The 487587-nt window shown below is 39.5% G+C and overlaps 8 protein-coding genes across 25 annotated transcripts; 4 read left to right on the forward strand and 4 right to left on the reverse strand.

Annotated features, from left to right (window-relative positions):
• Window positions 1-122763: 122763 nt before the first annotated feature.
• On the reverse strand, window positions 122764-199365 carry CEP192 (centrosomal protein 192). The gene is made up of 44 exons (XM_086740580.1): window positions 199196-199365; window positions 198256-198378; window positions 196526-196680; window positions 194890-194936; window positions 193270-193402; window positions 190590-190744; window positions 187432-187572; window positions 186840-187176; window positions 186377-186517; window positions 183993-184057; window positions 183721-183912; window positions 182741-182864; window positions 180519-180649; window positions 176315-176843; window positions 175802-176173; window positions 175565-175691; window positions 173965-174136; window positions 169661-170561; window positions 166628-166776; window positions 164048-164278; window positions 162295-162420; window positions 161153-161296; window positions 160880-160943; window positions 160078-160217; window positions 159872-159964; window positions 155091-155206; window positions 152768-152944; window positions 150826-150916; window positions 149870-150046; window positions 149105-149365; window positions 148776-148894; window positions 147330-147439; window positions 145820-145961; window positions 143375-143547; window positions 142899-143022; window positions 138612-138717; window positions 136973-137177; window positions 135160-135239; window positions 134302-134397; window positions 132602-132721; window positions 128617-128738; window positions 127596-127719; window positions 127081-127139; window positions 122764-123261 (listed from the first exon to the last, which is right to left on the reverse strand). Exons 1-44 carry the CDS (start codon window positions 199363-199365, stop codon window positions 123123-123125), a joined length of 7503 nt encoding a protein of 2500 aa, XP_086596706.1. The 3' UTR covers window positions 122764-123122.
• A 1349-nt stretch (window positions 199366-200714) lies between these two features.
• On the reverse strand, window positions 200715-217040 carry SEH1L (SEH1 like nucleoporin). 5 transcript variants are annotated; one of them, XM_086740583.1, is made up of 10 exons: window positions 216843-217040; window positions 214916-214966; window positions 213757-213924; window positions 212119-212330; window positions 210747-210845; window positions 209554-209694; window positions 209095-209252; window positions 208282-208432; window positions 202066-202149; window positions 200715-200990 (listed from the first exon to the last, which is right to left on the reverse strand). In XM_086740583.1, the coding sequence occupies exons 1-9, from the start codon at window positions 216951-216953 to the stop codon at window positions 202095-202097; spliced, it is 1146 nt and encodes a 381-aa protein (XP_086596709.1). In that variant the 5' UTR covers window positions 216954-217040; the 3' UTR covers window positions 200715-200990; window positions 202066-202094. The 5 variants fall into 5 exon arrangements, with proteins under 5 accessions (XP_086596709.1, XP_086596707.1, XP_086596708.1 ...); XM_086740581.1 differs by lacking the exons at window positions 200715-200990; window positions 202066-202149 and adding an exon at window positions 204011-204790 and having other exon boundaries at window positions 216843-217039; XM_086740582.1 differs by lacking the exons at window positions 200715-200990; window positions 202066-202149 and adding an exon at window positions 204011-204790 and having other exon boundaries at window positions 213757-213903; window positions 216843-217037.
• A 22623-nt stretch (window positions 217041-239663) lies between these two features.
• On the forward strand, window positions 239664-280213 carry PTPN2 (protein tyrosine phosphatase non-receptor type 2). 4 transcript variants are annotated; one of them, XM_086740592.1, is made up of 10 exons: window positions 239664-239867; window positions 243189-243279; window positions 251646-251746; window positions 252424-252522; window positions 253709-253846; window positions 261073-261282; window positions 263853-264011; window positions 271062-271252; window positions 273933-274136; window positions 278603-280213. In XM_086740592.1, exons 1-10 carry the CDS (start codon window positions 239799-239801, stop codon window positions 278622-278624), a joined length of 1284 nt encoding a protein of 427 aa, XP_086596718.1. In that variant the 5' UTR covers window positions 239664-239798; the 3' UTR covers window positions 278625-280213. The 4 variants fall into 4 exon arrangements, with proteins under 4 accessions (XP_086596718.1, XP_086596719.1, XP_086596720.1 ...); XM_086740594.1 differs by having other exon boundaries at window positions 239667-239867; window positions 273933-274034; XM_086740593.1 differs by lacking the exon at window positions 278603-280213 and having other exon boundaries at window positions 239665-239867; window positions 273933-274140.
• Window positions 280214-286174: 5961 nt separating this feature from the next.
• On the reverse strand, window positions 286175-293537 carry PSMG2 (proteasome assembly chaperone 2). Its single transcript, XM_086740589.1, has 7 exons — window positions 293392-293537; window positions 291645-291816; window positions 290785-290843; window positions 289701-289819; window positions 288237-288410; window positions 286902-287022; window positions 286175-286478 (listed from the first exon to the last, which is right to left on the reverse strand). Exons 1-7 carry the CDS (start codon window positions 293458-293460, stop codon window positions 286386-286388), a joined length of 807 nt encoding a protein of 268 aa, XP_086596715.1. The 5' UTR covers window positions 293461-293537; the 3' UTR covers window positions 286175-286385.
• Window positions 293538-293555: 18 nt separating this feature from the next.
• On the forward strand, window positions 293556-309412 carry CEP76 (centrosomal protein 76). 3 transcript variants are annotated; one of them, XM_086740587.1, is made up of 13 exons: window positions 293556-293746; window positions 294813-294968; window positions 295305-295386; window positions 295740-295964; window positions 297033-297218; window positions 299005-299102; window positions 299750-299878; window positions 301539-301730; window positions 303635-303801; window positions 305660-305993; window positions 307140-307357; window positions 307830-308010; window positions 309310-309412. In XM_086740587.1, exons 1-12 carry the CDS (start codon window positions 293684-293686, stop codon window positions 307966-307968), a joined length of 1989 nt encoding a protein of 662 aa, XP_086596713.1. In that variant the 5' UTR covers window positions 293556-293683; the 3' UTR covers window positions 307969-308010; window positions 309310-309412. The 3 variants fall into 3 exon arrangements, with proteins under 3 accessions (XP_086596713.1, XP_086596712.1, XP_086596714.1); XM_086740586.1 differs by lacking the exon at window positions 309310-309412 and having other exon boundaries at window positions 307830-308183; XM_086740588.1 differs by lacking the exons at window positions 293556-293746; window positions 309310-309412 and adding an exon at window positions 293765-294177 and having other exon boundaries at window positions 307830-308183.
• Window positions 309413-309853: 441 nt separating this feature from the next.
• Window positions 309854-443093, forward strand: SPIRE1 (spire type actin nucleation factor 1). Of its 2 annotated transcripts, XM_086740591.1 has the most exons (17): window positions 309854-310215; window positions 321405-321439; window positions 369905-370141; window positions 391787-391912; window positions 401949-402032; window positions 403132-403296; window positions 410319-410405; window positions 410792-410921; window positions 421133-421296; window positions 426336-426426; window positions 427284-427426; window positions 430063-430236; window positions 433584-433721; window positions 436405-436475; window positions 437217-437244; window positions 437335-437471; window positions 438339-443093. In XM_086740591.1, exons 1-17 carry the CDS (start codon window positions 309891-309893, stop codon window positions 438589-438591), a joined length of 2388 nt encoding a protein of 795 aa, XP_086596717.1. In that variant the 5' UTR covers window positions 309854-309890; the 3' UTR covers window positions 438592-443093. The 2 variants fall into 2 exon arrangements, with proteins under 2 accessions (XP_086596717.1, XP_086596716.1); XM_086740590.1 differs by lacking the exon at window positions 430063-430236.
• A 4012-nt stretch (window positions 443094-447105) lies between these two features.
• PRELID3A (PRELI domain containing 3A) lies at window positions 447106-459926 on the reverse strand. Of its 7 annotated transcripts, none has more exons than XR_015257670.1 (7): window positions 459798-459921; window positions 456952-457120; window positions 456463-456552; window positions 455582-455652; window positions 455386-455488; window positions 449264-449778; window positions 447106-447948 (listed from the first exon to the last, which is right to left on the reverse strand). XR_015257670.1 is itself a non-coding variant. In XM_086740596.1 (7 exons), the coding sequence occupies exons 1-6, from the start codon at window positions 459827-459829 to the stop codon at window positions 449665-449667; spliced, it is 579 nt and encodes a 192-aa protein (XP_086596722.1). In that variant the 5' UTR covers window positions 459830-459921; the 3' UTR covers window positions 447106-448015; window positions 449650-449664. The 7 variants fall into 7 exon arrangements, 4 of the variants coding, with proteins under 4 accessions (XP_086596722.1, XP_086596725.1, XP_086596723.1 ...); XR_015257668.1 differs by having other exon boundaries at window positions 447106-448015; XR_015257669.1 differs by having other exon boundaries at window positions 448731-449778.
• A 765-nt stretch (window positions 459927-460691) lies between these two features.
• AFG3L2 (AFG3 like matrix AAA peptidase subunit 2) lies at window positions 460692-486841 on the forward strand. Of its 2 annotated transcripts, none has more exons than XM_086740600.1 (17): window positions 460692-460833; window positions 465401-465500; window positions 465984-466052; window positions 467537-467652; window positions 468361-468513; window positions 470731-470805; window positions 472323-472447; window positions 474937-475210; window positions 475812-475949; window positions 479203-479356; window positions 479933-480040; window positions 480184-480309; window positions 481182-481292; window positions 481999-482114; window positions 483041-483241; window positions 484548-484742; window positions 485864-486841. In XM_086740600.1, the coding sequence occupies exons 1-17, from the start codon at window positions 460711-460713 to the stop codon at window positions 486104-486106; spliced, it is 2427 nt and encodes an 808-aa protein (XP_086596726.1). In that variant the 5' UTR covers window positions 460692-460710; the 3' UTR covers window positions 486107-486841. The 2 variants fall into 2 exon arrangements, with proteins under 2 accessions (XP_086596726.1, XP_086596727.1); XM_086740601.1 differs by having other exon boundaries at window positions 472326-472447.
• Window positions 486842-487587: the final 746 nt, after the last annotated feature.

The raw sequence follows: 487587 nt of genomic DNA on the forward strand, positions 1-487587 counted from the left end.
AAAATAACAAAAAGGTACTAAGAGCAGAATGCAGTCTCAATTAATCTTTTTCCAAAGCAACACAGGGTCAGTATTTGAATTTGCAGAAGGCTGGTAGAAACAAAAATTACATTGAGCAGACTGGAGAAAAGATCACAAGTTTTTGACTGGCGTTCCCATGACTTGTGTGAGAAATAAGCCATTGCCAGAAACCCAGAGGATTCTGCAGAGCTCAAGACTCTGAGCATCCAACCAACATCCAGTTACACTCCAGAGGGCATTTAGCATCCTTGCACACCACCAGAAAAACTGTGGTTGTGAGTCATAGCTGCAGAACCTGACCACCCTGAGAAGCAGCAGTAGGAGAGGGAAGTTACTGGTTTAACTCTGCTGCGCCATGTATGACGCGTAAGTAAGGAGGAAACACATTCGGAGAACACAAGACGGCCACTGCCAATCTGCTGTTAAGACCATTATCAACATAGAGCCAAGTATAAGATGAGAGAAATGTTTCTCCTCCTCCTCCTCTCCCACAGCAACCCGTTGCTGCTTCAACAAAATGTTTCTTCTGGCTTCCTTTCACCTCATTGTGAGAAGCCACTAGACAGACAGAAGCAAGGTATGTGGTTTAAAAACTCTCCATTTTCCAAGTGTGCATGACGCATTTCCTACCTTTTCGCCAGCCAACACAGGCTTCCCAAGTTCTTTATCTTTACGTAGATTTTTAGGTGTTAACAGGAGCACATGGCCACTTGTCATCTCCACTGACAGACCTTGCATAAGAGAAGCAAAAGGGCAGTGCTCCCTCCCTGCAACAAATGACAGTTATGCCAACCATCCCCATCATCCCTAGATCCAGCGGCACCCTTCCTCTCTCCACCAACAGCACCTTCTCGGTGAGGGCATCACACCCACCAGGAAAAGGGTGCACAGTCAAAAGCAACCTCTCCCACTGGATTGGTTAGAGCAGCCAAAAATCCTCACACACATACAATGAAGATACAGACACACATACCTACTTCACTCGTAAAAAGCAGACTGTGTACATGTAGCCAAGCTGCACTTCATTTCTGAAGGCAGAAACATCTGCTCTGACGGTTCTGGAAAGAAAATGCAGAAGACAGCATCTCCCACGTGAAAATCTCAAGCAGCATACAGCCACGGAATGGTGCAGTCCTCTCACTGAACAGGATTGGGGACTATGGAAGTAAACATATACGGGAATCTAAATATTCAAAGATTAATAGGAGGGGTTATCCAACATTATTCCACCCACCATCAAAATACTTGGTATGAACGAAAAAGCATAAGATAATGCTCAGTTTGGCAAATGCAAAATGCAGAAGAGAACAGTGAACCTGTGCTAACTGTAATGAAAAATTAACTGGGGCTGAAGAGACACTCAAGGGACACGGATGCTGCTGGAGAATAAAAGTGCTATCTGTACAGCACTTGGGTTTGCTCTGTACACCACTGGGAAGCGAGTATGCTCAGCAACTCTCAAGAAGGACATAGCACCCTATACACTTAGGCCATGACAAAAGAAAATCCTTTTCTGCTAAAGAATAAAACATGAACTATACAATTGAATTAGCATAAACTGCCACCATATTAATTGAAGAAGCGCTGATAAGAATTTAATAACATTCTGGAAGGCTGTATCAGTCAGTGCTACGAAAGTCCATCTGCTGTGAGCAGCAGCTGTTCAGGAGGGTAAGGAAAGTGGGAGAAAGGCCCACCAGTATTTTACACACATTGCTACTACTACTACTAGCTACTTCTAGTTTCTTACGAATTAAGCCACGCCACAATAATTTATCTGGTTTATTTACAGTATCTCAGAAGCCAACATAACCTTTGTGCTGCATGAAGAAATGCAAATGGAACATTATCCAGACAAGCAAAACCCAGTTTAAAGAAACCGTAGACAGCAGCAGGCACGTCAGCCGCAGGGTGTTCCCAGCACGGCAGACAACAGCACTCCGCCGCACAGCTGCAGTCGGTGCACAAAGTCGGTCACGTGTGTGCATGCCTCTTCTAACCTAAGGAGGTTTTCAGCTATTTGAGACCGTCTATATAGTTCAGGTACTGCACAAATCCATTTTACTTCCAGTACCATAGAAAATTTAGAAAGATGTAGGACCCTTGTTATAAAAAACACCTAAAACTTTTCATATAGAACTGCACCAGATTTTAGATGACTGAAAAATCCTGAGGTTTGCTGATCCGTATTCTACCAGTTTTTATTTTCACGCTGAACTACAACAATCTGCATGAAGCAACAGAGTTTTAAACTCCTGTTCGCCTCCATTAAGAGCACATCTCCGCTTTGTCCAGTACTTAACACAACCAACGATTTTAAATTTTATCTCCATCATTATGCTATGACTGAGCTCTGAACTCAATGCAACAATCCACAGACCCAAACCGTTGCCTTAACACGATCTCCAGATGTTCTGCTTTCCAGAGCACCTACTTGAATTTTATCCTTTGAATGAAACTAGGTAACAACTAGACTAATACAGAGCCTGTATTAGAAACCATATCCAAGCAAAAGTTTCACCTCAGTCCATGGTGGTTTTGCCCACGCCAGGCCAAGGAAAACGAACTCTGCTTTATTACTAAATAATCTAGACAACACTGAAGAAAGTGTTCCTTCAGCATTTCAGCGTGTGTACTTCTAAGCCCCAAAGTCAACGGGGCATAAGTAATTGCCACAGCAATTCTTAGTTACAACTAACAATACAAGCTTACTCCAACTTTCAGCCTGGAAATGAGAAAAGAAGCAAAATAATGGTTTAGCATTTCTCATATTGTTCTTGGGAGACTGAACTTTGTATTTTGGAGCATGTTACCTGACCTCTCTAGGCTTCCCATCCCATCACTAAAGTGGATATAACTCCTACCTGGGGATTAAGGAGCTATAAAATGGTTAGGGAACAGAGGTGTTACTGGTAAAATAGAGAGAAAAAGCTAAAGCAGAGTTTTGATTAATTTGATTTTGTTCTCAAGTGAGTATATCATTCTGCAAATCCAAAACAACTCTATTAGTATTGTAAAATCATGCCAAAGAAATCCTTTTAACTAAGTAAGAGGCCAGTGATTCTTTATTTCCAGGCAATCCCAACAATACATACTTTCCTTTGAGCCTGGCCTTCTTCAAAAAATCTGTTGGAAAACAATTCACAAAATAACTCACAAAATTCAAGGGGAGAGCACAGCTGGGAAGCAGTATCCTGAGGTGATCAGCTAAATCTCATTTTCCAGAGAACGACACAGATCATTCTCTCAAATTCCTCATTACTCAACATACAAAAGCAAAGAGGCTATTTTTTTCTTGTCCTTGAAGGATAGCTTTTTACATAAACAACCACATAAAAGCATGGGAAGTAACTCTGTTATCAGTTAAATCTGTGAAATTCCCCTAGTTGAGAAGTTCTTCTTTAGCGCCGGTCTAAGAACAGAATTTCAACTCCCTCACTTCAGCTGTAATTTGGGAAGCATTTCTAATCCTGATCGGCGAAACCAAACAAATCACCAAAACAGTATGCTTGCAATCTAGTGCCCTATCTATTTTCTAAACATTTTTAAATAACAGATACATTTTCATATACCCTTGTCATATTTTAAAACCATTCTTGTGATGCTCATACACAGTGCCTGGATACAACTGAGGCACGTAACTGCATATCACTGAAGAAGCGTGTTAGCCATGCAACACTGACAGCACCTTCTTTAGTAACTGGAGGAAAAAAATACTCCGAGGTTTTTGACCAGACAACTCAAAAATTGGTATTTTTATCAAGGAAAATTGGGCTGTTTTGTTTCTCTCAAGCAAACATCCCATTCAGCTGTTTTCTTCTCATACCATCCATTCATTTAGGGAAATCTGACCTCTCTGGCCTTGTTTCGTGTTTCACAATACTCTTTTAAGTACAAAACCATAATGCTTACTTTCAAATACCTATAACACTATACATGTGGTCTTTCAAGCCTACCTGCCAGTATTCTCCCCCCTCAACACTCCACCAATAAAGACACATATTCTTATAGGAAGCATCTACACAGATGTAATTTATAAATAATTATGAACTGTAATTAAAGCTTCACAGCTACAAATGAAAATACTGCAATCCCGTATTAAAAGAAAATAACGATCTCTGCAGATGAACAATCATTATCTTCCTTGTTCTACTATGGAGTTGCAGCTGTTAACCTATCATCAGTCTTATCACAAAAACAAAGAATACTTTTGGTTTGTTTTTTTTTCCTTTTTAAACAAGTCGAAAAATGTAATGAGAGTCTGACTTTGTGCCTGTGATAATTAAGCTTCCAATATATCATGGAATGTTTTCTAATAGGAGCATCTGCTTTCTGCATTGCAGCCCTACAGCCAAGAAAGTGTTTGACTTATTAATAAAATACAATAAAGAACCAAACATCTGGGCGGGAAAGATGCACGGAAGGCGAGAAACTGTCTTCCTCTTGAAATATTCAAGAGACAGCAAAGCTCATCCAAATAAAATGCAGTTTTTCTGTTGAGAAAGCAGCTGGAGCCAATGATGCTGATGCTTCTTATCCCACTATATCCTGCTTCAAGACACAAACCTATTTAGAGGAAACAGAGGAGAAAGCAGGAAGAATCCTACCTGTATTAATCTATACCACATAGTTAAAAAATCCTGACAGTGCAACCCATGCCCAAGGAACAGGCAGATGGGTGTACATAAGTTCTTTCTGCTAACAGCGCTGGCAGAAAAGGGCTTCATATCAACACTTCAAATACTGAAAAGAGAAAACAGGACAAAAATAAAACAAGAAACACTAAGATCCCAGAAGAGTTAAATAGCTAGAATTTTGGATCAAAAATTTGAACATCTTATATAACACAGTTCATCATATGGTACCCAGTCACTCATGCATCAAGAGCAGAAACTGGGTTAACTACAAAATTTCTCAGAAACAAACTGAAACCTTGATTTTAAAACACTTCCAAATGTGCGAAATACTTCAGTACACTGTTCAAAGTTAATTACCATCAAACTAAATACCTATGCCTTCGCATTCTTTTCAAACGCAAAATCTTAGGGGCTGTATGCTGATCCTGCAAATGACACTCACGTTCTGAAAGGGTATGCAGTATTTCTTCACACTGCTGACCTACAAGAATGTGAAGGTGTCAGAAAGCTTTCTGAGGGAGAATGGTTATCCCAGAACCCACAGGTAAACTCGAGTCTCCCACTCGGCAACGGTGCACAGATACAACTGCATTATCCCACCTCCGGCTCAAAGGGAAACAGAAATATAGAATAATTTAGGTTGGAAGGGACCTTTAAAGGTCATCTAGTCCAACCCCCCTGCAAGGAGCTGGGACACCTCCAACCAGATCAGGTTTCTCAGAGCCCTGTCCAACCTCACCTTGAATGTTTCCAGGGATGGGGCATCCACCACCTCTCTGGGCAACCTGGTCCACTGCTCCCCACCCTCATCGCAGAATTTTTTTTCCTAATGCCCAGCCTGAATCTACTTCCTTCTGTTTTAAAACCATTACCCCTTGTTCTGTCACAACAGGCCCTGCTGAAGAGTTTTTTCTAGTCTTTCCTGTAGACCCTCTTCAGGTATCGGAGGGCTACTGTAAGGTCTTCCCAGAGCTTTCTCTTCTCCAGGCAAGATTTGTTGTCTTGGGTTTGTCGGTGCCCTTTGTTTTTAAATAACATGCAAGAAAAAACAATCAAAGTAATGTATGAAATCTGTTCCCTAGCATAATGACAGAACCAAAACCAAACCAATCAATCCTGGCACGTTAATTCAGTACACATTATGGATTTGTAATAGGACATTTTCATGCATGCATATCTTCACAACTTTAAAACACAATTACCAACAAAACGTCAAAGGTTCTGGTTCTGCTCCTGTTACATCCTGTTACACATCAAAATACATTGAGATAGAACCCATTTTCTCTCTGTTGAGAATTCATGGCAAGACTGAAGCTCTACATTTATTTCAGAGTTCAAAAAAGGCTCTGGGCCTTTTTATTAAAAACATACAGAACAGACAAGGGAAAAAAATTAAATATGCATTTGTAGACAGAACTATGTGGATTTTTAACAAATAACCAAACCAAATTTACCTTGTGGCCAGAAGCAAACATCAAAAATGCCAGCTCAGAAGGTTATTTTCTTTTAGTAACACTATCACTTTGGGAAACTATTAAAACAGCACAAATTTAAAAGCAGCATTGGCAAAAACTGAATGTAGTTCAACTCCAGTTTCCAACTACATGCCTTTTTCACACGCATATGCTTTGCCTTCCGTTACGCAGCTGCATGATATAAACCACCGAACTGCACTTACAGCAGATCTGAACCGACAACGCCGAATCTTAATTGAAACACACGAGAGCAGTTGGGCAACGCACGAGCACTTTATAGGGAAGTTAGCAGTGCTCACAGCTGGAATAAACCTCCACCCCTACAAGGGAGAAAGGGATCTAGTTTCCTCATTTTATTTTAATCCTTCCTTCAAAAAACAGACAAATCTGCTATATTAAAAAAGCAAATAACACCACAAACATTTTCCTACTCTGAAAAATCTTTCTGTTCAAAGTCCATGAATAGTCTGACAATTAGTGACTTCAGGAGGAGGAAAAAAAAAAAAAAAAAAAAAAAGATATTTTCTACCTCTTTAACAAGTGAAATCACATTCTTTCTCCCACTTCAGAGCAGCTTTCTTGCAAGTCTCTTTATATGACAGCAACATGCAATGGCCTCTCATCATTGTAAGAGCTATAAAAAGCGCTCTGAAAATTGTCTCGTGTATTTGTATACACACCTTTGCGTGTTTTTGTTTAAAGCCCTGTATGCAAACCATGCCTGTAACATATGCTCTTTTAGAGCACTTCGTGGCATCAGCACAATTTTCTGCTTAAAGAGAAAGCTAATTTATACAAAAAGAAAAATCACCTCACAACAATACCATGCAACTCCTCCAAATAGTTTTGCTGAGATTAGTAAGTCAATTTTATCATGAAAGTGAATGGAAGAGAGTCAAAGGAGACCTACAAAAACATCAGGAATTAAAAATATAGCATTCAAATTAAAATTTGTTAGCAGTACCTCAAGTTTAACATTTAAAATTAAAACTTTTCTCTGTTATGCCAGTTAGCTGGATAAAAAATTCCCTACTTCACTATTACACCCCTGCCCTTTAGGAAAGCACATACATGGCAGTTAAGGATGGGTGGGGACAGCACAAAGTGGCCTTCAGCCACAGAACGGTCAAAAAATTTTTGCTTATACTTGGTTTTTGGAAGGCAAAAAGGTCATCTGAGACAGAGGAGGGTCACTGTCTCTATTCCTTGACTCCCTGGATGAGCATATCAGCAAAATATCACCACTTAAAATAGTCATTTGGTCCACAGAGAACTACATTAAGGTAGTGATGCCACTAAAAAGTTATAGCTGTCAACTATTATCCAAATGGATTATGTAAATGTAAATAAATGTATGTATTTCTGCAACCAGATGAATCACAGCAGCAGTAAACTTCCAGTTTGGTTTCCTTACTGAAGTTTTAACTTCAAAACTTACTTACAGTCTATAAAGGACACCATAATACAGCTGCCAAAAAGCACTCCTAGAATGTCAGTGAAACTGTAAAACGTAACTGCTGCACCTATTCCCCTTGGGAATGCTGAAGATGTTGGGCAAATGCCCTCTGCTCACATCATTAAAACAAACAAAGACATTGCAATGAAATCACTCACTGTGCAGAAACTTTATAAGCTCTTCTATTATCTTTTATAGCTTAATTTGAGAACTGAGAATCTCTAGAGTGCTTTGCCGCACATTAATAAGAGACATTTTGCTTTATAAAGTTTATCATCATTACTGTACTGCCTGCATCAGCTCATTGCAGTCAAGTTTGTTGTTTTTATTTTAAAAATTTTCCTTAACACCAAGACGTTATTTTTTCAATGAATGATAAAGGTGATGGCGGTTCTCAGAGTCTCTTTCACACAACTGCTGTTATTCCATTTTCCATAGTGCTTTAAGAGCCCATTATTAATAAAAACTGCTGAAAAAATCTCTGAAGCCATCCGGCGTGATAGGCTTGACCGCACTCCCATTTCCCTCACTAAAATCAGGGTCTCTGAAGTCCGAAGAGTGCTACTAGAAATTAAGAAAAAAACAATGGAAGTGGCAGCCAGCAAACAAGGGAGATTTTAATCTCCTAGGTGAGCTTTTAAACAAACTCTAGTGCTTCATACCATACTCTGGCTACATAAATACTTTATGGTCTGCATCAATCTTTATCCCGTAACTAAAGCTGAACATGATGTGGATTCAGTTCTTTAAGGGGTTTGAAGACAGTCATGTAGAAATACAGGCAGCAGAGGCCACACTGACAGCAGCAGCTTTCACCAGCACCATAACGTCCCTTAGGGTGCGATCTTTTCCCTCTTCTCCAACAAAGTCTCTGTGCGCTAATACAGCCATATCAGTATAAAGGTCTGTAACTGGGATGGTTTATTTTAGTCCCTGAGGCACTATTTTGCCTGGAGTCAACTTTTGCACCAGCTTTCTCAAGGCCAGTGGAGCTAGCCGTACTAGCCAGCCTTTCCTGGCACCGATGCCCAGGTGGGAAATGTGGGTGAGACCTGGTCCCTCACCAAACTCCACCCAGCTCACACCAGGAAGGATCCATGGGGGGTATCACCTGTGGGGACCTGATGTTTCTGAGCCCATCCCAAAGATGTTCACCCAGATGTGGAGCACAACCTGTAACACAGCGCAAGGCACCTGGTCAAACCTTCACGTGATGACTGCAGCATTTCAGAAGCAACACTGTAATGCTTTACCCATATTTTCCTAAAGTATGATGTTGCATATTTCTGGTGTATTTATGTAGGATGCCCAAATGTCAGTTCTGGGCCTAAATTTGTAAAGAAACTATTTCAAGTAAATAAAGAACACGAAGTGGTTCTGAAATCACGCTTCACTTTGTTAACAAATACTGACTGGCTGCACTTAAAGTATATAAATTGTGCTGCATCCCAACTCATTAACCATGTTGAGTTTTTCCCAGAAGGGGTACAATAAGGGACTGGAAGCACATGCAGGTTTGCTGGACCATCAAAGATAAATAACATTTTCTTTTTTTAGAAAAAATGGTGAAAAGCATGACTTAAACTTAGATGTATTCATAGAACTTATTTGAATAGACTTTGTTTACTCAATTAGTTCTAAAAAAAACCAACTACCTAAGCAAATAAATGATTGCTTAAGTATGGTTACGTGGAATTAATATTCTCCATTTAGTTTCCAGAATATTAACTCATTATTGAGAGTAAAAAAAAACCTATGCAATATAACTACAAAACCTCACTAAGATCATTTTAAAAATATGTAAATGCAAAGAACTTTTTCCTCTATTTCTACCCAGACTCTTGCATACTCAAGAGAATGCAGTTAGTTGATTTCACAAAATTAAGAAATTGCTCTTTAACTTTTCTAATATGCAACTAAAAATAATACATGCACAACCCAGAAATTCAAACAAAAGCTAAAAAGGTGACCCTTCTAGTTTGAGTCTGATAAAGCTTGCAAAACTTTTCAATGGGCTCCGATACTCAACCTTTTGTTGATAAAAGCATGATGAAACATTTATTTCTCGGATTATATTCTTGAAGACACAGTACAGAGAACATTATAAAGATTTTCAAATCAAGTTCCTAAAAATGACTGTGTCACCCCCAGTATATTTGGGAATATGCATTAAGCTAATCAAACTGACAGGTTTTGCAGCGAATTCAAGAAAACCCAAGTCCTGCTGTTCCTGGAGTCCAGCAGCCCAGCAGTCAGACCTCTTCATATTCACCTTGTCTTCCCAGTACTCCCCAACACAGCATTTATTTTACAGAACTTATGTTTTTTCTCACTGTCCGGGATAAAAACGTCTTCAGAAATGAAATATACATGTCTGATACTGCTTTTCCTCCTTGTCCTGAGAATATTGCCTCAGTCCTGGTTAATAACTCTGTTCAGACCCTGCTCTGACAGAAGAACCATGTACCTCCTCAGGGGCTTTTAATGGAGTTCTTCGCTGCATCAGTTTGATGCGGTACACTAGGTGAGACAAGTAACACTTTACTAGTATTTACTGGTAGCACTGGAAAGTTAAGAAGCAAAACCCAAATTTCTAAATAAGGGAGGGTCATAAGCTTCTCAAGAAAAGTTTCCCAGAGTATTTCTTTTTCAAAAATGCAAAATACACTTTTTATTAATCCCATTATTGGAAACTGTGAAGCCATTTTGACTAAAACAAAACATACCAGAATGCAGGCTGCCAGCATGGAAAACCTCAGTCCAAAAGTTAAAGACATATAAAGTGATAAGCAGCTGAAAATAATCAAACAACAGCAAATATTTCATAAAGAGCAGTAGCTAGATTACACACAATTGTTTTACAGTTTGTGTATGTGTATAGTTCACACACATTTGCTTCTCACTTTTGGAAGCATGAAGATTTGCAGAGCTTCCACTGAAAACTTCTACAAGAAATATTTCCGCTAATAGTTAAAACTTTCATTAATAACACAGAAAAATGAATGCCAAGATGATGACCATAAAACCTTAGACAGTAAGCTAGGCAGTTACCAAGACATTATTCTTATACGAACACACACAACCCATCCAAACACAGAGAGCGTTCACGAGCTGTTTACAATTATATCTGATGCATTTCCTTGTATGTGTAAAATATGTATGTGAAAGGTCTGAAACCTCTGAGTATAAAAGCCTGCTCCTGTCTAGTTGGACATCCAAGATGATCTCCAAATCTCAGAGGAGGAGGCTTCCTAGAAGAAACAACATACAAGGAACAACACTAACTTATTGTAACGCTAACATAATGTATTACAAGACTACACAAAAGAATTTTAAAAACTAATTTAATGTGGTGAGGGTGTGAGGTGCTCGCAATGACTACTATCTCAGACGAGGCCTGTAACCAACTTTAGGACTGTTCCTAGAGCACTTCCAGTAGCCATCACCAAGACCACCATGGTTACCAAACATTGTGCAGGTACTGCATCTTCCTCTCTCACAGTACAAGAGTAGAAAAAAATGTATGCTTGATAGTTTCTGCGTGCCTATAGGGTGAAGGCAGACATGCTGTCATGATCCTGTAATGTCAGCATGACAACAAAACTAGTGCAGATTCCACTCACCAATGACAACAAATTTTAAAATTACAACATGTGAATTTATTCTGGTTGGAAAACGTGTGGAAAATGGGATCCGCAGCAGCTTGTCAAAAGAAAGAGTAAATACTTTTCTGTCTTCTCCAGCCACCCCCTCACGAGGTTAGCCATAGAGAGAGCTCGGTGGCTCTCTATCGCAGACAGAGCTTCACCTGAGGAACAACTGTGCCCACCTTACTGACCAAACCCAGTCACTCGCAGTGACTCTCTTGGTGTGTACTGTGCTGCCCGCTCCAGTCAGACTGGGAGAAGGGAGTGCAAGTAGGACACGGGCTAAAAGCAGAAGTATTTCCTAAACCTCTATGATCTGCCAGAAATAGGAGTTAGAAGGATGCTGAAATGCAAAAGTTCCCTTGCTAGCCTTCTTTGCTCCTACCACAAGGCCAAAAATAAATTTTAGTACATAGAAAAAAAAAAATCCTCACTACCTTATTACATAGATTTTTAACAAACGAATGGATCAGGCTTTTAGAGTTCATAACTAAATGTAATTCTTAGTCAATGTGAGGAATAAAAAACAAAGACTCTCAAACAAATTATTTTATCAACCAGGAAAGTTGTAACCAAACATACAATAGCAGAGTCTATTAAACCCAGTTGCTAACTACCTAATGCTACCACCTAAATCTCACTTGTGAATTATGCCCTTGATGTTTTAAACCAAGTGTCTGATTAACAGCTTACAGGGTAGTGTTTAAGTTCATGACATTAAATCAAATGCAGTTAACAGAGCAAATTCCTTTGTGTTAAGGAGGATGAAAATAATTTTTGTTACAAGAGGTACAGCCTCTGGCTATCTCCAAATTATAGCAAAACTACAAATAACAACTTAAAATAAAACGTATTAGCGTGTACGTTACTAAAGATCTAGTAGAGACCATCTGAAATTGCCTAGAGGAAACATGCTTAACTAAAAATACTTGCTGGAGTGAAGCAAGCAATCTTCTCTCCAAATGTAAAGCCACCTCCTGACAGCTCTCTAGGAGAGTTAAGAAATACAATTTGGCTATGAAGGGTACGATCTCTTAGGGTTTGCAGAAAGCTGTTTAGATAAATTATGAAAGAGATGAGCAGCAGAGAAGAAGGTAAGGCAAGAAAGGAGAGAAAGAACCAAGCTAAAACGGTTTGTAACAGACAATTGCTAAAATACTACCGCAGAAAATGCTTTTTATCAAAAAACTACAGGACAATCCCCAGTTAAGAGCTACTTCCCCAAACAGTGGTGAACAGCAGAAATAACTGTGATGAGGATTACTTTCTGTTCTCAATTGCTGAGCAAGCCGCCTCATTTTCCTCTCTGGTGAGACAGCCTGCTCTCTCCACGTAGCAGGGAGAAATGAACTTCAGCTATTAAAAAAAAATAATCTCTTCTCAAAATATGAAAGAAACGACCCAGAAAGCATCAGTCCGTCTTGTTTCTCCTTCTGGGATGAGAAATTGTTTTCAGCCTTTCATTGAGGGTATAAAGTGGAGGGAAAACACAGGAGGATTTTCTCCCCCTGCCCCAGCAGCTGCTCTCCACTCTGCAAGAGGGGTCAGGGAGCCTGGGCCCCCTCTCTCCTCCTCGGTCGAGCGCTTACCGAGTGCAAAATGGTCTTCACTCCTCTTCACAGGGGCTCAGGTGGGTCTCTGCAGGTTCAGACTCGGTACCTGTGAGACCACTTGTGGGAAAGCAGCTCCCTTCCCATTCCCCAAGCAGGCATTACAACTATACCAGTCACTGAGGCTCAGCTGGGCACAGCATCGCCCATCGCTCTCTCCTCCTGGAAAGCGCTAAGGAGCAACAGTCCCCCAGGCTCAAAGCCCATCTCCCTCATCACGGTGGCTGAAAGAGGGTTGGGTTATATTTCTCGATAACCTTGTTTTACACACAGTAAGAGAGCTGATAGCTCTCCCTTCCTCGAAACGAGAAAACAACCGAGACAGCGTCTCCACCTTGGTTTTAAAAGTCTTTTTGTGAATCACCGTATAGCACAAATTAAAAACAAAAATGTATTTTGAGTAGTCACTTTGAAACTGAATGAAAGAAAAGCTTTTGTTTTTCAAAATTTAGTTTCTTGAATGAGGCTAATATGAACAGCTCATCTATTTAGAATTAACACTTGCAATACTTTTATTAAGTCACTTCAAGGCCAGGCTGGATGAGGCTCTGAGCAACCTGATCTAGTTGGAGATGTCCCTGCTCCTTGCAGGGGAGTTGGACTAGGTGATCCTTAAAGGTCCATTCCAGTCCTAACCATTCTATGATTCTGTGATTCTATACTTGGTGTTGAACACCAACTATATCCTGTCAAAGGAAATGTAAATGGACACAGAGGTTGTCAAACTGGAGGGGTGTTTATTACTGCATTACTAGTTGTTTTTATGAACACAGTGAGCAATTAATTTTGATAAACAAACTCACTGATTTAACTTAGTAAAATTATCTGAAGAGAGATGTGACTTAGTTTGAAGCAAAATAAATATATTTTATTTTAATAGGGTTATTCAGTTTACGAGAGAGACACACATACACGTTTTAAAATATGAATTCAGGTTTTGGTTTCTTTTTTAACCTTGCACTGGATTTCAAGGATCCTGTACTTCAGTGAAAGTCTGTCCCCACCTCATTCAATGGGAGTTTTGCCAGTAAGTTCACTCTGACCAGAATTTTACCAGGGGGAGTCACATTCAGTTCACCATTATGTAAGTAAATCCAAGAGCACTATGCCTCATACAATGAGGACAGAGCTTGAAGAAATCAGTACCTCTTCCCTTTTATACATTTTTCAAAGCATGCACACTTAAATACATTAATACTTTGAGTAGCTACTGTGTATATTCACTTAAATTTTCAGCCAAGGGTCAAAACGAACTCTTAACTTTATCTTCTCATAATCAAATGCGATCCTTTCTAAAAAGTTTGGCAAATTTCATCTAACTATAAAAAGGTTTGCACAACTACATTACTTCAAACTCCTATCACAAATTACTAGTTCACATTCATGATGGAAACAGACTTTCAGTTCACTTGAGAAATAACTAAGTCACTAAGTCATAAGGATTTAACTCCCCGTGCTATTCATTAAAAATAATTATTCAATACGTAAAGGCTTGGTGCTGAGCAAGTGAACAGTCAGGCTCGAGTATTCCCTTTAGCTGTAGAACAGACATCTCAGATACACCAAAGATGCGTTTCCTCACACAGTATTGCTCGTTTGGAAAGGCTGTCTCTAGAATAAGATGAGACTTCAGACACCCATTTAGTTCCCCACTCCTATATTGGCTTTTCCAACAGGAGCACTGATTGCTGGTAGACAATAATGATTTTGTAATGTGAACATCTGTGCAACAGAAAACAGACTGACATCAAATTAATGGCATGTATCTCACCATTAAGCAGGTAACAAATAGTAAAGATTTTTTTTAAAAACTGTCAATAAACCTGACTAAATTCTTACCAAAGATTTACCCAGGGAAACACCGAAAGCATTTAAAAATCCTGAGTGAGATGCTCTTCAATACCTTTTTGAAATAAAGAAAAATATTTTTTAAAATTAAATAATGAAACTACTCTTAGGCAAAGCTCTGAGGTCTGAACATAGAGAACTCCAAATTTTATAAGTTATTGGTCTCACTGCAACAATAACTCAGGCATATTGCCCATGAATAGCAATTAATTAAATTTAATAAGGAACATTATGAGTTTTTCCTGTTTTTAAAATCATAGCCAAGACCCTAAACAATGCTGCTTTTCTTATTCCAATTTTCAAATGTTTAAAAATCCAACTGAACAAAATAGTCTTCAATGTTGGAGAAAATCCCAATGCATAAAAATTTACTCAAGTGCTCTATTAACAAGCCAACCAAATCTACGTGGCAGAGGAAATGTCATTTTTTAACAAGCTACTGAACACCTCCTTCCCAGCAACAGAAATATAATTTATCTTTAATAATACACATATTAGTTTTTTCTCCCATCGCTAAACTCCAAATCAGGCATTTACTGAGGATTAAAAAGCAAACATTAGAAAAAAATGAACTTGGTGTGCTGAAAATTCTCCATTCCTTTCTATGTGTGCAGAAGATTTTTCCCTTTCTCCTTCCAGTGAAGAAGAGGGTGATGTTAAAAAGCTTGAAATTATTTTCCTCTCTATAGTACTTGAATATGAGACTACATCATATGACAGAAAGTCAAGGAAAAAAATTCAAGTACTATAAAAGCCTATAGTACCCATCTAATTTCCTGGCAACTACAGCACAAGTGATAAATGGGAAACCAGCTAAATTTTTCCAATTGTCTTTTACAAAAATGTATTACCCTAAAAGACAGTACCAAAAAATAGTGCCAACTGCTCTTGGAAAAAAAAAAAAAGAGACCAAAGACAGCCTTTAAAGGAGTAACATCACAAATTACTGGCTTCTGAGTAAGAAAGCTAACAAGTAACTGATTGTGTAAGACCATAAAAGACCACCACTAATACAGGCACCCGGCTATCCCACCTACATTTGGAAGAAAGGGTAATGCAATCAGCAAGAAAAATCCATTAGACTGGAAAACCATTCGATTATGCCAGCGTGTTACATGTTTACATTGTGATTAATTTGATGTTTTAAAAACTCTCATCTGCTTCCTCATTTGTACTTATCATTATCAATGCCATCAACATAATGCTAAGAAAGAAAAACTTAACTAGCTTTGCAAAATTACTACAGAAAGCACTATAGCCACATAAATTCCATTGGTGTACTCTGGACTGGGAAAAAATCCTCAATAAATAGGAAAAAAATGGCAAACTAACCAGCTTAACAGCTGGATTCGTTTGCACTGACAACTACTATCTTTCCTGAGTAATGTTTGAGTTTGCTACAAATTGGGCCCAAATTCTGAAGTTTTCACGCCAAATTCCACAGGGAAATTCTACATCAGATTCAAAACCCTCTTTTTTTCCCTCTGCTCCTCAAATTGCAAGTACAGGCTCGGCACTTTTTACTAGTTCTTTGGAGGAAAAAAAAGAAAAAGTCTAAAATGCTGGTTAGGATCTGCATTTACAGAACCTGCTTATGAAGGCAACCATTCCTAATTAAGACTAGGGAAGAGCTCCAGATGCTTAGAGTGTAACAGAGGAACTTCTCAAAATCAAAGGTCAATGAGCTCCACGTTCCCACCAGAAACCAAGGACCAGGAGAGCTTTATAACGATGAGGACCTCGGGAAGGATGCCCTTGCCATCAAACGCCCTTAGAGACAATCAGACAGACTCCTCCCAGCACTTTTAGGGGCTACAGGTCCCCTAAGGCTCTCCACTCCCTCGCCATACCACCAAATGACATTATTTACTTATTTAATTACTTGCTAAAGAGAATACCTTATACATACAGTCTACTTCCATCCGTAAGGCTGAGAAGCAAAGAGCAAAAAGGCAGCTGAGTATTTTTTTGGCCAGTTTTCCCCTCGTTGGAAGCTTGCATGCTCCTCTCAGCGCAGATTCTCTGTCACCTATTCAGTTTGGGGATCTGCATGCCAGCAGCACTCAGTAAATAAAAAAATTGACTCCAAATTGCACACGTTATTTGCAGCTCAATAAAAAATAATGCTGGGTCTTTGACACATGTTTATATAACACCTAATATAAAAGGGTTGTTACCTTCTCATGAATAAATATGCTGCACAGGCAGAATTCTGGAAGTGTTTTCTAACTAAAAAAATAAAAACTGTGAAGTCCAAACTCCAATTTGAATTTTTCTTAAGGATTTTAGACCTAGAGTTCAAATTTGGGACCACACCCAGTTAAAACTAAGTAGACCTGTTAAAATAATCAAAGAAAGTACATTTTGAGATGCAGTGATCTTGACTGATTGGGTTTGGTTTTTTATTCATTTACAGAATTTCATAATCTGCAACAAGTGTCTCCACTAATGCAAGACCGATTCAGGCACCTGGAAACAACCAATATTTTAATGTATATTAATAATGCTCTAACAATAAACAGTAGCCTTTGCTACTGGTTCCAGCAGTAGCTTTATAAAGCCCGATCTTATCATCCAGCTCCTTCTTACCACATTATTACAGTGCTTACACTGGGAAAATTAATGTTATAGCACTTTAATCTTTATTATTCTCTACAGTTCGGAGTGACCTGTCTCTTCGACTTTATAAATAACCCAAATACTCTGTACGCTTAATTTGCTATCACCATAGCAATTTTTTTTCCAAAGGATGAGTCAAAATCTTACTTCAATGAAGTCTCTTTCTGTGGCACTGAAGTACTGGGCAAAGTTTTTATTCAAAAATCTTTCTTCTTCATGCAAATTTCCTTATGGCAATCATAATAAACCTTCCTTTAACACAAAACACCAGGGCTTATATAGGATGTGTTTACAACATTTACTACCTTGTTAATTCTTTTGTTCCACGGAGCAGACATTTGCTATGACACTTAGTCTGTCATTCTCATCAACTCAGTGATTCATCTGCCTTTCCTACACTTATCTTCCAACCTGTCTTTCCTAATTTTTTGTTTAACTTATCACTGTTTAGGTACTGCTCTTCCTCTTTAGATTCTGAAGCAGCCTTTTTCCTTTCCATTGTATAAGGTCTAATGTTTGAAAAGCTGTTGAGCACCACAATTCATGGTATCGTGACTCATTTCTGTAATGACTACTGTTTCCTACAGAAGAAAACTAGTGTAACTTGTCATATAATTACAAAGAGTTAACTCATCCAGGTGTTAGAATATATGATTCAGGAAAACAGATGCATAGAAGCAGCAGTTAGCACTTCCGGAGATCAGAGCGGTCTTTGTGCCCCTGTGATGCTCCACTGCCTTGCTTACAAGCAGCAGAAAGAACCCACGAAGAACTAGAACAAAGAATTTTTCAGATGGATAAAGGGACATCCTTGAAGATCTGGGACAGTCCAAGAACCACACCCTCCAGACCCTGGCGTATCTATGTTACCACAGGTTTTTGTAGGAGTGGCAGACATGTAAAATCCTGTTCTACCTGGCTCCTGCCTTCTCCATCAGACAATATCTTGTCTCAGGAGAAGTTGTTTGGGTTATTGAAGTCACTGAAAGTCATAGCTACCAAAATAAAGACATCTGTAACTGCAGGCCAGGTTTGAATCTGGTGTATTTGCATGAAAGGGAAGGAACTCTGGAAAGATTAGCAAGTTAGTTCTGAACTTATCTTGACTGTTTTAGACAAGCACAAATAAAGTGGTTTAATGGACCTTCCTTATAAAGGCCAGATGTTTGTTTTGTTCAGCTACTAGAGGCTCTTTATAAGAAATATTCTTTTCCAGAAATTTGGATTTTTCATGGCTGATGTACTTACATGAGCTAGAAACAGAGGGCTGTAATTTTCTTTCTTTCTTCTCCTCACAGACACTGTTTGATGAACTTTAACATTCAAAAACTACTGGAATAACAAGATTTCCACTCCCGTGTCTGCTAACAGAAAAATAACACCACACGACTGCTCTCACTCTGACATTGTGTATGGTCCCATCTGTTCGTTTTAAACTAAAAGACACCTGAAAGACAACACTCCCAATTCTAAGTTTCAAACCCCAGAACACTTTAAAAACACTTCCCACACGGTTGGCTGGCTGGCAATCTTTGGAGGCACATGGCAAACAGACGATGGCACAAGAGGTCAACTGCATGATGCTTTTTTTTTTTTTTTAGATAATCCTGGCATCACAGAAGATCACACCTTTCAGACACATTTGCCATCCAAAAGTGAATGGACAAGAGTATGCTACCTTCAATTTGAAATACAGGCTACATACTTCCAGTTAACTAAAGACTCTGCTGCACAGTATCTCATTAAAAGTAATATTTTAAATCATTTTTATTGAGACAGTTTATCTACCTGAACATGTATGCTTTATCAAACAGTATTTTTTAGAAGTTCCGAATCAATTCGATGGGATTCTGCCTGGCACTGCATTCATTGAATTTATGTCTGCCAAAAAAAACTGCTGTCCTAAAGCAGAGTAGTTACTTGCAGAGCATGTACTGTGTCAGAAACCTGGAACAATCCAGGCTCTATCCCACAAACACAAGCATCTTTACATAGCTCAGTTTTACACATCCTTCAGATGCATTAAATCTCCACCCAACACCCATCAAATGCCCAGGGCTGAGGTCAATCAGAGAGAACCATAAAGGAACTGAAGTCTCAAGAGACTTGATTTAGAAAACATGACAGTGTTTTGCATCACTTTTTACTAGCCACCACAAAGTCAGAAAAGACCTTCTGCTTTCTACTCAGATACGCGCTTCTAGATTTTCAACCAGATTATAGATTACAAAGCAATTAATCCTGACAAGATCAATTTTGAAGTTAAATTTCTAAGATACACTTAGGATACCACGGATAATTGTTTGAAACTTTGAAACTTTCAATAAACATTCTGCAAAGAAAATTATAAGCACTGAATCCCCTGAACACGTTACTCATTTTTTCTTTCTAATATTACAGTTCCTATAAACGTAGGGGGCAAGGAAGAAGACCAAAACTACATTTCTGTTTCACATATTGCAAATAAAACAGATGCCCATCTGCACCTCTGATGCTCCAGCAGAATAGAAAAATGGTTGGAGAGCTCAGGAGGTAAGTCAAAATTATCCAACTGCCTGAGGCTGTAAGATGCTCTGCAGCAGAAGTAATACCATCAAAATCCACAACTAACATTAGCTTTCTAGTCACAGGAGACTTCCAGCTATCCTTTTGTCTCATGAAACGACAACAGAGAACCACAAACTTTCTGGCAAGGAACACAAAAGATGGATAACTATAACAACATGAGAAGAGTTTCAGAAAGGAGATGAAGAGAAGGAACAGATGCGGAGCAGGTGTCTACTCCCTGCTTATAAAATGATGGTTTTTCAGCGTCACCACTGAAATAACAGAAACTTGAAGCAGGAACATAAATCCTGAGAAGGTCCCCGTCCTGAGCATTCAAACATCAAATGTAAGACTTCAAGTGTTCACTGTTACTAGGTAAAACCCAAGGGTCGATGATTTCCTTAGCAATTTAGGGAGGGACCAAAAATGGAAGACAGCTTGCGGCGTTCTTGTCAGAGCTGACATATGGAGATTATAAACCCTGAGAAGGCTTGTTGCTTCTTCTTTCACTGAGGAATGTCTGAGATTACAGTTACCTACAACTACATCCAATCACGTGCCATACTCCCATATCCTCCCTACCAGTCAGGCCCATGAAAGACCAGTACCAAGATCCGAGCCACAGGCTGTCCAGCCTTAGACGGACAGAAACTACTGAGAATCGAGCCACCTGAAATGTCTTTATCACAAAACAACATTATTGCCTCAACACCTTCATGTGCCCATTAAAGATTTGCCTCGTATTTGAGTTTCTCTAAAGCACACAAGGTACTTTAACCAGCGTGAGTGGACAAGTGAAGAAGCAGAATGGCCCTTGTTCCCATGTGACATCAACTCTGCAAAAACATTCACTTCAGATGAAGTCCATGTCATGAAAGCAGCTGTTCTGAGAATTCATACAAAGGGGTAATTTAGACATTATGCTAATGTAAGTATCTCTGGACAGCCCAAAGCAGCTAGTGGACTTCTACCTATTGAAGAAACAGAGACCAGCCACCACAGGGTGTACCTATCCCAATCAAGACCTGATGCAGTCGTATTTCTTAACTAGCAACAGAAAGCAGGACAAAAAACAGCACAGACAGCTATGGCTGTAATACTGACCACACATCCCATGGCCATAAGATGTTGTAATATGTTATTAGGTGCTGCCTAGTGTTGAAATTAAAATCCTGCGGCTTACAGCCACTGTACACTGACCCACAGAAAGATCACATGGCTCTCCTTGAAATTTTTTTCATTTTTACCTTAGGTTTCTCATAGATCATGTCTAAATGCACATGCACACATCCACTTACTTTTCAGCTTTGCTCAGCTGAAATGCAGGAAGAAAACCTTCAGTGCCCCTGGCAGAAGTTAGCAAGCACAAAAATCATAAAACCATAGAACAGTTAAGGTTGGAAGGGACCTACGGTCATCTAGTCCAAACACCCTGCAAGAAGCAGGGACATCTCCAACCAGATCAGGTTGCTCAGAGCCCCGTCCAACCTGGCTTTGAATGTTTCCAGGGATGGGGCATCTACCACGTCTCCGGGCAACTTGTGCCAGTGTTTCACCATCCTCACTGTAAAAAATTTCTTCCTTATGTCCAGTTTGTATCTACCTCCCTCTATTTTAAAATCATTACTCCTTGTCCTATCACTCACAACAGGCCCTGCTAAAGAGTTTCTCCCCAGTTTTCCTCTAGGCCCCCTTGAGGTACTGGAAGACTGCTATCAGGTCTCCCCAGAGCCTCCTCTTCTCCAGGCTGAACAGCCCCAACTCTCTCAGCCTGTGTTCATAAGAGAGGTGCTCCAGCCCTCTGATCATCTTCCTGGCCCTCCTCTGGACCTTCTCCAACTGGTCCATGTCCTTCTGATGTTGGGGGCACCAGAACTGGACACAGTCCTCCAGGTGGGGTCTCACCAGGGCAGAGTAGAGGGGGAGAATCACCTCCCTCGACCTGCTGGCCACACTCCTCTTGATGCAGCCCAGGATGCGGTTGGCCTTCTGGGCTGCGAGAGCACACTGGCAGCTCACAGCAGCAGTCTCTTTCACGAGGCTACCAGAGGACAAAAATCTTTGTCATCTTCAACAGCTGCTTTTCACTGTAAGTCAACAGGGGAGACTTAGAAGCAAGGGAGAGAGTCTTCAAAAGAAATAGATACTACTTTATGACATTTTGCAGTCAGAGGTGGTAAGACAACTTCCCAGCACTTAAATAACACCAGTGCTTCAGCTAGGTTTTTTCCCCCAGCAATAATTGTGTTCTTACAGACATGGCAGAGGTGCATGGTGAGATCCTGGGCTCCAATGACTAAGAACAAGAATACCCCAATCAAGGAGCAGAAAAGTGTTTTTTGGAATTGAAAGCTTATGCAGAAAAGTTCCAGCAGCCCAGCAGCTTCCTGCTGGCCGCCCAAGCTGAGCACAGAGAGATGAATCATAGTGTTCTGCACAAGAGACCTTTTTCCCTTTCCTAACAAAGTTAAGACTTTGCCATATCTATGCCTGTTTTAGAGGAACGTGCTCTATGCCAGTATACAACTGGTTGCCTATAACTTTGCAACATTACTGGCAAAAAGGGAAAATCGCGAATACTGATATGAAAGTGGCACAGGAACGTGTGCACATGATGATATCCACTAGCAAGTATGTGCATTGCTTGGCTGTGAAAGGTCTTCTTAAAGGCAGTCTTAAATCACTCATCTTTGATAATATTTTTTTCCGTAGAAAACTTGTGGATAACCTTGGGGTGATGTGATTAAACAGTTTCACGAGAAGTTGTTTATTAGCAGAAAAACATCACAGCCAGCATTTAACCGGCCAGCTGCTTGATCATACTGACCTCAAACACCCATGCTACCACATACAGCAATACTCAAAATATTTTCCTATCCAACATTTCCTCCAGTTATTTCTTCCCCTGCTAAGACATCAGGTCTCTACTCCTGCAGTAAACAGCAAGAGCAAACAACTGGCTTTTTCATCAAAACACAACACTGCCAGGTAACTAAAAGCACCCGCTTTTCACATTTTCAGACTACAATAACGTACTTGATTGTTCCTTGCTGTCAAAATCCAAGTTTACAATACAGCACAGAGTCACATACCTGTTAGTTAAACAAGTATAAACCACGCATTTTTCTTTTAATCTCACTATTTGCTTGTTCCTAACATTCCCACTTCCCAGATGTAGTCTGTTTAACATTACTACAACAGAAAAAAATCTGCAAGCAAACAAGTACAAAAATTTTAAAGCTGAGACACACTACAGGAAAATGCAAGTTTCCTGCAGCTGCTTAAAGAAGCTGTTTCACACAGTAGCCTTAACAGGATACTGTCACCCCAACTCGCCTAAATTCAGTAATTTGAAGTTAATTATTTGTTTCCCTTTTTTTTTTTTTAAATAGGCCACCTCCAGTCCAACTAATTTTCAGTTTTAACGTATCAGGAGCAAAGATTTTAGTCTCACGTGAATGGAAAGGCAGTTAGTAATTGAAAACAAGTTAACTTATTTCTAACTGTGCCTAAGTCACATCACTGCATTTTCACAGAAAATCTCCACAGTAAGCACACAAAACCTGGTAACAATTAGAGCAGGGATGGGAGAACAAAATTGGGTAAAGGAAGAGGTTTTGCATCACTTGGCTGCTGTGCTTGGCTAGACTGATGTCATTAATTTCCAGGGCGGGTCGTGAGGTAGTTAATTCCTAACTGATAGCAGAAGTAGCATTCTATGAAGAGAAAACTAGTTTCCTACATCTGAGGGACTGACATTTGAAATATCAATAAGCTACCTTTCCCTTGAGAATAACACAGCTATTTTTTGCAGTTATTGCAACTTTGTTGAGCAATTATCTGATCAAAGATCAACAGAGACAAAATATCAAAATTAAGCATGCTGATCAGTCATCGCTCTCCATTAGCTTGTAATGGAAATAGTCACATTTGGCCTCATATACTTCATATATTTTGTGGGTTGGACTAGATGACCTTTAAAGGTCCCTTCCAACTCAAACTATTCTATGATTCGTGGAAATATATTAGCTATCCTGTGAACTCAGTAATCCTGATGAAGTTATTCCTAACTTGTGACAGAAAACTTAATTGATTACACCAGAAATAAGTTACCATCACCATGTCATTTTGGAAAATCATCCATATTTTCTAAGTACTCCATATTTTGAGAACAGTCCATAAATTACTCTTTATTTTTCAAATACTAACTTGGATTGAATAAACAAGGCAAAAAAAGAAAGGCAGTAAATCCAGGAAACTCAAATATAAAAAATACTATTTAAGATTACTATTAGTCTGGAAGGCATTAAAAAGGGGGACGTAAATGTTGAGTTCAGGTCTGGTTAAAAGATTTCCTGGCTTGCCATTCAAGAAGAGATTTTCTGAGAGGCCTGAGAAGATAGTCTTGAAAGCTAAGCACAGCTCTTTTCTTTGTCTGATGCCGGGTGGGTTCATTTGACCTCTGGCAGCCCACATAAGTCAGTTTATCAGAAAGAGTAACTAAATTGGGGTACCCAGTCTAAAACATTTAAAGCCTGACAGAGGTGCTGAATGCCACCGTTCAAACCTGAGTGAGCATGAGGTAAAAGCACAGGATTTCTCTTTAAGTCAAAGCCTCCCTCTGAAGCTTGGCACCCAGAGCTGATGCCCAAAATAGACTCTGTGAAAAATGTTAGCCTGAATTTCCCTTTCCCTCAGCCTGAGCTCTTCAAACTTGTCATCTGATGTGAGGTAAAAAGGGAAATTGTAAAGTGCATTATTAAATACTTTAAATGTTGCCTGGAAAAAGTAAAGCTTTATTTTGTGAAAAGCTATAGCTCCTACACTAGTGTGGCTACAGAGGCTGGATAGTTAAAAAGTAAACTGAGAGCAGAAATAGAAGGAGGGTATCGTCCCGGCCACTGGCACTGGGCTATTCTGCGACAGGCAGGCAGCTTTTCACCTCTGTACGATGTGCCTGACAACTTGAATTTGCCACCCTGCTGTATTTATTACTGGGGAGTCACACCAATTGGGTGAAAGGTAGACAGATGGGTCTAAACCAAGCCACTTTCCTTTATTTTACTTCCCTTTACATTTCTGCTCAAAACAAACTGAGACAAAATTAATGACTCCTCATTTTAATAAGGATTTTGTATTTTCCCTTATAGCACGACTTCACAATTCAGACAACAATTTGACTACATCAGTGGTCATTCAGAAGTGGTACATAGGGCATTTTTCAGCTCCACACTGTTTCTCAGTAGAATAAGTGAGACTAAATCCCTATACTAGATTTCACTTGTTCAAAGAGTCAGTGGAGTCGAACTGAGAGCAAGGACCCACAGCACACAGCAGAGCAGTAACGGGCAGCATTGGAAGTCTCTCTGCTGCTCTCAGCCTGGGCTGCTCGCAGGAGGGCATTTCCAAAACACACACCCTTGCCCACGCCCCTGCACACCCGTGAAGTTTTAAAATACATGTACCGTACTGAAATATTTCCAATGCTCTTTATTTATTAAGATTAGAAATAACTCCACATGAATCAGAAAAGAAAACTGTATTGCCATATTCATACATGCTTAAGATAATTCGACTTTACAGTTTTGACATGTGTAGCTTATTAGACTCTTAAGAATGTAAAAACACCACTGGCATTTTTCATATTGCAAGTGTCTGGTAGATAATAGCCGCGCAGATTTTATACAGAATGGTGCAAGTAAACTTGCCAAACTTTCATCATCACTCCTTCGGAAACTCTGAGGGGGCCTATTAAATTGGCATTTTGTTTGACATGTACACAGAATGTGCTTAGCGTGCAGAACAAGTATGGCAATAAACCTTTTCTTAACAGCTGTGTTATTTTAACTAACGATAAACATGTATCTACAGCCACATATCACCACAACTTAAATTGGTGAGAAAAGCTTAGTCACCCCATGGAAAGACAGGCCATCACAACAGAGAGGAAGTCGTTTATTTATTCTTAACTATGCAATTAATTATCTCACCAATAAACACAGCCAAATACACAAAATTTTGTTCCAAATCAAGTAAAGTTCATGATCACTATCACTTATATTCTGTCCCTGACCTTGCCGCATCTTTTCTTTAGCGACAGATTCCTACCCACGGGCGCAAGTGTGCAACTATCACTGACCTCGGTGGAAGCTGTGATCCCGTACGCAAGAGAAGAGTTCATTTTCCAGGAAGTTTCCTTACGGTCTAAGAGCTTTGGAGGCCAAAAAGGCTACATTCTGACCACATTCAAAATGAAAAAAATCTGGACATGTGAAATGCAGATGTTAATGAGCAAGACAGCATATTGATTTGGTTAAGCCATTTAATTTTGACAAACTGCCAAAACAACAATAAAAGAATTGCAAACCTGAAATATTGGAGATTTCATCAGCAGCCTACAATGAACAGGGAGATAATGAGTCCCCGGCAACCTCTAGGAAGGGATCGATGCTCTCCATGGAACTGCAGTGACTGGGAATTCCAGACAGTGCCCTTCGATTTTCTCTGAAATCTTATCTTTACAAAGTAAACAAACAGGAGATAATAACCTTTAAACCTTCCGCAGCCATTCATAAGCAGACTCATTGCTACAGAACAGCAGCTGACATTCAATATTAGTCTCTGTTCAACACGGTACGCTGTGTATCGCAAAACTCCATCTTTTAAAAGGCACAGGTTGCAATTGCCAAAATCGTGACACTTAAAAAAATAATAAAATTATTCAGAGTGCCTCAGAAGCATTTTCCAGCTTTTCTCAGAATCAGCAGAGCTGTACACATCCCATCTTTCCGGTGAAAACCGAATTTATCATATGATCAACTGAGCCTGCAATTCGAAGTCTTAAAATACACTAAATAGTGCAGAAAACACTGCAAAAAGTAGTATCTGAGTTTCAAAAAGGGAAAAAAACATTTGAATTAAAAAAGTTATTTTACTCTAAATATTTGATAAATGGCTTCTAATGTTCTAAAACAACAGCATCTAGACTACATTAGCCCAGTATCTTCTTCAACTATAATGATATTATTTTATTACACTGGAAAAAGAAAAAGAATAGGAGAGGTAAGTGCTGCTACATTACCCCCCTCTTATTTTTCACAGCAATTTACAGAACACCATCAGTCAACACAGTGCTTTACAAACCACATAAGAAAGGTCATTACCCCAGAGAGCTTACAACTCCAGCAAACAAATAAAGTGCAACCACCCTTGCATTCAAAGGAGATATGAGGATGTTCCTTTTCAATATATGAGCGTATCATCATTAGAGAGAGATCTTTGAACCACTTATGATCCGCAAGCTAAGTAGCACAAAAACAGCAGCAAAAGTTGACAAAAAGGGGCACATTTTTCTCCTTGCCCTTCTTTACTCATCAGATGCATCTTGCAAGAGTGGGCAGATGCATCAACTCCCTTCTCCATCTCAGGGACAGAAGGGAAGGTACAGAAACGCCCCTTGTGTGGGAGACACAAGGGAACTGTACCTGTCAAAAAATCCCACTAAAATCCAGGAGTGCAAGCTGGCCTCAAGCCCTGCTACTCTCCTGCTCTTCGTGTTACCCTGTCATGACTTTTCTTTTGACTCTTATTGGCAACACCTTTGCTCTGACAGTTTGCAGAGTCATGCCCATCAAAAACACCACTCAAGGGAAGAGCTGAAAGAAAACAGGAGTATTTAATGCATGAGAAAGAGGATGGAAGCTTGTAAAAACACAGATCGAGATGTTTGCTTATACTGTGGGTGAAACATTAAGGTTTCCTTCCAAGTCTACTTCTTTTCAAACTTAATTTTTTATATAACATTAGACCTGGAAAACAGCCAATATAAGGTGTGACCAACTGTGACAGCCATTTACTTTCTTTCAAAGTGTCTCCTTTTCTTTGATTTCTAGATCAGCAATAAACATCTTCATTGGGTCCTTCACAAGCTCCCATGACGCTCCTCTTGTAAGAGCATTAATTGCTAGACAGCCAAGTGCAAACCCTTCTCAAAGCAGAGAAGCCTTGTTTTCATTGCAGGTTCTGCCACCACAGCAGCAGTGCCTGCAAGATACAAGCGCAATCGTTTTGCTCTTAATAAACTCCTCCAGAAATGCAAAAGTAACTTTTTTTTCTTTGTTTTAAAAACCCTCAGTCCTTGGAGTTCTCTGCTGAGGTGCACACTCTTTCAATTCAGAGAATCCGTGCCTCGTGACCCAGGAAATTTCCTTCATGGCCTTATGCAGCATCATCACAGTCCTGCTAATTATGAGTTAAGAGACTTAATAAATCCATCACCTGCTACTGTCTACACGTTACCAGAATTTTTCCAACACCTAAGAAAGCAAGGAAGCTGGAAAAAGACTCTGATGGGACAAACACAACCTCCCACAGGCAGGACACATTTAAACCTCTAGGCACGAGCGGTAGCTCAGAGGTCAATGGTGAAGGGTGGTCAGGTGGCCTCAGCCTTGAGCAGAGCCCTCCAGGAAGCACAGGGATGGGAAAAGTAGGTGCAGCAGAGCTTAATGTATGAGACAAAATAATGTTCCATCTAGAAATAAAATACTTCCTCAAAATTATGTTTTAATCATATTTTTCCTTCTACCATCACCCCAATCTCATCCTTCCTCTCCACCCAAAAACCTAATGGAGAAATCGACCCTTTAGCTAAGAGAGAGAAAAAAAAAATGAGTGCAAACTCCAGTAAGGATAAAGTAGAAATGCTTAATACCTTTAACATCAGTAACTTCCCAATAGTAACATTTAGGAAACAATTATTACTCAAAAATTTTAGAAATTAGTTCTTGCGATCATAGTCAGATTTACTGAATACTAAGGTTTCATTTATAATTGATTAACATAGATTATCATCTTCTATACTCACTCAAGACTAGAGTAATTTTACATTATTAATAATTATAAACAAAAAGGGAGCTATCAATTATCATGAGGTTTGCTTTAAAAGATGCATAGCTGATAATTAACAAGGTATCAATACATCAGCAATTGCTTAACCATTCATTAAAAAAATAATTCATGTGTTACTTGTGCACGACTATAAACCTGAATTTAAAATGGAATATTATTTTCTCACCTCTTGCCAACGCATGCCCCTAGCCTGCATTTCTAGAAAAAAAAATACTGAAGACATTTTCTGTGGGTTACTGAGGACAATGTCTGGAAGAGTTAATACCGAGTTTGGCTTTAACGAAAGCAAAGAAAGCAAACTGCATTTCCCTAATAATTTCCAGTCATAATGCTTAGAGAAGGAGGAAGATCATTTACCAGGTGTACGTATAATCTTTGCTGAACTACCAAAACATTGGAATGAAAAGAGGAAAACGCTAAAATGCAGGAAGCCATGTCACCCCATCGCCCCCCCGTGTCCCCCCCAAATAGGTAAAGAATCAAATACCTTAGCTTGGTAATATGGGAAAGTAATTACGAAGTTGGATCAGTCAATTACTGTGAGAGTAAAGTTTTCCTGAAGAACATTTAAGCTGACCAAATAGGCTACGTTAGGTAGAAGTGTCCTACTTTCAGTAAACACACATATTACTTTTTGGACATTGTATTTTGCTAGTCAAGTGTACAACCGTCATGGTAACTACCACATACATACCCACACTACCTCAGATTTTGTTTGCAGTTTCCTTCTCTAAATTCAAACCATTTTCAGCGTCTTTGTCCTAACTGCTATCAAGTCTGTACTACTTTCGTAAGGGTTTGGTTTTTTTTTTAATAAAATTTATTCTTCTGTTAGACAGCATTCTTCAAAAACTCCAGCAAGTGAAAATAAGCGGCAGTTTTCCCAGCATCAGATACCAGGTTAAGTTTATAGTGTTTTCCAATGCAGGATTTAACAAGAATTTCAGAAAAAAAAAAATTATACATAGTCAGACTGGAGACTGCTAGTAAGATACTTTATTTACTTTTACTATAAACTAATGTGACATTTTATTTTGTTGTTTTAAATTTGTAAACGTTTTTAAATGCCATGTTTACTAAATTTTTAGGTGATTAATAGCTATGGCCAAACACAGTCACCTGCGAGACAGCGTTCTTGTTGTACCACCAATGACGAGTCATGTGAATTATCCATCTTTATGTCTCAATGTACTCAATGAGGACTGGATTACAGTATCAAGTCCTAGCAGCAGGAAGGAGTTTTGGTTCTATCTGATTTTTAAGCTGTATGCTTACACATGCACATAAGCTGACAAAAATCCAGCCTTTCCCGGGCCTGGATGAGGCCCGAGCCCTCATCCAGCACAGCTCCCCACGAACACCAGGGAACAGCCGTTCCGGAGCAGTGGAAACAGAGCACTGGAGATGCTGGCTGCCCTTTCACTGGGTTTTCTGACAACAGGAGCCTTCAAAGACAGAGCACAAAGCACTAAGCAAGCACCCAAGTGCCTTGGAAACAGCAGTTGGCAGCTAAAACCAGACAGATCTCATAGGAACGACCTTGCGTAACAAAGACATAACCTAACTGTGCTACACCTTACTGACATATTCAAAGAAGGACTGTCGTGTAGAGAGTCAGGTGCCTCGCCATTTGCATGGTAGCTAAATCAGCTGCTTGCTACCTTTGTAAGCGTTGGACAGTAAACGTACTTTCAATGGTAAAGCAGCAGCAGTGACCACAAACGGTGCCTCTAAGAGGAGAGGACAAGAAAATGTAAACTTAAGATACCAAACTTGGAACGATTTGACCTACCAGCCTTCAACAAATATCAGGAATGGAAAAAACAAAGCCAAACAAAACCCAGTGACCCCGGACAGTGGCTTTCCTAAATTAAATAAGTAATAGCCGTGGTGCACAGAAACAACTGGTGAAGTATACGCCTGAAAGATGAACTCTCACCTATCCTTTAAATGTCTAGCAATGAAAACATTGGGTGAACAGAAGAACAAACGTTACTTAAATATACTCATAAAAGCAGACTCAGAATGCTTTTCCTTTTTAAGCAAAAATTTAGAGAACAGACCATCCTGGTGAACCAGAACTTCTAAACTAACCAAGTGAGGTCAAGGAACAGTTCTTTGGGAAGAACCAAAAAAGGAAACAAAAGGAGGAAGAGCGTTTCCTCTTCGCAGAGCTTTGCTTCGGCCTGCAGTCCCATAACTGTAGTGATGAGATAAACCTTTTCCTCACTAAATAGGAAATGTCTCTTCCTCACAGTAGAAAAAAAATGCACAGCCAAATTATCTAGAACTCAAGAGATATCAGTTTGAAATTAAAATAATTTGCACATCCATGACAGACACATATAAACAAGTAAGCCCAAGACATCTGAGCTTATCAATGAACAGAAATGTCCAGCAAGACACTAAAAACCAGCTGACAAGTCTGATATATTGTGTTACTGCTAAAAGTCATTTGAAGATTATTTTTTTAGCTATATGAACACATATAAGTTTTACATATACGTGTTTTATGATAAGCATTTAAGCATAATCAGGTCCCAAATAAAATTGCAAGAGCATAATAATAGGTAAGCTACTTCAAATTACACTTTAGTTGCATGTATTTTATTTTTCAATGCTACATACATAAATGGTACACTATAATCACAATATTTCATGAATGACATCAAATATTAAAAGCCTAAGAGGAAAAAAGACATAAGGTTTTAAACAGAAGGCGAGTGATGAACATTACTGCAAAATATAAGACGGAAAAAATAAATATAAGATTCTATTTGAAGGTTTTTATTATTTAAAAATGTCCATCCACTAGTGAGAATAACTATTAACTTTGCTTGAAAAAAAAGGGTCATATAACTACCAGCAATTGTTCCAAGAGGTGGAAGCATTTTTCTCATTAGAAGCTAAAGAAACAAAAAGAAGATTGGGAATGAGAATATGCCAATTCCCAAAACAGGTAAGACATTTTAGGGAATACTGCAGGAGGCAAGACTTGAAATCAGAGAGCCATACTAGCTCAAAGAGACAGTTTTAAGACTTTAAAGCTTTTAATGCTTGCTTTTCTTCAAGCACTTTAATTAAGACACTTAATCAGCCCTATTGATTTTACACATTAAACTGTGGATTCTAAGAACACAAGGAACAACAGAACTTTTTTAGAGTAGACTCCAGCCCCACACGAGAAGGGCGCAGGAGCTAACTTCAACAGACATGACCTTTGGAAAGCAGTATTATTCACCCTCTGCTCGTGGGCGCTTTGACGCGTTCGCGCTCTGCGAGATCTCCAGGCGGTATTTTATCAGCAGGGCCCACCCAGGCATGATGCGCACTTTCACAGTGTGTTAGCATATCCAGAGGAGGAACGCTGCGGTCTGCGATGGCCTTTCCTCACAGGACAGACTTGAAGTACGAAACAACTTCCCTGCATTCTCACTGGCACCCAGCAGTTCCTCTGCATATCCAAAATTCTTCAGCATGTAAAACCTAGCACTGTATACTGAAGAAATTAACTTCCAGAGCAGCTTAACTATTAGTGCTTTGATTTTTGACCTCCTCATACCCTTATATTCTGCAGAGTTCATCATCTTAACTTTTTCCTTCTTACATTGCACATCAAGAAAATATCGGTCTATATCCCACATACAAGATGAATGCTGAAGTTTAAGAAGAAATCAAACATATTTGACAATGTAAACAGAAACCCTGCTTCTCACCTTACATCTGTACTGACCAGAAATAACCAAGGTGAAGGCAGTCAGCACAGGTATAACAAAGGAAGGGAATCTGGTCCAAAGGGTAACATAACCCTGCGTACACAGATGCAACCCAGTAAAAGAAAGAGTTGATGAACTGAACCGAGGTCAATCTGGAAGAACGGCAGAGCAGCCTGTAACAGATTTTTCCCCCTTAATCGCCAACCAGTTTTGCACTCGATGCTTCTGGTGGTCACTGAATCCCAGTCCTCTGATCAGGAGATTCTCCCACTGGACTTTTAAGGTCATCTTGCCAAGAAGGTAAAAATCACAAAGAGCAATCTACAGCTACTTCAAGCCATACTGTGGCACAGTAGCTTGAGGTGTAAGGCTAGGCATAGACCTAGCTTATTATTATTTAAAACATTTGAAGCTGCTTAAAAATATAACTTTCAAATTTTAGTAATCAAAAATTGCTTCTTCTCTGTCCCTTTCCTGCAAATGAGTAGAAATTTGGGCTACAAGCCACCCTCAAGCCCTTTTTCCTGGGCACTTTTGCAAATCTCCGACTGGCTCTACCAGTTTCTGAAACACACTGAAAGTGCTCCTGAGGAAAGATCAGTTTCATCTTTATTGGCACATTTTTGACAGCTGTAAGACACAACATAGCTCACTGCTTTAAAAGGAGAAGGACAAGAGGGATTCTTTACCTTTCAAGTATTAGGCTAAGGAATTTGGTTTGGCAATTACAATTCTGAGACCCGCTCTTCCAGATCTGGATGTGACTTTGTCCTTTTGTCAAGGATATGTGTTAGTAGGAAAACAAGAGTGGGTTTTTTTAAATAGTAAATGCTAAGGCAAGTCAGAAGAATTTCATCTTACAAAGAGAGGCAAACTGAACTGACTGCATCCCATGTGTAACAGTACTTCACAAAGGACTCACACTAAGAATTTACCTATTTGGTTTAACATTTTTATAACCAAGCCTCCTACTATAAAACTTAACTTTTCTTAAAAGGCATTTCTATCACATGATACATTTTACTCAATTCTGCAGTTGTAATGTTTACATTATAAAATTCTGTCTAACGTTATGTAGAGAAACAAACTTTATTCCACATACATCAATTTCCAAATAAATATTGCAAGTTAATGTTCCATCTTCTTTGTTCTGCATCTTTGTCTTTAGGGTTTAGCACTGAGTGATGAAGAAGTTTATCTCATATAAAAGACACACCACTAACACTGATCTATTCCCTCCTCAAAACATCAACAAAAGAAGCTATGGGTCATTGATCCAAAAAATTAAATGCTGAAATGTACATCCAACAGCATTACCCTTCACTAGCAGATATTCTGTGGAAAAACAAAACAACTCAAATGTCTAGCCAAAAGAAAACATTCCAAAAAGAACAACGTGAAATTCAGTCCCGCTCTTCAGAACGAAAGGTATCCTGTTACAGCCTCTGCTTGAGCACAGCTAGAACATGTGGAGAAAATTTATGGCATTTTATCATGGTTGGCTTGAGGAAAGGAAGAGGTTTCTCTGTGAGGTCAGGTGCAGGAAATTATTTGCTTTTTCCTTCAGTTCTTCAGCATGCATTCTCTTCTACTGCTAACACTACAGTCATTTTGCCTACAGAAAGCTGAACAGCCAAAGTAGTAGTAAATTAAGGTTAGCTCGCACTATAAATGGGCACTTCAGTGAAAGGTACACCATTTTTTCCAGGTTTTAATGTAACGAAGTCAAATTCCAGTCCATGTTTAAACAGGAGGTTTGCACCTAAGGAGCTTCAAGCTCCATATATATGATAAACAGTCTAAAGGAAAACAGGGAATATTTGTAATTGTACTGTTTTTCCCCTACTACTATTTTACTTTCCAGACTCTTTAAGGGAGGGAAAAAAAAAAGACTAATCAAGCAATATACCTCTTATTACACACACAATGAAACTCGTCATGATTTAATCAAAGGGAATGGGATTGCATTGTAAGAATTAATAGTATTTTCTTGAAGTTGTGTCCGCAGTGTTTTCAGTTCAGCAGCTACGCATCCAGCAGTTCATGTCAGAGCTCCTGGAGGTCAGATAGATACTAAGAACAGGACATAACCAACTTCACAGGAAAACAGGACTGGAAAACATTTTGGGAAAATGCTGGGGAAGAAAAAAACCTCACTTAGGATTTCCCATAGCTAAAGTGTAAATAGAAAGACCAAACATATGCCACCATCCAGTTCACCCTTTTCTAAGCCCAGTAGGAATTTAAGAGAATTCCTGCATACTGAATTGGACAAAGCTGCAAGCAACTTCATCCTTCTTTGAAGCAGATTTAGAATAATTGCTGTCAAAACAGTTGATAGCTTGAATGGCCGCAAGCACAAAATCATGAGTGTCTTGTAGTCATTGAAATGGGAACAAGCTGAAAGACATCATATGACATGTCAGGTAGCTACAGAGAACAACAGGAAAAATAGGTACAAATATTTGTAAGTAAAATACATTCACTACAAAAAAAAAATCTAGGCCTGGAGTCTTTTAACTGTAACTAAATGCATTAATGAGAATATTTATAATATATTAAAGCAAGGCTTTCTGTTCTTCAGTAATGCACTGAAGAACACCAGAGAACAACAATCAAGGAACGATGAAAGAAAACACACATACTCATCATCATCTGAACTGTGATGATAAATAATGAACTAAAACTTCTGTTACACAGTACTGCAAGATATACTATCAAACCTCCTGCAATACTTTTTAATCATGAGAAGGATAAACCCAGGGCACAACATAGTAAAAGAGAAGGCAGAAGATTCCAAATTTGAAATGAAAAAAAAAAAACGATCGCCCAATCTATTTTCCTAATTAGTATTTCAGCTATTTAATGCACTTAAATTCAGGCAGGAGACAAGCAATTCTCACTGCCTGTCAACCAAGATCATCAGATCTATAAATCCCTTTTTATCAGAATTCCCTTTAAAATATAAATTCCTTATGATACATTTTCCCTAGCATGTAGCAATATGGCAATGTGCTTCTATATAGTAGTCTTTGATCTACAAGTTTGACATTAATTCTTTAAATTAGAGTAGTATTTTAGAAAAAACAGCTTTGAAAGATGCATCATTTCCAATAGATTCAAACTGTGGACCTTCTGATTGACAAGACTAAACTTCAGCTGTATTAAAATGAAATCCGAACCTAGCATTTCATATTTCATCGAGAGGGTGGAAATGAAGAAGGATGACTAGAAACAAGCTGCTGCATGTATGAAAGCCGCTCCTCCCTGCTCAATCTCTGTTGATCACATTATTGCCAAAGAGCTACACCCCCTACAAAATCCCAGCCTGACTGATCTCATTTTACTGCAGTTTTTCAGAGGACAAGATCTCTGGCAGCAGTCTATCATAGCCCATACAAATACTTTAATTTTTCAAAAGAAAGGGAAAAAGAAAAATCTCTTTTGCAATTAGTAAATAGTTCAATATAAAATATTAATGTACCATCAAAGGCCTGATTATTCAGAATTCTTCTTTGTTAGTCCTCTGAAATTTGAAGTTTGTTTTGCACTACATGTGCTTATTTTAGTTTAAGAAAGCAGACTGCTTAAAAAGTCAGCAACTGCAAACTTAAATGAAACTAAACTAAAAATTAAATATTTTTTTTTTAAAAAAGGTCCTGTATTCTCAGTGTGTTATCTCTCTCTAATTTAATTTCATCCTCAACACTATAATTAGCAATTTTAGAACAAATACCTCATGCTACAACACAAGCTCTTCCTCTTCCAAGGTTATTCCTCAATGTCACTTTTTTATAAATACTGTTAATGTAAAACACTGTCAGTGCGTGGCAAAAGCTGCGGTTAGAACCTGGAACACTCCACTAGCAAACGCGAACTCAGTGAGCCCCTGAGAACTTCCCAGCAGTTACAGCTTAGTAAAACTTGGTCTGATAACCAAGACGTGACTGAAGAAGTAAAGCACGTGCTTAAGCGCTTTGCTGAGTTTTTGGTTAAGAAAAAAAAAATTAAAAAAAAATTAGAAATTGTTTGGAAAAGCAAACAAGTCAAAAGCACAGATAAAACCTAGAAAGCTGGTAACAGAGTAAGTTTTTAAAACAGAAGTGTGGAATTAAAGCAAGAGCATTCAAATTTACCTACCTACATCTAAAAAAGGCTGCTCAAAACCATGAAGCCTCTATCAAGTGATACTTGTTGAGTGTGCTCTAGCACTGCAATTTGTATTTAATTACAGTTCCACAGTTATTCCTTATTTAAACTATAATCCTCTCCAGGCAGAATGCATCTCAGGTGGTTTATTGCATACCAAGGTCTGAAAACCATGCTGCTTCAATCACCAGAAGAGCAGCAAAATATCCCATGTAAGTCACTGCTACATTACCGAAATGCCATTTTTAGATATTACTTTCATATACTTTGACTGAAATTCATACATCACATGAAATCAATGAGGAGTTAATCAAAAGTTTAATTTGCATCTAGACTCTAAGCCTGTGATAATAATTTAATATCACTGAAAATGTAATCAATTTCATAGGTGATAAACAAGGGGGCAAAGGGTAATATTATCACAAAAACACAGCAACTGCCACAGTCAATGCTTTGGGATTCCTTAGATCCTCCTATACTAGGCACTTACGGTCTACCTAATCAAATAACTTTAGACAACAGCCATAACTGGATGCCCCAGGAACAAATTATGACCCATCAGTGTGCACATGTATTAAAAACATTCCCCACTTCGCTGATCTGTATCTCAGACATTTGTTAAGCCTTGAAGCGCAAGGTTTTGTGGCCCTTCCAATGAAAACTCTCGGCATTTTTGTGGTAATTGACATTATTGTTAATATTTCCTAATTCAATGAAATGTACTGTTTGTTAGTGAGGACAACATGATGCACACAGCAGCACATATAAGCTATGGAAGATTCACACTGTTCATGTGAATGCATTCAACTGATGAGTTGCCCAAAATTAAAACAGCTGTTAACAATGATGAAAACATCAAAGTTCAAAAAAACTCAAATGGCATGTTACAATTCAGCAGAACTCCAATTTCTTCCAAATAATGCTAATGAATATGCACTAAACTGAATGTAACACAAAACCACCTCTCTGAACCCTAACTTAGGAAGTGAAACACATCTTCAGCAATGTTCAGCCTGGAGAAGAGAAGGCTTCGGGGAGACTTTACAGAGGCCTTCCAGCACCTAGAAGGGGCCTACAGGAAAGATGGGAAGAAACTCTTTAGCAGGACCTAAAGCTAAAGCTAAAGCCATTACCTACAAGGGGTAATGGCTTTAAAACAGAAGGAGGTAGACTGAGACATCACAATTTTTTTTTTTTTTTACCACGAGGGTGGTGGAACACTGGCACAGGTTGCCCAGAGAGGTGGTAGATGCACCATCCCTGGAAACATTCAAGGCCAGGCTGGATGGGGCTCTGAGCAACCTGATCTGCTGGAGATGTCCCTGTTCCTTATAGGGGGGTTGGACTGGGTGACCTTTAAAGGTCCCTTCCAACACAATCTATTATATGATTCTATGATAATAGAGACAAAAATAGAAAGCTAAAACTTAGAACAAATAAGGAAAGCATAAGGTCTCCTAATACAGCAGGAAAAGTGTTCCCTGCTCTTTAATCACCTTTCCCTCACAAGGCCACATCAATTCTTCTTGCTCTAAACCAAACCTCATTTCAAAGTGAACTGTTCTATCACTATGCTGTAGTCAGTCAAGCTGTGGAAAGAGCACAGTGTTTAAGAAAAATACCAGGTCTTGTGAATTTTTCTTAAAAGGAAATCAACCTCATGAGGTCTTGACAAAGCCACATAACCAAATAAGATAAAACCTAAAACAGAAAAAAGAAATAACTTGCTCATGAGACAATAAAAAATTATTAGTGGTATACTAAGTGCAGATGTATATCTAGAAATAGCTGATGGCTACAGGATTTCTATTTTGTACTGCAGTCCAAAATAGAAGGAGTTCTTTGATCTGTATGCCAAATTGTATGAGAAAACCAGAGAGTTTTGGTTGTCTCTAACATATATCTGCAGTAATTAAAAATTTAGGCTGTCAAAATACCACAAACGCCACAACAAAGCTGTTGTTCACATGTATGTAGTGAGGACCCAGTTGTGTTGATATAGAAACCCACCTGCACCTTGGAGACCTCTTAGCATCCCTGGAGGAGATGCCATCATACCTAACATTCAGGCTACACAGCTGGCTTTGGACAGGTCTCCTCCCCGTATCATCTGTATGGTTGAGGAGCTGTGGGAAGAGGTCTACATGAAAGAAAAAAAGGAAAGATCTCCTCCTCTTTCATATTCAGAAATACTTTTTAAAAATTGAAGTCTTTGCAAGATTTGCAATCTAAACCTCAAAAATCTCACCACTTTGCAAAACTGCTGACCCACTGTGGAACAGTTTTAAAGATGTCCAAATCTTTATGTAAAGACATTCTTTTTGCTGTCATGTTTTGGATGTTGGATTTCTTCATGTGTGCGTAAACATGTGTTCCTCTGAACTAGCTTAGACAAAAAGGTAGACCAGCTTGCTAGAGTGAAGGAGTCTAAGTGGTGCTGACTTTTTCACATTTCAAATGCAAATTATTTATTCAACTTCACAATGCCAAGTCGTAAAAAAAAAACCTCACAAACACATTCTCACAGCTAACCCTTTTGTAAGTATAGAAGAGTGCAATTAAAGTAAAATCCATCCTGAAAATGCTATTTTCTTAACATTGCAGGAAAGTAAATGTATACACAAGGTCATTTGTATAAATACAAAATCAATATTAAAAAGCAATAGTTCCTTCTGAGATGGCCTAAGAGTTCTTTTTTTCTGAGACATGCATATAATTCTAAATCAGTTAGAAAATCCTAGAAACTTTTCCCATCAGGATAATCTCTATAATTTTGATAAACTATTAAGACAGCATTTAAGAAGCAATGATAATGTACATAGAAACTGTGCTTATCTGTGTATTTTTTTAAGCTTTTATATTAGATTTGACCTCAGACTTATGTCAACTGATACAGTAACAGTAAATTTATATAAATTTAAATGCTAATGGATTTCAATGCTTATTAAAAAAAAAGAAAACAACAAATAAACCCCCCAAACTCAAAAACTGAATCGTGTTCAGAATTTTGGAACGAAAATAGGAACTTTCATTATGTAGAAGAGAAAATTTGACTGTGGTACTGTAACACACGTCTGCAATAAAGAATAGACAGGAAGGGACAGTAACACAGTCACTGCAGATACGCTGTGAAAATCTAGCCATTATTTTGTAAGTAAATAAAGTGCATTTCCAAAGACAGAACAAAAAGGACACAAACTTTATCAAAGTTATTAAATGTAAGGCAGTTAAGTTTAATGGCATCAAGAATCTTCAGTATTTTGCCCCTGTTGCTCCTTCCCGCCCAAAAACCAAACTGAGAAATGCGTTAGCTATGAAACAATAATTCAATTTTCATATGTATTTTTTTGAAGATCAAATATTCAAGAGAGCCTGAAATTTGCTGAACCAACTGCAGGAAATGTTTTTTCATCCAAGCATACTCCAATTGCTGCTTTCATTATAAACATTAATGGAGGTGCTGGTGCCTTTAAGACTTCTATACAAAAAAATATGAACTGACTTAGTAGCAGCAAAAATACCAGAGGTAATCCTAGCTTTAGAAACTTAGATTTAAATTTGATTTTTTTCAGGATGATCCTTTGTTAAGAGCAAATTTCAGTTTCATAATCTGGCAATGACCACCAGACATCATACCAATTTTAGGGGACAAGCTCTATAATACAATTGAACAACATTTGTCTTCTGTAATCATGATGTCCCATGTTTTTAAGATTTACACTAATTAAACTAGAAAAGGTCACACAATTGAAAATGTTCACAATTTGGGCAAGACTCAATGACAAAAACCTTTCCCATCACTAATCTTCTATACACAACAACTGTCACTTTGACACAGTGTCTCTGTCAACTCACTCATGATTATACACAAGAAGCTTCAGCCTTTATCCTTTGGAAGAGTTCATGAGCTTTGGCTTGCAAAACTCAGACAGAGCCACAAAAAAAGAGGAAGAGGAAGCAAAACCTAGCACTCCTCAGGACTTCTCCGTCATCTGTTCAGGAAACAATTTCTCTGCAGTTTGAGAACTCCTTCAGATTTAACTGAAGGATTTCAGTATTTAAATTCTGGACGAAAAACATTCCTATTTTTACAGCTATGAAGAAGAGGAGACACAAAAAAAACCACCTTGGTTCTACTCCCAACCTCTGAAATTAGCTGCAGTGTGACCAGGGCAAGACAGCTTTTATGTCTCAGTTTCCTCATGGGTTATCCAATAACATTGTTATTCCTCCAATTTGTGAAGCCTTAAGACCCTCTATAGAAGTCTACTCCTTCCTCATCCCATATCATGCCTTGAAAGAGATGGGACCAGAAAGCATCTCCTATGTCTTCAGATTCTGACGCCAGCCACCTAAAAGGCCCTTAAAACACCTCTGCATTTACAGATAACTGATGAGAGTTTGATCTGTCTTTAGTTCAGTTAGGAACTTGAAAGGATGCTGATGCTTAGCCCCATGTTCTGAAGTCTTTCCTGAATCTGAATAATTCTCCAGGCATAACCTAGAAAACCCTTCCCTCTCTGAATCTCCTCTTCTCCAACTTTTCTTATTATGTGGAAAACTTTTTCCCCAAAGTCTGCTCCTTCTCAGGTATTTAATGGGTGACTTAAAAGAAATAAAAGGACGAGGAGAAAAAGGCTCCTACTCTTCTCATCACAGTGGACTGCACAGGATCAGGAGGAAAGCCTACATCGCAGCACAATGCTATCAAACCTTTGGACCCTTCAAAGGCTGCAGTGTTGCCTTCCTATCGCTGGAGGAGGCGAGAGCTTGAAAAAAAAAAAAAAAAATTAAAGTCACACAACCTAACCAGTCTGAGAATAGTGGCCTTAAGAGTAAGCGTTCAATCAGCAAAGACGCTGACAGAGCAGATGAAAATAAAATGCTTTCAGAACCTTTCAGTCTATTTCTGGATAAAGTTCTCAGCTTCATACGGTTTTCTGCCACTTTGAACTAAACCTTAATGTAGCTACCTCTTTAAATGCTATTCAATATATCAGATGCAAAGAAAAACTACAGAAGGTATCAGAAAAAAAATCCCCACAACTACATATGATCCAAAGCATTCCTGTTGCTGCCATTCAGCCCAGACCCAGGAACCGGTCCCCATGGAAATAAACTTATTTAATGGACTCTGCTCTGCTCCACAGCACAAAGGAAAACAGCATAATCTAGCATCCTGTGTATGGAAACCATACCCACAATTGGAGGAACTAAATGACACACATCACTATATTCCAGAAACCTCCAATAAACTCACTTCCAAGACAGTCATGCGATAGTTCTCTCTCAACAAAACCCCACAATCAGACTATAACTATTTGCCTTGTGATATGCAGGCTTTCAGGATATGCTTCTCTTTCATTCCGATTTGTCGTCTTTTCCTTCTTCCATTAGGACACCAGAGATTGCAAAACCTAAAATGAAGCATGTACCAGCCAAAGATATTTTCATTCTGAAGACAACTAGTACAAAATGAACTTCGGAACTGCAAGTTAAGAGGAAGCTGGGGAAAATCAGTGTTTGACCATCTTCAGAAAACAGAGCATAAGCCTTCCTGTGGGAAAGCTTCTCCATAGTAACTAAAACAGCAATCTGAGCATTGACTCCCTGTCAAAAATACCCTCAACATAAAAACAGAGTACAAAAGCTTCTCAAAAGCAGAGATTTCAGTGACCCAAAAAGAGGAGAAAGGGAAGCTCCACTAAGCACAGACAACTTCACTGCCACTGATCTGTTTTACTAGTAAGGAAATGATAGAAATACAAAAAATATTCAACAGCTATTTAACATGTGCCAAATAACATTATTACGGTAACTAGTAAATTGGTGATCGTGCTCTGCCAACAAGAGGCAGAATCAACACAGCTGACCCTCAGCATTACAGTTAAGGATGACAGCACTGTCTATCCCTGAAGTTATTTTAAACTCCATAAGCTTTAAAAATTGAACTGAAATTTTTCATTCTGAGTCTATGTCTTAATTCTTAATTTTTAAAGTATTTTAATTCCAGTTAGAACAACATAGCTGTTTTGTGAAAGACAATTAAAAATAATCTTGTTTGGCCCTGGTTAAAAGGGCAGACTTTTGAAACAAAAATTTCAAAGACCGATGCTTCCAATAATAGGGTGTGGGGTAGTCCTGGATAAGGAAGATACCTTCTGTGATCCTCAGGATAATTTCTGAATACGGCTAACACATCTTTTAAAAGATACAGATAGCTCATTTCTTTAAAATGTAGCTAGAGTTTTACAGCTGAGGTCTCAAAGGAGCCTGGTCTGGCAAAGCTTCCCTGTCTCCCTGCACCACGAGCAAATACCACTGAAGAAAGACAACACCATAGAGGAAAGTAGTCAAAGGTAGAAAGCAAAAATGCCAGCTGTGGCTTCCTCCTGTAATCATCAGGACAAAATCTCATTAGAACGCATAATTTTGTAAATATACATCTGTCTCACAAAAGAAAAAAAGAGGGGAAAACAGGAATGGTGGAGCAATTCTAACGCTGGAGTCCAAAATTCTAGTTAAACAACAATTCAAAGATCTTCAGAGTAAGAAGAGTGCCAAACACTTTATCAGGGAGCTACACTCCAGTGCATCTCCATTAAGAGTAAGCACATTCTGCTTTCCAGTTTTTCTTGGGATTTGCAGCATACGAGAAACACTACGTACATGGCAGCCACCCAACCACCACAGGAAGAAAAGGCATAGTCGCTACCATTAATGCTGGTCCATCAGACAGACTAGATAATAACAAGGACAGCAGGGAGAGAGGAAGCTTACTACATCTCCAACTTTCCTTCGCCTCCCTTGTACAGGCACTTGACATGTATGAAAAACATGTTACTATCATTTTCTCCATCATAAAAAACACAATGTACTATCATAGTAAATGACAGGGAGAAATGGACTATGGACAAGGACACTGCCGTAAACCTGGTGCTGTGAAAGATGCTTTTTTTTTTTTTAATATTTTGTATATTATAGCAAGTTTCCCTAATAACATACAGCTGAGACTCTCATATTTCAATTATGATGGTTTACTAAATCAGGGCAGGAACATATTAAGACTTTCTTGATGGCAATTAAGAAAAATATTCAGAATTTGAAGTAAAAAAACTGAACATCTGACACTGAAAAAGGATTAGTTTAAGCCAATGCTTAATATAAACCATACTTAAAGTACAAGGCAGCGATAATTAATCTTGATTCATGAAACTCACTGAAAGATAAATTAGATGCTCATAAATTAGACATCTCCTGAACAATCAGGCATTTTCATCCAAAATGTTGGGGTGTAATATGAAGAGAAATTCTTTCCATTTATTGTGAAATAAAAAAAACCAAACAGACAAAACAAAAAAAAAACCCCACCAAAACTGTTATTTTTCCCAAGCCATTAAATGCAATCTTGAAACAACTGCCCAACCTTCAAAGAATATTACTGCATAAAACTACCATTTTTTTTCCTTACTTTCAAGTAATTTTTCAACTGGTTTCACTTAAAAACTTACTAATTGAAAACATCAGAGTAGCCAAGAAAGTGACGTGACATAGCATAAAATAATGCAAAAACAACTAAACTGCATACAACTGTCAACACATCCACTTTTTGAAAAACAGTCTTCCTCATACCAACTATCTACAAAATAAAATCTTGATGAAATTTCCTTAAAAATCTCTGACCTTTTCTGGCACTACAGAATTTGGAATAGTTATCCTTAACTTCAAACCAGTTCATTTCTGTGAGACTAGTTTCAGTTTCAGGACGGCAACCGTGTGGTAACTGCTTCTCTTTTTGTTGTTTTCCATTTCTAAACATATGCTTTGATCCCCTTGGTCTTGCTGGTGGAGCCGTCGCCTCACAAATCCAGTCTCCCTTTGAAGCCTTCCAGCAGTGCCAAGAAAGAAGCAGGCTGTGGCAGCAGGCTCAGTGTTCTCCGGTTATGCAACAGATTAGATCATTATCAACAGAACTGGATGCTTCCAGCAGGGAACAGAAAGAGGGAATTTGAGAACAAGTTTTTCTTTACTTTTTTGAATTAAGGACTGCTGCTCGGTCAGTTTGAAAAGAGGAAAAAGCTACCTGGAAGTAAGAGCTGGTTGTTATCAGAGAAGATGCCTCTTTGGTGAAAAACTCTATAATAAATATTACTGTCACATGTATCTGTTCCTTCCTTGGCAGGAAGGTTTTCCCATTCCTTGTGTAACGGGAAAGAAATATTTGGCTCAAGCTGATGCCAATAATTTAAGAAGCCTGGTTTATGCATGTAAGAACCAAGAAGATTTCATCCCCCACAGAAGAATGACCAAATAGCAACGGGATGCAGGAGAACAGTCTGAGTTCTCACATACCTCCAGAGAGACTCTGTGAATCTTACCTACAATATATTCATTTGCCTGTCATCTATGCATGCAGATATCCTACACATCTGTCACATTTCTCTCTTCTCTAGTTGCTCCAACAACTTTCACATCATAAATTACGTAAACTGGCTTTTTAAGGATGCTTCAATTTAGGATTTCACTTCAGTTAATGGATAAAGTATCTACTAATCGGTCACGGAGTAAAGATACAGATTCTGAGTCTTCATACATAGCACAAAAATACATACGTAGCAGAAAAACACTTTAATTTCTTAAGGAAATTACTTGTATAGCTCCGTCATTGCACAACTGCCACATTCATTTGTGTTTTCCTTACAGATAATTGGGAGAGAAGTGTTACACTGCATGAAACAAATCTCTTGAGTCAAGCTCTAACAATGAACATTGAGTTAGAACGAGTTTATTATATAATATTGAACAGATTAAAGTATTTGTTGTTTGCATGTAAGATTTCGGTCGTCGAGGCTAGGCAAATAAAAACAAACAGAGGTTCTGAGAAGCCTATCTAAAAGCCTTTTAGTTTCTACAGAAGATGTAAGAGTATTTAGATCATGGACATATGAATAAATAAGTACAAAACATTTTAATATAGGAAAAGCTATTTGGTTGTGAGAAACTATTCTCATAGTGCATTAATGTGTTAATTCTAGATGCTTACAAATTTCTAAACTTAGAAAGCACTACTGAAGCCAGGCTTTGCTTTTCAAGCTTCCACAAAATTAGCACTGAAAAATGTTGATCTGGTTATATCACAAGATAAATGTAACATTAAAAATAATGTTACCCAATAAAATAGGGATTATTAAGTATGGCAGAAGTTACATGACCAATGTGATTTGTTTACAGATGCACATTATCATTAGATAGTGAATGACAAAGAAAATTTAGAAATCAAAAGTTCTGTGTTTTGAGCTCTATTTGCAGGAGGTATTTTCCAGACATGACATTTTTTTAAATCTTATACATCTGGAAACTATTAAGGCAAAGGAACTACGAGCATAATAATGACTTCTCAGAACTCACTATTACCGTCCTCTTTGACACTAACACTGAAGAACCAGAAATCGCATTTTACGGTCTCTCTTACACAGTCATACAACACTTCATTATACAAGGTGACTCTTCAGAAGTACAGCCCTAAATAAAGTCAGATGTTTAGCTGGACTGCCTTCATCTCTACCTTTATTCAACAGTCAATAATAATTAAAAACCACATATGAAAAAATAACTGGCATTTCCCCCAAATCATGCCAGAAGAAAAAATCACTGATGAGTCAAGTCAGTCTGTAAGTGGGACACAGAGCATGATTCATAAGTCATCGCTTCAGGTTTAATCCTTGACAGAGAAAAAGCTCCATCAATAACATAAGATAGAAACTCAAACTCTCACTTTAATGACAAAAATATAACATTAAATTAATTCCGTCTTTTCAGTTCTGGATGTTTCTGCTATGTGTGTTCATAACAGGGGTTTAAAGCCACAACCAGTAACCTTCAGCAGCTTCTGGGGGCAGTGAAATCTTGCAGAGGACAGTGAGCATGTCGGAGCACATTCCTAAACTGTCTCCTACACAGCTGCGGGGCGCAAGCCCTGCTGTCCAACGGGACCGTTCTGACTGAAACCATAACAAAAGGCCCATTAAGGTGCAACTCAGTCACTGCTAGCGTCTTAGATAACACAAATTTATAAAAGCAGTTGAGATTTAGTAAAGCTACTGAATTTGCTCTCACCTTCCCCCTCCCCCAAATGTAACGTTTAGGTTAACTAGACTACAACACTAAAAAAAAAAGAATCCCAGTCCAATGAGATGATGGCAGAGGAACCAATGGGTGCAAGAAAGATCATCACTGCCCCTTTCAGACGACAGCTTGGATGCTCAGCATCACATCAAAAAAGACCCCTGTGCCTCAGCTTTTATAGCAAGATGGGTTTTCAAGTGCATTTCCTCTCCCCTCTGCCCTTCACATTTATCTCCTTTCTTTCTTTCCAACCCACACCCAAAACACAGAGGCTCTATGAAGCAATTCCAGTTTAAGCCCAAAGGATGTTTACCACAAGATTATTTTCAATATTTGAAGTATACAGTAGAAAAAAATACAGAAGTCTAAATCTATAAAGAAACATAAAATAAAGATTCAGGGGCCTTTCTCATTAAGAAGCTAATAAAATCATAAAAGCATCTAAAAAAAACCCTTGTTCAAAACCCTGTGTGACCTTGCTGTTCAGTCACATCCTGAGTCACATCAGCTGACCACTGAAAGAAATGTGAAGCAATGCTCATTTTCCCACATTTCCCATCACAGGCCAAATGACAGCTATGACACTGGAAAGAGACTGGCAAAATATTTTCTCTCTCTCTTTAACCTTGGTTATGTAAAATGTGAGAAATTAAAAAAAAAAATTTAAATAACCATGCTGCTGTTGGACACTTCGCAATTTAATCATACATTATACTTGTACTGCAGAAAACGTGCAACAAGATTAAACTTCTAAAGCGTAGCTGGATTTAAAACGCATGCTGCTTCACCTGTACTCTCAGTTAACAGGCCTTTAAAGATTATAAAGGACACTGTAGTAGGTGCAATCTAAAGACAGAACAAGTGATCATGACCCTGGACCCTTCCTTAGTATTTGGTGGTGTTTCTTCTTCAATATTTTAAAATCATCCAAATCGCAATAGTAACATGGACACTAGTGAACGCACATGCTTTGGCAAAGGGTGATGAAAATTACTCGAATGTGTCTCTTTTGTTTTATGTGCTCATTTACATTCCCCTCAGGAGTAATACATTACCAATGTCACTGCTACAAACCAGTGACATATCAATAACGTTCATTTATTAATAAATACTTCACTCGTTCCATGAAGTTAATCTTCATATGCACCCGTGAGGCAGGGAATTATTAGCCAGTATTTCCCATGGGGAAGCTGAAGTCATGTTATAGACTGTCCTAGTCCGTGCAGCGATTCAGGTGTCAAAGCCATAAATAACAAACCGCAAGAAACCCTGCCTAACCCTACTTTCCGATCATTTCATTTTGCCCATCTGATAAGGCGGAAGCTAGCAGGATGGATGACGCTGTCTTGTCACAACTGAAATGTAAAATTAGCATTTACTAAAAGCTGTTCGAAGCTTAAAGATAATATTGCCACTAAAAGGTGAAACACAAAACTCCATGATTTATCAACTGGTCTCCTCTTCATCTTCCTACAATGTACAGGTGTTAACTACTACATACCTACTGTTCCCTCAGATTACAAGACCTTTACTTGGAATAAACATCTTCCATATGCAACCTGAGAATTTTTTCTCTGACTAAAGTTGTTTACTTCACTTCACCTGGCTCCTAGTTCTCAGATACTCTCCTATGTCAGAATGCTTAAGAGGGGACATTACTACTGTTGCCAAGCAAAGCAAGATAAATATTGAGTTTAAAAAAAAAAAAAAAGGAAACAAAAGAGATGTTCTGCTGCACAGCAGAAATTTACTCCTCATTTCCTCAGTTTGCTTCTAATGAAATTAATACAGCACTCAGTATGCGAAATGCCAGGCCCTTCTCTGCTGCTGCAATGAGAGTGCAGTGGCTGTCTTCTGAAAGGGAAAGCTCTTGTGGTACTCACAAATTGCAGGGGCATTACAAAGGTATGATTCTATCCATGTGTTAAAATGCTTATTTCCAGCACATCTGAATCAGCACAGTAAATGTTTCAAAGCTGACTAGGACACTGATTTAGAGAGCTCCCTTTAAAACTACGAGGAATTGTATGGATAAATCCCTTTCATGTCTCAACCTATGAGTTTAAAAGATTAGGCTGCAAATCTTCCAAGACTTCACAAGCTTTGGATTCTCACTGGTCCAGAAAAAACACATCTACCTTTATTGTGTAGCTAAGTATTTCTGCTACCACCCAGAATTCAGGAGGCAAGAACCTGAGAAATAGTGAAGTTCTACTGAATTCTTAAGAATCGGTCAGGAGCTCTGCATAGAGATTTGAATGAGTCCAGAGTTTTGTACAGACTTCTTCAACCTCAACTGTGAAATGCTTCCTCATGCTGAATGTACTGATGAGGAAATCCTCAGAGCGTGCACCAGCAGCAGCCCACTGCAGGAATGTCGTTAGGAATATTCCAAAAACAACTTCTACATCTGAATAGTTCCTTCCCTTCCACAAGCTCCTTCAGATTAAAGGAAACGCATGGGACAAATTCTGGTGAGCATAAACAATGCAACTCTTCTATATTACCGCACTCAAGAACACCCATTTGTTCATTTATCAGATGACTTCAGACCATTCAGTTGAGCTTCTACTAGTTCAGTTGTTTCTTCCTAAGGGTAACACTCATTTCCACTGTCTCTCTCTAAAACAATTAAAGACAAATTGCATCACTGCAAGTGCTACAAGCCTATATACCACAACACAGACGGACCAAACACCGCTCATTTCCACCACAAATTTCCGACTTAAAGCTGAGTAGACAGATCAATTTGTCTTCACAAAGTCTGAAGACACCTACCACAGCATATTCTTCCATAAGAGTTGTGCCAATACAAATGTTACTAAAAGCAAAGAAATAGGGGCTGGAATAGCAATAGGAATAGACAGGCTATGAAAACCACCTAACCAAATGTCAGTACATAATATACCTGCAACAAAAGATAAATTTAATTGTCTTCCACATATGCAAAAAAACAACAAGAAATGAATTCCTTAATAAAAATATTTCTTGTAAGTGAGGATGCAAGATTAAACAGAAAGTACATGATGAACCCTTCATGAAGTGCTTCAAATTACAATTACTCAATCCTCATCTTTCTTCTGGGGAGTTCCACTGACTACAACAGGAATAGTCTTGTTTGTTTTATGTTTACAAGATCAAACTTGGTTGCTGACCCATTATTTTACTTGTGGATCACAAGTAAAAAAAAAAAAAAAAACAACACTACAAGAGCTCAAGAACTTAATGCTTCTTAGAGAAGCATTTCCAGAATTAAAATAAAATCATGTATATTGTCAATGACAGTACAAATAAGCAAAATAACTCAAGAAGTTCATGCTTTTCTATTCTAGACACAACATTTTTTCATAAAGAGATATGTTTGCTCATATGTGAGAAAGGGGAATGAAAGTGGAGGTCCCTCCCAGGTCTACTGGGTACCACCCAGTGGTACCCAATCCAGCATGCACAACAAAACGTGATCCAACAAATCTTATCTCCTAACACAGATGTTCTTGAATCTCATATTCATTCCCTAGTCACAGCAGTCAAAACCATTATCAGGTTCTAAACAGAAAATTATTTGATGCTTATGAGTGGATACAATATTTTTAAAGGTGGTGCAAAGACTGTGTGTCACTGTCTTTTAAGTTCTTCAACTTTTCCATAACACTTTTTACTTTGTAGGTATAAAATTTATTTTCTACCAGTGTCAATAGAGCAGTATTTGATGACTGACTTTCTCAAAAGCAAGCCAACCACAAAAACTACATATTTAGTATTTAGAAGATGCAGTGTGTCGGTGATGCTTTATCTTCTCTTAATCTATGAATAATTCCTGAAATTTGAGTAACCCACTGTAAGAAAAGAAACAACCTCTAACAACAACAATTTCATCTATGCAAAATCCTCCTCGAGGGTCTCCGGAGAGCAGGACAACCTAGCCCTTCAGGAACAGACTCCAAACCACTGAAGCAAGCGCAAGCTAGATGGGAAGAGTTAAATAAAGCCGCTAAAATTCAGCAGCATTGCAAGCTATTCCAGTCTATGGTTACTGTAACCTACGCTGGGTGTCCTCTGCATAAGCACCAGTGTGACTTTGTGCACTGCTGAGACTCAGTCTGTTGCAACTGGCATAAGTTGCCACAGGCGAGTAATCACAAGAAACTGACCTTGGCAAAAGCACATTTTACACTTCACTGCTGTTCAACTGTGTTATACTAAAGAGAGAGCAAGTGAGCACAAGCAGAAGGGGGAGGGAGACAGAACAAAGGGGGACAGACAGAAAGCATAAAAGTGACCGCAGCCGTTTTCAGCTCTACCTGCATTTAAGATTTTAAGAGAGGTACGTCACCTCCAGTGCACATCGCAACCTGCATGCGGTTACATCAACTCTGCATGGTATCGTTTTTAAACCAGTGCGGTTTGTGGGTCTTTCGAAGGGAAATTAAATACTAAATTAGGAACTAATACATAAAAAAAAAATCTCCCAACAAGGAGGAAAAAAGTATAGAAAACAATTACAACTTCACATTTTCCCATCAGCAGATTACTGAATAAATGGGGATTTTAAAATTGTCCTTTCCTCCTGTTTGGCTACACCTCTTCAGAGCACATTTTAGAATCACATGCAACAAATAAAGACTAAACGTATTCCTTCAGGTGTGCAGCAAGATATCTTAGTCCTGATTTTTAAAGGTTCAGCTCAACCTTAACTTCAGAGGCTCTTTCAACAGCCCGGCAGCAATTTGCAGGAACTGGTACGGTAGAATTCCCACAGCTGCACGTACAGTTGTGTCCATCCTTTCTTAACTCTCTTTGGTCTCCCTTGGTTTGGATCAGCTATCTCCTGTCACATCTTTTTCTTTGTTTCTGCATTAGATTTTTTTGGTATTGATTACCATATCTCCAAAGAAACAGGACCAGGCAGAGCAAGATGGCAGACGATCCCATCATCAGCGCTAACCCACATCCTGCCCAGATTTCACAGAAAGTTTAACACAAGGATCTAACCTCGCGGGTATGCTGTGTTTCCAGGACATTCGATGGCTGCAGCAAAACATGCACAAGCTTTGTACAAGTTCCAAAATACCCAATCACTCTTCACTTGGGAAGAACAGAAGGTATAAAAGTCTAGACAAAATAAAATAAGACTCCATGCATTTTATATCTCGGTTTCCTTACCATTCTTAGGTCAACGACCTAAGAATCAGAGCCCTCTAAAAAAATCGCTACTACATGCAGCTTCTCTTCCAAATCCTGGAGGCTGCTTCTCTCCTGTGTAGACAGTTTCTCCATTCCTCATCTGGTTCCATAATCAACTCAAAAACCCCGCTACAAAAGCCAGCCTTTATTTCTCTCAAACATCCAAACCTTTCACATCTCTGTCTTCACAGTTCTCCATTGCTCTATTCCAACACCCCTCCCTCCATTTCAGTCCTCTAAATGTCACTACCACCACAAGGCTGAGTAAAGTGGCTTTTTTTGGACCCAGCCATATTATTACCTCAAACCATTCCCATCTGACTGAGAGCCATCATGGTTTAATGACCTCCACTGTCACTGGCCAGGGATACAGAAGACACAGCCCTGACAGCAGATGGCTGATTCACACACACTGACGTTCAGCAATTCTACAACGACACGATCACGCTTAGCCTATAAATTATAAAAACAGCAATTCTATGAAGCATAACTTAAAATTTCAAGGGACTCAAGTATTTCCGAGTCTGAACTTCAGATCTGTGTCAAAAAGGTGTCAGCTGTGGATCTGCAGAATTTCAATAATCTCACCATACTGTAGCTCTATTTCTCACAAATAAATGATGTTTGGAAGGCCCACAGGCATGCTTCATGACAGCAAGGCCCCCTTTCATAGGGGGCCGGATGGGCCCCCAAAACACTCACTCCTTCTGTGCAGTTTTGTAGGAGCTAAGCAGAGAGTAAACTGACATCTGTCATATTTTGCTGACTGTGCACCTGGGCACAAAATCTAATTGTTAGAATTTTTATTGACTCAGTCCTATAATAATTAGTTACCGTAGATTAAAAGAAAAAAAAAATCAGAAAGAGTACACTAATCCTGCAGTAATTACTACAGTCTTCAGGTTTGGCCATGATATGGTCACTGTTTCTCACACTGGATCACAGTAGAAAAAAGGCTAACAAGAAAATAAGTACCTGAAAGGTACTCACATCCTCAGGAAGAGGGAATGTTTATTTGTACTAGCCCAAAAGTAAGCATATTGCCATATTACACAAGAGCACTCTCAGCTAAAAGCAAGAATTTGACATCTATTATTTCTTCAATGCATATCTTAAACAACAGGTTACTGAATTAGTCTCTCTCTTTGTGGCCCCCTGTGTGTCTCACACCACACCATAATTGCAAAGAGTGTGTCACTCAATGCTGAACGAGCATTTGACTTTAAGTTCAGTGGCTAGGATCTCATTTTCAAGTAATTTTTCTCATTGGTAGAACAGAAACATTAACTGGGTCTTCCACATCCAGGCAAATAATTACCAACATTCTGGCTACTTTGGGCATCTCACTTCTCTCCCTCTTCCTTCTCCAGCTCTTTCACCCACAAGAATTCCAATACATTTCCACAAAAAATACCAGGGCTAACAAATCAAAATCTTCCAATATCTAAAAATTACTAGTAAGGTTTAGCTATAGCTATGTACATGGCTATATATCTATACATACACATTAACACATACATAGATATAATTGCTACAAAATATGTATAAAAAATCACAATGTTGTGGTATGGTATGGTATGGCTGAAACATGTTACATCAAATGAATGTTCTGTCTGTAGAGGAATACTTTGGTCAAATAGATTAATGTGTTTGAATTACATTTACCTTTCTGGAAGTACTTCCAGAAAGAAGTCTTGTCTAGTTTAAACTCATCCAATATATAACATAGTGATATCCTTGAAGTCCAGACAGTCAGGAGATTCTTCCTTTTCCTTCTGGTTGTGAATACTGAGCGTGATCTACAAGAAAAAGAAAGTGGGGAATAAGAAGTTTGACAGGCAATCCTTCATGTTCTCAGTGGGTCAGTATTTTCAAAATCTTTACAGAACACAGCACTGACTCCAGAAGACCAATCAATCAATCACTACTGGGTTTCCAGAAAGAATTCAAAGCAGATTTTGTTCTTCCCTTGTATCTCCACAAGCCACATCAAGAATTCATTTTTCCATGTCAGATATTCTGTCTCTCTTCACTGTCTTAAACACAAAGATAGTAAGTGAAAGGCCTGATATTCTTCTGCTTCTTTTTAGAAAAGTGATATGTACAGTTTGCATTTTGTACTGTAAATTTCAATTTAGCTTAAGAAAATTTGTAACTTTCTGTTTGAACTTACCCAAGAGAGTAACCCAACAGTTACAAGTTCTGTGCTGTGAAGCACCAATAGACTTCACAAAACGCATAGCAACCCTTGAAACATAAGTAAAACCATGAAAAATATAAAACACCCTTCCTCCTATTAGACATTTCAATTAATCAACAGCTATTGGTGGATAAGTTAGGGCAAGCACTCAACAGCTTTGCTGAATAAACATATTTCAATCTAGAAACAGCTGTGAAAAGTTCAGCAAACTTTATTTTCTGCAGTGTTCTGCTAATTCTAGGGCTTCCACTTTTCTGGGGAACATCACTTTTTCTGGATGGCATGTTGAATCCTTAATTTTGCAGATACAATGTATAGCATCAGCTCAATCCTTCCAGTTCTTTCAGTAATAGCAAGCAAATTCACAAAAGCTTTGCCTCAGATTTCACAGGCATGTGCGCGCCTCTCTCTCAGTACCCAGGCCACTGTGCCAATATGTAGGATTAAACTTTTTCCAAGGTTGAATAAGCCACCATCTGTCTATCTTGTGTGGTGCTGTGCGCCATCCGGGAGACTTGTCCCTTAGAGCATGTTTCTACCATATGTCACTCCTGAGCGATCAGTTATGCCAAGACATTTGGGAAAAAATGACTAAGTCGAACTGGAAAACCCTTTCCGAATTCCAGAGGAGGTTTGCCAAGCCTGTATTTGCAAATAACGCCACATCCACCGGTTTTTGCATATATTGTATGTAACAATAAATAACCTTTACCAAAATGGACAAAACAATTATTTGGATTATGTACTTGCCCTTCATTGTCCAGAACTCATGTAATTTTTAATATGCCAAGAGATTCAGTTATTACACACCTTCAGGAAAAAAAATACAAGGAACTTCTACAGAAGAATTGTGATTTTTATGGTAACCAAGTGAAGAAGAAAGGCAAAAAACAGACACAATATATTTCAAGGAAGACTCTACTTGGTATTTTAAAGCTACAACAAATTAGCAACTTCCTTCTAAATACTCAACTAAAAATACCTAAGACAACTGAATGTAAGGCTTTCTCCTAATAATAACTGTCTCTAAAGTGCTCACCTGCATGCAAAGCAATCGTTTAAACTAAATATTAAACCACTGATGTATCACAGTTCATGCAATTAGAATTTATCTAATAAAGAATATGACTCTATCCTATTTTAGGCTTAAAGAACCATTTTATGTTCCAATTCCTCAATTATTAAATTAAAACTCAAGCCAGCATTGTTCTTGCAGCCAGCTCAAGGCTGCTCATTTACATAACTGACTTTCAAGGGCACTTGGTTACGCAGCAATTAATACCAGCAAAGAATCTACCAGATCTGCTACTTAACGTTAAGGAAGACATTCTTGAGAACATTAAAAGAAGAGAGACATTAGTAGGTCGTGATTACAGCCTCCTTGAGTAAGTTTAACATGGGAAGGAAATCTGTTCCCAAGGGCAAGAACAGAAGTGTTAAAAATCAGAAGACAAATTACAGGAATTACTATTTAGTGAAAAAAGTGAGATGAAGAGAAGTACTCAAGTGCAAGAGAGAATGTCCACAGAAGTCTGAGGGTCCTTTGCCTGTGCTTTGCCTTCAGAGTTTCGACAATCATTGAAAAAAAGGGGGAAGACGTGAAACAAGAATTAACTAGGGCCTGTTGGGATTTGTAGAACAAAAGGCAACAAAAAGCAGAAGTTCATGTTAGATGAAGAACACAAATACTGAGAAGAGGTGATTATTAAAGGAAAATGAGATAAATTAGCACCTCAGAATGGATTAAATTATTTTTATTTTTTCACATCTCTAATTTAAACAGTCTTCCTATGCACAAAGAGCAAAGCTTGCAAATGTGAGGATATTTCAATCAGATTGGAGGTAAATAACAAGTTAATCTATGAAGTAACAAAAGCCTCATACTGCAACACTGACTCGTGGAATGGAAAGAAGAGAGAAAAATAAATATAGCACAGCTAAACAAAATTGGACCGCTTGCCTACACAATACACCTAATGATTTTGAAGCCAGATGATTTTTTGAAAGGCTCGGCTCCTTCCTGGCCCGCTCTGACAGCCTGAGGCATGCCCACTACTCAGCCAAGAACGGCTGGAGATGCTGGTTCTACACCACCAACTCTGCTGACCCTTCTTATCCCAGCGGGAAACCTTTAGATTAACACGTGTCTGCTCTGACTGACATTCCCCTTACTTCTTCCATTCATTAACAGGTCCAAATAACCTCCCGTTCAGGATTAAACATTATTTGGGTATATCACGGACTGACTCAGAGGACTGCAAACAGGGACAAACAAGAGCAGGGGAGGGAAATTTATCAAAATTGCCAGTTAAGAAAATTCTCATTCTGGATGAGCATTTGCACTATGAAGCTGGTAAAGAGCTTCCTCACAGAAGCAGCAGCTACATTGCTTCTGCGCTATCATCTCTTGCCAGAACCACAGCAGAAACAATAGTTTCTCCTACAACATTCATCATTAAGATCCTCACATACCTGTAAGGGAAAACTATGAAGCAAACAATACAACAGGAAAAAACATTAAAATATAGAGAAAGAGTAATTTTTTTTTCTTTCCCTTTATGTTCAGCTGAGGAGGCTCACGATCTGTCACCTGGTTGTCCCACGCTAGCGTAGACATACAAGCAAAAATCCCATCAATCTTCAGGGAAATCATGTTTTATAGTTTGGTTTAATCACTATGAGGCCCTTGGAAATGCCTGGCACACACAGGCAGTATTAATTTGTGTTCCACTTCAAACATGTACTAAACCTCAACACTCACTGTTGTTCTCAAACTATTTAAGAAACTCTTATGCTCCTGGAATTCATACACTCAGGATCCCAACAATCGCACGTAAAACCATTCCTTTAGGAATAAATTCACTCTGTGGCACAACTAAATATTTCTTTTACATAAACACAAAACTTAACGAAACATCTGCTGATAAATGTAAGACCAGAACACGTAAAAAGCAGCAACAGTGAAATTTATTTCCACAGGAAACCTCATTTAGACAGGACAACTGCGGAGACAGTGTTTACAGACAACAAAGGCTCCCCGAGCACAAGGCCAAACTGGAAGAGTTGTTGTGTTCTCTGAGCCACCCATCTGCAGGGTATTTCATATTTTCCCACATTCATTCATCAAAGTTCATTCCCCAGCAGAGACCCTGGGCCCTAATTAGCAAGAGTTTCTTTCACTGACCAAGACGTCAGGGAGAAAATACAGGTTGGTGGGAAGCTATCAAATGTCACTACAAACTGCAGAGGAGCTGGTCCTCAAATGAAAAGTCCATTCTGCCTGCGCTATGTTACTACAACATAAAAAGAGTTTGTTGCTCAAAATATTAATGCAATATTAAAACAAAGTGCAGACTCTTTTCTCATCAATAATCAGTATTCATTAACTAAAACAAAGAAAATTTCTATGTGCGATGTAAAAGTAGCCTGGAGTTTGAGTTACCTTTGTTAGGGCTGCAGAAAGAGGGATTGTGGGGGGAAAAATAAAGGTTTTTTTTTTTCAAGCACAGAGAGAAAGCAGTTTCTCTTCACATATCTGTCCTCTTCTTCATTTCCCCCCTCCTCCACACAAAACCCAAGAAAATCTGCCATCGCTTTAGGTCAAAGGAAAAACAGACCCAGCTGCCATAAGCTAAACAACGTACAGGTTTGCTATCTCCCCTGCTGTTTTGGCTCGAGTTCTTCAGACTGGAAAATTCAGAAGCACGATCTCCCAAGCTCTATAAATGCCAGAACCATCTAAGAGGAAAATAGGACAAGGCCACCCCCAGGCAAGTTTGTACTAAAATCTGCTGGCTGCAAGGCAAAAATACAGTAAACATCGCATAGGGACAGACTGCTCCTTGGAAAATATTCCACAAGAACAATATAGCTTCCAAAGAAGGGCTGCGCTGAAGGGACTTCTGGAGAAAAAAAAAAATGCAATGTTTTAAGATCCTTGTGAAGAGCTAGCAAGCTAATGGCACACTCAACGACAAATTGTGTGACAGGCAATATGTTTTTGACATTAATCCAAAGAAGAAATGTAAAAGCAACACTGAATGTTCTCTACTAAGCGGTAACAAATTCAATACCCTAGAATAGTTCTGCAGTTCACTAAGGAAATTTCACTTTTGTCTTGACAATTGATTTCATGGAATAAAATAAGTAATAATAAGTAATTAAACCGTCAATATCATCATCTTGTCTCTTAAGGAAAGACAATTTAAGTTAATTTTTTGCAGTCCTTGAGAGATGAACTTTGCAACTGATTACTGTATGTTTTAACATGCTCTGTACTGACTCAACCTAGAAAAACAAGCCAAAAACAGAAGTTGAAACATCCTTTTTCCTGTGTAGCTCCAATGTGCAGCAGCAAGAAGCTAAACAACATGCTCTCCACCAGATGGCTGAAATAAAAAGAACACTCTTTCTGATTAATTAGGAAACAAATGAATCTGCTGTTAGCACAACAAGTTACCATCAGGAAACCTGGGCTCCCATTAAACTTCGGTATTCATGCTTTCTCTGCAACTGTGCTCAGGACCGGCTCAAGATCTGTCTATCATTTCAGAAACAAAACATTACACAAAAGTCCATCGCACACAAGTACTACACCAAACACTGCATAACTCAAAAGGGTATCCGTTCTTTTCTCAGATGAATAATGCCGCAAGAGAGAGGTTTCCTAAAAGAGAAAGTGCACATCAGAACAGAAACGAATGACGGTCTCCTAGTGCTGTGAGCAGTCACCTCAGGCACCATCACAAGGTAAAACAGCACATCCCTCGTTGGGGTTCAGTGAGCAGTGGAGGCTCATGCGTGCACACTCAAGCTCTCCAGCTGGTCCGGGAAATGGAAATCCCCAGACCAGATATAGCACAAGGAGCAAGGACGCAACAGCCCGAGCAATAGAGGCCAGCCCATGGGTCCCCGACGAGGCTGCCAAGGATGACCGTTAACATCTCGAATGAAGGTTCAGAATAGAGTGCAGACACTGTGGATGGAGGGGGTAAGGCATAAAACACACAGAACATGCACAAAACACAGGCCAGTGCATGCACATAGAACACGAATATAACGTATGGTGCTACTGAGGTGAGTGACCTCGGGAAAAGCTTTTGGTGTTGTCATTACTCCTCTGCTTCCAATGGAAGACCTGCTGTTTTAGCAACACAGTGTGAGCTGCAAAACTGGGAAAGGCATATTTAAGAAAACCATGCCCTGTTGCTAAGATGAGGATACTGAGGCAGAGAGCTCCTAGCTTTCTTTGCATGAACAGCTGCTTTTTTGCACCAAACCTGAGACGTGGCATTTCAGTAACAGTGGTTAAAGAAAGACCACTTCAGGAGAAGCTGGCAATGCACTGAGAAGAAACCTGCCATGTTTGAAGACCAAAGCACGACTTCACCTTCTTTAACAACAACATGTGTGCCTACAGAGGCGTAATGCCTTAGTGAGAGCCCAGGGCTGTCAACAAACCCACACCACTGCAACTTAGGGTGTTTCTCCTACGTGTGCAACCAAAGTTCTCAAACACACTGAGAGAGTTATTTTTGAGGAACAAAAGGAATGGTGGAGACATTTACTAGAAACTAAATCCAAGACTGCATTTTAAAATCCAAGTAAAGGTATTATATCCTCTTAAGTAATTGAGGAAGCTGGGAAACTAAATAAGAAAATCCCAAAGGGCTTCCTCACACATTAGGACTCGAAGAGACAGTGAACAATTGAACCTATGCGCCCTCTCTCCCCATCACTCACAATGCTGCAGACCTCAAGAATATCTTCCAGGTCTCTTCTTTCCAGGATAAAAAGTCCAAGTTTTCTTTGTACATAAGCCTTTCCATAACTCTTACAACTGCTGCTTTCTCCAAATTCTTCTCATCCTACTGTACTATTTCTGAGCTGAGGGGACCAGAACTCCACATGCTATATAAGATGTTGGTGAGCCATTAACTTACACAGTGGCAACAAGGATGCTGTCTGTTTAATTCTCTATTCCTTTATTAATATTCCCTAGCACTTGATTTGTTTTCCTCATCAGTGTAGAACACTTGAGTTCCTGTTTCACACTGCTGTTTATCATAATCTGGTAACTGACTCACTCATGGTAACAGGCAGCAAAAAGCTCGTAATTTTTTTTTAGTAGAATTGCAGTTATTTTCCCCCATGTAGATAATTTTCCATTTATCTGCACTGAATTTTACCTGCCCTGACCAGCCATGTCAGGGACTCCTCCAATTCTTCATACTTCGCTTCAACCTTACTAGCATGAACAGGTTCGTACCATCAGCAAACTTTTCACTTCATCAGCAAGCCCCTTTCCAGGGTACTTTTAATATGCTGAATACACCAAACAGTCCAACTACACTGATGACTTATTCCTACCTTACTCTTCCCATCTTCATATTAGTCTATGACGTGACCCTCCTTTTTCATGCGCAGCTGCTTGGCTTCCCCCAGTAAAGAACGCTGTCAAAGACCTCTGAATGCCACCCAGACCTTTTTTATTCACCTGCACATTCACTCCCCCAAAGGGCTTCAGTAAGTTTGAAAGGTAGCACTTCCCTTCATAAAAGGAAAGTTGACTCTTCTGCAGAGCTTGTATTCATTCAGGTAATACATTTGTAAATATTGCATTATGAAGTAGATATTATCCTTGCAACAGATTAATTCTGGATCTTTGCAGACAAGATGTCAGGGAACAAAGGAATGTAATTTTCTGTCCATAAGAATTTGCTTATTTTGAAGCCAAACAGCCAGGGAATTTAAGGTACCACCAACCTCTCCCCTTTATATACGGCTCCATATGTGACTAAGAAGTGGCACAGGCACAATAACAACAATTTCTCCTCCTGTAACTCTTCAGTGAAGAAAAGACTTCATTCATTTTTCTAACAATTTTTAATCCGAGGAACAAAAAGTAAGTAAATATTTTAAAAATTTAAAATATTTTTCCCGCTGTTTGCCAGACATGTGGGACTGCCAACACCTACACAGCACCAGAAAATTTTCAGTCAGCAAGTTGCAGTTTCTCCCAAGTTTTCTCCTTGATCTTAGGCAAATTTCTACTATTCTTTACCAGATTAGTAGACTCATTACCATCCCCCTATTGGCTCGTTTTTCCTGATCATTAAGTTAATGGCGCAGGGAATTATGTCCTTCCAGCCTCCCATCCTAGCTCTAGCACACCACGGAGGGGATGGGTACACCCACCCGAATTCTGAAAAGATCTGACAGTGATTTGTAAGAGTTAGAGATGGGAAACTGGTTCCACTGACTCCCATGTGTCCCTGCATTAACAGCAGCCACAGCCCGATCCTTAAATGTACGCCTGCAACTTGCAATGACTCCTCTCGTAAAAGTTCTCTCCCAACATTTATCCTGGATCTGTAACACCCTCAGCTTCTTTGGTATCACTGCTTCCAGACTCTTTGTATCGGGCTCATTCATGTGAATGGTGGCCAGAAGCTCTGAAGAGCACAGGACAGCCTCTCGCACCAAATAACTAGTTTATCAACGAGCTAAAAAGATCGAGAAACAGCACAAAGAAAAATTTCAACAAAGTGTGGCTTCATCATTAAAAACTCTCTTTATTCAAGCTTTCTTGTTGGTTTCATTATTCAGAGAGGCAGAGAGCTCTGTAAACAGATTTGCTTAGTTTCCACGTCTGTTGCCAAATTTCCATCCTGCGGAACCAATTTTAAACAGAAAAAAAAGTGTCTCTTCCCGTCCTCTGTTCCTCTGTGTCATTCTTATGAGGATACAGAGTAAAAAATTGAATGGAAATGAACTAGTCACAGTGGGGTTCAAAACCAAATGTTAACTTTTTTTTTTAATTGCAAAAAAAAAAAAAAAAAAATCCAGATCACTTTGATGCATAATTCTTCCTTACTTGCAGCTATGGACAGGCTGCCAAAAATGACCTTGTTATAAACTGGAGTTCAAAGTTATTTTTATGGAATTTTGTCCCAGTAACTTTTAGCTCAAGCAGTTCTCATGAAAATATTTCCAAACCACCAACTTGGTTAAATATTTCCAGTAAAGCAAAATAATCCCCAGTTCCTAAATACAACTCTACTTCTTTTTTTAACTTCACTTTATCCTTCAGAAACCTAGTCCAGCTTTAAAAATGGGAGAAAGGAGACAAAAAAAAAAATTTAGGAACTTCAAGCAGCCTATAGTATCTTTGGGTTATAGCAGATGCAGAAATGGAAATGAAGATGAGATATGGGAAATAATCTCTCACATATACACAAGTGTTAATAGCAATGGCAAATAAAAACAAAACGAACGTTGTAATTCAAAATAGCACAGTACTTGCCTAGCAGAAAGCTCTCAGATAGATCCAGCCATTGTTAACCTGTGCTCACAGCAGGAGCTTCCACACTAACATAAAGGACTCCAGAAACGGGAAAGAAAATCTGATAGACTTTGTATTATCATTTTGTTTAGCTTTTTCAAAGAGAAAGTGCAAATTTATTATAACCCCTTCCGTATCTGTCAGATGTTGCATGTTTTATGTAACTATCCCACATTTGGCAAACTCTTTCTACCTACCCATATGCTAGGGAAAAGCTCAAATCGTGTAAGAGAAACCTTCCCACACAAAGTTAAATTTCCTCTTTGAGAGGAACAATGAGATGCACCTAAGGCTCCAAGATCTCCACGCTCTCCTATCATTGCTAGGACTGATATTCCACACACTTTCCCATATCCCCTGGGAAGCAGGGCTATCCGTCCTGTGCTTTACACACGCCAAAAGAACAGTTGCACTGGATCATTTCACGCATCCGACCACAGCACAGATGCAGTACGACCAAAGCAAGCCCTCATCCACAAAATGCCTTTTCCAGAACACAAGTGCCAGATGTGTTCGCATGACTGGCCAGTGTATTACCATCACTAGCGACCAGGTCCATTATCTAAAGCAGAATAAAAGGACGCCCAGATCCAGGACCCCACCACAGACTCAGGGTCAGTCAGCAGGGGATTAGAGCTGCTCCCAGGGGCCAGCTCACACAGGACACGCTGTTCTGCTTGCAACAACTCTTCATCTTTCACCTTAAGCAGGAGAGGCTCCCGACTCTGACCTTGAATTCAAATCTCGTTCATCATATGTAAGAAACCAAAATATGAAAGCTCCATAGGTAGTCCTGAAATTGGCATTTTCCACCTTTTTAATGCAGTATGTAAGGAAAATAGCAGTAGCTGTGACAAGTGGGAGCTGCCACCAGAACACCCCAGCAGAGGAACGAGAAGAGTGCATGGAGAGCACGTAGGAAGCTACACAGAAACAGAAGAGGGCATGCCACAGCGCACTTACAACATGACTTGAGAAAAAAGAAACCCTCCTCAAACAACAGGGCTAAAAAAGAAACAGCAGTGAGGAAGTAGATGCTCAGAAGAATCCAGGTGCAGACAAACAGGAGAGGCTGTTCCAGGTAACCAAAAAGGACCTTCCTTCTTGGCTCACCATTAAGACACATTTTAGAATTTAAGATTTTAGAGACAGATCTGCAGAGCAAACTGGCAGTGAGTTTCATTCACCAGAGCTTTCACCTGCAATATATCTACATAATTTAAAAATGCTTTTAACTAAAGACATTTACATTAAATACTTCACATAAATGTCATCAACAGTTGCCTATCTTGGCAAACAGGCACCACAAGCAGTTCTCACAACACAACCTCACTACTGGATCTCACGTTCTTTAGCAGGTTCAACTGTGAGACCAAGTGGGAAATGCCCTTCACCTTCAGTATCAGGAGTCGGGGCACACACTGGTAGAGCTTCTGGGGGACTTTTCAAACTGCAGACAGGCCAGTTATGTACTAGGACTGTCAAGACAAAGTTTGTTGCTGACTTTGTTTGGAAAGCTGCTTCACTAATGGCTAGTGGAGCCCTGTGAGTTGCAGGGAAGAAAAAAAAAAAAAGATCTGTAAATCAAATACATACACACAGTTTAAAAATGAGATACACTTGAGTTAACAAGACCTGGGAGAATCTGTGATTACAGCAACCATGGCAGGGTTTCTTAAAGGAAAGATCAAGAGTCACTGTTTTGAAAGGAAAAAGTGAGCTGTCAAGTGACTGACAGGGGGAGGTTGCAACAGGATGTTTCACTGCGTCTGTAGAAAATAGTGCTAAGCCCATCTACAAAACAAGAGCAGAAAAGGCATTTAAGGGATTAAAAGATACAGCACTTGTTGTTTCATAATCTAGAAAATGAATCCTAGAAGGAAGTATGATGGAATAAGGTGGAATGGACAGATGGACAAGATCAGACTGCATTATAGACCTGCAAGACACAAGTAACTTGTCCTGGCTGAACGGGTTCCAACCAGTCTTCTCAATGTCCTACACTGCCATGGCAAAAAAGAAAAGAAAAAAAAAAAGGGGGGAGCAAATCCTCCTCCCGTCCCCAACTGGCCCACCTGAAGACAGCTGTCGCGTTAGATCTGAACCTGATTGGCAAAAAAAAATCTTCAGTGAACATAACACAGAAAAAAATGTATTAATTTGTCAAGTAAAAGGGACTGTAACCACCTATGACCCCAAAGTCCTGCTTGTTACTTCTAACAACGTACCAAGGCACTGGATATTAATTTATAGAAAGCAAACGAGGTAGACAAACTCAGAGGAAAAAAGATTTTTTTGTTGTTGTTGTTGCAGAGCTAACTGCTAGGTAAGAAGCATGAGTTTTACCAAAATAATGTAAATGTCTGTAGCAAATGCTTCAAACAGCTGAAAAAAGCCTGCAGTAGTGCAGTTTGGTTTATAATCCTGAAAATCATGGAAATTAATGTCCACTTCTGGACAGGATGTTAAAGATACCAAGGTTCTGAGATTCGTTTTTTGGCTCAGTGGTATACAAACAGCACGCACATTAGTAGAAATGCTCAGACTGCGGAAAATACTCCTGCCTTTCAAATACTCCACTGTACTAGATGGATTACATAAAATTCTCAACCTTCTTAAAGTCTCTCAAGTATTCTGTGTATATAATGCTCACTTAGAATAGTGACAAAGCAACAAGTAACTCCTCAGTGTTGTCTTATGATTGACACAGGCACAAAAAACAAAGATATCTACTCATCACTAATTTTCAAAAAGCCAATTATCTTATTCTTGTTAAAGTAAACATGAAGAATGTAAATTAAGGTATCCTGACTTAGACATATATGGAATCTATTATCCATCCAGTTTACGATCCTGTTGCAAATTTAGGTTTTAAGTTAGCCAATAATGACACAGTCTGAATCTTTTAAGAAGTCCTACATGATTTCAGAAACAAACACCTCAACCCCACAGACTGAGCACAGCTCCAACGGGAATTACATTATCCTACGATTTAAGAAGTTTCTCTTTTTAGGCATGTAGGAGTCTGTGCTTTGAACACCTAAAAGCAACTAACTTTACCTAAAAGAAATCAGAGCACCTCAAGAGCACTTTGATAGAAACCCTGACAACAAATCATTTCACATAGTTATTGTACAGTTCTAACTAAATATTGCTGAATAAAACACCAAAATAAAGAAAGTAAAAAACTCAATGAAGCATTTTTAAAGAAAATTGTGGAAAATACATATGTACTTGTCAAACCGTCTGCAATAACCCTAGATTTTTCCCATGACACTTGTTATGCAAATTTTTAGCACAACGATATCTCAGTACATCAAAAAAATACTCCCATTACACTGTATTACACTTGATATACTATATTAATTATTCATTTCATACCCATACATTACATATATTCTGCATACTACATTACATATATTTTACACTTCTTGCCACTCTGCCCCGAAAGACTTTTTCCAGCAAGGCAGTCACACTGTCATCTCATGACGTGTACATTTTATTAATCTGTAGTGAAACCAGCTGAATGCAAATGTAGTCGTTTTAACTGTCCACATTTCTACAATTTTGACAGTAGGAATCCTAATTTGACTCCATGCATTCCTTTAAAATTTGAGAAGTATATTCATGCTTCCTTAAAATCTATGTGCCAAATGATAGTCTTGGTTATGCCGATCGATTCATAGGTAAGGCCAAGCACGCATATAGAACGTAACATATGACTTAGCTGATACTGTGTGATGTGTGACACTTTGCCACTTCCACCCTTCAAGGAAAAAAAGAATATGTATTTACAGCTGAGTCCAGAGCTAGCTCCTTCTTTGAGATAAAGAAGAAAAAATACACAGTCTACTAAAAAAGTAAAACAAAAAGTAATTTATCAATTATGTGCCTTATCTTCCCATTTGTGGCTGCATTAAGAGCATAGCATGCTGTAACAACTTAGTCAACTACCTCACAACACCTCACTACAATTCTAAATTCTGCAGCTTATGCAACCTTCCAGATCTTCTGCCTCATACTTACTCATCCAGCTAGAAAAAACATAAATAATCTAAAGAACCACTAATATACATTATTTACATAATGTATCTTGCAAAATAAGGCGGTGGAACCAGTCTAATGAATTAAAGCAGCACAAAGACTGCAAGGAGTCCGAGTCCTCAGCTGGATGACCAGGGCACTTTGCATCGCATGCACTCACAGACAGATTGCTCCTCTGAGACAGTGACAGAGCACCTGCAGAAGCGTGTTCAACTTGTCAGGACTCAAAACTAGTTAATGTCACGGGATTTACACTGTTTTCAAGTATTCGCCTATGTTTCTGACTTGTCTGACAGCATTAAAAAAACCTCTCACCAGACCCTATCACAGGAAAAAAAACCCCACCCATTGCCACTGACTGCCTGGAGAAAGGTAACGCCATTTGGCTGAGAGACAGTGAGTGCACCCACACAACAGAGTCACCTGCAACAATAAGGCTGTGACAATTGCTAGGAATACAGTGAAGCAAATCACATGGGTGAAAAAAAATAGTTTTGTGTATGAGGAGTATCTTCTCTTAACTGGCTTCATCTTCAAGGGCGTCATCATGAAGAGCTTCACCTGTGAAACCACCTGAACATGGAAGGAAGAAGTGATTCGCTGGTAACCGCGTCTGAATTTTTCAGCATCTTATAAAAACCTAAACTATCAATCTGAAAATGATGCCAACTTCTAGGAGATCACAGTTTCATCTGAATTGTTTTAACCTACTAGCAACAGTTTAAAACTATTTTCTCCTGTCACAGCATTTCCATGTTTCCCTTTTCTGATGTTCATTTAACAACTTGCATTTTTCTGATGTTCGTTCAACAAACAGGTCCAGACAGCTTCTCTCCCTTTTCCTGTCACTAAGTTCCTGCTAAGCAGCAGGAGTAAAATCATTACAGTAAAACAAGCAAACATTTTAAAACATAATTTACCAGAAAGATTTCAGCAGTTTTACTATATGGAACTACTTGTAAGCTCCATGCAGCAGTTAGGACCAATCATGTTACTTTAACTCCTACTGGTACGAAGACAATTCCCAGTGAGGAAAACATCTGTGCAATAAGAGAGCCACTGAGGAAGAAGGGGCAAGAACAGAAGAAACAAGTGAAAATCCCAAGGAAAAGGGAAGATAACAAATTCAAGCAGCTTTGGAAACAAGAAAGGCAGGCAGTGAACTGAAAATGTACTTTATAAAAACATAGACTGTTTTCCCAGACAGTGAAATGTTTTTGATAATGGATAACACTTCCTTACCATATAATTTCTATATGGAAACAAGGAAACGGGAAAACCAGCAAGTGACATACACAAAAATTGCCCGCTCCTTTCTGGCCATGGCCAGTTTTTTCTTCTCCTGTCCGTTCTGGAGCATCAACAGCATTAAGACAGAGAGAAGGCTGTAACTAGAAGCTTAAATATGACAGAATACAGACACTTGCCGTGCATGCACACTGTCACTGTGAATTAGACACGAGTTGACAAGCTAAAGACCTGGCTCACAGTCTCATCATTCAATCATCCATCCAATCTCATCAACTGAGCAAGGCAGTAACACATGTCCCCTCCAGCTTAAACGACAGCAAAACTGTGTGTTGTAATCACAGGTCATCTTCAAAGGACACTTATCATTAAGGATGGTTTTGTTCCGGATCAATTGTCTACCGAGAATTTCTCTAATATGATACTTCTCTCTGCTTCTTTTAGCTCTTGCATTTAACACCATTTAGAAGAATGTATCAAAATTAGAATTTTGTAATTTCTTAGGAATAAGATAACAAGAAATTACATTGGGTAGAATGCAAAATTAGCCATTTACAGTCCAAAAACTTTGACAAAAACAAGATCATCTAAATGAACTTCCACAACTGAATCTTTGGCTAGTGCTCACCTGTGGTGCCTTATTTACAGCCTAAAATATTTTAACCATGTAGAAGCTGTCTCAAATTACACTGGACATGAAAATGTGAAAAATAAACCAGAACATAAATGACAACATAGGTACCCTTAAAAAACGGTGCCTCATTTACACGTAGCTTCTAGTGTTTTTGTAACATGTAAAATGCATCCTTTGTTCTAAATTTGCCAAATCAGAATTTTATTCTTTATTGTCTTTCTCCGAAAAAAAGACTGAGCAGCAGTTCTCCTCTCTTTTTATGGAACTTGAGGGGCAATTCTGGACTAAGGCAGCTGAAGTGTGACTTCAAAGGATGCTGACGGAGCCAATGGAAAAATAACAGGAAGAAAAAGTTACATTTCTGTAGAAAGGGTAAAAGTGAAATGAGAATCACTACTTTAGAGAGAGGACAGGCTCATCTGGAGCTCATTCACTAGTTTTTAAACACCAAGAATTCCTTAATAAAAAAGGCTCAAATCCAACAGACACTGCAGCAGCATCTCTGGGAAAGAATAGACAGATTCTCCACTAGTTAAGAGAAAAATAATCAAATCTCTACTTAACATAATTTCTTTTGTGATAGTTTACATCAGCCGAGGATCTGCCTTGAGGATAACTGGAAATCTGAAATTTGTTAGTACTCTCACATCGCTAGACATGACAGACATGCTTTCCAAATTCTACCAAGCTTAAAACAAAATTCTAACCACCTGGCACAGGGATTTCATCACAAGTTTATTTTTCTCTGTTGCACCCTCACCATCTTCCCAAGCCTATCAAACTCAAACATTTGGTAACAGCTACAGAAAATATGGCAAGAGAGTTCTGTGACAGCATAGAAACACTACCAAAAATATATTTTATTATCAGAAAATATATTTTAAAATTTGCACTTAGTGAACGGTTAAACATACCATTTTTCTATCACTCTGACAAGCAATGTTTTTATCCAAGTCAAAAGTAAGGAACAGCTTTTAGATAACGATATACAGTTTTCCAAGTAACTGCACTCTCAGTGAGACCGCTATTATAGAATCATAGAATGGTTAGGGTTGGAAGTGACCTTTAAAGGTCACCTAGTCCAACCCTCCTGCAAGAAGCAGGAACATCTCCAACCAGATCAGGTTGCTCAGAGCCCTGTCCAACCTGGCTTTGAATGTTTCCAGGGATGGGGCGTCAACCACCTCTCTGGGCAACCTGTTCCAGTGCTCCACCACCCTCACTGAAAAAAAATTTTTCGTTACAACCAGTCTGAATCTGCTTCCTTCTATTTTAAAACTATTACTTTTCATCCTTTCACTCACAACAGGCCCTGCTAAAGAATTTATCCCCGTCTTTCCTGTAGGTCCCCTTGAGGTACTGGAAGGCTGCCACAAGGTCTCCCTGGAGCCTCCTCTTCTCCAGGCTGAACAGCCCCAACTCTCTCAGCCTGTCCTCATAAGAGAGGTGCTCCAGCCCTTTTATCATCTTTCGTGGCCCTCCTCTGGACCTTCTCCAACTGGTCCATGTCCTTCTGATGTTGGGGGCTCCAGAACTGGACACAGTACTCCAGGTGGGGTCTCACCAGGGCAGAGTAGAGGGGCAGAATCACCTCCCTCGACCTGCTGGCCATGCCTCTTTGGATGCAGCCCAGGATGCGGTTGGCCTTCTGGGCCGCAAGCGCACATTGGCAGCTCATGTTGAGCTTCTCATCCACCAGCACTCCCAAGTCCTTCTCAGGACTGGTCTCAATCCATTCTCCGCCCAGCCTGTATCTGTGCCTGGGATTGCCATGACCCAGGTGCAGGACCTTGCACTTGGCCTGGTTGAACTTCATGAGGTTTGCACAGGCCCACCTCTCCAGCCTGTCAAGGTCCCTCTGGATGGCATCCCTTCCTTTCTATCTTGACCGGATTCATATTTTCACCTGAGTGACGTTACAAATGATTCCACGTTTACCAGAAATTGGAGTACCTGAATTATGCTTCAAACATGCAATCTGTCCCCTCTGCTGGCTCTCCCATTTTTGTTGTTCCAGAAATGGAGTGATGTGAGATGTAACATACAGGTAATTATTCTCTCTTTAGGTCTATATCTATAATTATTATCAGCTTGTGCAAAAAGTTCACTTCAGTGTGGCAAACGGTTCAACAGCATTCAGTCCAGGGTAAGTCCTTAAATAAAAAAAACACACTAAAATATTATTTTAAATAATCAAATTTAGAAGCCAAAGATCAGTTTAAAGCTCAACTTCATTTTTATTAAAAAGTTTCATTTTTTCAAGCAGAACACCACCAAAAATGTTTTCTTTCATATAGCATTTGTGATTACTTTTAAGAGAAAAATTAAAGTTATTGAACTGCAAAATAAAAGTATTTCTATTTTCAAATGAACTATTTAGCATCGTTTTAACTTTGGAAATATTTCTTACCCATGCAGTTACAGACTCATGATCTCATTTTCACAAAATCATCTATTTTAACTTAGAAAACACACCAAATAGTTATGATAGGTAAAAAAAAAAAAAACGAAAAGAGGAAGCCACGTGTGTCAATACTGGAGATCATATTTGATAATGAAAGTGCTGTTATTTTAAAAACGAGGAGCAGACAGTGAGAATAGATGAATTTGAGAAGCCATGGCATAGTAAAGCAACCTAACTGTGAATTTTAAGAGAAACTGACTTAAAAATTAAAACCAATGGATATTTAATAACTGGTGTTGCTATTGTCTTAAGTAGAAATATTAGTAAGGCTGTAACTTGATTATGCCAAGAATCAAGAACAAAAAAAAAAAAAACAGGCTAAGTGCACGTACAGCAAAGCAAGTACTTTGGGACACACAAAACAGACTCTGTCAATTGTATTTATTTTTCTTCAAGCTCTAATTCATACTATATCCTCAAAGTTACCTTTACTCTTTGGCCAAATACACCTTCTTTCCTCACACAGATGACAAATTATTTTCATTACAGTTCTCAAGTTGGGGAGAAGGAATACTAAAACTTACCTTGACAGAGTAAAAAAGAACTGGCTATCAAAAGAGAAGACTCCTAAACCAAGATTTAAAGAAGAACTTGCAAAATTAATTCAGATGTCCAAGGAGAACAGTAAGACTATCACACAGAGTGCCCAAGAAAAATGGGCAATCAGAGAAATACTACCTTTGGCGTACTCTTGATGACAAGAAGCTCCATGCAAGCCCTGAGGAATGGTAGATATTCTGTAATTTTTTTCCAGTTACTTCTTCGTATTTAACTTCAAATGCGAATGACAGGCTTCCACTTTCAGAGCTGCACTGCTCCTGTAAAGGCCACGTACCCAATCAGGGACACCAAAAATAGTTGCTATTTCTCAGAGTCAATATAACCTCCACCTCACTACACTAGTATGGGAGTCCTCACATTGGATCCAAGAGATCTGCTGAAAATCTGATGAAAAGAATCTTACCAGAACATGAAACACGGTCTCCCCATATGATAAAGCAAATCCAAAAGTCAGAAGGCAGACAGCGTGTGTCAGTAAGCAGGGCTTCGGTATCACCTCCCCGCCAGTGAGGATCCCGCAGTGATTAACTGCAAGTCTACATGGCAGTACTGCAAGATATTAGCACAGTATGTTTTAAAAAGAAAAAATAAAGGGAAAAAAAAAAAACAAACCAAACCTTGCAACTCAGTTTTTGGTATCCTCCTAAGATTAGAACAGTTCTTAAGTAACTAACTAAAGAAAAAGTAAACTTGAACCTACACACCTAGTAACTTCTTTTCTGAAACGTTGCTTAGTTAGGCGGATTTCACGTTCAAGGTGACAGACTGGCAGTAATGCAATGTGAACTCTTCCATTTATCTTCAAAATGATAAGCAACAACACAGGGAGCTTCTCACATTGTCCAGTTCAATTTCCTTCTCACTTAATTATAGATCAGGAGTAATTCCACTACAATTAATTAAGTTACATCAGAGGCTGACAAGAGAAGCAGCAGTCTGTCTACGGCGTGACACAAGAAAGAGGACTGTTCTCCCACCATGGCCATTCATTTTTAGCCTCAAAGAACATTAACACATTACATATGCACTAATGATCAGAGCCACTCAATCAAAAGGCAATTAAAGTTTTGCGAAATTCAAGTCCTGAAGTCCAAATCTACTTTTTAGGAAAGTACCGTAATGAAAAACGTAAAGACAAGCCCCAGAGAAGGGCTCTCCAGCCTTCCTGTTTAAATCGACACAAGAGCCACAAGCAGAGGAAAGTAGGGGCAGCCTGCGAGGACACCCACCGCCGGAGAAGACTCCCCCAGTGTGGTCCCTCTCACAGAGACTCCTGATTTTGGCATTGCATTTGTTAAACATCCAACATTTGTTGGACAAAATGAAAACACCTCTCTTCATAGTACTGACTGCTGTGAATCCCATTTTCATGTTTAATTCTCCCTTTTCATTGCAGAAGGAACAAAATGCTCTGGTGAACTAAGACAAGTGTACAACATCTGCCGTAGAACCAAGCAGCTAAACCCAGAGCACTATACCTCAATGGACTTGTGAGTCTGCCCCAAAGCTGCAAGACATGAGAGGTAAACTGAGCTTTTTCAGGCCTGGGCTGGATGTGAATAAGTAAACTACAGGTAAAATTCAGCTACAATCAAATTTCTTGACTGGGAAAGTGATAAGAATTAAAAATAACTAAAATGTAACAGAACTCCTCACCATAATTTCTGGATATTTTTTTAATAGTTACCTACACTTTTTCGGTCATAATTCACCGCTCCTGTCTTCTGTTTTTGCTTACCCATCAGTTTCTCTTACACTCACCTCAGACCTTCAGCATTTTCTCGGTCGACCTCTTCCCTGCTCTGCTCTGTTCACTTTCCTTCCACTTACTCCTTCTCTCCAGTTCTTTGCCATACACAGCAACTCCCTGCTCTTTCTCCAGACATTACCATCTCACTTACATTTCGCCAACAGTAGAAAGAACCTGACTAATTTTTACCCAGTCACTGACAGGTCACTGCGGAGTATCTCAGAGACTGACCCTGGTTTCACTGAGTTGCTAGAGCAAACTGCAAACTGGCGCTAACAAGACAGACCTTAAGCGCGGAAGGGGAAAGAGAGGCAAGCTGAGATTAGCAAAGAGGCAGACGCACATCGTACTCTTACAGGGGCTCTGTCTGTACTGCACAGATGTTGTCTCACACAGCTCATCACAGGAAGCAGCATGTGAACAAGAATCCTGGTGCTTCAGACACTTTCAATGAAAAGACTACCCAACTACTGGAATGCAGTAGAATAAAAAACAGAAGGCACAGGACAAAATTTCTAATGGAAATACAAATAAGATCTCAGACAGCTAAGAAACTACTAGTTCTTTCTTCACACAACTTCATAAGACACAAAGGTTGCATTACAGCAGACACTTTTAATAATTAAAAATTATTTTATTAGCATTGAGAAAAATAAATTTCAAGTGACCAGCACATGACTGAGTATGAGTAACGACAAAAAGCTGAGCTGCACATCAAAAAGCCACAACCTTAACATGAAACTGTACTTTAAGTCAGTACCCAAAAGGAGTTTTAGAACTTCCTGTTTGCACCTCAGTATTCCCTTTCTCTCCATGACAGTCACAGAAGATGAAGACATGCCACTGGCTCCACATGGGTCCTCGCTATTCCTAACAATATTTATTGACATTTTGATGGGGCCACCCTTACTAAACATGAGAACAAAGACAAGTTACTTATTAGCCTGTGTGACAGATGGACAGAAGCCTGCTTTAACCAGCCATTCCAGATCCATTTCCACTTTTTATATAACAGCATATGTTGTTGTTATTTACTGGGAGTGACTGCATAGGTTACTGGCTAACTTTACAGCAACCTGTTTGGGTTTTTTTCTTCCTTGGCCTAACTCTCAGACAATGCACATTTCTGTACTTAGCCTGATGGCTTAAAGTGAAATAATTCTACTTAGCCTAGCTATTTCCTCTGTTAAACAACAGAAATCCAGGGATTTCTAGATTCTGCAGGTCTTCAAGCCCCACTGGCAAGCTACAGTTCCCCTGCAGAACCTGCAGCATAATGGTGACAAATTGCACAGGAGGAAGAGAGTTAGAAGCAATGTATCTTACCAGCTGCAGCCGAAGTACCTAGGTGGAATCCTGGCCTTACTGAAGTCAATGACCAGCACCACATAGATCAGCTCCAACCAAAGGGGATGTTTTTTCATCTGTTTTTAAGTCAGTTATAAAAGAATGCCATCCACTGCTGTCACGCAATATGGTAGGGAAAGTTATTTTTCCATAGTTGTTCTTCACATCATCCGTTCACCCACATCACCCTTCCCTCAACTTACTCCCAAATTCAGCTACTTCCACTTGCTGACACAATTAAACAACCATTTTTACAATACTGGTCCCATACTGGGTCATTTACAGTGGCTCCTTGTTTCTAAATAGGTTTTTTTTTTTGTTGTTATTTTTCTTATAAATTCCTCCTGCTACCTCCTGCAGATTTTTTACATGCAGACAGGACTTAGGACCCCTGGAGAGGCATTTTCCCCAAACAAATGAGTGCTCTGTATTCACATACATCTGGGGCAGACCCAGATCACAGAACACATACATATGTGCTCCCAAAGTGCTGACGGCGAGATTCAATCTATCAAGAAATCATCATCTAAGCATGGTTTACTCTCTTAAAGAAGATGCTTCTGAGTGAAACATAACATGGTACCCCTGCTAGGTGGAAGACTGGCTTCAGCAGCAGACCTTGCTGGAGAGATTTCCACCCCGGCTGGCCACTCTACTCACAGCCCACAGATTGCTGACCGACCCTCTCTCTTCCTTCCCCACTCCAGTTGTGCCTCGACAACCGCTTGCAGGGCTGCAATTACACTGGCTGGCTGAAACAATCTGCATTAACAGTCACTCCCTTGCTATTCCCACTTGGAGGGTTAGGCCAGATCCTTTCAGCAACCCCCTTCAAAGCGCAGCGCCACAGACAGCTGTAGCGGCACAGCTTCAGAAACGGCCAGCCACCAACTGTCAAGTCTTCCCTCTAAGAGAGACTGACACAAGTGGGTGAGGCCTTCCCACTGGGACAACAGTGACTGTCTTCTTTCCTAAATTCATGCTCAGAAATACTTCAACTGATTTGTTGCACCTGAAACGCTTTCGAGCTCAAAATAATTGGTCTAGAGCAGACAGTCAGCAGGGAAAATTTCAGCTCCAATGGCTCACGTTCAAGAAAGTTACAAACAACTGAGATAGCCCTACCTAACTGAAAGCAACAGGCAACCTCAGCTCATATATTTTTGAACAATATATTTATATATAAGAATACAATAAATTATATGTTATGTTACACATAAATATATGATATATTTGAGCATCCATTTTTTCCTTTTATACTAATTTTGAGACATGGGTTTGATGGACAGACCACTCGGTGGGTAAGGAGTTGGCTGGATGGCCGCACTCAGAGAGTGGTGGTCAACGGCTCAATGTCCATGTGGAGACCGGTCACGAGTGGCGTCCCTCAGGGGTCCGTGCTGGGCCCGGCCCTGTTCAACATCTTTGTCGGCGACATGGACAGTGGGATAGAGTGCACCCTCAGCAAGTTCGCCGATGACACCAAGTTGTGTGGTGCCGTCGACACGCTGGAAGGGAGGGATGCCATCCAGAGGGGACCTTGACAGGATGGAGAGGTGGGCCCGTGCCAACCTCATGAAGTTCAACCAGGCCAAGTGCAAGGTCCTGCACCTGGGTCACGGCAATCCCAGGGAGAAATACAGGCTGGGCGGAGAATGGATTGAGACCAGTCCTGAGGAGAAGGACTTGGGAGTGCTGGTGGATGAGAAGCTTAACATGAGCAGGCAATGTGCCCTTGCAGCCCAGAAGGCCAACCGCATCCTGGGCTGCATCAAGAGAAGCGTGGCCAGCAGGTCGAGGGAGGTGATTCTCCCCCTCTACTCTGCCCTGGTGAGACCCCACCTGGAGTACTGTGTCCAGTTCTGGAGCCCCCAACACAAGAAGGACATGGACCAGTTGGAGAAGGTCCAGAGGAGGGCCATGAAGATGATAAAAGGGCTGGAGCACCTCTCTTATGAGGACAGGCTGAGCTGGGGCTGTTCAGCCTGGAGAAGAGGAGGCTCCGGGAAGACCTGATGGCGGTCTTCCAGTACCTCTAGGGGGCCTACAAGAAAGATGGGGAAAGGCTGTTTAGTAGGGCCTGTTGCGATAGGACGAGGGGTAATGGTTTTAAAATAGAGGGGGGTAGATTTAGATTAGAAATTAGGAAAAAATTTTTTACGATGCGAGTTATAGAACACTGGAACAGGTTGCCCAGAAAGGTGGTGGAGGCCCCATCCCTGGAAACGTTCAAGGCCAGGCTGGATGAGGCTCTGAGCAACCTGATCTAGTTGGGGATGTCCCTGCTCCTTGCAGGGGGGTTGGACTAGATGACCTTTGAAGGTCCCTTCCAACACTAACCATTCTATGATTCTATGATTCTAATTTATATTTAATATAGTGTGAGATTTTTTGCATTTTTTGCTCCTTAAGATCACTAGTAAGTGGTTTGTGCACATTATTATTATAGCCACTGTTTACCTGAAACGTATTCTCTCAGACTGGTTGATACTAGCAATAAAGGTGTATAAATTAAAGTATTAAGCATAATCCACGATTTAAGTTCTTTCTTCACACAACTTCATAAGACACAAAGGCCTTATGTATCACGACAGTCAAAAAAATTCACCTAAAAAAATAAAAGATGAAAAGTTCTATTCAAGATAAAGCCAGTTCCTCTAACTACTGAATGTCTACTTTTACAGTTGTTCAAAGAAAAGGGAAAGCAAGCATACAACTCTTCTTTCGTAGTTAAACCCAAACTCAAGAGGATTATCTCCCGTAAGAATTTCTCAAGATAGATTCTAAGCATAGCAGCCAGTGTTCGAAGTAGGCAGCTGAAGGATAGAGCTCCTGAGAAGTCACAAAAATACCAATGTCCATATTTCAGACAGTCAAAAACAACAGCAACTGATATAAGTCTAATCACTCAAGGTGTAAAACAAGATGGGGAGGGAAGTACATAACATTGAGGTTATTCTCCAGAAATAAAAGAATGGAAACTGAAAACCTCCAACTCTTTGTCACCAGCTTAACTGTCTTGAGCATTGGCTTTCTCCCCATAACATTGCCAGATTTAAGATATACATTTCAAGAAAATATCAGGAAAACTGTTATCTTTCTACTATGAATTTAAATGAGAGAGGAATCATAGTCTGAGCAGCCCATCCCCAAAGCACCTGTCGTCTCCCCAATTTTATGCAAAATAATATGCAGTGATTATTCATATTGCTACAGATTAGAAAATTGACACCCATATGCTTTTGGGCTACTTCTGTGGACGACTGCAGTTTTACAGAAGAGTCTTCCCTTCCAGGTTCAGCACAGCACACCACAAACAAGGGGTTTATTAGACTGCATCCAAGGCATAGGTCAGTTGTTCAAGATGCCTCGTGCAGAAGGCAACAGAACAAAAAGAGGGATGCACAGCAGCGGGGGGCTTCTACTCTGAGGTGAACACAGGTACAGTGTCAATCATGCCCCCATCACCTCCAGTGTTACGTGCTAGATGAACGATGTATTTCTGAACAAAGGCATTCTGTAATACTGGGGCCTCTCTCAGAGCTGATCTTTCACAGCTCCAGCAGAGTAGTGATGTTAACAGCATATGTGATTCTAAATACTATGCTCGTTCTTTCCCAAATAGTTAAAAAAAAATAGATCCCACTGTTAAATCTCTCTTTTAAAACCACAGATGGAACCACAACAAGTCAGCTTGTCCAAACTCGTTTACACTAACTCCCACTCCAAAACGCAGTCCCACGGAGGCCCTCACTACAGAGGATATCATTACTGCTGCTTAATAGTTCTTTCTCTCCGCTCCAGAAATGTCCTGGAGGTAACTCAGATTCCTCCTGTTTTTTGTGCCATAACCAAACATGACATTTACAAGTGATTTCTGATACAAACTCTTCATGCTACCTCCTCTAAAGCACCCTATACCCTATAAGGGGAACAACTTAATGCTGAGCCAGGACTGGTGCTCCTCCTCAGAATGAGGATCAGTTCCATGTTTTGAGGTCTATTCACACCCTGTTGTGGGAAGACATATTAACAACAGTAGGAATGCTGGGGATCTACCTGGTTCATCTGGGAAAAAAATAAATAAAAGAAAGGGGGGAAGAAAAAGATATATAAAAGTCTAATACTCTATTTCATAGCAGTCTGTATAGTGTTCATATTGCTGTACTATATAAGCCTTTGCCACTGCGTGCCAAGTGCAAGCTAATGAAGACAGGGTAAGGGTCCTTCATGTTAAAAAGAACTAGAATAAGCCAAATGAAAGAAACTCAAAGTTAAACAGTAAAACCAAACAGACGAAGGAGAAACAGTTTTTCCAGTGTTTCCAACTGCCACATTACATGCTATTGCTTCTACTCTACTAACTCCCAACCACAAATCATATTGGAAACTCAACTTTAAAATGGTAAAGAGAGTAAGTGACGGAGGAAAAAGAAATTATTAATCTTCTAGTGGAGGATGAAAATCACTATGAATCTATTACTCGACTCTCCAAGTGAAAGCCATAGTTCATCTGAAGCATACATAGTACATTGGATTGACATGATGATTCCAAATCAAACTGCAAGACACCTTTCAAATTTTAACTCACTGAAATGTAAGGAAGAGCCATTACAGTGCAAACAATTGTCTTTGCAGAAAATTACCACAGAAAACACATTTTATCACAGAAAAAAAAACCAGCATCTAAAATAGATACAGATTAACTCTACTATAAAACTATTGTGCCACAGTGAAGTCTGAGCTCTTTCTGCTACAGGTCTAAAACACAAACAGATTTGTCTTGAGATTAGCTCTCAAACTCAAGAATAAGTTTCAATTTTGTAAGAATTATGATATATTTGGACTTGTGGTTTCTTTAGTTATCTATTATTAGCTGGAGTTTAGTTGTCAAGACAACAGTTTCCACTTCTACAAAATGCTTTAACTGTAAGCAAAATGTCACAGTCAATATCAAAAGTTCACCAGATTGGCCTTGGCTACAGCTATTAAATAAGAGTATCTCCTTAGGACAGGCTCTGGCTGCCACCAAAACAACAGCAATCAAACACAAGGAGACTGGATATTTCAAAAAGATTACATCCATTTGGTAGAAACGGAAGGATTCAAGACGCAGTCCATGTTACAAAAGATCTGCTGCCCTACTTGGCTTCTGTGCAACACATTACTGCAATGGCCACTCCAAAGTAAAGTACGATATGTGTAACATGACCGATGAACGTATATGTTTCAATGGAGAAAAATCAGATTTTACATATCAGAGATATTTTAGGATATGGCAAAAATACCCCCAAAACATCACAGTGCAATGAATTCGTACTACCAGAGAAACAGAAGTCAAAGGAACACAGCAGTTAGGTACCAAACATATCCCATGCAGCAATGTGGGGGAAAAAGGCATATGCTCCCAGAAAGTAGGTCAAGCTTCATACTGTCAGAGAAAGTGAATGGACACCTGGTCTTTTTTTTCACTATGTGATGTAAGCATAAACACAATGCAACACGAGTCACACCCAAAAATCTGTAACTCACAAGGTTCCTCTAAGTCCATAAGTCACCACTGGGAAAGGCTGTCAATATGCAGTGCAGTTTTCGTAAAACCAAGTACCTTAGAATTACATCTATTTTTCTTGTATTCTATTTTTCTCTCAAAATAGGTATTTTGTATTTAGAAAACCCACAGCAGACCAACATAATAAAATAATATGGATATCCTCTTTCCAATTCCAGACTCGGGCTCTCCACTGTGTAACGGTTCTCGTGCATATAGCCAAAACAACACACAGCTCCTTGGGAGGTAGCTACGTAATCTGCTCCCTCTTTCCAACCATCTTCAGGTTTATCTGAGCCATAGGTTGAAACAACTGCGTAACAGCCCACCCAAAGCATTTTTCCCACCCAAGTGGTATTCAGTCAACACAGGAGAACAGAAAAGGACAGAGGGAAGGATACTCAGGGATAACTGTGCACAGAATAAAGGATTTAGAGTCAGTTATCATTAGTCACTTCATTCTGAAGATCCATGTGACTAATTTTTTTCTTTATATATAATGTACATATGCATGCATATACACCCCCACTACACAGTCATCTTCTGCCTTTTATCTCTTTGCATCTCTAAACATACATTTACTTTAACTTAGAGAAAGCAACTGTACCCCAAACCCCAACCTCAGATGCAATCCTTCCCCTCTGATGGAATGCTTTATAAACACTTACAGTTTTTAGTCAGAATACTTACTCTGTTATTAGAACAGATGGGAATAAGCTACCTGAAAGTATCAATATTAGCTCGTTAACTCAGTTTGCAGGAAACCAGAATAGCTCACTGGCAGCAAAACAAAGAAATGGAGAAGGAAAGGCAAGTAGAAAAGAGAAGAACATCAATGTACAAATAACCTCCTCAGTATGACATACTGAGGAATATGCGGGGAAGGCGTCTGGCAAATTGGAGACAGTCTTCTTGAGCTACAGGCATTTTTGTCAAATCTGCATTTCCAGGGATGCGAGAGTATCGTTGCCTCCTTCCCTATGCTGGAACAGCTCCTCAGCTCAGTCAAGGCAACAGGCACTCATTCATCAGATTTAAATCTTCCGGATTAAATCTTCTGGCCTCTCCTCTTTAAGTACCATGTCTTATTTTTATCTCACAGGTTATTTTTAACATGTGGCAAAGTAACTCCTACAATGGCTAAATGAACCACTTCGTTTGCATTAAACAGTGCCACTGATAAAGGAAAAAAAAACATATCTGAATAGATTAAGTTTCAGTATTTACTTCCAACCACAGCTTGAACCCTACACATCATGAAGGAAGGTTAGTGTTGCCTGGGTTGTTGTTTTTAATCATCATTTCATACTAAGACTTAAAGACTTTTTTTTAGTTAAAAGACATAGCTTCTTTCAATATCTTTGATAATACCTTGTAAGCATCACAAAAAAAAAAAAGTTTCAGCATTTGACATTGCACAGTTTCTTATTCCTAACAATAAAACACAGCTCTTAGATGCTCAAAATATACTGATTCCTAAGCATGAGCAATAAACAATATTGTCACATCATGAGCTTCTGATGTTGGTTTTAGAAAAGAAGAATCTTTCTTTTTTAAAGTCTGTAAGTTAACCATCTTTTTCTGTAGCTGGCATAAAATATAAGAAAATCACCACAGATTTGGGCACACTGCTAAGATTACACTGCTAATATTTCTCTTTCAATTAGCTACAATCAAAACATTATCTACTTGCTAGGATCCTTCTACAGAGTCTACTAACCTTAAGTTAAAGCACATTACTTACTTTCTTACACCCACCCCAAAACAGCAAATACCAAGATGAGCATTGTTAAAGCTTTAGAGAGACCAAATCTTGTTGTGTTCAATAAATCTCCTCACATCAACAGGACGTACCTTTGCACAGACACAATATGCAATAATATAAAACGGAAAAATATTTTTCCCCTCATAGACACAAACAGAAGTTCAAATTTGAATACATTCCACATTCTCAGTTACAAACGTCGACTTCAGTAGAAAAGGAGAATCTGTCTTGAGAGTAGTCAACATGTTTTCCTGGTTATAATCTCACTTGTGAACAGTACTCCTGCCAGTGAGCACAGTCAGCCATCAGCATCAGCACGGGACTCCTGCAAAGTTGGGACCAGTAAATTTGCTCTCCTGAAAATCATATATAGGAAATACTTAATTTAAGCTCAATCATCCAATAAGTTGAGCAGAACTGGGGAGGGAGGAAAATCATGAAAATTAAAATAAAAAACCTAAAAAAGTACTGATCAGGGGAAACACTCCACTGTGCATCAGTTTATAAACACATTTCCATCTCTTCTACTTTTCCTGTTTTCATGACAACTGTTAACTTGGAGTTTGGGACAGGAAGAGGCTGTTGAGGAGTTATTTGTTTTTTTAAAATACAGAATTCAAACCACGGGACCAAACTGATCACTTGCAGTGAAATAAGCAGTATCGTCCACTTACAATTAGTGCCTGTTCCCCTTTGCAGCTTTTAATGAAAGTGAGAGAGCAACACTACTGGCAAACAGGTGGTAAAGTTTGCCACTTTTCTGCCACCTTGGCAAGGTTTCTTGGGTCAGGAGAATGACATAAGCTCTACATCCCATACAGACTCCAAAAGTGACCTACTCAAGAAGGCTACCTGAATACTGACAAGGTCAATTTCAGAGCTGGCACCCAGGAAACTCTTACTAAACTAAGATTCCCAAAGTTTGTGGAAATGGATGGACAAATAATCCGAATAGCAGTGAAAGGAAAATTAAATTAACAGTGAGAAGAAGGTCTAGAAGTCATCTTGGTGGTTCTGGATAGCAGACGGTCCTCTACACCAGCCAGTTTAATTAAATAACATATGGAGCATGAGCGTGTAAAATCAGACAGGAAATGGAGTCTTGTCACTTCCTTAAACATTGGAGAGGGCACGAATCTAACAGCTGCTCATGCAAAGAGAATAACTGAATTTTTTTGTAAAATTATTACAAGCCTCTGCATTAAATACTTTATGTTGGAGGCTTTTAAAGTCCTTCCTCTAGTTCATACTGGATTTCAAACATTAATGGACTTTCATTTCAAGTTTTCTACACGTTAGCTTCATTGTAAAGGTTCTGGACCAAGGAAAACACATTTGTAAAGCTAATTAACATATTTATACGCATTATAAGCATATTTGGGTTTTGCTCTATCCGTATTACTCTACCCCATTTTACCAGTAACTTTCAATTATATGGTGTATTGTATTTGTACTATTTAATTTTTACAGGCTATTTTATATTAAGAGACAAAACAATGTTTTCAGACAAGTACCATAATTAGTAATTGCTCAACAATTATTCTTTTAAAAATGCAAAAAAAAAAATTCCTGGTCATCTCTCTGCAGAACCATCTGACACTACAAAGAGAATACAGTGTTCATAGCACAGGCACAGAAACAACGCAGAAGAGATTGCACACTGATACCCATGCCACTTGAATCAAACTCTAATTACGTATTTTCACATTCTGACATAGTTTTGGTGAAAACAGACATACCTAATTACAACAAAACTTGTTTATCTAGCAGTGTGTAAAGGTTTTGACTGTGAAAGTGACGTTCACAAAACAAACGCACCCTGTAGCATGTAATTTACTTTGAATAGGAAAAAACTTGAACAAAAAAAAAAAATTAGGCTGTGTCAGCAATCAGACAGCTAAACATAAATTAAAAAGGTCACCAACGGCTTCGGCAGACCTAAAGAGCAAGTACTTTAAAATAGTGGTTTTGTATCATCTACCATTTCTAGTGGGTCAGGCTTTGATGTGACAACTCACTACAGGTTGTTCCACTACTGAAGCCAGACACTGCATCCATCCTTAATCGTGTACTCAAGCTCCAGTCCCTGGTGGGCAATGCTGAAATAAGCCCGTCGGCTCTTACAGCATTCAAGCCTACCACACATTCAAGCTCACAGAAGAAACTTTCAAGGCGAAAGTCAAAGACACTCTTCTTTTCCATCCATATGCTAAGCCTTTTTCTTTCAACATAAGTAGCATAAAGATTGTAACACAAAACAGTGCCAAACAGAAAACACTCAGCATCAAGCACAGGGACTTTCCAAAGTAAAATATTTCTGTACGTTGTACATTTCTCTTTTTTTTTTTTTTTATTCCAAATATCCAAATAGAAAGACAAGGACTTAAAACTCTATCACTGTGAGACCCAAGTAACAGCATTCCAGAAATTACTCCAGAAAGATATACCACCATCCTGCATTCCCTTTCTTCAGTCAGTATGTGTACAAAGCTATCTTAGTGTACATAAACTAAATTGGAGAAGATAGTCCCATTTTATGTCAATTATTTCAGCAGAAGGTAAGCACATCATCTTCTTTTACAACACAAACCATATGCAACAGCTGAAATTAATCAGGAAGATACCCCATCTTCTGTACAGTAATATATACTCTTACACATTAAAACAAATATGAAGAGGAACGAAGCAACAAAATAGAATGAAGCATCAGAACAAAAGAGCTTTGGTAATCTCCCTAATCCAGTTCCAAAATTGCAGTGGAAAGGCAAATAAAGTAAAAGAACTTTAAAAAATAAATAAATAAATGTAACTAAATAATGCAAAGCAAAGGCTCCCAAACAATAATTTTTCAGTTCTTGTCAGAAATACTCCTGTGGATCTGTTTTCCATCAGAAAATCAAAGGCATCAAACCAGAAATATGTCTTGTAATGTACCCTTTTGATGACAATAACCATGAAATAAAAACTGAAAGAGGCATTTTATAAGGTAGAAACTTTGCAATTATTTCATAAAGTTATGACTTTCTATTCTAAAGTGTTTTTTCTTTTATTTTGCATGGTATCATACAAGACTACAGAACCACACTTTGATTCAATACAGATCAAATTTTTGCAGAAAAAAAATGCAAAAATGCTTTCTTCATTCTGCTTTAAAACAATCAAGTTTTGATACAGTAAGGTTTCCAGCAAGATGTAAAATCCCTTTCTCACCAAAAGCTTACTCAATGTTACTCTGACTCATTAGAGTTACCTCAGAGAAGACTTCTATGTTTTTATGAGAAGATGTAGAAAAATATTATTTGTGTTTTATTTAACAATGGATAGTAGCTCTATGGCAAAAGGAATACAAATAAAAATACATATATTTGTATCAGTGAAGAATTGTCAGCTGTTTCCCTTCTCAGAAAGTAAACTGCAAGATTCTTTACTAATTATGTAGACAATGCTTAGAAGAGAACATCTCAAGGAAATACAGTGTTGATTACCTTAAACACATGCAACAGCTTCCAGCTACTCATGAGATGGTAACTCCCTCCCACCCGCAAGAAGAGTTTGCGTCAACTTTGCTCTTTTTTTGGTACTTACTCAGAATCTTCAGAATTAAAGATGTCTTTTTTCATACTTTATTTTCTTCCACTTCACCTTTACTGCACTTATGCCCAAACCCAAGGAATTCAAAACATACAAAAAAGACCAAGTTTTGAAAATTAAGATCTAAATAAAAAATTTCTCAAGTCAAGAGTATTTCTTCAGAAAAGCCTTAGTCCTATTACTGCAGGTTAGACTAGGTGAACTCCAGAAGGTCCCTTCTGACCTGAATTATTCTACGATTCTCTTTGTATCATTAGAAGATAAAGCAAGAGTGAGTACAGTTCACCTCTTCCAGGCAAAGAACAAAAATCTCTGTTTTGCCTCGGTAACTCTACACTCCATGCAACTGTCCCGACTTCACTTTCACCTACCTTTTCAGCCTACAGCTCCTACTATGCCCACAAAAAAAAAAGTTTTACACCTGTAAGAAGAGAGGCCTCTAGTGTACAGCCAAGAAACAAATTCTTTTCCTGTGCCCTATTTAGGACCTATTTCTCAGCCTTATTTAGGACTTGCATAGACTACGAATTTTTTATGCAAGTTCTGTAGGTATTTTTATCCATGCCCACTAATTCTTAAACAATGACTGTCAGGTAAAATTTACCAAACTCAGCAGATAGCATTGTGTCAGCTCCAATCATACAAATAGCTGTATTCAGAAAAAGCTGCAATGGTCTCTCAACTCCCCCTGAAATCAATGTGATGCTGCAAGTAAACTCCCTTGCAAGATATGGAGGGGGATTTACTGATGAACTCCATTGCACAGTAGCTTGTCTGAATACACATATTCATTTCTCCACATTAAATTCACCAGATTGCCTCAACACATTTTAATATAATTGCCATTAACAAAACCCCCATGCTTTTCATTTAGATTTGCATTTCTCCTGTTGTTTTGCCCCCTTCTTAACTCAACTCTGACTCACAGACAGATTAGAGATCAGATCAGCCTAGAATTTGCAACACTGACTTAGCCTCTTTGGACTAAAAATAAACAGTAGATAGAGCGGCTGGGAAAAAAGCCTATCGATGACAGTCAGTCCCGATGTGCTCTATTTTACCATGGTAAAAGCAGTATCTGAAGTTTACAGGACTCCTCTTCCCACAGTACATTTCCAACAATTCCTGGAGCTCTGATTTGGCAGGGCCGTCTGAGGACACAAATATCTAGAATGCCGATGTTGAAGAACGTGGACCCATTAATCTTGAATAAATATTTCTGTTAAAGCAAGCAAGAGAAATGATCACCTGGTTTATGCCATGTAGCTGTGTAAAACGTTCACTGTGACAATTCCAGCTCTGACTGCTGCAGGAGGAAATCCTCACACAGCTCTGCATGCTAAAATAATACTCTAAAGTAGTAGCAGCATGATTGGATTTCTACATGCATCTAAGGTCACCCAGGTCTTGTGTCCAGCCTGTTGATCCCTCTGCCATCCAGACACCTGCACTGCCTGGGCTCCCCACACAGGAAGGCTGGAGCGATCTCCTAACAATGCGCTCGCTCGGAATTTGGGAGCGAGACATCCTGAAGTAAATAAATAGATCAAACCCATCAAACCACAAACTTCCTGACACTCTCCAGAATAGGCAGGTTTTTTTTTCCTCCAGAGCATGGAGGTTTTGGTATTAACTTGAATAGGGAGGAAAGCTGGAGTCTGCTACACAGAAACATCTAGTCAAATAAATACGTCATTAAGCTAACTAGCTACAGGATTGTCTAGCAGATGGATGACATCTTGGTTGCTAGTGGAAAACTTTTCTATAGCCTTGTTTGAGGCAGACACATATGGCTCTCCCAAGCACTGATGCAAGCTCCCAGATGGACTACATCATTGCTGACACTTTATTATAAACCCTAGAGATGAAAGAAGGGAGCACAATTTTTGAATCACAACACAGGACTCTGAAATATTCAGACTTCCTAAAAATCAAGTTTACATCAGAATATCTTAACTTCTTTCTTTCAAAAGAAACTACTTATAACCAGGAACAGAAAATAGGGGAAAGTGCTATATTGAGGATGATTAGAAGAGCCTTCAGGAAACCTAAAGACCGGAAGATCCTTAATGTAAATGTATATCATAACTACATATATGGAGTTACAACTATTACAGCTCTGAGGATGCAAAAAATTATCTGCTGTGCAGCTGTTACTGACACCAAAGAGCTTCCATCTGGAATTTCTTGATTGGGGTAGAATGGGAAAGGAAAGAGGAGGAAGCCATTTAGACATTACAGATGCATGACGTCTCTGAAATGTCTGCATCCTAAAGGACTTAAAAAAAAAAAAAAAAAAAAAAAAGAGAGAGGGAGAAAAGTCTAGCTAAAGTAGCAACAGGAAAACTGGCAGAAATATGTGGGAGATAACAGAACCAGTTGCACACAGCATTTGTTTGCTGGTAGGTGTCAGAGACACCTGTGAACCTCTCAAGTGCACGAGGGGAGTATGGTGTACTTTACACGTCAAGGTCAGAAACAGGAAAAAAAATATTCATTCAAAATTTTTAGATTGTGAAAAGAGACTATCCTTAGAATAGAAATTTTACTCTTGTCCTTCACCCAAACGTAAGACTTAAGTTATCAGGAAGATGACTCATTACGTATTTTCTCTTTCCTCTAATATCTGCTACATCATGCAAACTAAGAGTGTTAGATCTTTGAGACAATTATAACTTTGTGACAAAACTTGTCAATTTCAAAACCAAACCAACTCACTGACCCCAGGAATATGTTTGGAATTCTGTACATTCACAAGTCAGAAAGATGCTTAAGCTGCTAAAATCTATCTGCCTCTACTCCAGTGGCCATAAACTTAACAAGTATGCAAGTATCTTGGAAGCGTCAGCTAAATATACAACAGCTAATATATCATAACTCACTTGTCTCTTCATTTTCTAAAGGGATACTTGTGCTTTCAGTATCTTTAACCATACAATCATTTCAATGTATTGAAATCAAAGCTCCTCCCAAGTTTTCATTCACAGCTTTTAGCATGGTTTTTATCTTCTTGGCCAACTCAAAGTTCACAAGGTTTTTCTTATAGGGAGACTATAACAATCTTTGAATCATCTTACAAAACAGACTGTTTATAAACAGAGAAACAAGGGTATCCTCTTCCTCTTTAGAGAAATAATACAACCTCTATCTCCATCACATCACGGACCTCAACAGGAATGTCCAGGAAAAGTCTGAATGTTGTAAGGGTCACTTACAATAGGGTGTAGGTAGAAGAGAAATTCCAGCTATAAACACTGCATCTGCAACTACTACCTACAGCTGGACAGTTCCTCTTCTCTGCAATGCAACTGTCCCTCTGGGAGACAACTTCAGCTGGACAAAAACAGAAAAAAAACATGACAACTATCTCCCTTCTTTCTCAGAACCCTGAAGGATATATGCTCCACCGTTCATTTTAACCTCTCAGAATGTAACAACTTCAGGATATTCTTTCCTTTATGGAAGTCTTCCTATGCAAGGCAGAGGAAAGTGCAACTTGCAAACCTCTGTGGTCAGGGCTGACAAGACAAAAGGTAAATTAAAGCCAAAGGCAACAGCACCTTTGGTTCTCCTGAGGTATTCCTGCAGACGAACTCCAGATGGAAAAGAAAGTGGAAGAGAGATTTTTATCAGCATCCATGAAAGCATAATGAAACACAGTTCAGACTAGAACTGGCCAGCTTCTGGGCTGCAAGACGTTTTCCAATATTATTTATTTGTCTCAAAGCAGACAGATCCCCAAGATCTCCTAATTTCCTATCAACTGAAGACTTCAGTTTTACACCTGTCAAATATAACACATTTCTTTCTTAGTTTTACTCTTTAGAGAACAGACAGTTGCAATACGTAGACACAGAGGATCACTGCAGGTACCCAAATGTGAAGTGAGTCCACAGGGATTTTTTCAACCCTTGACTTTCCAGCAAACTTCTCACGTAGACTCCACAGGTTCCTAGAAACACAGTGTCTCTGGTCACAAAGTAGGACCCTTGGCAGTTTAGCTCCATGCCAAGGACCCTGAAAACATCAGGCCTTTGGCCAAAACAGTTCACTGGGAATCAAAGAGAGGTTGTGTCTTATTTTGATTTCAGTAAAGTCTGTCAAATCTAAAATATTTGCAATGAAACATCTTAAGTTCAATGAACTCCCATTTTCTGGCTAAATTACGTTCACTGGAAAGTTTGCAATTAGCTCCATCTAAGATGCCTCTTAATAGCAGCATCATGACAACTGATCAATAACAAGTGACACAGAGGAAAGTTGAGATAAATCAAGCATAGTAGAAAACGCTGAAGTTAAAGCATGGTAAACATCTACGCCAAGAGGCTCTCGTCCATATACAGATGGGTTTAGATCACTGTAATTCAACTTATGTTCTGAATAATGTTCTCCTTCAGATGTAAAATGACCTTTGATTGATTCAAGATAAATATATAAGGCTGTTCTACACTCAACACAGCATTTGCACACAAGTTTAACATACTTTAACATATACATCTTCACTTGACACTTCAAGTGATTTGCTTTGGTGTCTCCATGTAGATACGATTAAAAGGCTTTTATCTCCAACCTCTAACAATATGCAGGGGGAAACAGGGAACGGGAAAAGGCAGAGTTTGTTGCTGGTTGCATATTCAACTGAAGAGAGAACTCATTGTTTCAAAAGACACTTTCAGAATATCTCACACATCTAACTCCCACTCTACAACCCACTGAGGTCCTCTTTTTCCTCTCTGTATTTCTTTTAATTTCTCTTGGTTTGCTATGTTTTTAGGTAATTTCAAACAAAATTAAAAAGAAGCATGAACCAAATGCTTCTTAACGCATTACTGTGCATTACCAGCACTAACACACATCAGCACTGTCATAGTTCTCAAAATTTATGTACTTGTCGAGCCACTACCTATGAAAAAAGGAGACCAACCTACACAGATTACTGCAGCTTTCTGCTGTAAAAACTTTACATTATTCCAGTCATTTTCATCAAAAGGCTGTAAAGATCATTAGAACAGAACAGTGATTTTCACCTACAGCTGCTGAGTTAGAACCCTCATCTCTGTACCCACTGCAGGTGATTTCCTCTTGTAAGTAAAGAGATGTTTATCTCCCTAATCCTTGGTACATTAATCCCCACATTAAAAAGCGGTACCACCATTGTTATCAATCTAATAAGGCACTGGAAGAATAAAGATATTTGTAAAACGTTTTGATGAGAAAACTTTGCCATAAGGTGCCAAGTAGAACAGGTCAGATAAAGCACACATTTGACAAACATTGGCAGTATTTCTGTTCATCAACAGATGGTAGCTTTTTAAAAATTATTTTATTATTATAAGCTATGTGAAAGTAGGCACCAAACAGTACCTGTAGTCAACATTATGAAAGCTGCTTTGATTGGATAGATGGCTTCCCAATTAAATAAAGATAACTCATAATTTAAGACATTTTAAGTGAAAACTGAGTATTTCCAAAAAGTTGATCTCAAATGTGTTGTTTCTAAAAACCTACTAGGAAGGTTATAAAACAGTAAGAGTAATGTGAAAGGGTCACAAACACAAAAAACTTCAGTGTTAGAAATATTCATAGAACCCCCTTGCTCTCCACTTCCACCACCCATACAAGTCTGGTGAGAAATTACAGTCAACACAAATCTTTCATAAAACAAAACATCTATACATTAACTGCACTGGCCAAGAGAGGCTATTAGCCAGCTCAAGTCTAGCTTTTATATGACCAGGCACTTTCATTTAGGAGTATTGTATCTTGCCTGCACACAATTTTACAAACACTCAGTTTCATTTTGCTTAACACTAGTTAAGCATAACCTACAAAACCAGTAACCCAGTAAGGTGAAATTACAAGAGAAGAACACACAGCAATTTGGTATTTCACATAAGGTGCCAGTTCAACAGCTATGGAGATTAAGTTAGGTTCTTTACAAGCATTCCTTACATCTTCTCTCTCACTCCTTCTGATATGCTCTTCGACTCTGACCCACAGGGCAGAAGCCAGGCAACTCACTTTTGTCTTATGAAAATCCCAAGGAAACCATGGCAAATGCCCACTTAAATTCTATAAAATACAGGCCTCTACAAATCACCATCACTAGACTCAACAACTAACGGTTAAGCAAAAGTAGAAAATTAAGCAATACCTTTTACATCCAATAGTTTAAGAAACACTGCTACATTTAGGCAACTAAATGTAGTGCATCCCTACTGGATACAGGACTAACAAATTCATATTAATTCTTGCTTCATGTGTCATTAACATCTAATGGCATGTTTAAAGGTGTTTACAAGTCCAAAGTAATAATGGATCACTCTTAATTAACACACAGTAAAAATTTCACAAAAGTCTCAGTGGAAGGAGGTTGTTAAAGAGATTGCTTCATATCTCAGTCACAGACTGCCCCCTCCTTTCCCTCTACGAAATGGAGAACAAGTAGGTTACAGGTGTGAGAAACCAAAATAATAGGCTCAGCTACACAACATAAAAAGGTAATTTAAAAAGAATCACACATTTTTCTTCTAATAATCTTCGAAATCAAGAAGAGTGGTTGTGTTTTAAAAAAAAAAAAAACAGAATACTGGTTGAAGATGCTTGGAAGTACTGGATGCTGAAAATTAAAGATGAAGCACAGTAGCACTGGCATATGCTAGATAATACTAGGCAGATGAGTCAACTCTTATTTTAGAATTCTGAGTAAAAATCAGGGTTTATCCAGAAGAAAACACTGTTTTCCAGTCTTCTCTCAATGTGGGAGAGATTCTAGATTTTACTTTATTAAGCACCAACATTTGCTCTAACAGAAACTCTCAACAGAATTTTGTACTGTCCTCTAAAATCACGACTTAAACACATTTCAGTGGTCAAAGATTATGACACAATCATTCAAATCTCAAGATATTTATCACACAAACATTCAAAAAAAGCACATCTCCCCTAAAAGCCAGTACGTCTTTTACAAGCAATTTCAGAATGTAGGAACAAAATTAAATATTGAATACAAAAATAATGGAAATCTCCAAACTCATCTTTTACGTGCAATAGTAAATTCAATATTGTGACTACATTCTTCCAGAAGCAGATTTATTATCAGCCTTCAACAAAAAGGGTACCAGGGTGTTTAGCATGGAAGAAATCAAGAGCACTAGGAGATGGAAACACAATGAAATTCCTACAGGCACTTCATCAACCCACTCCGTTCTCATGTGCAGCATTTGAGCAGTTCATCTCTTCTAGGAGATATTGTTCTGCCTTTCAGAATTAATCCTAAACACATGCTAGTTTAAAAATGTAGGTACAATGTCCACCACTCTTAACGCTTGTTTTGCCTGTCCTATAGACAGCTATGAGTCAGCGTCAACACGGATAAAACTTTGCAAAGATCCCCATACAACTGTCAAAATACACTTGTCCTTTTTATCCATGGCAACCAGCATTAAAGTCCAATGACGTCAGTATTTCCTTTTATCACCTCATCTTAGTGAAACCAAACAAAACCAAACAGGAACATCTGCATTATAATTTAGTCCTACCCAAAACCTCACATCAAGTAGGTGTCACTGGTCTAGTGAGTAAAATTCCTCTTAAGAGGAACAGTTCTCCAAAACTGTAACTTTTACTGAAAAGCAAGCAACAAGCACAAATATTTCTGAATTCAGCCATGTGCAAAAAATTCCTATTAGAAATATTTTGGATTAAGAAAATATTTTCAGTCATGCCTACCAACCAAAGGTTTATTTATAAATTTGTCTATATAGGACTAATGCTTTTTTGGCTGGGTAGGAGAGAAACTAAAGCCTGGGAAAAATGCTGAAAATGTTCATGCTTTAAATGTCTGAAATAACATTCAGTTCAGAATATAACTAAGTTTGCTTAATCAGTTTCAACCTTGAAGATTAAAACTTTCATTCAACACAAACCAATATATTCAGTTTCTGACAGCACTCTAATGGAAAAATGCCTCAGCTCAGCATATGACTAAGTAACAGTTATCTAGCCATCAGAGAATCTACTACACCTGCAATTCTACTTAACATGTAGCAAAACCTAAGCGCAGCGGCATCAGGCAGAGCCGCACACCACAGGGTTACGCCGAGCATAAGCGTTCTAGCAGCAGCAGTTTATTTATCCCTGCCATGTAACTTTAACAGCCTTTCTGTGCGGATGCTGGTAATCACTGACTTCCATTGCCTCCTAAATTGTCTAACACCATCTTCAAATGCTTTTCAGTTTTAACAGATAATAAAACATAAAATCATTATCATTTCGCATACTCTTTCGGCGCTCTCCTCAAACACGAAGCCCCCTAACCCATAAATTACTTTCAAAATAAAAGTATATTCCTGCGAGAAGACGGCTACCTCAATTTGGAGCATCAAGACTCCCGCGCCCGAAGAGTTTTCAAAATCCAGTGGTAAAGATTTCCGAGCAGTTTCTCTGCAAAATGCAGACATTAAAAATAAGCTATGGGTGTGGATGTGTTGCCTTCCCAGCCCTCTCCCCACCGCACGCACTTCCACCCCCAGCTCCTTTGCTGGTTTTCATGCAGATTTGTGCCAGACATTTGGCATCCTCATTAAGTGGTGTCTGGCAAACTGCCTAAGTTTTAGTAGGTTCTGGGAATGCCAATATATTAACCAGAGAACTTCTTGCATACCCTAGAGAGATTTTATCCCAGAAAAGTCAACCATTTGGCACACGGAAAACTTACTCCAAACCTAGGAAAGCTCTCCATTGGCAATAAGAAGAGAAATTGCATTTAGATTCTTCTTAATTTCTGTCTCCTATCTGAAAGAAAAGTTTGATGTAGAGCAAGATCATTCAAACATAGTTTAAAAGGTCAGAGTGCTGTCTATAGTAGGATTTTAGGGAAAAGAGAGACAGATATGAACAACACATACAACACAATATCAAGAAAATGACTCATTTTCACTCCCTTGTCTCTTGTGACCAAAATAATCTTAATCAGGAAGACTAAATATACCCATTATTATGGTGAGTGACAATGAATGGCGATATGGGTACTTCCAAATTTCCATTGCTTAACGAAACAATAAGAAAAAGCACTTAATAAAATGCATTTACATTTAGTGTATTCCAAAGATGCTAAATCAAGGCACGTGCTACTGAAATGCATATATTAAACAAATATAGATGACGAATACAGAGCCATTAGGCCAGCATAAAATACAGAACACTGTAACGCGGTGATCACTCTTATCCACCCGCAAGCATTCTTTCTACTGCAGTCCCCTTACAGGTACCATTACTCAGCTGACAGTCTAGGGGTAAGCAAGTAAAACTCCTCCCTAAAGTATGGAACTTAAATTTCTCTTCCAAATACAAGGTTTGGAAGAGCATAATGGAAAAAAAGGTCAATAGCTTTCCTTTCATTGGAATATTCTGCCTGTGCAGAAAAAGTTAAAGTACACTGAACAAACACGTATTTGTTTCGTTCTGAGACCGCTTCTGCAGACTTACATACCTAGTGAATCCTATCCATTTCAAGAAATTATTCAAGCACTCTGCTATCATTTAGATATCACTACCCATTATTATTAGAAATTGCTTCAAATTGACATTTACCTCAAACTTATCATCTCAGTTTGCGCAAAAAATTGCTGACTTCCTGAACAGCAGCTCCAAAATGTCACGCTCCCTTTACAATGACCAATTTAAACCAGAGATTTAGCAAGAACCAATTAAAATAAATTCAATTTAAATGTTTTAGTGTACATATTAGAAGTCTGGCAAAAATAAGATTATGTTTCGTGGGAAAGAAATTTTTAGCTATCTAGGCTGCCTCTGCTTAGATATCAACCTTCTAGGCAAGATGGCTATTCTTAAAAATAACTGTCAACTGAGAAAAGAGAATGTATATGTATGAATCATTTCACTACAGGGTTGGATTCCCAGCAACTGATGCACCACTGTTCTGGCATCAGTGCCTTTAACGAGCAGCTGATACTAGCTTGGTGCCATTGAAGAATTTCACGGTTACCACAGAATCAATCTGCAGAAAAATTCATCTCTAAACTCCTGGAAGTATTTGTATTCTGTAGCTGGCAATTCACTTCTAAGGAGCTGTTTTAAGCTATCAGAAACTCCAGACAGAAAAAAAAAATCTTCTCCAAGACCTCTCACACGTTAAACGGAACAACCATTCCTGCCGATATAAGAGTAGGTGGGCAGGCATGCACCTTCTAACATATCATTTTCTTTAGATATTATAGTGAGTTAAACTACTTCTCACATATCTTTCTATTATTTCAATAATCATTTACTTCTTTTTGGCACATAACATTCTAAAAGTATTCCAAATTATTTTAGACAGCATCGCTTAAATGCAACCAGTTCTTGGTGGAAGGGCAGCAGCCACTAGACAAGAGTTCTGTGAAAAAGAAAACTAAATTTTCATCAAGAAAACCAGAGAGAAAACTTTTGTCTCCTGCCCTCCCCCCAGAAGAGGAGACATGGTACTTTCACTACATGGAAAACCAACAACTCATATTTTCAAGTCTCACCTTAAACATTCTATACAGGGAAAGCAGCATTTTACCTACTCGAAAATAACGAAGGGACAGGTTGGTTCCAAATTCTTAGGTTAAGCCACTGTTCGATAGTTTTAATCTTACCAAACAATACAACTGTGCCTCAATCCTGAATCTCAACTTGTTTCTAATCCCACAAGTTTTCTTTTAACAAGCCTAAGATGCTGAAGACTGAACTCAAACTTCATCAGTCAAACACTGTAACGTTTCAACTGACATAAACCAATGGTCTGAAATACACTGTCTCACACTGTTAACTCATTCTGCATTATACATTTATCATCATTTAGGCCTGCATAGGTATCTAGATTCACTGGAAAATACTGATATGCCTTACGTGCAACAATGATCTTCACGTACCTAAAAGTCAGAATTAAATACGTTGCTGTAAACACAGAATAAATAAAAAGATGTAATTTTACTTCTATACATAACGGGATATAATTGACGCATACCAATTTAAGTTCCCCTCACACTGGTCACTTTATGTATCACAGTAACTTAGTACCTGGTGCTGAAACATCAGTACAGATACAGTCATTCAGAGTACCATCATTATTTCAGCTAACATGGACAAGGGGATGTTCATTAGACTGCTTCCCACCAGTGCACTGGTATTCCAGCAAAACTTCCCCTTTTTCTTTCAGCCACGAAGCCATAATATTTATATTCTCATTAGTGGAACCATACACATGTGCACCACACGCACAGTTACTCAACTCCACTCAACAGTGCATCACACATTATTTAAACAACTCTGGACTGCTGCAAAGAGTAGATTTCTTAAAACATTACTCTAGAAATGAAATTGGAAGAAAGAATAAAAGTTTGGTCTAACCAGCAGTACTCAGGTATTGAAGGACAAAAACCAAAAGACGTTTTCAAGAAAGGCACGTTACTATACTTAAGCAGCATCTATATTCTTACCTCACCTATGCCTACCAGTAACTTCCCCTCGGGGTTTCTTACCGGCAAAAACTCTCTCCCTTTTTTTTTTGGCTAGCCTCAGAAGTATGATGCCACATACACTTCAGTCTTCATATTACAGGGCGCACCTTTCCAGTCCACAAACATTTTAATGCAAGAGCTTTTTGTTTGTAAAAACACACAAACCTCTTAAGAGTTTTTCCTTCCTGACAAGAAGATGCCCAGGTCTTAGATCAATAACTTTTAAAATAGCAAACACTACTTCTAGTGCCACCTAAAAGTATTCACTAGATTTCTGTTCTCTTGCACAACCATCACTTGCTACTCAGAAAAGGTTCTGAACAATAAAGTCCCACTGAAACCTTTATCATTCTAGGTGTTCATTTAAGATCTAACAATTAAAAAAAAAACAAAACAAAACCAAACCAACCCTGCTTTTGAATTTTGCCTGTTTCCTGTTTCTTCTTTATTCAACTTAAACCTATGCACAACGGCGTGTCTGCCTCTTCAACGAGTACCAAACCCTACCCGACACACAGCTACCTACCCACCTACACGACGCACAACCTGGCACACCATTCACAAATTTGGGATGCACATATTCCATACAAACGGTGCAAGCAGGCGTCAGATGCAGACAGGCAAAGCTAGACAGCTAGACTTCTGATAATAAACTAATAAACTTTTTTTTTTTTTAATAAAGGCACTTTACTGAATACAGGTCACTCATGCGTGAGCCCGGTAGCCGCCGTGCTGCTCCTCCTCCTTGTAAAAGTTGCCTGCTCGGACCTGGGCGCTCGCCGCCGCTCTGGAAGCGCAGGCACCCATCCCCGCTCGGCTCCCCGCGGCGGGGCCGGGCTGCGCCGGGCACCGGAACGCGGCCGTGGGGCCAGCGCTGCCCACCGCGCCGCCTCCCACCCACCCGGCGGCGAGGTGAGCGCCGAGCCCCAGCTGGAAGCATCGACTCCGGAGCAGCCGCCGAGGACGCGCCGCGCGTTCCGTGTTCCCCCAGCGCCCTGCCCGCCGCCGCGCCGGTCCGGCTTCACCCCGGCCACGGGGGGCGGCAGGGAGGCGGCGGGGCTCCTCAGCGCTCTGCCCGCCCCGCTAACGGCGCTACCTGTCACCGCTGCCCCTCGCGCAGATCAACGGCCGCCCGACACCCGCTTCGGCAACACCCTCCCGCCGGGCCACCTGGGGCGGGGGGCAGGTGGAGGGCGGCCGCGGGGGGACGCGCTCAGCCCGGCCCCCGCAGCGGCTCCGGAGGACCGGGGACACCCCCCGCTGCGGGAGGGAAGGAAGACGGGCGCCGCCGGAGCCCCCCCGCCAGCCGCCGCCTCGTCCCTCGCACGCTCCCAGACCTTCAACTCGGGCCTCCCCGCACTTTCCCTGGCACTTCCCGCCGCGGCGCCCCCCCAGCCCGCCCGCCGCCGGCCCCGCCGCGGCGGGCAGCCGGCCACACGCACTCACCTCCCCCCGGCCCCCGCCGCTCGCCCCCGCGCCGGGCTGGCCTCCTCCGGGGCGGACGGGGCGCCTCGTCACCTCCCCCTGCCTGTCTCCGGCAACCTCTCTGGGTGCGCTGAGGCTGTGCCTGCCTCCAACTCATCCCCAGCCTCTCCTCCTCCTCCTCCTCCTCCTCCTCCTTCCCCCCCCTCCCCGCCCGCCCTGCCCGCTCCGCTGGCTGCCGCCTGTCTGCAGCGAGTCTGGCTGTGGCGGCGGGGGGGGGAGGAGGAGTGGGGGAGGGGCGGCGGCGCTCCCTCCCCTCCGCGCTCCCGCCCGGCCCCGCAGCCCACACTGACACCTGCCGGGCGGATGTGCGCGGCACCGCGACCGGCGCCTGGACCCCGCTAGCGACGGGGCCGGGGTGGCGGGGTGGAACGGGACACCCCGCCGCCTCTCCTTCGAGGAGCCGCCGCTTCCATGGGGAAAGGCCCGCTTCTCCCCGGTGGCAGCTCCCAGCAAAGGGGGTGGAGGCAGGGAGAGGGGTCGAGGTGAACTTGAGGCGAGGAGGCGGCCCCCGACCCGCCCGTGAGGCCCAGCCGCGCCCCCTCCGCCCACCCCCGCCGGGAGTGGGGCCCCGCAACGCCCCTGACCCCCCAACGCGCAGGCGGCCGAGCGGGCACCCATCCGCGCCGGCCTCCGCACCCCTGTCAGGGACGGGATCGGCGAGGGGGAAAGGAGGGGGAGGGAGCCAAAAAAGTACACTTTGTCCCGTGCAGAATGAGAAATTTTTTGACATTTCAAAAAATGTTGCAAGACAGGAAAACCCAGTTCCAGCCGCGGCCCAGCAGGCACGAACCCAAGGCGGGCCTGTGCCCTGCCCGCGTTCGCTCGCAGGCGCTGTCCGTTGCGGGTTCAGCGAGGCAGTCCCGCACAACGCCGCCCGCCTCTCCGCCGCCCTCCCCTCTCCCGGCGAACATCCTTCGGGAAGCAGGGCCGCCATACGGATCGTCACGTAAAACGGCCGCCTTCAGCTCAGCTATGCCCAGGGCAGCTGGGAACAAGTATAACAAGTGAAGTTGTGATTATAGGTTTAAATGAGGAAATATTTCCGCACACCATTCCCACAGAAAAAAAAAAAAATTAAAAATCCCTATTTGTGTTAGTGCAGACGGTCAGCCTCCGCCCACGTTCCGGTCCGTGCTGCACTCTGAAGACTCTTCCCTTCCCAGCTGTACCTGTGACCTTAATGAAATAGCAGGGAGTGAGTAAGGTGATGAACTGTAAAGCTCGCTAACTTCAAGCATGCGCACTTTCAACTCAAATGTGCTTTTTAGGCACAGTTTGTTTCCCTTCTTGCCTCACTGCTCCCTAGCTGCAAGCTGGAAGGAAGATGTAAGCCTGCCTGAAGGAGCTGGGAGTCTGCCAAACCCAGAATCAAGAGCGTCAAGCTATGAAGTTCGTGGAGGTGATGGCCTGCAGTTTGTGCCACGGGTCACCAGATGTGACGGGAAACGGGGAACCAGGGGAGTAGTTCCAAAACAGAGAAACAGTCAGATGAGCGGTGAAATGTTATTGTAGCAAATATATTTTGGATTAAGCTGCAAGGAGCCAAGGGAACATACAACAATACAGGAAAGAAGAACTTCCAGTAAGCTGGATGATATATTGGGGCTATGTGTCCTGAAAGTTCTAAGAACCATCAGAAGGTCACAAGGTTAATAATCACCATAATCAACTATTTATAATCCACAAATTGGTATTTATAACTTATTTATAATCTGACAAATTGGGAGAACCTTGATTTCAAGTTTGCGCTGCAGTTAGCCATCAAGAGCCAAGTGCCCGGGTAACCTGTATACGCTTCACAACAAATGAGTTGGACATGCTTCAGCTGTGTTCCCTTCAATGACTTCTCAAGGAAAACAAGAAGTCGTTCACTTCTGTCAGAGGTGCTTGCCATGTGCAGAGGAATATCCCTAACCCACAGAAAACTTTGTAAAGCCTAACAAAATCACCTGTCAAGTAACAAATTATTTCTATTTGGCTGGCGACAACTTGGGATATTTGGGCATGTAGGAGGACAGCAAAAAACAGTGAAAAGGCACAGACTCATGGACTCAGAAAGTGCTATGTATGGACCCGTGTCTGGGAAGTGAAATGCAAACAACACTCAATACTGCTGGTACTCTTGTTCCCATCCAAACTATCTTTGGAAGAGACAATCTGCAACCTAATATACTGGCTCTTGCCAGAGGACAACAGTTCCTCAGACTACATATAAATTCCTTTACCTTTTAATCACCAAAATTATCATTTCAAGTTCTGTTCAGTGTCTGGATGGAGTACAGCTCCACTTAACCACATGTGAAGAATGTCAGCATTTCTGAAGCTCAAAGAGGGACAGCCGAAGGGGAGTGTTAACATTTATCTCCTGATAAAGTTATAAATCACATGAGATCTTGGACCCATGTAGCAGTTTCACTCTAAAGAGAATCCCAGAGAGAGTTTGGGTATATGAAGAAAATTATCTTATTAAAAAAAAAAAGGTATCCTCAGTGAAAGCAATACTCACAATATCACAACACTGGGTTTTAATATCCATTAGGTTGCATAGGCATCCTGGTAGTTTGTTTCCTGGATAAATAAAAGAGAAAGCTCTTATAATTATTTAAGGTATAGGCAGATCTATGTGTGATTTTCGTTGTTTACCCTCCTCTCCAAACCTAGTAATGATATAGTTAATATTTTGACTGTTGGGGTTGTTTGGTTTGATTTGTTTTGGGTTTTTTTTTTTTTAATTTTAACTACTTTATCATTCATCTGATAAGAAAAATTACTCCAATGTTACTGGCAGACAGCATGGTGCTGCGTTCCTAAGGGTGTACCTTAGCAACAGTAGTGGCCACTCACCCTTGCCATGTCCAAAACCCCAATGCAAGAGCCAAGGAAACCTGGGAGGCAGGTTCTCTGCTGACTCTGTAATACACACTTGGCCCAATCATGCTATTAGATACGGTAGTAGATACGCAACCTGGTGAAGAACTTGTTCTGAGTGTCCATATCCATCACTGGCAGGGCCCCTTCTCTGGGCTTGTCACCTATGCTGTCACTGCTGTCACCTCGTCCTTCCCAGTCTTGCAGTCCACAAGATCTGCCACACTGCTAACGAGGAAGCCAGTGGAGAAAACAAGTATTTGAACAATTAGACTGCGAGGAACAAATTTGAATCCAGGGACGTAATGGCTGTTGGTTTTAGTTACTGGTGACTCATCTTGTTTCCCATCAGGAAGCCACAGATCGGCGTATTTCAAGTATTACTGATTCCTATTATCTGTTACACTGAGAGAACAAGGAGGCAGAAATTAAAAACATTCAAACCACAGTAAGAACGTAGCCAAATAACATATGGGCACATGTAATAAGCCAGTCTTACTAAACTACCCAAAAGCATGCTACAAATAAAACACCACCTAAAACTAGTTCTAAGAGTATTTGGTAGGGTCAACAGGTCATCCACGTTCATCTCCCATTTGTCCACCACGAGCAGATAAACACTGCTCATATTCCTAATCTGCTGCTGTTTTGCAAAAAAAAAAAAAAAAAAAAAAAAAAAAGGGAAAAAAAAAAAAAGAAAAAGAAAAAAAGACTGCAACCTTACTGGCATCCTGCAATACATAGGGACAGAAAAATCTTTGGTATGCCAACTTCCAAAAGACACTACTCAATCCAGCCTCTGGGCTGAGAGGGGCTGGGTTTTGGTGGTTTTGTTTTTTTTGTGGTGGTGGTGGTTTGGTTTTTTTATCGTGGCATAATCTAGTAAGGGAAAACATGACAACAGAGAAAGAGGTGACAATTCTCTCTCACTAAAGCCAGGAAGTTATCATCTTTCTCTTGGATGATTCCCAAGAAGGTCATTCCTTTCAAGGGCTTCCACTCTCCTTCCTGATTAGACTAACACGAGTATGTCAGGAAAGAAAATTTCTCTATTAGGTGATTTATGGAACTAATGGCAAACAATCAAGTCTCCTCAAAATTTTAAAAATTAGTAATGTAGAAAAAAGTAAAACAAACCTGCTGTAATGTTTTTGACCGCTTCAAAGGAAAAAGGTCTGTCATTATACTTTAATAAAATATTCTGAAATTTTCCACAGTGTGTCAAGATCTTAATGCGAATTCTAACATTTCAGTCACAGAGGGATTGGGGCCTGAGCTTGCACTGAGCTTCAGAGTAGGTGCAAGGCCTTGACACGCACCTCAATGCCAAAGCAGATGTGTGCAGATGGACTTGTAGGGCCCCTTGACCACACACAGGGTCCCAGGATTCAGACTGTATTTCCAACAGCGTGTTACCGTGGGGTGCAATTGTGTCACTTCAGTGGCTACGTCAGAAAAGGACCGCTTCGTATGCCTTAAGTAGGTCGTAGGTATTAAAGCAATGATGGGGGGAAAAAGGATGTAACAAAGGCAGCACAAAAAGATTACTTACAACATTTTGCTGTTGTACAAAATTCTGTTTGTTCTAGTCATTCCCTGAAATTAGACTCCAGCTAGTTTGTTGCTCATGGGTGCACACACACACTCATTCTGCAATGTGTTGTTCATCTGCCAATTCCACCCACACACCTGCAGACCTCTCCACGAGATGTCAATCCCAGTTTTAGATAATCACACACATCTTAAGAGACATTTTGGGTTTCTTGTCGTGGTGGACATAACTAAAAAGGTTTTCACACTAAATAAAATGCAATGTCAGACTGTAAACTTGGTGAGCACTATGAATATCTCGATTGCATCCTGTGCTGGTTTTGGCTGGGACGGAGTTAATTTTCTTCATAGTGGCTAGTACAGGGCTATGTTTTGGATTTGTGCTGGAAACAGTGTTGATAACACAGGCATGTTTTCATTACTGCTGAGCGGTGCTTACACAGAGTCAAGGTCTTTTGTGTTTCTCATGACGCCCCACCAGCAAGTACGCTGGGGGTGCACAAGAAGTTTGTCTTTCGAAGTAACCATTACGTGTGATGGAGCCCTGCTCTCCTAGAGATGACTGAACGCTTGTGTGCCAATGGGAAGTAGTGAATTAATTCCTTGTTTTGCTTTGCTTGCGTGCATGGCACTTGCTTTAACTATTAAACTGTCTTTATGTCAACCCATGAGTTTTTTTCCCTTTTACTCTTCTGATTCTCTCCTTATCCCACCAGGGAGGAGTGAGTGAGCATCTGTGTAGTGTGAGGTTGTTGGCTGGAGTTAAACCACAACACATCCTCAGCTTTTAACAATAAGGTAACATTGCAGAGCATACATTTCTTTGCTCTCGACAATAAAAAGGCTTGGAAAGGACATCATTGCACAAAGTACTATAGACACAGCAATCAGCTGAGTCCACACTGGAACTCTCCCAGATACCTTCCACAGTAAGTAATCCAAGAGCTTGAGAAAGGCAAGGCAAAAATCTCAGTTGGATGCACATTCTGTAAGTCTTGTTGAAATTTCAAAAACTGTACCATTGGTCATGATGACATTTGTAGAAGACAGGACCAATGCACTGATGAGTGTGAAGCTTGACAAAAACAGCGGATGAAAAGCTCTTACTGTCTCAAAATTTACACAACTGATGCACAGCTAAGAAAACCAGCACCCCCAAGACTCTCCAAACTGTAACAGCAGTAGTGCCCTCCTCTCTTCCCTAAATGAAGGCCTAATGCACAAAAATTCCATTGGGAATGAGCATAGATCAGGTTGCCAGGTCTACCTTTAGCTTCTGATAACTCGGCAAGAAAGCTATGATATGGAAAACCTCTGCAAGGAACCAAGAGAAATAGACTGGAATTGGATCGTAGCACATAAGCTACCAAATACCCCATACACTACCATAATAAAGACAGAAATTACGTTCCCTGTTCAGAGGGGCTGGATGACTGAACAGGAATCAAAATTGAATTCTGTATCAACATCTTATTACATAGAGTTAATGTATGTAGCAATTAGACAATATGTGATCATCAAATAAGAAACAAATTCTTATCTTTACTTGGCTATTCTTCTTTTATAAAAAAAGTCTCAAACCATTTTTCTTGGAGTTAGCAGATCCTTATGGATGTACCAAGCGTCTTATGAGGCAGCATAGACTGAAAGAATGGGATCCTAACCTGAAACAGAATTTTTCTTTTTGACAGCATTTCTTTAAAATAAAAATGGCAACTACAGTTCTGACTTGATTCCCCAACTTGTAAGTATTTGAAATACCAAACTGTCTATTTAGCTGAAGTGTTGATAGCATTACCACATAAAAATAGCAAGATATTTAGTAGCTTCCATATGCTTTCGCATACACTTATCTACCTTACAAATGAGCCAGTACATTTTTCAGATCAGGGGGGAAAAGCCTCCAGTATGCAGATTAATAATGATAATAAAATGCTATTTTCAAACTCTCACAGTAGTAATGCACTTTGGACACTGCTTCAGTAATTTAGGATATGAATTAATACACAGGATGTATTCTGTTATTATCAATTTACAAACAATTCACAAATTCCAAAATAGTCTCTGCCATGTGAAAGAGACAAGATTCTTGTTTATAGTAAAATTTCCCAAATATGTTTTCACTTTAATTCCTAAGTCTCAGATTGATTTGTGTTGGAAGACAAGCCTTAGTATTTCCATGATACAGAAAAAGAATCTAAGTCATAAAAAAAACCATTATTTGCCTTAAGAATGTTCTATGAGAACAGGCAGAATCAGGAACTGATCCAAATTCTCCTGGTTTATTCTACAGTGTTCTATCTACTGGACCACAAAGCAGCTATTAACTGCTTGTTATTCTACGGTATTTGATTTTTAAAGTACTACCAAAACCTCCTTTTTCTCCAAAAACATAGCCAGAATTACTTTCTTAGCTACCAGTCCTACTGCACTGGTTTATGTTAGTTGTGAGGGAAGTAATTAGTTTGCAAAGCACTTTTAAATGAAAGAATTGCCAAATATTGTCAGAATAGTTCCTAACTCTTTTCAGGTCCACATCAGAAATCCTATTGACTTTAGTAGGACCAGGATCCGATTCATTCTACACACACACACAAAACCTATGGAAAAATGTATTCGATAAAGAATGCTGTGTCCATTTAATACTGAAATGAAACCATAACCCAAAAACCTGAAAACTTTGGATGGTCTTATATGAAAAGAGGGAAATCATATGAAAAGGATGTGCAATAGAACTGATTATCAGTAACAGCATCATCATCCTATGCTTAACTGTAATGGGAGAATCAGTATTACAATCTATAAGCTTCTGTCTTTTCTGTTCACTGATACATTAATTCCTGTTCAGCTGCCCATGCTCCTAGCATTCAAATCCTTCTCAACAACTTGACACATCTACATATTTAAAAGCTACTCTATTCTTTAGGGCTTCACAGAATAATTCTATCTTTCTATTTACACATTAAAAAAAAATCCCTCATTTTTTGTGATAAGGATCATCTTCACTGTGTCCCTGGTACAGCACAGAGCACCTGGTCAGTGCTTAAATTTTAAAACATAATTGCCTTCATTTTAAGAACTCTACATTGCAATAAATTTCTTTTAGTTCTGCCCTTCAACTTTCCCCAAGGATAAAGCTGGAGAGCTCTGAGAAGTTCCCAGTGTCCACTAACGACAGCTATTTCTTCTCTTTCTCCTTCCCCTTGCCCCACCCTCAGCCTCACTTTTCAACTCCTTTTAAATTAAAGCCTTTGCATTAATGCAACATTAAAAAATTGGAATGCTTTACTAAGACTGAAGACAGCTAAAATTAAGGTAAACAGGTTGTACAGATTATACTACTGAAATTGCATACATTGCTATGAGCAGTAGCTGAGTGTTTTTCATGCCTAAGAGGCAACTCTACATCACCTTCAGGCATCCCAGGCTAACACTGCCCACTGGATCGGACACCTGTATTGTCCAGAATGAGAACACGTGGAACCTGCTGCTGATCGTGTGTCTGCTTTGCTTCATCTGCTGCTGTGACCAAATGCATTTTCTCATGTCTGGAAAAAGATTTCTACAATTGCTTACAGGAATACTGCAAATAAGACTGATATATTATTCCCTTCCAGTTTACTCTTCCCAAAGGGATCTTAGGAACTCTTTGCTTTTTCATGTTAAATGTTTCCTGGTGACTTTTTTTAATGCTCCTTTACTGCTTTTGCAGGTCATCTGTAATATATTTTTAATATTGAAAATCTGCATAGCATATAGTTGTTTAATGTCTTCCATTAAAGGCTCTCAAAGCATTCTGTTGTCACTAATGAGTTCAGTCTCACCAACCCAGACGTACACAAGTATTATACCTATTCTATAGACAAGAAAACAACTACAGAGAAAGCTGAGTGGCAGAATTCATTCCTGCATTCAAACTCCAACCACTAGATCACAAACAGCTTGAAAAAAGACAAACCGTTCTCTAACGCTCCGATCTGTATGACTGTATTAACAGGAGTTCCTCCAATATCGTGTCTCTCCCCTCACAAACTTCCTAGCTACTCATTTATTTATAAGCAGGCTACCTACAGATCTTAACATGTCTTACATACACCAAGAACAGAAGCCAATATAAAAAAAAAAAGTCATTAAAAAGGATCATTCCCAGCTATTTTAGCATCGGTATAACAAGTTGCAAAAAGGCAAAACACATAAAAATGATAGTTTCTTACATCTTTTTTGTTTAACACACTGACTGTTCCTTTGGTTGGCATCTTCAGCACTCTTCACTGACAGCTGAACCACTTTAAATGGGGCACTAGTAGAAAAATATATTCAAAATTTGTGAAAAAAAAAAATTAAAAAAATGTTTCTACATCTCAAAATTTTAACTCCAAAGCTCTATATCATCATTAAAGATAGCATCCTAAAGGTCATTCACATACCTCTCTAGTGAGTGCTCAAGTACCAGGATGTGCCCTGTCACGCTGTGAACGTGATACCCTGATTCAGAAGTTTAACCTAATGAGATGTAAGAAAAAAATTCTGTATTTCTCTCTGAAATCTAAGGAGTGAGAAAGTACTATGTTCATGGACAATCTTCTGCAACTGAATAGAAACACTACGCCTTGTACACCAGGTAACACTGAGTCTCAGAAGTGAAAATGGAAATAGTTTGCCTAGGTCAGGAAACTATTTACACAATACATTGTGATGCCATATACTAAAGTTTTGGGGTTTTTCAAAACGTTAAGTGAAAGGATGCCTTGTAATCCTAACACTGAAAAACTCCTCTTGCAGATTAATGCTACTTCAGAAATTCTTCTGATACAAGAAAATCATTTGGAGAAATATGAGTAAATTTACACTGTGGCATTAATCTCTGGTTTTGTTCATTTTCTATTATAACATTATCATTTCTATGGTAGTTTTCCCTTCGTTGCATAGAATGGAGACTGCCCAAAGGATGAATCAGGAATACATATGGAAAGAAGTTCCTCTTGGTAGCAGTTCTGCCTGACTTGTGCAGATTAACACCTCCCTCTTGGTTAGTATCCTATGCACTATGCCACACACTAACAGTAGGAATTCATGAACAAATTCTCACAAGTTAAACAAGGATGTCAAATTTACTACAAACCAGTTAATCTGGAATTATTTCTATAAAATATATTCTCTGCCCCAGCGACATCTGTAAAAAGTTGGTCAAGAAAATAAATGGCTTTGAATTAGCTCGTATTGACCTGACAATAACAATTTGCATGCAGGTGACTTGGAGTAATTTACTTAGAATAAGGAGTTAGAGATCGAGCGGGTTACTCGTGTATGTATACTCTCAATATACATGCACCTACAATATGTCAGACAGTCTGGCGATATTTTTATAAAATACATCCACACTTACATCTTATGCCAATCTTAGTTACATTGTTTCCAGAAAACTTCACTTTTTCAAGCTATGTCTTTCTGGCATGATGACAAATGTAGAAATAATCTCTTTGTTCCTCAAACCTGACGCTTTTCACCGGTGTGCATGCATAGGCAAACAAATACTGCTTATGGTTCATTTGTAGCTATACTGTTCCCAGCTTTTTAGCACGTAACTATCCCAAACTGAATTGCTTTAAAACTAGATAATGAACAGACAATAAAGGCTGTTCCTGCTCACAGGTATTAGAACTATCTTCTTAATGTTTATTTTTGTTTAATCTTTGTTTTTACAGTGCTATTTATTTATTTCTCTGCTGTACTCCATTTGTTATCCTGAAAGCATGAGAGGTGACCAACATCAAAACTTGAATTACACTGTGCAGAGACCTCAGAGCCTCCCCAGGGAAACAGACACCATGTTATCTCCACGCCCTTTCTCCCTCCAAGTATCCGCCCTTCTGCTGGGGGCAAGGCAGCAGAGCAAAGAAGATATTGTTCCGTTCAACTCCACTCCTGGCACTGCAGCCCAACAGCAGCATGGAAATCTTGGCAGGGAACGCCGGCGCTTGGAGCATTTGAACAGTTGCATAGGGCATTCAGCCAGAGGCTGCACAGCTGGGGCTGGAAGAGGCTCCAAGCGACCCTTCTCACCTTCTCTCCTCTCTGGGTTCACAGACCGCTCGCCAATACAGTGAAGGTTGTAGCAACATCAAAGAGACTTCTCCCCATCCACAAGTCCTCCTATTAACTGGTACAGACCCTACTTGCTAGGTAACTGCAACGATCTGGGGACAGGCTAGATGCTGAGTTCATTTCAAACTCACATCTGCCACCAGAAGTAAAAGCAAAACTGCTTTGGAGTCAGTACAGCCATGATTTGTCGTTTCTTAAAGAGAATTACATGAGCATAGGAATTTGTCAGTGGGCAGTCTCAACTTTGTACTAGACATATGATTTTATATGAAATCCGGATGTCATTTAGAACAGTGTCAAGTCAGACTAAAATTAGTATTCATCAAACGATTTTTTTTAAAGAAAAAAAAATATGCAGCTTCAAGAAAGAATTGTAAAAATATCTCAGCGTCATTTCTCTTAGCAGTGTCATTGGGTTTTCTCTTGTACAAACATACAAGCTTAGATTGGAAATACTTCCCATGTTTCTGCTTGGATATGGCTCATAACTCAGGATCAGTTTATGAGCGTCGGTAGTTCCCCAGAGTACAGAGCTGTCCACCACTATAGTTTACATTTACGCGCACAATATCTACCTACATGAAAAGCCTTGATACACTGGAAAAGACCAAGATGGGTTTATTTCTTTCACAAAGGAAATTACTTTAAATGGTCTTGGGTTTTCTTAGGCAATATTAGAACTGCCCGCACGCTACTCTACTAGTCAATACAAGCAGGAAAAAACCACCATTGCTTACTTAATTCTGAGACAGACATCTCAAAGCTCTACCTACCACTCTACAGAGTGAGCTCACCTTCATGCCATGCTGTGCCTACCCAAATTGTAGCAGTCACCCACTTTCACTGAATAAAATGGTGCTTTATTTGCAAAAATTTAAATAAAGCTCTCTTTGTTCATGAAAAGATCTCTATTCTTTTCAGCAAAAGGCATGATCTCATCATTCTGATATAACTGTCCCATTAATTGCGTGAAGGAAACTTTGCATTGCCACAGCTGAGATGGATCGCTCTAGAAGGTGAATCTAGGAGTCCAGAGGGATATTTACAATTTACCTCATCAACAGGAAGAAGAATGTGTGTCACTTCGCTATTCCTTAAGAATGAGAAAGCAAAATCAGCATGGGGTAGGCTGACATCGAGATGCCATTCAAAGAGTATCCAGCCCAAACAATGTCTCAGCCTCATAATAAGCCTTTTACAATCAGTTGGCCCCCAGTTGCCTTGCAAAATTCCATCTCAGAAAGGGATTAAAGATGTCTTTTAGCCAGGAACATTCAGTTGCACCTTCAGGAACATGTTTATTTTAATAGCTGATGTTTATATTTTCTGCTGCATAGTCTTCTTTAAGTTCTGCAAAGACATACTATACATAGCTTTTTGTTCAATTGCAGGGGTTTTTTTTATTAAAAATTGTTTAGATTTGTAAGTCACAGCAAGGCAAACTTCAGAAAGAAAACCGTAATATTATTAGAGGAGTGGTGGGTTGTTTTTTTTTTTTTTTTTTGGGGGGGGGGTTGGAGTTGTTTGGGTTTTTTTTTTTTGACAACACTGTGGTCATACAACAAATAAATCTGTCTAATGTAATAGATATTACCACTCTCAATACAGTTTTTCAGCTAGTGACTTTCTTCCAAGTCCCTCTTCTTTCCAGAGTTCTAAACAAAGAAGCGAATAAGAGATGATCAGATATAATAGCTGCATGAAAGAAAAATCCTTTCCTTCAGATGCATCCCAGTAAGGAGGTTGTTTCAGCGACTTAACACTTGCTCTTGAACTGACATGAGTACTTAAGTCCTTTCTAAAACAAACACCACAAGAGTTAGCTACAACAGAAACGTGTTACCTTTCAGCGCTTTGAGAGTTTCAATTTATCAAGACTGACAATCTAAGCTCGATACTGAAATAGCAGTACTGATCAGGATGCAAGGATGATGCATTAAACAGCCAGCATGTCCTATAAGTCCCACTCAGAAACCTGAAGTCCTTGTGATTATATGCTGTTCTTGGTGATTAAAGCCAGAGATTCAGGAATGTGGAGTTACAAGATTAGGCTCATACCCTAATTACTGCAGAAGGCAAGACTGAGTAAAACACTAACTCCACCACAGCCCCTTCTGCACTGGATTGTCAGTCTTAATAAATCGTAGAGCCACACTCTTGTGGCTCCAGGATTGCAGTCCTACCCTCATACTCCCACCGCTTCCACTTGTATTTCATCTAAAAGATTAGGTTTGCGTTTTTTGTTTCAGAGTTAACATCTGACACACCTGAATCTACAGGCACAGCTGTTTATCTGCTTTTCCTGACATGACTCCTTGGACTTAGGGACTCAGTACAAATATATCTTCATCTTCAAACAGGAAGTTCCATTTGAAGGACCATACATTAGTCTCACATGCTAGATCTTAGGCCTATTGTATTAACACAGCAAACAGACCTCATCCTATCACTGGATAATCAAATAGGGCAAATTCTTGGCAAAGGGAACCAAAATTTGCCTCCTTTAGACACCAACATTGACGATGCTTCATATTCTCAGATACACACATTAACTGAGCTAAGCACTGCGGAGTTCTTCCTCTGCAGAGGGGAAGTACTGCCTCCCATACTATTAAGTCCTCAACTCATGCATCTAGATGAACGAATGCTTTAGCACACTGACCTGCACTGGCTTAGTTGTTTTAGGTGGGGCAGATGACTTATTTCTGCATTGCTTACAGATCTGTTGAAAACTGCTCATAAAAAGCTAAATCTCACCACAGGCTGCTTCCCTCCCCTATTTAAGATCTAAGATGCCATCTTTTTCACAGACTTGTAATATTCTTGGCAATTTGTCTTGACGTGTCAAAGTGACTAAAAGAATATTTTGTCCAGGTTGAAAAGCAAGTGTTGGTGGTGCAGAGGTTCACCTCTTAATGCCTGGACTCTCTGACACAAGAGTCTTTCACATGACAAGAATCTGCCTAAGCCAGTAGGGTGGGCTTTACCCATCGAAAGTGCAACCCATGAAGGCCACTGTTCCTCAAGGCAATTGTCACGCAACTTCCACATTACCAAATCAACAAAAAAGCATCTTAGGACAACCTTTACCTTATCACTTCAGCATATATATATCAGATTACTGAGGAAGCAGGTTTTCAAGAATTGCAGTGCACTCCAGGGCATTAACAGACCACACAGTCTCTGCTGTAGCAGCTGTTCCCCCTTTTGTTGCAGTCAGGGGACAAGAGCATCTGGGTTTCAACCCAATCTCATTAAGCTCAGAAAAAAATGGCACCTGTACATGGGCTGGTCTTCAGTCAGGCTGACAAAGGCATCCTCATACTTGGCATCAGTGTTCCAAGCTGGCCTGCTTTCCACTCCAGCATCTTTTTCTGACCTGAGTAGGCTCTAAATAGTGGCACACTGCTCTAAGTCACGTTGCCTATAGAAGGGAGCAGATCCACAGCACAAGTCGCTCCTGGCTGTGCAAATGCCAGAAGCAGCTTTCCAGGGTGAGAGGTGTCTCCAAGACCCCTGCCCTCTGCAGCAGATATGCTTGCTTCCACCCAAGTTTTGGAATAACTAATGCATCTTAAAAAACTTCTCCAGCTCCTAAGAGGTTACAACATCCAGCCACCTGTCATCACTCTTCTGCTAGAGATTATCTGCTGGAGGAGCACGTATTACAAAAGTTCCACAATCTGTTGCCGTCAAAGTGAACTAAGTTAACTTAAAAAAAAAAAAAAAAAGAAAATGTCTTTCTAACCTAACTCATTTTGACAGATAAGTTAGGAAACGACAACACACACAATGAACAAATCTGGGACAATGAACACCACTGGCTGAAAAGATGGTGACAAGCAGCTGAGGGGCAGTTACTTCTTCTGCAAGCATAGCAAGATCTAGACAGTAACTTCTGCCCATGACTTTTGTCTTCTAAAAGGCAGCTTGCTTTCTACACATTACTAGAATCAAGAAAAATCATGTTAGTATACTACTCAGTGTTGGTAAAGCTAGCATCTACTTAAGCCACAAATAACACTCCTTCTGCACAACCAAGTGTCAAAGTATCCAAAGCCTCTTCCCAAAACCTTTGTTTAAAAGACCTCGCAACTTCCTCACCTGCAGTAAGTTTTCACCTGTTTGTCTCATTCCCTACTGCATCTAAATAAAAAACAGTTTTAAATTATTTCTAATGTTCCAAATGTAAGCTTCATTTCAGTATATGAATTTCTATTTCATTCTACACTCATAAATGTGCTTTTGCAATTACACAAAATTAAATTAATCTTTCTACAAAAGACTGGGTGAGAATCTCCATGCCATAAAATAAAACCCACAATAACCTCCTTACTGAAGCGGTGCAGAAGTATCATACCTAGATCCTTCTTAAGAGGGTAACTACTATACTGTGGCAGCGTAGCTGGTTTCATTTCTGGTGATCCTAGTGATTAGTCTTCTTTTAAATAATTCTGTATCATTATAGGAGTTCTAAGAAACAGTCTCAGTTCTTCTGTGGGGGTTTTTTGTTTGCTTGTTTTGCAGTTTGGTGGCTTTTTTTTTTAACTCACAAACATCTTTTCTTGTTTACAGCAGTACTGAAAATCCTAACAGCCTAGTTCCTACAGGCCACGCAGAGATGCCTGGAGCTATGACAGTCTTTCCTCTGAGGACTCCAGCACTGACCACGAGGGAGAGGAGTACACAGAAACCATAGAGGGTATGCAAGAGAGATGTAGTGTGTGGAAGAGGCTTTGAAATGATTTCCTAACATACACCAGCTGCCTAACACACATTGTTTAAACCCAGGAAAAGCTATGCAGGTCTGAAGGGGCAGCAAAAGAGTTTTGGGGAAGTACATAATTTGTCATTTACATTAAATGGTTTTTACAACTAAATGGCAAGGTTAAGCACCAGTTTTGTTCTAGGTATGCAAATTCTTTGAAAATTCCATCTCATGATTTAATTTACTTGATTTCTAAAAATACCAACCCTCTTCAATTACTATTGAACTACACAATAGGTTGCTAGCCTGTAAGACAACATTATTTGCACAGATACTTTTAAGCTCATGGTCATGTTTTCACAATTAAAACCAGGTAAGAATCTTTATCTCATTATCTTAGTTTATGTTTACATCCTGTTCACACATATCTTGTTTTCTGTTTTGTCACAAGGACAATACAGCTTAGACACTTTATACTACCACTTCTCCCTCTTCATTTAGTTGTTTTAGTTCCTTAATTCTTGTCATGTTTATTCCATTTTCAGCTATTGTCAACAATAAAGTGCATCAAAATTTTCCTTTCTTCTTTTTGGCTCTCTAGAGAGAAAGCTAAGGGGCTGGTGCATGTGTGAAGTTTAAAAATTTAAAACTAAAAACATTAAAAGTTAATGCTGTTAGTCCATTTCCTCCATGTTTCTGTGTATCAAATATGCTACAATTGAGAAGAAAGACTTTTTTGAATTGCTAGTACAATCAACCATAAAAAACCAAAAAGTTTTTAAACTATATCGTAGAATTATACTCAGATAATGACAAGATACATATTTATATAATCTACAGCTGTAAAATTTCTACTTGGATTAAAACTGAGATTGCACCGTACTATAGGTAATACCCCTCTGATCCTAATGCACAATTCTTGTTTCTTAAGAAACCATAAAGTATGCAAGGTAACCTTTCAAAAAGGTGATTTTGTGAGAGGTTCTTATAGGAACCTACTGTTTCAATCATTAGAAAATAAACTTTTAACATTTCACTAAAATTTCATTTGTCAAGTCATCTCTAGATTCTGTGAAATGAATCTTCTGTCCATAACACTCAGCAAAACAATGTAGAAAGGAAAGTATGTTTGTTCAAGAGAGGCTTAGAACGGAACACAAGGTCCAAATATTCTTGAATTTTGGAAAGTCTACTCCACACTGTTGTCTTTATTTACACTGGAAGAGAGAGAAAGAAAACTGTGAGGTGCTGTATCAATAACAAAGTGAGGAAAAAAAAAAAAAAATCCAGAACTCGGTACTAAAAGCTCCTAAACATTACAGGACATAGTCTCAGAAAAATCAATGGGGTGACACACTTTGATTTACCTGAAAGGAAGAAAACTTTTCCTGCTCTTTGGATCTTATGCATGCCCATGGGTTAAATTATGACCCTTCGTTGCTTTGGCATTCCCTTCCCTCTCCATGGAGGCCCTGGTCTCAAAACAGTGCTAGAACATAAGTTCTGAGCTGATTTTCACACAACTGCTGAAAACCTATAAGATAAAGGTGAAGAGCATCTGAACAGATTATTGAAAAAGGAAAAAATAAATCTGCAATATGAGGACACAAGATACTTCTTTCTTTCTGAATACAGAAACCTCACTTGCCTAGCTATCATCCTTTACTATGAACAAACTTTCAAAGACTGTTTCTCTCTAGTACTCATGAGTCATTTTCTAACATTGCGTCTTTGGCGGCTTGAAGCATTTTGAAAGTGGAAAGCAAACAAAATTGCTTTTAATGCACTCATAAGAGGGTACTTCAGGTTTTTTAAAAGCCATTTTTTTCTCTATCTTTTAGCTGCTAGGAGGCTTTAAATGGGACCCCTGTAGGTTTTTGTCTGTAAACCATACGAAAGCATAAAAGCTTGGAAAACTTGCAGAGATTCTGAAGCAGGTTCACACAGCTTCATTGAAACTGTGTGTGGTTTTGAAGCTCACCAGGGCTCGACTCACCAGGAACCATTTAAAATTGCCAACTTAAAAAAAAAAAAAAAGATTTAAAACTCATAAAGGATTATGATGAAAAAGTAAGACTTATTTTGTAGGCTTCCAGCTTGAAAGAAAAAAATACTATTCTGTAAGTAGGGAGGTATGGGTTCTCATTCTCTAAAGGTTTTGGGGTATTGTTTCTTTGAAAACACATACAGTAGCCTGAAAAAAGGATCATAGTAACCTCAGTAAACACAGCCTGAATTAACCTGCATCAAAGTGATTTACCTGTATCAAAAGAATCTAACTGATCAAGCCATTATAGCAACACATCGCAGCTCAACTATCCTAAAAGCACTTACAGGATTGTTACAATGGAAATGTGTTAAATCTTTCCCTGTCTTTGGAAGTGACTCTTCTCAGCTTATTTCAGTATCAATCAGAATAGCCAGCAAGAAATGAAGGCTTGGAAAACCACCACTGCTATCCATAAATACCACGAGAAATGTGAAACTACTTTCATTTATATGAAGAATCAGTCAAATAAGATTTTCTAACTAACATCATTATCTCGCTGTCACCAATTTCTCATTTTACAATGTAAGATTTACTAGAACTTGGTGCTGTGAAAGAAAATGGAAAAGTATTATTTTGAACATTAAGGCAGACATTAAAACTTTTTATCACGACAGGGTCTAACATGGCATTTCCTGTACATACACAGCTGTCACTGAAGCCTGTAAGAGTTCTGTGAGGAAAGGATTGCCAGACTGGATTTTTATTTCAGTCAACACTGAAATTCTAGTAAGATACCAAGAAATTTACGCACAGAAATTAAATTGTGTTTTTTCATGTATTCTGATGGCAAGCGGTCCAAAGGATGGACAATGTTTGATATCATTTAAATTTGTTGTGGGACTGATTTTGCCACTAGTAGTTCCTTTCAGCTTTTATACTCATTACTTATAAATTTTATACTCATTGATAGTGAAGCATACTCAGCAGTGTTGTTGATTTCAGAATAACCATTCAGCATGTCAGTAGCTCTGCAATGGAAGGGATCAATGTAGCTGTTCACTGGGATCATAAAGAATATGGAGTTGGTCATGGAAGCTTCTTTTTCCACAGTCACAACCAGCCATGGAATTCCTAACTCAGGAAGGTTTTACGTAACATCTTTTCTATTAATATATAATACTCAAAAAGCTGTTGACATTTTTTCCTAGCATAGTATTTGCTAGGAATCCATTGGCCAACATTAAATAACCAAAATTTATAATACGTGAGCCTTAGCATAAGAGCAGAGGAGAGCAGAGATCAACAGTTTCCAAAGTCCTTGCAGTAGCTGAGACTTTGAAGAGCTCCAAGAGGTACAAATCATGAAGAGGAAACCAAAACGTTTATCTCTGCCTATTTGGACTGGAGGGGACAGAGGACCTGACCCCAAATCTAGTGATAGGAAGCAAGATACACTGACTAGGTGCCAAAGAAAGCACCGGTATACTCTGCCAACCTTGTGTGTACACTTGTAGCAGTCTTCAGTGCATCAGAAGAAAGTAAGGAGGGAAATGAGAACAGAGGGAAGAAAAACCAAACCAAACCAAAGGAAAACAAACAAACAAAACAAAACACAAAACCCTTTCAGAAGCCAGGGAAAGGAAGGGGAATTCCTTCCTGGATCCTATAGGTAAGCAGCAATTCTGAAGGACAGCATTAATACAGCATGAGTGTAATGTAAAGAGACACTCAAGTAGTCTCACTGTTTAAAAAAAAAAATAAAAAAAAAAAAGGAGAGGGAGGGAGAGGTACTACAAAGTACCTCAAAGAGAGTAAAGTACTACTTTAAAGTAAGACAAAGTACTACTCAAAGAGAGTAAAGTCTGGAAGAGCACAGTCCATGGTTGGCATGTCAGTATTTCTTTTCCATCACTTAGACCAATTTGAAGAAAATCCCTGCAAAGAAGCTTTCATAAGATGGCATTTTTGTGATTCAATATAGCACAAATATTCCTTTTGAGTTTTATAACTGTTCCTAGAACATTCTTGGCAACGAATTTAAACTTTTTGAAAGAGGCTGCATTTCACTGTAAATGGTTATCTGGTATTCACAACACAAAATAAGCATTTGAATATTTATTGTGAGCACATTGCATTTTAGGGAGAACACACAAAGATTCTTACCACAATTATCTTGTTCCAGCTTTAATATATTAGCTGTCACCTCTTTAATGGATCTTGTGAGAAAGGAAAGTTTCTTTCTTTAACTCTCTTTTCCCCCTGAACGCAATTACCACCTCATTCAGAGCTCTTTGTGTCCACCTAATCTCTCTGATTATGTCTCTGACACCACCACAATACTACATGACTGACATACCTGACAGCTGTGACTAGTGACAGAATACTCACAATGAAAACCAGCTCTATGCAGGATGAGTATTACCTACCGCCAGCCTCGCAGAACAAACATGGAAGGAAGGTAAAAACGGGGTGGGGGCATTTCACGACTAGCCTAACCCCTACCGATTTTTCCTCCTTTTAGAGCCAAACAGCATTGACAAGCCGAGCCTCTTTGTACATACCTACCTAATGAACCAATTGTTGGATGAATACAAAAGAACGCCCATTAGTATTTTAATTTTGAATTTATAGAGTAGAAAATGCATGTTTGGAGACCTGACTTACAAGTAGGATTTGATGGATCATTTTGTCTCTCTCCAGCCCTTTTATGCTTCTCCGGGTCATAACTCCCAGCTGGTGCTCAACTGTCAGATTTAGGCAGGTGGCAACGGATGAGAGCCTGTGAGGAAAGCTATACCTGAAAGTGTCATTCCCAGACAACAGGCTGCCACTGGAATCAAGCACAAACTATTTCAGAATGCAGCATTTTGAGCCATAAAGACATGAAGTAGTATTACACATAACTGGCTGATACAATAGCAGTAATGAACACACTAATCAGGAAAAACATTAAGGTAGAGTGCTTTACAAAGTGTCTCATACTTTAAAAATCCCAGGTTTTTAAGTGGTGTTTCTACATTAAAAGCTTCATCTTGTCTGCACTGACACCCACCCCCCCCCCCAAAAAAAAATAAAAATTGAGAATTTGGGGAATAGGGATGAAGTAGATTTTTCTAAATACACTCAATATTCAGAACAATTTAGTTGCATCTTTCTGAGCTCTTGAGCAGCTTCAGAAATTACACATTCCCAGAGTCAGAGAAAAGAGGCAGAAATCAAACTAACATTTTCTAACTGGAATGCCTACAGGTCTATAGCCAAAATATGCCATTTAGGCATCCAGAGATAATCAGATAATATTTACAGAAAATTAAAAGTGCTTTATATCCATCTGATTTTACATCTGAAAACTGCTCATGAAAGAGTTTCCTCAGACAATCATACAGTAAAAATAAGAGATGTGAGCTTGAAGGGGATACTTAGGAAAGTTTTGTGGTCAAACTATGTTACCGAAAGCTGAATTGTTAATTTTCTATCTTAACATTCTTGTGGTGTGAGTAAAGTGTTCATACGCTGTTACTATAGATTCAGCACATTACATTAAATTTGAAGAGATTTAAGGAGCAGTTTAAGTAAATGAATAAAATGTCTAAAGAAAACTCTTTTAAATCCATCATGTTCCTGCTTGCAATATGTGTTTATTTTGTACTTTAAGTTACCACGTCCTAGGAACCTATAATGCAGATTCCACATTACATTATCTATCAGTGAACTAATGCAGTGTTGTAAGGAAAAAAAATTCGTTCACGTTAATAAGCACATTGATAAAAATAACTTCTACTGTTAATGCCAATTTAAATTTCAAATGGGAAGCTAGTATCAATATTCTACTTAACTGGTAAATTTGGTGAGAAAATTGGTATGATGCAAACATTGCCACTTTAAAAATTATTAACAGTCATCTTTCTTACGGAATATGAGGCATTGCTGCAGGCAAATATTTCATGTCTGTCTGACTGACTGTAAGACATCCATACTCTCCACCTATGCTATACAGCGAAAGCAGTAAGGCATGAACTTCTATTATCTAGTTTAGGGGAAAAAAGTTAGAACAAGACAGCTGTGAATAAAAGTCAGGATATTCAATTACACTCCCAGGGACAACTGATCTGATGTCAAATGCTCACTCCTTCATTAGCTTCCAAGAACTTTTGTTCCCATAACGCCTTTTCTCTTTTCCAAAAATGCTACAATATAGAAAGCTAACATACTTCACATATGTAAGATACATTACCTACTGACCTCATAGTGAACTCTGATAGCCCTGTAGCCCCCCAACTCCTCCACAAATTGTAAGAGCAAAAATATACCAGCATTTCACCTAACAGGCATTCCTACCACGTAAATGCCTGAAAGTCTCAAACACTCTGCTTCAAAAAGCCATCACTGCCCTCCGTAACTTATTTTACACACCGAAAACCCCTCACAAAATTATCTTCACCATTTTAACCTTTGATATGACTAAAATGCTCTTCTAGACAGCCAGGCCTTGATATGCACCTTTACTAGATTTTCTGAACGCTAATTAGTTTCAGATGCCAGGGCAACAATCTCCAAAACACACTGAAGCACGTGTATGGAATGTATTATAACTCCATTTGTAGTCAATGATGTGAAAAACTTTACAAAGCTGTTGAATAATTATGATTACTAATATCCCAGTTAGGTTGAGCAGGTACAAAGACATTCTCAGTGTCAGACAGTTAATGAATTTTTTAAAAGACTTTATTTCTGAATTTTCTCTGACTCATCTTAAAACCAACAACTAAGATTACTATAATTAAAGAAACAACGTTCAGGGTTTTGGGTTGTTTTTTTTTTTTTGGTTGGTTGGGTTTTTTTTTTTTGTTTTGTTTGGTTTTGTTTTTTTTTTTTTTTAAGTTTGCCTGCTTGGGATGTTTGAGTCAGTCTTCCCAGTCTGAAAGAAGTTATTGCATCCAACAGCAGGAGAAAATTGAAAAAAGTTTAAAAACTGACAATAGCCAAAATAAGAGAAGAATTACACCCAAACCTAATTCTGATTCTTTTAACAAATATATCATAGTTTGAACTCTTATCCAACTTGCCATCTTTGAGAACTGGTTACAATTGTTCTATTTTTCTGTATCGCTAAAAGACAGAGAGACAGATCAGGGCTTCTTCATAGTAAGCACTGGACAACTTACAGCAAAATCATCTTGACTACAAAGTTTACTACACAGATAAAGGAACCATGGGGAAATGAAGCAGACTCGTTTTATGGACTAGGAATGGAAACAATTTGAAGCAACTTCCTCAAGACTTTTCAAGTCCCACTGATGTTCTTACTTTGCAAGTAAAAACGTATTGGCTTTGCTCCAGCTCTTGGCACCTTCATTACTGGGGAAAAATTTCACCCAGAACTGATGAATCAGCTATCAAAGGCTTCCACTGAAGGACATCTTTCCTCTTCCTCACCTTCTCTGCCTCATTAAAAAAAATAAAAATTAAAAAAAAAAAAATCCAAACCCACAACTGTCTTAAAGTTTCCACTACATTCTTTCCAATAAATAAGAGTTTACCCACATTAACGTGTAACATGAAACAACAAAAAAGCATCTGTAGAACAGCTGAAGTCCATATCACCTGCATCTCACAAGGATTACTCTAGACTAGCAAGAGGCAAGGACAACTTCAGAACAGAGTGCAGCTGGAAGGTATTCAACTAGGAAATGCAAAGGCTTTGAAGACAGTGTCATTGAGCTCAGCCTTTTTTCCAGCTCTGGAAGAGACTTCTGAATGTGCCTCTAAAACTGAACCAACATAGTCTTTAGGACACTAAGGTCTTTTTTGAATGAAGCAGCCAAACCTCTTGAGTAAGGCAGCAGATAGAAGATTCCTTTCAATTCCAATTCTGCGTTCGGGAGAAGTACACACGCATCAACTAGGGAAACGTGCAAGTAACATCTGTCAGAGAGAGAGCAAGAGGAATGTGGTCACAGTATCCAGCAGACAGGAGCTTATGTGTTGGTAAGAGAATAAGGAGGTAGCAAATTTTCTGATGTTTAGTTTAATGTCTTTTAGTAAGTCTTCCCTTCCTTGTTTCCAGACTGCTGAGAAACAAGGTTCTATGAAGAAATGGCAGCTTTAGTATACTTGAGGACATTTTAACATAATGCTGGTGGCATGTATCAAAGGCAACGCACAGGGTACTTCAGGTTTTTCCTCCCAGTTTTTCCAAATTTCAGTTGTTGGAAAATTCAGTTAAACAAAAAAATCTCATATTGAAAGGAATTTCATTCACGCTTCTTCCAACCTGAAGAAAGGAATAATGTACATAAGCTATGACAGAACTATGCTGCATTTCTAGCTTAGGTAATTTCAGACACACAGCTCCACGCTACAGAAATAAAATAGCAGACGGAGCCAAAGGGTACAAAGGACATGGTAACAATGGGTACGCTGATGGTGGAACTGTTGTTCATCAAATCCTACAAGAACTAGAGAGCACTCAACAAAATTAGAAAGAAGCCAGTTTAACACACAAAAATAACTTTGGTTAAAAGAGCACACAGTGAACTTTCAGAGCTTGTTGCCACATGAAGTTGTGGAAACAAGGTGTCAAGAAGGTTCAAAAAGGTAAATAGATAAATTCACAAACAGGTCCATAAATGGAAAAAAAAGAGGATAGGTGGGAATCTACTTCCCATCCCTAATCCAGTGACTCCAGATGCTGAGGAAATGCAAGCGAAGTGAACCAAAGGCAGCAGCCAGGCTTATGTCATCTTCCAAAGCAACATCTTTTCACCACTGTTACAGACAGAATACTGGGTTAGACTAATCACTCTGAAGGGCTGAAGGCAGTACTGCTCATGTTTAATTTACACTGTTTTCACATTGTTACAGTGAAAAAACAATGCTTATACTTGCCATTGAACTATGTAAAAAGTTAGGGGTTGATCGTTGGATCAGCAATCTGGTCCCAGCTTTACCAGCTGGAGACATAATATTAACAGGTCAGCATCTGTACTGCAATCCCTGCCCCTGCTCCCCAAAGCCTCCCCAAAAACTAGCATTACCTAAGAGTAGGCAGCTTGATCCCTTACCTACAGCAAGGAATCCTCTAACTAAAGACAGAAATTAGAATCAACTGTTAACATGTAGATTTTATTTCTGTATTTACAATGCTTAAAATAAAATATACCAGTATCTAGTTATTCCTAATAAATGCAAAAATAGAAAACTTCCCTTTCAACAAAAGTGCAGAAACATAAATTAGAACATGATAACTTTAAAACATACAATGTTATTTCTCAGTGTTTTTACTATGAAAACAGGTCTGTAAAACAAGCACCATAATTCATTTTACAGAAGTTTTTCCATCAAAGCAGCATCACAGGGCAAAACAAGTAGGATATTAGTATGGAAATGTAGTAGCAAATATTTGAATATTTTAATTGGCATAAACTGTTGTAAATGATTATAAGCAGTTACAAAACTGTTCTGACTATTTTTTTGCAATAGCTTTACCACATAGCCGAATATTAACTGAGCCATATTTGGTCGTCAGCACAATGAAGAGACCTTCAAACTTTCCTTCTGCCTTTGGCTTGAACTGGACTGGCACATTGATGTAATGATGGGATCTGTAAAAAGGCAATTATGTGCATATTCATTGTTAATAAACAAGTAAATCCTACCAGAAAGAGAAATTCTTGTCTAGTTTTGGTTTTCACCAAAATGGTATACTGAGTGTGCACTGGATCATCAAGTTTATCTTCATAGATTTTATTATCTATTATTCTTCTGAGAATCTTTGATTGTAAAGGCCATTCTTTCCTACTGATTATACAAAGTACTGCAATACTTTATTGCTTTTGTAGAAAAATACCTAGCATGTTCTGTCTCTTTATCCATCTACAATATATAGGATGAAGATACTTAACCAGCTTTATTTAAAAAAAAAAAACAACTCATTTTAGAAATGAAGAACATTGGTATTACTATTTAATCTATAACAGATGCATTATACTAGAAAACACAAATTTTAGTAAGAATAGAGTTTGATGCTGCATACAATTGGGCCACTTGAGAATTTACAAAAATAAAAGTTAATTCAGTAGAAAGTCAGGAGGGATGCACAAGTCTATATCATCATCTCCAAGATAATATAGGTATACTTCCTTACATACCCTAACACTTACTCAAAAACCAATATAACCAAACTTGAACTTATACTATCAAAAACTTAACAGTAAGTTATGCATCACGCCTTTAAAGAGATGGCCACATTGGATGTCAAATATTGATTTCCAGAACATGTACTATACTGAGGCAGAGCACAGTTTCTTAGCATATGACAGCTATATTCAATTCCATTTGGCCTCTACATTCAGGTGTCCATTTGGTTGGTGCTATACACATTATAATTTTTCTCTAAAAGTAGAATTAATCAGACGTTACTTAGTTTGTTTTGTAGCAGTCAGTTGATTTCTCACAATCAGGATAAGGCTCACACCTGAATTCTCATACTTCCTAATCCAAAGGGAAAGATACTATTTTTGTTTTCTTCAGTTAACAAAATGGGAAAGTTCAGACTCCAGTTACAACAGCTCCTTGGGCTACTACATCGCATAAATGTTCTTAGAAATGAAGCAACCTGAAGGATTTTTCTCAGGTACAGCAGCCAGAAACTAGTCCAGAAGAATAGCGTCAAGACAACCAGAATCCCCCTGCAATTAACTGTTTTTCTTCTCTTAACAAAAAGTTTTACTTTACTTCGAACTTTTCACTATGCCTGCAACTCAATTAGTCTATGAATACGATAGGGCTTTTTCAGGCCTTATTGTTGCATCAGTTTCAAGTGGTATTTCTGAGAAGTCAGGTATGTATGAAGCCTACTACATAGACAAACTAATACTAAAACTTCTAAACACAATAGCAGCAATAGGTACATTTAAAAGGAACAGTATGGGTAAACTGCATCTAAGCCATAGTATCCACATCTATTGTCAATGAATAGTGACTTCTAACACCCAGAATGGTGGCTACTGGAAACAAAAATAATTAGTCAAAACACATTTTTATCTTTTAGTAATATCTGAAATATATACTACCCTGTAATCAACTTATTTCAGATGGCTTCTGAAGGCAATACAACAGAAGCACCTTCATTTTCAAACCTTTTTCAGATAGACACAACCTAGTAGTCCTTCCAGAAATGGAACATAGTCAAATTTTTCGTAGAAATGTTTATATCACTTAAGAGTCATCTTGTTAAAGGTACGCTCTTTGCAGTTAAAAAAAAAAAAAATCTATTCTGTCAACAAATAGAACTCCTCTCTTGAACACAAATTCGAGACAAAATTCTTTCCCACCCATTCTTTGCAGGACTTACAATATTAGCTAAATGACACATCTCTGATTAACAAACAAAATATAAACTTTAAGGTATTTGGTGAAGATTATAAAAATACCTCTTTTTTTTTTGTCCTACAGTTTTGGTTGGGGTAAAGGCACCAGCAGTGCTACGTACTGGTATTTGTGATGGCATAACTAATTGAACAAGAACTGTCAAGCCACAATACCAGCTTCTGAAGGTCAGACTCTTGACATTAAACACAAATTTGCAACTCCATTATCCAGACTCTAGACCTCATTACACAGGATTGCTTTCAAATTCAACCCTCAAAATGGAGAGCATGCAACAGATTATGTTTACTACCTGCCATTTTTTTTGTCCAAAAGTATAGGTAGGTAGTACTTTCTATTTTTAAACGCCTGTTTAAAGAATAACATTCCAAGTTCCTGCAAACAGTTTCCTTATCCAATTACTTTTGAACATTACTTTGTAAGAAGTCTGGTTAACCTAATTCAGAAGGAAACAGGTAACAATGGCTTTCTTGAAATCCTCCTTTATGTTGCTCTCAAATAAAAGCTATTTAGAGAAGTTCTTTTAACACTTTTTTAAAAGCATCTATCTAAGTCAAGTAATTCTTTTGCACTTTATGCTCTGAAATGGGAGAGCTGCTTCAGAGAGCTATGTTGACAAAAAGCTAGAAAAGGCCAATATTTACAAGAGAAGAAAAACTAGACGAAGTTACTAGAAAAAAAAAAAAAAAGTTGTAGAATGTTATTAGAAGGTGCAGTATATTCAGTTGATAACCTTTAGAAACAATAGACTAAATTTTAAACTTGTTAAGTCTATTTTGGATAAAAGCAATAGGAGTTTATCATCTCTCAAAGAAAACATAACAGCTTTTACAGCATTCCTCAAGAATATTTTTGAAATATCTAAGTGTCTTCCAGTGAAGTTACTCATCTTTTTTTCCAGGAACAATCAAGTCATCCTGTCCTTTGTCTGCACCTGTACAGCCTCAGACAGATCTAGCCAGTCATCTTAATTTGGACAGATTTTACCTCAGTCACTGTCTCCATAAAAACCCCTTCTGCGTCATCTGATGTGATGTATTTAATAAAAAGATACCAGTTAAAATAGAAACATTGGAACACATGCCTAAGTGGAGTTATAACACTTTGCACTGAAAAGTGGCCTTAAGAATACCTTCAATACCTGTGGCTAACACCACACCTTGTCTTTACAATAAATGCTAAGTATCATGGGCAGACACAAAACTAGGTTAGGAGCCAGAGTACCTAGTTCAATTTAGGATTTTGCTCACAACTTCTGTTCTGTATATCCTTAGTTTCCTTGCCTTTAAAATGAGGACCTATTTAAACACTGAGAACGTGTGCTGTATGACTTCTAATGAAATGGCTGCATTTCTGTCTTCCTGACAATCCCACTGTTACAGATGAGCACGTGAGATGCTATACTTCTTGAAGAGATGACTAATAGGACTGTCAAACACTTGTTGTAATGAACTCTAAAGATGACTGGGTTTATTTTGAGGGATTGTTAGCACCAACTTGAAAATTCCTTTTATGCAGGTAATATGCTGAAATACTTGGTATGACCAGGCAATTCCACTGGCTGCTCAAACCTTGTATTTGCAGTGAATCTTTGATGCAGCTCTGCAGGTTTGTCAAATTAGAAGCATGATGAAGGCAATTTGCTTGGTCTGTTGTGCAGAAAGTATAAATGGAAGGAATGACTTGACTGTGCACAGCATGCCAAATGGTTAAATGAAGCATTAGGCTTAGCATTAAAAGCAGCAGCACTGTTAGAAACAATTTGCAGGGAAGAAATTGGCAGATGCAGAAATAACTGTGTGGGCTCATTCTGCTTCTAACCAAGATTACAGAGTACAGTTTAGGAAAAAAAAAAAACAACAACCCCAAAAGAACACAACAACCCTCTCCTCCTTCAACTAGACAGCCAGAATTGTCAGATATTTTATATACATTTCAGCACTGTATATATATAGAGAAGATATTTATCTCACTGAATTACTTGTTTCATTATTTTTTTGTTAGGAGAGAATGATACCATACACATTACTCACCTTAGAGAGTATTTCGAGTGCTTGATGTAGAAAGGCTCTCTGGGACTTACAAATTTCAGCTGCAATTTAACACGAAATACTTAAAAGCTAAACCTATCATATTCAATTTAAGATATGCTTAAGATAAATCAGGCCACTTACAAATACAGCTTTACACAGACCCCAAGTTTAAAAATAAAGCATGTCCACACTTGTGCATAGTAAGAAAAATTCACATCTCAGAATTTGAATGAAGTTTAAAAATAAAATAAATAAATCAGGATAATAACAAATCTATGCAAACTTTTTTTTTTTCAGTTGCAAATACATTACAAATACACTCAGTGATTCAGTCAGACAAAAGAAAACAGAAAAATTACAGGAGAGCAAAATTCTTCAAATATAATACTGACTTCTGAAACAAACAAGCTAAGACTTGCTATTGCAATCTTCTGTCAGGAGTAAAAAAACCAGTCCAGTTGAACTGTTGGAAAGACTTACAAGAAGGTATTTAAAATAAAGTCTGTCAAACTTACCAAGTGTGTTGTAAAGGAATTATTCCGCAAGTTGACCTTTAATGTGCATGATTCCCCAACTCTAGTTGGGGGGAAAGTGTACAGATCTTCTGGTGCATATACCCCTCGAATTATCTCATTTTGTCTGATTGAAAAAGAGATTTAATATATTAAGATCTCCTACTTACATAGTCTGGATTTATTGATTGCATACTTCAAGATAACAGGTGTAGTTTCTGAGATTGAATCAGGGAAAAATTGAAAGATCCTGAAGGGTTTAACTCTCTCACCTTACATTTTGTAAGCAATACATTTTAGCCAGAAAGAATAATGAATGCCCCACTGTGGCATAAATATATGTCCATTTACTTGTATACACTTTCACAATTTGAATTTTACCCCCATACGCTTTACTAGAGAACTAGACTCTTCTCAGAGGTGCCATGTTTAACCAAAATATTTTACTCCTCTGCCATATTCACATCATCCCATAGTAAGAGAACTGGAAATCAACTTAAGACTATAGAATAGCAAGGTTAAGACATGCAGTATAGTGGTCTTTTCAGAAGTGACTTTACAGTTCTATGGAGTCTCCAAAAGGGGAGTATATAAAAAGTATACACAAGATTCTACTGCTGACACTAGTTCATTTACAACAGTAAATCATGGTTAGGCAACTTTGAAACACAACTGAAAAGAAAAAGCATGGGAGACTAAACAACACAAAGCCACTAAGAGGTTTGGCAAGCCTGTTTTTTGCAAATGTTTACTCCTTAATGTAGAATCATAGGATAATTCAAGTCAGAAGAGACTTCGTCCTCTTGGTCCAATCAGGATCAGCTATGAGGTCAGACCAGGCTGCTCAGGGCTTTTTACAGCCAGATCCCAAAAACCTTCAAGGACAGAGACTGCACTCTGTGCAACCTGTTCCACCGCACAGCTGTCCTAATGGTAAAAAAAGTTTTGGTTGTGGGGTTGGGTTGGGTTTTTTTGCCCCCTTTTACCCAGTTGCAGACTCATTTCAAGTTTTGTCCATACATACCCTGCTTTAATTGCACGTGCTTCAGAGTAAACCTTTATTTCTGGTATAACTGGAAGCTCAGTTTTCGTGAGGGCACTTGCAGAAGGTTTCACAACTGAAGTTTCATTTTCTGTTGTAGTACCCTATTTCCAAAAACAGAGAAGCCTTTAAAATTTGCATTCAAAAGTATTTAAGTAGTCAAGGATGTAAGTCATTTCCCTTACCCAACCCAAGATTTTTTATTTAAAGTATAATATTTCAGGAACAGTAGAGTCTGGATCATTGAGACAGAAGCAACGATTTAGTAGGAATACTTGAACAGGCTTCTGTGTCTCATGAATACTTTATTCATTACCAGTCAGTTCACAATAAACTAACAGTGCAGGTGGAATCTCGAGAAGGCTGCCAGCAGTGAAGATTTTACTAAATGCCAAAACAAAAAACAATTCCTCTGCAGATATTCTGCCTATATGCCTCAAGAACAGCAGTCAGCTAAACACCTGCTCAGAAACAAGGCAGGCTTAAGTCATCATTATAGTCTGAATTCTCACAACTGCAAAAAGATTTGTAATAATTTTGTATTACGAACGAGACATCCTTCTCAAAGAAAGGTCTCTCCAGAGAAACAGAATCTGATAAGGCATTACACGGTAATTGTTACATTCAGAAATCAGACCAAAACATTTATCGTTGTCAGGACTCCCATTCTGTGTACTCTAACACAAGGAGACCAGATCACCCTAAGATGATAACCAAGTTCAAATTCTGTGTTGTTTAACAAATCTAGCCAGATACTGTTTGGAGCCCCTTGGGTCACAATATCTTGAACAAAGTTAAAGTACCAAAAGAACCTCCTACACTTACAATCATACAACAATATCTCAGTTTTTGAAATGGTCCTGATGTTTCAGACAAGCAGTTGATTCCCTTACGCAGGGAAGATGAAAAAAATAGATTCATCTTCAATAGAGCTGCTATGACAAACTTGTCTTTTAGACATTCCTTTCTTCTATTGAAAGAGCTGCTAATCAGTCTGTCAGAAATAGGAGCAGCCAAAAAAAAAAATCTTAATTGTAAAGAATATTTTTCAGTTGCAAATAACCCATGAACCACAGCAGAACCCAATATGTAAAGACAAGAAAGGATCTGTGCATGCGTCTTGTTTCAAGAGCTTTTAATTTTCCATGTAATGACAAATGATGGGGGTCATGACTCAGTGTTATCATTCAAATTCTAATTTATCAATAAGACAGGCTTACTGCATGAGAATAAGACACACTATGGAAAACAATCAGAAGTTCCCCCAGTCTTTATAAGGGCATCTTGAAGTACTGCATGCTTTACCGCAGCCCATACTGACTTTATCTGTTTCAAATGAAAGCAGTAGTATGTTAACACTGTCCTAAATGGTTACAATTGAGTGCTGTTGTTCCAGAGCAACCTCAGAAGCATAGATATTTGTTTACCACCTTTAAAACTGGAATTATTTTGGTCACAGAGTTTAAAAAGATTTTTCCTCCTCTTGCTTCTGGGATACCCAAAGATGAAACTTTGTACTGCTGATAATAATAAAATCAGGACTCCTAGTTAGCAGTACGTTTTGTGTAAAGTATTAAGAAATTCAGCTCAGTTTTGCTGCAAAATGATACATTAAAATGTTACATGGTTACACAGCTAAAATACATAAACCATGTAAATTAAAAAAGGTATGCACCTAACATTTGTAATATTTTCAAACAACAGCAGGGGTTCTTTATGTAGTCCTCAACTTTCTATGTGCTAAAGGACCAATGAGAACTTAGGTGCTGCCTCAGCCTTCTGGCAGGTTCTTGCTAGTTCCCCATTTCACCCAGAAGGGACCTATAACTATAACAAAATACCAACCCAAGACTTCTGTGCACAATGGTGACGCTAATTCTTAGCTCAGTGATCCTACAACAGTACCTGATGGCAGCCTAACAAATGCTTCTCAGGAAAAGTAAAAACTAAGTTTGAATGGCCAGTATTGCAAGGTTGAGGCTGCAAAGCACACGTGGAATCCTTCTTTTTTTTTTTTTTGTCTCTGGGATCAGTTTTGGAGACATGATCTTCTGAGCTCCCGACTGGTTTCCAGTGGTGGGGACTGCACACATATGCAGAGCATAATCAAAGTCACAGTTAATCGGGTTTTCAGGAAAAAAAAACTAGAGTAGTAAGTGCTGCTGATTTTCCTAACTTCACCTTTTTATTTTAGCTCTCTCCTGAGCTCTTCCAATTTTTTCATTTATTTTGAACTGGTGCTATAAATAAATACCATTCTATCATTCTGAATGACAGTCAGTCAGTCTTCCCACTTCATTCTATCAAAAGTCACATTAACCAGAGCCGTAGCCCTCTCTGCCTCAGCAAACCCAGCAGGATCCACGTCCTTTTCAAAGTTGTAGTAACACAGTCTAAACACTTGATCCTCAGGACATAAAATATTACAATTGACTTGTCTTCTCAAGTAAAAGTGGATTTGATCAAAAAGTTGCAACAATCTAAGGAAAGGTTCTATGTTGACCTCTCTTCCAAAGAGATGTTATAGATGTTATAGTTCTTTACCTAATCGATAAGCCAAGTATTTCCCTTTCAACTCTTATTCAAAATTATCATAACGCATTTCAATTATTTTCTACAAATTTTTTCCCATATGCACAAAGAAATGTTGGAAAGATCTAATTGTTAACAGCTTTGAAAAAAATCATGAGGAACAAATCTGACGCAGTAGTTCAGAAACATTAATATCAAGTTGTGCTGTTCAAAGATTTACACAATACTGACAACTAGTCATGTTTTAAGAAGAGAATTCTTCAAAACACTAGATTTTTGTTAAAGAATCCGTCTTCTCCAAATTTCAACTAGCTTTAAACAGACAAATGACATAAATGTTTTCCTCATTTCAAGGAAAACTACATTCAAAGAATTAGATGAAAGCTGAATAAAACACTCTCCCAAACCAAACTCTATACAGGTCTCATTCTTCATGCCAAAATTTGAAGTCATTTAACATACACTTTTTTAACAAGTCCCCTTTTCAACACGATTTAACTACTGGGAAGAATAAGGATCCTACAAAATAAAAAGGTATGGTACCCTACCAAGAAGGGTAAGTACAGTTCCTACTACAGAAATAGGCTCAGTACTCTAAAGAAAGATTCCAAATCTTTACCTGGGATCCTTAGAAAAATCAAGTCAAACTCTCTGGAGAGGACAGCAAAGCATATATAGCAATCACGCAACACTGAACGTACAAAGCTCTTCACATTCAGCTCATTTAATTAATCATTAGAACTAATTATTCCGAATAGATTCTCTGTCCTACGTAGATTCCTCTTGTATGGATGGTGAGGTAGGGATTAAAAGCAAGGTAAGGAGGGAGAGCACAGAAGATCAGTTCTAACTCCCAAACCTGTCCTTCCAAGCCCCTTGCCATAAAGTTAGAGCTGAGGAACAACAGGGGAGCAAAGGAGAGCTCAAAATCCAATCGCTCCCATGTGCAAATCTCAAAAATCACTTCCATCTACGTTGTTACTCCAATAAAATACTCAGATTCTATCAGACACACACCCATATCTCCAATATGGATATATGAAAATTCCAATATTGCATTAAGTTGCATATTATAGCAAAGGCCAGTTACTTTGCTATTTATTTACGAAAATAAAACCAATCGATTTAGTGCCTGATACAAACAAATCTGCATCTATAGAAACAATTACCATATAAGTTTGTCTCTACTTTCTCTGAATAAAATAAAATTTATGTCTTAAATTGCAAAAGATAGTGCATTATCATGCAAGCAAGATGAAAAAGGTATTTTTGTAACATTAGAAAAATAGTACAGTTTACTCCAACAAAAATATCAGCAGGTTGTTTTTTTTTTTTGCAGAATAGACCAGTGCATATGAGAAAGAGTACTGTATAGTAAAATCAAGATGTTATCAAAAATTTGTGTTCAGGATGTTCATAGCATTTATATACTCACTATTCCAGAAAGCTGAAATCTTAATTTGTGTTTCCAACTAGGTTTTTCAACTGGATGACACTCGAGATCCCAGAACTGGGAGTAATTCCCTTTATCTCTAGGTAAAAACATTACAGCAACCTACCAAAACAAGAGAAAAATTTTGCAGAAGCTTATTAAAACAATCCATATATCTTCACAATTTTACCTACACAAAGTTACAGTTAAGCCAGCACAAAATTTACACACTACAGAACATACATTCCACACACAGGTGATCTTGCAGATGACAAAACAGCTCATTCTCCTTTGCCCATGAGAGAAAGTTCTGAAGAAACAGGCTGTGCAAACAATCTCGAGCTCAGCTAACCTGCTTTAAGGAAAGTCAACAAGTGCTTGCACAATTATTTCTATTAGTAAAATGGAGAAGGGGACCAGGAGGGGAAATACAGCGTAGCTGAAAGACAGCAATACCTTCCTTCATCTGTCAGCTAAGCTGTGAACAACTCTACTCGTCCAGCTCCAAGTCTGTAAGTACACTGTGCTACAACTACTAGAAAGCCTGAAATTCAAACCAACATGCAGCCTATGCACTTGATCATCCTTAGGGGTCACCTACATAAGAAAGGCTTGTCTCTATATAATGCTGTACCAGCTTAACTCAACAGTAAACTTGCATTGGTTTCAGAGTTAAGGTTGGGGGAAGAAAGAGAAGGGGAGCAGTAGATTAGAACAGATCACAACAGCTATATCTCATTAGCCAAATACTGTCATAGCCACTGCAAAAAACAGCAAATCATGATAGCACCTTATCAGCTCCAGCCAACAGCCTGACATGCCAATAATGTAAATGTTAGTCAAACTGGCTTGAACTAGGATTGCTAAGGCAAAAACAATTGTTTCAAATAATGGTTTACAATATTGTGAAATAACTGTGAAACTGGACAGGAGTAAGTTTTTTGTGTCTTTTAAATAGATTACAAATTGCATCATAATAGAAAATACGTAGTTTCATAGAAATATGTAGTATCATAGAAATAATGTAGTTAAGGAACATCATAATAATACATAATGATTAAAAGATATGTGTTCATGAAGATGAACAGATAGAATTGAAGTAGCATTGAGGGAGAAGGTGAGGGACAAAAGCCCCATAGAAACCCATTCAGTAATTCCTTGGATGTGCTTTATAATTGTGGTTATGAAACCCTCTACTGGTCAGGAGATAAAATTGTAAGTCAAATGAAATCAACTTTAGGAACAGACAAAATGTTTTTGAACAAGTATGACAAGACTGCTTATAAGGAAGGGAAATCCATTCTCATACCAGTTTCATAAGAACCCAATATTATCTGAAACATTCTTGTGCATTTTTGCAAAATATTTCAAGAGACTTTTCTGTTCTAAAATAATTCATCTTAAAAAAAAAACAAACCAAAACCAAAACCAACATAAAACCACCACCATGTTAAAGTCAAAGTACAGACTGCATGAATTCTTAAATCAACTCAGCTGGCATTATAACAGCTGTAGTAAGTAGACACTGATTACAGGATACATCCTAGAACCCAATTTTGAAAGGCAAATATTTTATCATTATCAGATACAGCATGACCAGCTTCAAAAATTCAGCTGTTATTTCAGAGAATTTCTCATGTAAGATCGTATTTTACAACTGAAATACACTAACATGCTTGAAATATTTCTAAATGTCAGTTTACCTTCTCTTCTCCATGAGCTTCAAGAGTTCCAGAAACACGGGAACATCTGAAAGCGGAGTAAGTAACCCTATAAACACAACCAGTTCCATCCACATCCTGCAAATAAAGTTATGAGTCAGATTCAGAAGGGAAAGGAAAAAAATACACCACAAAAAACCCCCACACACCCCACACCCCATCCTTGCAAAGAAAATGCACTTAATTAAGCTGCTTTCAAGTGAACAAATAATATTAACTCTCTGAAAGCAAATGAATCAAGACTAAAACTGCTATAACATCTATGCAGTCATTACGACTGCTGACTTCCAGTTTAGAGGTGGAGGACTGACTGGAACATGGCAGCTCCTCCCAGAACTCTTCTGGGCTACAGCTAAGAGTGCTACATAACCATTTTTCATCTTTTCATAACAGACCACAATAATTCTAGCATAAAATCATCACAACAGACCACAATAATTCTAGCATAAAATCAAAGTGACTATCATCTATCTGACATTTCAGACTATCAAAAAAATAGGGAAGCATTTACAAATATCAATGGTACACCTACAGTAATTGCACAGGCAACAGTAGCGTAAGTAAAATCTCCTCGGCCTAACTTAAATTACCTACAGAGACACCATGTACACAGTAACGCCAGCAGCACAACTCTCAAAACAAGGCAAGTCTAGCATTCTGGAGCCAAAAGGGACACACATCTTACACGTATGCTCGACTACATAATGCAATCTGTATGGTGGCACTGGATGAGCACAAGCAAACTCTGTAAGCTAGTAAGCAAACCAGAAATTGATCCACAGAGTACAAGGAAAAAACCCAAGATATTTGCATGAAGTACCAATGGAAGCATTCACTCACTTTAACATAGGGTGGTGCAAAAGATGACAAATGCCACTTCACATTTTCATCCCCTTTATTCTCCATTTCCAGGTGACTCTCTAGAAGAGAAATACCAGACTAATATATTAAATGTCTTTGTTCAAGTGTTCAAGTACCTTTAGTGGAAAGAGTTTAAAGAGAAAGTATGTTTCAAGACCCACAGAAGTTTAATAGAAACAGTTCTCATGACGCCAGCTCCAAGAGCAGACTCAAAGCACACTGTCATAAAATTCTTGAAAGCTTATACAAAATAAATTCGGAGATAAAGTCTTCTAGAGAAGAATCACATTGAAGATGCTTACAAGAAACAAAGTGAGACCTAAATCTCACCTTCAGTAACCCTAAAACAATAATAGATAATCCTCTAAAAGAACCTGAAGCATATCCAAGAATGTTATGTGAATGTATTGCTGGTAGTAGGAAGTTAGCTTCTTAGAACTCCAGAACATGACAAAGAGCAGAGAGATCCAAATCACTTCCAACAGCCTCAGTTTATTGCGTCCAGATTTTTGTCATATTCCTTCAGATACCGATATAAAAAAATGATACCAAAGAAACCCCACAAGATACTCAACTCCCTCCCAAAATATTATGTGACTGTTCAGGAAAAAACACTGAGAGTATTCTAGTTTGAGACCAAAGTCACATGAAATAAAAATCACCTTAATATGGATTTGTTACTGAGCATACATACATATATATATAAATATATAATGTGTGTGTGTATGTGTGTATATATATATATATATATATATGAAACCTCAATAAAAAGCTTATGCTTGACTTGCAGAAAGGAGAATAACAACTGACATTACCAGAAAATCCCAACTTTGACAGCTGGGATATCAATAAGCATATTTCACACCTTGAAATGTGCCTCTTGCCAAGAATCAACAGGAATTTGTAAAGTAACACTTCAGGAAGTTTAGCTACATATATAATACATGGGACATTTATAAACACAGGAAAAGAAAGGAGTACTATATTATACTCCTCTCTCAAAAGCATAGCAAAAAACCCCAGATATAATCCATAAATTGAGCCTTGAAAGTTCTCAAGTCTGTTAAATAAAAATGCAGCATCAGTGAATCTTTAAAAAAAAATTCCTTAGTACCTAGAAAACCAAGAATTACCAAGAAATCTGGTATGTAGATAACAGAATGACAATTTCACACAGTAATTTGGAGAATTTTAAGCTTTACTGGAATTAAAAGTACAGACTGAGGATTTGAGACTCCACTATCAACAGTGTCCTCCTCGATCATTAAGTACAAGACAAGGATAGCCAGACTCATAGCTGACATTCCTATCATCATAAGGAAGAACATTTATTTCTCTGCTACATGCAGACAGATTTATCTCACATGTTAGGGATACATACACAGCTGAGTATGATAAGTCTACTGCAAAAGAGCATTGACCCAAAAGAGCTTCAACAAAACACTGTGCCCTCTTTGCCCAGGCACAGTATGGCTGCATTCATCACCACTGCTTAAAAAGTTGGCAACCTGCCTGCCTGCATGCACACCTATCTGTGGGAAAAAGTGCGGCCATACCACATAAGGAGAATTCAAAAAAAAAAAAAAAAAAAAAAAAAGTAGTTCTTAAAAGAGTTCAATTGCAAGCAGTAGTATTTCAAACTAAAATCAGAAGAGGGGAACTGGTCAATCACATTTATCAGACTACAAGAACAAAGTCAAGGCATTCAAGTTGCCAAACATGCAATACAGTAAGTAAAAAATCTGAACACAAGATACTACAGATGATGCATTTACAAAGTAAGCAATATTACCTGAGCTTTGGCCAGGTCTTGTTTTAGCAAAAAAGATGGTTCTGTTCTTTATTTCCATTTTTGTTAGAGGGAGCACTGAGAGAGGTTTTGCCACATGAACAGTAGGATTTTCAGACTGTGGAGTCAATATATCACGTCTTCTGGATGGAAAGTCTGCTCCAGGCACATCTGATGCGACTCCTTCTTGAATTTGCACTTTAATAAGCTTTCGTACAATTTAGAGAAAAAGAAAGATTTAAATAGTGAACATTGGTATATTAACAAGTCAAACTATTTTGCTCCATTTCCTTGACCAGTAAGAGCTCACATTCAGCTTTACCTTCCAACAGAGAAAGGAGTCTCATATGTTAAATCACCAGGTCTTCTTTTCAGTTCATGAAGTTTAAAGATTTTAGGAAAATTTAGTTCAAGAGAACAGAAAAATTTACAGAAAATTTGCTGTCTAGACATTTTAATTCAATAGGAATAACAATTTAAACTAGTTGCATTTAATTGACAACAAGTACAATACCCTCTCCTCACAGAGAACAGGACTACCTCACACAGAAGGAGCTTTGTGTTCGCTTCTGCTACATAATCAGCACTTCTAAAAACTTCAATTAATGCTAGTAAAATCTTTGCATGCTTTTTGCTTAATTGTATAGGTAGTAAAGAAATGGCAAAAGCATTATCAACTACCAGATCTCTTACAATTTGATCAATTTTGCTACATTCTCTACTTTTGTCCTAGTAAGTTTCTTCTCTCAAATCCTTTTCTCATTTTGTGGAAAAAAATGTAGTTAAATATGTGCAGTCTCCATTTCCTTCTCAACTTCCCTGTTTGTTTGGGTTTTTTTTAAGGTAGTTTCCAATTCTGTATCATACCTCACCTTCCTCCACCAGGAAAGAAAGTAGGTATGCTGTTTTATCCTTTCAGTATCTTTTATTTCTCTCTCCATGCATTGTTACAATTAATCCAAAATACATACTGGCTGTAAAAATAAAATTAAGAAAAAAAACCAAAAAACAACAGGTGTCTATTTCTTTGGTGGAGATTACCAAGGAGTCTTTCTGCTTTTACACTGGTGAAAGAAGAAACTGTTGGCTTCATAAATTTTATTTATATGCCTTAATTTAACCAGGGAAAAGCCCTGTATTAAAACGCATGACAAGCAAGAACTTGTTCTGGACATTCTTTATCACAGACTTGTCGGCCAGAATGTTAAGTTTACCTTAAGGGAGCTCAAAAGGAGCTATGGCAACTTGTCCAAGAACATCCTTTAACTTCTTTTATTTTAAAACATTACATAGACTACTTTTATACATGTATGTATAATTATATATTTAGTATTTCAGAAAGTGATGCATAAGGCAGTGGTGGGTATATAGATGCAATTTTGTTGCAATTCAGTCTAAGTGTTCATGTCGTAGTATTTCTTCAAAGATGAATGAACTAAGAATCTCCGTTTGCAACAGCATCTTAAGTACATTTACTCTTTTTTTTTTTTTTTAAAGAGAAATTTACAAGTTAGAGAGAATAATGGAAGCTGACAGAACTGTCGTCTCTCATACCTAAAAGGTTTTAGCTATATTACTAGACCTTATCCACAGCAAAGTAAAATAAACAGTTCCAGTCTCAACTCTCAAGTAAGCCATGTACCTTTTGTTGATTATCACAATGGATATAGATTAGGCCACTCCAAGGAATTAATGAAGGCTTTGTGGCAAGTGATGGATTAGGACTCACCAGAATTAGTGTACTGTTCCTAATAAAAGAAAAAAAATATTAGCACGATACTCATCTTAGAATGAGTATCTACAACAATTCTCATTAGCCTCCCCAAAAAAAGGATGCATTTCTAAGATAGCAGGTAAGTGAAAATGATCTAGAGATAACTAAATTTAAGGTATTCAGATATACAATATATTATCAAGCTTTAGTAGTCAGAAGCTTAATACTAACACATTTTATAAACTTGCCATTGGTGGTTCTATAAGAGATCAGAGGGAAAGAATAAATCTTATCTCTTGTTAACATATACAACCAATCAGGTCATGTAAAGAAGACATATAACTACACGTTTCAGAAAAATAAGCTTCAATACTAGTCAACAACAGAATTGTACTGTTCAAACAAAGTATACTGCACAAATTGCATTTCAAAAATCTTTTAAACTAATTCTACTTTTAGAGAAGCAGCTTGCTGTCCTTCCTCCCATGCAGAACTGATCTTGGAAAAAAAGAAAAACTTTTCAATGTTACCAATGCTTTCTATAGTTATTTAGAATAACTATACTGAGGGATACTGAGGAGTCTAAACTCACTTGAAGCAGTTATGACACCACACAATAATTTGACCAGTGAGAATATAAATTCTGAACTACGTTGTTCCATATTCTACACCGGAGACATTTGAATAAGGGAGAAAGTAAGCACTGAAGCATTTTAAAAATGAGTACAAAATCGCTGAAGAAAAAGTCATTGGTTGTATGTTAGCAAAAGCACTCAAGCTACACCTGAAGAACCAGCTTAGGATGTCACTAGCACAACACTTTACATTTGAAAAGTTTAGTGTAGGAATAAGATCAATCCCCATTGGCTCCATAACCATTGTCACAATGGCCATCTCTACAGAAGTCAACTAGCATATGTTAATGGCCCTAAAATATTAAATCAGGATGCCAATGCTTCCTTAAAGAACGGTGAGGATTTTTTGAATCTCAGCAGTTTTCACAATCTTTTCACTCATTGTTCTCTCTCATACACAAGTGGTGTACATGAGAATATGATTTACTAAGTACACACTTGTTCTGGTTTTGTTTAGCAAAGGGGGGCTGTGGTGGTAGCTTCTGGAAGAAGCTGCTAGAAGTTGTTCCCCTTTGTTCAATGGACTTGGCCGGGCCTAGGGCGGACCTGCTGCCTGCCAAGGCCGAGCCAATTGGTAGCAGAAAGTTCCCTGATAACGCCTCTGCAACAACATATTTAAGAAGGGGAAAACAGGAGGGGGAAAAAAAAAAAAAAAAACCAACAAAAAAAAGAGAGAAGACATGAAGCAGCTGAGTGGGGCAGAGAGGGGGAGGTGCAAGCCTTGTGGGCCTTGCAGGCCACACTATCTGGCCTTCTGCTGGACGGCCGACTGGGCCCAACTCTGCCCAGCCCGGCAGCAAGAAGTGGAGAGGAGATGAGAAGTGAAGAGATCCTGAGAGGCGTCTGCCAGCCTGCTGTGAAGAATTTTTCTTGTGAGAGGAACAGCTGCAGATGCCAAGGTCAGTGAAGAAGGAGGGGGAGGAGTAACGCGGCTCCTGGCCAGAATTCCCCTGCAGCCTGTGGTGATGGCCATGGTGGAGCAGGTTGTCCCCCTGCAGCCCATGGAGGCCCACGGAGGAGCAGAGATCCACCTGCAGCCCGTGGAGGACCCCACGCCGGAGCAGGTGGAGGCCTGAAGGAGGCTGTGGCCCATGGAGGGCCCGCTGGGGCAGCTCTTCTGGAAGGACTGCACCCCATGGAAGAGATGACCCACGCCGGAGCAGTTTCACAAAGGACTGTGGCCCCACACTGGAGCAGAGGAGGAATGTGAGGAGTTCTTCCCCCAACAATGAAGCAGCGGCGTAAAACAATGCGTGATGAACTGACCGCGACCCCCATTCCCTCTTCCCAACTGTTCTGCTCGGGGTAGGGGGAAGGTGGTAGAGATAATGTTAAGCCCAGGAAGAGGGAAGGGTGGGGGGAGGTTATCTTGTTCTCTGTCTCATCATCCTGCTGGTTTTTAGTAACAAATGAATAGTTTTTCCCAAGCTGAGTCTGTTTTGCCCGTATAGGTAACACTAAGGATTTCTCCCCGTCCTTATCTCAAACCTCGAGCCTTTTTTGATTCTACTATCTCTCCCTATTCTCTCGGAAGGTGGGGGGAGTGAGAGAGAGACTGCATAGTCTAGCCCCGACTGAGGCTGAACTACGACAACACTATCTGTTATCACAAACCATTCCACTGTCTTTCCTCCTACCACACTCTATTTGACAGTTACTGCAAAATTCTCATGCAAATCCAACTCACATGGGGTCACAAACCATATGTGTCTCAAAAGAGCTATATTTGCTCTGAAGACTACCTCTCATTACTTTCATTGCCATGGACAGGAGCAGAGCCTAGGAAAGAAACTTCTTCCAAAAGCAGCTCTTGCAGCCTATGGAGATTCCAATAGTCCCCGCTCCAGAAGTGCAATTCCTTTCACAGCAGTTACCAATACACTCAACACTGAGGCACAGCAACAAGCCAGAGGCTAGTTTCAGTTTGCCTCCACAAGAAAATCTCTCAGAATGCTACCAAATTCAGTAGGGACTCAGGACTTCATTATTCCACATTCAGGCAGGTTAGAGGTTGCCTTTAGCCCATTCTATTAAACTTAAGGGGTTTTGTCAAGTTGAAATGGGGTGGTCTGCTGGCTCTAGCATGGCAGAGTCAGTCCTTGATCTTAGGATCTTCTTTCACCATCACTGAAAAATCAGACCTTCTCCTTTCATGACCTAAATCAGTTCAAGAATTCTGTTGGCTCCAGCCATCACAGGGCATAGTATAAAAGACTCTGGCTGGTTCCTGTCCTGACAGGATGACTGTTCTTGGCACTGCAGGGAGATTGTCATGAAAAGCAGAAAACCAGGCAAGCACAGCTTAGATCAGCTGTTCACATGGGTCTGCTTCCTACTTGCAGGCCTCTGTTCTTGAGCCAGATTATTTACTTGGACCCAACGTGTGTGATTTCAGCTCATTCTTTTCCAGTGAAGAGAACACATTTTAAAATTATACAGTGCAAGAAAATTGCTTGCAGAAGGCCTTCAATTCCCTCTTTTTAAGAAACCATTCCACAGACAGTCCTGAGTCTAGGGTATAAGGTATTCAAGATGCCCTTACTTTCACAGCTACTGGAAAGCTATTGTTGTCTCTTTTTGGAACTGTCCTTCTTGGCACTGATTGAATCTGCAAGGAGTGGCAAATATCCTAGCCCTTCCAGAGAATGCTCTTTATTTTGTTCTCACTAGTGATGAAGGTTCCCCAGCAATAAATCCAAAAATTTACATCTACATGAATAAGGAATGAAGTGTTTAAATCCATTGCATCTCGCACAGTGATGGAGGACTGAAAATAAAGTATCTGCTTTGGGCAAACATCTACAACGTTAAAGCAACTACTTAAAACTGAAAAAGCAAACTCTATTATCTGTGGAACATGAGACTTTTTTTTTTTTAATATGAGAATAGTTTAATAACAAGTTTCAAAATACTGCTAATTGAGACATAGGTGACCTGATACTGGTTTATCATTCTTTTCATGCTGACAGATATTAAGAAGCCTACGGTTGAGTGACAAAAACCAGTTTTCTCAGAATATAAAACCCCCCACAATCAAGTTCTGATGAATATCAGCATGTTTGCAAAAAGGAGACACTAAGTCTTCTTCATTCCATAAGAACTGTTATTTTTGGGTGGGTTTGTTTGTTGTGGAGAGGGAAAAGTCCTTTTTGTTTTTAAACACACAGGTCATTTTTAAACAAAAAAATATTGTGAAAGAAGATTTTTAAAACTTCAGCTTTGTTGACCATTCAGCTCCTGGAAAATTATGCAATAATAACAGTATTTCCAGGAACAGAAAATTCCTGGCCTCCTAGGTGACTTCATCAGTGGCAGAACATTTCCTCTATACAGAGCTATAAAAGAATAAAGTCCTAAAATATCAAAGTTAGGTTTGCACCTTAGCTGACAAAAAGACTGTATCCGGAAAGTAACTAAAACAGGTAGTTCCAGGGTACAGTCTAAACAAACTAAAATAAACTCCTAAAAACTAACTAGAATTCCTAAATTAACTAAATTCCTAAACTAACTAAAAATAAATTCCTCCAAAAATCTCACCTGACTTTCACAATGTAAAGTAAATTTATAAAAAGAAACTTACTCTGGTTCAATAAGTCCATGTTGTGGGGTTATAGTAAGGCAGTGAGCCGGCCATGAAAGCTCAAATGTCAACGTCCTATTAGAACTGTTGACAATTTGTACTTGTCCGGTGTCCGCCGTTCCACCTTTAACACAAAAAAGCTATAAAAAGCTAATATGTACAAAAATTTACATAAGTGTCCAAGATTCAGAGAAGCACCAATTAAGATAAAGCATTTTCTGCCCTATTTTTACCTTCACAAGGCTTTAAAATCTTCATAGGTATGCAGTGCATATGTATACACACAGAGCACACTACCTCTGACACTTTAACCAAAACTGTATTCAAACCAAGCTTGCTGTTTAGATGTAAAGCTACTGCAGCAAGATTATTTTCCAAGCCACATTTACAAACACAAAATAATTACAAACATAATATGCAGTATAGTTATTTTAATACTAGAATAGTTGTTTTATTAACTCAAAAAAAATACTTACTGATAGAAGGAGATGTCAAAGTCAAGCACTCAGGTGTAACAGTCCAAGTCTGTTGAGTGTCTGATTTATTCTGAACCAGATCATCAGTTTTTACAGGCAATGGAGGACCCTGAGGTCCTTTAACAGGAAGAACATCCAAAGTTGCATTGATATGTCTGACAGAGTTCTCAAATCTGAAAATAAGATTGCATTAAGCAAAAATAGTAACTAAGATAGCCTACTCTTAGTATTTCTCACAATTTAGTACTGAAATACAACGTTCTTTACGTGGGCCTTCAATTTAATTCAATTCTGCATTATCAAGAAAAAAATAATTCAGCAGCTATATCATGATACAGCTTTTTCTCAGAATGTTTAGAAGTGGAAGGTACTAAAATAAATAATTATCTCCAGGTGATAATAAAGTAAAATGCTTTCTTTACATGTATTTTATTCAGATTGAGAAGGTACTGCAGAGAGAAATAAGGCAATGCATGTTGTGTTTCAAGGAATACTGGAGGTAAGTAGGGACCTCTGGAGATCACCTAGTCCAACATCCCTGCTCTAAGCAGTGTCAGCTACAGCAGGTTACTCAGGGCATTGTTCAGTCAGGTTTTGAACTTCTCCACAGATTAAGACTTTATAACCTCTCCAGGTAACCTGTTCCAGTGTCTGGCAACCCTCATCAGAAAAAAAGAAAAACAAACAAACAAAAAAAAAAAAACCAAAACCCACATGGTTTTTCTCACGTTTACATTGAGTTTCTTGCAAGAAACGCTTCTTGTCCTGTCACTGGACACCACTGGAAGACACTCTCTTCCTCTTCTTTACTTCCCTATCAAGTATTTATATGCATCGATAAGATCCTTCCCCCAGCTCAAGCCTTCTCTGCTCGACACTAAACAAAACCCAGGTCTTAGCCTCTCCTTGCAAGATGCTCCAGTCCCTTCATCATCTTCATGGCCTAGAATTTCACATCTTTGCTTGCAAAGTACAGGGCAGATAAGCTCATATATGAAAGCCAGGAAGCTGTTATTTTAGGATTCAGCATATTTTCTTAAGCTAAAAGCTTAACTCACAAGTTTGATTTTAAATATTAAAATAAAAGCAGAAATCAACAATTAAACAAAAAATACGTAACTTTTGCTCCATATAATATTGTGCAGACATACAGCTCCTCTTCTTATTATTTATACTTATCCTTTCAATACTTCTGAGAATCCCAACTCAGTTCAGCTCAACTAACACCTGTGAGAATTTATCCCTTAAGATACAATGGAACCAGGAAAGCAACTGATTCACAAAATTTTTTGACATGGCATTTCCTGTTATATTAGTAGTTAACACACGCAGTTATCTTCTAAGAATTACAGTCTACTCAGAAAATGAAGATCCTCATAATCCTTAGCCAGGGAATAAATTCAAATCTAGAAGGCTATTGAGTAAAAAAAAAAAAAAAAAAAAAAACAAACAAACAAATGACAACCATCAAATAAAAGAAATGTCCTGCTTGCTGCTGTAGATATTTGTTTCCAATCTCCAGCTTCACAATCCCACTACATCTGACAAACACCTTGCTAGCCAACAAATCCGTCAGGTGTCCCAAAGTGTTCAGCATCTGGAGTTCAACAGGTAGAAGCAATTCCAAGGCAACATCTACATAGGTAGATGTTAAACACAATAGGACCAGGTAGGACCCTTTCGTCACCTATGTTACAGGATCTCCAGATTCAAGAAACAACCTATGCAAATATATTCCTTACTGTGTTAAGGTTGACCCATCTTTATTTTGTTTTTATGCTATGCTCTCTTAGTAAATAGGACTTGGAAGTTTCTTTCCCTTTTCAGGGCTCCAAATGCTACAGCAGCCTGTCTAAACAAAAGTGACAGGTCTACTTTAAAGACCAGGTCTCTGCCAGTCCTCCAAAGAAATCCTCCCAGCAATGAACCACTTCATTCAAGGGAGTGACAAGGGTGGGGGTAGCCTCAGCACGAATCATTCTTTTGCCGAGTATCCTACACAGCACACTGAAAGGCTGGCATACAGGCTGGAGAAGGAAAAGGCCACTGAGCCTTGGTAATATATTTCTACTTCCATCCCAGATTGCAAAAGTTCATCACAAGGACTGATGTGGTTATAGGTTATTAGGACTACAACAAGAAATGCGCTTTGGAAGTGCCGATGGAAAAAAAGAAAAACAGTTTCTTCAGATGAAGAACAGCAAGTTGCAGACAAACTGAATGGTGTCAGTTAAGGGAATAGTTTAAAAGTTATCATAACAGTTCAAACAGTGAGAAGAGCCACCTAGATATTCATTAGAGCCATTCTCATTATAGAGGCAGCTCTTTCACTTGTAAAGCAAGTCAATTTTCATAACTGACATGAAAATATTCCATGAAAGGAGATGCACTTCAGTTAAGCGTTATTTGACAGTTAGCCTTATATAATATTATTAATTATATTACCGGTCTGATTCCAAATGATGTCCAGGAGGCTGCTGAAATCCTTCCTGATCAAGGGTGGAATAGCCAACCACAGAAAGAATAATTTTTCGCATATTTGCATAGAAAAGATGGATATCATTTGTCCCCCGTGGGATATCACATACTAAAAATGAGAGTAACAGGGCAATCCTAATAAGAACAAATCTGTAATACTCAGAAATTACACAACAGAAATTTGAGAGATAGACCTAGTTATATCCTGTTTGCTAAGATATCCTAGATAATTCAAAAAATTACTTATTACAAGTTCAGTTGTTAGGCATAAATCAACATTAACAGAAGAAGTAACGTATAAATCTAAATACACACCACCTTTTTAATTATAAAATCTATTTTCCACCTTTATACAAATGGTATATACTAATCTGATTCTATGCCAAATTAAGTTAAGTTTTACTTTTTTTACTCTTACAAATACAACTCACACATTCCTAGGGCTTCACAGAACCAGATTCAACTTGAGATAAGTTATTTTTCAATTACTCAGTCTACTCAATCTAACACTCATTATTTAATTCATTATACCTGTAGTTATCCAAAAGGTCAGGAATGTAACAGTATGATTTAAAAATAATGAAATGTCTCATCAAAATGTTTAATAATCAAGTCAAAGCTTTCCTCTTTGCTTTGAGACATTTCATGTTGAACAGACAGAAGGAAGTGAACACTTCTCTCACAGGATGCGTTTGAGCCACCCATGCTCTCCTTTGCTGCGTAGTAGATACCAGGGACAGGTACTGGTACTTGTATATAGCTTTGACAACTCAGCTACGGACAAGACAGAGCAGTATCTGTTGTAGAAGTGTTTTTAGTCAGAATTTATGTGCATCCAAAAACTTGTCAACAGAGCTATGTATTGCAAAATGATGTCTAGCAGAATGTGGCTTTTGGAAGAAATAACTTACTTATTCTGTTATATACATAACAAAATTTAGTACAGAAATATATTCTCTCTTTAGGATGACTGGGGAGGTTGAGTTGGGTTTTTTTTTTTTTTTTTTAAGGATACCTTTACAATACACGGCATTCTTTTTTAATTAATTCCTTGTCAACACAAGCAGAAGTACAAAAAAAAAAAACCCCAACGTTATTTAATTTGGGAAGGGAAATGTATATTTTAATGTCAGCAAAGTTGTCTGCCTCTCAATTTTCATATATAAGATATATACAAGAAACTGAATCTTTTTGAATTATTAATAATAAGGCAAATACTCTCCACATAAACTGAGCATTCTAAATGCTATAACATTAATAGACTGGGGTTTCATTTTGCTAGGAGAAAAGTACAGCAAATGGTCTAAATTGACAGGCATTGAATGAAAGAAAACAAGTTCCATCCAAATTGAGAATTTTGCTTCTATATTTATCAAAAAAGAAACAGTGGAAAAATAATTAGGATTCAAGTCTAAAAGCACATTTTTCCACCTGAAAACAAGCACTACATTTTTCCTCTAACAAGTCGTAGGTTTACCTTCTGTCACAAGCTGCTCCCCTTGAAATTCTTCATCAAATACTATATTTTTCAACAAGCTGTTTTCTGGGATTATGTGTTTTTCTACCTCAGGTTTATATATTATAGCTCTGTTAAAGAGATAAAGAAACAAGAGTCATCAAATTACACAAAGTATTGGAAACAACAAGTTGAAAAGATTTGTAAGATTGCTAAGCTGCCAGTATAATTTTAACTTTATTATTTCTCAAATACACCAAAAGCTCAAATCTGTGAGCATTTATTTAAAACTGAAATATTTTCATAATCTTAAAATAGTTAAAGAAATACCTGCTCTATTGTTGCACAGTAAAAGGAACCACTGAAATAATGGCTACCATACACTTGTCTTTCCAAGATACTTGTTCTCTGCTGTCAGTCACACCTACCTAGATTTCTGATAAAGTACATCAGGCAACTGAGCGATTTTTCAATCGCCACAGGAAGCAGGAGAATGCTATTTTGGTCATGAGTGAAAGCCTTTTGAGAGGAAAGATTGACTAGTCAATGGCAGTGTGGCAGCAGGTGCCAGCCAACAACAGGAATATGAAGCCAAGGAACATGACTGCCTACAAGATAGAAAAGACTGGGAGGCACAGGGATATAAATAGTCTTGGGAGAAATGGGAAGCTACAGGTCAGTAAGAGGAAACCTGGCACTCAGATAGGGTCAGAGCCATGGAGGTGGAAAGAATACCTCAGCACTACTAACTCTCAGGTCTAAGCTACTTACCAGGCTGCTGACTATGTATATTTTTGGAGGAAAGAACTTGAGCCACAACTTGGCAGACTAGGCAGATTACTCATTTCACTCTCTTGCCCCTAAGTCCCAAATCATGTTCTCGTCCTAGTACACATTACAGAATGGGGTTTGACTGGCTTACAATACTCACTCATTTCAAGAAATAAGCATCTCCTTCAAATTATCAAGGGAGACTTCAGAGGAGCTCCCACCAAGAAACAACCAACTAGACCACCATGTTCAAGAACCAAATGCCATGCTTGCTGACTAATAAAATCAGCAGCAAATAATTTCACTCATGTACCCATGTCCAGAGTCTGGATAAAAAGAGTTGCCAACACTGCCTATATAGGTTCATCAAGTTTCTCAGTGGGTTTTCTGTTGATCAGTAGATCAAAGCTTTTACCCAAGTAATTTTGCCCTTTGAGAAGGATTCAATGATAGTAAAAAGAAAATAAAACCCTTAATTAGCATTGTAGCTTACAGTACGTAAGTAAAAACACAAATAACCCCTAAACAACATACCAGATCTAAGGCTTACTAGATCTCTCTATATCATCAGTGTTTTCTGATTTGTTCTTGCTCCTCTTGGAAGCATGTTAAACATCATACTCATGGTACCACATGCCTCTAGTTTTAACCTTCTATTAAACATCTGTCTCTGTTACAATAGAAAGTACATCTTACCTACGATACTGCTGCCTAGAAACTTCATCTCCACAAAAAAAACATACTGTTGATACCAATGTGTTTGTTTTATGGAAGTTCTTCTCGTTTTCCATCGGATTCCATGTTATAGTAATCACCTGATAAAATAAATAGACAACATATTCAGAAAAAAAAAATCTTATTGTTAGTACTATCATTTAGAATATGAGTCAACAAATTATTGCAATACAAATTTAACACTAGTTAAGTGAGATTTTAATAAAGAATTAGTGATATACATTCTCATTGATCACATTTATTTTAATTTAAATTAATAAAGCTTGCTCAGAATCACGTATTATACTCACTTCACATGTTCCTTCTCTTAGTACAAACTTCTCTGGAGATACCATCATCACCTGAGGATCCATAATTGTTTTTGTCTGTAGATGTGCAAAGCACAGTGCTTTAACATAGGCAGCTCGAGAACCTGTATTTCTCATGTGGAAAGAAGCTTTCCTTAATCCTGCAGGCAATAATCCATCCAGTGTTACCATGTAACTATCGGACAGTTTTTTAACATTTTCTAAAGTTATATTGCTTGTTCCTCCAAATCCAGATAATGGCACCTGGCAGGGCGGAGTAGAGAACAAAAAAAAAAAAAAAAGTACTTCAAATGAAAGAAAGCTCCTTACTAAAACAGTTACAGAAAGACAAATGAAAACGCTTAAAATGTGAACTGAAGTGACACTGCAAGAAATAAAAAAGCCTAAGTTTATTCAAGTCTAAGTTTCTTTATATTATGCTTCAAGTTTTACTGAAAGCTAATTTAAAACAAGGCAAGTTCAGATTTTTTGACAGTTCTAGAGTTAAAATCTAGGGCTACTTTTACCATAGTACATAAAAATCTTTCTTCTTCTTGCACAAGGGGAAAAAGAGCATGCAAAACTGAGGCTAATAGTCAAACTGTAAAACTTAGTGCCCACACAATCTTTACCGAGTATATAGATACGCATAGTGTCAACCTTAGAAAGTTTCAGCTTTTCAACAGAAACGGTTATTCAGTGCTAGATCTAAAATAATTACTAAAAATGTATGTTTAAAGCTATTAGAAGTTAGGTTGGGACTCTTACAGTAAATTTAATTCCTGGCTGTGATCGAATCCCCAGCTGTTTAATTTCCAGCTTTGCAAAGAAGCAAGTTATTCGAGTAGGTGTAAACATCAAGTAAATATTAGTATCTTCTTTGGGACGGATTTTGAGTTCCCAATTACTAGTTAAGCGTTCTTCTGATCCAAATATACTTTGCAGCTATAAAAATGAAGACATCAGAAGTGAGTGACTGCAATAGGAAAAACATACAGTAATAAGATTTTCTTCGCTAGTAACCCAAAATTAACTTCTTCAAAACCTGGATTAACTCAGTTGACAATGAAACTCATTTAAGGTTGCAATGCTTAATATGCAACAGAAAAGAACAAGTTCAAGATAGTTTATACTCCCACAATGAGCATATCAATGTCTCTCAGTTTAGACCACAGTTTTTTTGCTTTAAATTCACAATCTGGTAAGGCTGAATTTAGCCAGCACTACACTGATTCCCTCTCAGAAGACTGTAGATATTGGATCTGAACATCTGAGGAAAAAAATGGGGATATAAATGTATACAGACTACATAACAAAAACAAACAAACAACCCTCTAGCTTTTGGGAATCCTCAAAAGCTAATTCCAGCTTTTCTTTCCTCCCTCCTTCATGTACACTGAGTCCCTTGGAGTGATGTATGGAATCCCTCCTACAACAAGCGCCACTGTTTACTCCACCAGGTGTTGACTCTGTTGTGCTACAGCAGCTTAAAGAGCTGTAAACTGAGCTCCAAGTTGCTGCAGCACTGTTATGTTTCAGAACTTCCTAAGGTTGCCAGTGTAGCTTAAGCTCTGCTACCATGTCCATCTTGGCAGTCTCAGAGCAATACTCACATAGCCTGCTAGTCACTGACATTTACAAATGAACAGCATCTCACAGCAAAGACATTTTTATTACAAACATAGTTGTCATAAACACTAAAGGGAAATTTTTGTTACAGTTACCTGAAAGCAGTCTTGATCCTGGCCTCTTATCAACAGTCTTAAATGCTGGGTCACAGATGGAGAGTCATTTCTTAGTGTTAACTTCTGCTGGCTGAAAAATATGCAGTTTTGTTTTATTTTACAGCAAATGTAAATTAAATGCATATGCATATTCACAGAAACAATGAAAACAGGATAGCCAATTTTCAAGTTATTTCATGAAAAAAAAAGATCACCTCTTGGTACAACAGAATACGTGAGCTCGCAAGTTACTTCTGTATTCTCAAACTTACAGACCTTACAGTATTATATACCATTACACATCAATCCTCGTACAGTAAAACAACCTCAAAATATATATCAGCACAGCTTTTCTGAAGTTCAAGTATTGTACTTAAATCTTGAACTGCTAAAGCAAGCAGCAGTTGTGTTAATACAAAATATCCTTTTTAAAAAAAAAACACTTTAAGACACAGTTATCATTAGATTATCCAGAGCCACTTAGTTATGCAGAAACAGAGTCTTGTGAGTAGTCTGGCCCAGATTCTCTGGAACAGTTGTAAAGAACTAAATTAAGGATAACTCTTCCTTTTAATATTCTTTTCAATATGATAGTACCACAGCAAGTTATGGCCCCTTGGCAGCATCAAGTTGACCAAAAAGTAAATTTTTTTCTCTCTGATATATCCTGGCACTGAGCAGGCTTCTGGTACTCAGATCCTTCCTTGACAGAGGAAGGAAAATTCTCCAGCAGGAAGAATGAGTATCATTTTAACAAGTCAAAAAAACAATCACAGAAGGATGTGACAAGCCCTAAAACTGGTAAAAACAAAGGAAGAGGAAGGATCATGCAGTTAGAATCCAGGAGGAGGATGGAGAGAGAGCAAAGCCTCTCCTCAGTTTTCAGTGGCGGACACTGTTTTGTACTCTGTTGGAACAGAAATTTTAAAAATTATTTCAGCTTCCTAAAACCAATGGTGAATCAAAACTATTGGAACAGAAAATAAAAAGGTAGCAGCATACAGGGAAGAGAAAGCAATTCCCAAACACCAAACAGCTAAAACTAGTATGTTAGAAATACCCTATCTTAACAAAACAGAAAAATAAGAATATAGCTATCAGGAATGGTTCTTGGCTATAAATACGGATCACTTTGAAACAACCTGAATCATTATTAGATTGTTCAAAATTCAGTATCAAAACAACAGTGGATTAGTCCCTAAAGTAATACTTACCAAAAGTCCAAAGATCTGCAAAACTTGCAGCCTTTACATACAAAAGAAGCAAAGTATATCTAGACAATTACAAACAGCTTCGCTAAATCATGGAACACTGAAGCTATACACTTGAAATGAAAAAAGTTCAGAAAGGACTAGTCTGAAGGATAAAGTTAACGTAATTAGGGATGCAACGGATTATCCATTACTAAAAGTTTTAGCATTAGAATACATTCTAATTCAAACAAATTAATTCAGGCAAGTTCAACACCCTGTACCACTCAGATGGTCAAATTACATTACCAGACTGCATTCTTCTAGTCTTAATGGATGAACTGAAGAAAAACACACACAGAGATTTATTTCTAGCAAGAGGTAGGTGTCAAAAGAACCAACAGAATTTTTCCATCAACTTGCTTGGAAAATATTTCCCACTACATGTCTACTTACATAACATACTAATCTTACAGAATCAGATACTACTCTAACAATAACTAAAGAGTCCTGAAGACTCTACAAAAAGTTCAAATAAGACCACAGTCTGTTTCCAAAAATTTCTTGCACAAAAAAAAAAAAAAAAAATTGTAATATATGGCTTCTCTCACTTCAGTCACAAAACAGCTTAGTGTATTACCTGTGGATTATTAACATGAATAGGGACAGTAAGGAAGTTTTACTCCAAATAAGTGCAACACAAAATACTTAACATGTTATACTACATGAACAGCTGCTCAGCTTATACTTACACTGATGTTCCAAGCATTACTCCTCCCCAGGCAATGAACTGCTTGTTGGAGAGAATGGGTGGGATGTCTGAGCAACGAGCAGTTGTAGACACAGGCCTGTTTTCCTCAGATTCCACCTCACCTTTTATCACCACTTCATACTGAGGTCCAGATGGCAGCACAAGGATTTTCAAAGTACTTTAAAAATAAATAAATAAATGTAAATCCCACCACAGAACAAGATTAGCTGATGAAAACAAAACAGAACTGAAAAAAATAAACTACCTTCTCAAGGGGAGAATACAAATACTTTTTTTTCTTTTATGACAAAGGCCAGCTTTAGGCACAGCAAAATTTAAATCCTTTGGTTTGTAAATATGCATGCCACATGCACCTCAAGCAATCTTCTGAAATATTTTATCTGGAAATGGTTCAGATAAGTATTTCAGAGACTACAGCTAGGCAAATTACTTTTTATCCATGCTAACTTCTGATTATTTTGACAGACTAATTTTGGTGAGAAACAAAGTCTGGCTATCTCTACATACATTAAGAGAGACGCCTTTTGAGATACTTGTGAAACTTCAATTAAGTTTTACAAGCCTGAGATACCCAGGAGAGTCAAAATTAAAATCTGAGTCCTGTTAACAATGGTAGCATTCTAAGCCAGAAATCCAATATTTTTTCCTCACTTAGTTTCCTGGGATTGCTGTGAGACAATGGGCCCACAGACAGGGAACCAGGCCATCCAAAACTGGCTTTTCATGATATGCTCTCTACCCTACACGACACAAGCACGGTGCAAATGACTACTGCCTTCTTCAGGCAGAGCAGAGAAACAGATGAATGAGAGCATCAGGAGTACAGATTCAAATAACAAAATAGAAAGAAACAGGCTAATACTGAATAAGAAAGCTGGATCTAGCGAGCAAAGAAAACCGAGAAGAAACTAGACACACACACAAAAATAACAGAAGAGGAACCAGGGAAAGGAAAGTCCTGCCTGTTTAAGTGGGACAGAAGCCAACAGAGAAATAAAGCAAAAGGCTGAAGTATATAAAGAAGGAAGTAGAGGTTGGAAGAATCTAACCAAGGATACAGAGAATGAGAGAAAAAACAATCAGAAAAACAAAACAGAAGAAACACTAGAAAAAAGGCATAGGGCAGGAAGGAAATCAAAGCTTTTAAAGAACAGGCTGAAGCACTTGCTATAGCACAGACCAACTTTGAGCCAGGAATTAAACTCAGGAACCTCCACTCTACCTGTCACTGAATTCCTACGATGCCTACCAACAGAGTCCAGCATCCCATCGGTAGGGAACATGAACTCTTGTTACTGCTTTCATTAGTTTACTAGTCTTTTGGCAGCATTCGGAAGTGGACTACAAAGTTTCCGACCCTACTGAGTACCTTGAGCCTGTAAAGCAAAGTAGTTATACATAAAGCCATAGGAAAGCAAAAGATTAATCACTTTGCATGCCTACCCATTAGGACCACACTGTCATTAGCACAGAACTTTTCATTGTTTAATTTAATGCACTGGGTAAGCCCAGTTAGGCTAGATAGTGAAGCTGAACATATTTTGGACAAATTCCTTTGTCCATTCTTGCTCTATTATAAAAGAAATTGGAAAAACATAACAAAAGCTGAAAAGCTGATTTGGATAAATGGGTCTGACCCCTGCCATTGCCGAAAAGCTCTTACACATCACCAGAATGGTGGCTTGAGCCAATCAAGTCTATTTCACAGAATGAAGTTTGACAGGTGTTGATGTGCAAAAATATGAATGCTTACATCTCCGAAGGGAACACGTATATCAGTGTTGTACAGGATTTACAGTCAAACTTTTATTTGATTATGGCAGCCAAAGTTAATCCTTTGATTAATTAAAAAGTGAATATTTTTGATCCTGCTCTGTGTTTGAGTTCTTTCATATGTAAAATAGAAGTAACATTTCCATTGTCTTAGCGGAGTGAAGAACAGGGAAGTAACTGAAGGGACTGCTGAAAATAAGTATTTTAAAGCTTTGCTGTACTTCAGAAACAAGTACCATACAAAGGGCTTCAGGGACTTAATCCATTTATTTACACCAAACAAGGCTCAGGACATCTGCCCGTCTGTGATGGGAAATATTACCTACTCATTACGCTATGGACAACAAAAGAAGCAGAGCATCTATGGAACAGATGAACCCTAGCAAAAATCCGCTTTGTAATGAATGAGGACTCTCACAAAAACAATTGAAGTCAAAGTTTCCCTTGTGGGTAAAGCTTTCAATTTGTCCATGACCTTAAGGAAAAAGTACCTCTGTTTTAAACAGGCAGCATAAAATCAGTTATATTACCTTTCTGCAGTCATTATGGTTTTTGGAAAAAATAGGACAGTCACTTCTCGTTCTTCTCCAGGAAGAAGGAAAAGATCCTGAGGTTCAACAGCAAAGCAGCTATCCTGATTTGATGTCTGAAGGTGAGTAAGGGAAAAGGGAAGGTTGGTTACTTGTTTTAAGGGAGTTCACATTTCTACAACATATAATAATACAATTTGATTCTGCATCTGTTGTACATAGAGTTCAGACAATTCAAACGCACCTTCAGAACTTGCCCATAACCCTGCATTAGCTAAACTCTTCTAAAAAGGTGGACACTACAGCACAAATACAAAGAGGTATCTTAAGACATCAAATGTGTACACAACACTGAAGAGGCCACAAAGACATTTTAAAAATTTAACAATAAGTACAACATAGCGATAGTATGTCACTAGCTAAGTAACTAGTAACTAGTCTCAAGAGCGGTATCAACCATTTCTTCTATCAACTAGTATCCGGTATCATCACATTAATGAGGCATTTCTGATACTAATAATGTATTCTATTTCCATGGCCTATGCTGCAAGAAATGACAGGCTAATAACCCTAAATAACCCTCTTTTTTTTTTTTTTTTTTTTTTAAACGTAAAGCGAGGACAGATTTCTTTATCTTCTGACTTTGAAATCCTAGTTTCCAATGTGTCTAGTTACCTTTCTGTATGGAACCATACTTTCCATGGATTCTCAAGAAAATTAAAGTAAAGAGATCACATATCTGAAAAGAACTCGCTTCATACTTGAGTTAGCAAGATGTCTACCGAAAACTAATGCAGCTTTGTTAGAAAACAAAGATGTTTCCCAAGGCTAATATTCCTTGTTGCTCTAAATGAGCTTTACTCCACTAGTTCATAAACACCTGCTGTGCAGCACAGGATTCACTATTTCTACATTTCTTTTACACATCTTAAAATCTATTTGTTAAAAACCATAGAAGTATGTTTGTTAAAACAAATATAACCTAAGTTGAATAAAAAGACTCCCATATGCTTTTTCCAATAACGTGAGCTAATCTCTTTGCTATATTTCATTCTTTTTACAGAATCATAGAATGGTTAGGGTTGGAAGGGACCTCTAAAGGTCATCTAGTCCAAACCCCCTGCAAGGAGCAGGGACATCCCTGACTAGATCAGGTTGCTCAGAGCCCCACAAACCTGGCCTGGAATGTTTCCAGGGATGGGGCATCCACCACCTCTCTGGGCAACCTGTTCCAGGATTCCACCACCCTCACTGCAAAAAGTTTCTTCCTTGTATCTAGTCTAAATCTACTCGCCTTTAGTTTAAATCCATTACCCCTCGTCCTATTGCTACAGGCCCTGAGAAAAAGTCTGTCCCCTTCTTTCTTATAGGCCCCATTTAAGTATTGAAAGGCCGCTATGAGGTCTCACTAGAGCCTTCTCTTCTCCAGGCTGAACAATCCAAACTCTCAGCCTGTCCTCACAGGAGAGATACACCAGCCCTCTGATCATCTTCGTGATGATGATGATGATGATCATCATCATCATCATGGATTGGAGTGGGTCCAATGGCCCTCCTCTGCAAGGAGCAGGAACATCTCCAACTGGATCGGGTTGCTCAGAGCCCTGTCCAACCTAGTCCTGAATATTTCCAGGGATGGGGCTTCCACCACCTCTCTGGGCAACCTGTTCCAGTGCTCTATCACCCTCAGCGTAAAAAATTTTTTCCTAATTTCTAATCTAAATCTACCCCCCTCTATTTTAAAACCATTACCCCTAGTCCTGTCACAACAGGCCCTACTGAACAGTCTCTCCTCATCCTTCCTGTAGGCCCCCTTGAGGTACTGGAAGGCTGCTATAAAGTCTGCCCAGAGCCTCCTCTTCTCCAGGCTGAACAGCCCCAACTCTCTCAGCCTGTCCTCATAGGAGAGGTGCTCCAGCCCTCTTATCATCTTCGTGGCCCTCCTCTGGACTCCTCCAGCTGGTCCATGTCCTTCTTCTGTTGGGGACTCCAGAGCTGGACGCAGTACTGCAGGTGGGGTGTCATGAGAGCAGAGTAGAGAGGCAGAATCACCTCCCTTGACCTGCTGGCCATGCTTCTTTTGATGCAGCCTAGGATGTGGTTGGTTTCTGGGCTAAGAGCACACATTGTTGGCTAATGTCCAGCTTTTCATCCACCAGTACCCACAAGTCTTTCTCAGCTGGGCTGCACTCAATCCCTTCATCCCCCAGCTGTGGTGACCCAGGTGCAGGACCTTGCACTTGGTCTTATTGAATCTCACAAGGTTTGCATGGACCCACTTCTCGAGCATGTCCAGGTCCCTCAGGATGGCATCCTGAGGGTGCACTTGGTCACTCTGTGTCATTGATGAAGGTATTAAGCAGTACTGGTCCCAGTACGGACCCCTGGGGGACACCTTGTCACTGACCTCCATCTGGACATTGACCTGTTGACCATTACCCTCTGGAGGAGACCATCCAACCAATTCCTCATCCAACAAACAGTCCACCCACCAAATCTGTATTTCTCCAATTTAGAGACAAGGATATTGCGGGGGGGGGGACCGTGTCAGAGGCCTTGCAGAAGTCCAGGCCACACGAAATCCGTAGCTCTTCCTTTGTCCACTGATGTAGTGACTCCATCATAGAAGGCCGCTTTGGTTGGTCAGGCAGGACTTGCCCTCGGTGAAGCCATGCTGCCTGTCTGGAACCACCTCCCTGTCCTCCATGTGCCTCAGCATAACTTCTTGGAGGATCTGTTCCACGATCTTCCCAGGCACAGAGGTGAGGCTAACAGGTCGGCAGTTCCCAGGGTCCCCCTTTCTACCCTTTTGAAAAACAGGTGCAATGTTTCCCTTTTTCCAGTCAGCAGGGACCTCACCTGACTGCCGTGACTTTTCAAATATCATGGAGAGTGGCTTGGCAACTGCATCAGCCAATTCCCTCAGGACTCTGGGATGCATCTCATCAGGTCCCATAGATTTATGTATATGCAGGTTCTTCACGTGGTCATAAACCTGATCTTCTCTTATAGCAGGAGAGACTTTCCTCCCCCAGTCCCTGCCTCGTAGTCCATCACTTGAGAGATGTGGAAAGAGAGGTTACCAGTGAAGACCGAGGCAAACAAGTTGTTGAGTACCTCAGCCTTATCTCACCCATTGTTATCAGTTTGCCAGTCATGTTCATTGAGGGTGTACGCTTTCTTTGACCTTCATTTTCTGGCTGACATAGCTATAGAAGCCCTTTCTTGCCCTTTAGTTTGACCAGCAGGTCTCAACACAGCCATGCCAGTCTCCTGCCTTCCTCTCCCAGTTTCTTACACCTGGGGATCGAGAGCTCTTGCATTCTACAGAAAGTGTCCTTAAAGATCTGCCAGCTCTGTTCTGCTCCCTTGTCCCTGAGGACAAGGGAGGTTTCCCAGGGTGTCCTATTGATTAACTCCTTGAACAGCTGGAGGTTTGCTTTCCTAAAATTCAGAGTCCTGACTTCACTCTTTGCATGTCCCATATCCCTCAGGACTGCAAACTCCACCAGGCCACGATCACTGCAACCCAGGCTGCCTCCAGTCTTCATGTCAGAGATTACCTCACTTACATTGGTGACCAACAGGTCCAGTATTGCATCCGCTCTGGAGGGCTGTCTATTATCTGGCTTAAGAAGTTATCCTCAATGCATTCCAGGAGTCTCCTAGACTGCCTACAGCTCGCTGTGCTACTTTTCCAGCAGACGTTGTGGTGGTTGAACTCCTCCAGCAGGAAAAGAGCCTGCAAGCATGATGCCTCCTGTAGCTGGAGTAAGAAGGCTTCATCAATAGGCTTCCCTTGATCAGGCAGCCTGTAGTAGACAGCAACCACAAGGTCTCCTTTATTGCTGCAGCCTCTAATTCTTACTCATATGCTTTCAGCCTGCTTGTGGCTACTCTTCAGAGACAGCTCTTCATACTCTATCCATTTATTGATGTAGAGGGCAACCCCTCTGCCCCTCCTTCCTCACCTGTCCCTTCTGAACAGCTTGTAGCCATTGATAGCCACACTCCAGTCATGGGATTTGTCCCATCAGGTTTCCATAATGGCAATTAGGTCAGTTTTCTAGCAGTACAGTGGCTTCTGACTCCTCCTGTTTGTTGCCATGCTGTGTGCATAGACATAGATGGACTTCAGCTGGGTTGTTGGCCATGTCACCTTCTTAGAGGAACACTCCTTAATTCCTTTGAGGCGTTTCATTGGTGTTTCCCTGCTAGCTCCTATCACATCAGGAGCCCCTAGCTCATCTTCATATTACTTCAACTGTGCTCCAGCATAGCGAGCATGTCTCAGAAAAAGGCTAAGGGCTCTTGCTAGCACCCTGCCCGTCTAACCTTGGTGTGTCATTCCACAGCTTGTAACAGCAAGCCTGATATTATCCCCCTCCTCCATCAAGCCTAGTTTAAAGCTCTGTCAATAAGCCCCGCTTGCTCATGAGCAAAGACCCTCTTCCCCCTTTGAGAAAGGTGAATCCCATCTGACGCTAGCAGGCTTAGTGCCACGTAGGCCATTCCATTATCAAAAAACCCAAACCTATGACAGTGACACCAGCCACACAGCTATGTATTAACAGACTGGGTCCATCTGTTTCTTCCAGTGTTGCTGCCCACAACTGGAAGGACAGAGGGAAGAATAACCTGTGCTCCAGATTCCCTTATGTAAACTTGTACACCTTTTGTCAAACCACATAGTTAAGCTAGGATCCCAAGGCTTGTCTCTAGTTTCAGTAAAAAATTAACAGCACTAAACTCATGATTTCAAGAGGAAGAAGCCAACCTACCTTAACTTTCAAATATACACCAATGTTTCCAGCATTTTTCAATGGCAGCTGCTGTTTGGCTGTTGAACCCACACTGGCAGACAGATATATTGTCTGGAAAACAAAAAAGTGTGTATGTATGCGTATAATAAAACCAAACATTACAAAAGAAGTAGGCTAGCAGAGGGAAACTACTATTAAAACACACTTTGTAAATAGATGCAAACCTGTAAGTCCTTTGGAGCATGTATCCTTGCTGTTCCAGCTCTTGCTCGGAGAGGAATACTTTTAATTACACTGCTAGGTCCTGGACTATCCACTTCCACATCAACTCTTGCCAAGAATTCATCTGCTGGACCCAAGGAATCTAGGAACAATTCCATGAGTAACAGAAGCAAGCAAGTCTGCTAGCAGCAAAGGCCATCCCTATGGATGCATGTCTCACTTCAGCTACTGTCCAACTTCAATATATTAATGTTGCAGTGATGTTAACAGAAACTCTCCCCATTACTCCGATAAAGTCTCACAGGATCTTACTTAAGATTTTTACCTTTCAGTCAAAACTGGCTGAATTTGTCCCTAATGCAAGCAAAGAAAAAAAAGAAAAAATCTTAACATAATAACCAAAGTAGTTGATATATGTGTAATTTACTATTTAGAAAGCCAGAAAAAAAACCTCAGATGTTTCTTCAAATTTCTCATTGCAACCAGTGCAATGTTTTCTTGAGTGATTATTTAATTCCCTCTGCAAAAGCAGTAAAGAAAATTCCACATATCCTGCAGTAATAACTGCTTTGTACAGCTTGATACTGAAGTATAAATTTCCCTGTAAACATCTAAAAGATTAAAACATAGAAGTATTCCATCTCCTTCAGTTACTAAAACTGAATGAGATACCTGAAACATTAGGACACAAACCAAAGACGGAACATGTAATTTCAAATTTGCAGCCTGTTCCTGCAGTTCTAACATATATATACGTTAAAAGTCAAATTTGTTTTAGCTGAAATTAAAATCAAATTGCTATACCTGAACAAGAAACATGTTTCTTCGGAGCATGGAACAGAACCCAAACTGTTAAAGCTTCAGGATCCTGAAAAAGAAATTGGTTGACTCATCTTACGAGGAGGGAGAGAATTACTGAAGAGAGAAAAAAAAAAATAGCAACAAAACTCTACTGCTCAAATAGGTAAACTCTAAAAAAAACCACACAAAAAAACCCCCAAAAACCAGTACTGTCAATCCAAATATTCAGAACCATCATTGCAGACAGAAAGTAAGAGTCAACTACAAACTACTCACTTGCCCATCATAGCTCGCATGTATCACATGATTTACAACTGACGGAGCTGCTATCTGAGAAACTGTATCCATTTGAAGCAATTGTTCATCACAAAGTTTAACTGGTTCCTTGGAAAACGTGAAGCAACGCCAAGCTACTGCATTCTGTCAAAGAAATAAAGTATTAAAAGTATTGCATTTCTTATTGTCATTAACAATAATGCTGACAAAGCTGAGAAATACAAGGCAAGTTCTGAAAGATTTAAGTAGTTTGGAAAAAACAAAGATTAGCCTGTAGTTTCAGTTGGTATGTGATAGTCCAGCATATCCTCTAAAAATAGTCAAGAAATTCTTCTGCAGTAAAAGTAGACAAGCTGGAACTGCTCAGTTTAATCCTTCAAGAAGTTTGTCTGTTCAAGACCAAACCTTACTTGTCGCCAAGATGACCTGATCTAATTTTAACATGAGGCCAATCCTTTCTTGTCCCTCCACATAAGGAAACAAGATTAGCTCTTCCCACAGCACAAAACAGCAGGCAGCCTAGCCAAAAATCTGAAATCTGCATTGCCATAGAGATGCAGAGCAACATATTGCAGCTATTGTTGTCTAATGCAAGACAAAGCGGATAAAGTGAAGAGTCCTGCTCTTGCTCCTGCAGAGGAAGAGAGAATATGTTAAACTTGCTACAAAGGAAGTTTGGCTGCTTGTTTGAACAGTCAGCTGTTCCACTTGAACAGTGGCATATGTCTCCATTTTCTCAGATGATAGGACTAGGCAACACAACCCTTTTGCTATCTGCTGAGCTGTGCTCTCAAATCAGGCAACACAGAGGCAGCAGTCTGTGGCTGGGCTGTAAAAAAAAAAAAAAAAAAAAAAAAAACAAAACAGCCACAAAACCAAACCAAAAAAAAAAAAAAACCAAGAAAAAAAACCACACAAAACCAAACCACTAAACAAAACCCCACTCCTCTCCCAGAAGCGTTTTTGTTGGTACCATTACAGTTGAATCAGATTACCACCTGCGTACCAAAATATTTCTTGGGAATCTCACACCTAATGTCCAGGGTATGTTTCTTAATGATATATAACACAAAGTGGTTTTGTATTAAAATTCAGTATCACAAGAAGTTAACATTCACATACAGGAAGCTTACTGTACTTACAGCATTAATAATAAGTCTAATTGGCACAAAAGCATGGGTTTTGTTGATAAGTTTTAGTGGAAGAGCCTTCCAACTGCCAGAAGTCAAGTCACCAAAATCCAGATAATCTCTTTTTCCTGTTTCCACCTGGTTTTAAGGCAAAGCAGAACTTATAAGGAAGGAAAACCTCCAGACCACACTACCATACAAAAGCACTAGGAAAGTAAGGATGTTATTGACTTATTCCATCCTCTTAGTGCTATATCCACATACAATACACACCTCCTACCAGGGGCAGGAGGAGTCGAAGAAACATGTTTCCTTTGATATAAAAAGGGGTTACATCCAATATGCTACCTCCTAATATCTTGCCTTAAGCTACTAAGCCTATCTTAGTGCAATATTTCTCCACCAAAATCCAGTACACAAGCAAATTATTTTGGCTAATCTAAAATAAAGATAAACTCAAACTATGATTATTGCTACCAAGGAAGAAATGCCAGTTTTAGGAATTGTCAAAAAGTTAGTTAAGCTGTTAAATAACTCTAAAAATGTCATTTAAGTAAGTTAAAAGTTAAGAAAATAACAAAGAAGTAATTAATTTTTTGTTAGCATAAAAACACTTAAGTGTTGTGATCTGCAGAAAAATACAGCTTTTTTTTGGTACTTTTTCCAATCATAGAATCATAGAATGGTTTGGGTTGGAAGGGACCTTCAAAGGCCACGTAGTCTAACCCCTCTGCAATGAGCAGGGACATCCCCAACCAGATCAGGTTGCTCAGAGCCTCATCCAGCCTGGCCTTGAATGTTTCCAGGGATGGAGCATCCACCACCTATCTGGCCAACCTGTTCCAGTGTTCTACAACCCTCAGGGTAAAAAGTTTTTTCCTAATATCCAATCTAAATCTATCTCCCTCTATTTTAAAACCGTTACCCCTAGTCCTGTCACAACAGGCCCTACTGAACAGTCTCTCCTCATCTTTCCTGTAGGCCTCCTTTAGGTACTGGAAGGCTGCTATAAGGTCTCCCTGGAGCCTCCTCTTCTCCAGGTTGAACAGCCCCAGCTCTCTCAGCCTGTCCTCATAGGAGAGGTGCTCCAGCCCTCTTATCTTCGTGGCTCCTCCTTCTGGATCCAATCTCAGGAGTATAACAAGACATTCAGAGATATAGCATAGGATTTAATTTTAACTTAAATATCAAGCATGTCTGAATGAACTATACCATGAAGAACATGGAGAATGATGGATTTTGCCAAACTACTTATTAAAAAATGCTTTAAAAATTAAATTAAAATCTATGGAAGAAGCAGTAAGAAAATTAAATCCATTCATGTGTATTCAACTAGAAAATAATTACTTTAAAACATACACTTAGCCCAAATTAGCTTAACAGATCACCTTAAAATGGAAAAAAAAAATATGTTAGCTTGGTTAATGACTGAAAATTTTACTTTTTATCAGCAACATCACATACTATAATGTAATTTGCTCAGTCACGTCTAAAAGTACCATCAAGCCCAATTCTGCCCATCCGTACTCTCAAATTTAGGACTACATAAAGCCAGATTTAATTCTTAATGTCACACTGTCTCCCACCTGCTTGGTCTTCCTTGTAAGACACAAGACAAAGCATTTTATACATCCACTTACTTTTAATTTTTAATTAGCTCAAAGAAAGAAAAGACTCTCTACAGCCATAAACAAGTTTAAAGTAATAAGAAACCAAAACAAAGCCTACTTGATGTAAAAGAAACACACAATAAGCAGCTACTTACTTCTAAATTAGGATTTTCGGCAACTGCTGTCAGAACTACCCTACTCGCCAAAGCTTCTGCCTGAACAATTGTTTCAGCATCTGCAGAAACTGGCCAAGATGAAACATTGAGAATCCACTGAAAGATCCCCGAATGACAAGGTAAGAAAAGTATTTTCAAATCATCGGTAGAATATGATCCTACGATGGTTTTGTTCTTGAAAACCAGACATTGGTATTTCACAGGATCCACCTGAAAAACAAAGTCTCTGTTATAGAATGATAGAATGATAGAATGGTTAGGGTTGGAAGGGACCTTCAAAGGTCATCTAGTCCAACCCCTCTGCAAGGAGCAGGGACATCCCTGACTAGGTCAGGTTGCTCAGAGCCCCATCCAGCCTGGTCTTGAACGTTTCCAGGGATGGGGCCTCCACCACCTTTCTGGGCAACCTGTTCCAATGTTCTATAACTCGCATCGTAAAAAATTTTTTCCTAATTTCTAATCTAAATCTACCCCCCTCTATTTTAAAACCATTATCTCGCGTCCTATTGCAACAGGCCCTACTAAACAGCCTTTCCCCATCTTTCCTGTAGGCCCCCTTGAGGCACTGGAAGACCGCCATCAGGTCTTCCCGGAGCCTCCTCTTCTCCAGGCTGAACAGCCCCAACTCTCTCAGCCTGTCCTCATAAGAGAGGTGCTCCAAGCCCTCTGATCATCTTCGTGTCATTTTCAACAGCCTCTTGCGAAAGGACTGTTTTTTTCAAAATACCACATTTTTCTCACACCACTGCTCAATACTGACATTTTGTATATATTTTTATATACAATATAAATTATTACAATATTAATTATTACAACTTCATATTCATGTCCCTCTTCCATCTCACTACACTGTAGGCATTTTCTTTTCATTTAAAGAGTTAGAGAAGTCAGCCTGAAAGTTGCAGGGACTTCTTTCCAGCATCTAGTGAAAGACTAACACTGATATTATAGTATTTATTATATTTGGAAGCTAATTCATACATAAACTCTGATTTTTGAGTAAGAACAGCAGCAAGATAAATACATAAAGCCAAATCTACTTGGTGCCTTCTGCCAAAGATGGGAGGATGAAGTATGGTGGAAGAGTAATGGAAAGGTCAGTGGACAGAGGCCACCACCAAATCCTAGTGCAGATGCCTTAAAGTTTCTCTTGTGAACATATCCATAGACAACCTTCAAGCAGGAGCAACAGACTGCAAGTCATACTCCGTGTATCTCAGAGCTACTTTGACTGAAAAAAATATGGTTTTTAATTATATTGTGCAGCAAACAAATTAAATATATGTATTTATTCATGTAAAGAACTGTAAATAGGACTGTCGACTGTGAAATAATATAATGAAAAAAAATCACCTCCTTGTACAATAGAGTCTCAGGTTTGAAGAGGTGCATAAAGAGCCCAAGATACTGAGCGACTAGAAAAAACATGTAAGAAATCTTAACTCTCATGTATGCATGTGTGTATACATATATATATATACACTCAAATATACACAAACACAGCATTGTGATTTGGTGGTTTTTAAAGAGAAAATATTCAGAGAAAACAAGAGCAAAACCAGAAGTCATACTCCTGGAAAGACACATGCCACATCTGCTGGAAAAATATACTTAAGAAGGGATATGATAAGGATTTATAAGACTTAAAAGCAACAATACATAAAGTGAATTATTGTCCATTACGTCTCAGTAACAAGGACTATCAAACAAAACCAGCAAGAACCAGGTTTTAAAAAGGAAAAAAGCAGTAGTGCACAGAATCCACAACTCAGCTGAACTGAACTGCAGACAACACCACACAATTTCAGAAGACTAGCTAGATAAAGAGCAGTCCACCAAAAACTAATAAGAACAGAAATAACATCTAGCTCAGAAGTTCCCAAGCATCAAACTGCCAGAAGCTCAGAATATACTGTGCTGCTTCTGTTGTTTCATTCTTCTCTACTAAGTAAAGTAAAGGAAATTAAATTATACTGATGAATCTTGAACTCATTCTCACGTTCTTGAGATGTTTTACATCTGGAACTATTACTATGATGATAGAAGTAGATATAATTTAAAAAAACTAAGTGCAAGATGCCCAGACTATGGCCTACAAGCTACATGTAACCCACAGAACAACCCATCTAGCTTGAAGTATGCCCCAAATAATTCTCATTCTCTGCCACACTATCTCCTGAGTTAAAGAAAAATGGGAGCACACCGCACAAAACGTTTCAGCAGTAACAGTCCTCAGTGTGGATGCTTTCTTTCCTAGGGTTGACTTTTCTTGCATACAAAGGTGAGAATGAATAAGCAGTAAATTCAAACCTACCACACTTCATGCACACAAAAGAATGCCACAGGTCAGTCCCGTCATGCGGCATCTACCTCTCTACGTCTACTTGTTGGAACAAGTCAAGCGGCCTGGCTGAAAGAGGGTAACGCTACTTTCGTGCATATTAACTATAAAATATGAAAAAATTACAAATCTGTACAGATGCCTCTAATTTTACATATGACATCTGGTAAGATTACAGCATTATTCTTACAGCTTTATTGAAAAAAAAAATCTCTTACCTTTTCCCCATTAACTGAAACACCGAGTATTCCAATGCTGACCTGCAACCACCGTTCAGTTGGATTAAAAATGCTAAGAACCGTCTGCGATGCAATTCCCACACAACAGGCATTAGGGAACTTCAATTCTTCTGGTACTTTTACATGTCCTTTGGAAGAAAATATGCTCCTGTTAGTTCCCAGTAGCCAGAAGCAAATCAGCACTCAGGCTGCCACCACGTAAATTTTATAAACTCATTTGATCAATGTGTAACTACAGCAAGGAAATGTTTCACTCCTACGGTTTTCGTAAGAACGTTTTCCACAAGCCTGATACTCAGAATCTCAATCAACTGTTTGTAATTTATACCCACCTTAGAGTTCTCCTGTCACAAACAAAAATACTTATGGAAATACCACACTCCATGCAGACACTAACTCACAAAGTATATCTATAGACCTTATATAAAATAGTCAGTGTTCACAATTTAATCGGTACTAGCCCAACGCAGAAAATACACAAACAGAAGATCAAGTTTGTGACCACGTGAAGAACCTGCATATACATCATCTATGGGACCTGATGAGATGCATCCCAGAGTCCTGAGGGAATTGGCTGATGCAGTTGCCAAGCCACTCTCCACGATATTTGAAAAGTCACGGCAGTCAGGTGAGGTCCCTGCTGACTGGAAAAAGGGAAACATTGCACCTGTTTTTCAAAAGGGTAGAAAGGGGGACCCTGGGAACTGCCGACCTGTCAGCCTCACCTCTGTGCCTGGGAAGATCGTGGAACAGATCCTCCAAGAAGTTATGCTGAGGCACATGGAGGACAGGGAGGTGGTTCCAGACAGGCAGCATGGCTTCACCGAGGGCAAGTCCTGCCTGACCAACCAAAGTGGCCTTCTATGATGGAGTCACTACATCAGTGGACAAAGGAAGAGCTACGGATTTCGTGTGGCCTGGACTTCTGCAAGGCCTCTGACATGGTCCCCCCCCCACCCGCAATATCCTTGTCTCTAAATTGGAGAAATACAGATTTGGTGGGTGGACTGTTTGTTGGATGAGGAATTGGTTGGATGGTCTCCTCCAGAGGGTAATGGTCAACAGGTCAATGTCCAGATGGAGGTCAGTGACAAGGTGTCCCCCAGGGGTCCGTACTGGGACCAGTACTGCTTAATACCTTCATCAATGACACAGAGTGACCAAGTGCACCCTCAGCAGGTTTGCAGATGATGCCAAGCTGAGTGATGCGATCTACATTCCTGAGGGACAGAATGCCATCCCGAGGGACCTGGACACACTCGAGAAGTGGGTCCATGCAAACCTTGTGAGATTCAATAAGACCAAGTGCAAGGTCCTGCACCTGGGTCACCGCAGCTGGTGGATGAAGGGATTGAGTGCAGCCCAGCTGAGAAAGACTTGTGGGTACTGGTGGATGAAAAGCTGGACATGAGCCGACAACGTGCGCTCTTAGCCCAGAAACCTCCTAGGCTGCATCAAAAGAAGCGTGGCCAGCAGGTCAAGGGAGGTGATTCTGCCTCTCTACTCCGCTCTCGTGACACCCTGCCTGCAGTACTGCGTCCAGCTCTGGAGCCCCCAACAGAAGAAGGACATGGACCAGCTGGAGGAGTCCAGAGGAGGGCCACGAAGATGATCAAAGGGCTGGAGCACCTTTCCTATGAGGACAGGCTGAGAGAGTTGGGGCTGTTCAGCCTGGAGAAAAGAAGGCTCCAGGGAGACCTTATAGAGGTCTTCCAGTACCTACAGGAAATATGAGGAGAGACTGTTCAGTAGGATCTGTTGTGGCAGGACTAGGGGTAATGGTTTCAAAGTAGAGGGAGGTAGATTTAGATTGGATATTAGGAAAAAATATTTTACACTGAGGGTTGTAGAACACTGGAACAGGTTGCCCAGAGAGGTGGTGGAAGCCCCATCCTTGGAAATGCCAGGTTGGATGAGGCTCTGAGCAATCTGATCTGGTTGGGGATGTTCCTGCTCCTTGCAGAGGGGTTGGACTAGATGACCTTTGAAGGTCCCTTCCAACCCTAACCATTCTATGATTCTGCAGTCACCTTCCACTACTTAAATGGGGCCTATAAGAAAGAAGGGGACAGACTTTTTGGCAGGGCTTGTAGCAATAGGACAAGGGTTAATGGTTTTAAACTAAAAGAGGGTAGATTCAGACTAGATACAAGGAAGAAACTTTTACAATGAGGGTGGTGGAACACTGGAACAGGTTGCCCAGAGAGGTGGTGGATGCCCCATCCCTGGAAATATTCAAGGCCAGGTTGGACAGGGCTCTGAGCAACCTGATCTGGTTGGAGATGCCCCTGCTCCTTGCAGGGCGGTTAGACTACATGAACCTTAAAGGTGCCTTCCAACCCAAACCATTCTATCATTCTATGAAAATGTGAGTATCAGTATTACAACATCTTCAGAATGAAACACTGATTTACATTGCTTACATTTAGAGCTAAGTCAAGATATAGAGAAAAAGCAGAAAGTACAGAAGGCATTCGGCAGCTTGTCTTCCCCCTTCATAACCAGAAAACAGCTTAAGCTTTCCACTCTCCTCCTCAGATTTTTTTTTTGGCTTAACTGCCAATTTGACTGCTAATATCAAGTTGGGCTGCAGACAGAAATATCATCTACTTTCCAGATAAAATACTACTGAATTTCCAGAGCATGACTTGTCTTGCCTAGCATGACCTATAGACAGGATTTCTCTTCCTCCTGGGAAAGACAGTTCTAGATCCTTTTAACAAACACAAAACCACTGAATGCTGAGGAAGAATGCTGAAATTCTCTAGATTATGAAAAACTTATGTTAATACTATTAGGGGAACTATAAGAATAGACATTGAATTCGGAGAACATCATTAAATAAGGAAAATTAGTAATACTTTTTTCTAAAATAACAAAGTCTGCATTAAAAAATAACTGTTGTTACACTTAGTAGTCATCTTAATTTTCTTTACTATAATATTAGCATCACCATTATCACCGTTTTTCTCCACAGTTGTATTTTAAACACACTCTAAAAAACACACTTACCACTACCAGGTGACTTTGGCAACTCCCACGCGTTTCTACCAGCTCCAACAGGTCGTCCAGTACATGATTTTATATTTAAGATATTCTTGTTCCAGGAAGTAGAGTGTGGATTACAAAGTGAAGCTGCACCCAAAGAGCCAGGACCAATATTTGGACCTAAAGGAATTCCTACCATAAGTGGATTCTCAACATGTCCTGCTGGGATACCAGAACAAGGAAGCCCTGCTGGAAGGCCAAAACCTGCAGAGCTGCAGCCATGAAACTGAGACAAAACTGTATTTCCGGTAGACGGTATTTTTCCCAGATGCTCTTGTGCAAACGGAGTCGTTGCAAGAGAACATCCTGTAAGCAACGTGGGAACAGAAGAAGAAATTGCTTGGTTCTCAGAGGTAGTGACGTTGGATTTAAAGCTCGAAATAGGAACATATTGTTCACTAGACGAGTTTTGACTGAACGGTATGTAAGTGCTTAATCCAGGATATACGGGCAATACATTCAAGGAGGGTAGCCCTTGTCTCTGTGCTTGGCTTGTTGGATCCTGCCACACTTCTTGTGCATCAACATTAACAGAAAATGGCTGAAAGATGCAGAATTTACTTGGTAAAGCTGATTTAATATGCTCTAGCTCTTCAGGATTTGCTGCTACATTTGAAGGAATAGATGCAAGCTGCTTTTCATTCTTTGGAAAACTTTCTTTGGACAGTTCTTCACCCAGTACATCACCAAGCTTTCTTTTAAGACCTGCAAGTTCATTTTCTTCTGATTTCTGGTCAATATTAAGCAGTGCCTCTTTTCTTCTAGTTTGACATGAGTGGTCTTCTAGATTTTCATTTGTATGTTCCTGTGAAGGAGTTGGGCTGGCTCGAATTATTGTTGTGCTCAGTTCACTAGCATTTTCACTCTAGTAAATAAATATAATATGCAGTATTACAAATTTTGGAAAAGCAAATAGGGTACATAAAACAAGACAGACCTTAATGCTAGTATTGACATCCAACATAAATAATCAAATCTGTCAAGTCTTGTCTGAAGTTCTGCTTTTGTAACATCTGTGCAATAAGGTCTTCCACTCAGCCCCTTTTCTCCAGACTAAACAACCCCAGTTCTCTCAGCTGCTCTTCTTAAGACTTGCTCTCTAGATTCTTTCACCAGCTTCACTGCTCTTCTCTGGACACTCTCCAGCACCTCACTGTCTTTCTTGTAGTGAGGGGCCCAAAACTGAACACAGTATTTGAGGTGCAGCCTCATCAGCACTGAGTACAAATGGACTATCACTTCCCTAGTCCTGCTGGCCACACTATTTCTGATACAACTGATCCTAATTGAACCTATTTCTGATAGAATCAATCCTAAATAGCAGCATCCAAGTGTGGTATAAATTATTTCTCTCCATATTCTTTCTGACTTTCTTGAATGCAAAAGTGCTTACTAAGGTCTAAGTTTCCTCTAAAAAGAAATGAGAATGCCCAAGTATTAAGAGTCCACTAACAAAAGCTGATGTGGTTAAGTATCAAATCTATACTTAGGGTTCTTGGTAAAAGCTAAGGATGTAGAAGCAGTAAGTTACAGTAACATCATAGCATACAGATTTTTTGAGAACAAAAGCAGCCCAATGCATTCCTAAAGAAATACTTGCCAGCTGTTTCAGAAAAAAAAATTAAAAGCTGAGTGGCCGTGAACTAAATCATTAATCAAAAATTATTTAAGGTGTATGAAAATGCACCGATACAAACAGTTTCTTTGTGCATTCACACAAAGAAACCACTCAAGCCCAAAAACTTTCCATTTTGGCAGGTATGCACGGCACAGGAGGAATGGGTGCACTTTATCCTCAGAGTCCTGGGATTTTTTTACTTAGAAATCAAACCAAGAGAACTATGAACCATAATTATGCATGCACACAATTTTGTTTCAAGGAATATCCTACTGGGTTAACTGTGAAGAGCAGAAGTGATTACACCCTCTCATGTACTAACAGTAGCACTGGTACTAACCAGTGGAGGAGGATTTACCATGGGAGAACCACCCTCCCACGACTGGCATTGCACTTGGCAGTCTTCACAACACAGTGGATGGAACTCCAGGTATTTCCCCTAGAGATCTGAACAATTAAAATATTCTTTAGATGTGCTACAAAGGTTAATTTTTTCTTGTGAAATACATCCAGATCACAGATTCTATTTTCAAAAACTGAGTTTCAAAATAATTTTTACAAGTTTCAAGACCAACACTAGACAGTGTGGTATCAAAGCAATCACACATCAGCTCAGGACTGGTGTACCTAGAGAACTCTGACACAGGAACAAGAGAGCTACACAAAAGGATGAAGAGTAACAGCAGAATAAAGCAATTGTTCAACTTTAGTAAGTAGGACTTGGGAGGCAGGGAAAGGCATGTGAAAGAAGGGAAAAGAACAACAAAGTAGCTGTTTGGATCACTGTAGAAAAGTAAGCTGTGAGTTACAATCCTATACAAAGGGCATTCAGGGCAACTCAACGAGGTAAGATGGCTCACCAGGCCAAATTAACCAAACAAGAAATAAATAAATAAAAAAAATTATTTTTAAAAAAAAAATTATAAGTCATGTACCTTTGACAACCTGACTCTAGTGTTAAAGGGAGAGGGCACCACTGGTTAAACAGATTGTGCTATAGGAAGTATTCAGATAAGAAGATAACACCAATACAAATGTTCTTCTTGTCTGTAAGAAGCTTCAAGTCAAGGGACATGATAGCGACTCTTAACAACTACAAATGAGATTAAGATCTCTCAGTCTCTCTCTCTCTCTCTCAGCATAAAAGATTACTAACCCAAAGGAATAAATTAACACTGCAGCCTTATAAGTGGGACTTACACATGTACTCAAAATATAAATGCAAAACTTTGGCAAAGCACTTGAGCATCTCCTTTCAAAACTACCCCAGGGAACAAAGACTTCTCAACAGTAACATCTCTTCAAGACAGAGGGGTATGCAGCCAGTTTCAAAGAATCAAGAGACACCTGTTTGCATGAGATGACAGGACTCTAGAACAATACACATTTCAAACGTGAAATAGACTCAAGAGCTGATGCTATGCCAGCATTGACTGCAGGCAAATACCCATTTAAATTTGCCCTTGGGTTCTTTCCTACAGGACTGCAATTCTCACTGGAAACAAGATCGAAAATAACAGATGCTCCCTGGGTAACTTCAGCAACTAGATCTAGAACAAAATGGGCCTTAGGCCAGAACACGTGTTTCCTTCTTCCTGATGCTTTCAGCATAAAGGCATATGGCTGTTAGTGTTCCTGTAGAAGGAAGAGGCAGCTTCACTAAGCTTTCACTTCAGCCACCAGTCCTGAAAAGCCTCACTCTCTGCAAAGAAACAAACAAGCACAGCAGAGAGCATTTCTATTGCCTGTGTTAGAGGAATCGACAGTTGATAAAGATAATACAAAATAATGTAGCCACTCAGATTTACACAGCTATGGATGTAGTAAGAGAGGTTTTTCTGCTTTTGTTTGTCTGTTTTTTCAAGTTCCATCCACATTTCCACACACTTTGGAAGGAGGGAGGTATAACAGAAAGATTGCAGATTCCAAGGAACTCATGGATTTAGATAGTTATCTTAATCAGCATAAGATTGCAAGTCTGAACAGAAGTTTCACTCTCAGAGTACACTCTTTGCTAAAGTAGTAAGAACAGTCAGAATGACCGTCAGAGGTAGAAAATGATAGCTTCAGTCCTTAAAAAAGAAGTCAAAGCTAAAATAGGTATTTATAAACATTTCTCTAGAAAAAAAAAAGAAAAAAAAAGTAGTTAAGTATTCTCCTAACAGATGAAGCTGAACTGAAAGGGAGCCTCAGGGGTGATGAAAACAGATACAGATCCTACAAAATACTACTGGAATACTACACTGCATTCCAAAACCAGAATGACTTACCAAGCAATTGGGGGGGGGGGGGGGGGGAGGGGAGAGAAAGATAAATAAATCAAAGGTGAAAAATACATCAATTCTTAACTTTTTTCAAAAGTTAGTAGTTCTTTTAATGTTTTACTATGTTTATATTCATTAGCATTTGTGCATTTAACACAATCTCTTTCAAAATTTACATTCCTGAAACTCAGGAGTGGGGCAGAAACAGAAACCTTTTCCCTATGCACAGCATGTCCTGAACTGTTCCGAACCCCTTAAGGCTTCTCTAATGTAAAATTATTTTGGCCATTTAAGGGTTTGTTTAGTGATGAGGGAAAGGTATTGTTTTGTTTGTTTGTTTGTAAGAAAGGGAATTGACACATATTTACACATCAAGATTTTCTTACCCAGTATTTCTCTGGATTATGTATTACAGCTGCATTCTTAAGGGTACTCTCAGACGCAGAGACATAGGTTAATCTGCTCATGCTAGGACTTGAGTAAACTGACTGAGGTAGTACACTCTCTTTGCAAGAAGATTCCTGACAATATGATGTGCAAGGAAAGTCAGTTTCAGACCTGAAAAACAGATTGAAAGCATTTCAGTTTTAGAATATATTTCTAATGCTGCTCCCAAGAAAAACAACGCTACACATGAGCTATACTACTCTAAAAATCAACTTACTTAGCCACTCTGTTTAGAACAGTCAGTAGAAATGAGAAATCAGCTCTCAAGTAACCTGTACAACTTCTGGCTTTGATGTACATGAAACTCATTTTAATTAGATATAAATCTATAAGGCAAAGCATCAGAGTTCCACAACTGAACTCAGATGCTAAGGTCACAGAAACAATGAAACAACTTATTAAAAGAAAAAAAGGTGAATCCATATACTTGTATCTAACTAGATGCAAGAACATCAAATGAAATCATTCAACATCCTAGGCATCACACATTAGTATTTTCTGTTCACTGCTGAGATTCCCTTCATTTCACACACTTGAAAACAGGAGATCTCTCACCACTTTGTCAAGCAAGAAGGGATAACATGAAAACAATTGAAGTCACTGGCATCTTTAACTGGAAATCCTGATGTCTGTATAACATGCTTGCAAAAATACACATATTCTGCACATTTTAACTTCTGAGAAATGCCAGTCAGTCTGTAATTCTAATATAATGTACAATACACTAACTACAGCGAAATATCAAACAGTGAACTTAAAAGTTAAGGCAAAGAAATCAGTTGCCTCCTGTCTTTAGGAGAATGTATATAGCCATTGGCTACTGGCCATGTTTATATACTTAAGACTACATAATCAATGTAGTTGTAATCTTACAGTTTATATCACACTTGTTGTTATAGAAGCTCATTTAAAAAACACTGCCCTTTCAGTTGCTAAGAAAGCCTTTAATCTTAGACACAAGTTGCAGTTTCAAAATATGAAGTGGTCAAAAGCAACACAAATATTTCTAACCATCCTCTCTCACAACAAGCAGTGGTATGAAGCAGAGAACCAAACTGAGTGAAATACCTACAAGTTTAAAAAACACATCTCCATTGGCCTATATAATGTCAAGCTTTGTTATCATATAATTAACATCATAAACCCCAAACAGCTTTATTTGTAATAGATTAATTACATTAGAACAACAATTAATACAGTATTTTATACCTCCATCAACACAAAGTTTTAAGGTATCTGAAGTATATGACTAGCTAACAGGCTGAACATTTGGTATTCTAGCATTACTGGATAATCCTGAGCAGAACAGCAATGTTCCTATCCAGCAACTCTGTCTCATCAGGCCAGTGAGGAAAATAAAGTTAACAATTGCCTAAGAGTGCTTCCTTATACACATAATAAAAGCAAACAGAAAGCTCAGTCAAAGAATGAAGTCTTTGCCTAATAAAGATCTTCTATAAACTGAGATTAAGTATAACATTCAAACTAAAACATGATCCCTCAAAAATCCTCATGAAGCATCAATAATGCAAAAATTACCCTGAAAATGCTGTTCCAGAAGTCTCACTAGGAGAAGAGTGGATTAGGGGTGAAGTTGAAGGTCTGAAGCTATACTGCTCATCCTCTAGAGGCTGCGAGTTACATTCAGGTAGAACGGGTTTATGCTCTGGTAAATAAAGAGAATTTAATAACAGTATTTATTTAAGCACAGAGGATAAGTCTACTGTCAAGAAAAGCCTTTTCAACAACTGGTTACTTTTACATAGGTTTACTTACCAGTACTATTCTGGGAAGCCGGGGAGAGCTTCTCAAAAGTTACATGTTTTGCATTCCCACTGCAAGCAGTACTGGCATCTTTGTTTCTCTTCTCTATTTTTACATTTTGCTTCTTTTCATCATTGTTCAATTTCTGTGTAGGTTTTGCTTCTGTAGGACTTACTGAGACATATTGACTAGATTGCTTGGCAAGTTTTAAGTTGCTGAGTGACACATTGTTTCCTGTACTTCTTTCCACCAAATCATTACATGGTTGAGGAACAGCATTTGTTGCTTGATCTACTGTTGCTGTGTCTTCCCTGATACAACATCTACTAACGAGATCGTTGGTCTGGTAAGCAAGCGTACTTCTCTGTGCCACTTCCGTTTTTGCTGATAAAGGAATTCCACATGTCTGTGTTTCACTTCCAGTAGGTAAGGTTTGGGTATCGACTGTATCTGATCTAAGATCAGCATTCACTGACTGTAAATGTTTACCATTTACTAAATCTGACAACTTTTCTGAGTACTTACCACTATTTGCAGTTACATCTTCATGGTTGGGAACACCAGACAGACTAGAGAAATTCTGAATACCATTTTCTTCATTAAAATAATGCAGAAATTGCTTTTCTATTTCTTGCTGCTTGCTATGATTATTTATCAAGTCTTCTGTAAGAGTATCCTTATTTTTATCTTTACCCAGTAAAAAGGTATCAGGCATAAGGTTCCGGACAGATGCTTCATGTTTCACAGTACTCTCATATTCACTTTCATGTCCATTTTCATCTGTTTTTTTGAGGTATTTTTCCACATCAAATGCACTGTTTTCAACATCGCTGGATAATACCTGATTAGCAGAGAGTTCTGTCTCTTTAACAATTCCAGGAAGGAAACATGTTCTTTTACTTTTATTAGAGAGTGCCATCATCATAGCAGCTAGCTGGGAAGGATCAGCACTGGAAGAAGCATTAGCAATAGCAGAGGCAATTGTGCTAATACTCAGGACAGAGTCAGAATGATTAAGTAAGCTGTCTCCAAACTTGTCTTTATGAATTCCATCCTACAACAAACCAAAAAGAGTTAAGCACCAAATGAAAACATTTCTGTTCAGTGTTTTTGGTTTTGTGTTTTGGTCATTGTGGTTTTTTTATCATTATTCTGCATTTCAGTATATGGCAATATATTAACATTTCTAGTTGTTGTGCATTTAATCGATTGTCAAGAAGTTATGCAATAGGCATAACTCTCATGGTACTGATAAATATTTAGGTCTACTCCACAAAATTTCTTAAGAGATTAAGCTAGGAAGCCTTAGCTTGTGTGATACTTTTAAAATCCTAAAACTTTTTAATTCAGTTGAAAGAACTGGGAGTAAGATACCATCAAGAACAAACACAGCAGAGAAGAAACTATGATGACCAAATACACAGTATCTTCCCAATTAATTTTAAACCATCTATCTTTCTACAAAGAGAAGACAAAGCTATTTCTACAGTTTTCTCTATCACTCAAGTCCGATTCCTTCTTTAGTTTTTCACATTAGCTATTCTTAGCAAAAGGTATGGAATAAGTAGACAGTAATGTCCAGGCCACAATCTCTACCCACCTCCCTGGGATACACACACATTCAGAAAGAAAAGAAAAACCATCCTCACAAAAAGACTGATTAAGTGCGGAGCAGCTAAGTGGACTACAACTGGACTGAAAACAGGCTGCTCAAAGAGTTGTGATCAGCAGCACAAAGGCCAGCCACTTGCTAGTGGAGTATCCAGGGACTAAAACTGAGGCCAGTACTGTTCAACATCTCCTTAATGATATGGATGATGGGGCAGAGTGCACCCTCAACAAGTTTGCCCATCATGCAAAATTGGGAGGTGCAGTTTATACACCAGGAGAGTGGGATGTCAGTCAGAGGGACCTCAACAGGCTGGAAAAATGGGCTGAGAAGAATCTCACTAAAGTTTGACGGGAAATGCCAAGACCAGCATGTGGATAACCCCGTGGACCCATACAAGCTGGGGATCAACCAGTTGGGAAAGCAGCTTGGCAGACAAGGATTTGTGGGTCGCAGTAAACACGAAGTTGACCATGAACCACCAATGTACCCTTGTGGCAAAGAAGGCCAACAGCATCCTAGACTGCAATAAGAAAAGAGTTGCCAGTAGGCTTAGGGAGATGATCCTTCCCCTCAGCACTGATGTGACCACATTTGGAGTGCTGTGTCCAGTTATGGACTCCCAGTACAAGAGAATCATAGAATCACAGAATCATAGAATGGTTAGAGTTGGAAGGGACCTTCAAAGGTCATCTAGTCCAACCCCTCTGCAATGAGCAGGGACATCCCCGACTAGATCAGGTTGCTCAGAGCCTCATCCAGCCTGGCCTTGAACGTTTCCAGGGATGGGGCATCCACCACCTCTCTGGGCAACCTGTTCCAGTGTTCTACAACCCTCAGGGTAAAAATTTTTTCCTAATATCCAATCTAAATCCACTTCTCTCTATTTTGAAACCATTACCCCTAGTCCTGCCACAACAGATCCTACTGAACAGTCTCTCCTTATATTTCCTGTAGGTACTGGAAGACCACTATCAGGTCTCCCTGGAGCCTTCTTTTCTCCAGGCTGAACAGCCCCAACTCTCTCAGCCTGTCCTCATAAGAGAGGTGCTCCAGCCCTCTGATCATCTTCGTGGCCCTCCTCATAGGACCCTCTCCTACTGGTCCACATCCTTCTTATGTTGGGGACTCCAGAACCGGACACAGTACTCCAGGTGTGGTCTCACCAGGGCACAGTAGAGAGGCAGAATCACCTCCCTCGACCTGCTGGCCACAATCCTCTTGATGCAGCCCAGGATGCGGTTGGCCTTCTGGGCTGCAAGTGTGCATTGCTGGCTCATGTTGAGCTTCTCATCCACCAGCACTCCCAAGTCCTTCTCCTCAGGGCTGCTCTCAATCCATTCTCCGCCCAGCCTGTATTTCTCCCTGGGATTGCTGTGACCCAGGTGCAGGACCTTGCACTTGGCCTGGTTGAACTTCATGAGGTTGGCACGGGCCCACCTCTCCATCCTGTCAAGGTCCCTCTGGATGGCATCCCTCCCTTCCAGCGTGTCGACGGCACCACACAACTTGATGCCATTGGCGAACTTGCTGAGGGTGCACTCTATCCCACTGTCCATGCTGCCGACGAAGACATGGAACAGGGCCAGGGTCCAACAGGGATCCCTGAGGGACACCACTTGTGACCGGTCTCCACTTGGACGTTGAGCCGTTGACCACCACTCTCTGAGTGCGGCCATCCAGCCAACTCCTTACCCACCGAGTGGTCTGTCCATCAAAGCCATGTCTCTCTAGTTTAGAGATAAGGATGTCGTGCGGGACAGTGTCAAAAGCTTTGCACAAGTCCAGGCAGATATGGACATAAGGAAGAGAGTCTAGTGAAGGCACACAAAGATGAGTAAGAACTTGGAGCATACATCACATGAGGAGACAGCTAGAATTGTTTAGCCTCAAGAACACAAGGCTCAGGAGGAAATCTTACAAATGTGTATAAATACCTGATGGGGAGAGGAGGGAATGTGGAGGAGTAAAGAAGATGGACCTAGACTATTCTCTGGCACATCCAGTGAGAAGAAAGGAAGCAACAGGTATAATTTTCAATACAGGGAACTCCATTTAAACATAAGGAAAATACAGTCACACACTGGAACAGGCTGCCCAGAGAGGACTCAGACTACAGAGTCTCCACCCTTGGAGATATTCAAAATGTGACCAGACTTTGATCAACCTGCTCTATTTGACCTGGCTTTGAGCAAGAAGGGATGGACTAGATGATCTCCAGAAGTGCCTTCTGACCTCAACTATTCTGTGATTTGTTTGTGTTTGAGAATATTTTAGCATCCACATCAGACTGAGGGTGACCTAAACTTGTACAAATTGAGGGTAGAGCAGATTAGAACCTGGATACACATTATCAAAATCACAAATCTTATTTTGTATCTAGAACAATAGGGATAAGAATAAATTAGAAAGAAAAGTTATTATGGCAGTACACAGTCAGATGAGCGATCCAACCAGTCCTTCTGCATCTAAGTCTGCAGCCTTCATCATTTAATCAGCTAAACCACAACAAATTTGCTAGTTACTGATTCCTTTCAGTGACCATGTAGGAGAAGGGCTGTTTCTCTAACTGAATGGGTCTGTATGTGTTCTGCCTAATCAGAAAAAGATGACGACACATTAAGGCAAAGAAGGTAGGTGTCTAGAATTATAAAACTGAAAATACACTTCTTTCAGACTTACACCACACCAATATTTTCCAGTTTTATCAAGTGAAAGACCTCATTCACATGCTAAAGACTAGCTGTTTCAATTAAAAAAATAGAAGGGAAAGACATAGCTGAAATTCAGCAAATTCACAGAACATCAGTAGCCTAAGAATCTCTGAAAAACAAAGATTGGCTGACAGACCAAGCAACTCCAAAAGTGACGTAGGAAGAAAAAGGAAAATGAGATGGTGACAGTAACACCTGAACCACTACAGGATCATAGCATTCCAATGAAACTATCCTAGCAAACAGTGGCACCTGCTAGTATTCAAATGATCAATACAAAAAGCAGTGAAGCTCATAGGAAAGCTCAAATTTAACCACATTAAAAAAAAAAACAATAGTAATTTGAGTTATTTGTATTTTGTTCAAGTTCACAGTTGCACTTAATAGAAAAACAAAAGAGAAATACCTTTGCTTTACTTTTGGTAGCAGCTTCTATATTAATGCTTTTATGTATTCCAGCTGCAGAATCCATCCTATGCCATGCACCTTCACAGCTGGTGGAATTTGCATGTTCTTTCGTTTGTGCTTCTAAGTCATCTAAGAACAAAGAAAAAGACAGGAAATTAATTTACAGTAAGTAAATTGTCTAAACACCTGTATTCTTGGGATACACATGCTCCTTAATGCTCTACAGAAAAAAAATAGCTGTTTAACAGCACAAATCCAAACACTGCAAGCATCATTTGCTTCCTGTACAATACTCAGAAGTTTACATTCAAGTCAAAAAATTAGCTGGCATTAAGAATACCATGCTCACACTCTTCAAATTTTATTTTCAGGTAGCTTATCATATTACCATAAGCTAAACAAACCTTTTCATTAAACAGTGTTTGCAAGACAATATGAACATAGACCAAACTCCAGTAGAAAACCAGAAGAGTTAAATCTGAGCAAAGCCAATTTTCCTATGCTAGAGACAGGGTCTGACTTAGGTAGATAGCAGTGAACTGGTGATTTTGAAGGACTCCATTTAGGAGGGACAGATATGTTTCTGAAACCATCAAAACCACAAATACTTTCCTTGACCAGGAGATCAAACTCAAACTAAGAAGTATTGTTTATAAGTGATCGAGAGGCTACCATTTCAATAAATGAGTTCCTGCTTGACGGAAAACATCTGGACTCCCTAGAACACCAAAACCAACTTTTAAAGATGCTCTTATCACTGAGAAAACAAGCATGAAATAAGAAACACTTCGGGTTTGGGTTTTTTTTTTTTGAGAGGTTGTTGGGTCTTTTTTGTTTGGTTTGGTTTTTTGCTTGTAAATTGTCTAAACAATTTTAAAAATTTTCTGTACTTCTGTTCTTATCATAGATATTTGGGGTCTGGATATACTTTGTATTCCAAGTAACACCCTCCTCAGGTTGATAACCTCTCAGTTTCCTGTCCTTCTGCTGCTCCTTAAGTAGGAATTGCATACTGGTATTGCTGATAAAGATTATTATTGCCAGTACTACTGAAAATCAGGCGGCAGTATCTATTAATATCTTGGCCACATAGTGACCCAAATACCTACTTTCTGTAGCATTTATAGTAACCCTTACACCATAAGGACTGCAGAGCACATTAGGGTATTTTTCTATTATTCAAAGCAACAATAATAACAGTTTAATTGAATAGAGGTCACAAACTCAATGAACTCCTGGTATTACATAAAATCCAGACTTTGTATAGAGAATTTAAGCACACTAAAAATAGATTTAAAAAAAAAAAAAATTATTAGACACCCTTCAAAAATATTTGCAAGGTCACTGTGTGAGAAAAATTACAGCAGTAAAAGCTGTTGCAAGGAAGCAGACTCCATAAAAGCCTGACGGATGTTTTTCACCTATGCCAAAAAGTATTTAAGTCACTGCATTGACTGCACAAGCAGGTTCAGAGACTGATGTTGCCACAGTTCTACCAAAAGCAGTAGAGACGCTTTAAAATGCACTCATTCTTTCCTAAACATATCTTACAAAGTTGACAGGCATATATATGCACCAAAATGTGTGCTGTGAACTTTACATGTAAAATTTTGGAGGAATGCCCTAAATTACTGCTTTTAAGTTAAGCAGATATCATGGGAGTGCTTTTTTTTTTTTTTCCAAATATGGCAGGAAAAATGTAGACTATGTTTTACGCACACATTGTCAGCTCAGCTATAACCCAAACTGTTTTCCTTCTTTCCCTATAACCTCTACACCTATATGAGCAAACAGACCAATTTTCTGGAGCTTTTTTTGTTTGCTTGGTTTTTGGCAACACATTTGTACAGCTTTTTCAACAGGAAAACTCTGAACAGACTTTAATTATTACAAGACATTCTGGTAGTCAGCCAGTATGTGGAAACGCTGAAATACGTAAGTCTGTTTAGGGTAGTACTTGGTACTAGAATGTTCACTCTTGTGTTTAGGTTCTATGCTTTTCTGGGGGAAGGGGAGGTCGGGGAGATGCTCACAGAAAAAAAAAAAAAAAAAAAAAAAAAACAAACCAAAAAATATATATAAATATATATAATTAGTGAATGAAAACTAGAGTCCTTCTCTCACAGATTACTCTTAATAGTCTTTAATAGCTATAAACAGCTATATAGAAGTAATTCTTAACGACTGTTATAATCAGTGACCCTTCTGTTCTACAGTTACCTGGAAACACCTCAGACAACTGCGAAATTTCTTGGCTGGTGATACCTCCTGAAGAATCAGATTGCCTTAGCAAAGCAACAGGTTGCCTTTTCTTCGGAGATGTAATATAGTAACCAAAGGATGGCTATAAAAAAAAAAAAAAACCCAGAATACAGTATGAGTAAACTTAATCATTAATAAATAGGTTCAGCGGGCTTGCAAAGCAATTTCAGCCACAGTGCCTCCGCTGTTGGTGTTTTGCTTTCATACCACTGAGAAATAACATATACCTCCTAGTATTGCAAATGTCTAATCCAAATACATACGCTTTCAATATATATCTAAAATAAACTAATAACTTATTTATACCAGCTAGACAAAAGGAAATACATATGCTCTCATCATCTCTGCCTGGAGGCACACTCTGCTGCTCAGCCTCTGAATGTACCAGGACAGAACACGCCAACGATACCAATTCACCAGGACACAACTGAATTACACAAGCATATTTGGCTTCTTCCTCCTATTGCACACACTTCTCTGCTTTTTTATTTTGTCTACAACACAGATGAGATACTGTCTACCAACAGCAGGTAAGAGATTGCTATCAGATAGATGGAAGAAGCATACAGAAGTATGTTGGTAAGTTAGAGTCTAGATTACCACGTTTTTATTGAAGCTGGGCATTTGCCCAGATAGCACATCAGCTATCAATAGCCATTCAAAGATACTCTCACCGTTGAAATACCCCCATCTGAGCAGCTTTTCATTCAACTACTATGTGGATCATTTGCGCACCCTGTACACAGTGTACTTTTCTCTCTCTAATCCTACACATAATTAGATCTCTGGCCAAAAGGTGAAGATCAAGATCAATTGATAATACTTAGAAAAACAGTTCTCAGAAATAATTAGTTACAATATATATATAAAAAAACCAACAGTAGTGCTGGCTTTCTTGTGCTTTCCTTGTGTCTTAATATTAACATTAAGATACATACCCGTTTCACGTCACTGCCTCCACCAAGACAACCAAGAGCTTCAGATCTCTGACCAAAGAACTCTCCCAAAGACAAACGTAAATAACTGGCATCTTTATCAAGATCAGGTGTTCTCTGCAGAATGCAGCTACTGGCAGATTTCCATGAAGTATCTGCTAATTCAGACGCATTTAGAAAGTCTGCTTTTTCCGCCTGCAGATAAAGACATTCAGAAGTTGTAACTTGCAAATAAATTAGATAACTACGCTGTTTACACTGAGATAATTAGTTACCTGCACAAGTTTGTGTGCTTTCTCAAATTCTTCCTGGTCTTGTGCAATCATAGCTGCTGCTTCAGCTTAAAACCAAAGAGAACATTTATTAAAATAAGGCATAAGTGCTCTCATTACTATTTTGCATCATTACACTAAATTTTGAGGGACACATACTGCCATATTTAATTCTACATCTGACACAGTTTGGGACACACTAGGAGTTATTCCATCCTATTATGGTGAGAAATATTCATACAAAATTTGTTTTTAAAGAGTACTCCCCAGATCTTTAGGAGCCAAAATAAAATCAGCATTTAGCTAACTAACTTAGTGGTGAATATAGTCTCTTACAGCCTTAACTCCAAATCAAACTATAACTTTTCATAGGTTATGCTACCCATACTAGCTAAAATTGAGCATCATATGGCTACTTCTAAAAAAACTTTTACCACATTTGGTTTTGAAAACCTATCAAGGTGATAATTGTGAATTGGCACAAAAGAAGCCAACTAGTTTGTGCCAGTTTATTAAATACCTGTGCAAATTAACAGGCCAAATAAATCAATACTTCTTTTAAATTCAAATGCTTGTATTATTTTCACAATTACCATTTACAGACCAAGGAACACTTAACCTTTCCTCACCAAAATTATGTGAAAAACTGCTAATCAAGAGATACTGCTCTACCACCTTATTTCAGTGTTAATGATACATTAAGTCTATTAAAACTTATAAAATATGTGGCCTTGTACACACATCATCCCTAGTCATAGAGAACACACGGCAAACAGAGGAACAGGTCAAGAATGAACAAAACCTTATGAAGTGAATACAGCTGTTGTCCTTAAAATTACCTACGGGAAGTCACAATACATGCTCTGAGAAAAGAAGCAAAGTTGGAATACATATTTATCAAGCAATCCAACTACAGTTCCTAAAGGCAACCTAGCACTATCAATGACATCCTCTTATATCCAGTTGAACTCTAAGCCAATATCAGTTCTTCCTTAACCCTCTCTATAAGCCACACAGCTCTCTGAAGACTTCCTGAAGCACCAAACTCTGTCAAGTGAGCAATACCTGCAGTATTCTATACAAGAATACACGGCTTGCGCAGTTTGCTGACAGACATGCCATGTGACTCAAAAGCATCAGATGTAACATTTCCTTTCTGCCCCTACAAATAAAATCTCTCAGCTGTCAAGCATCACACTCAAGTACTGCAAACAGGCAAACCAGCAGCCAGAAAAACACTAACCACATTGAATCTGTAAGCGCATGTCTTCTACCATGTAAACAGGTAAGCCAATCAGCTCAAAGCAGAATTCCTTTAAAAATCAATAAGGTGGGAAAAACCTAAACAACCTTGAAAAGATTTACAACAGTCAAATAGTCTAACCACCGAACAACCTGAGCCCGAGATGCAGAAAAGTGTCTGAAATATCCCGGCATTTTAAAAAATAATGGAGGAGTTTTAGACAGCAGCATACACAGCTGTCTCTTTGAAAGAAGAGCTTAGAGTGGACCATGGACATCTTTAGAATACATTAGCCCACCCATCTCAACTTCAGAAACTAGAAGAGACTAGGAGAAATACTGTTGCACACATTGCTTAAATCCATCTAGTAAAACAGATGTCATTTTGGTGCTACGGAACTGATTTGACTACGCGCACATTATCCAAGCCTGTATGACAAACGTATTGATTCTCATGAAGATCAGTCTGAGATAGCTTAAGGAAAATAAACAACTCTAAGTAAACAGAGGTTCAAAAAGCTTGGAATTTGTTAGAAAATGAGAGTCCAGCAAAGCCTCTCAGTAAGCTCCAACATTTTTCAGTACCAGTACCATTTTTCAGTATCAAGATATTCCCAAGGGGTTCACAAAAAATAATCACCAGCTAGTGAACTCAGCAGCTTTTTTCCACATTCCAATTGATTTTGTAGGAATTTCTTGTTTACAATTATTTCCTGTCTTATAACAAGCACACAACACAGAATAACAACTATTTCCTCCTCTTGAAAGATAACAATAACTGAAGTCCAAAGGAAAAACTGTGGAAATTATAGCTAAAAGAGTTACTTTTGCTCATACAATAGGTACCAGTGACACACGTTAGAATGCTTTTTGAAACAAAATAAGAGTCTCATGGGAAGAGCAGGAAGCATGGAAAGAATCTATCAACTCTTATGATAATACAATTATAGGCTACTAGCAACATCAGCTTTCAAATAATTTGTATTATCTAAAGCGTGGAGGCCTTGCAATACCAAACACTGATTTGCTGAAGTGAAGAGAAGAATAAATAAATAAATAAATAAAAGAAGGAAGTAAGTTTACTTAAGACTATTCCAGACAACAACAGGTAACTAAGGTAACTAAAAATGAAAGAGATTACACACATCCAGTAATGAACTCCTCATTTATTTTGTCGTCTTCAGACAGATTTAAATCTTGTTCTTCATCAAATGAAGTATAATACGCAAGATCAGTCACCCATTTCCCCTCCTCATTTTGATAGACAACGCTGTGTGGGAAGTCACCTGGAAGATATATCAAATGCTACACTGTTGATTAAAATAAAAAGGGAATATGTCAAAGTCTCTTAAGTCTAGGTTAAGGACATAGCTCAAGTTGCTGCAACTGCAAGCTTAAACTAGTTTCATAATCAAATAAACAACAGTGCACTGTATAATAGTCAGTACTTTTTGAAACAAAATCAAGTCAAAATTCATTCATGCCACATTGTTTTTTATTACCGATTTGCAGAACTAAAGAAAAATGCATAGTTTACAATTTTACTTCTTTTTCCATGCAAGAGTCTGGTCACAATTGTACAGATGGGTTATATCTAAAGCAACCTACCTTTCTCTGTTGTAGCTAAACTTATGTTCTCACAGCTGTCTGCAGATGGAGACAGGTAAGTATCAGCAAGGCCAACTTCACATTCAGTTGCATCTGTCTGAGGTGCATTTGCAGTAAGAACTTTAGGAGTGGTGTAGGGCCCCAAAAATTCTCTTGCTGTGTGTAGTACTTCCGCATCAGAAGAAGCGGTCTGACACTCGGAGGATTGTACTTCTTGCTTTGGAGGGACATCTGAGACATCAGCTTTGTGGCTGTCCATGCACTGAAAATACAGTGAATCTAATCGCAACTCAGGACTGGTGCAGGAATCTAGCGCATCTCCAGTAGTCATGGAATTCTTAGAAAACAATAATCATGTTAAAAGCGTCAGAAGTGCAGTTGTTAACTGTTTGTGCTAATAGTTGTAGGTACAAAATAGTCCAAGTTAACTATGTTTGAAAAACATATCGGAAAACAAAGTGGTGTTATTAATTTTTTGTAAAGAAAGTTTGGGTTGTTAGCTCAATCTCTAACAAGTTTTTAAATGCACTATTGCTTTCTACTACAGTCTTACTCTATATGATAAACAGAAATTTAAATCATAATTTCATACCAGTTGCTGTACTGCTCTGGGCAGCATTTCTCTTTGCACAGGACATCCAGTTATCCCTTGATTCTGTGCATGTTCATCACTAGGATTTCCAGAGACTACTCCTGTCACAGCCTGGTAAGTGTCAGGAACCTGAAAGTTCTCCTTTTAAAAAAAAACATTAAAAAATCAAGTTTAAATTATGCTATAACAGATATTCCGACAGGAAAAAAAAAATTAATATTACAGTTGTTTTTACAATATTAAAAAATTATCTAGTAAAGACATTATCATACTTTATTCACTCGTGCCACTGCCAGAGGCATCTCTACCTGCTAGCACCATAGAATCATAGAATGGTTTTGGCTGAAAGGGACCTTCAAAGGTCATCTAGTCCAACCCTCCTGCAAGGAGCAGGGACATCTCCAACCAGATCAGGTTGCTCAGAGCCCCGTCCAACATGCCCTTGAACACTTCCAGGGATGGAGCAAACACCACCTATCTGGGCAACTTGTTCAGTGCTGTACAACCCTCAGTGTAAAAAAATTTTTCCTAATATCTAATCTAAATCTACTTCTCTCTATTTTAAAACCATTACCCCTCGTCCTGTCACAACAGGCCCTACTGAACAGCCTCTCCTCATCTTCCCTTTAGGTACTGGAAGACCACTATAAGGTCTCCCTGGAGCACCCTCTTCTCCAGGCTGAACAGCCCCAACTCTCTCAGCCTGTCCTCATAGGACCTTCTGCCCTCCTCTGAACCCTCTCCAACTGGTCCATGTCCTTCTTATGTTGGGGGCTCCAGAGCTGGACGCAGTACTCCAGGTGGGGTCTCACCAGGGCAGAGTAGAGGGGCAGAATCACCTCCCTCGACCTGCTGGCCACAATCCTCTTGATGCAGCCCAGGATGCGGTTGGCCTTCTGGGCCGCAAGGGCGCACTGCCGGCTCATGTTGAACTTCTCGTCCACCAGCACTCCCAAGTCCTTCTCCTCAGGGCTGGTCTCAATCCATTCTCCACCCAGCCTATATCCTGGCTATGCCAATCCACACATCTGCCTCCAAGGGCATACACAGCAAGAAGACGGAGGATCTTTTCTTATTCCCACTACTTCCTTTCATTCGCTTTAACAAGGGCACCATGCTACTCCTCTTTCCCTTCTGGTTGACCCACTGCTGGATGAGGACTCCAACTCAGAACCTGTTGCACCTACCCCACTGCCTATCTACAACAGCAGTGAAGCAGGAACATCTTACACAAGTAGAGAAGACCTGAGGTCAGAAAGTGGAACTATGTTCTTCTCACTCTTTAAACAACCACCTATTCCTTTCTTCACATACAGTCGTAGATCAGCAACTGGGAGCCTATGCAGACTACTTTTACAGGGTTAACATATGACAAATTTCTGACACCTCAGAAGCAACAGTTCATTTAACTGTTTAAATCAATCACACTTTCCCACTCTGGTCAACTATGAAACTGCCAGGATCACATCCATCGTTGCAAAGCCAAGAAAATGGAAAGGCACACTCTGTTTGTAAAGGATTTAATTGCTGCTCAAAGATAAACCACAAGCCAGCCAGTTGCTGCTCTACGCTTACCTTTCACACACTGACCACTTAAGAGACTTATTTACTTTTCTGGAAAAACATGTCTCTGTGATACTGCACACTTAATAAAACCTTGGAGATTGCTATCCAAGATAATAAAGCAGTGATCCAAAAAGATTTTATAAGCTAGTTGTATGACAGAAAACAAGCAGCAGCGTATTACCTTAATAGTTACAGTAACAAAAAATAAAACAGCATCTTTCATCAGCAGTGAATTAAACTTATCGTCAACAAGTTTAATCAATGTCTTAAAAGAAAATTCCATTCTGATCTCCGAATGTTGTTGCAGTTAAAACTGTAACTCTAATTAAAAACAGCAATAAGTTAAACTACTTGTCACAGAACCATCAGATTAAAAGTAAGCAATTCCTAAGCAGACAACAGGACCATGTCCTGGATATTACAAGCAAGCTGACAATCAAGATAAAAGGTGGCCCTTAGTTTCAGTTCAGCTGACAAGCTTGCTAGGACCAGAGAGCAGAGGGTACAGTAATCATTTCATGGGTATTAGCTTTCTTAGGGAGATTTAGCTTTCATCAAAAATTCTTTGCATGCTGAGGCTGGTAATCAAAATTAAAATCACGCCATCACAAGACAATGGTATCACCAGAGGCTTCTGCTTAGCTGCCAATGATAGCATTTCCCTTAGTGGACCTGAGAGGATTCCAAATGATTATCTACAAACACTTTACTCTCTCTGACACTAAATACCACTGCTAGGAAGCTGAGAAGTTCAGACCAGCATAAACAATCCAAAACTCTAAAATAATTTTTTACTTTTGTAATAAGGATTAAGAAATGCAGTATTAAGTAGTCCAACAGAAAAAGCTCAACTTCGGGAAATACTACTGATGCTATAAATTATACCAATTATCCGAGCACAAGTCTCCATCATCCCAGAGAAGGGACAGAAATCCAGTCTTAGGAGTTTGGGGGTTTAGGTTTTGGGGTTCTTTTTCCCCCCTTTGCAAGATCAAGTAAAAGAATTGACAGCCCAAGGTTCTCTACCAGAGCTGCTTATCAGGAGAAAATGGAAGGCTACGCACAGGACCAAGAGGAGCATGAAGAGCAGGGTTGGAGAGAGGTGGGAAACCTGAATGGAGACTTGAATAAAGGGAAAGTCTCCAGCTTTGCTGCAAGCCTTCCTGACTAATGTCTCTTGGGACAGCCAGCTACTTACCCAATTCCACCTTATCTCATAAACAGCAAGATCTTCTGTAATAAGCAGATGAATCAGCTGCTAGCTCTGCACAAGGAAGAGGAAAATAAATACAAAAATAGCTACCTAGCGTCTCTCTTTTTATTTCTTTTTTTTTTTCCAGGGAAAATCTTGCAGAGATAACAGAAGAAGTCAGGCGCACACTCAAATGGTTTTGTTTCTAGTTCAGAGCTGCATTTGCCATCTTTAAATTTTAAAAGAATCCTTTGCTGTACAGGCTACCTGTTGGACAGTATTTGGATTTGTCAGGAAAGACATAAAACCTAGTTCACCCTGTCTGACAATCCTCAATGATGCTATCACGTTTAAGGGCCATTGGGAATGCTGAGCTTTGAACTTTATTTTAAAAACTTACTTGAAATAAGCCACTTTCAGAAAGCTTCAGTGCTGTACAGTGTTCTGAGAGTTTCTCTACGTCGGCATTTCCTCTTGTCATTTCTGGTTCTATCAGCTGCTCAAAATAGGCTTCTAGGTGGTTATCAAAAAACTCTTCATCATCAATATCATCATCTATTGAAACAGAACAAAATAGCCTGTTCACTTTTCATGGACATTTTATATTGCCTGACATATTATCAAAGCAATTCTGTAATTTTTAACACGTTGAGTCTCACAATACACTCGCACACTCAGAGCAGAATTATCCTGTTTTTTCCTTAAATAATTGGGTCACAGGAACATGTAATTATCTTACTCCGTGACTAGGGATACACAGCAAAACAAGATGACTATAAGCTAGCATGCTAACTCCAGGCTACCAAGTGACTCATCTTCCTTCATAGGATCTATACAACACGACATTCCATCTAGCAAATCGTATATGTACTCATATTAAAAAGTAAAATATATGTAACATTTTTCAAGCTTCACAGGAAGCGACCGAAGCATAGTTCTGTATTTCAAGAGCAAAAAATTTTAAGTGCCATTACTTAGAACAAGAGTACTCCTATTTGTCAAGAGAAAAGTTTTCCGAGACACTTTTTTTGTTGGTTTTAAGCTGCTTTTTAATTTGTGGAGGCTGGAGGACAGAAGAGTTTCCAGGGCTTTTGTTTGTTTTTAAAAACCCAAACATCAGTCAGCTTTTTAGGGCATTGTTAAATGCACTCTTAAAACCATTGCAAAACATATTCCAATAAGATGTTTGACACCTTTATTTTTTAATTATTTCATTTCCCAGAAACAGTATCCTTTTTGTGTTTTTCCTTATTAAAACAAACAAACCAACCAACCCAGTATACTCAAGCAGGTGTTGCATTTATAAACTCAACTATATTTTGTTTTCCACATAATTAAATAAACGTTCATTTTCACGTTGCTAGTGATGGTTTAAGAATTCTCCAGCCATTTTGCCTTCGTAGTATATTTCAACTCTTCTCTCTAAAAGGATAATTCTGAAGAACTTTCTCAGTATTTCCTTGTACCAAAGAGGTCTACACAATGCCAAGAATGTACAGGAACAAAGTACATATATACACACACAGCTAAGTCATCATTATTTTTGCATTCCTGGTTTTGCCAGTGCCCTGTACAGAGCCTGATTACAGAAGTACACTCTTTCAACAAAATGCAATTTAGCTGAATTGGAAGCTATGGATGCTCAGCAACTTTGACATTACAGCAAAGCAACCAGGATCTGTTACATCTGAGAGTCAATAAATGAAAAACCTGCATCACGGCTCTGTTTCCACATACAATACTGGAGAAGGTGGAAGGATTACAGCAGGCTAAGTTTATTCAGTTCTTGAAAGAGGATGAATACCTATCCTCAGAACATATGTCCACAGAGTGCTTTAAAAATTACATAAGGATTAGTTATGTGAGTGGCAGACAAATACCTACCATTTAAACTCAAATTAACAACATGATAATTGTTTCAATCTCATTTACCTATGTCTTGATTTCTTCTTCGTGAAACTGAAATAACAATCCACTATCTTACAAATAATAAGAAAGTAGATTAATGCATTTTACCTCAGAATCCTCCTCCTTACTTTTAGAAATACTCAGCTACCAAACTTACACCGAATACAGAATTACATTATAAAAATTAGTACACTGCACACTGACCAGGAAAAATAAAGTGATTGGCTAGCTTCATCCATACTGCAACCCTGAACAGACAAGTATTCCCAACCAATTCCTTAGGAGGGCAGTTAAAAGTAATTACACCCCTTTGGGCAGAAAAAAAATAGTATTTTTACTTGGCAAACTATTAACTTCATTTTTATATGCTTAAAGCACAAGTGAAGTTATGCAACAAGAAAGAAGACGACGACTTCAGAAGACAGTCATGACATCTGTAGATACAACAGGGAGAAATTCAGTAACCCTACTTGAATGCAGGGCTGCTGGATCTCAAGACAGCAGTAAACCAATCTTTCACTCTGCCTTCCTCATTCTTGGTGCATCTGAGGACACACCCTGTCATCTTTCATGTATGCGCAAAGCCAACTGCATTAATAAAGAAGAGCATGTTTGTCCTTCAGCAGCACCGAAAAGGCACAGAAATTTCAAAACTCTTGTTTGGTTATACAGAACTCAAGCTCATCTTTTTATCCCTATGGGTAAACTAGATTTCCAACTTGAGCGTTACCATGCATTTGTTGCATCTAAAGAGAAGTGAAACTCAAGTAAAAGTTAATTCTAACTGCATGTACATGATCTTCATCACAAATAATCTCTATTAATCTAAACTGAAACTGTATCTAGGGTTACCACTTTTTTAAATAAATGTCCACATTTCTACCTGTATTTTTGATTCACAGTAACTGACAATTGCTGTTTTCATTTTTTTAGATTAAACTTCCAATTGTGATTTTCTCTGACAAATTCCATAGCCACTTATTCCTATAACAACTTTAAAACAGCCAGTTTCCCAATTAACAGAGTTTTCTTTAATATTCCTAATACTAGTTTTTGATAAAGCATAATCCTGTATTAGGTGCTTCAGTAGAACACCACCTTTTGTCTCAAGTATGCAATAACATGGTGTCAGAATTCTAGATTCAACTACCCGGAGTTATAAATACATTTACCATTGGAATCTTCTTCCGAGCTTGCAAGAGATAAGAGTTTCTCATTTTCCAAAAAGCTTGAAAGGCTCTTGCTAAGACGATCACTTGAGGTTTCACCTTCTATCAGCTTTTCAGACGGTTCAGATGGACCAACCTGTGAAAAGCATCCATACAGAAACGTTTCTAGGAGCTACTAGCTACTGTATAAATTCAGTTAACAATAAACAATTAATAAGGTTAATAATATCCCCAAATTCCTCCCTCCTTTTGTTTTTCCTCTACTTATCCCAGCAAACGTTCTAGTTTCAATGGACTTTGCCTGATAGCTTCCAGAATGGATACATGCAAGAAATACAGGGTTTATAAAGGGGAAAGAGGGAAAAAGCATCTGAACACCACCAAACTTAAAAAAAAGCTCTCAAAAATAAAATACTGAACCATTGCATTAAAGAGTTTACACTTGAAAAAATTGTCCTCCATTCATTAAGCTGCAATCTCAACTTAGAAGTACAAAGAGAACTCTCATTAGTTTCCTATGCTGCTAAAACAGTGCTTCTTCAGAAATCGTACACCCAGATCAACCCTTTGTTGATAATTTCTTCAAATTAGCATACTAAATTACTTTAAAAGTAGTATTTCAGTTGAATCTAACTAACTGTTTTTAGTGTATCTTTTATATACTTGCATGATTTTTAAAAACAGTACAATGTAACATCTGTTTCATCTTTGACAGACAGAAACAAACAAACAAACAATCAAAGTTCAGAAAGAAAAAAATTTGGAAGGGATTTGAATTATGGTTTTCAGATGACAGCCTGTGAACATTCAACTGCAACTCACTGACAACTGTAGCCCCTAGAAAAATCAAATGAAAGTAAACTAAATCAATTTAGTAAATACCAGCTGACACATTAAGGAGCACATACTGAACAGCATCTGGCTGCAGCCTGAGGCATATTTTCTATAACGGCCACGAGATCTCCCATTCCTGTATGGCTTGTATCTCTGTGCCCATAACTGTCAGCTCCTCTAACAGAGTATATAAAAACAGCTGAAGCATAACCCTGCCTATCAATACCTGCAGCTATGAGCTAGCTCTGGGAGAGAGACACAAAACAAAACAAAAAAATATAACACAGAGGCACCAGGGGGATTGTGTTTTTAAGGTTGAGAACACTGAAGAAGTCATCTGAACTAACATTCCTCAAATTAATCAACAAGCACAGGGGCAAGTCAAGTCAGGTTGGCACTGTTTATTCCAAAAGCATTCCAAAAAGTTCCTCAAAAGGCTTTTCACTAAGCTTAACTACAACTGGCATAAAATGTAAGGTCCTTACACGGATAAAGAACTACAAGACAGCAGAGCCTAGGCGTGAACAACAATTTTCACAATTGAGAAAGACTTAAGCAGAGTCATGCTCCCATGGCACCAATTACATTAAGTGATTTGCACAAAGGAGGCAAAGCAAGGCACGACACATTCAGCATGCTAGCACCGTTACAAATGTAAGGGATACATGAACTAAGACAATAAACACAGTTCAATTCCCTTCCTCCTCCCCCCACAGAATTAAGTCTAGTACAAGATTAATATTAAAAAAAAAAAAAAATTAATTTCACTGTATTTAGAAAAGGTTTCACCTTGTTATTCTTACTGTCTGGAAGAATGCATATTCCAGTTGACAAATCTGGAACAAAAGAATGTAGTGCGATCAGTATTTTATTATGTTCTTATGTTATACTACTACGTGCTAACTCTTCTCTAAGATAGCAGACTGAGCCTCTTGAGAGTCTTGGCGTACACCATAAAAATAACCCTGAAACATACACGTAATCACAATACCAACGTTTACATGTTTTTATAACAATGAACAAAAGTATCTGGGAGTAATTAAAAAGGCAGGACTGCATCAGAGCTAGAACTTTAAAAATTATGCAAGACAATTACTGCCATAAGGATTTCTATAAGACAGTGCAAAAAAAGGTAAGGAGTCCCAGGCTGCACAAGCAGAAGTAGGAACAAGCGTTCTGTTCCACTGTTGGATTTCACCTATTGGGACAATTCTTTTTTTTGATCACTTGTAAGCAGCTTCCACTTGTCCTTGTGTTGCATTACATCCACCCATAATCCAACTGCAAGTCCCACAAGACAGAGAACATTTTACACATGCACATACAGATTTTAGCAAAAAAGGTTGCTAATTCTTAAAGGATAGATGGGAATAAAAAAAATCAATTTCCAGACTAGAATCCTAAATCTTGAATAAACATGTTAAAACCAATTAACTAAATAGGGTCAGGCACTATCAAGTCCAAGCACTGGGCAGTCCCATTTTCCCAAAGCATCATGATTTTTGCTGCCACTTCCTCAAGATTACAGTAATAAGTGACTGAAGTCAACACTTCACTGTTAGAAGTGTGTTTTATAAGGGCCTATTTATATTACAAATTATAGTACTTTCTAATTGAACATGTTCTCTATTAAACCATCAATACTTACCTCACGAAAACCTATGCAAATATTCAGATAAAGCTTAGAAAAGGGTAGTGACTAGAAATATTTATTTATTTATTACGTATATTTACTGAATTTTAAGGAATGAGCAAAATTTAATCACAGGATTGGCATTAGCAAAAACACCCAAATAAGTTTAGTATCAATAGCCACGCTTTTAAAGTAAGTTACAGAATACTATTTTGCTTCCACTACTCTATTCGTACTTCAAGAAAGTAGTTTTCACAGCAAGTATTCTGAACTACATTTTCATGCACCATCTCACTAGAAAAGTAGGTTTCCAGTTTCTGCAACTGCAGTTAAAGATCACCTATGACAGGTTGGAACAGGGCAAGAAAAGAGACCTTAGTTAAAATATAATCTCAGACTTACACCTACTGAAAGAGAACGGGTAGAAAACAACTTACTTACACTACACTTTTTCCACAAGTAAAGTTCCTTAAATTCGTTCAGATTCCTACTAATATTCTAATTACGGTATTTTATAGCAAACATTATTTTCATAGAGTCATAGAACGGTTAGTGTTGGAAGGGACCTTTTCATCAGCTGCCTGTCTAGCTTTGCCTTTAGGGAGAAATCTAAGAACACAGTGTCAACCACAAGCTTTCTCTGTTTTCAGTTTGTTCAAATAAAAAAGATTATTTTTCAAAACCCATTTACACTATGCCATAGAACAATGAAAGGGTCAAGACAAGACATCTATAACATAAAAAGCTAATTACACTGAGAATAAGTACACAATTTTTCTCAAATTTTAATACCTTCCAATCGTTCAAGTGGCAATACCTCAAGTAAGGTATCTTGACTGCGGTTTGAACGCACAATGACATTCTGGTCTTGCTCTCCGTATATTGAGTGGGATTCTTTCAAACTGACAGAAGTTGGCTGAGGTTCTTTAACTCGTGTAGCAACTTCCCTAGAAAGAGAATTATTTCAATGAAAGATCACTCAGTGAGAAATCTAGATCAACATTAGTATACAACATCTCTATATACAAAGATTTGATAAATTCTCTGATTTTAATGCCTTCGTCTCTAGGAAGTCAGCTGTCCTCATCAACATTGACTCTACAGACCTATTACTTGTCATTTTACAATAAAAGGAATAAATATAAGATTACAAGGGCTTTAGTTTCACAATCTCACAAGCTAAAGTGTGAAACAACTAGTGAAATTTGATTTAACATACGTGTGTCTACTTTTTTTCCATTTATTCCTTTCTTTCATTTCTGCAAAAAGAGGGAAAAGGGTCTATTTCAACCAAGTTCCATGATCCATTTGAGAGCAGTCAAACCCTAGGCAAGATTTTTGTAAGTCCACAGTAACAGCATGCCTTTTGTAACATTAAACTAGGGACTAAATCATAGAGAACATGACTTACTGAAATTCCATATAGTTCTGTTAAATAATAGCTTTTATAATTCTATGAAAAAGTTATTTTTCAGTTTTTGTTTCACAGGACTTTCACACAGGCAGATAAGCTAATCATGTAAGACATAAAAATTTCCACACTGAGTGAACTGAATCATACTTTTGCTTTAATATTTTAGACACAGAAATAAAACTAACATTTGAAAGTCTAAAATGCAATTATTCAATGTTTTGTATTTTTTTCACCTGAGCTTAACCAAGACGCTGACTCCCTTTCTTAAATCTTACATTCTTTCTTTTTATAGGGACATACCTATAGTCCTATTGCACCATATAGTGCAATTTTATCAGTGAGAAAGACACACATTGCGGTTTCTGTTGCAACAATAGGAACAAATTTGAGCTTGGTTAGAATAACCTAGGCAACAGCTTCCAACACTCCCACCACTAAGTAAGGCTCTCTAAATTATTTCACTAACAGTAGTTATTCCCTAAGAAATAGCAATCACTGAGGCTACAAAGAAGCTAAATGTAATAGAAAATCAATGTTCCTTTCCATATGCAAACTGCATGATACTTGGAGCAGATTTAAATTAGCACAAACTACTATTCACACACGACATGAATCAGAAACATCAGCTTAATGCTAGATTATGTGATGTAAACTAGGTAAATATAAGCCAGATTTAAATAAGTCCATTAATTAATCAGGCTTAGGAAATTTTTAATTAGTGTGCCAACAAAATATCATAGTTTAAAAAAAAAAAAAAAAAACCAACAACTTCTAAACATTCATTCCTGTCATGTACATGAAGCCAAATTAGTCAATTAAACAGCAGAATTCTTGTAGGGCTGTACAGGCTAAGCGGTAGCCTGCCACTATCCCTCTTCAGAAAACATGGAAGAGCTGCCCAGGCTGCCAAACACTGTAAGTTAACAGGCTAACGCACAGCTGAGCTCTCCAGTTACTGCCATAAAAAGGCCAACAGTAGAAGCTGCTGCTGAGGTAAGCGATTCAATTCTGAAGTACTCCATAATTAGCTTATAGTACATATAATCTACATGCTACATACTGGTATGTGCATTTTAGGACAGAAGTAGATTTTAACGATCTCACTTACATGTCATCACGAAAGCTCAGGGCAAATCTCCCCATTGCCTCAGGATCTGACTGACTACTGTGAGAAGATCCTGATGGAGGTGAATGTTTACCTTCTAAATAGGATGCACAGATATCAGAAAGCCTGTAAAGATGTGAAGGAAAAACACACAACGGAATTATTCTTCTGTTCTCCAAATAATTGGGTTAAAAAAATAACATTGATGGCCACTCATCTCCCACAAGTTCAATTATTTAAATATTTTAGCATTTTCTAGCCAAACTGTATTTACAGGTATTCTTATGTACCCAGAATGATCTTCTCCAGTCTTCTGTAGTTCTTTAGAGAAACACCACGCTATCATTTTTAGTGGCTAGCGCTGCCCCATTTGGAACACACGCTTCTGGAAAGGCAGGGTGTAAAAGTCTGAACTTACTTCTTGTTACATCGCAGAACAGCAGTTAAGTGAGCAAAGGCTTCTAATTGTTACCCTTTGCTCTACTCCTTGCTGAACGAATCATTATAAGTTGTTTTAAATGTTAATTCATATCCATAATACTAGTTCTTACACTACCTTTTCTAAAATGAGCCAGATTCAGGTAAGTTAAATGAACAGAATTAAGAGAACACACATGTAAAAAACATATTCCTCTCTATATGACTTCAAACTTGAGTGTACTAAGCTAAAGAGTCAAGTTAAAAGAAATTTTATCGGTCTAAAAACTAAACCACTCATTTAAAGGGCAATTTTAATACAAAATACTGAAGTTTTAATGCAGATTTTTCACCACTAATACAATTAATCCTATATTTCCTGATTCGCATACTATTGATTAGTAAATAGTTTTATCATCTACCAAATCATCTCTCAAATGAATTTTTCCTCTGCAAAGTTAGAGGTTTCAAACTTGTCAACTGTTTATTTTTTATGTTATTAAGTGGTATTAACTGATAGCCTCACCTGTTGTCACAGATCGTTTTACTCCTAGCAACAGTTGAAGCTGCAACAGGTAAGCCAGGGTTTGAGGAAATAGTAACATTTTCAAAAACGGCACTTGCACTGCTACTCAATGAATGGCCAAAGAAGCTTGGAAATGTCTCATCAGCAATATTTCTGAAGTCTTCCATCATCCTGGACAAGTTGCTTAAAATAGCACTCTGCTTGGCAACACGATCAGCCCTGGTCCAGCAGCATCTGAAAGTGGGAACAAAACAACTACACAGTTACACAAGTCACAGTAATGCTGTCAAAAATAAGTTACTTATGCAGCACGGCCAATATTCTTTCACAATCACCCCCACTTTGTCCACAAACGTGCTTAAAATTTCCAGTCCTCTTCCCACAAGCCTTTTAGGGGCCACGGAGTTTTACAGCTTTCTTGGACTTTCTAAAAAGAGCAGCGCTCCTGCAAGTCAAGAGCACCAACGGGGCAAGGCGTGCCAAGCTATATTTAGCCTGGAAAGCTGCTTGGACCCAGCCAGCCTTCCTCCATTTCCACAGCAGCGAGCACCTGGGCCGCTACGAACTCCGTGACGCCATCGGCGGGCTACAGCCCAACGCTGCTCTTCTCAACACAGGGAGGCCCGGGCCCTACACCACCACCACCACCCCACACACACAGACCCGTTCCGGCCCGGCAGCAGCAGGATGGCCCCGCCGAGGGAAGGCGGCCGCCGACTCCCTCCGCCGCGCAGGCTGGGACGCGGAGCGGCTCGAAGCCAACGACTCCTTTTCCTCCAAAACGGGAGGAGATCGGCCCTGCCCTCCCCGGAGCTGCCGCCACTCGCCTGAGAGGAGAGGGGAGCGGAGGGGAGAAACCGCGGCCCAACCGCCAAAACTTCAAACCGTCGCTGCGCGCCCGCTGCCCCGGCGTTGCCTTGCCCCGCCCACACCCGCTCCGCACCGCAGCGCCCCCCAGAGGGCGGGCGGGCCCCACCCGCTCACCTGGCGGCCGTCAGAAACAACAGCCCCCCCCCCCGCCCCCCCCCCCCCCGCTCCCGCCCAGGACCGACCCTTGGCGAGGAGCGCGTGCGCAGCGCCGCCACTCACCTCCCAAACTTTCCCCAGCCCGCGCGCGCGCTTCCCCCTGCCGCCCGCGCCCCGCCCCTCCCCGCCGGTAGCCAATGGGCGAGTTCCAGTCAGAGCCGGCGATTGGCCGGCGGGGCACCGCAGGAGGAAAAAGTTGGAGTGGTGGGAGGGGGGCGAGAGAAAGGGGGGTGCTGATTGGGCGAGGGGCGCGCGGCGCCGCCCAGCCCCTCCTCCCCGTCCGTTAGGCGGGAGGCGCACTCCCGCGAGAGAGCGCCGCCGCCGAGGGAGGTTTTCGGAAGCGGAGGAGGAAACCGGTTCTTTCAGGTACTGAATCCCGGTGAGGTTTGAATCCCGGTACCGGTGGGTGGCTCGGGGTCTCTCGGGGGAGCCCCGATGATGTCTGCGGCCCCGCCCCGCGGACGTGACCACCCAGAGAAGGAAAAGCCTTCCGTCGGGTTTACTTAGGTGACATTTTTTATTTCTCTGACAGGCGTTGTTGGTGACTTTGTTTTCAGTCGTGTGGTTGCTGTGTGAGTCACTCAGATGAGGCTGAGCAATGTGCAGCTTAAATACAGTACATGAAGAACTTTATTTCAATTCTGAAGCATAAACGTCACTTTTTTTTTAAAGTAGAGGATGAGAAGGCAAACATACGTGTGTGTTATTCCAGGATATTCTTACAATGCACTTCTACAGTTTGTATTCCTGATATCGAGATTGCAGAAAGCTGCAATGAGAGTGAAAATTCACACACTCAGCATCATCAGAAGTTCATACTGTGTTCAGATATGTTCAAAACAAGACACACACACACACAGACCAAAAAAAAAAAAAAAAACCAACAACACAAAATCCCAGAGCTGCGTCCTGGCTACTGTAAGACCCAAAAACTTCTCGTCTTGGAAGTTCAAGCCGAGATGTGCTTGAAGCATATAAACAGTATACAGGATAATGCATATCTTCTTTCATTACCAAAAGGGACAGCAGCCTTAGAAAGTGTTACAGTTTATCTGTCCTCTTTGTCCAATTAAATGACAGAGATTGGCCAATTAAAAACTTGGTTTATTAAAGCAAGCGACCAGTAAGCAAAACAGCACTGGGCGGGCAGGGAGTCTCCTGCTCCGCCAACGGCGCGCGCCGAGGTAGCAAACCGTCCCATTCTTGTACAGTAAAACAATAAATATTTCGTTGATGCTTATACATATTCATTACCTAAACCCGCCTACTCTCGCTTCGTATGTTAATTAGCTTATCAGTCCTTCGCGCTTGCGCAAATTCTCCCGGGAATTGTGGGCGAGGGTCTTCGGGGGTCTTTTGGGAGGAAGGCCGTAGGTCTTCTTCATGGTGTACTTTTCACCTTTGCCTGGAATGTGGTGATCCTACAAGTTGGCAGTGTCCTTATCAGTCTGGGCCGATTCATGTCCTTGTTAACCACCCGTTTTCCTTGAGCAAGGAGATTTATGGGATGGATGCCATCCTATTTTCAAATCCTTGCTCCTCTTAATCACTCCCTCGAGATAATGTGAGACTGTTTCTCACTCCTCATGAAAACAGACTTCCCCCTCCCACTAATTGCTTCTTCAAACTATATGGTTAGAAAGTTACTGGTTTTATACCCTTCGTCTTCATGAGCCGCGCCCCCCCCTCCTTTCGCAGTCCTGCATGCCATGTTTACGTAGCCGGGTGCCTATGGCCGACCTTGCGTATTTCATGTAACTTTCTTGTTCTGACAAGGTTTGATGAACAAACAGTTCACAGTTTATTACAGGAAGTGCTAGATAAATTTAAAATACTGCAAGTACCTGCTGTAATCCTCCCTTTCTGAGCCCTTCTATAATCTCCCTCCCTCCCAGGGCTTCTGCTGCGTATGTTCAAGGGCCTGCATCCTGCACAGAAGTACAGTTCATCATCCTGAGTCATGGGAGCAAGAGAGATGAACCAAGAAGGAAGCAGGACTTTGAGGAAGCAGAGGTGAACAGTTAAGGAGATGGACTGAAAGGTCCTGGTTTAGAAAGACATCAGTGCAAAATGGCAGGCAGGGAGAAAGGCAAGCATCAGCCACAAAAACAGCGTGAGTTCAGTCGTTGAAGTCGAAGTACTTGGCCGGTCCAATGGAAAGGTGGCTTGTTTGCACTGGAACTGTAACAGCATGTTTCCATTAGTAAGAAGTGTGACTGGAATTAGTCAGGATATCTAATAATAATACAGATTCAGCACAGAGGAAAATAACGTGACCATTCCAAATTAGCTATAAACGAATGCATTAAAACCTGCAAAAATATGTAATTTACATTATTATTACCATAACTGGTTATTCTGGACTCCAAAACAAGAAGCAAATTAGAAAAAAAAAAAAAGCAAGCAAGAATCTTTCCCCTAGATCTGGTTTATCAAGGATCGTTACATGTAAAGAATTATCTTTGAGTACATTACACACTACTTTTTGTTACACTGCAGTAACAGAGGCATACCTGACAGACACTGTAGGGTCTCATAGCACAAACTTTTAGCACAGGTAAAGAGCAGCATATTTAGACACTGCCACCTTGCTTTACTTGATGGCTACTTAGGCAGGAGCCCTAATTTATTTCCTGGTACAAGGAGAAGCATATAAGAAAAAGAGCAATTGATGTATTGAAGGGAGAGATCTTTTAAAGGGTTAAGACAGAAATTCTGCAAGTGGCTTAAACCTTCAAAAGTATTTTCTGTTGCACACCCAGAAACAGTTTCTTCTGGTTTAGGAATGAATTTCAGTATAATAGTTTTGATTTTTTTTTAATGACTCATTCTCCCACCAAGGAATATTGTTACTTCCTACCCCTACATGCTTAGGGGGTCACATTTTTAATAACGTGACATTTCTGTTATTTACCATATAAAGTATGGGATAGTTCCATAAAAGTTAACTTTTTGTTAAAAAAGGTCTAAGTACCTGCTTTTACTAAACTTTTTTTTTTAATTCACATTTCTGTTCCTGGTGGCTGCAGATTATCAGCAGCCTACCTCCACGTGCTGTCAGCAAGCACGGTGTAACACCATTGTTATGTCTCACGGCTGTTTTAGTAAATGAAAACTAGATTCTTCAGAGATAAGAAACAAAGATGGTGTATCTGAGCAGAAGTACAGCATCTGAGCAAATAAAGTTTCCAATACAAGTAAAACTCACAGGAACTTTGTATCATTGCGGAAGAGTGCAGGCTGCCCTCTTCATTACCCTGTGCTAGCCATCTAGTCCAGGCAGTAGCATAAGCCCATTTTGAAGCACATTGAAATACACTATGACACTTTGGGTTTCTGCTGCAGAGAGCCCACCTTCATCCTTCCTCCCTCCAAGATCTGCTGAACAAGCTCAGCAATTATGTCCTGTACAGTAATGCTACTCCCTAGCAATACCATGTAGTCATTATCCAGTTTTATCCTCCTGTCTCACACCAGCCAAAGCTTGCGTCAATGCCAGCATGCTGATCCACAGCAACGATGTTCCTGTGCTGACACAACAAAAAAGGAAGCTTATAGGTCAGTACTATTTTTTCACGATCTCTTAAGTGAATTATCAATCACTGGAAAATAATTATGAGATAATTGGAAATACAACAACTCTAGTAGTCTCTGCAGACCTTCAACACATGAGAAAAGTCAGAGCACAGCATATGACAGAAAAATGTAACAAGCAACTGTGCATCCAGAATGGCATGACTTCACAAAGGGAAAAAAAAAGCCTATTATAAGAAAAAGCATACTAATACAGACCTTTCAGAATAAGTTTATTAGTCAATCACAATTATAAAACTTAAATATTTATACAGCAAGATGGAAAATTCTTAAGTAACAAAACACACCAAACTATTTTGCTGCAGTATACACAGGAATGGTTTTGTTTCTTTTATGAGCTGATCTAGTATCATCCTTTAGTTACTCAACAACTTCTGGAAGGCATGTTGAATTTTGAGAGTATATTTTACATTTGTCAGTGCAATATATAAAAAGAAAAAAATTCAAGACCACACTAAATGGATTCCAAAGGAAAAAAAAGAAAAAGAAAAAGAAAAAAAAAAAAGATAAAAGGACAGGCACATTGAAATCAGCTACTCCATAAATAGCTCATGGTTAATACTGTTTGTATGTGTTGCCATAGTTCAAAGGGTACAGATTAAAATGTTCCTTTGATACACAAACATAAATAACATGTTCCAAGTGTTGTAGTTTGTTTTGCAAAAGATGCATGAAGTTCCCAAACTTTTTAAAATCTTCTGTATGAGAGAAGAAATACAAAGGCAGCCAGAAATGGAAGCATTCACAAACCCCAGGATAAGGCCCTTCAGAGGTTATTTAACATGTTAAACCCCTTCATTCTCAGGTAATAGATTAAGAGGCCGAGATACACATCGTCTGCGAGGGTGAGGATACTGGAGGCTGGCAGTGTCAGCATCGCAAGAGTGCTCTATCAGAGGAGGAGGAGGAAGGAGCTGGGCATGACTGGACCATCTCGATCCAGCCCGTGGGGAATCCAGAGGGGGAAAGAAATACCTGAAACAATTAAGAAAGGAACAAAATACCAAAACAAAAAAACCAAACCAAAACAAAAAAACAAACAAACAAAAAACAAGAAAAAGAGAAAGGTAGTAAATACAAGGAGAACCAAAGGGGAGAAAAGACATGCTGGAAAAAAAAAAAAAGGCTTTAGTATATCCATGCCAAAACCAATAGAACATAATAGTAGAAATCAAGGCTTGTAATTCAAAAACAAGACAAATCTGGAAACTGTTCTTTAAAGGAAAATAATACAGTCTTTTCCACTGAAATTCATAGAAAAGCATACCATAATAATAATAATCCTAGCATACATTTTTACAAAAGAACAGATTGCTTTGGAAATCAAATGGATGTTGTAGCACAGCTATTAACAGGCTTTCATTCTCCCAGAATTCCTGTGATTTGTTAACAGAGCTTTTAGTAACACTTCATTTGTGACACAAAATATAAATATTAGCTAAGTACATTTTCTGCATATGCATCTAATTCAGATTAACTTCACGGCACTTCCAGAACAGATGTAAAAACATCATTGTTTTTACAATACTTTAATAATACATTTACAAAGAATAACTACTTTCAATGAAATACAGTCTTTGTATGTATGTACATACTTCTGCAAAATCCTCAGAGTAAATTTAAGATTCCTGGTGAATGCAAGACTCAGAATTATGCCATTTCATGTCACTTTTCTGCTGTTGTTATTAGAACTTACCCGTAATACTTGCGTATTTTAGTGTAACTATATTGGATACCAACAGATGTTTTCTGTCTTGCTTACAGTTCTGTACATAGAGGGATGGCTATACAAGTAATGAAATTATGGGACAGTTCACAACAAGCTGCATTTTGGTTTCAATCTGCATGGTTCAAGTGTTTGCATTTTTTAGGATATGATGCTTGAGAATTTTAGTTACTCCATGGAATTATTACCATAGGAATGTACAAGTACATATCAGAAAAAGTACTTCTCTTGGGACGAAGAAAATATGACAGTACTTACAAAATATTTATTTGAAGTCATATGAAGATATAAATGAATCAATACCAAACTATTAAAAGCTACCATCTGTACAATTGTCAAAACACAGTTTTCTTATTCCTTTAAAACTATCAATTTCATATATTACAAAGCAGTTACAAATGTATGATGTCTAGGAATCTAAATCAAATGCTGAACATTATGAAATGCAAAACAAATTTGTTATCAAAACAAATCTTAATGAAAATTATTTTAATGGTCACTTCCCTCCTCCCATCCCAATTAAGGACAAAAATTCTCATTTAGTCCTAGTCTTTAAATTTGACAAGCTTTCAAAAAAAAAAAAAAAAAAAAAAAAAAAAGGTTTTTTATGGAAGTTTTGGGGTTTGGGTTGTTGGTTGGTTATGGGGTTTTTCCAAACAAGAAGCCTCTCCAAATATTTTTCTATCAGGAGTACCAACAGTATCAAACTGTGCAGGCTAGTACAAAAAACATACAATGTGTTTTAAAAAGGTTTTTTGAATAGCATTTAGTAGTTAGCAGGCTGCTGGTGTCTTGGGAGAGGTCAAACGGCGTTGGGGAGGGGAAAAAGGAGTTCGTTTTCCATTCCTGTGTGCATGCAACAAGCAGCAAAACACCAAAGTTACTCCAGTTAGCTTGGTATCAGCTCTGCTTTCTGTTAAAAAGGACATAATACAAATGGAGAATGGAAATTGTATCATAAATCTAGACACACAGTTACATCAACATAACAATATAGCCCTACTGACTTAATTTCCAACAATCTACATCATCTGTTCTGAAGCTATTTTGATTACAAATCCAGTTTGGTGATGGAGCTTTAAGAAAGTTTTCCAGATCTGCCTATGCTGTAGCTGTTTTCAGTGTTTAAATGTACAGACACTGAAACACAGCATCTACAGTCACAGACAAAATAAATTCTGTGTAGCATACCAATTTAGTCAAATGTCAGTACATAAATCCTTATTATAAGTGTTAATACACTAAAACGAAAGTTAGCAACTGTGCTTATGCAATTCAAGCTGTGGTTAAGTGAATCTTTTCATAGTAAAGCTCAATCCTAGGGCAAGACACCTTATATTCTGAAATTCCACAGCCATGGACTTAATGCTGTAACAAAACATTAATTCCAAATTGGAGCTGAGAATAGTTTATTAAAAAACAGATCAAAAAGCCCACTTCCAAAATATAGATCAATGGAGGGAGTCTAAAATAATGCTGTCAGCTTCCGTTTCACAGTGGCTGACTACCAGCTTCAGTGAGAGAACAACCAATGGGGTAAGGTAGGGTAGTCTTACTAGCAGCAGCCCAGTCTTAGACAAGGAGATTGAAAAACCACACCCTATGCAAAATACAGTTCACTAGCTCTGGATAGCACATTTCCAAGACAGGACTGCATTTCAGTGATTTTTTTGCCACACTAAGTAGCAACTGGAACCAGAGGACCAGTATAATTTTGGCCTCCTTTCTTGCTGGAGATGGCCCATCACCACCCCTTGCTCTCCCATTTATCTTGAGAGTAAAACTTGAAAGCCTTTCTCTGTTCAACGCGGCTAGGGATCTGGAAGCCAGAACTGCCATTCAGGATTGACTGCTGAAAGTGGGGGGACAGGGCAGCGAGGGGCGAAGGCTACTCTCCAAAAGCAAACTGTCACAGTACAAAAAAATCCTTAGGATGGAAATGGAGGCTATCACAAGGTATTTAAATAAATGTGGCCACAAAACTTGGAAGCTGCTGCTACAGCATTTGGCTACATCTAGTCCTTACGCAGGACACATACTGTGAAGTTCATTGTACACATTCCACCATACAAATGCAGGATTCAGTGTATTTCTAGATTTTGGTATGCATAAATAAAAATTGTTTTCAGAAGAGGCAGTTTAATTTACCTTCTAAACAGCGACTGTTACAGAACAAAATCATAACAGATAAAGCAAGTTAATCTGCAGTAAGAATGCTATATGAAGATTTTAAAAACCCAAACTTATTCAATTGATGTTACACCTGCAACTCCAGGATATGATTGTTGAAACCATACGTTATGAAGTATCTTTTCTTCTTCCTTTCTGTTATAGCATCCCAGTGAAAAACAGAATTTGTTGCTTGTGTTTTTGCTTCACTTTTAAACATGCATTTAAAACAAAAGGGCAGTTACACAGCAGTATGATTAAGTTTCTCCTTGTTTGAAACTATTTCATAAAAGTTATTTTTAGTAATGTGGAGGGACTAAAATTTAAAATAATTGTTTACATTTTTATTTATACAAAATTATTCAGTATGGCTTAGGGTTTTACTCATCTTCCTCTTAACACTGGCATAACAGACACCATCACAGAGCAAAACTAAAAGAGCCTGCAGAAGTATTCATGCAATAAATTATTCTGCACTTAAAAAAAAAAAGCACACATGAAAGCTAAGTGAAAATAAGATTCAGAGAAGAGACTATTTACCAAAATTCAGTCTCTCCACTAATTAACCTACCTGCTGGCAGATGATCCATTTAGTGAATTCTGTAGACTTGTATTGGCTGAACCTACGGAGGCATTAAAAATTCCCTGCTGAGAACTGCCATTCACTGGACTCCCGTTACCTTTCAGGATACCAGTACATTTCCAGTTGTCCATGTAATTAGCTGCAAGCAGAGATATATAAAAACTGTTAGTTTCTCTTCTGAAGCTCAGCTTTTGATACAACTATGATGTTTCAACTGAAACGCACTTGGTGTGAATTAGAATTGAATACCAATATATAAATCCCAAAGAGCTAAGGATCTGGCCCTTTAGCTGTCTGACATTCTCTGCCTATCCATGATTTAAAATTCAGTTTTGTTCAGTAGCAACAATGAGTTCCCTTTATTAAGATACTGAGAAACAAATGAGAATGGATGAGGAAACTGACACTGGTAATGTTTGTTTCTGCTTTTGGAAATTTAAACAGAAAGCAAGCCAGTTTGCCTGAACACTGTGACTGAATGCAGATTTTCTGGTTTTGGCAGCAGGCAAAGACAGTAATGCAGTACATACATTAATTTTTAAAATGACAACTTTACAGTCTGGTGAAACAATCTGAGAGTACAGTAACAACTATTCACAGCAGCCTAAATCATTCAAGTATTCCAGCACAGAAAGTTAGTTCCTTTTCCTGGAATGTAAATATAGAAAAATAGAAATATAAAAATCTATCATTCACAAATCTACTGTGAACTTTTACTCCAAAATTATTTTTTTTGAGTAAAATTTCTCAAGTATATTCTGTATACCACAAAGCTAATGTATTTCAGGTAGGTGACCTTACCTTTCCAGAGCCTAACACAGCCATCATCACCAGAGGAGGCAAGCACTGTGCCTGTAATATTCCAGCTCACTCGCCACACCTGGGAGTTGTGATTATCAAACTGTGCCACAATATGAATTTCAAATTTTGTTAATCCTCCAGATGAAGTCAATTCTTTCCTGTTTAAGAGAAAAGTGACAGTTCTGCCACAACTGTTCCAAGTCTGGGCTTGAACATGACAAAAAGAGAGGACTACATCTTTCAAGGAGTTTATACAACAATTGTTAATGCTAATGCTAGAGCTAAGAGGTATTCAGACAAAATTATAGACTTGCTCACAATCTTGTCATCTTAAAAATCAGGCTGCTAAAAAACAATCCTGAATATACTAAGTTACTACTTCTGCTTCACAGATACCATTAAAATAAGACTATATATTATGCACCACATCATACCAAACTGTCTTCCTTTTAAGCTCACCTTAGAGGTTTTAGTGTGAAAATTCGCACATCTTTGGTTGCTACAGCTAAAATGTGGAACGATCTTCCCAGATTTGGAGCAAATGCAATATCATGTACAGGATCTGTGACTGTCATCAGAGCTTCTGCTTTTGCATACTTCCTGTGTAGCATAAGAAATTAACCTTTAATGCCAGCAAAATTGCCAGTCATGCAAATTATATAAACCAGACACAGTGGAACAAGGAAAAAGGAGTTAGTATACGTGACAAGACCTGCAAAAATATTTTCTTAACATAAATTTAAGTCATAATTACAAGCTGATTTATTCAGAAGCTGAATAAATCAGATACAGTAACTACTAACAACAGTATTCTAAATCATACAACAAAGCAAGGATTCTAGTACAAAGAACATTTTTGTCTACAGTTGGAAAATAGAAATAAAGACTCTTCCATTCGCAAATCTGAAGGGGATTTATATCTCTGTAACTTACTAAACTTTCTGTGCTTGTAAGTATACTGCTATCTGCCTCCTCCACCCTATGATAAACATATGCTTATTTACCACCAGGTGAGCTACAATGACTTTTCTTTATTGTTAGTAGACAGAGAACATTTTCTGAAGCCAGGCATAAATCCACAAAACACCTTGGCTCCTTTCCCACACCAATCACCTTGAACGAAACACAAGTCCTCTGTCATCACTTAATTGAAAGTGGCTGTGCACACACTTCCTTGCCTTTTCTGGTCCTGAATTCTTAACTGTACAAACTGAACTTTCACAGAACACAAGTAATTCACAGGACTTTCTCTCATTATAAACACGCTTTTAAAAGCATTTTAGGGTCACCTTGAACAAAACCATGCTGAGTGCAACACAATTCAAACTTCAACTTTGCCCTAATAATTCCTTGTGCAAAGTTAAGCATATAAATTAGGAGAAGCAGAAACAGCAATTCTCCCTTTAAAATGCTGGTAAGAGCACTGGCATTTCTGCACTGAGATAGAACAAAATTATCAGCATCATGTCTGTTAACATCAGTTACCATTCTGAGGTCTCCCTCTCCTTTCCCATCCAATGGCTCAGAGACAGAATTAAGGTATTATTATTTACTACTCCACTCCACATCTAATGACAGGAATAAAATAAAAAGCCATATATTATAAACTACTTCAAGATCCCACAAATGTTAGATATTATCATTTAGCGTACCTGGTATTTTCGTTGTATTCATAAATTTGAACCTTAGCCAATATATTTGGACTGTTGTCATCACTTCCTACAGCTATCATTGGAGAATGTGCTCGAGAGCTAAGAGGTGAAAAGAAATACTGTTATATTTACAAATGATACCACAGAAAGTGCATCAAGCCATTTTTACATTTCAGACACATTATCTATAAAGAAAACAAAACAATAACAACAAAAAAAAAAATCACAAGGGAAAAAACCAAGGAAACATAATTGCTACTCAGTTACCAGAACAATCTCCATTCTGTTGGTTTGAAAGCCCACTTTATACACCGCTAAGGTGAAATCATTAGGGAATATTATTTGGCAATTCAAGATGATGCTCCTAGAGAGTACGATTGATTTTATATATGCATCTGCAGTCAAGTATTTGCCGTAAGTTTCACGGCAGAGTCTGCGTTCTTTGCAGTACTTTTAACAATTTATTTAGTGGAATTTCATTCAGGTTTTGGAAGACAGATTACAAAAGCTAAATGTAGATGAGTTCTACGTTTAAAATCGACTTTTGACCCCATCCCATGCATTACATGAAAGCCTGTACTCTGAACCTTCAGCACAGACCACTACTAATGAACAGAAGAAAAACTGGATCAGCAGGACACAGACCACTGCTTCTATAGGGAAAGCCATTAAGTGTTTCTGGACAAACAGAATGCAAAGCAGTTCAGCCTTGAATGGTTCTTCCCCTTCCTGTTACTGCTGGGGGAGGATGTGAGATGGGAAGCGAAGGAGAACCTCTGCTTGTATGTGTTCTTCTGTGTGGGGACTACCCAATCAAACTCCTTTCTGAGTCCTTCCTGTTCAAGAAGGTTAAATGTATCATTGAGCCTCTGAGGATACAACTAAAGAACAACTCTTAGGCTTTGTATTTGTGCTAGCAAGACTCTTGTGGTTTCTAGTACTCCGTTGCACTGGCAAGGGTGCATGTCCTTGTTAGAGTTGTCAAAATTATCACCTATTGCAACAACTTTCTTAAGGAAACAAAAAAAAGAGACAGGAATTCTCTCTTTATGAACTCTTTCTCTTACAAAAATCCCACTTTTTTGTGGGATAAATAAAGAGCACTTTGTAGCTCTTCAGCTCATCACCTGATAAAAATAATTAAGCTGGGAATATTTCCTCAAAGAGCACAGGAGGACATTTTATAACACTTCTCTGGCTCTGCCAAACTTGCTTTATTAAAAGAAATGTGAGCAGCTTTCTTTCAGATCTAAGTAACATACACTCAATCATCTTCCTGCAAATTTTAGGATTTATTCTACAAAATTTCAGAACTATTTCAGTCTTCTGCTTAAACAGTCATAAAGCAAAACCTACAATTTTAATAACATACCTTGAAGGATTCCAAGAAATACAACTGCAGCTTAGCTTACATGAGATTTCATGCTGCAGTGACCACTGACTGAGATTCATCACATCTGGAGCTTCATAAATCCTTACAACTCCATCTGCTGAACAGGTTGCTAACATAAGACCCATATGCTTGGGAGCAAACTTCACGTCTGTAACAGATGTCCTACTGTCTACTAGAGTGGTCCTCTTTACCTGCAAAGAAAGGCAGGAATTCTTGAAGGAAATGCTAGAAATTTCCATCAAAAATGTATTCCCCTAAAGAAAGCTGATGAAAGTCTAACAGCATTTCGTAGGATCACTTACCTCTTCCATCAATAACTAAAAAAAAAAATTATATATATATTTATATGTTTATACACCAGTGAATTGGAGACTTGACAGATCATTGCACTGTTGCAAATTCAAGCATCAAGAGATATACTCACAGTGGCATTAAAAAAAGCTGTTTAGATTATGCTCTTCAGAAAAAAAAAAAAAAGCAAAAAACCAACCTTGTAATATAAGCATAAAATACAAGAGTACTGGCCACAGGCAGTTTGAAACTGTCCATTCATACTGGTGACAGTATTAACTGCAATGCCTAGCAACGCCGCTTTCTAATTTCAATGCTGAAGTTAACTATGAAGTATTTTCCAACAGAAGCATCAAAACAACAATTATTTCTGATAAGGGAATGGGTGAATACAGCAGACACTTCATAGGGAGATTAACTAGGTTGAAAGAGGAAAAAGTTGTAAACATTTATTTTTCAAGTTGTCTCCCCTCCTGCCAAGAAAGTAGGAGTTTGAGCTGAAAACTCCGTATCACAACTGCCTCCTGCACGTGAAGGTTAGCTTTCATACCCACTGGGTGCCAAAGGCCCTGACAACCCAACTCTTCACAATTATGTATTTTAGTGTTAAAAAACTTCAGTAGAAAGTGGAAAACTCTTTAGCAACCTAAAGCAAAATAAAACATTAGAGGCAGGAATACTATACAGAATTATATAAGATTACACATGAAGAATAGCTGCAAAATTATCTGTTTAGATCTAAAATTCTCTTGATGTTACCCACAAAATCTACTCCTGAGCAAACTATTTTCCCCAAAAACCTGATCTATTATTTGAAAGATCAACATGAACAGCATGAGATAGTTTCAAATGAGTTCTTGTCACAGCAGAAAAACTCCACCATTTTAATTCTACTGTAGATGGGAATTCATGTCTGCAAGTTGTTTGCCAGAAAAATCTGATTAAGAAACACAATAGCAGTGACACTTATTGGCCTGAATGATGCCATGTAGCTGTTTTCTCCAAATGCTTTAAAAATACTGACTCTGTATTGGAATACTGCCACAAATTAACAAAACATCGGCAAAATCAGGAACACTTTATATTAATAGAAGAAAAATAGAATGATTTATCTGTTTTAGGAATAGAAAATATTGTTACACAGCCAGAAATGTACAGTAACTTGGTGTTTAGAACTATTTTCATGTTCAGTTTTCTGTTTAATTCTGGAATTCAAACAGTTTAAAGCTTTAGCCTATTATGATAAGCAAACAAATCAATGAGGCACAGTAAATCTGTTTATATAAGAACATATAAAAACAGTAATTAATATGTTAAAAGTCTCACCCAGTGACTCTGGCCTCGGAGTTTATCATTTGACTCTCCCACTATTTCTTCCCACACAGCTGCTGTTCTATCAAAAGAGCAGGAAGCCAGGACCTGCCCAAATTCAGGATGGGCCCATGTTACACGCCACACAGATCCACTATGTGTCTGCAAGATAACACCAAAACACTATAGAAAAACATACTTAATGTACTCATCCAAGTGATCATAAGTTTTCATGAATTTCTGCAGAAGTAAATTCTAGCAAGTAGTAAGACTATTCCTTTGTAACCTACATTCTTTTATAAAGCTCAAAGCTACACAGCAGCTGTTGCATTTGTTTATTACCATAAGCACCGCAAAGTTTTGTTGCTCTTAGTTAATGGTTAAAAGGTAATCATCACAAGGGTATTTCAAAGCATTATTTATTACTCCTTTAAACCCTAAGTTCCAAGCTAAAATTCAGCCTTGACACAAAAAGTACAGCTTCGTTTTCAATTTTCAGCCATTACCACGCTCACCTCTAGCTTGCCTGTACTTTTCCAAAGCATATGCAGAGTATTACTTATCTTCTCCTTTTGTAGATGAAACTCCTTTCACACCTAGTGAACTTAATGCTTCTTTTTTTAGACAAGGGGAATTCAAAAGCTTCACTTGCCTTTCCATTTACAGGGAGTATTGTATTGTGGTTCTATTAAATACAAGTATAAGGACAATCAGAAGCTGAATGCACCAATTATCCTGATGAAGCAGAGTCTCTATATGACACAATTCTCATAAAAGTTGGGGGGGGGAAGTCAGATGTTGTAACATTTAATAGCCAGATCTCTACCTTTTCCTTTAAGTCTTACAATATGCCAAAAGGAAATATTCAATTAAAAATGAAGGTACTGTTTTCCAACTGCCTAAACACCAGTTACTCCTGTGCTTACTGATAACAAAGGCTGCCAACATAACTAAGTACTACTAACATAAGGCTGCAAGCTAGCCTCTGCTTTAAGTGACAGGCATTAGAGATGTTTTATAAAAGCAGAGGAAAAGTATTTTACCATAAGAAATACAGGAATTACAACAAACCAAAAGCATTTCTACTCTACAAGTCAGCAAAAACTAAGTATGTTTCTTCAAAAACAGAAGAGAAATTATGGTTATAACTGTGTTAATTTTTATAAATACAAACCTTCCAGCTGGCAGTGCAATGCCAATCCCCATTTTCGCTTTTGTCCCAGACCTATTGGGAAATCAAAATACAATCATAAAATTTGTTAAGATTACTAAGTAGTACTAAAAAACACAGTGATTAAAAAAAATCTATAAATACACCACTAAACATTTGCATCTGGAAAACTCTACTTGGCTTAGTACACAATTACACTTCACTTGACCCTTACTCCCCTTACAGGTAGGGAGAAGAGGCATATACCTGCAAAATCATCTATTGTATGAAGTTTATTTTTTTTAAACAATAAATTATTCATAGAAGACAAATTGTTATAATTCTTAACACTTAATTCACTCCGTTCTACAAGTACACTACTTGGTTTCACTGCAGAGCTCCCATGGTTCTCACCACGGCACGTGCTCAGGTCTGGTTGCAAAACCCTCCTGTGGCTCCTGGCAATTATCCCAAAGACAGAGCAGGACAGCAAAAAGAAAACCAAGCTTGTGGGAGAACAGATCTTGTTTCTGTTTCTAGTATTTCTGCCTTTATTTATAACCACACCAAGTCACCTTCTCTTGATCTCCCATACATCTTCATGACTTCTTCCGAAAAAAAGACGGACACCTCTAGAAGCCTGGCATCCACTCCTGTTTGTCACTCATTCGCTATATAACTTTACTGAAAGTCACCTCACTTCTGCTATTTTGGATCTCTAATACAACTTTGCTTATTACCATCATAGCTCAACTTTCTAACTTCTCCCGCACTGCTATTCTGCGCGGCCCACCTAGTGAGAGTGGGACCTACGCCAGATACACCACTGCTGTTTTACAAGTGTTGTAAAACTCTAGTTAGAGTAAAACTTTTTCAGACAGTCTCATAAAGGATACTGTTATGATTGGAAAGTAACATCACATTGCTTAAAAAAACCATGGTTTTTGAGTTCTACCTATCTCTTGGCATCTTTCTCAAGAACATTCTTTTTAGGCTGCAAGTTTTACGTAGTCAGTCCAGATCAAAGACTGATCTGGGTTTGTCTCAGTTCTTGGGGGAGGGTTGGTTGTTGCTGGTTTTCTGTTTGCTTTTTAAGATGTGGTCAGGGAGAAGGGGCTCCTCGCTTATTTTTAAGCTTGATCTACATTGGACATTGCTTTCCATAGAAAAGCAATTTTTTTTTCCAACCATTTACCTGGTTTAACAAAAGATATGACTGTTCGCTGCAAATTACACTTCTTAAATCTAGCCATGTCACTGAATTTTTGTCCATCCTCTCACTATGTGCAAAGAATGGAAAAACCAATTACCTTGTCACTTACTATTATTTTGTTTCCTCTAAAGGAATGCAAAATTAAGGTTTCCAGTATTTTATAGCTTCCCTAATTTGCCAGAGCACACACACAACATTTCAGCCTTTTGCTCACTGGTACTTCATTATGAAACAGTGGCTTCTTCCCTTAGTGTCCTTAAATAAATACAGGTTTTCAGCTGAATCAACAAAAGCAGCAGCACTGCTCTAGCCCCAATAGTTTAAGGATGTTTTCCCAGCTGCAGCAAAAAGCGTCGAGAAAAAAAAAAAAAAAGTTGTATTTCTTAACACGCGTTTGTGCAGACGCCTGCATACAAACAACGTACGTTACGCGTGACCGCGTCCTGCCTCCACGGCGGCCGCAGCCCGGTGCCGCACGCGTTTCGCTACGGGCCGCCGCCGACACCTTTCGCGGAATGCGCCCACGGCCGCGCCCCGCGGACACGGCGGGACACGGCGAGACGCGGGCGCCGACCGCGGGGCCGCGGCGGAGCGGAGAGGCCCGAGCCCCTCCGGCCCGGAGAGGGGAGGCTGCGCCCCAGCTCGGTAGGCCGCGCCGCGCCCGGCCGGTCCCGCGCTCCCGCCGGCGAACGCCGCAACACCCGGCGCCCAAGACAAGGCCCGGCGGGTTCCGCTCACTTTGACGCTCTGGTCGCTGGAGCAGGTCGCCATGCGGCGCCCGTGGAAGTCGAAGGAGACATCGTGGATAAGGTCGCGGTGATCCGCCGCGATGCTGCGCGCCACGAACATCGCCCCGCAGGGCAGCAACAGCCGCCACGCGCTCGCTCGCTCGCCCGGCTGGCTGGCCGACTGGCCCAGGCGCGCGCCCTTCTCACGCGGCGGAGGCGGGGCGGGGCAACGGCCGCCGCCGGCTCGCGCGCAGCCGCCAGAGCCTGACCGCGCTCCCTCGCGGCTTTCGCGCGTGCGCGCTCCTTCCCGCCCCGGAGCAAAGCGGCGCCGGGCGGCCCGGGCACGCGCGCGCGCGCGCGGTCATCACCCGCTGTGAGGCTGAGGCGGGGGCCGGGGCGGGCTACCTGCCGCGGGTGGGGGTGCAGCGTGGGGTCCCCTCGGTTCGAGCCCGGGACGGACGAGCAGCTCCGCGCACGGGTGCCTGGTGTTGCAGGCAGCCGGCTTCCTGCTCCGTGCTGGAAATAGCCCCGATGCGCGTGGCGGAAGCTCCGGGCCGCACTGCCGAGCTAACCGAAACGACTTCAAATGGCGACCCTATCGTATAAAACCGCGGAGCGGTGGCCACCGAGTGTGGGTCCAGGGGCTGGGCTCGGGCACGGGTGGGAGCCGCGTAAGGACGCGCAGATAACGCTGCTCGGCGGGTGGCGGGGCTGAGCTGCCGTGAGGGACCACGCAGGCCCCGGCAGCCCCGAGAGCCGTGGCTGCGCTCCCCTGGACGGGCGGCCTCCCCCGGCCGCCTCACGCCCGAGGCTTCTTCTGCCCAGGCGTGAGCTGCGGGCGGCCTGCGCCGGGGCTGTGGTGCCCCGCGAAGGCTGCGTGAGGCGGCCGGCTGGCTCCGTGTGGGCGCGGAGCGGCTCAGCGGTGACCGCTGCGCGCCAGCAGGTGGCGGCAGGTGACCGGTCCTCGCCGCTGCGGGCCGGGCCCGGTTGAGCCGGCCGTACCCACGGGGTCACCGCCACGCCGGTCCCTCCTGTCCTCAGTGCTGCTGCTCTCACCGCCTCGTGGGAGCCCTTTGCAACGATTTAGCTCACCCAAGTAAATCCCTCTGCTTTCTGTCACCACCGTCCCTACCTTACCCTGTCCCGTAGAGCACAACCGCCATCTCCTGACCGGTGCTGCTGCCCTCCCTCTTCTCACCTCTTCCCGCCGGAGCCATGGCCATTTCGCTCTCTTAGCCAGTACTGCCAGGTCTCTATACATTAGCGTGTTGGAGCTCACTTTAGTCATGCAAATCAATAAGCAAGCAGAGGGAACATTCGACATGGCAGTGTGTGATTTATTTCATTTACTTCTGTAGGATTTACTGTACTAATTGATTACCAACTTGTTTAACATGGTTTAATTAAAGATGGAATGTAAAAAAAAAAAAAAAGAGAGAGGCCTCGAACAGATAAAGGGAGTGATGTTGAGAAAGAAAGACAGTGTTCACTGAGCTCATTCTGGAACAGAGGGGGGACAAAGAAATGCCAAGATAGGCTCAAGGAGAGCAGACCTCCTGAAAAAGCCCAAGCAGATAAGAAGGGATCCAGAGCATGAAAACATTTATTAAACTAAGGGGTTGTATATCCTTGCAGCTGCATAACATTGATAAAGGTTGTGAATGGTCAGCGAAATCTCACTAATTAGTATCCTCAAAGTGAACTCTCTCATTATAATATGAAAACCACACCTCTAGTATTAAAAATCAATCCCCCTCCTCAGATAAAGAACCCTACTCCCTGAGCATGCATAGTACATTTTAGAAGTATTGTGTCTTTAAATGTAATAAAAGAATCAATCGTAGTTAAGTAGGTGTGACCAAGAGGCAGAACTGTTACTCTGAATTGTACAAATATGTAACGCGATTGTAACCAGGTGTGCTAGCTTTGTGGCTCCACCATCCAGCACCCATTTCTGCAGAGAAATGACATAAATAAATAGCTCTGCTCTGTGTGTACTGCACACCGGGTAAACGATCCCACTTTTGGGACAACATAATGAGTACTGGTCAGGTGAGCCCTGAGAATACTGTGGTGCGGAAGATGAAACCTGCTTCTCGAGGAGAGCTGTGTAGCGGCTAAGACTGGAAGGTTGTATAGGGAGGATGAAGCATGTGATACGCAGCAGCCATCAAGAGGGACCTGGACAAGCTCAAGAAGTGGGCCCATGCAAACCTCATGAGATTCAACAAGGCCGAGTGCAAGATCCTGCACCTGGGTCAGGGCAGCCCCCAGTATCAATACCGGCTGGGGGATGAAGGGATGGAGAGCAGCCCTGTCAAGAAAGACTTGTGGATGAAAAGCTGGACATGAGCCGACAATGTGTGCTCTCAGCCCAGAAACAAAACGCATCCTAGGCTGCATCAAAAGAAGCGTGGCCAGCAGGTTGAGGGAGGTGATTCTGCCTCTCTACTCCACTCTTGTGACACCCCACCTGCAGTACTGCGTCCAGCTCTGGAGTCCCCAAGAGAAGAAGGACGTGGACCAGTTGGAACAAGTCCAGAGGAGGGCCACGAAGATGATCAGAGGGCTGGAGCACCTCTCCTATGAGGACAGGCTGAGAGAGTTGGGGCTGTTCAGCCTGGAGAACAGGACGCTCTGAGGAGACCCTTCCAGTACCTAAAGGAGGCTTTTAAGAAAGATGAGCAGAAACTTTTTAGCAGGGCTTGTTGTGATAGGACAAGGGGTAATGGTTTTAAACTAAAAAAGGGTAGATTTAGACTAGAACTAAAGCAACCTGATCTAGTTTAAGATGTTCCTGCTCCTTGCAGGGGGGTTGGACTAGATGGCCTTCAAAGGTCCCTTCCAACCCAAACCATTCTGTGATTCTATGAATCCAAAGACAGGTTGGAAGCAATGAGACAAGGTTGGTATTGGATAGCACAGACTATGAAGCAGAGGAAGCAGAACAGAGACTTGTACACGGTAGAAAACACATCACAAGTGACTGAAGTCTGGGCGGGAGATATATAGACCTGTAATGACTGTACAAGATAAATTAACCAAAGCAGCTGGAGACTTTTGAGGACTGAATATTCTCATCACTGACCAAACACCTTCCAGGGAGCCCCTCATAAGCCGACGCGCTTTCTTTCAGTTTGCATCCTGCAGTATCAGCTCACAGAGTGGATCATGCAGTTCTCAGTGCTAATATTTTTCAAATTCCATTCATTCATCATATCACTGAGCACAACTCTGGTCTGGAGTCTTGTTTTTATGGAATGTTTAATCTATAAACCATGTCATTTACTAGCTATTCTGAAGCTAATTACAATAGCTGCCGGGGTGACAGCATCGGTGGACAAGGGACGAGCAACGGACATCATCTACCTGGACTTGTGCAAAGCTTTTGACACGGTCCCGCACGACATCCTTCTCTCTAAACTAGAGAGACATGGCTTTGATGGATGGACCACTCGGTGGATAAGGAGTTGGCTGGATGGCCGCACTCAAAGAGTGGCGGTCAATGGCTCTATGTCCAAGTGGAGACCGGTCACGAGTGGTGTCCCTCAGGGGTCCGTGTTGGGCCCGGCCCCGTTCAACATCTTTGTCGGTGACATGGACAGTGGGATAGAGTGCACCCTCAGCAAGTTCGCCAATGACACCAAGCTGTGGTGCCGTTGACACGCTGGAAGGGAGGGATGGCATCCAGAGGGACCTGGACAGGCTGGAGAGGTGGGCCCGTGCCAACCTCATGAAGTTCAGCCAGGCCAAGTGCAAGGTCCTGCACGTGAGTCGTGGCAATCCCAGGCACAAATACAGGCTGGGGGGAGAATGGATTGAGAGCAGCCCTGAGGAGAAGGACTTGGGAGTGCTGGTGGACGAGAAGCTCAACATGAGCAGGCAATGCGCCCTTGCGGCCCAGAAGGCCAACCGCATCCTGGGCTGCATCAAGAGGAGCGTGGCCAGCAGGTCGAGGGAGGTGATTCTCCCCCTCTACTCTGCCCTGGTGAGACCCCACCTGGAGTACTGTGTCCAGTTCTGCAGCCCCCAACATAAGAAGGACATGGACCAGTTGGAGAAGGTCCAGAGGAGGGCCACAAAGGTGATCAGAGGGCTGGAGCACCTTTCCTATGAGGACAGGCTGAGAGAGCTGAGATTGTTCAGCCTGGAGAAGAGAAGGCTCCCGGGATTCCTTATAGCGGTCTTCCAGTACCTCAAGGGGGCCTACAAGAAAGATGGGGAGAGGCTGTTCAGTAGGGCCTGTTGCAACAGGACGAGGGGTAATGGTTTTAAAATAGAGGGAGGTAGATTTAGATTGGATATTAGGAAAAAGTTTTTTACAATGCGAGTTGTAGAACACTGGAACAGGTTGCCCTGTTTTCATATCATATATTAAGTTATTAAGAAAGAGAATCAAATGTAAAGTTTCCTGAAATCAGATATATTCAAATTCTCTTGATTCAAGTCAGATTCAGACCTTTTCTAGAACATTTTTTAAATATGCACCTTTAACAGGAGATCAGTTTTATCATTTTGGAAAGGACTTGATTCTCACCACCTCATTTATAATTTTCATGTTGTTTGGTCATGGCAATAAGGAGTCTGCTTGGTGAAGAGAATTTGTTCAGGAATGTCCAAATACTTAACAGGATTGCAAAGCAACCCTTACCTGCTTGTGGAATGAACCTGGCAGTTTGGCTTTGATGTTTTGTGCATGTATTTTTACAAACTGTAAACTACTGTATCACTACATGTGACAGCAGCAACTGATGGAGCTGCTGCTCTCACATGCCGTAGGGAGGTTTTCTGCACAATATGCAAGCATACTTAATATGCAAGCATTTAACACGGTAATGCGTGTGTCTCATTAGTAGACCTCATATTAAGACTAGATATGCTGGTACCCAAATGTGATAAGGAATGATAATAGATGAATGACAGTAGATTGAGATAAATGACAACAAACTGGGACTTGAAGGGACACTATGGCTTTAAGATGCTAGGATCATTATTTCAATGACACTGGGCAAGGAAAAGTTAACATGTTGAAAAATATTTTGTTACCCAAGTACAGGGAGTATGACAAAAAATGTTTTCGATTACAGAGAATGGAAAATATGGAAGGGGTTAAAAGAAAAGTTATCAGCTGGTTTCACATTCCTATCTATGTTGGACAATGACAGTTTTAAAATGATTTTTTTTTATATTAGAGGGCTAAATCTTAATGGAGAACATGAGATGGAGTTGAAGAGAGGAGTTTGCAAATTGTTGTCAAGAAAATTAAGACATCAAAGTTTTACCTATTTCTGTTATTGGACAATTTGGAGCTTGTAAATAACACAGAAAATTTGTAAAGCATTGTAAAAAAATGATGAGCTAATGAAAAGAAGTGAGTAACATGTTCTTGTTTCTGAAGATGAACTGGTATTGCACAATTCCTCTCCTAAAGGGAACCTCACTGTGGACTGTACGGCCGTGGTCAATGGACCCTTTTTTTTGCCCCCCACAATCAATCACATGCAATCACTTTGGAGGTTGGCATTTCAGCATTTTCTAAATAACAGGTAAAATTTAAGTCATCCAACAGGAGAAGCAAGCAAAGTTGATTGTTCCTGATAGTTCCAGTGCTGTAATGAGAGAGGAATTACGTTTTTCATGCTAGAGAGAAAACACTCATATGTAAGGAAAAAAAAACAAACAAAAAAACCCAACAAATAATATTCTTGCACTTATTTGGATTGCTAAGGAGAAAGATTTTAACATTCTTTCAGCATGACTGGAGATACTTATACTTTGAAACATCAGTTATTGCTTCATTCAAATAGCTGGAGACAGTGCCTAATAGAAACATTAAAGTTGTTTTATAAGTTCTTTAGTTCATGGCAGTGTCTCTGAATGGCTGATTTCGTGAGCTATTTTTGGGAAATGTCTTTTACTGTAAACCATTGCTTATATTTCAAAAAAAATTGCCTTTTTTTTTTTTTCCAGGAGAATTGTTTCCAGTTAGTGATTCAGCTGTCAAAAACCCATTCTTTTGCAATTTTTAGTAATGTCATGATTTTGTCAAGACTCAGAGTACTTTACAACTAGTGAATTCATATTTTTCATCTGCTTAAATTTAGTTTATTTCTTCAGCCAGTAATATCAGTATAGTTGGAGCAGGGCAAAATTGTCAGATTTACAAATAATTGGCAACAATCTGTTTCATTTGAACAACATATAAATATTTAAATATGGCACAAATGTACATTTTTGTTTGACCTAAAATGTTTATTTTCTTTGACAAGACAACAAAAATTGTACACTTCAAATCAAGACCACACTTTTTTCCTTACATTTAAACCTGTATTTTTAAAAAAATACATATACACATACACAGATATTTATTCATTTAAACGCAATCTACCCCTGTCCTCAGTCTCTAGATTCCATGCAGGTAGGTCAGTTAGTTTAGATTTATTTAGAAACTGGGTCCAAAATCTTCACCTACTTAAAAAAAACCCAGGAAATATGTGGGGGATTGTCATCCCAGAATGTTAATTTAGCATTGTGTCTAATTTCAGTCAATACTCAGGGATGACATAAATACATTCACCTCATGTGGACATTTGTATCAGGAATTTTTTGTTAGTGGAAAGACTGACACAGAACTGAGGTTCAATAGAGGAAACGCTTCATAGTGAAAAAGCAAAATTAACAAAGGGATGAGAGGACAAGATCTACCCTTTATTAAGGCAAGCAGATATTAAATAGACTATCAAGTAGAGTGGATGGCATCCAATCTAATAAAGAGACATTTGCATCTTCTGTGAAATGAAACAACACTTATTTAAATTCTTTTAAACGGCCAGACTATCTCCTGGATTAAAAGTAAAACAAAATTTGTCAAATAAGATCAAATCTCTCTGGACCTCTTCAGGAAGATTTCAAATGCTATAATAGAAATCGGCTATAAAAGCTAACATGCTACATCAAAAGAGGAATTTTCCAATGAAGTAACATGAGCATACGATACCTAGGACAACAGAAGTCTTGACATCTAGGGTAGTATGGTAAATCAGATGGAAATAATGTGAATGGTATGTGTAGCTTTAACGTTTTTCTTTTACTTCTTCACTTAGGTCTAATATAAACCTTTGTTATTTTGTTGCTTATTTTTAATCTCATTAATAAATACTTCAATTTCTTTTTATCTTCATCTAGATGAAACTGATTCAAGGTTACTGCCTAGCAAGACATTCCTCTTTGAATGGCGTAACAAATCTAGACAGCAAGGCACTGAGCGCTGAAAAGTGGTGCAGCTCCCTCCTGCATTTCTAGAGTATCTGGAGGGTCGTAAAGTTGGTGCACAGTAGGATGCTCCAAGCTGCACAGCAGTAGTAGACAGCCAGTGTGGCCACGGTCAGGAGGGCATAAGCATCCTGCGTTACTGCTGGTAACCAGAACACTGTGTGCCATGCAGCAAGATAACGGGAAGCATGCTTGAACTCATGGAAACCCCAGGAAATTTGCAGCTTCCAGTTATTGAGCCATGAATTAGGATTCAACTATTGGCTAACCCCAGCGACTTCCTCTTCCAGCTGGAGCTGAATAGTAAAGAAAAACATTCCATTCGTGGTGATGGTGTGCATGAGGTGGAAGAGACAGTCGTATTTTAACCTTACTATTGGCTTGATCGTGCGCAGAGAAAGACCATGCTGAATTACAACAATCTTGATACATATTTTTGAACATTTGGGTACAGTATTATCTCTAGATTCAATTACACTGAACCACAGCATAGGTGAAGAAAGAAAATTATCTATAATAAGGTTAGTTTTTCACTTTGGACACGGTAGGCCAATTTTGTTTTCCAATTGACTGTATAAACCTACATAACTTAATTAACTTCTGCTGGAAGTTCAGTGTTACAGTATTAGCATTGGTAGAGATATTCTCATTCCAAATGACTACAACTGGTGCTGCCTTGGATTTAAAGAACATACAATTAGTACTTTCCTTTCTTCCTCTTTTGACTACCTTCCACAAGTAAAAGACGCTCTTGCCTGTAGAGGGAAATTTTAAAAGGCACAAAGGCCTGTCCAAAAGAAAGTAAATAATGAGCTGTGTTCATTAAGGATGCATAGGATATCAGCACAGGATAGAGGGTGAGGAAGCCTGTCTTATACGGCCACCTCTCTCGTATGCTCGGTGCTGTCTGCACTAGAAGCTGATCCATTACGGACAATCACGGATTATCACACTAACAGTTTACAGCATAGTTAAAAGTTCTGTTCCTGATAACCATTTACAAATATTCTTGATGACAGGGAAGACCTGCCTGACCCTGTGAAATTCTTATACTTTTCTGTACCATGTTTTCCTTAACAACTGGATTCCCAACAATTCGTAATTTTCCATGGTAAAATAATATCTATTATTTTGAGATCCCTAGAGTAAGGCACTGCAGAAATACAAAACGGTATTACTGAGCAATTAGATTCAGGAAAAATATCTAGTAAACCCAGTCATTAAGTAAGTTCCTTAGCTTTGAGAATCTGAATCTTAACGATTAGAAGTTTGAAAATGTTAGGCACGCTGTCAGCAAGTGGTCTTGTATGTGTAACATACCGTGTCATATAAACTAGAAACCTAAAGGTGGATGTTTCAGAGGAAAGCAGTCATAATTGCAGCAGTGTGTGAAGGACATGGGATGAATTTCTATTAAGGGAAAAGAATACCAGCAATTATTGCTATGAAGGGTAAATCAAATTAAGAGGCTCACTGACCAGGCATGACTAGCAGATCACATAAAGAAATTAGTAACAAAATTAGATTTCATGGGCAAAAATTAGGGTAAGTCAAGTCCCCAAGTCTTTAAGTGAGTAAAGTGAGAGTAAAACTCCTACATTAATTTAAGGAAAGCAGAAGCGTGAACCTGTCTTTATATGTCATGTCACCCTGCTTTGTTGCTGCTGCAATCAGAGTTCCACCTACAACCTGTTATTATTTTTTTTGCTAGGACATCAATAAGATGTCCCAAACTGAAATGAAAATGTATTGTTCGTCTAAAAAGGGACTATTAGAAAGATGCCAGAAAACGGTAAGCTCCAGCTCTATAAAATTACATTTTACCACAAAATGTAAAAAAAAAAAGAGTACAGAAAGACAAGGTAAGCAAAGTAATAATTGATTAGCTCAAGAAATGCCATTTGAGCAAAACAGTTACCCAGTTACGATCAAATACAGCTTTGGCAGCCCAGAAAAGATGAGTTAAGGGGAAACAGAAGTCATGTTACGTGAACAAGTGGCTTATGGACGGAAAACTGTTCTCGTATGAATGTGCAAAGAAATGTCAGGGAAAGTTGGAATGACAGACTGGCAAGCAACGTAAGTGACAGCGAGGAAGGGGATACTAATGGCTTCATAACAGACGAACATGAAGGTTGATCTCAGATCGTATAACTACGTCTGAGCTCTCTTTAAACTATTGATCTCAGGTTGGGAAAAAGAAACAGAGCTTGTAGGAGTAAAAAAAAATAAAAGAGCCAGCCCTGAGAGTTTTCACAGTGAGAGCAGATAGAAAAGTCTAAACTTAGCAGCAGTGGCTTTCCTCTGTCTGTTTTGCTGTGTATGGAAAGAAACAGCAGGAGTAGAAAAAGACATATAAATTGCTGACAAAGTTGACAGTTAAAGCATTTTTGCAGACTACAGTTATGATCAAGTATCAAATGCAATATTAAAGCTGTTGTTTACAGCATGGGTATTTATGCTTGTTTATAAGGAAAGGAAGGCTTCAATGTCTTTACTGGTGGCTAGTAACATCAATCTTTCACCACCTAAAAAAAAAGATTTCACAGCACCACCAGATACCAAAGTAATATTTAGTCATTTGGACAGTGGGGTCAGACAGGGTTTGGTGAAGGGTGTTTGAAGAAGGACCTTACCCCACTAAGTCTTATTCTCCCCAGATGACCTACCCTTCCTAAGGGCTGGAGCCGGCCCTTTTGCACGTCAAAAGCTGCAGAACAGCACTGAACTATCCCCTCCTGATGGAAGACCTTCTTGCCTGTACGTCACTGTGAACACCCTTCTGCCTTCTAGAGTCCATGGTCTCTCAGTGACCCCACACATGAGCCAACTCTCATTTTCTTCAGCAGTCTGCTCACGAGGGAGAAGAGCAGTGCCACTGAGGGAAGGAGCAAATCTTACAGCCTTTCCTCTGAGGCCTCTCGCCCCTGGGATGTGGACGCTCTGCAGATGGCAATCCTCCTGCTCTGAGGTGGCGAAGGCAGAGGCAGAGCTGTGGTGGGGCTGGGCTATGTCATGCAGGGTGGTTGCTCACAGAGTACTGTCTGATGCCACATACACATCGTGATGCCATCCATCCCGAATGTGACTTCATTTAATTTCCCACAGGTATCTTCTTTAGATTATTCTTCCCTTTATTTGGAGTTTTCCTTTCTCACATTTTAGACGTGAGTATTCAACTCAATGTGATCTGCTTATTAAATTGGAAAATTTTAAGTGGTTGGTTATTGGAGCTGACTCAAGGCTTCTCCATGTACAGGAAAATTTGAATTTTGCAGCACTAGTAGTCAAAGTTAATATAAAAAAAGAACATGGGGCTTGTAGAAGCTGGAAGTGCATGAAGAAAAGCGTGGAGGAAAAAGAAGAGGGAGGTGCAGGGAGACCCAGTGTGGAGATAGGCTGAGAAGACTCAGCGGGGGTTTTGGTGGACTAGAAGTAGAATTAAAAGGCCCTCTTAGTCCGTCACTGGACCCCAGCCCTCCAGTCTCTAGACTGAGGAGGTTGTGCTTCTCCTTACCCATGCTCCTTACCACTCAAGCAGCAAACAAGTCATCATTTACACCTCTTCCACTGCTGCTAGGGCTCAGCTGCTCCCTTAAAGGAAAGGGGCTGAGACAGGACTGAGTCCAAAGCGTCAGGGTTGCTACTGCTGCTGGTGCATATACTCACTCTGAGCGTGAGTATAAGACACATATAAATACGGTATAACACATATACATACAGTATAAGAGTATAAATTACTCGGGCTGGGAGAGTTTGCCAACAGGAGGTAGAAATCAATTGTTCACACAGCATGAACAGCTCAAGCGCCTGGTCTTCCCCTCCACAGGAAAAAGGCTTTGGCAGAGAAAAGAGCCGAGCTTGGCTGCTCTTTATTGGGACTGTTTGGCCACCCTGAACATCTGCATCCATAGGCAACCTGCCTACATTGCCTATACCTGCAGCTGGCACCGCTGTTCTCTGTTCAAATAAAAGAAAGATGTTAAAGTTAAAATAGAAACTTCAGCATTGCCTGTAAGTAGAAAGAAATGTCTTTAAGAATTTTTTTTTTTCATTTGGAAAAAGAAGAACACATGCTTTTATTAGGGCATAATATCTGAACATTTGTCTGGTTAAAATCTGAACTTACAGTGCAGGAGAGGTGGTACAACGCTGTTTGAAAGATGACAACAACAGTATGTTGTCATTACAGCATTAGCTCTGGAAGTAACTTGCTCATTACTCTTGTTACATGATCAGTGCTGTTGTTGTTGGTAAATGTAACAAACATGCTTCATTAAAATGCTATTTCGCTATAATAGGCTAAAGAGATTTTGAAATTAATGTTTTAGGAAAACCACATATTCCCCAAACCCAACAGGATTACTCATTTTTTAAAAATTATTTAAGCAGCTATATAAGGACATGAATATATTTCTCCATCTACAAGGGCAACAGTTTAGCACAGTTTAAACGCAGGGCCTATCCTAAAACCAGCCTTATACTTCTGACCTCCAGCAAAAGAATGATTTTGGGACCATTTTCACATATCTAAAAGTGCCTAAGGAATCACAATCTATTACATGCTCCGGGACTAACAGGAATCCCAGCTAGGGCAAGTGGCTATACTTACAGACAGCTTACAGACTTCAAGGAATATTGTTGCAAGGGTAATGTAAAAGGGCATGGCCAAGGTTTCCAAACTGTTAGAAGACACTTTCACCTCTTCTTATGTGGAATAGACCCTGTCTCTTTCTCAGATTTCAAATTTCCATACGGTGTATGGGTAGACTATGTAATAGATTTGGAATCACCTATTTATGGAGGCCATATGTTATATATACCTTTTAGATCATTGTGAGACATAACAAGATGGAGTTAATTTAACTAAGGAACAATCTGGGGACATAGTCCGGATAATACATATCAGTAAATGTTAAATGGACAGTACTGGAGCAATTTTTCTACTTTGACCACCATTAGGAGAAGCTAAACATATCTGTCTAGGAAGGTTTCCGACTCCAGGAGAGAGAATACCGAAAGGCTCCCTGGAGGTCTGCTAAACACTCCTCCTTCCTCTGACATTTCTGAAAGCAAAGATGATGAATTTATTCTGACAGTAATAATAGCTCATTGTTTCCAAAACATTTGAAAACATCTGGATTAAGAACATGTAATGAAATCCCAAACAAGATTCCAGGAGAAGCATACTTGAATTTCTAGAAGGCACATGACTACAAAAGCTCATTTCCCATTCACTGGAAATTTTGAAAATGTTTTATTGTGCTTACTTAAGGCTTCTCCCCCACCAGTGAAATTCTAGCCTGAGCCTTACAGTCAGCTATAATGGTGTGTTCCCTTTGAAGAGAAACTGTACAGTGATTTTATACTCACGACCAACCACTTTATTCATCACATGTCTCAATACAGAGTTACTGTTAGATCAGAATCCTAACAAGGAGAGATTTACAACAGGAATTGCTATGAGGACAGACTACCCGAGGGACCAATCATTAGATGCAGCAAAGAATTTACATAATTTTAAATTGTTATTGCGTAAACTGTATGCTCATAGTTTATGTTAACATATTTTCAATTAAATTATTTCTAAACTTCACTGTTGCAAGACAAGAATCGAGTCTGCCTGTTGTTAAGTCTCTTTTCTTCAGACTTGTACCAATTAGCATGGTTAATTGGCCTTACAAGAATCGGGGATGTTTGTGCTGTGACAGATATTTAAACTGAAAACTCCAGACACATGTCAAAACAAACACAGTTCAAAGCAAAGAGAGCATCTACCATATGAACACACTGAAAAGAGCACTCAAGTATTTTAAGGCACGCTTCCATCATGCCTTAGGATTAATGGCACTATGAACGTTCCCACACAGCTCTATTGTGGATGCTTATTAGCAGCTGCTGAGCAGTGAATACTCCTTTCAGTGGAGGTCAGAGAAATGACGCTAATTACCAGCAATTGCTTCCTGCCCAAGGTAACTCACATGCCACGTTGTGGAGAAAACAACGTATGCCTAACACATCATTTCTACTGACACAACTTACTCGCTTTGGTGAGTGGCTGATGTGCTGTCCCCAAGCACCGAGCATAGCGTTTGACCCCAGCGAATGTCCTTGAGACGTCTGAAATACAAAGAGAATACACAGCACATTGCAGTGCTCTGCGGGAGGAGAGCAGGGACAGATTATATTTATATATACACAAAGGGTAAACACACGCACGAAATGCTGAACAGACACGTTCCGTGCATGGAGTTTACTTATCCACTGTCTCTTCAGTTACACAGAGCAGTCAGATTAAAATCTTCTTTCCATTTCCCTTCAATAACGCTATATTCTAATGTTGAAAGAGGCAAACTTCAAAGAGTTAATAGCGCTGTTATCTGTATGATTATTAAAAGTATTTGCCTGACATTTTATAGAAATATTTTTAAATTATTGAGAAAAATGCAATTCAGCACATGGTAATTCTAGCTAATTTAATTTCTATCACATCTGGTAACATTGGTAGATTTAAATGTATACACATATGCAACTCATACTATAAAACAATTTTATAAAATGTTGTGCGTGAAAGCTCCCAGTTAGAGTAACCAGGGGGGTATAACTTGCAGCATAGATTTCCTTAATCTAATTCTTTATTAAACCTATTAATGAATCACTCCTCTGTGTGAACAAAGCACTCCCAACTACTTCCTCTCTCAGGAAAGGGAGAGGTAAAAGAAAGAGAAGGGAAAGTTTTCCTGTCACCCTGAAAGGCATACATATTTATGTTTTAAAAACATAATCACTGCATTATTTCATTGGAACTTCCTTTCCAATGACAGCCAGGATTTATTCCACTTGCTGTGACAGAATTGCATAAATTCAATATTGATGTTGCACCCGGTTGGTACACACCTGACAGCAGATTTAGTCGTAATGGCTAATGCAGTTACCTCCTTCAGCTATCTGCCTCATCCTACTTCCCAAGGTTGCTGCAGCACTGGAAATTAAGTGACAATTACCCTTACCACTTTTTATGGGATCAAGAAATACAGGCATCACAGGATTTGTGACTTTCCCCAGAGAAAATCCCTATAGCGAAGTGTGTCTGTGCAGCAGTTTCACAAATAATGCATCCAACTTCTCGTTTCACCACTGCTGATGTCATATTTATTCCTTATATGGTATTCACCAGTTAAAATATATTCTGGATCTAGAAATTAGATTGTACATTTATAAATTCTGATCACATTATGTATAAGGAATTATCAATGTGTTGAGAAATAATGGCAAATCAGGAGCATACTGATTACAATAGAAATGTTAATGTAACAACTTGTTGGGGTACGCAGATACGGGCTTATGGCAGTCGCATGTCCTAATGCTCTCCTCACAGAATCGCTCTGAAGAATCTAATTACCAGACTCAACTAAATAGTCTTTCTTAATCAAGAAAAACAAAGGGTTAAACTAAGGCAGTCTTGCTTGAACACAGAAAAAAACCTTTTGTTTTCGCTCTGCGTCCTACCTTTCCTGCTCAGTGCTTAAGAGGGGGCTGGTAAGAAAAAAATGGCCATCTTGGACAAAGAAAATCAATTTCAAGTGAATAGGGCTTCCAAATGAGTGTAAGAGAATGGGAGTTAGAACCTAGCTGAGATGATAAAGTGACCCTGGAGGATATTTCTTGACAAATATAATCGTAGTAACTTACTTTGTTTCTTTATCTCTTTGTAGCATTGTTCCATTACTGCAAATCTGTGTTAGTAAATAAATCTTATTTATTTATATTTAAGTATTGAGAAGAATCTAAGTGATCTAACACACAATTGAGATATTTCTGACATAAAAGGGTGGCAAAGAAAATGGTGTACTAGGACACTTTAAGCGTTTTCTTTGTAACAAATTACTTCCAGAGTATTTAGAGCGTATTACTGTCTGCCACTAAAGAAGCTGCAGTGGTCTGTTTGAGAAGTGGTACCACAAGATTTTTAAAAAGCAAATAATATCTTCTGATCACTAGTGATATCTCTTTGCATGCAGTGAGACAGTAGGAATAAAGATCTAAAATTCAAAAGATCTAGAAAATTTCATACATCCATTTTGATACCGGACATATTCTGTACAAGGACACTTTTCTCCCCAGGTTGTTAATTCCAGTAAGTGGTAGTGTCATAACTTGACCTGCTGGAACTGTTCCACTGGCTAAAATAAGATGTTAAAGACCTTGACAGCATTCCAATGAAAACTTGTGTTATGTATCCTTTCAGTACATTATACTCAGTTTTTATTTTCTTTGAGAAAACAAACAAATTGCTTTAGCAGTTACAGCAATTCATATGCCATAAGGGTATGAATTAGAGGTTTTAAACGTCTGAACCAAAGAAAACATAGCATACATTCTGAAACTGTAATATACTTGTTACGCAAACCAGTTTTTTTTAAGACTTCTTACTTTGGTAGATTAGTTTCAAAGCCATTTTTAGAAGAGGCATTGTCAAAGGAAAAAAAGGAAAGATAAATTTTACATGCACTACTAATTTGGTTATGTTAGTAAATCATACTGCCTGAAAAATTAACAATTTCTTCATGGCTTTTTGCCACCTGCAGGCAAAATCTATTTTCTTCCTTGCTTTCTGATTTACTTTGAGGGTACAAAGAGAGATGCATCGATGATTGCAATCCTGCCTTGCCAAGTAAAGGTAACTATACAAATTCTTACCTAGTATTCCACTGTTCTTACAGGTTTCAGTGCCTTTACACACTAATACAAGCACGAACACCTTGCTCTGTATAACATAACATCTCAGCAGACAAAACTAGCCACATATTCATGGAACCCTGCCATCCAAACAGTGACTCAGAGAATGTGGCTCCTACAGGGCTGCTGATTATCTCAATAGGACGAGCTTATACGGGAAATTGTATGAAATCAGATGTATCAGTGTCAACTTAAAAACAGAGATATCACAAATCTTGCACAGATCTACCTCTGCTAGCACAGGAAAGACGGAAGTAATTATTGTAACATATCCTGAAGGCTTACCATCACATGGCAGATTTAAGTTTCTCTGAAGTTGGTAACAATAAGATTTTTAAAATCATTATTACAGCTAGTAGTAAAAGAAAACCCTTCCCTGTTGTTGGCACTTCAGGTTGTCTAATGCAGAAACATAAATTACAAAACGGATTACAAGTCTAAATCACATTGCCAAAAAGACTTTAATTACTTTATTTCAAACTATTGTGGGGGGGGAAAAAAAGGCAAACACAATTTGGAGACTTTTACACCCATGAAAACAGGCATAATTGCTTTATTCCTATGCTGGGAAACCCAAAGAAAAACTGGAACGTAAAATTGAGAACACAAATTTATAACAGAAACATTTACCGATACTCCTTAGTACAAAGTCTTCTTCTGCCAAAACAGTATTTTCTTACAAGAACTTCTCGTAGCAAATAACAGTGTTATGACTCCTGCATTGCAACTTTTTCAGCTGTAATTCAGAGGACGCCCTTAATTTTTTAATTTGGAAGATAAGCTTGAATGTAGATCAAAACATGTCTAATCAAACATGGACTAAAATATAGAATCTGTGCTATAGAAAAGTTACAAATCATGATAACATGATTTCAAAATTATGAGAGAATGTGAATTAAAGACTCACCAGGCAACATAAAGCTGTTCCAGAACTGCACTTTAGACACCTCTTTAACCACTATACAGTAATGTAAAGTGATTATTTGAAATAATAACGGCAAGATTAGAAATGGTCTAAACATGGCCCGGCTCTATTCAGTCTCTGAGGGAAACAATTTTAAAATTTAATAAACCAGTGATCTTCAAACAAACGCAAGTCTCAGTAAACTTTCAGTGTGAAAAATTTATCTTAGCTACAGGCAGCTTCTATTGATGTGGTTTCTAGTAAAAAATTACCTTCTAACCAGGAACATGGAAAGCTATGAAGCCACTCTGGACACTCACTGAGTTAGACTTTCTCACTTGCAAACTATGATTTTATAAATGTCACTGCAGCTAGGGGTAAAAAGGAAAGAGGGATGGAAAATCAAGTAATGTATGCAAACCATCCCCAGAAAGCAAGATCCTCTATACAAGCAATAAAAATAATAACTTGGCATCATCTTTCTCTTGGCAACTGGCTCTTCTCCTCTTCCCGTACCCATACCCCACACCCCCCGCATTGACTCATAGGCATCAGATTTTGCGGCTGACTGCACACCCCAGCTTGAGTTGCTGGAAGGGATGCTTCACAAAGCCACAGCAGAGCCTAAAGTTGTTCTTCCCATCACACATCCTGGCTGGCTGCCTTTTCCGGTAGCTGGTGTCCATTCACTCCTGACAGCACTTCTGCCAGTTGCAGTTTCCTTTTCACACTCTACAATTATTTCAGGTTCACCATAGGAGTCCAGTGCCATACAGGCTGGCACAGATTTCTGGACTATCAGACAGACTTCCTAAGCAGACCTTAATCTTCCCTTTCTTCCTTGGCCACGAATTTCTTCTACCCAACACTCCAAACTACAGTGTTAGTGCCATCATTTAGCCTGTGCACGGTTGTGTTGTGCTTCTCTTCAAAGCATAATTACAGCTTCCATAATTCGATCACTATTTCTACATAGCCATTTTTTTTTAACAGACCCTAGAATCCCACTGTTGTGGACCTATGGCTGACGTGACAGACTTCCTTAGTGTCCTGGTTTCAGCAGGGATGGAGTTAATTTTCTTCTCAGTAGCCGGTGTGTTTTGGATTTTGTGTGTGAAGAATGTTGATAAAAACATTCTGATGATACGAGTTGTTGTGAATGAGACCAAGGACACTGTCTGGCTTTCCAAGTCTCGTTAACGTGCAGATGCGGGAAGCTGGGCAAAAGACAGACAGAATAATTGATCCAAACTGGCCAAAGAGAGTATTCCATGCCATAAACGTCATGCTCAGTATATAAGTGGGGGTTGCCCATGGGAGGGGGCATCATTTTCAGTTATTCCTTTTCTTGTCGGGTATCCGTTCGGGCACCCTTGGCATTCTTTTCTTCTTTCTTGCTTGCTGGCATCGTTCCCTCTACCTTGCTAGCTTGCTCTCCCCCTTTTGCTTGCTGCTCGGTGTCGTTCCTGTGATCGCTGCTCAGGACAGGCTGCGTCGGTCATTCGGACATCGGGTGGTGAGAAATTGTACATTGTTCATTTTGTATATTTTGTATATATTAATATCCTTATATCCTGTTAGCTTTGTAGTTTTTAGTATTTTCAGTAAACTGTTTTTTATCTCAACCCACGAGTTTTCCTTTCTTCCCAATTTCTCTCCCCTGTCCCACTAGGTAGGGGCAGGGTGAATAAGAAACTGTGTGGTGATCCGGGCTAAACCACCACACTTAGCTGAATGCAAACCTGCCAGGGCCCCTTGCGCTTCTGCTCCTGTTGCTGCTACAAGGATTTGCATTTTCCTACACACATTTTGAAGTTGTTTTTTTTTTTTTTTTTCCCCTTTTGATGTATGCCAAAATACCGTTTTGGGCAGGAGGAGGGAATCAATAATATAGCTGTGGACAGGTATTTGCACTGGCACCCACTTTCAGAAATGTCCACTTGAACAAGGAATACAATCCCCAAAAGTCTGAAATAGGAAGACTCCACTGTAAATGTACAGAATAAATAAAACCTCTTTCATCCTGACCATTGGACCTTTGCATTCAGCTTCTCCAGCTCCCTACCAGAGGCCAGAAGAGTGGCCAGCCCTTCTGGGTTTCCAGTCCTATCCAGTTCGTGGGGGAAGGGAGGATCCTCTTCTCCTTTAGGCCTTGGGCTATAACACTTAAATCAGGAACGGTATGTTCTCGTCCTCTCACATCGTGGCAAGCTTAAGCACATTACAGCTTTCTTCCTTAACAGCTAAGATTGATACCGAGTGTATTTGTGAATAAAACCACCTCGGGGAAGAATTTGTTCCTCATCTACCAGTATCCGAAATGGTTCTCAGAAAAGCAGCACACACCAGATCATTTCCAATAAATGAAACTTAAGTAAGTCCAGTGAATGACCCCAAAAAACATACACATGGAGGAACAAGCACTTAGTCCATTCCGGGCTGGTACTAAAATTAATTGTTTGGCGCCTGGACAAACACCATTTAAAGTTAACTTGATTGGTCTTTTTCATTTGGATGAGTAAGGGCACCAAAACCAATGTTGAGATCAGAACTGCTGTGGATACCAACTACCCTAGAGCGACTGTTTTGTCAGCACAGCAAGAGGTCTCTCAAATTATCAGACGTTTTAATAAGAAAACATTGTAATAACTACTTGTTTGTGTTTATACTAAGTCAGAAAACAATAACAATATACGACACATTCCAGCAACTCCTCTGTCTTGCTTTGCATGTCTCACGCTATCTCAAAGGTTTAAGAGTTTCTGTAGTAGTTCATCTGGGTTTGGCTGCACAGCTAATACAGAACTGGAAAATACTACTGGCAACAGAATAAATAAAGTTTTCTAATGGGTGCACTTGGTTTATGCTGTGTATACAGTTCTTCTCTATAGACCATTATAACTATAGTCCTGGGCCTATCCTGGTCTCAATTAAAAAAAAACCAGAGAATTGGTACAACATTTTCAGCATATTTGCAGTAAAAAATAACAACCAAAAAGCAAACAATGGCAATTTCTCCAGAAATCTCTGGTTTACCAGTTGTTGCTCTTCCAAGCCAGCTGTAAATCACAACTAATAAACACTTCTAGTTTTCCATGAGCTGTCTCTAGGCACTGATTTGCATTACAGATTCTAAACATAGCTGCTACCACAAAGCTCCTTCTCCTAGTAACACAATTATATTGCTTTCCCAACATGAACTACATCTCCAAATATCACAAGCGGTGGCAAGCACAAGCTTCTCATATGCATGACAGCTGCTAATTAGAAGAGCAGAATATATGTTCCTGTGTTTACGTATCAAAACTGCCACTTCTCCTGCATCCTCCTCAAAACACACCAGTATCCCAATGGCCCGCTCAGCTGATACAAACAAGGTGCTCCTTAGCTGATAGAGCTGTCCTTGAACTTCAGCGCAACGTCTCACGCTTCACGGGCAGCAACCTACAAGTCTTCCCTGGCTTTTGCACTAGAAAAAAGAGAAAGTAACTGTCCCGGTTCTGGCTGGGATAACATGTTATTGGGCAGCATCACACGCTGTTCTCTGGATGGACAGGACGGTGATGGGACCTCCTTTATCTGCAATCTATAACAGCTAGCATCATGGGCATCATGATGTCTGTGACCTACAGGCAGCTCCAGCAAGGGGTAAAAAAGGCTATAATAACAAATGCTACAAATACAGGTCAGTCAGCAAGTTCACCTCCAGAGAAAAGCCTACTGAAGACTAAAGTCAGTGAGGAAGTTGTGTATTTTAATTTTTTAATTAAAATTTGTTATTTGTCAGACGGTTTCTGTGTATCTATTTACTTTCTTACACCCAGCTTGTGCAAGATCAGTTTTCAGAGGTTAAGAACACTTTTTGTTCATTGAAACATGAATTCAAATAAACCTATTTTAAATTGAAAAGAAACATTACCTTGAGGATGAGCACTTAGATTCTTCTCTGAATCATAATTCACAGATGTCTTAATTTACTTATTTCACAACTGATGTAGCACATTGATTAACTAGAGAATACCTGCAAAATTGCAGACATGGCCTCTCCTTCAATCTTGCGGGCAAAAAAAATCCAGAAAAACTATTCCCTATATTGATTCCAAAGTTTGAACGCACAGTTTCAAAAAAACTTATGCAACATTTCCTTGAGTTACCAGGGAAGACATGCTACAAACACACTGCTGCATACTGTCCCATCAGCTCTGCTTCAGTTGCGTCATGCAACCCCCCGGTGTGCAAGATACCAGCTTTCATTACAGGACCTGCGGGAGCACATCCACAGTGGATTTAGAGCACTGTACTGCACTGCAGCCCACAGACAGGAAGGAAATGCAACAGCTGATGACAGGTATTTTGACCTCAAAACCAGAAGTCTGTTCCAAAAATATTTACCTTACCTGTGTAACCACACACACGTCTCTCACATCATGCCGAGTGACCCTTGTCCCTGTTTTCTAGCTATAAAATACCCCAGCATGGGAAGCGTGAACTTTGCTCACCCAGTGCTGAGGTCACACATTTCTCCAGCATGCAACTTTCGGCCTTTAGACGCAACGTGGGCAGCCCTCGTGTCTGGCATTGTCCCTGGCTGCCCGTGCTACCGCGACCTTCACACTGTGCCGCGTTAACCACCACCGGCACGCTACCTTTGCCAGCAGCTGACCGATGTAATTGCATCAGCACGCTAACGGTGTGAGCACCTCACTCGGCTGACCTTTCCTCCTCACCTCACGCATCTGAAACGGTTCATAGAAACCACGCGAGGCCCAGCCCTGCACCACAGCTGGGGAGGCGTGCGGGGAAGCGAGGCGGTGGTTCGGCCACGCGCAGAACTGCGCAGTTGGCTGTCACAGGGGCTGTGGATGCCACGCTCAGCCGCTGCGCGGGCGTACAAGCCCGGCTGACGGGGCACTTTGTGGGGGGAGAGGGGCGACCGGAGCTGAGAGGGCCCGGTGAGGCCCAGCTTCCGCGCCACAGACGACGGCCGGCGAGGTGAGGCGGGGCTGACCGACAGGGGGCGACAGAAAGGGGCGGAGCTAAGCATCAGGGGGCGGGGACAACCACGCGCCGGCGGCAGAGCTGGGGGAGCGGGTGGGGCGGGGCCGGGGGTGGAGGCCCCTCGGGGGTGGGAGAGGGCAGGTAAAAAAGTTCCCCGTGAAACGTCACGGTTCGTGAGGGGGCGTGTTGGAGCGGGAGGGCCCGGAGTTACATCCGGGACAAGGACCACGAGGAGCGGAGGCAGCCGGGCCAGCAGCAGGGCTGTCCCTGGGGCGTAAGGAGCGAGCCCGGCACGTTACTCTGTTCCCCCTTGACGGGCCCACGCATTTTGAAGTCGCTGTACAACACCCAGCAATCCGTGCTGGGGGGCGAAGCGGAGCTCCCAGCGCTGCCCGGTGACGCCGAGCGGCCCCGCGCGTTTCCCAGCAGCTTGAGCAACGCTGCCCTTGCCGCCCTCCGCGTGACCTTCGGTTTCCCGCAGGGGCTCTGTCTTAACGGCCGTCGCCGAGGGCGGCTGCGTTCCGCCGCGCTCCGTTTCTGCTTTCGAGACGGCGAGCCCCGCCGGTCATTAGTTGGCCTGACGCGTTGATATTTTCGTACATCTGCTGTTTAAAACAGGCAGCTGAAGGCGGCCTGGCACCGCGTTGAAGCGGGCGGGGGGCTGACCGGCGGCGCCCCTTCGGTCGCTGAGGTCTGCCCGCCTTCTGTCCTTGCAGTGACAGTGCGACAGCAAACGCGCGTCTCAACGGCCTCAGGCGCTGCCGAGAAGGGATCCGCGACCCCCCCGCCCGCCCCCGGGACACCTGAGGGCGGCGCTCGCTTCCCCCCTCCGCCCCATGACGTCGCCGCAGGTGCTTCCCGCCTCCCCGGAGGGGGGCGTGGTCTCGGCGGCCCTCGGTGGGCGGAGGCGAGGGCCGCGCATGCGCCTGGCGCCGGCGGCAGTGGGACCCGTTGCGAGCGTATGTGCGCGCTCGCCGCTCCCGTGTGGTGGGCAGCGCGCGAGGGGTTGGGAGCTTGCCGGCCTCCGGACAGGCTCGCGCTCTGGCCGCCGCCATGTCCGCCATCATCGAGCAGGAATTCCAGGAGATCGATGCCACTAACGACTGGCAGGCGCGTTATCTGGTGAGCGAAGGGGGTCGCGCCGGCTCCGTCCCGGCAGGAGGGAGGACGGGGAGAGAGCTGGCAGCGCACGTTGCCGGTGTGCCGCCGCTTCAGCGGGGAGCGGAAATCGCTGGGCCACGACTCGTTTTCAGGTGCACGCAGCGAAACTGCGGCCGGTCGCTGCGCATGCTCCCGGCAGGCGGCCGCCGGAGGGGGTGAGTGCGCAGGCGCAACGCGGCGTGCCCTGCCGCTGCGCCTGCGCGCCGCCCGGCGGCGGGGGTGCTGGCCGCGCACTGCGCCTGCGCGGGCTCGGCGGCGGCCGGGGCCCCTCAGCCGGCTGCAGGCGGCCGGGCGGTGAGGGTTTAACCGAGCGGCCTGATCTGAGCCGAGCGAGGGTGTTTTCCCCGCGGTTTCCAGGCAGAGTGGAAAGTTGTACCTGATAATATCCATCCGGCCAAGGCTCGCCATCGCCCCTGGGTTCGCGGCGCTGCGCAGCGGTTCCTCAGGCACCCACTCAGCCTCCTCCCCCGCCTGGTACCGCTGCCTTCACCTGCCTGGCGGCTGCGGGAGGCCTGCGCGCTTACTTCTCAGAACATAACGCTCCTTGCCCTTTTTCTCTAGAAACAACGGGATTACTAACTTGCAACAGTAGTCTTTGGGTCAATTCCATAAAACAGACTTTAAGTATAAGCTTATAATACTAGAGCAGTTGTTTGAGCCAGTACGTGTTTTATAGTGCTCTTTCATAAATGAGGGAAAAGAACCCGAAATAAAAGGTCTCTTTACTAACTTTGAGTTGTGCTATTTCTCTGTTAAATTAGCAGAGTATTTGATTTACATGTATTTCAAGTACATTATCTCTAGACATGTATTATGGAACTGAACTGTGGTTTGAATTTAACAGGGAATAGCAGAAGTAAACTGTGCTGAGTTAATGAGGTAAAAGTACAAGGGAAGAGTTCTGCAACCAGGTTTGTTTTTTTTTTTCATTAGGTAGAAAAGCGCACACACATTACATCTGGTATGTCCAGACTGAACAATTCAGCTTTCCCAAGTATTTTTAATATTATTTAGTTCTACTTGAATGAGTAAACTGAAGAGAAAATTGCATATTCAACTCTGCTAAACTTTGTATATCGTATGATTTTCTAATTTTACTACAGATATGTTGTAAAATATTTTAAATATTTTTTTTTAATGAGAATTTTAAGTTTCCCTGATTTTGTAGATTTTGCAAACTCAGGGTTTTTTTTCAGGGTACCTAAAACATTTGTTTTATGTTAAAACCACAGAATACAGGTCTGCTTAAAAACATAAAAAGAAAATAGCAAATTAGTTTTTGTTTAGGAAGGTGTTTTCCTAAGATGGTGTTGTATAAGAAGCATACATACTTGCCCTAGGAATTGCAAGTTTCTCTGAAGAAAAAACAAGCTGGATATTGGGGTTTTTTAATTCTTCTTGCTGAGACCAGTTTTATATATTGGCCCTTTACTTCCGTCTTGTGAAGCCTGGAATATTTATGCTGTCTCCCAGACCTCCTGTCCAATCTGAATTAATGATTGAATAAATAATACTGATCCCCACCCCACCCCCCTCACCCCCATTGCAAAGTTTTCTTGTGTAATATGCCTTACATTACATCTGGTGTCTGCTTTGTTTCTCTAGTTTGTGATGGCTGATCATATATGGGAAAACTGATTTTAGAACTAGTCATTAAACTTCCTTAGGTTTAATGCTTTTTAGCAAGCCCCCCCTCGCCTTGCATCACTGTAGTAGTGTTTCTACCTGTTTTAATATTTATTTACCAAATTACAAGTCTGTTTATGTGCGCAGAGGATGCTAGTGCTTTTGAAAACAACATATGTTGCATCTTGTTATCGACTAGTGCAACATTTACATTTCACGGAAATTTGGTTGTGAATGCCTCCCAGGTATATTTATTCAACATGCATGTGGTTTGCTCCCAAAGCTTGTAAGCCATATAAACTAGAGAAGAAGACAAATTCCAATTTGTTGTATCAAAATAAAAAAAAAAAACAGGTTGTCTAATGGATCAAGAGATTTTGATACAAATATGTCAAGCATTGCAGCTTGACAGTTGCTGCTCCACATTGTGGTTTAGATTTTTTTACAGGTTGGCACTGCACTGAGATAATGTCACACATCAGGTGCTAAAAAATGACCCTTCTTTAAGTACTTTAGATTTCCACTGAAGTCCTTTTTGGTTGTTTTTATTGTCTGGGAATTCATAGACTTTTTAAGAAGTCTGAGAAGACAAAGATAGTGGAAGCATAGAGAAGACAGTTGAACTGAAGCAGAGAATGCTTAGTTGTAAAGGGAAGTTTAAGTGCTCTTTGGGACATAATGATCACATGTAGCAGCAGCAGCATCTAAAAACAAAAGGAGAAATCAAAATAAGATATTGTTAATTCTGTACCATACAACATGTCTGCTGAGATGGCATCACTACAGAGATAGAATGGGATAGTTCAGTTCATTGGAGGCTCCTCGTCAATGGCACTTTAGCTGTGTTTTCAGTTGTCTATATAAGGTAAATCTGTGTATCTTAGTGAAGTTGTGTAAAAGATAACACTCAGAGGCAAAAAAAATAATAAAACTGACCATTCAGAGTATGTGAACAGTATACTTCTTAAAATAGTGTCTAAATAAGTATGTTTGAATGTCTTCCAGATGCAGATTATTGAAAGGTTTGTATTCATGCCTGGGAAGAAGCAGGCTGTGATTTCACATTGATACTGGTCAGTCTAGAATTGTTCCTTCATATTGGATCGTGTTTAACTGTACAAGTTATTGGGTTGAACTGTCAAATCTCCAAGAGTAATCTTGTGGCTGTAGCAGCAGCCGTAAAATCAGTAACTAGTTCAGTTGCCTTTGTGGGGATTTATGCTGGCGGTCGGTGTAAAGGAGCTGGCAGTAAACTGCTGTTAGTTCTGTCTGAGTCTCTTATTACTGTGGGAGATAATGTGCAAGTCTGAGGTAAACTGTAAGCATAATGAATATCTGGTTGTTTTGGTTTTGTTTTTTTTTTTTTTCCCGTTGTTTCTACTATATCAGTTGCTTACCAAATTGTGCTTATGTTAGTTCGGTAAGGTTAGCCAAGTGTGGGAAGATCTAAATGGCAACAGCTTGGCCAAGAGTGAGATACGTGTTTTCTGAGTGGAAATAACACTAAGTATAGTAAAGGTTTGTTAAAATAATTTAATTATTAACAGCTCTGATTAATGAATAAGCTTGAAAGTCCTACAATAGGATGTGTAAAACACTGACCTTACTCAACTTACTGGCTGTAAGTAAATTGCATTTTTTTTTGTTTTTTTAAAGGAAATTCGACATAAGTCCAGTGACTACCCTCACAGAGTTGCAAAATACCCAGAAAACAGAAATCGAAATAGATACAGAGATGTTAGTCCATGTAAGTATCTTCTCTGTAATTACCGCAGTAAACTTTCTAGACTTTTTACTTACCCAGTTTACTTTTAACACTCTAGCTAATAAGTCATCGTCTTTGTAGGTTGTGTATTTTGTTTATTTCTGTAGGTATGTATCCTATGATAAATGTGGTTTTTGTAACGTACACAAATGTGTGTAACAGAACAGATAAAAATTTGCATGTTAAACTTACTGTGCTGAATGCGAGATGATTGCAAATCACAGTTTTTAGTGTGTAGGTAATTGTGAGCTGCAAAGTAACATTTTGAAAGATATTTTTGTCGTAAGGAAATTATTTATTTAATATTGCTTTGTCTATCAATAAAATAAAAATCAACATCTACTGGGCACAGAAATTAAGTTAATAAGCCTTGAGTAACACATACAGTTTCCTTTTCGGCTAAGTGATTCTGCGCATTTATAAGATTGTGTGGATAAATGCCACTCGATTTCTACTGTTGCTTTAAAAAATACTTGAATTTTTTTTAATTTTTGTTTGTTTGAAAGAATGTATGCATGAAGTTGTTCTTTAGTTCTCTCAGTGCAAGTAGATATGGTATGGAGTGCTTTGTATTTTACCAACTGCCAAAGAAAGGTCTTTGTGACCTAATGATCTTAGATCTCAGGTGAAGACAGCTTTTTTACTAGCTTCTTTGCTACTGAAGAGTTGTGTACTTTTTTTCAACAGCATTTACTTTAGAAACTGTAATCCAAAATCATTATTAAAAGGTATGTGAGTAAAAGATTACCAATATTTAGTTACAGCTGGAGAAAGCTGTCATAAGTAACTTTCAAAAGGACTTGGAAAAACATTTAGTACAGCCTTGATTTTTTTACAAAATATTGAAGTTGGAACAGGTTAAACATTTGTATGTTCTTTAGTGCGAAATTTCCCAAAGCACCAAAGGCTCATGAAAGCCTTCTTGTTACTGGATCTAGAATTTTTGAAGGGTTGCTGGTGTATTGGGGCTTTTTGTTTGAGAGCCTAATCTGAATACCTATTGTAAGATTTGGAGAAGTGCTGAACTCCTTGTTTCCAGTTGAAGGTTGTGGTAACAGCATGTGCATAGCACTTCTCAAAATTACACAGAAAGGGTCTTGGATTGAGTCATGCTGGTCAGATGCAGCCCTGTGTGCTGCTTGTTAGAGTGCTGCCAGAATGCTAACTTGCACGGTGTATTCGCACCAAATGGAGCCAGCCTGGCTTAGTGCTCAATCTCAATACTGCACTCTGATGAAACTGAACTTAAGAGTTCAGCGCACAGCCTCTTTGCTGTGGCTGCGTGGCATTCCCCGGTATGGTCTATTTGAGAAATGCACAGCTCTGAAGAAGATACCTCAAGTGGGTGAAGGCTTACTAGCTTCTGCTGTGTGCTCAGCAAAGGGAGACAGGGCTCTGCTGGGCCTTTCTTGATCTATGCAGAGGTACGTAGGTGTCCCAGGTCTGCTGCCCTGTTACAGCACAGCATTAGCGTCTTGCTTGTGGTAAGGTAGATCATGTTTTATTCACTTTGTTTCATACCTAAATTGGGATGAAAGTTGTAAGAAGAGAAGGCAGGAAATTGGATTTGAACACACAAGACCCAAGTTCTATTCCTGGGTCCAATATCTTATACAACTTCTGTGGCAGAAGTTGTATTCATGCATTTACTATTTGTCCCATCCATGGATTTAATTTCTTAGGCCCTACTGCAAAGAGAATGACAGCTTACCTTCAGTGTATTCGTGTTTTTTCTGTCTTTGTAGAAAGAGTTTTTCTAAAATAAAGAAATAAAAAGACATTGTATTATTATAAGTGGTATCTAATAATGCCTGCAACAGTATCCTAGAGGTTGTGACTTGTATTCATCTCCTGTAGTTTTTTTGAGCTCAACATTTTCCTTAATCATGGCATGCCTTTTGCAATACTGACGAGTACCAAACACCTCTGCCCTGATCATGGCAAAGCTTGCTTCTGGACCCTGTGCAAGAGCAGAGAGGGGCAGTTAGATAAAATCTTCAAGACTAAAGTAGTAGTTGGGCTCAGTCATTACATGCTAGTTTACGTGAATTATAACGTAATGACTGAACTAAAGTGATGAACTTCGGAGGACTGTGAAGAGGAAAGGGACCTGGGGGTGTTGGTTGATGCTGAGCTGAACATGAGCCGACAGTGTGCCCAGGTGGCCAGGAGGGCCAACGGCATCCTGGCCTGCATTAGAAATAGCGTGGCCAGCAGGAGCAGGGAGGTAATCATCCCCCTGTATTCGGCGCTGGTGAGGCCGCACCTCGAGTATTGTGTTCAGTTTTGGGCCCCTCACTACAAGAAGGACACTGAAGCCCTGGAACGTGTCCAGAGAAGGGCAACAAAGCTGGTGAGGGGTCTGGAGCACAAGTCTTACGAGGAGCGGCTGAGAGAGTTGGGGTTGTTTAGTCTGGAGAAGAGGAGGCTCAGGGGAGACCTCATTGCACTCTATAGCTTCCTGAAGGCAGGTTGTGATGAGCAGGGCTTTGGCCTCTTCTCCCAGGCAACAAGCAGGACCCGAGGAAATGGCCACAAGTTGTACCAGAGGAGGTTTAGATTGGATGTGAGGAAAAACTTTTTCTGCCAAAGAGTGGTCAAGCACTGGAATGGCCTGCCCAGGGAGGCGGTGGAGTCGCCGTCCCTGGCAGTGTTCAAGAGGTGGCTTGATGAGGAGCTACAAGATATGGTTTAGTACCTGTGGCGGCAATGGTAGTGGGAAGACGGTTGGACTAGATGATCTGATAGGTCCCATCCAACCAGGTGATTTTATGATTCTATGAACTTTGAAGCATGTCTCAGTTTTTAGCATTTATGAGAGAAACAAGGTTTGAACTGGGCCACCAAGGCAGGCTGCAGAACTGGGCACTAGGAGCAAGGCTGTATGAGGAGAACAGAGCAAAACACTGTGTTTGAACTAATTCCTGTTGAATTTTACACCTGTGTGTTTTCAGTTGTGACTCATACTTGTTTCTGTAACGGTGGTGAGAGTTGGGAGGAGAAAGAGACCTGGAAGGGAATATATGATAAATAATGTTCCAAGATAGTAGTACCTAAATTTCAAGGCAGCTGGGGTAATAGCAGTGTGGTTTGGTCACTGTGGTGAACACATCTAATCATGGCGCATGTATGCGAGGAACTGGCATTGCAGAAATGCAAGATGACTCAGTCTTACACAATCTTAACATCTTGGTCCTTCACTTTGCAAATTTTACTGCTCTTAAACAGTGCTTAAATGAAAAAAGGGTGATAATACTAATATTCTTTGATGGTCAAAGGCCTTCAGAACTAGCAGTTAAACTCTTAAGAACTAACTATTTAAACATATTGTAAGACATAAGACATAATTTGATGGAAATGTTTTATTTCACCGTAGCAGTGAGAAAATGGTTTGTTAATCTAGATAGCGGCCAAGCCAGTCTGAAATCTGAGGTGGTAAGTCTGCAAGAGGAAATGCAAAGATTATTCTGTCTTAAGGAAAAGATGTCAATGGCAAGCACAGGAAAAAATGCTTTGAGTTGATTTGAACCATTTGAAGCATAATACGCAGGACATACACCCTGAAACCAATTTGTGTCCATTACATACATTGCTAGGTAAAAGTTGATTTCTTTTAGCTGAGAAAGGCTCATCATCTTTGCCCACTATAGCTGTTTCACGTTGTCTCCAGTTTCATAAATATTTTTGTTAGTGTCCAGTTTTGTTGGCTGAAGAGCTATGGTGTGTCTAAGTTTGGTTGGGTAAAAGCCCTCAAGAGTTACTACCTTGCCAAAAAAAATAGCAGTCTAGCAGTTTGGTATTAGTCTAGAATAGGGAGAGGAATTTTTTGGCTGTGTAGCAGTATTGAAACAGGAAGTTAATCTGAAATAGGTTTGGTTTGACAGCCAGTCATTTCCTGACAGATGAAACCATTTCTCAGAAAACATTGTTAAGAGGAAAATAACTTATGAGGTTATTATTCTTTATTGATAACTTCAATGAAACATTAAGATTTCTGTTACTACTTTCCTTCTAAATCTTATTCTTAGTTGATATCAGAGAAGTCTAACATCTCTGACACTAAACACCTTTAGGGATCTGCTTACTGTGTTCCCAGATTCAGAGACAAGAAGGAAATCCCCTCGGCAAAATTGGCAGATTTTTTTTTGCTTTTGCTTTTGGAGCTTAGATGGGGGTTTACGCAGTTTTATCTTTAGCCTTCCTTTGTAATGTGTGTAGCCTGATTTCTTAGGTCATCTGAGCATTTTTGCCTGGTAGATCATGTTGCTGTTGGAGGATCTGAAGAAGTAGTGATTTCTCTTGTGTTCTTCCTGTGGCCATTGGTAGACTTTGTGTTGGACCTTTCAACTGTAGGCTTACAGTTGTAATAGAGTATATACCAGGGAGAGAGGAGTGTCAGAGTATTGTGCTTTACAGGGAACAGAGTTCAAGCTGATGTGGATGGTTTTGCACATAGTGCTGCTTGATGATCATTGCAAAAGTGTTTCCTTTCTGACCTGTGTTTCAAGTGAATGTGCTGAGAACAGGGAGATGATCTGTCCAAAATAAGCCTTCTGCATTTCTTAACTCTCCATATTAGAAGCTGACATTGATGGTTTTTATGACATTATCTAATGATTCTCTAAAATGTCTTGTTACCAGAAACATGATATAAATAAGATAGACATGCTGCTTTTGGAGATATGTCTTTCTCTGGAGTTGGGGAAGAGGGGAATTCCCTAGCACATGCTGATCTAAACTTTATGGTATCTTAAGGTTTTTTTCACAGTCCTGCTTAAAAGTGTAAGGATCCTGTGCAGTAGTTTATGCATATATTTTGGTATGAATACATTTCAGTTATGAGCTAGGCCATGATTGATATGATGGCATTCATTGCATGCAACCAGCGACAGAGTGGGGAAAAGTCACTTTGCCTTTCCTTTGCCTTAGGCTACCTCTGAGACTTGAGACTGTAAGTCTGGTGACAGGATGTTGTAATTTGAATAATTTAGCAGCTCAGATAGACTAGATTTAGATTAGTGAAATGAAGGGGATTTGCTGGTAGACGGGAAAGGGTCAGACTGGGTCAATGGGATGGCTTATGGCTACATGTTTTATTTATGACTTTCTTCAATCCACTAAGTAGCATTTCCCCCTCCTTTGTTGTTGATAGCTCTATATTTAGGGAGCCAGAAATATCTCTTGGATAAAAGATAATTTTTACGTTATATAGTGGTTTCACTTCTAGAAACAGTTGTTCTCAAATAAAAAAAAACCCTTTCATTAGCCAACTGCAAGAACTGTATGATGTAAAATGCCAAATGTTTCGTATCTAACTGGATGTGTCGTTTTCTTTTTATCAGGGAGTAGGCAAATTGATGTGTAATGTGAAGTCTTGGCGTTACTTGAGATGCGGGGAGTGTTGCCAGCGGTATCAGTGGGGCAGAGTTCCACTTAAAGTGGGTAATAAGAGCTTGCTTATTTCAGACCGAATGGTTCTGGGAGTAGTTTTCTTAGTGCGGGAGCCAGAATGAGAAGCATGTCTAAGGTTTCCACTTCCTTTTTGGGCTGCATAGTTTGTTGAAATAGGGGAATTAGCACTTCAGAAAATGAGTACTATATTTTAGGTGTTGTGGGCATGGCAACATTTAAGATAAATCTTTAAGGTAAGATTTAAGATAGGTTTATCATTCATATAAATCTAAAGTACTTTGTAACTGGAAATTATTTACATACGGGAAATATGTTGCAGCTAACTCACTGTCAAAAGTTGGCTTGCTTCGTTTAATTCAGATGAGCAAGCCAGTGCTTGAATGAGGTTTCTAGGTCATTGTGTCCTTTAGGAACCTTTTGCCTTGAAATGAGGGAAATCAATATATTCCAGTGGCTTGCTTTGATCTGTGGAGCGTATGCCAATGTATTTGTAGAATTGCCTCCATTTTAGTTGGGGAGGGGGAGGGCTTTCTGTGCACAGAATTAGTTGTTAAAGAGGCTTTTAAAAAAACTTTCAGAATTTTATTTGTCATGTTTACAAAGCATAATTTATAAGAGGAAAAAATAAGCCTGGAAATGTGTGTAAAGATTACCGTAGGAGACCTCATTAGGGCCTCAGTAGTTATCTCCTACTGGCAGCAATACAGCAGCTGCTGCTGGGTGATTAAACTGTTAACAGTGCTTGCTTACGTCATCTTTCCGAGAACACTAGTACCGGTATGTGTGATTTACTATAACAAGACCTTAAGTTTTTCCTGTTGGCAAATGACATGTAATATTTACGAAGGTCTTGGTTTCTCTCTTGTAGAAATACTTCAGATAAAATGATACATGAAAGGAAAAAGTAACACTTTCCTATCCAGACAAAATAATATAAAGAGATGTATTTTACTTTGAAATGTGTATGTGTCTTAATTTTACTCTTTCTTGACTTGGATAATATTTTATTCTTCATAGAGATGTATCATAAATTATTATAAGGCTCCTGGAAGTCAAGATGGTGTTGCCTTACTGCTGCAATACTATTGAAAATGGACTAAACCAGTAACTTTCTCATACTTTTGCATCAAAAATAGTTTTTCAGCCTATTTCTGTTCTCTGCCTGTTTGTATGTGACTGTATATAAAAGCTAGGAGCTAAAGGAGGTAGGATGACAACCCTGAATCTCAGTCCTTCAGGGAAAAAAAAAAAAAAAAAAATACTGTTTACTTCTTTCCTCAAATCCAGCCAGATTTGACTCTTTGACGGCTCTGAATAGCAGATAGATGAGGGAGAGTATGAAAGCAGATCAAGACTTAGTAAATGTACTTTTCCCAGATTTCCAAACATACGGAAAGTATTTATAAAACCATATGAGCGGTCCCTAGAACAAGTCTAATTCTGTAACTGTTTTTTAATTCCCATCAGCTTTTTGCCTATCTGGAGTCATATTCATGGATTTCTTAACTAAGCCTTGTGCTGTATAGACTGGCTGTGATATAGGGACATAATCTGAGTTTGGCTATCATAGCTGCACTGGATGTGATACTTGGTAGTTGCTCGTGTCAAAGCACATGGATTTTGTATGTTTCCCAAGATGTTCATCAAAAGCAAATTAGCCTTTTGGCTAACGATAGGAGAGGGAAAAGCAGACTGACGTTTTAATGGCAGCTGTACCATCAGTCTGCACCCTGAATGAGTTTTGCGGGTTAGACCAGGTGAAAGTAACCATAATTCCCTCTCAGCTCTGTCTGTTCTTTATGGAATATCTCCCATCTCTTCCTGAAATGTGTTCAAGTCTCTTAAATTCATCTTAGTTTGCTATTTTTTATTTACTCTTCCCATAAACAGTCTATCTAGGCAGTTGAGCTTCAGGAGATTTGCAGTCAGATGGATCTCATTTCCTGGCAGGCAGTTGTGTACAAATTTTAAACTGAAAGTGCTCTTTACTTAATACAGTTCTAATAACTGGCTAAAGGATTATTTACCGTGAACAAGTCTGATTACTTAAGTGTCTCCTAGAGGGTGATAAATCAGATACTGTGCTGTTCCTAGAACCGCTTAGTGACTTTTTATTATGCAGTGTTTTAGCATTGCAGTCTGATAATCTTTCTCATATTAACATTAGAATTTTAAACTGAGTCCTTTGCTTGCCTCTACTAGAAATACAGGAGTCTTCTGTCTTGCCTGTGTAATCATGAGAGATGGAAACTGTAATTGGATTAGGCTTCATTTAATTGGAAGATTTGTTAAATAGGTACATTTCTGCATGTGCTCATTCTTCAGTATTTTTGATTTGTATAATATTAAAAAATAAATTACAAGGAAACTTAAACTGATCAAAGCTTGGCTTGAATTAATTGCAAGTAGATTTTTTTTTCTTTCTTTTTTTTTTTTTTTAGCTGCATGAGTTTAGCTCTATGATTCTACCTCAACCTATGAAACTTTGGTTTGCCAAAAATCTTGGAGTTCTGAACTTAAAGGAAACCATGCAGTGGAGTGGTCTGGTGCGATAGGACAGAGTTCTTGTATGGCTTGTGGTGCTGTTGCATTAAGGAAATGCAGTTGTGGAGATACGATTGTGAGCATCTTCTGGCGTATGAGGGGAGGGTTGGTTTGTTTGGTTGTTTTTTAAGGGAAACTGAGTATTTATGGGGTTTTTTTAGCAGCTTCTGTTAATAGCTGCCTGAAATTACTTTGATGGAGTGCTGAGGGGACAATGAGACAGGCAGTTGTCAAAGTTATGTGAGAAATTAGTTTCATGTATATTTGTGGTTTGCTGTTTGGTTAGTACTGCAGAATTTATTTCTAATTGCTTGTCAGACCTAAACTTACCTGTTAGAGAGTATTCATCAAGGTGGATGCATCATTAATTCTTAATTTTCTTTGAATTTCAGATGATCATAGTCGTGTAAAACTGCAGAACACCGAGAATGACTATATCAATGCCAGCCTGGTGGTCATAGAAGAAGCCCAGAGATATTATATTTTAACACAGGTAAGTAGTACCAGTTACTAGGTTATTACAAGGACTGAGAATCTGAAGGAGGGGGATTTGTACAGTTGTAATTTGTATTTGTATGGTTCCCTGTCTCTGTTTGTTGTGTATATCTCATGCTAACTGCCTGTTTGATCTAGTTGTGAACACATTATTTTATGTTTCAAGAAAAAGCTAAAGGAAATATTTAAGTATGAATGGCTTACTGCATATAAAGCTTTTCAAATATTTCTTGCTTTTTTCCAGTTCTTTTGGAAATAGGTTGCAACAATGCTTTTACCCCTTATTATTTCATCTTGTACCTTCTGAGCCTGCCTGCAGTAGCTTTTCTTCTAACAGCACGATAGTATTGATGCCCAGACTGAAACATCTCTTTACTGAGTTCTTTCTATTTTGTTGTTTAGGTTTAAAAAACCCAAACAAACAAAAAAAAACCAAAACAGGACAACAAACAAACAAACAAACAAAACCACACAAAAAAAACCCTCCAGACTTTCAAGTACTGAAATGGTCTGTGCGATGTGGTTACTTTCTTCCCTGTAACTTCTATCATTCTATTAATAATTTGTTTAAACTTTTCAGAGGAAGACTTTTTCCTGTTTCCACACAGTGAAATATTGTTCAAACACTGCTTTGCCTATACATTCTTTCACCCATTTTTTTTCTTTACTACACAGGGTCCACTGCCTAATACATGTTGTCATTTTTGGCTAATGGTATGGCAACAACAAACCAAAGCAGTTGTCATGCTGAACAGAATTGTTGAAAAAGAATCGGTAAGTAATGTCAGACCTAAAGTTGTGAAGCAAGCCACGTAATTTTAATACAATATTTGATTGGTATGTTACAAGAACTAACAGACTTTCTCACTGGTGTATGGGATAACATGGATTTAATGTAACATTAAAGTGCTGGAGCGAAGATGCAGAATTCAGTTTGGTGAAAACAGCATCTAATAAATATACATCCAGAAAGGTGAAAGTAACATCCTGAGAGAAAAGGATGTTCAGATAGAAATAAGATGGAGCAGAAGCAGTGTAAGATGCTCATGAACAAGACAGAAGGTGGGAAAACAAGTTTGAATTCAAGTATTTTTAGATTATTTCTTTTAAATCTGATGGAGTAGTATATTTGTTACATAGTGATCTTAACTGTTTGTAACAATGGAGACAAGCTGCTGCCCAGCAACTGTCAAACTAATCTAGTTATTTTTGATTCTTTACAGCTGGTGATATGTGTGCAGAACACACAGTTCTTCCGCTATCATGTAGTTTTTCTGCTAATGTGCCTAAAACTGCTATGGATTTTAGTTATAAATTCATGTCACTTGAGGTTTATGGTTTTTCTTCAGAATAGATGTGATAGTAAAAAAAAGATTTGACTAGTCCATTAAAAAGTCACTTTTTTTCTTATGCAAAAATTTTCCTACAGAAAGTTTGAGTGCAGGACAAGAGGAATGAAGGACAAGAGACAGTTTTGCATTGCTTTGTTAGTTCATTTTTTTTTTTTTTACTAGAATCTTCCAGGGTTCAGCAAGCCTTGGGAAAACTGGATGAGTTACATGAGTTATGTAAATGTGCAGGTGTGCATGTCAGAAATTGAGGGGGGGAAATGCTGTTGAAGTAGCTGAGTAAAGATCTCTGTTCACTGTAGAGAGCTAGAGGGGGGAGAGGGAGAAGGGTTAATGTATATCTCAAAACATATTAGCCCTGCCATGAAAGAAAGCAGAAACACATAAAGCTGGGATGTGTGATAGCCATTGAAACAGTTGTAGTAACTTGGCTGTAGACATTATGGACTTTGAGAATTCCTCAAACTGAGAGCAGATATTTGAGTCTACTGTATTGAATAACGGGGTCTCAGTCTGCTCACGCAAAGCCAAGGATAGTAGGCTAATTAACCTGATTTTTCTTTTTGTTTTCCCCTTCTTTTTTTCTCCTTTTTAAAAAAAACATAAATTAGGTGAAGTGTGCACAATACTGGCCGACAAAAGAAGAGGAAGTTATGACATTCAGTGAAACGGGTTTCCGTGTGAGGCTAGTCTCTGAAGACGTCAAATCCTATTACACAGTACATCTACTGCAATTAGAAAATATCAACGTAAGCTTTTCTCAGTCTGTGTAGCTCATATTCCTAGGCTTAAGTATATAACGAAAAACAGTTAGCATATTGTTGCTACAGGTTTGGTTGAGCTTCTACACTGAAAATTTTAATGTACTTTGCTTCTGATAATATTGAAGATCTATGTGTGGCATATAAGCAAGTGTGTTAGACCTGAATTAATGTATACATTAAAAGAGATAACAGCTTCAGCATTTTTATACTTACATTTTCCATTTGGCAGTACCTTTACATACTGAATTGTAATTGATGTAGTGGTGATTCTAGGAGGAGCTCTAAGAAATACCCTAAAAGAAGGAACCTAGGAGTTGACATTTTTGATTTCTTTTGAATATCAGAAATCAGACTTAGTAATTACTGTTTCCTAATGGAACTTTATTTTTCCATATAATTGAGTCCAGCTATCTAAATTTTTGGGGGGAGGGGCGATTACCATCTGTAGATAGGTAACTTTATTTCCTCTTGCTTACCTCCCCTTTTGCTCCACAGGACCAACCATCCTTTTCTCTTAAAAATTAAGCACTTTGACAATTTAATCAAGTTAAGCTCAAAAAAATTGTTCCTGGCCTGAGCTTGGGTTGGAATTTGCTGCTTCTGTTTCAGAGCTGAAGACAGGATTGAAGAGCTTGTCTGTTTGTTCCAGCTATGGCTTGTAAGATATTCTCTCTCCCTATAAACCTTGCCTTATATTAAATGAAAGTGCTAGTGTGGCAAGTTTTATTCAAGGTTGTCTTGTCAGCGGATTTGGAAAAGGAAAGCTTGAAGGTGTTCCTTTGCATGTTGTTTTATACAACTAAACATTGATACATTTGGTCAATTTTTTTTTTTAATTTACAGTAACTATTAATGGTACTTTGAGTTAATGTTTGTTAATTCAAAACCACCTTCATGAGATCTACGTGATAAAACTCGGCATGTTGTTCCTTGCTCTATTCAGTGTAAGAAAAGCTTTATGAAATTCTGTCTACTGACCTGAAAAATTGTTTGAAGTTGTTTGTTTATTGACAGCAAAGGCAAAGAAAAGAGGAGTAGTGCTTGCAAGTTAGTGCCTGAGAAATAATAACTTTCTGTTTTGGAAAACTGAAGCAAGTTTTCCTAACTACAGAAAAAGCTTCTTCATGGAATTGTCTGGCTGACATTGGCCCTTAAACTTCCTATTTTCAAAGGATACAATTTTTGTGATGTGTGTATGTTTGGACATAACAACAGCTGGAAAATGCAGAAATCCCTTGAGGAACAGCACAAGGTGTACTGTAGTAGATTTTTGAGTTGGAGCTGTTGAGCACTTAATTTCTGGGTGTGCTTTGGACTGGTAATGCAAACCCATCAATGCTGTACAGAGTTTCTTGTATGTCATGTAACTCAGTTTCATTAATACCTAGCAAACTTACTGTATTGAATTTTTATTTTTAATGCCCTAGCACTCCTGTAAGGCTCCACAAATACTAACTCTAAATAATATTTTAAATATAAAACAGCTACAAGAAGTAGAACGTACTTGGTTACTCAGACAGAAAAACTACATGGTTTTTAGAATAACACTGCAAATGTTAAGTGCAGCCTTCTGTAAGAATTTGATAATTATACTGTAAAACTTGCGGGAACTGAGTATTCACAGTAACTTGAAATGTGAGCTTAACTCTATGTTTATACAATTTATTCTGGAGGGGACTTTGGAGGCAGAGTAGTAAGACATTTAGCCACTTGACGCCTGGGGTATAAGATGACTCATGAACAAAATACACTCTGAATTCCAACAGTACTTAAAAAAATTTAGTGTTTCCTTAAAAACAGAACTGTGATTGTGTTCATAATACAACCTTTCTGAACTCAAGTAAATTTGTGTTACTGCAACAAATCTCTCTAATACATAAGCAAAATACATATGTATGAAGAGTAAAGTGCTTGTTTAATGTTCTTACCAATGAAACAATCTCTCAATATTTGGTTGGTTTTGTTGTTGTTGGTTTTGTTTTGTTAGAAGTACAGGTGCAGTTTGGAGAGGGGAGCAGTGTTTGGTTTTTAGGATTAGATCAAGGCATTTGATGGTTTGATTTGTTTATATCTGTTCTAGGAGAAGGTTAGTGTTTGCTGTTGTGGTAGTGTAATCCAATAAAGCTTAGGAGAGGAGGTGGTGTTTATTGTTACCTTTCCAAAAGTTCTGAAAATATTTATAATGTGCTTTGTCTTTCTGGTGCATGTTGTGGCGTTTCTTTATTTTTTCCTGACCCAGTCTACACTTTAGAATATAGAAACTTGAAGCTGCCTTTTCACTGTGATTCATTGTGTATCCTCTGTTGTTTTGTTGGTGTTAATTGTCAGCTCTTGTGAAAGTAGATCACTGCTTTCTTCTGCAGTTGCTCAGGTTCAGAACTGTCCTTGAGGAAAGACTGACTGTGAAGGCCACAAACCCTTGCCTTTGTTGGAAAATAAGGGTAGAAGGAAAATACTGTGCTCATGTTAAAAATTCGTAATCATGTATTTGTGAAACTGTTGCATGTCTGTGGTTTGAAGCAAAGTCTCCCAGTATACTGGAGAAGTGATAGCTAGGTGTTTATGACAGCCTTTTGTTAAATCTGTAAAATACCCTTATTGGATGGCGTTGCTAAGTTTTGTGATGATATTATGGGAGAATTGTTAGATATTGGCAGCTGACTTCTGGAAAATCCCACCTTCTGTTGAATATTTTTATACTATTCTTTATCGTTGCTTTTAGTTTTCCTTGTCACAAATATAAATATTGGTCTTCAGAGAAAGGAACTTGTGTTTTCAGTAGTTTCTGGCATGGCAACTCAGATAGCTTGGGGAAAGATACAATGTGAGATGTAATGAATGTGTATAAGCAAAGCCCCATTAGGTTGGTACTGGGGAATTGAAGGAAGCTATGGGAGGGCAAATGAGCATCAGTACTTGAGGGGAAACTCAGGATTGACAAGGTGAGGAAATGGAGCAGTAGAAAGGAATTGAAATTGCTGGAGGAACCTTGATGAAAGTATCTCAGGCTCAGAGTTCCTAGAAATACGCATAAAGCAGCTGAAGGAGAGGTTTGCAAAAAAAAATATTTGCTGGAGGAGAAAGGACTAGAAGAATTGAACTAGATCTGATGTGACATTGGTGGTATTATACTTCAGAGTAAGATCCGTTAATAAACCCCAAGCATAATCTTGAGTCCTCTGCGAATAGCAAATATTTCGGAAAAACCATTAGCAAAATGGATTCTAAACTTAATAGCAAGCCTCTGTGTGGCCATTGCCATCAGATTAAGGTGGCACAAGACTACTTAGTGGCCCTCACTGTCTGATCCTGTGGATGAACCAGCAGGTGCCAGTGTAGTTCAAGAAGGTAAGATTTGCTTTGCTGCTAGTTTCCAATGTCCAGAATTCTAAATGTGCTGAGAAGATGCTTTGTGGCAGCAAGCAACCTAATGGCAGGTGATGGTCTGGGATCTCATGGGATCTTTGTATATGGATGTGTATGTAATTCCTGTAGTGTTTTGAAGGGATTTCTGAAATGTGGCAAACATTTGTTTTTAAAGTTGTGGGGCGTCCTTATATCACTTTGACAAATTACAACAGGGATTAATTTTGCTCTTCATGAGCACAGAAATGACTGAGGTATTCGGAAAGGTATTGATGTCTAACAGGAAAGGAGAACCCAGACTCACTTGAATGTCAAGTGTTCAGTGTTGACTTACAGGATATGCACTAATTATTAAAAAAACTCAGAATGTTTGTGAGGATAATTTGGCCCCGTTATCCTCATTGCCATTTTAATGTTCATTTTGAAAACCATTTTGCCAAGCATTAGAAGGAGCAAATAGAAGAAGTTGTGGTAAAAGTTGATTTAAGATTTTGAATATCAGTGCTTAGAATATTGCCCTTACAGCATGCCTTCTCATTTTTATGTGATGTAATTAGTTGTTAATGCACTTAAGGCATGATCATTAAATACAGGACCACTATGAGGTTGTAGGTGTATTTTACTCCTTCATGTGTTAGACCATTTCAGTAGCCCTTAAACTATGAGATGAAGGCTTTTATAAGGAGTGTATGAAATTTGATAGACCAGCATTTTTCTGTCTTCACCTGTTTTACTTGACACTGAAGGCATCAAATTCCTTTGAGCATTTTGGTATTATTTTATTCGTGTTCATACTCTCAGGTGACTGAACAACCTAAAGTCATTCTAAGATTTTTATACCCTTTTGTTTTGAGTGATTGGATAGTCACTGTGAAAAGGTTATGACAAGGCTTGTTTTGATGAAAGTCTAATGGCTTTATATTATTTTTCTGCTCAAATCCTCGTGTGGATATCTGCTTCTAACTGGGAGCATGGCTTGTGGTTTGATCATTCTTTGATTATGCTGTTAGTGTTGGCAGTCAGTGGAGAACTGTGCAGTGTGGCAGTAACTATGAGTTTATCAGTTTTAGCTATGTTCATTATTTGCTGAAAGCTTATCCCAGTAGTTCATGAAACTTTTGCTAGAATGATGTGACTCATTTTCTTGAAGAGTTGTTGATTGAAAAGTTGTCCCATGATTATTCAAGGATTTTCTTAAAAAATTTTTCAGTAGCTAGTCTTAGGGAATAGATCTGTGTTGTGGTTACCATAGAATAGGCTGGTTTTCAGTTATTGTGCAGAAATGTGTCCCTTGTATATAACATAAACAAATTTTTATATTACTGCCTGAGTCTTGAAGTCCAAGGGATTTTTCTTTAAAAGAATATCTAGTTTCCTGATAACACTTTTAATAAAATTAGTTGTCCTTTAAAATTGAATTTCTATCCACCTACAGTTGTGAATCTTTAGCAAACGAAACCTTTTCTCATTATAGTCCTGCATCACTTCATGTAAGCGACGGCTGTGGTGCATGGCTCAGTGACAGAGGGAGTTCTTTAAGAAAGGGTGGTACAGATATTCACACAAAGACAGTATTTCAGCTGTACAGCTTGACTGCCAAGCACCACTTGAAAGAGCCATTCTGTTTAAGAGAGAAAATGTGGGAGGTTTGAAATACTCAAATGGGATTTGGCTGTATGATTAAAAACTGCAAGTTCAAAGCAGACCAGCCAGTTCTGGTGCTCTGAAATGGGACTCGTGGAGAAAGATGAAGAGACTAGGTATTTTTAAAATGAGCTGAAGTGGTGGAAAATTGTGGGATGGATAAAGCCTTCGTACAGTATGGGAGGGAGAAAAAAGTAATTCTGTGGGTTAGAGCTGGATGAGATGTACAACAGCACTGTTTTAATGTTTCCTTTAGAAGTACTGATTTTTGGATTAGTGTACCAGCAGGCTGACAGTTGGCCATGTGCTTGAAGCACTACTGATTTTTTTTTTTAGGAGGAAGATGCTAGTGCTTGTTACAGTACGGGATTTGGGGAAAAAAAAAAAGAAAAAAAAAAGAAAAAAAAATCGCAGCCCACAGATCATCTTTGATGTCTGTAGATAAGGGCATTTTGCCTTCTTGAGGTATAAGGGAGGCTTTCATCTGGAATGCCCTTTAAAAATCTCGAGGGGGAGGAGGAGAGTATAAATTACCACTTCAAAGGATCATCTAGATTCACAAAAACAACTTTAACCTTTGTTTTAGCTAGTATGTGTGTTTAGCTCATCTCTCCCGTTTTCCTCTTAATTATGCTTGTAAATTGATGAGTTATTTTTCTTAGAAATAGAGGAAATTGCTTAATAGTGTAGTCTTATTTAAAATTCTATATTTGCGAGATTTCTTATTAAAAATGTATCTCCATGATTTTTAAACAAATGGGTCATTTCAGTTGATTAGTGAGTTAACTCACTAGTTAAAAAACTAAGTACAGAAGACCAATAGGAAGGTCTCAGTTGAAAATGCAAACTCTTTTTTAATGCTTTGCTTCGTACAAATGAGAAAGGGAAGTTCCAGTGTATTTGTACAGTTTAGGCCTTGGTAATTTTTTTTTTTCCCTTTGAAATCTTACTGTGTACTCATTTTTCCAATATGATGGATGAGGCTCTGTTTTTCTTGTTGAGCTCTTAGCCAAAAGACAAAATATTCATGGAAGATAATTGTGCATTTGATAGTGACTTGAGTCATGTTAATATCCACTATTTTCTGTGCAAGTATTGGCAGTCTTTCAGTATCAGACATTGATGGCAAAAGACAGAATAGGAGAGTATTACTGGGGTAGCCATGAACTGGATTATTTTAGTTTCACAAAGGAGTATTATAGGTTGTCTCTCATAAGAAGTTGAAACAGACTGAGCAGGAGGTGAACAGTAGAATTTATTTTAATTTCATAGCTATATTTTACTGTTGCTGAAAAATAGCTTTTCTGGAATACATTGATATTTAAAATCTTCTTGTGATCCAACTGTGTGGAAGTTTATGTAGGTTTCAATTTGTGTGGAAAATAAGGTGAAATGGATAAAACTGAACCTTTCTAAAAGTCCTGAGGTAAATCAGTAGTTGAGTTGTCTTAAAATCACTGTAGCAAGAAAAGAAGGAAGGCAAGGTGTAGCATTTAACAGGAGGTCTGATATGATTTCCTAAAGGTATGATCCAAATTTGTCATCAAAGCTTTTCAGATCTATACATTATTTTTGCTGTCACTTCAGTACTTGCAGTTAGTTGGTCATGTTAGGGAAGTAGCTGCATGGTTCTAAAACAACTGCATGGTTTTGGAATCCTTTCTTACTTACCTGCTTATAAAGAATGAATACATCCAGCATAAGTCTTGCTAGCCATCCTGCTATGTGGATTCTTCTAGGTCTTTTCCATAAAGCTTCCTGCTCCTCTCAGCAGTGTGGTTAGTATAAAGCAGATGCTAATACCTCTTGCTCTGAGCAAGAGCGGAGCGTGCTTACAATGCTGACGGGTGTGTTTTTCAGTCCTGTTGGTGCTAGCAGTCTATTAACTGCTGTCAGCCGTTAAACTGCATTAATGGTAGAAAAATAAGAATATTTGGGGGTGAGTAGTAAAGCAAACCAAATCTAATACTGGATGTTTGAGAAGAAGAAGAAAAAAAAAGTATGGTAATAATTGCAAACTTGGTTGAAAAACTACTTCAGGTTGCACTGTTGGTTGTCATCCAACTCAAAGCAAGTTCCTGGGTTGTTTGTTTAAATGGGAGGCTTAAAATAGAAAATTGATTTAGATTGGGGAAAGGTGTGCTAACTAAACAAAAGTAAAATACTTTCTAGTTATATTGTTTATTTGTTTTCACTTCTAGAGTGGTGAGTCCAGGATGATCTTTCATTTTCATTATACTACATGGCCAGACTTTGGAGTTCCTGAATCCCCAGCTTCATTCCTGAACTTCCTGTTTAAAGTCAGAGAGTCCGGTTCACTAAGTCCTGAACACGGACCTGCAGTAGTTCACTGCAGTGCGGGAATAGGACGTTCTGGCACGTTTTCATTAGTAGACACTTGTCTTGTTCTGGTAAGTGTTTGGTCATTTTCTCTGTCACCCCATTCCTTCTTCTGACATCCTACCTGTCTTCGCAATATGGGCTTTTTGGTTAGAAGGCTTTAAAACCATTTAAGTTAATGACATGCCAGTGAAAACTTTAATTAAAGACATCATACACCTTTTTGCCTTCACATATTTTGACAGTTCAAAACCACAACTCTTGAAATACATTTACCATCTTGAGGTACTTCACACATTTTCAAGGCTTCCTGGAAAGTAAATAACATTATTTTCCTTTTATATAAGATGTGCTTAGAAAAGATCAACTTTTTAATATTATTTTAAAGTATTTTTTGTACAAGTTTAGTTAGGCCTGTGAATAAATATTGAGACAAGTGAATATGTAAGTCTTTTCTCTAAACATGAAATATGTTGCAGGTCTGACAGGCCCCTTTCCTTAAGCTTGCAGAAGATTGGTATCTGAACTAGGATGAGAACTCGGGCATGCCCCTGTGTCGTAGTTCAGCCCCGATCGGGACCAGACTACACAGTCTCTCTCTCGCTCCCCCCACCCTCCGAGGGAATAGGAGGAGATGATATAAGAAAAACGGCTCAAGGTTTGAGATAAGGATGGGGAGAAATCCTTAAAGTTACCGTTATGGGCAAAACAGACTTGACTTGGGGAAAATTATTCATTTATTTCTAAAACTAGCAGGAGAATGAGACAGGGAACAAGATAACCTCCCCCCACCCCTCCCTCTTCCTGGGCTTAACATTATTTCTACTGCCTCCCCTCCCAAGCAGCATGGGGGTGGGGAAAGGGAATGGGGGTCGCAGTCAGTTCATCACGCTTTGTTTTACGCCGCTGTGTCATCATCAGGGGAAGAACTCCTCTCATTCCTCCTCTGCTCCAGCGTGGGGTCCCTCCCACGGGCCACAGTCCTTCGTGGAACTGCTCTGGCGTGGGTCACCTCTTCCACAGGGTGCAGTCCCTCTAGAACAGCTGTCCCAGCGGGCCCTCCATGGGCCACAGCCTCCTTCAGGCCTCCACCTGCTCTGGCATGGGGTCCTCCGTGGGCTGCAGGTGGATCTCTGCCCCTCCGTGGACCTCCATGGGCTGCAGGGGGACAACCTGTTCCACCATGGTCTTCACCACAAGTTGCAGAGGAATCTTGGCCAGGAGCCACATTACTCCTCCCCCTCCTTCCGAACTGACCTTGGCGTCTGCAGCTGTTCCTCACAACAGGCTGGCAGACGCCTCTCAGGATCTTTTTTACATCTCATTCACTTCTCATCTCCTCTCCACTTCTTGCAGCTGGGCCAGGCCGAGTTGGGCCCAGTTGGCTGCCCAGCGGGAGGCCAGAGGGTGAGGCCTGCAAGGCCCACAAGGCTTGCACCTCCCCCTCTCTGCCCCCCGCTCAGCTGCTTCACATCTCTTCTCTTCTTTTTTTTCTGTTTTCCCCTACTTAAATACATTATCGCAGAGGCGTTACCACGGAACATTCTGCTACCAATTGGCTTGGCCTTGGCCAGCAGCAGGTCCAGCCTAGGCCCGGCCGAGTCCACTGAACAAAGGGGAGCAACTTCTAGCAGTTTCCTACAGAAGCTACCACCTTAGGCCCCCCCTCACTAACAAAACCAGAACACCCTGGATCTCCTGCAGTGTGTAATGGAGAAGGGTGCAGAATTTCCCCAGCTGTGCAGCCCTCTGGGAGGTGCAGCTAGGCAGGCAGTTGCAGTACCACATGAATGAGCAGGGTTTTTGCTTACTCATTGACCTGCATCATCTATAATTGGTCATGACTTGAGTGACATTTAAATGTTAAATAATATTCTAAGTCTCCTAAAATTTTTGTTGGATTTTACAGTCGAGACACAGGCTTTTTGTCTTTGGCTGTGCTTGGTAATAGTGAGAAATACAGCACAGGGTTAGGTGAAGTAGGATTTCATTTAAATTATAAGACACTTATCTTCTGGTTTGGTCCTCTCAGTTGCTTTTTTTTTTCCCCAGGTTTTCTTTTTTTCTCCATTTTGAAAAACATAAGTGTGTATTTTGGTGCAAGTATACTTTAATATTAGATGAATTAAAGTGAACATGGCAAGAAGTGCAGATATGTGGTTAAAAACATCCCATGAGCGTAGTCTGGGTACGAGCGTGTGCATTGCTCAGATGAGGAATTCTGCTTTAAATAAGGAAACTTCTGCCATATTCAGTCATCCCAAAATGCTTTTCCATTCAGGAGCAGTAGAAAATACTGTTTTATGGTTCTGATTCTTGTGGTACTATTTCAAGGTATAAAATCAAGCATATCTAAATTTTTTAATGTTAAGACTTGATTAATATTGGAGTACTGATTGTTTAATACATGAACATTGATTTGTTCATAATAAGCTTTTATTAGATGGTTAACATTTTTCCTGTAAAAACCATTTAGAAATCATTTGAGATGTTAATTTTGCTGTATAACTAATGGAAACATAATATGAAGAAATGAATTTTTAGATTGAATTTTATGACTTATTTCTACATGTAATTATTTTTTGTATGTTGTCTCCCTTCGTAAGTAGCAATGAGGCTTTTGCTGTCACTTTCTTTACAGATGGAGAAAAAAGACCCATTTTCTGTAGATATTAAGAAAGTATTACTGGATATGAGAAAATATCGAATGGGACTTATTCAGACTCCTGATCAACTAAGATTTTCATATATGGCTGTAATAGAAGGAGCAAAATTTATAATGGGGGATTCAACTATACAGGTAAATACTTAACTCAGTGTATTTAACATAAACAGTAGACTGCTGACAGTAGTTAAGAATGAGTTCTAAACTATGCAAAAATACGTAACTTTGTGGGAATTAAATAATTGACCTTTTTCAGTAGAGGCCTGGGAGGTGTTAGAGGGTGTCTGATCAGCACCTTCTGTCAGCTAAACTTTGAATCCTATGTACTTGTCCCTTCTTAGATAAAACACAAAAATAACTTGTCTGTATTAATGTTTTTTTTTTAAAAAAAAAGCTTAAATAGATATCTTCAATACTGAAAAACAGAAGTAATGCTTATTATCACTTTGAAAACACAACAAGGATCTTCTTAGGATTTCTTGATCTTTGTTATATATTTTCCTACTAATAACCTTGCTGGATGCTACAGATCAGACTTATTAATAAAGTTGCTTTTCTTTTTTTTCATGTCCTTTAAAATTTGTGTTACAGTTAGTAGATTCTAGGTGATTACTGGGGGTAAACAAATTACAAATCTCACTATTTAATCAGTGTGGCTGGCAGATGTAGCAGTAGCTACAGCTATTTTAAATGGTGGGAAGGAGGACTGGGAGGAGAGACTGTGAAAGACTTAATTCTGCTTTCATATTCTAGGGCTTTTTTTATTTTGTTCATCTCTTAAAATTGTGAATGAAACATAAAATAAAACACAGTTCCTCTTTTCTGTGGTTCTGGTAGTTGTCAGATTCTTCTCTTTGAGAAATGTTTCTTGACTTGCTATATAAATAAATAAAAAATTTCGCACAACTACTAATCAGCTCCTAGGTAGTGTGCTGCTAGTCAGACACCTGCGCCGTGTGCCTAGAAGGCTGCATGATTCATCCTAACTCAAAGAGCAGTTTAGCCTCTTTATTTTCTGTAAGCTGTTTCTGGTGGCATGGGAGTATTCTTCTCTCTAATAATTTTTCTGCTTTGTTTTTTAAAAAGCCGTGCTCCAAAGCATAAGCAGCTCTGGTTCCCACAGTTGCCCATCTAGATTACAGAATTTGTTATTTCTGGATGCAAGGGAGCACTGTCAACTCAGAACACTGCTTATCAGGTTCAAGTGTGTTATGTCTTTGTACTAAGCGAATGTGTAAGGAGGCACACTTCTCATTTGTTCTTTTTTCTTTTTCTTTTTATGATTGTATTGTTCAGATGATCTTTGCTAAACCAGTGTTTTCTGCAGTGCAGGCAGTTGTCCTTGTGCTTTTCTCTTCAGGCCTCAGGGTCGTGTAGAAAATCAATTGGCAGTACTTAGTGGAGTGTTTCGCCTTTCAAGGTCAGCTAGATTACTTTTTTCCCCCGTGGGGAACAGTTACACTGTCCAGTGTGTGAGGTGTTTACTTCCCTCTGCTAGTGATGGGGAGGGCATGAAGTCATAGAACGCTTCTCTAATACAGCATTACTGAAAGGTTCATCTGTGACATCACCATGGATTTTGGAAGTCAGTAAACTCTGCAAACAAACACAACATGTACTTGAACCTTTACTTGCTTACATCTGAGGAACCTGAAATCACATCAGTGGCTGCAACTGCAGCACTTGTATGGGGTGGGTGAGGAGTCTCTTCCCCTCCTTTAGCACCTCTGGGAGTTCTACCTGTGACTGAAAGGAAGGCTGATACGCACGCCTGGGTTGTCCTCTGTGGTTGGTGTGCTATTGCATGATGCTGTAGGTGAAACAGTTACTGCAGCGCTGCCCTATTTAAAATGGGTGAGGTGGAATGAGATTGAAGTTTCAATGTCTATAAAATTCCTTAGTAATAAAGAGAAGTTAATATTGCTTCAGCAGTACAGTAAAGTGACTTACCATCACTCTTCTAGGAAAATCTGTTGAAATGAGTGGTCTGTAGAAAACAAATTAGTAGCTTTGAAAGGACAAAGAAGGTTGAATTTCTTAGATCTACAGATGTGTTTTGCAGAGAAGAATATTACAGATTTGTACTGAAACTTGTCAATCCAAAACGTGTATCAGGTGTTCAGCTGATTCTGTCAACTGAACATTGTAACGTCTCTTTCTGTTGTTTCCATTCATTCCAAAAGGCAATATAGGCTCTAAGTCTTAGGTCCCAGGCATTTTGGTTATAATTTTAAGGACAGTTGTATTTCTCAAGTCAAACTTCATCAATTCCTTGTTTCTTCCAGATATAATTTCACAAGATGCAGTGTAGTACTTTGGTTCCTGAGTTATATTTTTATTGTTCTTTTTTGTAAAGTTGCAGGTACTGGCAAAGGTAATTTAGCAACACAATTATAGAATCATAGAATAGTTTGGGTTGGAATGGACCTTTAAAGGTCATCTAGTCTAAACCCCCTGCAAGAAGCAGGTACATCTCCAACCAGATCAGATTGCTCAGGGCCCTCTCCAACCTGGCCTTGAAGGTTTCCAGGAACGGGGCATCAGTCACCTCTCTGGGCAACCTGTTTCAGTGTTCTGCTACCCTCAGAGTAAAAAATGTTTTCCTAATGTCTAATCTGAATCTACCTCCCTCTGTTTTAAAACCATTTACCCCTGGTCCTATCACATCAGACCCTGCTGATGAGTTTCTTCCCATCTTTCCTGTAGGTACTGGAGTACCTACAGGTACTGGAAGGCTGCTCTAAGGTCTCCCAGAGCCTTCTCTTCCCCAGGCTGAACAGCCCTGACTCTCTTGGCCTTTCTTCATGGGAGAGGTGCTCCAGCCCTCTGATCATCTTTGTGGCCCACCTCTGCACCCTCTCCAACTGGTCCGTGTCCTTCTTATTTTGAGGGCTCCAGAAATGGACACAGTACTCCAGGTGGGGTCTCACCAGGGCAGAGTAGAGGGGGAGAATCACCTCCCTCGACCTGCTGGCCACACTCCTCTTGATGCAGCGCAGGATGCGGTTGGCTTTCTGAGCTGCAAGCGCACATTATCGGCTCACGTTGAGCTTATCTTCCACTATCACACCCAAGTCCCCTTCAGGACTGGTGTCAATCCATTCTCCTCTCAGCCTGTATCTGTGCCTGGGATTGCCCTGACCCAGGTGCAGGACCTTGCACTTGGCCTGGTTGAACTTCATGAGGTTGGCACTGGCCCACCTCTCCAGCCTGACAAAGTCCCTCTGGATGGCATCCCTCCCTTCCAATGTGTCGACAGCACCGCACAGCTTGGTGTCGTCAGTGAACTCGCTGAGGGTGCACTCTATCCCACTGTTACTGACAAAGATGTTAAATGGGGCTGGGCCCAATACAGACCCCTGAGGAGCACCACTTGTCACCAGTCTCCACCAGGACATCGAGCCATTGACCAGCACTGTCTAAGTGTGGCCATCCAGCCAGTTCCTTGTCCACTGAGTGGCCCGACTGTTAAATCCGTGTGTCTCAGTTTAGAGACAAGGATGTCATGCGGGACAGTGTCAAATACCTTGCAGGTCCAGGTAGATTACATTACTTGCTCAACCGTTGTCCACCAATGCTGTAACCCTGTCAGAGAAAGGCCACCAAATTGGTCAGGCACGATTTGCCCTTAATGAAGCCATGCTGGCTGTCACCAATCTTGCATTCCATGTGCCTTAGCATGGTTTCCAGGAGAATCTGCTCCATGACCTTGCCAGGCACAGAGGTGAGGCTGACTGGCCTGTAGTTCCCGAGGTCTTCCTTGTTCCCCTTTCTAAAAATGGGGGTTATGTTACCCCTTCTCCAGTCATCAAGAACCTCACCAGACCGCCACGACTTCTCAAATATGATGGACAGCAGCTTGGCAACTTCATCCAGTCCTTATCAGTGAAGACTGAGGCAAAAAAGTTGTTGAGTACCTCAGCCTTCTCCATGTCCCGGGTAACCAGGTCTCCTGTTTCTTTGTGGAGAGGGCCTACATTCTCCCTGGACTTCTTTTGTCCGCAACATACCTATAGAAGCTTTTCTTTTTGCGCTTGACATACCTGGCCAGATTGAATTTCGTCAGGGCTTTAGACTGCCTCGCCTGATCCCTCGCCGCTCGCACAACCTCTCTGTAATCCTCCCCTCTCTGTAATCCTGTCCTTCCTTCCACCCTCTGTAGGCTTCCTTCTTGATTTTTCAGTTGCTCCAGGAGCTCCTTGTTTGTCCATGCAGGCCTCCTGGCATTTTTGCCTGACTTCCTCTTTGTTGGGATGCATCGCTCCTGAGCGTGGAGGAGGTGCTCCTTGAATATTGACCAACTTTCCTGGGCCCCTCTTCCCTCCAGGGCTGTATCCCATTGCACTTTACCCAGCACAGCCCTGAAGAGGCCGTGGTCTGCCCTTCTGAAGTCCAGGGCAGAGAGCTTGCTGCACACCCTCCTTGCTGCCCTGAAGATCTTGGACTCCACCATCTCATGGTCACTGCAGTCAAGGCTGCCCTTGAGTTCCATGTCCCTCACCAGCCCCTCCCTGTTGGTGAGAACAAGTTCCAGCACAGCACCCCTCCTCGTTGGCTCCTCTGTCGCTTGCAGGAGGAAGTTGTCATCCACACATTCCAGGAACCTTCTGGATTGCCTGTGCCCTGCCGTGTTGGGGTGGTTGAAGTCCCCCGTGAGGACCAGGGCTTGCGACCGTGAGGCTGCTCCTGTCTTCCTGCAGAGGGCCTTGTCCACTGTGTCAGTCAACAGACAGACAGTCCTCCTTGTCTCTCTGTTCCAAGTAGTACAGTATTTTACCAGTCCTGCCATTCACGTAGTCTTGTCAGATATTTAAACTTAAAATTATCAACCGTTTGAGCTGTTGTTATTGCATGTTTAAAACAGAATTCTTGGTGGGAAGTTGGCTCTGTTTGACAAGAGTAGTAAAATTGTTTCTGATTGCAGTTCTCCCTGTGTGGCTTATCACTTCAGATTGAGTCAGTATTTGTCTTAGCCAGCATGTCTTACGGACAAAAGGCTTCCAAAAAGTCTTCCAAAAGGCCTTTTCTGTAAGAGGGAGCTGCTAAGTGGATTTACATTTGTTAGTGGCTGTTTCTTTTGGGGGTTTTTTGTTTGTTTAAGACAAAACAAAGGAAATGTCTGAGAGTGAAGTCTCTTGTGCTTGAAGGCTCCCTTTGTGAATTTCAGTGCTATACTGGAAGCTCCTCTGCGATGGAGGAGATAGTTTATTGTTAAAGCTCGTTCTGCCAGCAGTTCATTTATAAGTAGCTGGTGTGGTTGTTTGGTTCTTTTACATCAGTCTCTGAGTTTGGTATTTAGTTTAGACCAGCAGTCTTAGAATCATAGAATCATAGAATAGTTAGAGTTGGAAGGGACCTTCAACGGTCATCTAGTCCAACCCCCCTGCAAGAAGCAGGGACGTCCCTGACGAGATCAGGTTGCTCAGAGCCTCATCCAGCCTGGCCTTGAACGATTCCAGGGATGGGGCATCCACCACCTCTCTGGGCAACCTGTTCCAGTGCTCTACAACTGTCATTGTAAAAAAATTTTTTCCTCATATCTAATCTAAACCTACCTCCTTCTAATTTAAACCCATTACCCCTTGTTCTATCACAACAGGCCCTACTGAACAGCTTCTCCCCATCTTTCCTGTAGGCCCCCTTGAGGTATTGGAAGACCGCTATCAGGTCTCCCCGGAGCCTCCTCTTCTGCAGGCTGAACAGCCCCAACTCTCTCAGCCTGTCCTCATAAGAGAGGTGCTCCAGCCCTCTTATCATCTTCATGGCCCTCCTCTGGACCCTCTCCAACTGGTCCATGTCTTTCTTGTGTTGGGGACTCCAGAACTGGACGCAGTACTCCAGGTGGGGTCTCACCAGGGCAGAGTAGAGGGACAGAATCACCTCCCTCGACCTGCTGGCCACACTCCTCTTGATGCAGCCCAGGATGCGGTTGGCCTTCTGGGCTGCAAGGGCGCATTGCCCACTCATGTTGAATCTCTCGTCTACCAACACTTCCAGGTCTTTCTCCTCAGGGCTGCTCTCGATCCAATCCCTGCCCAGCCTGTATTTGTGCCTGGGATTGCCATGACCCAGGTGCAGGACCTTGCACTTGGCCTGGTTGAACTTCATGAGGTTGGCACAGGTCCACCTCTCCAGCCTGTCAAGGTCCCTCTGGATGGCATCCCTCCCTTCCAGCGAGTCGACGGCACCACACAGCTTGGTGTCATCGGCGAACTTGCTGAGGGTGCACTCTATCCCACTATCCATGTCGCCGACAAAGATGTTGAACAGGGCCGGGCCGGGTCTTGAATTCGTTCCGCAGATGAGAATCTGATATTCATTTTGTGAAAAGTCAGTTTCTAGTTCATCTGTCTTATCACAGACATTTAGAAGTAACAAATTTTTTTCACTCAAGGTATTCTATATCTTCATAGACTGGCTGATTTGTGTGAGAAAAGAACAGATTGTTTTTTAGGGGCAATTCTTTTCCTTCCTGTTACCTTTCTAGTTTTTTTCTTCATGAAGTTTTGTTGCAGGAAAGCTTTCAGACTATTTATCATTAGGACAGTTACCCATTAGGACAGAGATCTGGCAAAGCAGTTTTACTTAAAATATTTTTTTTTTCCATCTCATTTCAGATTACTTTTCAAAACAGGGTGCATATCTGTTTTATGATGCAGTAGATCTCTACACTGATGGATCACTAGGTGAAATAGTAGGCCATGACTTTGGCGTAAATAATGCCAGATTTTTTTTCATTGAGGTTGCAGATTTTCCCAGTTCTCTCTTTTTAGGCAGTTCTTAGGTCCTATAATGTGTTTTGGAGGCATGATAGGTAACAGCACAGCATAGGCATGTAGAGAGTAGAGGGAGATGGAAGGTGCTGTACAGTGCAGGACTATACAAGACAAGTTGCTTCCTCATTGTGAAGCTCCTGTGGACAGCAGAAACTCTGAAGTTAGTGGCCTCATACCTTCACAGTAGCATCATCCTGGAGAAGTATGAAAAGGAATCATTGTTGGAGAAGATGTGTCTTCACCTAACCTTATTTCCTCATCTAGCTTTTTTTTTTTTTTTTTTTTTTTTAAACCTTGATCTAGTAGTTCCGTTAGTGTACTTCTGGGACTGTTCTGTTGAAAGGCATCTTGGGCAAAGAGGGCCTTCAGTGTTAGGGGAGTGTTTGAAATATGTTCTTCTTGTTTGCAGAAACGGTGGAAGGAGCTCTCAAAGGAGGACCAAGCACCAAGTTCTGAGCAGTCTCCTCCACACCCAACCAAAATAACCACAGAGAAGTACAATGGGAATAGCATAGGCCTGGAGAACAAAGATCAAATTGAGAAAATAAATGCTGACCTGTCCTCTAAAGTTCAAGATATGACAGATGGAAACATTGAAAGGTAGGCAAAATGATGAAACTGTTTAGAAGGCAAAGATACTTTCTTGAGAGGCTGAATTACTGTATGCTTTTCTTACTGTATGAAACCTTCAAGATCTGTCTTCAATAGAGGGAAAGGACAGGTGGTATTTGACTATCTTATTTAATTATTTTTTAAATACAACTTCAGGTATTTCTTGTGATAAACTTTTATTGTTTAAAGGTCAAGAGGAGGAAAACTAATGTCTCTAATTGAAGCAGCTAAACCTCATGCTCAAAAGCCTTTTCCAACAGACTGTCTGAACTCTGTTGTACAGTGTGAAGTAGGTCCTAAAAGTGCCCAGCATAATTCAATACTGATTTTTAAATACAATGCTAACTTCTGTGTGGAAAAATACATGATCCCTCGGTCGTAGTTCAGTCCTGATCGGGACCAGACTACGCAGTCTCTCTCTCGCTCCCCCCACCCTCCAAGAGAATAGGGGGAGATGATATAAGGAAAAATGACTCGAGGTTTCAGATAAGGATGGGGAGAAATCCTTAAAGTTATTGTTACAGGCAAAACAGACTCGACTTGGGGAAAAGTATTCATTTATTTCTAAAACTAGCAGGAGAATGAGACAGGGAACAAGATAACCTCCCCCCACCCGTCCCCCTTCCTGGGCTTAACATTATCTCTACTATCTTCTCCCCCACCCCGAGCAGCACAGGGGAGAAGAGGAAATGGGGGTCGTGGTCAGTTCATCACACGTTGTTTCATGCCACTATTTCGTCGTCAGGGGAAGAACTCCTCACATTCCTCCCCTGCTCCATTATGGGGTCCCTCCCATGGGCCACAGTCCTTTCTGAAACTGCTCCAGCGTGGGTCATCTCTTCCACAGGGTGCAGTCCCTCCAGAACAGCTGCCCCAGCGGGCCCTCCACGGGCCACAGCCTCCTTCAGGCCTCCACCTGCTCCGGCGTGGGGTCCTCCATGGGCTGCAGGTGAATCTCTGCCCCTTCATGGACCTCCATGGGCTGCAGCGGGACAATCTACTCTACCATGGTCATCGCCACAGGCTGCAGGGGAATCTTGGCCAGGAGCTGCATTACTCCTCCTCCTCCTTCTTCACTGACCTTGGTGTCTGCAGCTGTTCCTCACAACAGGCTGGCAGACGCCTCTCAGGATCCTTTTTACATCTCATTCACATCTCATCTCCTCTCCACTTCTTGCAGCCAGGCTGGGCAGAGTTGGGCCCAGTCGGCTGCCCGGCAGGAGGCCAGAGGGTGAGGTCTGCAAGGCCCACAAGGCTTGCACCTCCCCCTCTCTTTCCCCGCTCAGCTTCTTCACATCTTCTCTTCTTTTTTTTCCTGTTTTCCCCTTCTTAAATACGTTATCACAGAGGTGTTATCACGGGACATTCTGCTACCAGTCGGCTCAGCCTTGTCCAGCAGCAGGTCCAGCCTAGGCCCGGCCGAGTCCACTGAACAAAGGGGAGCGACTTCTAGCAGTTTCCTACAGAAGCTGCCACCTTAGGCCCCCCCCTCACCCAACAAAACCAGAACACCCTCAGAAGGACAAAAGTTTTTATCACTTAGCACTTTCTATATGATGATTGCAGTTGTACCATTGAAGCCGTATGTTACCCCCTACTCATGTTAAAGCTACCACTGTGAAGACATTTCTGTGGTTTAGCTGTGGCATGTGTATTTGTGTTTCTCTGTCAAATATCTCTGCCTCATGAGTACTAGTGCCTCACCTGTGAGCTGCTGTACTGAGAATCACCATCAGAATTGCTGTGCCTTGAAGCACTGTGTCACTTGGGCCTGCCCACCTGAGGGTAGCATAGGGGTGGCATGTGGATCCATAGACAGAGATCCAGAAACTGGACTGGGTTGTGCCAGGCTGTGCAGTGCACAGGAGGATGCAGTGTCTGTCCTGTAGGACCACAGTCTGAGATGAGATGCAGCCCTTCAACGTAGATAGACTGGAATTCTGAAATAACAGATGGCTTACTGAATGCCCTGATGAGTTTCTCTTTCCATGGATGTGTGATGTTTGTATGCTAGGATTTGGCCACTCAAAGGAGTTTCTGTGGCAGAGTTACACTTCTTCAGGGATTGTGAGGATGCTTTTGGAGACAATTACAAGAAGGCTTTGGTAGAGTAACAACACACAACTGATTTAGCCTGCATCCTTGATTGAGATTTGGTTTACAGCCTAAGATGAGCACCATTATATCTGTGTGACATGAGCTGGTTAGGATCAAGATGTCAGTGAGGCTAGTGTGAACTCTGCAGCAGAGGCACACGCTTAAGTACTGAGTGTTTGCATGTAGTACCTGACATGGCATATAAAAGCAGCCTCCATGCAAAAAAATCTCAACCATGGGATGAGGCACTGACAGGGGTGAAAGACTAAGCTCAGATAATTAGGCCAGTTCTGTTCCCTGTTGAACACTTAGGTCAAACACCATTTACACCTTTACATATGTCATTTGCTAACTTCTTAGGGCTTCGATGACCTGAAACTGTCAACGTCAAGATTATTAAAACAGGATAGAGATTGCTTGGTTTAGATTCTATATACTGCTGCCATATGCTACTGTTGGGTTAACTACTGGGAGTGTGGTGGGAAGAGGTTTGTTTTAATACTTTAATAGCCTTTTTTCCTATTCTGCAATTTAAAATTTACCTTTTTTCTTTTTTTTTCTTTTTTTTCAGTGCTGTCCGAAAAAGACTGCGAGAGGATAGAAAAGCTAACACAACACAGAAGCTGCAGCAGATGAAGCAGAAGCTAAATGAGACTGAAAGAAAGAGAAAAAGGTGGTTATATTGGAAACCTATTATCACTAAGATTGGGTTTGGTGCACTGATTTTAGTTGGCGCTTATTCTTGCTGGAAAATGTACTTTCAAGAACATTTCTTGTAAGTAAACAGTAAGCCTGTCTGCTCCAGCAGCTAATTTTGCTGAAAGTTAATGACTAGGGGTGTGACTTTAAGCAGTAAACTCATTACACCTAGAATGAGTACAGACCGTTACATACAATAGAAAAGCGATGTAAACTTGATCACATGTCAACATCTCAGGATTTTCCACTGCAGGTACTTACAAAAATGAACTGCTGCCCCTCAACAAAGTTGATGGTTTTTTGTTTATATGAGCAAGTACCAACTTGCTGCAACTGTTTATACATTTTTAGAAGTGGTCTTCTACCAGATCTTAAGCAAACTCTGAACCATAGACGTTTAGCTACTGAAGACTGTCTGGGTTTAGATTTACATGCCTGACATAAGCAATAAACAGTGTTGTATCATTTACATTATTAATGCAAAGGAAGTTATCCTTAGATGTGTGTACTGTGTAATGTACTAGTGACATGAACATAAACTTTTTATATTCTTATGACCTAGGATAAATATATTTTATAATTGCATATTTAATCTTTTTGTAGTTCACTGTACTTTTAAAAGCTCAGTTTGTACAAATTTCTGACCAGAAAGAATTTGATTTTGAAACTAAATGTAATTATAATTTGTGCATGAAAATAATAGTGCAACTATTCCCCATATTTTGACTCTCAGATCTATGGTATGAGCAGCTAGGGGTCTGATGAAGCACTTACCAATTTCTACTCTGTTAATTTGCATTCCTTATTTATTTTTTTTTGTAGTTTTCATTATTTAAGTGAGGCTTGGAAATTTGAATTTTTTAAAGCTTTTGGCAACTTAGCCCCCACTGCAAAGCATACTGTTAAGCTGACAAATGTACTCAGACTTCAGCTACTGTTTGAAGGCCAACATTGTTAAAGTTCTGACATTCCATTAAATGTGAAACATAATGCTTTGTGTGTCTATAGATTTTAATTGCTAGAAAGAATAACATTCATTCATCAGTAGGTACAGAAAGCACATGAAAAAAAACTATAGTTGGACTTCCAAGGGTGATCGTGATAGAAGACAAATGTTGGTAGTATTCTTCCATACCCAGTACGTTCAGTTGTATGAGGCACTGCCATAACTTCACAAAGTCTAGAATTGCTTTTCAGATTCCCTTGCACTGTATTGAAGAGGCATGATGTAAGACACTTAATGACTATGATTTGGGAATACCTGTGCTATGGTCACTTTAAAATTATTGAGGACTCCCTTTCCATTAGTTGGACGATAACACATTCTAAACAGTAATTCAACACAAGTCACCTTCTGTCCTTTGGATTCCCTTTGAACACAGAGATCACATTTGGCTGTATGTAGCTTGCTGTCTTTCAGGTTGAGAGCTAATAACTTGTAGTATTGGACTGCACTTTGAAACCTGGATTTTATTTATTCAAGCATTGCCTTGTTAGATGACTTCAGAGAAGTCGTGTTTTATCTTTCCATTTTTCTAGCTTGATTGTTTTCTGTTGGGGTTGAGGGGTTTTCTTTTCTCCTCCCCGCCCCCCCAGTCCTTTTGTAAATCACTGTTTGGGTTTACTGCTGAAAAATACTGAAAGAGCTAGATAATTATTTTGCTCCTTATCCAAAGGAATTGACTTGAAAGGTTTCCAGTATGTTCAAGCTTAGTAGTAACATACCAGGCATGGGGCCCAAACAGTCTGACATTTACTACACGGTTTACTCTTTGAAATTCTCGTTTCACAATAGCTAATACTGGACTGCACTGTTTATGTAGTAAACAAATGCTTAAGGGTCCAGATAAGGAAAACAAGTGCAGTTTCTTGGAACATACAGTTCTGCATTTGAGAAACTGTCCGTAAAACAAGACAATTTGTTCTTGGCATTACTGACCAACTATGCAGCTCTAATAGCAAAACGGCTTACGGATGGCTCTGACACAGTATAGGCAGGCAGCTTACGTGTTTTAAGACACTTCATAACTTTTACAACCACAGTAACCCTTTTAGCCAACAGGAGGCTTGGCAAAAGATTCTTTTTTTTTTTTTTTTTTTTTTTCCTTTAAAATAGGTAAGACAGGTTTTTCAGTATCAGCTGTAACTGATAGTGGGTGTAAATGTATGTGCCTTATAAAAGATACTTTGGTTATGGAAAAACACATGGAATGTAATTAAATGCTTTTATAACAGAAATAGTCCAGATTTTATTCCAAATACTTGAAAGCAACTAAGGAAAAAGTACAGGTGAAGCCTTCACTGAAATTCATTTATTGCCTCTCTGTTTGCATGAGAAGGATTTCCTGGGCCACCAGTATCCTACAGACACTGAGCTCTAACTGTGTCTGTCAAGTTGTCACTTGATTTTTTTTTTTTTTTTTTTTTTTTTTTTTTTCCTAATTCTGTCTTCTAAATCCTGGCTTTTCTGTTGTCTCGATCCTGAGCAGGCATTCCTCTCTTCTGGGTGGGGCAGGGTGGAAAGGGGCCATCTTACATCATCTCACTCTGTTACCTTCTTGATGCAATAAAGCAGGACTTGCACATTCCACAGGTGACATGTAAAATTTGATTTGGTTCCATGATTGTAAGCATCTTGAGAGCCTTAATAATTTAAGGACCAGGAACTAGTAGAAATCTTGGGACAAAACTGTTTTGTATAGTGAATTGCCCATGTCAGTACGGGTGTAGGAAAGAAAATTAAACATTAGATCTCTTAGTACATTCCAGGAGATAATTTGGATAGAACTCTTCTTTCTGGTCCATCAGTAATACTTAAAAACCAAAATGTAGGGGAGGCTTGTTCTCTTCACTGCAAACTGAGCCCTTTGTTATTCTGTAAGGTTTAACCTTACAGGAGTTTTGCACAACTTGGATGTTAAATAGGAACAGATACGGGCCAAACTGAAGAACTGTGACCTCTATTGTAAGAAATGCTTAAAGAAAGAGTAAAACTGAAGGATGTGCCTTCCGATCTCTCTCCTCCCTCCCTCTCACTGCAATTTCTGGCAAGCTGCTGGCTGGTCCTGTGCTGCTTATGAAATGCTGTTACACTCAGTTCCAAGTGTTACTGTGTTGGGTTTTCCCCTCTGTTCTGGAAATAGATCAGTCAAGTTATGTGATGCACAGTGGACTTCTTGAAATTTGATTAAACATTGTTTGACTCTCAGATGAACACTTGTATACAAATCATACTTTTTTATTAAAAAAAAATAACAAACATGTAGACCTCTATTGCAAGGCGTTCACAAATTCGGAATTAGTTCTGTAGGTTTTCTGTGTATGTTCTTGGTGCAGAGACAGCAGTCCACTCTGAGTGACGGTACATCTGTATTTTTCTTGAAATGTTTTAAGCAAAATAATTTAATTCAGTATGAAGAAATAGTGATTTGGAAAAAAATAAAACCAGTTCTATTTTATGGAAGTAAGATGTTGCAAGTGAAACCTAGCTTATTTTGTTAAACCTTGAGTAAAATGTTTACTGACATCAATTTATATCCCACTGAAAAGGGAAGAAGTGTAAATGTGTATGCATGTAGGTGTGACTGGATTGTGCCGGCGATTAAAAAGCCTGGCTTGCTTTAAGTTCAATGAATGTTAACCAAATTATTTAGTTTGCTGTTTGGCATTGTAGTTAAACCTGAGACACTTGAGGACTGCACAAGAAACTAAATGATCAATGATAAAAGAGGAAGTCTTCTGCACGGCCAAGTGGCTTAAGTCAGAGGACGAAATTTGCAAAGTTGACGTAGCACACAGTAGTCTTCCTGGGCTTTTTTGTTTTCCCCTAAAGTTTTAGGTCAGTCTTTCATTTTTATGTATGAAAAATAAATGTGTTCAAAATTGCATCTCTGTCTGAGTCTTTATTTAAATTGGAAGGACAAATACTGGGAAGAATTTTCTTTAATGTGTCTTAACTGATCAAAGAAAGCTGCTTTATGAATCAGTGTAGTGCTTGCAGAACTTAGAAGCATTTTACTTGTTGTACTTTGTAAGTATCAAGGTCTTATTTCTGCGTTCCCCGGAGCAGAGCCTTATCTTCCCTAAGAACAAAATGTCCCATGTTGGAGTGTCTTTCTCACTACACGAAACCTTTGCCTAAAAACACTTTTATTTCCGTGATGCTGTGCCAGGACTGGCCTACGAGGCCATGAGAGGTGATGTTATTGTTGTGAGACGCAGCCTTCTGTAGCCCCACTAAGGCCCAAGAAGACTTCTGCAGTGCTTGTGGTTAAATGCACGAATAAGTGGTTTGCTGGGCTGAGACCTGTACTTGAAGCTCTCCAGCAAGTATGTGCCTTACACTGCGATGTGGAAATACCTCCTGAAAAAGCAACGGCTTTCTAAGAGTGCTTGCTGCAGACAAATAGTAGTCAGTAGTTGCTACAGGGAATGCATGAGAAGCTTTGTGGTGTTCATAGGGAGTTGCAAACCCATTGTCTTTATTTTTTCTTCTGTACTGTATACTGAATCGGTGACTTTCTTTTACGTTGTATGTCGCAGGCCGAGACTGACTGACACCTAAGCCTTCGGGACTTGTGAATGTTCTGCAGCTATAAACTGCAAATTATTGACATGCAAAGCGAGACACGAACCCCTCTTCGGGAACAAAAAGTGAGGTCTGTTAAGTACCAAGAAGACCTCAGTTATCTGTTTACAGCGTAAACTGCATCGAGGGGATGAAGACCACCAGCAACATGCTACTTTGCAGAACAAAATAATTTGCCATCTTGTGTTTTTATAATGCCTGTATTGGTGTAGAAAGATGTAAAAGAAATAAATTAGGAAATATTTTGTTTTGTACTGCCATTCTTATTGTATTTTTATACTTTTTGGCAGCATTAAATATTTTTTTAAATGGACAATATGCTGTTGTGTGCACATTATGATAGGGAGAAACTGTTAAGAGTCTGATTTGTGGAAAAAGAAATGTTTTGCCTCAAGACAGGATACAAGGAAACCTTAACTGGAAAATGGCAAAATTATTAGAATGTACTTTATGCAAATATTTTCATTACTGCTAAGTGTTGTAGTTTGAGCTAGGAGAAACTCTTGCACATTTATTTTGTAATACACCACTAAGAATATTATTTTATTAATCTGATCAGTTGGTTCGGTAATCCTTCTGATGTTTGCTATAAAATATGCACAAAATGTTCAGAGTCACTTTGTGAAGGGAAAGTGTTTGATTGTTGATGCTTTAAAGCGAGGAAAGATGGGAAATCTGACCTCTGGCTACCCACGGTCATATATAATTTAATGGGTGCTGAGGGCCAGGTGCGAAGCGCACAAAAACAATGGTTTATTTAATTCAGTGGGTTTTGGATTGTGGCATCACAAGTGTGTTACGTGAATGCTGTTTTACTTCACATCTCCCATCTCCTGTCAGCATTCTCCCTGACATGGCCTGAACAGTTCAGCTGGATTGGAAAGGGGTAAACTGGAATGCTGCTTCTAGGAGTTCTTCTGATGGACTCAGCAAGGTTTCCAGCCCTGTACCTTCTGTAGCAGCTGATGTAAAATCTGCACGCACTGATGTTCTCGGGCAGTTTCAGATAACCTTAATTCACCAAAAAACTATATTCAACATGACTGACTGAATTAATACACGATGGGGTTTTTATATGTATGTCATCTGTACTTTGCATATTTTTGTAACAAGTTTTTGTACAAATCTTACAATTGCTGATAGTAAAGCATGGAAGAAGGGCAAAATGTAGGGCAACTAAGGCTAGTTTTGCTAAAATAAGCAGCAACCTGAAATCTTGACTTGGTTTCGAGGCTCGTTCATGAAAGCGACTATATTCAGAGTTGTGTTTAACTTGAGTGCGAAGCTGAATCAGGGGAGTACTTAACACCATTACTTGAGCAAAGTATCTGCTTCACACCGTCTTGGAATAGTCTAAATTACCAGAGTCTGGTTTGTCTAAATATTTTAATTTCTTTAGATGATCAGTATTGTGCCTAGCTTGTGTTGGAGGGAGAACACATCACAACTTTGATTCAGCTTTCGCTTTCAAGTTGGTGCAGCTGTGAGACCAGGAGTGTTTATACTGAGATCAAGGTCTGGCCCAAGCCGCTGCAATAAACCCTGTTGCTGAACACGGGAACCGAGCCTGTTTGTGCTGCTTGATGCATCTTTGGGTACGGCTATCAGCCATTCGTGTGTTTTGCCTTCAGCTGTGATTTATGTTTTCATTATTTTTGTCCTCTTCGAATTACGAGCAAGCCCAAGGTGTATGACTACTGGAAACGTGCACCTTCGTTATTTTACCTGCTGCTGTGACAGGTAACTATCAGATACGCAACTGATTTGTTTGCTCTTGTGGGGTGTCGAGGGCTGGACGTACGTCAGCTGACATTGCGCAGTGGACTCTTCCAGTCAAACTGCTGATTTCCTTGTTTTTGAAGTTTTTAAAATAGCAGCTCTCCTAAGCTGCTGGACTAAATTTTGTGTCGGGCTAACTTGATGAGTAGGCCAAGGGGATAAAGAGAGAGTAGTTCCAAAACCAGAGCTTTCTCAGCTTTTCTCGAGGGCTGCCTCGTGACAGGAGAAGTCTTGGCTCCCTGGCCCGGGACCTTCTGACACGTGCACGCGTTTTGTTATTTTTATGCAAGGCCACAATGCTTGAGTGCTGCTGAGAAAAGGTATTTTAAGGGGGGGGGGGGGGGGGGGCTGCCTTCTGAAAGAAAGGGCCATCGAGTGTCTAACTGCAGCCTTAAAAGAGATGGGGTTTGAAGAGTGATAGACTTGCAGATTTTCAAATGAAATAGCTGTGATTTACTGGCTGCCAGAGTGTTTTTTTCCAGCTTCAAGAGAAATGTTCCAGAGGGACGTGGTTTTGGTTTTTTTTTTTCCTAGCTGTCCTACGGCTAGAGGGACAAAACGGGTACCTTGTTCTGCAGCAGGGTATCGGTGTGCCCAAGAGCGGACGGGGCTGGGGCAGCCGTCCGGACCCAGCCGGTGTCCCGGGGGCAGCGGGCGTAGCTGGGGGCGGCTGGCACCAGCCCTGGCCCGCGGGGCGAGGGGCGGCCCCGGGCGGCGGCTGCCGTGATGGGAAATGGGCTGGGCTCGGCTCGGCTCGGCTGGGCTGGGCTGGGCTGGGCTGGGCTCGGGCCCTGTAGTTTTCCGGGGGCGCCGCCAGGCGGCGCCGCAGCGCGGGGAGCCGCCGCCCTGTGCGTCCCCCTCGGCCCGCGGGCCGGGTCCGGTAGCGGTGGCAGCCGCCTCCAGCTCCGCCCGCTGCCCCCGGGACAGCGGCTGCGGCGGAACGGCTGCAGGCGTCGTTCCGAGCTGGTAACACTGCCGTACGTGCGAGCTCCTTGCTGGAGGGCGCAGTAGTTCCCCTCGCCTGTGTTGCGAAGATCTGTGCGCTCTGGAGGGAGGGACTGCAGCGTAACTGTAACCCAGAACTCAGACAAACCCAGGAGAGGAGAAGGCTGATGCAATTCTGAGCGTGGAGTTCATCATAACTTCAGAGAGCACAGGGAATTTTAGAAGAGCTCCAGATGATAAAATCATAAGAACTTTAAGGCTTTTTGCTGCTTGCAAATATTAGATTTCATGCCTCATATTTCTTGTTAATAGCTGAAAAGAGATGCCAGTAGTGGAAAACTGCTTGTGACCAGCCTGGATACAAAGGTCAGTCAGTTCAATGAATAACAGCAGAGAATAAGACCAACAAATCCTAATATAATTTTGTATTTTCCATTGCCTGCCTTTCTTACAAATTTATTGCAAGATTTAGATGAAAAAAATTAAGAAGCCATAGAAGAATAACTTAAAGGAGGCAGGAAAGCCACCCTAGCTATAGCTCGTTAGTTAACTACATGATGGCGCTTTGAGGTTAAAATACACCCAAGTGCCACTTTCTGTTTTCTTCAGGATCGTGCCTTTGTTATCGGTAGGAGCTTACCTGATGCCTTCGCATACGATGTGTTCTCTCAGAGCACCAACAGATTTTCTTGAGATGCAGAACTACCGAAGGAATAGCAGGTGGTAGGGCAGCATCTTCTCTGAAACCAACATTGCAGTCCCAATTTCTGTTAACCTCCCCAGTGGGTTGTTAGAGCAGTGCCTGGCCACCTGCCTGCCCTGCCTCTGAGCGCACAAATCCTAAGGGACCACCAGCGCATCTGTATTTAGAAACACTGAGAGCGTCAAAGAATCTTGGATGGCTTGCACTCTTAAGATGTTTGTAGCATGAATACCGGTTTAGCCAAAATGACAACAATAATAGTTACTATGTCTAAGCTATTTGAGAGAATAGTTTCAGGTGAAATTGCACCTTTACCTGTAATCAGTAAAAGAAGAAAAAAAACTCCTATGCCTCAGAAAAATTCTGAATGCTTTCTCGTTCTTGCTTCAGAATCCTTGTTTTTCCTCCTCTAGCTTTTTATCAATGTTCCTTCTTGTTCCAAGCCATACTGATTTTGATTGAAATTTAATCTATTATCACAGCTGCTTTGCACAACAAAAAAAAAAACCTCTAAGAAACTTTACAGGTTTGTGCCTCTTGATAATCCCACCACACCAACATCCTATGACGGTTGGAAAAGCCTCATGAAGCGTCTCCAGCGCGTGTAAAACTGGTTCTCAATAGCCATACTAATTGTAGAAGCAATCCGCGCGCTGCGGTTGAAGAGCTGGCTCTTCGATACGCACTGTTCAGTACCTTGCAATTTAGTGTAAAAAAAAAGACAAATCTTCAGGGCTTCTTCTTTACAGTCATTACAGCTATGAATATCTGAGCCCTGCACAAATGCAGGAGTATTCCCATGCTCATCCAGTCAAAGGACCCACAGTAAGGTCATGGAGAGGTAGGCATTGACCCCCTTCTTTCTGAAGAATAGTTTTTATCTCAGGAAAGCTTCAGGAAGGTGCAGCTGATTTAAACTGGCCATCGCCATCACGGTGGTTTGCTCAGTGATTCCAACAGAACTCCACAAGTTAAATACTTTGCCCCCTTTAAAAACCACCATTCTATATAGCAGCTGACAGTTCAAAGTACTCTCCTCACCCACATCCATCCAGTCTTCCAAAATAAGAGTTTATGTTTATGTTCCAAGATGAGTATGTTTAAACTGCTAGGCCATTCTTTTCTTTCTTGACCTAATCTCTAGTACGTCAGCAAAGCCCCAACTCAAACCAAACATGGTCATTAGACCATGCAGACACATCAGCGCATGGAAGGGAGAACTCAGTATCTTCTACAGCTTCATTCTAAGGTCAGCTTCTGATTTTAGTGGTAAATCTGGTACACCTTGCTGGCTTTCAGGTCTAAAGCCCAAACCAGGACCATGATCAGCTTCAACTTCTGCCTTCTTAGAAGGTCAGATTCTAATCAAAGAAAAGGAATACTCATTTCCCGATTCAGCAGTGCATAAGAACAAGCAAGCAGTTCTTGTGATTTACACAGGCCTATGGGCTTAAAGTGAAGAAGTACTCTAACTATTTACTGGTTCAAGGCAAAAGTCTTCAGCCAGCTTGGCAGATTCAGCTTTTCATGCTAACATACAGCAGTAAATTACACTCTCCTAACAGTTACCGAATCCTTCTGTGCTCACTGCTGCCCAAGGTACAGGTGATGTATTGCATTTACAGAGAATCCAAGAATCCATCACAATGAAGAAGGACATCAGAAGAATATTTAGGTCATTAGTCCTTTTCTAAAAATGCAAAATTTGAATAAACAGTATTTGCAAGCATGAAATATTGTCATGACGGGATCTATAAGCAGGCTGCAAATGATTTAGCTTTCTACTTGCCTACAGAAACTCAAGCTTCTTGCAAAACAATGACAAGACCATGAGCCAAAATAAATCTTTAAGCTCAGACTAATGTGATCTTTTCAGTCTTGTTATTTGGTTCAACTTCTGGTTGAAGCTTGCGTACCAATGGTATGCGAGTTGCTTTTTGTTCAGGTGAGCTTCTGATTCACCACTACTGGCACATCAGTCGTTCCTGAGCACTTAAAATCTATTCATAGCTCATTTTTTACTCCATAAAACATGGCATCTTCATGCAACGTACCTCTTCATGCATTACTATTGTAAAAAAGAAAAACTTATTCATATGAGCAAAGGCTTACTTTACATTTCTAGCATGGTATTTAGTGTTAAGAAGCATTAGCATTAACACAATTCAAACCCTTAAAAAAAACCCCAAACACTGAAGATGTCATTTAGTAATCATGAAGCCTTTCCAGTTCTCCTCGTGCCAGCAGCAGTTAGTTCATGCTCCCGTTGTTCTAAACATACCTAGGTTTGTGCCTGACACAAACACAATATTTAACTTCAGACTGCCTGCATTTTAAGACATTATTTGAAGGTGTTTGGACATAACAATTGTATGAAGCATTTGCTCCACATACCAGTTCTCCAAGGTTCAGCTTGGCCCTGTGTTATCTGCTTCTGCACAGCAGATTTAAGACTGGGAAACAGTTGAATTTCATATTGTTTTGTGGAAAAAGAGCTGTAACTGAACATTCATTCAACTATTAGTGCTCCGTGACAGGAATTTACTATGATTCTCACCTCACAAACTTTCAAAAACCCAAAAAGACGAACTGTATTGCGTCCTTTGGGTGATCAGTTACAGTCAGTGAGCGGTTACACTGAATTGCTCCTCTTTACCAACAAGCACAAGTTTTCAAGCTGTCGTGGTTTTGTCTGGGATGGAGCTACTTTGCTTCTCAGCAGCTGCTGTGTTTTGGATTCAGTATGGGATTTGGTATGTGAACAATGTTGATAATGCACTGATGTTATGAGTTGTTGCTGAGAGACTAAGGATGTTTTCCAGCCTCCCAGGTTTTGCTGACGTGCAGGAAGCCGGGAGGGGTATAGCCAGTACAGTTGACCCAAACTGGCCAAAGGAAATATCCCGTACCATAGACGTTACGCTCAGTATGCAAGCGGGGGGTTGGCCAGTGGCCAGCTCACTCTTGCTGCTCAGAATTGTTTTGGGATCGCTTCTCAGGACGGGCTGTATCAGTCATCGGGTGGTAAGAAATTGTGCATTGTTTGTTTTGTGTATTTTAGTATCCCTGTATTTTGTTACTATTATAATAATATTCCTTTGCCATTCTAGTATACTCTTCATCTCAACCCACGAGTTCTGCTTTCTTCCTGATTCTCCCCCTAATTCGAGGGGGGAGTGTGTGGGGTGGGGGGATGAGTGAGCAGCTGCGTGGTACCTGATTGCCGACTGGGGCTAAACCCCGACACAAGCAAAGCTGGCTACTGACTCTTATGCCTACACTTCTGACAGATCTCTTCAGGACTGCTGCTGTTCCTTTGCTCATCATTTGTACCACTGGCATGACAATACCACACACACACACATCTGTTTAGTGGACAAAATATTTACAAGTATAGCCTGTATATGTCATGTCTATTAAATCATAAGCTATAACTTAGAAATTCTACATTTAAAATTACTTTTAAATAAGCTGATGTGACCAGGCACTTCTAAAAGATCAAAACTGAACATGCAGCTTAATAACGCAACAAGCACCATTACAAACGTTAAAAACATGAACTACTCATCGCACAACCAGTCTCTCGGACTAAGCTTATAAAATACTCAGATATCAGACTGCCTGCTATTTGGGCAATGTTTTAATTCCTTTATATTTCAAAACACAGAAATTTCGTCCTCGAATCAGTCTAAGAAGGCTCATCTACCTAGAAAGCTTTAGTTTTAGCATCTCTGCAGCCCTTGAAAGCAGAATGGAAATAATACAGAAGTAGATCAGAAAAGATAGAACAGGCTGCTCTATCGCTTCCAGTCTCCCCAGCTGAAGCTACCACAACCGGACTGGGAAAATAAGGCAGAACTAGTCACTTCTGAGCTTCGCTTACATCACCAGAAAGGTTCTGAAAAACAGCCAAGATCCACAGTTGACGTGGAAGAGCATGGTTTTATCTTTGTAAGAAAATCTATGCCTCCACATCAGTCTCAAGTTCTCAGCCACATTACGAAGGTGCACCATAAGCTTTTCCGTAACAAATAACACTTAACCAAAGAAAAAGGTTTTAAAAAAATATTTTATTAGAAAAAAATGCAACCCAAGTTACTCAATAACCAACTATACAAAACATATTTATTTGGTCAATTTGCGAAAGTTACCTTAATTTCTTTAGCCACTCACATATATGAATTTTTCTTAAATAAAGAATTTATGTACAGAGCAAATTAAGCTGCTGTTGCTTGGCAGTTAGTACGTAATCAGCTTCTCAATGGATGTTTGAGACTGCACAAATGACTTAGAGAAGAATTCAAAACTGATCAGAAGAGTGCAGGTGGAAGACCGTTGCCAAAAAGTAAGCGCCAAGAACTTGGTATTTTCCATTGTGAAGAAGCATCTGTGGAATTGTTGCTCTGCAACAAAACCAGAATAATTATTCAAGTTTTAAATAATAATGATGTAATTCTGTCTCTGGCACATGTATCAAGATAATGGGCAGCATTTCAAGCGTCAATATCATTGTGGGTTGCTTTAGAGAAGAGTACGGGAAGAACTTGATCAAACCCTTATACAATTTTCCCCTACAGCTGTCAAACAAAGGGACTGGGGTTTAGGTTTGGCTTTTCAGGTGGGGAAATTCACAGTCAGATTTTAATAGAAATATCTCTTTAATTTGGCGTATCCTTGATGACTAAGGGCCAAAACGAACCCAACTCATACATTTTAAAACTTTTCTAAAATTCATCTGAGTAACATTTTTCATGTTCTGGATTGCAGAAAGAGGAAAATAACACATAAAACGCAAAAGCCAAAACTCTAGATCAAACAGCACTTACTTCGCTTTTAATTAGGTGGAGCCATTCATTAAGATAGTTAACAAGAGCAAATGCATCAGGGATGTTGTCCCCTTCCGAGCAGAATTTCAGAAGAACTGCCATTTGGATTCCTTTTAAACAGCTGCAACAAAAACAAGCAGGCATTTATATTTCTTTTCTAAATCCAGCAGAATTATATTTATGTATTAAGAGCAACAACAATCCGCATATGGCTTCTTAAAAAAAAAACCAAAACCAAACAAAAAGCAAAAACCTATGCATATGTAGATTTTCATTTTTCCTCTCCAGACTTCCTTGATTGCATTTCACACTTCACGTTCTTTTTTGTTAGTCTCAAATTTGTTCCTTGCTTTGTGAGGCAGGAATCCTTGGTCATGGAAGAGTTACTCAGGGCCTCTTTTACATACTTAGTTCATATTTTTGTGCTACTGGGGCATTTACCCAGATCCTTTAATACAATCACTTCTTATCTTTCTGTATATTTCAAACAGTAGGCTGGATGTCACTACTTTACTCACAGTATTCCCATTTCTTCATGTAGATACTAAGATTGTTGTTATTTTTATTTTTTTTTCTTTTCCCTAAAGTGCTGGAAGGTCTTTTATTTTGCATTTTTATATTGTTTCCATACTCAAGTCAGTACAAAGATAAGCATGATATTAGTAATTCTCCTGCTGTTGGATGCAACACTTTGGACAGGTGTCAAAAGCAATAGCCAAAAAAAAAAAAAAAAGTGACTTTTCCACCTGACACTTACAAAACAAACACCTTTTGCAGAGCTAACACAGTTTTACCATAATGAGTAAGTTATTACTATCCAAAATTTGAAACTCAGATACGCTTTAGGCACAACTTCTGATGTACACACCTTTTAACAAAAAACCCACACCTAGTTGGTTGCTGCCCCTAAAATCTCATTCTTAGTGCTTGGAATTTTTTTGTTTGTTTGTTGAAAACAACTGAAATATTTGTCATGGGAAACAGTCTTAGCTGAAGTATTGAGGTAGAGGAATTCTACTATTTACAAAATGTGGTTTGCATAAAAACAGATATCAGATTAATCACGATCTTAACTGTAAAAGCTTTATTATTTTCCTTTAGCCCATTCACTTACATTTTAATAATATTTTAACTTTATGATGCAGAATTCCCTGGTTTTTTTTCCCCCTTAATTATAGGCTTGATCTGGAAGAAGTTCTATTCCTATAAAACTCTTTTCTATGAAAAGAAGGACTTTTCTCTTCCGGTAATACAGCAGTTTAAAAGATATTTTTACCCATGTACTAAAACCAAGACTTCTGATTATCTTTCTGTGCTTCTCTGTAGGCAACTCACCTCTCAGTAAACAACAGTTTTGTGATGCCACCTCCAGGAATATGTAGAACTTTTTCTGTATCATTTATTCCAGGGTAAGCTGCTACTTTTTCCATTTCTTTCCAATTTAGCTCCTGCATAAGGCCTCCAACTGCTTTCTCAAGATTGGGTGTAAGTAGGTAGCGCAGCGGTGTCCTAGAAACAAATCAAGAATACATTCAGTCTGACAATAAGACACTACCAATGTTATTACAAGCTGCCAGCATTGAGGACCTCACACCTTCAATGAAGAATTGCACTGACATGCCATTACTCCTCAAATCAAAGTTAAAAAGTAGTCTCTGGCCTCAAACCAGTAAAAACTACTCAACCTTCTGGCACAAATAGAACTAAGATACCCTCTTTTTAGAGGCTCCGATAACTGACAAGTACTAGATACATAAGCACATAAATAGCAGAACTGCTTACGGTTGTTACAAAGACTTACAAATAAAATGGTCTTTTTCTTCCTTCAGATCAGAGGTGGTTAATTTAAAGTTAAGGCAAACTTGGACTTCACTGTGATACAGTCTTTTTAGTAAGCTCACACTACAAATATATGTAGACTTCAGTCAAGTCTAAGTATTTTCTGAATGCACTACCCTCACTCTTTAGCGAATCTGCCGTAGAAGAGTTATTCTGTGGTACTGAGGTGGGGGTTAAATCACCACAATTTATGACTCAGACCACACCAAATACCCATCAGTCCCTCTCATTTAATTTCATGTTAGCTGGCCATTCTGCAACTGCATGCAAATATCACTGGTAACTATTTCTGGGACATGCATGGACCTAAACCTCCTTTAAGGCCCTACACATTTATAGAGCCTGAGGGTAATAATTGGTCTTTTGCAGAAATACTGATTTTTGTCTGTTTTTGTTAAACCACCAATTATGATGTCCTCAATCAGTGAGTAATGCTTGTTTTTTAAAGGGGTAGTAGCTGATAAAAACACATATAGTCTGAACCTTGCAGTTGCCTCCCAACAAATAAGAATTGACAACTTCCCATTAAAAAAAGAATGACAACTTACTATACTAGAGAAAACCTTCAAAATGCACAATGAAGAAGAGGTAAGAAACCAACCACTATTCTAATTAACTGCTAAAAATCTAATCTGTGACCTGTATATCAGCAGCTCATCCCTGACATTGCTTGCAGCCGCAAGAAATTAAGAAAACTGAGGCTCTGTTGCCTGACAGCGCAGGCCAAGCACAATTTACTTAAAGCCCGTTATTTGCTCAGTACTTTTGACAGTAGTAACTAATGAAGTCCAGAGACTAATCCTGTATAACATAATGTTTTAATAGTATATTAAGTATTTTATGACCTATGTACACAGCAAAGCAAAAGAACCCTGCCAAAAGCACTCAGAAGAAGCAAATACGTCAGTTTGTCAAAAGGAATAGAAATATTAGTTAGGCCTTTTAATGACAAAAACGTACCCAAGAAGCTGCTCATCATCACGCTGGTATGCGTGGCTGCTAGACAGAACGACGACTCTGGCACATTTGCTGCTTTTCACCCAAGAAAGTAATGTTTCACAGAATGGCCTGTACTTGTTCTTTATGCAAAGACAGAAAGAAAAAAGTGAAAAATATATTGTGTCCTTTAAAAAAAAAGCCAAAAGCCAACTATACTACGTGTTACATGGAATGTTTAGCAGTGGTGTAAATTTTTCTTTATATCCATTTAGTCTTCAGTTTCAGATATATTTTTTAAAAGCAGAGAACTGCTCTGGTTATTTACTTAATCAAAACAACACCCATAATGATAAAATTTGTCATTAAGACCATGTTAACAACAGCATTACCATCTGTTTTGTGTGCCATTAATATCAGTGGAATAAACTTTTGAGTAAGATGGGAACTGCTAAAAACTGCAGCACATTTTTTTTTCTGTTGTCATATTCTGCTTATTTTAATTATAGCCAATGTACAATTAATAAGTAAGTTTAAATTCTTCAATTTTTACATAATGAATGCAGTTCAAATTAATACAGAACACTATGAAATAATTAAATTGGAGTGACATAAGAAAGTAAGCTATTACAATAAAAGACAAACACTAAAAGACAGTAAGTATAAAGAAAAAAAAAGAAATATACAAAACCCAGATCATTTTGTGTTTTCAAGACTGTTTAACTAAGGACGTATCTACATTAAAATCTACCAACATAGGTGGGTTGTTCTGAGGCTTTGAAAAACAAAACAAAACTTCAACCCTCAATGAATGCAGAAGTCAATTTTTGTAGCTAAAATCTTATCAACTGCAGAAGGTGTTAGAGCACAAAGTGGAAAAATATGTTGCTTTTGCTCCCTTTCAGTCTGTTTTGTGTTTTGGTGGGGTTTTTTTTTGTTTTTTTGTTTTTTTTTAAACAAAATGTTTTAGAATGTGACATAGTTGTTGTAGTTTTGCTTTTTCAGTCTGTTTGAATGTCTCACAATTTATCTAGGCCACTTAAACTATTCACCATCAGAACTATTCAAACTGAACAGTAAAGTAAGAACAATCAGTGACCATACATACCTTTATAAAAGGTGATCTGATCTGCAGAACTACGAGTTTCTTTGAAGGTAATGAATACACTACAAGAAGAAATAATTTTGTAAGAAGAAAGCAAGAAACAAATTTGGGCTTAGAAGTATCCAGATTTATCCAATTTGTGAAGTAGCAGATGGTAAACCTGTCAGCTATCGATTCATATGGGAAAGCCTGACAATATCTGCAATGTTAAAAATACATATTTTTGTGCATTGTCTTCACTGTCTTCACTTGTCATAAATTCAAAGGATTGAATGAAGTAAAATATATGAAGATGTGCCTCCCATAATGACTCAGAAAAATCTCTTTAAACAGTTTTGCAAAGATTATGACAGATTATTCTGAGATTTCCATGATTTAAGAGGGGGAAAAAAAAGATGAAATGCAATGGTCAATACAGGGAAAGAACCTAAGAATCTGAAGGGATGAGGGTGAGAAATATCGTATAAGGAAAAAGTAAATATAGGTGGGAAGGAAGGAAGGAAGAAGAAAGGATAAATATCTTTCTGCACCAGAAATTCAAGTTGCATTCCACCAGTTTACTGGAAGTACATGCACACTTCACGTTGCTTTGGACTAAACCCGCAGAGAGTTTTGGCTGCACTGTAATATGGTTGAGAGTCAACATTTCTTAGTGGTTCCATATGTTAAATTGGTTATCCAAAATAATAATAGTAACAGTTTCCCCTGTGAAGTGTACATACATTCTTACCTGTAAGTTACTGAAGTTGTTACTGATCTTAAACATTGTTCACATAAGCAAAGTGTAACCACAACAAAAAAAGTAAATGTGACATTCTTGCACCTTATGCAGCTTGCAAATATCTTCAGCATTCAACACCCACCTTCAGCATTTATACTCAGCTCCACTGAGTTGTCTTCTGCTGTTGCATACGGATTATTTCCAACCATTGGCACCAGGCAATCAGTGTAGAAGTAACCAACTTTAGTCATGTTGAGTGTGGAGATCACTAGATCTATTGCCAGTTGACCAACATTTCCCACTGACACTGCTGGCTGAAGTAACAGAAGTTACTGCATTACAGTGTGTTTTATGGACAATACAATATGCTCTTCAAATAGTGAAAGTTTAAACTACTTCAGTTCTGGTCAAACACGATTTCTAAAAGTGGCAGCTCGTTCTCTGACAAAGATGACTATTTCTTAACAGATTACTAATATAGACTTTGACCCTGTCCCACAAAACCATCCTGGCTGCTTCTGTGAATAATCCTATCTCACTGTAAACGTAAAGGCTTGGAAACTTGTCTCCTCCCTCTCTTTTTGGATACAGAGTAGATAAAAATCACCCAAACGACTAATGCTGAGATTGGCAGCTCTCAAGTGACATCTAATGGTAATGTTATTACATACTAAATCAATAAATCTCAGATTTTTTTTAATTTTTCCTTTTTAAAAGATAAAAATGCTGAGGGTCATATTGGCTTCATTTCATAGGAACTGCCATGGGTTATCACTAATCGGGGCAGATACAGACCTAGTCTGATGGTACAGAAAGGGGAATTCAAGAATTTGTGTCCTTCTACAGAAACTAATACCAGAAGACAACGGTAGAATTTTTGGCTGCTTCCCTCTAATTTATAAGTCCGTGTCTAGGAATTTCTGCTGCCCCCAATTGTGGAAACACCCAATTTGATGTGAAAGAGGACGTAACAGCACTGACAGCGTGTCATTACAAACTGACTGGTATTCAATAGCCAGTTACTCCCAGAAAAAGATGAGAGCAGTGATCTGTTTCCTGTGGCTTGTCAGCTGATCTGCAATGACTTCCCGTGCAGCCTGCAGAGTCATCCCAGGCTGTGCAGCCCTCGACGTTAAGGTGATAAGCTTACCTTTAAGTAACACAGCAAAGGGACGCCCTCATAGCAAAAAATAAGGGTTTGCTACTTTGCAGCCTGCACGGGAACTCTTACCCCACAATAACCAATGTAACCTTAAATCGATTTCATACCACGTATGAAGAGGATTAAAACACTTGTTAGAACAATCCTAATCGGAGTTTAAATACAGCACAAATTAGGATTTTTTTTTTCGTTAAAAACATTTGTATATCGCATCTAAATTAAAAAAATAACCTTTTATTCCAGTACCAACCCACAGATACTGCAACTTTTGGAAGACGACATATGATATTTTAATCTTAGCGTGAAAGCGTAGAGCTGTAGCTCAACACATAACGCTCAGCTTGACCACGAGCGGAAAAGGGAGTCTGAGGAGCGAGAAATCCACGGAAACGGCAGAGATCACCTGAAGCTCTGCTGCAAACAGCTCTGGGAAGGTCCCCTGCAAATCCCCCTCTCGTACTCGGCAAAACACCCGATACACACGCGGGCGCAGCGCCTCTCCGCAGGCAAGCGCCCAAGGACGAGCACGGGGGAGAGAGACCGCGGTGCCCGGCCCCCCGACCCCACAGGCGCCGGCGAGACAGAGACACAAAGCCCCTGCCGGCGCCCCACACGGCGGGGAGGAGCGCCCAGGCCCTGAGAACCGGCGGGCCCCTCTCCTCCGCTCCGGGCTGCCCAACCCTTCAAGCCCACCGAGGGCGTGGGTGGAAGGAGGAGAGCGACCTACCGTGAGCAGAGTGAAACCTTTAAAGTCCGCGCTGGCGGAGCCGCCGCCGCGGTCGCAAGGGACAAACATGCCGGCCGTGGAGGAAGGCGACAACGGACGCGGCGCGAGCAGTTACGGCAGTACCCGCCCGCCAGGGGGCGAGGCGGCGCGGCGGCCTCGCGCCGGGGAGGCGAGCCGTTAGCGGCGCCCGTTGGAGAGGCGGGGTCGCGCTCTCCGCGCGCGGCCCGCTGGCCCCCTTCGGCGCTCCTGGCGGGGCGGGAAGCGGCGCGGGCCCTTCTGCTGCGCCGCCGCCATGGCGCTGCCGCCGGAGAAAGCCTCCGAGCTGAAGCAGATAATCCACCAGCAGCTGGCCAAGGTAGGGCTGTCTCCCCAGTAGAACGGCGGAGCGACTCCTCCTGCCCCGGCGGAGGGGCACGGCCGAGCTTTGTGCTGCCGCCCGTGTCGGCGGGGCGGACCCCGGCCATTGGTGTGAGCAGCGTCCTCTGAGGCGGTGGCAGGGCATGCGGTGTGCCCGCTCCCTCGCCATGCTTTGTTTTTCCTCCTTCGGCCGCTTCAGATGGTTTCCAGGCGCCGATTTGCCTCACTGGCCTTTGCGCCCCCTTCCAGGACGGCCAGCCGCGGCCTTGCGGCCTTGTCCTCGCCGTCCCCGCTCCTCTTTCCTGGGATACGGCGAGATGGAGCTGAGGCCTCAGCCGCCCCGGTTCGGGGCAAGGGGAGGACAGCGGAGGTGGCGGCCGGGCGAGGAACTCGTGGGGCGAGGCCAGAGGCAGCGGCAGGATGAGCGAGGTCAGCACCCTGAGACTGAGGCTTTCTCTTTTATTTTTACTTGCTGCTTTTTGAGCGAGGTTCTTGGGCTAGGTCTTGGACTGAGTATTTCCAAGTCCCAAATGGCCTTAATATCCTTTCTATGTCAAAACCAGCTTTACAGATCCATGCAGTTTCACAGCTGAGATGAAGGACAGAAATGCTCTGACTTCCCTTTGAGCATAGGGGAAGCTTGCAGTGGAGATTTCCTACTTCAGTGAATTACCTACGAGTATATAAGGGTGTACTTTTTTTCCCTAAAAATAAGAAACTTATCTTACGTTTGAATTTTGAGGGAGACAATAAATTAAAACGGTGTCTGTTTTGTAATGATGGATTTGTGGACCTTTTTGTAAGGAGGGAAGTTCGAGACAGGGGATGCTGTCAAGAGCAGTGAAAATGCTCAGGTTTGGTGTGCTCATGATTTTTTTTAACTAGTAGAGCTGCTTTGGTGAGATAGTGACTTGTTTGATTAGTTCTGAAAGGATTAATATTTTAGTGCAGTTATTTCTGTGTTCCTAGGAAAATACCTTTAGTCTTACAGGGTAACTGTTTAAGTCACAACTGCTACCATTTAAAGAGCTTGTGTTTGTAACATATAGTGAATTTGCTTTCAGATGGATGTCCATGGCAGGATAAGAGAAGTTCTTGCTGAGACTATACGCGAAGAGTTAGCACCTGAGCATCAGCAGTTATCCACAGAAGATCTGATAAAAGCCTTAAGACAACGAGGAATCATTGATGATGTTATGAAGGAGCTTAAATTTGTAACTGTAAGTAGCTTTTGAAGAGTGGAAATATTTTTGCTTATTCCTCTTAGGGATTTGCTGTTTTGACAAAGTGAAAACTTGCTACTTCTGAGGATTTGTAATGGCTTTACTGATTTGTGACATATTAGGAGCAGAATAGCTTAATGTATATGCTAAAATTGCTTTAATGATAATAGTACATTAGAAGTACTTGTTCAGTTTCATTACATCTCAAGTACTAGAAGGGAGGATACCTGAAGAATAGCATTCAGCTGAAGTGGAGGATTCTTTAATTTTTAGAAGACTACAGTAAGAGCACTGTTGCATCCCTTGATGCCTTAAAAAGTATTTTAATTCCAGGATGTGGATGAAAAGGAGAGGACTTCAGCTCCAAAGCCATCAACACATTTTGTTGACAGAGAACCACCGCTTTTGAGAAAAAGTATGTTGCTTGTTTGTTTTGATATTTGGATCATAGTTTTGAGAGAAATTTGATGTCTGTGATTAGACTTCTGAATTAGTAATCCAGTATGAACTGGCATAAAAGTAGATGTTTTTCCTGCTTATCTACAGGAAGTAAATTCATTTAAGCAGCAGAAATTTGAGTTGCATAAAATGGGACTTAAAGAAAAAAAATCATTTATTTTACATTAAGATAACTTCCATACATTTAAAAATCACTTTCTCTCAAAAAAGTTTCTTTTTTTTTCCTAGTCTCCTGTTAGTTAACTGATATTTAACGTGCTTTCTAAGATCTGTTTGTAGTCTCTTCATTTTTATTGCTACGCTTTACAGCTAACATTGACCCAACACGGAGGTATCTTTACCTTCAGGTTTTGGGTGGAAAAGCTTTTCTGGAACATCTTCAGGAACCGGAGCCTCTGCCTGGCCAAATCTGTTCCACCTTCACTCTGTGTTTACATTTTCGAAATCAGCGCTTCCGTTCTAAACCTGTCCCCTGTGCCTGTGAGCCAGATTTTCATGATGGTTTTTTACTTGAAGTACACAAGGATAGCCTAGGTAAGGAATACTGTGGGTTTAAAGCTGACACTGTTGGGTTTTTTCCTGACTTCAGAGTTATTGTGAAACACGTTTGGTATTATTTAGTGGGTTTCTTTCATATTTGTATGATATTTTCCTAAGGAAACTGATTACTGTATTAGGTTATGTCACTTGTATATCTTTGTCTACTCTTGCCTCTTCCTTTCCTTCCTTTCCAACTCTAAAATAATGTCTGAATTTGACCAACTTTGTCCATAATAGACAGTGAGATGGTAGTCTTGGGAGATAGTAAGAGATACTAAGGTGGCTGTGATTTTCATGAAGTTTGTGCTGACAAGTGAAGAAGGGAAATATAAGTTTTTTGTCATATGGAAGGAAAAACTTCATTGAGTTCAGTTTGCCTACCAGTTGGCAAACATCTGCAGAAGAGTCAGTCATCCAGAGCCTGTATTACTGTTCTTCTGTTGGGAGCTGGGAAACATAATAGGAACTAAGCACCTTATGAAAAGACTTCTGGATATTCTCTGAATCCTGTAGAAATCCAGGGTAGCCTGTGTAATATCAGGGAACAGTGAGAAAGACAGAGTTACTGCAGTTGGACTTGGAGAATTGAGTGAATATACCACAAATTCAAAGAAAACCAGACTTTGTTAATTCTGCCACTCATGGAGCGGTTTATATCATAGGGTCAAACTTAACTACAGAGAAAGTTTTTTTCGTAAATACTGATGTATAGTAAACGGACCTGATGCATTCAGACTCATTAAAAGTCCTTTTCAATTGCTTTTACTTAGTGGTGCTTTAATACTCTTTATTTTCTTAGATGCTAATTCCATTTTAATTTTTGTGCAATTGAACCAGTTACATTGGAATACTCAGCTTTTTACATCTTCTGTAAATTAACTGTAATCTCTCTGTAGGTCTGTCCTAAACTTGAGTTTGTTTTTAAGATGGGATCATTGCTTACACTTCTGGATGTGAGATTTTTCTTAAAATGCAATGAATGTAAATGCATAATTCTTTAATTTTGAGGAGGAATTGGGATGATAATATTCTCACTGTCTTATCTTGACTTAATAATGGCAGGTGATGGAAGTAAAATGGTGGATGCAACCACTATGTTATCTATATGTGATCCAGTGCATATGGTTCTGATCAAAACAGACACATTTGGTGAGACGACACTAGTAGCCTCCTATTTCTTGGAGTGGCGATCTGTCTTGGCTGCAGAGAATGGCATAACAAATGTTGCTGTTGAACTCCTGGGTGTAGGTAAGGATAAATCATAAGGCTGTAGTGATGACTTGAAATATTGGGTACTGAGCTTGCTTATAAGTTTAAAGCAATGTATGATGTACTTTAATTTTAGTTCAACTTGGAAATTACTGTAAGGTTTCATTAGAAAATGTGTAGGAGAATAGTGATCAGATTTTTCTGTTAACAGAATACTGAAAATGTGTATTCCAGATCCTGTGTAATAATGGTCCCATGTCTGGGAACTCTCACTACTGATTTTCTGCAAAATCTGAATAAGTTACCAAAACCAAACCAAACAAAAATAAATCAGTTCATCTCCAGGAATATATCAGACCAGTGCACTGAAGAGGAAAATCTGGCTTGTGTCCCTTTCATAGCAAACTAGCAACTGCTGGAGAAAGTGCTGTTTAGTCCAGTAGGTGGAAGCATGTTTTCCTACAGAAGGGCTGAACAGCTTTGTTTAGGTGCTTAGCAGTTAGTTTACATGTGTATGTTTGTGTATCGCTTGTCCCCACTCCCCTTTTTAGGAATTCCAACCTAAGGTTTTAAGATATTATGATTTAGTGGGTAAAGATTACGTCTGGGACTCGGTCTATCATGACTTCCTACGCTAGCTATCCCAGAGTTTGGTCAAGTAGTAGCTGATGAGTCATTTGAGTATTCTTCCTGTTCCTCTACCTGTTAGCTAGGTGAGCAGTTCTTGATAGTATCAAAAGAAATTAAATTATACCTTCAAAAGATTTTGAAGATTGGATATACTACATAAGTTATTCCTGATTGTTATCGCTATTGCCTGCTTTTTTTTTTCTAGTTAATTTAGTGCAATATTTTATCCAGTGAACACAAATTAGTAAGCTTATTTGCTGATATGTTTGTTAGCTTTGTTTCCTTCCGAAAATACTGACTATTGCCAAAACTTTAGTAAGCAGTATGGGTTTGGATAGTCTCTCAAATGGAGAGCTTTTTATCTGTAACAACTTGGAAATGCATAACAGATAACTTGAGTTTAATATCCAGATGGGTGATGGGAGGAGTTAAATCTAATGATCATCAGCTTTTTCAAGTAATAAAGTCTCAATCCAGTACTTTTTCTCCTCCTCTGAAATCTTGCTGTTGGACAAAATGCACCAAGAATGTCAAAGCATGCTGCCGTCTCAGATAAAGAGACAAACTGCTACGTAAGGCTTCTGTTGCTGGTATTGCTTGTAATCTCATCTTTCTATTGTTTTGCAATGCCTGTTGTTCTTTATGTAATTCTACATTTTCAGTATTATGCAACAACATCAGGTCTGTGGGATTTTGTGGTTCATTTGTTTGATTAGTTGGGGGGTTTTTAAGTTGATTATTTGTATGGGACTCTGGGTCTGTCATAATAAACTGTATCTTGGGGAAGATGGTCTTCACTTATTTCTGACTACATATATTTGAGCTACCTGTGTAGTCAGTGGAAATAGGCACTTTTACAGTGGTAACTCTCCTACTCTGTTTTAGATGCCTATTCTAGACATTTATAGAATTCTATTCATCTCAGCCTGGTACTTGCTGCAAAGAGAGCCTTGAATAATTATCTCAGACCTAGATGTCTGCTTTTTGGCCACATTTTACTTTCTTACAGCCACATTTGGCTGTAAGAATTTTAAACTTAAATAAAGATGCTTATTTTGCATATATTTAAATAAGTTTAGTTATTTTTTGTGGTTATAAAGCTGAAATATTTATTTTAATTGTTTGCTCCTGCCTGGCTGAAATGTCCTGGTAAAATGAATTGAGAGAACTGATCAAAATATAATTTGGTTCAAAGGTACGGAATCAAAGGTTTCTGTTGGCATTTTAAACATCAGACTGGAAATGTATCCGCAGCTTAATAAGACGCTGTCTCCAGAGGTAACTAATACTCAAGTAAGTAATTTCGAGAAGGGCTGACTTATACTTTATTGGGAGGAAAGCTCAGTATAGAGTTACTTATTTAGATGTTGATGGATGTGGGTTTTTTGAATGTTTGATACCTTTTTTTTTTTTTTTTTTTTTTGTCCCCCTTCATTGAATTTGAATAGTTTAGTTTGCTCTTTCTCCTGTTTGAAATAATAATTTCAAGTCAGCTATTCTGCCTGGAAAGCCAGTAAGTCTTGGCCTGAAGGTGCGCGCAGATATTCTGCACATCAAAAACTGAGCAATCCTTCTGTACAAAAATCCTTCTGTATAGTCATATAATAGTTGATAATCATAATATGTCCTGCAACACGTAATAGAACAGACCTCTTTCCTGCCATCTTATTTTTTCATTTTTACAAGAAATAGAAATTCCTAGTATCATTACTTCAGTCAAACTTGATATATGAGCCTATAAACAAGAAATGTAACTTGAGATTTTTGTTCCTTGTATTTTAATTTTAAAATACTATTCTTCAGTATTTATGTGGCACACTTTAAATATTAAGCTTTACTTTACATAGGCCAAAATTGGTGTTAATTTACTTATTGATTCTGGGGTTTTTTTTTCCTGTTTGGAATTAATATGTGTGTGGTTATGTTTCTCTTACCTGCAGTTTGCTTTGGAACGTCAGAAAACAGCAGAAAAAGAACGATTATTTCTCGTATATGCTAAACAGTGGTGGAGAGAGTACCTACAGATAAGGCCCACACACAACGTAAGGCTAGTAAAGATTTTTGCACAGGTTTGTAAATTTTATGAATAGACCTATTCTTTCTTTAGGTTATCTTTTTTTTTTTTTAGATATAGTTTGAAGTTTATGTGTATATAGGATCTGTATAGATTTATGATGTGGTTACTTTCAGGTCAGGGCTACATGTAGTGTATCATGCAAAAAATGAAATTTATAAGAATTGAATTTCTACGTGTGTATTGAAGCTCAGGAGCATGATGCAGAAAGAAGGGTTACTCCAACTACTTCTGATGCACAAGGTGATAAAAAAGCCTGTTTCATCTTTTCCTTGAATACTCACAAATGATAAAGACTTAAGCGATCTCTGCAAACTATTTAGAACTAGTTTTACAGCAGATAAAGAGTCATAAAAATGAACCTACTTAGATCTATTAGAACAGATCCACAAAGTACTGTGGTCTGTAAAGCAATCTGTCTGGTTAATGTTGCATGCTAGCTACAGACATCATTAGTGTAAGCTAAAAAATTACTGTACATCAGTTGCTCCACGGTAACTGTCCCTCAGTAAAAAGAATAGTGTGATTCTTTGCATTTTTAGTGCTATTAATTTATCTTGCTTGCTAGCAATTTTCCTAGCACACATAATGAGCAGTAGCTTATTATCTCAGAGTAACTTCCTGAAGTTCAGTACCTATAGAGATTCCAGTCAGTTTCAAGTAGATGGTGTTTTTCTTACACCAGCTTGCTGGAGAAGCATGATAAAACCTTAATGGGGACAATATGTGACTACAGTAAAAAATATGAGACTGTGGTTTCCCAAAGCTGCAGACATTTAAAAGGCTTTGATCTCTTTTTAAATATACAAACATAAAAGTACCAGTTTAGCCCAGTGAGGAAAAGAAGAGTTTTATACTGCTTGAAATGGTTTTAATAGTTGATAATCATAATATGTCCTGCAACACGTAATAAAACAGACCTCTTTCCCGCCATCTTATTTTTTCATTTTTACAAGAAATAGAAATTCCTGGTATCATTACTCTCTTAATTTTTATCTATCTAGTGACATCATTGTGAATAAATTTTATTGGGTTTTGGTGTTATGACGAGACATAAAGAGTATTCAAATGCAGAAGCAAATAGATACCCTCTAAACTCTAAAATCTGAGTGCTGAGTGCTTAATGCTTTGGTGGGGGTGTTTTAGGGGTTTGTTGTGAGTTCTAGTGTTTGTGTGGTTTTGGGGAGTTTTCTGTTTGATATGGGGTTTTTTTTTGTTTTGTTTTTTGTTGTTGTTTGTTTTGTTTTGTTTTGTTTTTTAATCAGATGTGGGGTGTTTGGTAGCTGGTGGGTTTTTTTGTTTGGAGGTTTTTTGTTTGGTGATAATATGGAAATTGACAGTAGATGGAGTGTGAACAGTTCCTCACCCATTTAAGAAAATTAAGTTCAACCTGTACAGCTCCAGGTGTTTGAACCATTAGTCTGAAATGTCCTACTGGTGACAGAGCCAGTAGAAAAATCTAAGTGTAAAATCCTTCTAAACAAATTGCCTGAATGGTTTTGTGTCTTAATTCTAGAAGGATTTTTGTGTCTTAATATTTTTCAGTGATACTTACTTCAGTGAGAATACATCCCGTAGCAAAAGAAAAGACAGTTTAAGATTAATCATTTGGAACATTTGCATATCTGGCAAATAAACATGTTTTGTATGTTCAGGATGAAAATGGAGTAAACCGTCCAGTATGTTCCTATATCAGACCACTTCGAGCAGGCCGGTTACTAGACACTCCTAGACAAGCAGCACGATTTGTCAGTGTCCTAGGTTATGAAAGAGCGCCTGTCATTGGAGGAGGTGCTGGCAAACAAGAACAGTGGTGCACCCTTCTTGCTTTTTTATGTAGAAACAAGGTATGTGAAAATGGTCTTTGTGTCACACAATACAGTTGGTATCATATTATAACTGAAGTCAGTAATTTAAAACAGGCTGCAAATACATGGATTAGATCAAATTTGGAGAATTCTTTTACAATAACTTGTTTAAGACCTTTTTAAAGAGAAACGGATGTTAAAAAGGAGACAAGAAGGCTTTGAAGCGGACTTGCTTTACTCCTATTTTTGGGGTCCATCTGTCAATACATCTGTTTGACAATGAAGTTGCTTTTCTTCATTTGCTTTTCTAACATCTCATATAATTATTCAGTGAATCCCTACTAGTGTACAGGCCACTAATTTAAATTCTAGACTAATCCAGGAAGAGTTGGAAAAGTCTCTTTTGAAAAACTGATTTTTATTTTTTTTAGAAGGGCTAAAATATACTCATGGTCATTTTTTGCAAGAGAGGGATTGTCACTAAAAGTTCTAGTGTAGTTCTTAGTGATGTGACACTTGTGTCATATGACTATAATAAATGAAACAAATTGTAATTCACTCTGGATTATAACTTTTCTGTTGTATGAATAAAAGTAATAGTAATCCCTTTCAATACTTCTTTGGAGTGACTGATGCTTTTCATTACCACTGAGATACTTGTGCATTCAAAAACAATCTCATTGGTGTGTTTACATTAAAAAGGTCTGTTCTTGGCAGCAGGAGCTGTATCCCAATTTTTAGATCTGTCTAAAACACCACACAGAACAGACATTAGCTGTTGCCTCTGAATATCACATCATGCATAGGTACTGTGTAAAGGCCCCGCTGGCTTTCAGATGGAGGTTGTGATAGTGACTTTGAATTTGAGGACCATTGTGTTTGGAGGCACAGAGAAATGGTTTCTTCCAAGGCAGAAGTGGAAAACTGTATAGAAAATAGCTGAATTTATCCCCTGAGTCACCAGCTGAACCGTTACTAATTTTTTTTGTGGAAAGTTGTGTGGCATTATCAAATGAACATGGGTTCACCAGTAACTTGTTTAAACCTACTTTTCTGGATATTTCCCTGGTACATTATGGTGGGGGAAGATTGTGTTGGCTGTGTAATTAACAGATACATCCAAGAACACTGAATTTTACATTTTCAACATACTGAATAGTTTTTTACTAAAGAGCCGTGCTGTTCTACTTCTGAATGCTGTGCTTTGTATTATGAAGGCTTCATTGCATGAGAAATTTTGTTCTTGCTTTACAACTACCGTTTGTAAAGGACTTAAGAGAAAAAAAAAATTACACATCACATTCAGAAACTGATTTCTGTGAATTACTAATAGTGGCAATAAATTTGTGAAGGAAACTTTTTTCTTGGTTGAAGGGAAATGCAGCTACACATGACTTTCAGTTGTTAGATCTCTGGGGGACTTTTGTTTTATCTCTTAATTTCTGAACTTTGACAACACATTCAAGACAGCAAAATTACAAAAGAATTATATTTTATTAACTGATTAAATTTCCTAGTTCTGAGAAAATACTGTGTTATTACTAATGCTACCTTGAGTATTTGCCTTACATACATTTTGATTTTTAATTAGAATGTTAGTTTTGTCTTTATGTGTCAATAGATTTTGCTTTTGGTTTACTTGACGGTATCTTTATAATCATAAGAAATGTTTTCCAGTATTAATCATACAGTATATTTGAATAAAAAATATAAATAGTCTATAATTGGAACATAACACTATTTTAAAATAATTTTTTCTATTACAGAAAACTAAAACTTGTAAAATGTAAACCATAAAATCCAGACTTCTGATATGTACTTCAGGTAAATAAGAGGGAAACATGACTTGTTAAATCATGATTAGAGAAATATCACTATTTTCTTTCTTTAAGATTTTGTCCATGCCTGATACTCAAACCAGCTTACTCACATTTACTGCCTAGGGTGACTGTGAAGATCATGCTAACCTTCTGTGCAGTCTTCTTCTTGGGTTTGGACTGGAAGCCTTTGTGTGTGTTGGAACAAAAGCAAAAGGAGTCCCCCACACTTGGGTAATGACTTGTGGAACTGATGGAGCAATTACTTTTTGGGAGAGCTTAACAGGGCATAGGTAAGTAAAAGGAATATGAGAAAACTGAGCAATGTATATTGAGGTTTGTGTGGGCTATTTTTGTTGTTGCTTTTTTTGTTTTCTGTCTTTACACCCTGTCATGTAACTCATGTAATCAAAGACAAAAGTCTTTGAGCCTTTTTTTCTGTGTACTGCTATTGTTAGGAAAGTAACTGGTTCAGTGCAAGGTGAAATATGTCAACAGTTTGTAATATAGTTTTTAATACAGTATAGCAACTCTTTTGTGTCTTATGGCAGCTGATTGCCATTGATGCTATCGCTGCTATCATTTGTAAAGGAGATTTAGATCTGACATGATGGTTTAGGAACTATTGTGGATTAACCCCAGCCGACAGCTAAGCACCACAGAGCTGCTTGTTCACTTCCTTCAGTGGGATGGGGGAGAGAATTGGAAGGGTAAAAGTGAGAAAATTTGTGGGTTGAGATAAAAACCATTTAATAGGTAAAACAAAAGCCATGCACGCAAGCGAAGCAAAACAAGGAATTCATTCCCTTCTTCCCATTGGCAGGCAGGTGTTCAGCCATCTTCACGAAAGCAGGGCTCCATCGTTACTTGGGAAGACAAATGCCATCAGTCTGAACGTCTCCCCCTTCTTCCCCCATTTTTATGTGCTGAGCATAGAACCATAGAATGGTTTGGGCTGGAAGGGATGTTCAAGGGTCATCTAGTCAACCCCCCTGCAAGGAGCAGGGACATCTTTACCTAGATGATGTCATATAGTCTGGAATATCCCTTTGGTCACTTGAGGTCAGCTCTCCCAGCTGTCTCCCCTCCCGACTTCTTGTGAACCCCTAGCCTGCTTGCTGGTGGGGTGGTATGAGAAGCAGAAAAGGCCTTGACTCTGTGTAAGCACTGCTCAGCAGTAACAAAAACATCCATGTGCTATCAACACTGTTTCCAGCTCAAATCTAAAACATAGCCCTGTACTAGCTACTATGAAGAAAATTAGCTATCCCAGACAAAACCAGCACAGGAACCCATATTTTTTTCCTTATTTCATCTATGAAATCAGTGTTACATTACTTTTTCCTGTACAGGAATTTCTGCAAGTTCTCTGAGATTCTCTCTCACTTGAATCATTTTACAAGGGCATGTATAGCTGTTCTGTATTCCAGGACTTCTGGAACACCTGTTTGTTAAAAATTCTTTCACTTCTTATTCTGCATGTCATATTGCTCAAGTGTGTAGAATGGTACTTAGTCTTAATTTTTATATAAAAATTTAAAAAATGCTGCAGACTTCCTCTTTGCTGACGATATTCAGCACTGTGATCCATCTCATTGTACTTCCTAGTGCTATTTGAAGCACTAATTTTGGAAACATAATTTTTGTAATATATAGCTTCAAGTTGCATTGATAGAAGCACAGTGGGACTATATGTTTGAATGTAAGACTTTTGGCTTTGTGAAAAATGCTGATTAATATCCAGTGTTGAAAATAAGCATTCTGTTTTGCCAGAATTTGTTTGTGTATCCTGTGATTAACATTTGAAGATTTATTTCTCCAAATGGGATGAATAGTGGGGAAACTGTATGGGTATGGTATGTTGTTATAGTTGCAAAATGTAATTGCTGTTGAATATCTACTTGATTATTCAGTATTTTTGCAGATTTAAAGAAAAAACTGTGGTGTGTTATTTCATTGTATGTTACGCCTCCAAAATGTGTATAATTACTTTTCCATAAATGAATACCATTTTGGAGGAAAAAAAAACCACATTAACAAACTTGGCTTGTATTTTTAAAAGGAGAAATGGCTTCTATCTCTCCCCTCTGAATATTTTTGTCTTGCCTTGAAATAAGGTGGATTAATAAGAAATTGAATATTTTTGATTAGGTACATCCACAGACCTATCAACCCTGATGACCCTCCACTAGTTGAACAACCCAAGCCACTCTATCCTTATCGCACGATAGGTTGTATCTTCAACCATCAGAAGTTCTTTGGAAATTGTCAGCCCTCTGACGCTGTGGAGGTCTGTGTGTTTGACCTACATGATGAATCGAAATGGAAGCCCATGAGCGAAGAAGCAGTAAAATCTGTCTGTTCCCCTGGAGCAATGTCTTCACTTCCCCCTTTTCCTCCTCTGTGTGCTTCCACAATAGATGCTGCGGTAACAAGCAACGAGATAGAATTGCAGCTGAGAATACTGGTCTCTGAACACAGGAAGGTAATACTGTTTAAAGATTGTGATTGATCTGTTGCGGTAATAAAGGTGCATGTTTTTCTTGTATCCTTGTTATGGATAGCCATTTGTTAGTTTGCACTGTGTTTTCCATCAGCTTTTGCAGAAATGCAGTATGTGAAAAGTGAATAACTAAAAAATTGTTTGGAAAGACTGTACTGAGTTAGTTTAGATGTCATACTTGCTATTTGCAGTGGTGATTCTGTAGCCTCGTGTAGGCTTTTCCCATCCCACGCCCCTCACTTTGCCTCTCGTTCTAGGCCTGTGATCTTCAGCTTACTGGCACCTGCAGACTACCTGTGAGTGGTCTGTGAAAACTAGAAAGATCAAATCTGGTTATCAGTGGGCTTTGCCTATCCATCACAAATGTTTTTCATCCCTAGATAAAAGCAGGCTTTGAGCTTTCGTGATCTTACTCTGCTTTATAAAATCAGAAGGTATTTCTCGAAGTTGGTGTTGTCCTTTTATCATGATTTTTCCAAGATGTAATGTGCCAGAAATTATTCTTATGCTGGATTTGAAGGAGGTGATATTTTAAATCCCTGTTAGCTTATGTCTGGTTTTAATGTAGTTTTTTGGTTGTTTTGGGTTTTATGCCCCACAAAATGCTCAACCTTTGGGGTGGCAAGTAATACTCAGAGTATGAATCTCATGCAATGCTTAATAGATACGCGGTAGATTTTTCTACTTTGTACTTGTGGGATGGTAGAAGGAAGGTGCATGTATATGTGTATGTGTTTTGGGGAGCTGTTGTGCATTGTTTTTTCAAAAGTGGGTTTCTGTGAGAGACATCAGAAAAATGTGAGGTGAATCTTAGTTGATCTTTCCGATATTTTTGCACTGTGTTATAGTTCATGCAGTGATACTGTAGCTAAAACCTCTAGTTTCCACTCTGCTGGTCTTGTTTTGGCTAGTCGTCTAACTTTACTACTTTATAAATGTTTGATGTTTTGATTCTTCTGATTGGTGTGTGAATCAATATAGAAGTCTTCCTGCTTTGTGGATTCACTTCCATTAGCTGCAAATTAAAGATTTGTTATGGATTTATTTTAATCTATACAATATACAAGCTTATTAATATCCTAATGTTCATCCTGCATGGTTGTCATTTTTCCATGATTTGCCTCACAGGATCTTGGCCTTTCCACTGTTTGGGATGACCATCTGTCCTATCTGTTGTCACCAGCATTAGCCGCCTATGAGCTTGAACGTACAACAAGCATTTCTGCAGGAAATGAAGAGTTTCAAGATGCTGTAAGAAGAGCAGTACCCGATGGTCACACATTTAAAGGGTTTCCTATCCATTTTGTATACAGAAATGCCAGGAGAGCATTTGCCACATGTCTGCGGTAAGTTTAAATGTAGAGATATATATGTATGTTAAGACCAAATGGTAATACTTAGTTATGAATTGCAACTCTTTTTTTTTTTTTTTTTTTCATAATGAAATTTAAATAAAATTAATTTCCTTGAATTAGAACTGGAAGAAGAATTCTATGGTATATGTGATGGGTTGTGGGGTACAGAGCTTTTATGGTACATTGGTGAGTTCAGTGATGATAGACTTCCATGGGTTAAATTAAAGAACGAGGAGTTTGTTTAATTTCTCTGCACATGTTAAAAATGATCAGTAGTGGTCTTGTTTTCCCCTGGGGCAACAGCCCCCTGCTCTTTAAAACAGTATTAGTATTTGTAATGATAGACTCATGATACTCATTGTTGTTTGTTAGTCACATTTGAAAAAATGGCACATACATAAATGAAAATGTTAGTAGTAGCTTAGTAATAGCTGTTACTCTTGTTTTTCTTTTTCTCAAATAGGTCTCCTTTTTGTGATGAAATAATCTGTTGTAGGGGAGACCAAGTGCGACTTGCAGTTCGTGTACGAGTGTTTACATACCCTGAATCTGCATGCGCTGTTTGGATCATGTTTGCTTGCAAATACCGCTCTGTCCTTTGAAAAAACAAAATAATTCAGACCTTTTTACATCTGCAAAATAATGTATGTGGGTACAAAGTTATGCAATTAAAAACAATATTGTATTTTATATAAATGCCACTGATTTTTGAATACCACAGTGTGTGTATTGAAGAGGATTGTGTACATAGTAATGATTGTATTTATAAAGAGAATTTATTCTTATTTTTAATAAAAGTTACTTTTAATACTTACATGAGTGTTAGTCACATTATTAAAATCCATGTGTAAAATACTAGTTTCTCTTCTTCAGTTCTGAATTGGTGTGAGAATTCATTTAGAAAAAGGTCTGGTTTATCTCTCTGGGGTAAGAGACTCTCTCCATGTAGTATCCAGGATGTACTTTGTGAGTGACTGAGATCCGGAACTACTGAAGTTTAAGCATGTGTCCTTTCCACAACAAAATTTATTTCTATCTCTCTTGAACCTAGAAATGGCTTCTAAGAATGGTTCAGTCAGGTATAGATAATCTTGTTGATCTATGAATTTAATAATTCATGGATGTTATTATGTTTTTTTAATGTTTAAAATTAAGACTTGGATATCTGAACACATGAAGAGGCGTGCTGGATTAGATAAAGTGGTTTAACCCGATGCCTTTTTCCAAACATCTACCTCAGCAAATTTGTAGGCTAAAGTTGCAGCCAGGCCATTTTGCTTAGCAACCATTCTGGTTTTGTCTAATTCTGTCTCTCATATTCTTAATTATCCATCTGTGGTTTTGTCTGTCTTAAACCTGTGGATGAAGATTTTGCTGAGTGTCTTTTAGTCTTCATGCTTTGAGAAATGGGAAGAAATTGGACTTACTGAACTTCTCCATGCCACACCTCTCATGTTTTTCACCACATAGACTCCAGTTATTTTCTGGATTTTCATTTCATGTCTTAGATAGCCCATGTCCACCTCGTTTTGTTCTGTTTGTAAGAAAGATCAAAAAAAAACCCCTGAAACTAATCCTACACATACCGCAGGAGTGAACATTGGCATTTTGCGTGTACATTTAATCAGAAGTGTGGTAGTGTGATACTATTTCTGTCTTTTTTTTTTTTTTTTTTTTTTTTTACAGAAGTGTTAAATATTGCCTACGGCAGCACTTGGGTTTTAACCTGAGATTTTAATAGTACACTATGTACTTACTGGTCCTGCTGCTAACAGATTTAAAATATTTTACAAATCTGGTTTTGTGTTATCTTCCTTTTTATACCTGAAAGATCAAAATGTATTTGTTTGCCTGTTATACAGCACACAGGATACCCTGTACTGGATGGTGGATATTGCTAAATTAAATAGCTTTATTTAAATACTGCTGTGTTTTATTTACAGCAGTGTACGTTGCGCGCATGTATGTCGCTGCAAGAGGAGAAAAGCACCCCTGTTCAATATAACCAAAAGTGAAATGTGAAGCAGGAGCTTACTCGGAGCTGAGCGCTGCGTGGGGTTCCCAGCGTGCAGTACCCTGCGTGGGCAGGAGGGGGCACTGCCCGGGGCGGTCTCGTCACTTGCACACGATCACAATATTACACATGACACACCATTACACCCCGCCGTTACGGCCGGGCCGGGCCCTGCGCCGGCAGGAGGCGCTGCAGCACCAGGCGGCGGCGGCCGTTGGCGGCGGGGGCGGGCGAGGACGCCATTGCGTTGCTATGAGCTGTTTCCCTCGGCGGCGGTGGTAGCGGCGGGCAGCCTGGGCGCCGCTCCTCCTGCCGGCCGGCTGCTGCCTGCTCGCTGCGCGGGCCGGGCTGGGCTGTTCGGCGGCCTGGTGGCACTAGCGGGGCGGGGAGGATGAGCACGGCGGGGCCGGGTGGCAGCAGCAGCAGCAGCAGGAGCGCAGACAGCAGTAGCAGCAGCCACAGCGGCGGGGCCGGTCACTGAGCCGAGGAGCACCGCGGCGGAGGCAGGGCATGGCGCTGCCGGGGGAGCGCGGCGCGGAGCCCCAGCCCGGCGTCTCCCGCCCCGCCGACGAGGAGGAGGACGGCGGCGGCGGAGCCGGTGGGCAGCCGGAGGCGCTGTCGCTGGAGGAGATCCTCAGGCTCTACAACCAGCCCATCAACGAGGAGCAGGCGTGGGCCGTCTGCTACCAGTGCTGCGGCTGGCTGCGGGCCCGCGCCCGCCGCGGCGAGACCCCTGCCGCCAGGCTGGGGCCGGCCGCCCACCTCCGCGTCTGGCGGGACGGCGCCGTCACCCTGGAGCAGGGCGAGCCCCACCGGCCGCCCTCGCCCGCCGCAGGTGAGAGGCCGGGCCCCACCGCCGCCGACCACCCCCCCCTCCCTCCCCCAGCCTCCCGTGGGTACGGCCCGGCTCGGCCCAAGGAGGACGGGCAGCCGGGTGTCGGGTGCGGGGCGGCCGCCTTTCTCCCTCAGCCTTTGTCCGGGAGGAACCGGTCTCCTTCGCGCCGACGGGTTGGGGGTGAGCGAGCGCTCGGCTCCGCCGCAGCCGCGCCGGGGGCGGGGGGGTTGGGGGGCGCGGTGCGTGTGTCCCTGCACCATGCCGGTTTGGTGCGTGAAAAGGTAAAAACGGTCGCCTTGAGTTTAATCGGCTGCGTTGTGGGTGCGGGGGAGGTGGATGCGGGTTTAGTGTTTTATAATTGCGTCGTCTTTCCGTGCGTAATACCGTGTCATCCGCACCTACAGCGCCCGCTTTGGGGGTGCCTTTGGCCATATTGCTCATCCCGCAGCGCCTTTCAGAAATATTTGGCATCACTTATTCGATCAATTCAGAGGGATGCTGCCATTAAGCACATAATAAAGCTCTGTACCCCTACCAGGGGCTTAGCACCTACCATCTGTTTCTTTAAAATACCTAGGAAATCAGATTTTGCACTGGAAAGGAAAAGAAGGGTGCATGTCTGCTTCTCAGCATTTTAAAGCTTCCGATTATGAATGTGGAGAGGAATATTTTTTTTCTTGTTGCAAGTAAAGCTTGATTTCTAAAAAGAAACTGAACCTAGGCAGCAGAGGGTTGCGGTCAGTTGTCGCACAGATGATGGTATGCCCCAGTATCAACCTAATCCGCGTTCAGCGTCACTGGATTTTCCAGGAAGACAGAGGTTTCGGCATTTTAAAGTTATGTGAAGCAGAAGGCAATGATAAACTCACAAAATTGGACTAATCGAGCCCTGAGCCTTTAAAACATGGATATTATGTCTGGTGTTACAATATAATGAAGGCTTTTAATACAGTGCCTGTCTGAAAAGTCTTTTGGCGGAGATTTGCAGTAATCCAGTTTGGAGCTAGTGGTACATGCAAATATCAAAATATACTCGGTAGAAGAAGGGACATAATTTTGTTCCATAATTAAAATGAGTCTAATAATGGCTTACATATAAATGTGATCTGATGTGCTTTCTAAATTATTTTTTTAATGGGTTATTTTAATGTTAGTTAAATGCCATGCCAACACCCAGGAAAATACTTCCCTGACCAAGGCACCTGCCTGTCACAAGAGCTTTGGAGAGTTTTGTATTGCATATTGTGTGCTACTTTTACTTAGTGTTTTGAGATTATATCAGACGTCTTCCTTTCTCTTTCCTATTGTAGGAACAATATTGATTTACTATGTGTTTTTTTTATTTTGTTGATTTTTCCTTGCTGCTTGTGGGCTTATGCTGTTTCCTGTCCCATAGGAAGGTGTTTGACATATCTGGATATAAAATTCAAGCCCCTCACTGACATCCAGTGTGCTTAGTTTATGGTAAAGCTGTGTACCACATCTGCATGAGTCTTCTAAAATATTTTTGTTAACATGTGCAAACCTGTTTATGTTGATACCGCTTTAAAATCTTTAGATAGATGAGACTTTTTTTTTTTAAATCTTCCAGCTCTGACTATTTTTCTCTTATCTCCTCTTCTTTTTTTTTTTTACCTTATTGTTATATGTATTATGTTCAATATCAGTTAACATCACATATGTGTGCTTATTTCTTGAAAATCTTAACAATGTGTGTGTGTGTATATATATATATATATGATAACCAGTCTGCTAAGACCTCCCAGGAAAGCATGAGGGTGAAATTAACCCAGGGAGAGTATCCCTTCTGGTGCATATAATAGAAAAGGAGAGGAAGGGAGATTACTGCCAGATGTCAATTCCTAAACCATGCTTGATGATCCCACTTTTGCATCAGCCACAGGCTGGTAGGTGCCTGGATTTGAAAGGAGGCAGTATTCCTCCTGGGTCCTCTCCCTGCCCCTGGTCTTCCTCATCTTCCTAACTTTGAATAGACTTCTGCAGTATAAGCCATTGCTCAGGCTTCAAGCTTTCACAAAGGATTTTGTCTGTTTGCAAGAGTAACTGTCAACAACATGTAACAAAGGTGGTCCTCATCAGTTGGCTTTTATTCTTCTTTGGTTTGTGGAACCTGTAGCAGGTTTTCACTGGAAAACATTGTGTGTGTAGATACAGTGAATGCTGGTAATTCACTCTACTGAATAGTGAAGAGTTGACAGTAGGTTTGCCTCTCTTCGGTATATTTTGAGCTGTCCCAGTTTTTTTCCTTATTGCTCACTGCAGCATCCTGAAGTGATGATTACTGAGCTTTCTGAGCTAATTTCAGCTTGAGCCTCTTGAACGGGTATTTATTCTTAGGCTCATGTATTATGCTTGGTAGCAGTGAGAGCTTAAGAAGAACCACTGCTCTGGCACTATGACTTGGGGAGCAGCACATTGTAGCATAGGCCCTGAAGCTGCCTGGCCACATTAATTTTACTCTTGAGGTACAAATTGAAGTTTTCTTAAAAAGAAATACCGATTATGTTGAAACTGATGGTTCTTTTTCCAAGCCGTTTATTGTGAAGTAGTTTTCCGGTTAATGTGCAATACTTGAAATTCCAAGTAAACGTACCCAGAAATTTAATAAAATGTCCTTGACATAGGAAACAAAGATGAGTTTCACTGATACCGGGACAGAAAAACAACCTTGGAGTTCAATCCCCATCCTTAATCAAATATTAATAGACCACATAGATAAAACTGGAAAGATAAGAGAATCAGTCTCTGGTTTTGGTTATCTTGTTTAAAAAAAATCATTAAGGTTTCAGTTAAATAGAAGTAAAAAGATTAAGAATGAAAATGTCAGTCGGTTGTTAATTTTCACATAAGCATTGATATTACCTGAATCCCTGGCAAGAGGAGGATCAGGAAGGATTCCTGCTAATTGTATTCCTACCTTTTTATTTTAGACAATTTGGATTTAAATGCCTGTGTCAGGAGGCTTGTTAGAGCGAAACAGGGGTTCTGTGGGTTAACGCTCTGAGCTGTAAAGCTGTTTTGTTATAGTGATACATAAAAAATGTATAGCTGTAGGTTGGTGCGTAGGTTTGGATAATTCACAGGAACAATATTGTCTGTTAGTTTCTATTTTTGTAAACAACAGAATCCTGTGTGGGCAAATAAAGGAGTCCCCGAAGAATGGTGTCTTTGGGTAGCGAACATTCAGGCTTTGTTCAGAATTGCGAAGAACGATGTGATCAGTCATGCCTGTCTGCGAAGCTCGGGCTAAGTCAGGAGCAGATGCAGCTGTGTCACGGAGTTTGCTTTGGAGACACTCATGAAGCGATGTTTTCACGGTGTGTTGCAAACCGTATCATTTTGCCAGAGCTAAAGTGAGTAAGAAATAAACATGAATATTTAAAAAAAATGAAGGGATCCCTGTGGTCATCTTAGTATAAATCATTGTAACTGCCTGACCTCTAAATACCACAGAGATGCGGGTTGCTTAGAAATGCCCACGATGAAATTTGAGATACAGCGTAGATTGTGTTTTACCTAATGGGTGTTTTGGCGCTGTCTTCGTAACTTGCAATTTATCTGAAATAAACTACAGTGGCATCTAGTAAAGTACTCTAAAGAAAAAAAAAACTTCTGAAAGAGCTAAAACATTTGGTGTAAACACGTGGTTTGACTCCTCCAGGCTCTCTTCTTGTGGAACAGTACTTATAAGCAATTTTTTTTTTTTTTTAGAACTTGAAGCAGTAAAAAAGTGATAGATACATGAGTAGAAAACCCACATGAGAGCTGGCAATTGGCCTTGCGCCTGATACTTAGCTGCCACGGGGCGCAGGAGGCTGTTTTGTTGGGGTCATGTCACTGTGAGCCAGATAAGGGGGTGTCGGTTTGCAGTGTGCTGGCTGTGCCACTTCCTTCCTGTGGACAGTTTTGGGGACGAGCGGGCTTGGGAAAACTGGGAGTTTTCCTTATGAGTTTTGTTAGTACCAGATCCCTGACTCAGCAAAGGCAGCCACTGATTTTGGGCATTGCACTGAGCTCCTAAAGAGAAACAGCCTTGAGGATCTCAGAAAGGGGCAAGGGCAGGTAGTTGGAAAACCAAACTCTGCTGAATTCCAGCTGTTGGCTCTTGAGGGCTGGCGCGCATGCGGTTCTCCTCAGCCTTCCGTCTCCCTCCTGAGAGCGTGTCCCTTCTTTTGGCTTGTCCTCCAACCCTAGAGGAGAAAGGACGGAGGGAGATTACTGCTGGTTTTATCAGAAGCAAGTACTATGCAGATTTTTCTCTTGGAAGTCTGCCAGGCCTTCAGCAGGAGGGCATAATGCATGGAGCATTCTGGTTTTGAATCAAAGAGATCATAGAAAAGTTGATTGCGCGGTGGCTTTCACGGGACTCGGAGGGCTCAGGGTGAAACACGCTGGAGAGAAATAGCTTACGATGACTTGGCAGTTTAGCGACTTTCATGTCCTTCTTACACCCTTGTGTGCCCAGGTATTGGAAGGCAATCTGGAGAAATATAGGATTAATAAATGCAAATTGAGCTTATGTGCATCAAGACATTATCATCTGTCAGTCTCTTGTGGAGCACCGAGGAAAAATATGCAGGATTTTTAGAGGAAAATGAATGTGCTGACTTTTTACTTCTAATTTTGTTGACCCTTTTGAAAGACAGTGGATGGGAGTAGCCTTGCACGTTGTTTAAATTTCAAGCCAGGTGTTGCTATGAATACTGCTAAAATAAATAGTACCTCTAGAATTAAGACTTAGTTATGCTCTAAATTCAGATTTTGTTCAAGGGTATTCAGAAACATCTGTACTCAAAACTAGTAGGGTTTGATGAGCCTCACCTTTTCCTGCAGGAGTTTTAAGATAGATATATATCTATATAGATATGTTAAAGTTGGAAGTCAAGGAAGGAATAAAATGGCACTAGACATCAGAGGAGCCTCGGTGAGTTGAGACTTTATCTCTGCTCGCTTGCTCTGCTGATCTGCGGAAGAGAGAAAGCTTAGGCTTTATTTATGCTGGGCTTTCTGCCATCAGTGTGGTTCCCAGTATGTAAGGGTGAACTGGAAAGCTTCCAGTCATCGCTTACGCTGATGCATCCTGTGCACTGGGGGTTATGTGGGCTCTCTGTGAATGTAGGCAGATGGCTAGGGACCCTATTATAAACAGCTGTGGTGGGGGAGGACAAAATAAGCAAAGGAAAGATCCCAGTGTAACAAAATCGTGGTTTGGGCTGAAGAAAAAAAAAGCATATTCTAAATGCCTGCACAAAAGAAATGGAAGGAAGATGCCAATGATAGGTGACCTCGGTTACCTATATTTGTATGCAGAAATGTTGAAAATGGTAAGTAGGCAGTGAAGTAATAAAGACTAATTTGGTGTCTGCATTTGTTCCTAAGAAAAACTTAAGAGCAAAGAATTTTGAGGAATTGTGGGCTCCTGATGTTCATAACGACTTAAAGTAAAAGATAACACGTGTAATTTAACTGAGGTTTTCTTGACTAGAGCAGTAAAAATGTTGCTGTAGAAAGGAAAGTGGAATTGTAGTTGTTGTTGTCAGTGATTGAAGAGTAGAGTGAAAAATGAGACATCTGCCGTAATGTTGCAGAGAGTTAATATGATGTCCCTGTAGGGCACCACTAGAGAAAGAACAAAGATGCTGCTTTTTTTTTTTTAAAAAAAAAAAAAAAAAAAAGTAATGGCTAATGGAGTCTGACTTTCAGGGGCTGTCTAAAGGTGACAGTTTACTCCACAGTAGACAGTGAGAGGTGATGGGTGGACTGAGGTAGCACGAGAAGGGCTTTGAAAATGAAGACAGTAGAGGTGTATGGTGTGATGGAGAGGGCGAGTGTGCCTTTAACAAGATGATTCAGAGAGCAAGATGTGCTCAGAGCGACAGGCAGTGAAAATGACCCACACAGCAGCAGCAGCGTTGTGAATGAGTCTGACCCAAGCGTGACTGCATTTGCTGAGTGTGGAGTAGGTGTGTTGCAGGTGACAAGAGGATTAAAGGTACATAACACCCAGGATCTGTGCTGGCAATGAACATATCTATAAAAGTGGGAGAGCTTTTTTTGTAACGTCTATGAAAAGGAAACTGGAGAGTGTTCACTCTTTGTTTCTGAATTAATTTATCACATTACACCATTGGATCCGGTGAGGAAACAAAACAAATATTGTTCTGTTCCTGGTAAAACCTTAAGCTAGCTTGCATGACATGCACAACTATGTGTGTGTGTTACTGAATTTTATTACTCTGCGCTTTAAGACGAACAAAAGATGAGTCAGTTTCTACTGTGTAAATACAAGACTGTAAAGACAGGGCTGAGGTAGATAAGGATTGAGAGAACTACCCGAGAGAGTTTATTAACAGCTCGTGCAAGTTCCTATCAGATCCAGCAGTAATGTCTTATCAATTTAGAAAAGCTATAACCTGCTCAAAAGTCTGGATCTATCGAACAAGATGGCAGAAACTACCAGTGACTACAGTGGTGTCAGAGTTCTGCTACAAGCACATATACTTGTGGAGTGAGCAAGCAAGCTGATAGGTCCAGGAAAAATTAGAATATGATTAGAGTAACAGAACTTTTTTTTTTAATTGAGACACATGAACTCTGCAAATTCAAACTTTTTGGGAAGGGTTGATAATCGACAGATCAGAGAAAAGTGAGTAAGTATCTGCACTTAAGCATCTGCAGAAGAGTCTGGCAGCTCAGCAGCACTTGGAGGTGCGTATCTACCACAGTATTTATCTGAGAATAATAAAAATTGATGTGGTCCCTCGGTAAACTTACAGGTTTGCTAAAGAGGGTGAGAAGTGGAACACAGATAGAATTGTGTGGTGACCACAGCCAATTTCCTTGTGCAGAGTAGAAATTGGACAAGACAAAGAGTGACCATTTAATTATATCTTAGAAGGTAGCACTAAGGTAGAAGGGATTTGTTAATTTGTAATTAATAAAAAATATTTTAAAATAGTATTCTTTACAAAATTTAACTGTGTATTAACACCAGAGACCTCTTAGTCATTACCTTTACCTTGTGCAACGTACAAGAGGATTGCTTATGACTGTACGAAATGAGGAGTAACTTCAGTGAAGTGTTGAATGAAAAACAATGAAGGCATGAAAAAAAATTGACACAGGGAAGTGTGTCAGAAAAATTGACACAGTCCTGGCTGCCCTTGGTCTAGTAACTTCTCTAAGAATTTTCCTTGTATTTTCTTAAAATTTTCTTTCTTTTTTCTTCTCTCAAGTTGAAAAATGAAGCATACAATTTCTAAATCATCACCTGTAGGCCAATACAGAAATCATGAATCTGATCCAAAAAACCACAAGTTGTAAAAACTCATCCCATTTCATGTTGCCTTCTAATTGCAGTTTAAGCTGATCCTCAAAGCCTAAGTGTTTTACTTAAAAACATGGGTCTCCGTGCTTGCTGCTTTGAGGGGTCTCTAATTACCTCTCCTAATCCGATCTGCTGTTTGCCACTTCCTTGTGTCCTCGCTCTTCTTGACCTTTCCTGCAGCCTGATTTCTCTCACTCCTAAGCTATACTTTTTTTGCCATTTTCACTTTTTTTCCTGTTTCTCTTTATCATGCAAGATTTCTCCGTCCTCCTCTGTTTATCTTGTAATATCTGCCAGAAGTCTGTCTCATTCCTGCTACATCGATATTTTCCTCTCCGTTTAATTATGAATCTTGTTCTTTGCCTGTTCATCTCTTTTCCTTATGTTGCTTAGTTGCCTTTGCTTTCTTCATTTGTTCCCTTTCCTTTTACTGGTACTAAGCTTGACTCTTGCATTGACAGCCTTGTCAGATTTGGTAACTAATGCTTCAGTTCCTGCAATCAGATGATTAAATGGGAGTCTGAACTTTTTTTTTTTTTTTTTTTTTTTTTTAAAGGAATCCCTCATTCTCTTAAGGGCAGGGAAAAGCCTACTGTTGTAGCTATGTTGCCACCTGAAGATGTAAAAGCTGGAAATCAAATACAAATTGAAGTTATTGTTAATTTGGAGGCCTGACTAAAGACCGTTCAATTTAAGAATCTTGAGTTAGTGAATCTCGTGTTCTCCTTTGTTCCCTTTCCTTCAGTTACCCCCTTCGTTCCTTCTTTAGCCACCTCTTCCACTGTCCTCCAGTATGTATGGGCAGTGGCTGTCTTTCCTGAAGGCAACTGGAGTTCTGCTATTGTGGAAATAGCAGCTTGATTTCACCCAAAACCTGTAGAAATTGGCCGCGGCATTTAATTAGAATATTAATCTTTAATACAAAACGAGTTTCAGGCTTATTGCCAATGCGTACGTCAGCTATGCTGTTGCCTGAAAATCCATGCTAATAATTTCAATTCTGCAAGAAGCTGTCGTGGAGCAAATGCTTTTGGATCTATGCAGAAGAATCTGAGACACTAGAGGAAGGCTGGGGAGATGCTCCGAGGCTCTAAGCTGCAGGGCTCTTGGAGCAGCTGGTCATAGCTGAAACAGTGGCCATGTGATTGTGATGTCACACCGCTAACATCAACTCTGTAGCTTAATTTTTCTTAGAATAGCAGAGTGCAAATGGTTTTGCACATCTTGCATGCTTTCTTATGAATATCCTGTCAGTCCATTTTAACATACTGAATTATCTACTTCAATTTTAAAATTCAGTCTTAAATGTGTGCTGCTTACTATTGGCAGCAGTGCATTATATGCTTGCTTTTTGTTTTTAAATCTATGAAGACCCTTTCTAACTGTGACTTGTTAATCCTTAGAAGGCAGGGAAACTGTGCTTCAGTGAAGCACAGGCTACAGATAAATTGAGTATAGTCTTTTTTTTAATAGGATCCTGAGAGATTTTGTGAAAAGAATTATTTTTCCCAGTCTAAGAAGCAGCCTGAAGCTCCTGCCTTGAGGGATGAGTCAGTGTGCCCTAATGCTTGATGAAAGTTTGGCATGACTCCTCTTGTTTGAAGGTTTGAAATAAGAATAATTTTCGAGTGGAAATTTTGAGGAATGAAAAATTAATGTGAAGATCTGGGTTTTTTTTTTCTTTTTTCTTCGTTTTTTTTGGTGACAAATATGTCTATTTGAAGACTGTTTTCAGAGATATAGAAAACTTCCAATTTAAGTCTCTTTCCTTCTTGCAAAAACTGTGCATTTTTTGCATTTCAGTAATCTCTGAGTGAAAAATCATATAATCTTCCAAACTGTAGCTTGTTTATAAATCAAAGTTAACTTGACAGTTATGCTATTCACTAGTAATGAACATATTAGTCACTATTTAAAAGCTGTAATGGAAAAATACTGTTGAATCTTTTTTGGCAGTAAGAGTGGTGAAAATGCTGCACAGATTAGTGTCTAGTTGAATGATTCTGAAGTCTGGATCTGTGTTAAGAAGCAGCAGCTTAAATAATTTTGTAAGACTTCACCTATTTACCAGATAAGCACTTAATGCTGCTTGCAGACGGAGGCTATTTGTGACTTCTCACAGGGAGTACAGCCTAAGTGTGACCCTTAGGCTACACTTAAGAGGTTCTGCTTTTTCAGTCATATCAGCTGAAGAGAGAAGAAATTTCTACTCCCAGCCTGTATAAGTAAAGGCAGTATAAGTAAATTGGCTTGCATGGGCTGTAAAAAAAAAGCAAATTCATTTAAGTCTTGATAGATGCAAGTAAGTGCATGTTTTGTGGGTCAGTACTCCTAATGCTGGTCTCTTCAGAAATGTAGGAAATTCCCGATGGAGAGGTCTGTAAGTCACTGCAAACAGCTCAGGGAAATCTGGTAAATGTATAGCAGAACTCAAGGTACGGAGGCATATGGCATGATATGGTTAATAATTACCATAATGCAGAATATATTAAAATGTTGTAAGTCAATCAGTAGTTTGCACCTGTCTAGAATACTGTCTGCGGTGTGTTTCCAGTATTTGAGTGCTTTTCGTTAAAGACCAGCCCTCATGGAAGTTTATCAAAGATCTGTCAAAGGGCCTGTGAGATAACTGTCTTGCTATTTCTTTCAGAAATACAATTGCTACCTTACTTATTTTGGCCTGAAATGATTGATTTGTTTTGTGCTTCAGGACTTGGTTAGGACTTCTATTAAAAGGATCTTTGTAGGATCTCAGCATTGCTATGAGGTGTAGCAATGAGTACTTTGTGTCTGTGCTACTGAGAGTATCTAGTAGATAGTTTGACTCCTGGTCCGTTAGACCATAGGAGATGCAAGTCAAGATATTTTAAATTATCAGTGATTGCAAACATTGATGGCCGCCTGTATGCCGTTACATTGTTATAGGTTTAAAATAACTACTTTTTTTCTGAAGTAGTAATTTTAAAAAGTAGTATTTCTCTCCAAAAAAGGTGGCACACTTTTTTTCCCCCCTGTTTTGACTACATTTTTGTGACTTGGTCTTGTATCATCTTGAATCATGGATGTACATTGTTTTGGTCATCTGTAATTTGAGTTTCACAGAAGTAGCCCCTAATATTCATAAATTTGCTAATAATTGTAGAATTATTTTCAAAAACATGCTGCTTTTAGTGAAATAGTACCTTCCTAATATGCTGTGAAATTTCAGTCTTATTTTTTGTAGATTTTTTTTAGACTTTTACACCAGTGTTTTGTTTTTGAGAAAACTAAGATTTCAATTTGATGAAACAATTAATCAACTTAATTTTTCTGTATTATATAAACTCCAAAGTGATGTTTCTGAACTTGGAGGAAATGCAAGAATTGACAAGAGAGACTTATAAAAATATTAATGTTTCAGCGTTAATTTGCTTGAACTTCACGTTGTTGAACTCTTTTGATATCCCAGAAGTATCAGATGAACCACTGACTTTTCCCTGGTTTATGAATTAATGTTGTTTTTTCTCTTGAAATAATTATTTGCTGCTGCTTAATTTAGGACAACATGTTTTCATGTTCCCTCCGTGGCCAAGCATCAGTCATACAATTTAAATAATGAAGCCAGGCATTAAAGACACATCTTTTTGAAAGGGAATATTGTGAAGGATCCAAATAAAGAGGGCAGGGCTGCCGCCTTGTTGTTAATTCTGTGATGCATATATAATAGAAATATTATTGAAATATATGATTAAAGTAAGGCAAAGAATATTTGGCAGTTACTAAAAAAAAGTTAAAGTTTTTAGTTTTTTATTTGTCCATTGACTTTTACTTAATCTGTAAACTTTTTTTTTTCCAATTACAGATAAATTGGGCCGTTTACACTGCACAGAAATGGAGGTAAGAGAAGTATTGTGTTTTCTCTGCTAGTGCTGATTCAGCTCAGCTCTTTTTCATGAACTTAAAGTGTACATGTGGTATGTTTGTAGTGTGGAGTTATCATTGCAAAGTTGTACCATGAAATGTGTATTGTATAAGACTTCAACAGTAGCATAAATGTGTCTTAACATGGGATATTTAGTCTCACGTTTAGAAACAGAGGAAACAAAGGCCATGTGGTTTTCCAAAAACAAGGTCAGAGAGATGTTATACAGCCAGTGTAATCTCATTTTATATTAATTTATTTAAAATACATATTTTTAGCTGAATATTTTATTTTAGATAATTTTTGTTGGATAATTCTCTAAATTCTTTAGAAAGGACTAGTAGGTCATGGAATAAATACTTAGTGTTTATAGAATTGCTTGGTGATGTTTGACAACCCAAGAATTTGGATGGAAGCAGGGAAGACAAGTGATCTCAGGTTTGCTTGTCCATCTAAAGACGTCCTGATTTCAGATGCTTATGATTTTTTCTTTCATTTATCACTTGGCAATATTTTGGGGCACAATAAATATTGCTGTATGTCTTGCTGGGGTAGCAACAAAAACTCAAATCCAGTTAAATGTGCTTGATTTCTATCTTGACCATTATCTGTCTGTGTATCTTTGATACTAAGCTATGACTAGTGTTGTAAGAATGTTCAAACTATCATTTTGCCAGATGCATAGATTTAAGACAAGTCTGAAAGGAAAACTAAGTAGAACATCTTGTTGAACAAGATGTGGACTCATAGTATGATTTTTTTTTTTATTATCATACACAGTAAATAATATAGTCTACTACTTCAATAAACTTTTCCAGTAATAAATATAATTTCTGTGTCCTTTGCAGGGCAGTCTTTTCTCACTGCCTTTGAACTTCTTTTGAAATGTAAAACTGAGTTTTTACTTCAACTGTTCCATCAGTACCTCGGGCTGAGCCTGGAGATGGGGCAAGTGCATGCATCTTAATTGGCGGGTTGTCTGTTTTCTCATCAATAATATATATGAAGGTGACAAACTACTGTTACTGACTGATTTATACGTATGAACTGTGCAGGAAAATGGCTAGTTTAAAGACAAAATGAAGGGCCAGCTAATTTAACTACAAATGGTAAAATGCTAAGGCCATCCAGATTTTGGCAAGTATTAATAACAATAAAAAAAAAAATGTTCTTTCTGCAGGATACAGTGTAAGGAGTAAGTGCTAATTGATATAAGTACAGTAAGCAAAGTAGGCACATCTTATTTCTTCATGTGTCCAGTTTAAGCAAAAGCATCCTGGTTTTGTTTCAGCATTTGTAAAATCTCAGTTCATAAATCTAGTACCGTATTTATAAAATATAATCTAGTGTGTCGTTTGCTTTGCATACTAAATATTGTTTATAATTTTGCTTTGCATTTTTTTAACAGAAGGTAACAAAAGGCCCTAACACTAAAAACACAGATAATAATAAACTCCTGTGAAAATATTTTCAACAAAACATAAAATATTTCATTTGGGGAAAGTGAAAGTGCTTTTGTTTCAAATGAAAATGTCTAGTGAGAGTCAGTTGAGTATGTTATACTTCATCTTCCATGGGAAAAGATTTTTTTAAATTTTGATCTTTTAAAAATATTTTTGTTGGTAGTTGGAAAGAAAAGCAGATTAGAATTTCCCATGAGACAGAGCCTTCATTTTGAATTGTCTCTAATAAGCAGCACTGTGACCATTAGCATATTGACTCTTCTGTTTATCTTTGTCATTTTGAAGGAGACTGTGAAGGAGTCAGTGGCTTTTTCCTCCTCCAAAATTCCTTTGATGCTGCAGCTTTAGACTTGGAGTTGATGATGTTTCTGTTTTTCAGAACTAGGAATTCAGCAGAGACAGCCCATCTCACTTTTTTGATTCCTGTGGAAGAGTGGGGCTTAATTGAACGTATTAGAATATGTGGGAAACTTCTTAAAATTGTAACTAATAACAATCATAATGTTTTTGCAGGACATGTAAACTATCCTGAATTGGTACACCATTTATTTCAAGCTAGCAGTATGGGTGGTGTGAAGTTCAGAGTCCAAATGCCATAGCCATATTGGGAAGATGGAAGTAAGGAATAAGGTGACCTTATTTCATCTGCATCTGCCTATGACTCTGTTTTGTACACAATGATAGTGCTCCTTAGTCGTCTCAACCGAGATGGTGAAGATTATATAAAATACGCCAGCCTCATTTGTAAACATTCAGTACTCATCTAGAAAGTATTCTGTGAATGCTAAGCAGTTCATATGTAGGAGGGTTTAATTGCCGTGTATTTGAAAAGACCCACCTAACTGAGCACATAGCAGAGGTCTGTTGTGTATGATTAATGTAGTTAACCAGTATGTATGCTAATATAAAGATACACACAACCTCTCACATTTGTTTAAAAGTCAGAAATGAATTAAATAGCCTGTCCCAAACAATGGTGAACAAATAGTTCAACACCATTCAGCTCATGTCAAATCACAAAAGGAATCAATTGTAGAATGTTTTAGGGAGACTTCGTGTGCTTTATGCAAATTCTATTAATGAGCTATCAGTTATATGTATCTCTAATTATTAAAAATCTAAAAATTATTAAAAATCTTAGAGTTCACTTCTTACAGTGAAATTTATCATACTTGTCTATGGAGCTAAATTTTTTTTGGTAACACTTTCATTGGGAATTTGAAATATTGACTATGTTTCAGACAATAATGTAGGGAAATAAATATATAGGTTAAAAGGAAACTGTGTCCACTTCGGTGGAAATAAGAATATACTTCTTAGTTCATTGTATTGACGCAAAGAAAATCAACCACCTCATGCTGGTGAAAATGAGAGCATGTATTTAATAGCACAGAATGTTAGAATTTCAAGAGAGGTGTCATAATTTTGCATTAAAAATAATGCCACACCTACATTAAAGTGTGTTACCTATTCAAAATTCAAGCAGTGTAAATGGGTTTATTTAGCATATACTAATATCTGGGATTCATGTTTTTATCCCTGTTGAGTGTAAACAAGAGTAACATTCTGATTAAGGGGTAATTGCTGCAAGGAACAATCCTTGTCATGCACAGTGGTAATCACTTAGTTCTACTTGCTGAGCATTAACCTTACAGTGACAAGAGAGAGAAAAGGTCACTGCAAGGAGGACAGGCAAAAATGTTTTGTAGAATCATTTCTCTTAATGTAACATGGCTGAGTTTGTCTTCCATCAAAATAAGTTTTGATTATGCATTGAAAAAAAAATTCAGTGTGAAAGCTAGTAATTCTGTGAAAGCTTTTGATTCCTTGTGCTGTTAAGAGGAGAATTAACAGGGACTCAGGATTGGCTTCTAGAAATCAAAGTAGAATCGCACATCTTTTCTTGCAAGCATTAAGTCATGCTTGGGCATTATGTGCCAGTTCTGGTAAGTGAAGCACTCATCCCTTGCTGATGGAATTATCTCACAGAGAAGCTGCACATCCAGCCTTTGGGGAACCTGTTATTTTAAATACCTGACAGCCTATTATGCTGCTTTATTGATGTGGTGGTTCTTGTGGCAGTCAGTTTGACCTCCTGATTTTCCTGAATTGCTTCATAGTCACAAATTAAATAGTAAACACATTAAAAAGTAGAATTTACGTTTTGATCTCTTGTGTTTTGTAATGAGCTGCTTTTTCAAGAGGAGCTTTGGTTTTTTTTTTTTTGTGATTTGTATAACCATTTGCAGACATCAGGAGGAGGTTGATCTTGGAGGAGAATGGATTTCTGTTGTTTACTTGCTTTAAACTTGGCAACATCGCCCTTTCATTCAGCAATTTAATTAGGAATACACAGTGAATATTGGGCTGGAGAACTAATAATGTGTTTGACTAAGCTGATTTAGTGATAGTCAAGTCCTGCCATCTGTCCAGAGTCTCTTAAGAGAAATCAACCGTTCCTTGTAAAGGCTTTGGTAGTTTTGCAGTGTAGTATGATGTGCCTTTAATAATCTACACGCCCGAAAGTCACACAGGATTTATGACGAAATCTTCATTCCAGTGATGCCACCGGTAAACCTTTCAGTCAGCTGGGGAAGAGTCCAGAGGTAGATTTCAGCCTTGGTCTTCTGACAATTTCAGATAAGGGCCTCTGGAAAACTAGATCCTGCAGTAACTTTAATCCCTCCAGGGAATGTTTTGCCTGTGAAAAGCACAAATAGCAGAGCATGGAGCATTAAGTTAGGTGGTGGTGGTGGTTTTTTTGATGGTTTTTTGTTTTGCTTTGTTTTTTGAATCTCAAAGCACAAAAATATTCCCTATATAGTTACCCTGTGGTAACTACAGAATTACCCAGATTTTTCATGAGGTTAAATGTGAAAGTTTGCAAATAGAGTTTATACGACTCTGAAAGGGATCTCAGAGTGCTGTGAGAATAAGGCGATTTCTACAGGTTTTCAGTTTTTGCAGAACCCTTCCCTTCCTATATATCTGTATCAATGGCATGCTATAGTATCTATAGTAGCTATGATATGTACTGAATGATATGATAGCTATCGTATCATTTAGCTTGAAGGTGCTGTTTTTTTAGTAGACCACTCCCAGTGGACATGTTTGCCTGTCTGTCCAGACCAAGAGACTAATCGAATTCCTTATTCAAACTGCAGGGAAAAATTAAGCTTTAGATGTTGTTTGCATGCCTAAATTTTAATAGCCATTTATATTGCCCTTCTTTGTTGTTCTGTATAATAAAATAGAAGTTTAGAGTATCAGTATGAAATGAGAATGCTATGTTTCATACCTTTTTTTTTTGCTTGTTATTGCAAATAAATTTTAAGCTGCAAAAGTTATAACTACATTTTCTGATCTGCTAAATCCCTCAAAGGCTTCTGAGATCATATGACTTTGTTTTGCTATGAAATCTACTAGTTATGAGTTTTCTGTTAGAGATGCTGTGTTTTCCTGCCTCTTTGCTAAAGACCAAATAGTTAATAGTAAAAACATAATCCTGACAAGGCGTACACTTTCTGGGAATGAACAGAAACTGAATAGTAGTTCTCAGAGTGATTGCATGGAGGGACCTCTTTGTTATTTCTTGGAGGATTTTGCTTAGGGCGATTCTGAAACGGAGGTAAAAGACATCCCTAGAGTTCAGTAAGTTCAATTTCAGTGATAAGTTTGACCTAACAGTGTTGGCTTTTTGATCTTTGTGGGACAAAAACCAAGCCAAACCTTCCATTCTTGAATATCTCTCTTCACTCAGAAGTGCAACATCCACAGTGTAAAAAGTATGCAGAAGATTTACAGGTGATGAGAGTAAAGTAGATAGAATAATGTAAGTTAAATGAGAGACAAAAAGCACACGAAGAAGCTGAATCTCTGAAGATTCTCTGTTGTTTGCAGCCATTCTTTCCCTCCCTGCAGCGCTTCAGTCCACATAGCGCTTATACTTGGGGTGATGAAGCTGGAGTACTGAATAGGTTCAATGAGTTGTTTGAGTTTTGGGAAGCCAAGGGAAATCAGACCTTACTATGTAATTTTTTAGGAGAGCAAGGAGCACTTTGAGCTGGTTAAGTATCCGAATATAATATTGCATTCATTTTGTACTGCATTTTTCCTTCCAGATATTCCACTTTTGATACTGTAGTTCTCTCACTGCAGGACATGAGTAACTTCCTCTGACTCAAGTCAGTGGTATTCTGTGAAGAACAAATATATATATATATATATTTTTTTTTTTTCCTGATATAATGTTATGGTCCTACTAGATTATTAAATCACCTTATGAGAGAAAATTGCTCAAATAAACCTTTTATTTTGTATGTGTGTGTGTTCCTAATCTCTAATTTTTCTTGTTTCTGAGTGGCTGGGTTTAGTAGCTGTCTCTGACTCTAACCTAGAGGCCCTTGAGTTAAGTAGCACTGTTTCAACTAAAACAGCCACCTCTGCTCTTCTTTTCAGTGAGAACTTGTATTGACATTGAGTCATTATAACATTCCTGCTTTGAACATACTTAGAATTATTGATCCAATTAATCTAAACCATTCCTGTATGAAGTAGAACACAGTTTAACATAGACATTCTTGTTAGCCACTTTATACATGTAAAACCCCCAGCAATTTACACTTGGGAAAATAACATTATGAAAGGCTTTTTCTTTTAAGGCAGCTTTAGCTGACCTAAAGCAGATCAATGTGTGGAATTTTTATGAACAAGTAGACAGTGTGGTTAATCTTTGTTTAGCCTTTAATTTCTCTTGTCTTCTTCTGCTGTCTTGTCTCCCTGCTGGGAGCAAGAAGAGCTGCTGTCCTCTGATTGTGAACATGCAGAAGCTTCATTTATTGCAAGAGAACACAGGAGAAATGTGGTGTCCCCTCACAGGGTTTCCGAAAGTTGCTCAGGGAAAATATGAAGAGTAAAGCTTAATTGAAATTTTAGTCAGATACGTGTTTTCAGTAGCTTAATAAAAGGGGCAGGTCATGGTGCCCAGTTCAGGACTTCCCAGTAATGCTGTCTTAGAGTGTTCAAAAATCACAAGGCTGCTTCTAGCATGTGGTGAGATCAGCAGAAAACAAACTGTTGAAAATAATATGGGGTTTTTTTAGGTTAGTTTCTAGGTTTTGGTTAATACATACTCAAATAATTTTTTTTTTCTTTGCAGTTCTATGACTAAATGTTTTTCTTCACGTGAACACTAACATGTAGCTTTTTATCCAAATCACTTGACCTGAGAAGTTGACACATTAAACAAAGTGAGATTTGCAGTTGAGCTTGTGAGAGTGTGCAGCACTGCGTGCTTCCTTTGGCAAAAAAGGATACCGAGTCGGTCTTGAGGCTCACTGAGGAAAAAAAAAAGAGTTTTTGTTAGTTCTGTACTTTCTTTTGTTTCACTTGACATAGTGCAACTCATTTGAGCTTTTGTTCCAAAGGGAACTTTTTAGCAACTGGTAAGTTTCTGTGCTCACCATGACCTACCAGTGTGAACATGTTCATCTTAAACTGTTTAATTTTGTCTGCCACATACATGTTTAACGGGAAAACAAAGCAAGCTCTGAGATCTCTCCTCAATGGCGTGAAGGAAAGATTCTAAAACATGTTCAGTGCTGAACTCTTCGATTATCATTTAGTGTTGCTGCGTGCTGTAGCACGTGAAAGAAAATACTGTGATTTACCAAAAGGAAATACAGAGAGTAAATTAAACATACAGATAAAAGAAAGGGGTGACTGAATTCTAAATATGTTTCATCATGTCCCTTTCTTCTATTAACCTGTAGTAATTATGAAGCACCTGTAATGCTTTTAGTACTTCACCCTCAGCAAGAAGTGAAGGTTAAATAATTAACTGGGACAAGGCAAGCTGTTCACACTTAGTAGATTAACTCCTGCTTAGTTTAAGAAGGTAGGGGTATTCTGTTAAACTGACAAGTTTTTTTTTTTTTCCATGTATTTGTCTCTATCCCTGAAACACCCTTGTCTGAGTCTCCTGACACTGTTTCTCATTTATATTGTACCTTTACTTCCAAGCTTCCCTCTCCTGTTTTCTTTCAAAATATTTTCTAGTTCATTCATTAACTTCCTTTATTTCTGTTCCTCCCTAACCAAAAAGTTAATCAAAGTTAAGCTTTTGTGGGTGTGTGTTACTGCCTCTGCCCTATATTTGATGACTCTTGACATTGCAGAGATGACTCTCTGCTCCAAATATGTTCTTTCACAGCTCCCTACACTTCTGCTTGTTTCCTCCGTTGGTCCTAGTGCATGTTATACGGCTACTTGAATACATTATTTCTCTGCTCTTTATTTCTTATTGTGTCTTTATCTTTCTCTGTTATCTGGGCTTGTGATATGAGCGTTATCTTTGACTCACACTCTTTCCTTTCCTCCAAACGCTTGCCAAATCCTTAATTGCCGTTTGCTAAAAGCACCCCTCTCTTTTCTGTTGCCAAGATGGTAATTCAGGCTTTGTGCTTTTTGTTGGGTTGTCTTGGCTAATGCAAACTGCCTGCCACCTACTCCTTTTTTAGCAATGATGTATAATATTTTTTTCAGAGTTTTTTTGAAAGGCTCTTCTCTGGCTGCATCACGGTTTTGGGGTTGCTGTATGTTGTTTTTCCCTTCACCTCTGGCCTGCAAATTCAAGACTGTCTTCCTTCTACTCTTGTAGACCTGGAGCAGACACTGCAACGTCAACACGTTGCTCCATCTGGTCTGTTTATTTAGGAAGACTTGCCTTTCATTGACTTTCTGTTTGCTCTGAAGCAAAGCTCTTACAAATCTTTCAGAGAACATGAATGAGAAAAATGTGTGTATATTCTTCTAAACTATGTATTTCTACCTACTTCACCATTTGGTGATTGAATCAATACTTTACTTTGAATATACTTCTTCATAGCATGTCTGACTGCATTTGTTTTTCTGAGCATGCTGCTTGTGCTTCAGTATTTGAGTATTTCACTTTTATTCTCAGAGAGAAAGCTCCATGCAGTTCCTAGGTCTTCCACAAATGTTTCACTTAGTTGGGCATGGAGAAAATAAATACAGTTGGAACTGCATGAAAACAGTCAAGTAATTTGTGGTCTCTGGTCCTTGGCCACGTTTTTGCCTTGTAATTTTCCAAAGGATTGCTCTTGTTTATAACTCTTTGTATTGTTGGCTATTGGAGTTTGCTTTAAACCTACAACTAGTAAGGCATGCAGAAAATAGTTCTTTTCCCTTTTCTTCTTTCTTTTTTTTTTTTGTCTGTCTATACATTGACAGAAATAATGTTCTTAATGAATTTGGTCAGGATATGTTCATAACATCTGGCATTACTTTTTCATAATACTTTTAGCTTTCATGAATTTAATGTACTTGAGGACTTCTGCTCTGATTTTATTTAATAAACAAACATTTCTTGTAATACATTTTTCTTCAAAATTTTGCCTTGACTTTTGTCAGCTCTTAGTTAGTTTTTTATTCAGATCTGGTGGACAGAGCTAATGCTGAACTTGGCTTTCTTTGTGCGAAGTCTGATGCTTTTATTGCACAATCTAAAGAACACTTGAAGAGTTACGCTGCATGTTCATGGAGAGTCAGCTGTATGTTTGTCTCTAACATTTAAAGCATTGTCAGCAGGAAAATGTATTGGAATACAGGCTTTTTTTCATGAGTCAGACTCATTACTGGATGTTAAATAAAAAGTTAATCTGAAAAACTTAGATAAGAATTGTTAAATGAGAGAAAGAAAAACATGCAGTTGTGATGGAGAGTTTCACCACTTATTTAGAGGGACTATAGCAAAATTACTTTCCCATTTTAAGTAATTAATTCCCTTACACAAGGAAGACGTTTGTTTAAAAGTTAAGATCTTTTAAATCCCTGGATTCCTAACTTTCTGCAGTGTTGTCTGCAACTCTCAGGTCCTCCAGTTGATTTCTGTGTCTTGTTATGCTAGTTATGCAAATACATTAGAAGACTTTGCAGTTTAAAACCCAGACCAGCAGTAAATGAGGTGTGTGATGAACTTGAGGCTCTATGAGTTGCCTCAGTGACTTTAATTATATGGACACTGAAGTAGGCAAGATGAATGTTTGGTGGGAGAAAATAAATGCTGTTCTCATTTTAGAGGAAGAAAAACTAAGTTTGAAGACGTCGGGTAAATTGCCCAGTGTGACATTTGGGCTGCATGGCAGAGCCAGCATAGGCTCTAGATTATTTAAGCCTTAATCACAAACCCCAAAATTTTTCTTCATATTTTAGATACTACCCGAAATAACAAACTTGTTACTTTACAGCCAAGAAAATACTAATTCCCGTGAGAGACATTTCATCAACATACTAGGAATTTACTTTCAGGCTAGGCTATCCTTTTTTTTTCTGTGTATATTTCTTAAATACTTTTAAATTCTATATGAATAGTAACCCATCATCTTTCAAAATAAATATCTTATCTTTCAGGGTTATACATGTAGATGTTGCCATACTAGTACAAAAGCAGACTTTACTTTCTATTGTTCACTTGCTGGCAGTAGATAGACTGAGATTTGCTCTTAGACAGACAAACTTACTGCTAAATTTATTGTGTATGTTTCAGACAGAGAAAGCATTTCAAAACTGATGTAGAATGTTTGGGAAAAATGAATAGTTTAATAGGAGGGGAGAAAAAAAAAGCAGACAAGGGGATTTGAAGTGGGAGTCCTATTTAGGTATGAGGAAAGGGAAACTATTCCAGTAATAAGGGAAATAAACATCAAAAACTAATCCAGAATAAGGAAGCCTTTTACTGCAGTATTTGGAAAGGCAGTGAAAGGAGGTGTATTGTCATTAAAATGTGGATGAAACAATGTTTAGCTTCACAGTGTGGCAATCCTCTACTTGTAAGTAGCAAGACAGAGAACTTGAAGGCAAAGAAAATCTGTTAGAAGTGAACAAGCTAGTGGTCCTCAAAAGAGAATTTCATTTCACAAAATCTGCTTCAGAGGACTGGTGTCATTTTTCAGTAGATGTATCATCAATGAAGACTTAATCATTAAAACTTGCCTGAACCTGACCATGGATTTATAGTGCAACACAGTGTTTCGGTATTCTTCTGGCATTTCAAGTGTCATATTGAAACACAAAGCGTCAAATTAATGAGATTCCAAGCACTTTCCTGTCAGTGGCTCATCCTTTTGTTTTTGAAAAAGACTGCTTGTATATGTATGAAGATCTTGGTTCTTCAATCTTATGTCTGTGTGAATGCCTAGATAGATGGATTTTACCAGACAGCGAGCGCTGCAGCAGATACACATACACATTGTCTTGCATTTCCTATCTTGGCATGGAAACTTGACCATTATGCATTAAGAGAGGATTGTACTTGTATATTTGTTGTGTATAACTAAATGATATTGTTCACCAAAGGTGGCTGAATTTATGTGATACTAGTGTTTTTGTTTGATGTGGCCTATTACAATTTCATAAAGTGACTGTGAAAACAAGTTTTCAAAAAGCTTTCTGAATAGAAGACAGAAAAGTGTTGATTGCTGTGCTTTTTCGCTTTTTAAAGGCCACAGGAACAGAGAATATCAGCTGCTCCAGGCGTTACGATAGTTACAAACTCTGTGGCTTTGATGCAGTGAAACTGAGAATTTTTAGGCTTTGAAATAAAAAGCCATTCTAACATCAGCTGTACAGAAGCTACAAAACAGAGTATTGTTTTCCTCAAAAATTATTTTGTATAGTCCTAGTCCCATATCCAAAGCAACTACATGTGTAATTACTTTTACACTGATACATACATTTGAATGAGAAATGATACCTTGTCTGTCAGTGATTGTTCCTGTGTTTATTCAGGAGCTGGATTATTGTGCACCACTGACACACGTGACCAGAGATTCTTACAGTGCTCATCCAAGCTGCTCTGTCATGGCTCCCTGTGATGCACAGAACATCTAGTTAAGAGCATGTCTATCCCTCTGGATCAGGCAGCACAACAGGAACTGTGTATTAAGGATGAGTTCTTTGCTGAATTTACTTTTTTATGATTCATTCTGTTGAAATGATCTTGACTCACTTCTACTATTTTATATCCCTTTCTCCCTTAAAATAATTATTTTCTAGTTACTTTCCTGTCACCTCTTACTGCTAGACCTCTTTGGCTCTTTGGTGAATGAGGATTTCAGTTTGCTTTCTTTCTGCTTTCCTTTAAATTGTTAGCAGACAGCAGTCTTCCTCCTGAGAACAGCCTCCTCAAAGGATACTTCTTGACATCCAGCCACACTCTGAATATCTCTTCTGCTCGAGAGAGATCCAGTAACTAAGCACAGGGTTGTCAAGAGTTTCAAGTCCCACAAACAGAGGGAGCAAAGCCCACATCTGCAGAATCCCTCCTTGTAAGGGTGATGGGTGGCTTTTTAGACCATGTTGGTCCCATTGTTGTTCCAGGCTAATTCTACTGTTTTTTTTCTGGCAGGACCCACTTCTACCATGGCCCTACGGGCTGTAAATTGCAGGGGTCCTCAGCATCCTAGTGCAGGATTTCACCTGCAGATCTCATGAAGGTATCTTGAGCAAAAGAGTCTGAGCAAAAGAAACAGATATAGAATCATAGAATGGTCAGAGTTGGAAGGGACCTTCAAAGGTCATCTAGTCCAACCCCCCTGCAAGGAGCAGGGACATCCCCAACTAGATCAGGTTGCTCAGAGCCTCATCTAGCCTGGCCTTGAACGCTTCCAGGGATGGGGCATCCACCACCTCTCTGGGCAACCTGTTCCAGTGTTCTGCAATTCGCATTGTAGAAATTTTTTTCCTAATATCCAATCTAAATCTACCTCCCTCTATTTTGAAACCATTACCCCTGGTCCTGTCACAACAGGCCCTAGTGAACAGCCTCTCCCCATCTTTCTTGTAGGCCCCCTTGAGGTATTGGAAGACCGCTATCAGGTCTCCCCGGAGCCTCCTCTTCTCCAGGCTGAACAGCCCCAACTCTCTCAGCCTGTCCTCATAAGAGAGGTGCTCCAGCCCTCCTCTGGACCTTCTCCAACTGGTCCATGTCCTTCTTATGTTGGGGGCTGCAGAACTGGACACAGTCCTCCAGGTGGGGTCTCACCAGGGCAGAGTAGAGGGGCAGAATCACCTCCCTCGACCTGCTGGCTATGCTCGTCTTGATGCAGCCCAGGATGCGGTTGGCCTTCTGGGCTGCAAGAGCACATTGCTGGCTCATGCTGAGGTTCTCGTCCACCAGCACTCCCAAGTCCTTCTCCTCAGGGCTGCTCTCAATCCATTCCCCGCCCAGCCTGTATTTGTGCCTGGGATTGCCATGACCCAGGTGCAGGACCTTACACTTGACCTGATTGAACTTCATGAGGTTGGCACGGGCCCACCTCTCCAGCCTGTCAAGGTCCCTCTGGATGGCATCCCTCCCTTCCAGTGTGTCGACAGCACCACACAACTTGGTGTCGTCGGCGAACTTGCTGAGGGTGCACTCTATCCCACTGTCCATGTCGCCGACAAAGATGTTGAACAGGGCCGGGCCCAACACGGACCCCTGAGGGACGCCACTCATGACTGGTCTCCACATGGACATCGAGCTGTTGACCACCACTCTCTGAGTGCGGCCATCCAGCCAACTCCTTATCCACCGAGTGGTCCGTCCATCAAACCCATGTCTCTCTAGTTTAGAGAGAAGGATGTCGTGTGGGACAGTGTCAAATGCTTTGTCAGGTAGATGATATTCGTTGCTCGTCCCTTGTCCACCGATGCTGTCACCCTGTCATAGAAGGCCACCAAGTTGGTCAGGTACGATCTGCCCTTGGTGAAGCCGTGTTGGCTGTCACCAACCACCTCCTTGCTCACCATGTGCCTTAGCATGGTTTCCAGGAGAATCTGCTCCATGACCTTGCCAGGCACAGAGGTGAGGCTGAATGGATACAGAAAATTATTGTCTTCAGCCACAAGTTCTGATAAATTCTGACTGCCCTAAGCATAGCAGCCTCTGCCATTGCGCTGTCTGATAACACCTACAGAGAGTCAGAATCTTGAATGGACAGTTGACTTGTATGGATGCCACAGTCCATTTTAGAGATGTAATTACTTCACAAAGTCTCTAATTTCCTCCACTTCTTCCATTACAGTGACTGACTTAAGGATGTCTTTCAGGATTTCTATGGTCAAGAAAAACAAATGCTGTCCTTTTCCAGCTTGCAGAGAACACTGTTAGGTCATAAGATGCTAAACAACCTGATTCCTGTATCATGAGACACTGAACGGCACAATATCCTATTGAATTTGTACCTTTGGCAACGTATTTACTGGTGTGTCTTTCTATGAAGTTGGTCTTCCTGTTAACCACAGCGTTAGTTACGAAGAGACATTGAAGATCCTAAGCCAACTGTTCCTGTACAATTTACTTGTGTTTTCCTTCTGGATGCACAAAATTTACAAGCTTTATTACTTGCTTTGCATGTGAAAAGTAGTCTTATAACATTCACAGGTCTAACCCCTTCATATTGTCTCTCAGATTTTTGTCTTCACTGTAGGAGTTGGCCATCCCTACTCAGATAATTTTGGCATGGCTAATGTATTAGCTGATATGTATTAGCTATGGTCAACGCTGGCTTTGTTCATTTCCATTTATTTCATCAAACCTTAGCTACATTAGAGTTAAGATTGGGAAAGCTTCCAGCACTGACTTGTTCAGCATGGCCATCATAGAATCATAGAATCATAGAATGGTTAGGGTTGGAAGGGACCTTCAAAGGTCATCTAGTCCAACCCCCCTGCAAGGAGCAGGGACATCCCTGACTAGGTCAGGTTGCTCAGAGCCTCATCTAGCCTGGCCTTGAACGCTTCCAGAGATGGGGCCTCCACTACCTTTCTGGGCAACCTGCTCCAGTGTTCTGTAACCCGCATCGTAAAAAATTTTTTCCTAATTTCTAATCTAAATCTACCTCCCTCTATTTTAAAACCATTACCCCTCGTCCTATCGCAACAGGCCCTACTGAACAGCCTATCCCCATCTTTCCTGTAGGCCCCCTTGAGGTACTGGAAGACCGCTATCAGGTCTCCCCGGAGCCTCCTCTTCTGCAGGCTGAACAGCCCCAACTCTCTCAGCCTGTCCTCATAAGAGAGGTGCTCCAGCCCTTTTATCATCTTCGTGGCCCTCCTCTGGACCCTCTCCAACTGGTCCATGTCCTGCTTGTGTTGGGGGCTCCAGAACTGGACACAGTCCTCCAGGTGGGGTCTCACCAGGGCAGAGTAGAGGGGCAGAATCACCTCCCTCGACCTGCTGGCCACGCTTCTCTTGATGCAGCCCAGGATGCGGTTGGCCTTCTGGGCTGCAAGGGCGCATTGCCTGCTCATGTTGATCTTCTCATCCACCAGCACTCCCAAGTCCTTCTCCTCAGGGCTGCTCTCAATCCATTCCCCGCCCAGCCTGTATTTGTGCCTGGGATTGCCATGACCCACGTGCAGGACCTTACACTTGGCCTGGTTGAACTTCATGAGGTTGGCACAGGTCCACCTCTCCAGCCTGTCAAGGTCCCTCTGGATGGCATCCCTCCCTTCCAGCGTGTTGACGGCACCACACAACTTGATGTCGTCGGCGAACTTGCTGAGGGTGCACTCTATCCCACTGTCCATGTCGCCGACAAAGATGTTGAACAGGGCCGGGCCCAGCATGGACCCCTGAAGGACGCCACTCATGACTGGTCTCCACATGGACATCGAGCCGTTGACCACCACTCTCTGAGTGCGGCCATCCAGCCAACTCCTTATCCACCGAGTGGTCCACAGGAGGTCTGTAGCTTCTTTAAGCTGCATGACATTGCTGAAAACTTTGGCAACAATGCTGTTTGCTAAGGACTGCGCTGGACTCTGGATCCTTGCATGTATGAAGGTTTCTGCGATCTGCTCTTTAATGACTGTAAATTTGTAGGACAGGGCTTGAAATTGGCCAAAGTTACAATGTTGTTGAATCATAGAATAATATAGTTAGAAGAGACCTTTGAAGGCACCTCTGGTCATCTGAGGTGGACCAAGTGACCAGCATGCTGAAGGCAATGCGAACCTGAAGTTAAATGAGGTTGATATGGACCTTGTCCAGTCAAGTTTTGATTACATCCAAGATTGGAGGTCTTACAACCTTTCTGGAAAATCTACTCTGTGTTTCACCACCCTCATTGTGAAGAACATACAGATGGCCGCCTAAACACAGAAAAAGAAATTCTTAGGAGTAGCTGTCGTTACTTGAAAATGTAATCCACAGCTGTAGCTACATTCTTTCTGTCTTTTCTTTAATCTACTTGTTTTGAATTTCAGGTTGAGAAATACTGAGGGCATGGAGGTTAGTGCTCAGAGCAGACCATTGATGTGGCAGCACAACATGAAAGACAAAGGCATGAGCTCCTTCTCAGAGTAGTGTTAAAGCTAGAAACAGACTTTCCAAACTCTAGTGCCCTTCTGTACTGAAACTTTAGGTTACAGATCTTCAGAAACATGGATCACTGGTAATAAACTTCCTGTTCTTAGTTTCTGTGCATAACCTTGTATTTGTATGTTCGGAAAATGGCTGACATGGTTTTCATTGTAGCGATTTCACATCAGTCTTCAATGAGTGATCATATTTAAACTTTGCAAATAATTTTAAGGTTTTGGGTTTTCTTTTTAGGTACAAAGCTCGTGTTTCATCATGCATAGCAAACAAAAACACATATGCCTGTTTCTATGTATGTATTTATATTTATTTTTGTCATGGTGAAATAGCAGACAAAAAGAATGTATAGTGAATACACTGGTGTTTCCTGTTAGTAGTGGAATTGTATTGTTTGGTTTGCACATATGTAAAACAGCACCAGGAGTTAGCATGTGTTGCACAAGGAAAAAATAAAGTGAGACATGGTAGCTTTTTGTTAAGCTATGGTGAGTAGATATTCTGAATATATAAATATCTGGGGGAAAAGAAAGGGTTTCCCTTTAAGTGAAACGATACTCTCAGGAGTCATAGAGCCTTGTGACTGATCACAAGTTTTAGAAGAGACTACAAATCACTGAACCTAATGTTACATAAAATTTGTCATTACTTAATGAGTCTTATGGATTGTAATGTTTAAAATACCCAACATGTATTACCATAATGTAGACAGTTTCAAATTTAATCAAATGATCTTAAAAAGACTCTTAGGCAACAATTGTCATTGGACAGATGGACGTATTTTATTTTCTGTTTTAGATTGCTTCACTATTTACTTGCAATAAAGCTGGTGATTAAATTGTTTTCCAGACATAGGAGACTGAACAGTTTCTACATGAACTAAGAGCTCTTTGTGTATCCTAGATCTTTCTTACTTTGTTGTATGCATCCTTTTTTTCCCCCCATGTAGGATGTCTCCAATTTAGATACGTGTTTGCCAGTGATGATTTGTATAGACTTTACAGACCTGAGATTATTTTATATTTCTTATGGAAGGACAACAATAAGCAAAGTGTTATAAAATACTTGCTTGTATATGTGCCTATATAGATAATTCAGTGTTAAAATGAGAAGGCTTCAAGATAACCAAAGATATTTCCCAGATATCAGTAATGTTTTCTTAGTTGCTCATTTTGTTAAACTAGCATAAATAACTGCTGTTTTGAGCACTTTGGTGATTTGTTTGTGCATGTACGTAGATTGAGGCTAGATATGAGGAAAAAAAATTTTACCATGAGGATGGTGGAACACTGGAACAGGTTGCCCAGAGAGGTGGTGGATGCCCCATCCCTGGAAACATTCAAGGCCAGGTTGGACGGGGCTCTGAGCAACCTGATCTGGTTGGAGATGTCCCTGCTTCTTGCAGGGGGGTTGGACTAGATGACCTTTAAAGGTCCCTTCCAACTCAAACCATTCTGTGATCCTGTAATGAAATAATTTATGTTGGAAAGACCAAATCCATGTGTGTAAATCCATCCTTTTTATTGCTCCTTAAATGCTCTGAGGCAGGGTTATTTTAACTGTGTCTTTGTCTCCGCTATTCTCTCCAAGTATTTGATATAAATAAAGTTTGGTTGTTTTCAAGGTTCAGAGAGGAGAGAATGTCTAACACATGGGAGTCCTGAAGTATTTTAATATCTTGGAACACCCACGCTGACCTCGCATACGGAGATGAGGTGTCAGAGGCAGTCCAGGGAGGTTTCAGGGAGGAGGCAGAAGTGTTGCCCTGGCCGCACAGACTACCAGCTGACTCACAAAGTGTCACTGGGAGTGTAGGATGGTGAGATGGCTAGAAGGAATGAGCAGTGATGTTGGCTAAAACAGTTTGGTCTCTTTAAAGAGAGTCAGAGGCCCATAAAAAGGACAAAGCATGAACGGGAAGAGGATACTGCTGCTGCAGCACCCACGTGTGTGCTGGGGCGGCTCTTGCTACCCACAATGAGTCTGCCAGTGCAAGAGTCACAGTAACCTGATGCCCAAGACTGATTTGTAGATGTGAAGTTGCATGCATGTTTGTTTCTGTAATTCCTTCAATAGTTGTTGGTATAATTTCTTTTGAAGGAAGATCTTGTTTATGTGATACTGTTGATTAATTGGTATTAGTTTCATAAACAATATTGGCTTGAAAAAGCTATTGTTCTCTCACACAAAGCCATCAAGGACTTTATTACAAGTATTTTCCAGGAGATTCCCAAATATAATAGACTTCATTTAATGAAAAAATGAATAACATGGGTTTGTTAGCAGGTCTCATGATCAGTTATGAAACAAGTGTAGTGAGCAAATTGCTAAATCATCATTCAGGAGGATGCAGTTTTTCTCTTCCTGAGCAACATGACTAGTATTTTGTCTCATAGAAAAACCCCAGATAAAAATAGAGTTCAATGCAGATCTCTCATAAGCCAACTCTCAAAATCCATATATATTTCAGTATCTTACGTTGTGTCTGAACACTGGATTGTTCTTGATTTTGACTTCAGACATCTTATTTGTCAGTAACACTATTTTCTGATAGTTGCCACATACTTTATAATAGAAGAATACAAACTTTCCCCCTACTATTTTGCTTTTTCCTGGTACCGAAGGACAGCGCCCCGTGCCAGGGCCCTGCCCACAGACCCCTGGTGAGGGTGGGCTGCCCATGACTGAGGCCAGCTCTGCTGTAGAACAGCTGTAGCCTTGGATCAGGTGGTTGTGAAAATAGCTGCATCAGAGCTGTGAAGAGCCATGAGAAGCCTCGTTGCAAGCATTCCTCCGTTTTTTGGTTTTTTTTCCTCAGGAGCCTTTGCATTTTATCTCTTGAGCTATGCTGCAGCTTTTCCTGTGTCCAGCCATGTCCCTCGCTGGACCTGACCTGCTGGCTTGCCTTCCTGGCCAAGCCTCAGACCTGTCTTGTCACTGTGGGACTTCTTTGGTGATCATGGACTGTGGCTGACCCTGGTTTCTGTCACCAGACCTGCTCTGCTTTTCCTGTTTGACTACCTGGGACTGTGTCCTTGATCAGTGAGGGCACTGCCTCTGCTTCTGTTGTGGTCACCCTCAGCTCCTGACTTGCATTCCTTTGCAGAGGTGACTGCCTTTGCTGCTTCCTCACGTGGTTTTCTTTGCTCATTCAAAAACAAGGAAGCATATTTCCTTTCTCTCATCACAGCATAAAAACCAGTACAGAAAATGGATGTACACATGGATGCTGAACCCCGTAGGTGGGGATACATGCATTCTTTACTCTCCCCGCAGCCAAGTGCATGTGAGCACATGTTTGCAGAACACAAAATACGAAGAATTTTTAAGGTAAAGTTATGAATTATCTGGAAAAGTCATAGCTTTGATGCATCATCCACCTTGAGAGTATCATAGTGGGATATCAAAGTAAATCCCGAGAAGTTGTTCTGTGTTTGTGCCAGTGCATTACCATGCCCTAACTGCTGACAGGAGTCAGCATGCCTGTGTCTGAGAAATTCATTCCAGGTTTGTTGCAGTATTTTACATCCGCATCTTCTCCCCAGCCAGTGGAGATGCCATGATAACAGGGGCAACATCTGTAGAAGAGCCGCCAACCAGCCAGTGGGGTGTGTGGCCTGTCCATTTTTCCATCTTCCCACCCTTAATGTCTATTTTATGTGGCCATTGTGAATAAGTCACAGTATAATTTTAGATTATTACTGGGATCATTGTGCCTGTTTGCTTGAAGGTCAGGGACTTGTTTGTGACTGAGAGAAATTCCTATGTGGAAAAACAAGCATCTCAATTGTTTCATAGCAAATTATATTTGGAAAGAAATGTTCTCACTGAACTTCTGAGAAGAGAAATGATGATGTCTACTTACTTTTTTTTTTTTTTTCAGAAAAGAGCAGGCTTGTCTCAGACCAACAAAAAATAATACAATAAGTACTAAATCTCATCTAGTACTGCAAGTGCCCCCCACTTACTTTCATTAGTAGTGTTAACATCGTCACACAGTACAGCAAAAACAGTTTTAAGGCAAACTAATATGTTTTGTGTCCCCTGTCTCTCTGAAGAGAAGTTGGTATGTGCAGAGGGGAAACTTCAGTTACCTGTAAACAGGAGCAGTAAAAGCCTGTCTGTTCTAAGGATACATGACAAAGTGAATATGATGTCCTTTCTCCTCTTGCAACATCTAAACTGGAAGCTGTTTTCAAGGAACATCAAGTTTGTAACTTCCATAATGTTTAATGTGTTAGTCAAAATTAGCCCTGCTTTCATACCAAAGTTAATGTTGGACTCTACAGAACACAGGAAGCTGTCCTTTGCCCATTGTCATTGCTCTCCAAAGAGGAATGATGACATACCTCACATACCTTTAGAACTTTTAAGTTAGAAGTATTTATTAGATAGCTTTGCTTATGCTGTTATTGCAAACTGGCAAAGGAAAAGAACACTTCAAAAATCTTCCTTTTCTAAATTACTGAGACAATATTTCACAAAAGCTCAGCAGAGAAGATGCCAGTTGTTATCTGAGCCACTCTGTGGCCACTCTGTGAATACAAGATTCATATGTGTTAAATGAAGAATCTGTTATTTAGTCAACTGGTTATATCTAACAAATCCTACAAGGTGAGCATCCCATCATCATCTGATGACACATTTTTCACATCTTTCTGCCATTCTGGCTTGTCTAATTAGGCACTACTATTTTACAAATACAGAAATTTTGTTAGAAACAAGAACATAAATTATCCATGTATTACATGAAATTTTCTTTTCTTTTCTTTTCTTTTCTTTTTTTTTAAACTGAGGTGTCTACAGATTGACTGCACTCTGGCTGAGGCTGTGAACTGGGGAGAGTGGTTGGAGTGTGAATTGCTGTACAGATACTTTTTCAGTAGCTGTTTTGTAAGATGACCACTCTGTTCAGCACGACTGTCCCATTTCCTGATTGACGTGGAGTGGGCAAAAATTCCCCAGCCAATGAGTCATAGTTGAGATTCTTCCTTCTTGAGCTGACTGATGCATTTGGGCTGCCTTCAAGGCTTCACAGAGCAGAGATTACATTGCTTTGGATTTGAGCATGCTGTTTTTCCAGAAAGAAAATACTTAGAAAAGTTTCAAATATATATATATATAGTATGTATCTGTGATATTCTTCACAGATATTACTATATTAGTAATATCTAATATAGAAGGATCACTTTGTTCGGACAAATGCCTGTTACCTCACTCAGAAAAGTAACTAACTCTTAGCTCAATTATTGCCTTGCAATGTAGGAGTTTCAGTGTTTGTGCAAGAGTTCGGGCCCTGAGTCTGTCTTGCTGAAAGATTGTGACAGACACAGTTTCCAAACAGAAGAAACAACATTTAATGCTTGCAACCACAGGGAATATCTGGCTTTTTGTTTCAACCTGCCTGAGCTATTTCTGAATGCAGATAACCATGGCGGCCCACAGCTCCACATGGGCACCACTACTGTAAATTAGTTTGCGTGCAGCTCTAGGCTAGTGCAAGGGATCGTTTCCTGGTGAGAGCTGCAGCTTGTTGGAAACTGGTGAGTGCACAGTGAGGACATATCCTTCGTACACTCAAAAGTCAACGTGCAGAACGGATGCTCTACTTGCTGCTGAAAAGTGCTCTTTGGTAACAAAACTGTATGTAGAGGCATACATACTGCCCTTCTCTGATGAAATGTGATAGGTGAGCCAAACTTATTACAGTTATGGGGCAGGTTATTCAAGATACTTGGATTTAAAAGTATCAGGGAGGCAGGGAACAATTGATTTTTATTTTTCTTGTAAAATGTTTTTATTTCTCCTCTCTTTTGATGGCTTTCTATGACTGTAGCTGTTGCAACAGCTCTCCAATATGAGCAAGAAAAAATGTGAAGTCTTGACTTGCAATTTTGTTAAATAGTATTATTTGTCTGTTACATGATGCTGGTGGGCTACCCTATGAACATCAATTGGGAAGCAGTATCTTTATACAAACTTTATACAATTATGTAAATATACTTTCCAAAGGAAGATTAGATAAAAGTCACTTTGCAACAGAAGTCCTTATATGTGCCAACCTAACAGACTTGCCCAAAACTAATGCCATATCTTACTATAAGTCAAAAATTAAATCACACCATGGATCACTGACTGAAACTTTTTTCTTCCATTAGTAGCAAAATGTGACCGTGGCAAATCTCAAAAGATGCAGTTCTTACATGGAATTTTGCAAGATAGATAAACTTCTAAGAGAATAATGCGATGCTATAAATAAATTGCATCTGCCTTTTAGGAACAATGGTGAAACTATTTTTTAGGATATTGCTGTCTCATCAGAACAATAGAAACATTCTACTTCTTAGGTCTCATGACATCTTGCACAGTCAGTGTGGGAGTCTTTGGTGATTACAGCTGCCTCCAGCTGTATAAAGCACAGGATCATAAACATGTGGATAGAAGGAACTTTTAGAAATCTCTTATCATTCTCCTTTCCGAAGGGAAGGAGAAATAAAGTCTATCAAAATTATGCCACCACCTTTCACTCACTGGATAGTTTATTCTTGGAAAAGTAGTTGATTTGCTTGTTTATTCCTGTAGATTTTCTTGTTTATTCCTGTGCTGTTCCTCTTTGTTCTTGCCCTCCCTACCGAGAAAGAAGAGTAATGCTTGTATTTAAAAAAAAACAGAACAAAACCAAACCCAAACAAAAAAGGCATGTGAATCCTTATCTTTTGCTTTCTAGGTAGTTCTCTTTCATGCCTTTGGGCTGACGTAACACAATAGATCTACCACCTGTGCTGTAAATATTTTATCATCTTGATAATATTTCCTGATTCTTTAAATCCTTTGGATCAAAAAAGGGCTGCCTGCTCTATGTCTGAGGAAATGACAGAGTGAATAACTAGCTAAGATTAAATTGAGGAGAGGTTTAATGTAAAAACTGTTTCTTGAATGCTTAATGATTTTTTTTTAAGAATGGTGCATTTCTTTTTTTTTTCCCCTTCGTATTCTGCTTTAGTTTTGTATGCTTCATTAAGTAAATTGCTTGAAAGTCTGTGAATTTACTGCATGTGATTGGAAGACCGGCTGCAGTAAGGTCAGTTTTTGTAATGTGTAGTGGTGTATTTTGGCCCTGGTTAGTTAGAGACTGGGAAAGTTTTATAATGATAATTGCCAGTCATACTGCCGTTTTTCAATAGGATTTGACTGGAGTTTAAAAATAGCTTAATGTTTGTAGGAGCAAGAATGTTGATAGTAGGATAGTGTGAGTTTGGTTTTTTTTTTTTTTTCTTTTTCATTTTCTTCCCTAGCACTTACAATATTGGTGTGAAATATATATGGAGCCTGTATAGCCTAAGCACCCCAAGAAAATCTGTGAAAAAATAGAAGTTATGTGATGATTATTATGGGAATTATAAATCTGAAATGAAGCAGAGCAGTAGTATAAAATCCAAGCATTTGAAATTGGCTCAGTCTTTAGAAAACCCTTTTTTTCTTTAGAAATTCATGAGTTTGAATTATTTCATTTCGTCCTTAAAGCCTCAAGCCTTTTAGAATTCCTGGGGGTTGATTTTTATTTTTTATTTACTTGAACTTTAAAGGCTAAAAAACACCCACTTTAAAATGAACGAGCAAAAATTCTTGAACTCTTTTGCAGAACTCAGGAATTGGGATTGTAAGGAACAGACTGAATTGCATGAGTGTTTTGATGAAATCTTGATAACTGGTTACTAATACTTCAAGTGCAATTGGAAAAATGTCTCAATTGCTGCACTACAGACCTCATCAGTTGTCTTAAACAAAGATCTGTGTATTTTAATGATTTATCTTTATATTTTCATTAAAAAGTTTTAAAGACAAGTTTTATTGGACTCCCAAGGAATGCCTAGAACATAAATTGTATTACTACATTCATCTATTACAACTAAAATATGCTATACCATATTACTGGAAGTAAACATAGTATTTACATAATATTTTAGAAAAAAAAATGGGAGAAGTAGCCTTTTTATTCTACAAAAATTGGCATCAAGAACCGCAAAATAACACGTGTCCTTGAATAGAGAGTCATCTGAGGAGTTATCTTTGTAAAAAAAGCCTCCTCTTTTTGAGGGGGTAGAAATTAAGGTATTTTTTTCGTGAACCACTTCTGGATACAACCCATAAATTGAACCTTCATCTGTCAAGGTTAGAATACATTGGCATTGTTCTTGATTTTGACAGATATTTTTGTGATGCTGGTACAGACTGGCTGTTCTGGTGGGAACATCTCCTGCATTCTGTAATTACTGAGAAGAGAGTGACCCAGCTTTTATAGTATGCTTTTACATAATATTTCAGAGTTGGCTCTGTCAAACAGCAGCATTTCTGTGAGTTAATTAAAATATTTTAATTGTTCAGATGAGGAAAACCTTATAAAACCAGTCAATACTAATCTTTTTGATAAAGTAGCTACATAACTCAGGAGTTCTCCTGAATATACTAGAATCTTCCTAGATGTGTTCCCTGTTACGTCCAATTTAGTCCTACTTGCTGCCCTTCAGATATGATATGGTGCCATCCCATCTTCATTTGAAGTTAACTGTTTTCAAGTTGGTCTTCTTACTGAGATACAGGCTTGGAAACAAGATGGATGCATTTATGTTTGGTACTGCACAGCAGGCAGCTAAATCAGATGGTGCAAGAGGAGTTACTACACGAGGATTTGGTTCTGGCTCTTACAGTTACTTAGTGACTTTTAGTTCTTTGGTACGTTTGATTGCTTTCCCATATTATAATTTAGCACAATGTTTGGAAGTTTGTTTGGAAGTTCTTCAGTACATTGCTATGATCTGGGCACACAAAATAATAGTAAAAAAAAATACAGGGATTCAAGTAAGGTAACTGATTATATTTGTTATTAAAAAAAGGGAGGGGAGACTTTTTATAGAAAATTATTTGGACTCTGATGTAAACTTTTAAGACTGTATAAATTTTCACTTTATAAATTATGTATTGTAATGTGCAAATTTTTAATCAATTTGGCAGGAAAATTCTTTATTCTCTATTAGCCAGACACAACACAAATCCTGTAAACAGTTTTATTTAAAAATATCCGTATGTAAATATGTAGTGAATTTTCATTTAAATAGCACATATCAGTAGCACTTATTCCATAAAGAGATGATAATACTGTATGCATGTGCATGAACTCATGCCCATGGAAAGATTCCATCTTAAGAGACGATAAAACCTAATAAATACTGACAGCCTCTAAGACTTGGTTTTTATGGGACAGCTTTTTTAAAAATCATATATATATTTGATCATTAATCACTGTATTTCTATAAAAAGAAATTCCTTGTTTCTGTATTTGCTGCTGCTCACAAGTTAGTTTATAGCCATCAATATGATTACTTTAGGCTAACCACTGTTTCATTGCAACTGCAATATTAGAATTTAAACATAAATGTTTGCCTAAAAATTTTGAAACAGAATGATTAGTTTGGAAGGGGTCTCTGGTCAACTCTCAGTTCAGAGTAGGTTGCACAAGGCTTTTTGTCTAGTTGGGTTTTGAAAACCTCCAAGGACAGAGGTTCCACAACACCTCTGGACAGTCTGTTCCAAGGCTTGGTTGTCCTTCAGGTGATTTTTCTCTTTTTCCTTACATCCAGTGTGAACCTCTCCTCTTTAACTTTACAATCATTGTCTCTTGTTCTCACATTGTGCAATTTAGTGAAGAGCCTGGCTCTGTTTTCTCAATGACCTCCTTGGCAGGTATCGGCAGGCTGTCCTTAGCTACCTCCAAATTGTCTCTTCTCCAGCCTTGAAGAAGCCTAGGTCCATCTGCTTCTCTCCTAATGGCAAATGCGCCAGCACCCAACTATCTGTAATAAAGAAGATAAGGACAGTCTCATCCAGGGATTATTTTCCTTGCCTTTTTAAATCTTGGTTTTTATGATTTTTAAAAAATATTTTTCAACAGATTAGATTTTAAGAGACTGCAAAATAACACTAAAGGACTAATTAGAGTAGAGGAGTGGCGGGAAGGAACACCTCCAGACCTTTGTGAAGTTGAGCAGAAAGGAAGCTTGGCCTATTCACAGACAAAGCCTGGTCTGGGGAACTCACTGCTTTGAAATGTGATGCTACAAAGATATAAGAACCTTATTACAATAAGGATACAGGGTATTTTAATGATTAAAAAGGAAATCTTAATGAGGAGGGGGTTTAAGCTTTTGAACCATGCAGCATAATAAGCTCTCCCATATTATCTGATTATCTGTTTGCTTGACTCTTTAAGCTGTTGTAAGCACTCACGTAATTTTTTTTTTTTCTGGAGAACTTCTTGGATTGCTTTGTCAAAGCTTTGTTTAAATGAGCTCTAAGAATAAGTAGAGGTGTATGAGATACATCGATAGTTTTGAATTAGTGCTCATGGAAACAGTATGTGATGTTGGGATAGTGGTTTGTCAGTGAAAGAAACATATTCTGCAGGAAGGTCTGTGTGCTTTTAAAAACAAAAGATCTTCATCATTCGTTTTACTGGCAGTTATTCTGATACTCTGATCATGCTCTGTTTTGAATTCTTTAAACTGATAATGTTCAAGATGCTCTTGGGATTTACTGTTTTTTAGTATAGAGGCAAAACAGTAGAGGTACTTGCTGTAATAAAATTGCTTCTTTATGTGAACAAAACATTCTTGGTGTTGATTAAAAGTTAACCAAGCTTTTCTCCAATCCTTTATGTTTTTGAAAGAAAGGAGCGGGGGGAATCCTTTTGTGACGCCTTCTTTAACCTTCTTTCTTCCTGCTCTTAAAAAAGGAGCTTAGTGCTCTTGACCTTTCTGCCCTTGCAGGCCCAGAGCAAAATTGCTAGTTATGCTGGTAGTCAGTGTGTTTACTAACAAAGTCTCTAATGAAAAGCCACCAGGAAATCCTCTTTGGTGCTATCTATTCTGTATACTTGTAACATTTATATTCATATTATATTCTTTATTAGGCTGCATATTTGCATATATTTCTGAAATATTTTCTCCTACTGTCATGCACTATAATCTTAGAAAATTCTGTGAAAGTATGTTGTAAATAAATCTGAATTGAACAGGATATATGTAATCACCCTTGACGTTTTTCCTAGCAATTCCTGATGAAAGTGTTTTGAAATGATGTTGAAAGGGAATCTGGCAGAATATTTTGGTGTTAATAGGTACACAGTAAAAGCATGTGCAAAAAATTAAGCCACTCTGTCATGACAAAGATAGCTCATTTCAGCTTGCTGGTAATGCTTGTATTAACTGAAATGCTTCTCTTTCTCCTCATACATCTCTGAAGAAATGTGGAAGTTCACATGTTCATCCATGGTCTTATTAAGAGCTGATTTAAAACCTTTAATTCTGTTAAATGTCTAGAAATAATTGCTCTTTTGTTCCCTGTATGGTATCATTAATTTGAAAGAGTGATAGGATTATAAAGGTTCATCTTCTAACAGGCCTTATGGCTGTTCCTTTTAAACAAAAATGACCAAACAAACAAAAAAAGGAACAGAAAGAACAGCAGTATATTAGATATATTAGCTATGAACTCCCTGATTATGAAGAGCTGTGAATTGGCTAAGGGTTTCAGTTTTAAAACTTAATTACTATGTTTTAGATGATTATTGTTTTCCCAATTAATGTAATGCCTTTGCAAGTCACATTTCATAAATGATACTTCTATATGTTCAAACTATGCTTGAATTTACAATTTGCGTAATCACACTGTAAAACACTTGTAAACAAGACTTGCTAAAATTAAGCGTTAAAAAAAGGAAGCTGGTTTTCACAAGCTCTGTGGAACTGACCTAATGCTTGAAATTTATCACTGGTACTAGCAGTTGGTAGTTAAGAAAAGCTTGCATAGTTTCTTTAAATTATTAGTTTTAATTTAAAGCAAGCTGCTAACAAAGGTGATGGCTAACACCTTTTGCTGTTCGGACTCGGAACTGCTTCCTCTTGACTGCTTCTTTGGCTGTAGTTAATAGTCGTCTTGCGAAGGACTGATTTATGGTATCTGTAGCTCACTATTGCATGACTAAGAGGCCACGTGAAGGGAACAGATGCCAATTTTACTCTGTGGAGCTAACTGGTGAGAGCACTTAGTGCCATGCCTGTGCCCTGCATTGCTCTCAGCTGCCAGTTGCATCCTGGGTGCGGCTTTAAGTCCGGCTCCTTATGTTCAAAGCCCTAAATGGGCTCAGACAGCGTTATCTCAAAGGCTGCCCATCTTCTTTATAGTAGCTTCTCCAGCAGGAATAAAACTACTGCAGTACAGGTTTGGTCTCTACTTTGTGAGATACTCCGGCATTAGACACAGAGGGTTGAACATTTTATGGTCTTCAGAAAAAGGCAAACCTATTTTTTTTTTTTATTTCAGTTTGCTTTTTAAACGCAATTATCCCTCTAACAGTTACGGTGTAAAATTGCTCCTTCTAATAAGCTTCCAGAGTAAATAGAGTAGGTTCAACTCCTTTAAAATAAGCAGCTTAGCTTCAAAGCTGTAGCAGGAGATAGATGGGACGATTGTTTACTGCTGTAGGTAGTGATGTTTCTGTGTGTATGTGCGCATGTGCACCATATGTGTGCGTACCATTTGTGTGTGTGTACCATATGTGTGTGCACGTCAAAACATTAGTAAAGTGGGCTATGCACAGATATATTTTAAAAGATCGTTTTGAAGGAAGATCTGTCTGTGATACTACTTTTCTACATGTGCATGTTTAAAAAAGGAAAAACTCACTGAGGTTGTAAATTCAAGAGTTCACAAACTAAGAATGCCTGTAATTGATGGTGGCCTTGCAAGAGCAGTTTGGTTCCTTTCCATGTTTGCATCATCTTACAGGTTTTCCACAGGATTTTCACATAGTCATCCTGTGTTATAGTTGCAATGTTCAAATCAGTTTTCAAAGAAGGGTTGACTCTGTGGCTTTACCATTATAGTAATTGCTGTAATTTCAAAAGGTTTTACAAATGTATATTTTTATAATATGTTTTCATTTTGTTGTACAGATAATAGAATTTTAGGTGCTCCGTTCTGAATACCTAGAACCTGCCTTCAGAGTCCTTAATTCTATGCAGCTGTCAAGTGCTGAGAGCACAGCTTTCACTAATTTCCATGTCAGCTCTGATGGTTCACTGCCTCTGCTGCTCAGACCTCCATCAGCAATTCAGGCTTACAGGAAAAGAGGGATATAAAATTTAGTGACTAACTGTACTAAGTATGTGCAGCTGGTCTTGTGAGTATTTATAAAGGTCTACTGTGACTAAATGGTGGAAGATTTTAGTAAAGCTGAGAAAAGTAATTCCTGAAACCGAAGCTGTGGACACTCATGTATGTTTTAAGCCAGTCTTCCAATCAGTGGGGACTAAAGTTTTACCAATAAAAAGTTGCCTGAGCAACTTTTGTATCTTCAAAATAATGTATCTTCATTTTCTCCATTAGGACGAGAAACAGAGTGAAGAATGGGTTGAAGAGCATGAGGGTGGAAGAGTGACAGGCCAGACACTTTTGAAGTGTTCTTGATCAGAAAGAAGTATCAGGGAGACCTCTTTCCTTCTGCAAATATCTGCCAAGGATAAATCAGTCTGCATGGAAGATAGCAGCCGCATATTGTGCTTGGGTTCTAGATTAAAGGTTCTAATTTTACAGGTATCTTGATACTAGTGCTTTGACAGAGCTAATTTTTGTTAGCTCCCCCGCTTCTCCTTCTTACTTCTGGCTTTCATAAAATAAAACCTATGAACTCATGCATGTAAGAGTTGGGAAACAGCAAAGTTAGTGTTGCCCATTCAGTCACAATAGGAAACCTCTTGTGCTCGCATAACAAGATTTTCATGTGCCATGATTAGGCATTTTACTGTCTCAAAATGTGATGTGGCTTTAAAGCTGATCCTTCATAACAATGATCGTATGTCAGTTACTAGAAATATCCTTCCTGAATCCTGGTCTGAGTATTCCTCTTCAAATAAAATTAATGAAATTGTCTGGCAGGGGGTTGCTTCATTGCCTTTTGCATGCTTCATGCTATGCCAAAGGCATGGATTGCATATGTTTTTCTGTTTGGTTGGTTCTAATAAAATCTGCTTAGTGTCTATAATCAACTGCAACAGCAAGAGATACAACTGATTCTCTTCTGCTCTTTAAAATTTCAAGCAGCCTCCCTTTATTATTTCATTTTGCTTGGAGAAGCTATGAAAAAGATATCTGCTGTCTGAAACTAAAATTAGACATCTAACAGTTCCTGTGGTTTGGGGACAGGACAGAAAAGGAAAAAAGACAGAGCCAAGCCTGTGTTACTAACACAAACTTTCTTTCTGTTTCCCTTTGCTCTTTGTTGGAATAGGATGCTTGGGAGACACTAAAGCTTTCTCTTCTCTCTTTAACTGCATTTATCTGAACTCTGCCAGAGTTCAAGTTACAACCAGCTCAAGATACCTGACCTTGACAGCCCAAAGCACTGCAGAACAGGTGTAGACCACCTGAGATTGCATCTCACAGGCTAAGCATTGTGAAATAACTACAATAACTACTTGTAAAGTAGGTTTGTACATCAATGCTGCTTTGTGAGTCAAGTCCTCATTAGAGTCCTTTATAATCTCTTGCAGTGCAGCTCCAGCCTGGCAAACTGTACAAGGTGAAGTTGGACAAATGCTGATCTGCTCAGAAGTTACCTCCCCTTTGGAATAAATGCTCATTTGGGAGGGATCTCTCTGCTAAAGATCTGTGTGATGAAATGGCTTAGAGCACTGCGTGCACTTCTGTTCCCAATGTTTGTTTTAGAGACCATGGATCACAATTAGTGACTGTATTTTTGGGTGCATTCCACACAGGTTATCAGTTTTCGCTTGGCTATTTGCTTTTTTTTTTTTTCCCCCCAGAAATTCAGCAGTGCAGTTTCACGTATGTGTGAGTAGTTTTATAAGGTGTAAGTTACTCTTAAGCACTCTTTTTCCTTGCAGTCCTCCTCCCTTTTCCCACCCCCAGTTCTGATCCCTCAAAAGCTCCCTTACTCCTCTTTGTCTGTGATGCCACCATATTTGCAGGTTTTCTCAGGCATGTTATTGAGGATTTACTTTCAAATACAGATATTTCCTTTAGGAGGCAGATTATCTCAGGTGAGGGTTATGCAGATAAAAATCGGGGCGGGGGGGGAGTGTCTGTACGTGATTTTTAACCTATTGCAAAGTCGATGGTATAAAGAAGAGGATTTTGGAAGAGCAGAGTGAATTTATCAACCACTGTGAAATGAGATTTTAAAGTATTATATACTGTTCAAAGTAATCTGATAATATTTATTTTCATGAAGCAAGGGCTTATTAGTGTTTGAGAGGACAGATGAAAAAAGCCTTCTTTTCTACCCACTTTTTGGTGGTGAAAATTTTTCTCCTCAATGTGTTTTAATCAAACATGTAACTTCTTGTTAGTAGTTCTTTTCCTATGCCTGCTTTCCTGCCTTTTTACGGTTACAAATGGCATAATTTCACTTTTCAGAGAAGAAAGCAAAAATTTTGAGAATTTAACTTGCAGTCCCTGTTTGGCTTTCCATGAGAAGCTGTTGTTCTCCCAGTTGCTAATTGAAAAGTATTAAGTAATTTAACCTTGAGGTGGAAAGAAGGACTGGATTTGGTGAGTGCAGAGAATCCAGAATCCCTCTGGCCTTCCTGAATCCCTTGGTTTAGGTACTAGAAGATGTAGCCACTTTCTGATTGTAGAAGAGGCTAAGTCATGGTGATTTCCTTCTTCTGCATCACTCCCATCTCAGTCTTCTGCTCAGCAAGCAGGGACTCAGCAGAGACGAGATCAGAGTTGCATGCCGGATACGGTACGGGAAGGGTATAGCTTGGGAGATTATAATTACAGGGCCTTAATTATTCGCAGGACATTGTAAATGTTTAGCATATAACTAACCTTATTTCGTCCATATTTCATTATCTGTAGTCCCATTGAAATTGAACCTGCAGTAAGAAACATAAATGTCCTAAAAGAAGACAAATAGATTGCTGAACAAGGTGTATAGGTACACTGTTACTTATTCTTTAAAAAAAAAATCAGTGTTTGTCATTAATTTAAACTACCCACTGGTTTTTAGTTTTTTTTTTTTAAGTTAAGTTAAAGTATCCATTGCCTAGTCTGCATATGATTTCCTTCACATAGGGTAAAGAAGAGTGGGCAGAAGGTGCTGGTTTGAATTGCAGGATAGATGTACCTATATTAGGTCACCTTTTAATAGCCAAAGCTCCAAATGCTATTTTAAATCTCTTGTATTATGATAGTTGTTTCATTCCTCTGGTAAATTTATGTTGATGATAAATGCTTGCAGTTTCACAACACTGTAGCAACAAGAAAATATACTGATTTTGTTAAAGGAGGAAAACCAGGCTATTTTGTTTAGAATGTCTGAATTATTGACATTTCTGATTTTAGAAGAAACTTTAGCTCTTCTACTTGTTCTACTGGATTAAAAATATTCTGTAATGATGATAACCTTTCACTCCACATTTTTGAAGAATTTCTGAAGTTTTCATTGGTGTAGAAGCTAAAGTGTAGGAAAAGAATCAGACAGTACTCTTTGACTAAATTTAATGCACTTTGTAAAAACTAGTGAAAGGCATCATCTTCTACTATAGTAGAAGCAAAATAAGTCTGTGGTTTTTGTCTTAAAGAGAATTTTCCTGTTCTGTCAATATTTTCACTTCTATTGCAAGGAAGTATTTTAAAGCTATTTCTGAAGTATTTTACCTTACCAAATTTGTATTCTCTTTCCAATGTACTATGTGATTAAGGTGAAGGATATAAAATACATTTTCTTTCTTTCCCATTACCTTGCTGATTGTGTGTGTTGACTCAAAAATGGAATGCTTTAACATGAACGTACTAGCTTATAGACAGTGAAAATATAGATATTATTTAACTATATCCCCTACCATCAGCATATCCAGCCATTATGATGTTAATCCTCTTTCAGCTAGGGGAAGGAACTCCAATGGACGCTGCTAGTTTTTTGTCACAGGGTACAAGTGCTGGCCCAGATATCCCAGAGGTGCAGGCACCTACCATAAATTTCCATTTAGACAGAAGCTAAGTATAGACTCCATCTGAGCTGCCCAACTAAAGCCATAGTTTTTGTATTACAAAATTTTGTCCAAGATACTGGCAGCTGTTTTTTTTTTCTGTACTGGCTTAATAGTTTTGTGGCTGTTTTACAACTTTGCAGTTGTTTGTTAGTCTTGCATCAAAGTTATTTATGATTTTTCAGTCTCAACTCAGTCTGTTGCAGTAACAAATAGCGTGTTGCAAGTCTTTAGAGCAAGAAAGTTGGTGTTGAGGACCCAGCGCCCATGGAATCTGCTTTATTTCAGCTTAGCTGTCTTCTGAGAGCCTTAGGCTGGGTGTGCCATCAGCAAAATAAGTACATTAGATGAGCTGCTGGATTTCGTCTTCTGTTTTAGCTTCATCCAAATGGAGCCCTATTTTGTACAGCACTCCATGATGCAATCCAAAACCTCAGAGAGTGACAATGGGTAGGTTCACTTCAAAAGCCCTCTTCTGATCTGTTAACGTAAATGCTGATGTGAGTTCCCCAGAGAAGAATGTGGTCAGTCAAAAATCTGTTCTACTAAGGTTAACAAAAGCCCATTTTACTTGAAAGCTGAAGTGCTGTAGTACCCTTTAGTGACTGTGGGTGCTTTATCCAAGCTTGTGCTACCTCAGTTTAGCCACCCACACTAAGTCACATTCCACTTTGCAGCACATTGATCACAGGATGGGTAATGAATGCAGAAATAGCGCTCTATTTTCTGTGCGTTTGTAATCCGTAAGCAGTTACTTCTTAATTAGCTAGTTATAGAAGAAAATGTTTTTTAGAAGTCCAGTGGTTTTTTAGTGCTGTAGCCCAAAAATAAGGCTGAACAAGAGATGTAAATGTGGACCTTCAGTAATGAATGCTGCAAAATTGGTGAATGTTCATAGCGGACCTGGTAGGTCTGATAGTCATCTCCAGTTTCCTCTCCTGGGTTTCATGGCTGCTGTTCCTAGGAAAAGACTGACAAGTGGTCTGTTGTGAACAGCTTGATGTTAGCATTTGACCAGAATTTTTTAAACTTTGGAAAAGAGCAAAATACTCCAGTAGAGAATTGACTGGCAATTTTCACAGTAAGATGAGGTAAGTTTGGAGGAAGCAGCTGTAAATCAGTCCAGAAAAATTACCTATAGTCAAATGACTAGAGAGATTTGGGCAAATATCATGTATACTCTAAGAATATTAATTTTTGCCTTCAGTTGAAAATTTATTAGAAACTGTTACAGCCTGGATCTGTGGTGGCTGCTGGCCATTGTGCCTAACATTTTGTGTTTCATATAGTGTTCCCATCTGAGCAGCAACTACTGAAGCAGCTACTCACTGGAAGAAGCTTCTCCCTGAGGCCATGCTTTCTAGTGAGCACTAATCCACAGTTCGAGGTGTACCTTCTGCATAGGAAAAAAAATTATTTTTCTCTTGAATTTTTTTTGGTGCAAGTTTCTAGGTCAGATACTTACGTAGTCCCATTGGTTGGTCAAATCATGGAAAAAATGTCTTAGCTGGGAGGTGTGTTTAAAATGGTTGTAAACATTAGTCATTACCTCAGTTTGACCATCTAAAAATGGGACAGATAATAGCTTAATTTTTTCTGGTAGAATACTTTTTATTAGCGTAATTAGATAAGGGCAATGAGCAGGGAGGGTTATGTTTCCAGTCTGCTTGTTCCTTTGCACCTGGGCTTTGTTGGAATGTTATGTATTACTCTGTAAAAACACCTTTAAGGGTAATAGAAAAATTTATAGAAATTAGATTTTAAGACTTTTTATTTAATTTGGTTTTTAAAAAAATTCAAAATCTAAAAGAAAACACTCTGTTTGGAGTATTTTGCTCCACTTTGAAATCTCTTTAACATCATTAGATTTCTCTTAATATTAACTGTTAGTCTAACTCAAATCATAACATTATTTTAGACTTTTTTATTTTATTGTCTCTTCCTTTTGGTTGACTTGATTAATCTTTACATAATAATTTTAAAATAACCAAACTTTTTTTTTTTTTAAATCTTAACTATACAAAGCAAAACCACCTAACATTTCTCCCTCCCAACTCTAACTATCATAACAAGTATTTGGTAAAAAGCATTATTCATAGGTAAAACTGGAGATTGGAGAAGACAGTGTGTTGTAAAAATGCAGAAAAATGGTCAGAGAAAGGATTATGCTTACACCAAGCATTTTATCTAAAAATACTAAATAGTTACGGCAAACAGTCGTGCTGTCACTCCTTGTTAAGGCTAATTTTAGCTGTTCCAGTTGAAATAGACATTTCTTTTATCTGTAAGTATGGCTTTGAGGCTTCTGCTGTGCTGTGCTTGCTTTTGGCCTAAAGCCAAAGCTGATGTATGGGAGCACAGAGAGCGCACATGCGTGTGTGTAGAGTGTGCATACGGTAGCATAGAGAGCTGGGTTTCGGGTTTGTTGGGTTTTTTCTTTTCTTTTCCTGTGCTGGTCAGGAAAGCATGACTTTTGTCAGCAAAGTCGATTTTCTGATCTGGCAGACCACATTGCAACACAAACACTGATGTTAGTGGAGGGTATGTGGAGAGGTGAGGATGGCACCCACCCACCCTCCTGGTTTGGCAAGTAGTAGTTATTCCTTAAAACCAGTGTTCTCTGAAATGGTATCACGGCAGTTTGTCTCTCACTTACTCGTGGTCCCAGTCCTTACAAAAGACCCCCCTCCTTTGTGAGGTTTCACCTTCCTAGAAGTTAACATTTACATGTCGCTATATGTTTGTAGTTCGTGTGAGAACATGCAGGTTAATGAAGTATAGTACAGCTGGACAAAGGAGAAAAATAATCTCTGCAAAAGGGTTAATGAGAAGAAAATAAAAACAAATTCTGCCATCACTCTGAGCTCCAGAATTCACAGATGTAAATTGTTCACTGACATTCAAGGCCAGGCTGAATGAGGCTCTGAGCAACCTGATCTAGTCGTGGATGTCCCTGCTCCTTGCAGGGGGTTGGACTAGATGACCTTTGAAGGTCCCTTCCAACCGTAACCATTCTATGATTCTATGATTTGTAATACTGAATGTTTGATTCCCTGGAGGTAGTTGAGTAGATGCTCTTTCAAACTGGTTTGATTGAAGATCTTTAACTCCTTCAAGAGTATTGATGACTGTGCTCATTGAGTTAAAGAAATCTAGGCTTATCTTTATAATACAATGATATTTTTCTTTTTCTCCTAAATTTCTTAAAATTTTAGGGGGATACAAAATAAGAGAACAAGATAGATTCTCTAATGGAATCTAATGGATATCTCTCCGATTTAAGGAGATAACTTTTGAGTAACTTGTTTCTTGCCTAGGCATGAATGTTTTTGCTATTCCAAAGCTGTGGTTCCTATGGAAGTCCAGCAGAATTTAGTGTTCTTTCTGTAATGGACCTTCGACTGTTACATTGCCTTAAAAAAAAAAAAAATGCTTTCAGGAAAATGATTTCACTTGTTAGAGAACTATCTGAATAAACAGCCTTTGTTTCGTTTTGTTTGGTATACAAATTGCCAGGCAATTTCTTTTTGAGCTATAATATGAACTGTCATGCTGTGTGTATTATGAAAGGTATTCCCAAAAAGGTGTGTGGATATGATAGAGTTTGTAAAATGTTAAAATCTTAAAGGATATTAAAAATAATTAGGGATTCTTAATTAAATTAAGGATCAAAATTTAAAGCCACAGTGTCCAAAATCATTAAAACCTTGCAATTTTTCCTATTTCTTACACTTCAAGACATTCATTCTCTGGAGTGTAGACTGGTAGGTATAATTACATTGGTATAACAAGACAAAGGGATGATGCTGTCAGAATTGATTTCCTGTGAAGTTTAGAACAATCTGATAGTCTAATCTTAATAGCTATTTTCTCTGTCTACCTGTGCTACTTATATTTAAATAAATCACTTACATCTTGCTTTATATTTTCAAAGAAAAGCAGTTTTGTGTGTTGCATTGAACCCAGCTGATAAGCCTAACCATTAGCCTCAGGCATGTACTTTTCTTCATTTTTCCTTCCCCTAGTTTATAGGGAAGCAAAATCGCAGGGAAAACCGGATGATTAGAGGCACTTCCAGCTGAGTTTAAGCCTGTGTGTGTGACATACAGAAATCTAATTTAGACTTGCACAGCACTTCTCATCCAAAGCTTTGAAAATGGGTCAATATCCTCATAGAATAGGAACCTGCTATAGGAGAGAGGAAATGACCAGTGTGAGGTTTCACAACAAATGAGCAGTTAGGAAAACCCCACAGGACTTTCAGCCCCATATGCTTCCTACATTTTAAATTGGCTCAAGTGCTGGATGGAAGAGGTCATGCCTGTGTTTTACAACGTGGTTAGGAAGGGCAGTTCAGCTTACCTTGCTGGGAATTTGGGGGGTATAAAGATGAGACTATATTTAGGAATTGAATTCTGTGGTTTTGCGTTAAGAAAATTGTGGAGGCAACTATATTCTGACTTGGAGGTGCTATGACAACTCTTACCTGGAAATTATAAACTCTGAATTGTTTTTGATACTTTACAAAAGAAGTGTGGTGTTTTCAAAGTCTGGAAACTTGCCACAGTATGAATGTAATGCCTGGACTTTTTTTTTCCCAGTAGGGTTCCCATTCTGTCACTTAAAGGATGATAATGTGGCTAGAAAAACAGGGTAATACTGCAGCATTATTTTAATTTCCAAAGCATGAGAAGTCCAAGGGGGTTTATACTTCCTGTACACCTGAGCTTAGCCAGCGTGGATGCTTTGAGGAGTTTGTTGTGGATCCTTGATCCAGGGATGAATTGTGTAGAACTGTGTTAGAGTTGTCCTGTAGTGTTGCTATGGATGTGACAGGTCACTCCACCCTGGTGTTTGCCCTTCCCCTTGCTGTCATGCTACCTCCAATACACATCTTTAAGTATCTTTAGCACATCCATTAACAGGGTTTCAGCACGGGAGAAGCTCAGGATGGGCTGTTTTAGGCCTAATTTTATGAGACTCTCAAGTTTCCCAAGCAGTACAAAATGCGCTGAGTAGGGCAGAGAATTTCACTATAGATTTTGAGGCAGTAAAATTAATTAATTGATATGCATATACCTTCCCCCCCCCCCCCCCCCCCGAACTTACAGCCTTTGTTCTGTTCCCAAATACTTGTGCAGCTTACATAGATGTGTTGGAATTAGTCCGTCTCCACCAATGGTTGGATATTTAGTAACTTGGCTGCTATCTAAGCAGCTAAATGAATTATCTAGACAATATCTCTATTAGAAGGTCAAGTGCTGAGGACTGTAGAAAATCTGACTCTGTGATACAAGTTTCTGCAAAGAGCCAGAGTTAGGAATGCTTTGGTTTTGTCTATTTTTTTAATCTAGGCATAAAACGTATATACTTTTTTTTTTTTTTTTAAATAGCATAATGCTTTTGAACTGTTACTGTAAGCAAATCTTTGTTATTCTCACTGTACTATTATACATACACATTGTCGTTACTGGCAGAGAGCCATAAAACAATGCTCAGCAATTCGTAATCCAGGAATATGGCTGTGCCATTAAGGACAATAAACTGTCACAGTTCATCACTTTGACGACTTTGGGAGCTGGCAAGTACTAGAATATCTTGTCCTAAGGTACTTCATGCCTGAGTTTATGAACTGCGTGTTTTATATATCAGTAACTTTTAACTGCAATAGAGGGATATTTTAATCTGGATTTCTTCGGGAAGGATTTCACTGTTCAGAAGGAAATAGAAATAGAAAACTGAATGCCGTTTCGTAAATGGATTTTCTGGGGTTTTGTGGCCCAAAGAGCAGGTGGTAAAGCTTTTTCTGAGGCTTGGCCACACATTCTGCTGCTCTTTGGTTTAGGGTAAGTCAGCCTTCCATGCTATGATTGTATCTGAATTTCAGGCCTAAAAAATAATGTCAGGTTTAATGAGTATATAACTTGTCGACAGTGCCTACTGGTGCTTTCTTCATTTATTCTAGCAAATGGCAGTCTTTCCAACGAGGCCATTGCGAGAGCTTGAAAGGTAATTGTGCAGTTACCCCTTGCTTGTAACCAAAATATTTTATGTTTGCCTAGGCATTCAGTCTTGGAGGTGTATTTGTTTGAATGCCAGTGATCTGAATGCCTGTATCCTATGTTGCTGCTTACAAGGAAGAGGATATGGAAGAATATTCATAAATTAGGAGCTTTGCAGAGACTTTGTCAGCCTGCAGTGTTACGTTTGTATAACGTAGTTAGAGATCATAAGTGACCTAAATGAATAGCTGTCTGGCACATTAGTAAATCCTTGGACTATCATGGATAGTCCATGTGAAAATTAACATATTTTGTGTTCAAGTTAATGTCCTTAATGTCAAGCTCCAGTTTCCTTGCACATCTGACTGATAAAAAAACCTCTCAGTAAGAGTCTTAATTTTTTAGCTTTTTGTTCGCAGGCCATATGTGTGAATTCAGATTAGTTCCTTTGAGAAAGAAGTCACGTATAGATATCTGCCTAGGTATGGCTGAGTGCTCTTCCACAAGGCAGTGGAGGCAGCTGGGCATGGTTTGTCTTGGCAGATACGTAATAAATGCCAACATCTCATAGACATCTCTGAAGTTTCTCCTTCAGTACGGATGAAAAGGACAACGTTCTTATTGGTGGTTATTTGACTTCCCATCAATATTCAGTACCTTTAAGACAATCAGCATTAAATGTGTATTGCTTTGTGTGTGGTTAATGACTACTCCAGTCACTAGAAAGAAGCAGCATATTGTCAGACTTCTTCTGTGGCACATCCCTTTAAAAATGACCTGTGGTTACATTTGGACTTGTTTCTTGATATCATTGAGTTTAGGCATGAAATATTGGAATTACGACAACTTGACTGACAAGAGAAGTCTGTCAGGAGTCAGAAGGACATATTTTTTTCAGGAATGGAAGAAGGTGGATTTTAGGAAAGCTACAGTCAACCCAGAAGAGGTGTCATGTTTCTAACTGCATGAACTTGTTCAGGTGCTTCATCTATCTCTATGAAGTTCATCACCTGTGAAACACTTGAAATGCACACATACCTCTGATAAATATAGTGAAACCAGCCTAACTTTTGTAAAGTCTGTTGAGAGACACTGCTGGAAAGCTTATAAGACATATATGCAAATGTAAAACTTTAACTAATCAAGAATTTGTATTTAAAAGAATAGCTTTCATTGTTCAGCTGTTTTGCTTGCGTGCCTTTTGTAGTTGTTAATTTTGGGAAAAATAAGTGTGAGAAAGTTCTTGACTCACAGGAGAAGAAATGGTTTACATTGCAGCAGGTGTTTGCTCACTTTAATTTTTGGATTAATTAAATGGGGCCAAGCCTGTAGCAGGCAACTGTAATGTTTTGAATAAAATCTGTGTGGGAAGGCTGAGTGGTTAATGCAAACTGACTTTTTGGGTAGATTAGTTGAACTATGTAGATATTTTGATTAAAAGTGGCATTGATTTTGCATTGCTTCATAACTTCCATAAATTGAACTGAATCAAAGCTACTGTAAGCATTTCATTACCTTTCTTCTATAGCTTGTCTGACAGACCATAGGCAAGCATGCAGTATCAGCCAGATTTAAACCAGTTGCACATGAATTCTCAGGATCAGAGCTACTGAACTAGTTTCACTCTCTCGTTTATACCAGTTTTCCTTGAGCTGGTCACTTCTCTTTCTCACTGCAAAATCTTTTGCTGTAGTTAATCTGATACTCTCGTGTAATCTCGATAAAGCTTTATTCAGAAGGCTGATATGGCAAATGGCATTTTCTGCCTCTTGCACAATTTGACCCCATTGGAGTTTCTGTGGCCTGTTTATGTTTTTGGTAGTCAACTAAAGCGTTAGCTCCTGTTGGCTTACTTGGGGAGTTCACCTGATTGCTTTCTATTCCTATATAAAACTGTATATAGATGTTTAACTATATTTCATCATTAAAAAAAAAAAAAGACAACAAAAACTTTATTTGGACCTGACTTCATTTAGTAAAGTCAGCAACACTGAAGGACTATGTGTTCTGAAAAGAGTAATTGACCTGTTGGAGCGAGTCCAGAGGAGGCCACGAAGTTGGTCAGAGGGGTGGAGCACCTCTCCTGTGGGGACAGGCTGAGAGAGTTGGAGCTGTTCAGCCTGGAGAAGAGAAGGCTCTGGGGAGACCTTATAGCAGTCTTCCAGTACCTAAAGAAAGATGAGCAGAAACTCTTTAGCAGGGCCTGTTGTGGTAGGACGAGGACTAGTGGTTTTAAACTAGAAGTAGATAGATTCAGACTTGAAGTAAGGAAGAAATTTTTTACAATGAGTGTGGTGAAGCAGTGGAACAGGTTGCCCAGAGAGGTGGTGGATGCCTCATCCCTGGAGACATTCAAGGCCAGGCTGGATGGGTCTTTGAGCAACCTGATCTGGTTGGAGATGTCCCTGCTTCTTGCAGGGGGCTTGGATTAGGTGACCTTTAAAGGTCTCTTCCAACCCTAACCATTCTGTGATTCTATGGTTTGGTTGGATAGGTATAGTATTAAATGATTCTGATTTAATAATACTGCTTGTTCGTTATCAGATTAATACTGCTTGAAACTTTTCTTTTAAAAAATGCCTCTTATGTGTAAGAAGCATTACTCTGAAGAGTAATAGCGGATTTATGGCTTTAGTGTACATGAGAAGGGAACTAGAACAGAAGTTTGACATAGTCTGATTTTGTGTCTTTAACTTAAAATAAAAACCATATATTCTCCTTATCTTTTGAAACAGCATTTCAATAGTTGCTGGGGCTTTCACAAACTAAATTTTGATGTACTTAATTTCAAATCCACTCAGATTTTGTATGAAGTTCTTGTGCAAGTTGTATTTATAGACTGTGATAGTAAAATGTTTCTTAAAAAATCAAGATGAGATACTGTGCCTAAAATACTAAAAGATAGGATATTTTAAGATAATTTTCAGGTAGTTTTAAGCCTACAGGAGGGAAATGCAACAACATACCTGTTCTGTCTATTGGTTTCAGCAAATATATTCCAGTTAGAATTCTTAATGTCATTGCCATCTCTCCCACTTACTTGAATGGAATCAGGATAACATAACCCGTATTTAAAACCACGATATAAATAGAGATGTATTTAAGAACATTCAAATTACTTTCACCATTTGTGTTACTTAATTATTGCACCTAATTCTTTTACTGGAGCTTCAGCTATTGCTGGAGTCTCCACAGTTAAATCAGGCAACTTAATTTTGTTTTTCTCTGAGGATGAACTGTCACTTTGATGAAATTCCTTCGGGTTGGATAAATTCCTTAATAACAGGGTAATAATTTGTCTTAATCTTGGGGATTATAATGTATGAACAAAAACTAGAAGAAAAATGTAGTTTTGGTTTCAGTGTCTTAACGCAGCAGATAAAACATAAGTTGAGACTGATACAATGGAATACCTTCTGCTTTTGTTTATGCTAATAAATGATAGTACTTCTTAGATTATATCTATAGTGAAACTTGAACAACCAAAACCATGTTTATAATTATCAGAACCTTTGAATAAGTTGGAGAGTTGTATTACACTTGAGTCTTAATAAACTTACAGTTTATTACTGCTCAATAATTACTGCTACTTTATGAGAGGTAACTGAGTCCAACAACATTTAGCTGCTTAAATACTTACATATTCACTTTGGGGGGAATGAAACAAAACCCCAAAAAGCAAGCATCCGCTTTTTATGTTTTAGACTTGCTCTGTGTCTTTGATCAGGAGTTCTTCCACTGAATCTCTTTAATGTGTACCTGAATAATATAAAGAATTCAGTAAGTAGGTCTCTCTACACACTTAGTGCATTCAAAGACTCATGGATATAAAATAATTTTGAAAGACATCTCCCTTGAATACGGTAGAGAAATTTTCCTAACTCTGAATGTATCTAGAACAGACTGAATCTTGTTAAAAGGATGTATTTAATTTCCTTTCATATTTATTTTCTATCAGACCTGACATTCTCTGATTCTAATTTTTTTTTTGCTTTGCTTTTATTACTGCTTTGTCTTAAATAGCAAGGCTCATTATATTGCAGAAAGCGGTATCTCGTTATTTCAGTAGCAAATCAACATAACTCAGAGGTTAAATTATCCTCTATCTTATGTCTGTTTTTGTTGGAAATTAGTGATTAATCTGATTCATTAGAAATATTCTGAATCCTTGCTGCTTACCAGGAAGCACTTGGAAGTTTTTTCACTGTTCTCATTTGACAGTCTGTTGCAAGTTGCTCTAATTTAGTGAAGGTCATATTTAAATTTAGCAACGTCACCAGCTATTAAAACCTGGGTAATTCTAGCCTGTTTCCACTGGGGAATGCTGTGTAAAAACTACATTAGTATACCCGCGGTATGCAGTGACAACAGTGCGTCTCTTATAACAACCTTGTTAGACATACTCCTCCATGGGGTTCTCTTGAGAGTAGTGTAGGGTATCTGAGGATGAGGTAAATAACCAAAAAGTGTACTTTGGTTTATCCTAACCCCGTTATTTGTTCACCCTTCCTAAAAGTGTGGTGTTTTTCAGTTCCAGAATTGGATACTGAAGAAACAACACATTACTGGTTACAAATGGAAATTATAACCAGGGCAGTAGTTTGTTCCCTCTGTCATGTAGGAACAGTTGGGTTTACATAAAATTTTAACATGCCTGACTTTTGGACTGTATTACAGAATTTTGTCACAAAAAACTTGTGTGTGTTTGTGTCTTCTCCTAATGCACCATAGAAAATTTAAGATACATAACTCTTGACTTCAAGAGTGCCTATGGATATGTTTATGCTGCATGCTATGACTCCAGAAGCACGGCGTGGAGCTCCTGGCAGGCTAACTTAAAGTCAGCAGTAGGACAGGTTAGTCTTGGCAGATTGACTAAGTGCTGCCTAATAGCAGGGGTGGTGGCAGAGTTGGTGGCAGTGAGGAGCTCTGCCCTAACGAGTGCTGTGGCTAATGCCAGCTCCGGGCTCTCGGCACTCGTACTGTAAGGCAGAATGATTCTCCTTCATAAAGTGTGTTGCAGATCTGCTGGTAAGAAATGGGAGCACTTAAAAATAGTATAGTAGTATATAATAATAGTGGTATACATTTTTAATTAAAAATTATTAGAATTCATAAAAGTGCAGTAATAATGCAAATATTGTTGTGACTGGTTGCTGTATCTGAGGTCCCTGTGGGAAAGTTCAAAGTTAGTTGACTCACCTTAGGAGCTGGAGCTTTACAGCGTCTTTAATCCCAGTGTAGGGATACAAAACCTGAGTGGCTTTTGGCGGAAGGGAGAACTTTAGGGAGTGACAGGCATTTGAACTGGAAAAAAGCCCTTTGCTGTTTTAAGTACAAGCCTGTCCTTAGGCTTTCTTGCTTTGTTTAAAAATTGAGACAAGCCTAGGAAGGGCATGAAAGCTCAGACAGTGCCCTATTGTGCGTGCAGGGAGTGGGGTGAATGGCATGCAGATTCTGCCTGTTCTCCTCTACGCTTCAGCAAAAGTCAGAGAGAGATCTGTGTTGAGCAGGGAAAAGGATTCTTCTCTGAAGTAAAACAAAAAAAAAAAGTTAAGTACTCACAGTAATTTCATTGGAGGCTTTTGCAAGTCTGAAACATGTTTGGTTCCTGTACAAAGGCTTTATATTTGAAGAGTTTTTGAGAGTGTTAAATTGGCAGTGTTCATTGGAAGAACATAATTTGTGTCCTATAAAATACTTAAAATGCTAACAAACCTTTTTCCAAGAGGCATGCCTTAGTGTGTTGGAGGCAGGTATACGGAGTGGAAAGTCCCATGCAGTGTTTGTGTATGAAAATAATCTGAATGGTTTGGGGTTTGTTTTTGCTGCATGTGTAAAAGGAGCGTGAGGATATTGTTTTTTACATCGTGTTTGAAGTGAAAGTGTTCCAGCAGCTTTATCGCAACATGTTATAAAAGAACAACATAATATGAGTCTGGACTGGTATGGTGAGACAAAATTCCCCTTTCACTAATGATCTAAGTGCAACAGAGTACAAGTTCAATCTGTGGGAAATGTTTCTTTCTTTTTTTTTTTTTGGTCTGAAGCCATGACTTTCAAAAGAACTTGGTGAGAAGGTGCAAAGCATAATAATGCAGATTTCCTTGTTTATTTTTTTAAGCTATTTAGCCACTGATTGATTTGCAAAGATCAGGTCCTTCGCCAAAATTTAAATAAATCAGGAACAAATGAGTTCTAAAATTCAAGGTGCAGGACTACTTTTTTTTTTTTTTTTAAATCTGACTCAAGTAACGTCATTTATCATTAGTGCTGGCACTTATTTCAGCGTCATGTAGTTGTTTTGGTGTGTCAGTGTACAACTCTGTGGTTTAAAAGAGCCTTGCTAAGTCGCTTCTTAACCTTGTTTTTCCTACTATACCTCTGTTTTCACATATAATTGAAAACTTTGCCAGTGTTTGTCACTTGTTAGGTGGCAGAAGTATCTATTCTGTGTGAAATTAGCAAACAGTGCAGTTTAGAACAGATTACTTCTTTGTAAATAATTGATGCTTTTAAAAAAACCTAAGTGATAGTCCCTGATTAACCAGCTCAAAAACCCACCAATTCATCCGTTCAGCTGTGAAAAGCTTTTCCTTTTTGTTTGGATTTGATTTGTATTGCAGGCAGAGTGACAGCACTCATGCGTTTAAGCAGCAATGAGCTGACTGTCTAACCATGTACATTATATTCCTAGTTATATAGACCTAGAAGTTATATTTGTGTGAGGTTGCATTAGTAGTTTTGTCCAGGTGAAGACATGTTGACTGTTCTGTGACTTCTGTTTGATATTCCTATGGCACTTGTGTAGTTTTACAAGATCCTTGGTAAAGCAGTATTACTGAAAGCGCTGAATGTTTTCAGTTTTAAAGCAAATCAAAGCAAAGTTTCTCAGTGAAAATATTTGGTGCTTTGTCTTTCAGCAAGAAGAATCTGTGATACTGACAGACACTGATTGAATATGGTTTTGATCACGACTCCTAAATAAGGAGCTGAGAGACTGAAATATAAGTCTGAGTTGGTGCTGTCGGAGGCTCTTGTGTTGTGTCAGCTTTGCATGTATTGTGAAATCTATTCATAGTACGTAAAAATGCACAAATCATATTACTGAAGTGCAAAAGCCCCACTGCTGATACATCAAAGCAAGCAGCGGCTGTCATCCAGTTTTAGCTGTGGTGCTTTTGAGTGCCTTAATCCTCTTCCCAAACAGGAGGAGGCAGAGAGACCACACTTTCTTTATACCCCCCCTTCTGTTTTTTTTTTTAAGTGTTGGTGTAGCAAAATCCAGAAGCTGTCTTAAGCATCTATCACTGCATGGCACAGGACATTGTTTTCTTTGCATCTCATTTGAACATTGCAGTCCTCCTCATGTATGCTAAGCTCTTTCAAATTTAGTTTTTATTGAAGTTAGACATTACTCACATTGTGTTTACTCCAGAGTGTTAAAAGAAAGCGATTATACTTAATTTTAATTTAGGTCTACTTCAGATTGGAATTAACTTGATATTCTTTGTTCCCTTTCAGTTGCTGAAGGGGTATATGTTGAGATTGTTCTCAGAGCCTGAGTTACAGGAAACGTGCATGTCGACCAGTAGAATATATTTTATTTTGTGACATTTTCAGATTTATTTTTTTTTTACAAGACAGTTACTACAAAATAACTTCTCTAAGAGGCAAACCCGATGTACTGCAAACGTGAAGTTTCATCTGTTACAGCTGTTAAGGTCTATATGGTGCAGTGTCCTGTGTCAAAAGTGGGTCATGGCAGAAGTCTGGGGAATGGTGTGAGAATTGAGCAAGCACTGATGATTCCCTGGTATATTTTTCTGTCTCACGAGCATTTCCCAAGTCAGAAGCTGTTCTTTGAACTAAATAAAACAAGATAAATTTTTCTTCATTAATTTGCCTAATTACTTTTCTTAACTGCATTTTAAGAATATTTTCTGAATATGTATAAACACATTTTAAGACAATAGCATAGGAAAATAATTTATATCGAATTGAGTTATCAAAATTATTGGAAATAAATTATTAAATGTTTTTTAATTTATTGAGTTTTATGTTTATTAGCTAATTGTTTATTAACCACTGTTTTGCAAAGTGAATTTGCACCACAAAGTAATTTCAACAGAGAAATGAAGTATGAAAGTGTGAAGCTGTTGGACTACAGCTAGTTTATTAAATTGTCTGTCTAGATAAACTAATAGCATATCACTTTAAGTCTTTGGTAACCTCCAGCCTCTCCGGCCAAATTAGTGAGCTGCTAGAGTCAAATTTAATGTTTTAAGAATCCATTTGTGTTGTCCTATTGACCCAAATAGAATTTCAAAAATTTATTAAGAGGTGTGTTGAGCAGGATAGTACTGAAAGCCAGATGAGGGAAAAATGGCATTTGATGACAAGGTTTTGGATGTTTAGAAAAGCTCCTGTTATTCAAGTTGCTCTAGTGCCAACTACTCCTACACTGGAGTCTGCTCATTTGTGTGACATGCTAGCTATCACAGCACACAAACAAGATCAGAGATTACATGCAATAACCCCAGTCCTACTTTCTTTGTCAGAGAAGGATCTCCCAGCAGCGACATTATCTTCCTGTAGTTTACTCTTGGAAGCCCATTTTCCCTTCCTTCTCCATTAATACCCATTTCCAAGCTGCTCAGTTTGAAATGCCATCTCTTTATATCTTTAAAATGCTAGAAGCTTCAATATTACTCGTAAGGAAAATAATTAATGCCAAGAAAGAAAATATACGTTTAGCATGTTGGGATGTTCATGACAATTTTTTTTTGCAAGCATCACTGAGTAAAAGGTTGTCTGTTTGCTTTGCTCTTGACAGAGCACAAAAAAGAAGCCTTAAGTTAAATGAAAAATCAAGGTACTACCTCATTACTATTGAAATCCAGTTGTTGGTAGTTTCAGTGGAATATGCTAGCTGTGCAACAGGCAAAGGAGTTCCTGTGGAGTGATGTCCCAGTGCTCAGTGAGTTCATACCGGGATGTCCACAGTCGTGTCCAGACACCTGTCAGGTCAATGAAGAGCTGCAGAAACTGAAGGGCACATTCCAGGAGTCATTAATTTGTGGGAGGAGGGAGGCGTCTCATGTTAGTTTATTCTTTCTTTTAATTTCTTCCCCACCTCCCGCTCCCAAAAGGTCGTATGCATGTAAAATAGTCTTACAAAGTCTACAGTAACGTTATTTGGGGTTTGTCATATTAGAAGTAAAAAGGGAAAATAAGCTAAAAATGTCGTGCTTTGTTTTTAAATTACAAATTTTTATTTCAAACTTTGAAATAATAAAGTTGTAGGCATGTGGTATGACCTGCTGTTGCATGTTCTGTGCTGCATTACTGACGTACTACTGTATGTATTAGAAGATAATTTTTGTCTTTAATTTTTATTTTTATTGCCTTTTCTATTGCTGTTTTGTTATACAAACAATACCCAGAAAAGGGTGTTCCTAGACTGACCTATTTATTCATGTAAATGACATTAATAGGTATTTATTTTTCACTTTTATAGGTTATTGAATCACTAGGGATTATTATATATAAAGCCCTGGACTATGGTTTGAAGGACAATGAAGAGCGGGAATTAAGTCCTCCACTGGAGCAGCTAATTGACCACATGACTAACACCACAGAAACAGATGGGAGTAGAGATGAAGGATACGATGCTCTGGATGAAGGAGTGGAGGATGACGATGGTGATGACAAAGAGGAAGTTGAGGCCATTCATTCCTATAAAGATGTCATGAAGGTACAGTAATGGGCAGTTTGTGTGGTATTTCGCTGTTTTTATCAATGAGAAAAATCAACTGTATTTTCCATGTTACTGTCCAATGTGATACTGGCCGTATCATTTTCTGATTTCCCTGGTCATTCTGTAAGGTTTGCTTGCGAAAATGACATGCAGTAGTATTTAATGTTTGACAGTGAGCAACAGAAAATCCATGTTCAACTTTATCATTGGATGTACCAATAATACCACATTCTGATTTCATTCATGCACTGGATAGTCAGCCTTCCAGTGAAATGTCTGTTGAATTACTTTGTGTACAGTTGGATACTTCATGGGCTGTTTCAATTAAATCACCTTTTCATTAGTGTGGTATTAGTTTAATTATTCCATATCAGTTTCTTCCTTTGCCACCCTTCTCTACTGAAGCAGAGGAGTGCTTTTATAACAGTAGCCTATTTGTATGGGGTGAGTCAGTATTTCATTGACAATCATTATGGTTGCGGTTCTGGACCTGAGTTGTGGAATTTGAAAATACAGCTTATGAGTTTTAATTGCAACAAGTTCTTTAATGTTATCTGTACTACTGTGAACAATCATTTAAAAGCATTAATCATCTATTTTCTATAGAATAGTCTTCAGTAAAAATTTTAGAGCCCAATGAATTCTTGCTACAGACAAATCCATAAGCATGGATTTTGACAAAATTTGTATAATTTGTTTACCTCATAAATAATCTGAGAGACTAATACAGGTTGGAAAATTATATGCTAACTTGTAGCAGGGAATTGAACCCTGATTGTTGCTTCTTTGTAAATGCAAGTCACGTCTCCGAACCAGAAGCTTAGTGTGTCACAGAAGTTAAGAGTGTAGTGGTAGAAGCTGAGCCTTCTAGAAGAGTGTCCCAGATAGCACATCAGGACACGTTAGCACACAGAAACAAGACCCTACTAAAACCTGCCGCTTCTGATGGGTTGAAAGTAAAGAGGAGTCTTAGGAGACTGGAATGGGAGTAACATTTGTTTTAGATGCTTTTGTATCCCCCTTGTATCAGAAATAATGCTAAATACTTAATGCCTTCATTTTTTGTCCCTCCCTCAGAGAAGCAAGGGTCAGAGGGAGAAAGGAATGAAATGGCCTTTCACTCCCTGTATTGGGGAGGGCCTGGCTGGCTGAAGTACTCTCCCCTTCCAGGCCCTGCCACTCCCAGCCTTACTGTGTCGGTGCCCTTGCTGTGGGCAGGTGCTTTGCTCTCTCCTCCTTCTGCTGCCCCCCATCACCCAGTCACTTTCTCTAGAAGTGGCCAGCAGCACCCTCCTAAGCCCCCATGGGACCTGCTCTAAACAGCTTGGTGTTACATAGAAGGTAGATGCAATATATCTTCTTTTCCCCCAGTTTGGTAAAATGCTGTGAATTGGTGGGGCAATCAAAGTTGGATCGTTAGAGGAAGTTTCACTCAGTGCAGAGGCTGACGAGACCTTTGTATATACAGAGCTGAGGGCAGTGGCTTGTAAAGGTGATTATTCTGCAAGTTCTTAACTTGATTTCTGCAAACAATAAAAGAGAGGTCTGGAAAATTTTGCTGAACTCCTTCAGTTGCACTGGTACACATCCCTGAAATACAAAAAGGATAAGAAAATGTTTGGTCAGGTTTCAACTGTTAAGTCTGCTGAATGCCATTTTTCTAGTTCTGCTTTGTTAATACGTACCTTTGCTGGTCTGAGGTACCTGCCTATTTATATGTCTTAAAATCAACATCTTACATTTTAACTTTTAGCATCTTTTGCTATTGATTTTTTGTCATTCTGGAAATGTACCACGTTTGTAACTCTTTTCTTGCTGTTGCTGCTTTTGCCTAAATTATTTGCTGCAGGCTTAACGTTGCGGCTCGCCTTTATTCCCTACTCTATGTCGTTAATGCATGGACAGTACAAGAATGGCAGCGTCATTCTGCCACATTTTTGACATAAGTGCAGATCTGTAAGGTCTTTTTTTCCTGACTTCTTACCTTTTCAGTGGTAAGACTATGTTTTGTGTATAGCTTTTTTTTTTTTTTTTCCCCCAGCAGTGGTAAACTATGTTCCAGGCTACTCCCTTATTTACCCAGTGACTGTTTCACAACAGTAGTGTGTGGTCTTGTGACCTTGAGGCTCGAATATTGTAATCCCCTCTTGGCAAGACTCGCTATGAAGTTTTCTCCTCTGCAGTTTGTTGTGAATGCTGAAGAAGGTTTGCTTGTTGAATTGAGCAACTGTCATTCTGGCCTACAGTGCATTCTCTAAATTGCAAGCTTGGAAGATGGTAGAGATGGGCTGTGTGCTGCTTATATTGGTTTTTAAGGTTCTTAACCATATATTCTCCAGTATGGACATGATTTTGTCCTTGAAATGTGATTAAATGTTTTGTCCTTCTCCAGAAAGCGTCATTGTCAGGTCCAAGGCCAGTCTGCCACTAAGACTGAATTTTTCACCATTAATCGCTAATGTGGGTGAGCCTATCTTGTGCTTAAAACACAGAGATAAGATATGTGTCAGTTTTTATGTAGTGTGAAGTAGGCAAGGTCAATCCTGAACCCTCCCCTCACCTGGAAAATGCTGAGTAATGTGGTGGACACCTATTCCTAAGAACTGGGAAAAGTGTAAGTGCTAAATAGTACTGCCAAGATCATCATTGGCAAAGCTCCTGTTTGGAGAGGATACAGACAAGCATTTGTGCTGCTTCTCAGTATATTTGGCTGATTTGGTTTTTGATTTCCTTGGCAGGACCAACCTGCTGCACAGACTTGATTCACTGTGTTTTAAAAATGCATCTATGAAGAGAGGAGATGTTGGTTGCCAAACGCTTAACTTTTTTAGTCTTTGATGTATGTTGGATATGGCAGCCCTAAAGTAAATGAAGGGAGAAATAGAGACAGTAAGGACTGGATATTTTCAGACAGATGCTTTCCTTGTTTGGGGCCCTCTTCCCTGCCCCCATCTGCAGTACATACGCACCGTGGACATACAGTACACTCGGGAGTGCCAGGTTCGCTGTGCACGTACACAAATGTACATATACAGTAATCCTGAGGGGTCAGGAACACATTGGGTTGACAGCACATGTACGACTTGGGGAGCCTTGGGTCAACAGCGGGTATAGACAGAGTAGGCCTGGCATGCTGGGTGGTGTTGGGCTTTCTAAGGGTGTGTGAAGTCCTGTCATGTGGCACCTTTATCACGGCATGTGGCCCTCCCTGATACTGAAATGAGATGATGCAGTTTATCAGTCTCTTCCAGAGTATGCTCAAACCCTAATTCCACTCCTAATCTTATCTGACTCCTTATCCCACAGATCTCTACAGTCAGATAGTTTAAGTCAGCATCACTTTTCGTGTTAACCTGGAGGCACTTTCTAAGCTGCAGTTTATCAACATCTGCTGACCTGAGCCTCAACCCTAAACCCAATTCTAGTTTTATCTTCTAATTCCAGATGTAAATAAAGCCACATAACCTTTTGATAGCAGGTTTTATTCCGTGCTGGTGTTTGCTGGGCTGAACTCCCATCCTAGCCTTAGCCCTGTCATTTCTTCCAGCTTTGAATGTCATCGTAGCCAAATCGCTACTGCCAGCACTAGCCGTCACCTTAACTCTTCTTCAGAGCAGAGGTGGTGTCAATAGCATCAGCAAATCGTGACACTGCCTCTGCTACCTTTTTCTGTAGGTCTTTTAGAAGACATGCAAGGAGGCAGTGGACTTCCTGAACCAATATCTTCCACTTACTTATGTTCACCTTTTGTCCTGAAAGTTAATTCAACTTTAACAGGAACCTTATCTGCAGCCAAACTACACCTTATCTCAGAGACAAATATAGGTGGATGGCCCTCGGTGCTCAGTGGCCTCTGGTCCTGGGCCTTACCTGCGTAATCCCTTTTAGGTAGTGCAGTAATAATGTTCATTAATTCTGACCAAAAATTAACAGTCGTGTAACTGCTGCTTCACAAAGATGAATTAGTGACCCAGGTTGCATTGTAAACAAAACTCGTACTTAGGAAATTTCCATACTGACCTTTTAATTTGTATGAAAATTATTTTCAGAGCAGTATGTGCAGTATTGTGTTATCTCACTGTAACAAATACAAACAAGATTATGGTTTGCAATATTTTGATTGGTAGAAATTCATGTTTGTCCTTTGCTTGTCAGCAAAGAGGAAGAATACATTTTTCAGATTTCAGATATTTTAATTGCCTTTTAATCATTGGCATAGTCTCTAAAATGAGAAACTTGTAAGTGTAGGTGACTCATGTCTACGTAGTTCAAGGATGTGACTGATTTCTTTCAACTGGAAGGAACTGAAACTTGTAGTAGTGATATTGATCTGCCTGTGTTTTGAGTACTTTGAGTTTTGAGTACAGATCAACTATCTGCGGCATGTGTAGAGTTACAGAGAAAAAGAAGAGTATGTCCTGTCTCCATGCAATTACAGGTGGGATGAGAACATCTACGTTTAGATCTAAGTATTTTGGAGGCTCCCTTCTGAGTTTGAGGACATACATTATTGTGATATAGATGGTATGACCCCAAGTAAGTATAATATGGCAACCTGTCAGACAGGAACCAGAAAATGTAGTTAAAAACCAAGTCTGGGTATTTGTTTATGACAGATAGTTAAAGAGTTCATGTTACTGGAATTCAAAGGCCTATAATTTTGCCTAGTCCGTGAGGTTAAAATTAGTAAGATGCAGCTTTCTGTGAGTGTAATTCTGTTTTAAGGCTGGAGTGGCTTTAGCATTTTTATATGAACCTGTAGAACAGCATTTATGCTTCATTTCAAAACAAGCAACTTGCAGTGTACCCTGTAACTCTACCTGAAGCTTGTGAAGATTTTGGAACCTTACTAAAATCATTGTGCTCAAAAAAGACAAGTGATCAGCTCTTTTCTCTTGAGTCCTGTTTGTAATGTACTCAAATGTCACATGCTGGACTTTATCTTGGTAGATTTTCTTTTAGAAAAAGGTGATCTATGTCTCCACATGTTGATGGAGGAAAAAATTTAAATTACAGTGGGTTGGAAGTGTTCAGTTTCCTTAACTTTTGTTGTCACAGGGAGCTGAGCTGAGGACAGACTGTGCAAAATAAAGCAGAAGTGTCTGTCTGCTTGTTTGAGTCTTCATAATGTATGAGCAAATCTCCATGTTGTTGATTTTAAAATAAAATTATTTAACAGCAATAATAGGGTTTTGATATGAAGGGCTTTATAAACAGCTACAGAGCAAGTGGATTTATGACAACTGAGAACTCTGCATGTGAAATATAAGTAGAAGTGGAAGTAATTTTGTACTGTTCACAATGTTTATTGTGAGAGGTTTTTATTAGAACTGCATTACACCAAATGTACTTGCAAGGAAGTTGTGCCTTATGACTTTAGTCTTCTCATTAAAAAAAAGAAGGGCTTTTTTTTCCCCTCGCTTTAATTATTCTCATACAGAACAATGGAAACATCCCTTCTGTCAGCGTGGGCTTAGATGGATTGGTATGTCTTATTCCAGGCTGGGAGATAAAACCAAATGATCTTCCCTGTGGTGATTTTTACCTTCCCATTATGGCTCGCAGTAATGCATCTACACCAGTTAAAAAGCCTTGTACCCATAATTCACATAATTATACTGGTATAACCTGTCTAAGGTCTAAAATAGTCTGAGGAATCCAAGGAGTTGTCCAACAAAAACAGGAAACACAGATGGAGCGTTCAGATTATTTTTATGTATGGGGAGGTTAGAATACACCTGAAATTTGTGTGTGGCCTTTATGCATCTAAAAGAAGCAGAGTAGGGCATGGACTTTTTTTCCCATCTGTTTTATGCTGCAATTATTATAAATAATTTATATACGGGTAAAAATAAAGTTCTGGTTTGCAGTGGAGGTGGAAGGATTCTTTGGTGGTAGTGGTGTCCCGTGGTGCATAAAATGCAGAATTTGTTGTGACAGAGCTCCAGTTTTTCCTTTAAAATACAAATGTCTAAAATGTGCGAAGCAATCTGTTAGAAATAACACATCTGAATTTGAAGTTTAATCTGAAGTATCAAATAACCTGTGTTAGCCTGCACTGCCTAAAATAGACTCTGGAGACTAAAGTAGATCAATGTTTACTTTCACAAGTTACGTTTTGTTTGATCAGATTAATTTGGAATTCTAACTAATGACTGGAAATCAGGGTAATGGTCAATTAACACAGAAATGCTGTAGTGACCCATAACAAAGTGAAAAAAGAGCAGAGCCAGCTTACAAAAGTGACCCATTTCTTCTCTGCCCTATGGATTAACTCCAGGACTCAGCCGGGCAGTGCAGACTGACCTGTCCGAAGATGGATCTGCCTGAGAGCCTCTCTCTTCAACTCGCAACTGCCTCCTTTCTCCAGGTGTTATAACTGATAAGTGCACAGAAGGCTGTGATGGATTGTTCACATTCGCTGTCAGCCTGGTAAAGGCAGTAGATCTGCTCTGAAAAAGTAGCCAGGACAGCAGCTTGGTTTCTGTTAGGGTTTGGCAAAGGTTCATCTTGTCAGATTCTAGTTTCCACCTTTGTAGACTTTGCAGTCTTGGATGTTTGTGGTGTTGCATGTAGCTTTTTAGCCTTACTGGCTCCTTTCGCTACTTCAGAAATGCAGACCATTTTTATATGGGTTCACGTGACATCTTCTGTCGTGTCTGTAAGGCACAAGTGTTCTTTGATTTCCATGTAGTCCCAGCATCCCATAGGGAATATCCTGTGTACCTTATCTGTAGTGCTTGTATTATTTACATTATGTGTGTGATATATGTTTTAGTAGACAAGCAGGTTAACGGTAACATGCAAAACTGCTGTACAGTTTTCCTCTCTCATGTTGTGTTAGGTTGAAGGTTCCCAGTAGCTACCCTCACAGACCGTATTCAGAACAGTAGATCAACTTGTTTCTGCGGTTTTTAACTTGTGCGTATACAGCTCGTTTGAAATGGGCAGTATAGGTGTTCCTGTAGCTGTGATGCTCTACAGGCGCAAGAGAAGCAGGATTTATGGGCTGGGGGAGAACTTCTTAATTCGGCCAACTGATTTAGCTGGGGGAAAATATGTTAGCCCTTCCAGGCTGAAACGAGAGGTACAACGGCAGAGTCTCTCAAGTGCTTATCCGCTATCAGTTTTGGAGTCTCTAACTTCTGTGAGGTGTTAAGAGCCTCACAATCCACCACCTCATTCAGGAGAGGGGTCAAGAGGAAAAAAGTGGCTGTGGAAGCTTTGCATTTTCTAGTTCTTGCCAGGACACAAATTACTAGATTTGAGGGTGCTCAGAGGTTTTTCTTGCTGATAGCAGTTGTGTAAAAAACTGTGGATATTTCAGTTGTCAATATTGCTAGTTCAGAGTCACTTTAAGGATGATATAATTGCATTGCCAAAGAAGATGGAAGCAGCGTAGATGCTACACAATTACTTAATTCCTTCTAGAGGCATATTGTGCTGTAACAGCAACATGGGAAAAGTAAAGGAACGAAGCGAGGCCCCTTTAATTAAGCCACTGTGATCTCCTTGCTTTTGAATTATTCAAGAGGAAGCCTTGGGCTTGAGGCAAAGTTTCTTTTGGTGCATTTATTTCAGTGCCGGTAACAGTATTAAAAGAAATGAAACATTTAGAGGAAAGTTGTTTGAATTGACTTTAAAGTACCACTAATTTTCCAAAATAATAATCTCTCTATTTTAGCTATGTGATCTTTTTAGTATGCTCTTGATTCCTGTGTTCTCACGATGCTATTTTCTGCTCCCCTTTGCTTATTGTACTGTTGCAGGCTGTATTTTAGAAAAATATTTAAGTGAGATAAGACCATTTGAAACAAAGAAGTAAACAGTGTATATTAAATTCTGCTGGCCCCTGAAGATCTGAATCTAAAAGTCAGAATATCGTATGTATCCCAAAGATTGGTCTGAAGACAAGGAATGTTTTGCATTTCTCAGTAAAAGGATTTTTACAGTAGCTTTTTGTTTAAAATATGTCGTTGCAACGTCCTTAAATAGTATTGTAACTGAAGCAGTCTTAAGGGGTAGCTTTCAAAAGACTATTGTCTGCAGGATGCATGGCCCTGAGTATATTTTGAATGATTGATTTGTAAATATTTTTAATGAAATAACACAATGGGAAAAGCAGCATTCCTGGTGATGGCTTTTTCTCAGGTAGTTTTAGCTTTGGAGAATCATTAGAACATTTTAATCTAGCTGCTTTCCTAGTAGCTCCCACTAACTTGTCCAACTGAACAAAATGGTCCCAAGAGATAAACTCCTTGAATCTACGAAATTTGGCACAGCATTTGTTGAAGGGAAAGTGTAGGCTAGCCTGGATGCTCTAGGAAGACAGCAGGCATGGGAATTCAGGGATTTTCTTTGGGGGGGTGAAGCGAACTGGCAGAGCTGAGTAGCAACCATGGCTACTTGTTGTTTGGAGAGCCAAACTAAATAATATAAAGAAGATTTAGCTGAGGGATTGGCAAAGGCAGGGAGCTAAGGGATGGTGCTAAAGGAAGCCAGCTGCACGCAGGGGCAGTGCTTCGTATGCTGCTCTGAGTTTGCTTTGTGTAGAGCCTGTAAAGAAGGCACTAGGAAGGCGTTTTTTGGAAGCCTGGTTGGATGGAAAACAGAGGAGGTTTTTTCGCCTTTCCCCTGGAGAGACAACAAACCCCTTTGTTTTATTGTTACTTATGTATTTGCATCTCTGAGAAAGAGGCTAGAAACTTGATTTTAAGCGCTAGAAAAACAAGACGTTTGTTTTATTGTTATTGAGTTCATGATGGCAAGGAAGAACAAGATACTTTGGGTGATTTAAGCCAAAAGAGAGTTCTGTGGGTTTTTCCCTGGCTTTCTCTCAGGACAAAGCAAGCTTGGAGTTGGGACAAGAAGGTCCTAATGAGCAATTTTATTTGTTTTTCCTTTTCAGCATGCCAGGATTTCTTGATGTGAGCCCTAAAACCAACACTTGCTTTAGATGAGCAAATTCTCATGAAGCCAAATATCTTTATGAGCTGGTCTCTTCTAATCAATTGATGTCAATTAGTTCACTATATCATACTCTGCATAACAAGCCTCCATATATGTATTTCATACAGTCACACACACTTGCACAGATAGATGTTAAGTATCACTGTCCTCAGTCTACTTTTTAAAATAGAAAGATTATAAGGTGATGGTTGAAAACATGATGGCATTGGGGAAAGAAAATAAGAAATTGGGTTTGTTTTTTTAGAAAACTTTGACTTCTGTGGTAGCATGTAATAGTAACAAACAAATGAAAAAACTGAAGTTCAGGAGAGTATTAGCGTGATTTATTAAGTCTTTTCATGTCTGGATAGAGGAATCATGTCACAGTAGAAATATTTTTAATGGCTCAGAGGTAGAACAAAATAGAAAGTGTGTTTTCCAGGCAACACACGTTTGGAAATGAAAATATTCTGTAGTTAATTTTGCCCTTATGTTTGCGTTTAATTTCTTATAAACCTATTCAGAAAGTGAAGGGGTTCCCGTACCTTAGCTTGATCAAGAAAGCTGTGGACAGTTTGTATAAATCCCTTTAATGTAATTTTAAAGCAGCTTTGAACGTGACAAGTGTTTAAGTGAATTATGTTGATAGACAGGTTTCATTAATTAAAGTGATGTCATTTGGTGTCTTAAACAGTTGTCCTGATTTTTCATTCTGGGCAGTGTAATTGGAGGTCAACAAGTCTGCTTTACTTTGAAACTAACCACTGTGCTTGTTTTGAAAGGGTGATGTCAGTGCTTTTGACATTTGAATGTGTTAGCGTGCAAAGGAGGGGCGTTTGTTGCAATTTCTTGTGCTGGAAGTGGTGCTTACTGCGTTTGGAGCCAGGGCATTTTGCTGGGGACTTTCCAGTGAGGAGTCTGGCACTTGGCCTCGTGGTGTCACCTTCAGCAGAAGTGCTGAAATCTGTCCTTGCGGGAAACCTTTAAAAAAAACAAACTGCAGAACAGTTGCAAAAAGCGTACCTCTGAACGCTACGGGTTGTTTTTTCTTTCCTACCTGGGCCCACTTTTTGTCACGAGTGGCTGAAGGAGAGGGACAGAGGGGATGTGCCCGCGCCTTCCAGGTGCTTTCCAGGTGGCCGGGGATGCATGGCACCCATCTGCCCTTGGCCTGGCTCTAGGGTCAAGCAAGCAGGTAAAACTGGACGGGTGTCTGTGTTGCATCCATAAAGATGAAACTCAAGAGGTTTGTAATCTCCCGCTGGTTATTACTTCTGCCTGGGTGCATGGCAGCGAACTGCTGAGGTGAGATAACTAGGCCACCCCTCCTCTAACCTCTATTGTCTTACATGCCTACCACAATAAAATGATTAATAATTTTCTTTACCACTCTGACAGATAAAGATAACCTCACTTTGAGGTTAATTTGGCAGCTATCTAGGCCTTTTAATGAAGATGCTGCAAGCAGAGTGATTTCTTGGCAGCTCCCTGCTGGTGTCACGCAGAGAGGGAACTGAGCTCCCCTCGCCTTCCCCACCTCCCCCAGCTTCCACTTGAAGTCATCTTTCTTGTGAGACCCTGATGTATACTTAAGAATACTGGCAAAAAGTCATTTAGAAACACTTAGTTTGGTGCTTCTTGACAAGAGAGTGATGTTTTCAGCTATCTTCGCTGGCAGAACAAGCTGTAAGGTTTAACACTTTTTGGTTTTACGCTAGAATGTGATGGTACATCCTAAATTCATTTCAGAGCTGTCAACAAACTCCAGTTGAGGCACTTTGCTAGTGTCTTATTTTGTCCCTTTATCCATCGCTATCAAGTTCTTCTATATGAAATTGATGTTAAACCGGCTTTCACTTTGCTGAAGGTAGCAATGTTTGAAATACATTTATATATTTGCATTTCTAGTTACCTGCACTTTTCTCTTAAGTGTTGTTTATTTTAAAAATAAGTGCCCTGTGTTTCGGCCCTCAGAAGTGGCTTTATCATGAAAAATGTCAGTACAGAAAAGAGTTACCCAAGAGTAACAATTGGTCTTTGACTACATGCAGGAGAGTGCTCTACCACGATCAGCTCTTTGATAACCTTACTCTCCATGGACTGAGATTGCTACAGTATTAATTACCTTTCAGAGATTTAATTCCTTTTATATTTCTGCTTTTGAAGGCATTGGTAGATGTATCATGAAAAAGGATCTATTTCAACGAACGTGTAGTAGATGCCTCTGCAAGTGCCAGGGGTTTTAAAGGTAGCTTTGAAGTTGAAGAACTGAGCTGGCAGTTCCTGCCTGACATGCAGAGATATATCTTTCATGATATGTAGCTGAGAACAGGTAAGTAATTATCTATGGTGCAAGTCCTTAAAATACTTGGCACAAAATAGTTTAATTATTTTAAGAGCTGTGTTTAGAAACAAAGCACTCATGCAGCATTTGACTGGAGAACTAGGAAGGTGATTTGACTCCTTCCATTTTCTCTTTTTCCCTTCATATAATGAGATTTTGATGAAGAGGCAGCTGGTAGCTGAGTTGTGGTGTGTGGTTTTTTATTGTTTTTTTTCGTTGTTTGTTTTTTTTCCCTTAACTATTCTCTGTCAAAGACACATCCCTTTTACTACAGGACATGCTTGTTTCTACAAGGCTGCTTCTTAGATAAGAATGGTAAGACTTATCTGATGTGGCTGAAATAACCTAAAGTGCAAAATTATTATGTATTAATTAAAAGCAAGGTAATAAGAGTTGGGAAGACACTTCAAATGCTTTAAACTATGTATTTATTTTCCAGTGCATTTTTTTGAATGTGCAAATAAATTAATTTCAGAAAGAATGCTCAGCATTTGAAAATGCAAGTAACTGAAAATTTAACGAACTTTGCTTGTTTTTGCCATCAGAGACTGGACAAAGTGCATGGCTTTGCCTCCTTCTACAGGTGGCATATTTTGAAATAGGTAAGCTAACTGTTAGAAAGAACAGCCAAACCCTAGGGAAGAAGAAGAAGTGGTGTTTCAGAACTTAGTTTATTAGCAAGAGAGGATCTCTCTTGCTCTGTGTCTTTGGGTTCTCATAATGTGTTGAGGTCTGTGTTGTTCATCCTTTTTAGAAGCAAGGACTCATTCCTGTCCCCTCCAAGGAGTCATGGTGTTAAAATTAAACTGTTGTATTTTAAGACTGGAGCAAGAGATCAGCCTTTAGATTGTGCTAAAATCTTCATAGTCTCTTAATTAGAAATAGTGAAGGTTACATTTCATATGTATTCCTACGAGTTCAAGACCTAAGATTTCAGGAAAATCACCAATTACTGCAAAATGCGTAATAATTCACTGCAGCTGGCCATTCTAAATTTTCATATGGAGACTGAAATTTTTTTAGCAGATAGGTAGGAATGCAGATGGACCAAGAAAGTAGGGACATCATGGGAAAAATATGCTGTAGCATCCTATGCGATTTGGTCAGCTATGGCTTTGATCCAGAATTGTATTAATTTTCTCTATCGGAAGAGATTCTTGACCAGCTCAGTGGACTTTCTGTTGGCCTCAGATCTCCATTGGCAAAATAGAATTGGTAATTCCTAGCGTCAAGTGGGTGAGAGAGTACCTGCAGCATGAATTGCAAGGCATCTACTTGTGATGGAGCCTCTACATCACGACTACTGTCCCCGTGGTGTAAACTCACTGGAGTTTGGGATATAAGAGGTGGCCTTGAATGCTTGACAGAGTGGTGGTTTTACTCCTGTTGCTGCCATTGGCAAGAAATGTGTGGAGCCAAAGCAAAGCAGTAAAGCTGTCATTCCCTCAAGTCTCTGAGCAGTGAGGGCAATATAAACACCATCTGCAGTCCCTACAGGTGGTTAATCCCACCTGTATACAGGGCGTATGTCAAAGCCATTGACTCCAGATAATTCAATTTCTAGTAATTACCATACTGGAGACGATTTTCAGGAATGGAGTGTGGATAGAGGAAGAGAACAAAAAAGGGCACCACCACTAGAAGCAGAAGGAATTGAGGAGAAAATAACAGCTTTTAAATTCTGATTTGTTAGATATCCATTCTGCTTGAATAAGCAAGGGTATATAGTTGAACCAAAATTACAACATTTTGTTTTTAATCCGTTAATTTAGTCAGTAAATTGTGGGTTAAATACTTTTGTTCATGCCTATCTTAGAGTAGCATATGTTTTAAGTATTAACATTTATGTAACTGATATGCTTGATAAGACAATTGCAATGTAGATTCAATGGCTATAGATTTTTATTTTAAAATGCTAAGCATACTTGCCTAGAAGAGGAAGAGGAGGAATTTTTCTGTAGTCCTTTTTCATGCAATCAGTTTCAAGACCTGATTTCCCTGACAAAGGTACTACAAATAAGGAGTATGGCATACATGAAGGAATAGAATAGGTGTGAATACACTGAGATCTAACGAAAGCAAAATGAGACTATTTAGAAGTTGCTGGATTTATTCATTGGGAGTGAAGTTTAAAAGCTTGTTATGTTTTGTAATGCAGTTTGTTTGGTTATGCAGCTGGAAATCTGTTCTTTTGGATAGGAATAAAAAATCATGCTTCAGGACAAGACATGAAAGCAAATTGTTATTATGCTTACCAAGAGAAGTTTCAGCACTTTACATAAAAACAAACAAGCTTCCCACACACATACACTTTAAAGGTCTATACCTGAACTGTAAATTGCTGCCAAGGAAGGTGCATGTTTTTATTTTAGTTGATATATTTTAATTGAATTTTAAGTGGCTTATGAATAAAACCGCCTTACATTAATATATTGTCTCTCATTTAGTAAGTATGCAAACATCTGAACTGTTTAATAGTGAGATTGATCAGCATTATTGAAAAATTGATAGAGAAACAACCTCTCCTCTGCATTATTCTCCCCTCCCTATTTTATGTGTGTGAGTGAGATTTGGTTTCAGATTCTAGAGTCATTCCCCTCCATTTCCTGTTGCCTTTTGATAAAATTGTTTTCTCTTTTATTCTGTTTGAAAATTTCGCTATTTTTTAAGGTTTCTCCAGAGATGCTCTGTTTTTTTCAAGCACTACCTTGAGTGTAATGGCTGCTTTATATGCTTGTATGGAGGCTTGGGGAGAGAGGAAGAAAGGAGGACGTCTATCCTGCTCTCCTCCTCTGCTGCATGTGCCAAGTGTCCTGGTACAAAACCGACTCTCCTCTATTTCCTGCTGAACAGAAGTGGTAGTTCTAGTAAGAAGAGACCCTCCAGCCCGAAGGAGGGCCTGAGAAGCATGGCAGACAACCATACAAAATGACATTACGGGGGTGCAAGTCTTTGCTATCAGTCGTTGGAGTCTAAGTTATTTAATAAAGGGTGGTTCCAAAGCTTCATGGGCTGTTAGCTAAACAACTACAGGTAGCCCCGTGAGTGTGTACAGCCACTCCCCTTCTCCTTTAATTATCCAGTTTTATCATGTTTCCCCATCTATGCCTCCACTCCGCTTCTGAAGCTAGTTTTCTTACCTAGATGGTTTCATCCTGTCCTTCACACCGCTGCTCCTGCACAAAGTGCAGATGGGTGAGCAGTACAGATGAAAGCTGCTGAATGTACACAGAGCTGTTTCCTTGTTGTGAAGCAGAGAGCTGAAAGCTTTTTAAAACAGGTTGCTGCTGACAGGCTAACTAGTGGTTTTGCTATATGTTGCAGGGGTTGGCATTTCATGTAAAAGAATGGGAAAAATATTAATTGTAGGATTTCACCCTTGCTCATTAATAATCCCATTGATGTTCCACTGAACAGTCAAAGAACTAGAGCTAGCAAATTCAGATTACTGCATATTTATATTATTAATTCCTCTGTTATTCTGCTAAGAAACAATGGAGCTCAGTTTCTCTGAAACTGAGAGAGAATGCAGAATTGGTTTTCACTTAAGTTGCTCTTTTGAAACAAGCCTCTTTGAGAAGCAGGATGTTGTTAGTCCACTGTGTAAAGACAGTGTAACAGTACACCTCACACATATTCCAGAAACAGCTGTATGCAGGGGGTGTATTTGGGGGGTAAAAATAACTCAATAGCTTTCAAGAAAAAAATGAAGCTTTACACGAATGCAGCTTTGTCAAGAATTCTCCACAAGCACATAAAAGTAGTCAGTCATTGGAAAAATAATGTCAAAAAGTCCAGTGGAAATATCATCATCTCATAAAAACACAGGTTGACCTTCGTTTGAAGTCTACTTTGATAGTCAAAATCTTCATTCTGTATTTAGGAAGCTAATAAAGAGTAAGAATAGTGTTCACTGAGCATGAAAAATGTGGGATTGGGCTTAAAAATTGAAATTCAGTCAGTAACGTATATTGTAGTTTGCTTTCCATTTCTTAACACTTGTGTAAGTTTTAAATGCTTTCAAAAGTGTTTGTTACTGTGTTAAACATTTGTAAGACTTGTTTCCCTAAATATAGTATCATATAAATGTAACAGAATACAAGTTGTCTTCACCTTTAATTGTTTCTGTCATTGGAAAAGGTTCAAGTTTATAAGTGAGACAGTTCAGTGAGGTGTTAGTCTTGCAGTTGCTGTCTTGTCACTGCTTAAATTCAGTCTAATAGCATGAAAAAGTCATTAAAACTTCAAATAGCTGTGAGATGTAAGATTTTAAGGCAGAAAATGAACCACAGTGCTCAGCACCTCAAGGCAATCAGTACCTGGAGGAAATGGTGTCAGGACAGATATTCTGCTTAGAAGAAGGTAGTGGAGGAGAGTCCTTTACTGTGCACCAGTTTCATCTTGAGCATTGCTGAATTGCTCAAGTTTTGCTTTGTATTTCTAAAAACAACTACAGCATATGAAACTGCACTGCAGCATTTCCAAAACAAAGTCTTTCAGCTTTATTTCCGCTGACTTAAGTTTTGACTCAGTAGAGTATTTGCAAACATTTGTTAGTCCATTCCTGTTTGACATTTAAGCATATATAAAAATGATTTGTTCAAGGCCTTTAATTCTCTGAGTTTACAAAGCAGAAGGTGGTTAATGATGATGAAGATTGTATGATACTGGACAACTGGACGCTTCTTTAAGGATCAAGATCTTATGCAGAGCACTGTTTTCAATCCTTGCGTTGTCAAGTTCCCATTTGCAGTTTTGGCTTTAATTTCAGCAGCTGCATTTTTTTTTCCTTCTTTTTACAGTCCTGAAAGAGGGAACCAACCAAGGCCACTATTTCATAAAATTGTATCTGTTATTGCTAAATGCAATAGCTTTGCTGCTGCATTTGAATTTTCATATTAGAAAGGAAAATCAGTAAAGAGCAAATGTATTTGTTAAGCCATTGTATGGGGAGCATCACTTATACTATTAAATTCTAAACTTGGGTAAGTAGAGAACTATGTAGTTCTTCTCTTGTCCACCTCAAAGCGATGAAAGACATGATAAAAACAACAAATACCAGCATGAGGGGAAAACCTTACCAGATTGCTGGAGGACACTTAAATAATGAGGTAGATGTGCTCGACACCAGCAAACTAGCAATTTGCCTCAATTTCCACCAAACCTACTTTTTCCTTGAGGTGAGTAAAATTAATTAGGAGCTCACATATCAAGCAATTGGACATTCCATGGCACTTGCAAATGATAATTTAGAAAACCAGTTTAAAGTTACAAAGCTTCTGCAGGTGGCTCTCCAGGAAGAGTAACTTTCTGTAAATACTTTCTGTGAACTTGTTTTGTGGATTAATAGCTAACTCTGCACCCATCCCGTTTGTCTTATTGCAGTCTTACCTCACTCGTATTACACTAAAGTCCTTGATCAGAAGGATCAGCTAGTGCTTGGCCCGCTGCAGTTACAAGTGGTGGAGGCAGTGCCTGAAAAGTTTGAGAGAGCAACTGTGAACTGGTAGGGAGCAGGCGAGCTGGCTCCAGGTGTTGTGAAAGCCCGCTCAAAACTTGCACTGTGCCTAAGTACTGGCACTTAGGTGGTCCTAGAATGCAGAAGCATCTTACAAACGCACGTCAAAACTCTTCTTATTCCTCTGAACAGTCCATCCCTTAACTTTATTCTGGATAATAAAGAAGTGAAGCAAAATGCTTGGTTAAGTTTTACAAATTACACAGGTATTGTCTTCGTAAGATTTTTCCAGTAAGGCAGATGGCACCTTGAAGTTCACATTCATAGGAATAAAAGGATAAATATATATTTTTTTTTTCTTCAAACAAAAAGCCTAATCACAAGGTCTAGTTTATCTGCACAGAGATAAAATCTTTCAGAAAATAACCTTGACTGGGGAGAGCATCTCAAGCTGAGTTTTATTTTTTAAACCTGTTGCAGTACCATACTGCAAGGGATGAGGTAGATACCTAGTACAGTTGCATATTCAGGGATCTGTTGATTGAAATAATTTCTTCTTGTTGCTTAAGAAAAAGTACATCTTTTAAGTCTATATTAACACTCCCAGGCTTTCAAAACACTTAACAAGCTTGGCATTTGCAGGCTGGTTGTATATTTTGCATAATATCAATAGCTTGTCTTTTGCGGCCCTTGGGAAAAAGAAATCCTTTTCTTCTTTGTGGTGCATTCATACAGGCCCTCTGCCCAAGATGGCTGCAAGTGGAAACACTTTTTGTGTTTTGAAATCTTAATTCCAGCAGGCCAGGTGTTTTGATGAAGCTTCCAGCATGTATCTAGCCAAAAAGGTTTTGCAAAACCTGCCTGAATTTTAGTGGATGAGTCAGTTGTATTTTTTTTTGTAATTTTATGGAGCCCTTGATGGAATATATTCAAACAGATGCAACAAATGCTGTTTGATGTCTTTGGATGGTTAAATTGTGATTTCTGTTAACGCTGCTTTGGCTTAGTGCACTCTTATTTCCTAGTCAATTGAGGATGAATTTGGATAGAGGAGCTGGCAAGGCTATGGTATTTACATAATGCCTTTTTTTTTCTGTGAACCCTGAATGTGGATGGAAGCAGTCTGTAATCTTCTTAGTGATCTAAGCAAAGATTGAATGCTTTGGGTCAAGCTGGGGTTTGGATAGGCTCAGTTAGGGGGGAAAAAAGAAAATTAAAAATCCCAGCTCCTCACAATGATTGCAAATGGAAATACATACAGACCGAGCTAGTTAATGTTTCAGTAGTTGATAATATTTTTTGATATTTCACCAGTTTGCAAAGATCACATCATTTGTTTTCAAACATACTTCTTGAGACTTTTTGGAAACAGAACAAACAGCCCTTTTATTAGGCTCTGGGCGCTGTTCACATTCATTCCCCTTAGGATAGTTTTAAGTTGTATCATGAGGGATGAAAAGGGAAGTGTCAGAATAAGCAGCATACAGAGCCTTCCTTTCCTCGATGAACTCTGAATTGCTGGAAAAGGCTGCAGACCTGATCTTAATCCTTGCACCACGACCACTATGGCATGGTACGAGCAGGAGGAGTTCATTAGGTGGCTGTCCTTTCATATCTCAATTACTAAAACATTCTGACTGTGATTTTTGTGGTATGTTACCGTAACATACCTTTTCAGACTCTACTATCATAAAATTAAAGATGTGATTTTGAATTTTTTATGAAGTCGGTAAATATCCTGAACTCATGCTGGAAGTGACGTTTCATACTAAATTTGCCTTACCTGCCTAGATTTTGCAGTATTTTGTCATGTAGAAGTTACAGCTTGTCAGGTGCTCTGAACAACATGCAAGTACAATAGATTACAGTAAAGTGGGAAAAAATCAATCTATCCTATTTGCATTTTCCTTTTTCTTCAGACTTACCTTCCCCAATCCAAAAATTTATGCTAAGTCACTTGACTTAATGTTACCACAAGAAATTTTTGTATGTAATGCACCTTCACATAATACAAGATCACTCAGAGATTGATTTTTCAGAACATGAAAGTCAGTAGGAGGTGCTGGCCCTCTTTTAATAAATGCAGCCTAATGTTTACAAACCAAATGGTTAACTTCTTATGCGGTTGCTTTTGTAACTGAGTTCAGCAGCAGGTGTTTAATTTTTTTTTTCTTTACTTTGTGTTCAATAATAAATCAAGATTATATCCATCCCCTGCTTGAACTTATCACTGCTGCATTTCATTACCTTGCTCAATATTTGATGCAAATTGTTTCTAATTAACATACTTCTAAATAAAGGAAAAAAAGCATTCTTGAAAACCTATTTGCAGTCTGTATAATAATGAAATTTTATTCTCAGCTCTGAAGACTTGTACCATTTTATGACCTTTTTGAAATTGCTGTTGTTCTTATTCTTATTGTTATTCCTGTAAGTGGTATATTTCAGAATGAAACCCTTTCTATCTGTACCAGATATTAATAACCAGAAATAGCTTACTGAAAGCATGGTAACATAGGTAAGGACATGATTAGTTATTGAGAGAAAGGAACACAAATTAACCATACTCAGAATTTGGTCTTTTAAATGTCCTGGCTTTTTCAGTAAGTCAAGGGAAATATTTAATAGCTTCTATCTTTGCAGTATGCGTTGCCACTGTAGCACACATTAGAGGTGCATCTGTTTTGGTTTCTCTCTCTTAAGCTGCAAAGGAGATATGATTTGTTAAAATTAAAAAAGAAAGGGGGGGGGGGGAGAAAGAGGAAGGAAAAAATTAAAAATGTGAGGTTTTTCTCTCAACTATGCCCTTATGATTATCCAGAAATAAATTTGAACAGTAGAAGAAAATTTTGGCCATCATAAAGCAGTGTAAAAAGTTGAAATGGAGGAATCAGGGGCAGTTTTGTGAACGTCTGCCTTGCATTCCCTGTATGTAAGGAAATTATATAAGAAGGAAGGAAAATATACACATACATTCACACACATATATGAACTTTCTTTATATATATTCTTTTTTACAACTAAAAGGAGATATATGTATGTGTACAATAATCAGAATAGGATATTGCAGGAGTCCAAATTGTGCTTGTAAAAGTTTATCAAAGTTGACCAAATCTGACCAGTGAACTCAGTATTGTTATACTAATTGGAAGCAATAAAAGATAACAAGGAGCCTATGGCCTTAGAAAGCAACTTGTCAGTGAGATTGAGCCAATCTAAATCTGACTGCAACCAAAAGCAATTATTCAGCCCTTCCTCCCTTTTCTTCTCTCTGGCTGCAGGTTCCTCTTGCTCATTTTTGCCTGCGCTACTAAGTGTGCGTCCGTGCCATGAAGAATAATTGTCTCCTACTCCACTTCCTTCACGCTGTTAATTTTTGCCCAAGTGAGTGATGCTCTCTGAGTTAGGGCAGGAACCTTGGTTCCAGCATAAGGGCATCAGTGGACAGTGTCAGCTGGAGGCCATGGGACCACACCTTCTAGTGGCAGTATGAATTCAAATCAAATTGAAAGCAATATGGAAAAGCAGCCTGAGCTTTACATGTATCGTGCCCCTTGTAACCCCAGTGTTCACTGTAATGACAGATTTAAACAAATATGCCACTAGGCTAATTAAGGGCTCTTCTCCTAAAGAGGCTTTCGTCTCAAGCTTTAGTTCTGGAGATCTGAATGTAGCCACCTACTGCCTCAGGTTTTGGCTTGTTCTTAGTTTTAGCTCTATAGTTATAAGTACAGCTATATATATAATAAATAGCTACTGTAAAACCACAGTAACAAGACAAATTTTAACGTCTTGGTTAAGATTTTGGTTTATTTTAATATATACACCACTATGATATATTATATGTACGCTCTAGTTTCAACTTTGGGGATTCTTTCATTTAAAACTGTTTAGGGAACAAATTATAGATGTTATTTTGTTCCGTCTGTTTCCAGACAAGATTTCCGTGATGAATACTTAGAGGTGATGGATTTGACTTAGGGGAAAAAGATATTACAGCTATTAGCATCCCTGCTGAGCTATTCTAGTAGAAGCTAGATGTTTATGCTCGTGACACTGGATGTTGCTCATACCATTCAGGTTCTCTGTTTGAAATATATTCATAATATAATATTCACTGGTTCAGTGAAATGTCTTTTGTCAGAAATCGAAGCTGCATGTTTTACTCTAAAAGCAATGCTGAACTCACTACTTAGCAGTAATTGTAAATGATTATTAGTGATTTGAGTAGGCTTTCAGTTTGCAGGTTTAGTATATGTGAAAACATCTATCAGTGTTTCTTTTCATCAGCTGTGCCTGTGTCTGGAAATGTTAATGAGGTCTGATGTGAAGCAATAAGCCTGTAGTTCCATGGCTCTTGCTGATTTTTAAAATCTTTTTACTGCTTGAAATAAATTAAATCAAGAGTTTCAGCTTGATGATTACACTTACTTTTTTCCTTGCTTCATCTTCCATCCTTTCATAAATTGGTAGGGATACAGCTCTCTTCCACGTTCACAGGAAGCTAAACAACACTTACTGTTAAAGTTGGTTTGAATTAAGTACGTTTTCCCAAAATTTGATACTGCAAGATTGCTTCTTTCCCCTTCGCAATTATGTGATCTGTCTTTTTTTTTTTTTTTATGAAAAGGTAATGTCTTGATTTTTCAGAGTTTTCCAGGATTTTTTTCCCCTTACCATTTATTTTATAACAAGAGTTCTATAAGTTCTATTAGGACAGCAGTGGAAGGTTTAGAAAATAGACCCCAATTTCTGCCTAAACTTAAATGTCTCACGGATTTTTGTGCCCTAAATATTCCATTGCATTTGCTTTCATGTTATCTCATGCTCTGTATCATTAATGAAAGCAGTGGGGCATTGTTTTGATATTGCTATTTATTTTTCTCTCTAGCTGTGTGCTGCCCACCTGCCAACCCGATCAGAGGCGCCGAACCACTATCAAGCAGTATGTCGGGCTCTGTTTGCTGAAACAATGGAACTGTACACTTTCTTGGCCAAAATCAAAAGTGCAAAAGAGGTAAGCAGTCTGAGAAGGTTTTCTGCTTTTGAGCTCATTGCTGTGTGAGTTAGGCTTACAAAATCACTTCTGTGCCCAGCCTGTAGTGAATGTCAGATGCTTGAGGAAATTATCTGTAGTGTTCAGGGAAAGCAGTTCTACAGCTGGGTTTTTTTTTTTTTTTTCCTTTTGGCCTGTAACCATTTATAGATGTTTTGTAGAAATTGTTATTAATTTTGACTGGTCTATTTCAGAGTAAAACAGAAGTTTTTCTAGGAGGGTTACACGCTGCATACATGCATCCATTCCTGCGTTCATGTATGCAATGTATTTGAGTCTAAAAACTTCTCTGGTGTTTTCAGGGATGTTGTGAAACGTCAGAGCTTTGCCTGTTGTTCTTCAGCACCTTCTCATACCTTGTCTTTGGGAATTATCTGAGATTCTTGTTGCTCATATTTGGTCCCCAGTCAGCAGCTTCCCTTCCTTTTGATGTATGGGCTGGTTTGGCTGTCACATGGACTTCACAGCAGAGCCATCTTTAAAAAAAGAAAAATTTCTGCCTGTAGATCGTGATGATTATGCTCACTGCCTGCTTAGCTGTTACTGTTGACTGAAAGGCCATCCTGTGAACCACTACGATGAAATGGTCTGGCTGAAGAATAACTTTGAGAGTGGGTTGATGATTTTTAACGCAAATAGTTTCAGTGATCTGGCCTGCAGAACAGCAGAAATTGTATTAACACAGTGTGGGTGTTGGTTACGTTGGAAAACTGGTGAGTGAGGGGAAGGGCAGGAAAGGAAACAAGCTTCTTAAAGCTGGTTTCTTCACCGAAACTAACATGTAAAGTAACAACGCTTTCATAATTTTTGTTTTTAATAAATCTCTGAAGGATTTTCTTTTCTTTTGTAAGTCAAGATCTACAGTACCTTTGAAAAGCTGGGTAAGATTTTACAGGCTGATCTAAAAATTTTGCTGCTGAAGGAAGCAGAGCTATCCACCCACACACACATGCTCCCACTATTTTCCTTCATCTGGTTCTAGGAAACAAACACAGCAAATACCAGGGAAAAAAGGAGTCATTCCTTGTCAGGTTAATGAGCTGAATCAGCTCATCAAAGAGTTGGATGAGCCTCAGAGCAGCACAGAGGAGCTTTTATCCTCACACTGGTGGTGGAAGGCGCAAACCAGTCAGAGGCATAAGGAGCTGGTGCTGTCTTTTCTTCGTGGTTGAGATGCATCCTTCCAAGGGGGAGAATCCTTCAGAGATGTTTTTCTGTTGCATGTGGTCAAGTTTCGCCTCCACTTTTCCTCCAGCCCTGCTCAAACTGAAAGCAATTTTTAAACTGAAGCAGTATCATACAAGGATAATTTTGACAGCGTCAGCATGGCTAAAGAGCTGCTTGTTTTCTGAAGTGCCTGTGTTACTGTTCATCTACATCCAATATCCCTGATACAGAGAGCAGAAAGGATACAATGTCCCTGTGCTAAATTTATTTCCTGAACCTTGCCATCATTAATTTCACATCCGTCTTGGCTTTTGACTGCTCCTTAGTGTTCTGACCCCTGGATATACTAATTGAGGGACTTGTGCTAGAAACACCTCAGGTAACAGCTATTGCAAAGTCCATGTCGAGTCTCAAAGATAATACTCTCTGGAGTTCTTTTCACTCAGAGAGGGAATTATATTTAAAAAGAAGAGTGTTTTTAATTTGCAAATTATTTAGTCACCTTGAAATTGAACGTAAAAAGCCAACAACATCTGATCACACCATAGAGCATACTATGAGTTAATCCCAAATGAAAGAAACCATTTGCCTCTCAAAGGCTATTAGGGATTGATTCAAAGCACATTTAGGTCAAAGGAGGTAATCCTTGTAGATAGAATTTTGGCCCTACTGAAATCAGTAAGACTTTTATTGCTGCACCTAACTGAGGCCAGAATTTTGATCTTTAGATTTCATTTTACTCTGGATACAAGAAGTGACCAAGAAAATGATGTTACAAGCAGCTCCTGGAATCTGAATACTTTGGTTTTATAATGCGCTTGATCCTTGCTTATAGCTTTTATCCAACTGTAGATTAAGAATGTATTTAATTTTGAAAATAATGTAATGTACAAAGAAAAATATAGGTATGAAGAAAGTAAGAGGTGGAATGCTGTAAGTCTTGTTACACCATTTTAAAATGACCTCTATAGTTTATACTTGAGGCAAGCAGGGATCATATGATCACACTAGGTTTGTGCCAGTAAAAGCTGTGATATTGTTTGTGTGCTCTTCTCTCTTGCAAATACACAGAAGAATCTTAATTCATGAGGAATATGGTTAAATACAATTCAAGTCAATAAATTCCATTTTCCTTTTGTTATTGTCATGTGAGTATTGAGTATAAAGGAGAGAAACATTACTTCAGTAAGTACATTTTGTTTTCATGAGTTTGTGGTCATTGCATTGGCAGATAATGGGAAAAAAAACCCCAAGTCATATACACCAGCTCAAATTGAAAAAAATAACTTACACTGTGTAATATTGTGTTTGTGACACTAAAGATACCATTAATTTTATACTGTTAGTTTATTTCAAAAACTGACAACTTTGTCTGGAGGTCTTTCTTTATAATCCCTCAGACCTAGACAGAGTTATGGATGTGAGATCAACATCAAATGAAAAACAGCAAAAGGTGGAAAAATTCCTCTAAAATTACTTAAAATAACTTTCCTATGAATAAAAATTACTTTGAAATTCCTTGAATTCCTTCTAGGGCCATCTGGATATCATAATGGGTAACATCTGAGTATCTGTTTCTTGGGTATATGGAGTTCATAGTTTTTGCTCAGTAGATGCCTAAACAGCCACTTTCACTGCAGTAGAAGAGGGAGAATTTTTATCTGCAGAAATTCACTTGCTACAGCTCAGGACAGGTTTAGAAGGGAAATTCTGAAAGAGGCAGAAGAAACATTGCTGTGACGCTGTTTTCAATTTGGCACTACAAAAACTTGTCAGGATTTTGGTAGTTGGAGGATTTCATGAGGGATAGAACAGGAGGCAGAAGGGATAAGGACTATGGGGTTGCAGTATGTTTTGCTGCTAATATATATATGTGGTCCTGTGCTCTCCAGTCGATCAAGTGAACATCACTGTCATATAACAAATAGAGCATAGTTTTGGAAAGGGTTTTACTGGCATGCATTTGGATGAGTGCATTAATCAGAAATGATGAAGCAATGAGTGAGCTGTTCAAGTCATCTCAATGGATGTCAAATAAAATGGTTTAAGCACTTTGTCACATAGTTGATGCCATGTGGTCTTTATTTCCAGCCTGGTTCCCTGTGTATGAAAGGTCAGCAGTAAAGCTGACTTGCGGACAGAGAGATGGTACTTCCATTCCTAAAGAGAATGAAGTGTGTAATGTAGTGGATACACAGGACAGGACTCAAGTCAGGGTTGAGAAAGATATGATACTACTATTGCAATAGTAAAAAAATAAATAAAGTAACAGTAGTAAAAATACCTATTTTTGTGCAATAGCAGCAGCAACTTCAAAGGTAGGGTTGAAATTAAGTTAACTAATCTGACCCAACTTTGCATTTTTTTTTCAAGGTGAAGTTTTTCTAGTAAGTTTACTGGGATGTTTTTTTCAGCTTTCTGGCAGCATCTGTATGCTGCTCAGGCTCTGTGAAAGGTGCCCTTGCTGCAGAACCACTAGGTACCATCTGCTGTCATCCAGAAGTGGTCTTTTGATGGACGAAGACCTCCTAACTCTGTGTGCTGCTGTTCAAGCATTTGCAGCTGATGACAAAAATAGAGTACAGCTTGTTTCTCATCTCAGACAGTGAGCTTTTAAAATTACAGTAGGAAAATTCCACAAAAAGGGAATCTCTCCCTTTTTTTTTCTTGGATTATGTGTGGGGAAATATGGTCAACAAGGTGGAGGAAATACATGCATGTGTGGTGAGGGGGAAAGCTAGTTTGAATATCTGCTAAAAATGGACCAATGTAAAAGAAAAGATTCATCTTTCTCAGGGTCATCCAAAAGTCATTGAGGTCACCTTTGTTGGCTCCTAGCCATAGGCAGAACTGTAGGTGTAAATAAGTGATGTCCATGAGATAAAGCAAATGTTCCTGCTGTGGAGTGTCTGGAAAGGTCATGCACATTGCCAAGAAATGGCATCAAGTGTGAGTGAGAGGGAATGGGAGAGACTGTGCAAGCACAGGAATGCAGAAACTGCTGCTCTGGGTCAGACCGGGGATCCACCTGGTCTGCTATCCACATTGTGAACCTGCTTTATTGAGGGGATATCTGCCCTAGTCCTCCTTTAGCTCCCTGTTACTGCCCAGTCTTGCCTTCTACTGAGTTTGTGCTCCACGTGCGCCTAATGGTTGAGTGAGCCAGCAATGTGCCCTTGTCACAAAGAAGTCTTACAGTGTCCTGGGCTGCACTGGGCGAAATACTGCCAGCAGCAGGTGGAGGGAGGTGATCCTTCTCTTCTGCTCAGCACTGGTGAGGCCACAGCTGGAGTGCTGGGTCCAGTTCTGGGCTCCTCAGTATAAGAGAGGCATGGACATACTGGAGAGAGTCCAACAAAGGGCCACAAAGATGATGAAGGGACTGGAGCATCTCTCCTATGAGGAAAGGCTGAGAGACCTGGGATTGCTCAGCCTGGGGAAGAGAAGGCTCAGGGGGATCTTATCGATGTATACAAATACCCAAAGGGAGGGTGCAAAGAGGATGGAGCCAGGCTCATTTCAGTGGTGCCCAGTGACAGGACCAGAGGCAATGGGCACACACACAGGAGGTTCCTTATGAACATCAGGAAGCACTTTTTTTTACTGTGAAAGTGGCTGAGCACTGGCACAGGTTGCCCAGGGAGCTTGTGGACTCTCTATCCTTGGAGGTATTCAGAAGCTGCCTGGACATGGTGCTGGGCAACTGGCTCTGGCTGGGCCTGCCTGAGCAGGGGGGTTGGACCAGAGCTCCCTTCCAACCTCAAACACTCTATGAGTCTGTGAGTGATACCAGTAAACGGTGATGCCAGCCTGTATCGGAGCTAAGCATTTGTGAGTGGGCTGTGAGTAAACTCTACAGGTGGCAGAGCTGGAGCTAAAAGACACCATGTGATGCTGACCAGCATAAAATACAAGAAGTGTCCAGTAGCAGAGGTGTCTTAATCTCCTGCGGTAGGTTTGACTCATATCCCCAAAAGCATCAAGATTAATATTCCTTCCAAACTAATTAAGACTTTGTATGTTTTTATAATTGCATACACATTTGATTGCAGTGAAAGTCTATGTTCACCAAAAACTCATCCGTAATTTCATTATCCACAGTATGCCTTGTAATTAAGTTTTTGGTAGAATACAGATAAAGCTCCCAATCTCTCATCTTCGTACTGTTCTTTTAAATCATGTTACCTTTTGTTTCTGTCCTTTCTGATGTAAAAATGTAATTCCTTCAGTCTATCTGGATGTATTTCAATCTGATCTGTAGGAAAATGTGAACATACAAATTCTAATTAAATGCATGAGTAGAAATGAAATTTTTCCTTTCTTTTTTTCCTAGCTTCATGCCATGCAAAGACTCAATGGGAAGATAGTTAATTTAAGAACTGTTACTTTCCATTTAACATGGCTATACTGGTGCATTATTTGTACAAAATATGATAATAGAGGTAGTTAATAGGTACCTAAATAATGTTAATGGTTAATTTATTTTGGAAATACAGTCATTAGCCAAGTTACTCTTAATAGTCTTGTGACTGTAAAAGCTGTTAAATACCCAACCACTTGGCAGTTCAGAAAGCGCAGCTGGAAAAAGAAATGCATTCACAAGCTTTTCTGCTCATAACTTCACTTTTGCCTACACCTCCAAGCTTGCAGTGGCTCCGCTTTTGCAAGTGTGTTGTGGTCAAGCTTGCAGCCCCATCATCATTTGCCTGATCCCTCACTTCAGGAGCTTTAATAAGGGAAAAGGCTGCTGTTTTGTTTTTGTGGGGGTCGGTTTTTTTGCTTGGTGGTTTGTTTTTTTTTCTCCTTACGTGATGCAGGCACTGTCACTCAATAAGTGTGACAGTGGGTTTGGGGTTTTTTGGCATCTTCTTAAAAGAGTTATGTTGAGCAGCATGGTGACTGTTGCCATTTCCATAGTTGAGTAAAGTGTGTCGACCCATACCCACCAAATATATGAAGGACTTTGATGTCCACTCAAGAGGTTTTCAGGGACTGATTTAATGGATCCTATTCCCATGTTTCAATTAAATGGAGTTTGGGTCTTTTCAAAGAACTAGAGTAATGCTGCTGGCCAAGCCCTTGGAATTTAAAACCAAGTTGGATAGCTGAATATATAAAAGCAGTTTTTCCCCTGTGTGCAGGTTATATATTTTTAAATTAAGCCTAGAGGCGCAAGAATATTTTATTAGTTTTACAGGTAGCAGCGTAAGAATTACTTGCATCAGCAAACAAATGATTCCTAATTAAGAATACAAAGTGGGAACTGCGGTAGATTGTGTTCTGCAATTGATGAAAGATGAAGTCCAGATTTGGATTCCTGAGAATACCATCTTCATTAAAAAGTTGTGTTTTAGAGAGCATTTTGTGGAAGCAAGTCTTTGACGCTGTGCTGACAAGTGTCTTATATAAACTCCCATCTGTCGCTGAGCACAGGAGAGCGCATCTTGAATGTGGGACACGCAGCAGCAGCAAATCAACTACCTGCTTTTAATAGTGCAGCAAGATGTTTGAAGACATTTGGTATTTTTATTACTAGCCTTTGTCACAAAATGCAAGTGTTTTGGTTTTTTTTTTGTTTTTTTTTTTTTTGTTTTAAATGGCCAAATGCTGTAGTGGATTAAAAAAAGCTGAAGCTGTTGAAACAGTCGATTCCTACACATCCAACCCTAATTTCCGGAACGAACGCCCAGGCTGTAATAGGTGAATCAGGTCTGTGGCGTGGGTCTGAGGTTCTGAGATCGTTCAGAAGAACCGTTTTAAGATGTTGCTGCTTTCTGAAATGGAAACCCGTTTAGGCCAAGTATTTATTACACTGTAATAGCTTTTCTTAAGCTGTTGTCCCAAGGGTAAGTACAAGTGGCTACAGCCGCTGAGGTTACTCACAGGATTTGGATCACAGTTAAGTTCTGACAAATGCTCTCTTGTAATGTAAATGTGTTGGTTTCCATAATTTACGACTGAAACAGATGCGAAACCCACTGATGCTGGCTGGAGGTGCTGGAGGGAAATTATAATATTTCATGTAGCCTAGAAGTTTAAACATAATCATTTGTCACAGAGAATTTATTCCTCCCTAAGCAGCACCTGACAGATGCAGAAGAGTTAAAGAAACCTTCCTAAGCACTGGCTGCAAGGATAGAGCACTGCTGTTGCTTTTTCTTCCCAATCCTCTAAAGCTTTATAACTTCCGTAACGATGGAAATTCCTTTTCCTTTCTACTGTTCTGCACTGATTGCAAGGTGAGCTGCGTTTAGGGGTCTGAGTCAGGTCCCAGGGAGGGGAACGAGCAATCCCTACGAAGTGGATGTCTATGCCTGTGTGAGGGAAGCAGCTGGAGCACTTGGCTAGGATGGGGAAGAGTAGGAGCCTAGCTTTGGCAGTAGCCTGTGCTTGTATCAGCGCATTTGGATCATAAAACTGCACTTGGAGAGACTTGTCCCCTGGCTGGCAGGTTTTGCTCTTGCAGCTCTCCGGCGTAGCCAGCATCACTTACAACCTGTGCTTTCTCGGGAAGAAACTCCCCCTCTAGCTATGTTCCAGAGAAACTAATTAGATGGTTGCCTTACTTAGAAGATTTTTCAGCTGTTCAGGGCTTTTTTTTTTGCTTTTTTTTTTTTCTTCCCTTCTTATTTTCTGCTGTTAAGAAAAACAGGTTGTAATCTTTTTAGCTTCATGGAATATTTATGTCAGTCAAAGGCATGAGCCTTTGGGCATAAAACAGGCCAGTAAATTGTATGGTAGGGAACATGGTTGCTGAGATGGGTAATTGCTGCAAATCTTGTTGAATAGGCAAAGTAAAGGTTAAGCAGCTGGAACATGTTAATTTTTAAAAAATTAATGTGTACCTTCCAGTATGGAAAGAAGGAGCAAAACTGACAGCTGTGAGCTCACTTACTGAAGTTAGCTTTTTTATTAGAAAGAAGAACAGGAGAGAGTATCACAATGATTTTATGTTTTGCAGTTTATCAATAAATTTTAGCAGTTTGCAAGAAAGCAAGTAATTTACAGTTCACTGTATTTGAAATGATTCCTGCAACTGGATGATACAGAAAAGAAGAAACTGTGTGGCAAAATACACATAAGTGAGGCCTTTATGTTACTCATTCTTTCCATTTATCTTTTTTTCCCTTGGAAAAGGGTGATTGCCTGTAAGTGTCAGACTGACTGCTGACTGCAGCAACAGGACCGGCACAAATTTCTGCAGAGACATTCTTTCCCAGTTGGGTATCCTGTGGTGATGCTGCAAGTCATGCCAAAACATTCCCACATTGTCCCATGATAGATTTGCTGCTGTAGTGTAGGTGATTTATATTTTCTTTAGAGTCTTCCTGTAAATTATGTATTTTATTTTTATAGGGTAATGGTAGTATTTCTTCTTTGATATGAAAACAAGTGTGTTACTTAAATAAGACAATAAATAACCCATCTGCTCTCTTTCCAAAACCTCTGTGGTGGATGACTCACATGTGCTGTCTCTGTATCCAGGTTTGGTAGATACTTGCACTCTCTTAAATGTGCAAGTTAAGCACTTCTAGTGCCTCCATTTCTTCCACTGAAATCTCATCAATTTTGGAACTACTTCCAGGAAATTTTTTTTTTTTACAAAATACACTTAATTTTAAGTTTTCCAGGAAGCTCAAAAGCTAAATTGAGACTGATTGTTCAGTTCCATTAAAGGAAGAGCTTGAGTGTTTAAAAGTGAGAAAAGATTTTTGATACACAGACATCTGTCAAACCTCTGACCTGTTGCCTTAGTCTCATAAAATAAGCAAGTAGTTAGCAGAGAATTTAACTATCCGTTTTGAATACTTTAATGGCTACTTAGAAAACTGATCAAGTTGAACATTGTTAAAGATTTCCTGGAAAACTCTCTGAAAAAGTGGAATGGAGTATTGAGATTTTGTTTGTACTGCTGATTCCAGAATATTTTAATACAGAAGTAAACCAAAACATAGCATTTTGTATATGCAGTTGTTTATGTGTATAAGATCATTTCTGTGAAGCCACAGCCTTTTAAATCTTTTGCTTGTATTTGTCTGTGTGCAAGCTTGCCTATTCTTTGGTCTGCTGTAATTTTTTTACCATATTCTTGTTAGTATGAAAACTTGTTTTGCCCCTTTGCAGACAATCTTTTCAATATGTACATGATTTGATCTTGTTCATAAGTAGCAGTTTCTGCCTTTGAAAGATCTGTTTCTCTTCCTTACATGATTTTATTACTCAGACTTCAGAATCTATAACCATGTTATACAAACTGCTTAATTTATATATATATATATATATATATATATAACTCTGTCACAGTTCAGTTTAAAGGATTTCTCATAGTTTATTTCTCCTCAAAACTAACTTTCTGGGAATTTCTCCTTCTAAAAAAATTAGCTGTCTTGAATTCAACAAATAACAGTAATTTTGGTATGAATGAGGTCCTTACCAAGTTGGTAATGTTTTCTGTGCTGTAGCTTAACAGACCTGCAAGGAGGTTGGTTAGTTGGTTGATTGTTTGGTTTTTTTTCCTATGCATAGCCCAATTTTAAGAATATTAAATTTTCCCTTTATAGTTTTTCCTCTGGCATACTATTATCTGAAATACTTTCATGCTAAAAACTTCAAATTTTTTTTTCCCAGCATTTAAGGTCCACTTTTCAATTAACAGAAATATATTCAAATAGTATTTCAAGTTACTTTTGCGGTATTATTATTCAAGTCATAAAATATTCAGTAGAATACCCAAACATCATAATTCAACAGATGTCCAAAATTAAACTTCAGTTTTACTTGACAGTAATGCCAGCATTCATTTATTGACTCATTTTCTTTACATTGGCAGAATCTGAAGAAGATTCAAGAAATGGACAAAGAAGCAAGTGATGAATCCAGCACAGATCTTGATGACTTAAAAAATGCTGACTGGGTAAGACAACAATTTGAATACTGATTCAGCACCATTACTAGTGGTTTATATTTCTTTATAATGCTTACCTAAAGTTGTTTGTTTTGTTAAAATCCATGTCTACTTTTTTTTTTAACATATGAATTAATAGTAACTCGTGACAAATTAGAACCAAATGGAATCTCAACCTTCCTTCACAAACATGTGAAACAATGCAAGTGTCCAAGAATTACATTTTTTCCTTAGACTGTTTTCTTGGAGAAGCCTTTGCAATTTAAAAAGACTCTGGACATTTAGACAGGCATCATGCTGACTGCCTTTCAAAGGGGCAGCCAGGCAGTAGGCAGACCCATCAGGTGAGTTTCTCCAGTGGTGAAAGAAAAATGTTACAGAGAAACTCCTAACGGGAAGTAGCTTGTTTTATTTTCTAGTTACTGTTCTTGCCAGTTCACAGAGGAATATTATGAGGTTCTTAAAAGTACTTTATTTCAATCTCCTGATCTTCTATCCACCACCTGTTCTTCCTCCTCTCCAGCCATTCTGGCTGCCCAAAAAATGAGAGGGAGGTTGCTAGTGTGTGGTGCTCTTACAGGCAGAGTAAAATGAAATTGAGTACTAAGAGTATGTTGCTGGACCTTAGGGTTTGGCATCCATTTGAAAATTTCTACTTGAAGAACAACTGCTGGGAAATTTTGCAAGAAAGTTCTGGGCCTAAGGGAAACAAAGTTTCGGATTCAATTACTGTTTTAATTCACGTAGCTGTAAGTCTAGAAACTTTCCTGACTTGCTTGCAGTATACTTGAAATGGAAATATAGAGGTATGGTATGAGAATTTAAAGTCCTTTTTCTGTGTTATCTTAGAGATAAACATCACTTGAAGTGAGACTTTGCAGTCCTACTGAGTTGCAACAAAGCTTTGTTACATTCACGAGGGTTAAAAATAGGCTTATAAAAAAATGACCACAGATAAAATGGATTTTGGTTGATATGTTAAAAATAAAATAGTACAGCCCTACATATTTGGAGGTGTCCTGAAAGGGGAATGAACAACTTTGGTTTAATCTGAGGTGGTATTCAGGTGTAAGGTGTCAAATAAAATTTCTCTCTCTTTCCTCTTCAGGCTCGTTTTTGGGTACAAGTGATGCGGGATTTACGGAATGGTGTTAAACTTAAAAAAGTTCAAGAGCGTCAGTACAACCCACTCCCAATAGAATATCAGCTCACGCCCTATGAAATGCTGATGGATGATATTAGATCCAAACGCTATACCTTAAGGAAGGTCATGGTAAGTCAGGAGAATCACTAGAATTTGTCAAATCTGAAATATTCTTTTTCTTTCTTATGTTCTTTTCTTCTCTTTTTTTTTTTTTCCTGAGTACCTTGAAATTATGATTTCATGTAGATAGTAATGTTCATGGGTTTTATATGGCATCTTAAATTTACACAGTACATTGAAGGGAAAACCATGAAACCAACAAATGTTGTGTATTTTCTTTTCCATATGGCAGGCATTTACAATTCTGAAAGACATACCTACGTATCATATGCTTGAACAAATGACTTATGTTGGTTTTATTATAACCTTAAGAGTTGTACTGAAAGTGTTGTCACGCTTTCCACTGAGAGATTGTTTTAGGCTTTTCTTACTCGGCAGAACATTTGTCTTGAGTTACAACATATTTTTTTTTAATTCCAGAATGTAAAGTACTACCATGTTGTTATATGAGTGATACTGTGATGGTAAAGGAAAACCTACAGTGGTTGAAAACTTATGTTACTTGCTACCTATATTACAATGTTTGAAAACTTATGTTACTATGATCTGTTACGAATTTCCAAGGAATACTCTATGTAAAAAAATGAAAATCTTCAACCGGTTGAAGTTGAGCAGCTATTTGTGCTTTCAAGTCAAGACAATATACCAAAGCAAGCTGGAGAGAGTTGATGTCTCCTCCTAGATACTCATAAAGACACATGTAAGATTGACTTGAGGTGCTCTTTTTATCAGAACCCATTTGATACTTACCGGTGTCTCCTTGTTCTTTCTTTCCTTTTGGTTTATATTGTGTTCAACATCAAGATGGTCTTCCTGATAAGCTAGCAACTGATCTAAAGAGCTCCTCATCCCTAGTAAGGCATCTTAAAACCCCTTTGTTGGAGGCATGTGTTTGGTCGATGTCAGTATTTATACCTTGCACTTACTTATCTTTGCCTGTTATTAGTTGCAGTGGAAGCGTCATCTTAGAATATTCAGCAATCAAGTGTATTTAGTGTCCTGACAAAACCTCACAAAACCTTTATTAGCGAGAAAGCTGTGATTCCACTAGAAAAAATCAGAGATTGAGATGGGGGGGGGGTGGGATAAGAGAGAAACTATGTAGTTTGTTCTATCAGAAATCAGTAGAAAAAAGAATAAATGAGGAAAGAATTGGAACAAGCACATGGGGAGCAAATAAATGAGCTCTGTTACAAATATAAATGCCTTTTATGTATGAGCTGAAAGTACTTTCCTAACTAAGATGTAGATTTAGACTATCAGATTGTATTTATTTTCTGCAGCAGATGTCGCTTAAACGTTAAATGAATAGGGTAAAATACATACCCAGGTAATGACGTTGTCTGCTGTCCGCTAACAATTCAGAGAACTGTGCTAAGTGTTCGTGCTGCCCACTGTGAAAGAGGAACAGTGCCCTCGGGACCTTGATTACTGTATGCAATCAGGATAGTAGTTTTGTTTGAATGGGAACCCCTGGGTCATCTAGCTTTGCTTTTGTCAGACCAGCCTTTAATTCATCTTCTGCTGAGCAAGCTCCTGCCTCTTCAGAAGATATTTTCTTCATTATATGGTAGGCCTTTGAGGCACAGCTGCTCCTCTGCTCATCCAAACTCTCGCTGGATACGAAATCCCTGCAAGCGTCTACTTTTCTTCTGCTATCTTATCTATTGGGTAGATTGTCCAAAGTGACCTCTGGGCGTAAACGTGAAGTGGGATTGCAGTCAGCTGCAGGTACAGTACCTGTAGTGCTGTCTGTGGTGCAATTGCTGGCTTAGCCTGACAACTGCTCATGACATCGTTTTAGAAAAGTAACTTCTTTCTTATCGGAAACCTTAAATTCAGTAACTTGGATTCTGCCACAGGGTTTGCTTGAGGAATGTGCAGAGCATGCAGAATAATAAGAGTGCAGCTTGACATTGTGGAGCCTGAAGGATTCATGTGGAATTATAAGTTTGGTTAGATTGCATAAATACAGCATCTTTTAGCTGACCAGCATGGATCAAAGCTGATTATGTGTCTTTCCATCAGAGAAAACTGTTGTGGTTCCTGAGAAGAGGAGAACAGGACAAGAATCCTAAATCTGAATTTTAAGGCAGCTTGGGAAATATGGATTATGTTTCTTTCTATCAATCAAAACAGATGTTTGGCAAAATTTTTATTAAAAGCAATTTTTGCTTTCAATTTATAGGTAGTGTTTTTAGACTTGGTAGCTTCTGAAAATGCATATGCTACTAATGATAACAAGAGGTTAAGTAATTTTTTTAAGTAAATAAGATGCAACACAAAGTCTTTACTGTTCTTTTTATTAATATAATGCTAGCTTGATCTGCCCCTGACTGCTGAGTACTCTTGAATAGAAATTAGGAAAGGAACAGATCTTGCTGTTAGGTGCATTACTTAGGAACTATTTTGGTATTTCAGACTGTCAAAAGTGTTCAGTTGATAGATCCCAATAACTGGAGCTGTCTGTTCGCACCTGTCTTATGTCAAAGTGCAAATATTAAAAATGTTTTGAAGATGTAATGTGTCAAATCCTGAGCTTTTTATAAATAACTGGCTTCATTAGTTTCAGTGACGTTGGCATTTCTATTTCAGTACATATGAAAATAACGTCAGATTTGTCATCTCTGTGTCCCTCTGATGCAAGAGTCCTTGTTTCTGTGGTTGTTGTGGGAACAAGAGAATTTCATCTTGGCATTCTGTAAACCTTGCATGTCTACCTGGAGTGATTTAATAGCATTTTTCTCCTATGGAGCACTCCCAAAAAGTTAAAAATTGTGAGCATTGGTAGAGTCAACACTTGGAAACGGGGAAATTTAAGAATTAAATTACTCTTACAGGCTTAAGTTTTCCTTATTATGCCTATGTGTTAAGCTACAGCTTTTAATTCCACGTTGATTCACAATTAGCTCTTTCCTGCCCACTTCCCCCCTCCAAGATGTGCACCATTCACTATGTTTCTTAGTGAAATCAGTGCTTATTAAGCAGTAGCTGATAACTCTTGTGTTAGTTATTCAGTGTACGGCTGTCAGGGACCTTCTGTGTAGTATCCAAACTCAGCATTACATTGCATAACAGTTAAATTCTTCATAGGTAATGGTGCTCTTGTCTCCATATTCAAGCTGTTCGCAAATACCTGTCATGCAGTGGTATTAGCTTGGCCGTGTCACAAAAGGGGAATTTAGACATATAGGTTGAAGTTATTATTATAAAGAATGTCCAGAAATTTGAATGTCTAATCTGGGAATCTTGTGGCATGGTTGTTTAGGTATTTTCAACAAAAAAAAAATGTTTATTTATTTGCAGTATTTAGCATCTTACAGTACTTACGTGAATTGCAATAGCAACGGTGCATGGACAGTATTTTCATAAACAGGATTTCAGATGTTTCAAGCCGGACATAGAGAATGTGAGGAAAAGACTTGAACCAGTTTGTCCAGCTGGGCATTGTAGAGTCTGTTATTTTCTTAGGCACAGATCTGATTTGGTCTTACTGAGTGGTATTCAGCTGCTTTAAGCAGGGAACTACCCTTTTTCATTTTTTTTGCCTCATCACATGCTTCTGCGGAAGTCTAGGAGTCATCGCAGGTGAAGCAGTGAGCTTTACTGTTCCTAATCGTGCTTTAGGGGTATTCAAAGTAGGAGTGACTCTGTGTAAGTACTGTGCTAATCATGTCATGTCATAAACTTGTATCTATAAGAGGTGCACAGGAACAGCAGTGTGAATACAGCGGCTTACGATGTGAAGTACCAAAGCACTTTGTTCTTGGGCACTGCTGCTTCAGCTTGCTGTGTGGCGTCAAATACGCGCTGTGTAACAACTGTGGTCACTAAAGCACTGTACTCTCTGCTTAATGAAAGATGGCAAACGTATAGCTACTTATAATACTTTAATTTACAACAGAACTTTATAATGAGCTGTTTGGAAAATGAGGCAGCGTGCCCCCTCTGTCTGTTTCAGTGCCTGTGCAATTTCAGTTTGAATTAAAATTTCTGGGTAGTACAATGTCACTTATTATTTAGAGACAGTGCTCTCCTCCTTAATGCTGTCACCTCTTATAGCGAGACAAATAAATGGCTGAGATAATTGAGTGTCAATGATAAGTGATATATTTTTTGTGAAAATCATATGCAATGTACTTCTTGTTAGAGATCACCATTTTTAAAGCTTGGGCTTCAGTCAAAGGCTACTAAGTACCATTTGCAGTTATTTTTTAAACTGCAAATCTATATTTATATATTTAAGTGTGATGGTAGCAGGTTGTGAGTGAGTAAATAATTACATGGTAATTTTTCTGTGCTTTAGCCGTTTAGATCTCTAAATTTCTGGTTGATTTTTATAATTATTAGTTATGCTTTCCTCACACTGCCACTTTTAATGCATACTACTGTGCAAAAGCCATTTAACACACATGAAGACTTAGGATAGTTTTACAATGGTTTTTAAATAAGTACTAGTTTGCAGTTGAGGCCAATCTGGCACATGAAAAAAAAGATAATTTTGTTGGTTGTTTTTTTTCCCCTGTATATATTGTGGCTGCATCTGTGCAATATATCTCTAATTTAGACTTTAATCAAGAGCCATGAATTTTAATTAATTAAAAGATGCATGTGAAATTATTCATTACAGAGAGAGTTAGTTTGAGTAAAGAAATAGATCTAGTGTGGGCAGAGAGGATAAAAGCTTCCCTTCAGCGTCTTTCCTGCCAGCCTCTTGTTTGGGTGCTGAGCATGAGGAGGTAGGTTCTGTTGCCAGCACCCCTGCTTTTGGCTTGTTGGCTGTGAAACATCCACAAGCTTTGCCATCAGCTCTCCACGTATCCTGTAGAAAATCACTTATGCAAATCTTACATTTCTCCTTTCCCAATCAAATGGGAATACCGATACTAATTATACCCTGGTGGCATTAAGTCAGGGCGTAGAGTGCCCTGAGGTGAAAGACTCAGAGCCATGTATTATTTATTTCCTATTGTCGTGCAGGGGGGGTTTTCCCCAAGGCTGGAACAGAGATTATGAGTTTACAAAATGGCTGTTCTGATGGTAATAAGTCTCAACTTCAGCTATCAACTTTGACATCTGATGAACAGTAACTCCGGGAAGAGAGACTTCTTATTTCATTAATAATCCTGCAAAGCATGCTGGCCTCAAAATTGCTCTGTCTTTAAACAGAAGAAATCAATCACACTACTTAAAATAATATTCTCTTCATCATAAAATGTCAAATCATCATTTAATATAAACCTCTTCAATTTTAATTTTTCTGCGCTATTTTTAGGAAGATGATGCATGTTGCAGTTTAGCAGCTTAGCATTCTCTGCCAAACTGTGTGAAATTCACTCTAAGGAAGCTATGGGGTGGTGGGGAGGGGAATAAAAAAGAATTTGAACCATGTCTGGGCTAGGATACCTTCAGAAAGAGTTCCCAGGAGGGAATCTGCATCTGCTTCCACATTGGGGAAGGGATGAATCTTCTCTGGGAGGCTGTCACTCTGCCTCTGCCTGGAAACGGGGCATGTCTGTGGTGAGCAGAGCTTATACAGAAGCTGCATTGTGTTACTGAAGTTCAATTAAGGATCGTATTCAGGTGGCCTTATGGGCACTTAAACCCATTTTTCTGACTGTAGCATTCCTTCTGGTTAGCAAAAGTGCTTGTGATTTGACAAACCAGAGGTAGCTTTGTCTTTATATATATATTTTTGGCTACAGAGCTTGTATGAATAGAGTCTCCCAAAGAAAAATGAGGCAACTGACCCTTAAAAAAGAAAAAGAAAAAAAAAGTGCTGAAATCTGGTCTAAGAAATATAGTGTCATGGGAATTTCTGTCTAATTGGAGAACAGAGCTGATAACCAGCTACTGTGTAGCAATAGAAGGTACCAGGAGGATGTGTGGCATAGGATGCTCTCTCGTCCCTGACAGTCTGCTTGGGCAGTTTGCTGTATGAAGACTGAACCCGCCGGGTGGATTTTTTAAGCAAATCCATACAATTATTCCCAGCTTACAATTTATAAATTTTTCATATCATAGGAAAGCTTCCATTGCCGCCTTTATATCCTGTACATATAGTGAATTGCTAACTCTTTCCTGTGATGCCTTGTATATGGGCTTATGTCTAAATGAAGTATCAGAGAAAGAGATGTCTATCAGTCTGGAGAAAACCAACCAAACAAGCAAAAACCCTCACCCAGAGCCTCTTCTGCAGAAATATATTATTCACAGTGAGGAAACACAGTTCCCGTACTTGCAGTGACATGCTGTGGCATTCTAGTGATTTGCTTTCTAGACAAATTAACAAACATCGTTTTACACTTGAGTAATCTTGAAAGTGCAGGTGAAGAGGTAGCTATGAAATCCTGCTCAGGGCTTCCCTCTCCTTCTGCTGGGGTTTACACACAAGGGCACCTCTTCGTGGCCAGAGCAGCAGAGACAGGTGGTGAGGACAGAAAACCAAGGGGAACGTATTTTTCTTCCATTGCTACAAGCAAATCATTGGTGATTGTGCCAACTTCAGCTTCGCTTTCACGTCAGTGCTTGGGAGATGGTAGGGAAATAAAGAAAACTGAAGCTTTAAAGAGCATCCAGGTTTTCTTAGAGCTTAAGAATGGAGTATTAGAGACTGTGTAATGGTTGGCAGTGAGACGCAGTTCAAATAGTTGTTCTTAAAAAATAATGTTGGCAAATTTTACTCCAAGCAAGATACGATGTTCATCTGCATTCTCCTGTAGACATGATTGCAGCCTGGCCGTTTGATTTCATAATTTCAAAATCCTAAGTATTGCTGATTAAAGCTGCTGCAGTTGTGGTTATTCTGCAGCTATCTGCAAAGCTGAAATGCTGTTATTTACATTTTTGCTTGCCTGTGTTCTGCATATGGATTGTTGCCCTGCTCAGGTCTGGTGGGATTTTACGTCTGATGCAGTTATCAGAACACTGCAAACTCTGTCAGGGTTGTTGTGAGTTTTCAAATGATCTCATCATCTGCGTGAATATGGATGCAAAACATGGAAATATTTATTTCTCTTTCTCCTTTCTAGGTCAACGGTGATATTCCACCTCGATTGAAAAAGAGTGCTCATGAAATAATCCTGGATTTCATCCGATCGCGACCTCCATTAAATCCTGTATGTAATCCACTGGGTTTCATTCCTAAAAAAAAAATTACAGCTTTTTAAAGCCTATTTGTGTCCAGGGAATATGTTAAATATTATGTTTTCTGACATGGACTTTCAAAAATACTGTCGTCTGTATATGGAACATGGTCTCTTAGAGAACAGTGTGTAATATCTTGCACCTACCAATTAATAGCTGTTATTACCAGCAGCTCTTTATCTCTGGGAAATCATAATGAATTGGGGAAAAATACAATCCTTTCTCCCATTTATGTGAGTTTTACAATTGAGTGCGTGTAAAATCATGTCACAACATTCCACATTTTCTTCCAAAAAAGTGAAATCTACTTTCAAGTAAGCGCTATTTTATGTAAATATGATTATCTTTAAATCCTGAGGCCTCGGCAAGAAAACTGAAACCAACGCCACCACGACCACGCAGCCTTCATGAAAGGATACTGGAGGAGATCAAGGCAGAGAGGAAGCTACGTCCAGTCTCACCTGATGAGATAAGGCGTAGCAGGCTGGGTAAGGACATTGCTAGTTTTTACTTGCGGCATCCACAGAAAACTTCCCCCATGAGATGCAGCGATATTAGCGATATCTGTGCAGATGTCACAAAAGATAAAATTATTCTCATCCCTTCAGAAAAAGAAAGAACCTACAGGCTTTATTAGGGCTATGCACTCTTTGTCTTAAGTTGTATTTTTAAATAAGATGCTGTATGGTTCAGCTTGATTCCCTTCAAGTTATTAGTGTAAGTATTAGACAAATTTAATGACATTATAGTGCTTGTTGTACATGATGGTTAATGTTCGATTTGCTCAGAATGGAATGGGTATTGCTTCTCCCCAGTGCAATATTCCTTACCTGTCTGCAAGTATTCTTTACATGTCTGTTTTTTTTAAATTTTATTATTTTGTTTTCATATTCTTAGCATCATCAATTTCCTTATTTTAATGTAAAATCTGCTTTTATTTTATTTGCTGTTGCTTCTATTTTGAATCTAAATCCTTACTTCATTTTCTAAGTTATAGAACAGGTATTTGTGTATATTTTCAGTGGGCAAATGATTCAGACTTGCACTGCAAAGCATTTAATTTCTGCAGTGTATATTCAACAGCCCACTCTGAAATGATACAAATATTGCACTTTTCAACAATCACTAGTTTGCATTAGTTCTGATGACAAAAGCATGGCAAATGTAGTCTTACATTGTGACATACTTCTTTAAGAGGACAGCATTTAATTGTATCAGAAAAACTGAGCTGCTGGATTTTTGAAGTGCAAAAGTGGCATCTTATGGCTGAAAAGCATGAAATAGTGCACGTATGTACTCTCTGCTGCTGCTTTTTGCAAAATATACTTGCCACATGTGCTTAAAGGCACTGCTCCACGGGCTGATTTCAGAGCACGGCCTCCAATGAGGGATGCCAGTCTTCCACCAATACTTCCTTTTTTTGTTAAAGAATGAAATTTTTGAATTTTGGAACTGTGGTAATTCCCCTTCAGTCCAGCGAATTGTTTGGATTAAATGCCATGTTACTGGAGGTGTAAAAGGGGATACATGCAAGTTTTATTTCCCAAGTGTTTTTTTACTGCTGGCATGAAGACAAAAAAAAACCCAGTCAAGACCTTGATCATTTTTTCTGATGTTGAAATATGAAGTTTTGTTTTTTTCTCACATTGGAATGATTGTTATGTCCGAAGTTCCTTTTAGAATAATATGTGTTTGTGCAGAATTGGGAATGGAATAGTGCTAGTGACATTCAGTATGGTTCAAATAGATCTACCATATAATTTAGATGACAATTGAATGTAATTTAGTGTAACAGTGTATGAGGTAATGAATGTTAAGGATTGTAAATCTAAGTAGAAACAACATGTAGGATACTTGCACTGTCTGGACAGAAATTTGTTGCTGTTAAAAAGGAAAAAAAAAGGCAGCACTGGAGTGAAATATTTGGGAGTATAAGGTACATTGCACTTGCCCCAGAGTTATTCCTTGTTGCTCAGTTTATAGCAGTCAAGAGTAAAACTGCACTTGACTATTTGGGTGAGGGGGGTTGTGCTCCTGCAGTTCCTCCGCTGCGATATGGGTGGACCTATGGCATGTGTTTCCCAGCAGCCACAGGCTTTGTTCCCCTGTGTCCGCACAACACGTGTACAGGTAAGCTGCCACTGGCAAAATCCAGCCTGTGGCTAGGGGCTCTCAATCTAAAACTTCCTTGGAAATCGTAACTTAGTCTTGGTAGCTGCTCTCACAAAGGGAGAGGTTTGGGGTAGAGCAAGTGGAGTAAGCTTTCAAGTGACCTCATAAAATCATCAGAGTAAGCTATCAAGACAAACACAGCCTTGAGGTATGTGTCCTTTTAATTAAAAGAATGGATTTGTGACTCAAGCAAGTTGAGCTAATGGAGCTTGCAGAAAACTTTTTCATGTACATGTTTTTATCACCTTTCACTTAGGATTCAGCATTAGCTGATAAAGACCCTATGCTTTAAAATGTATTTGCCTTTATGTTAAATTTAGAGAGGGATTTAGTTACTGTTTCTGTAGCTGTTATCTGTGGCTGATGTTGTCTAGTTAATGAACTACAGGAAAAATACCCTGACTCTCAAATTTGGCTTTGAGTCAGCCACCTACTGTGTTCCCTGCATAGATTTATTCTCATGAGCAAAACTTGTCCCAGCACAACCCTTTTTTTAAACATCTTTTAATGCAGTGGTATGTGTGGCTGACAGGCCCTTTCATACCCACTTGCGTGTGTATCACCTGTTAAGTAAGACAGATAAGGTGATGCCAGTTTTGATGTGTTCTGGTACATTCTTGTTACTGGGCTTGGCCTGCTTATTTGGATGAGTCTACTGAAATTTTTGATTCAGATGAGAATATATTGAGTGTCTACTCCCTGAATGACACTGTGTAATTTGAGATATAGATAGATATTTACAGAAATAAAGAACATCTGACCACTTTCTTAACTAGGAATTAAATGGTTAGAGGCCCAGAAAGAAGAGGATAATATTATGGATATGTTTTAAAGGCTAAGTCCACGTAAGGTTTTTAAAAAGAACAAGAATCAGCACAAAACACACTGTGCTTGGCGTTTTTTTCTGTCCTCTTCAAGGAAACCACTGTTCAAGCTTAGCTTGATTGTCTCTCTTTATTAGTTTAATTATAATCATTGGAGATTATGCTTAAAAAAAATTAGAAATCTTTATTTCAGGTCACTGAAACTTGTGTGAAATGTGACTTTGTACTTTCAGGGTTTTTTTCAGCTCTCACCTCTCTTCCCCTCCCCTCCCTCCCCTTACTGTCTTTCATGACATTTTAATTTTAAATATTTCATTTTTAAGATACTTGCCTCTTATTTTGATATTTGATTTATTTAATTCCAAAAATTCATTCTACAACTATACAAATATCTTTATATTTGCTCTTCTTGCAAGTCCCATTTATGCTACTGTAGTTTTCAGACTTCAAGCTTTACCGCAGTGAAGCAATAGTATGTCTGACACATTTTGGATTTAGGCAACAGAATTCAAAATGTCTCAAGTGGAGTTGATCTTTTGTTTTCATTACCTTTCTGCTTTTCTAATAGCTGAATCGTTTTCTTTTTGTTGTTTTTGTTTCTTTTTTACAGCAATGCGGCCACTTAGCATGTCTTACAGTTTTGACTTGTCAGGTAAAAGGTGCAACAACACCTGACGTGCTTATTGTGCTTATTGTGAAATTTGTTCCATCTGTTTGTTGAATTCCCATTTAAGAAAGAAACTTGAAGGGATTCTTCCAAGATATGGTCAGTGAAAATGAAAATTAAGATAAATTACTAATTAATACCTGCATTTCCCTTACCACAAAAGGATGCCTAGGTATAGGAAACAGCTGCATTTCACCCAAAATAGAGTGCTAGAATTCTGTTTAAACAAATAACCCAAATAAAGTGGCCCAGAGCTATTCCAGACTCTAAAAAGGATTGCAGAATACAGTGTCACCTTCAAGTCTGATTTACTTATTATTTATTAATCTGACCTTTATGTCTTTACAGTCACTTTTTGACTAGACCATCTTTTGCTGTACTTCAAAACTAGTTTTTTGGATACTTGTGAGAAATGAACCTACCTTTCTAGATTTAACAAAGTACACCTATGATACTAACGTAGAAAGAACTGTCAGTTATACCAAGTGTCTTTCCAGTAAATGTTTTTTGAGTTGTGAAATCGAAGATGTTCACTGAAAAGAGCCTGACCGTCCTTCTTTACTGGTTAGTTGCTAAGGTTTGCTGGTAATAGCTGATACAGAGAATTCAGTAGCTGATCCTTCATCAACTATCTAATATAAAATTTAAAGGTTCCTCTTGGTGGGCCATTAGTTAGGACGTGCAGTAACTGTACGAACAAGTTCTACTTCAGACACAGCAACGTCAGAGAGAGTTTGTGCCTACTAGCCAGAAAATGAATGCATTTGTCCCTCATTGTGCACTAGCTTTCCAGCATGCTCAGGCCCAAAGACTCCATCATTGAGGCTGAAAATATTCTACATTAGCCTCAAAAGTTTGTCTGCTGAGGAGAGCTCTTACCTAATTTCCCCTAGGTGACCTCTGAGAAAAACAGTCTCCAAATAAATCCATGTTCCAATTTTGTGAAGAAGCAACACCAGCTACACCCTCCTTCCTTTCTTCTAGTTACATGTAGAAACATCTCATCTTGGATGCTTGCAGAGTTTTCATCCTCTGTTTCTCCATGCACCCTTTAACCTCTTGCGGTCATGTTCCCCATAGAAAGGCATAATCTGACTGAAACTAGCATATTGTAAACTGGAAAGACCATAGAGAAGTTATTTGATTACCATAATGTAAAAAATACAGTAGTTTTGTAATATGGGAGTGAAGTTCACAACTAACCTGTCTGTGAACGTGGCTTCATGTTCTGGCTCAGGCAAGTGAGCAGCTCACCACTGTCAAGAGGTGAGGAGGGGCTCTCGCTATTCCCTCTTCTCCCTTCCTCCTCTATGCCCGTCCTGCTCGTTTATTCACAAGATGACCTGGTTAAACTCATGTAACGCAGAAACAAATACTTTTGGGTTTTTTTACCAGGTTGATTTTCTGCTCTTTTAGTGATTTAAACCTGCTTAGTGTCTGATCAGATGATCAGAGAGCTGGCTGAGGGCAGATGATGGGCATGGGTGGATGGGAGGAAGGAACAGGCTTTCCCCGTCAGAGGCGGTGACAAGCTGTTAATCCAGCTCAAGCCCTTTTGTGAAACCTTACACTCACGGCATATTGTACAGCTACTACAGCTGTCTGGTGGGATGCAAATTGTGTATGCACTTGGTGCCGTGTTTTACTGCACTGAAAGCTGAGGGGGCCTCAGGGGGGCAGATAACAGCATGAACAGGCAGGCAAACTTCAGTTTTTAAAACATATTGCTGCTTTCAGATATGCCAAAAGTTCCTTCAGTTTTAAGACAGTAAAACTGAATGTGCTAGTGACCAACAAACAGGACGTGTTCAGATCTGTCCTTCTACATGTGTCTGTCTGCTTCTTCTTTTGCCTTTTATTTCTAAGAATCCTAAGACATCCTCATTTGTTTAAATCCAAACAACATTTAGTAAAAGCTCTCTTCATAATCCACTAATTCATTTCCATAATGTTTTTCTTTTAAAGAAGTAGCTTCATAGCAATCTATACTGTACTTGGATTTACCTTTTTTGACTGACCACTGAAGAACTCTTCCTGTTTTCTTTATCCATTTTCCGAATGTGATTGTTTTTGTTTATTCAAGTCATGTGGTTCTCAGCAAGTAGTATCGTGTGGCGTGACTGAGTGATCTGATAAATTGCCTTTAGAAGTAAATTCAGGATGATTAAAACACTCCAATTAGGTATATGTGAGACACCGGATGAGCAGTACAAATGAATTAGATGGGTTGGGATCTTGATAGTAAGCAGATAAGTGGCAGTTTTGAATGTTGTTGCTTTGCGTGTTTTTACTTTTTTCATTATTTTGGAGGCAGGGAAGCTATACTGTGCTTTCATTCTGTGATCACTGTTGCCACATACTTGCTTTTTCACTGCTTCCATTGCTTTCTGCTTGATGGAATTGCTGTCATCAGAAAAACACAAACCAGCTGAGATACAGAAGTGTTTCCTACTTAGCACTAAAGGATAGATGCAGGCGTTTATTATGCTTGCTCTGTGTGACTGGAATGATGCAGACCAATTCTGAGAAGACTTTTGCTGGCACCAGGCCGTTGTAGATGGTGTCACACTGCCCAACTCCATGCATCTCCTTACTGTTGTCATCCTGAAGAGGAGAGGAGGAGCGCCTGGGACCTCCTTGTACCCTACTGTTTCCTACTGGTAGAATAGAATCACTGGCAAGCAGTAGCCACCAGTAATGAGAGTAATCTGAGAGGTACTCGGGTATCGATTAGGGACCAGGACAGGTATTGCCTACTTCCTCTAGTATAAAAGTAGCTTAAAAGCAGTTTCATTTCTATGCACTGTGTTGAATGCAGCTCAAAAGACCAGTCATTCCCGCTCTTAACACTCCAGTTCTTACCTCAAAGTTGTATGCTTGGCTGCTTTGAAGTTCTTACTTCAGAAACAGTTTGTACATTGGAGGGGAGGGGCAAACATGGACAGAGAGAGAAGAAAAAGGAAACTGAAGCATATAAACTTAAACTTAGCGAGGATTGTTCTTGTTGTTCCCAACCCTGTGAGATGATACGTATCGCTGTTGGTGATATGATCTCTGCCACCAGGAGCTCCAGGAACTCCACCAGGTCCTGGTAATCTCTTAATTTAGATAACACAATAATAAATGTGATGCAAACACCAGCAAAAGACAGGCAGTTCGGTATACTGATTTATTAGTTCTCAGGTTTGACTTCAATATCTAAGTTCATTCAAAGGAACAGCATATCTCTGTTATCATTATTCTTTATGTAATGCTTCCCTGTATATCATCGTCATCATAACTAGCAAAGGGTAAACCTGTATTAATTCTGCAAATCCATTTTAACCTTCTTTTAAACTCAGTGTAAAAATTATAGGGTTGAAGAGTACATTTGCTGTATAGAACAAAATTCAGGTTTCTGTTGTCATTTGCCAAGGAGAGCTGGTTAGGAGGCAGACAGCGTATGGTTACATGACTGCTGTGGTTTGTGTGTAATCTGTGATCTGCTTAATTCTTTGTTTCGTAAGAGACGTAATCTTACATACAAATAAAGGCACATTTCATGTTATCCTAGGGTGGGGTTTTTTGTCTCCCCCTTCTTAAGGCTAGCCAGGGAAGGCCAACAGAAAAATCAAGTAATTAAATCAAGACCTTCTCTTCTTTCGTTTGTCTGTTGTAATGATAGCTTAGAAGAAAGTCAAAAGAAACCAAATATATTAATCCAATTTGCAATTACTGTTCATTGTACTCGCTGCCTGAAAACACGGAGAAATGACGCTCTCCCAGTGTCTGCGACTCTAATAAAATCTTAACCCTAGGATGTTACTCACACAAGCCTTTTTTTTAAATATAATTTGAATCATCTTCAAAACATTTATATGTTCTATGAAACTAGAGATTGTGAAACCAGTATCCATTAAAAAAATACATGTAGGTTTTTGTTTCAAAGAATTGTCCATTAATTTCTTCTGTCATAGTAATTTTTATAAGCATTAGTCTATTGGTTGTTTTGAACTTGTTTATCCTGATTAATTTTATCTTGCTTATGATGATGTACGATTATTTGCCACACGGTAATGTTTCTGTTGCCTGGGTGCATCACTGAAATAGCTTAAGTGAAGTAATAATTTTTTTGTCTGTATCTGCTAACAAATTCTGGTTTTAATTTTGGAACAAGTTATTTTTGTTGAAACATATTTGCTGAAACTGTAACATTTCATGATCCTTTCCTTAAAATGTGATAACCCATTTATTCATGTATATCCAGTACTGTAACTGCAGAAGTGATAAACTGAACTTGAACACTATTGGCAAAACACATTTTATAAATTGGATGGTTTTCTAATTTTACTTTTTAATTTTTTTTTTAATTTTCTAGTGCTTTCAAGTTGTAAAAAGAGTCGCTGTCTTTTTTTTTTTTTTAATTTAGACTAAAGATTTGTGATAAATGACATTTCCTACTGAAGAGCTCTTCAAAACAAATACTATGTTAGATTGTCTTCTCACCTAAAACCTCTCTGGTATTTCAAGAAGACTTACAGACCAACATATGAACAACTCAACAATATGTATGAACAACTCATACATTTGTAAATTTAAATAATGACTGTTTTGGGCTTTGTAGATAGTGATTTGCTACATAAATTACCTCCAGAATAGATCAGAAATTTCCATTTCTGGAGCCTAAGGAAGTCAGGCCTAGATTCTTAGAAAACAAAACAAAAGAAAACCAAAACAAACAAAACGCACAACCAGAAGAAAAAAAAAAAAAGCAAACCAAAACAAAAAAAAACCAAAAGAAAATAATTTATAATGTACCATGAATATCCATTCCATCACCTCCCGTAGTGCTAGGGGATGTCTGGTGGATGTTCCCTCCTTTTTCCTTTCCCCAGATGCATCATGTGTTTTATTTTTTTGGAAGGAGAGCTATACTGTTTGCCTTCCTATCATTTATTCTCCCAATGACTGCAACAGTACTTACAGGCCATTCTTCACCCTCCCTACCATTAGGCAAGGAAGTTACCACCCAGGAAGTTTTTGGGAGAAGGGACACCACCTTTGACTATTATGTTAGTGGTGCTGGGGCTGGGCTGCTTCATTGGACAATCTGTTCAGGAACCGCCCTGTGCAATCAAAAGACAACTGAAAGTTTTTTCTCTTGCTTATTTGGGAAACCCTGAGCTGCTTCAATCCACTGCATGCCAGCTAATTATGAGGTCTCAGCAAGTGGTATCAGCAGCAGGGAGGTGAAGCAGTTCAGTTTTTGTTTTCCTGCTGTTGCTTTTTGGGATTCTGTTGAGCAGCTGTTAGAGTAGGAATGCATTTGATGTGTAGGATGCCCATGCTGTACTCGCAGAAATCTAGGAAGAAAAAACCCCCATGACCTATAAGCTGTAGTGTTAGTTAGGACACCTATTAGCAAAGCCTTTGAAGATAGGAACTAAGGATTAGAGAGTCTAAGTCTTTGATTGCAACTCTTTGTAGGGAGGACCTGAAGGCAGTAATAACACTGTAGTACACAGATCATAGGTTTGGAATGTCACCATGACTTTAATAGTTCAAATAATTGTCTTTTCTTATACTCCCAGTCGAAGGTATGATTTATAGAAGAACTGTAATACATCCCATGTCCTTTCTAGTTCAGTTTCCAGCATTTAACAGTAACCTAATTAATTCTTGATTTAACTTATTTCTCTTTTTATTCCTTTTTGATAGTTGCTCTGGTGAGAATGTTGTGAAACAGACCTACTGCTGCAACTGATGCTTTGTCTAGACCGTGTAGTTTTAACTTACCTAGCGCAAGAACAGCTTTTCTCAACGCAAATTGTGTTGTAGCAGCAGTGACTGTATCTGTTTATACCAGGGCAACTATGTAAGTAACTCCAAATGGTGTGTGAGTACTTACATTGCTGGCACAGTGAATATCTTGGGTGATATCATTTTTGTGTCACAGTCCTCCTGGTAACCTAAGGTACGAGTCATTTGACCTTCTGTGCCTCTTTTCACCATGTATACAAATGGGAATAATAACTTGTAATTACCCTAGCCTTAAAATACCTGAAGGTATTTGTTATTACAAGACTAGGGAAGGAGTCCTATAATTATATGGGTTGAAAAGCACATTTGTAGAAAGACCAGATGCTTAGGCATACATGCAAATGGGAGATTAAAAGCTTCTCTTCCTTCTCCTTCCGACATGATTTTCTTCAGATTGGAATAGTGTACTTTGTACTTTTACAGGGATAAAACTGATTTATCAGACAAAAGTCTAAACTCTCCCAAAATTTCAAAGCCTAGGTCATTATCTTAATGTCTAAGCTGAGCTAGGCTAAGCACAGCAGACCCAATGCTTACATTATCCAAGATGCATCTTCATTGCACACTGGCAGAAATCCTGACTAATTTACTCAGTGGAGTTACATCCTTGTAAAACTTATGAGGATGAAAATAGAGCTGGAGCCTCATGTTTCTGCTGTTAGACAAAGGTTTGACACCACAGACATTTTTACTACAAATGACCATGCAAGCCTAAGAATTATGCATATTTTTAATGAATGCTAGTTATTTATCTCATTTTCATTCCTTTTCTGTATACTGCAGAATAAAGGAAAAACTAGATTTTCTCCATGCTAAACCTCTTAATTTGTGTGGCGTTGTCTTCAGATTGACTGGAAACCCACTTGTCTAGATACAGTTGTGCAGTCTTCTGATGCTTGTTGTATAGTTAATTATAGACTATAAGTTGAAGGAAGAATATTTTTTAGTTTAACACAGGAATTTTTTTTTGAAGTTGATTGATGTTGGTCTGAGGTTGGTTTTCAGAATTCTGCACTGCTGCTTTTTCCACTGCTACCATTCTTCCATAATGCTTCTATACCACAAGCCATTGCCTGCAGTTCTCTAAGCAATGCGTTGCTAAAGTAAAATAATTGCACACATGTAACTATCACAATATATTTTTTTTTCCTTTTGTGTGTATTGCCTTGACAGTAAGATTTGAGAAGGCAAAGTGAAAATTAGGTCCAAACACCAATTGTTCTGTTTCTTTTGCTAGATGTATCTGCACCAGAGGCTGGAAGAAAATTAGCGGATGCCTCTGTAGTGAACGGTGGCCTGGCACCACAGGGAAAGCAGAATGGGGCCACGCAAGTGACAGTGCAACGCAAGAGACTCCTTAAGGCTCCCACGTTGGCTGAACTTGACAGCTCAGATTCAGAGGTAAAAAATCAGGACACAACTTGCTTCTCGATTTGTCAGAATTGAATCTTAGTCCTTAATTTGCTGAACTGATCAGCTGAGAAGTGACTTTGCGGGTTGTCATCTGAATTTTCCATGACTGCTTTGTCAGCCCACAGAACTTCAAAAATATTAAATAAGACCTCAAAAATGAGAATATTCTTTTTAAAGGTTAAATGCAAATGTTGGCCTTAAACCCAGTATTTACTTAGTTTTATAAATGCCCGGTGTCTGTCCACAGTGTGTATGTAGCAATCATGCTTTTGGGAATGCAGGCAAATGTGTTGCACCCTTCTGGCACCCATGTAAGAGCTGTCACTAAAGGACTCAGATGTGAGGCCAACCTCACCGTACCAGCTGTTAAATTAAAGAGCATCAACTATGCCAGAGGGGTTGCAGTTTGGTGCAAATGTCAGTGCGTTAGTTTGCTATATAGGCTTGGGACGTAACGCCCAACAAATGTTTCACAGATGAGGACAAGTAAATACCACTTAGATGGAAAAACAACTTTGAATCTGTCCTCTCTCAAATGGAGAGTTTAAAGATTTTTAAAAGCATAAAAAGGATGAAAGCGTAAAAAAGCTCTGTAGCCTAAAAGCTGCATTATATATGATCTTCAGGAAGTACCAGTATTCCATCCTTAAGAATGAGTGTTGTCTTCTGGACTAGTAGTATTATTAATTGAGTTTGGACCTTTCTGAAAGTTAAGCTGTCTGAAAAGCATGTGCGGGCAGGGTTTATTCACAGAGGCTAATTTTAGCCTGGGGAAGGCAGTCTTCCCTGACTCTCTTTCTCTCTAGAAAATGGGGAAGGAGGGGTTTCCTGACAGGGAACTTACAAAGGCGTCTAAGCTGAAAGATGGGAGGCTGCAGGGAAATATACGTGGGCAGAAATTTGTCTCTTTACATACTTTCTTGATCTGTGAAAGGTTGGCCCTCTTTGTATTGGGGGTTATCCTATAGTTGACTTGCATGGGTGCATAATTTGGTGTATCTGTTCTGAAAGTGGAAGAGATTTGCATTCTGAAATCTCGGCAGTCTTTACAATTACAATAGAGGTTATATGAGGTTTTGTAAATATGAATGAAGCTGGGCAGGATGCAGGAATATTAAGACCTGTCAATGAGAGTTGGATCTTGAACTTACAGCTTCACAGCTTGTAGCTCCATGCATCCTGAAGCTAGTGCAGCATGGTATTTCACACAGGAAAATGAGCAGAGGTCAGTAAAAGAAAAATCTGTACAGGGAAACGTGAAGTGATTCTTGTAGGAGGGAAAAATAAGATGTCTGACTGGGGCTATGGATTAGGGAATACTGCATATGCAAGAAACATATAGAATAAGCTCTGGAATATACAGCAAAAGAAATTGAAAATAAATCAGCCACGTCAAGCTGTCACAGAGAACAGATGCTGTACTAGTTTGAGTCAACAGAAGTAGCTAGTGAAGCAATTAAGATGATTAAGATGCTCAGCGGAATACTGGTTGGGGCTCAGGAGCAGTGCTAAAGTAGTGTAAACAAACAAACCGAAGGGAGTTTGGGTGAAATTTTCCAAGCTGACGAAGGGAGTGGGACACAGAACATTTGAAGAAAGTGAAGATCGCTCTGTCAAAATGTTTTATTTCTTTCCTGACTTTTACTTCGTGTGTAACACGCAGAAGAGCATGTGTGTCACCCTGATTGCTTATAAATGACTCGGCCATCTCTTTGCTTGTAGTTTGAATTGGGCTTAACCTATTTAGAGTTACTCACTGGGAGTTAAATTATGGCTGTGTTATGCCCTAAATTACAGACTGCAAATATCTTCACTGCTGAGCTATGGACCTCCAAATGAGCTATGATGCAGACGCATTTTTTTCCCCTTACATCCCCTTTGTTCTTCTCTCAGCTGTGTTGTGATGCAGATTACGCCCCAACACATAGTATTGCCAGCCAGAGGTGAAAGGGACGGTCTGATACAGGCCTATGCCCATTTGCTGGCAAGGATGAGTATTGTACAACTGATTCCTGCCTTCTGTCCTTGCTTTTTTTCTGCATTGCCCCTAGAATCACAGTTTTGGAGAGGGAGCAGGAAGTGCCATTTTGCTTTGTGTGGCTAAAAGAAGTAGCAATCTAATAGTGATTTTTGATACAGCCATAAAAATGGTGTCTTCCTAATGAAGCTACAGCTATCTGCACAAAAATCATGGCAGTAACATATTCAGATGTTTTATGGTGATGCTTTTAAAGCTGCAGCTTTCTCAGTACATGTAAAATTCTAATTGTTTACCTCTCTGAGGAGAACTACACAGTCCTGGATGCTCGGTTGGTCCAGCCTCAAATGTAAAATGTCAGATAGTCTACCATAATAGTCAACAGTTATTGTATTGATATGAAGACATTTGTACAATGGTTCTTCGGTACTTCCTACGCAAGTTTTCATTCTCAGAAAACCCTTCTGTGTTTGAAAAATCATAGGGCAGTAATAGCATTTCAGTGCATGTGTTTGTACACAGAAAAATGCAATTTGAAATGATAAAGCAGGAACATCTGCTGTTTAAGTAGGATAATATGTAAAATTTAAGGTACTCCTGGCTTCCATTCTCCCTGAGTTGGTTGTTTATACTTACTATTTTTTTATACTTAGCCATTGGCTCTGACAGTTCATTCCCTTTCATTCTTGAGAATAAGAAGCGTGGCTCCTGGAATCTTTCTTGTAGGTCTTTACCGTAGAGAAGCACCTTACTCCTCTGTTTTTGTCCATTTCTTTCACTCTGTTTTTTTCAAGACTTCTAGACCACTGGAATAGCAAGTGTTCATCTATTACTAATGAAGTAGCAAGAAATCTTTCACAAAAATGGGACCAAGATGGAGACATCTGTGTGCTACCTAGTTTTGCAACATGTGACAGACATCGTGTCCATCTCGAGTTCAGAAGTGGAATGAAGAATAGCCAATAGCTATTTCTTTCCATTGAAAGGTGGCAATTAGCAAAATGAGATGGACATGTGAAATGTTTCTGCAATCTCTATTTTACATTTTTATGTTAAAATATATATAGACTTCTGATATTTTCAGTTGCGCACCTTGTTTTGTCTCTCTGTGCCAGTGTTTCAGACACAGGAAAAATAGAAGAAAAAGAAGGACAAAAAAAAAAAAACAGAAAAGCATGTAAACGAACTCAATGCACAGACCGTTGCTTGAATCATGATTCAGTCTTCTGTAAAACTCTACGGCATAAGATGCCGACAACTGAAGGACCTATCATTTTTGGTCAGGTCTAGGTAGGGTCCCACACAACAAGAGACTTCTCTAGAGCAACGATTTGTTGGGATTGTGCCCCAGAGACAGCTGTGCCCCGCCTGCTCCTCAAAAAGCCCTCTCTGAGGCCCTGGTTGCTCTTCATTCATAAAAACAGGCAGCACAGCAACATGTTTTTGTTTTTTTTTTTTAATTTGACAGCCTACTTAGTTCTTTGTCTTAGCTTGTTAGCTTCTCTGGCAATGGGAAAGTAATCTTCCACTCAGAAGAATTTGACTTCGACGAAGTGAAGAGTTTAGTAGTTTTGTTTGTACAGGGGTTATTCTCCTTCACGAAATGGAAATGTTTAACTCTAGACTTGTGAAGACTCTTGCACCCCTTCTAAGGAGCCGTGCATCTTACAGGGTCTCCAGTGGTCTTTTAAGGCTCTGTGTGGCATGAAGCAGTGATACACAAAACTATCTGAGCTAGCTTTGTACCTAAACTGTCCTGATTTCTGGAAGTAAAACAACTGAAGTAGCTAAATGTGCTGCTCAGACTTCCCTACAATCTTCCCATCAGAACTGTTTTGTGGGGTCACACTTCATCTGTTAAAGTGTTGTTTTGGGATCTGAGCTGGTTTTGGTCCCTTTGCAAAATTCTGTGTTGTGGCGTGTATGTGGGACCAGTATACTTCACAGCGTCCCTGCGTACAGTGCGGACCCTTGGGCTAAGCATTAAAGTACAGATCACCTGATGGGAATTTGTGAAGGCCTCTGTCCTGTGATGCATGGTGCTCACTGAGGTGATCCTGCCAGCTTTTCTTTTCCGCCTTGCTGTTACCAAAGAAGGCAACCTGTCAGCCGGCGGAGGTTTTCCTGCTTGCAGTTGTAACTAAGGAAATCTGTGAGAGAGAAGCTCAGCCGCTTGCTGGATTTTAGAGCAGGTCACTTGTTTGATCTGTAAATCTTGATAACTTAAATGATGTTAGTCTCCTTGGTTAAAAGCCTTCACATTAGAGCTGAAGAGCATTCACACTCAGTCCTTCAACTCTGTTCCTTTGGGAGGCTCCTGTGATGATCTGTATCTTGCTGGTATCTGGTGGCTGAAGACAGAGGTTTTAGGTGCAAGCAAAGGGTTTAATAATTTGGGTGGCATAATGCTTTTAGATAGCTGAAAGGTGTTGGTCAAAGCCTGTTTCATTTTCATTTATCTTGCAGGAATTGGTCTTGGCTGTTGTGATGAAACATGCTTATATAATGAATGAGATTTCTTTTCAATGCAGAAGGAAGGAGAAACGCACTGAGATTGGGGATTAAAGAACAGTGCAGTGGAGATCAGATTAATTTCTCTTTACTTGTCACTTGTATGAGTGGCTCTCATTCCTTTGGAGACTGGAGAAATCAGAGTGCTGATTCCTTGCTAGTGTGAGAGAGAAAGTTGAGTTAATGTATCTCCTGTACCTGCAAATCCTTAGAAGCCTTTGAATACAATGAGGGAAATTAACAGGTTACAATGGATTCTTGCACCTCTCTTCTGATCTTGTTCTTTCATGTGATAGTTAAATACATTGAATTCCAACCATGTACCATTTATTCCAGTTTCTAAAAAAGATGAGCATTGAAAAGTTCCTTTACTCAGTGCTATGTGGAGTCTATGATTTTCTGAGGACTTCTAGGGCTTTGAGTGATTGAATGGTGCAAAATACCTTTGATAGCTTGTGATTTCAGTGTACTAAGAAACGGTAAAAGAAGAAAAAAACAGTCCCTGAGGAATTCTGTTTCTTTTCCTCTTGCCACACAGGAGGAATCAGTGCACAAATCTGCAAGTAGCAGCAGCATCTCCTCCTCACAAGTGGAAGACCCCTCTCAAGAAGGCACCAGCAGCAGAAAGAGTGAGTTGTGATGAGAGAGCCCAGTGGCTGCTTTTACATGGATCTGTAACTTTTATAGAAAGCTGAAGCTGAGTGTTGTTAATGAAATAAATCTCTAAAGCTGAACTCTAGAACCTGCTGAATAGGTCAAATATGATTAGTGATTGGAAGGCATTAGCCTCCACTATGTGTAGGTATCTTTGTGAAATGGAAGGTTTCATACGTGAAGTTGATGTGGAACTATAGAGGAAGTCACAAGTGAATGGGAGGTGATTTAGCTATCCTCATCTCATTGAAGTATTTGTTACTACCAGAAACACATTCTAACCCAAGACCAGTTTAAATGTTTCCTGCATCTATGTCACCATGGCAGTGAATGTACTTGTTTGAAAGACACATAGCAATCACCAGTATTTCTCATAAGTACTTACTGGGAAGAGGGGAGCGTCTGTTCTTTTTTTTTCAGGCATAGTTATTGTAGATTCTACTGTGTAACAGTATTTTAAATTTGTTTAAAAGAGTTTCAGTTTCGCTGGAAAAGTTTTGTAATGAAATCTGTAATCTGTGCATGTATTTTCTCTGCACAATGGTGAAATAAGTAGAATAAGCCAACACCCTGAAACACCAAGTTTATATACAATGGTAACTGGAGAGTAGCGTGCCTATATTTGCTAGGTTTATGAGTATTCCTATTCTCTCATCTGGAAAATGTGATTAATGTGATACCTGTCTTGAAGATGCTCTGAGTATGGATGTGTAACTTCAGCCACCAATAATGGGAATTCTAGCAGATCAGAGTCTGGTTTAAGTACTGAGCAATGTTATCCAACAGTCTGTCTTACAAGAACTAACATTTTTTATACTGGTTGAATTTTTAGTGCCTCCAAAGTTCTTGCCCATATCATCTACACCACAGCCTGAGAGACGACAGCCGCCTCAGAGACGACACTCCATTGAAAAGGAAACGCCAACCAATGTGAGACAATTCCTACCACCTTCAAAACAGAGCTCCAGATCACTTGTAAGTGGAGTGGGTGGTAGGAGAGAGAAAAAGAGGCATGCTAAAAGTATAATGAAAATTAAAACTTGGCTTCAGTGTGATTAGAACTTGGCTCAAAGAAAACTCCTCAATTCAGAAACAGCCCTTGGCTACTAAAGACATTTTGAAATCAAGATTTGAACTTTGTCTCTCTAGCATATTTATTCAAAATCCCAGGTACAGGTGCCTCAGAAAACATTTGCACTTTGATTAGGACTCTGGGTAAAGCCACGTGCCTTGATTTTATTTCAGAATGTTACCAAAACTGACAAACTTCACCTTGCTGATTTTCCATTTGAATAGAGACAATTCCAAAGCCGTGGATCTATTTTGGGATTTGGGAGAATTTTTTAGGTTTTGTAAGTATTTTAGTTAATGGCTGAATGAGCAGAATGGTTTCTTTTCTTCCCATCTTAAGAACTTCTGTGGTAAGGTTTGTACATGTGAAAGCTCTTTCAGTAATCCAAATCAAGGTTTGTCTATGTTGCTTTGTTGAAGTTACTGAGGCAAAAACCTGTGTTACTGCTTGAAAAGAAAGTACAGTACATTTGATCAATTAGCTTTAATTGAGAGCTGTTTTCCAGCAGAGTATAAACAGCAAAAGGTATGAAATCCTGGTTCTTTTATGCTGACATACTGATTAGTGCTTTGTAATTTCATACAGGATATGTTCTTCGTCTCTTTTCCTACCAGTAGGGTTTCAAAGTACGCCCCATGAGGTGCTGGTGAATAGAGAAATCGATAAACATATCCTAGTTTTGAAAGGAAGGGAATATTCACTCGTCCCATCTTTTGGTGCAGTGGTATTAATGGGCTTTGAAGAGTGTTCTTGTTAGCCCAAGAGATGGTGGCTGGGATCCAAACCTATTAGACGATGAAGTTGAACAGTAACAAGAAAATAATCTCCAAATATTCCCACAATATGCTTCCTCCTCTTCTTTTCAGAGGGTCTGATGGATTTTGTTTATTATATCCTTCAAACTAGAACGTAGTTTCTGATTCCAGGTGAAGGTCAGGTAGTATCATGTTGATAAACACACAACACAAGTAGACTTCTTCTGCCAAAGTGAACTTGGAGCGGAACATATTGCAGCAGAACCAAGCTGGAGGGTTCCTTCAGTGTGTGTTTGAAGACACTGCCAAATAAAATTGCTTCCCCTTTTGTCATCGCCTGCTGCGCTCACTGGGTGTGGAAGCACAAACTTTATTTTCTGCTAGGCCCAGAGTCATTCACAGGCGTATTGTTTAAAGGGAGGAGGGGAGAAAGCATTGTATGTTATACCGAGGCATTTGTTCCATCACTCTTTAGCATATCAAAATGTTACATCGTAATATTGATCTCATGTATTTGAGGGGATCATGCAACTTGAAAATCTTATATGAGGCCATTATTTTAAATAGGTCAAACAAGTACTTATAGGACCTTTTTGACCACATATGTATTTTCCCTCTGTCAGTCTGTTCACTGAAAAATAGGTACAAAATAAAACCACTGCAGAAAAACTAATTCAATTATTCCTCCTCCCCTTAAAAATACTGAAGGAAAAGGGAGAAAAAGACGTTAGATATGTCAGGCTAATATGGGAACACATGTGAAAGGCTTTACTAGTTTCTTTTGTGCTTGGGGGTTTTTATTTTTTATTTTTGGGGTTTTTTAAAAAATCTTTAGAGAACTGTCACCTAGCTTGGTTTTGGCTATGAAGTGAGAAAGAAGGAAAATCAGTAGTGAAATGATGTTCTGTTAATAAGAACCTATTTTATTTGATGCCTAGAGAGCTAATTCTTTAACTTGGCAACAGTGCCCTCTAGGGTGTGACAGGCAATTCCCACAATACTTTGTTTTTATTTTTGGTAGATGGTTTCTGATATTCTGGCACTGGTCCAGTTCCACGCTTTGGCTTACTGCAAGTCTTTCCTTCCCCAGAGAAGTGCCAGCTTCTTTCTGTGGCTGCACCAGATGCTGCGTATGTAATGTTGCTGTTCCTGGAGCGAACGCTTATCAATAAGTGCAGAATATTATTTACTTTTTACTTGACTTCACACTTCTTCATCCCTTCCTCCAGGATTGATGGAGTTTCATTTCTTATCACCTGCTCCTGTGACCGCAGTTTCTCTCCAAGGTGAAAGAGACCTCGTCAATAAATAGCCCTCAATGCCAGTGAACACAGGCAGGAGTTTGCTACAGTCTCTTAGCAGGATTAGCAGGAAACTGGTCTGTCTTGCATACTAACGACGGTTTTGTGAACTGGCATCTCATCAGACAGAGGGAGTTAGCCCTAAGTAGGTGGGGAGGGGAAACAGACTTGGAAAAATGCCAAACGTAGTCTTTTTGATATGTCACCCTACCAGTGCTACGTGGAAAGGCAGGGCAGCTCAGTGATTTTGGGGGGGGTCAGGCCTGGTGGTGTGCTTGCTGTAGTGAGCTGACTTGGTGCTTAATCACTGAGATGAAGCCAGTGTCCTGAGATGTACATATGAATGCCTTTGTAGTCTGTGTGCTTTAAAAATTATTATTATTATTATTATCATCATTATTATTTTTCGTGACCCAGAGGACCAAAGCTAATGGTTTCATTTGTACACAGCATTCGCTTCTCTGCTTCCTATCTATTGTTCAGGTTCCTAGGATAACCAGTTTATTTCCAAGGATGACTTTCAGACCACTTTTTTCAACCATGCAAACAGCTTCTCTGCTCAGCTCTCATCCCGTTGAAGCAGCCATGTGTGGGGTGGCAGGGGCTATGTACTATCTCTGTGAGAGAGCTTTTGCCAGCAGGTGGAAACCCGCAAAGGTTTGCCTCTTTTTGCTGGCTTTGGAAATCACCTTCACCAGCATGTTCCCTCCTAGGGGAGCACTTCCTAAGCTGTGGCAAGAATTAAAGCTTAGGCTGGGACATTGCACCTGATTGACATTGATTTCAATGTGTGTAGGATATTTGTGTGTCTTCAATCACCTCACGGGGAAAAGAAATCAGTTCTGAAAGGACAGCAAACTAAAAATGCAACATCACAAGATTATCAATGGGACAGACCTTAAAGGTTACAGCACATGAAGATCCTGCAGCAAAAATCCTGCAAAACTATTGTGATCCTTGGACTATGTTGAAAATAATAAGCTTTTATGTTTGTAAGAAGATACACTACGTAGAATGAAAGGGCATTTGCAATCTGTTTTACTTGAAAACCTGCCTATGGTTTTGGTCCTCAGCACACTTACATATCAGAACTTGAAGAGTAACTAATAGCTATGTACCAGGGAAGGCAAACCCACTATAAAGAAAAACTACCCTATGGAGAATTGAACATGAGTAATTTAATTTTTTCCTTCTTTTACTTGTCCCAACTAATAAGTGAAAGTGTGAAACCTGTTGCAGGAGAGTTTATAGTTGAGATATCCAGCTGACTTCTCAGAAGCTTTTAGTCTGCAAAAGCAGTGAGAGTTTAGAGTGCTTGACTAATTGTGAATTGCAGAATTTAGAGGCCAATCTGGCACTTACCGAATTGCAATTTACTGGGGCAGCTCAGTTGAGTGCCTAGTGACATCCTTTAATGAGAAGTTTTACAAGGAATATATTAGTGTAAAAATGTGTTAGTCATAAGAAGCTATTAGGTGCATGTATACTGAGAATGACCTACAAAGCACTTTATTTCACATTATGGATATGTAATTCTTATTACCTGCTTTTCCTGAGTGAAAAAAAATTACACACATACATCTTAAGCTGTTATAGTCTCTATAGTGAGATTGCACAGTCAAAGTGTTAAGCCAGTTCTCATCAGGATCTCGAAAAGTTCAAGTTCAAAATACTATTTTTAAGTGAGATTTTTTTTTCCTTTAAAAATAAGAATACTGACATGTCTTTAATACTAAAATGATTATTGAGTAGAGTTCTAGAAAATCAAGACCATTCAAACTACATTTTGCCTTTAGTATGTTCTGTTGTATGCAAGTGTTGCAAAGAGCTGAAGTCCTCTCTCTTTGAGCTGCCTAACTTGAGTGTAGATTATTGTTGGAAGTTTGAGCAATAATTCCAAGGCATCATTGTTTAATGAAGTTTAGTCAGTGCTTAGCATAGTTTTAATTAATTTCAATGCCTTAGAGGTAGTGTTGAAACAAAAGATTTTCTTGTGTACTTATTTCTGTTCCAAAAAGGGAAAAAACAAAAGCAGTTTTCTGAAATGAGCATAATATTTACCTTTCATTTAATGTTGCATTAACATTTTGTTGTCCTTGTGTAACCTCTGGAATTAAAACATTAGCATTTAAATATGTGAACATTTTCTATGTTTCCCCTGTTGCCTGCTAGCTATTTCTACTCACTTTAGTGATAATCGCTTTCGACTGGTAAAACAACAGGCCCACACTATTCCCCTAGCACCTGTTCTACACCTATAGCAGATCCGCAGAGTTTCTTCAGAGGAGCAATATTCCCTGATGTCATCGTTCTGTAAATTAAAGGAATGGGCGTTCATGAGGGGGAAGGAAGAGCTTCAAGTAAGAAATGCATTTCTAAAAGACTTAAAGCTCTGATTGATTAGAAGCATTCAGTCAGCCTCATTCACCTCAGACAGTTTCTCTCAGTCTCCCACGATGCAGAATCGAGGGTTTTGCTGGCATTGTGTGCATCACGCTTTCCCACCCACTTCCTCTCCTATCTCACCCCAGCCTTCAGCCGTGCTTTCTCCGTAGCGAGGCAGTTGCTATGGGAAGAACCCAGAATGAAAAGCTGAGAGCTGCCGGTTAGCTGTAAGGTTGCTCGTAAGGAACAGAGGTTATTTTGTTTTGGCTGTGCAGTTTTACACCTCAGAGCAAATTGCAGTTGCTTTTGACGTAGTTTGTTCTTTCCAGAAAAGTAGTGATTCTATACCCCAAAGGTTTAGCTGGCAAATCTAACAAAGTTAACTCAATTCTAGTCTTTTGTGGGGTACCTTAAACAGAGTGAAGTTTCTTTGTGTTCCCTTTCTAGATAGGTAAGACAACAGTTTTTAAAAATGTGGTGGTTCCTAAATGCTAATGTTTGCCAGGTCTGCAACGTAGAAAGATTTTTCTTTTTAATCTAATGGAAAGACAGAAAAGACCTCTGAGAACATGGAAATGGAGCATTTCACTCCTAATCTGATTCATCACTTCAATTTGTAAACGAGACCTCCAAACTGTCAGCCACGTCTTTGTATCTGCAAGAGAAATTTCCTTCGTTTATTCAGAGAGCATTACATGTCATTGTCACTACCGCACAGTAGCCCCTCTGGGCTGACTGAAAAGGTTCACTCAGCATAAAGCGATGGGAGTTCCCACAGAGGCTTCTGTCTTTCTGTTGGAAATGTATAATCAACTACAGGGATGGATTACAAATTGGGTTGGTGCTTTTTATTCTCTGGTACCAAATTCAGGAGTTCTCTACTCAATATTCACCTAACTGCTGTAATACAGAACAGATGCAAAATTTTATAAGTGGGAAGTTGTGTCGTTAGCCTCTATTTGAGTCTGTGCCATTAATAATGCAATACTGAGTAACCAGTTCTCCTGCTTTATATTTGAAGATTATTCTATAAAGCTTAAATTGCTGCTGTTACTTGCCTGAGGCAGAAAGGAGAACTTTTCTGCCTGAATTGCTGTAACTTTTTGTAGTCTTGGTGGGATTCTGATCATGTGAGCACCAAGATGTGGTACCACTGAATAAAAATTTCTGCTGGAATGGGCTACTAACTAACTTTCCTTGGCCACTCTGGGCACCACAAAGTCTCAGAGAAATTGAGTATCTTCAAACAATATGCTTAATAGTAATACCATCTTGCAAATTACCTTTTTCCTTTCAAATTATAAACCTGAATGTTGATTGGTTTGAAACAAATCTTTGTAATAGAAGAGAAACAGAGAGAAGAGTCAAGTGATTTGAGGAGGAAAGATGAAGAAAACTGTCATTGTTGTGAAGGCTGAACATCAGACAATTTAGATCCCACTTACGCAGTCTCCAACAGTTTGAAACTCATGTGATGCCCATGAATGAGCCAGTGCTATTCCAGTTTGAAGGGAGAAACCCTGTATTTCTGGACTTACTAACCAGGTGGCTGGTTGTCTAGATTGAAGTTTGGAAGAAGCCATTTGACTTTGAAATAATATGGATTTTTTGGCTTCCAGGAGGAGTTCTGTTACCCGGTGGAATGTCTGGCTCTGACGGTGGAGGAGGTCATGCACATCCGTCAGGTGCTGGTGAAGGCAGAGCTGGAAAAGTACCAGCAATATAAAGATATCTACACTGCTCTCAAGAAAGGAAAGGTAGGGCTGAGTCTGTGGAGGCTCCAAAGCTTCTTGAGGGAGGCCGGTCACACAAACCTCCCATTTACACATTTGTTTCTTACCCTAAATTGGAGAAAAAGAAGGAATATCCACCACACTCCCCCCAAATGTATAACGTATGGGTCAGCTTCCTTGAATTATGAGCAGAAACATCAAAACTTTTCATGGAAATACCTTGTTTGGTTAGATTGTGTATAAAAATGCAGTAGTGTTTGCAATTATCAGAGCGTATCAGTATATGCATGTTTTAAACTTCATTGACTGAAGTGATTTCTGTCCCCATGCCTTCTACAGGATTACTTAGCATTTCTATTTCAGAAAATAGAATTACAGATAGCAGTAGGAAACTACAACAAGTTTTCCATACGAATCCTTGCTATCAAGCAAAGAGGAAATGAAAGTCTTCAGAGACGTCAGATAACCTGTGACCCCAGATGGAGGCTTAATATTAGAGAACTCATTAACTAATGCATTTTTTTCTATAAACTGCAGATTGGCAATTGGTGTTTACCAGCAGAAGCAGTGTCCTTTTCGCTCACTTTTGACTTGTGCTTCTTGAACACCTCCAGCAAGTGTATTTTGACTTAACAGTGTATTTTACCTACAGGCCTACCTGTGCCTAGTATGCAGATTTAATTTAAAGATTTCATACATTTAAAGTGGAGGAACAAGAAACTTCAAATGGCATTCATTAGATTCAGCTGCTGCCTATTGTCATGATCTATAAAACTTAGTAATGACCTTTTATCAAATCTCAAAGGAACTTGGTGCTTTAATTAATTTACCCCACTGTTAAAACTGTTCACTTATATTTTGAACCAAATTTATCTAGTCTCACCTGAGTCTCTGGATCTCAGTAGGTCATCTTTTGTTTGACTGCAAAACTTTTTATTGTTCAGTGCTTTTCCTTCCTAGTAATATTCTTAAGCTGTGATCCCTACCTCCTTTGAATGAACTGAATAGCTGAGATTTATTATTGTCGTAGTTCAGCCCTGATCAGGACCAGGCTACGCAGTCTCTCTCTCGCTCCCCCCACCCTCCAAGAGAATAGGGAGTGATAATATAAGGAAAAACGGCTCGAGGTTTGAGATAAGGACGGGGAGAAGTCCTTAAAGTTACCGTTACGGGCGAAACAGACTCAGCTTGGGGAAAACTATTCATTTATTGCTAAAAACCAGCAGGATAATGAGACAGAGAACAAGATAACCTCCCCCCACCCCTCCCTCTTCCCAAGCTTAACATTATCTCTACCACCTTCCCCCTACCCCGAGCAGAACAGTTGGGAAGAGGGAATGGGGGTTATGGTCAGTTCATCATGCGTTGTTTTACACTGCTGCTTCATTGTCGGGGGAAGAACTCCTCACATTCCTCCCCTGCTCCATCGTGGGGTCCCTCCCACGGACCACAGTCCTTTGTGAAACTGCTCCGGCGTGGGTCATTTCTTCCACAGAGTGAAGTCCCTCCAGAACAGCTGCCCCAGTGGGCCCTCCACGGGCCGCAGCCTCCTTCAGGCCTCCACCTGCTCCGGCGTGGGGTTGTCCACTGGCTGCAGGTGGATCTCTGCCCCTCTGTGGGCCTCCATGGGCTGCAGGGGCACAACCTGCTCCGCCATGGTCTTCACCATGGGCTGCAGCAGAATCTTGGCCAGGAGCCGCATTACTCCTCCCCCTCCTTCTTCACTGACCTTGGCATCTGCAGCCATTCGTCACAACAGGCTGGCAGACGCCTCTCAGGATCCTTTTTACATCTTATTCACTTCTCATCGCCTCTCCACTTCTTGCAGCTGGTCCAGACCGAGTTGGGCCCAGTTGGCTGCCCGGCAGAAGGCCAGAGGGTGAGGCCTGCAAGGCCCACAAGGCTCGCGCCTTCCCCTCTCTGCCCCCGTTCAGCTGCTTCACATCTTCTCCTTTTTTTTTTCCCTGTTTTCCCCTACTTAAATACGTTATCGCAGAGGCGTTATCTCGGGACATTCTGCTACCAGTCAGCTCGGCCTTGGCCAGCAGCAGGTCCAGCCTAGGCCCGGCCGAGTCCACTGAACAAAGGGGAGCAACTTCTAGCAGTTTCCTACAGAAGCTACTACCTTAGGCCCCCCCTCACCAAACAAAACCAGAACAATTTTCCCACTGTAAATGAGGGTTTCCTTAAGTAAGATGGCTGTAATAGTTCTTTTCTGCACCTCCTCTAGTTTTCAAGAATGTAGAACTGGAAGATATTAATCAAATGTTACCACAGGCAAAAACTTTGTGTCCCAGAACCTGACCCAGCTGGTTAGGAGCCATTTCCAGCCTAAATGTACTCATGATTGAATTTATGCCAATTTGTTCTTGTGTTCTTCAGTGGTAACAGTTACCCTTCCGCACTGCTGTTACTCTTACTTCCCTATTGCTTTTTTTTTGTGTAGTAATGATATAAACATCAGTGAGGGAAGAGTAAAAATAAGTTAATCATTAAGTGGCAAGTATTTAGGTAAAAAAATTAAGGAGTATTTCTAAATATATCAAGATACAATTCTAGACCATTCTTTTCAATATAATCTTAGAAGTATGGACCCCAGTATGGATGTAGTACTGCAACTATGGTCTCGCAGATGGCAGCTGATAGATTAGGTCATTATTGTGCTGGACTTTGCCTAATGTTGTGGACTTCTCTGTTCTCCTTTCAGCTCTGCTTTTGCTGTCGAACAAGGAGATTTTCTTTCTTTACCTGGTCTTACACTTGTCAGTTCTGTAAGAGGTAAATATTTAATGTATGTTAATAAATGAGTGCCATTTCAGAGGGAAAAATACTGATTTATATCTTAGAAATCTCCAAATGCTTCTGCTGTATATTGTTGATTTTTCTTTCTGTAACAGTTGAGATGAAAAAAAATTATGCAAAATTGAATCCTTCCAAAGTGACAGAATTGCTTCCTTGGACTGAAACTCTAGGCTAAATGTGAGAGAAATACGCATTTGTTCTTTTATGCTCATGAGAGAGTGAAATGGAATTTATTCAGACTCCCCAATCAACACTTCCATAATCTCTATTATTGCGGAAAACATTTCAAGGCAATTTACCTTTTGCATTATTTTTGGAGTATTGGTGGGTGAAGAAGGAAAAAGAAATAATTTGCAGGCAAAATGAAAAAAAATTAAGTTGAACAGTGAGACAATAAATCTGGAGATGTATGGAATCACTGATCTATTGTGTCACTTACCAAAGGGGGGGGGGTGTGTCTTTAGAGGAAAAACAGCTATTTCTTTTTTTTTTTTTCTTTCTATTTTTTAATTTAGCTGTAGTTATTGTTTAGCATTTCTGCTTGCTTTGGGCTTCTTGTTCTGATTGAAGTTATTACATTGAAGAAGCTTTACAAATAAAAATGTTTTAGGGGAGGATGGGAAAGGATTCTAAATCCTGAAAACATTTTTGCCTTACTCTTGATTTAAATGTAATTTTGCCCAATGAAATGATTCATGCTTTTGTTTTCTTACACAGGCCTGTATGCTCACAGTGTTGCAAAAAAGTAAGTAAATACCCTTATGGTTAGACCCTTTCTAAAAAGCTGTAAGCTTCCTAGTGATACTGCATGTTCCTTCTGCTGTTCTCAAAACAGATGCGGTTGCCATCAAAGCCATATTCTACTCTCCCCATCTTCTCGCTGGGACCCTCAACCTTGCAAAGAGGAGAAAGTTTTATGAGGCCAGAGAAACCCTCTACCAGTCACCACCGATCGCTGCGGAGCATGTCCAGGTGAGAGATCGCCCTAGCTGATGTTTGTCTGTTGGAAATGCTTCCTAAATGTTTCATACTGAGTTAGCAAAATCATTAATTACTATCTACCAGTTTTGCAGTTGTCAGTATTTCTAATGCTTGTAGTAACTCTTCTGAAGCCTGAAAATCCTTGTCTCTTGCACTCATTGCCTTAGTTTACAGAAATAGCAATACTAACAGCATGTCTTAAACCTTTTTCACGTTATGGGTGAAAAATAATATGAGTCTGGGACGACTGCATGTCTGTAGCACCACTGCAAATGTATCCTTAGGATGTCTTTTTTTGGTGTGAATAGACAGTCCAGAGATAAATCTCGCAGGCTAGAATCACTCATTAAATGAGAAATCAGTGATGTCTTGCACAGGTTTAGCTTTGGTTTCCCTAATTTTTCTAATTCTCGCCATTTTTTTTCACTTTGACATGATGAAGTGATCTACTGGTTTCACGTCTTATACACAGATGGTTGTCAAAGCTAATCCAAGAAATTAAATATAAAAGAAATGCTAGTTTTTGAGGGGATCTACAGTATAAACCCTCTGCATAAATCGCTACTGCTATGATGCTGTGCCAGATTAGCCAAACACGTCATCTGTTTATAGTTGTCAGTAAGGTTGGTTTTGCCAAGGTAAACGTTACACATGCCCTCAGTTAGTGATCCTACAGTCTTGCCGAACCAGGCAGAAGCTGTCCTCTCCAATGTTTGGTCTCCTGGTGTCATTTTTGGGGCAGGAGAAAGGAACATATAAGTCAAGACCATTCTGATGTGCTGTTTCCTGAAGGTATCCCTTGGGACCTCCTGCCGTGCTGCTAAATAATGTGACAGGTCCTGCTCTTTCGCCTTTCAGGTTGACCTCAAGGTCCAAATCTGTGGATAAATCACATGAAGAGTTTCCCAAAGAATTAATGGAGGACTGGAGCACGATGGAGGTGTGTGTGGACTGCAAGAAGTTTATTTCAGAAATCATCAATTCAAGTCGGCGCAGCCTGTCTCTGGCCAACAAGCGAGCCAGGTTAAAAAGGAAGACGCAGTCCTTCTACATGTCGTCACCGGGATCCTCTGAATACTGCCCCTCTGAACGGACTATCAATGAGATCTGAGCCTTGTGCCTTTTTCTTTGCTTTTGTCTTCATGAGGTCATCATCCATGAGCAAGGTCACTGAAACTGGATTATCGTTCCGTTGCTTCGTTGCACTTGACAGGCTTGAATTTGCATTAGATCACAGGATTTCCTGCTCGGCGGTTCCCAGAGACACAGAACACTGCGTTTAGATCTGTGCAGAACGATACGCAATGGGTCAGCTGCTCGCACCGGAAGAAAATTTGAAATTGTTGCCTCTTTTGTATGTGTGTGTTGAAACTAGAAAGCCTTTTCTTGCTTTCAGTCTTTTTTTAACCATGCTTTGAATAATTTTTCAGGAGATGAGCGGAAAACGTATGTTTAACGGAGAACCAAATGTAACGAAATGTCAGTGTTAGCACGGTGGCAAACAGTAAGTCATATTGGCAGTGCCACCCTGGTAATGCTCGCGTCCTCGTTGAAACAGCAAAAGGTTGTATCGCGCACCAGACACCGAGTGGGAGCGACTGTGGTCCAAACCATCTTTCTTTGAACTCTCTTCGGTTGCTCTGAGATCGGGGTTCAGCACGGGACTCTACAATCTCTGTGTCCTAAGGCAGAAACACACGAGGAAGCTCTTTGCCCGTGTGGTTGGCCGTTCCCCTGAGCTGCTGTACTTTTTAAGCCTTAGTGTACTTCTAAGTGTTTCCTGAGCAGGTTTTAGTAGTTTACTTTCTATCTTGAATGTATGATGATGACTACTAGTAGCAGTGAGTTTTAGTAGTAGACAGAGTTGTACAGTTTATGGGGAGGATGGGAAATAAGGGAGGCTTCTAATTTTAACTGAATACCTGTAAAGTTGTTCTCACGGTTGCTCAGAGACAAGGGTAGGGAAGGTGTACATTTGTATTATAATGGAGTACACGCGTACTGCTAGAGTTACGTCTGACAGCATATCCACTGATAACCCCATTTTTTCTGGGGTTTTTAACTTGGCTGTAAAAATTTGTGTTCTGCTGAAATTTGGGACAGTGCTGTCTCAGATTGGGAGCAATCTCTCTTTTTTTTTCTTTTATCTTTTATCTTTTTTCGGTTTTTTTCCCCTTTTAAATTTGCTCACGAAGAGTGCTAGACTAGTTGTGTAGAAGTTCCAACAATGTTACAATGGTGACGGACGTCTCATGCTTTTTTGCACTTTTTTTAATATTCAAAATACTTTTTTTAAAATTCGGGCATAGCCAGAGTTTAGTCAATAATTCGGGGCCAGATCATTTTGGTATTTAAAAACAAGCTAAACTAGCCAAGTTATTAATACTTGAAAATCAACTACTGTAACTTTTTCATAAATTTTTTAATACCCTGAGGCATATTTAATATCTATATAGCAGTGTATTATAGAATGACATAGCAGAAAAGTTTCAGATCTATTTATTAACATTTCTATACTTCAGATTAATGAGAGATACCTCAGAACTGCTCCAAAGTAGCTGGGACTGGATTTCTATAACATGATTTTAAAGATGTATTAATCAAAACAGGTTCTCCTCTCCAAATCTTGTGCATTGAAAAGCCCAAGAGAAGGCAGAGCGCCGCGCCGGCCCCGGTAAGGCACAGCACAGGGGCCGTGGGGCACCCAGGGGTGGTTGGCTCCCATGCGGTAGCTCCCACTGCGGCTGCCTCCTGCTGCCCAGGGGAACAAGGCTTCCCCTTCCAGTTCTGTTTGCATGTTCCGTTGCCGCCTTCGGAGCAGCCACTCGTGTCATATCTTTTAAGTTGATTTGAAAGCACATGCAAAAGTCTCCTTAAACCTTCCCAGGGGCTCATCCGTTGTTATTTTTCTTTAAACGCCCCCTTGGAAAATGAGAATTTTTTGCATATGCAGGGCTTATTGAAATAATGTTTTTAATTTTTTCTGAACCAATGCAAACAGGAAAAGCAGGGCTCAAGGCTAACTCTCCCTCGTAGCTGTCCCGTGTAAGGTCAGGTGTCACGGCCCCCTCCTCGGTGTACCTCTGGAAAAGTGTCTGGCATGTTAAAGCGCCCGGAGTACTGGAGTGAGATAAGGCTGTGGGATTGCAGGAGGTGAGCAGCACGGACAGGCTGGTTTGGAAGGTCTGTGGTTACTGGAAGGGGTCGCCTGATCTCAGTCACATCAGCACTTTTTCTTGTTTCTGTGCCAAAACCAGGCCGTGTGTTTGCTGCACAGTGCATCGGGAAAACGAGACTGGAAGAAATGCAGGAAATCTCACTTTGCATCTCCCCTGTTGTTGTTCTCGTTTTCTCCTGGAAACGCCCCAGCCACACGTTGCAGTCGCTCAGTCCTCAGCTCGCAGTCCTCTTCCCTGGCATCCTCAAGCCACTGGGGTGCGGGGTATCCGGTACATTTATTTTCCTCTTTGAGAGGGATTTAGGACTCAGTAAACCCTGAGTGTGCAAACAAAAACGAGTCCCTCACGGCAACCTGTGCCCTGCTGCGCCTTGGCAGTGTCCAGGGTGGCCCTGGGGAAGCCAGGGAGCCGCGTGATCCAGCCTTTGCCGTCCCACGATGCCCAGCAGCCCTTGGCTTGGGCCTGGCTCTGCTGCGCTGGGCAGGGCGCGAACCTGAACAGCACCACAGCGCTTGTACAAATTGCTCCGCGTCGCTCACACAGAGCTGCCGTGGGGCAGTGCCTGCGTAAGCTCCCTTTCTCCCTGGAAAAAACCCTCTGGGCTGCTGACAGGTGCTGTGGCAGGCTCCAAAAAAATGTGGTGCGGGAGACTGCCTCTCCCCTTCCCTCCCATCCCTTCCTCTCTGCCACAGCGGCTCTGCATTATCCTGGCGTTTCATTCCGCAAAAGGAAAAGCAGGGGCTGGTTTGTCATGCAAAGCCTGGAGGAGCTCAGCTCACTGGTTGCCTGGCTCTCTGCGGAGCGGGCTATTTTTAGCTTTCCATCTCGCTGCTTGCGCTAGCACCCCAAATCCACTGCAGCCATCTGCCTGCGTACCCTGCAGCGCTGCGCCGCGTGTCCTAGTTACGGTCTGAACTTCGCATTAGCATCAGAGGAGTAAATCGGAAGCTTGTAAATACGTGTAATATATTTGTTAATATTTAGGAAGTCTCCATCAATCGTGCAGTGGGAATTGACTTTCCCATGGTGTTTTAAAAAGGAAATGAGTCTTATTTATAAGTGTGTGGGCTGTTACCTTTATTAGAGTTAACGCTCGCAGCCCCCTAATGCAGTTTGCACTCCATAGACATTTTAGGGTGAACTACTGCTGAAAAGAATGCGGGACTAGCACAGTGAGCTCCCTTTCACGAATTTTTAAAACATTGTAGTTCTTTTTAGCTTTATTAATATGCCCAAGGTCTGTTTAAATACATCATAGGAGACCCAAGGAATTAAAAATGCCACTGGCGGGATCGGTCTTGTTGGTTTGTACGTGAACCTGGTTGTGGAGGATTCACGGCGGCGGATGGAGGAAGCGAGCAGGCCGTTGCTGCAGCTCTCAAACCTGACCTTTCAAATGTTCATGGTGACAATAGTGTTTTGGGGGTTTGTTGTTTTTTTTTTGCCTTTTCTCTATTATTTTCTTTATACAGGGAGGGGTGTTACTCAGTGAAAATAAAATGCCTTTCCGTTGTAGCCCTTGTCTGTGTTAATTATTCATGTGGAAGCTGATTTCAAGGTTCTGTCTCTCTCCTTTTCATGCTTTTATTTTTTAAGATCAGTCAGACGTTTCTTTTGGCAAAGAAATGTTTACGAAAATGATTGAAGAACAGCCGAGCACTGGCTGGGCTGCATGAGGGGACAGAAATATGTCAGAGTGCTCTTAGAATAGCAATAAAGCTGCTTGTGTAACCCAGTGATGTGATTAGCACGTAGTGGTCATTTCCAGCCAACTCCCTCTGTTACCAGTGCGTTGCTGCTTCCACCACTGATGGTCTGTAGCCGAGGGGCGCTTGTTCTGCATGTAGTACAGGCTTCGGGAAATCTCCTTTCCTCATCTTCAGGAGAGAAATGCTGGCAGTCTTTCAGAGAGGTTTCTGATTCATTGTTTTTAGTTTTTAAACCAGAAGCAGGGAGAACATTTTTGTTACAACTATTACATTGTTCTCTCTTCTCTTTCAAGCTCCCCTTTTTTCACAGGCAAGATCAGCATCAGTGTCCATGGTTAGTTACTGGCTGCATGCTGTACAGGTCAAAACTAATTTAAAAGCTCCAACTTTAGACTCCTGGTTGCTACCTTCATGCTTTACCTCATCCAGCAGCTCTGTACATCTTTTAGGAATGTCTTTCTTACCAGCTCAGCCTCATCTGTGAAGCAGTGGCAGCACACAGGCATGAAGGAAAGGTGCTGTGACTGTACGTTCCGGTGCTACAGCATAAGGATGATGTTCATGTTACCATAAAATTTTATGGTATTTCCATGTTGATAACTTGGAGCTGCTCTGGTTTATTTCTTCTTCTTTTGTATGTATGTATCTTAAGGTCAACCTGAGAATGTTTATGAATATTAATTCCAGCTATAAAGATCTGTTTTGTTGTTTCTGTCTGATTTTTACTGCTGTGTTGCAGATTTTTTGCGTACCTGAAATTACTGTTGACCAGAATTTCCTGGTAGGAGGGCAACCAGAGGGGCATGAGCTCAGTCTGACGTCATACACAAAGACACAGGACTGTTTCGTGACACGTAAGCCTAAGTTCATGAGTGCTGTCCTGGATGGAGTCCAGTGCCGCAGTCCCCTCCCACAGGGAGAGCTGGTGCCAGGTACGGTGTGCAAGGAGCGGGTGCCGAGAAGGACACGCAGGCTCTGGCAGCCCAGGGCAGAGGGAGCCCACGGCCCTCCCTGTGTTCTCACTCGACACTGAAAAACCCCAGAGCTGCTCCTGTCGCTCAGTTGACCTGGCGCAAGGTGTGAGCCCTTCTGTGCCCCAGGGTTCTCGTCTGCAAAAAAAGGGACTACAAAGTGCTTACAACTCTTTTATCAGTGGCTCTAAAAATTCCTTAAAGCTCAGTATCGGTGCTAAGAGCATCCTGCACTGTAAGTTTCCATCAGCTTTTGGTACTTGAAAGCAATTAGCACCACTTCCAGGTGCACCAAGCTCCAGATAGCTGAAACTTTACAACGCTTTGACAAGCAAAGATTTGTGAATGGATTTTACCATGGTAGTCGCACTCAACGAATGTCATGGGGCATAATCAGGAGATGCAGCTAAACAGTTACCGAATAGACACAGCAGAATTTATGTGGCGGTAGCTTTGCTTGTTCCTTTGCACTAAACTGCAATTCAGTAACTTTTCCGTGTCTCCTCTGGTCAGGCTGTTCTGCAGTGGCAGCACCTGGCTGAAGCGAGTGTCAGACACACAGGCGGCCTGGGCTCTGGGTCATGAAATAACGACAGAAGCCACTGCGGTCTGCAAAGGTCGTCGAGATGGTTTTTGTAGAGCAGTTCTAGAGGAAGCCATTTGGAATAGACCCTTCTATAGCTAATTAAAAAAATAAATTTTTAAGCAGATAGTTTTCTCGGTGTCTCCCAGGCAGCTCTAGTGTTTACTTTAAGCTATGGGTCCTCCCTGCGTTTCCCTAACCAGAGTCATGTCAGTGCTCAGCAGTGGGAGCCAGCAATGCCTCAGCTCTTGCAGGCCAGGCTGTAGGCCAGTTGTTAAATTGGCTTTCAGGGGGTGCGGAATCTAGAATTAAAGGACATGGGCATAAGTTGATGCAACTGCTGCAGAAATCTGGCTTCCACGGTTTTGTGGAAATAAGCACCAGTTAAGTTGGCGTGCGTGTGTACAGAGAGGCTGCTGTGTTCTCATGGCCCAGCTCACAGGACAGGTAGAGGCCAAGGCCCAACTTTGGCCTAGACCGCCCAGGATGGGCATGTTTCTGTTGAAGGGGCTGGTGGTTACATGACCTGGGAATTAGCAAGCAAAATAAAGATAACAAAGCAAAATAAAGAGTGTGTATTTGAGCTGTGTTTCTGTTTAAGCTGGTTGCCCCCTGCCAACCCCCTCCTTCAATAAAGGAAAAAAAAAAAAAACAACAATCTGAAACACGAGATGCACTTTTTGGACATTAAACAGGCCTAAAGCACAAACGCTTCTCCTTCAAACTTGTCCTGCTTCTGTGCTGTCACTGTGCGCGTACCGGCTGTGCGGCTCCACGGACACGCAGGGCATCGGCTCTAATAAAGGCAATAGAACTGTCTTCTGCTTTTTCTCATGTTACGTGGTACTGAAATGCAATTTCTTGTTTAGGCATTACTAATAAAAAGTTCTTTAAAATGGCAGTGCATTGCTCGCGCTTTCTTGAGCTGACTGTAAAGACGCCAGGAATCATTTTTCACACAGCAGGGCTGGTGAGGGCGTGTTCTGTGTTGCTTGCCCTGATGCTTGGCTGCTGCAGATTTTAATTAGGTTAGAAACAAAATTACGGAAGAGTCAGACAGGGAAATATTGTACCAGCGAGGCCTCAAATTAGGAGTCCTTAGCAATGAATTTATTTGCAGGTGCCTTCCAATAAAAATGAGAATCATACCTCAGTTACATAACTGTGGAAGGATTAAGAGGACAAGAGCTGTGCTTCACAAAAATGCCTTCTCCTGGAGCCACAATTAAAAGTCTAGCACAGAACCTGCATGGTCCTGACCAGGGGCAAGTGGTGTCACGGTAGTAAGAAGATAGGTTGTTAGCTAAATAAGGTCTTATTTACCAGTCAAGGCTGATCATTTTAGATGACTCTTTCCTGTTTTACTGCAAAATGAAGCAGCGCCAGACCCAAATGGAGTTACCAGTTCAGGCACGGAGGACCCCTGACAGCACTTTTGACCAATACGCTGTACAGCGAGCTCCAGGGAGCCTGGTACTGGGCTGTACCCCTGCTGTTTGCCCGGCACGGATTAACATGAGTTTTTCCTGCAGCCTTCTCTGAAGACCAACAGCCCGCTTTTTATTATAACAGTTACACTCGGAAGTGGTTTGTAAACTGAGGATGTTATTTATTTAAGATAGCACCATAGTGTACATCGACACTTTACAGAGTCCTGCCCTTCGCAGCTTACAATCTAGGAAGATACACTCACTGCTCCACCTGCAGATTTAAATGGAAAGTGTCACATTAAGGAATGTCACTGGGCATCTTACTCAGTGCTACTTTATTACAACATCACACACACAAATGCCCAATATGTGCTATACAGCAATTCCTGCTACATGCTAGAAGTGCTGCAGGTCAGTGCCTTTACTTGCATTAAGCAGGTCTTTCAAGAATACGGCAACCTACACTAGGATCGACCCCTTTCCCAACAAACACGACTCTTCCTCCATTAAGGAAAAAAAAGAGGGGAAAAAAAAAAAAAAGGCTCGCCTACACAAAACTGATTACACTGGTTTAAGTTAATGCCTTTTGTTGCTAAGAGGAACCTGCCTACGCTAGCACGAAAAATAGACATTAACCCGAAACCACAGTTTACCTCAAGTTTGGTACCTTCAACATCTTAAAACCCTCCAGGGCCAAGAGCCAACATGCCCAGTTTGCCAAGCTCTGTGAACCACAGCTGCCATCTTCCCTCACTGTTTCCCCCACCATCAGGAACCAGCTATTCCCAGCTTCATCCTTCCACGGCAGGTGTGTGCGATGCAGCCATAATTGTTGGGCAAAGCGAGCAGCCACACCTCTAACCAAGCTGGAGCCCTGATATACTGGTACTAAATTCTTAAAACCAAACCACCTCTGCGCACCCTGCCCTCACCTTTCCCTTGAACTGCAACCTAATGGCTGAGAAACACTGAACTGCAAGCCTCAGTGGCTTAATAAACAGCCAAAAACAACCTCCCTGCCCCAACACACCAAATTCTACTTTCATTCTCTTTTCAATTCTCAAAGTGCAGAATTCTCAGTCAAAAGGGCGCTTGCTACCCATTAATCAGCATGGTTACAGGTGCCACGCTTTCTTCTGACTGGTCCCCAGCACTTGAAGATCCTTCCAAGTTAACGACTATTGACTTAACACCATTTCTGCTTTGTATTTTTTTCCCGCCTACATACCCAGCTGTTTCTGCACCAATCCAAAAAGCTACCTGCTCCCACAAGCAGCCTAGTGCTTTCCCTCCCCTGCAGCCTTCTATCTTTGACAGACACCACAGCCACTGCACATGGCATAAAACTGACTTCAGAAATATTTTTTAGCCATTTCCAGTAAATAAAGAAAAGATGGGGGGAGTGACCCTAGGGAAGGACCAAGATCAGCAGTTGCAAAGGTAGGGGTTTTTTTTTTGCCCCAAGGGTCAATTGAGACTGTAACAGTGACAGAACTGGGGTGGGAAATGGAGTGCTTGAAAACCAGTGTTAACACACAGCAGGGCTGAACATACAGGAGCAGATCCCTTGGAGAAGAGTCACACGGTCAAGGGAAAAGAAGGGTGGGAGCCCCATATGCAAACCAGGCAGGCAGAAAGCAGAAGAGTGTCCAGGAAATCTTACGAGAAATTAAGAATCACTTCATCTGCTAAACACTGGAGCCTGCCTGGTCCCAGCGTGACCGCTGCCCTCAAGGTCCTTTGTACGCACTAAGCCCAGAGGGGCAGGAGTATCACAGACCCCAAAGACAGGGTGAGACACAGCAGCACTGTCCAGCTGCAGAGAGAGGCAGCTGGGTGACAGAACGGGCCTCTGGAAGAAATTACCCAAAGCTTCCCCACTCCCATTTAGCCTGGAGAAAAGCGGAAGAGGACTGAGCACAAGCAGGCAAGGTGCTGATGCAGAGCGAGAGGAGCAGCAGACAGACTGGAAAACCAAACACCTAGCCATTTAGTTCCCAGGTAGCACGAAACGTGGAGAAGCAGCAGCCCAAAACCAGCAGGAAATGAAACAGAAAGGAGATGCTGCAACACAAGCAGGCAAGGATTTGTTTCAGGAAGAAGGAAACAAAATGCCAAGAAAGTAATCCAGAAAACTGACGCACAACTGCTACTGACCCCAAGGTATGGCAGAGGAGTTCAGCCCAAGAGACAACACAGGAGCCTGTGGGGACTTTTCTGGGACACCAGCAAGTGCTGGAAGGTGCTATACACAGGTCAGTCACCTTTAAGACAACACTAAACAATTATTTCAAATCTGATGGAAGAAGTAGCTTCAGACAATTCTTCTTCCAAACTGAAGCAATACATGAACCTCTCCAAAGCCTTCTCTACTCCCCTGACAGTTATGTTGCCATCATCTCCAGAAGGCATGTATGGAAATGCTGTAGTACAGGTTTCCACATGCACACACACTTACTCATCTTTTCCTTTCATATGCAGAGTTCTGCCATAGCTGCACTCCCCCTCCCAGCAGGACGCTACCAGGAGCTAGAACATCTTCTGCATTCTTTATCCAGGAAGTGGCATCCCTTCTTCAAGAAGCACGACAGCTGACCTGCATCAAAGCCATCCAGCGTTATCTTCCAGAAAGGAGCTGTTATCAGACTTTAAGCTCTAAGTTTCTGTTCCAAAACAAGAAAGGCTCTAGGTCCATATAAAGAGAACAATGTAAATATTAGCTACTCATTTAATTGCTTTTGATTAATATATATGTATTTTTAAATTAAGTCCATTCATTAGGATCATGTAATTTAGCGAGACTATAGTTACACCCAAATTAATGTTCACTTTCAAACTAACCAGAACACAAATGCTGAAATTTCCCTTAAGCTACAGACACTTTAAAATTACCAGATCAAAACAGTGACCAACATTTTACTCTTCTATTTTTTTAGAAGATACTCATGCTCTTTATCAGCTTCCTAAACACAAGCTTGCCACTTGAACGAGCAAACATCCTTGCAACACTTATTTCACTTTCATCAAAAAATAAGTTAAAATACCCTAGCAGGGCTGACTAAGAAACGTATTCTACACCTGGACCAAATATGAAAGTGCTGTGCAGACCAGAGAAGGCTAGGGCTGTTACCAATACATAGTTATGCACGTTTTTTAGAAAGCCATTTCTGCAATTACTGGATTATTTTTCTAGATGATGAGAACCATTTAAAATGATCCTAAAACCATTTCCTACCAATGTGGAGAAGTGTTGAAAAAATACAGTTACACTGGTAGTCAGTAGTTAGTAGAAAGCACTCAAAAAGGAGAGTCCATTTGTTTTTCTTGACTCGTTGTCTCCATTCAGGGCATGAAAAGTAAGTGCTCATGAAACCTTACCCTTTGGATTTAAAATTTCCTGCTTATTTCTCATTTCAACTCTTCCAGTTATTGCATCAGTCTCTCCCTCAGTTAAGACATGAAGTGAAGAGCAAGGATCAGTGGAACAGCATGGTCTCTTCATCCAAGTACCCTTCTTAGAGATAAATAAGAGAAGTATTTTCCAGCACCTTCCAGAAATTACTACTCCTCTCCTCAGAGGGAGGGGGAGGAAATAGGGCAAGTTAATATATATGAAAATAAATTATATCCTTCTCCCTACCAAGAAACTGTTTTAGGCTATTAACATCAATAGAAACTTTATCTTTGTTTGGATACAAACATCTAAGAGGTAAAGTATCTGTGTGTCGTGTTCAGCAGCACATTTAAACAACATAGGAAAAGTTAGTACCACATCAGTTTCAGCTTTTCAGGATGATCCTCTGGATAGGTATCTAATTCTACAGCATCATGTTCTGACTCCTGTACTTCCCTTTACATGGTTATAAGACATCACCAGATAACAAAACACACAAAATGCAGTGCTCTAGTACCTATCAATCAGCCCTTCACAGAACAAATGTTCACATGGAAAATCCTGGATACCACACATGCAGTCATTTCAAGTTTGAGTACAAAAAACCAAGATGGTATAAATAGAATATACTCTCTCTCTTTGTTATAAAAGGCACATTTAGGCAGTTTTAAATGTGCTAAATATTTTGTTTCCAGTGTTAAAAATAAACTGTGTAAATGGAAAGAGCATCTGCAGGAGGTCAATTTGATCTTCAGTAGGCAACAGGAGCTGCTGTGGAGATGACAGATGAGGTTACTTCTCTGCTGATCCAATATTCTTATAAATATATAAAACCGATGCAGACCAGCCTTGGAAAGGAGGTCTACAAAGCAGTCTGCAGAAGAAAACTTTTCTGTCAGTTACTTGGTATTTTTGGTTTTATTCTTCTGTTGACGCTGCTGCCATGGCTGGTTTCATGCCTTCACGCGTTGACTTCAGGTCCTCCAGTTCTGTGTTTAGTTTGCTGATCACCCACTCCAGGGCATCCCGACCCTGCCAGGAAAATACTGGAATTTAGGATCAGAACAGATACACCCCCACTGATCATGTTTCTATAGTTTTTCCTCTGTCAGACATAAGACTAATTTTAAAATGAATTCCATGTCCTGCATAGTCTGATACCAGATCATATTGATAATTTCTGAGCACCTTCTTAAGGAAGCTTCACTGAAAAGGCATTTGCTTAACCCATACGCAGTAAGTAAATGCAACAGTGGCGTGAGCGCACAGTAGCGCACTAGGCAAAGCGCCTAATTCAGCAGTTAAGTTCCCCTCTGTAAGAGTATTGCTGCTTTTACTGTTTGCTGCTCCCACCACCCAAAGAATATCAGCAAATTTATGGTAAGGTCGAGATACTATTCTCAGATTCATTAGTCAGGTTATATAGGGACAGTTTTTGAGAAGATCCAGGACAAAGAAGGGGAGTCTTCCAAGTGCTCTTTGAAGTAGCAACTAATTGATTTGATCTCAGGCAAGAGTTCAGAGATGGACTCACTGAGTTCTATATTCATGCACAGCTACTTTTCAGCATATAAACCAGACTAATCGAGAGACTACAGTCACACCTTTTATATCAAGGCAGTCTTTCTCTCTTCAGTTCTCAGAATGGGAGTGCCTCAAAGCTAGGCACTGATAGCCAATGCTTTAGTAAGAGCTGGGGCAAAATCAGGACGTCAAAACCTTTTTGCCTTAAGACTCTGTGGGAGCTGCACCCCAGTGACCACAAGATGAGCACGCAGCCACACAATGAAGACAAGAAAATAAAGAGAAGCACTTTAACGAAACAAAAGTGCAAGATTTTAGAGCTCCACAATCTCAGAATGACAGCTTTTGCCAAAACAAGGAGAGGAAATCAGATCTTTTTTTCACTTAAAGAGAAGCCAAGAGACTTTCACATCTATTACCCTACTAAGAATAAGAAGTACAAATAGTGGAGAGCAGTAACTGGGAGCCACATGGCTCTGGCCAAGTCTAGAAGAGTTCTGGAGATAAAGGGTCTGAGCCCAAGAAATCCTGAGTTTTTAGGAGAGCTGGTGTCAGTGTTGAAGCCCTCCACAGAGATCGAGGGAAAGGGGGAGAACACACCTACACACATAGAGTTGTTCTGCACTCTGATGTACTATTTTTGTTGCATGCATTATAGGTGATAAAGTGAACAAAAATGTCATAATGTATCCAGAACCTGCTGTTGTCCTTCATAAACCACTAAGCATGGACAAGAATCTGCATAAACAGCTTTGAAAACCTCAAAACAACAACAAAAAAGTCAAAACAAAACCCACAGATACTTTTGAGGGACTATATCTGGAATAATATTAAAAGCCCAGTTCCAGGCTGCAAAGTGTAACCTACTAAAAGAAGTACAGTTTTACTACGAACAAGAGCATATTTATCTCAAGACCCTCGCTAAGTTCAGTGAAGGGCTGACTCTGTTTCTCTTCAGGTTTTTCATATTACAAGGATTCACAGAATAAACACTAATTGCTATGTCTGCACTGGCAGGCAGTCCTCAAACCGAGAAAAGTCAGCCACGCATCACAACAAAGTGCTCAGCTCTTGGCCAGAGCTCAGAAAGGGGGATTCAGCTCTACCCAGGATCACCTCAGGAATGTGTGTGTTTCAGTTAACTTAGTTCAAGATAAGCCTCTAAAAAATACCAACATTATTCAAGAAAGCATTATTTAAATTGCCCAGTTTAAATAAAAGTTGCTGAAAAAAGTCCTTAGAAGAGTATGATTTAACTTATGAGTTCCTTCCGTTTGAGCACCAAATGGACCATGCTTCAGCAGGGGGTAACTTCCACTGCCTGTACACCCTGTGCAAGACTTGGGAACCCCAGCAAAGCATGCATAAAAGCACCCAGACAGAAGTAGGCTATAGCATTGCAATAAGTTGTAACTAGCCGTGAACTAGTGGAGTGGAGTGCTCCGCAAGGAACAAAGCGGGGGGAGAGAGGAGGAATCATCTTTCAGTAAGCACGTATTTGGACATTTAAAAGTCAAGTTAAGATGTCCTCTCTTAGGTGACACAGGCACAGAGAAGTGAGTAAGACAGCAACAGCTTAGATGTTATATTCGGCCAATTGCACAAAGAAGACTTGTCAGAAAGTCAAACACCTTTGATGCAGGAAATGGTCAATAGAAAAATACTGAGATTCTTCACAGACTCCGACTATGAAACACCCAGGTCATAGTGTTTTAATTAATAAACAAGTTGACAAGATAAATAAAATTTTTAAAATCCATTACTTTCAACTGGAGCACCAAGATATTCCCTTAAGCTTTTGAGACTACAGAGGCCTGCACATTTCCTTAGACCTTGTCGTAGTTCAGCCCCGATCGGACCAGACTACGCAGTCTCTCTCTCACTCCCCCCACCCTCCGAGAGAACAGGGAGAGAAAATATAAGCTATATGCTGTAGTTTACAGCTAAGAATAAACTCGTCATACTGGCAAGAAAGATTTTAAAAATATTCTGCACAGGAATTTAAGTTACACATCTTAACAAGATGCAAAGCCTCCAGTTACCAAAAAAATCTGACAGAGGATTGATCTATAAAGTTTCATACTGTACAACAAATTCTGTAGTAAGTCATTAAGCAAGCACATTCATAACCAAGCATGCATATTATAGTAGTTTTTATTGCGTGTTTTAGCAGTATGACATGTTTGGCAGACCAAACGCTGCATATTAAGATTTGCTGGCGGAGCTTAAGTGACTGATAAATGCTAAGCCGCTGTAGTTGATGTTTTCCAGAAAAACAGCCATAAAAGCTTAGTGGGATGTGAACGTAAAAGCAGACACTCATGACATACACCGATCTCAAAGTAAGCAGTGCAAAAAATGCCTACATTCTTAACTAGAAGCAGCAGCAGAATGGATTTTTCCTTTTTAAAGGAATCTTATTAGTTGAAGCATAAGCGAATACAGGAATGACAGAGACAGGCTACACTGACTAGTGAAAGGAAAACAATTTGCACAGAGGTATCCCAGAGGCAAGTACACTCGGTTCTCTCAACCTTGAAGTCAGATTTTTTCATAGTCACATTGCTTAAGGGACACGTCAGTACCAAAATGTAACTGCAAGACCACTGAAAAACCTGAACAGTCTGGCATTCTGACAGCTTCAAGCTTTGTACAGATTTCCACAGAAGTTCACAGAAGAGCAACAATATTCCTCAGGCGTAAGAAAAGCAAATACAATTGCACTATGCAAAAAATTACCCCTGTTAGGCAATCTGTTTCAGTAAATCAATTTTATATCCTAAGACTATAATTCTGTGCCATTTTTATAATGGCAATTCCAGTCACTAACCAATTTATTAATTTCTTCAGGTACCACTTTTACATACTGAAATCACAGAAACCAGGACCGGACCAAACACTTGGCGGAGGGACTGGGTCACACTCCTAGTTATCTGCAGTCATCATTCCACTTTCAAACCATAAGCAATACTGCGTGGCACAAGACATGGCTGCAGCAAGTTGGCTGTCCAGCGGCATAGGCACGGGTTAATTGCTCCAGTCTGGAGCTGACCTGCTCTCACTCTCTACAACTGCAGTGTAATGAACACGTTTGCCATTCCTGTATGCAATGTATATAAAATGCACATGCACGTTAGTGTACGAAATTCACATGACCACAAACCATGCACATATTTGCTAGAGAGCTGAAATGCTGTACCAAGAAGAAGAAGAATGCTGGCATTACCACTAGTTAGTACAAACTGTAGATGTGGAGAACTGCTAGCTTAGAGCGCTTTCAGAATTTTGAATTATCCACTCAATAGCATCCCACCCCTGGAGTAACACAAAAAAGATTTACAACATATGGCAAATGATTTTTCCATCGTCATTAAAAATAATAATACATCATCTGCCACATCTACTTCAGAGCAAAATCTCAATACTTACTTCCTATTTTGTCAGAACAACAAAACATTTTTCAGCAACTTTCATGAAGTTAAGAGGGGTGCTAAGAGCACAGAGGCACAGCATGCGAGAAGAGCTTGTCACAGCAGAGTGGGTTACTGGCTAGCAAAGAAAGGGCCCGTAACAGCAAGTACAAATTCCTGCCAAGTTCAGCATCTCTAAAGAAACTCTTCAGTGAAACACACAGAACAAGGAGGTTGTTTGGATTTGCAAAAACCTCGTGAGTCAGCGTGTTCCTTGAAAATGGCAGAACAGAGGAACAATCTTTAAAAGAAATCAAGCTTTCACACACACAGCACTTGAATAGGTACCGAGAAATATTTACACTCTCTGAATTCAACAGAGACATGCAAATGCTACAGATGCCATGAGAAGAATTCAGCCAGCATTCTTAAGTGTGCCCAGTTGATCTGGCCATTCCAACTAGCTAGTGCTCTGCTACCTCTGAATTAGCCTGAAGTTTGGTTGTGAGCCAAGGTTTGGACTTCTCTTTCAAGAATATATGCCCTGCATAGACTTTTAAATGGAAACTGGATCGGAATAGAATTGTAATTTATCTGAAATACATTCCATTTATGACTTACAAACACAGAAAGCCCTCACCTAGTTAAAGTTACTCTTCAGCGTCTATAAATTACCCATCCCTCCTTCTCCATCCCCTGATTTTAACCTGTTTTCCTCTCATTTTTGGAGAAGCACACAGAAGGGTAGAAAAGGAGGCTTTCTCCTCTCTGATCTAGTTGGTCAGTACCTCTGATCTAGTTGGCTTACACTGCCTTGGTCAAGCAACATCTCTCACAAGGACAAAGGGCTGGCCAAAGCACAGGCTCTCTAGCATAGTAGGAGTTACCTGGGCCAGATTCCCACTGTGCTGAACCTCTCTGCATCTGATGATGCACAGCATAAACTCAAATTTCAGGTGCACTCATCCTGCTGTTAGGCAGCGATGCCTATGCTTCTCTAGCAACCTCATTTCTTTCCCGTCTTCCCTGAAGAAATACAGGACAAAGTGCCCAAGAATAAGCACTCCCGTAGCTCTGCCTGTGCTGAAGTACAGCTCCACGGCTGCAAGCCAAGTAGAAAATGCAAGCACAAGACAGAAGAGTCGGTGTAGTGTTACCTACAAAAGCCAGCATAGTTTCACCTCTTCAAAGAATATGCCTCTGCTCATACTACATTACTTTCAGCCAAAGGCAAGGAGACAGCTCAAGAATGGATAGGAACTGGAACAACTGACAAAGCAAGCACAGAAAATATGGTAGCTTTAACTGCTAAATCCAGATTATAGAGGCTGAAAAGGAAGTTATATTCACTACTAGCACTAACTCCTGGAAGTAGGAGGTTAGTGTTTAAAAAGGTGCTTTGGGAAAAAAAAAACCAAACCCAATAATATGAGTACGCTATGCGTAACTGTAGCATACACATAAAAGTTTATTTGTTCTGATGTCCAATTCTATCTGAAAAACAAAGATTTAGTAGTGAAACCTTTTCATACTTTGGGAAATTATATTTTACTTGCTGAGGTCCTACCAAAAAATCAGTTGAAACTCTGTGCACAAAGTTGAGGGAAATTAAATATAGTATTCAGTACACGTGATTGAGAATTACTATTTCAACAAAAAGAAAGGTAGAGGTGGAGGGAGAGAGGGAGAAAACAAAAAGATGTACCTTTCTGGCATTAGAAGATATTGTGTTTGCCATTAAGCTTTCCAGATAACTGCTCAAGCTAATTCCTTTAACAGTAATAATTGCTTCTTGAGTTAGCACAGTTCTGTAAGAGAATAAAGAAAAGTTAATACCTAAACCGAACTGGACTAACATAAAGTCTCCTGTAGAGAAAGAAGCATACAATATCCTTACTTACTTTTCAGGGTTTTCAGGATGAGGCGTGTAAACCAGTCTCTCATCAACAGACACCAAGTTTGTGAGAGTAATCTTAAAAAGAAAAAAAGAGCTGAAATCCTCACTTCCTGCCTTTCATTTTTCTGTTATCAACATCACTACTCAATAGTAGAGCACTCAATTTAATGTCAGAGACAAAGCAATGAACACAGAATATAAAACGCAGAACACGGTCAATAAAAAGACCTATAAAGGAGGATGCATCTTCTCCAATCCTAGATCTAATTGTATCAATCTAAGTTCCTATTCACAGTACAAATCACAAATAGCTTTCCATTTATTTTCTCTGAATGTTGAGTCTTATCTGATTTATGGCATGCAATTCAGAGAGGCTCTTCAAGCCCAAGACCACCATCACGCTATTTGGAGTGTACAGAAAATTAATACTCAGGAAAAACAATGCCTCTTGTACAGAGACAAGGCTCTGCTACAGACAGCCCCACTTTAAATTTGATAGTTACAAGTTCCCAGGATACCAAAATACAGCATATCTCTTCATTTACATTTTGGGAAAAAAAGGCATTTCAAATTAGAACTTTGGTTGTAAATGGCAGTGTAATGTAGAACAAGTTATTAATCTAAAAGTCAAACTATTTTACATGCATTCTGAGAAATAATCTTACATTAAAAAAAGAATCACAAATGTTTGATCCCAAAGTATTTAAAGTTTCCTATTTGTGGGAAGAAGAAGAAGGGGAAAAACATAGGCAACTAAGATGACAACTAAGACGTGGAAATTGCCACCTCCTGACGAAAGATGTGAACACATTTCTAATCTAAATGTTAAGAACAAAATCTAATCTCCAGAACTAATTACCAGAAACTTCTTAAGCTGCCACTCACATTAGTTGAGCAAAGCTCCATCTTTTTTTCCACTGGATCTACCACCGAATGTTCCTCAATGTAAGTCAGAGTTCTACTTGTTCCTAAAATCTGAAAGTGAAGAAATAAAGAAATTTAGAAATAAAAATTTAAGTACTAAAATAAAAATAAAAAACTCCCAAAACTGAAATGCATAAATATCAAGTTCTTAGTGACCCCAAAAAAATACAAAGTCATTCATGGATACCAGAACAGTGTGATCCGGGGCAAGACTACGTCCTGCTAGGTCGTTATCAGTCATACAGCATGACACAAACCAGTCTGGAAGTCATGTAGAGACATACACACACCACAGGCATATTAAAGCCTACAACGTGTTCCTGCTTATGTGATATTTGTGGATGATATTTCCGATAAATGCAGCTTTTATTTTCAATTCAGCTTCAATTCAGATGATGACATAAGAATGTGTCACACCCTTAATAAACCTTTAAGACTGCAAAAGCGTACCGCTTTTACAATACTTGGCAGCCCCCACTCTGTGCTGAGGAGACGGTGACTATGCAACCTCCCCTGGTTATCCAGACTTCTGTCAAGGACATCTACTCCTACCACACAGGGATTCATGGGGTTGGGGTACTTTCTCATAGCAGCTTTGATCACTGTATCCCAGGGGTGTCTGCAAAAAGAAGAGGAGACAATTTTATATAACTATTTTGTATTTAATTGCAACTATTCAGACAACACTAAATCAGGGATGTCGCTTGCCATAATATGGCATGTGCTGTACAACTCTGTAGCTCCCAAAAGTCACTTCACAATTCAGTGATGCCTGGAAAGGCAATAAGAAAGTACCGATACACAAACAAACAAACAAAAATTCCTTTCTTCAGAGTGAAGAAAGGAATTATTAACCCAAGACTAACAGAAACGAGACCAAGGGGCAACAGTCACAAATTGCTACAAGTGACATTCCAATCAGCTGTGCAAAAACCCCACAACGACAACAATGACAAGGTAGCTGTCCACAGAGGTTGGTGAATCTCGACCCGCTTCAGAACTCAACCACAAGAACAACCTGAGCTAATATTTAAGTTAGCCCTGCTTTGAGAAGGTAGCTGGATTAGATTACCTCCAGAAGTCCACTCCAGCATAAATTCTTCTATAAATCTAAGCACACCAAATAAATGAGAGAAAAAAATCATTAGCTTCTGTTTCTTCCTATAGCAAAAAAGCAAAATGAAATTTAATTCAACTGAAAAAAAAATCAGTAACTTCGACCTAAAGAAACAGATTTTCAGAAACCAGACCAGCTCACTGCCGTTAAGTCTGCACTGACACTGCTGCTTCCAGCAGCTTGTTAGCATGAATTACATTTATGGATACTTTTCCCAATATGGGACTGTTTTCTCATCAAGATCTGTGCTGCAACGCATTGGGTGTGTTCCAACAAGTTTTGATCATCTCAGATTCCTGGGATCAGAGCAGCCCCACTACTGGAGGACAGGCTGTCCATATGGCTCTTGTTGTGGGATTTCATATATCTTCTTCTGAAACGAAGGAGACTAGAGAAATCATGGACTTGATCCAATACAGAAATTCTGTCCCTAAGCAACGATTTCTGTATTCAGAATAACTGACAGATCTGGAATTAAAGGTTTATAACCTTGAAAGGTAGCTTTAAAAATTCAGCTATTGTTATCTAACGTAAGAAGGCTTAAGAGTGCCAACTTGTACATAAGAGTTGTACTTAGGGCCCTAAATGGATTTGATTTTAAGAACACTACTTTTAGTCTTAAAAAGATCAGTACAGAAGGGCATCAGCAGTACACCACCACTAGAATAAACAGGAGCTTGGAAAAATAAGTTATTTTTTCAAGAAGATTAGTAAGAAAAAGCATTTCAGCTTTATTGGTGCAAACAGGAAAAATAGAGCCCTCAATTCCTACGTCAGAAGGAGAGCTGGAGGACCACTCCTTGTTATCTTCAGTACATCATAATCAACAGAATATACACAAACTGAAAAGGTCACATTTCTGATAAGTGTCCTTGAGGGCTTTTAGGAGTCAGAGATCTGATAAGACACAACATTTTATTAACCCCTGAACTTAACTATCTACACTTGCACACATTACATCGTAAGACGGGGGTATTCCAACACAGATCTCGATGAAAAAATGCCAAATAAAAACAGAGTTTGTGGCTCCCAGGTTACAGATACTCATCTCAAACTCAGAAGTTACGCCATACACAAGAAGCCTTTACTAGCCTCTGCCTGTCATTTCATATTAGAAGCTGCGGTGTACTCATACCAGACTAATGTTAAAGTCTGACCTAATACCTATGTCAGCGTAAAGAATTCAGTTCTGTTAATGTAATTAAAGAAGCCTAAAACAGCACATCTGGGATATTTTGTACATATTTTAAGAACTATCACCCCTGGCACTCTACAAGTTTTTACATTTTAAAGAGACCTGTAGCTGATGAGTGGCATTCGAAGAGCTGCACTGGAACCGCTGTGTCTGCCAGGTCAGCTCCCGGGTGCAGCTTGAGGAAGTGTTACACACCTGTTGACACTTGCCTGCTCTTCCCTAGTTATACAAAAGCAGAACTGGATGACCAGAACCATGTTCAAAATACTTTTAATGCAGAAAAGGACTGACAGTCAGAAAACTTACTCGGCTGTCACTTGATGGCTGTCTGTTAGGCATCTCTGTGAGAGCACCTGACGGCTAAGGTAAGATACACAGTCACTCTGTCCACACCTCTCCGAATGTATAATCAAGTACGTCATTAGTTTTGGATTATTTTTTTGGGGGGTGCGGATAGCGTGAAAGCTATTCTTCCTTTAATACCCACACCTTTACCAAGCAATTATGCTGCGAGGCCAGCTCTACCACTGCCCTCCCTGTTGGAATGGCGTTTCCCGCCGCCAGCGGCAGGAAGTGGGAGAAACCCTCGCAGGGGTCCCCAACACGCCTGAAAAACCTGAAGGCGACGCAGGCCAGGCAGCGGGGGGAGCTGACGCACCGCCGGGGGCCGTCCCCAGCCCACCCCCCCAACCCCCCATCACCGGAGAATGTAACGCCGCCAAAAGCCGGTGCCCCCCTCCCCGCTCCCGGGCGAGCCTTCGTGCCGGCATACCCGGTGCGCAGCCACCGCCGCTACCAGTCTCCCTCCTCCGGACGCGACCCCGGCGTTTCCTAATTCGGCCCTCACCCTGGCAGGGCCCGGCTTGTCCGGCCCGGCCTGTCAAGGCAAGGCACCCGAGCGGCGCCGCCGTTCAACGGCCACCGCGCGCGGTGTCGGGGAGCTCACCGCCCCTCAGCCCTCCCCGCCCCGAGCCGGCCCCTCACCCGAACACGTGCTCCGAGCTCCAGATCTTCATGGCTGCCCTCGGTCTCTCCTCGGAGCCGGCGGAGGAAGGCGGCGGCAGCCCGAGCCCGGCGGCGGCACCTGACAGCCGGATACCGGCCGGCAACCGCGAGCAGTCACCGGGGGGCGGAGCTCCGCCTGCCGGCACCTGCGTCACACGCCTTCGTCACCCCATCCCCCCCCGCGCCTGTTGAGAAGCGGTACCGCGCAGGCGCACAGCCGCACGGGCGGGTTGCGTGCGGGGTCCGTTAGGTACCCGCCGCGACTCAGCGCCTGTTGCGGGACCTCGGTGCGCCGCTCGGCGTCAGTTCGTCTGATCACTCGGCTTTTTATTTTAATAGAATTTTTTTTATTAATTAAAACGTAAAAATAAGTGTTCTTATTTTCCGCCAGGCTCTTGTTGAACGTTACGGCAGGACCAGCAGGCGCCACGCGCGTTCCTCGGCGGCGGCGAGGAGGAAGCGAGCTGGGGCGCCCGGGCCCTCCCGCAGCCCCGGCCTCGCAACCAGCCCCGCCCTTCTTAGCAGCGGTGGCCGGGTCGGGCCGCGGCTGCAGCACCACCCGCACGCCTTGACTCAGCAACTGCACCCAGCCGCCGCCCTCACCTCCCGGGCCGCCCTAACAGCCGCCGCCCTCCGCGCCGGACAGCCCGGCCCCGAGGAAGGGGGCAGGTCGCGGAGGTGACGAGCGTGGGCGTGGCCAGACGCAGGGAGACGGGCTGCGCGAGAGGCGGCCGCCGCCAAGGGGCGGGGTTTGCGGGAGGGGGCGGGGCTCGGAGGGGTCCTTCGGACGTAGAGGAAATGCACGCGGCAGCGCGATGAGGTCAGACGTCGCAGGCGGGGGTGGGGCAACGGGAACGGCGGACGCGGCGGGACGAGGCGGCCGGCGGGGGCCATGGCGCACCGTTACCTGCTGCTGGCGCGGGGGAGCTGCCGGCGCCGGGGACTTCCTGGGGTCCTGCTGCAACAGCTGCTCTGCGGGAGGGGCCTGCTGGGGGCGAGGCCCTGCCTGGCGCAGGTGAGGGGCAGGGCGCGGGCCTAACCGGCCGCCGCCCCCCCTCCTCACGTCCCCGTTGGCTGTACGCACGGGGGGAGAGGGGAGGGGAGGGGAGAGAGAGGGGGTCTCGGTTGCCATGGCGACGCGCGGGGCGGCTCCGCAGCTGGCTGGGACCCTAGAGCGGGGGGAGAGCCTCCGCTGCTCGGGGCCGAGGGCTCGTCTCCGCTCCCCGCGGCCTTCCCCGGCTTCTCCTCACCCGCCTCGGGCGGAGGCGGCCCCCGTCTGCTCGGTTCCTGCCCTTTTGGGTGGCGGGGAGCGAGGGCCGGCGGAGGGGCGTGGGTGCGGCTCCTCCTGGTTCGGCAGCCGAGCTCCGTGCGGGGGGAGCACCCGCGGGCATTGCGGGTGCTTCGGCTGCGGGAGCGGCCGAGGAAGAGCCGTGCTTATCAGAGGAGGAGGATGAGGCGGCACCTGAGAGCTGCGGCTGCCGCCGCACCCCGCCGGTATTGCCGGGTTCCCGGCGGGTTTTCAAGTGCTGCGTTCCACCTAATTCAAAAGTACCTCCCTTGCTTTTTCAGGGTGGTGATTCGCGGTAGGTGGGTTTGTGGCTGTCTGCACATAGCATCTGTGCTGTGGGCTGAGGCGTTTGTTTGGGAGTTTGGGTTGTCAGGGCAGCTGAAAAAGAGAAGGCAAGTGGTCAGTTGTTTGCGTTCTGGGATTGCACGGTGCAATAGTGGTACGGATTTGAACCTGCTCTTCTAGTATTAACTGATACATTGTGATGGCTGGGTCTTTGTTCTTAGTAAAATGGTGTAGACTGTGAGCTGTTATGTGTATTGCCCTCGTCAGCCCTACCATATCAGAGGAATGACAGGCCTACGCTATAGCTTGGGAAAAGAGAGATGCTTACTTCCTGCATCTTTCAACGATGTCCTGGGCAGGTTGCTTAATTTTTCTGTATCCTGTAGTGGAGAACAACTGCACCTTTGTAGGTATGAAGGTTATCACTAGGATAGTAATAATTGTGAGATGAGCACACATAAGGATGTTAGTAACTAAGTTGTAAGTATAAATGTATTTTGGTTTTATTGTTGAATTTGTGGGTTTTTTTGGTCAGAGTTGAACATCATTCCAACAATAAATAAAGCACTGTCAGCAGTACTGCCAGTCTGTCAGGAAGCTAATTCTTGTTTCTGTCAATAAAATTTAATGAGTTCTTACTTGGAATGGAACATGGGAGCTATGAAGGGAATTTTGTATTCATTCTGGGGTGTATATATAGGTAACAAATCAAGGAACTTTGTTTTCATAAAAACCATTACTCTTTTTATATATATATATTTTCTTTTTTAAAAAAAAAAGGTGAGTAACTTGGATTAAGTTAGATTTCTTTACCAGCTTTCTGTCTCCACCTTCCCCCAGCATGGGTTTTTTAGAATAGTTTGGTGACTGTTAGAAAATTAAGACTTTTGGCTTAATTTTATTTTGTTTAATTTGGAACTTGTTTATGGATAAAGCTGTAAACTTGTAACTTTGTAGAATTAATGCTTGGTCTTTTGCTTACGTAGCATGTAGACTTCCAGCTTTTGTTTTGTGTAGCCTCAATTTTTAAAAATTGGATTAGAGTTACAAAGTCTTTGTAATGTCAGTAGTTCTGCTTATTTAAAATTCCCTATTTTCTTTTAATATTTGAATTGTGGAAAAGGCAGTTCTTTGGTGTTACAGATCGTGGGTTTATGTTATGCTCTGGAGTAGTAACACTTTCTGGAAAACTGACCTTTGTGTACTCTGCTTATCTTTAACTTCCATTAAAAAACAAGTCTTGGATTTTTTTTAGTAAGGTATCACAAAGTTTGCCTGGGGGGGAAAAAATAGATAGGCTTTTTTTGCCTTCTAAGCTGTGACAGTTCTTTCATCTCCAACTGAGAGACGCTGGGCAGAGTTTCCTGCTAGATAACCCAAAACAGCATCCAGTCCAAATGTGCTTTGTTTGCTTTCCCTCTGCTTAGGCAGTGGGTGTGCTTATCAGCTAAGCTTGCTGTAGCATTCCCATTGCCAGACAACCCAGGGACAGGTCCTGTATCGGGATCAATGTGATCAGTTTTCATACTGATTATTTACAGAGGAAGAAAAAAAAAAACCACACACAACCAACCAAACCCAACAAACTCAAGCCGTTGTTACCAGTGTAGCTTAGTTCTAACAGCTTTTGCATTTGTGGAATGCTATGGTGAAAGGAAACTGCGTGTTTCGGTAGATTGACTCACCTAGCCCTGTCGGGAGCGTGAAAGCATGCCTCCCATGCTCAGTCAGGTGACTTACTGAATGTGCCATGAAGTCAGTTGCTCAGCTTTCTCACAGAGCAACTTCAAAACACTCAGCTCTCAGCATTTTAACTTGACAGATGACTATGCATTTATTCATAGAATTTAGGATCTGTGGAGACAATCCAGCAACAAACCAGTTCATCAATTCAGATCTGCCTCAAAGCTCTATCTGCTTACTCTTCTCTCTCCTTCGCTCCCTCCTTCTCCTCCCTCCCTCCACCACAACCTGATTAAACTGTAACTTAATTCTGTAATAAACCCATGCTCATCTAGCTGGGCCAGGCAGTAGGATTTGGCTTACTCAAGCTTTTCTTTTAAATATGAGCAGTTGCTTTATGTTAGTTATAGTAAAGGCTTCTGAGTATTCCTGTCACTTTACAAATAAAAAGTAATTTGAGCTTGCGGAATAAATAACTCCCGAATTTTTCAGTGTCGTAGGAGACCAGTGACATAGAAGAGAAGCCAGTATTACTGGACATGTCTTTGAGTTTCATGTGCAACATTCACTGCCTCTTTGTATTTGAACTACAGATGGTTTGGGCTGTGGCAAGCTCTGTTTATTTCGTTTCCCACACAGATGTATCCCACTTGTCCTAAAGCTTCTAGGAGCACAGATGCAATTGCTCATGTTGGAGTACTGGACTAGTATTTTAGTGTATATATATTATATATATATATATAAAATATATTATATGCTAGTCCAATAGAGTATTTGTCCTAGTAACTAGTCTCTAGATTAGCTACTCTCCAGACTGCCTGCACTGCACATGCTTTTCATGGTCAGTAAAATAGCCTCTTGAATTTTCAGTATCCGACTTAATCAAAGCCATGTCATGGCACAAAATAATGGCTGGATCAAGCAGCCTAAGAATTCTGAGCTCAGTCTACAGCAAAAGCAAGGATGTTTTGGTATTCCTCTTGGTTCCAGCAGGTGGAACTAGATGGCTGCTCAGAATAAGTCTAATGGATTTTGTAATTCAGTGAGGAGTGGAGGGGGAAGCTCCCAGACAGAAGGCTTCAGGAGAGTTAGTATTCAATTAATGATATGCCAGCATTCCTAGGGTAGTCTTAGCATCTAGTATCTTACTTAATCTAGTATCCTACAAGTTTGTTTAATATGCAAAAATAGGTTTTGTCTACAACCATTGTAACTGGACTATAACAAAATTGCTATGGAGATGCTAACATTGAGTTTTCCTTCACAGATGTAGTCCTAGAGGTCTTAGTCCTAGATGGATGTTTTCTGTCTTGCGTGGACATTTCCAGGACCTGTTATTCACTATTGTTTGTTTGGATTTTTTTAATTGTTTCTTTGAGTCTTAAGGTAAACAGCTTCTAACAAAAATAGAAGGATACTGACTGCCTTTATGGGGCAGAAGGGAATGGAGGCAGAAAGTAAGTTAGCCTATGAGGAAATCTTGATATGAATAATATTATTTTTTTTTCTTAGAAGGGGATAAGTTGGGATTTTATTTAAAAATACGTCCTTTTTGAAGAAAGGGGATTTGATTTCTCTGTAATAAAGTTGCAGTTTACTCTGGTTGTAAGTATTCAGTTATGATACCAAAAGTTTTCTTAAGAATTAGTCATTTAAAATATTCATATTTCTTTCATTGCATTTAAATTTTGAATAACAGTAAACAGTCTTAGAACAAGGTGTGATAGACTTGGGTTTGTTGTGTTTGTATAACTGGATCTTTACCTACGTAGGGGTTTAGGTCTGCTTTTAGAACTGGTGTTCCTCCTTTGTGTTGGTTTCTTAGGTGGATGGATTCAAGTAGTTCTTTCATATTCAGAAGTTACAGATTCTTAACTATTTGGAAAAAGTTGCGATTCTTTACTGAATTATGTTATGTTACTGTGTGGATCTTGCTTGTACCATCACAGTTAGTGTTGCACTTAAGTGTATTTCAACTGGTACTATGAAATATTTCCCATAGAGATCAGTGTGTAGGTATTTAATGTTCATAGCTTGTAGTGTTTCCTGCTTGACTTTTCTCTTTTAGTAGACTGTTGTATTTGTATGTAAGATGAAACTCTGCTCTTAACAAATAAAATAAAAATTTCCTTGCTTTAGAAATAACACATTTGATTGACTTTTCCATTGTTGTCTTACTCTCTGGTCCACAGCAGTTATTATGAAGTCTATTGTAAAGTGCCTGTTGTAAAGTAGTATCTGACTCATTGCAGTTCGGGACTACTAGAGAGCGTGAAGATTCTTGTAGCACCTTCTTGTTGCTTTATATTTATTTTTAATCTTTCAGCTCCATGAGAAAGTTACTACTGGAGTTACTACTGACAGAAGTACTGTCTTGGCAAGTGTAATTGCTGCTTGCAGAAGGCTTTTCTCTCAACCTCCCAAAGGTAATTGCGACTTGGATCAGTGAAGTGAAGCAGACTGCATTCCTTGCTGAGAATTGCACTTGTGTGCCATTTATGTTTATTATCTGTGGGGAAATAAGTTCTTGTACTGACCAGCTATTAATCTTGAGATGGAACATTGATTTATGGGATTTTTAGGAGCTTGAAGAATGACTGCAGTTTGCTCAATTTCATGCTATGCAGTGCAATTTTCTGTTGAACTAAGCTTGTCTATCTCTGGTTTAAAGGATAGCTTTACTTTAGTTTACTAAATACATTTGATATTTTCTTGTCAGCAGTAGTAGATTTATTTATGGGAACCCAGTAGAGCTCTTCAACAAAAAGACAAGAACAAAACCATTTTAGCAATCTGTATGTTGCTAGCTTCTTTGCTGTTGTATACATTCAGCTTGTGACTACTGAAGTGTAATGACAGAATTGTAAACTAAAAAACAGTTATGAGCTCTTTTAACTCTTTCTTAATAGGATTTGAAAAATATTTTCCCAATGGGAAGAAAGCTAATGGATCTAAAAGTACAGCTGGAGAAACAAAAGGTACAAAAAGTTACTTGATTTCAGTTCTTGTGGAGCGTGTGTTCCGTAGATTAGATTTTAGCATAACATTGTGGGTGTGGGTTTTTTTATTTATCTTTCAGAGAAGATGTTTCCACACTAGATTAGTTTAAAAGTGCAAATTGATATGTTTTTATTATATCTATACTTAAACATTATTTTGCTTTCATACAATGTGTATCTTCTGGAATAACATTTATTTTCTCTTACGCTTCTGTTGGAATACTGTCCTTAAATTCTTGTTTTACTCTTTCCCATTAGTTAATATAGTCATGCAGTCAGAGATTCTTTATGTGTATAGTTCTCAGCTTTTCCTAGAGCAAGCTTAAAATACCCATTTTGTTGTGTGGAATAACCAGAATTGTCATTCTGGGTGAGGATCCAGAACCAGCTCTTTAGCCAGGACCAGCCACGTGCCCTGCTGCTTGAAAGAGGAGTTAGTAGTGGCAATGCTAGAAGCTGCCCTGTCTTTACAAGGAGGGGGGTGAATCTGGAAGTTATTAGCAATTTTGAGCAACAGCCACTCCATTGTATCAGGAATCTATATAACACATCTTCCAAGGAGAATGAGAGGCAGCAACCCTGTGAGACTCTTATGACAGCAGTGATAGCAGCAGCAGTTTTCCTTCCACTAGGCCTTGAATGGTAAAATCTAGTGTCATGCCTAGATACCAAAAATACCAAGCTCTTGAAAGAGTTAGGGTTGGAAGGAGCATATGGTAGCGTTGTGCTCCATCTCACCCTCTTGAGTATGTTGACAGATGACATTATGCTATGCCATATGGGCACCTTGTGAGTTGGATGAGTAGAGGAATGATTAAGAGGAACTCCTCAGCTGCAGTTGGCTGTTACTGTGCTGTGCTTGTCTCTAGAATATTAAAAAGGATGCCAACACGTGATATCTGTAAACTCTTACCTTTAAGAGGACCACAGTATTACTGGAGGGGTGAATTATGGGAGAAGGAGATGTTACTTGGAGCTTGTGGTGGTTTGTTTTTTTTTTTTTTTTTTTAATGAAACAACCCAACCCACCCACATACCCCCCAAAACCAACAAAAAACCCCACCAATTTCCCCCCCCCCATCCAATCCCCAGCAAAATGTTTAGGAATAATCTTGCACATCTTGGATTAGTGCAGTAGAAATAAGTTTCAAGCAGTCTCCCTAACAAACTTCTTGTTATATTTGGGACATTTTTCAGTTCTTGGTGCCCAAGTGTCATCAGTTATACAATTAACAGACTTCTCTTCTGATCATAACTGTATGAAATAGATGTCTCTGACAGTTAATGAACTGTAGATCTGTTTTTCTATGGAAAATGCAGTTTCTCACAACCTCTAATTATTGTAGCATTGCACGCTAGTTCATTCTTCAGAACAACTCTGTAATTTTAAAACTAATAAAAACTAGTGTGAGATTGGTGTAAGATGTAAAGATGTAATTTTTGTTATGTTTTGGTTTTGTTAGAAGCAAAGCAAGCTAGTGCCCGACAGCCTAGTGGGACTAGTAGTGGAGGAAGTGGCAGTGGTGGAAAAAAAGGTGGCAAGAAAGAAGAAACTAACTGGTGGACCAGATTACAGAAGGTCTTGACTTTCAAGTATTTTTCTTATGGTACTACCTGTCTTGTCCCCATGAAATAACCTTGTGTGATTTTTGCTTTTTAGGGCCGTATTCTGATTGCCTAAATCCTCCTTAAGCCTCCTGTGCCTAGTATTTCATAGTAACTGGCTCTAGGTGGCTCCCCACTCAGAGCCTTTCATAAATAACAGTTGTGTATGTACCTTCAGAGGCATCTAACTCTGGTTCAGGAAAGTTAATGGAGTTTTAAGCTATATGAATATGGTTGCTAGTAGTCAGTATTCTTATAAGTGGAGCCTCAGGTCTTTAAAAGCTTTGTATTTTGTTTCAGAATGTCAATCTGCAAAACCTGTTGGCCGCACAATGCTTGTTAAATGTAGTTTACTGTTAGTCAGTATTATTTCAGAACAGAGAAAGGTCATATAACAGCAAAACTTTTTTTTTTAATAGAAGTAGTTAGTAGATCAAAAATTAGTTCAATTACTATTTGTAAAACGCTTAAGATTTTCTACTGATGTAATTCCTCAGTTATATCTGAAGTTACTGAAGCCTGTGCCTTCAACTAAATATGCTGTTTGAGAATGTTTGACATTCTCTGTGGTAACCTTGAGGGCAGGGAACAGAAGCCAGAAATAGATACTAGAACCTGTTTGTTTTGTTCTTACTGTATTACAGATTTTAAAACTTTTTTTTTTTTTTCCTCCATTTCCTAGGGTGACATTCCATGGGATGTCAGGGAGTTTCGGATGTATGTCGTGGGAAGTTCTTTTTTCTGGACAATGGTTGTATATTACTTCTTCTTCAGAGTCCCTGGGAGAGAAATCACCTGGAAAGACTTTGTCAATAACTACCTTTCTAAAGGAGTGGTAAGTAGTGAGGGGAATCAAAATGGAAAATTGGTGTGCTGAAGATGGTTACTTCTGCATCCCCGCTGATGCTTGTATTCATGTATCTGTGAAGTGAGAACTGGCTTAAGAGTAACTTTTGAGGGAGAAGAGGATCAGCTTTCATCTTAATCAGTTCCTTGATCTGATATTCTGGATGGCTGTATGAAGATTTGTGTCAGTTCAAGACAGGAGAGGGAATGAGCAGCTCAGGACAGAACTGCTTTGTTGAATAGCTTGTGTTGGTGCTAGTTTACTGTCTTACAGTACAGGTAAGCTGACTTAATGGCTTAAGCAGACACACGAGCTGCCCTCAGAAGAAACTCACTGCTAACCTTAAGCCCTTCCATGATCCTGCTCCCCTGGAAAAAAGTGTCCTGCTTGTTTCATGCCTTGAATCAGTTCCTCAAAATCTGAGGAGCAACAGTGCAAACAGAAAGGTGGGGGTGGGGAATTGAAGGATCCCTTCGAAGGACAGGAAATTGCTGTAACTGTGTTGTAAAACAGCCTCCTTTTTATTTGTTTTATCCTCTATTATTTCTTCTTTCCTTCTTTCCTGGATCCACTACTGGAGCAATCAATTTTATCATCTGTGTCCTATCACTTTGTAGAACTTGGCAACTTTCCACACTTGGAGTAATAGGTTGGTGATGCCTTGAAGTTGGGGAGATTGAGTGTTTTACACAGGCCTTTTCCAGTTCAGGAACCACTAGTTCTTTGGCTCTGTTACCTCCCTGTTTGTAGCTTCACCTGCAGGTTAGGAAAACATTGGCTTGCTTCCTCTTCTAGGTTTCAAAGCTGGGATTTTGTGTTAACAGCATGCTTCCTACTCTTCCATTACTTTGGTAAATTGCTGAACAGGTTTTCTTTCTTTGTCTTCTACCTTTTCTTGTCCAACTGATCTATGCAGAGCTGCTCCGTATGCTTTTTCCCTTCTGCCTAGGCTGCGTGTTACAGTCCTGTTCTTAATTAACAATTCTGTGTGCATCTTGTGGAAAAGAAAACCTTTCCTGCTTATATTTGTTGTGAAGCAATAAGACACTAGCACAGTAAAAATGTTAGTTTAGCTGTTAGTGAACGAAGCCTGAACTCTTGTTGCAGAACAGCATTATGAAAGTGGGTTGTTGCACAAAACGAAGTCTCTTGGGTCTTTGTAAGATGTAGTCTGGATATTCCGATAAGCTAGATATGTAGCCATCAATATTGTTGGTTGCCATAGTGCTGGACAGTTAATGGGGAGAAGGCATCAGCACTACTGGGGTTATACGCTTTTCAAAACAAAGATGTTCAGGTAGTTTTGCATGAAGTCAGGCTAGATCTCGAGTGGCTTCTTAGCTCATGTTTTGCTTCAGTTCTGCCAGAAATGGCCACAGGTTGCGAGTTCAGGGAAACCTTACTAATCTGTGTACAGTTCGGGCCCAACTTGTAGAACCATTGCTAGTTTTAAATGCTTTTAAGATGCCGAAACCAGTTATTTTCTGGAAAGAGGAAGAGAAAATGGAAATAAACTTTAGTTGCCTTCTGAAGAGACCCTGTCAAATTCAAAAAACTAAACATTTGAGAATTCATGTATTAAAAAAAAAAAGCTTAATAGTATATATTGCAATAGTATATATCTGCAAACCTGCGGCTCAGTTCTTGATTTTAATTTGTATGGTATCTGTTGTCTCAACAAAATTCTTCTTTATCTAATTGATGTTATTGTATTTAATGTGGTAGCACAGGAGGCCTTTTGTATTAGGGAAAACAATTGTAAGAGCAAAGTTAAGTTTTCCCTTATTCTGTTCAGTTTGGTTTGTTTTGGAAGCTGCTACAAGAGTTTGGAGTCGTGTGGTCTATTGCTTTTAGTGTTTGACCATTGAAATAGTTAAGTATTGTTTAACTATTTCACTGTATCTGTAATTTGAGCTAAAGTGTGCCTTGGGTTTTTTCCTTGAACAAGAGTATGAGGTTGTCCTTTCGTTCTAAATTCTAATGCGCCAATATTCCTTGCTTACTGATTACAGACATGATTCCTCATGCCATTCCTTAATGGTAAACTGTAGATTGTGTAACCATCCTGATCTACAACATGAATTTTATTTTCCTTAGTGGAAAACAGAACAGGTTCATATTTGTTACTCGTATCTGCTAGCTGTGACGAAAGTGCAGTGGCTGTACACTCAAACACATCACAAGTTTTGTTCTTTCCTCCTGCAGGTGGACAGACTTGAAGTGGTGAACAAGCGCTTTGTTAGAGTGATCTTTGTTTCAGGAAAATCTCCTCATGAATGGGTAAACGCATTTAATACATGTACATGAGACATTAGAAACAGCAAAGCAATCTTTTAGGTAAAGTTGATGCAGAAAAACTGATCTGGAACATTAATAATCTCTTAGTCTAAAACATGTTTTCTACCTTACTGTTACATTATCCTGTGTGTTTTTCGTTTTACTCTACCGATTGTTTTGCCACAGATTTCTTAAAACTATCGCAAGTGGTTCCTTTCTAGCACCATGCTTTTAATACAAATACACAAACAGGAAGAGTGAGAAATTGCTGAAGGTTCTTTATTTTTAACTGCTGTTTTCGATCTGCTCAAGAAAATCACAGACTTAATTGTACATACTTTTGGATCTTTTCTCTTCCAGACTGCTTTTAGCCAGTTATTTGAAAAATAAAAAGAAACATTTAACTCTGTCTCCATTTGATAACTATAGTCTTTAAAACTAAGCTGAGAGTTCTCATTCTTGAGAAAAGTACTTATTTCAGGGAGTTACTTTTCCAGCAGCAGAGTGAGGAACAGGCTCATGCAGGTGAAAGCTCTTCATAGAGCAATACTCAATGGCAGGGACCTATTTAAAAATGAAAAAAAAAAAAAAAAATCTTGTATACAATGTGGAAAATTTAGAAGAGGCATTAGAGAAGCCTTATCTGGTTACCTTGTCCTAGGTGCTGGATTTTTTTTTTTTTTTCCCTCCACTAACTTTCTGAAACAAGGTCTGCAAGTCCCTCTGGGGTAAAGTGAAATCTGCAGCAATTACTTAATCAGTGAGTTTCAGTGTGACTTATTTATACACCTCCTCTTTAGCCCACATACCACTAGTTGCCTTAGTTTCGTTTCTCAATCAGTTAATACTTAGGACAATTCTCTTTTTTTTTTTTTTAAATTTTATTTATTTTTTTAAATTTTTCAATATTAGGGTAAGTAAGGACAAATCAGGCAGGCTATGGTGCAAAAGGGGAGATTTTCTTGGGAAAAAAAAAGAATCTCAAAACTAAAAGGAATGTCTGGATTTTTTTATTTTTTTTTTTAATGTATGGTAGAACCTCATGCTGTCTTTTGTGAAGGCAGCTAACTTTAAAGCTTATATGGACTCCAAAAGTAGAGAGTTGTCTGTCTTAATCAGAAAGGCTGAGACCTTCGGGTGAAACAGTAAGTTATATGGCTGCTGTGTTTGCTCGTTCAGTACTCTATTATTCTGACTGCATAGCTTCCATCTGAAGATCTGTTTACCTACTTTCCTTCCATTTCTTCCTGGAGAAAATGTCAGGATTTCAGTCTATTTAAAGTGTCCCAAAACTATTTGGTGTATGATTTTTGGAGAAGCGATGACAGATACAGTACATTCAGGTTGGTAGGCCTTAGATTTATTAGGTGCACCTTGCATCAGTTGCACACTTTATAAGAGAACTTACACTTCATCCAGATCTGTTCTGTTGTTTGTGTATGTGTTAGAAGAAGTTGGCTTGTAATGAAGCTGGAATAAGATAGGGCACTTTGTGGTGATCTCTGTTTGTTTTTTTATAGCAGTACGTCTGGTTTAACATTGGTAGTGTGGACACTTTTGAACGGAATCTTGAAACTGTGCAGCAAGATCTAGGAATAGAAGTGGAGAACAGATTGCCTGTAGTCTACTCAACAGAGAGTGACGGGTAAGAAGTTGCTTTAAAAAAAGTTTCTGATAAGAAATTACTGTGTTTACAGTAGAATAGAGTTTTAAGACATGTATCTTATGCTTCACTAGGTGGCAGTATTATCAGACTAACAATCATGGTTTTGTTTTTGAATGTTAACTGTAAGAGGAGCTGTTTGGTACTTTATCTATGTAGAAGTCCATATCCTCTTACTCTAAATATAGCTTATTACATAAATGTTTGTTTACAATTAGTTCTTCCTTCACTTAAGCCCTTCCTCCAAGTGACTTGTACTAGAGCAGGAGTCAGCCAGGCACAGCAGTAGAGCTCCAGAGATGACACTCATGCAGATTTTTGAATGGACAGAATTACAGCATAGAACTACAGTATATTAACCGAGATGTAACAGGCACCAATTTCTGCCCATAAATACAGCAGAAGTCAAATTCTGTGGCCTTGCAAAAAGGCAAGAAATTGGTGATTAAGTTAATCACGCTATCCTGCCTGCTAGCAGGAGCTGGAAGACACATCATGCTTCTAATTTCTAAATTGGTTAAGAAAAATAGTACTGACACCAGATTTATGGCATTGCTGCTTCTCCAGTAGGGAATAATACTGCAATACTAGATTTGTAGTCCTTGTATCAGTCTCACGTAGCTGAGTTTTATTGACCTGGACTTTAGAAGAGACTAGAAGTGCTTCTCTGATGTGGTTTTCTGAATGGCTTAGAAAACAGATATAATCTAGTATAACAAGAACGGTTTTCTTTTTGATCCAAGTCAGAAGTTTGAAAATTACTCCTGCTGGTGTCTATGAAATAGGTTTTGTACCATCAGGGAGTTCAGCTTTGGGTGCAGTAGCTCGTATCACTAATTATGATAAAGGCTCATTTGCTGGCTCTCTTGTGTTTTCTTTCTTGATACTGTGATGTGTATTTCAGTTTTTGGGGACAGAGAGGAAAGTTTGGTTTATTTCTCCAGTGTGTTTTACCAAGCTGCTGCTGCCTGTTTGTCTTGATGGCAACAGGAAAAATGGTAGCCTTAACTCTGGACCATCCTGCAACTTCAGATAGAGGCTTTCTGTTCCCTGTTCTTCTATAAACTCTCACTGCCTCACTTCTGTGTTTCTGTCTAATGGGGCATGCTCTTGAGGATGGTCCATAAATAAACCTGTTGAGTCTTTATTTAAACAAATCTTGGAAAAAATGAGTGGATGGGGCAACGCTGTGCTTGTGCAAAGAGGCTGCGTGTCAGCCTGAGGCTTCTCACAGCAGACTGGGAAAAGTACGTCAGTTCCCATGTCTTCTTCAGCCTCACACAAATCTCTTACTTGCTGAACCTCTCTCTGACCACAGCCTCTCTGGCACTTTCTTCCTTGGTGTCTGTTCTTCATAGGATACATTGCCCATAACTTCTTGCTCTGCCCCAGAAATGCCACAGGAAACAGGAGAGAGCAGCAGTTAAGTGATCAGAATACTGCTGTTCCCTGCTGAATCTGAATCTACTCAATACCACAGAATAGGGAAAAATCCTTCTTTTCCTCTTCATCTCGGAAATGTGGGTTATCAGTAAAGCCTGGAAATCCTGTGCTTACTTATGGTAGTGCTTCTTTTCAGCATTTTGTTTTTACAGAGTGTTGGCAGAACGACTTATGAGCTGTTCCTTGAAGGCCTTGTGACTCTGTGCAGTGCTCAGATACTATGATAATGAGGACTGTGTTAGTATTAGGATTTTTGGCTTGTACAGAGCTGTGCTAGAAAGCTGGAGGACAGACAGTGAAGGATAATGGGCAATGAATAATTAAGAAAAACTCAAGCAAACAAAAACCCCCAACAACAAACAAAAAACCACTGGGAAGAGAAACTGAGACATTGGAAGAAGAGAATGGAGAAAGCCTTAAGGGAATAACAGCAAGATTCTGCTTTGGAGAGAAATTTCTGCCTGAAGTTGTAGCATACACCAATTACATGCTACCTAATACAACAACAAATATAAACATTTTCATAAACTAGTCCTGTGAATTTACCTTTGAAGGGTACAGAAAATTAGCTACTTCTGTTCACTAGGAAATGCAGTTCTCCTCTGTCAAAACTCAATGTCACTTAATGTGTTTGGTCTAAAAATAAACTAAAAATAATGTTGGAAAAAAAAAATCAAAACTGTCACTTCTTAAACAACAAGTGTAGAAATATGTTCCCCCCTCTAAGATTATTAATATACATTTTCCCAGGATTGTGAGGGAAGGAGGATGGACAATGAAAAATTAATTCCAACTCTTCCTTTAATTATAGTTATAAAAGCTTTTTTGGCCTGTTATTTGTTCTCAAATTTATTTTCGTTATTTCCCAATCTCAACAACTTGCAATAACGTAAACATTACAAGTTAATAGAGTGTTTGTCCTGAACTTAAGGGTTGCTTATGTTGGAACGAACATTTTGCCTGTTATATGCCGTAATGAATTTCTGTAATATATGTGGTTTTCTGTTTTGTTTGATTTTTCTCCACAGATCATTTCTGCTGAGTTTGCTGCCTACAATCTTGATTATTGGTTCTCTACTGTACACATTAAGAAGAGGTCCTGCAGGCTTAGGTCGAACGGGGCGCGGAATGGGTGGACTGTTCAGCGTGGGTGAAACCACAGCCAAAGTCCTTAAGGATGAAATAGATGTTAAATTCAAAGATGTAGCTGGCTGTGAGGAGGCCAAATTAGAAATAATGGAATTTGTTAACTTTTTGAAAAATCCCAAACAATATGAGGATCTGGGAGCAAAAATTCCGAAGGTAAGGAAATTACAACTTGGCACATAAAGGCTTTATTTTTTTGGTAGTTCTCAGTATTCTAAATTGGACTAGGAATGTTTACATGTGTAATGCTTTCTAGGTTCGTTCTTCTCGCAGTCAGAAAAAAAAAAAAATAGGCATTAGGTTCCAACAGTATAACTGTGGTGCCGGAAGATTTGCCTTGTGGAATACTTTGTGTTCACATCGGTCAGAAATGATACATAGCATGCATGCGTACCATCACTGTTATATGTAACTGTTACAGAATTGTCGTTTGGCTGTGTTGTCGTGGGAGCCCATCTGATGACATACTTCTTCTTTTCTTTTCTTCTTTTTTTTTTTTTTAATGTCAGTCAAATAAAACACCATTCCCGTAAATCTAAGACACCATGGCAATGTTGTAGCTAATTTTTTTTTTTATTTTTTCTCCTTTTGCTGGTTTAAATGAGTGATCAATCTTCAGTTTGTTTCCTTGCACAGTTTTGACTGTGGTGGAAGAAGAGCCAGTGGACTCAACATCATAACATGTAGATCTTTCAAGTAAGATATTTCATAGGGTTATGTTTTCTTCATGAGGAAAATATACCTGTTTCTCTTGCAGGGGGCAATTTTGACTGGTCCTCCAGGTACTGGAAAAACACTTCTAGCTAAAGCTACAGCTGGAGAAGCTAATGTACCGTTTATCACAGTCAATGGCTCGGAGTTCTTAGAGATGTTTGTTGGTGTGGGTCCAGCTCGAGTAAGTCTTTGGCCTTGCTCTTTTGTTTCATTATTGGTTGTTGAAAGGGTGTTGTCAAGCTTGGGAGGCAAACAGTTTGATTGTAGCTGAAGTTCTGTCATCTTGGCACACTACTTGCAAGTGATGCCAGATGCTTGTCTAAACATAAGAATCGTAGATGTACCTTTCATAAAAGGAACTAACACAGTTCAGTGTGTGGTTGTAGGCCATCAGGACCTTAAGGGTTTACCTGTTTGCAGGACCTTAAGAAAACAAAACCGAACTGTACAAGCTGTGCTCTGAAGTAAATTTACTAGCTGAGTCAGAAATGTCTAGCTCATTTGACTACTGCTATGGGAATGTCTGCTCTTGCTCTAAATTGTTCCTGTTTGGTGAAGAACTTTATTCTTTCTGTGGCGTCAAACTCTTAGATATAAATAGTTGTCTCGGACACACAGATGAGGTTCTAGTTGAACTAGGAGCCCAAGGGTCATGGAGCTAACAACTGATCTTCAGAAGATCAGGTGATTTAAATAAGTAAACATATGTGTGTAACTTTTTTTTCTGCTCTTTTGCCTTTACTCTCTTAAAGTAGCTCATTAAAAACATATTAAGTTATGTTCCAGTAAATCCATTTTAATTGAACTATTTTTTATTACAACTATATTTCAAACATTCAGTTTTAAGTCTGTCTTCTCCTGTCTAGGAAGGAAGAACACTTAAATCTGCCAAAAAATATTCTATAAACAAGTTACTGATATAATATTTTACAAATGTGGCAGGTAACACAAAAAACCAAGGTTCCTTATAATGTCCAAAGTTTATACTTCACTTCCAACAGCTCATACTTTCACCACACTCTAACCATCTTGTCTTGCGCCTTAAGAAGTATCCTGCAAGGTTTGGACACGCTTTTGGAAAAGTAAGATTTGTTTGCCACAAATTTTGCAAACAGACTTAAGGAAGTGTACCATAGTTTTTACTCATGTTTAAAAACTAATTCTGCGAGCATGAAATGAAAATACTTTAGGTTCTTGATTTGAACTTGAAATTTGACAGGGAATGGCTCTTAATGTGGTTTTATGTCCTATGAAAATTCATAGGAAAACTCATTTTGACCAAGTTCTGTAAAGCCCTGAAAAACTGCAGCTTTTGTATGTCTGAATGTGTTAGACGTTATCAGATAAAGTTTCCAAGATTTGATCCCTAGTTTGTCACAGCTGTGCATGCACATGCCTGTTGCAAGCCTAGCTCTCGTGATGGGCTTTTGCTGGACTTCTTCCAATAATATAGGTGGGAAAAGATAAGCGAAGCAAGGTAATTTTGGGTCTTCTGAAAAAAGAGAAGGGGAATCGGGGACACGTGGAGGTAGGTAGGCACAGAGCTTGGAACTGAGAATCACAGGAGCTGTTCAGAGAGTTAAATGCAGAAGCTAGGTGGGAGTGGAGGCTTCAATGAGGATGCAGAGGGAGACCGGAAATGTGTAAGGAAATTGTCAAAAGGAGCTGCTATGGAGGGGAGGAGGGTATAGACAAAGACTGGAGAAACAGATGCAGAAATGGGTAACAGGGTAAGAAAACATAGATGGTGACTGAAAAAAGTGACTGAAAGCCAGAGGGCATGGAGATGGTGATCCTGTATCTAGGATGAGTGGGACTTGAAAAGGGGACCACACGGTGTAGAAGGGACTTTACTGAGAAACAGTAAGAAAAGAAACTGATTCATATCCTCTGGGAAAGGATTAGATATCCTGAAATAATAACGGTACTGAGATGGTTATCAGCTTTTACTGCAAAGTGGAATCTGTTGACATAACAGTTGCTGCTTTGGCTATGAATCAAGGTTTCAACACAGTTGATAATTTCCGATACCTGTAGAAAACAACATGAGAGAGGGTTTTAGTTTCATTTCCTGTGCATTTAGTAAATAGGACAGTTGTTAATGATGCTAAATTGATTATTTGTAACTTAGGATATGCTAGAATTAAAACTGCTTACACAGCCTTGATTCCTTTGATGGTGTGTGGCGGGGGTGTGTGTATATGCATTAGGGTAATTTTTAGTTTTGTTCCATCTGAAAAAGAGTTGTGTTTTTCTGGATCTCTGTCTCTTTCCAACCAAAAGATAGTTCATTTCGAGCATCTGACACTTTTTCCTTGTTTATCACATTCCTTCATGCTTTATTGATTGTACTTTTTTTTCAAATTCTGTTTACAAATCGGAGTTACTTTTCTGTAGTAGAGCGTACTGTCCAAAATTCGTATCTCTTCACATCTGCTCTATATTGTTTGTCATCTGAGGAACCATCTCTAAAGTACAAAATAGTAAATCTCTGAGCTGCATGTAATTCCCACTCAGGTCAAAATTCTTCCATAATTTTTCATTTCCTGTTTGCTCCAGTTCCATTCCTCAGTTGTAGGTCTGTTAACTTGCTGAACTGGTTTTATGAGGTCCTTCAGATACATTTGCAAGCAGAGTAACATTGTAATGCTGCATCTTAAAGCCAATCACACTGTGCTGTACACAGTGCTACTACAGTAGAACTTGATAAGTAATGTCTTTACTTATCTGAAGTCCAAAAAAAATTTCCATTATTTGCTTACATCTTAGCCATTTTTCCAGGCTTCTAGAAGTTAATTTAGCTTCCAAATAAATATTTGGAGGTGAATTCAGTTTTCGTACTCCATGTAATGGAGAGGCAGAGTCAATGTTTATAATAGTATATTGTTAGATTACAATGATAAGCACTTGTAAGTAAGCCTTAAGTTCACTGCCGGAACTACCTCACCCTGTTCTAGCTGCAGGAAAACTTACAAGATTTTTTTTCCTTGGTATGACGAACTGCTGTGTGGTAGTGTGCCTGTTAGCATTCCAGTTCTGCTTGTAATACTGTGCATTAAATAAGAGCTTAAAAGAGAAATCTTGCTTTATATCTCCAAAGTTTGGCGGCTTTTAGAGCTGAAGTTGAAGATGTATTTCACTTATCAGGAAAAGTGGTTATTTCTTAAGGCTCTTAAGTTGTTTCACGTTCTTAATTTGTGGATTGAGAAAGGATTTGTCAGCCACTGGGCCTCTGTTTTAGTGATTCTTGTTAGGCAGCAGTTACGGCATAACCTACTGTTGCCTTGCAAGCTGACTGGAGGCTTGGGAACACTTACTCATAACCATACTCAATCACAGCGATACTGCTAGTGATGTACCTCTTCCCCTCCTACCCACCCCCATCTCTGAACAATTACAAACCAATCTGATACACCTTCTGTTCTCTTATTAAGGTTAGAGACTTATTTGCTCTTGCTCGTAAAAATGCCCCATGCATTCTCTTCATTGATGAAATAGATGCAGTAGGAAGGAAGAGAGGAAGGGGTAACTTTGGAGGACAAAGTGAACAAGAGAACACGCTCAATCAGCTTCTAGTAGAAATGGATGGTAAGTATTGAATGTCTCACATTATAATAACAAGGATAAAGGAAAGAACAACTGCACGTGTTCAGACCTGTTAACTGAGATTTGGATTCTAGCTTAAATATAAATTGAGTGTGTTTCCTTGTTTCCTGAAATGAAGAATGATGACTCATTTTGCTGCAGCCTGATGTTTTGCTAAAATTTGTTCAGGAAAAAGAGCCATCATTCTGCATTTGATAACTCTTTGTCATAGATGAATAGGCCAAAAAAATTATTTGCATGAGACCAGTCTGTCTGGAAAAAAAAACCCAACAAAACAAAACAAACAAAAAAAAAAAAATCAAAACAAAACCAACAACAAAAACCAGCATTTTGAAGATAAAGTAGGATTTGATATAGTACTTCACAAAGCAGAGCCCAGGGCCATTATTTTTGCTTGGTATGAAGAGCTGGACAATGCTCTAATAAATGGAAGTATTTTCAGATTTAAGATCACTTGTTTAAACTGTCAGTTCTTGTGTGGCCCTGTAAAGCAGACAGTCTTCTCCCCCCCCTAGAAACTATATTTATACACGTTTTCTCTTTACATTTCTTCAACAGGATTTAATACAACCACAAATGTAGTAATTTTGGCAGGTACTAACAGGCCAGATATTTTAGACCCTGCTCTAATGAGGCCAGGACGCTTTGACAGACAGATTTACATTGGTAAGTTTTATCTGCATCACTGTATACTTCTGCATTTGCAGAACACTACTGAAATCACTGCAGCTAGTTACATATGTAACGGCCTTGCACACGTTCAGTTAGAACATATATGAGAAGTAAAAATGTACTCTTTAATCTTACAGGACCCCCAGATATAAAAGGAAGAGCATCTATTTTCAAAGTTCATCTTAGACCTCTGAAATTAGACACTGTCTTAAATAAAGATAATCTAGCAAGAAAACTCGCATCACTAACACCTGGTTTTTCTGGTAAGTGACTCAATGCCGCTGTTCTTCTGCGTTTCCTGTATAAGCTGTAGGTATTTTATTTCCCTACCTGGTTTCTCATTGCTATCATTTGTGTGCGTATTCTTCCTTTTAATAAGTTTGTTCAATTCTTTGAACACTGCTAGAGGAGACCTGGGTTTTGTGGAGTTTGTGTGAATATTCCGTAGGGGAATTTCTGTTTCTGGATGTAAAAACTTCTCCCTGGAAAATGTACTGTAACCTTGTGTTGCATTAAGAGTGGATGTGAGAACTTTCATTACTGGCTTGTAATTAAATCCATTTAAGATCTGTGTTGACCAGCAGTGGAATTATTCACCGTTTTCATGGTCTGTATAAAACTGGTTTTCTGAGGTCTGATTGTCAATTGCAGTGATAATGTTTTAACTAAATTATCTCAATAGCATTACTGCAAATGATGTTAATAAGAAGTGGATGACTTGAAACCAAGTAACGTGAACGGATATCCTCTAAAGATACATCAAGGTCTAGGCTGTACTGGATCTATATGTAGGAAACTTATCCTGCTAAATATATAGTAGTTTAAGTATAGTCTGTTGCAGACAGAAAACGTTCAGAAGGTAGGATATATCGTTTAAACAAGTACTTCACTCATAATAAGCTCTATTTGGTAGCTGTCTACCCAAGAGAAAAATCCTAAAGCCTATAAATATAGTACATGTATTTAAATATTTCTTAAAGAACTATGCTATGTGTAAGGAATTATTTCAGAGAGCATTGATTTTCAAGCTCTATGAGAATCTATAGAAAATTAATTCTAGATAAGATCATCTTTGTGATAGGCTGAGAGAAAACTGTTGAAAAGGATCAGTAATTTATGCCTTCTCTGCTTTTAGGTGCTGATATTGCTAATGTTTGTAATGAAGCTGCTTTAATTGCTGCAAGGCATCTCTCAGATGCTATAAACCAAAAGCATTTTGAGCAAGCAATTGAAAGAGTTATTGGAGGTAGGTGAATTGCGTCAATCATTTCTCAAACTGTAATACAACAGGTGACTTCCTTTTAATTAATATATGTGTGTGTGTGTATATATAGACACACACTCTCACACACACACACACACACACACACACACATATATATATATATATATATGCTGTCCGCTATATATATATATGTAAAGCAATGCTTTGAGTCTTCTTCCTGTTCTTCAAGGCTGGTTTTTTTTTTTGTTTGTTTGGTTTTTTTCCCCTCTCCTAAACACATTTGAGATTTAGAAGTATCCTGTCTATATTGCTGACTTCTGTAATGGAGAAAGGGGTAGGGAGAGAATTTTCTAATTGCTTAAAAATGGCAAAAGGAGTAGCTGTTTTGATTTAGCAATGCTTTTAACTGTTGTTAGCCTGGAATAGTTTAGAAAACTTTGATTTTTAAAATGGAAATGTTTTATTTAAATGTTTAAATAATCTTAAGAAATTACACTTTGAACCTAGAAAATCTTGTCAAGGAAAAGGTTACAGTAAAACTTGGAAGATACAAATTTCTAAAACTTGCAAGTTTTGGTTTTTGCTTGGTTGGTTTGTTGTTTTTTAACTTTATCAATAGATTGTATACATGGCATCTAGGTATTGCTCCCCATCTTTCTAAATGAGATAAGAGATTTCAGTGGAGAAAGGTACGTCTGAAAATATTAATAAATTTTATTTTATAAAGGTTTGGAAAAGAAAACTCAAGTACTGCAACCAGAGGAGAAAAAGACAGTAGCATATCATGAGGCAGGGCACGCAGTTGCAGGATGGTTTTTGGAACATGCTGACCCACTCTTAAAGGTAAGGGAAAATAATTTGAACTAGTAATTTATTAGCAGGATGGACAGCATCTTTTTCTCTTCTTCACATTCCCTCCTCCCCTCAATGTTCAGAGGGTATTAAAACATGTAATCTCGCAAAAGACAGTGTAGATTTTAGAGTACTTTTTTGGTTCACTACTTGTAGCTTTCTTAACTGTTTCTGACTTAGCTGTTACAGGGTTTGTACTATAAATGTCCTTAGAAAGTGAAAGTGACCTATCTTTCCATGTGTCTGCCTGCCTTGATAGTTGCTCTTTCTCTGGGGCTTTTAGCACAGAGCACTGGTTGAAGTTAATCTTACCAGGTTGTGCAGATAGATGCCTCTTCAGGAATATAACTATAAAAATTATTATCTAGAGGCTGATTTTAGTTTTAATTTGCCTTTTGGATGCACAACTTGATAAGTCAAAGATAAAGGAAGAAGCACCCCAATCTGCCAAATGTGCTTTAACATTTATAGTTTGGCTTGTCTCTGTTCTTAATCTCATCTGACTTTCAAGCTTAAAATTCATCTTGTGCAATTCACTGCTGGAAGGAAGGACATTAGTAAACATGGAAACTCCTCCAACTATTCAGAATACTAAAGATGCAGAAATGTTGTATCTGTTACAGAATACTTAAAGCCCAATACATAACTCTAAAAGAATTGTGTAAAAAATACCATACAGTCTTTGGAAAAGATATGACAGTGGTCTTACCTTTCTTTTCCAGATATTCTAGTAGTTGTTATCCCAATTTAGAGCTAGCCAGGGCTTTTAAGGATAAATCACAATGAGGGCAAAACTGTAAATGGAAATAATGTCTGAATTAAAGGGTAAGTATGGTGTAAGTTGTGGTATTAAAACTTAAGTCAAACTGAAAAATGCTTTATGTCTTTTAGTGCAATTCTGTTAATTTTGATTGTAGGTATCTATAATCCCACGTGGTAAAGGACTGGGTTATGCTCAGTATTTACCCAAAGAACAGTATCTTTATACCAAAGAGCAGCTACTTGACAGAATGTGCATGACTCTGGGAGGACGTGTATCTGAGCAAATCTTCTTTGGAAGAATTACAACTGGTGCCCAAGATGACTTGAAGAAGGTGACCCAGAGTGCATATGCTCAGGTATGTGCTTAAGTGAGACTTTTTTCTTAGTTTTCTTTATTTACTACCTAACACTAATATTTTGAAGTTATGCAATTTGATCAGGTTTGTCAGTCAAAAGCCTAGTTTCAAAAAAAAGTTATATAAATAAACATTATGCTGTTGTATAGAGATGCATATTAACTAGCATAAATGAGTAATTTGAAATCTTATCAGTGTAATGACTCACCTAAGTGTAGCTATGTGCTACACACAGGTGTGTTATTCCATTCCGGCATCAGCACAAAAGATGTCATTTTATAAGAGGCTCACCTCTCTGGTATGCTTCTTGTTGCCCCAGTTCTGGAGTAAATGTGTAATGAAACCCTGTTAATGTTAATTTTATGGGATCTTCAGTGACTCTTACTCAATTTTAAATTAAAAAATATTTAAGTATAGACTTCTGTTCATGTTAACTAGACATATTGTCTCCAGAGAGAACTGAGGCCTTATTTATTTAAAAGTATTACACTTTTCTTAAGGAAGCAGGTTAAGATGCTTAGTTCTAATGTTGAGATCTCTTTGAATTCTGAATATTCTCTCATACCTATATTGATCTTGCAAGACCAAGCAGAGAAGTGCCGCTTCGGTAACCATGAAATTTCTAGTAGCCATGGAGTGAATACATAAATAGTAGTTTGAATAGTAGCATAAATAGCCTCTGCTAGTGTAAAATGCAACTTAAAAGATCCATACTTGGCAACCAGAGGAGTCAATATTCAGTAATGAGTCAAGCAAGACAGAAGCATTTTCACCTTTGTACGGGAGTGCCTTGGGATGAAGTACAGCATATGATTTTTGCATGATAGGACAAAATCCTCAAGACTGTAATACTTAACTTCTCTATATGGATGAGTGGAATATGCTAGACTTTGGAAGCATTTTGAATTGTAAAAACACTTCTGTTTCTGGTACAGGAAGAGAGTTTTACTGCTTAATGAAGGCTGAAGTGTTTTTCTATAATATCTTAGTGTTTAAACACTAAAGCATTGTGTACATCGTGAATAATCACCTTTAAATGGTGGTATTTGCCCTTCATTTTCATCAGTAAAAAGAAATAAGTGAAAGTCAACTAAGGTACTTTAGCTTAGGTAGACTTGAGTTTTCAGGGGAAGGTTGGTTATAGAGGAAAAGATCGGGTCATAGCAAAACTATTTTTTTCCTTTCAGTTTTGTTTACCATATTTACATCAACATACCCTAAAATCTTACTAGCTCTCCTTTGTTTGTTTTTTTTAATTTGATTTTATTCTACACCCCACCCCCCGCCCTCTTTCTTTTTTCTTCAGATTGTCCAGTTTGGTATGAATGAAAAAGTAGGGCAGATTTCCTTTGATCTCCCTCGTCAAGGAGACATGGTATTAGAGAAACCTTACAGTGAGGCAACTGCCAGATTGATAGATGAAGAAGTACGGTCGCTAATCAACATTGCTTATGATAGGACATTAAGTCTTCTGACTGAGAAGAAAGCAGAAGTGGAGAAGGTGAGCATTACAATATTTTTAGCCACCAAGTTCCAGCTGGTAAGGCAGAATCTAAATTGAACTGAATAGATTAAAAATAGTCACTGTGCGAGTATGTGAGGAAGCTTGCTCAAAAACTATTCTATGTAATCTTGAGAGTGTGTCACAAGACTTAAATAAGTAAATAGAAATTTCCTTTTGTGTTGGAACCCCTCCGAGGTTCTCGTTAACATGATTTACATCCCTCTCCCCTTATATGGCTAATATTCATTTGGAAAGTTGGAGGGATGAGTCTCTCCACTAAAGCTGGCTAGTAGACATACTAGACAAGTATGAAACTTAAACCCAAACACAAAATACCAAGATTTCAATTCATTAGGCTAAAAGAAACTCTCTAAGAAGGGAAAAACATATAATTTCCTTTCTCTGAATTCCTTTTGAACATTAAATAAAAGGTATCTTTCTACCATCTTCCTTCTCTGCCCCTTGGCTGCTTGTAATTTGCCTCGCTGCAGCTGAGATTACCCTTGTGCATATTCCTCCACACCAGACAGCCTGATACAGCAAAAGGATAATAGGCATCTGATGGGCTTTCTGACAAGAAGACAAGTTTGCATGAATTCAGTAAATGGTGGGAGTAGTAGGTCACCATACTGATAGAAGATCACTGAATATGGCTTGTGCTAAACAGTGCACTCGCTGACCCAAGAAGGTTACAAACTACACTTATACAGTATGGTACGCATTAGTATTTTATGGTGCTCTCTAGCTTGTAATATAACAGCAGCCCTATTGAATCATCTGGTTTGATAGGGAGGGAATGCTTGTTTTAATCTGTAGCTTAATGTCTTGCATCAGGAGCCTTTTGGCAACAGTGAAAGACTGCTGTTCTGAAGCAACAGTAACAGCAATGGTGGCCCATTGAGAGCGCACCTTGCTAAATCTTAAAAGTAGGATTTAAAAAAATGGTGTATTTGCTACCTCAGTGCTCACAGGGGAGAAAAATCACGTATTAAGTTAACTATGAGCAACTATCCAAATTAATCGGTGCTGAATTTGCTTCCAAACTGGCTTAAACTCTTCCAAAGCAGAGAACCAACTCAGGTATTTTATACATGTGACATAGCTTATTGCCATTCCAGGTTGCCCTGCGACTACTGGAGAAGGAAGTTCTTGATAAAAGTGATATGTTAGACTTGCTTGGCCCAAGACCATTTGCCGAAAAGTCTACTTATGAAGAATTTGTTGAAGGTACAGGAAGTTTGGATGAGGATACTTCACTACCAGAAGGCCTTAAAGACTGGAACAAAGAGCGTGAAAAAGAGAAAGAGGAGACAACAGACGAACAGGCTGCTAGGCAGATCACAGGAGGGATGCCATTTTAACTGCGAAGTGTGTGGTGATGTTGACTTGCACTCTGGAAGAGAAACAAACTCACCTAGTTTGTATTTCAAAACAAAAAAATATTTATTCAACCAAACTGTATTAGGGATGGGTGGAAGAGTGATAAGGACTTTCTGCTCCCAATTTACATATGTGAGATCATCAGTTCACTGGTAAAAGATGATCATCTCTCATTTGTCAGCTGAAGAAACACACATTGGATTTGAGCTGCAGTGGAATGCCAGAACTGAGCCTCTCAAACTTTGAAACTGTTCAGATTCATGTACAAACTTTGTGGCACTGGTCTCTTTTTAAAAATGTATGTAAGCTTAAAAAAAATAATTTTTTTTGATTATTCATCTAAAGTATACCTGTATGTGACCTGTTTAAAAAAAAAAAATCAAACAATGCATTGTTGAATGCTTAGCCAAAGGTCTGGTCTTACAAAGTACTAGCTTTGCAAAACTATCAGCTCCTTCATCTGGCCCTTTTCCCTCCACCTTTGATTTTTAAGAGTTTGTTTACAGAGAACTGCCATGTAAGTTGACAGTGAAATTAGACACCCACTTAAATATCATAAAAGGTACTCATGGTTCCGTGTCTTTGAGTCTGAAACTCAGTTTGGCTCCTGCAGTTTTATTAGTCAGTTTTTTACAGAGTTCTGTAAGATATTGAACATATGAATGTGTTGTGTAAATACAGTTTGAGTCAATAAAATCAGTACTTTTCTGAACAAAGCTTGTCTCTTTTTTATTTATTTTTTAATTTTTGTTGGCTTCTTGGTATAGAATTCAGACTAATACAAAGCTTCCTCTTACGCATAAGATTTTGTTAAATTAGGGTAGCAAGATTATGCTCAGAAATACCAAAACCAGCAGCCAAATCCAAATGTGCTAAATCAGATTGTCAGAGTTTCATGTTGATTTGCGTTTTTTTTTTTTTTTTTTTTTTTTTTTCTTTTCCCCTCTGCTTAGGTGAATACAGTTGTCTTAATATAGTAATCTGCTTCTGGTTGTCTGCTGCATGCAAAGGATTTATTAGTTGGAAAATTCAGCTATTCAAAAATTAACAGACTCTCTCTCTCCCTATCCCAGAAGAAGAGAGGGAAACAGGGTTTAACGTGCTTGGGCATGGGGTGGTGGTGAAGTGAGGAAGGAGAATGAACCAAGCTTCTCTGCTGGAGAACAAATCATTTAAGGCTTAACACAGAGGGCAGGTTAAGGGACTAATTGGTGATTGATTCCATCTGTGTGTTGCAATGTAGTGGAAAGCAGTGGGATGACAAAGGAAAAAGTTGTCTCTGGAAGGTCAGACAAATCTTGCTTGCTTGCCTTATTTGAAGTAAATTGTTTATGGAAATTACTCTTGGGTTTTTTTGGTTGTTTTTTTTTTTTTTTTTGTTTTATTCATGATGAAGCTTTTGCCATCTCTGCTGCCTGGCTTTGCAGTGAAGAGGAACAAGGGCAACGGAGCAAATATAGCA

This window comes from Chlamydotis macqueenii, chromosome 2 (genome assembly GCF_036417535.1).
Source record: "Chlamydotis macqueenii isolate bChlMac1 chromosome 2, bChlMac1.mat, whole genome shotgun sequence".
NCBI lineage: Eukaryota > Metazoa > Chordata > Aves > Otidiformes > Otididae > Chlamydotis > Chlamydotis macqueenii.

Excerpts from the sequence above, each read along its gene's own strand:
- CEP192 (XM_086740580.1), bottom strand. The coding sequence starts at position 199,365 with ATGATGGAAGACTTCAGAAATATTGCTGATGAGACATTTCCAAGCTTC. Across the intron at positions 166,777-169,660 it reads GCCAAAGTCACCTGGTAGTG|GACATGTAAAAGTACCAGAA; the intron begins GTAAGTGTGTTT and ends TTTCTTCCAAAG. Across the intron at positions 159,965-160,077 it reads ATGCTCCAAAGGACTTACAG|ACAATATATCTGTCTGCCAG; the intron begins GTTTGCATCTAT and ends TTTGTTTTCCAG.
- SEH1L (XM_086740581.1), bottom strand. The coding sequence starts at position 216,953 with ATGTTCGTGGCGCGCAGCATCGCGGCGGATCACCGCGACCTTATCCAC. Across the intron at positions 213,925-214,915 it reads ATTGCACTGCCAGCTGGAAG|TGTTTTGGTGTTATCTTGCA; the intron begins GTTTGTATTTAT and ends GTTTTTCTATAG. Across the intron at positions 209,695-210,746 it reads GAATACAACGAAAATACCAG|GAAGTATGCAAAAGCAGAAG; the intron begins GTACGCTAAATG and ends TATGCTACACAG.
- PTPN2 (XM_086740592.1), top strand. The coding sequence starts at position 239,799 with ATGTCCGCCATCATCGAGCAGGAATTCCAGGAGATCGATGCCACTAAC. Across the intron at positions 261,283-263,852 it reads TAGACACTTGTCTTGTTCTG|ATGGAGAAAAAAGACCCATT; the intron begins GTAAGTGTTTGG and ends CTTTCTTTACAG. Across the intron at positions 264,012-271,061 it reads TGGGGGATTCAACTATACAG|AAACGGTGGAAGGAGCTCTC; the intron begins GTAAATACTTAA and ends TCTTGTTTGCAG.
- PSMG2 (XM_086740589.1), bottom strand. The coding sequence starts at position 293,460 with ATGTTTGTCCCTTGCGACCGCGGCGGCGGCTCCGCCAGCGCGGACTTT. Across the intron at positions 289,820-290,784 it reads TCAGATCACCTTTTATAAAG|AACAAGTACAGGCCATTCTG; the intron begins GTATGTATGGTC and ends CTTTGCATAAAG. Across the intron at positions 286,479-286,901 it reads TCCACCTAATTAAAAGCGAA|AGCAACAATTCCACAGATGC; the intron begins GTAAGTGCTGTT and ends GTTTTGTTGCAG.
- CEP76 (XM_086740587.1), top strand. The coding sequence starts at position 293,684 with ATGGCGCTGCCGCCGGAGAAAGCCTCCGAGCTGAAGCAGATAATCCAC. Across the intron at positions 299,103-299,749 it reads CAGAGGTAACTAATACTCAA|TTTGCTTTGGAACGTCAGAA; the intron begins GTAAGTAATTTC and ends TCTTACCTGCAG. Across the intron at positions 299,879-301,538 it reads TAGTAAAGATTTTTGCACAG|GATGAAAATGGAGTAAACCG; the intron begins GTTTGTAAATTT and ends TTGTATGTTCAG.
- SPIRE1 (XM_086740591.1), top strand. The coding sequence starts at position 309,891 with ATGGCGCTGCCGGGGGAGCGCGGCGCGGAGCCCCAGCCCGGCGTCTCC. Across the intron at positions 427,427-430,062 it reads AACAGAGCTCCAGATCACTT|GTTCCTAGGATAACCAGTTT; the intron begins GTAAGTGGAGTG and ends TCTATTGTTCAG. Across the intron at positions 430,237-433,583 it reads GCAGGTGGAAACCCGCAAAG|GAGGAGTTCTGTTACCCGGT; the intron begins GTTTGCCTCTTT and ends TTTGGCTTCCAG.
- PRELID3A (XM_086740599.1), bottom strand. The coding sequence starts at position 459,829 with ATGAAGATCTGGAGCTCGGAGCACGTGTTCGG. Across the intron at positions 457,121-459,797 it reads AGCTCGGAGCACGTGTTCGG|ACACCCCTGGGATACAGTGA; the intron begins GTGAGGGGCCGG and ends TTCTTTTTGCAG. Across the intron at positions 449,779-455,385 it reads TATCTTCTAATGCCAGAAAG|GGTCGGGATGCCCTGGAGTG; the intron begins GTACATCTTTTT and ends TTTTCCTGGCAG.
- AFG3L2 (XM_086740600.1), top strand. The coding sequence starts at position 460,711 with ATGGCGCACCGTTACCTGCTGCTGGCGCGGGGGAGCTGCCGGCGCCGG. Across the intron at positions 475,950-479,202 it reads TTGGTGTGGGTCCAGCTCGA|GTTAGAGACTTATTTGCTCT; the intron begins GTAAGTCTTTGG and ends TCTCTTATTAAG. Across the intron at positions 480,310-481,181 it reads ACTAACACCTGGTTTTTCTG|GTGCTGATATTGCTAATGTT; the intron begins GTAAGTGACTCA and ends CTCTGCTTTTAG.